Below are 576,716 nucleotides of genomic sequence, written 5' to 3' on the forward strand. Positions count from 1 at the left end.
TAAGTGATAGGATCAAAGGTAGAACTTCAATTTCACTATAAGAACATATTCCATTTTTCAATTTTTTATCTTCATCTCTTATGTCAGCAATTACCAATGCATTATCTACTTGACGACAGCATTATGAATTCATTTCCTTCCAATTAATTTTGAAATGTTCTTTAAGAAGTGTCTTCAAATCCAAACCCCCAGAAAAATCTTGGCATATCTGAGATACCTAATAAACTTTTGGAGTTTACTATGGACTGAATGTTTGTATCCCTCTCAGATTCATATGTTAAAGTCCCAGGAATAATGTGATAGTATTTTGAATTGGAGCTTTGGGGAATGATTACATCATAAAGGCAGTTCTGACCTGAATTGGATTATTACTGTTCTGGGGAAAAAAAAAAAAAAAAAAGATGCAAGAGAGATGATCAGTCTCTCTAGCATATGAGACTACAGGAAGAAGGTGGCTGCCTTCAAACCAGAAAAAGACCCCTCCCTAGAAACTGAATCTCCCGGCACTTTGATCTTGGACTTCCAAAACTTCAAACTACAGGAACTGCAGTCACCTGCCATATAACAAAGTTTTGGTCAATGATGGTTTCATATGTGATAAATAAGATTATAATGGGATTGAAATAATTCAATTAACTAGTGTCACTGCCACGGTCATAAAGTCATAGCACAATGTAAAATCATGAAGTCATAGTGGAGTGCCTTAGTCATGTGACTGTGTGATGCAGTATATGTGAGCCTACCGTGATGCCAGTCATACAAACTCTACAATATGATTATATATAGTATATAATACTTGATATAGATAATAAGTGACTATGTTACCAGTTTGTGTATTTACTATACTGTACTTTTCATTATTAATAATGAAAAGTACAGTATAGTAGTTATAAGTAGAGTGTGCTTCTACTTATAAAATTTTACTGCAAAACATTATACTGTGTAAGACTGGAAGCAGCCTGGTACATCTAGAATTACTGCATTTCTTCTTCTTCTTCTCCCTTTTTTTTTTTAGTTGTTTTTGTGAAAAGAATACTTAACATGCAACCTTAAAACAAGTACTAGGCGCTATGTCATACAGATCTCTAGAACTTATCTTGCATGAGTGAGGCTCAATGGGTATAAAGATTTTCTTTGATTTCTAACCTGGTTAAGATAACTACTACTTCCCCTAAATGGTTTCTGGTTTCATTTTTTTTTACTTGTTTTATTTTCATTTAAAATAAATACTTCATATATACAATACAAATAAAATCATAAAATATATATTTATTTATGTGAACTTTCATACTATACATAGTTGGGGTTTTTTTTAAATTTTTTTTAGTTGTAGATGGACACAATATCTTTATTTAATTTATTTATTTTTACATGGTGCTGAGGATTGAACCCAGGGCCTCACACCTGCAAGGCAAGCGCTCTACCACTGAACTACAGCCCCAGCCCTGTACATAGTTTTATGTATTCTTCTATATGTATAATGTATTTCAGAGTTTTCTAAACAAAGCAATTAAGAACAAAAATAGCTAGCATAGATAGATAAAAAGATGGAGATAGAGAAAGAGAAAAAGGAAACGATGAATGTGGTAATAGAGAGGCTGTTCTTTTTCTTGGTAACTCTCAGATTTAAGGATCACATATAATAACATGTGTACCTTACTCTCAAATCATTGGGAAATTAAAAGGCAGAAAGAGGAAGACAGGGAGGAAAAGAAGGAGGGAGGGATAATCAAATAAGCAAGTTTTTGTTGTTGTTTTTTTCATTTGTGGATCTTCTATTTTTGTTTTTGGTATCAGTGATTGAACCCAGGGGCACTTAACCACTGAGCCACATCCCCAGTCCTTTTTTTTTTTTATTTGGAGACAGGGTCTCACTAAGTTGCTTAGGGCATCACTAAATTGCTGAGGGTGGTTTTGAACTCTTCAATCCTCCTGCCTCAGCCTCCTGAGCCACTGGGATTACAGTCACACACCATTGTGCCCAGCAAATAAGCAAGATACTTAAGAGACATGATGAGGAAATCATCCTCCACAAGTCAATATGCATGAATTTTGTCCCATATTTTAAGAGTTAAAATCTCTTGGGCTAGAGCCTTGTCTAGTATGTGCAAGGCCTTGGGTTTGATCCCAGCACGGATACAAAAACAAAAAATAACCTCAATTAAGGGATCTTTAATGTCTTACTTGACTGGACAAATACAGCCATCCCTTCTCTACATTTATGTTTCATCCACCCAGGTAAATGTCATACCTCTTTTATCTGCCTAATGCTTTACTGGATAGACACTGCAGCCTTTTTCAAATGTATAATGTCATTACCTTCAGCCTTTTCCAAGTGCATCAATGTATGACTCCAAAGTCCAACCCTCCACTGCCCCCGTCCCAACTAAATGTCCTTGGATCTCATCTTCCATACTGGAATATCAGCAGGACACTCCAGGCAATGCTGAAGAGGTGGCTTTAGTGGCTGCTCTCAGAAAGCAAAGCTGGTTTCAAAAATGTAAAGGGAAAATTATTAGTCTTCATTTTTTAACTTCAGGTAACATGACTTTCTTGTATGTGAATTTTATTTTTAAAGTTTGTGTGTGTGAGTGTGTGTGTGTGTGTTTTAATGCAATCCTCAATCAGCATCCTAGAGAGAATGAGTAAGATACACACTAAGAGAGGGCAGGGGAAGGGGGGATAGGAAGGGCAGCAGAATAAAATAGACACTAGTATTGCTGTATGTATATACGTGGCTGTATAACCAATATGATTCTGCAACCTGTATACTTGGAAAAATGAGAAATTATACCCCATTTGATTCAAATGTATGATATGTCAATATCATTGTATTGTCCTGAGCAACTAATAAAAAAAAAAAGATACACACTAAGAGCTGGGTATCTTACAAATTGATACAATCTTTCTGGGAAGTCATCTGTAAGAGGAGTCATAAATATTCATAGCCTTTGACCTACCAATTTGCCTTGAAGGAATCCATCTTAAAGACATGATGGGAGAAAAATTTATGCACCAAAGTTCATTGGCACATTATAAAATCAAATCTAGTAGAAATAACCTGTTGTTCAACCTCACAGGAATAGCTAACTTACTTTAGGTGAGGTACAGCCTTACAGTTAGGAAACTATATACTCTTTAAGGTTATTTGGTGACACTTTAGTTACAAAGGAGTTAAAAGGAACAAGTAAAAACTATTTTTAAGAGCATTGGAACTAAAGGTCTTGAGCTGTTCTACTTCTTATGGTCCAATTTCTAATAATTTGTTTCCTCTCTGCAATATGATTTTTGTCACTTCTCCAATTTAGTTTTAAAGGATTTCCTACCAGAAAACATACCTCCCTGGTTATGGCTAAACATTATCCAGTGGACATGGATTTCCAATTTGGCCTTCTATAACCCTAGTTTCCTGGAACAGAAACCCAAAAAATGTCAACAACCCTTAATAAAAGCCAGAAGAAGACATTACCACCACTACTGTGCTCAAAGAACCATCTTAGAAATTTTCCAATATGAACATGTCGAATATTCAGAGAACATTATTAAATTAACATGATTCGTATCCCCTACAGAATCTCCTTGAAGATAGCAGCAGTCCTATGACCTATCACTCAGAACATGAACAGGGCCTTGTTACAAGGAAGTGAACACTTCCATGTCCATTGAAGCAATGTTCTCCCTCAAAAATCCAGAAAAAAACTCTGTTCTGGCAGGAGCTGGGATGAACATGATATTTTTGGTGGACGAAAGGTGAAAGTTTGAATTTATTTTGTTCGTAACAATCGTAGGTATTACCTGCAACACTAGGTAAAAAAGGCAGGTGTGCACAGAGACGGTGAGAACTTGGAATGTGTGTCCTACTTTATGTGATAGACGACTAAAAGGTGTGATAGCATCAACAAAACACACACACACACACACACACACACACACACACACAAAAGGAAGCAGTTTGTAATTTACCTAGTTTTGTCGTTGCAAGAAACTTCACCTTAGGCCATTCCCAATCTCTAAAAGAACTGAATATCCCCTCCACCCAGAAGCATTTCTATTTAGTTGTTTAAAACAAAATATCACTTCCTGTGGGCTGGAATTATAGCTCAGCAGTAGAGTGCTTGCCTAGCATCTGTAAGGCACTGGGTTCGATTCTCAGCACTACATATAAATAAGTAAACAAAATAAAGGTCTATCCACAACTAAAAAATACTTTTAAAAAGATGGCACTTCCTATAAAATCAATGTTATAAGTTTGGGATTAGTTTCCAGGTCCACCCCACCAAAAAATTATTATTTTTTTCATATTGCATCTGAAATAACATTTGCAGTGAACAGATACTGAAAATAATACTATTGCATAAAAAGTATTTCAAGTAGGTTGTGGGTAATTCATGGAAATGAATCATTATTTAATGTGTTTGGGGGAAAATTATTCTATAAATTCTAAACAGGAACACAGGAAACACATCTCATTCTTCTGGCCAAGTTCAAGCCACCAGGTCAAGAACTTCCTGCTGCCCTGTCTCAGACTCCCTCAGCTTTTGCTGCTGCTTTGAGAGTCTCCTTACTAAGCAGTCACCAGGAACATCCATAATTCAGGCTGTAATCTCAGACATGGATAAATCTTCTCCAGTTGTTTCAAAACATGGGTATACCAGAAGCTTAAATACACGTTTTTTAGTGTTGTGTTACAGCATATAATTAAGATTTATTATGAAGATCCCAGTGCCTTGAAAGATTCAGCATTCTCAGATTCAGCACGTCACAAACATCAAACATGCCACAATCAGAGGGAGCACTATTTATTCAATATGCAAATGCAAAGTAAAACAGGAGTGTTGCGATGGGAAAGCATAATTTTCAAAAAGTTAAACACAGGACTGATACAAATGCAGAGTGGACACCTATCTAAGGTTTTATCAATTCATCAGTGAACAAAGAAATTAATAAAATGATCAAACTGGCTCAAAGGAGAATTTAAGAAATGGAGATTTTATTCAATGTCAAAGAAATGCTGAAATGAATTCACCTGCTCAATAGATACCAAACTGGTTAGTATCCTGCAGTACATTAACTTCTGTGGGTATATTTTTCCCAGACAGAAATCTATAAGTTGCCGTGTATCTTCAATGTCTGGTCTCTAAAAAGTTCATAAAGAGCAGAGACATACATAAGCACATACTCCAATATAGAAAATAAACTAACAATGAGGTAAGCATGACAAACAAGGCTATTGAAAGGACATGTAGACACCCTTTTGCTTTATTTTTTAAGTTTTGGCTGATTTTTCTTAAGAGTAATTTCCTGAAAATGTGTTCAGAAAGGAATATAACCAAATTCATAGGCATTGTTCTCTACAGTGAATTAACATGGCCCTTAGCTCTGTGGATTCTAACATTGATTTTATCTACACTGTGTACCTGTATACTATCTCAACTCATAGGAAACACATAAGCAAACCAGAGGAAGGAAATCCATTTGCGTTAGAACTATAATTCACAAGTAGATCACATACCCACCTCCTCTGATGGGCACATTCTTTTCCTCAAGGAAAGGAGTTAATTGGGTCAATTTATTATCTTAACATTGCTTGGTGAGCAGTGATGAAACTAGGAAAAAATTGGTCCCAATGTAACGGAAATGTGCCTACCTTCCCGTCTGTCCCAAGTGAAAAACAAAGAAATTCCCTCCTTGATCCAAGAACAGGGAAAATTAGTATGGCCACAAAAAGCCTATGTTCTTGATTGGGATTTGGGCATGAGAATAGGAAGGTACACTCTAATACAACTCATTGCCATGAATAACTTGGAGATTTCTCTAGATCCTGATGGAGTCCCCATGATTGAATCCTGATGGTTTTATAAGAAAAGGGAGGGAGACCAGAATATTCCCGCCCCCCCCCCACACACCCTGTCTTTTGCCATTCAGTACCATGTGCTGTCTTAGAATTCCACCAGCAAAAAAACCATCAGAATTTTGAGCTAAATAAACCCTTTCCCTTTATAAAGTTATTCAACCTCTGGTATTTTGTTATAGTAACAAAAGACTAATGCACAAGGCGATTCCAAAACTAAACTTCTGCCTTCTTTTGGCTAAAACTCTGCTCTCAGTCTGGATGGTTGAGTGAGACAAACACATAGCTCTAAAACCTGTTATTACTAACTGAAGTTTCCCCAGAAGCCTTCCTGTACACACCCATGTGTCCACGCCTCTTATCTACCCTCTTTGTCCCCCCACCCCTTCAATTCTCATCACCTCCTCCCTCCTCTGCTCTGAGCCCTTTGCCTCATTTTGGTGGAGGAGGAGGGCGTGGAGAAGAGAGAGGATGGTAGGAGCTTCCCTGAAACGTACTGTTCTTGGAGTTTTCCAAAACCATAGTATCCTATCGGGTAGCTCCCCTTCCATGTGCTCCTTTGGCTTCATTTAACCACTGTTGTCAATTATGAAACCATTCAATATGTAATTACTTTTACAATTCAAAGATTAATGACAACAGGATGACTCCCAAATGCCTGCTTTTGAAAACAGATGGCTAGAGGGGAAATTTTGATCCAGGGTACCTCTTCCTCCAAACAGAAAGTACTTGGGAAATGCCTCCTGGATCTCTGACCTTTTTATAGGTTCCCTCATATCTAATTCCTCTTCTGATTAATGCATTCTTCCTTGGTCTGCAATTTTACCAAAGATTAACCTATTGACATCTTTGTTCTTCCTGCTTCTGGCATGGGTAAGATTCTGGCTCTAAAGTGCTTTTGATATATACAACAGATTGCATCTTTTCTCAGAACCCACAGTCTCCCTGGGTGATACCACCTCCTCAAGACTAACTGGGCACAGGCCCCCTTCTGGAAAGCATTTATGTCTCTTTGGCACCTTCTTTCCACTTCAGCTGCACTGACTTGATAGATCCTGAACGACAAAGCAAGCTCATTTTAGCTTTATGGACTTCACAATCGCTGTTCCCTCTGCCTTGATCACTCTGCTTAAGGGTGTTTGCATGAAGAAACCATCATTGAGTTCAAATCTTTCCTTTCCAAAGAGGCTATCTCTGAATACTCTAAAAGGCACACTTTGTCCCAGGATTTCTGAACTTCCAGACCTTTCCACAGCATTTATCACTATTTGACATTATCTCATTTGTTTAGCATATGGTCTGTCTCTCCACCCACACTGAAATGGGAGTCCCACGAGGAACAAGTCTGGTTTATTTTATCCAGCACTGTATCTCTGAGCTGTACACATTCACTGTGTGGCAATACGTTCTATTCATTATCTGTGACAGAAGAATAAATCATCCAAAATTTAAAAGCATAAGACAACAAATAATTAGTACCTCGCACCTTTTGTAGGTCAGGAATTCAGAAGCAGCTTAGCTGGTGATTCTAGCTGAGGATCTCTCATGAGGCAACAGTTAGGATATCAGCAGCTGCTGCAGTCAACTGAAGGCTTGATTGGAGCCAGAAGATGGCCTTCTAAAAGGGCACACTTATAGGGCTTTAGCAATCCTCTGGCTATTGGCAGGAGGGCTCAGTTCCTCATCACAGGAGCCTTTTCCAAAGGGATATTTGGGTATCCTCAGGACAGCACAGGGCTACCCTCAGAGTGAATAATTTAGAGAGAACAAGCCAATCTCTTCTACAACTTAACCTAGGAAGTCACATTATGACATTTCTACAACAGTCTATTGGTTAATGTATCAGCTCTATTCATTGTGGAGGGGGGATTATAAGTGGGCATAAATATGATCTTCAAGGCTGGCTACCACACACATATAATGGTTGCTCTGTAAACATCTCTTTAACTAATGAACTGTGTCAATTTTATAATTCAACTCTTAGAAAGCCATCTCATATCCAAATGGGAAAAAATCTCTCACCCTCCCAACCCTACCCCCACAAATCTTTTAATGTGTGTCCTGTTTCATTTTTCAAACAGAATGTGAAAAAGAGCAATCCAGGCATGATAAATTGTGGCTATGTTTTGTACTTACTTTATTTACTCATAGAACACTATTTAAAAATTAGCAGCCCTTCAGGAAACCAGAGCATTGTGGTTGTTAAACCAATATCAGGTAACTCTCCTAGTTAAAATATGTAATTCCTTCCATCCATACAGTACTTCCTATTTTGCAAAGCATCTTCCCATATGGTCTCATTTGAGCTCTGAAAAGAAAGCAAGGTAGACTTTATTCCAACCTTATAGATGGGGACACCTGGCCTGATTACAATTTTAAAAAGAAGCAGAACCAGAAGTACAATTTTGGTATTCTGATTCCTAGTATCAGAAAAGACTTCAAGAAGGAACTCTGCATAATAAGTTGGGTTATGCTGCAGAAAAGAAAACCCAAATATCTCCAAGGCTTAAAGCAACATAGATGTGTTTCTGATCATATTAGTTCAAGGCAGACTGGTTGACCTTCCAAGGCTATCTCCCTCCATGCAGCAATTTAGTGCCCTTCTTCTTATTATAGCTGACCCATGGTTTCTGTGGTTGAACACAAGGAACAGAGTATTGCAATGAAAATCAAATGTTTTGACCTATAAATGACAAACATTCATTCCACTGCCTGCTCATGAGCAAGAACTTGTCTCATGACCCTGGCTGATTGCAAGTAGACAGAGAACTGAAGTTTCCTATTGCCCAGGCCATGCCTGAGTCCTAAGACACTTTTTTACATGTAAGATAGTGAAAAAATAAATAGGATTTGTAGAAGTAGGAAAAGGCCCCTCAAAGACACTTGTGAAAACAGTGTAAAGAAATACACACAGAACATTTGATCTTTTTGAAAGCCTCATACTGGGTTGTTTCACATACATTTTTCTTAGTTGATACTGATGACAGTCCTGTAAAGTAGACATAATCACCCTTTTTATGATTTCGGAAACTGAAGGTCAGAAGGCTACTTAATTTGCTCTAGAGCTCACACTAAAAAGCAGAGGGAAGTCTGACTCCCTTGCTCTTCATTTTCTCTATGTCCCAATTTCATATAATGATCTCTTCTACATCCCTTAAGGGATTTATTTTTATAAGGGAAGTTACTGGAGACAAATATACAGGGGCTGGCAATTCTACTGGCAATGTTTTATTTCTCAAACTGGGTGATGAACATACAATTTGTGTAACTCATTGTATTTTTTATAACAAATATTTCAAAATACATTTTTTTAAAAAGGGGGGCAATTGAGTCTGAGAAATAATCACAGATTGTTGTCTTGAAAAGATATGAATTTCTAATGAATATGGGCAGTCAAAACCCAGGAAATACAATATTGCTAATATTTATTGAGCACATGGGATTTCCTAGATAATTTGAAATCATTTATTGACATATATTTACTTATTTCATACAACAACCTTAATATTATCCTAGGATAACCTATTAAATCCTGCGTTTTCAATTCCACAAAGATTTCAATGAAATTGACACAGGGACATTGAAATAGGCTGGAGATCATAATCTAGCTCTTATAAATATTATATTAATATTATCATAATTATATTCTTATTTTATAGGTATATTACATATTGAGAATTATGTTGTACATATATATTATATAAGCTTTTATATGCATTCCATATTTGGGACAAAATGGGTTAATATGAGATGAGATGAGAAAATTGAAGCAAATGCAAATTGTTACGTAATCTAAAATCAGTTTATAAAGGGAAAAAGAAACTGAATTTGAGCAAGCATTCTAGTTTCAGGGTATGGACACATGACCACTACCCTGTAATACCTCCCCTAAGAGGTGGAAGAAGGATGAGCCAAATTTACAGTGATGGTTGAAAATCTTCTGCGTACCTCTTGCAACGTTCCAGTCACATTCCGTAGACGTTTGCGTCCAGTTAAACAGGGAGTTCAAAATAGCTTTCCCATGACTTGACAGAGAACAGGCTAGTGTAGTTGGCAGCAATTTCAAAGAAAAGTTCCATGCTTGGGTTGACTCCCTTAGACTTCATCAAGGGGAAAGGTCATGTGATTAATAGAGTGCTCTACCTATCCGGAATACTACCTGGGCAAAGATGGTGGAGTTGGGGAGGGATCAAATAATTTCCGAAGGCCAAGTGAACTAACCCAGTTGGGAGTTGGAAACCACCCCTCCCCCAAGCAGGACTTTGATAGAAGGCTATAAAAATATAATTTGGGATATGTTGCTTTCAGTGCTGCTAAACAAATCAGTTACTCCGGGACTGATCTTCTCATCACCTTGATTCTTATTGTAATTTACACCACCACCACCACAACCATCGCGCGCGCGCGCGCGCACACACACACACACACACACACCAGTTCCGAAATATGGTGTAAGGAATTTCCAGAAGGGACAACCAAGCAGGAGGAAAGCGAAACCTGAGCGCTGCGGATTGACAGCTGGAGTTGCCCCGCGCCTGCGCAGCAGCTCGCGCCGTGGAGGACTGGCGCCAGGGGGCGCGCTCGCGATACTCTGCCGCTCTGTCTACCCGCGCGCTCCACGACTCTCTTAGCCCTCAGCCGGCGGAGAAGGCGGAAGAAAGCGGCGTCAGAGACTGGGGCTGGGCCTCCCGGCGGCCCGCGGACGCGGCGGCCTTCGGCCCTGCAGATTGGCCTGCGGGCCGTCTCGCCTCCGAGCGCTGCATCTGTCCTCTCTCAGCACCTCGGCAGAGCGGAGTTGGGCGGCGGGGCTGGAGCCCTGCCCGCCCTGTTCGACGGCCCAGAGCGCTCGAGCGGTGAGTCTGTTTCCGATGTCCGCTCCTGACGGTCGGGGCCTCACTTCCCGCAGATCGGGGAGACGCCCCCGGCCCCTTGCTCCTCACGGCTCGGGGACGCATCTCTCAAACCCCCCACACCCCTAGTTCCTCACGGATCGGGGACGCCTAACCCCAGTCCCCTGTCCCCTGGCTCCTCACGGGCAGGGGGCCCTCTCCCCCAGCTCCCCATCCCCTTGGGAGACTCTTCCCCCAATCTCCCGTCCCCTTCTGGGAACCCTCTCCCGGGCCGCCAGTCTCCTGTCCCTCATTCCCCATGGGTCCGGGACGCCTCGGGTCCCCGCGCCTCCCCACCTCCTCGCCCTCGCTCCACTCCCAGGAGGGAGCCCCAAGCCAACTTCCTCTGCCCTGTTTCCCCTCACCTCGCGTTTTTCCCTTCCCAGAAAAGGAAATTGCCTCTTGGATTTTCCCGTCCTTCAGAGCTGTTACCAGCTTAAATTATTAGGTTTTTTTGTTTGATTGTTTGTTTGTTTGTTTTAATTCCCGGCGACTCCCTGTGTCACCATCATGGGAAATCTAGTCTTGGATTCCCTGTTAAACTCTATAAAGGTCCCAGGAAGCAAGTTTAAAAAAAAAAAAAAAAAAGATTCAGATGACACGAATATTTCCTCCCCGCCCCTGCACTCCTTAGTTGTACGATTGTTCCAGGCTCTGGGTTGATAAAGCTGTTCCTAGTATTTGGCTTTAGGGGAACTCCAGAGAGAGTTAGGACTATCTTGAATGTGAACAGAAAGCACCTAAAGTACTAGCAGCTTGAATGTATAGTGTTTGTTTCTCCGAGAGCAGATTACTGACTGTCTTGCTACACAGATCTAAAAAAAAAAAAAAAACCTTATAAAGAAATTCTGGTGGCCTTGTGAACTTGACTGCTGGCATTTTATCCATTCTCCTTTGATACCAGAGAAGATAGGGGGCTTTTCTGACTTTGAGGTTAGAAAAATTAGAATCTCAAATGGGTTAAGGACATTGTGGCCTTGTGACTCAAGGAAAGAATGTGTTTCAGGCATTGGTTGCCCATGTGATGATTACAAGGATCGGACTTTCAACCTCAGTGGACTGTGTTCATGACTATATTTCAGCAGAGTAACATGGATACTTGGTAAATTTCTGGCAACTTGGACTGTGAATGAAATTGTCCAAATCCTTGCCTCTTGGAAAATAGTGTCCAAGAGGAGAAATGCAAGTTGAATTGGGATTAAAAATTTAAGAGCAATTGTTTTTGTATCATATTTTGATCATTGCAGCACATTTCAACTCTATATTTTAGAAATAAATTTTAAGGAGTTGGTAAATATTTCCTGTGTCTAAAGTTAGGAACAAATTGAAGGTAGTTTGTTAGTATTTTCTTTTACGTGGTATTTACTTTATGAGTACATAGCCATGTATGAATTCATTTGACTTGTAATTGACTCATTCAGGACATAACTTGTTGATTTATTTAGGTTCACACATTTCTCCCAATAGCATCTGTTCATCTCAGAGGAACAGGTTTTGGTGGATCACCCCTGTCCCTTTACACCAAAACATTTAATAGTATTCTTTTTAGATTGTATATGCCCAAATACTAATAGGTGAATTTAAACCATGATTTGTGAAAAGGGTAATTTCAATATGTATTCATATTGCAGTTGAAATAAGTTGGCAAAGGTTAACATTCCACAGCATTTAATTAAGCAGTACTTAACCAAACTAGATTCCCAACTGCAAAAAGAGAATGGCAGTCATGAAGCTCTTATCATACAAGTTAAGGAACATTTGAAACTTTGTTTCATCCTCCTCTAATCATTTACATAAAAACCACATAAATAAGTAGAAAAGGAGCTGTAAAATACTTATTTTACAAAGGCATGTTAATTCATGCTTATGTTAGCGTATCTCAAGCCTGTTTTCATAATAGCTCAAGAAGTGGATCCTTGTGGTACAGAATGAGATTTAAAAGAATCTTGATGGAGTGTGATATTTTCTGTATATATGCCATATTCATTTCTACTGCAGACTCAAGTCACTTTTAGTTCTCATAGTTTTAATTAAAAATAGCTATTCATTGTTGTTAAATTAGAAAAGTGGTTTTCATTTAGGTCATTGCAAAATGTAAAAACTAAAGGAAAAAATATTTTAACTTGCCAAAGAGGAAATAAACATAAAAATATCAAAAGGCACTGAAAATACCATTTTTAGCTTAATTTTTACTTTGCAGTGTAGTTACATGAGACTATAAACCGTAGATTAAGCTGGCAACTATCGGCAAAAGCTTATTTGTAAGATATAAAGCTTTTAAATCTGCTGCTTATTAAAGCATGGAACATAATGTGAAAGTAGTTGGGTGTCATCCATAGTTTTTAAGAATGTGCACTTTAATGTCTGCATTTCCACAGTGGCATTCCTTTTAAGGAATTGTGACTGATTAGACAGGTTTGCATTAGCTATAAAAGGAATGCATTAGCTATAAAATATAAAAGGTCTCTTCAAATCTAATGATCTTTGAGTCTTTTAAATTGGATAAGAAGAAGGTAGTATATAGACTTATCAATCAACTGAATTTTACTGGTATACAAATGCTGATTCACAATGAGGGGGCTAGGGAAGAACAGAGTTACTTTAGGTAGAGGGGAGTGAAGGGAGGGGAGGGGTTATGGGGGTAGAAAAGATAGTAGAATGAATTAGCTATTATTACTCTATGTGCATATATAAAACTAAATGACTGGTGGGATTCTACATGATGTATAACCAGTAGAATGAGAAATTATACTCCATTATATATGATGTATCAAGGTGCCTTCTACTGTCAAGTATAATTAATTAAAACAAATTTAAAAATAAACTGAATTTTAAATTGGACATTGAGAAGAAAGAAAGACTAAATTCAGTCTTGTTTACTGTTGTTCTGGCTAGCACTTTGCTATGTGCTCTATGGCTAAACAACAAATATTTAATTTCTAAAAGGTGATTTTACTAAAAAGATAGTTAGATATAAAAGATAAATATATCTGGTATTGTCAAAGATATAGAAAATGGGCTCTCATATATACTTTGTAAGAGTGAAAAATTAGAGAGTCTTCAATATCTTTCAGATAACCAACATTACCTATCAGAAAACCTCAAAAGTTAAATACCGTTTGACCCAATTTCTAGGAAATTTACCTAAGAAAGTAATTAGACACAATAGATATATGAGAAGGGAAATAACAAAGAATATACTCCTAGAGTGGCATAACTGTCATTTGTCCTCAAATCCAAATGGGCACAAAGGCGGCCTTAGACTCCATCTTAGGACTCATACATGATTAGTTCTGCCTTTTGCCAGCATCTTGCAGTCCTACCTTTCTTTCACTCTGTGAGCCTTCCCTAGGAGTACACATTAGAAATAATAAGGCTTTGAGAACTATTTTTAATTTTTCAAAAAATATTTCAAAAGTAAGTAAAACAAAATGCTAAGTTTGTTCGATAGTTCTTTGAAACTATCAACTCAGTGTAATAATGCTGGAGAGCTTGTGTGTGATAGTTATGGTCAATACCTCAGTTCAGTGTAATTAAAGAAAAGGGCAATAAATCTTAAATGCTATTTCATTGACAGATTTGTCAAAACGCAGACAAACATGGTGTAGTGCAAAGTGCACAGTTTCCAGGGTCAGGTAAGCTTGGGGTATGATCCAACTCTGTTACTTGCTAATTTGGTAATGTTGGGCAAATTACTTAACCTCTTAAAGCTTCATAGTTTCTGCCTTGATAAGTGGAGGCAATAAAATACTTCATAAAACTGTATGAAATAATAACACATGCATTTCTAGGCACAGTTCTAAGTGGTTTACACATAACACATTTAATCTTAGCAATAACTTTCAGGTGGTTCCTATTGTTAATTCTATTTTACAAATGAGGAAATTGAAGCATGGAAAAGTTATATAACTTGCCCAAGTTGTACACCAAGTGATTGGAAGAAAAGAGTTCCTCTTCCGCCAGAATTGTGCCTTATCCTTTGTAGGTTCTCATCATATGGTACTTGAAATCTTAGAGGCAAATAAGGTGTTGGTACTGGTAAAAAGATTGAGAACTAGTGTCATAACTCTCTGTGTAGCAAAATGACAGGCACAATTTTTGTATAAAAATGAGATATTTGTGGGGATATTTGTCTACTATGTTGACTAGAGCTTGCATTCTGCTTCTAGAGCTTATCTGGCATATATTACCCTCAAGGGTAACTACCTAAAATAGACCTGGTTACATGAGCTGTGAATTACTTTTAGACATTAGCTTCTTATGTAAGTACCATAGCAGTTTAAAACTTGAAAGCTGCTCATGAAAGTGGTAAGTTTTCCATTGGCAAAGAAACCTCACTTGTTTTTCCAGTCATAATAATGAAGCATAGTCACTTGATCTGACTGAAGGTAAGAGGACATAAAGACATACTTTTTAAAAAAATTCCATTCTTTCTACATAGTAGAAAACCCCTCACTTGAGCATTTGGAAATAGAATTTTAAAATTTCATAGAATTTTGGATTTAGAAGAAGAAATCCAGATCCAAACATTTAAATAAGTTTAAACGTGCCCTAAATTACACATCCAGTAGTGGTGTGTGATCAGTTGATCTTTGTATACTGCTGTTCAATCACTGTCCTGCTAACCACGCTATTCTCTTCAATTTAGGATATTTGAAGGAACTTCAACATGATTAAGGCCTTCAACAGATGCTTAATGAACACCTATTAATATGAATTGGCTTGTGCTAATGAAACTTAAACATCTTAGTCATAGGAAATAGACATGTGCTGATAATATGATATAGGGGTATTACAATTGAAGTGATTTTCTTTTTTTAACCTGATATTTTCATTCAGCTATGTTGTGAACTCCTTAAAGGACCCAGGCTTTGTGTACTACAAGTGCTTTACACAGATGATGATATATATTTTTTGAAGGAGAGAATCCGATAACTTAGAAATAGTAGTCATGAAGCAAAGCTCAAAGCACCTTAGGAATTATTTTGTAAATAACATTAACATAGCTGATGTATATGAACTTGCATAGAGAAGCTATAAGATGTGTGTGTATGCATGTTAAGGCATTTTTTTCCTTGCTATTTTTGCAGGACAATTAATAAGTTACTATGAGTCTGTTAAATTGTGAAAACAGCTGTGGATCCAGCCAGTCTGAAAGTAACTGTTGTGCTGCCATGGCCAACTCCTGTAGCACTGCAATCAAAGATGACAGTGTGAGTGGAAGTGCCAGCACAGGAAATCTCTCCAGCTCCTTTATGGAAGAGATCCAGGGATATGACGTAGAGTTTGACCCACCTCTGGAAAGCAAGTATGAATGCCCTATCTGCCTGATGGCCTTACGGGAAGCAGTGCAAACACCATGTGGCCATAGGTTCTGCAAAGCCTGCATCATCAAATCCATAAGGTATGTGAACATAAGAAAGAATGGTACCCTATATCAGAACCAAATGCAAAGAACAGTATTACATAGAACACAGGCCATCCCAAGAATCTTCTTACACATAAAAAGCTACTTAGGAAAAAAAAAAGCAATGAACAGAAAATTGAGAGATTCGTATCCCACCTCCTACAGTGATGCAAAAAGTTAATTTCTGTTTCTTCCATTCACCTGACTTTCAGATAAATAAGAAAGTAAATAGCTTAAAACTATTCTAATGTATACTAGGGGATGACTGGATGCTTTTAAGATGTACTGTAAATTATGCTTAAGTATGATAATCTAAACCATATAAAGAATGCTGATTCTGTAAGTGATTGGTTATTCTGGTTTTAGCCATGTTAAATTTTTGTTTACCTGATTTCTCTCAGCAACTGTGAAGTAGCCAGTATTTTTTTTTTAAGAGAGAATTTTTTAATATTTATTTTTTAGTTTTCAGTGGACACAGCATCTTTATTTTATTTTTTTATATGGTGCTGAGGATTGAACCCAGCGCCCCATGTATGCCAGGCGAACGCACTACTGCTTGAGCCACATCCCCAGCCCATTACCAGTATTTTTAAAGCAAGTATTAACTGAAGGCTATGCCTTCATAATATGTCCATAATCTAATCCCTTCTTACTGCCTCTCTGACACTACCTTTCTGAATCACCATCAGCTTTAACAGGTCTTCCTGTTAAAGGTCTTCCTTTAACAGGTCTTTTCCCTGTCTCATTATAGCACCCATAATGAACCTGGTAAAATAAGTTAGATGATGTCACCTCTGCTCAGAACATTGCGGCAGATACAAGGGTAAAAGCCAAAGTCCTTAGAAGAACATGTATGATAGGCCCATGATTCGTTTTCTTTCTCCTCTTTACTTTGCTCACTTTCCTTCCATTTATTCCTCCTTTGCCATTCATTGAACATGTCAAGCATGCTCCTTCCTTAGTGAGTTGCTTTAGCTGTTCTCTTTGCTTAGAACTTTCTTGCTATGGTTAACTCTTTAACTCTGTCCATTTGCCTGAAATACCATTCTCTCATAGGTTTGCTGGACACACTGTTTATACCACATCATGCCTCTACCTACTTGTCTCCAACAATCCTGGTCTTCCTTCTTGGCCATACTTCTCATTTTTTTTACCTAAGCACTTTTACCTTCTAAGACACCAGATAATTTAAGCATTTGTTATCTGCTTGCCTAATTGAAGGTAACCTCCTTGAGAGTAAAAGTTGACAGGTAAATGAGAATATCTTTAGGTGACTAAGGATTTTAATGCAGGACAAAAAAGGTGGAAGAGGAGATTTGTGTTCTTCAATAGATAGCCATCTAGTTATATTGGTGAAATCATTCCTAAGTAGATTAGTCCATCTCTGGCTATTAGACTCATAAATTTTTATTTCTCAAGTTCTATACCAGCTTTTCTATAAAATTTGAAATTAAGGTAACTATATCCATTCTCGGTACTTAGCTTAATTTAAGTTACATGGGAGTGTGTCTCTTTTCTCAATTTTGAAGGGCGGTGTGTTGTCCAGTGTTGAATTTATAAAATCTATTTAGAGTAGGTTTTCTCAGTCTTGACACTGTTTGACATTTTGGGCCAGACAATTTTTGCTGTGGAAGAAGGTCCTGTTTGATGTGGGATATTTAGCTGAATGCCTGATCTGTATCCACTGAATACTAGTGTCCCCTCTTATCCAGCTGTGAGATGCACTGTCTCTTATGGGCAAAATAGCCCCTGGTTGAGACCACTGGCTTAGGGTATATAGGATAACAGCTTTAAAAAGGCCCCACCAGGGGCTGGAGCTGGGGCTCAGCGGCGCATTTTCCTGGCATGTGTGAGGCACTGGGTTCAATTCTCAGTACCACATACAAATAAATAAGTAAGTAAGTAAGTAAATGAATAAATAAAAATAAAGATCTTTCAACCATTAAAAAAAAACTCAACCATTATTCTGTTTATTAAGATTTTTAAATTTATACTGTATTTAGATAAAAATGTTACCATATTTTGAATTGTTGATTTTCCTGTAGGTAGAAATGTGCAGTATTTTATCAGGTGCAACCCATGCCCAAGAAGGTAGCTAATCTTTAGCAGATTTTTAATAGCAGAATATTTATGAAATTAGTGAGACAGTGGTCTAAAAGAAGGTAAAACCCACAAAAGGAAATGTGAGGTTTTCTCCTCCCCTATTTCCCTCTAAGCTAGAAGTGGCCACTTGGCCCCAATATTCTTAAAGGAACTGCTCTGAAATTCCTCATGGGGTATAGTCATTGAAGGAATCATAATGCATTTCAGTCTAATTTCATTTTCTTTTGGAATCCTTGCTAATATAGTGGATAAAGGTTTTCAATTTATTTTGTAAGGTTCATCTTAATTTTTTATTAGATAAGTTGCTTTAGGTTTGACGCATGTGTTTCAGTAAATATATTCGTGGCCTCTTATGCTCTCAGAGTATATTCAATGGTACAATAATAACATTGTAAAATCCAAGAGAGGCTCCAAAAATTCAGCTCTTTCACCTTTATTCAAAGTCTCTTGACAACAGAACTTTTTTCCTAGCACAGCAGCTAGCACTGTTGAGCATATAAGAGGAATTCACCAAATGTTTGAGTGATTGATAAGGCTTCTGTGGACTACATGACCCATCACATTTTGTGATTGAGTATTGAGATATTCCAAAAAGTTAAAGGGGAATGACACTTAAGCTGGAAACAAAACAAAAACATTGGGAATCAGGATATAGAGGTTCTTTAACTCTACTGCACTGCACCATGTATGTACAAATAAAGGAAATCTTTTGTTCCCTTCAGCTCAAATGTCATAGTGACTGATTTGGATTAAACCTTAAAGTGAGGCTTCATGAGGATATTGCTAATTGGTTATATTTTTGCTTATGACTTGAGCAGTATACTGAAGACATGTTTTAAGTATTGTGAGCAGCAAATTCCATTTTACAAGTATACTCTATAGGTGCTGACAGAACAGAGGCCAGCCAAACTGTCAAAATTTGCATTCTTAACTTGACTTATTTTATGCCAATAAAATATTTTTATTCAATTAATTATTCTGATTATTTAGCTGGAATTTGTCCCACAGTCTTCCTGTACTTTGGAAGCTAGTTTGGCTTTTGATTACCTATCAATAGCTAGTTTGTCAGTGGTAGAGTGCTTGCTTAGCATGTACAAGGCCCTGGATTTGATCTCTAGTACTGCAAAATAATAATACTTATTTTATAAAATAATAGTTAATAAGCTGTCCATAAGAGAACTTTTCAAATCCAGGCATGGGAGTTTATGCCTGTGATCCCAGCTGCGTGGAAGCCTGAGACAGAAAAATCAGAAGTTCAAGGTCAGCCTGGGCAATTTAGTGAGACCCTCTCTCTAGGTAAAGGAGTCTGAGGATATAGCTCAGTGGTAGAGTGCTTGCCTAACATTCATGAAGCCCTAGGTTCAATCCCCCAGTACAGCCAAAAGTGAATTAAAAGAATTAAAGTTAGTTTTTCTAATGTGAATGTTTAAATCTACTAGTTGTATGTATCTTGTTTCTTTTAGGGATGCAGGTCACAAATGTCCAGTTGACAATGAAATACTGCTGGAAAATCAACTCTTTCCTGACAATTTTGCAAAACGAGAGATTCTTTCTCTTACGGTAAAGTGTCCAAATGAAGGTTGTTTGCACAAAATGGAACTGAGGCATCTCGAGGTATTAAACTTATTTTCTAGCTGTTAGCATGTATGGAAGTCAGTTTCTAGAGTAGGAACTTTGTTGTGTTTATCTGTATTGCCAGTACCTACCATATAATAATTGGTTAAATTCTTGCCAAGTTCTTACTAATCCTTAAGCAGAAGCCAGAAATTTTTTATTCTGTCTACTCTGGCTTTGCCCTGTAATTTAAAAAAAAAAAAAAAACTGCATGTTTTTTGGTTAAATTTTGCACCAAATGAAATGCTTCTATAGTTTCAGATTAACTGAAGCAATCAGATAATAAAAGAATTTACATTTAAATACAAATAAATCAATTATTTTTAAATTAGTTCAATTTAGTTACACATAATATTTTTTTAATATTTATTGTTTATTTATAGGTGGACTCAATATCATTTTATTTTTATGTGGTGCTGAGGAACGAACCTGGTTCCTTCCGCATGGTAGGCGAGCGCTCTACCTCTGAGCCACAACCCTAGCCCTACGCATAATATTAGGATTCATTTTGACAAAATTATACAAGCATGGAATATAATTTGGTCTAATTCAGTACTTCCCCTTTTTCTTCCCTCTTTCTGTTTCTTACCTCTTTAAAATCTTTACTGATTTTTCTCATATAAAATAAATAAATTCTTAGCTTGCAGATTTTTATCAAAAATTATTTTTAATGTTCTGTTTGAAGTTAAATGTTTAAAACAGATTTGCATCCTGCCCCCTTTTACTTAGCACTTTTTGAAGGAGTAGCCCTTTTAAAAGTACTAAATTGCTAATCTAGAAATCCTCTTTTCCCTAATTGAATGAACTTGAGAATTCACATTCCCTTTATAAACATGCAGCCCACAACCATCATTTGAAAAAAACTCATTAAGTCCTTCATATTGTGAATGTTTCTGTGGTTTATGTTAGATTATATAGGTTCAGTAGCCAGCTATATAAAAGAGAATGGTATATTCTTAGAAGAAATTATCTTTAAAAAATTTCTTCAGGAATAGCAAATACTAATCAATTATTTTTTTTCTATATTACAGGATCATCAGGCACATTGTGAGTTTGCTCTTATGAATTGTCCACAATGCCAGCGTGCATTCCAAAAATGCCAATTTAATATTCACATCCTTAAGGATTGTCCGAGGAGACAGGTTTCTTGTGTAAACTGTGCTGTATCCATGGCATTTGAAGACAAAGAGGCATGTACTAATTTGGATTTGTTAATTCCACTACTTCTTTTTTTCTTTTGTTTTGTTTTTAATAGTCAAAACCAGATTATCCATTTATTTGACCAAGAACATTAAAAAAGACCACAAAATTAAACAATCTTTAATTAATTAACTTCTTATAGAAAACTCAGTCACAGAGCAAGTACTTATTGTCTTCCCCCTGTTTTTGAGGATTGAGAACTCCCAATATTCTTTGGAGAATAAGCAATAATTTTGTTGAATGTTGCCAATAGTCAGAGCATCCATTTACACAAACCGGTAGTTCCTATTGCACATATTAACTCCACTACTTCTTAAAACAATTTTTTAAATGTATGTCTGAGGGAGGTAGCAATAGACTAAGTACGATTACAACTCAGTCTATTCTATCAATTTTTAGAAAATTGATTTTTAAGGAAGAAATGAAAGTTAGATAAATCATTATTAATATGTATGGAGTTATATTTACATGTCTTTCTTAGAAAACATTATTTATGTTAGTTACTATTGTAGATCTGCAAGTGACAAGTCACTAGAAAAGGCTTATGCTACTTGACTGTTCATTTTTATGTATTTTGATGACCATTCTGATTGTATACAAACAAGTAGAATGGCTACTATATAAGACTATATAAATTATTTTACAAAAGAAAAAGAAGTTATTCTACAACTATTATGAAGAATAAATTAAATTTCACAAGTGTGTTCCATAGCTGATAACCCAGTGTGCTATTATATTCACTTTCAGTATGTGTGTTATTTCAATTAAAAAGTTCACTTTTAAAAAGAAATTTCACTGTGCCTGACAACATCATGATAACAGGGCAGTTTTTTTTTTTTTCTTTGAGAAACTAGGTTAAATAGTTTTATATTATGTTGTCAATATCAAAATCAACACTGAAATCCTAATTCTTGATCCCTATCCTTCATATTATTGAAATAACCTACTTATAACTTTTATGTTCTTTTATAACTAATACTTAGTTCTTTAAACTTCAGTTCTTATAAATTTGTGTTATAATTTTTCTTACTTCCCTTAGCAGATCAAATATATTATACTTAGTTGAAATATTCCCAAAAAAGTCAGCTAATTTGCTAAAAATGTAGAAGTCTCAGTCATATTTTGAGCAAATTGACATTTCCTTCCAAAACCTGAGTAAATTAGATGAAGTTAACCTGAAAGTTTTAATTATTCTTCAACACATCATCTAAATTAAAATCATTGTATTCTAGAAAACAAGGCTCACCCTTCTGAGGTACTAGAGCCTCATGCCCTGATAATGCATTTGTTCTTTAACGGCACTGACAAGAATTTTAATTAAATGGTCATGCTGCTGCTGAAAACTTGAAAGATTGCCTTTTATAGCATTGGTAGATGATATCCAACTAGTTATAGATAGTCTGCCTTGGGTTAAAAGGAAGTACTACCATATTCTTTGAAAGAGCTGGAATGATGAATGAATCTCATTATACTAGTAAAAGGAGATAAGTATCCTTTATATATGTTTTGCACATTTTTGCTTTATACAAATTAATGTCCTTAATTTGTGCATAGTGAAAAAAATCACTTTTTACAAAAATTTTTTCAAATTTTCTCATGCTTTTCTTGTATTTCTCTGATAACATTCAGATACATGACCAGAACTGTCCTTTGGCAAATGTCATCTGTGAATATTGCAATACCATGCTCATCAGAGAACAGGTATAATAATTCTATTTCATAAACTAGTATTTCCATAATAGCTTAAAGAAGTGTTATTTTTTTAATTGATAATTTAAATCAGTAAGGCAAAATCAATATGCATTGTAGAAGTATTAGAATTGTGCAGAAATTTTTCATTTTTCACATGAATTAATGTAATTGGGCCAGGGGGTATGGCTTAGTGACAGAGTGCTTGCCTAGCATGCAAGTTGATGGATTCAATCCCTAGCACCACCCCCAAATTAATAAACACTTCCAAAAGAGTAAAACATTCAGTACTTCTAAAGTGCCAAAAATTCCTAGGTTGTTAACATAATAGCAAGGGTCCACATTTAAAGAAAGAAATGCATATATACACACTGAAATGAGGATCATAGTTATCCAGGGACTGGCTGAAAGAATGAGTGAGAATAATGAAACAAAAGAAAGCAAATCCTGTTTGGTAGCAGAACATTATTCATAACCCCTGAAGCATATAGGAAGATTTTTAAATTTTCAGAATTTATGGCCCCTCTGTTCAGTTGTTCATGAGGCCACTAATGGAGTATCATCAGATTTAGCAGTTACAATAGAAAAGTATATATTTTGATTATTAATAAAGAAAATTCCATCTGATTGCTATCTTCTGGCATTCAGAGAGTTTACCCACAAAATATTAATATTAGTCACTAAACATATTTGCCCATGAAATCTGCATACCCAGAGATCACTATTGATTAACTTACAAAGTAGAAGCAGGCAAGACCTTGATTAAATTTTTCCATTTGTCTGTTAATTGAGTCCCTTAGTTTCTTTTTAACAAAACTAGTTCAAAGGTGTTAAACTTTTTGCTTTTGAAGTCCCACCTCCCTGGTTTTCCTCTTTGCTCTCTTTTAATATTGAAAGAAACCATGTAGCACATTTAAAACTCAGCAAAAATAAAATTAAAATGTAAGAAAATATTCTATAGTAGGAAGCATCAGAAAACCTAGGATTTGATCCTGGCTGTGTCATTAATTAGCCCTTTTATCTAAACTATAGCAAAAGTAAAATTTCTAAAGAAAATTTGACACTACTTTTAAAAATATTATTCTGTAATGGATCATGTTCTAAAGAATATGTCTTTTGAGTCCCCAAATTTAAGACTTTCTTTAGAGCTTTTAACAGTGTGCTTTTACTTTCTAACATCTGAGTCCTAGGATATGCCCAGGTTAACAAAATGTAAGAAATGTATGAAAGGTGATCATGAGGGAATTAACGGGTCTAGTCAGTGACTTTAATGTGTGCAGTTCCTTGGTCCTTAGTATGGCCTAGACCACATAGAGTCTTGGTTGAGTTTGCAGTTGTAGTTGTCAGAAGGTGGTTTTTTCTTGGAAGTGCCACTAGAGGGTGCCAATTCCCAACAATAGGAATAAAATGCCTTTTATGAAGTGAATTTTAGTGAATTTGTAGGGTGTGTTGTATTATGAGATGTTGATATTTTATTTCTCTCTGACTTTTTGAAGTATTTTTGTTTTAATCTTTGTGGGCTACAGGGTTCTGTAATATTTTAACTCTTCCATTATGACCCAAAGGCAATACATAGTTTTGTTTAGGTGAAACAAATTTCTTTTTAAATGTAATCTCATTCAGCTAGAACATCCTCTGCAGGGAAAAACAGTTTTCAGCCTTTGTTTTGATTTTCAGATGCCTAATCATTATGATCTAGACTGTCCAACGGCCCCAATCCCATGTTCTTTCAGTACTTTCGGTTGCCATGAAAAGGTAAGTTTTCTTTTTCCTTTGAATTCTTAAATATAAATCAGAAATATTCAGTTATATAGTCTAGTGGACAGTCTCAACAGGAATGTACATGTTTATAAAACAGCATGATAAATTATATAATAAAGCTAAGTACTGATGCTGTGAACAGAAGCAAAAGCACACTTACCAATGCTTAAAGCATTTAGACAGACATGAAAAAAACGTGATGTTTGGGCTAAATCTTGACAGAATAAAAAAAAAAATTGTTCAAGAAGACAAGAGAAACAAAAGTGAGTGTAGTGAACAGTACTAGAAATAGGTGAACCAGACAAGAAGAAAGTATTGTTATGGTCTCCCAGATTAGCTTTGAGACTACTGATCAGGAATATTGGATTTCTAACATACATAAATCACAGTTTATGAAAAGCCATTCTTTGGAGAGTGCAGTTATACTTTGGCTTTTCTGTATGTTTGTTTGTTTATTTATTTATTTATAATAAACATACATTTAATAATTGAAAAGATAAAGTAAAATGGTATTTGGTATGATTATATTTTGTGGAAAAGTTCTGTATTCATGTACATGAAGAAAAGGACTTGAAAATACATCAAAATATTAAGTTAGGGAGATATATATAACATTTTCTTTCTAATCTATATTTTCTATGGTATACACAGTTTCTCTTATAATAACAATTTTTGTATCATAAATGTTTTTCATACAACAGGATGTTTTTAATGATCTTAGAATAGTATGGAGACAGCAAAGATTCCAGTTGGCAGTAGATTCGTATTACAAATAAGGAATTGGGGACATTACAGTAGACTGCCATGATTAAATTTTAAAGGAAAGAGGAGAAAATGCTGTGAACTAGAAGAAGACATAAAATCAATAGCGAGGTTCATCTAGTTTTCCTAATGGGAAAGATTTTAATAATTATATTCTGAGGGAAGGGGTTAGAGGAAGAGAACATTTGGAGATAAAGGAGAAAGGGGATGACTTAGTAAAACCTCTGAGGTGTTAAAAAGGGCTGGGTGTCCATTAGAGCACAGGTGGAACATTCATCTTGGATAAGAGGAGAGTCATCTCTTGAGTCAGTAGAGGAGGGTAGGTATGGATACTGACATTTTTGTAGTTGGGATGAAGATTTAGCCAAGTGTGTTCATAGGTAATCTCAGTTTTTTAGTGCACTCAGAGCAGCGTTCATCTCATTAAGAATCTGGTGAAGGCAAAGGATCCTCTACTTCCCTCTACAACTTTGTAGAGGATGCAGGGAAATAGTGACACTATGTAAAAGCCTCTTATTTGTCTTGGCCAGGTCCTTTCCTAGTCTTTAACAGTGTCTGTTCCCACCTAAGGCTTGTGTTTGGTTTTTAGATGCAAAGGAATCACTTGGCTCGCCACCTGCAAGAGAATACCCAGTTACACATGAGAATGTTGGCCCAGGCTGTTCATAGTTTAAATCTTGCTTTCGATGCTGCCTCTCCATCTCAGATGCCTTCTGGGTATCGCCCAGAAATTGAAAATTTCCAGGAAATCATTCAACAGTTAGAGGGTCGCCTTGTAAGACAGGACCATCAAATCCGGGAGCTGACTGCTAAAATGGAAACTCAGAGTATGTATGTAAGCGATCTCAAACGGACTATTAGAACCCTTGAAGACAAAGTTGCTGAAATTGAAGCACAACAGTGCAATGGGATTTATATTTGGAAGATTGGTAACTTTGGGATGCACTTGAAATCGCAAGAGGAGGAGAAACCTGTGGTCATTCATAGTCCTGGATTCTACACAGGCAAACCTGGATATAAATTGTGTATGCGCCTGCATCTTCAATTACCAACTGCTCAGCGGTGTGCAAACTACATCTCACTCTTTGTCCACACAATGCAAGGAGAGTATGATAGCCACCTGCCTTGGCCCTTCCAAGGTACAATACGCCTTACGATTCTGGATCAGTCTGAAGCACCTATAAGGCAAAACCATGAAGAAATAATGGATGCCAAACCAGAGCTGCTTGCCTTCCAGCGGCCCACAATCGCCAGGAACCCGAAAGGTTTTGGCTATGTAACTTTTATGCACCTGGAAGCCCTAAGACAGAGAACCTTCATTAAGGATGATACGTTATTAGTGCGTTGTGAAGTCTCTACTCGCTTTGACATGGGTGGGCTTCGGAAGGAGGGTTTTCAGCCACGAAGTACAGATGCAGGGGTGTAGCATCCCCCTCATTTGTTTAAAACAACAAACTGTATGGAAAAAACAGTGCCTTCCCTTGCCTTGTTCTCAATAATATGCAAACAAAAACGCAGCAGGAAAGATGTAATACCCACCAGTGAATGTTGTTAGAGAGGTTGCTTCTCACTTTTTCCTGTTACAAATATCTGAGGCAGGTTTTTTTTAGGGATCTACACCTTCCATGCTTTTTCAGAAATGTTATATCTAAAGTGCCTGTGGCATGCAGCAGCTGTTTTGTCAATGAGTATACCTCTTTGTTGTACTTTCATGGGCATTTACTCCAGTGTCTTATTGTCACCGAGCCCAGAGTTGAATGTGGAAGCTCAAACCTTTTAATAATAATGAACTTTACTTTAAAACTTCAGCTTATTTTTATATTATTGTATATAACATATTAAATGTGAGAATCACTACTACCTTGTGCTAGTGCCAGTATGAAGAGTTGTTGCACTAGAGTGAAGTTCTCATTTTATTTGACCTCTTATAGATTTCAGAGGATTTGAAGCATAATCCCTGGAAAGCTTAAGTTCTCATGTTAACTAAGGATATTCAGGGACTAGTTTAACCCTGAATATAACCTTACTTTTTTAGTATAAACATTTCATCGGTTGAATAAAACCTGTTGAAGTGTTTAATTCTGCATTGCTTATATATTTCCTATGACCACAAAGTGGCAGCTTCTCCAGAGTTTATGCTGAGAACCATATGGATACCAACTGCTCAGCATTAAGCTGTGTACCTCTTTTAGTCTGTTTAGTGCAGAGTGAATGCAAAGCCCTGCACATGGCTTCTGTGGTTTATATACACAAAATCCCAGCATAAGTAAAAGTGATTCAATTAGTCAACCATTATGACAGTTCAGATTGGTGGTGATAGAAGCTGTATGAGCCAGAAATTTTCAGCCCTTTTCAGTACCCTCTGGTTTAGTTTAATTAAATGGAATGAAATTAACTTCCTACAAAAAAGCAACATTTTTTTAAACGAGATCATAGGAGGTATGTGAATGGTCACTAAACCAAGGTTGGAAGTCATAATGGTAATATCACAAGTTAACTTAAGTCCAACAGCCCCCTGCAGGTTCTGAGGGGGCATCCTATGGTATGTATTGAAGTGACTAATAGGGAGAGGTGATGTTTATACTATTATATATTTGTTATAAAATTATACGTATAAGAAGTGGAATCTAGTTCTCAGGGAACCCTAAAACTAGTATGAGTGCTTATAAAGAATCTAAGAAGATTCATCCACTCTTGTTTTATACAAGATTAAAGTTTCTGGTAAAGAGAGATGGTATTGGTCTCTAAGAGGTCAGATCAGAGGCCCCCCCCCAGCCGGCATTCAAGATCTGCCTTAATTTCAAGAGGAAGCAGAATGCTTGTCTGTGGAGAGGAGTCTGGTTTTCAGTTCACAGAAAAACAGCAAGTGTCACTATGATCTTTCCCTTTGTTTTTATCAACCCTCTCTCCCCACTCCACCCCATCTTTGAGCTTTTGCTCTGTGGAGTTTGTTATAGAGTGAAAATAAAGGTCAAGTAAAGACCTTGTTTGGCATGATGTGAGTACCACAAGCTCATAGCTAGTGACCAGTTTATTGCCTAAGTGGTTTGTATCTCTTTCCAACCAGTTTCTGAGAATATTTGTAGCACCACCTCTAGGTTGAAAAACAAGTGCTACTGGTGTTCCTGTGATTGTTTTTCAGTGAATAAATAATTATCAAGTTCCATTTTAAAAGTAAGCAGCAATCATTTTTTGTATTTGCTTAGAAAAAACCTGAAAGAAGTAAACATTTTTGATGGCTTATTTTCTTTTTGCATTCTTAGATTTTTTTTTTTTTTTTTTTTACATTTTCTAAATGAATGTACTTTTATCAGAGAAGAAAATTAAGTTGCCACAAAGCATCACACCCCCCCGCCCCACCACTTTTAAAAAAGGAAATGATATTTAAAAGCTTCCTGGTCAAATTTCTATTAAAAGCAAGTCTGTGCATTAAATACTAAGAAGAGTCATTTCCTGCTTGGTTATGGGTTTGTTTGTTTGTGTTTTTTTTCCCCCTCAGGAGTCTTAAAAACAGTTTTTTGCTAACTTAAACTTTTCTTAGCTTCAAGTTTCCCATCTATAAAATTAGTTGAACTAGATGCTTCTAAGGTCCTCTCCCCAATCATAAAATTCTGTCTTTAAGAAATTAAGTTCTAAACAACAGAATATTGATAATACTTAAGTAAGGATTATACCAGTAGAAAATTGCTTTAATTTTTTTCTTTGCTGCGATTAATATTGTATTTCAATTTAGTGTCTGTCAATTAAGTCATATCTTAATTAAAATGAACATTGTGGCATTTTATATCAAACCAGTTAACTTATGCTAGTAATTCATTGTAAATGTAGAGTAGAAATAATCATCAATTTGTCATTCAACTAGAAATCTCAAGTCTCAACTCAGAATCAAATCAATGACAGCTTTTACCTAAAAAACTGGGTTCAGGGGCTGGGGTTGTGGCTCAGTGGTACAGCATTTGCCTAGCATGTGTGAGGCACTGGGTTCAATTCGAAGCACCACATATGAATAAATAAAATAAAGGTCCATTGACAACTAAAATAATATTTTAAAAAACTGGGTTCATCTTTATAATTTATGAATCTCCTACCCCACTCAAACACTGGTTTCATCCAGTTGGTCTACAAGCATTTGGGCTGTGCATTTATATTTTTGTGAATTGTCTTTTAACATATTCATTTTTTGGCATTATTCTGAGTCATTGCTAAATTTTTTTTTAAAGTCATTTCCTCTTTGTTCAGAGATGTCCAGCCCAATGTTGGATGAAATTAGCTCCAAGTCAAACATTTTACTATTAGAAAATAAGTCTGGATGCTGACTGATAGTTTAGTAGTTTATTACTATCCTTTGGCTATTGTAGCAATGACAGCTTCTGGCTCTCCTACAATATGCTTCAACTTTTATTTGGGGGATGAATAATAGAAGAAAGTGAAATAGTAGTTTTTACCCGAATGTTGGACAAGTAGATATATATTGGATGATCTCTAGCAATTAATTTTTTGTGACTAGTATAATACTATGTTTTCCATTACTGTTTTTTTACCAGTAAGTTTCAGGTAAACTAAGATCATTCCCATGAATTATGAATGCAGTTAAAATTCTTAGAGCAGAGCAAATGCTTGCCATTCTTTTATCCAAGGAGTTGACCAAAAAACGTTTTTAATTATTTGAGAGATTTTTCTAACTTAAGACTTTGAAGTACTTCTCTTTGACTTGGTTACTAATATAGCTCTTTACCTCAACTAAATTCTCCTAATTATACCATCAGGTATGTTTTGGATTTGAGCGCGCGCGCACACACACACCTAGTTCCCTAAAAGCCTTAAAGAAATGAAAAAAGGAACAACAAATACTCATTTCCTTTGAAATATTCTTTTTAAATTTCTAGGTTTAGATTCCCATGATAAGCTACAGTTAGTTTCACAGTTGCTATCATGTCTGTAGAATGGGTTGGCATTTCCAGATTCCTAATATTCAGAAAGGTGATCATTTGAAACCAAACTGACTAGATGTCAACAGGTTCTAACACTCTTTTACAGCCTTCACTTTGAGTCAAGGACAGACACTTGCAAGGAGATGTCTAGTTTCACAAAATTTCACCTGTTTCTTTATGTTTTAAAGCTTCACTTGCTGAAAATTCAGATTATTATAAAATAAAACTGAAAAATAATTCTTGATGGGAAAGATGTTCTGTGGAATGAGATGTGGTGCTCCTTTTCCCATCAAAATGCTTTCTCAACAGGACACTAGGCCTGCCTCTTAAGACAGAGAAGGAGGTCAGGCATGCTTCTCTGCTCTGGAGATTTGCAGCTCTGCAAGTAGTTCAGTCCTCCCAGGAAAATCACCAAGGCAGCAGTAACCACAGTTCGCTGTCCTGGTACCCAGAAGAAGGTAAAGTATATATATATGGGACATGGACACTGTTCTGGTCAGTGCTGAGTCCCCTGTACTTAGCACAGTGCCTGGCACTTAACACACACTCAAATATGTAATAGCATTCAGTGAAAGCAAGGGTGGAAGATCAGATAACCAGTTTGGTAGCCTGTTTGTCATGAAAGCTGTAGGTGGTAAGGCACAGATGTTACTTTTTCAGTTTTTTCCTCCCAGTGCTCGATTATGAAATTTTTTAAACATGCAGAAATGTTTAAAACTTAGTGAACATCCACCACCTAGACTCTACAATGACATTTTGTTGCATTTGCTTTATCATTTAATAAACATTGCTTTTAATGAGACTTCAAGTTTGGTTTCTCTTAAAAATTCTCCGTCCTAAAATAACTGAACAACTTTAATCAAGTTAAATTCTTTGGGAAAACTTGTGATATGTGTGTTGTAACTGGAATTGTAGTCCTTACTTTAAGCTAATTTTATACTTCTGTATGACTATTATGCTGAATTTTAATTTTATTTATTTGGCCTGAAGGGGTATTTGTGCATACTATTCTAATGTTCTTTTCACACTTGATAAATTATCCAATTAATTTCTCTGGTGAGAACGTACTTTGGGGTCCATTTGCTTATACAAATTTCCAGGATTATGTTCCTGGGGAGCTGTAGGGGCTGTGTAATTTATCATATAAACCCTAATTTAGGAGCTAAGAGACACTTTCCCCTGACTGAGCATGGACAAATCAGTTTTCTTTGTTTTTATTATGGTTTATTTACCTATAAAGTGAGAACTTGAACTTGAAATTTAGGTATTATGTAATGGGTAACATTTATTAATGTTGAAATCAATTTTTAAGGAGACTTCATATGAGTACAGGAAAGCTTCTAACAATTCTGTAACTGTATAACAAACTACAAAATGAATCTGACTTTTGAAAAAATTGGAACATCCAGTGGTCAAAGTGTCTTATCTGAAAGCCTTCCGTTGTTTAGAAATTATCTTCCCATGAAATATGTGAGTTTCCTAATCCATTTGGCCTTGGAAAACATGTGCTTTACAGGAGGGAGTGAATGTAAAGATGGGGATGGTGATAGTAATCACAGAAAAACTGAAATTCAGTGTTCAATTTAAGAATAGCTTGTTTTGAAGGAACAGAGGAAGAGAATTATCCAGATTCAATGCAACACCCACCCCTGTACTGCCCCTAACTTTACCAGGAATGGCACCTGAAACAAGCCCTATTCCTGCCCCCAGCTTTGCCTCAGATGTCTTCCTCCGGTCAGTATGGTTGAATTGGTAAGAGTGACCGGTTCCCTCCAAACCCATGTCATGAAGGTAGATTCACATTTATCTCACAAAGGCACCTAGAGTTTTGACTTTAGATTGTGTCTTAGTATTTGCAAAGATATGATCTAACCAATGTTCCTGGAATATCACCTTATTGAATATGAATTTAGAAGAAAACAAATAACCTACTCCTTCTTCTCTGTTGTTATTCCCATACCAGCCTGTATATTGCACCAATACCTTTTTTAAAATTTTTTTGATATTTTGATTTTTTTAATATCTTTATTTTATTTATTTATTTTTATGTGATGCTGAGGATAGAACCCAGCGCCTCACACATGCTAGGCGAGTGCTCTACCAATCAATCCCAGACCCAATACCTTTTTGAAAAGTACTTTTAATGAAAATGAAATATAGAGCTGGGATTGTGTCTCAGTGGTACTACAACACTTGCCTAGTATGTGTGAGACACCACTTTCTATCCCCAGCACCACATAATAATGAATAAAGTAAATGTATTGTGTCCATCTACAACCAAAAAAGTAATAAAATTTTAAAATGAATTATATATTAAAATAGAAGCAATATTCCAGGTGGTTTTTAATAACTATCAATTTTTGCTTTAGTATTGTTTTGTTTGGGAATTGCAATTCACTCTGTTGGGAAGAAAGAATAATGCCAGGCAGGGGTTTTCAATCAAAATAAAACTAGTATTTTCTTTCTTCAAGAAATGGTAAATGAGGACTCATTCTATATACAGGATGCCAGGACATAATGGATTACTATTACATTTTATGAAACACATTTAGGCCCAATGAGAGAGAAACTTCTATAATCCCTTTAAGTCCAATGGAAAAAAAAAAACAGGTAAATAAAATGTGAAACCAGATAACAGCATGAAATCTTTCTCAAAAAATAAAGCAAAGCCTCTGTTTTCCCCAGTTCCGTAGCTGTGGTATCCCTGCCCTCTCCTTAGCAAATGCCCCAAATGGAATTTTAAATAAAGTTGCCCCCATTGAACTGGAGTTTTGAAATGAAATCAGATTCCCCGCTTCTCCAATTTCCTTCTGGGTTCTTTTTTTTTTTTTTTTAATTTTTTCCTTCTGGGTTCTTGTCACACAGATTTGAATAATAGAAGTCACAGACAATAATGGAAGGCAAGAGTAAAGAGAGTAGGATTCATGTAATTGAGAAGAGAATAGGTAGAACTCCCTCAATGCTGGGGGGACCTGATAACAGGAAAACCACTCTGGTATACTACTGTAAGGGCTTAAATAGTTTTGGGTATGAGCATTGACCAAAACCTGTTAAACAGGCATTGAAAATGTATCAAGCGTTGGCTGTATCCTTTGGTTTTTGAGTTTTAACCTTCCAGTAACTCCCATCCAGGTTCACCTCCACCTTCCTTTTTCCTGCCACTTTGGGACAAAGGAGTTGGCTAAAATGTTCCCATCCATAAGCCTCATGGTCTTTATACTTGAAAAAAGGTGTTGAGGGGGCCCATTAATGTGTGTACTAGTAAGTCTCATGGTGTGGGCCCTACATATGAACAACACCTTAACGGGTATGCTACCCTGACTGCCTGATCATTGATTATTCTTACCATTGAGGAGCTATTAAAAGCATTTAGAAAACTTTTATGGGTTAACCCAAGTCTCCTTTTTTTTTTAAGCTTTTTGCATATATCATTTCATTTTTTTCCACTTTTTAAAATATATGTACAAAATGGTGGGATTTATTATTACAAATGCATACATGCACCTGTTCAGCTCCTTTCCCCATTTATTGATCGGGTTGTTTGGTATTTTGTGAGTTCTTTGTATACCCTGGAGAGGTTAGAGGCCAAACTCATTCTCTTTCTTCCTCCCCATCCCGGCCCCCTACACACACTAACACTGCCAAGGAACCTTTAGGACCCTATGTTTGGGGGCCTTGCTCCTGTTCCATGCATTCTGGCTGGGCTCTAGTCAGTCCTGCCCCTGTGGCCAAGTGTCTTCTCAGGACCTGGTCCTGTGATTCCTGTTGCTCTCTCCTCCCTTCACCTGGAGGTAACCTCATGGTTTAGTGAAAGGAAAACCCCCATCTGTTCTCCAAGACTGAGGACCTTTCTCCCTTCTCTAGATTTTTCTAAGAACTTAAACTTTAGGAAAACAAAATCCAGATTTACAAGCTCCTTTGTTTTTGTTTGTTTGGCCACATACCTCCCCTGAAGCAATGAGGTAGGGAGGGTCTTACCAGTTTTGATGGAGCAGCTGGGAGAAGGAGGATGGGGAATGTGTTATATCTCAAAAATTACAACATTGAACATCTCCTTAATTAGACTGTGTGCTCCCAAGGAAAGATGATACTCTTAGATGGAAACCAGAGATATCTAATTTGACTTCAGTCCTTATGAAAGGATAATTTAAAAAAAAAAAAAAGCAATATCTTGGCTCATATAGATATCAAATGAGTATGCGTTGAAGATTTTATTTAACTTTTAATGAGGGAACCAAGCAGATGTTATAACCAGTTCAAAGGAGAAACCAAAAAACAGACACATTTATGGACCAGAAATAGTGAAAGAAATATGCAAATGAAGGAAAAACTAGCTTCTTCCTCAGTGGAGGAGGGAAGTCAAGAGAGTAGGACATAATTTGCATTTCTTGAAATAACAATTATTTAGCATTATTACTATCAGTTATCTACAGGACTGTTATAAATTTCATTACAATCAGAACCAGATAAACTTAAAAGGTCTGCACTAGTCAATGTCCAATAATGCATATAGTTTTCCCCACAGGCTGTACTAAAGATAATTCAGTTGGGGTCCTTGTTTCAGCTTAGAATTGAACTCCTCGGTTACTGTGAGAAAATACCTTCTTAGAGCTCTATAAAACTCCAGATAAGGAAACAGAGCAAAACTAGTTTAAAAACCATGTGGCAGTAGGTGGCAGCAAAACTCTATGCCTAAAGAATGCAGCCTTCAAAGAAATTTGTGAAATAGAGTTAACCTCAAGTCCCTGGGCTTTCAGGAATCCATAAATCCCCTGATGAATGTATGCAGAAAGTTGTCCTGGATTCATTTTTCTGGGAATCCAGACTTTTTTTTTTTTCTTTAAATCTGAAAAAAAGCTACAAAGAACTTCCCTCCAGTGATGGAAATCCCTCATCCCAATAATTGTATCCACAAATTGGTTGGCAAATCAGCTCAAGTTAGAAACACCTGAGGAGTTATTAGAGCAAAGGATACAAAACCGGCATTCTTGTAAGGTCAATAAAGAGTTGAGTATTAGGCAACCTATTATGGTTCAACCTGTGTGCACAGGTGCGTGGTTGCCCCCCCCCCCCCATTCCCATAGAACTGATAGATGCATGAACATCTGAGATCAGCTGGCTTGTCAAGTTGAAGTTTAGAAGAATGAACTCTAGGATTCCAGACTCTATCCCAAGACCTCAATGTTTAACTACAGTCATCTCTGTCCACCCTGGACAGTGAGAACCAATATGGCATTGGGGTCCTCACTAGCACCCAGTGCCCTAGGGGGCTTTTTCAAAGGGATATGAACAGCCTTAGGATCTCCTAATGTGCTTATTCAGACACATGCAATCAGGCTTCACCCCTCTCACTCTCTGAATTAGACTCTCAGGGCCACTTGAGGAACCTGCATTCGAGGGAGGCTCCCACACTCTTCTGAGCCTAAAGAGTAAGTAGTCACCGCAGATGGGAGAGAAAGCACGAGCTGAGATGTATCACCTATCAAAATGCACTTGTTAAAGTGTTGAAATTGTGACTCTGATTAAAATGTACAATTGGCACACGTCAAAGATTTTGTTCCGCTCATTAATTTGAACCATTATGTGGGTGCTGCCGACTCCAGGAACGCTTGAGAAATCTACCAGGAGAAGCATTTTCAGAAAAAAAAAAAAAAAAGAACATGAGAATAAGATCATGAGGTTACAGATAAAGCTGTTTAATACACTTCAGGCTAATTATACCCTAACCTTTGGAATATCTTTTCTAACCAGATAGATTAACACATAACTTCACAGTTCTAAAGTAATCAATTGCCAAGTCATAAACAGATACATTCTTATAGAAAATCAAATAATCCTTGGGGGGCCTTGTCAAAACATACCCCAGTATGACATTGAAAGTACATGCTGCCCAATGTTTTGTTTTGTTTTTACCTTATGTTTGAGTTTTAAATAATTATTTTTTAGAGTGAAGAAAGATAAACATGGAATGAGTGGACCCCATACCTCTGGGTGAGAACATTCAGGCTGAAACTGATGTGTTCAAAAATTAGACCCAATTAACTCAGAGGGAGAAGGACTGACCGGGATTCAGAACTCATGTATCTTAGATTTATTATAGACACTAGTTACAGTCACGCCCTCTTGATTTTAATAAGTGCTTTTTCATCTTTGTAGTTATTTTTCTTAAAAACTAGTTATTCCCTAAAAACTTATCTTGGAAGTTTATCATAAAAGTTTGCTATGGTTTTAAACTTTGTTCTTCTGTTTTTAATCTAAAAATCCAGGCTCTTTGTCTAAAGATCAAAAATATCCTTTGATTTCTATGAAACAATTGTTTACCTGGGGGATTAAGCTATGATCACCAAAAAACATGAACTTAAGTGAAAAAAAAATCCATGTGTTCCAACTCAACTTCATTATTTTTTTGTAACTTTTTTTTTCGCCTTTGGAGAATAGTTTAGGAATGAATATCTGTTGTGAGTAAATATCTAAAGTTTAGCAACTTCTTCATTTCAGTTCCTTCTACTAATTTCAAGTAAAATTAAAACTTAGTAGCTTTTTTTTATATAATAATCTTTCAGTGGTTATCCCTAAGTGGGATTACCAATATTTCCAATATTTTTCTTCTTTGGGCTTTTTTGTTGTTTTCCTCTTTCTTTAACCAAGAACAAGACTTTTTAATTAAATTAACCTGAAACTTTTTTTTTTTTTTTTGCGTGTCACAGAGATGGAAAGCTGGGCTTATGTCTGTTAAACCCATACCCTAGTGCTGAACTGCAATCCCAGCTCCCTAAATTAATTTTACTAAACTCATTTTATTGACCAAATTTATTATTCTTTATTTATAATAACAGCATCTACCATTTATTGACTTCTCAAATTTTAAAAATGATTGAAGTTTTATTTAAAGTGCTTATATGGAGGTACATCTTACATATCATAAAATTAACCAATTTCAAGATATTTATATATCAATATTCACAACGGCACTATTAACAATAGAAAAAGGTAGAAACAACCCCAATGCCCATCACTAGATGGAGGAATATACAAAATAGGGTATATACATACAATGGAATATTATTCAGCCTTAAAAAGGAAGGGAATTTTGACAAATCTCCAATATGGGTGATCCTTAAAGATATTATGAAATGAGCCACTCACAAAAGGGCAAATGTTGTATGGTCCCATTTATGTGACATACCTAGAATCTCAAATTCATTTAGTCAGGAAGCAGATTGGTGGCTGCCAGGGGTTAGGACAGAGAAAATGAAGAGCCAGTGTTTATGGGCATGGAGTATCAGTTGAGGAAGAGGAAACCGTTGGAGAGGGATGGTGGTGATAACCCGACAACCATGTGACTAAACACCACGAAGCTGCAGTTAAACATGGTTAAAGTGGGAAGGTTTGTACTACATATATTTTACCACAATAAAAAAAAATAAGGAAACAAATTCTGCAGTTTCAGATGCACAATTCAATAATTTTGAGTAATTTTACCAAGGAGTACAATTACAACCATAAATCAGTTTTAAATGTTTTAGAACATTTTTCATCGCTGCAGTAAGATTATAATTAATCCCCATTCCCACCTACAGCCCCAGGCAATCACCCATAAACTTCCCATCTCCCTCAATTGGCTTTTCCTGGATGTTTCATTTAAATCATGCAATCTGTCTTCTCCTGTGTGTAGCTTCTTTCACTTAGCAAGCTGTTTTTGAGGTCCGACTACAATTGTAGCATGTGTCTGTAGTTTGTTCTTTTGTTGTTGCCAAATAGAATTCTACCATATGGATAGTCTTTATGTTTGCTATCCATTCAAAAAGGGATGGCTGGTGAAGGTGTTCCCGGTTTGGGCTTTATGCATCATGAGGCTTGGACATTCACATACAAGGCTTTTTGTGGACATGACTTCATTTCTCTTAGGAATGGAATCGCTGAGTCATGTGGTAGTTTGAGGTTTAAAATTTTGAGAAACTGCCAAACTTTCAAAGTGGTTGCCCATTTCACATTTCAACCAGCAATGTCGGCAGCTTCCCAGTCTCCACATCCTCGCCAAAACTTGTTATCACCTGTCTTATTTATGACAGTCATTCCAGCAGGTGTGAAATGGCATCGTGTGGTTTGAATCTGCACTTCATCGACAGCTGATGATGTTGAGCATGTTTTCATGTGCTTGGTAGCTATTCATATGTTTAATGAAAGGTCTATTCAAATCTGTGGCCCATGTTTTGGTTGGGTTGTCTTTCTTCTTGATTTTTAAGAGTTCTTTGTAAATTCTGGAGGCAAGTCCTTGATCAGATATGCATTTTTGCAAATATTTTCTCCCAATCTGTTGAAAACTCCAAACTCACTAACTTTTCTTTTCCTTTTCAAAAATTGTTCTAGTTATTTTAGTTGTTTTGCATTACCATATTAATTTTAGGATCTGTCAGTTTCTGCAAAAAAAAAAAAAAATGCCTGTTGAAATTCTAATCCAAATTGCATTGAGCCCTTTCATGATCTTAAGAGTGGTTTGTTTTGAACTTCAAAAGTTTTTCTTATTTTAATGAAGTATAGAAATGTTTTTCTTTTATGGGCCATGCTTTGGTATCATATCTAAGAAATCTTGCCTAACTCAATGTCTTGATTTTCTCCTGTTTTCTTGTAAAATTTTTGTTTTAGCTTTCATGTTAAACCTATGATGTACTTGAGCAAATTTTTGTGTACGATGAGGATCTAACCATTTTTTTTTCACTTGTGAGCTTCTAACTGTATCTCCATGAGTTGTTGAACTGTTTTTGAACAATTCTCCAATCAATTGCCTTGTACCTTTGTCCAAATTCAGTTGAGTATAAGGATTAATTCCTGGAATCTCTGTTCTGTTCCACCAAGCTCTGTGTCTGACTTTATGGTAGTAGCATATTGTCTTGCTTACTATGGAGCTACATTAAGTTTTGAAATAGAGAAGTGAAAGTTCACCAACTCTTTGCTCTTCCTTTTCAAAAATTGTTCTAGTTATTTTAGTTGTTTTGCATGTCCATGTTAATTTTAGGATCTATGTGTCAATGTCTGCAAAAAAAAAAAAAAAAAAAAGCCTGTTGAAATTGTAATCAGAATTGCATGAAAGCTATAGCTCAGTTTAGGGAGAACTGCTTCGTCTCCAATATGGAGTCATCCAATCCATGGACATTAAACGTGTCTCCAGTTATTTACATGTCCTCTGATTTTACTTAGCAACATTTTGTAATTTGTACTTGTACTCCTTTTGTTAAATTTATCCTTCATTTTATTCTTTTTATGAATGTAAGTGAAATTTTATTCTTAACTTCATCTTCAGATAATTTTCTAACATTAGTCTTATGTCCTATCGCCTTGTATTTATTTAAAAGTTTCAATAAGGTTGTTGTTTTGTTTTGTTTTGTTTTCAGTCAGTTCCTTAAGATTTTCTACTAGATCATGCCAACTTCAAGTAAAAAGTAAAGACTACATCCTTTCCAATCTGTATGCTTTCTATTTCTTTTTCTTGCCTGACTCCATGACTGTTGGAAACCCCTAGGTCTATATATATTGTATAGAACAGGCAAGAAAAGATATACTTGCCCCATTTCTGATCTTTGGAGGAAAGCATTCTGTCTTCTCCATCCTGTAGGATGTTCACTGTAGGTTTTTGCACATGTCCTTTATCAAGTTGAGGAAGATCTCTTTATTCCAAGGTTGTTAAGTTGTTTAGCTTTTTCACATTAAAAATCATGTTAGGTTTTTGAAGTTTATTTTTAACTTCTGTTTATAATAATAAAGATATCACATGTTTACTGAAGAAAATTAAAATCACAATGGACAAATCAAAAAAGCAGTATGAGACTCATGATTTTAGTACACACAGATGGCCTGAATCTTTGGATCTGAAGCATCCCCAAAGGTTCAAGTATTAATGGCTTGGTCACCAGCCTGTGGTGCTATTGGTAGGTGGCCCAGTGGGAGGAAACTAAGTCACTGGGGTATGCCCATGAAGAAGTTATGGGGACTCTGGTCCCTTCCTCTTCCTCTGTCTTTGTTTCCTGGTGGTTGTGAGGTGAGCAGCCTCTTCTGCTACACATTTCTACTGCCATGATCTACTGGGTTGCCACAGACCCAGAGCGATGGGGTCAAGTGACCATGGACTGAAACCTCTGAAACTGTGAGTCAAAATAAATCCTTCCTCCTTTTAAGTTGATTCTCTCAGGTATTTTGCCACAGTCATGGAAAACTAACTGACAATGTATATATATTTATGTATATATATATCTTCATATATAAATGTGTATAAATACTTTCTAATCCTATCAGGAAGGCATAATCAGCTTGGGAATTTGAACTAAGAATTTTAAAGAAGTTGGGCTGTGATCCATGAAATGGGGAGGTCCCCTAGACTCGCGTTGAGGTAGCCTTTTTAGTATTGTTTACAGAAGAGCAGAGCATTTACACGGAGAGTGTGTGTAGATAAAATCAGACAGCTTTCTTTTTTTAAAATGGTTTCCAGTCCAGCGTTCCAGGAGTTGCTGCTGAATAGCCTGCGTTCAGGTTAAGTAGTCGTCCTGTGCCCACAGGCCCTCTCCAACTAGTTCAAGCAAGTATTCCACAGGCAGTATGGTGCTTAGAAAGCAGAGCAATGATCAAAAGCTCTTTGGCAAGAGATCAGACAACCTGTCTCTACTGTTTTCCAGTTGTATGACCTCAGGCAAGCGTCTCTGAGCTTCAGTTTCCTCATCTAGCAAAGTTGGAGTGATAAAATTGACTTTATAAACTTGGCCAGAAGACTGTGCAAAACAATGTGAAATGCTTTGGATGATGCTTGGTGTATAGTTGATAAATAACAATTATGTGTATGATTTATAGGATCCCTTTGACTCAACCTTTTATCATAATGAAATTTGCAGGATTCTAATTAGCGACACTGTGTTTTTGTGGCTAGTTTTTTACATGGTGTATCTTTTTCCATCCTTTTAATTTCAATCTTTCTGATTCCTAACATTTATTCCTAACATAAATAATATGAGCAGCATATTATTATTTTTATCTTGTCTGACTATTTTGGTCTTCTCATTGGTGTATTTAGTCCATTTATATTTAATGTAATTACTGATATAGTTATATTTAAGTCCACCATCTTATGGTGTGACCCTTATCCTAGGGTGTGACTGTTAGGGGAGTCTCATCCAAAAGCTGAGGATGTTTGCAAAAGCCGTGCACTTCAATGAGACTTGAATTTCTATCTTTGGCATAATGGAGGAGCTGAAATAAATTAATCTCTTTAGCATCTCAGCTGCTGCTTTCCTTTTTGCTACTAGTTCTCACTGTATTTGCTCAGCTTAGGAGTCTACCACCCATGTAAAGGGGACTTGTGTGCAGATTTCTCATTCAGCCATCTCTGTCAATTTACCTTCAAGTTCCAGCTCCTCTAGTAACCCTGAACTCTCCTCTTAGCCCAGTCAAATGGCAGCTTTCTGTTATCACCTCTCTCCCCGTCTTCCCTAACCAGTTACGGGGAAAATGCACTCAGGGGAAAACCAGGAAGAATGTGAAGCTCTTCTTGTATGTTGGTTTTCTCTCTGGGATCAGAACCTCTCCTGTCCTGCCTGCATTGTGAGCTCTCCGATTCCTTCAGGCAGGTTCTTTAAACATTTTGCCTAGCTTTTACCATCATTATTTTGGCACAAGGATTAATATAAGCCATTCCCCTCTGGCCAGAACCAGAGGTCTTCCATTTTTGAGCCCTTCTCAAAACTGTTCAAGTGGACAGCAGAAGTGTCTGTTGGCAGCCTAGAGAGAATGGAATGACCCCATAAATCAGATCACAAACAAAGCTCTATGAGATATTAACTGATATCAGGCTGAAATTTAGGTATTTTCTTAAAAAGTTATGGGTTCCTGAGAAAATGAAAGCATTCAGGAGTCTATTAGGTTGAAGATATTTACATTGCTTAGAATTCCTCTTCAAGGTCATTAGACTTGGGCTGGAAGAGCCAAAGAAACTAAAAGCCAATCTAATGAGTGATTCAGTGAGAAAGGCATCTTCTGAAGATCGACTTAAGAGCTGGGCAATTGCACAATATGGGAACAAGGGCTATAAGAGCAGGTCTAAGTTACGAAGCCACTGACTCAGCAATCATAAATAGGACCCATTGTCTCTCAGAGACTCATGAAAATCAACTACACTTCACCTGTGAACTCAAGAATGCTGGGGAGCAATCATCAACATTATTTAAGATGATATTACAGTTTCTTTGGGGGTGGTGAGAAGATTCACTCTGAATGCCTCCAGCTGTTTACACACCCGAGTGTGCAATCTCAGCTACTGGAGTGATTGTTGTTTTCTCCCGTGAGTATTTTCAACCCTTGTTCTTCAGGCAGAGTCTAATCAGAGGACAAAAGCTAGACCAGCTATTTTAAAAAGATTTAACATCTGGCTCGGTGGTAGGGCGCTCGCTCAGCATGCATGAAGCACTGGGTTCAATCCTAGCACCACATAAAAATAAAATAAAGATATTGTATCCACCTAAAACTAAAAACAAATATTAAAAAAAAAAAAGAATTAGTCTTCAGATTTTGGGCAAAGAAAATGGCCAAGAGGGCACAGAGAGCAATCACCTAGGTGGAAACTACAGGAAGGAAATACAACCCTTAGAACTGGGGAAACAAAGAAGAGTCGTTGACATTGATAAGGTTTGAGAGGGGCTGTGGCCAGCTGGTGGTGGTGTCTGAGGGGAGGGGTGAAGTCTGGTTCTGAGAATGTGGGAAAACCACCGGTGGGAACCTCTGCTGCTACTGCACCCCAATGCCCTGCAGGTGACAAGGACAGGAGGAGTTCTCTGTTCTCACTCTACCAGCCTCCAAGGCTCCCTCTAGAGCTGCAGGCCCTGGCAGGGCCCCAGCTGACAAAGCCAAAGTGGTTTGCAGAGTCCCAGCCACAACCTCGCAATGGGGGCAGGAAGGACAGTAGAATGAATCCAACATTATTACCCTTTGTGCATATATGATTACACGACCTGTGTAACTCTACATCACGTACGACCAGAAGAATGAGAAGTTACACTCCATTTATGTACGGGTGTGTAAAAATGCAGTCTACTGTCATGTATAACTAATTAGAACAAATAGAGAGAGAGAGAGAGAGAGAGAGAGAGAGAGAGAGAATGACCAGCCAATTCCCCAGGAGCACATAAATGTAAGTGTAGAAACTCTTAAAAGAAGCCAAAGTACCCATATTTTTATGTCATCAAGGAACTTGTGCATATTTGGTGTTTGAGATATGTGTGATATTTAAGAGAATAAAGCCTACTAGAGTGACAGCTTTATAACTCCACTTTAAAATGTGTAATTGAGAATTAATTTAGACTTGTGAATTTTTATGGTGACACCTAAGTAGACTATAAAATCATGTAATAGAACTTAAGGTTGTCTTTATTTATAAGCTCATTAGCGTCTGTAATTATTTAAGATTTGGGGTGATTTTTGCTTGCTATCAGAAAAACTGAAGTATTTAAATAAATAAATAGATTTATAAGTTCATTTAGAAGTGTTTGAAGGGCTGAGCTAAGCTTGTAAACTGGACCAAGCATTATTCAAAGCTTTTGCGAAAGTTATTGCTAAACTCTGCTAGATTCATAAGCTGAACTTAAAAGCCTACAAAAGGTCTTTGAGTTTGAATATTCTAAAGACAAAATTATTATATTATTTATTAAATTATTAGTGATTAGTAAACATTAAAATATTACCTTTTAAGTTAAGCCAAATTTAAACTTAATGTTAATTTTAAGGGGAAAATAAAAACCACTGAAATCAGTTACCTAAGAAATCTACTGTCCAGGACACCAGAATCTCCTCCCCCTGCTCCCTGCCCCGTGAGTTTTCTTGAAGTGGCCAGGGAAGAGCAAGAGGTGTAGCTTTGCTCCTCGGTGTTTCTGGAACCTGTCAAAGCATCCCTAACCTTGTAGCAGGCTGAGCAGTTTATGCTCCTGGCTTGACAATTCCCCTTTCTCATTTTCTATCAAGCCAGGACCATTTGGATGCAGAACCTGGGGTTGAGTCCCGCCCAGCTCTATCACTTAGAAGACCCCAGCCTCAGTTTCCTCATCTGCAAAATGAGGGTGATGCCTGCCTCCCAAGGTTGTGAGCATCAGCACAGAGCTCGCTTGTACAACAGGGCAAAGGAATTTGAACCTCACTGTCTGCTGGCTGCCTATGGGCAGGGAGCTGAGCACACTGACCTGGGACACCCTCTTTCTTGACAAGGGGGTTTCTTCAAAGAAATGGGCTTCAACCAGGTGAACAGTAAGGGCCGATTACCTTTTCCTCAAATAGACGTTCCGGGCATCGAAGAAATGTCTTACCACAGGTCTAAAGAGGGCAGGCCAAGAAAGAGGCCACAGACTCCAGAGCAGAACGGCAGCCCTGTGGACTGAGTTAATTCTCTGCAGGAAAGTAGCTTCCACCGGCTGGAAAGGGAGGGGCTCAGATCCTGGGCCCCACCTGTGTTCACAGGTTCTCTTGTCCATTTGGAGCATGCTTGGAGAGCATGGGGGGGAAGATCCCTACCTAGAGAGAGAGGAAGGGAGGAAGGTCGTTTCTGCACATACCTGGGAGAAAGGCATGTAAATACAAAGGTCTTTAAAGTTGATGAGGAAGGCAGAATGTGGGCTGGAGTCACGCAACCCGGGAGGCTCAAGTCTCCCTTCAGTGCTGGCTTTGAAGGGGCAGTAAGGTGGCCAGAGCCAAGGACCACCCACACCCTGTAGGGGCTGGCAGAGGCAAGGAAGAGACCATCTTTGAGAGCTTCCAGAATGTAATGCAGCCCTGACACCATCTTGATTTCACAGACATGTTGGACCTCCAACCTCCAGAGCTGAGAGATCGTAAATGCGTGTGAAGTCACACAGTTTCTTACCATCTGTTACAAGTGACAGGAAGTGAAAGCAGATCGTAAGGCTGGGTCCCTTGTCATCGGCTCTCAGCTCAAGCCAACTTGGAGAGGGACCTCTTCCACCTTCCCTCCGGTCACCTCTGGTCACCTCCCGTCACCGGCTCTTTACCATCCAGCGTTGTTCACTCTTTGAAATGCTCCTGTTGACTTGATTTCCAGCTTCCCCACCACATCCAAGGGAGCAGGCACTACTACCATCCCCAGCACCAAGAAAAGTGCCCCCATGCAGTCGGAGCACCACAAAAGATCTGACAGAGAGATGAGCGGGTGGATGGATGAGCATGGTGGCCCATTAATGGCACAGATGCACTGATGGCATGAAATCCACCAAGGCAAAATACTCAGCGGCTATTTACCAGAGCAACGGCCTGCAGAGGCTCAGCAAAAATGTGGGATTATTAATCAGTTCAGATCACATCTCTTCAAACACTTGTTAAGCTTTCAGAGGGCTCAGACTAATGCTGCTACAGCCCTCCTAGGAGTGTTTATGCAGAGAGTAAATATAAATTTCCTCTGCCCAACAGTATCAGAGGGAAGTGTGAGGAGAGAGTCCACGATTAAATACGGGGAGTGCCCTGTCAAGGTCCAGCGCTCTGGGAAGAGAGGCCACGTTGATGTGGGGGAGTGGCCCGCCTTCAGATATTTTTAGGGTTTCCTAAGCTGCACTGATAGGCTGTTTCTCTAGGAAGTGACTTGCTTATCCAGTCCAGGTGGTGACAAAACCCAGGGTAGATGAGCAGAGCCAAGGCTACTGCCTAACTCTGGAGAGGAAGCCTCAGGAAAAGAGATGAGATGGCAGGACAAGTGGGGTTTTATGGTTTGGATCTAAAATGTTCCCTGAAAGCTCATGTGTTGAAGGCTTGGTCCCCAAGGCAGCAGTGTTCAGAGGTGAGGTTTGGGGGAGGTGACTAGATCCTTAGGGCAAGGACCTCATCAATGGATGAATCCATGCAGGGATTCATAATTTAATGGTGGGTTGGGAGGTGGTGGACACTTTAGGAGTTGGGATGTCATTGGAGGAAGTAGGTCTCTGGGGTCTGCTTTGAAGGGTCTCTCTCTCTCTCTCTCTCTCTCTCTCTCTCTCCTTCCCTCTCTTTCCTTCCCTCTTTTTGAAACAATGGAACCAAGTGGCCATGGAAACCATGACCTCTGAAACCATGAGCCCAAACAAATCTTTCCTCCTTTAAGTTCTTTTTCTCAGGTATTTTTTCACAGCAAAGAAAAGCCGACTAACCCATGGATACAGGGAGCACAGGATGCGCCAAGATCCAATTTGACTGCTGTGCTTTGCAGATTCAACCAAGACACACTTGAGGCACCAGGCAATGGCAACAGGGTAACATGTACAAAATTATGTTTATTGGATCCATTTTGGAAACAGACAACATGTAAAAAGGGTTTTGGTTTGTTTTCACTCAGAGTCGAGAGTTGGGATTGCTTCCTGTCATTAAACCTCAGCCATGGGAAAATCCTGGCATAAATAAAAGGAATCTTCTTTGCACAGAGGAGAGGAAAAGTGGTTAAAAATGCCACAGGTATCATACTTGCAATATATCTGAAGGCTAAAATGCCCATAAACACCCACAAAATTTTTATGTGTATAGTCTGAAATATTTACTACACTATCAGGTGTGTACAAAGGTGAAGTTGTAAACTGGCTACCAGTCAGCAGCAACTAAGTATACACTGGTCTATACTGACACTCCCATCCTCACCCTGAGAGGTTATATATTTAACTGATGACTGCTTGCCTCATCAGAGATATCTGAGATATGGAAAAGGCATTTTAAAAACACGAATCATTAATCTTATAAACCAACAAAAAGCAAACCCAAGCACGATTAATTCCTTTGCCTGGATCAATAAATATCTGTCTCAGGTGTGTAATAAATGAGGACAGAAGCCATCAGTTAAATAAATCATGGTGTTCCATTTGCTAATGCAGATTAGTCAATTTGTGGACTTTAAACCACACATGCTAGGAAGATCTCCTTAACATTCCTCTTCTGTCATTCTCTTGGAAAGATGAGATTGAATCAACTTTTTAAACAAAACTTCCAAGTCGCAAACTATCAAAAGCACAATTCTAGACATACTTCAGATCTTCACCCAGAAGGGAAATACCATGGAGGCTTAGATGAGCTGAGGAGGTCTCTTCTCCAGCTGGCAGCTTCAACAAATCCTCACCCTCTCTTGCCTTGTGGCTCACATCTTAAGATTTCATAAACAAAACCTCCAAAGACCAACAAGATCCGGAAAGGCCACCATGTGCCCCCCACACACACACTGGTGGAAGGAACTTTTTTTTTTTTGTTCCCCTGGAGCTGCTATTAGTGAGGCCAACAGACAAACATGAAGAGGAGGATGGGGACTCAGGTCGATAGGAGCCCCGAGACCTGGAGGGAGCAGTCATACACAGTACCAAAGCCTGCTGCCTCAAATAGCACTGAGGCAGGTCAGAATGAAAACAAATAAACCTCCTTCCAAAAAATCTCTCCCCCACTCCCGTCTTCTCGGCTGACTATCGAGCATGGCAACGATCTGTCTGTTACAGTCCTCTACTCAAGAGGCAAACAGTCTCCGCACCCCAACACGGCTCTGCCTAGAAACCCTGGTGCTCCCTACCGCTCACAGGTCCAGAGTGGCCTGCGCCCTGCCCACCACAGATGGCTATTCTGAGCCACTCCCAGTCTCCCTTCCCAGGGGGTCTGCTTGATTTTCAGTCTGAAGAGTCACACCCCATTGGAAATGGACAGTGCAAGATCCTACGTGCAAACATCTGCAAACAAGGTTTTGAAACAATACACGTTTTTAAAAATTCAAGTCAAATCCAGGCACAGACTAACTGGTTGGTTTCCGCCAGCCCCTCCCATCCACTAGAGGAAAGCCGTCCACTTTGAAATGAGAGAGAGATTAAGGCACCAGTGACTCCTAAGGAGGTTAGTTCCTTGACCTTGGGAGGAAGCCTGAGAGGGAACTGCTGAGGTTTAATGAAAGACAGACACCAGGCAGCCTGAGGCCTCTGGGGCCCCAAACCAAAGGACTCTGTGTGGGCAGCCCATGGGTGTAGGTGAGGATGGACCCTCGGCCACCAGTGGGCGGCGCTTTCCCAGTGATCACAAAACTAAAGTAAGGAGGGTGCGTTCCCAGGGCCACAGGGGACGGGCTGCAGTTGACTTTCACTCCTGCCAAACCTGCTACTGCTTTTCGCCTGCATCAAGGGCCTCAAGGGGAAATGCAAAGGCCAACCCACTGTTGATGGCTTTGCGTGTGGTCCTGACAACCTCTGCCAGGGGCGACGGATGCAGCATTGGGAGCACCGGGCAGTCCAACGTCTCAGGGGAAAAGGCCCAGGCTTGAAGATCCAAGTGGGGGGGGGGCAGGACGCAACTGGGTCTTTGTGGCTGCGAGGAGCTGGTCAGACACTGCCCCCCTTGGGCAGCTAGACCAGAGCTGTACCTTAAAAGAAATAAGGCACCTGCAACCAAAGGAAGAGCCCCTCGGGGGTCCATGCAGGGCTCTCCTCGTCCTGGTGCTGGGAAGCCCCGGGGGAGGCATCTCAGCTGAGGGAAGCGCAGTTGAGCTCCGAGTCCTCCTGGCTGTCCCCTGCCACCTCCTCCATGAGCTCCGAGTCCTCCTGGCTGTCCCCTGCCACCTCCTCCATGAGCTCCGAGTCCTCCTGGCTGTCCCCTGCCACCTCCTCCAGTTCGTCGGGGCTGTCGGTGATGTTGGGCTCACTGGAGCACTGCCGGTGGGGCGGGGGAAAGCTGGGCGGCAGGAGCAGGCACTTGTCCTCACTACCGGCCTCCTCCCCCAGGCCCGAGTGCATCATGGTGGCCATGGCTAGCAGCTGGATGTCCGAGTGGGCGTTGGCCACCGTGTGCCGCCGAACGCTGCCGCACTTCTCCAGGTAGGCCTCTCCCTCCTGCTCCGTCAGTGGGGTCAGGGCCATCTCGTTCAGCGGCCGGCTGACGGTGGTCACTGGGGAGGTGTAGTTCAGGAGGGTCACCTTGGGCCGGACCCTGGAGTACCGCCTGGCTACAAGAGAAAACAGCAGCAGAGGCTGTAACTGAGGGGGACGAGTGCTGGGGGAACCGCTGGGGGACTGTCCCCCCAGCAGTGGGGAGGGTGAGCAGGTGGCTCACCTCTAGACCAGCCCTGCAGGACCCAGGGAAGACCAGACAGTGTCTAGATGTCTCTCCTGCCACTACCTGTTTACACCAGACACTGCCCTTGATCTGCCCTACCCCCACAGTAGCTGGCACCAAAAGACTGTCCTTGATAGTTTAGGGAAGGGGCTCTCTTTCCCAGCTGCTGCCTGAGCCGCTGGATGTGCCCTAAATTCCCCTTCTACCAATCTTTGAAGACCTGGGCTTTGGCTGGGTTAGCTCCAAAGAAGCCTCTGGTTTGGTTCAGGATGTGGCCTCTGCAGGGCCAACCAATCATGCAAGAGGGGCTTCACAGACTGCCATCCAGAGGAGGAGGGGCAGGGGGTGCTCAGCCAGGCAGTAGGACCATCCTCCAAATTGCACCAAGTCAGGACACTAATGTCCCTTGCCTCCCATCGGGTGGATGAACTGAGACCTGTGTTCCAGTCAAGCCAAACCTCCTGGATTCAGACAGCTTTGGCACCACTGGAGAATGAGCTAGGCTTCAGGGATGGCCCCAAGCAGGCGGGCTCAAGGAGGAAGGCAGGACAGGAATACTATAAAACTGCCATTTTTTGAATGCTCACCATATTCTAGAAACTGCACTCAGCCTTGACATGCATCTTTCGAATCCTCCTAGAAATGGGACCTAAGTTATGATATATTATTAGCTCCCACTTTACAGACGAGAACACTGAGCCTCAGCTAGAATACAGTCAAGCAGAGACTCACACAAGCTCTGTCTCCCCCCACCCCTCAGACTCCGTTCTTCCTCGTGCCCATGCAAAGAGCACCGAAGCTCTAACAGAATTACCTCAAGGGAAGGATGAGTCAGTATATGGCATTCAAAGGTGGTGGTGGGGGGGGTATCTGGGAGCTACCAGGAACTTGACAGGGAGGATGGGCACTAGGCACAGACCTTGTGGGTGGAAGAACACTGAACCAAGTGGGGAGAGGGTGGCAGCATTTGATGGGAACAGCCTGAGCACAGCCCTCAGGTCAAACCTTGGCTGGGACACAGAGTCCATGAAACAATGGAGCTACGTCCACATGGGCAGGATGGGCATGTCCTAGAGGCCAGATGGAAACATCTGTGGTGCACCACAGGCCATGGGGGTAGGGGGCCAGGATGCGGTTGCTTGCAGAAGATTGCCCTGGCAGGGATGTGAGCATGGGATGCGGCCAGCGAGACCAGGCGGCAGGAGATCCAGGGAGCAGGCTCGGGCATCATTTTCTATCATAAATATGGATTGCATGAGCGAGAGAAAAAATAGTGTCAGAGTCAAGAGGAGAGGAAACTGACAAGATCAGGACAGGAACTGGCATGTGGAAGTGAAGGGGGGGAGTGAGGGAGACGATGGGATGGAGACACTAGAGAGCCTGATGCTACAGAATCCAACAAAGGAGGGATGTGGGACAGGACGGGGCAAGGAGGAAGAGGAGTCGGGGTGGTGACGGGCACTGAATGGTGGACAGGACAGCGCCAGACGCAGCACAAGCTGATATGGGGAAGGGGCTGAGGATGGAAAGAGGCAGAGGAAGCAGTTCGTGAGCCACGCTGACCTTGACCCTCAAATGCCTCCCTGGGCAGACACATAGGAAGAGACGTTCAGAAATGTGGGTATTTTCAAAGTTAGGACATCAGAAAATGTTCACAGTTATGGTTTTGGGTGACAAAAGCAGAATATAAACAATGCTATTATGTGTATTTTTTTTCTTTTCTAAATGACACATTATACTGGTGTTTTACACACACACACACACACACACACACACACAGCTGGTAAGACTACATGAAAATACCAATTGTAGTTACCTCTGAGTAAACAGGTTATCAATAATTTTTAAAATTTCTTCCTTATCCTCTTTTTGGTATTTTACAAATTTGATTCCATGGGCATGCTTTCCTAAGCCATTTTAGAGATATAAAAGCTGCAGTCACCTGGACCTTGGTAATGTCCAGAGCCCTCGAAGTGACCGAGACCTCTCTGAAAATGGAGAGGGGGTCGAGGACTACATTATTCTTGTGAATGCCTGTGTGCAGGGTGAACAAAATGAGAAGGGCCACCTAAAATGACAATAAAAGCACTGGTGGCTAACATGGAGTGCTGAGCACCGTTTTGAGCACCTTGTGTATACAAGCTATATAAACATCCAATCCAGGGAGGAGGGACCATTATCATTATGACCATTCCATACATGAGGAAACTAGGGTACCAGGAGGTTAGATAACTTGCCCAGTGTCACAAGACACAGGCACTGGATTCTGAAATTTGGGTATCTCGAGCTCCATGTGATGGCACATGCCTGTAATCCCAGCAGTGTGGAAGGCTGAGGCAGGAGGATCATGACTTCAAAGCCAGCCTCTGCAACTTAACGAGGCCCTAAGCAACTCAGGGACACCCTGTATCTAAATAAAGTACACAAAAGGGCAGGGATATGGCTCAGTGGTTAAGTGCCCCCGGGTTCAATTCCAGTACCAATAAATAAATAAATAAATAAATAATTGGTGAAGCTCCCTGCCTTCTTCAGAAGGAAGGACCCCCTAGGATGGTGTGAGAGGCTGGAAATGAACTAAATAGTCAAGTAGCCAAGGTCTCAAAGGCGAAAGTGAACGTGCCACCGACACCCCAATTCCTGGGGCCTCTCCTCCCCACCTTTACTGGGACCATGTCGGTCCAGAAGCCCCTGAGTCTGGGGCCACAGCTGGCATTGTGGGTGGGTGCCAGGCCTCGGTGAGGCAGGAGATGTCCACTGTCACAGGTCTATCCTGGGAGAGAGCCAATTTGAAGGTAGGTATGGAGGGGCCAGAAGCACGGTGGAGGGCTGAGGGTCAGGCAGGTTCTGGTCAGGGACTTCTCTCTTTCCAACCTTCCTCCCCTCCAGAGCACAGCTCTCCCCAGCCTTCACTGGCCACCACTTTCTACAATGCCCTTCCCTGAAGACCCCCAAAGAGCACACCCCTCTCCTAGCAGGCCAGAGTGACACCATGGGATACAGCAGAGAGCAGAGAGCAGCATTAGGACCCCACACGAATGGATGGAGTACCCACTCTCTAAAGGGAAGGCGCACAGTGCTGCTCATCGACTGGCCTTTGGGACACTTACTTGGCCCAGGCTACTTTGGTTTGCTCTCTGCTCCTCCCATGGATCCCAAGGGGCCTGGGCATGTGCCCACCTCTTCCAGAGCTCCTGCTCCTAGATGCGTACCACAGTGAGGTCTGCACATGGCCACCCACAAAGCTCAAAGCGGCTTGCATCGTGGTGTGTGTGTGTATGCAAACACATGTGAGCACACATGTGTAATTACAAGAGAATGAAATTCCAACCCTTAAGACTAAATTCCCAAGTCTACTGGCTCAGAACCATAAGGGAGCTGTTTGGTGGTAACAGTAGGAATTTTTCTGAATCAAATGACAATGTGCAGAATTTAGAGCTTAGAGTATTCCCTTCCACAGCTCCACTGTTCATCCCAATCTCCTCCCTCAGAAACAGGCGGGCGAGGGCTCGTCATCCCCACTGTGCAGACGAGGAAGACCAGGGTGCAGCCCCCGTTGTCTTGGGTTCTCAATGGCAGGCCCAAACTTTCCCTACTACACACCACTACGATTCAAGGCGCTTTGCTGTCACACTCCAAAGACAAGCTCCTTGAGCCAGCCCCCCATCTCAAGTCAAGTCATAGCAAACACCACCCATTCCCACTGCGCTGCACAAGAGGCAGGGTCAGGGTCATTGCCCACCCCTTTGAGGACAGGAGACACAATGCCAAGGAGCGAACCAAGAAGAAAGAGTCTATGTATGAGCACTTGTCCCCTCCAAGCCACACATTTCTATATTGTCCCCACATTCTAACAATAACCATACATTACTTTTATGATCAGAAAAAATCGATACCCATAAAACAGAAGCACTGGAAGAGTTCAAAGCAGCAAGGACCCCATTAAAGAACCATCCTTTAAAAACAATGCCCTTGAACACAACTCATTTCTCTCCCGCTGCTGTTAAAAGCCAGCACTGGGATTGACTGTAGAGAAACCCATGTTGGGGGTGAGCCCTGAAACCAGCCCAGGTGCAGACAGGACGGAGCAGGTACTACATGCAAATGGTTGTGCTCCTGAGGGTCAGGTCCATCTGCTAGAGGGGTGCAGAGGGCAGAGCCAGAGGCAGGTAGGAGCTACATCATTTCTACTGTTGGTAGAGACTCAGATGGTTTATAGAGGTCTGGGAAACATTCTGTTTGGGGAAGGGGTATATGAAAAGCAGCAGTATTGATGTTAGATGTTACAACATGGCTAAAACTTGGGAAAGGCTCATCTGGCCAGAATGGGCTCATCAGGCCATAACCCTGCCCTTTTGTGTACTTTATTTAGAGACAGGGTGTCCTTGAGTTGCTTAGGACCTCGCTAAGTTGCTGAGGCTGGCTTTGAAGTCATGATCCTCCTTTGCCCAGGAATGAGCTGGGCAAAGTCTGGACATGGGGTGAGTTAAGAGGGAGGGGATTTACAGGGCTGACCCATTCAAAGCATCCCCAGAGAAAGAGAGAACTGGCTGACAGAATTCCGCAGGCCCCAACTGACAAAATGAGTCCGGCAGAGGTCTCTAAGGGGTTCCTGGACATCATCGTCCCTCACTTTAGTCACAGGCCAAAGTCCTTGGAGCATTCAAGGGCTGCAAATTGACAAAAGAGGTTGCTCTGGATGCTACTGAGCAGGGCTGAGAGCAGAAGCCAGCATGAGGGTGGCCAACCCTGGAGGAGAGGGTCCCAATGGTGCCCACCCATCCTCCCATAAATGCTTCCTGACCTGCAGCACACATGACGCTGCAGAGCTGCTGAGAGCAGAGAAAGGTCAGTGTGGTGTGTGGGCGGCCACAAGAGGCTGGGGCCCAGCCCACAGCACATGCGAGCCCTGAGGCAGGGTCTGCAGTGTCAGGAGCGATCTTGTGCCGCGTGTCCAATAGGTGCGAGGTGTTGAACCAGAAAGGAAGCGGGTTGCAACGCCATCTCCTTCTCAGATGCAGAAGAGGACCCTGAAGTCGAGCTGCCAAATGACTCCACAAGTCGTCATTAGTGACGAAATCAGGACCCGAGCCCAGAACCCACAGCAGAACTCCTGCTTGTGAGCTTCACAGTAGGAATAGCCAGAACAAGGTTGCATTTGCAAATGTCAGGGCAGAGCTCCAGACAGCACACCGGAAATTCAGAGGAGGGGAAAATCATGAGGAGAGGTCACTTCTGATGGGCTGTGTTCCTTGGGCAACCCACAGACTGGACCTAGACTGGCCACTTCCTCGCTCACTCACAGGAGAGGTGTGTGCTAGGTCCTGGGATACACCAGGCCCTCCATAAACTCAGAGTCTAAGAGGAAGGTAACAAATAGTCAGGCCTGACAACAGCATGACAGGGACTGGCAAGTGGCTTGGGGTTCAGGGGAGAACAGGAGGCAACACAGCCCCCCACCTGGGATGATCTTCAGGGGTCCGTGATGCAGCAGGTAGCAGCACTTGCTGGCCTTCCTGAGACAGGGCAGTTTCTTCCTCTGGCTGCCCCACCAGGACAGGCCTCTGCAGCTCAGAGAAGTAAAGTAACGTACTCCAGCCACATGGCTGAGCCTGGCCCTTGTGGTTTCCAAGGCCCCACTCCTTCCACGTTGCCTCCACCCCTCTCGCCCTGCAGTGACTCATGGGAGAGGCCTACAACTCTTCTTCTGCCTTCTGGAGGAATGTTTTGGTTCCCAAGATTGGGGGTGGGCAGAGCTGAGACCACAGGGGACGCATGGCTAAGTCAAATCTCTAAGTCAAATCTCGGGGCAGACAGTGCTTCCCTGCTAAGCTCCTGCCAGACTCAGAGTCAACCCTCTGGCAAATGAGTCAGCAGCGTCCTGGTAGGGTCAACCCCCGCTGGGCGCCATAGGAGTCTTCAAACCAATTGCTAGGCCTGGCTGATGGACAGCTGCCCACACTTGCTTCTTGCTCTCTCCCTCTTTTTCTCTTTGCACCAGAAAAGGCAGGCTCAGTCACCCAAGGAGGGGCAGCTCACATTAGAGGTCAATTAGACTGCGGGTCAGGTGCCCCCCAGGGCCTAAACACTGGTCTTTTCCGGGCAAGGTGCACCTCAGCCTGGAGAGGGCTGGGTTCCCACCTCTGGCCCCCTCTGCTTCCTCCTCCTGGCCTTTTGCATGGGGTGGGGCCAGGGGCATCTGTGGAGGCAACATAGAAGGAGTGGGGCCTTGGAAACCACAAGGGCCAGGCTCAGCCATGTGGCCTGGAGTAAGTTACTTTACTTCTCTGAGCTTCAGAGGCCTGTCCTGGAGCACTCCCGGCTCCCTGCTGAGCTCTGGCATTCATCCCCAGGGAGCCAACAATGGCAGCTCCTTTCAAATCCCCACAGAGAAGCAAAGCCTGGACTGAGCTGGCTGGGGCCCTGGCTGGGGACTGGCTCTGAGGCCTTTGATCCCCAGGCTCTCCATAATGCGGCCATTGTGACCCCTGCACAGGAGGCCCTTCTCCAGGCCCCGCACCTGAAAGCCCAAGAACCCTTCCTTGTCATGCAGGGAAGTGTCAGTGTCCAGCACTGGCACTCAGGAGAAGGGCCGCCCAGACACCGTGGAGGGAGGCTTGGCAGGGCTTCTGTGAAATCAAGCCAGCAGCCTGAGTGCTTGCTGAGGGCCCCTGGGCAGCTCAGGAACTTGAAAGGTAACACAGGGCCCGGCCTCTGACCAACCTGCTTTTAAAGTAGGATTCCCTCCCCTCCCCTCCCCCCTCTGCTACCACTGCTCTTTCTGCTACCACTGTGGGGTGGGGAGGGCACACACACGCTCTCCCTCTGGGGCCTGGGAGGGCTCCTTGGTTCTCTCCGAAGCCAGCCTCACATATTCAGGGCAGGGGCCTGTGGGAAAAGGGACTTCTCCAGGACTCAAGGATTCAGGGACTGTGGGACAGGGAGACACACCTCTGAAGTGTGTGACACACTGCTCTGGCCTGGGATGCCGGGGGTGCCCCTTGAGTCTGAGGTGACCATAGCAGGCCCCTGGGGGGGGGCGGGGCTGTGCGAGGGAGGAAGGAGTGGGTGCCCAGAGCCTGGTCCCCACACAGTGTGGTGGGCATTTGATGAGTGACTTTTGAAATGAAGGCCGCAGCTGCCCTTGACCACTCCTACCCCCACTCAAGTCCTGGCTGAGCCCTCGGTGGGTGAAGGGATTTCTCAGGCCCACTGTTATTAGTCGTTATTTTGCCATTTTTCTTAGTGCCCTCTTGCCCAGGCTGGGGAAAGGTGACCATCCTCCTCTTGGGGTGGGGCAGAGGGAACCCTCCTACCTGAAGAGGTAGGCTCAGAGAGGAAAAGCACCTCAGCTTTTTGCTATCCAGAGGTTTGGTATAAAAAGTCTGGCTGAGGCTACCTTGGACTAAGGAAGAGAAGGGAAGGACATCTCTCACCTGTCCCTTAGTAAACTCTAGTCCCATATGCCCAAGGGGCTAGGGCGGGGTGGTGGAGGAATGTGTGAGGCAGCTGGGGCTTGAATCCTGACTCCACCAGCCAAGTGGCCTTCATCCTCATGTGCCTCACTTGTCAGATGGGAACGGAAGCACCTACATGGCGGGTCTAGTTCACCTGGCCCAGTGCCCAGGATGTGGTCTATGTCCAGTGGCTTCCCTTGCAGCCCCCCCACTCTGCAATTCTAAAGCCTTTCAGTCCATTAAATGGTCCCCCCTCTGCTCACTCACCACCTTCGAGTTCTCCCAGAGGTCTACCCCTCTGCCTGGTGCTGGCTTCTCTCCCTGTTTCCTCACCTAACTCCTATTCCAGCCATGTCTGGCTCCCATCACAGACATTGCTGAAGCCAGAACTAGACAGGCAGTCAGCATAGATAGGTAAATCGAGTCAGGTTGGATCAAGGAGGCCAATTTTGATGGGTCCTGGAAGTTGGAGACTGTCCCCTGGGGACTGAAATGTTAATGCCTTCAGAGCCCTTCCTCCACCCTGATTAAGAACATGCCCCTGCACCAACCTGTTGCTGAGGTAACCTGTCCCAGGAATTGTCCCTCCTACAGAGGACTATAAGGTTAATAATGTGTCCTTGGCTGCTCCATCCTGCCCTTCCCCCTTCAGCCCACCTGGTTCCCACCCTGGGCCTAGTCACAAACGCAAGAAGGAGAAAGATAAGGGGGGGAAGGCAGGAGAACAAAGGAAGCCTGGGACATATAAAAAGGCAGAACACCTTGCTTCTCGGGATACCAGGATACCAGCTGTGGCCCCCTTCTCCCTCCTGGGAGAAGTTTATGCTACCCCTTTTTAAATAAAGCCTGCTTTATATGCTTGCGCATGTTTCTCTAAGTTCAAACTTCGACATGTGGGGAAGCAGGACTCAGGATAACCAGCAGTATCAATGCCTCTTCCAGGAAGCCTCCTCTGGTTTCCTGGCCCAGGGGAAGCTCCTGCTGAGGTTTCAGAGGCCCCTGTGCCTTGTTTGACTTCCTCCCTACAGGGCAGGATGGGCCCTATTTGTTCACAGATGCACCTGCAGCACCATGCAAGGTGCCTGGGATAGGGTCACAGGGCGCCACTGTCCTTGGTACAGTAAAGGCTCATACCACCAACTGATACATATTTTTTGTTGTTGTTGGGTTTTGGTTTTTTTGTTGTTGTTGTTGTGGGGTTTTTTTGTGTTTTTTTTGGGGGGAGGGTACTGAGGATAGAACTCAGAGATGCTTCATCACTGAGCCACATCCCCAGGCCTTTTATTTTGAGTCAGTGTCTCACTAAGTTACTGAGGCTGGTATTGAACTTGAGATCCTCCCACCTCAACCTCCCGTGTAGTTGCAGGTGTGCACCACGGTGCCCAGCTCCACCTCTGCCTTATAATTTGACAAAATGGATATTATTCTGACTGTAGATTGAGTCCCCACAGAATACACTTCCAAATCTACTCCACCCACCCAGTCCAGTGGGCTGAAAGCAGGACACAGACTCCAAAGTCAAAGGTAGCACCGCAGACGACTTCACACCTTGCCATCCGGGGATGACGGGGTCTGCACTCTCAGGCTTTCCCAGCCGGCCCTTAGCCACCACTCACTCGCTTCCCACAAGGTGCTGCCCTTAGAGACTCTTTGCCCTTTGTCTTGTCACCTCTCTAAAAAGTCCCTGTTCTTCACTGAAGATGCTGTGACAGCCAGGATTCAAAGCTGCCTATTTGAAAGCTACTTGCTCCCTGGGTGTCTTCTATGTATATATAAAATATATATATTAAGAAATTCCTTTTTTTTTTCTTTCTCTCTGTTAATATGATCTAGGAGTCTCTTCCAACTAAGAACGTAGGAGAGTTAAAGAAAAATGACTTTTTTTTCTCTCCCTGTTCTGGCATTTGGCCCAGATAGTGGTCAGGGCCCAGCTAATCTGGTGGTGTCCTGACATCTCCCTGGGACCTCCCCACGCTCCCCCCACCAAACTCCATGAGCTAAGCCAGTAGCGGGAAGGGGGTTCCAGGGAGATCGCAGCAATAGCATGCCCGGCTCAGGGCTGGAGAGGGCAGGCGAGTCTCCCTTTGTGTCATTTCCAGCTCCTGGGTGGAGTGAGAGGAGTGGGGGGGGGGGGGGTGGACCTGGCAGCAGCAGGCTGGGCCGGCACCCTCCTATCTGTGGTGTCTGTGGTTAAGCTGGTGTCTCCAGAGAAACACGACCAGGGCTGGGAAAACTGCCGGTGAAAGGCTCTGCCTTTTTCTGCAGTTGGGAGGCCCAGGAAAGGCAGGAGCCTCTCTGCACTTTGCCTTGGCTTTGAAGCTCAGCTACAACTCCATTTCCACGAAAAGAGGGGCAACAGTTTCCAGATGCAGGTACTGCTTCCTGTTCCACACCTCTCTGTGGGTGCCAAGTGCCTGGGCTTGGGTACAGCCAGTCACCATTCCAGTTGCTGGGACAGAACACTGAACAAGTTCCTGCATTTTAAGGGTTTGCATTTCAGGCAGTCGCTGAGGAATGTCTTTTATTACAATTCCTATCACAGAGCTGTTCCTACCACGACTGTGGTTTCACTGAGAGCTACTTGAGATTCTATTACTCAGCAATTTCTACTGAGACCATCTAGACTGTGGTCTGAGAAGGAACAGACCTGATTCATCTCTAAGTTCTTCAAAGGACCTAGTACAGAGCCTGATGCCGATACAGCTTCAGAGCCATCAATAGCCAGGATTTGTATCCACACCCAGGAACCCCTTTCCTTGCAGTGCAGGCCTGGTAGTGCTTACAGAAACAGAGCAGGGGACAGCAGCTCCAGAGCACCTGGCTATGCATGTGACAATCTGGCTCCACATCTGAGTGCTTTCATCAGTGGGTTTTCCACTCAAGCCTGGGAGGGTGGAATAAGGCAGGGTTTCTGACATCCGATAGAGACATAAATGTCTTTTTTTGTGTCATGAAAAAGATCAAAGTCACTGATCAAAGGTGTGGATCAGACAGGCTCCACCACGGAGGAGGCTGGGCTCAGTCCTTGGGGAGGAATCACCCCAGGGGAGGTCACTGCCACCCAGGCTGGGGACATGAGAGATTAAGATACACAGGTTTGCACTGACCCACACTGAAAGCAAAGTGCTCAGCATGCAGTCAGTGCTCGGTACAAGGTAACTGGCATCTGTACTGCCCGGGCCCCTGGCAATGTGGCAGTTGTGCCCCTTACCCAGTGAGTACGTGGGTCCTGAGAAGCTTCGGTCCCCACTGATGCCCAGGAAAGGAGAAACCACTTGCTTCACCAGCTCCTCCAGCTGCAGATAACCCTCACTTGGACCAGTGGGCTCGTGAACACTCTGGAAAGAACATCAGTCAGTCAGTGAAAACTGGCCAGTGGACGCGTGTCAACGCATCCCTCCTGCCCTGCTGCTGTGCACAGGCAGTGTGGCCAGCAGGCACCTTCTAGAGATTAGAATAAAGGAAACTGAGGCCTGGCGCCCTCATCACTTGTCTCAGATCACAGGGGTCAGAACAGCACCTGGTGAATACATGGCGGCCTCTCCTAGGGGGCCCTTCCAAGGCAGCATGGGTGGGACAGACCCAGCTCCAGCTCCAAGGCCAAAGTCTCACTGGTCCCATGATAACCCCACCCACAATGGCGTGACCAGTTTGCCTACAGCGCACGTGCATTTTATATAAGCGCTTCACTTGTATTAATGCAGAGGCCTCCTGACAACCACAGGGGAGGCGCCCCCGTCAACTCCCTTCTACAGACCCAGAGAGCTGAAGTCAGTTGCCTGGCCAAGCACAGCTGGTGGATAAAGCCCAAGCCAGAGCCCAGGCTATCTGTCTCTGAGCCTATCCTACTATCACTTATTAACAGGCTAAAAAGGGGGAAAAGAATATGGAAAAGTCCAGAACAGCACAAGAAAGGGACTAGAAGCAGGCAGACGTTTTGCAGCAACAGGATGAGCCTGTTCAAAAGCCCGGCAGCTCAGGAGTCCTCACAATCAAACCCCGAATAAACACCAACCCTAATAACTCCAAGGGCCAAACCCACAGAGAAGCCTGTAACCAGCGCTTTCTAGAAGCCCAGCGAACTCCTTGGGAACTCCGCTTCTCCCTGCAAAGGAGGTGGAGGCACGCTCTCCTGTGGAGGGACTGGGAGGAAGTAGAGGCCGCCTAGCAAGGGACAGGGTCCTAAGCAGGAAGAAGCCAGGTTCTGGGGGGCTGTGCTCAGCCTGAAAGTTTATCATGTCAAATTCTCAAAACAGATTTTCAATTACTTTCACTTAAATGTAAGAAGATGGCCAGGCAATGAGGCAGGAAGAGCCAACTCCTATAGGCCAGGGGTCCTTCTAGAAAACCGCGGGTCCTGGCCCTTCTCACCTGCATCCCACAGAGATGGGGTATGTGTGTGTGTGTGTGTGGGGGGGGGGGTTGCGAGTGGTTCAGGGAGGGGCTGCTTAAGAAAATAGAAGGAAGTTGGGGAGGGGCAGAGGATTTGGAGGTTGGGGCTGGGAAGGGGTCTGGAGAGAGGAGATGCAAAAAAAAAATAGGTGGGCCTGACACACACCGGGCCTAGCAGCCAGGGTGCTCTACACCCTCTGCTCCAATCCACCCATACTAGACAGAAGTCCCCGGAGACTCAACAGTGGAAATGAACAGAAAAAGCAAATGAGCTGCTCAGCTCAGGGAGACACAGCCGCCCCAGGTGGAGGGAGGCCTTGAGGCAGCAGAAGGAAAAGGGGAGCCCTGCTCAGGCGCCCCAGGAACCACACCAGGCCTCAAGAGCCGAGCGGTTTCAGCCACAAAACCACCGTGACTGGGCCTCAGAGCCCAGGAAACTTTCCCATTCTCTCTCTCTTGTTTTGTCCTTGACAGTTCTCATCTGGGTTCATCCATGGCCCCTTCCCCCCTAGAATTCCTGAGCACTAACTGGGGAGAGGTGACAGGAAAATGAGAGGCCTACAGGTGGGAGGGAGTGGGCCAGGAGCACGTGACGCGGAGCTGGTGGCTGGTTCTCCCAGGAACACAGCCTCGAGAGCTGGGCTGGCAGGTGCCCTCTGCCAGGGTGCCGCTCTCTGCCCTCCGTTGGTCAGCAGACTGGCTGTGACCCTTTTGTCACTCAGAGCAAAGGGAAGATAAAGGTCCCTTCCTCCAAAAGCTATCACGAATGCCAAGTGGGTGATGGGAGACAATGGAGCCAGGCGCAGGGTCCTCGAAGCACAGGTCACACACCCTGCCCGGCATGGAGGGCCTCCAGGGTCCAGCACATAGCTAAAGTCTCTGGTTCCGCCACTGACCAGGCCAGCCTGAGCACAGACCCCTCGGCTGGCAGAACACCCTGTGTATTGAAGGAGGGGAAGGGTTGGCTCCAATATATTTTGGAAAAGGGAGAGTTGAAGTCTGAGAGAGGGCTCTTTTTCCTAGCAGTCAGGTGGCTTTGGAAAAATCAGCCCCAGGCCTCATGACCCTGGGGAAAGTAGGGGTCTGTGCAGAGAATGACAATTCTAAGTACAGAGACCCAGGGTTCCTGCAACAGGAACGGCCCCAGGGCAGCGCCACCTGAAATGCCACTCAGACCCAGGCTGCTGCTCAGGAGGAGGGAAAGGCCTGCTTTCAGTCACCATCCCTGCCCCGTGGCTCCTGAGTAAGCTACTCCAGGAAGCCCTAAGGGAACTGAAGGGTGGTGCTGAGGGGGTTCAGAGCATGGAGGGGGTGCTGCAGGACGAAGGCAGAAAGCAGGGTCCCGGGAGCTGCTGAGCAGTCAGCTGGCTACAAATTAGTATGTGGTCCTGAGTCCCTGAGCCAGCTTCTCTCATCCTCCCTCTCTGCTTGAAACGGAACAAACAACGGGGTAGTCACAGGAGGGACCATTTCCACGCCCAGCTCTCCAGAAAACTGCCGAGACCCTGGACCTGCTCCAGCCACACTTCTCTCAGCCCTGTGTGATGGTCACAAGCCATCGTAATCTTTGGGGCCGGGGACCCGGGGTCAGTCTCACTCAGGCTCTTGCTAGTTGGTGCTACCACTCAGTGAACAGTGTTTAATTAATACCTACTATGTGCCAAAGACTGGGCTGGGTGCTGGGACACAGGGTGAGATGGAAGCCCAAGGATCTGCCTTGATGGAAGGGGGCTTGTGGGTCCCAGAAGACAGAGTGCTGTGGGCAGAGGGAACAGTGGGCACAAAGGTCCTGCTCACTCCTTATGCAGAGGCCAAGTTCAATCAGGTGGGAGCTGCACACCTGCATTCCAGCCAATTCCACTCTCCCTCTTCCTATTGGCAGCCCTTCCTCCTCTGGGATTACAGGGAAGGGGACAACACCCAGAAGGATGTTCCAGCTTAGAGAAGGGAAAGAGAACAGCAGCTGGGGGAGGCAGGTCGGAGGCCCCTGGCTGGATGCTCCATGCCTGCTATGAGGGCAGCCTAGGGTCCCCTTCAGCCTGATGGAGGATGGAACCTGGGAGAGCAGCACTGCTCTGGGAAAACAGTGTGCCCAACACAGGAATGGGCTTGCTGAGGCCAGGTTTGGACTACTTGATCCCACTCAAGGTCAAAGTCCACTAGGCAAAGAGGACTCACTTAGCCCAAGGCCAGCCCATCAGATTCTTTCCTTTGGAGAGGAACCAGGGTGCACAGTTCTCAATTTTATTACCCCTTACTAGCTGGGGTAATAGAATGTTGGTGAACTTCCTAGGTCTCAGTTTCCTGGTCTGTGATGGGAGTGACACACAATGCCAACCTCACGAGGTGGTTGATTCCTTGGCCTGAGGCTGCAAACACCAGGGACCAACAGTGTTGGCTCACTGTCCTGTTACTGACTTGAGGGTTGGGATCAAAAGACACAGGGCAGCCATCTGGGTGGTTAGTCTCTTACTTCGGCCTGCCACATGGATCAGGCGGGAACCAAAGCACTGGACGCGACCCCATGGATCGAGAAAGACCAAGAGAGTCTGTGCAAGGCCAGGGAGCATCAGAGAGAAACACGCAGACCAGGTACAACTAGAGGCCAGGAAGTGAAGAAACGCTGGTGGCTTTGCAACTTGACCAGTGTCACCTTGTCACAAAACCCATCTGCCTTGTGAGCCTTCCGTTGAGGACCTGGTCTGGCTTGTGCTAGGCAAAAATGGATTCCTTGTTGTCCCCTGCAACCCACAGCTCCCTGACATAACTGGGGAGTGTCCACTTCCTGAATGAAGGACCACGCTTCTTTTCATGCCCCTCTACAATTCCGGCAGTGAGCACAGGACCAGGGACCTAGCAGGGACCCTGTGAATGCACATCAACAAATGAACTCAGGGACGTGGCCAAACGAGCTCAAAAGAATTCTCAACTAAGCTCAGGTGCTTGGTCACTTGGTCCCTTCCTGTTAGTCCCACAGCGGCTGCCTCCTCCCTTGGCCTCCCTCGGGGCCTCACCTGCAGGATGAGCAGCATCTGGATGATGGAGGAGGGCAGCTTGGATGGCGGCCCCAGCAGCAGCAAGTCGCCCAGCTTCACCTTCAGCAGGACCAGGTCTCGGAAGCCCAGGAGGGAGATCTGGCGGATGGTCAGCTCCTGTCCCTGGAGAGGAGGGAGGAGGGAGGGTGAGAGGTGACAGCTTGCTGCATCTGCCCCCAGCCACGTGCAGTGGAGGGCATGTGCCTACGCAGCACCTGGGATGGGACAGGACCAGACATCTGCAAGGCCCAGCGGGGCCACCAGAGGTGAAGACCCAGCTCCTGTCCCCTGGAACTAATGCTTTGTTTAAGTCAGGACAGGATTTATCCCGTTTAAATGCCCCCAAGACAACACAGACACCTGGAGCAGGGCCATGCTGTCAATGCCGTCAATGGTTAGGACGGAGGACCGAGGAAGTGGGGGAGAAACCAAAGATCAAATCCACCTCCCCACGTCCAAGGCTGCTTCCCCAACCTTGTCTGCTAAGCGCTGAGGTGCCCACCAGGTGCCAGGCAAAGGAAACAGCAGTCCTTAGATGCTTCCATAAGATACTAGATTTCTTAACAGAAACCCAAGTAATGGAGGAAGAAAAATAATTGGAAAAGTAGAAGGGATCTGAGAGGGGCAGGCAAGGGATGACAATGATCATCGCACCAGAGCAGGCGTTTGGTAACCTCCGACTACATGCTGGGTGTGAGAATGGACACTTTAGGTGGAAGTAACACCTTTAATGTGTGGTTTGTGTCTCCCCCAAATCACAGGTTGAAATCCTAACCCCAAGGTCAAGGTATTTGGAGGTGGGACTTTTGGGAGGTGACAGGATCGTGAGGGTGGAGCCCCTTAGGCATGGGATTAGTGCCTTTGTGAAAGGCTGCAGAAAAGCCCTGAACCCCTTTCACCAAGCGAGGCACAGCAAGGAGGCACCACAGGCCCGCATAGACTCTGCCTGCACCTTGATGTTGGACTTCCAGCCTCCAGAACTGTGAGAAATGCACTTCTGTGGTTAACAATCTACCTAGTCTGTAGTGTTTTGTTGTAGCAGCCTGAACAGACTAAGAAAACCGCCCACAGAGATAGCTACTATTATAAAATCCATTTCATAGATAAAAAATGATAAAGATTCAAACTGAAATTATTTGATTTTAAGTGTTAGAGTCTGTAAACAAGTCAGGATGGCACCTGGCATTTTGCCAGAGGGAGTGGTTTGTGAAGTAACACCAGCGAGCCATTAAGTGTGGAGATTTCTTATTGGTTGACTGATGTATCTAGTTTATGCTAATTAAAATAAGCTGTGTGGAATGTATAAATACCTCTGTTGTCCTACAATAAACGGCTTCCACTCCTGATCTATCAATCTACACAAGTTGTTCGTCACCCCCCGGTTATTTTGCTGCAGCCGGACTGCGGCATTTAAGAGCTCCTGAAAACTGCCAAGACAAAGAGGAAAAGAGCTAATTTCTCAGATTCTCCCTCTCATACCCATGCTTGTGCACACACACACACACACACACACACACACACACACACTCACACAGCATGTCAAAAATGTCTTGCTCCTGGAATAAGCCAGAGGTATCATTCCAAACAGGATGTAGTAGTCCATGCCCCAAGGCTTAAGGAAATTTTATACTCCCTGTAACCCTTGGGGTTCACAGGAACCCTTGCCATTGCTGCAGCCCCCTCCCCCAATGAACACACATGACCCCCTCCCATGGGCTCAATTCAACCACCTGGGACTGCCTTCCTGATCACCCCCAGTGGCAGCATCCCCCATGTCTTAGGGTTTCCATTTCTCAAACTACGTCCCAGCACTCACAGTTACTTGTACCTTACTTCATTTCCAGGACTCCTTTCCCTGTGCCAAGGTAGGAGAATGAGGGCCAAGTCCCATCCACAGCCCCGAACATAGTAACGCACTCAGGGAGGAAGCAGGCCTCACACAGACACACGTGCACATCACGAGTCCTGACACCTGCCTAGTGCCTCTGACTTGGTGTCCTCGGAGTCGGGGTCTGAATTGCTGTTAATTTTGGTATAAACTTGACTGGCCATGGGTGCCCGGATGAAGCATGGTTTCTGGTGTGTCTGGAGGGTGTTTATAAATGCTGGAGAGATAACGCAGGCTCCTGTCGCCCACCTGAGAGGCTCCATTCAATTAGTTGAGGTGCCAAATAGAACAAAAGGAGGAGGAAGGAGGCACTGGCCCCTCTTGCTTCTGGCCTGAGTGGGAACATGGCATCTGGCCTCACCCCCAGCCCTTGGATATACTGACACCAGCAGCCCCCTGGTCCTCAGGCCTCTGGACTCAGACTGAACTACACCCCTGGCTTTCTGGGTCTCCCGTTTGCAGAAGCAGACCGTGGGGCTCAGCCTCCACCATAGTTTGGATCTGGAAAGCTTCCAAAGGCCACGAGTTGAGGGCTTGGTCATCAGCTTGGGGCATGACTGGGAGGAGGCCAAACCTTTAGGAGGCGGAGACCAATGGAAGGAAGTTAGGTCATTGGGGGGCATGCCGACGAGGGGATATTGGTGCCCCAACACTTCCTGTCTCCTCTTGGCTTCTTGGCCACCATGAGGCGAACAGGCCACCTCTGCCACTGCTCCTGCTGCCACGACATACTGTGCCACCACCGTCCCAAAGAGAGCATGGACCAAAACCTCTGAAACAAACACTCTTTTCCACTTTTAAGAAAGTTGATTATTGCAGGTATTTTGTCACAGAGGTAGAAAGCTCACATGGCTTCCACAGCCACCGCAGCCAATGCCTCATGATACCCACACGTCACCTACTGACAAGGGTGCTTCTGAGAAGTGAGTCAGGCAATTTCATCACCGTGCAAATATCGCAGAGTGTACTTACACAGACTGAGATGGCCTGTCCCCAGGTGATACCATCTCACGGGACCGCCACAGTACATGCAGTTTGTTGTTGACTGAAATGCTTCTCAGGAGTGTGTGTGTGTGTGCCTACACACACACACACACACACACACACACACACTCACACACACACTACTGGTTCTGTTTCTCTGGAGAACGCCTACCAAAGCCTGAATCAGCAGCATCACTGTTGCTGGGAAAGCTGGTGAAAATGCAAAACTCTCAGGCTCCGCTCTAGATATACCAGAGCAGAGACTCTGCAGGAATCTGGGTTTAAAGGAGCCTTCCAGGTCATTCTGATGCTCTTCCTGGCTCTGATCAAGTCATGTGATGCAGGCCCCAGGATGAAATCATTCTGGATTTGGATAAAAATTCTTTAGCAATAATAATACACAGCATTAGGGTTTGAATCTTGAAGGGTCCCTCAAAAGCTCAGGCATTAGGCAATGAAAAAATGTTCAGGGGTGAAAACACTGTACTGTGAGGGCTGGAAGCCCATCAGCGGATTAAGCCCTTGGATGGCTTAATCCTTTGAAAGGGCTACTGGGTGGTTACTGTAGGCAGGTGGGGTGTGGTTGGAGGAAGTAGGTCACTGGGGATTATGGCCTGGATTATATCTGTCCCCTGGCTCCTTCCTCCTTCTCTCCCGTCCCCCCTTCCTATCAGCCATGAGCTGAGCTGCTCTCTTCCTCCACACCCTCCCTCCATGAAGTTCCGCCTGACCCAGGCCCTGGGCAATGGAGTCAACCAATCACAAACCGAGACCTCTGGAATGTGAGCCCAAATAGACTTTTCCTCCTCTAAGTTGTTCTTGCAAGTATTTTGGTCACAGCAACAAAAAGCTGACTAACCCAAGTGGGCTCTGAGAAGGACCACAAGCCACTTCTTCAGCCACCTTCTGTGGAGGCCGGACACTGTAATGCCTGCTGCATGGGAGACTAGGTGATGTCACCCAAGCACTGCTGCTGGGAGGAATCGTGTGGATGAAGCGAAGGGGCACAGAGCCCAGCATACTGTATGTGCTCAATAAATAGTGTTGACTTTTTTTTTGTTGTTCTCTTCAAGAGCATGTTTTTTTTTTTTAATTTTTTTTTAGTTGTTGATGGATCTTATTTATTTATTTATCTATTTATTTATTTATATGTGGTGCTGAGAATCAAACCCAGTGCCTCACACTTGCTAGGCAAGTGCTCTACCACTAAGCCACAACCCCAACCCCAAGAGCACGTTTTAGTGAAGCTTTATCACGTCTTGTTATGAAAGTAACACGTTCAGGCATTATGAACATCCATAATCTGTAAAGCGTCCCAAGATACCATAGCTATATTTTATAGTTTTATATCTGCCATGGTTTAGATGTGAGGCGTTCCACCAAAGTTCATGTATAAGCCAATGCAACAAAGGTCATTAATGCACTAATGCACTAATGAATGCACTAATCAGTGCATTAATCCCCTGGCAGGGATAACCGGGTGGTAACTATAGGCAGGTAGGGTGTGCATGAGGAGGCAGGTCCCTGGGGGTGTGCTTTGGGCTATTTATTCTGTTCCTGTTGAGCAGAGCTCTCTCTCTGCTTCCTGGTTCCCTGTTCTCAGCTGCTCTCCTCCTCCACATTCTTCTGCCATGATGTCCTGTCTCACCTCGAGCCCCAAGGAATGGAGCTGGCTGTCTATGGACCAAGACTTCTGAAACCATGAGCCCCCAAATAAATTTCACCCCCCTCGAAAATTGTTCTTGTTTTTTTTAATCATAGCAAAGAAAAAACTGAATAAAGCAGAAATTGGTAGGGAGAGGTGGGGTCATTACTGTGACAAACCTGACCATGTGGTTCAGAAGCTTGGGGAGCTTTTTGGAAATTGTGGGAGGAAGTTTTTGGAAAGTTTAAAGTGACAAGCTGGAAAATCTGTAGGTTGTGGTAATTGCTGAACGGGCAATTCTGGTGGGCGGCGTTCAGAGACCAGATGACAAGGAGGCTGTGACAGGGCTCACGAGGTCTCAGGGGAGGAGGACTCTACGGGAAAGTGGACCAGAGGCCATTCATTATGTTCTGACTGAGAAGCTGTCTGCATTTTGCCCTGTCCCGGGACTCTCTGTGGGGCTGAGTTGACAAGCAATGGACTCCTTAGTCTAGCAGAAGAAACTGCCAGGCAGCGAGACATTCAGGCGGTGGCATGAATATTAATAGGGGCTTTTTGCCAAGTTTATTATGATAATCCGAAGCGGAAAGCAAAGCAGAAAAATTTGAAAAATGTGTCTTTGGGACAGAAAACTGTGAATAAAACTGGGACTAAGGAAAGTGTGGTGGTTAAAGATATTAGAGTCAGTAAAGAAGTGAACGCTTTCCTCAGAAACCACAGGAAAGATGGTTCGAGGGCATCTCAGGAGTTGGCAAGATCACGCCCATCTCAGGCTCGAGGATGTAGAAGTAAATATTCCCTTAAGAAGAAACCAGTGGGCAAGCTGCTTGCACAAGGGGGCCTAGGAAGTTTTTCAACTTGCTGAGCCCCCAAGCACTCAGAGGCTGTGCAGCCAGGGTCCCTGAGGCTGGGCTACTGTTGAGATGGGGAACTTGGTGGGGACCACATACTACTGGTTCTGCAGGAATGCAGGACGCCGGAGCCAGGGGTGCATGGAGGCTTCCACGGAGATGTCCAAGGAAGGCCTCGGCAGCCAAGCGAAGTAAGGCAGGGTCCCTGCAGGCTCTCCCTGAGAGGATGATGTGTGGAGATGTGAGCAGGAAGCCACAGCAGCCGTGGAGACCCCCGAGATTAAGAAATGCCCGTACTGTGACATCTGCTGAGGAAGGCTGCAGGAACGGGCAGTGACAAGCCAGCGGAGAGGCCACGCGGGCTGCAACCAGCAAGGCCACAGGGGCGGAGCTACCAAAGCCCTTTGGAGAGAGCTTCAGGATGCCGCATGTCCCAGATGCTGGACGTGGAGCTACAGGACCAGTTAGATTTCCGTCTTGCTTTGGCCCCATCCCTTCTTTCCATGTCACCTACTTCTTCATGTGAAAATACTTACTCTGTGCCTTTATATCCTGGATGTATGTATGGAGCTTGTTTTTCATTTTTACAGAGGCTGGTGCTCAAAGTTTGCCCTGAGTCTCAGAAGAGACTTAACTTGGACTTTTCAGAAGTCCTGGAACTGTTAAGACCTGGGGCTCTTGGAAAACAACTAAAGGTATTTTTGCATTGTGAGATAGGCATGAGCTTTGGGGGACTAGGAGCGAAATGTTATGGTTTAGATATTAGGTGTCCCCCAAAAGCTCATGTATGAGACAATGCACGAAGGTTTAGAGGTGAAGTGACGGGTTCTGGGGTTCGGAGAGCCTGAACCTAATCAGTGCATTAATCCCCTGATGCGGATTAACTGGGTGGTAACTGGACAGCAAGGGTGTGGCTGGAGGAGGTGGGTCCCTGGGGGCTGCCTTTGGTGTATGTATTTTGTCCTTGTTGACTAGAACTCTGTTTCCTGGTGCCGTATTCCCTTTTGCCACACTCTTGTTCCACGATGTTTTGCCTCACCTCAGGCCCCTGAGAGGGAGTCGGCCATCTGTGCACCAAGACCTCTGAAACTGTGAGCCCCAAGTCAACTTCTCCTCCTCTAAAATTGTTCTTGTCAGGTTTTTTGGTCACAGAAGTGAAAAAGTCCACGAGAACAACATCTATTTCATATCTTTACAGTTTCTTTCTGATAACATTAAAATAATAACTTCAAATAGAGCAAACACTATGTTGCATATTTTAAATAAGTGGTCTTAATTCAAAGCACTTTTGCTTTATTTTGTTATTCTCATATCCCTGAAAAGTTGGACAGTGGTATTATCTCTGTATGATAGATTGATGGACAGGGGTGCAAAGGAACTAGTACCAGACCCCATCCCTATGATGCCGGGAGGTGATAGGATCTATCCAACTTATTCTCCACCCTCCTGTGAACAATAGAACACAGGGAAAGAGAAGAAGGAAGACCAGTCAGGTCAGGTTCTAGGAACTACTCGTGAACAGCAATCTGGTGGAAAGACTGCAGGGTAAGAGGAGGCAATTCCAAGAGCCCCACCCAGCAACTGCCAGAAAACTTCACAGAATGGTTTTCCAGACGGTCCCTCCAAGGCCAGCCAGGTGCTCAGAGGCCTTTCACCCCTAGTGCTGCACCCCAATAGAGACAATTTCTGTTTCCTTTGCCTTTTCATTTTTTTATTTCATTCTTATTAAGGTCATAGATATTTATGGCAAAGATTAAACAGAAGAACTCTTCTTATAGTCTCTTATTTTTCCAGAAAGTTTCTACATCTGTAAATTACACATATAATCTTTAAACACACATAGGGAGTGTATGCTTTCTACTGTTCTGCAACCTGCTTTTGTTTAATGTAGTATATTTGGGACATCTTTTCATACCAGCACATATTGCTTCTTCTCCTCACCCCCTTTTCAAGGCTGCATGGTATTCTATTGCATGATGGTATTCCATTGCATGAACAGGCTATATTTAACTGACATCTCCTCAACCAAGGTGTTGTGTTTTTTTTTTTGCCAACAAACAATGCTATAATAAACATGTTCATCCATGTCTCTCTGAGCACTTTTATCAGTGTATTCAGATTAGCAATTCAAAACAAAAATTGTGTGATCAAAATATGCCTTTAAAAAGTCTTAATCCCAGTAGCTCTGGAGGCTGAGACCAGATGATCAAGAGTTCAAAGCCAGCCTCAGCAACTGTGAGGCGCTAAGCCACTCAGTGAGAGCCTGTCTCTAAATAAAATACAAAATAGGGCTGGGGATGTGGCTCAGTGGTTGAGTGCCCCTGAGTTCAATCCCTGGTAACCCCTGCCAAAGTCTTACAGATACTTCCATGTTGCCCTCTGAAAAGACGGCATTGATTCACACACCTGCTGACAATGGATGAGAGCCTATTGTGTCACAGCAATGGAGAGGATGATTGTTTTTTTTTTAAAGAATGATGATTACATAGACATTCAAAAATAATACGTTCCAAAAGCAAACCATAAACAAACAAAAAAGACGCACCCATTCCAGACTCATTAGCTTAGTCCATGACATGTGAAAAGTAGATCCAGATACTTGGGCCTACCAGCTAAGACTCTGACACCTTTTGATTGACAGAGAATACTAGCCACACCGATGGCAGAGCGGCTGTTCTGAAGCCCTGACTGTACGTGCTATGCTAACCCAGCTGCTTTCCTATCATCACACTCTCCCTCCTCCTCACCCCTCTGGAGTCGACTTTATTGTTTTATAGAAGAAACAGGAGGCTCAGAGAGGTGAGGCTACCTTCCAGGGGTTGGAAATGGTGCCTGGTGGGCTGAGGACTGAGCACAGGGCGGCCGGGGCGCTCCTCAGGCCCTGAACCACTCTTCTTGGCTGACCCCCCTGCCCCACGTCCTCCCCAGTGAGCTCTGTGGCCATCACCTCTTCCACAACACCCACAGTCATGGAGCGTGGCTGGGCACGAGGAGTTAGAGCATTTGTCTGCAGAAGGCGAAAGATTCCACCTTCAAAGCTTCCCAGCCCGGGGTGGGGGAACCTCCACACGCGGGAAGAACAGCCCAGATTTAAAATGACCAGAGGGACACCTCCTGTGTTAAAAGGCAAACTGAAGCAGGCTCAGGACAGCTACGCAGTGCCACCATTGACATGGCAAGGGCTCCAACATCCCATACCATGGCTCCTGCCTGCCCCAAATAGGGGGCTTTTTTTTTTTTTCTGAGAACCTCGCTGGTGCCCAAAGCCACAAAGGCCTTTTCTGTATATAAGAACTAGCCCCTGAAGAAGGCACAAAATGTGTTTATGGGGCCATGTGGAAGACCCTGTCCTGAAAACAAGTTAGTCACCGCTTTCTTAGAGGACCATCGGGGCCACTGACTTCAGTTCGTCATGAATCAGAGAGAAGTCATGCTAACCCAGAATTCTCTTTCCCCTTCTTGTTTTAGGTTGGGGTGGGAGAGCACCCAATCCAAGCCTCTCTCCTCCTAACCTCTGTCCTCCACCAACAGAGGACAAACAAGACTCACGTCCACGGTAACCAAGGTTCCATCCGTTTTGTCTGGGCTTCGCCAATCTGAAGGCTCACTGTTCCAGAAAGTCATGCATGTGTGACCCTGGGTCAGCTGAGACCAAAGAGTGGGCAGGAAGCACAGCTCCCTCCTTCCTGGGACCCCTACCCGGGTGCCCCTTTGCTCCGATTTTCCCCAGTCCACAAGGTGACTCTGTCAGCGCCCTGCCCAGTCTCAGAACAAGGGCCGCACATGCAAATGTCTGCAGAGGCTGGGGGTGGGGGGGGTGGGGGGGGTGGAGACTGGGGCAAACTAGAGCAGAAGCAGACTTCCAGTCTGGCCAGGAGAGGAGAAGGGAGAACAGGGCCAAGACGACGATCGCCAGACCTTACAGGTTTTCAAGCGAATCAGGGCAGCCAGTGTAGACCTGTAGGACTGGACTCCTGCCTGCTCTGGGCCTCAGGGGCCCCTCGCTGCCCACCTCTGACTGCACCGGGGCCATGTCCTCCCAGATCCCACAGTCCCCATTCTAGAACCACGCCAGCACCCTGGAGTTCCCTGCCCAATGGCCCTTAGAGAGGCCCAGGTCTGCACGCCCTCTCCTGCAGAGTTGCCAGATAAATACAGAATGTCCAGCTAAATTTGAATCTTTTAAAAATATAACTATGCCCCCAGTGCTGTGTTACTTGTTTATATGAAATTCAAATATAATTTGGCATCTTGTGTTTTTATTTGCTAAATCAGGCAACCCTGACCCCCAGGTCTGTCTTCCTAGGACAGGATCCCCGTATGGCAGTTGGGCGACGAATGCAGAAAATGAAGCAGACACAGTGCTGCACTGGCCACATAAATGCAGGCCAGGGCTGGGGACGGGTTGAAAGAGAGGGGCAAGCTGTGGGCTAGGGGCTTCTGGCTGTTCTGTTGTACTAGAAACATCAGGGACGGGACTCAAATGGGTAATGAAATCTGCAAGCACAGCCTCCCAGGTTTTAAATATTAGATGCACTTCCAAGTTCCTTTAAAATACCATCTCTGTGGGCCTTTCCCCTGGTAGGAGGAAACCCTCCATCATTGCTCATGGCTCTGTTCCTACTCTGCATATTATACACTTCAACACAGCCAGATTGTGTGAGGAGCCCCAGTCCCAGGGGCGAGAGTACAGACGAGCTCGGTGCCACCTATGTGAGAGAGCTATGCCAGGCTCCCTGGGGAGGGGGCACTGCTCTGACCTGGCACCATTGGCAGCGGTATTAACCTCTGTAGAAGGAGGAAGAAAGCCCAGGGCAGTGGCGAATATCTATAATCCCAGGGGCTTGGGAGGCTGAGACAGGAGGATCGCGAGTTCAAAGCCAGCCTCAGCAACTTAGCGAGGCCCTGAGCAACTCAGTGAGATAAATAAAAAGGACTGGGGAGATGCTCAGTGGTTAAGCACTCCTGGGTTCAATCCCCAGGACCAAAAACCAAACAAAGAAAGAGGAAGGAAATTGACACAAGTGGTCAAATGAGCTGAGGTCCTAGAATTAGAACACAAAGGAGAGAGTGTTCCTTTTACTCCAGATTCTTCATTTTGCAGGAGGTGGAGGGAGTTGTGCAACAGGAGTTCATGACGGCTCAAGCCATCCTGAACCCAGGTCTACCGATCCTCGCCCACCCTGCGCGCCCATCATCTGGCTCCTAACGAGGACAGGGAACAGTACTCCTTCCCCACCATCCGGGGACAATAGCAAACTTGATTAGAAATTATGCTTCAAAAAGAAAGCAAGGACGGAAGACAGAGAGAAAGAAGGAAGGGAGGGAGAGGGGGTGAGAAAGAAAGAGAAGAAAAAAGAAAAGCCCCCCGCCCCCAGCTTCTCCACTTTGGGAAAGTAAGTGGAAAACAAACCCCTCCAAAGCATGAAAGCACCCTCAACGCCAGGAGGGCAACAGGAGCCTGCGGACTCTAGCCCTGTGGCGCTTTTCTTTGCTCCAAGGGCTGAAGGTGGCCCCACAGGGCTCTCAAAGAGCCCCACGACCCTTGGCCAACTCAAGCAGCCACCTCCGGGTTCTCCCCGCTCACCTGCCCCCCAGCTTCCAAAGGCCACGTCAGAGGCCGGCAGGAGGTCGAGGCGGTGACACTGACCTGAACTGGGTAGAAGATGGCCTGCAGGGTGGGCAGGGTCTCAGTGAAGAAGTGGTCCCAGACATCAGCCAGAGCCTCCACGAGGTTCTCACCTGCACCGGGGCGAGAAGACGGGAAGGGAGAGGGGAAGGGAGAGCTCGGGTTAGTCCCAGCAGAGGCCAGAGACAGTCCCACCTCCGAGGTGAAGTCCTACGTGATGGATAACTTGCAGCCAGGGCTGTTGGGACCCGGAGGCCAGAGCTGTGGGGCTGTAGGGTCTAGGTCCCTGGCCTAGGAGCGGGGACCTCGTGGAAGGTCATGGTCAGGTCAGGCAAGCTTTGCCCTTGGAAGGGATCCAGGCTGGCAGTGCAGACTTGGTTCTCTTCAGAGTGGATTATCATAACAGTGAGTCAGACCCCGGAATCCTGCCCTCCTGTCTTGGCTGGTGATCTCTTCTGCTGTTGTGATGCCACCCACCAGAAAGCCCTTACCACAGGCTGAACCAACGGGACCACCAGATTTTGTATTTCCAGCCTCTGAAACAGTGAGCTAAATAACCTTTTTTCATTATAAAGTACCCAATCCTGGACATTTTGTCGTAGCAATGGAAAATGGATTGATACTGATGGGAAGATTCAACTCAAACTATGTAAACATGACTTTGTATCCCTGGATTCAAAATAGGTGGCTGAAAATTTAAAATCACATAATAATTGCTATCATCATGTGAATAGTTACATTATCAGACAGTGTGTTAAGTTGCTTATTAACAAGCTATCTCATGAATAGACTCTGTTACCCCCGTTTCACAGGTTCAGAGAGGCCAAGTACCCCCTGGTGTAAAGTCACACAGCTTGAAGGCAGAGAGCTATAATTCCAGAAGCCATGCTCTTTACCACCCTAACCTGGGAAATCACATGTACAGCCATATATTGTTTTGTTTTCTTAGTCATGAACACACTGGCCTTATTCTGGGATTGAGCTGTCAGTTGAGAGAGGTGGAAAGAGGATTCTGGAAACTGTCAGCTCCGCCCACGGCTTCACAGTAAATGAGAGGGCAGCATTTTCTCAGAGGTCACCTGGGAAACACGGGACCCATCTCCTGATTCTGTGCCTACTCACCCAGGGACCAGGCAGCCTAGGCTATGGCTGAGTGCCACCTGCAGGCTGGGGCACACGTGTCACCTGATGCCACAGGGGTGGGGACAGAGAGAGGAATTTGCACCTGCGGGAGAGGCAGGCGCTAGCAGAAGCAGCCGGCTTGGCGGTGGCTGCAAATGACCTAGATATCAGAGCTGACTGGGCACTGTCTGCTCGTCCCCGGCAGAGAAACTGGGTCAGCCAAGACAAGACACCGTTTGGCAAAATCCCGCTCGTTTCACGGGGCAAGTCCTGAAAGGCCGATTGAGCCTCCCGCGTCTATTAATTTAATGGACAATAAAAGCCATCGCTGTGGAGAAGGAAGAGAGCGGGGGCGGGGGGCTGAGGAGTCGCTCAGGGGCCCAAAGACTGCAGACCTTTGAGGTCAGGTGACACACAGTGGGGGAGGGGCAACCCAGGCGCCGCCACTCCCTTGAGGACATGGATCCTTACTTTGTAGGAGCTGCTTGTCACTCCCTGTCCCCTCCCTAGAGCTGGCAGGCCACACTGTACTGCTGTACTAACAGTGTGGAGCACAGTGCCAGATACACGAACAAATCTATTCTAGAAACCTTCTCGGGACTGAGTGGCGAGTGCCAGGTGTAAAGGTCTGTGCAGGTGCTTGGCCCCGTGAGTGGAAGGAGGGACCATTAGCCCAAATATGAGGCAGTACGGAGAGGGACTTAATCACAAGTGGAAATAAAATGCTCTTCGGATAAAGAAAATGTCTACGTGTGGCCTACTCTCTGTGTCTTCATCCTCTGGAATATCTGCCTCAGCCTTTGGGCTCCTTGTGGATTTTATCTTAGCTGTTCACTGTCACCGTGCTTCCTTATGCCACAGGGCCTTTGCACCTGGCAGTTTCTCTTGCCTCACCTACTTCTGTTTATCTTTCTGTTTTAACTGAAATTTTACTTCTACAGAAAACTCTTTCCCCATGGTTCCAATCCCTCTACGATGGATTGCCTTCACAGTACTATCTAGTCACAATTCTATATTTGGTGACGACTTGATTAATACCTGTCTCCACTACCTGTTTATAAGCTCCATGGGAGTCTATGAGGTTTCATTCATCACAGTATCCACAGCACCTAGCAAAGAACCCGGTATCTATTAAGTCATCAATAAATGTCTGATTGACTCAATTACCACCCTCTTTCAAATGTAGGTTGGGCTCATTCACCTCGGGGAGGAGGCAGGAAGTCAAAAGAGCCATATAAATGTTAGGTCACCACTACTCCTAAAACTAAGGTGAACCCCAGCAAGAGGCTCCTCCGTTGATGGGCCTTCTCTTGAGCCCTCCACAACAGACACGCTCCTGACTTTGGATGGGCAGGAGCAGACCCTCGGGGCCCAGCTGTGCCTGCTTCAGTGCCTGGCACGTGAGGGGAGCCTTGAGCCCACCGGGGAAGCTGGGCCAGGGAGTAGCGAGCAGCTCCCTAGCTGCTGGCTGCAAACTTCAGAGAACAAGGAAGGTTTAGGAAAGCGTTCAAAAAACACAAAAAACACCAGCAGACGGACACAGGCCAACAGGACAGGAAGGCCCTGGGGAAGAAAGAGTTAAAGGAAACAGGTGACTGAGGGAAAAGACCCAGGAGCCAAGGACCTAGCTCCTGCAAAGGGGAAGGGGATTTGCAGTGGAAGGTTCTAAGTGGTTCCTCTAACGTACCACCAGAGCTGAGATCCCAGAAGATTATAGGAAGGTAGATGAAGCTTCCTGAGGTCAAGGTCACTGAAGCTCTAGAAAAGATCACTGAGAACACCTGTCTCCTGCCACAAAAGTGCAACCAATGGACATGGAGGGCCACCTGTCCTTTCTGCAGCCATCCAGCAGGGGTGAGCAATAAAGTAAGGTTCATGGGGCAACCGGAGAGATCATATTTGTTTTTCCCAAACTTCGCTTGATAGCCAGAGAATTCTTTTATCCAGACAAAATCTTTCTTGGGGTTCTAATGCATAAAAGTAGAGATGTCCTAGTTGGAGATGGGAAAGACCCTTGAAGTTCCCAGGAGCCCGTTGCTTGTGCAGAGAGGCCCTGGCACCCAAAACCCTGGAACTAGAGGAGACCCCCAGGGACGCCCTGGCCCATGCACTCTGGCTATGCCTTGGGGGCGTAGGCCAGGATCCAGGATGATCTCTTCACTCTGCCTCGCTCCATTTCTGGATTTTGGCTCTACATTGAGGATGACCTGGACGAGAGTCGTCAACTTCCTGTCAAGGGCATGTGAACGTCCAAGTTTTCTGAGGACCTCTTTCATACGGCTGGTTCCCTGCATTTCCAAGAGCTTGGAGTAACTCCCTCAGTGACTGACAGATGAGGAATGTGGCCAGGGACCATGCTTCTTGTCCCCCCCTTGACTGGGTAGCTGCCTCCTCTACCTATGCACTCGTGAGACTCCAAGATGCACAACCGCACCGAGTTCCTGGTCAGAGCCACCTCAAGTCTAGCCTCCACTGACTGGTGAACGGATAAAGGAAGCACAGTGTAGCTACGCTAGAGTAGTATTTGGCCTTTAAAAAAATAGAAGAAAAAAGGGACAATATGATGCCTATTGGGTCTGGATCCAGAAACCAGCTTGACTATAAGTCAAGATCAAGGTCATTAGGCTGGAGAAGGGGGGAAAAAAAAGCCCCAGTAGACATCCTACTATGTGCCACATACAGTGCTACTCCAGTTATGGGCCTTGTACTCCCTGCAAGCCCTCAACCCAGGTCATCGCTTTAAATAGGATGAAAACAAACTCGAGAACCTGGCAACTTGTCACGTCACCCGAGAAGTCAGAGCTCAGATCAGGCCCCGGGTCGGGGGAGCCCAGGCACAGGGTCGGCCTTCCCTGCCTCTCATACCAGCTCCTCCCAGTTCTTCTCAATCCTGTCGGTTGGCTTCTAAAATCAGCATAGACCAGGAAATTCCTTTATCTATCAAATCCCACCCCATTTTTTGAGTGTGAGCCTGCTTATCCTAATGTCCTCCAAATAAGGGGGACACTGCTGTCTACCAGGATCCCAAGAAATATTACAAAGGCCAACAGGAAACAGCCAGAGGCAGAGCCAAGGGACCAGCATGGCGGAATCCACAGAATCTTCCAGGAAGTCCATCAGGATGTACCCCGTGAAATCCCTTAACAAAGTCTCCAGAGCAGCCACCCATGTCCCCTCGCTCTTCAAAACACCTTCTGATTGCACTGCATGAGCGGCTGACTCAGACCCAAGTGCCACAGCAGAGCTGAGGGACAGGGTGACTCACTCGCGTGCAGCCTGCTCCTTTTGGACAGAAGCGTCTCAGCTGTCCCAACATCAAAGGCTGAGTCACAGGGGCCCCACTCCACCAGGGCTGCCTTGTACTTGCCTTCGCACAGCTTGATCTTCTCCTCCACAAACGACAGTCCCTTTGCAAGCAGCTGGTTCTGCCAAAAGAGAACAAAGGACACAAGAATTGGCGACTCTGGAGCAACCAGCAAGCAGCCCTCCTCCATTTCCAACAGAGGCCTGGCCTGCCTGAGCGCAAGTCAAGGCCAAGGAGGCTTTTGTCCTCTTGGAAGGCCGAGGCCTGGGAGAACCAGGAGACACCCCAGAACCAAAGCAGTGAGCAAGCGAGCAAGGGAGCCCGAGCCGAACGCAGCCGCCACCCCTCCACCGTGGGAAGAGATACGGCACAGCCTCTGCTGAAGTCACTACTGCTGCCACCCCATGTCCTGAGATCCCCGATGATCTGAATTCACAAAAGGAGCTTTGAGGCAATGGGAAAATATGCAGAAATAGTTTAAAAAAGATAAATTGAGAGTGTGTCACACTAGCACAAAAGAGATCGAATGCAAAATCCTGAGCAGCAGCAAGTGGGGGTCCGTGAGTGCCCCAGTGCCTGGGGAAGCTGTGGACAGATAGCCAAGTCCTCCTGCCATGGCAGCTGGCCATGGGCGAAGGTCCTGCATCGATCCCAGGCTCTTTCAAGTCATTTCATTCCATCCTACGAGGCTGAATGAGTGAACTATTAGCCTCATCTACTGGTGGTCAGCGAGCTGGGCCCACAGGACACGGCGGACCTTCCTGCTTCTGGGAGCTAGGCTCTTCCCACTCTGCTACTCCGAGTTCCAGCACGTCTTCCCACCCAGACCCCCTCCTACCCTCCCAGGGCTGCAGCTGGTCCCACTGTGAGTCACAGAAGCTCAAGGTGCTGGTGCCTCTCCACTCACCTCTCCTTAGATTACCGGAGGCCTGTGCTTGTGGGGAGGTGAACAACGAGGGCATGCATGCTTACGAATAAAACAGTGTGGTCTTTAACACTGGCCTTTACAAAACCCTAAGGCCCTCTCACAACAGTGATGAGAACATAGCACAGTGGAAAGAGCCTGGGTACCAGAAAGTTCAAGTTCCAGCTCAACTACTTTTTTTTCCCCCCACTTACTGTATTACTGTATTCTGTTTTTAATTTGTATTTTGGGGGGAGGGTACCAGGGATTGAACTCAGGCACTTGACACTGAGCCACATCCCCAGCCCTATTTTGTATTTTATTTGGAGATAGGGTCTCACTGAGTGGCTTAGCGCCTTGCTTTTGCTCAGGCTGGCTTTGAATTTGGGATCCTCCTTCCTCAGCCTCCTGAGCTGCTGGGGTTACAGGCATGCACCACTGCACTCAACTATATATTTGTATTTTTAATTGACACATAATAGTGGGACCTACTTTTGGAGAACAGTGACATTCCAATACCTGTGTACAATGTGTAATGATCAGATGAGGGTAACTAGCCTACCTGTCACCTCAGATATTTACCATGACTTTGTGCAAGGAACCTTGCACATCCTCTCTACTAGCTATTTTAAAGTGTACAGTTAGTTGTTTTCAACCATAGTCACCCTACAGAGCTACAGAACGTTAGAAGCTAGCCCTCCAAACTAGCGGTACCCCTATGGCTTGGCTACTTCTAGCTATGTGAGTTGGAGCTTAATTTCCCTGAGTAATAAGTTCCTCATCTATAAAATGGCACAATATCAGCAATGTCATAAAGTCCTTGCAAACCAATGATTATAAATCCACACACAGTATCTCATGTCTTCAGTAATCAGTGGTGGTGGTGGTGATGGTAGTAGTTACTATCTCAGCCCAACCACTTCACAAAAGAAGTGGGAGGTAAAGAGAGTCAGTAATGAATGGGCCTTATCACATGTGCTCAGAGTTTATCAAAGACACCATCCCCTTTTTGTGGCTGGGACACATAAACTGAACTTCATAATCCTATCGAGACTTGCAAGCTATGACCTAAATTTGGATAAGTGATTTGGCCACCACTTGGTTTCAAGATGGCGGCTGGAATCCCAGATCAAAGTTGGAACCACACGGTGTAGGAGGACTTTGCTAAAGCAAACAAAACCAATTCCTTCACCAAGAATTATAGAACAGATAGGATTAGGATGTAGCCCTAATCCGTCCCCAAGTCCCCAGCCAAGCAAATGAATCCTGGCAGCTTCCCGGTCAGAAAGCAAGAAAACTCCCCAGCAACAACATCAGACTGGCAGGACCTTGTGACAGCTGAGCAGGATGTGCCAGGATTGCTCAGGGGTCCAATGATGTCAATCGTTCTGTCCAAACATTTCTGACACAGTCCCAGTTGTGGCCTGGAGTCTCCGCTTAGGGTTGAAGGGGCCTTAGGTGTCATTTAGTCATCCTCCCCTCTCCCCAGTCCTGTGGTCACACACACACAGGTTTTGTTGTTGTTGTTGTTGTTGTTTGGTACCACTGAGTCACATCCCCAGCCATAGAAGTAGGGTCTCCCTCCCTCAGATTCTAACATGTGGACGTGAGGCTCAGCCTCCTCGACTTGGCCTTCATTTCAGTACAGGCTATCAGGAGTAAGGACTTTCAGTCGGCTTCCCGCAACCCCTTTTTCTGCAGACCTGTTCAACAACCCGACCGAGCTGCCCCCTGCCTGTCCACACACCAGCGCACCCACAGGTGCAGCTCTGGCTGCCTGAGGGGCCCCCTCCCACCCTACCCCATCCTGGCCCTTAAGCTGCTGCCCCGCTCTCCTCCTAGGAGCCCAGTCTCACAGTTTCCTGTGGCCAAAGGGTCCTCATCCCAAAGGCCTTGTGCTCTGAAGGACCCCCAGCTGGGGCCTAGCGCTGCCCACTGCCCGCTCCAGGTCCTCACATGTTGATCTTGCAGTCTGTGCTTTCTAAGAAAAGTCTGAGGAGACCCTGCGACGTGCACTGTGGCTGGGCCTCAGCTCCTGATGGTCCTGCCTCCCTCGACCTCCCTGGGCCTGCTCGTCACACCCCTCTCCACCTACCACCCATGTCCCTCTCCTCCTGGGTGGTGACAGGGTCATGTTGGCCTAGCTGCTGGTGCAGGGAGGGTCAGGGTTGGCTGTGTGCCTAGGGCAGAGGCCTCTAAGGGGCTTAAGTCTGCTCACAGGTCCTGAGACAGAGAGAGGGGAGGAAGGAAGCCTGGCCTCGGGCAGGCAGCAATCCTGTATGTTTCTAAGTGCCTGTTCTTCCCAGATCCCACCTCTCAGTACTCCCACCCCTGTCAAGTGCTGATTCCAGAAGGTTCTGAGCAGTGGTGAGGGAGCCCATAGCCACAGAGTGAGACAAGACCCCCTTTTCCCTAGTGAAACTGCAGACCCATCACCTCCCAGCCAGACAGCCCTCAGCCAAAAAGCAGTCACGTTATATAGCGGCCACCTCGGAAACACCTTGGGCCTCGGGAAGGGACCCGCGTTGCTTAGGGCACCCTCCTCCTGCCCCTCAGTGAACTCGGGCATGGACTAAATAGCACTTTAATGAAGAGGCAGAGTGGTCCGGAAGGGAAGAAATGGCTGGCATTTTTTCTAACACATAAAAAAGTGGGCTGTAAACAGAGAGATGAGGCTCAGTTAGAAAAATGCAAACAAAGTTGCCTTGGGAACGGCACCCGGCCACCACCACCCGGCCTGCAGGAGGAGAGAAAACCCAGCCCATCTGGGGAAGCCGAGGCTGGGTGGAGACCAGGAGAGCAGGGGTGAGGTGGGGCTCCTCGGCCTCATGCACCTCCTGTGAAGCAGACACCCCCACAACCAGGGAGCACAGAGGGGTGAGGGTAGTACCAACCACCTCTTCTTGCAGGAGGGACTTTCAACACAGAGCAGGGACTCTACATGCCGAGGCTGCCGGCAACTGCAGTGTCCACTGCCTCAGCCCTGATGGTGACCACAGTAAGAATGGCCGTGGGGTCATTTACTGTTTTCACTACCAGGCTCCGAATGTCACTCTCTCATGCATTACCTCATTTTACCTCTACCATGCACCTATCCCCTTTTAACAAAAGAAACTGAGACTCAGAGAAGCAGACAGCAAATGTGGGGTCAGAATTTCTACCCAGATGGCTCTGAACCCCAAATCCATGTATTTCCCCCATTACAGCATATTCCTCTGGCTTACCTTAGCAAAACAAAACAAAAAATAAATTAATAAAAGCTAAGATGCAAATAGCCATCCTGTGTTGACGACTCATATGTACCAAGCACTTTGTGTCTGTCACCTCCCTTAGTAACCACATTAACCTTATGAAGTGGGTACCAAGATCACAACTAGGTTATTGCTAAGGGAAACGAGGCTCAAATAGGTTAAGAAACAAGCCTAAGTTCACACAGCGGATTGGACTCCAGACCCACCTGGCAGAAGGGTTGGTGCTTTTCGCCATCACGCTGTCCTGCCCTGAAGAGGTTTCTTGTGTCCTTGCCCACAGAAGCAGCAGATGGAATCCACTTCAGTTTAGACCCTGGGGACAGCTGGCCCAGCCATCACAGGCCTCGTAACTAGATTCTACCCCAGGCCTTCCATCCACCGTGGTTCTTTCTGCAGCCCAGTTCTGCTATCAGCTTTCCAACTCCCATGTCTCCAAAAGGACTCTTCCAGGGCCCTCCTCTCCACTACCACATTCCGTGTCCAGCCCAGGTGGATCCCATTCCCAAACAAGACATTCCTTCCCACCCCAGAGGGGCCTCATGGCTGTGCTACTCTGCCTACGGAGAACATATGTGAGCCAACAATTCCACCCAGGCATGTGTTTCCGGTGATATCCGTGTCTTCAAAGGTTCCTGTTATTGGCAAGGACCAAGGGATGGAAAACACAGTTCACCCCCATTTCTACCCGGCACGACTTGGAAAGGCCAGCATGATCTCTAATGTTATCTGCATTTCCTGTGAACCTGGTCGCCCTCCTAAGCAAGCAATAAAAGTCTCACAAACACAGTCACCCCCAGGCCAGAGAGTTCTTAATAAACCAGTCCTGGTGTGGGCGGGTGGGATGAGATGGAGCGAAAACCCAAGACAGAGACTGAGAAGATCAGTCACTCAGCAGTAATACTGGTTCTCCACTGAGTACCGTTTCAGCCACCATGAAAGGGGGAAGTGGGGCTTCTAAAAATTATTATTTTTTTTATCAGGAATCAGGAAAACAGACCATATCTGATTTGTTAGACACTCAAAACAAACAAGCCAAATCCCTGAGCCTCCTCCCCCTGGGTCTTTTCTCAAAGGATGCCTGGGGGGGCATTTTTACATTTTATGTTCTAATCCAAGAAAGAGGCTTTTCTCCTGTGGTCAGATGACCTGGGTTGGATCTTTGCTCTGTAATTGACTATGATCTCAAAGAACCTCCCCCTCCTCCCTGAGCCTTAGTAAGCGGCTATAAGAAGGGGATATATATAATAACAGGATCTCTCCGTCCTGGGTTGTCAGGAGGGATAAAGGATTGTCAAACGGGTTGTCATACTCAAGATGCACCAGGATCCCGGACGCTCACGAAAGCCCACAATGCTGGGTCCCAACCCTGTGTTCCTCATTCAGGTGGTCTGAGGGAGGGCCTGAGATTCTGCTTTTCCACACGTTCACAGGTGATGCTGCAGCTGCTGGTCCGGGAACCACACTTTGAGAACTGTTGTCTCAGCACAACACCTGGCACAGGAGTACTTGAAAACACCGGCTGACATCACTGCTATGATTTTCTCTTCCCTGCAGCTCTGAAGGACTTCAGAGAAAAGGCTTTCCAGAGTGAACAAAGGTTCCCAGGGCAGCCTTTGCTCCTCATGCAGGTTTACTCTTTTTTAGGACTAGATTTGCAATATCTCCCCCCACCTTCTAGGCCTCCCTCTCCCTTGATGCCCTAGTCCTGGATCTTGCCATTCTTTGCCTGGTGTACAATAAATCAGCCAATTTCATATATAATGAGTTTCTGAAATACATCCTGATATGGAAGAACACACTCACATGATACAGGGGAAGTCCCTTCCACAGAGTACGGTAAACTCCCTAATCACCTGTCTCTGGAGCCCATCTCTGGATGACATCTCAGCTTTTCGTACCTATGCACTCCTTTCTCTCACAATTGAACATGCGATAACCTCAACGCAGTGAGGCGGAAGATTTGACATTTCGGTGTGCCTATTGATTTTCACCTTTGTCTCAAACATGTTAAGGCCGTGTCTGTCCATTTCAAGACCCATTTTCCCACTTAGCTTCATTAAGTATGAGAAAATCTCAATAAAAATTGCAAATAATTGCTCAAAATTCAAGTAACTGCTGAGCAGACTAAGCACAGTGAAGCCACCTCTAAGTGACCGCTGGCTGGTGGGCAGCCTCTAAAGGATGGGTGGCCACCAGCAAGCAGGGTAAGCTCCCTCTCAGCCCTGATGAGCTCAATCCCATTTTCTCCCTCCAGTGGCCAATGGGAACTTTCTGGGCCAACCTCAAAGTTTATGGCCTCCACCAGACCTTGATGGTTCCAAGTACTGTCCAAATCCACAATGCAACCTTCATGACCTTCTCACCCAAATAGAACACAAGGCTCACCCATCCCCATCCTCTCGCTGGAGCCCAGCTCTGTGCATCCACAGCCCCATTGTATATGGGCCCCAATTCTACCTTCAAAGCAGAGCAAATGTGGAATTCCCCTCACTCCCTGAGTCCACCAAATGACCTCTTTTTTCCACTGGGGAAATCCTGCTTATTAGAGAAGCCTTCCCAAGTTGATCAAAGAGCCAACATTTTTCTCCCTTGTTCAACTTGTGTTTGGAAATTACTTTGGCCACCAGGCAACTGCTCTCCACCCCATGTGCCCTGAGTCCTATCTGTGTCCCTACAAGGAATGTCCACTTATGCTGGACCTGTTTTTTTTTTTAACTTCGAATAAAAAGTTTAATTTTAGAAACTGAAACCATCATTTGTAAACACACTAAAGCAAAGTCTACTCAAATTGAGAGCTAGCGTAGTTACAGTATTAATAGAAGGACAGTTTCCTAGGGGGCCATGGCAGAGGAGCGAGTAGCTTCACCCACAAAACCTAATGGTCTGAAATGACGTAGAACAGGAACCTTTTTTCAGATGTTAAAGCAAACACTTAAAAGAATCTGACAACTGATAATTTCACTCTGATGTCCTCGGGATTCTAAAATACCCCAGTGATGGTTGAATCTTCCCTTATTATAAAAAAAGAAAAATCTAAATGCCTAAGGCTAGTCTCGCCGCTGTAGCCTGCCAGATGCCCCCATTGGTCACTACAGCCTCCAGGGCCCGGCTGTGGTCCCCAGCACCTGGGTCAGCACACACAGAGCTCCACTGCTCAGGGACACTCGGTCAGAGGCGCCAGACGAGGTCAACTGCCACACTCTGCACCGGCTGAATCCTCAGCATAGACACACACGGGACTCCGATCTCAAGGAGTCAGGACAGACAGTTGGGGACCTCTGAGTGAATGAACGGACTGTGCAACTCTGAATGCAAAGACCTGAAATGGAACATGTCCGTGACCACGTCACTGCAACTGCACACTCCATGACTCACCCAAGTACAATTTTGTTTTCAAACACTTTGGGTAAACAGTTAGCTTCCAGAATATTCTCTCCACTCCTCAACACATTTAAGAGCCTGTCCCCATCAGGATGGCTTAGGCTCCACCTCCTATTTACAGGTTTCATTTCACAGCCACAAAAGCTGTTTTGTTGCAACTAAAGCAATATTTAACTAAAAAACAATACCTGGTTCATGGTTTTTACACAATTGAACAAAAAGCCTACAGGAAAAAACTGTTTACATCTTGTCTCCATTCAAGGAAAACTCATTTCTGACCTCTGACTTTTAAAAAACATTGCAGTCATTAATTAAAACCTAATCACCCCACTTCATAACCAACGAGACAGGCTGCTTCCAGTGGGCTCCCCAACATGCTGTGACCTGGCCCGACAGGAGTAAGGCACGTGTGATGTTACGGTGCAAGCCAGCAGGTGGCCCCAGATGCTGGCCTGGTGTCCCACATGGCCCTGTTGGGCAGGTCACAGCCCTGGTACAACAGCCAGCCAGCACTGCCGAGAGTGAGTTCAATACTGAAAGTAGATCAAGGGAAGATTCACTTTCAAAAAGATAAGTTTTTCAAAATGCTCCATCATGAGCCGGGGCTGGCCAAAGCTGCCATTCTCCGTGGGCGTGCTGAACAGGATGGTAACTTCTGAGGGCCAAAAAATCTGATGGCCAAAGTGGACAGCCCAGGCCAGGATGACCGCTTGAGGTTCCAGTAGGCCAGTGGGTCGCAGCTGTGCTCCAACACCTCCTCCTCCAGGTAGCACTATGTCTTTGAGCAGCCTCTCCCGCCCGTCTCACCCCTCCACCTGGCCACCAACAACCATGGGCTCTCCCCTCCGCCAGAGTGTCTCAATGGGGGCCCTGAGTCACAGCCATCGGAGGCGGCTGTGTCCTCTGAGGTAGAATTCAGTATCTCTAGCTCCCTGATTTAGATCCTGCCTGTACTGCTCGCCTCCTCCTCCGTAAACAGGGAGGCTTTGTAGCGAGGGTTTTGTTGGACCTGTTCTTATATCTTTGCCACCCAATCTGCTCTTCAATTCAGGCTGTGCTGTGCGTTACCCATGAAGATGCATCTTTACCCCTGTGCTGTCTCCAATTTTAACTCCATGGTCACCAGGATGCTTCCTAGGGGTCTCCTCCTTTAGCTCTATGCCAGATGCCATATGTCCTTAATATTCTTTAGTGTTGATGAGCCAGGGGAAATTGGCTTCCTGGGACTCTTGCAGATGTGAGAAGCAAATTGAAAAAAATACTATATGTTTGTGTATGTGTTATATATGCACACATAGGCACACACACACACACACATATATATACCACACACTACATGGCACCTATGACCTACTGGCAAATGGGTGACTAAATTTCCCTTCTTCCTAGAACTAGCTCACTCAGACTCTACACAAATTTCTGTACCAACAAAACTCTACTTTCAACAAAAGGGTTGGAACTTTCTGGGGCAGAAGAGAGGCCTTTAACAAACAACGCAGCCTGCTGATGGCAGACAGTGCTCTGTGTCGCCCAGGCCCACACCTCATGCCTGAAGCACCAAGATACCCAGCTAGGAAATTAAAAAAATAATAATAATAATGCAGAACGTTTCACATCATCAGTTTCAAAAGTTATAAGGGACCAATTATCCTCCGGAGCTGGCGCTAGGATATAGAGTTCCACTTGGAAGCCCTAATTTTCCTTCCGGGCACAATTCAAAACAGACAGAAGGAAAAGAAAAAATCGATACTGGAAATGTCAGAGATTTTTCCAGCCAGTGTCTCGTGGAAATCTTTCCAGGCTTCTGTGGATCAAACAGCCCGACTTCTCTGTGTGCAGACCCAAGATAAGTACCATTTTTTTACCTGCTTCCCGTGCCCTCACCTCGGGTCATTTTCATTATTCTTCACACGCAGATATTCTTTCTATGAATCTTTCTTTAAAACTGTAAAATGAAAATGCGCAGAGCCTCTCTGTGGCTCTGCAGGTGGTGAGCTGAGCTGGAAGGCGGGTCCCAGAGGGGACAGACCTCACTGCTGAATGCATGAGCCTGGAGGGGAACCCATCGGCACTGGGGAGCCCAGCACCCATCCTTCACCTTCCCACGAAGCCATATCCACAGTTGGGGTGACTTCCCTGCCCACCCTGGGCTCTGCTGAGTTGGGGGGACTCCCCTGCCCACCCTGGGCTCTGCTGCTCCTCTGCCCCTACACCTTCCTCTTGTCCTCTTGCTGGGGGAAGTTCTTTCCCGAGCCCTTATTAGCTTTCCTTCCTGACACTCTCAATGGTAGCTGAAGGCCAGCTTGCCCCTGTGAGCCTGGACTGCCCTCCTCACATGGAGATTTCTCCTGAAATGGGAATGGCTTTGAACCAGCTCCTTTTCAAGTAGCACCTGGCCCTGGGCTCTAACCCAACTCTCTTGAACCACTTCCACAGATGGGGCCATAGTCGGGGCCACTTACCCTATTATTCTTTGCATACTGTTTTTCTTAAATCCAGTCACTCACTTTGTATGTGCGTGCATGGGTGTGTGTGTGTGTGTGTGTGTGTGTGTGTGTGTTGTTACCGGGAATGGAACCCAGGAACATTCTATCTCTAAGCTACTTCCCCAGCCCTTTTTATTTTATTTTGAGACAGGGTCTCATTAAGTTGCCCAGGCTGACCTCAAACTTGGAATCCTCCTGCCTCAGCCTCCTACAAAGCTGATTACAGGTGTGCACCACCAAGCCATTTTTTAAATGTCACTGTGTTTTAAACGGAAATTGTAGGCACGTCATTTACCATAAGCACAGTATCATTCAATGATCAACTTAATGCAAACAAATAATGTTACAAAATCCTAACTAGACCATGTCCCTAGCACAGGCACCACATTTGAGGCCTGCTCCTACTCCCTCCTTAAACGCAGGAGGTTGCTGAGTCCCAGAGAAGGGCACAAGACACATGATACGGCCCAAGAATCTCCAGCACAATCATAAGGGCTAAAGGAAAATTTTAAAATGGGAATACTTTTGAAACACAAGCTCTAACATTATCCAGTGCCACTGTGTGTTGTGTCACCTGTAATCATTTGGGGAATCTCTGGTAAACAGCCCCTCCCTGCTCTTCTAAGAATCTATTATGCACTCTACAGAGAGTGGGGAACCAAATATTTAAAAAGCAACCAAAGGTTCTGCACCCACATTTTGAAAAAGTCATGTCTTCAAGAGCCTTCTTTCCTTAAATAAGAAAAATCCCAGATTCAAAATTACAAAAACCATGCTGAGTACGATGGTGCACACCTAATCCTAGAGGCTTGGGAGGCGGAGACAGGAGGATCGTGAGTTCAAAGCCAGCCTCAGCAAAAGCAAAGCACTAAGCAATTCAGTGAGACCCTGTCTCTAAATAAAATATAAAACATAGGGCTTGGAATGTGGCTCAGTGGTTGAGTGCCCCTAAGTTCAATTCCTGGTACCCAAAATAATAATTTTTTTTAAAAAACCCTACTAAACCCAGCCCCCAACCCCCACACCCAGAAAGAGATTCGGTAGATATTCACCAAGCAGCCTCTCTGATTAAGCCCCTGATAGGAAGTCACAAGTGGTTATTAGTTTTTCAATGCCTGGCATGCTTTGTAAGCAGTATTAACCGCCCCCAAAAAACCTCAGGGCTTCCCAGATAAAGTCCCCACCCAAACATCCCTCCCCACCCGACCTAGGGTAGCCCCCAACGCCAAGAGACAAGAGACGCTGACATTTAAAACCTGATTGAAACCACACCAAACCCGTCTCCTTCAAAGGTCAAGGAGGAAGGCAGCCCAGCCCAGAGGGCCCCTCCAAGACAATGAAAAACCACTCTCTGTAACTGGACGAGAAGTCAATCCACAGAGGCAGCAGGCAGTGAGCCCAAGGCTGACCTCCGGGTCAAGGGCAAAAATGATTCACATCTGCAACTAATTCTCTGTCTGGTTCTTCCTCTTCATGCTTCTCTCCCCCTGCACAGGAGTCTGACCCCATCAAACCCCAGGCTTCTGTTGGGTCCTGGTTTGTCTCCACTTAGAGGAGGCAGTTTTTGGCTGATATTTGTCATTCTTTTGAAGTGTACATAAAAGTTTAAGCTTCCTGAATCTTGGAAAGAAAAATAATATAATGGAGACTGCACTGTTTTTTAAAATTTGAAATGTCTTTAAACTGTCTTAAAAAGTATGCTCCACTTGGAACCCACCTGAAACCAAGATCCTTAAGCCACTGCTCTTATTTTTCCACTAAAAAGAAGGCGTTAACCTGGGCATGGTGGCACACTCCCATAATCCCAACAGCTTTGGAGACTGAGGCAGGAGAATCACGAGTTCAAAGCCAGCCTCGGCAATTTAGTGAGGTCCTAAGTAACTCAACAAGACTCTGTCTCTAAATAAAATATTTTAAAAAAGGATTGGGGATGTGGCTCAGTGGTTAAGTGCCCCTGAGTTCAATCCCTGGTACAAAACACACACACACACACACACACATATACACACACACATACACACACACACACACAGGACTCATATAATAAACATGATTACTCTCTCTCCTGCTTTTTGGCAGTAACTGAGCACTTTATAAATAACTTATCTTTAGTCTTTATCACAACCCTATAAGGTTAGGTCCTATTACCCCTTTTTTTACAGAAAAGGAAACTAAAACACAGAGAGGTAAAGCAACCTGCTCAGGGCCACACAGCTAGTGAACAATTATGCTGGGCTCTGAACTCATGTAGTCTGCCTCAAAGGTCCATAATCTTGATCACTAGCTTCAGCTCCTGACATGCTAGGTGCCCAGTGCTTCAAGTGTGTTATTGCATGCAAACCATACAGTAACCTTATAAGGTAAGCTGTATTTTATTCCTGTTTCACAGATGAGGAAACTGGGGCACAGAGAGATAAAGCAGCTTTTCCAGCCCACTCAGCACACAGTGAGAGGTGGGGACTTCAACTTCACTGAAGTGTCACCCACTCAGTCACAGTTGTTCATGTCTCCACCACTGCGCCCCCTCCCCCCATACTTGCCTTGGGTTATTCAGGAAAGCAGCTTGTGTCTGTGGATTAAAAATGATCCTCTAAATGGATCTGGAACCTTGAACTCATTAGCCCCACAAGAATGTGTAGGCAGGAGGGAAGATTGACATCTAATCCAATCCTGCCTTCAACAGAGCAGCCCAGGAGCCTGTGACAGGAAATAGCTGGCTAAAGGGCACATGCTCTTACACCCAACTAGCTGTCACCCACAGGAGTGGGAGGGGATACCCTGAGAGCAGGAATTCTCAGGGTGTGGTTGGGGGCCCTGGGGGGCTCCTCCAGACCTTTCAAGGGACCCACATGGTCACAGCTATTAGCTGCCTTTGCCTCTCCCTGACGGCACAGTGGAGTTTCCCAGAGCCCACGTGACCTGCACTATCCCAACAGACTGAAAGGAAAGCAGACAGGAGAATCCATCCATCTTCCAGGAAGCCAGATGGCACTAAGATTTCCCAACACAGAAGACGGTGTCCATCCTCTCACTATTTTTTAATTCTGGAAAAGCTATTTTTCATAAAAGTGATATTTATGACAATGTAATCGGTTTCAATGAATTAAGACATATTTTAAAGCTTCTTGGGCTTAATTTCTAGTATGATAAAGACTGACAGACATAACCTGAATAAGCAGCAATTTCTAAGAGCATAAAGGGGTTCTGGGACCAAACAGCCCGAGCACAACTGCAGGGGGGTGGCTGGAGTCTCCATTACCTGCAGGGGTCACCTGGTGCCCTCGCAGCAGCAGCCCTGCATGGCGCGGTGTGTATGTGGGTGTGGGTGTTGAAGAACACCCAGGTGAAGAGTACATGGCCCTTCAGCTACATGGTCCCACATGTGTGATAGTGATGGATTCTCAGATGCACCCAGCTTACCTGGAAATAGTCTGTAATGAACGACCCAAGTTCACTCTTCAGCAGGCGCCTGGGGAGAGAGAAACACTGTCAAGCAGGCCTCGGTGATACAGCTCATAGTGACCAGTTCCCAAAGTAGGGCCATGACAATGTGCTCACCAGTGGCATAAGGGCTGAGGCCCAGCCTGAGCAGGGAGGGCACTTTCCTGGGTCCTAGTAATGACCTCCATCCCCAAGGTCATCACAGCTGTGAAATCTTAGAAGGAGATTTGCTCATTAGTTTGCTCTGTAAGGGTGACCGTCAGCAGAGGGCAGCTGCAGGAAATCCCAATTCTAACAGAGCCGGCTGGGGCAGGCCAGGATACCCAACTTTGGTGAAAAAAAGAAAAAAGGAAAAAGCAAGAAGACAGACACAGCATTTTGCAACCTTCCACGTTTATAGAGCCCTTCATAGTGTAAGACGTGCTTTTCACACATTCTTTAACGATGATTTGGTGTGTATGTGGGAGGGTGTAATTATTATTCCTCCTGTACCCATAAAGAAATTGGGCCTCAGAGACGTGCCCCAAATAGGGGCCGAGCCAAAACTGGAGCCCAGACCTTCTGCAACATCTTTTCCCATAACCCCATCTGTCTCTCCTCCAAATCCATCGGAGATACCCAGACTTGACATTCAACTGGGCACCATGGTTCGGGCAGTCTCACCACTGATCACAGAGGGTCTGAGGCCGTTTTCAAAATGGACCACAAAGAACAGAGATTCTATTGACCCAGGCAAGACATTTACTGCGCTGTCCTGTATTTGCCACATAACATCATGGCACCAGGAGTACAAAGGTAAACAAGACAGACAAGACCCCTGTGGAGTCTCTATGTTTCTATTCATGTGTGTGGAGAGGGGTAGAGATAAATAGCATTTCAATAAATATACTCACAAGGTATTTCCAAAGTCTTAAGTGCTAAAAAATGGAAATAAAAAATTGGGAGTTTGGCATCCGATCTCATTTCCCTATGACAAATAAAGGGATCATCCCTACTGTTGCGTCGATACATCAATCCAGAGAAGATGAAGAAGCTAAAAACAAGAATAACTGGTTCCCAAGGTCCAATGTGTTCTTGTGGGAATAAGATCATCACGACTTCAAATGATTTCCTTTGCTCACCCCACCAGCTCTGGGTCTCGAAGAGCAAATGCTCAAACTTCTGACAACCCTGAGTATGAACTAACTCCCCAAAACATGCTGGCACATGTCACTGAAGGCTGAACGGGAGGTTGTTACAGCCAGATGTTGTTATGTGCAGAAAACAAGCAAAAGAATACTGAGAAAAGAGAGAAACACTCATGATCTAAAATTTTAAGAGTGAGCCCCGGAAAGATGCAAACACGTGTTGAACAAGAAAAATATCTTCCTTTTGCCTCAGCAGAAAATATGTCCCATGGTAGATGGAACATTTTGAGATTCAAGTTAATGGCAGGTCCCTAGAGGGCTACCCTCTCGACACACCCCAGGGGTTCTCCCGGATCTGGTCAGGGATGGGGAAATCTTCATCCAAAGTCACTGCGCTAAGAGCAGGTGGGTCCCTGCTGGTCTTCCAGGCTGAGGCTAGGACAGGAAACAGCACCCTAGGAAACAGCCCCACATAGAGGGAGGAAGAAGAGATAAGGAGTCTGCTTCTGACCACAGGAGAGAGAAACACCTCCTAACAAAGCCATGGTGGCTACTGGGAAGTCTCAAAACCACAAAGAAGCCAAGCTCATGAAAAAGTAGAAAAACAAGTCCTGGTAATGGCCCCTTGCCGTGGAGGTTTACAAGGTTGGCTTGGGCGCTCACCATGCTAAGGACACACTGTGGAACTGGGGTCCTGGAACCTGGGCTCAGAAAGCACTGTGCCCCTGGTGCTGTTGGAAAGATGGAAAGAGAAGGCAGTCAAGGAGAAGGAGAGACCTTCAAGATCCAGAATGAGGGCACTTCTTGGAGCAACAGGGTGGCAGGATCTTGGCTGGCATGATGATTGTGACTTGGAGCTGGACATGGCTTCATAAGTGACAGCTGTCCTGGGACATGTACAGTGGTACTCAGGGAGTGTGTGATGCCACCAAGTTGAAGATCCCCAGCAGCCTCCCTGGCTCCCTCCAGGGAGAGCAGAAGAAGCTGCTCCCTATGGGGTGTGTGGGTGCAGCACCCACTCGTGGTTGCCAGGGCTGAAGCAAGCCACAGAGCGCGTCAGGAAGGCTAAGCTGTAGGTCAGATCAGCTGATACAGGAAAGAAGTCAAGAATGGATTTGATACAACTGCCAAGACAGACTTAACCAAAGGGCCCTGGAGCTAGAATCAGCTGTCCCAGGGGCGAAGGGATGTGGACAAGAACACAGTGGAATGGGAAGAGAACTTCTCTACCATCCGGATACTGTGACAATTACTTCTTTACTACTCCAGAGCCAGACACAGAGGTGGGAACCTGCTTTAGACACTTGAAATGTAGTGGACTACAGTAGAATCACATGCTCATCCTATTAACCAACCCTGAGTTCAAGACCCTCTTCAGAGTGATTTATAGAGTTATCTGAGCAGAAAAGACCCATCTGATAACCTATGTCAAGACTTTATTGTCCTAGGTGGCAAATCAATATGCCGTGTTGCCCCATCCCTTACAAAACATTATCTTCTGTCTGAGCAGGTTATGAGGCAGGGTCACCGCATATATGTACAGTTTTCACTGTAACCAAATAGGAATCAAGTAAAGAGCTAATTTAAAAATCATGGTTCATCCATACAATGGCATTCTTTGCAATTGTTAAAAAAAAAACAAGAAGTACTGTAAGCAACAATATGAAAATATGTAAGTTATATTAAGCATAAAGACAATAAGATGTAGAATAGTGCGTACACCAAGGGGCCTTGTGGAAAGAGAGGATAAAAACAGGAATACGTATTTTTAATTACATAATACCTGGAAATTCATTGGTTAATTCTGCTCTGACAACCTGCTGTTTGAGTCTGGATGAGCTGTATAATTTGGTTTCCAGTAGGCCTTTCAAACCAAAATAGTTGACACTTTGATTTTTTTTTTAACACAAAAAACACATGTGTTTTTAAAAATCACATATAAAAGCACTGGATCATGTGTCCTCTCGGTGCCCCCAGGCAAGGAATTGGAGAAGGTTGAAGCTGTCACTGAAATTTAAACAAGGCAACAGTTTAGCAAACGGTATTTCCTGAAGTTAGAGGGAAATGCTGGCCAACAGATATCCCACCCCATCAGACCCCAAGTCCAGGCTGGGGACCTCATATATAGGGACCCATGTTGTCAGCTGTGTTTCCAGATGAGCTCCTTACAAGGGCAGGAAGAAACTCTGGAATTATTAGCTACTGTTACAATACTTATCTTTGAGGAGGAGGTTATGGGAACTGGGCTTCTGGGAAGCGGGTGAGAGATTATCCACTGTGTACCTTGTTAGAGGTTTAACGGTTGGAACCACATGAATAGAGTCCTATTCAAAAACAAGTCCCAAAGATTCTAATATGAACAATAATCACTGCCAAGGTCACCATGGATGGCCTGAAGCCTGAGAAGGAATGGTAGGAGGGAGTCCCCAGCAGGGCACATCAGGAAGTAGGCTGGGGTCAGGGTGACAGAAAGCCCTGGGAACCTGCCCATCCAGGCTGGTCACCTGAGAACCTTTGTCCTAAGGTGACAGAGAACAGAAGGAGGTGAGAAAAGGGGGCCAGGGCCACTTCCACACTCCCCATCTAATCCATTCTGCTTGTACTTGGTGTACAAGGAAACCAAGTTTGGACAACCCTACCCTTGCCTCAGCTGAACTGAGAGGAAGGGGTCCCCACACCTCTGTCTTGATGATGCCATCTCCAGGGGAACTTGACAGATGCTTCCCCATGAAACAGACACACTCTCCCCCTCACCAGAAAAAAAGGAAAGAAAACTGAGAGCAGAAACCCCACTAGTTAATTCTTTGGAAACCTGCTATGGGTTAGACATGGAGTTTGATTCAAGAAGACAAGGACGAGACAGAACTCAATGACTTTCTCCTCCCCAGGGCACAGGAGGTTCATCTTATCAACAATTATCCTCAGAAGTTGAGAGTAAAAAAAGTATCAAGGCATCAGAGACACACAGACCCGAATCACAGAGGGATACTTTTCCTGCACCATAGTCTGGCACACTAAGTTTGCCCACTTAATTTGAAAAGCACAAGAAAGAAGAGAAAAGCAGGAGAAAGACAAATTTAAAAGAACATGGTTTATAGTTCCCCAGATGTGAAAAAAGATGAAAATTCTGATTCCCATTTCTGAGCACCTAGGTTCCCGTGAGGCTCAGAGGCCTAGAATTCAGCTGCCTCCCATCTACTTTTTCCATTCTTTCCTAGGGTTTCTTCCCTGCGAGCAGAAAAGCAATTACTCACCAAAAATAAAAAATAAAATAAAATAATAAGGCATTAGAAACAGATTCCTCCTAGGGTGGAGCCTGATTTTTTTTCCAGTTCAAGTTTACTGAGCACTTGCTAGGCGCCAGGCACCAAGGTCAATAACATGTGTTTCTACATTTAGCCTGAACCACAGTGATACCTCTGCTTTCAGTATGCAAGGACACTGAGCCCAGCATCTTGCTGAGTGCAAGAATCCTGGAGGCAGCTTACCTGGGTCTGAACCCCCATAGCTGCTTCAAAGCTGTCGTGAGCAATAACCTGAGCAAACATTTTGCGCCTTCCCACCATCATTTCCTCAGTCAGAATGTGGGGATAATAAGGGAACTTAACTCCACAGGATTATCCCAAAGGCCAAATGAGTTACATCCCACAAAGTTCCTAGAACGGCACCTGGCACATAGCAAGGCTCAGCAAGCATGGGCCCCGCTTTCTACCCGGGTCTGCTGGACTCCAAAGCCCACATCCCTAAGGACTCCACCCTCCTCTAGCTCCTCAGCATTTTCTTCCCAGTGCAGCCAGACCAGCATTTCCTGAGCTTGGAACTAAGGACACTGGGGAAAATCATAAAGGAGGAAGTCTCTCAGGGCTAGACCGTCCTGAGCAAAGGGTTCAAAGGTGGAACACTGGAGACAGCGCTAGAGAAAAGGTTTGCTGGGGTTGGGGCTGACATGAGAGCAACCCCTTGGCCCAGGCTGCTCCCTGTGGTCGGTGAAACGACATGTTGAACTTCCATACCTAGTTTCATTTGAAAACAGAATTCTGCTAACACCAGCCCTACCACAAGCCACTGAGCTAGAAGGAGAAGGAAGCTGGGGAACTGAGACTCATGGGATGGGACCCAACCAAAAAGGGAAACGGCCTGAAGTTCAGTCAGAAGTGAAAAGGAGCCACACGAGGGAAAAAAGGGGTAATGACTCACTGGCCTGTATTATCTCACCGCTGCTGCCCCCAGCCTGACCAGCCACGTCGCCACCCCAGTTGATGGGATTTCCTGTTATTTATACGGAAACATAATTTCACTCCTTGCCATCTTGACGACTCAGGCTCCATGCCTGTGGGCTCGAAAGTCAAGGAGGCCCGACCGACGTTGGATTCCCGAGGGTGGAAATGTGCAGGGACACAGGCTGAGCTGGGCGGGGACAGAGAGGACTTAGAAACCATCTCAGGCACCGGGCTGCAATCCCCCTTGCACACAAGGGAAGATCCAAGGAAGCAAATCTCTCCACTGGCTGTGCTCCTCCTGACAGGTGAGGTTAAGAGGATGAGGCAGTGTGGATGGTCGTCCAGGATGAGGAGGGACAGCAGTATTGACGGCTATATCAATGTATCTGTCTGTTAACAAGTAGGGGTGTCCCAGGCCCCTCCAAGTACGGCTCCTTTATGGGATCCACTCAGACCACATCAAAAAAAAAAAAATCTAGGAACAGCAGGGGGTCCCTGCGTGCCCAACACGGCAGCCGGGTGGTGGCCAACCAACCTGATGGCTCCACTCTCTGAAGATGCCCCACCTCACTTCAGCAACAGCACGAGGTTCAGGAAGGCAGCATCTCTTAGGCAGTGACACTTGAAAATACGCCTTTACTCCCTTGGCCCATTCCCTTGCGGACCATGGAGCTGGTGACTCAGGTGTGACACTAGCTGCCCCAGCTCTCTGCTGTCTGCACCCCAGTAGGGACAGTGGGAAACGGGGACAAAGCCTCAAGTGGGAGTGTACTGAGCTCCTAGCTCTGTGGCTCATGCTGTGCTGGGCAGTTTGCACATAATATCCTGAATTCTCCAAGAGCCTCCCAGGTTGGAGTTGATTCTCGCTTTGCAAATGAGGAGAATGGTGCTCAGTGTTCAAATGGATGTTAGGCAGTGGTGCCCCAGGCCCACAGGGGCAGGCCAGGAAGGTGAGTGTGGGGAAATGGTGTATAAACGGTGAAAACCCGTCTAGCACCAGCAGCCAGGCCTGGGGTCCACGGTCAGGTCCAAGCCAGTGTTGCCAGATCCGAACTTTCCAGAGAGGCCAGAAACCTGGAGTTTTGGGGGCGGGGTCCAGATTTCTAAACATGTAGGCCATGCCCCACTTGGGCTGGCCCCATAGGTTTCCGGTTGCCACTTCCCTCTTCCGGTTACCCTTCTTCTCTTCCAAGGCAAGTCTATTTCTCAACCACAGCAGGCACAGCCTATCAGAATAAAACCCTGCAGAAGACCACATCTTAACTCCTGCCCACTTGGGGTCCTCTGAAGAAGATGCCTCCACTTCCCTCAAGATCTGTTGGGAACTCATGCCTGGGTGCTCACAAGGCGAGCCCTGTGTTCCTCCTGAAGCCTGCTCACGACCAGAAGGTTCGGGTTCCAATCCCAGCCCAGGCCAGATGACTCCCAGTGAGCCATTCCACTTCCTTGGGGCGCACTTTCTCCTGTGTAAGATGGGGATGTCGAATATCTCCCGTGGGGCTGTGGGGAGTCCTACAGAGTTATACACACCAAGCCCCCAGAAGAGCCGGGCTCGCGGCCCATGCCAAGTGTCTGCCATGACCATGACCTCATGGCTCCACCGTGCCTCACATTAGCTGGCGTCCTCTGCCAGCCCTTCTCATCTTCCCCCAGCTCCTCCCCAGCCATGGCTCCCACCCCAGTAGACAGACCCTAAGAGAGACATGGAAAAACCTGGGGTGGATTTCCCTTTGGGGTTCCGGCAGCCAGCTGACTCAGGAGGAGGATGTTCCACCTCAGCCCTGTCAGAGATCAAGCAAAATTCCTGGAACCTCCTCTTTCCTTGAAAATCTCTGGGGTTTCCTTCACGCCACCTCTCCATCCCCAAGAACAGAAGCGGGGTGGCTGGAGAGGAAAGGAAAATGTGTGTTTCCTGCCTCAGGCCAGCTGTAGATAACTCATCTCTGACTTCCCGGAAACCTCACCTCTGAGCTTTTATTTCTGCAGAGAAAAAGCCCTTCTAGGGAGTCGAGGGCACGGAGATAGTGTAGCAAGACAGTTCTATCCTCAGCTGCCCTTCCCCCTGATTCCTATCTGCTCATCCTTCAGATTTCAACTGAGGGATCATTTCCCGCTAAATCTAAGCATGTGCCCAATCTCTGCACACCTCAGCACTCCAGATTCTGCTGCCACCCCATTTCAAACATCAGACGTGGCTGCCTGCTCAGTCGCCCTCTCTCACTGCCGTAAGCTCCCAGAACAAGAACCACCTGCCTCAATGGCTACCCCAGATCACAGCCCAGGACCTGGCAGCGCATGTCACAGACATTCATTAAGTCACTCAGTAACACAATCAATCACCCTTCCTTCCACACCGTCAACCAATCAAAAAGGGAAGGCACCCCTAACCACCTATGTATGTGCAGAGCTTCTCACTAGAACCGGTTAGCATAAATCTTTCCATGCTTTTCTAACTCTTCCTGGTCACATCAGTCAGCAGCAGAGGTGCCAGTTTAGGAAGAGCGAGGTCCCTGTGTCAAAGTTCAGCCACCCCCAGTTAACTGGAGGCCCCACCTCGAAGCCAGACCTGGCCCCAGCCAACAGTAGCCACATCAGAGGTGAGGCTGCAGAGGGGTGTTAGGAACCACATCAAGCCCCAAAGAGAATCCACACAGGAGTGCCCAGGACCAGCCCAAGTCCAGGCTGATGGAACTCGGGGGAGCCAGAGTTGTGGATTGTGATGACTGGCGATTTCACAGAACGTGTCTACTTGGAAAGGTCACTTGCTTGATTTTAGGGACATAACATCAAGCAAACTCTGCTTCCTAAGGTAGTTTCAGTAGAAAATATTCTAATTTATGGTTTTCATATCGACAGACCATGTACCCTTGATTTTTATTTGGGGAAAACTGGCCACCATGTTGTTGAGGGGTGAGGTTTCTGATGGATTTATTCTCCAAGTGTGGAAACACTTGTCTCTAAATTCAATATTCCATTCCAGAACTTAACTATCCTCAGTCCAGAGCTCTTCCTCATAGCTACCTCGAAGGTTATCTGCTAAAATACAAACTAGAGTTCGTTCTCAATGACACATTTGAAGAGAAAAGGTCCATTTTTGTAATGAATACAGTATAAGACCCAGTTACACAAAACATCTGCCTTCCCAGCTATCCTCTGCCTGGGCTAACCTTTACATAAATTCACACTCCCTGGTCCATCCTAAGTCCGCAGTTAGAAGGGTTGGCTGGGACAGGTGATGGGAGAAGATGATTCAGCTTTGACACTGGACTTGGATAAACCATCAAAAAGTTTATTACCGTCTGGCTTGAGTAGCACCGAGAACTGAGAGAGGCATTTCCTCTTGTCCCTGCAGAAAGGAGAAGCCGCTGGCTCTCCTTGTAAGAACCTTGTCTCACCCAAGCTTCAATTCCAAGAACACCCTTGATGGAGCCATCTGACTCCCCAATTCAAAGTGAGCTCACCTCATCCAAACTGCTGGGGAAGTCTTTATGTGGTGCTATTCATGAGGCAATTAGTCACACTAATTGTGCCCACATGAGTATTGTATGTCACTTTATTGTTCCTAAGTGTTCCCAATAATAAGAATAATAATGACTAGCATTTAGTAACCATTTATTTTGCATTGGGTCCTCTACTAAGGACACTTCAGTGTCTCAATTCTCCCTCCACATGAGGTTGGTGCCATTTTTTTTTATCCTCCTCATTTTTCCAGGGGGGGGGGGGCGAAGACAGGAAAATAAAGCAATTTGTCCAAGGTCACATGGATAAACCACTATTGAGCCCCAGGATCTGAGTCAGAAACTGCTCTCTTCAATGAAAACATTCTACTGAAGAGAGACCTTCTGGCACATAGCAAGGCTGTCACAATGGATTGAAAAATAAGCTCGGGAACAACTTAGCCTTCGCTCCTTCCACAGTTTTAGACTTTCCCACTGTCCTGTGTCTCCATCCTCATGCTTCAGCCTGATTATGGATCTATTCTGCAAAAGGACAAGCCCAAACCAAAGCATCCATTATAATATGGCCGGAGAGCATGTTCGCTTCAGTGTTTTAGATCCTGAAATGCGGGCAGCTGTGTTTATTCCCACAGAAGTTCTTGCAGATGTGGGGGCACATGTGGTTCAGGTTGCTGTTTGCATCCTGAGACATCCAGGTCCCATATATGGGGGGTTCCCAGTTATACTCTGAAGCCCTGTGATATAAAACCTGTCTCTACTTGAGCCACTCTGGAAGAGAAGCCAGAGGATGGAAGGCCCAGATGCAAAGGAAGCCCAAGTCCTGGTTTCTAAAGGCAATGACTTATTCTGGGCTCAATTCCTGTATGTCCAGATAGCATCAACCCAACCATCCGTAGTTCCCACCAGTCTGAAAATCAAAACTCAGAGGTGCATCCAGTGGTACCCCAACACTGGAAAGGAGAAGCATTAGTCAGATTTTTGCCACTGTGATCAAAATACCCAATGAGAACAACTTAGAGGAGGAAAAGTTTATTTCGGGTCATGGTTTCAGAGGTTCAGTCCGTGGTCAGCCAATTCCATTGCTCGGGGGCCCAGGGTGTGGCAGAACATCATGGTGTGAGGGTTTTGGCAGAAGAAAGCTCAATCGAGAAGTCAGGAGGCAGAGAAGAGGTGAGCAGGAGCCACAGGGAAGATGAACCCTTGCAGGTCACAACCCCAGTGACTCACCACCTCTGGCCGTGCCCCTCCTGCCTACAAGGACCACCGTGTTAGTCCATTCAAACTAGGATGGACTGATTAAGTCACAGCTCTTCTAATCCAATCATTTACCTCTGAATATTCCCGCTTTAACACTGGAGGTTTGGGGGGACACGTCATATCTAAACCATAACAGGAGGGCTGGAGGAGGACCACTCCTCAGTGGGGAGTTAAGAATCGGCAGCAACGAGAGACGGGCTCACAGAGGCCTCATAAAAGGAATGATGACAGAAAGAAAAACCAGGAACCATCAGCTTAACCAGCTTCCCACCAACTCTACAAGACACGAGCAAGAGTGGGGCCATGGACTGAATCATGTTCCCCTCAGATTCCTGTGTTGAAGCCCTAATTCCCAGTGGAATGGCATTTAGAGGTCCCCGCCTCCAAATCACCTTGGGAAGTGATGGGGTTCAGAGGGGGGTCCTGAGTGCACGGCCATCATGATGGACTAGTGTCCTTATAGGAAGGAACACCAAAGAACTTCCTCTCTCTCCAGTGAGATGGTAGCCACCCAAGAGACAGTAAGTGGACCCTCTCCCAGGTCCCGAATTGGCCAGCAACTTGATCTTGGACTTCCCAGCCTCCAGAAATCAATAAAAAACTTCTGCTGCTTCATCCACCCAGTCTTCGGAATATGTTGTAGCAGAATGAGACACTCATACAGGTGCCGAAGTCAGGCAGGTGATCACATCCTGACCCCAGCTCTACAGCTGTGTGACCCTGGACAAGTTATTTCATTTCTGTCATCCACAATCTTCTTGTCTGCAAACCACTGATAACAAAGGGCTGGATGAGCTGGTGTCTGGAGCTGTCTGGGACGCAGCACCCCCACCAGCAAAGCCGCCCCTGGCACCTTATGCAATGGGTAGCTTCCTGGCCACACTCAGCCCACAGATGTATTTTGTTTGGCCTGCATCAATGTTTGGAGAAATTTGGACTATTTACGAACACTTGAAAGTCAGGAAATTTCACATAAAAATCTCAATTTCCGGTTCTTCTTGAGAAATAAGATGAAACATCACTGGACCTAGGTTCCCACAGGAGAATCCCCTCTGGACCAAGGGCAGGACCCCGCTCCATGCACCCAAGCCAGCTCCACCCATTTATAAGACATGCTTGGCACCTCAAGAGATCCCAGGGCTGGTGAAATCTGGCATGGCCTGGACTTTTCCTTGCTGCTCATAAATAGAGCTTTTAAGTACAATTTCAGGATCAGTCTCCCAAAGTGAGGAACAATTAGCACATTCCCAAGTCGCTGTTTTATTTGTTTATACTTCTATTGGGAGCTGAAGAACCTTAGGAAAGGCCAGACTCTCAGTCCTTGGAGTAAAATGAGCTCTTGCAACAGGGGTTGGTGACCAGCTCTGTCCCTGTCACTTACCTTCTCAGGCCTCAGTTTCCTCCCCAATAAAATGAGGCCTTGGGCTGGATTCTCTTTCCTCTGTCTCTTTTCACATTTATGTAATTATGACGTGAAATTCAAGCACATGGATAGAAATGTAAAACAACTCTTGTTTACTCATGAGCTGTGAAGGTTTTAATGAGAGGAGAGCCCTTAAAACACCCCACTGACCTCAACACAGGCCTGAACTAAATGGAATCAGGGCCCCTACAGTAGCCTGTCTGTTGTTGTGCCCACTCCGGGGTTGGGTCACTACCCTTGACGTTCTAGGCTTAACATACCCAGAGGGAAATGTACACCAGGGCATTAAAAGATGGGCTGGAAGCCAGGCGCAATGTCACACGCCTGTAATTCCAGCTACCTGAGAGCTAAAGTGGCGGGATCATGAGTTCAAGGCCAGCCTGGGCAACATAGAGAGAGCCCCATCTCAAAAATAAAATGATATAAAATGAAGATCAACTGGTTCAACCTTCTATCTTTAGCAGAGTCTGATAAGCCCCACCTGAGTTTCTGCCCCCACTTCAAGACACAAACCCAACCACACTACCCAACTTCTGATGCTTTCTGCACATGGGCCCTCTTTCAGTTCCTTGCTCACTGCAACCACAGGACCTTTGCACCTGCGGCATCCACCACCTGGAACCCTGTTTTCCTAGTGAACTGCCGCTGACCCTCAGGTCACAGCATAAGCATAACCTCCACCATCCCTGGCCTCCCTGGCAAGATCACATCAACTGTGTTGTAGCAGCTTTGTTACACATTTACATTTTACATGTGTGATTACTTGACACTAATGATTATCTCCCCAACTGAATAAAGTTCAGGAAAGCAGGGTTCACATCTGTCTTTGCTCTATAGTACCTGGCCATCAGTGGGGCACTCAAATGTTTGCTGGTGACTTCCTTATTGAAAGGAGGAATGGCAATAAATTCCGAGCAGTCTGGTTCCAACCACCAAGTCACATGGCCTACTACGGTGCCTAAGGGCTCAGCAGAGCACAGTAAGTGTTTGCAGAATAAATCACAGCTACCATCTACCAGCCTCTAACCCCAGCCCCACGAAACACATTAGATGCGTGAACCTTCTCTGGATCATAAGTCTAGACAGATAAGGGTCTCAGAACTCGACGGCCATGGGAGAAAGATAATAGCTGAGAGAAAAACCAACGAGAGCCAAACAGGAAATAAAACAAAACAAAAAACATAAGCGAAGGCCCCAGCTCAGGTCCACAGGGCCTGGGTGTGTCCACCACATACCTGATGTTTTCATTCAGGACATACAGCTCGTTGCTTTGCAAGCCGCCCCCTTTGAAAACGTTGATCACGGCTGTCTGGACGCTGCAAGAAACAGAGACAACTCCTGGTTAGACAATCTGCTTCCCGGGGCCATTTCCACAAGCAGCTGGGAGCCGAAAGCAGGTGGCAGGGCCAGGGAGCCCATGGCACTAACATGGCTAAGCCTTTTCTCTCTGGAATCCATCACTTCCTTCTCAGGGTCCTTCTCAGGGTCCTTGGGGAGGAAGGATGACTGAAGTCCAAAGGACTCAAGAGTGACCGTCACCTTCTTGCAGGTCATGTGGGTCTTCCTTCCCCACCCCGCTGGTGAGCAGCAAAGGTAAAGGGCAGGCAGTGGGGTCTGTACTCAGGAAACTGTGGACAGCACCACTAGGCCTGGGAGAGTCCAAAGTGGCACCTGCTGCCAACAGGAGCTGTCCCGAGCCGGGATGCTTTCAGCTAGGGGGCCACTGTCTCCCCAGGGCAGCTTGGCGGCCTGAGGTTAATGTGAAATGAAGGTTCCCTGTCTCTCTTTGGGAGAATTCCCTGTGTGCTAGCCTTCTTGCCCGTTACTGTCCCCTCGAGGTGTACAGGAACTAGAGTTAGGTCCTTGAGGGGCCACAGTTAGGGCTTGAGGCCACATTCTCAGGGACCACAGCCTACTCTGACAGCCCAGGAGCTGATTATAATTTCATCTGTGCCAGGAGATCTGGGCCTGTTTTAAAGCACAGGGGGCCACTTGGCACCAAAGCATTTCTGAGCCCCCACTTTACCCCCATCCGTGGAGCTGAACTTCCTGTGTCTACTCATTAAAAAACTCCACACAGACCCAAACTATGTAGACTTTAGTAATGTGCTGAAAGACCAATGCATTTAATTTCTCCAAAGAGTATCTGCATAGGTGTGGATACTAAGCAGCCCACAGAAGCATAAGACAGTATTGGTGAACCCTGCTTGGTGTGCAAGGTCAGCTGGACACCTGCTAAAAGCTCTCAGTGTCCCCTCTCCTGAGCACCTGTGGCTCGTAGGTATGACAACCTTTGTCTCATGCCATCACTCAGCTTTTCACAGACACACGTCCAATCTCCACCAATGGGTAGCAGGTTGACACATATGACTCCATCTAGGTGTGACTGAGGGATGTGGACAGTAACTGTAAATTCCAATCCAACTGTCCTGGCTGGTCAACCGACTCTGACAGGCCAGGGCTCGAGGGAGTCTACTTTATCACCTTAAACAAAGCAAGCTCACAGATGCGTGGGACGCCAGGAAGCTCGCCCTCTTTGTCATTTGCCTCATCCATCACCACCACCTTCCAGAGCAGAGATCCCAGAAGCAGCAGAAACTCACACAGTCCCCAGAGGTACCCTGGTCCTGGCCTGGCCATGACAGCCCTCCGGCCCACCCCTGCGCTCTTTACCTGTTCCAGGCCGAGTTGGAGCTCAGCTGCAGGGCCTGCCGGGCAGCTTGGAACCGGGGCAGGTCGCTGAGCACCGGGGAGCTCATGAAGCGCGGTCTTGGCCTGCGGAAGGAGCCCATCTTGTGGAACTCGAGGGGCAGGATGGGAGTGAGGCCGCGGGTCATAAGTCCTGGTGACGGGTCAGCTTCACCTGTAGGACCAGAGCGTTCCAGCTGCCCGCAGAAGGGCTTCTGCCAGGGCTGCCTCCTGGCCCTCAGTCTTCCTTAACACCACAGACTCGGCCAACACCTGGAAAGAGAGGGCAGCCTTTATCCAGAACTCCTGGGGCAGAGGAGACCACGTCTCACGGGACGCTGGCCGGGACTGTCCAGCCAAACTCTCCCGAAAACAAAGAGGAGACCCAGAAAGAGCCTCTATTTGCCTCTTGTTCCCATTCACAAGTTTTTACAGCCTTTATTTATTTATTTATTTCAGTGATGACCATGTGGTCACCCCAGGGTGGGAAAGTAGTGATCCCAGGGCCCATGAGAGCAGTCCCGAGAAAACCCCTCGCTGTGCCTGACTCTGGTTCCCACGCACGTGGATCAGTCTGAGCACCACCGGGGTTTCAGCAGACCCCACAGTGTCATGCACTAAGTGATGGCTTTGAAGACAAGGCATTCAGGAGAACACAAGGGCTCACATCCCAGCACCGAAAACCTTCCTTGACATGTCCTGTCGGTTTACAGGTATTGTTCAGTATTTCCCAAAGTACCAGGGCCTCCTCCTTCACACCCGTCTCCTCATCAGGATAGAGCTACCGAGTGCTTACTCTTGATTAACCACAGTAAGATGGGAAGCATCCAAAGGTCTCTGAGACCTAGTTCCTGCCTCTACTCATGGTCCATGGAAAAGATATCCACATATATCTACCTGTGCGCTCCTTCTGCAATAAAGATTTATTGAGCCCCCATATGTACCAGGCACTCGCTCGGGCACTGGGAGATACAAGGATGGCCCTGAGACCACGTGCCTGCCCCGTGAGCTTACGACCACCAGGAATTGTTCCACACTTACTCCTGCTTCCTGGTTCTGGATCTTATCTATCCCCACCCACCCCGCCCCCCGGCCCAGAATTGTCTTTCTTTTGCTCTTTGCTTATCTAAATCCAACTTGTTCTGCAGGGCTGGGTCCCAGAATACTGTTTCCCTGTAGCAGCCCAGGAGAGATTTTATGGTTTTGTGGTTAGAGGGAATGACCTGGGGTTCAAGTCTTAACTTGGCCGCTCCCAAGTTGCATGACTTTGGACACACGGAATCTAAAGTCCCCAGGCGTTGACAGTGCCAACCTCACAGGACTCGGGGGAGAGATGAAATGAGATCAGGTGTCATGCCCAGCAGATGCAAGGGCCTCAAGGGCTGGCCATTTTCCCCAGACCTATCTTCTTCTCCTTGGCACTTTCAGATCTATAATTTCCACATCATTGTTTAATGAATCCAGAGTCTGAGTGCATGACTTGAAAGAAGTCTGAGTGAAAGACAAAAGCAGACACTGAGGTTCTATCTGTAGTTGCTTTTCTCTTAAGGTAGTCGGCTTAGCCCCGAAGTGTCAGCGCCCTTCTCATCAGCTAACTCTGAGAATGCTCCAGAAACTAATGACGAAAGCAAGATCCAGCCGACAGTGTCAAGCTTCAGGTTGGCAGGGGGAGACAGTTTTTCAGCCCCAGCTGTAGCCTTTGAAGAAAGAGAACAGACGTGGCCAGGTCCAAATCAAACAAGGCACTGGGGTTGGGAGAGGAGCTAGGCGGCTGGAGCAGGCCCCAGGGTGAGACAACTGGAAGGGCAGAGAGGTACTAGTGGCCGTCTGTACGCAGTGGACACAGTGACAAAGCACCTATCCTAGCAAGGGCCAAAAGAGGCATGGCTGCTCCAGCCTTTTAACTTTTTTCTTGAGGGACAGGAGTCTTGTGTACCATTTTCTCTGATTGTCTTCACCCCTTCACCCCATGCTCAGAATGAGTCAGTGGTTAGTAAAATTGATCAAGAGATGCAGGGGAAGTCATGATAGGCCTGTGAGCTTCTGAGAAGGTCTCAGTAACTCCCCAAGTGCCACAGAATTCATCAAGACCTATGCCCACAGAGACACGAGGTGAGGATGAAAAAAAAATGCAGATTCTCCTTCAGGTTCCTTAAGCGGGTCCCTCTGGGGATTTCATTTGCCAGCAAAGTCCCTTTGTCAAGACAGGACTCGTCTTGATGTCCTTCTTTCAAAGGGCCTGTGGAGTGTGGCTCATCTGTGGAATCATAGGACATTAACTCCCTTTACAAGGATCTTAAACCCGAGGTGTGGCAGGAGCCTCTCACTCCAAGGTCCTAGCACAGGGAAGCAGATGGTGGGCAGAATGGACATCCCCATGTTCACCTTCCACCTTCCCGCCTAACACCCGCTTGCCCAGGGACACTGAGACTCTGAGGGTCTCTGAGAATCCCGACCCCCCTCCACACTCGGCTCACGCTCCCCAGGCTCTACCCAGCTTTCCCAGGACCCAGCAAAGCACGCGGCAGCAGGTCCACAGGGCCACCTTGCAAACAAGGGTGATCTTCAGCCCAAAGGACGATGGCCGCAGCTCCCACGCCTCCGAGGCAAGAGCCCCACACAGCACGAGTGGCCTCTGACGTGTTTCTCAGATCCCAACTGGTTGAAGAGTGATGGCTCCGGCAGAGGTGGGGGGATGGAGGTCGGGGGGGGGGGGGGGGGGGGTTCCTAGCTGAGGACAGAGCCACTCGGCATCACCAGAGCGCCCCCCAGAGGAGGGCGCTGGGAGCGCAGGCAAGGAGGTCTAAGGAACGGACCTGTTGCTGGTCCCTAGCAAGCATGACAAATCGGGAAATGCCAAGAGTCCAGCCTGTCAGGCCCCACTTACACAGGACAGAAGTGGAGCGAAGGAGGAAAGAAACTTGTCCACGATCTCCAAGGTGTAGAGAACTCAGGTTCCCTAATGCCTGATCCAGAAAGTTCCCCAGGCCATTCTGTAAATTCTAAAAGATCAGATGGGTTTATTTACCTCTGACCCCAAGCCTGAACTCACTTCCTAAAAGAAAGATAAGAAGACAGCTTCAGCTGCCTGCCTGACATGATGCCAGGTGCTGTGGCTACAGGTGAACTTACTCGCCCCCCCACAAAATGCCATTTGAAGATGAGAGCAGTTAAGTAAACTCCCTGCAGTGGCACAGCTAATAGGCGGAGATTAATTGACTGGTGCCAGGATCAGCCCAACTCTCCAGACCATTCCCACTTGGCAATGCTGTCAAACTCATCAAACCAGAATCAAAGCTACTAAGTTAGGAACCTCAGCCAAAAAGTTCATATCAAAATTACATATCATGCCCCTGAGATAATAAACTGCTATAAGGAATTCTATGGCCACAATTGGTGGGGACAGGAGGAACAGTGAGGGAAAAGAATGACAGGAGAAAGCTCAGACTGCTTATTACTGGCTGGGTGGCCTTGGGCAAGTTACTTGACCTCTCTGAGGTCTGATTTTCTTCCACATGAAATGAGTATGCTAATAATGACTGCCTCGGGATTGTAGATATACAAATATATCTCTCAGTATCAGGCAAATAGCAAGTGCTCATAAGCTCTGGCTAAATAAATAAAATAACATTTTTGTTGTTTCTAAATCACCAAGACCTGACCATGGTAGGGAAACACTTCCGTGTGCTTCTGGTGCCTGGGGAGCATGCGAGGCCTCCGAGCCCTGTAGTGGTCACAGCACATTCACAGCTGGCCTCTCAGGCCTAAGGTATCTCAGGACTTTATTCTAAGTAGCATGTCCTAAGGCCTACACCTCCAAGAGTTTCTAAATCTCACCCCAACCCCGTAGTGCAGGCAGAGCAGGCAACCTGCCTCAGATGAGGCCCAAGCAGGCGAGGTGACCTGGCCAAGCCTGGAGAGCCAGTTGGTCAAGGACCCAGCCCAGCTGAGAGGCTCCAACCTAACCAAGATTCCTTTTGTCTTTTTTCCTGGTATATTTAAAAAAAATATTTTCATTATAAAACATACTTGGAAAGCATATGCACACATAAACACACATTTAAAGAATGACAATAAATCACCACCAGCTTCAGAAATAGACTGCTCCCTTGGCAACCCCGTGTGCTCCTGTTTGGATAATAGCACACGTGCTTATTGATTATAAAAAATGCAAATATTCACCCAAGTCTATCACATCATGTGAAAGGCCTCTTTAGGGCCATTTAACAGCAGAGAGTACAGCTGGGCCCAGGAGTCCTTTCTGAGAGGACGGTAGTGACCTTCAGCTGGGCTCACCAACGCCATGGCCACCGGCCCCACGAGCTAACAAGCACCTGAAATGTGGTTGGTGCCACTGAGATGGAATTTCCACTTTATTTAATTTTGAACAGCCACACACATGGGCACATACAATATTGTGGCCAGGATGGGCTATTTTTTCTTCCCTTTTTATAATATATCATGACTACCTTCTCACGCCAGTATAGATCAATCGATTTCATTCTTTTGAATGGTAGCCTCACTCTTCCACCTAGGGAATGTCATGTTTTATTAAGTCAGTCCCCTCTGGACGCATGTTTAGGAAGTGTTCAGTTTTGTTATGGCAAAGAACACGCATATCTGAATGTCTTAAGGACCAGGTGACTGTTTTTGCAGAGTATGTACTCAGCAGTGGGTCAAAGGGCCAGTCATTCTTCACTCTGTGGCTCTGATCCCTGCCCCCACCACAGCCCAGATGTAGCACGGCAGGAAAGAGGTTGAGAGGCTAGGCCCCTAGCTCCCAAGACAGGCAGCACTGGCTGTCACTGAGGCATCAGGTTTGCTCTGTCACTCACTCACTGTGATAGGCAGAATAAGTGTCCTAAGAAATCCTTCACTTCTTAACCCCCAGGACCAGTGAATTTTACCTTATATGGCAAAACACGTGACAAAGTTAAAGACCTTGAGCCTTGGATTGTCCAAGTAAGCTCCAGAATGCAATCAAATACACCCTCATGGGGGTGGGGCTACAGAAGGACAGCAGAGAAGAGAGACAAGCATGGGGGGAGGGGAGGCAATGTGAAGGCAGGTGGAAACTAAGACAATGCAGATCCAAGCCCAGGAATGCTAGCAACCACCAGAAGATGAAGAGGGAAGAAACAGATCTTCCCCCTATAGTCTCCAGAGGATGAACAGCCCTAAAACACCTTGGTTCTGGACTTTGGACCTCCAGAACTCTGAGAGAATAAATTTCTGTTGTTTTAAGCCATAACAGTTGTGATAATTTGTTACAGCAGCTACCAAAAACTAATACACTCACTAAGTAGCCTTGGACCACTCTGAACTGCAGTTTCTATATCAAAGAAGTGGAAAAAGGGGGAGTTTATCTTTAGAGTTGCAAAGACCAGAAAGACCGGCTGTGAGGTGTCTGTCTTAATTCCTGAGACTGTACAAGTGCTAGGCCAGGTACTGTGGAGTTTCAGGGTATAGGTACCAAAGCCAGCCTGGTGTCATCACTTCCTGTGAGGTCCCTGAACCAGTGACTTGAGATTGGTATGAGGATTAGATGAGATGATTCAACAAAGGCACACAGTAGGTGTTTGATAAACACTGCCTAATATTTGTTTTTATTGCCACCACCACTGTACTGGTCTGTCGGAGCCAAAATAACAAAATACCATGGCCCAGGTGGCTAACATGACAGAAATACATATTCTCACAGTTTTGGAGGCTGGAAGTGCAAGATCAGGTGACAGCAGGTCTGGTTCCTTCTGGGGCCTCCCTCCTTGACTGACAGACAACTCTCTCTTCTCGTTCTTTCCTCTGTGCATTCACAGCCCTGGTGTCTTTGTGCCCAAATGGCCTCTACTTCCAAGGACACTAGTCAGATTGGATTAGGGCCACCCTCACAACCTCGGTTCACCTTACTCCCCTCTTTAAAGGCCCCTTCCTCAATACAATCACATTCAAAGGTGGTAGGAGTTAAGCTTCAACATATGAATCCGGAGGGGGGCACGGTTCAGCCCAGGGCCACCGTCACCACCATCACAATATATTCTAGGCCTAAGGTTCTCTGTGCCTTCAAGAAATTAGAGTGTAGGTGGGCATTCTCTCCTGAAGGGCCACTGCAGTTTTAATGTCCTTCTAGAGCAGTTGAGGTGGTTGGTTTGGGTGCTGAAGGGTTTCTTGAGGTTATGTGGATAGCAGGGTCCTGGATCCACGGAGCTCCGAGGTTCCTGGGGGTTCCTGACCCAGCTCGAGAGACTCACCTCCCATGGGTTTCTTGGAAAACCTCTGCACTCGGGATCCAGGATGTGTTTGTTGGAGAAAAAGGCTGTTGTCTCAGTTTCTCCTCACAGCTGCCAGGGACCGGGCAGGGCTCGGGGGCACGGCCCAGCCTGCCCAGCCTGGGGTAGAGGAGGACAATGGTGCCCTCAGTGGAAAATGCAAATTAATTCCACTAAGGCTCCAACCTCTGACTCTGAAAAGGGAAGTAGAGTCATGGCACAACAACTTGAAATCAAGAAGTGGGCGGCTTAGAATAACCCTGAGGCTTCCAGGAAAAGGCCATTCTGAGTGTAAATAACAGAGAAAACTGAGCCACGTGGCCTGAAGTGACTGCCCAGAACCCGGGGAGAGGACAGTTCCCAGGGAAATGAGCCATGGACACTCGGCCCTCGGGAGCTCCGCAGCCAGGGCTTGTGCAGGGAGGCTTCCCTGGGTCCTGAGCCCAGAGGTGAGGCCCAGACGTCCTTCTGCACCCTCGGGCCCTAGCTACTGAGCGGCCTCAACTCAGCTGACCCACCCGCTACTTAATGACAGCCAGAAGGATCTTTCTAAGGATGATGACCACCGCACCACTGTGCAGCAGACACGTGACATGAATTCCCTCAGTACTCTAAAAACGGGCCGAGGGCACCGTGACCTGTAACGAAACAGAAGAGAACAAGGTGGCAAAGTGCCTGGCATTTCAGGGAAATCGCACATGGAGTGTGCGCCCAGGTTTACCTTGAGTCAAAGCTATAGCATGTAGCGCTCAAACTCCACCGAGGCCCCTGGGTCTCACCCTCACCACCACCCAGGTTGGCTGTGCTACCAGCCCCAAGACGTTAACTTGCCTAAGCGCTTGTGAGGGAGGGTGCTGGAGCAAAAGCCCAACAGTCCAGGGCCCACAACACTCCCACCACTCTGTCACTCCAGGACTCTCCAGGGCTCCCCCAGCTCTTAGAAAGAATCCCCAAGCCCCAGCCTAGCACCCTGGCCCCCCACCCCTCTGCATGCCAGCTTGTTGGCCTTCCTTTCCTGCACCACTACCTCCTCCTTCCCTGCCCCAGGACATTTACATATGCCATACCCTTTGCATGAAATATTTTCCACTCAGTTCTCAGTGCTCAAACCCACACACTGGTTATCATTCATCTTCTCTTGTTCAGGAAAGCCCTCCTTTCCCTTCAATTTTGATTACTTCCCATCTCCACCTTGTTTGTAGTCTTATCACAAACTATCTCACCCAAGAACTACAGAATTATTTGTCATAGTGTTTGCAAGGCCCACAGGCAGGCACTATGTCTGTCTTGTTCTCAGGTACATCCCCAGGTCCGACTATAGCACTGAGTGTAGCAGGTGGTCACTAAGGAGGGGATGAGCCAGCTACATGAGGCACTCCTGCTGGGTGTCCAGGAACCGTAAGCCAGTGTCAGCTCAGAATATCCACACATAACGTTACACATACAAATACCCAAACACCGTGCTGTTGAAATCTGTCCAACCCTGGTTCAAGTCCAGGGTCTATAACTTCTCGCTGGGGACCTGGGTAAGTTCACTTTTCTCCTCTGTCAGATGAGCCTTATACCCATTACACTTATCTCAGTGTCATTCAGATTAAAAACAAGATCCCTTAGATCATGTTCTGGCACAGAATAGGGACCAGCGATGTTGTAACTAGCATTATTGTTTGTGTTCAACACTGTATTCTTCACAAAACCCTCTCAGGCTCCAAAAAGTGGTGTGTGGGCAGGGTGTGGGGAGATGGGCGCTCTGCTACAGTCTGGGGCAATTGCCATAGGGGGAGGAAAATTTGACAGGCGCTACCAAAATGACAAAGGCCATACCCTCTGACCCACCTCTGCTACTTCCAGGAATATTACCCCAGGCATGTAGAGCGGCTTATGGAACAAGGGTTTCCACTGCAGCCTTCCTTACGCAAGCAGTGGACTGGCAATGACCTAAATGCTCGCTAACGGAGACTGGCCGTGCACCCCACAGGTCCAAAAGCCCCAGGAGCTCTAGAGAAGAGAAAGCTCTGTGTGCATCAGCTGGGGTGTTTTTCAGGGGAGACTTTGAGCAAAGAAACAGGGTAAGCACAGGTGTATCTGATGCTGCCACCTACATAAAACACAAGAAAGACCATTTATAAACTCTACTGCACGCACACAGGGATCTCCAGGAGGACAAACTGGTAACACTGGGAACACTGGTTTCCCCCGGCAGGCAGCTGGGTGGCAGGGCCACTGAGGAGAGAGCCTTTCTCTGCAAGCCCTTCTGTGCCTTCTGAATTGTGAACCTGCATTATTATTCAAATAAATAAATAAAGACAACAGTGCTCCCCCCACCACCACCAAATTAAAAAAAAAAAAAAGAAAGACAAAAATAAATAAAGCCTCTATGATTTACTCAAATTCAGGAGGGTCAGGACTGAAACTTGATTTTTGATCCCAAAACAGGGCTATCAATTATAGTCCATCACTCATTCATTCATATACTTAATACAAATGTACTTATTCAGCACTTACTCCACAACAGGGCTGACTTGTGTAGGGACACAGAAGCCAGGAAATAAAGATTGGTGGAAAAGAAGATGAAAAGCAGAACTAATTTCTTTCCCCCTTTTGGGCAGCATACACCATGAAGGGGCCAGAGAAACTGGGTTTGACCCTCACAGTGAGCGAATGGACGATACCTTTGTCACCAGCTCCTACCTTTGTCACCAGCCCCTCCCCAGCCTAAACGAGGCACTGATACTCAATCCAAGCTGGCTTTTGCCATCTCAGGTTACAAGTCCATTTTTGCCATACCTGATTTTTCCTGAGAAGACTCAAACTCACATTTTTTTAAAAATGTGAAACCTCCTGATCTGTAAGTGTTGATAACTGGTTCAGCCAGCGGGTTGGCACTTTTGGAAACAAACATATAGGTTTGTGACTTTATTCTATCGCATCACAGCTATGACACGTAGGCTTCTTGGACCATTGACCCAGAGCCTAAGCCAGGTGTTGCGTAAGCCTGAACTCACCAGCCGCTGTGGCCAGGGAAAGTCACTTCACTTCCCTGGGTCTGTGGACTAATCAGTTAATTAAGGACTTGGCCTAGCGGATGGCCAGGATGATAATCAGCATTGCCAACTGGGCACACTGGTCACCTCTGAGACTGGGTGGGGCCCTTGGACCCTAACACAGCACTAACCCAGACCCAGCACCCAGACAATGCTTCCACTCCACCTCCCATCACCTAGCTAACTCACCTCTTGACTCAAAGCTCATCCTCACCCCATCGCTGGTTCTTCCACAGAGCCCCAGGCACCCCTCGTATTCACACACACACACACACACACATCCAGTCAACCATACAACCAAGAGACAGGCCAGCAGCACCCAAGGTACGGGCAACAGACACTCATACCAAGCACAGCCCTCCACGCCAATACAGGAAACCAGATCTAGACTCCATGCACATCCCCCAGCCCCACTGGATGGACACCAGGTCAAAGTAGGTTTCAAAGAGCAGTGGGCCACTTGGTCAAATCAACTGCCTCTCATGGCTGTTTCTTTGCCATCATTATAGCTGATCAGAATCATATCCACTGCCACCAGAGGCTGGTGACGATGAGCAGGATTGGGCCAGTCCTCTATTTGCATTTATTATCTCAGTTAATTTCTACTCCAAACCAACGTAGTAAGTTTTATTATTCCCATTTTTCAGATAAAGAAACCGAAGCACCGGGATTCCAAAGGCAGAAAACCACGAAGAGGGACCAAGAGTCACATCCCATGTGATTCCAAAGTCTGAGCTCCCAACGCCCCTGCTTTACACAACACGCAGGTCTGCCACACACTGAGGCCAGAGACTGGGCACTGAGCACTGCTTCTCTTCATGAGCATCACCAACAGCCTCTTACCTCTGGGGCAGCACATTGTCCCTTCCAGGAAGGAGGCTTTGTTTCTGCAGGGCACTTACCCAAGAGGCTGAGGTCACTGGGTTTGTTTACTCACTCTTCAAAGACAAAGGCTTGGCCTGTCTTGTCTGCTACTGTATCCTGATGCTGAGCACAGCGTGGTGCACATAAAAAACACCTGACAAATATTTTCAAATGATGGGAAGAAAAGTGGTCTTTCAAGCCTCAGGAAGAGCAGCCTTCATTTCTAAAGGACCAAAAGAATAATCTTCAGGGCCCACCTAGCTCAGGTCCACCTAGGCACTATTGCATGCAGGGATGTGGACCTCAGTCACACGGGCAAGGAACCCCGGGTCTGTTTTGCAGAACCTACAAACACAGCAGTGCAGAGGAGTGGGCTGCCTCGCAGGGCCCGTTTATTTTTATTAAGGAGCAACCTTCACAAGTCTTAGGAGACAAAAGCCAGCCAAGGGACAAATACTGACTCTTCCAAACAAATAAATGTTAAGGGTCAAGTGTGCACCATGGAAAAGGCTCAACAGGAAGCATGAGACAACTTTCTCAGCACTCCCCTGGAAACCAAACGCAGACAGAAGAGTCTGGGAGTCCAAATTTGGGCAGCAGTAAATATCACAGCAAACAGGATGCAAGCCCGAGGTTTATCTCTGCTCAACAGCATTCACTAAGTGTCCCTGGGACTCAGAACGATTTATTTTCACCTAGAAGTAATTATATGATCACATCACCATTTGGATCTGCAAACCACTGTATAATCAACAAAAACATCCCCTTCTTTGGAACAAGTTAAGCAAAACTGTGGGAAATGCCACACATCTTATTTACTCCCACATAAGCCCCACTTTAAGTATCAAGTTTCTTGGAGTGCAAATTGTTTGGGTGTGGCCCATAAGTGCCATCTCAAGTGATTCTGCTGTGCCTACCAGATGATAAGCCAAAACGTCTAGACACAAGTGCTAGCTAAGACTGACCATTGTGGGAAAATTACATTTTTGATGCATCACGCATACAAAACCCTGGTGGGTAAGAGAGCTAACACCACGGCGGCCAGCCAGTAAGAATTTCAAGCGTGGGAAAACGGGCTCCAGATTAAAATGTTCTATTTTGTTAAAAATCAGCTTTATTCTCTCATTGCAGAAATGCTTTTCCGTGAGAGAAGGAGTGAGGGAAAAGAAAATTCTCACCAGGTGGTGTAGCCAGGTGTAGAGTGTTTGAAGAGGGCTAACCCAACACAGATCACTTCGTGAAGGCCGTGAGTCCTGTGCAAATCCACTCAACCAAATGCATGAAGGTCCAGCGAGTGCCAGGATCCAAGTAAAGAAACCACAGAGGAAGAAAGTACCTGCTTCCAGGGAGCTCAGAGTCTCACAGCAATATCCAGAAGTAATACTGAAAATGCAACTCCACACCCAGGGCTGTAACTGAAGACGGGCCGTTGAGACAGGACGGAGGCAGAAAGGTTAAATCACATTCTAGAATTACAAGGCAAAGCTAATGAAAGGTCAACTCTTCTTGGGTTCTCCGTTTCTTTGCCAGTGACTGTAAAAAACATGGGCACTGGGGCCTGCAAAGGAAATTTCTAGAAGGAAAAGCAAACTTTAATAGGCAAGAGATTGAAGAACTAAGCAGTGGGGCTGGGGTTGTGGCTCAGTGGTAGAGCGCTCGCCTAGCCCATGCGAGGCCCTGGGGTCCATCCTCAGAACCACATAAAAATAAGTAAAATAAAGATATTGTGTCCAACTACAACTAAAAAATAAATATTTAGAAAAAGGTGAGGAGTACACAAGGTCTTCATGAGAGTCCAGGGTAGGATGAAAACATCTCATTTTAACACCTAGGAAGAACCTACAGTACTGGCTGGAGGAGTGGAGATCTGACTCCTAAAAATAACGATAAAAGGGGGAGAAAAAGGGGAGTTATCTTAAATTAATTATCTTAAAAATAAGAATTAAAAAGACAAGAAAGGATGGCAAACTCCTCAATGTCTACAAGGGCCAAGGTCAAGAACGTGACCGAGATTAAAGGGCCCGGAGGGGTCTGTGGCAAACCAAGGAGCATCCTCAGTCTTTGTTTTTTAAAGAAAAAGGTGAGAAACCAAGTTTACATTCTGACTCTCCCAACTTTTAAAAACTAAAATATTTTTCTTTTGTTTCTCTTCAAAATAGGATGCAAGCCAAACAATATATGAATATGTCTCGTGCCAAAGTCTGGCCCACAGGCTACCAGTTTGAGACCCTCATGTTAGAGTGGGTGGAAAAAAATGTAAACAGTTGGTGACCTTGAAGGCTAAAGGAACAGTAAAGACAGATGTTGTGAAGGCTTCTGACTGAGGCCTGGGGGTAAATGAATGAAGTACTCGGAAAAATAAATAAAGTGAATGAATCAATAAAAGGAACCCCCAGAGGCCCAGGGCATTCCACTCACCACAAACATCTGCACAGCACTTTAGAGTTTCTATAGCTCTTCCCCATGTGATCCCCTCAACAGCCCAAGAGATAGGTGTTGCTGTCACCTCTATTTTAGAAGGGAAGAAATTCTAATCAGAGCATTTAAGCAACTTATCTGTGGTACCACAGCTACAGCACCAGAACTCCAGTCTAGGACCTGTACTTTTCCAGAATCTCAAAAGGGAGCACTCTGGGATATCTCTGTCAACTTCTTATTGAACAAAGTAGTGTCCCTAGAGGACACATTCCAAAACCCCAGTGGATGCCTGAAACCACAGGTAGTGGCAAACCCTGAATACGCTATACTTTTTCCTATGCGTACATACATATGATAAAGTTTAACTTATAAAGTAAACAAAGTAAGAGATTAACAATAAAACATAAGTGCAACAATATACTGTAATAAAAGTTTGCACGTTGGGGCCATTAAGTAAAATAAGGGTTAAAATTGAACACAAGAACAGCGATGCTGTGACAGCCCATCCAATAACCTTAATGGCTACTGGGTGACTAATAGGCAGGTAGTATATACAGCAAGGATCCACTGGACGAAGACATGATTTGATCTTGAGCAGGACTGACCAGAACAGCACAAGATTATACCACACTGCTCAGAGGGGTGCATGATATAAAACATGAATTTCTTATTTCTGGAATTTTCCATTTAATACTTTCCAACCATGATTGATTGTGGTTAACTGAAACTGAGGAAAGTAAAACCACAGATAAGGGGGAGATACTGAATAGATTCCTAGGCCCTTCCTCTGGTGATTCTGACACATTAGGCCTGAGGTTTGGTACAGAAATATGTACCAAATTTCTTCCTGAAAATCTGATGTACAACCAGGCTAAATACTTCTGGTCTAGATCAATGTTCTCAACCACTGGTAATTTTGTCCCCCATTCCCCAGGAGATGTTCAGCATGTATGGATACATTTTTGATTGTCACCCCAGTGGGGGGTAAGGGCGGAAAGAGCTATGGGTGTCCAGTGGGTAGTTACCAAGGCTGCTGCTAAACATCCTACAGTGCACAGGACAGTCTCACAACAAAGAATTCTTCAGCCCCAAATGTCAAAAGAGCCAAGGCTGAGAACCTGCATTAAAACTCTTGTGTCTAAGAACTCACACTGGAGGCTGAGAATCGGCCCAATCAACATCACCTGGGAGTGTGTTAGATGTTCAGGCCCCAGCCCAGCCCCAGTGACTGGCATTCTGTGGTGTAGTAGGACCTCCAGATGATTGGTGGGCACTTTGAGAAGCATGGCTCCTGAGCATGCTTCCTTAGCCATGGTGGAAAGGATCCTCAATGGCAGGCTGGTCTCACTGTTTTATAGATAGAAAAACTGAGGTCTAAAGTAATTGAGCAAGCTGCCCACGGGCCTGGAGCTAGCTCATGTCAGAGTTGAATCGGAGTCCAGGTCTCAACTCTCTGACCTGTGTTATCTCCCAGATGTTAACTGGGACCCAACATGGGCTCATTCAACAACTCTGCTCCCCTGGAAAGCTGATGCTGACCTTGGAAGGTGTGTGTGTGTGTGAAGTGGGTGAGGGATGAAGGTTTCTTTTTAATGCCTGAAAGAAATCTATTGTCCTGCTGATGAAGAATTTAAAAAAAAATTATCTCAAACACCACGGAGGATTACCATGTTTACCCACTAATTTTGCCTCCAGATACTTTACAAGGAAAACAGCCTTACCGCTCCCCAGTGGGGGGGCCAGCAGTCAGCAAGATGCAGCCAAAGCTCTCCAAAATGACGGCAGCATCCAGTGCGGTCTCCCCCAAAGACATCTGGAGAATGATGCTGAACCAGTTCCAAAGGAGGCTTTAGAATTAAACAGCAAGCGTAAAACGGTTTACCCCCAGGATTTACGCAGCTGAGGTCATGAGCAGGTTGTGACAGGGTCCGAAGCAGCTTAGCTCAGACTAATACAGACACACATCAGAGCCAGGGGGAGATTTCTGCCCCTGGCCCTTGGGAAGAAGACAAAAACAAATTCTCTGAGCTATTCTTCCAGGATCCACTTACATTGACATAACTCCAGGGCCCTAAACCAACGCCAAAGGAGCTCAAACCAGTCCCTTAATCCTTGTATTTGCAAGGAACCCAACTGCCCTAAACCAAACACAGAACTCAATCAGTGTTGAAAAGAACCAGGAAAGTTGTAGAAAGTTCTGTAAGGAGGGAAGCAAGCAGAGAAGCAAGAAATTGGAGGTGTTTGCTGTGTTTGGCAACAAAGTGAAGACTGAATACTGATGGGTAGGTGAGAGATTGAGTGACAGTGTGACCACTGTCCCTTCCCAGGCCAGTGCTAGTAACTCTCTATATTCAAAATTGAAGAAAGGGAAGGAGGATGAAAACCCAGAGAGAGAGATACATGAGTTTATGTACCACATAATTCCATGCAAAATAAACTGCACAAATAATTATGATAGGTCAGATAGCGGCAGATAGTGGGCACCATTCTTCCCACAGTCCATGGTCAAAAGAGGAAGAGCAATCTGATGTGTCCCATCCCTTTCCACAGCCCTTCTGGATTCCATCTGAGCTCTGCAGAGGCTGCTGGAGCCGGCTGAACATACCCATGAGCCTCTGTTTCTTAACGAAGCCAGTGTATAATGTATAATGATGTCATGTATTTTCCTGCTATAGAAATGTAATATTTTTAAATGGGGGGACAGAGACTGTCCTCTATACATTTGAAGAATAAGTAAGAGTCTCTAAAAATTCTTGACTCTGTTACAGCTGGAAATATCGCAGTTCAAATAAAAGTCAGCTTAAGTTTAATAGACTTTAAAATTCCTAGTTGACAGTAATTAGAGAGCAAGAAGTATTTCTTTAAACTCCGCTAGAGAGAACTTAATCCAATTTAGGTAATCACTAACCTTTGCTTTTTCGTCTCTCTCTTTCTCTCACCCTTCAATGAAATCCAAGGATTGATCTACAAAGGCCATAAACTGGCAAAGCATAAGAAAAGAACATTTAAAGAGAGAGATTGGAATGACTCTTACCTCAAAGGGCCAAGTCCAATTAGCACGGAAACAGGTCCCACAGGCTCTCTAATTTAGGGGGACTATAAGCTGGCACCAAATAATAGGAGGTCTTCTGAGGAAAGAGGAGGTACTCCTGATTTTTCCTCACTGGGAGCCTCATCCAGCACATTGATCAACAGGTCTTGCTCTGCAGTGTGACCACGGTCCCTTCCCAGGCCAGTGCGAATAACTCTCTGTATTCACAGTATCCTCAGGCGTGGTGTCTCCTTTCATGGAACTGCTATAAGAATCATCCAGACCGTTGCTTCAGCCCCCATTGTTCCACCATATCCTATCCCCTCATTTTAGACTTTCCACACTGCTCTGGCTTTGACTTCTGATCTAGAAACTTCCATGTGAATCATTAGGACCTTCTTGAGAACTTAGGACACTGGGTTCTTCATGAAAGGCTTTCAAAGGTATATGTCAAAACGGACTGGAGGCTGGTATGGTGGTACTTGCCATATTCCCAACTACTTAGGAGGCTGAGGCAAGAGGATCTCAAGTCTGAGGCCAGCCTGGGCAACTAGTGAGACCCTGTTTCAAAATTCAAAATTAAAAGGGCTGGGAATATCGATCAGTGGTAAAGGGCCCTAGGTCGTATCCCTAGGATTAGAACAAACAACTGTGTTAAGAAGAATGAGAGGCTTAAGGTAATGACTGTGTGACCCTGGGAAAGTAATAAGGCTCTCTGAGGCTGTTTTCTTATCCTAATGCAGATAAAATAATATCTCCCTTCCCAGATTGTTGAGAGGCTGAAATACCATTACCATAGCTATACCTGGTTCACTGTAATTACTCAATAAATTAACTCTTTTGTTCTAATCATTCAAGTTTAAAGGAAACCTTGGATCCCCAGGCCCTACTGAAAATGTGAATTAACTCAAGGTGGCCTCTGATGGTCTATTACTGTCTTGCATTCTTTAGACCAAGAGCCTCCTTCTTGGCTCCAATGTGGAATCTCCCCTTCTGCTTATCAGGTCTGTTCTGCTCTCTCTGTTCCAAATTCCAAACCCCGTGTCCTGTACAAAATCCACAAAGTATCATGCTCCAGAATTTCATCAAGTGAGATATCAATTCACACACTGGCTTATTGACAGATGATCATATCTATAAGCATTGCCTTTAACAAGTATTTACATTTTGCATATAGACAGGCAACTCTGGGAACAAACCTTTCATGATAGACATTATAGGGCCCTTTCAGAGGAACCTCTATGCTATTTCTCAAAATCTAGCCCTGAAAAAAAGGATTAGGAAAAAAGCTCACAATTTAAGGAAGATTCCCGCATATTTTATCTGTATGAGGGTAGTACAAAAAGAATGAAGCCAGGGAAATAGGTAACCACATACACACCTACAAATCATTAGGATGGAGAAATCTGGAAAAAATAGGTTAACTTAGTGAACATACTTTAAGTCAACAAGCAAGCTAAGTAGTATGACATTTAGGTCTGAACCGTCAGCATGAAATTTTCAGATACTCAGTGTAACTATTCTAAAGACAAGATTGGGGGCTTTTTCAATAATTGTGCCACTTTGTGATATTTCTTGATATTAAAAAAATAAATAAAAGTCCACCAATGCAATCACCTATAAGATGATCTAATCAACAACTGGGGAATCAAGACATCTCCAGTCTCTAAGCCTGGAGTAACAACTCGAATTCCATTTTGAGTTCCATGCCCGTGTGTGGAGTCTTAGACAAATTATTTAAATTCCCTGAGCCTCAGTGAACTCACCTATAGATCAGAGATGTGATAATGCTTACATCAGTTTTTCAGTGTGGATCATAGGTTATCAAAGTGCAAAGTTTGGTATAGTAGGATCTGGAGAGGTGTTCGTAACACCCCCCCCCCCTTTTTTTTTAAGAAGGGGAATATTTTTGTAATGCTCCAACACAGAACATTATTGAAATCACACCCTTTGAAATAAATATACACCATGGCTCTCTGGACCTGAAAGGAATGAGGCCCCACTCTTGAGAAACACCCTAGACTGAGGTAAGAGCTAGTCTAACTGACCTATTTCTGGCGCCTTTCTTCCTTTATACATGAATAGTTCCAGCTGTTGGCAACATCTCTCTCTCTCTCTCTCTCTCTCTCTCTCTCTCTCACACACACACACACACACACACACACACACACACAACCAAACCTGAAAGGACTGTGTCTGAGGATGGAAAAACTGAAGACAACTTTGAGGATGACCAAGCATCCCTTCCTTACCTGCAAGGTTACATTCGATAGAAACCATTCTCAACAGCTCCTTTAATCAATTCTAGGGCTCAATATGGCCACCAGAGAAGACCGATCTGCCAGGTTCCACTGAGAGGAACCTCCCTCAAGTGCACTGGGAATCCCAGCAGGGACTAACTTCAGAATGTGGCCAAGTTTGTTTCTGTGAGCTCCATTTCCCCTCCTGACCCACTTGGTGCTTCATATTGTCAGCAAAGCACCTTCCACCTCGAAAGACATTTACCAGAGCTCAGCACTATGACATTTTGCAGTATTTAGGGCAATGAAATGTGAGGGCTGCAAACCTGTAGTGATCAGAATCGCCCAAGGGAGGTAAAAGGGGGGGGGCAGTCTCCAACTCATCTATCTGTATAATGGGGGTGCGATGGAAGGATGGAGGCAATCATGACCGTGGCCTTCCGTGGACTGCTGTGGTCCTTAACAGGAGTCAGATCTGATTCTACACATATTGCCTGGGCAACAGGTCCAGAGTTCCGCGCGAATAGGAATGCCCGGAGACTAGCCGAGCCCAGAGCTTTGTCCATGCGGGTCTCTGGAGCAGTCTGCTGGACCGCCTCGCGTGAACCTCCCGTCTTGTGGGGCGCATCTCACTGCTGTAATTGAAACCTTGCACACCGCAGGATTGCAGTGCCGTCTATAAATACTCACTGCCTTACTGCTGACAAACAAAACGCGGGCTCCCGGCACCGCGGGGGAAGAAGCGGCGGCATGTGATCTAGGACAGGGGACTGGTAGAGCTGGGGAAACCCCTACTGCCAACCAGGGAGGCACCCTATTTCTGAAGCTGTTTGGGTCAACCCCGGGCGGCAGTCCTAGGAAGGGAAGGTCCGCGCCGGCGGGCTGGGGCTCCGGAGCGCCCCCTGCGCGCAGAAGCATGCCGTGCGCGCACAGTAGGCGCGAGAGGAAAGTCTGGCCAAAGTGGTGGGAGCGCGAAAGACCAAGTCGAAACAGGACACCAGGGAGCAGACCACCGTGCGTAGGTCGGTCGGCCCTGGGTCCTTCCCGCTGTCCTCCCCGGCTCCGTCTCCCTCGGGCTGCTCTCCTGTCCGCCCACTGCGAAGCGTGAGCGCCCAGCGGCGCGGGACAAAGTGACTGCCTTCCCTCTTCTTCCACGCCACCTTCCAGAAAATAGGGGACTGCCTGAAAAGGGCTGTTTCGGGGACTCTCAGTCTCCAGGGCCTGAGCATAGGCAGCTCACTAGATGGGCCCCGCCGGCCGAGGGAACCAAGCAACCAAGAAAACTTTCTCTTTGGACCTTTTGACTCAGTCTGAGTCCCACGACCAGCAGCATCCCCCAGTCCCACTCACAGCGGTCCCTCCACCCGCAGGCGCCGATCGCGGTCTCCCCCGTCCCCGCCCACACCTTGGTGGTCGTAAGTCTGGTTCCCTACTCCCACCTGCAGCGTCCGATCGAGGGATTCTTAACCATGCGGGGTCCTCACACTGTTGCGCCCAAAGGACGCTTTCCCCCTACTCCTTCCACCCCCGTCCCCCGCCTGAGAGTGCGCAGCGATTTTCTTCTCAATCTTGGGCCGTTTCTGAGCCTAGGACTGTGGCCCCTCCCGGGGACTTCCCCACTCACCCCCTTGGGGTACCCGGCGTGAGTCACCCGCAGCCGCGCATACCCACCGCTCGCCTCTGTCCCAAACTCCGCGCGCCCGGGAAAAAGTTTCCGGTGTTAGGAAGAACGTTTTCTCACTGGAGACACGAGCGACCTGGACGGTTCTAGGAGCCGCGCTCTGCCTGCTCCGCCTGCCCTCCCTCGCTCCCTCCCTCCTCTCCCAGTCCTGCCCTCCTCTGCCTCGCATCCAGCCTCGGCTCCTCTCCCGCGCCGAGTCCGCAAACGCTGCGGGCGCGGAGCTCCCAGGCCGGGCTGGTGACACGTTTCCCTCCTCTCTCAGCTTACGGCCGCCTCCTCCCCGCCGTTCCTCCTCCCACTTTTCCTGTCCTGTTCACAAGGCTTTATTCTCTCTCCAACGACCCCCGCCCCACTTCACCCCATTCCACTCCTCTAGCAGCGACTCTCACCCTGCTGGGTAAAGGGCGCGAGGGGGCCCCTGCGCTTAGATGCAATTCAACAATTTCAGGAAATCCAAGTTCTTTGACTTAAAAAGCCCGGGAGGATGCAGCACATCAAGGCAGCTCTGGGCTGCATTTCTTTCACCCAAGAGCAGCTCTGCCTCCCGCCTCTACCCCAGGATGAGAGACTGCCAAGAAGCCAAGAGGTGATTCTGGGGCTCGCTTTTGGAGCAGGGCCCAGCAGAACAGAGGACTACAGACTGGAACTAACACACACACACACACACACACACACACACACACACACACACTTACTTTCTCCTGCTTCCTTCCTTCCTTATTTTTTCTTTCTTTTTCTTTTTTAAAGAAAATGTTCCCAGACCCACTCCAGAAGTTGTTTTAAGTGCATTAGTGAAAATATAATTCAAGCGAAGTCTCTCCCTTAGGTTTGCAAAATTCGTTTCAAGCTCCCAAATCTCCAGCTGACTTTGTAACGAATTCGTCAGAGGCTGAAATCAACAGAAAACCAAACAATCTGAAAATTAAAAACAATGTAAAACTATTTTCAAAATGTTTTTCTCTTTGGCAGGTGTTAAGAATTTGATGCAGCTGTTCGCAGGACTCAATGGCTTGCACAATTTCACCCTATGGTTGAGCAGGAAATACTTTTAAAATGCTGCCCGATCTCATATCACACTTAGGCTTTGAAACCACAGTGACATTTGCTGAGGAAAGGATGTATGTTTCTTTTTTGGCCAAAACTGAGCATAATTTGATTTAGTTTTGGGCACTGTGACCTTACAAAACCAATGCCTTGGGGTTGCTCTGGGGGAGCTGCAGTGGATGAGTGTCTGAGCGGCTCACTTGCCCAGGGATATTAGATAAAGCTAAAGGATTCTCAAAACAAACTCTAGAATGAAGTGCCTTTGAATCTCACTCCAGGAATCTCATACAGTGCAAGGCAGGCAGGTGGTTTAAGGAAGGTCTTAGAGGAGGAGAGCCAAAGCCTGCAGCCCTAAGGGCAAGGTTTAGATACCACTCTTCTTCTTCCCAACCTCAGGATAGTAGCCAGTTAACTTAAGGCTGCCGGTGCCTCAGTTTACGCATACAAAAATGGAGACAAAAGTATTCCCTAGGGGCTGGGGATATAGCTCAGTTGGTAGAGTGCTTGCCTCACATGCACAAGGCCCTGGGTTCAATCCTCAGCACCACCAAAAAAAAGTATTCCTTAGGGTTGTTAGTTATATTTAATGAATTCATAGGACTTCTGCTATGACTCAAAAGATAGTAAGCCAATATGATTTTTATTATTATCCCTGGGGTCTGGGAAGTAAAAAGAGAGCTAGTTCTGCAGGGTTGCAGGGAAATCCATTTGAGAACATCCACTTCACTTTGCTAACTCTATTTTCTCCTTCAAGTCTTTGTTCAATGAGGCCTTCCGCATTCTATCTACTTAGAATTGTAATTCATTCTTTCTTCCAAAACCCCCTTGTATTCTACTTTTTCTTTTTTTCTGTAGTATCTGTCAGCTTGTAACGTGAAATACTTTTTTTTTTGTTCTTAACATATTGTCTCTCTCTCTCTCTCACTACCTCCTACTTCCAGGATATACCCATTTGGCTCTATAAGGCACAGATTCATTTTGTCAACAGATATCCACTGATGTGGCCCAAGTTTCTAGTGTCAGGTATTAGCATAGCATCCACCCACTAAAAATTATATGAGTGAATCCATGAATAAATTCACTTAGCAAATTTATTCCATACTGACCACCTGCAGTGGGTGGGTTTTATGCAATAAGAAAATGTATTAATCACTAAGCTTGCCCAGGATGAAGAAGGCTCCCTCTGGAAGAAGTGTACTTCCTGGTAATGAAAATATTCACAATGTGGGCAGAGCCAACTTAATTGGAGCACCATTCAAGAGTATTCAAAGCCTGGAAGGGAGGTTTGAAAAACTTAAGTCAGCTGGGCACAGTGACACAGTCCTGTAATCCCAGTATTTTGGAGGCTGAGGTGAGAGGATTGCAAGTTTGAGGCCACCCTGGACAAATGAGACCTTGTCTCAAAATAAAATTTTAAAAAGAGCTGGAGATGTAGAGTTTTTACTTGGCATGTGTGAGGCCCTGGGTTCAATTCCTAGCACCTCCCTCAAATAAAAAGAAGTTAAAACCTTCTCTAACACTAAGGGTCACTGATTTAGTAAACATAATATTCTTTTTTTTAATATTTATTTTTTAGTTTTCGGCGGACACAACATCTTTGTTTGTATGTGGTGTTGAGGATCGAACCCAGGCCGCACACATGCCAGGCAAGCGCGCTACTGCTTGAGCCACATCCCCAGCCCAACATGATATTCTTAAAGTGAGAAATAGCCAATAACTTTGGTGTAAATTAGAGCGTCTCTGATGCGAATATAGTATGCTTGTCACCACTCAAATTTTGACCACAACTCTAACTAAATACCAATAGAACATTGACTTTTCTTATTAAGGAACAGAATCTTATTAGGAGAAACCAATATAGATAATTCTTACTAAATATTCAATTATGGAGGAGGAAATTTTAGATCTTAATATTTGACGTATGAAGTTCACAGCTTGCCATGTCCAGTCTCTAAAATGAAAGTTGGCCCAATCAAGGCTGCTGTTGAAAGGGTAAGCTTTAGGCAGCCCTTTTAGAACTAAGGATAAGATACCTGACTTAAGTGTAGCCAGTCCACAGAGTTGTCCTATGACATACACAGACCCCCAAATGTACTGAGTAAATCAGATTCTATTTCAGGAATGTGAACATAAGTATAGAGAGAGTGAAAGAAAGAGAGGGAGAAAGAGGTGGCAGGGGTGGGAGGGAGCACACTCATATGTAGAACAAAGCAAAGTCATGATTTTATCTGAATTCTAAATTCTAGAAGCTGCAGGCTGGCTGCCTGTGGACCAGTAAGATGTGTATTACTTGAGACCTTTGTTGGATATTTTTTGAATGACTTGCCAATATTCAAATATCAGAAAGCTTCATGCAAAAACAACTTTAAAAAAAAAAAAAAAAACAATGAATTTTCAGCTTGCCTTGAACACTCGGAAAGACCTGGCATCCTCTCACTGCAGGCTGCAGGACCAGAGTGGGCTAACTCAGCAATGCTCTTTTCCCTTTTAGGGAGGACACTCAGTTTCCAGCTTGCCACAATTCCGGCCACTCCCTGCTTCTCTTGTTTCGGGCCTGCCCACCATTTCCCTGCCACTCCCGATGCAGCTAGAGAGGGGTGCTGGCCAATGTTAGGAGGGGCCAGAACTATGAGCAATCAGAAATTATGCAACGGAATGGCATGGGCTCAAACCAATTTTTTCTCCTAGCAAGAGAACCCAGTTTTCAAGCAAAACCTCGTTGGAGTCATACAGTTTGAGCACCTCCGAGGTCAAGGAAGCCACAGGGCAGACCAGGAGGCAGCTAGGCATCAGTCAATTGGAAGAAGCAGGGGCTCTGCAGCTGCCTTGGAGTCAGAACCACCTTTCAGGTCTTGCTCTTTCCGAGGCCTGTTGTTCCACTTTTCCTTTGTTCCCTTAACAAGGCCTCTCTCCTCATCCCCATTACTCATTTCCACCCCAAGGAGCTTAACCAGATCAAGTTCAAAAGGAGTGAAGTGACTTGACCAAAGTTGTACACAAGCAAGAAAGAACAGGACAGGGGACCCTGCTACCGATTTCGGTGTCCTTCTCTGACACTGAACTGATTTACTGCTTCCCTCTCTGAATAATAATGCAAATGACTTCAGTTTACAGAATTATGTTGTCATTCAATACCTTAGGGTCTGGTATCACATAGGAGTGAAACTATCTGCCAAATTTATGTGTTAAAGGTCTGATGTCCCATTCAGACCAGCTTCCACGAGGCCTCAATGTCCTTGATGTCTCATTCCATGTCATAAAATTATTCCAACACAAAGGCATTATAGCCACCCATACTTGTTTGTCTTTTTATAGATGGGAAACAGGAGACCTTGAAAATCCAAGAGCCTCTGTTGCAGCCTAAGACAGTGCTCATGAGGAGCACCGGGAGGGCTCCTAGGCACGAGCACTGGAGAACACAGTTGTTCAGGTCCTCAGAGCCCAGTGATAAATGAAGTTAATATGGTGACTCATGATACATGCCAATCTAGATACAGAACTTGCATCAGCTTTCAATACACATCCACAGTACAGCACCAGCCATGAAAACAAGACCATCCGAGAAACAAGTTCAGCGTCTGATCTAACACCGGGGTGTGAAATCAGTGACCTTTGGTACAGCAAGAAGATTTAGCCCACAACTAGAAAAAGCTTTCCTTCCTTCTGCCCTCCTTCTAATATCTAGTAGAAAAACTGAGTGCCTTGAAGCCTGGGTTTTTTTTTTTAAGGGGGTGTCATTTAGGTGACATAAACAAAAAAAAAGAATTATTTTGGTCCCTGATATTCTTTTCTTGATAGCAATGGGGTCTTTCCAGTATGCTGGTTTTTACTATCTTTCTTGCCTTTTGGTATTGAGGAGTATCTTCCCTCCATTCTAAAGGAATTGGTATTTAATTAAATAAGCATGTATTTTTTTTAAGAGAGAGAGAGAATCTTTTAATATTTATTTTTTTAGTTTTTGGTGGACACAACATCTTCATTTTATTTTTATGTGGTGCTGGGGATCAAACCCAGCACCCCGTGCATGCCAGGCGAGCACGTTACCACTTGAGCCACATTCCCAGCCCAATCAGCATGTATTTTGAGAATAATTTGAATCAGCAATCTTAAAGTGAAAAGAAATTTGGTGGTCTTAACATGAACTTTCCTTGGGAAATCCAAAATTTAATTACCCCTTTCCACAGTTGCAAATTTGGTAAGTGGTCAGCAAATATTGGCTGGTCACTTATTTGTGTCAAATACTACAGATGCCAACAGCAAAGGACAAGGTCCTTACCTTCAAGGAACAGAAGTCAAAACAATTGACATGGAAGGAAATACACAAAGGAGATCATCTGAAGCACAGATATGTGCTATGAAGAGGATAAAGTGAAGGCTAGAGTGGAAGAAAAAGAGAAGTGCTCCGCCTGGAGTCATCAGGGGTGGTCTCCCTAGAAGGCGACTTTGGGGTGAGACTTAAATGATGAGACAAGCAGGGGGACAGAGTTGGGAAGAAGCTGGGCAAGTTAGAGTGGGAGAAGGACCATGTGGTTGGAGCAGAGCAAACAGATGGAGAGAGGACCGAGATGAGGTCTAAGGAACAGATCTAGGGCAGATCAGAGAGGACCCTGCAGGTCATGGTGGGTTTTGGGTGATGCTATGGTTTGGATCTTGAGTGTTCCCCAAAGTCCATGTGGTTAAGATTGGCACCCAGTATGGTGCTATTGGGCTTCGTGTGGTGCTAAGAGGTGGGGCTTAAGGGTAGGTCCTTGGGTAACTGGGGACATGCCCTTATAGGGGATTGTGGGACTTCAGTCCCTTCCTCTTTCTCTTTTCATACCCCAACCATGAAGTGAGCACTTTTGCCCTGCCATATGCCGCAGCCATGATCTGATACCGTACCTTACCACAAGCCCAAAAGCAATGGTGTCAACCAAGGAAACCATGAGCCAAAATAAATCTTTTTTCTCTATAAGTCAACTGTTCCAGGCATTTGTTATAGTGCAGAACAGTGACTAACACAGGTAGGAAGTACAGTGATCCTTATGTGTGGTTTCTCTTTCCACGGTTTCAGTGAACCAAGGTCCAAAAATATTAATTGGAAAATTCCAGAAATAAACGAGTCATAAATTTTGGGTTGCACATATTATTTTGAGTAACATAATGAAATGTAGAATTCTCCTGCTCCATTGCACCCAGGACATGAACCATCCCTTTGCGTAGCATATTCATTCTGTATGTACTACCCGCCCGCTAGTCATTTAGCAGCTGGCTCTGTTATGAAATGGACTGTCAATGCTTGTTTTCAAGAAACCCTTGACCCAAAGCACAAGAGTAGGGATCCTGGCTATTTGGATATGCCAAAGCAAGGCCATAAAGTGCTTTCTTGAAGTGAAAAGATGGAAGTTCTCAACCTTAATAGGGAAAGAAAAAAATTGTATGATGGGGTTGCCAAGATCCATAGTAAATATGAATCTTCTCTCGGTGAACTTCTGAAGAAAAGGGCAAAAATTGTTTTCTTATGCTGTTGTACCTCAAACCAAAAAAGTTATGGCCATGGTATATGTTAAATGCTTAGTTAAGATGGAAAAGTGATTGAGTTTGTAGGTAGAAGACAAGAATAGAAAACAAGTCCCAACTGACAAGTCCCAACTGACAACAATGTGTGACCAGAAAGCATTAAGCCCATAAGTGACTTTGGCAAGGGACCCCTAAATTGAGTGACACTAAGCTATTTACTGCAAGTAACGGCTGATCACAGAGATTCTAGAATAGCTTTGGGCTGAAAAATATAATAATTATGTGAGAGGCTGTATCTGCCAATAAAGAAGCTGTGGCCACATTTCTGGCAGAGATGAAGAGTTGACTAAGGAGAAAAGGAACCATCCATAGCTAGTCTTCAATTATGACAAAACCACAGGGTTCAGTACTATCAGGACTTTCCAGGATCTTCTGGTGTCTTGGAATATGTCCCCTGCAGATAATGGGGGACTACTCTAATGCAACCTGATTTCTGCATTAGAAAGATCCCAGTGACTGATGTGTGTGCTAGATGAGCTAGAAAAAAGGCAGCCGTGAGGACCATGGATCCCTTTAAGGGGTGGTTATGGTAGACCAGGGATAACATCGTGATGCATAACTAGCTTTGGAGCAATGATGACTTTGATCCATTATAGAATTGGAAATGCTAGGACTACATGATGGATTGGGTGGGCAAGGAAAGGTAAGTGGGCTTGGGTGATGCTTCAGTTTTTTTTTTTTTTTTTTTGCTGGAGCAACAGTGGATTGTTACAATGTCAGGTCAGCACATACTTAATTCATCTCCGCACTGGACTGAATGGAAACTATTCCAAATAAATAAGAAAGTTATCCAAAAGACGTGTTTTAATCTTTCTCGATCATTACAGAAGGCATTTGGGCATAACTTCCTTCATCATATCCCCTTCTCCAGGAATGATCACATTCCTCTGACTCTTCAGGGTGGAGCAGTGGATCGTCCCATGACTTGTGTCAAGTTTGCCCATCAGAATCCCCTTAAAGAACTGAAGCAAAGGGACTAAAGAGTGTGCAAGATGAGTGGCCTCCTGGCTTTATCCTGACCCAGCAGAAGTGGTTCCACATGCTTCCTGGAACACTCATAGTCTCATCACCTCTCTGCCATGAGGTCATCAGAACTAACCCCTCGTGACCTTCCTCTCTGTTGCTGTCAATCAAAGCAAAAAAAAAAAAACCAGAGTAAACAGATCTCTTGATCTCCCTAGATTGTTATCATGGTGGGCTTCTCTTCTATATTCATTCTGACCTGCCTCTCAGTCCATCCATTCTCAAAAAAACATTCTATTGTGTTCTCTGGAACCTGAAGTCCACCACCAGCAAAAGTCCCTAGACTTCAGCTGCTGCTGCTGCTTCTTCTTCTTCTTAATATTTTTAGTTGTAGATGGACACAACACCTTTATTTTGTTTATTTAGTTTTATATGGTGCTGGGGATCAAACCCAGGGCCTCACACAAGCTAGACAAGCCCTCTACCACTTAGCTACAACCTCAGCTCATACTTCAGCTTCTTAATGGAACATTTCCTTGGCCTTTTGCCCTAACTCAGTTCTCAAACAGTTGGATCTCAGAACACTCAAAAATGAAATGAGCTGGGCACAGTGGCACAGGCTTAGAATCCCAGTGGCTCAGGAGGCTGGGGCAGGAAGGTGGCCAAGTTCAAAGCCAGTCTCAGCAACTTAGCAAGGCCCTAAGCAACTTCGTGAGGCCCTGTCTCAAAATGAAAAATAAAAAGGGCTGGGGATGTGGCTCAGTGGTTAAGTGCCCTTGGGTTCAATCCCCATTCACAAAAGAAAAAAAAAATGATTGAAAGACCCCAAGGAGTTTTTATTTGGATGTGTTATATCTGCATTTAAAATTTAAATTAATTTATTAATTATAAAATAACAATATAAAATCACCACATACTATATGAAAAATAACTATATTTTATAATCAATAGAACATACTGGGAAGAATGGTATTATTGTGTACATTTCTATAAATCTCTTTAACATCTGGCTTAGAAGACAGTTGAATTCTCCTTTCTATTTCTGCATTCAGTCCATTGCATTGTCATGTCTCATGTCACCTAAGGAAGGACTGAATACCTATGGAAAAAGGCGAATATTATTTTAATATTTCTATGAGACAGTTTTGGGGTTGGTGGATCTCTGATTGGGGTTCCAGAGACTCCCTGTGGCCCCTGAACCACACCTTGAGAAGCACAGTTCTAATTGAACTCTGTTCTGCCCTGAGAACCCATCTCCCAAAGTAAGCTCAGATGGTGGGAATTTCTCTACTATACTCCTGTGTCCCTGAAATGGAGGGTAGAGTGTTTGTCTTCCTTGTCATTTTTGCCCCTGCCAGACCACAGTCCCTCCCTAGAGATTCCCAGGAAACCATCAGGGTCTGCTACTCACTACCTCCCCTTGTGGTCATTGGAGATCCTTGCGTGGTCACTCTTGTTTTATAGTCAGTGTCTCAGATATTGCTCCTGCCATAATTCTTTGGTGGTTTCAATATCCATGGAAAAATCTTCCCAATATCCTGGCAGCTGAGATCCTTGACTCAGCACCAATGATCTATTCTCATCTACAGTCACCGCTTACTCTCATGGTGGGGCCTGACATTGTCATTTCCTATTGACACCCTCTCCCACTCTCGAACCACACCTCCCTTCTTTCCAGGTTGCTGCCTCTAGTACTCTGAACCCCATTAACCTTCATTCCCCTGGGGTACCCTACCTTAGCCCACAGCTGCTCACCCCACTCCTGGCCTCACTTCCCGCCTCACCTGGATGAGATTCTACTATAACATGAACACCCTCACATGCGCGCTGGATTCCCTTGCCCCTTAGTTCACTTGGTTGTGTTTGCTTTGCTAAGTCAAAGCCTTGTTCAGACAGATTCTCCTCCTACTCCATCCCTGTATACACCCTGGTACAGACATCACTGAAAACATTCATAAAACACATCACCTAATTTTACTTTAAATTCAACTCACATGGCCGGTTGCAGTGGCCCATGCCTGTAATCCCAGCAGCTCAGGAGGCTGAGGCAGGAGGATCACGAGTTCAAAGCCAGTCTCAGCAACAGTGAGGTGCTGAGCAATTCAGTGAGACCCTGTCTCTAAGTGAAATACAAACTAGGGCTGGGGATGTGGCTCAATGGTTGAGTGCCCCTGAGTTCAGTCCCCAGTACTGCCCCCCACCAAAAAAAAAACCAACTCACACTCTCCTGGGCCCAGTGTCCCTCAGCACCACCTGTATGTATCTAGTCCACATTCCCCTTTCCCACCATCTTTTTTCTACCATTCGAATTTTCTCCCACATCCTCACTTTCACTTGAGACCCTTCCCTCTTTTCCTGAGAATATAAGACCATCTCACCACAAATGGGCTGCCACTGTCATTCTATCCACCCACAGAACTTGGAGCTCCAGTCTGCCTCCCTCCTGCCACTGGGCCAAATCTGATGCCAGCCTTCCATTGTCACCAGATCCTGTCCTGTCCTCTCCTCTTTCCTTCCCATGCGGGGCATGCAGGAGTCTCCCTCTACCCTCTCAGTGTGCGTAGAGCAAATCACCTGAGCTAGCCATGGTCGTTACCCCCAATTTTTCTTTTTCTTTTTCTTTCTTTGCTCTTTCCATGAAAGAATTCTCAGATAATGAGGATCCCACAGCAAAAGCCATACCACCCAGGTGTGCACACACACAGAGATAGGGACCGGGGAGGAGAAAGAAGTTCCTGGGCCCAGCTCCCATGAGGCCTGACTTGGTCTTGTTTCTTTGAAAGGCCCCTTTTATGTGAGGTGGTGGGGTCCAGGTCCAGGTAAGGGTAACCTTCAAAACCCATACATTTTGACCATAGCAGTCAACTCTTTTTTACATGAACCAAACCTTAGAGTTAATAATGGCTTCCTGTAGGGACCAAGCCTCAGCTTTCAATTGAGACCTGCACTCAGGAGCAGTTCCTCTCCAAGACTCATTCTAGTCTTGCCTGCAGAAACAACCTGTCTCTTGGTGATTTTCTGAGACCTAAATGAGGCCGTATGAAAGCTTTGTGTAATATAATATGGCATGTTGCTTGGCACACGGTGGTTTATTTTTTGTTGTTGTTGTTTTTTAGGTAGCAAAAGAAAAATAATTAAGAGAAACATTCAAAACAAGAAATCTTTGTATGTTTATTGCCCATAATGTTGTTTCCCCTGATGAATAACCTCAATTCCTTTATGGTAAAGCCTATTAATACACCCTATTCTTAATTTGGTTAACATACATTTTAGCCTTTCTTTATACTCTCACTTGTGTTGTAATACTGTATACCCTTGACTATAAAAGAGACTTCAGTAAGTAGCCCATAAATATGAAAATAAAATATAATATTGAAAGTAAAGTTTAGCATTAGTACCCTGCCCACTGGGGGAGAATAAGGGGAATAATCACACAAATATAGCATGAACCATGACAGAAGATGCTGATCTGCACTGGATGTATACAAAGGTAGATGGGGTAAACAAGAATAAATAAGAATGCATCTATATTTACTATCTGTGAAAGAAGAGAGAAGAAAGGAGGGATAAAGGAAGAAGAAGAAAATAAGGAGGAGTTCCTAAATCTACCAAGAAAGTGTCACAAACACAGTCCAGCTGAGCCAGGGCAATGGAACAGGTTGCTGACAAACCAGAGAAAATACCTAGAGATGGCACACCGCAAACTCAAGGCTTTACTGAGAAATGCTTATGGGTGAAGTCCAGCCCTCGCTCTGCTCTGCCAACCAGTGCCTCTTTCCCTTAGTGCCCTTAGTCCAGTGGCAGCTGGATGGCTGGGTGACCTGGATCCTTTCCACAGTGCCCTAAATTACATGCCAATCACCTCTGAGACAGGGGTTTCATATGTTAGGCTGCAGACAAGTGACAGAAATGTGACATGATCAGAATTAGCTTGCTTAGTTTGCTTGTCTGACCAGCATCCCAAGGAGCAACTGTCCTGGTGTACATGCAAGAATGTAGCTTTCTACAGATAACAGGAACTTGTCCTAGGTCCCAGTGTCCTTTGAGATAATGCATACCTGGACATTCCAGTCCAGACTTGCTCTCCTTGTTCCCTTAACTTGGCTAGGTTTGAGGAACAAAAAGAGGGCATTCAAGCACATGGTTTTACTGATCTTCTCCCTTCCACCACCTTTTTTCTTTTTTTTAATCCACTAAGGGCTATGGTCAAGGACCCTGATCAAAAATCCCTCAGGTAATATAGATCTCTTATCTCAGAGTCAAAGCCTACCACACAACCCTCTGAGTACTGATTTAGTGTCTTGGGTACCATACTACACCCATAATACCAAGTAAGCTTTGCTAGCTAAATTCTTTAGAGACTGATGTATATGTATACATTAAGATACTAATGTATGCATGTATAATCAGTGATATCGATTTCTAGAAATCTCTGCCTAGAATCACATTTATAAATTATCTCTTTAAGTGAAAGAGAAACAATTCGTAGGAAATGCATCCTTTTCCTTTTTCCATTTTAATCTAAATCTTTCTTTGCAAAGTAGAATCTATGTTATACTTTAAGCACTGCATATGTCTCCGTCCCTTTTTTCTCTCTCCCTCCCCTGCGCTCTCTCTCTCTCTCTCTCTCTCTCTCACACACACACACACACACACACACAAATATGAAATGCATATGCAACAATTACAATTGATATGAATATTAATCTCAGACAGACAATGTGCCAAGACCCCCATTTTACAGAAGCAGAAGTTGAGGTTCAAATACACGGTTCAGTTCTTTTCCAAGGTCACATAGCTTCTCACAGGTAAAAATAACCACAAATTGTACAGCTTTATTTCCTATTGTTAGTACTTTCCCAATTTCAGTCATCTTGACTTCTCAATTTAGGAAGAGGAAGTTACCAAACTGTTGGGGGAAGATAAGTTTCCTCATTCAATCCACCCACTGTAAATCAGGAAAAATCTGCAAGAGCAGAAAGTGAGCAGAGCAAAGATGCCCCATCCCTGGGGAACGACTGTACCCAGCAATGCTGGCGTGACCAACCAGGTCAAGGTGAGCCACGCTGGCCAAGCGCATGGCCACCCTCCACAAAGAACTCTCTGTTCTTTCTCTAGCTTTAATTGGGGGCAGTTCTCATCTGGCTGGGACACAGACCCGTCCATCACTCAACGTCTGCTCTGTTCCTGCTCCTCCACATCCCACTCAGGTTACTGGAGTTTGAATGTTTCGGCCTGGCTTTCACCAGTGACATCCAGCTAGCCCTCCTAGATGGACATTTCTAAGATGGGATAATCCTGCAAGGTGGTGCTTGTGTTACTGGAGAAAGTCTCCCTCATCAAATAATTTTCAGAAATACAGCATGCAAAATTATAATATGCATTAGTATATTAAGACCTTGGAGGTAGTCTGCTGAAAACAAACTTGCAATAGTTAATTTTTTTTTTTCATGGAACACTAGTATGAGCTTAAGAAAACAGCATCCTGTAGACCACAACTGGGGAAATGTGTTCAGTCAAAAAGACTTCCATGTCAGTGAAATTTACTTTGAAAAAGGCTCAGGACTGTATAAGATCAAGGGGAGATCTTAATTGAGTCTACTTGGTAGATTCTGCTTTCTGCTTTTTAATTTCCTGGATGACTAGTCTGCTGATAGTATCCCAAATTTACAGGGGGAAAAAAAATATTCCTGCTTCACTTTGCACTGCAGAAACAGAATGAGTGACCTTGAACAATTATTCCCTGTGTCCTACTCAAGTACTGCATGGTAAGAATCAGCCACCTCCTCCAGGGGAGGAAAAGACGAGGCCTAATCTAGATGTGATCAAAGGACATTTGAGAGTAAATTAGCATGAGCAGCCATTGCTTACTGAATGCACCAGCCCAGGCACCAGCAGTCAGTAACCCATTTAATTCTCACAGTCTACCCATGATGCAGCAGGACTGAGCTGTCCATCAGGGACATCCAGAACCTCACACGATGACTCCACCAAGTTCTGCTCCATGAATGCTCCTGAAAGGATAGAAGGCAGAGAAGCAGGAAACCAATTAGGTTTTGGCTATGTTAACTTGCCCAACATCACACCTCCAGCAAGAAGAGTAGACCTCAAACCCAGGGCCGCCGAGCTCCTAGCACCCTGACTAGCCACCAAGCTTTGTGGTAAACAGCACAAGGATCTGGCCGCACGTCTCAGTGGTTAACTTTGGCCAGAGTGTAGCTTGCATAATGAAAATTGCTGTGTTTATGGGACACTTTTTTTTGAGGGCCTAACAATGACAATTGCTAAAATGTATTGAGCACTAAGTGCCAAGCATGCACTAATAACTTTACAGCACTCCTTCCCCACAACCATCCTAGGAAACAGATAATAGTTATAACTTATATTCCAGATGAGGAAACCAAGGAGCAGAGAGGTCAGGGGAATTGGCCTCTAAGCGGTAGAATCAGGCTTTGAATAGAGGATCAAATCCCTACAGCTCTGCTTTTCACTTTGGGATCAAAGGCAGACATTCTAACAGAAGGGAAGGACAGAGGCAAGTACTCTACCCCTATCTGGAAAATTAAACATGTACATTTTATTAATTTAATTTTTTAAAATTCTTACTATGCATAGTTCTAAGCACTAGTTCTAATCACAAATGTCATCTCATTTTATTCTCCTAAAATAATCAACAACAACACCGGGCCACTACTATTGCTCTTATTATTCCTATTCCACAGATGAGGAAATGGAGGCACTGAGAGTTAAGCAACTTGCCCAAAGTCACATAGCAAGTGGCAAAGCTGAGTCAAACCCAGGCATCCTGCCTCCCTGGTCTGTGGCCTTACTCATCCCCGACAAGAACATATAGATGACTCCTTTAAAAGTAAAATACCCTCCAAAGTCCAGTGGCTAAAAATGGCCTCTAAGAGGAAAGCAGAGCCCTCTGTAGTCCTGGACATTAATCGGGGCCAGCCAGCTGAATGACTTAATCACTGTTCAATTTAGATTTCCTGGCTGAATGGGTTCCTGTTCATCCTACCGGAATTTAATAGCCAATTGTTTCTTGGCATTCTTGCAGGAGTGGGTGGGCTATTTTCCTTTGGCCCAGCTGTTTCTGGAAGACTAAGCACTCAGCCATTGTCAGCAGGTGAAGGAAGGCTGGCAGTTAGGGGACCCAATCCCTTGGTCCCCTGTTCTTGGTGGAAATGGGTCAGCTCCTGCTTATTCTTCTGATCTGGGAGCTGGGCCCCTTCTCTCTGTGCAGGAAACCTGCCTGGGGGTCAGTGCCCTGCTCTTTTGCACCTTTGACCGAGGGAGCAAGAGGAAGGAGAGGAGAAAGACCTGAGTCAGATCATTTATTAGCAGATGGGCCTCTAAGGAAGCAAAGAGGACCTTCATGTGCAGCCTCTGCAGAAATGACGTTGAGCTGTTATCAGTGAACCCTGCACAGCATGGTCTGTCCAGACGCCGGTCTTGGCACACAACAGGTGCTCCATGAGCACATGCTGCAGAACTTGCTGCATGAGTATAAGCTAATGGCTCAGAGCTGGCTTTGCTTTTCTCCTGGCCCATAGACGTCTGCTTCCCTTTCCTGTTTTCTGGGATGAGGATAGGAATGGCCAGTGGAGTTGACCACAGCCTCATCCCAGCTGCGACTTGTCCCAGGTGCCTCTAGGCTGTCGTGCCCAAACACCAAGGGGTCCACACAGTTGCTTAACCTCTCTGGGCCTGCAGCATCTTGTTCTCTTGCTCCCCACCCCAAATTTTGTTTTGTTTTGGTTTTTGGTACCAGGGACTGAGCCCAGGGGTGCTTAACCATGGAGCCACATCCACAGCCTTTTTTATATTTCATTTAGAGACAGGGCTCTCTGAATTGCTTTAGCTTCACTAAGTTGCTGAGGCTGGCTTTGAACTCACAATCCTCCTGCCTCAGCCTCCTGAGCCGCTGGGATTACTGGTGTGTGCCACTGCACCCAGCCCTCTTGCTCCCACTTTAAAACACCCACATTCCCCACCAAGAGCCAGGTCAAAGGACCAGTCCTGCCCCTCCATCCCAGGGAGGCTGCTCAGGTGCTTGGCATGCCCTCCCTCACGGTATTGGCCTCAGCCTGTCTCAACGATCAGTTTTCCTGTCTCCACTCACAGATTATGAAATTGATGATACCACATTATTTATCTTTGAATCCCCAATAACATAACTAGGCAACACCTGGGATATAACAGAGGACCCAGAAAGCCTTCTACAGTAGGAAGGAGGAAAAATGGGAAGGAAAAAGGAAAGATGGATAGAGGAATCTAATTGGTTCCCCCTTAAAATCACAGGCATGGTGTGAGAAATGCTAGAAAAACATGCTTTCCCTAAAATGTCAGTTCCATTTGCACAGCATCTAAAATGTCCTGCCTTGGATATGCATTTCCCTGGGTCAAGGTCTTGTCTCTGGAGTCTCCTCGTTTCTTTTCCGAGGGCAATGTGATGTGCCATTAACAGCCACACAACTATCATTCATTCATTTACAAGATGAATTTTCGAAAGATAAGTGGGGGAAAGTCAGGTCAGCACTTTGGTGCTGAAAGTGGAGGAAAGTGTCCCCAGAAAAGGAAAGGAAGGATCAGTTTCAGTGAGTCAGAGTCATGAGAAGGAGAACAGGCGATTCCCATTCCCACCCTGCCCTGCCCTCCCTGTTGGAAGCAGCCCCTCCTTGGTGGACATCACTGGGAGAAAGTTCTCTTTTCAGGCTGTGGCTGGTGGGCTGCTTCTCCTGCACAGGACAGGAATCTCTAGTGACTGCTCCCTGCTTCCAGCTGAAGCCACTGTGCTTTCTTATTTATTCCTTTTATGTACTTGTTCCTTGTGACTTTAGCCCTGTGCCTTTGGACTTGGTAAAGGAAGATTCTTTACCAGCCTCTGGCATCCGCAAAGTGGAAGAAACCTCCTATCCAACTCTACCAGGGGAGTCCTCGGTCCCGCACCGCCCCACCCCTCTAGGAAGCAAGAAACTCTAGAGGAAGAGAACAAGAGCTAGACACCTCTCAAGCAAAGTCCCATCCTGGACAGCTCCAAGGGCTGGGTGGAACCCAGAGTCGGCCCCTCGGAAACTTCAACAAAGAAAAGCAAGTAACAACGAGATCTGTGCTAGGCCACAGCATGGGAAATCCTGCACGAGTTCAAGGTTGCAGCCAAGGCTGTCTCTTCCTCTCATTTCTTTAGTAGATGTTGGTTTCTCTACACAAATAAACAAATATAAAGAAACACACTGTATCTTTCAATCACATTCCCACAACCAATTTTCCTCCAGTAGAAATAATAAATACCTGGAGAGCAATGACTGTCAAACTTGACTGTACTCCATTACAGTCTTAAACATTACGAGGAGGCCTGAAGGCTTCTGCTTTCCCGAGTTGCATCTATTAATATGTAACATATCAGAAACTAAAATCAAGAAAATGTTTATTTACTCCTTCGTTCACTTACTTATTTATTCTGGAGCTGGGATCTAACCCAGGACCTCTCTCACATGCTAAACACCACCCTACCACTGAGCTACCTCCCTAGCCGATGGAGAAAAAATTTAAATGGTGACTTATTAATTCATTTAAAAATAAAATTGAAAACACATCACATGTCAGCATAAATAATGTTTTTTTAAATGAGAAAGAGTTAGACTTTCCAAAAGCAAAATATATCTAGCAAGAAGAACAGCACTGTTTTTCCATTCCTGCAAATCTCTTGACTGTCTGACTTCAGAAAGGACAACTGGATTCCCAGCAGCTTCTGCATTCAATCTGTTGCAATCAGGTAGCCTCTGGAAAAGTCCACTGTATACTAGTGGGAGAGAATGAGAGTGGAAAAGCAAATAACATTATTATTCTTACTAAAATAGTTCTGAGCACATGGACCCCTTGAAAGGGTCTCAGGCAACCCAGATCAGCTACATTATGTGTGAGGACCAATACAAAGAAGAAATGTAAAGTTCTAGTCTCAAAAGTCACTAGGAATTTTAAGATGGCTATAGCAGAGCATTAAAGAACCCAGAGACACTCTGAGCAGGGGGCCCTGTGTAACTGCACTTTCCACGGGGCACCTAGGAGTCCCAGACCACAGCTAAACTGTTGCTGAAGAGTTCTACCTGCATCCTGAATCAACTGGTGTTCACAAGGTGATACAAGTTGGGGTAGGAGGAGAGAGCCCACACTACTGGACCACCAGGCCTAAGTGTTCCTGAGTGATAACATACACACAAGAAGATAAAAGCATAACTTACACAGGTTTTCCCCAGGTGTCTACCATAAAACCTTCTCCCCTTATTCAACCTGTTACTCCACACAGACCTCACATATACAAACACCTGTGCACACATGCACGCTTCTTAAGCTGATGAGTTGCACTACTGGGTTCCAAGTGGCTGCACACCAGATAGTCAGATATTTGTCACGGTTTCCTGCTCTGGGTTTTTTGTGGTCACAGGCTTTGATCAGCAAAACTGACATCTATACTCCCCATTTTCCTGTTTGGTGCCTTACCCTTGGCAGGCACTCTGAGCACTGGCTGAGTTGAACAGATCTGGCGGTGAGGGAAAATTCCACTAAACACCATTAACAGCTGATGGCAGGCAACACCAATGCACACTTGACCCTCTTTCCTGGGAACTAGGCACTTGGTAGATCAGAAATACCACTGGTAACAGACCTATGTGTTTTCAAAGAATAGCAATGCATGACTCTGCAGCAACATGCCGGCAACATTTCATGACATCTCCGAGACTCAGACGTGTATGTGACCAGTAAAGGATGTAAGTTTTTATAGTATTGAGGAAAACGCCCCTAGAACCCAGATAACCAGTGAATCCATTTCAATGAACCTTATACACATTTATAAATACAATGCAGACTCTGTTACAGTTGTGGTCAAATCACCTCTCTCACCTACACAGAGGAAAGTCAATGTGGCCGCTCTCCTACTGTAAGACAAATCTCCCAAGCAGGATTAATCAATCCTTCCCCTAACATGGCGAGACAGCCTTCTGTCCACATTAGTAGCTAATACTGCTGCAAATGCAAAAGACTCTATGGCGAATTCAAATTCACCATTTTACAGATGAGAAAATGGATTCAGAGACATGAAATAATTTCTTTGTCTACGATCACACAGCTCTTGAATAGCAGCCCTGGGATCAAACCTAACAACTAGATAATGGACCACCCACACCAAGAGAATGGGGGCTGCTGGACAGTGCAGGTCCAGATTACCAGATCACCACCAATTTATTGGGGACAATTAATAAGAAAAGCCCCAAATGGCTCCTGCAAATCCTCCAATCAGGACCAGTGAGCCAATGCCTGTTGAAATAACTTTCTTCCCTTTTCAACATCTTCAACCTCTTCCCTCCACCAGCCCCATTTTCTTACTTCCAATGCATATTCATCACCTTGGGGAGAAGAAAAAGCCAAACCTTCAACACAGAGGCTGCTCCTTGCAGTGGTGATTTTCTTTCTTTCTTACCTGTTACTACAGCACTGGGAGTGATGTATGCATTGGAGGTTTCCCTTTTCTCACCTCCATTCACTCCCTGAAGCCCTTGCCTCCTGGCTGCCATCCCAGCTTCACAGAAACCATCCAATTAAGGGTCAATGATGTGCTTGTCATTAAATCATAGAGCTTTCGCTTGGTTTTCATTCTCCTCCCGGCCCATGGCCCTACTCCCCTAACAGTGAAGTCATTGTAAAATAATACAGAAACTTTTTTTTTTCCACTTAAAAATAGGACGGGCTCTGGAGCCAGACTCCTGGCCCAAGTCTTGCTTCCACCATGACTAGCTGGGTCCCATGAGCAAGTTGTGCCTGAGCTTCCATATCTATAAAATGGGGACCTAACTCTGTCCAGCTCACGGGGTCTTGGTAAAAGTCCTTGCAATGTGTTTACAACCATCTTGGCCTTCAGCTCAGACTCTTCATGTACTGGATGATACCCTTTTTGTTCTCATGATCATAATCATAACAGGAGACATTTCTTGGGTGTTCACCATGCACCAACTCATTTCTAAGCGTTTTATTTGTGTGATCATCTCCATATCCAAAGCTTCCCCCTTAAAGGCACGTGCAGCTTTAGGGGTTTTCTCACTTTTGATTTTAAAAAATGACCTCCACTCTCAGGATGAGAGAACCTCTCTTTTAACCGGCACATTTCTCTCACTGCCCTTGCACATACCGGAAATAACAGGCTTAGTAATATTTATGATACTTTAAAACTAACCACAGACACAATCCGCATGCCATTAATAAGGGACAACAGATGGCCAAAACTAAAAGAACTGCCCCATCCGGTGACCTGCCCCAAGCTTTGGTGGTATCGATGTGCTTGTGCTGAAAGCAAAACTTTGCTCCTAATTTTAAAATGCTAAGAACCAGAGAAGTTTCTACAGGTTTGTTGAGTGCAAATCAGGTCCCAGGCCCTGCGTGGTGTCATGCATCATTCACTGAATCCCCAGCAAACAACCAAGAGGTGAGTGTTGTCACAATCCCTTCAACAGACAAGGAAACTGAGGGCCAGAAGCAATTTGCCCAAGTCACAGTAAGCCTAAATCCCACCACAAGTGCACCTGACCCCCAAGATCTGGGCCTGGTCTCTCAGTTCCTAGGCTGACCATGGCAAAGGACCCTCTTGGTCTTGTAGTCATTTCCACGGTGAATCCTCTGTCTTCTCTGGTCGCTTCCCTTCCCAGTGGGAATCTAGAAGCCCTGGCCATTCCTTGTCACAGTGTCACTGAACCTGACCCTGTTGAGACCCTGTCATCTATTCCAGTCCCCCTTAACATCTCCTGCTGTTCTGCATGTGGTACACGAACACCACCTATTTGTGGAATAAAAACAAATCGCCTTTCTGAAGACTATTTGGAAAGATATTCATTATTTTAATTCTCAGCAAATGACAAAAAAGCTGTGATTTTTATAATTTTCGGGTTTTCTTCCACCCACGTGATGCCGAGGCCCACACTACAGGCATGGTGACGTAAGACATTGGTTTTCAACTAAGGGCAGTTTCGTGCCCTCTTACCAGGAACATTTGGCTGGAAACAATTTTAAAATGTCACAACTTGTCGCGTCAGAGACGGGGGAGAGAAGATGTCCATCAGCTAAACATCCTACCATGCTCCTGACCATCACTCATGATAAAGAATTGTCTGGTCCAAAACATCAATAATGTTAAGGTTGAGAAAGCTCAGGTAAGTTTGTTTATTTTTCTCACTGAAATTAGTATCCTGGTGGCTGAGGCAGACCAGGGATGAATAAGCCCCACTGAGAACCAAGCTCTGTAGCCCAGGGTTAGCATTGCCCTCTTGGCTGAATGGAAGGACCAGGGATCCAGGATCAGATTTCTGGCCCTGAAACCAGCTACTAACATGAGTTACCTCTACAGGCAGGTTGTTTCACCTCCCTGGGCTCAATTTTTCATCCGGAAAAGGGGTAGAGAAAGGGGAGTGGTAAGCCCTTCTGGTTCTAAAACTCTAGTTTTAACAAATTCTAAAACTTGAACTACTTTGTAAACCCATCCTTCTGCATCATATCCAGTCCCAAGTCAAGCTTTCTTTTAAGAATCTCCGGTGATTGCTCTTTTCATTTCCTCACCAACTCCCCGGGGCCTTAGGCCCTCGCTGTCACCACACAAATGACTTCTGTTTTGCCAGGGCCTTGAGAGATTCCAGAGCGTGGTGTGGATTCGCACAGCCCCTAACATGTGGTCGAGGGTGTGTTTTCTCTCCATTGTCCCTGGAGAACTCATGCTGTGGTGTCCTTCCTTGTGGAAGTTTCTCTGAAGTTGGCATCGGGGCCTCTTCTGTGCTTCCACCAGTGCTGGCTCCCAGTTTCCTCTTCCCACCACCCCTTCCCTGCAGCTAGGGGAGTGTGCTAGCCCTGGGAGACTGTCCTAGACACTCATCATTTAACTAGTACAGTTTACAAGTCCTGGATTCCCCTCAGCCAGCAGGCCACAGGTTTTAGGGAGAGAAAAATAATCTATATGTCTGTGTGGGTACAGTGTGGGGTTTAAAAAAAATATTTATTCTTAAGTTTTAGGTGGACACAATATCTTTATTTTACATTTATGCGGTGCTGAGGATTGAACCCAGTGCCTCATGCATGCTGGCAAGCCACAACCCCAGCCCCAAGGGTACAGTGTGTTTAAGCATCACACAGGCCAAGGGGACTTCAAGGACTGTGACAGCGAAAGCTTTTGCATTGCTTCTCAGAGGTGCAGTGGGGTGAATGTGAGGAGGTGTGGGCCTGTCCATCTGTCCACCTGTGTGTTTCACCATGCTAACTCTGACCGGGGGGGGGGGGGATGTAGAAGGTGGGAGCTCACATTCACATTCGATGGCCTCATGACCTACCTCCCCTCACCAGAGTGAGCTAGTTGAGGGCTTATCCTTCCATATTATTTTGACCAAGAACACGTCTGTCTGATGCCTGATGGAGTGTGTGTGCCCTCTCTCTCCCATTTAATCTGAAGTTCTTCAAAGGCTGTGGCTGTGATTCATCTTTGTGTAGTAAGAAAGTGAACGCTATTATTTTTTTTAAAAATGGACACAGTCATTCCTGCATTGTGTGCACTTGGCAGGGGGTACCAAATTGTCCCCTGGGCTGGGGAGGAGAGCCACAGTCTTTTGTTTGGTAAAATGAGGTGATAAACTTTTAGGTAAGAATAGTTTTCAGATTCAGACCAGAATGAGGACATAGAAATAAAAGAAGGTAAAAGTATTGTCTATAACAATGTAACAAGAATTTTCCATGTTTCCCCTTTCAGCTTTATGCCATAGGCATATTGAAGAGCTCTGGAATCACAAAAGAAAAGAGAAATGAAAGAAGTTACTCTCTGGGGTAAGGGTGGTCAGGGGCTCCAGCCATGTGCAAGCCAGCCAGGTCAAAGGCCAAGATACCTAAGACGCTGTGGTGTCACTGGATAGCTGATTATCAAATGCTTACACTGTGCCTCTAATGCCTTGGAAGTTAGGTCATTTAATCCTCACAACAACCCTATTGACAGGTACTATTTATTATCTCCCATTTATAGGTGAAGACACTGAGGCACAGAGAGGCTGAGTGACTTGCTTAAGGTCCCACAGTGGGCAAGAGGCACAGTTGGGACTTGAACCTGGACAGTCAAATTTGAAGGTCTGTGCTTTCAACCACAAGGGAGCATGCTGTGCAATTTCATTAGCCCAGACATACATGAGAACTCAATTTCTCCCCTTTGCCCAGGGAAGGGGTGGGGGCAAGTGGTACAGAGAGCTCAAGAGGCACCAGCATCTGTGAAGACGGGGCTCGGGGTAATGGAGAAAAGCAGACAGCAGAAGTTCAGGATGGAGACGGGCTCTCCCCTTTGCTGAATCCTCTGAGAGGATGGGCAGGTCTCATAACAGTTTTCTGGTTATTAAAGGGAAGAGTGAGCCCAGAAACCTAGAGGCATTGGGGGTACTCCTGTTGCCATCTGGACCACCCCACAGTCCCCTGTAAAGAAGGGGAGCCAAAAAATGAGCTAAAAAGTAAAAATTTAAAAAGTGATGATCCGAAGCTGTGCATCCTCGCCATCAAGTAGGAGAAAAGGAAATTGCATGAACTGGCACCAGTGTCCCCAAACCCCTTACTGGCCCCCCATCCACATAGAAGGGGGAGACCTGCCTTCAACATTCTAGGGTGGGGGTGGGGAGAGCTCATTTTTCCTGCTTCCAAAGAGGGCACCTCGAGGGCTCCAGAGAAAGAATAGAAGGCCCCCTTGCCTTCCTTCCCGTGAACAATCGACCAGAAGGAAGTGGGACGCTCAGCTCCAGGACTTCCCCACAGGAAGCCAGGGTCCAGCTAGGCCTCCTGCTCCCCCTCCCTCACCGGCCCTGGTTCAGTTCCAGGTGAGGTCCAGCCTGTTTGGTAAACAGACACCAGAAAGGGGTAAGTGCGGGCTCAGATAGATTTTTTTTTAAACTTACTCACATTTAAAAAATAACATTTTTTAAACCCTCCAGTTCATGAAAGAGAAGTGATAATAGTATTTTACTTCATATTTACCCTAAATTCAGCATGAGCTGACATGGTCCTCTCCCTATAGCTGAGTGGTCCTGCCTGAGCTACTTGGTTCCTTTCCTGAGCCCCACTGCTCACCAGCAGAGTGGGGACATGGTGACCTATCTCATAGGGTGTTCTGATATTATTAAATATTAATTCTATGTGAAGACACTATAGATATAGATACATAGCTCTATATCTGACATGTAGAAATCTCCTTGAACTGAGCATCCATTACTAGCTTTGAATGACTTATTTACATGAAAATGTATAAGACAAAATCCTATTTCTCTAAGATCTTTCTTTCAATTTTGGCCATGACGCATATATGCAAAATGGTCCATTTACCATGCAGAGCCACACAGCATAGAATCACCAGCCCAAACCGGCAAGGCAGACGGAAGTACCCCAGAGGTTCTGAGCAGAGACATCATGTGGTCAAAAGAGGCGGGGCTCAAGTTAATGGGAAAAGGAGCCAGACAGGCATGCAGAATGGGGGGCGAGAACTCCAGGTTTGGGGTTTCACATTACCTCCAATTTGCAGGCTGCAGTTTACTCTCCAGGACATATCAGTGGAGTCCATGGGGCAGCATCCTGCCCTAGAAGGTGGGAACAACAGATTGGTGAAGTCTGTTTCACAGATGAGAAAACTGAGGCTCAGAGACAGCCATGCAGCCACAGCATCTGCTTGGTTTTATCCAAGACCATGAAGCAAAATGTTGTTGGGTTACAGGGATGAACCTATCCAAACAGGTAGGGAGTTAAACGAAAGGATAATGTGGCCATTGCAGTAGCCATCGCAGTAAGAACCAGCCCAGTGACAAACTTAGCTTTTATGAAGCATTTATTCTTTGTTTCAAGCATCATGAAAAATGTTAAATGTGTAGTGATTCATTAGATTCTTATAAAAAACAAGTAATGAGAGTTTTTTTGTTCTTGTTATTTGTTGTTGTTTTCACATGTGACATCCTGGGGATAGAGCCAAAGGCCCAGAGCACACTAGGCAAGTGCTCTACCACCTAGTTACAGCCTCAACTCATCATCACCATCATCACCAACATCACCATCACCATCACAATCTTCCCATTCTGATCATCTCCCTTTCACAGAGGAAACTCAGAGAAATGAATGGAGTCAGAAATTTTCCCTGAGGTGCAGATTCAGGTCTGTTCACAACAAAGCTCTGTCTTTGAAATAAATAGAAACTGTGAAATAAACAGAACTTCCTGAGTCCTGAAGAAACCAGCTCCTTCTGGAATATTCTAGAAAGGGGGCCATATACAGATCTTATTTCTTCCAGTAACCTGCTCAATGGAAGGTCACTGACAGCAGGGGCTCAGAGCACATCCAACACCAAACACAGCCCTGGATGTGGCTTGAATGGTGCAGAACTCAGTGGGACTGTCCCTTTTAATCAGAAAATCGTGACCTGTTACCATCATCTCAAACTGGGTTGGGTTTTTAGCAACAGCTAGTTTCTCTGGAGCTTGTGGTGAACCAAAACCCCCTTAAATCAAGTTGAAACTTCTTCACTCCATGGGCAAAGTCATGTCTATATGACTGGGAACTCCCGAGGCTGGAGGACATCATCTTAGGAATTGGAAAAAGAAAATACAAAAGCAATACATACATGTGTTCCATTTCAAATCAAAGAAATCAGAAATGAATAAAGAGAGAAATGAATCATCACCGGTTCCTCATCCCACCCTCTTACTCCCCAGGGTAGCCAGATTAGCAGCTCGGAGCCTATCCTTACAAAACATCCACAATATACAAAGGTTCTCTTCAAAAACAACATAATCTATGCCAAGTGTCAGCACACTATGGGCTGCAGATTTAATCTGGTCTACTGCCTGCTTTTGTAAATAAAGTTTTATTGGCACACAGCCACGCCTATTCTTTTGTATATTGTCTGTACTGCTTTTGTACTACGATGGCAGAGATAAGTAGTCATACATCACAACCATGTGATACTCAGAGCGTAAGATATTTACCATTTGGCCCTTTATAGAAAATGGTTGCCCACCCCTGTCCTACACACTGCCCTTCAACTTGAGTTTTCACTTCAGGAATATCATAGGTACCCTTGAGGTCCCTACATACAGATCAAGCTCTTTTAAGAGCTGCCTACATACAGATCATACTCTTTTAAGAGCTGCCTACTCTCCTATATTATAAATGAACTACTACTTATTCCATGACTTCATTATTGATGAACATCTAGACTGTTTTCAGAGTTCATCCCACTATGTACAATGCTGTAATATGCATCTATTTTTTAAATCCTTTGGAAGAAAGTGGAATAATGAAGCCACCTGGGTCCCCGAAGAGAAATACAGCCTGAATCACAAACATGCTGCCCTCACTATAAATTTCTCTAAGAGGCAGTTGTCTAGGTGGCCCTGGCTGTGACCAGACTCCCAAGGAAAGGGGGTTGGTCTCCACCTGGAAGTCCTCACAGATGCACTTGGAAGCTTCCCAGCTCTGCTGTGCTATAGAGCTTTTCCTGAGCCTCTGTTCAACTTCACCACCCACCAGAGTATCCAGAAGGGTTTTCTGCCACTGACAGGACCAAAGGTCTCTTGGGACAGACAGAAGTGAGGCTCCGGGGAGAAGAGATCTTTGCTCCTGGAGAAAGAAAGAAAATACACACATCACTTGTGCATGATTTTTCTTGGGGTCACAGACTGCTGACAACTATAGAGCTTCTCCCTTCATATAAAATGTCTGTCTTTCTGTATAAATTCTGCCTGAGTCAGGATGTACACAGATGTCACAAAGATGCTATCAGGGGTGCACAATCCCAGAAGCCCAGCTCCAGGTACACAGCCACCGTGCTTCCTACAGAGGCTCTCCCTCCCCTCGTCACAAGTTCAAGGCACTGCATATTTCTCTGTGATTCATTAATACTTCCCTTCTTTGCATCATTGACCTTGTGCCTGCTGTGCCAAAGGTCTTCCCCAGGCTGGCAGTCACATGCCCCCTTTTTCCTTGGCCATCCTGTTTGGGAAATTAAACTCACTTCCGAGCCCTTGGGCCAGCGCTCACTGGGCACAGGACACCGCCATCAATCCCACCCGCAGACACATTTCTTCCTGTCACTGCTCTCACCCTGACCTGCTTTCCTAGCCTCCGGTGCAAGGCACACTGGAAAGACCCTTTCTCTCTAGCCCTTTGCCATCTGGAACAGTCTTCCGGAACGTTTCTGAAAGCTGTAAATCTTTGCAAACTGGATTTTCCTTTCTGGCTCCTGCCGGTAAGTTTGATGACTCTGTTGTTGCTAAATTTTAACAATGCAAGCTTGGCAAAAATGCTACAAAATTGACAAATCAAATGGCCAAGGAGGGACTCCGTTGGTGTTTGTGCTGCCCCCTACTGGTTAGAAAACTAGTACTATATAAATCAACTACTGGTCAGTCCATTCTTGGTCAAAATGTTCATAGTTTTAATTTTTGTTGACTTTTGATCTCAGTCCTGGAAAGTCGTGTTCATCCTGTTATTTACAAAGGCAGAATCCACTGTGTTCTAGTTTAATGTCTCATAAATTCCATTAAAGTGTTCTTGCTCTTTGATCCAGTAAGTATTCTTTCCAAAATCTTCTCTCATGTGATGAAGCAAGTAAACAACTACCCTCAGAGATGACCACCTTGTTGCTGCTGGAGATAGCAAAAAAATCAGGAGGTAAAATGTCCAACAACAGGTGGTGTGATGTAGTCACCAGATGAAATATTATGTCCACCTTAAAAATGACGTTAATGAAGAATCTTTCGTGCTGGTGACATCATGGTCAGTGACAAGTTCTGCTTCCTCACATGTTGAAGTATAACATTAGATAATGTTACACGTCAAGGCGAGCATATAAAGCAGGGTTTATTTAAAAGAGGGTAATGCAGACTTCTTCTGGGAGGGAGAAGGGGGCCATTTAGCTGGTATCCTGGTATCTCAAGAAGTGAGAACATTCTACATCTTTTATACATGCTAGATTTTCTTTGTTCTGCTGCTCTCTTCCCCCTTATCCTCTCCTTCCTGCATATATGAGGAGGCCCAGGAGATGCTTCTGGTGGGATGGCCAAAAGGTGAGAAGCAGATGGACAGCAAAGGTCCAGGTGGAGTGACCCGGGCAGGAAGGGAGGCCCAGGGTGCATTAACAAATTTTATAACTCCCTGTAGGGAGGGACAATCCCTGGGACAGGTTACAGCAGAGGCAGGTTTTCTTGATCAGGGTGGAGGAAGGGCTCTGAAAGCATTAACATTTCAATCCCTCTCCAAATTCCCAGACCCCAAGGGCCTCCTTGATCTGATCTGACCTGATTTACCTGTCTCTACGACTGCCTCTTTTAATTCTGGCTTCAATATGAAGAAATGAGTATAATATGTTAAGTAAGTAAGACTCAGCCCCATGAGTGCTGAACCACCCCAACTCCATAGGCATGAAAATAAGTCTGGAAGCAACACAGCAAAGCTCCATTTGATCTTCCTGGAATAATTGAATTAGGCTATTTTATATGTTTGCACATCTTCCAACGTTCCTGTGAGCATATGATACATTTAAAATCAAGAAAAAGCCAGGAGCAGTGGTGCTCAATTATATTACCAATGACTTGGGAAACTGAGGCAAGAGAATCACAAGTTCAAGGCCAGCCTCAGCAACTTTGTGAAATTTTGTCTCAAAATAAAAAATAAAAAGGGTCAGGGGTGTGGCTCAGAGGTATAGTGTCCTGGGTTTAATCCTCACAAAGATTAATTAAAAATAAAAGAAAAACATCACAAAACTTATTTCTGCATAGTGAAAGAACAAGACTTTAGAATCAAAGGATTTAGTTTTACATCCTGATTCTGGGTCCTTGGACAGGTGACTCAAGGTCTCTAGATCTGGTTCCCCAACAGCAAATGGACATACTACTAATAGTACCTATGTCATAGAGTTACTGTGAGGATCATTTATGTCACGTGCATGTACAATTTTTAGGTTCACTTTGGTAAGTGATAAAAGGCACTCTCAAGTTTAATGGGTGGGGGTTAGCTGCTTTCACACCCCCAGGAAGCAAACCTTGAACCGAACCAAATCTTCCGCTGACATCAGCTAATTTTTTTTTTTTTTTTAAGTGAGCAGGGATAATGTAGGTCTCTACAGCCTGTTCTGCTTGCTCAGTGAAGTCCTTACTTAGTGCCTTTTATCCGCTTAGACCAACCTCCACCTTGTATGGAAGAGTCTTCAAGGCAGTTGGAACTTTTCAGAAGCCAAATTGCAGACCCTTAGCTTCAGGGTCCAAGAGATTTTCTAAATATCTAGAAGGCCACACAGGGGTCTACATTTCTCACATACTTTGAGAAGTATCAGTAATAAAACAAATTAGCCAATATCACTCACAGATAGCGATTGAGAGTCCCCCTTCTAACATCTATTATCCCATTAGCATGCTACTAAATTCACCAATGAAAACCCATTTCTCACATTTGGTTTGCCAATTAGCAAAACATTGGATTTTTCTGGAAGGTTAAAATCCCTGAAGCATTTAAACTGGGCTCTACTGGAGTGAGGCTTTCCTGAGACAATGCTAGCTGACCACCCCAGGGCTTAGAATGGGAGCTGCCCATGGGTGCAACTTCAAATAACTTTCACTACTATCTCACAGTCTGTGCTGAGTTGTTTCTAATTCATTATACACATAATGCCTGTCACAGGCAAGCACTCAACAACTATGTGGCAGGTTAATTAAAAATAAAAGAAAAACATCACAAAAATTATTTCTGCATGGTGAAAGAACAAGACTTTAGAATCAACGCACTTAAGATTACAGAGAGCTTCATATTTTAAATTTTGCATTTCCTACACATACTTCTTTATAGATTTTTGAACTAGAATTTCCTTCTTTCCTTCCTCCCTTCCCTCCTTTCTACATCTATTTCTGATGGATGTGGCATTCTGAGCCAAGTCATACAAGCTAGTCACAACCTGGAGGGAATTGTCCTGGGGACTGGTCCCCTTTGAAGTCATCAGTCCTTCAAAGGGAACCAGTGAGTCTCAGTTGTGAGCTGCCAGACATTTTAGGAATCCTTTTTGCAAAACCATTCTGTCTCTCCAAACATAAAACTGTTCTGCCTTCCCCCCAGTACCTCACTTTCTGAATTCTGTTGTAAAGCCACTCTGACCAGTGCCCAGCCCTCAGTCCCTGGTGCGTGATTGGCATTAAAACAAAATACCTGCAGGATTTTAAAGAGAGACTATAGGAGAAAACAAGGTGCTGGAATCAGCCAATATTAGAAGAAGAGTTTATTTTGTGTGTCATGAATTTATTTTATTTTCCATTCCTTCCAGTATGTGGCCATGTTTAATAGGGGGAAAGACAGGGTGGTAAAGGGTCTCCTGTCAGAAAACACAGAGTCAGAGCACTGCACCTCAGGTTCTGAGGACAAGAAAGGATGCCCATTCTGGCCCCGGTAAGTCTCACCACCCCTGAGGAATTCCAGAAAGCAGCTTACTTTGGTGTTTAAGAAGCCTCCATTCAGGGGATTTATCAGAGAAATTAAAGTAGAAAGTATTCAGCTCAGATAACAGGGTTGACATTCTTCGCATTCTGCAAGGAACTGAACAGGGCAGAGGAGCAGCCACATCTTCCTGAGGTAGGCCTGGTGGTCACTGAGGGCTGCCCGAGGCTCGCCTGACATTTCCTGAAGTAATTTCTTTGTGTTGAACTCAGAGCATCTCCAGGCACGGGGTGCTGGACCAACCATCCTCTCTGTTCTCATGGGGCAGATATTTCCCTGCTGACTGTCCCACCGGTTTTCAGCTTTGGGATTCCAGGTTGGTGTTGACAGACTTTTTGTTATTGTGACAAAGACTTGAGAAAATCAACTTAGAGAAGCAAAGATATATTTTGGCTCCTGGTTTCAGTCCATGATCGCTGGCTTTATTGTTCTGAGCCTGGGCTGAGGCAGAATTTCATGGCAGAACGGTCTGACAGAAGAAAGCTACTCAGTTTGTGGAAGCCAGAAGCAGAGAAAGAGAGAAGCCAGGGACAAGATATAGCCCCCAAGGCCATGTCCCCAAGGACATACTCCCTCCAACCAGGTTCTGCCTTCTACAGTTTCCACCACCTCCCAGTGACCCACTCAGCTTCAAATCCCTCAATGAGTTGATTGTTTAGATGTGGGGATTTGGGAAGAGATTGGATCACGAGAGCCAGAAGCTCTCTGGCTCACTGGGACTAGGTGTCCAGAGCTCTCGTGATCCAATCTCTTCCCAAATCCCCACATCTAAACAACGCTGCATTTGGGAACAAGCCTTCAACCCATGGACCTTTGGGTCACTTTCCAGATCTAAACCACAATACAGATCAAACCAGCCTGATAATGGTAATGATAAGAAAATGATAAGAAAAACAGGAGCCATCATTATGGGGACTCTCTAGCCTAGGACTGGGACTAGGCTCAGCACAGTGCATTCACTGCCTGTCCCCAGAGTCTTCTGCATCCTCCCAAGAGATCTGCCTCTACCCAGGCACTCAGGGACATTCCTGAAGATGTGAAGCAGAGATGGACAGGGAGACAGGGAACCACAATGTTACCGCACAGCAGTAACTCAAATCGTTTCCTATTAACTGAATCCTCCCAACATCATTCAATATTTCCTTCTTCTTCCAGGTGTCTTCCCCTCTTTGAGTTCTCTTCTCCACCCTCAACCTCTACAAGAACCCCAAGTTTCCAGAGCACCCCGCTAAGCCCACTGAGCTCTCAGCTCAAGGAAAGACAGGGCAGTCCATGAAGCTGGGCCACTTGGCTTCAAGCTCACCTCACAGGGAGGGCTTCTGGGCCAATTCCAGCCATCACCTGATCTCAGAGACTCTTCAGGACATTCTTGAGAGGCAGAAACCCTGGAATGTTAACCTCCCCATTTTGCATATCACACAACAGGCTCAGAGGTTAACTTGCCCACAGTCACTTGGCCAGGTTCAGACTTGGGAGCTCCAGGGATGCGGGTAGTCTTAATGACCCAGTTTATTGTGACACCTAGTCCCAGTGAGCCCCAGAGAGTCAGGGTTCAGCCTGATGTTCTTCACATTTAAGCTCCCTGGTCTGGGATCTTACGGTCACCCCAACTACGCTCCAGGCAGGCCCACTGTGGCATCCAGAGCTCCTGGCACATGGAAGTGAGTGCTCAAGGTCTCAGCACAGCCACCACCCACTGAACCAGCCACACTCCAGCTGCCTATGAATTAGGGAGCGTTGCAAATGAAACTTACCTGACCTGCATAGGAAGAGGGCTTAGTTCCCCGAGGCCATCGGGCAAATAACTGGACCAAATTAATCTCTCCATGTGTGACAGGTTCCATTTATCACGCTGTGTACTTGGCAGCCCAGGGGGGGCTCAGGCAGGCTGGGCGACCACCGTAGACACCAGGATGAGGACCAAGATACTTGCCTGGCCTGATATCACAGTCCCACCTGCCTCCCACCCCACCAGCTTCCAGGAGAGACTCGGGGACTGAGACGGATTACACTTGCTTATGGGCTAATGTTTCAAGTGAGGGTTGGATGGAGGCCGAACAGAACTAATTAATTTTCTCCCTTCCAAGAAAGATAAGGGGAGGCTGTCTCCACCACAGCTGGCTCTGAGATGGCCCCAGAGACACTGCCAAGTGCTCACCCAAGGTCCTTTCAGCACCCTGCTCCCTAGTGCAAGTTCAACTTTGTTCAGCACAATAAGGAAAAACCGCCTTTTCCTGCCTGTCTGCTCTCTGCATAGGAAATAAGCAGTGTGGTTTATATTTTCAACGTGTCGGCTTTAGGCAGCACAGGGACAGGGGCAGGTCCCCTCCCTGTTCCCATCTCCTTTTAGAGCAGGGACACAGGCTCCAACGCCTGCATGGAAAGGTGACAGTGAGGAACTGAGAAACAAAGGCTCTGAAGCCAGAATGTGGGTGTGGGTCCCAGACCTTCCACTTACTAATGCGGGCTCTGAGTCCTCATCTGTAGAGCAGGGGAAACTTGCCAAGGTGACAGTGGTGAATTAAAAGGCCAAGCACTACGTCACAGAAGAGGATATATGGATGGTCAACAAACATATGGAAAAATGTCCAACGTCATTAGCAATTAGAGAAATGTAAATTGAAACTACACTGAGATTCCATCTTATTCCAGTCAGAATGACAATTAATAAGAATACAAGCAACAATAAATACTAACAAGGACGTGGGGGAAAAGGTACTCACACATTGCTGGTAGGACTGAAAATTGGTGCAACCACTATGGAAAGCAGTATGGAGATTCCTCAGAAAACTTGGAATGGAACCACCATATGACCCTGCTGTCCCACTCCTCAGCATACACCCAAACGACTTAAAATCAGCATCCTACAGTGACACTGCCACATCAATGCTCATAGCAGATTCAATTCACAATAATTAAGCTATGGAACCAATCTAGGTGCCCTTCAACAGACGAATGGATAAAGAAAATGTGGTATATACACATTAGCCTATTACTCAACCATAAAGAAAAATGAAAGGATGGCATTTGTCAGTAAATGCAAGGAACTGGAGACTACCATGCTAAGTGAAATAAGCCAGTCCCCAAAAACAAAGGCTGAGTGTTCTCTCTGAAATGCAATGCTAACACACAATAAGGGGTGGGGGAAGAATAGAAGTTCATTGGATTAGACAAAGGGGAATGAAGGGAAGGGGATAGAGAAGGGAATAGGAAAGACAGTAGAATGAATCAGACATAACTTTCCTGAGCTCATATATAACTATACAACCAGTGAAACTCCACATCATGTACAACCACAAGAATGAGAAGTTATATTCCATGAATATATAATATGTCAAAATACAGTCTACTGTCATGTATAACTAAAAAAGAACAAATTCTAAAAAGTATTTAAAAAAAAAAAAAAGGCAAAGCACTTAAAACCGTTCCTGACACAGAGTCAAATGCATGTGAAACTTGATCTTATTGCTATTATGGGTGGTGGCTGCCTGTGTAGGAGCGTAGGGAGGAGGGGACTGTGCCAACCCACACAGCAGAGCTCCTCCTCAACCTGGCAGCCTGGGCCCACAGCGCACAGACTCAGCATTTCCAAAGTCTGTGAGTTTTTCAAGAGTAGCCCGAAATCCAGACTCTATGTGACATCTTCTAATTTGTAAATGCCAACTGTGAATTAAAATGCAGTGTTGAACATTGGGGGGAACTAAGCAAAACATGTCAGCGGCCGGATCCAGGTGGGACCCCCAGACTGTAGACTTGGCTCAGTCACTCCACCCTGTGGCCACCCCAGAGGAGATCAAGTGACACAGCCTCCACGGGACACAGAGGCAGACAAATTGGTTTTTATCACTTCCAAGTGGGATTTGGTCATCAAAAGGGAAGGCAGGGGAAGAGTGGCAGCTGAGACTCGGATGGGGTGAGAGGGTGGCAGTGCCCAGGCCAAGGGCATTCCAGACACAAGGGCATCTCAGCCCAGAAAAGCTTCCTCTTGGGGCTGGGTGGCAGCACAATCCATGTTGCTAGTACATCTTTGAATCATGAGGCTAGCCCTGCTTTCCAATTGCCCTTTTTTGGGGGGAGATACTGGGGAGTGAACTCAAAGGCACTCGACCACCAAGCCACATCCCCAGCCCTGTTTGTATTTTATTTAGAGACAAGATCTCATTGAGTTGCTTGCAAGCCTCACTTTTGCTGAGGCTGGCTTTGAACTCACAATCCTCTTGCCTCAGCTTCCCGAGCCTGGGGGATTACAGGCATGCGCCACCGTGCCTGGTCTCCAATTACCCTTTTAATATAGTGACTAAGAGCCTGGGCTCCGGAATCAAGTTCCCTGGCTTGAATCCTGGCTCCACCCCTTACTAGCTTATGTGACATTGGTCAAGTAACTTCTCTTCTCTGTGCCTCTCCTGGAACTATAAAAAACAACAGTGCCTGCCTTATAGCTGTTGAAAGAAAGAAAGAAAGGAAAAGTCTAGCACAGCGCCTCACACAGTCAATACTTAATAAATATTATGAATATAAGTAATAATTATTTAAATAAATGTCAGCTTTTATTCCTCAATAAAGCAACAGAAATTGATGGAGTATTTAGTGACAGGCACAAGCTTTAAAACCAGATGCTGTGGGAAATCAGGTTTTGAGGAGAGGTCTTGCGTCTTTTGTAGTATGAAGTCCCCAACACAGAATGCAATGCCAGCCGGAAGTGAGACAGGAGGCCAATAAGTGTTCATTAAGGAAGGGGCTCAGTCCTCAGGGAAGCTGGAACAAGAGCAGGACTGGGGATAGGGCTTCAGTGGGTAAAAAGCTAACAGTGAAAGAGTTAAGCTGCTCAGGTCATTCAAAAAAGAGCAATCCAAGGCCGGGGAGTGTGAGGATCTCAGGAATCACATCCAAGCTGCTCGCCAGAGGAGCTCACTGTGGAAGGGAGGAGTCAGGGAGAACCTCTTAGACTCACAAGGGAACTTGGATGGACTTGTTCCAGGGGCCCAGGGCATGGAGAGCAGGCAGCAGGTAGGTGCCAGGCGTGTTTCAAGATCAGTGAGTAAAGAAGGTAGAGGAGGACGAAATTCAGAACTGCAAATAGGTGAAGGAACTCTTGAGAGCTAGGCTGAAACTTGCTTGAAAAAGACTTTCAATGCTAGACTGTGGTAGAAACCACTAGATCTCTCCCCTTCTTCATATTAAACTATATATTTGCCCAGAAAGGACTGTATTTTTCAGACTCACTAGTGGCTAGGTGTGGCCATCTGACAAATGGGACTTAAAGGAAAGTCCAATGTGTAAAATGCTGGAATGTGGACACCATGTCTGGACCTTTAGCAGCCATCTTAGATTGTGAGGAAAAAATACAACTTTCAACATATGAATTTTTGGGGAAATCAACATTCAGACGTATAACGCACTTCAATAATGTTGAAAACAATTGTTGCTTTTTCATTGATGATCTGTCTAAATTAACATGTTTGGTGACTCGGACTGGAGCAGAGATTACCATGTAACACAGTAAAATACACATAAAGCGGGACTCCTGAGTTAGACTGCCTGCCTTTAAAGTTGACACCATTAACTGTAAGCTCTGGGACCTTGTTAAGCCACTTAAATCCTCGATGTCTCCATTTCTTCTTCATTTATAAGACAATGGAGATAACAATTCCCATGCTAGGATGACTATAAAGATTAAGGTAGGCATGACACTCACTGAGTTTTAGATGTCTGCTGAAGACCTGTTATGGGCCCCATACCGCATTAGGTGATAGGGAATCAGAGGTAGACACACTGCTAAGGGTCAGAAGTACCTCTCCAGGGAGCAAGAAAGACAATAAACAATGAAATGAGCTCATTCTACAATGATGACTGTCATACAACTTGGTAAAGCATGCTGACAGGTAAGAGGCCTCTACATGGACAGTGGAAGGACATTTTCCATTATTTGTGACAGGTACAGATTTAAAACTTAGAAAAATAGCCATATCTCTATGACTAATAATGACGTTTATTCATTCAACAAACATTCCTTGAGCCTCTGCCAGGCACTCTGTTAGGCACCAGGGGACTACAACAGAGAGCAAAGTAGAAAATGCTCCGTTCTGCTACAGCTGGCATTATACATTTTCTTTTTCAGTTAATCTAGTTTTCCTTTTTAAATAAGCTTAAGTTTGAAAAATGCAATCTTCCTCATTAAGCAAACAGTGATGGTTGGTGGGCAGATTTGGCCAAGTGGTGATGGTAACAAAACATGAGCCTGTTGCAGGATGTGCTGGGCCCACACAGCTCCCTGCATGCCCAGGAGGAGGAGGGTCTGCAGGTGCTGTCTCGTTCCCTCCCTCCCGGATCTGCTGGCCTCTGCTGGCTTCTGCTGGTCCCTTCCAGTTTCCATCTCAACTCTGTCTCTTTCTTTGACTATGTCTTGAGGCTTACCCACAGGAAATCAGAGGACGCCTGCACAATTACAAGAAGACCTCCTAATAGAAATCGCAGAGGCAAAGATCCATGAATCCAGGAAATCTTGAAGAAAGAAATATTTAGAAAGAATGTGTTTTTTCACTTTTTCTTATGATATAGTTGGTGAATCATGAGTTGCTCTACAGAGAGCCTAGTGTTTTGAATTTACTGATATCCCACAATTTTCTGTCAAAACACCCATGTGAGTATTCCTGCATCCTACATCAATGCCACATACTTGAGAATAATTTGTATATCAATGTCACCTGGCCTCAGCAGTTCAATGAACAATGGATATGAGTCCCCATGTGCTGCTGCCCTACCTTTCCTCCCACAGGGAAACAGGAGAATAGGAGTTAAGAAACTAAACGGTGACTTTTATTTCCATAAATTCATTTCATATTACCCATCCAACAATCAAGCTCTCTCTCTCTCTCTCTCTCTCTCTCAGTACTGGGGATTGAACCCAAGAATGCTCTACCATTAAGCTATATTATTATTATTATTATTAATTTTGAAACAGGATCTAGAGAAGTTGCCCAGGTTCTCCTCGAACTTTTGATCCTCCTTCCTCAGCTTCCAGAGTAAATGAAATTACTTTGAGAACCATGCCTGGCTCTCAAACAGGTACTATTCTTACAAAGATCTCTGCTTTAGTGCACAGCTGGTGACTTAAGTGGACATTCGGAGTGGAAGGCAAATATGATCAAATGAAATCCTATGAAGCATTTTAAAAACTGACGCCTAAGGGTGACCACAGTGAGTTCGGTGTTTGCAGCCAGGTCTGGGGGGAAGGTGGAGCTGCGCCTTAGCAACCTCAGTTCACTAAGCAGTGCTACCTAGAACTCGCTCTCGGGCTCCCTCACTCAACAAAGTCTCCTCTAGCTCCAGCTGCCTGGCTGCCTTGTGCGGTTCAGCTACACTAAGGTGGGCAAAAAGATGAATCTAGCGTGTGAGAAAGCTCTTAGTCAAACTGTCACACAAATATAAAATTACAAACCGTCGGGAGTGCCATGCAGGAAAGGTAAATCTAAAACAAAACAAGGAAAGGAATCTGACTCAGGCCAGAGTCGGGATGACCTGAGAGCTGAGGAGCGGTTGACAGGCAGAAGGGAGGGGAGGAATTCCAAGCAGAGGGAAGCCAAACCGCCCTGCTGGCCTGCGGGAGCTAAGGGCAGTAAATGATGGCAGAAGGTCCAAATAGGGGTACAGAAGGAACGGAGGCCAGATTGGGCAGGTTTGGGGAGCAACTGAAACCACGGAAGAGCTCTGAGCAGAGAAAACAATATGATCAGACGCTTATCTTGAAAACAAGATGCAAAAGGCAGGCAAATCTCCATCTTCTCCTTCCATAGTCATGAAATTTGCCCCTCTGGGGAAGCCGTCCAAGGCAAGGACTACAATTCCCAGCCTCCTTTGCAACTAGGTCCTGCTCCTGACTAAATCATGGCCAATGGCAGGTAAGCAGAGTTGTCAGGTGGGCGGGGCTTCTAAGGCCTCGTGCAGGAGGGAGCTTCCTTGCGCTTTCCTCCTGGAGCCATCGTGGACGATCAGGGAGAAGGCATGCGTGGAGGGCCACCAAGGAGAAGGGAATCCCAGATCCCGACCTTGTGGGATGCTTTACCAACCCTGGGCCCCGTCATATTTTTAATTTATTTTTATTGTACTCATACCCTGTTGCCTGGATAACCACAGTTTGTTCAATCCACTCACGAGGGGATGGATATTTGGGTTATTTACTGTTTGCGGGTATTGTGAACAAAGCTGCTCTGAACACCTGTGTACAGCTTTGGTGTAGACGTATGTTTTATTTTTATAGGTAAATACCTGAGAGTGAACTGGCTCAGTCATATGATAGAATATAACAATATACACATAAGTCTGTTAAACAACGTAAGAGTTTTCCACTCCCACAGGCAGTGAATGGGAGTGCCAGTTGCACCACATCCTCACCCCTCAATAGTATTGTCAGTCTTTTGAATTTTAGATATTTTAATGGGTTCTCAGTGAGCTACCTACCTTTTTATATTGGAGGGGAGGGGCTTCTTAATTGTGTTTAAGCCTTGCCGTTTTTGGATTTTCTTTCACTCCCAAAGTTGATCATGCTAAATAATGAAAACAAGATCAGAAGGAAGAAGACCATTAGGTGATGGTGGATTGTAGCGGGGAGGGCAGTGGGATGCAGAGAAATGGATAGATTGGCAAGGTATTTAGGAGAGAAGGGATTTGGAGTCTGGCAATGGATTAGCGTTAAGAGAATCACTCAGATCACATAGCAGAGGAGCTGGCCTCCGACCCAGGCCTCTTTAGGGCTGGTGAATACTCCCAACCCCTGCTCTTTGCCCCCCAATGCCAGAGTCACATGTAGAACTGGAAACTGAACCCCCTTTGGCCCTGGTGAACCTGTGGTTTGGATGGTACAGTTGCTTGTGTGTGAGGAAGATGAGCAAAGGCTGAGGAATTTTTTTATATAATACTGTTGCTACTTTTATTACTACTCAAGAAATGATTGTTATCTTCTTCTAATTCTAATTGCAGGTGTGGGGTGTAGAATCAAAGCACTTAAATAAGAATGAGGGGATTGGGGATGTAGCTCAGTGGCAGAGCGCTGGCACGTGCAAGGCACTGAGTTCGGTCCTCTGCCCTGGCGGGGGTGGGGGGGTTGGGGGATGGGGAAGGGGGCGAGGAAATAAGAATGAGCTACCTAAAGCCAAAAATTAAATTAAGGGCTTTAGGTGAATGGTTTCTATCTCATTCAAAGCAATCCTGTGTTTTTCTGCATGTTGCAGATAAGGAAACTAAGATTCAGAGATATTAAGTAATTTGCCCAAGGTCACACAGCTTGTAAGAAGTGGTATTTCTGATATTTTGGAACTTTTCTTCCAAAATGGAGAATTACAAATAGTGATATGTTGGAATTAGGATAAGTAGGAAGAATACAAGATGATCATCCATGAACCCAAACACAGGCTCAACCATGGGAAAATTTCTTTAAAATTCTTGTACATGTTGCATTCTCCTCCACAAATTATCCATACTTGTTTTTATAAAGAAGTACTACTCACTAGGATTAAAACTGGACAGCCTAGGAAGGATTGGTTGGATCCTCGGGCTGTCCACACCCATTTGCAAACCAGCCTGGTAGGAAGGTGAACCCACAGTCACATGAGGCCAAGACACAAGCCCACACCCCACTTCCTAGCTTTGTGACTTCATGTTCATGTAAATTTCTTAGTGCTGCCAAGCCTTAGTTTCCCAACCTGAAAAATAAGAAAAAGAAAAAAAAACTTTATTGGGTTATGAGTAAGAGCAAATGGAGCCAGGCGTGTCACCCGTAATCCCATTGACTCTGGAGACTGAGACCGGAGGATCACGAGTTCAAAGCCAGCCTTGGCAACTTAAGGAGGCCCTAAGCAATTTAAGGAGACCTGTCTCAAAATAAAACAAAAAAGGGCTGGGGGTGTGGCTCAGTGGTTAAGTGCCCCTGGGTTCAACCCTTAGTACCAAGAGTCACACACACACAAAAAGATTGAATGGAGAAAAAGAAAAGGGCAAAGAGAACCACAATATATATTATTTTGAAGACTCTTTCTTCTGAACTCTCTTATCTGTCCCAACAAAAGAACCTCTGAAAAGAATTCAACCATCAAAATCCCCTCTCAAGAATTTTGCAACCAGGGAAGATTCATCCCTATCAGCAGGGACGGCAACAGGTTTAGAAATCATCCAACCACACGTTGTCACAAAACCATCAAATCTCCCATCTGTTCTCATAGGGGTCTGTTTATCTTTGCTAAAAGTCATTCATTTCCTAATAGGTGTTCTTCTTCCCCTTTTTCTTCCCCTGTTAAGAGAGATATGTGTCCTGTGATGGTTAATTTTATGTGTCAACTTGACTGGGTTACAGGTGCAAAGATACCTGGCTACACATGATTTCTGGGTGTGTCACTGTGTTTTCAGATGAGATTAACATTGGAATAGACGTTCTCCCTGATGTGAGTGGACATCATCCAATCCATTGAAGGCCTGAACAGAACAAAAGCTGAAAGAAGGACAACTTTTCCTTTCCACCATTGGCTACCCTGCGGCTCTGATTGCAATATTTGTGTCCCCTCCAAAATTTATGATGAAGATCAGTCACCAGTGCAGTGGTATTAAGAGGTGGAGTCTTGGGCTGAGGTTGTAGCTCAGTGCTAGAGCGCTTGCCTTAGCTCAAGTGAGGCACTGGGTTCCATCCTCAGCACCACATAAAAAATGAATGAATGAAATAGAGGTATGGTATCTATCTGCACCTAAAAATATTTTTTAAAATTTTTTTAGTTGAAGATGGATACAATACCTTTATTTTATTTGCATATTTTTATGTGGTACCAGGGATCAAATTCAGTGCCTCTTGCATGCTAGGCAAGTGCTCTGTTCACTGAGCCACAACTCCGGCCCCCTAAAAATATTTTTTAAAACTAGATGAAGCCTTTAGGAAGTGGTTGGGCCATAAGGGCTCCACTCTCATGGATGGGATTAGAGATTTTATAGCAGGGCCCTTCATTCCCTTCCTCCAGAGGAAGACACAACACCTAAGGCACCATCTTGGAAGCCAGTGCAGGCCCTCACCAGACACTGAATCTGCTGATGCCTTGATCTTGGGCTTTCAAGCCTGTGGGGGAATAAATTTCTGTTATTTATAAATTATCCCGTCTCAGGTATTTTATTATATCAGCAGGAATGAACTAAGTCCAAACTAGTACCAAAAGAGCCAAAACAAAACAAAAATCCAAGAGAGAGAGAGACTCTGGGACTCAGCCTGAATTACCTTTGGCTTTTCTGGGTTACCAACTTCCAGATAGCAGACTTTTAAGCCTCCATGATCACATGAGCCAATTACTCAAAATAAACCTATCTTCTCCATCTCTATACCCATTACCATATTCTATTGCCTCCATTCTTGGAGAGTCCCAACTAACAAGAAGACACAAGAACTAACCACCTCCTTGAGTCACATTTTTCTGTGAACTCCCACTTAGGTACTTGAATAAAAAAATCTCTTTTCTTTGACTAAGCTCTTGTCAGTCCAACTCATGGCTTATTTCATGTGCTAAGCTAAGATTGAATGGAGTTATCATATGTTTTTAAAATTAATTTTAATATGAGAAGCACTTCAATGAAAGACTGAGCTTGGCATTCTCTCCCTTAAAATGATAAAGTTTCTTGGACTATCAACTTGCTCTTATTAGGAGACCTTTGAATGATCTGCCCAGGAGGCAAAGATTCTGTGTCTCATCAGGAGAGTTTTCATGCCTTTTTTTTTTTCTAAGAGAACCAATTCTTTATTTTAAGAAACAGTGACCTAAGACCCTGCCTAACCAAGGGCTCGTGCCTTTTAACATTTTGACAACTTCCCTAAATCAAATTTTAAATAAAGTTTTCTTGGCCTCAAACTGAGTTTGAGATCCAGAAGCCTCCTGAAAAATCTCTAAGGATATGTTCTGTCACCTTGCCAAAAGAAGGGTGTTAAACTAAGGAGGTGTATTTTCTATTTTAAGTTGCATAGGAAGCATTGTCAAATCCGAAAAGATACTTAGCCTTCCCTATATTTGTCTGGGTATATGTTATTAATATAAGTATTTCAGAAATTATAAAAGGTTCCTAGAAATCTGTCAATGCTCTTGCTGTCCTGGCATAATGTTATTGCTCATAATTCCATTTATTATCTTTAAAAGTCCTGTTTCACAGAGACAACCAAATTTCCCTCTTCTTTACCTTGTAATGAATGCTCATCATATCTTTAACCATGGATGGGTTTAATCCTTGAGTCATTCACAGATTGTCCTTTTACCCTGATGCCCTCCTGGACGTTCTTGCAATCACCATAGGCCAAAGGAACTCATCTTCAACAACACGGACTGTCTCAGAAACCCATGGCAGGGAGTATGACAGGCACACAGAAGTACAGGCTTCCTATGACGTTGCCTAAGTAACTTTAAGATCCAACCATCAGACTGAGGTAGGATTTCCAGAAATAATGGACAAGTTGATGGGTTCATAAAACTGCAAACCCAAGACACAGCAAAAATTAATTCCATGGGTCTAAATGAACAGATGAAGAATGATTATAATTTTCTGGCCCCTTTGTTGGGAGCATTGTTGGGTCTTGGATGTTGTATTTTGTGGATGTAAGGAAGCTCCTTCTCCGTTTTTCTTAAGCCGTCTATTACTTACAGCAGTTGAGTAGATTGTATTTCTGTAAACAGAACTAAGACCTACAGCTTTTTCTCCCTACTTGATCCCTCCAGAATTCAGAGACTTAGTTACTGAATATTCTTATTTTCATGGCTATATAGTTATTTGCGTAAGTTCAATCATAATTTGTTCTCCTTCCAGGAGAACATAATTGGAGACATCTGTTGTATTGCCACAGCTTTAACTGCATTGCCATATTTGAGGATGATGTGCAGGGAGTCAAATACGACCTGTTTTAAGGAACAGAGTTTCTGGAGCCAATGCTTACAAAGCCCTCTCTAAAAAACCAGCCTGGCGCTTGCATTACAGGGTTCTCAGCCTTCCAGATGAGTAATGAAGGTCATTTCTGGGAAGTTTAAGAAAATTTAGGATTATTTTGAGGACCTCAAGAAGAGAGGAATTCACCTAAATCTACAGATAATTACAAGGTAAGTGTGAAGGCAAGTTCTGGTCTTTGGCTTCCTATCCTCAAGAGGCTCTTAAAAAAGTCCTGAGATTCCAATAAAAGCAAACTTTAAAAGACTTGTGTGGATAATTACCATTTTGTGGCACTTATGCAAATTTAATAAGGCTAGACTTACTTTGATTATCTTGGATCAAAATGGGAGCAATTGTAGAGAGAAATGTTCACTGGAAAACTCACCTTGCATAACATCAGACTCTAGTCCTGTTCATTGTCTGAGCCATTTTGGACTCTTTGAAAATGGGATCTTGCCATCTTACTCAGTTTGTCAGTAATTAATGTTTCCATTTTTTTTTCCTCCCATCACTGAGAACTAGAACTGCCCTTTCCCCCAAACCCTGGAAGCTGAAGCTGTACAACTTCATATAACTTCAAAGGATTTATCACACAGTTTGGGCCATTCAGAAAGTTCACCAGAACACCTTGTCTCCAGTGCCCTGCTCCAGGAAATAATTGTTCTTGCGACATTACCACTGGCATCCTAATTTTATCGTCTGAGCACACTTAGAGTCCAATGTGTAGAAAGCTTCTGGAGAAGTTGCTCTCTGGACTTTGAACAAATGGGTTTACAGTCTGCTCCAACCATTCATCTTTCTTTTTCTTTGACTTCCATGGATGCCTTTCATTGAAGGCCTGATTGCTTGCACCACGTGGAGAGTGACTGCAGGGACTCCGCTTCTCCCACCTGCACCTCTGCCTCCTGTGCAGCTGCTCTGACCTTTCCCAAGACAGGGAGACATGCTCCATGAGATATGGAGCAATCAAATCACTTGGCTCCTTATCTGTAAAACTTGTAGGCAAGTTTCAGATGAGGCAAATGAAGAGGTCCAAACTATACCACTCTGAAGAGTCTTTCTTCCTGAGCCACCCATAGCTACCTGGAAGCAGAGATTCCCAAAGGAACTCAGTGCTCACAGATCCCCTCTCCAGGAATTTTGCAACCACAGAAGATTAACTCCTGTCACTGAAGTTAAGAATTTGACACTGGGATAAGAAATCACCTAAACAGACATTGTCACAAACTATCAGACCTCCCATCTATATTCCCAAGGGTCCATTTATCTTCCCTAAAAGTCAAGTTGACTTGCAGTAAGTGCCCTTTTCTCCTGTCCTTCCCCTAATATGGTGTTACAGGAGCCCCAAATTCTGTTTCCCTGAGTCACGTTTCTCTGTGAGCTAAGTGAACAGGGAGTGAAATCTCTTTCCCCCTCCACTTGGCTCCGAGGCTCCCAGCACTTTGTACTTCATCTCCCAAGGCCTCAGAAGAATCCCCTCCGACGCAATAACAGGGTTTTATTTTTATTGCCCCTCTTGGGCGAGGTTTGAACAACCACTTATCCTGACATTTCATTAGGCTCTTTAGAATGGTTTAGATTCTTTACATAGTCATGATCTTTGCAGGGGCCATTTAAAGTTGTTCTAAGAGCTTAGCAACTTTAACCAAAACAATATAATGCAGCCTGTGGGTGTGTGGGGGGGTGAGAAAGGGGGAACAGGATAAGGATACCACAAGGGTGCCACATGGGCCCTTCAAATAGCTGACTCAGGGTCCTCAAATAAATAGAACTGTTGGGGAGGAGGTGAGGAAAGAAGGGAGGAAGAGGGGAACTGTTAGATAGAGGGGGCAAGCCACATGCAATGTTTGTTTGCATCCAGATTCCAATAAAGCAAGTGGTAAAGCTTTTTGGAGAAAATGTGGGAAAACTGAATATGGACTCAGTATTAGAAAATTCCGTTAGGGCACATTCATGGATCGTTGTCAATTTGTGTGTGACAGTGACAATATGTCTGTGTGTGTGTTTGTCCTTTTATATTGAAGACAACACTGAAGTATTCATGGGTGAAAAACATTTGCAATTGGCCTTAAATGGACCAGAAAAGAAAATAATGGTGTATTTTGGTGGAGGGGAGATGGAAATTAAATCAGAATCAAATATGTGAGCTGGGGGTTGTAGCTCAGTGGTGGAGTGCTTACCTCTCATGCATGAGTTCAATCCTCAGCATCACATAAAAATAAATAAATAAAATACAGGTATCATGTCCATCTACAACTAAAAATGTTTTTTAAAAGAACAAAAAAGGTTGATAATTATTAAAGCTGGACAATAGTTATGTGGGGGTTCATAATACTATCGAATTTTGCATATTTGAGAAGTTAAGTAAGGAAAAAAATTAAAAGGCAGATATTGTTGCCATAGTTTGGGAAGAAATTTAGAATACACATCAAAAGTAATAAAAATGTTTATCTCTTAATTTAAAAAAAGAGGGAAGTAAACGTTGGCATTTTTGCAAACCTCAACAATTGATTCACAGGAATCTACCCTAAGACCTGGACATGTATGAGGCAAAATAAATGAATATTTATTACTCCAGAGAGGGTTATAATGTCAAAACATGAAAAGCAATAATCAAAACTATCAGAAACTGGTTTTATGGTTTATGGTAGAGGAATACAAGCTGTATTATGCCAACATGCAAAATGATGTTGTTGAAGAATATTTACCAATATTGTTTTTACATATATATATATATATATATATATATATATATATATAGTAAAAAATGTATACAAAAGATTAAAAAATAGTTACAAAGTAATTGGTACACTATAATCAGACTTTTATTAACATGAGAAGAGAATATTATTATTAACATGAGAAGAGAATGTTTTATTGACATGAGAAGAGAATGTTTTATTAAAAGAGAACAAAAAATATATCTCAAAAGTCAATAGCGGTTTTCTGGAATAGAATATGGATGACTTATTTTCTACATTTTAGTTTTCTATGTCGTTTAAAATCTAAAAGTGTGCATTTGTTTCAGATACATTTAGAAAGAATAGATTAAGATTTTTGATATTAAATATTGTGTTTTGCAAATTCAGAATGTATCATCTTCCCCTAATTTTTTTTACTTCTGTGATGATTCCCCTAGATGTACTCATTTTAAGAGTCTATCTTTGAGTTTTACATACATATATGTCTGTACCAGAAACTAAGACTCCTGGCATAGAGTAAGGGTGTGTTTCCAGCATCTCATGGGGTTTTCACCCACCCACCTTCCACTGCCCACTCCCCACTTTGACAGGCATAAAAATTGACAAGGGTGTGCTCTTCTGGAACATCACATAAATGGGATTGCACAGTCTACCCTTTGTATCTCTGATTCATCTGTATCTTGATTCATCTATTTCCATGATTCATTCTTTTCTATTAATTATATAAAAATATTTTGTAAATATATAATAATTCACTTATCCATTACTGGTTGCTGGAGCATTTGAGCTGTTCCAAGTCATCAATTATTAGGAATAATTCTTCTCTAAACTGTTAAGTCTTTTTATGGACATATACATTCATTTCTCTTGGGTCTATAACCAATAGCGAAATAATTGGTTAACTTTACAGTAACTATCATGTGGATTTCCAAAGTACTAATTTTTATACTAAGTATCATACAAGACTTTCAGTTGCTGTGCACTCTCGCCAATACACAGTATTATCAGTATCTGAAACTTCAGCCTCAATAATTTTTAGCAGACATACTCCAAATGCTTAACATATTTGTAGCTGATCATACTGAAGAAACTGGGATTTTTTGAATTGCAAATGTTGGAAATCCAGGTCAATAAAATGTCAGCAAAAACAGGAACTATGGGTTCATAACAGTAGGAAGGCTGTGGAGATAAGTTGGCACTTCGCATCTTTTTCATGTCTTGGAACACACAAAAAATGGTACTGTGTAAGAGCTCACAGGGATGATCTCAATTTAACTGACCGTGGTTGCAACTGGAAGTAGGCTTCCCACCCTAGCCCAGTCTGAAGGAACTGGTCTCAGGATAATGAATTTATTTCCATTGGTGACCTGGTTAGAAAACTCTGAGACAGGTTAATTGGTGCCACAGGAAGAATTGCTACAGGAAGCAGGCCAAAAGATTAGAACTGGGGTTCAGCAGTACCAGAACAACTCACTTTCTACTGGTCTATCTCTCATCTCTTTTTATCTCTTGTTTTTCCCCTTCTGCACAGGCAGCCACCCAGAATCCTTAGCCACTGCCAACTGTATGTCCAAAGAATCGGAAGCATATTAGCATCTGAGAGCTTCTATAACAAATACCAGAAACTTGTAATTCTCAAGGTTAGAAGTCTGAAGTCAAGTTGTCCACAGGAACATGCACTCTGAAGGCTCTAGGACAGACACTAACCCATGTCTTTCTCTTAGCTTCTGGTGTTGCCAGCAGTCCTTGCTGTTCCTTAGCATTAAGGCTCCACTTGGCTTACAGTATCACATCCATCAGTCTCTGTTTCCATCCTCACATGGCATCTTCCTCATGTTTCTCTTTGTCTTCTTTCAACTTCTTATAAAGATACTAGTCATATTGGAATAGGGCCCATTTCAATTGTGTTAGTCAGTCTTGCAATACTATAATGAAATACCTTGGGCAATAAACTTACAAAGAGAAAAGGTTTATTTTGGTTCATGTTCTAGAGGTTCCAGTCCAAGATGAGCCATCTCTATATCTCTGGGCCCCTGCAGAAGGTAGCACATATTTGTGGCAACGTATGGCAGAACAAGATGCTTAGATCAAGAGTCAGGAAACAGAGAAGAGACCAGAAGAGGAAAGACCAGGATCCCACAATCCCCTTTGAGGACATGCCTACAATGACCTAAAGACCTCACACTAGGCTCCACCTATTAAAAAGTCCTACCACCTCTCAATAGCACCACTTTGGAGACCAAGCCTTCACCACATGGACTTTTGGGAGATATTATCCATATTCAAACCATAGCATAAGAATCATATGAACTCATCTTAATTAGAGAATATCTACAAAGACCCTACTTCCAGATGAGATCATATATATAGGTACAAGGGATTAGAATTTCAACACATCTTAGGGGGAACGCAATTTAACCTACAACAGGAGGGTCACTCTTCTACAATTCCTGACACTGGACAAGTTCTGACTTCGGCCACATATCCAATCCTTTAACTTATTACCATGCCCCAAAGATGGTTAGGTTGGGTCACACCATCAATCTTATTGGGAAGCTACAGGTGTGTGTGGCAGTGGGCAATATTTTGACTGGCACATATTCAAAAATCACATGGAGTAGAGAAAGAATTCCCCAAGAAACCAAAAGCAGTATAACCAGAATAAGCAAGGCAGATTAAAATAGCATCTGCCACAGTTCACTCTAACCTGTAAGTTAAAATGTTCAGTTTTCTTGTGTTATATTTATTACGAACTCCTTTCTGGGATTCATCAAGAATTTATGTTGGGTACAATTGTGTGAATATTTAAATGAGATACTTAAAAAACAGACACCCCAAGTTACTGGCAGCTTTACAATCTTTCTAGGATAAAACTGTCGAACCTATACAAGATTTCCTGTCTGTGGAGAGACCTCATCGATATTGCCTTAATCTCTGCATCAAAGTCAGTGTAGGTTCATTTCAAAGAATGTTTTTGGCACAATTATGAACTTAGATGTGTATCAAACCATTACAAGTAGTTATTCTGAGAGGTAGGCTTGGAGGTGGGGGGCTGCTAAAGGTGCATTGTGTCCCCTCAAAATTCCTGTTGAAGCCCCAAGCCCCAGTACCTCAGAAAGTGTCTATATTTGAAGATAGACCTTTAACGAGGTAATTAAGATAAAATGTAGTTGAGTTGGTGGGTCCTTGCCCAATATGATTGGTGTTCTTACAAAAAGAGATTAGGACACAGACAGACCCGGACCAGGTGAAGACACACAGAGAAGATGCCCATCCATGAGCCAAGGAGAGATGCCCCAGAAGAAACCAACCCTGCAGACACCCCAATTTTGAACTTCTGGACCCAGAGTGCTGAGAAAATGAATTTCTGTTGTTTAAGCCATCCTTTGGTGGCTTCAGCAGTTGTTTGTGGCAGACTGAGCAGATGAATACAGGGACTTATAAACAACACAGGATTAAAGCAGAGGTGGTGGTCCCTAGTGATGCATTGCTGCCCCTGTCCAGGCACGGACTGTTCCCTTGGGGACAGTCTCCCTGCATCTAGGGCTGGTCGCATGGACCACCAGCCACCTTCAGAGGTGGGTCCAGATTAGTTGAAGCACATTAGTGATGCTCAGCCTCTGTGGGCATAATTTTTTTCAGGAACAGGTTCATGATCTAATATGGGCCAGTGAGACTTGGAAACACATTTGCTCAAGATTTCTGGGAAAGAAACTTTCCTGTTCTTCTGAGAAGGCCACTGGGAGAGATCTCTTCCTCTTTATAGGATGTGGAAGAGAAGCAGGGAGCCCTGGGTCTATTGCCTACCATCCTTGGTCATGAGTTGAGAAGGTATAACCAAGAAATGGTCTCATAGAAGGCAGAGGGTAGAGAGAAGACAATAATCTTTGAGGACATTGTTGAGTGCATATTAAATTTAGATGTCTTTGCAGTTAAGTGAGCAAATAAATATTCTTTCTTACTTAAATTTGTTACTATAGCTAAAACACCCCTACTATAGTTGTTCAAAAATCAAATCTTTTTAAAAATATCTGTATATTACTTAATAATTTTAGAAAAACAACTAAAAGCATGAAAGCCCAAGGAATTATTTTGAAAAATTCCACAGTAAGAACATTTAAAAAAAAAAAAGGAGGAACCCCTACAGAGCCTATTCTAGAAACCAAATAAAATCATTACAAGCAATTACACTACACAGTTATTCTTTTGGGGGGATGGGTACCAGGGATTCAACTCAGAGGCACTGAGCTATATCCCCATCCCTATTTTGTATTTTATTTAGAGACAGGTCTCAATGGGTTGCTTAGGGCCTTGCTAATTTGCTGAGGCTGGCTTTGAACTCGCGATCTTCCTGTCTCAGCCTCCGGAGCTGCTGGGATTACAGACACACGCCATGGCATCCAGCTTCCACAGTTATTCTTTACAGGGTGTTGAATGACAGGCTCTGTACTAAGCATATTCTATTCAATACTTCATTTAATCCATACAACAATTCCACAAAGAGGACTCTATAAATGTCTCCATTTTGCAGAGGAAGAAACAATGATTCCAAGAGTATAAATAATCTGTTCAATGTTGCACGGCATGAAAAGGACTAAACGAAGATTGAGTCCTGCTCATGAAGGTCCAAAGTCCCCACTCTGAACCAATCTAACACTAATCCTCACACAGCCTTGCAAGGTAAGGCTGATACTAGCTGAGAAAATTCTTACCCACAGAAAGTCAGAACATAGGGGAGGTCCCACAGCTACTGATTATGCAAAAAGGTGAACTGCAGGGCACAGGGTATTAAATTTTAGAGATTAATAGGCAAGATGAAGGATATATGGAAAGAACGGACAGAAGTTGGTGCTCAAAGGGCCCTATGATTCTGAGTTGATCAATTTCCTTTTGTACTTAAAGAACTAAGCCCCAGAGAAACTTTGGATCTCGCCCAAGACAAAACAGCAGAGGTACAACCAGGACATGGGTCTGCTGTCAACTGGAACTTTTTTCAAACACCTAACAGTGTATTTGATGAACCGCATGGGTAGGGTGGCTGCCGAATATGCTCGATTTGGGAACTTCTTCCCTTCTCAATGCAGTAGGCCCAGTGTTCCATGTTTATCTGGTAATAGCTCTTCGTCTTTCCTATAGAACAATCCCTACCCTCCTGCTCACAGCCTTGGAAGGACTGCTAAGTCCCCCTCCCCTGGACATGTGACCTGAGCTATCACCATCAGACTCTCTCTGGGGAGAATTCGAACTTTGGTTGTAGTTTATTTTGACAATAAATTTCTGAAAAAAATTTATATTCAATGTCTGTGGTTCACCCTTTTTAAAACCCTTTTGCAATAAAGGCTTTTTTTTTTTCAGTCACACATTAGAAAACCTAAGCAAAATATGCTTAAAAAAAAAAAAGAATCTAATGTCTTATTGAAGATCTGCAAACTATTGGTCCTGAACCAAATCCTGCCCACTGCCTGCCTTGTAAACAGCTGACTGGCTCACAGCCACGCCCCTTGGTTTCTGTCTAGCCAAAGGCTCAGTCTGCTCCAACGGGAAATGAGAAGCTGTGAAAGAAACAGCAGGGCCTCTGAAGGCAGAAGCACTGAGGATCCAGTGCTTTGCAGGATGAGTCTGGCAGTCCCTGACGTAGACAGATGAAAAGCCAGGTGCAGGTTGATCGCCGGGCTCAGATGACATTCTAAATCCCAGTCCCCATCTCTCAGCTTCCCTGTTTTCCTCCATGTGTGATTCTAGGGCTGTCCTCTATATGGCAAATGACTGAACAACTCCAAACCAACATCGCCCAGCTTCATCCCTCCCAGGGGCAAACAAAAGTTTGGGTCACAGCCCCATTGGCCATAATGAGCCTTTTGCTGTGTACAGTGACATAGGACTCACTGGTTGGTTGAAACCAATCAGACTCCCCCCAGGAGATTAAAGTAGAGGAGACCAGTGCTTTGCTGGCAGAGGTGAACAGCCTGGATTCTGGGGAGTGGAGGAGTCCCTGCTTGCTACATTTGCTGAATCAAGTGTAAACGCAAGTCCCATGGCTGATTTCAAGTAAGTCGCCTAATGTCACTGAACACAAAGTTGGGAGATTTCAAGTAAGTTGCCTAATGTCACTGAACACAAAGCATAGGAGAACACATGTACTCAGTATTTTCACCATTAACCTACAATAGACAAAATAACCCCCCCAAAGCAGATAATATCAAAATGCTGTAAAAAATAGGGAACAATTAACTTTCAATATTTATTACTTTTGGCCTTAGCATGCAAATCGTACATTCATATAATTTAATTTTTAATCATTCAGGTTGGCTACTGAGTTGTATTTATTTAACAGTTGGCTCTCAGGTGCTTCATTTAGCACAGCACTGGGTTAAACCCATCCAAACCATTCTGAGGAATTCTTTTACCAGAATAGAAAATAAATCAATATTAAATGGTAAAGCAAACCAAATCCCCCTACACACTATGGAACACCAATACACCATGGAATATAGGACACATCATGTGGTTTTATAGAAATCAAATATTTATACCAGGGGATGAATCCAATGGTGACATTACACAGGATCTGGGGCCCTATGCTCTTGTAGAGCCTTGGTATTATCCCTCAAGGACCACCAGGAAGCACTAGGTATGTGCTCATTTAAGGTGTGTACCCAGAAGTCGGTAAAGCAACACATTGGCTCATACTGACAATTGTGCCAGACAGCTCCACAGAAGGAAATCATTCCAGTTAGAGGGCCTGATGCCAAAGAAATTAAAGGGCATAACCCCATGGAAATACAGATGGATAGTAAATGTTGTTCCTTTGGAACATAATTCATTGATAGAACAAATGTTCTCTGGAAACATTTGTTATAAGAAAATTAATAAATGCTTTAGTTTTGTGTACAGTGATTGACAGCTCTTGAAGGAATGTTCTATGCAGCATCTGACTTTGACTCCAGTGTTCACTCTGGAATAGACTCTCTGACTCTCACTCTCTCTCTCTCTCTCTTTCTTACAAATGGAAATAGAAATGCTGAATGTTATAGCAGGAAATGGATTGAGCAGCACCTATGATTTTGGTTTTCTGACTCTAAATTCTTTCTACTCTATGAGCTCTAATCCCACAAATGATGTGCTTTTGTCTTGATGGGTCCACATACCCATACTTCAAAAGCTATAGTCACCAAAGAAAAAGTACTAACACAATAAAATATGCTTCTATTTAGGTGTTTATTTTCATGGCTAATGATTCCATAAAGGAATTTTGCATTAACTAGACCTATTGGTGCCCAAAGGGGCAGAGGTAAATTTGGCTTCATATTTTGACTTGCAGAGAAGTAGATTCAACACTTATAGCTATGAATAATATGGTGGTTCAGAGTTCAGGTTCTAGAGACAGGCTGCCTGAATTTGAAGCTTTGCTCTGCCATGGCTAGCTGGGTGATGTTGGATAAATTATTTCACTCTTCTGTGGTTTAGTTTCCTCATTTGTAAAACGGGGATATTGATGGTGCTTAACTGATGAGGATACTTAAAAAGAGTAAATGAAATTCATGAAAAATACCTGGAACAGTGACGGCACATAATAAGCCCTGAGCAGTTGGTAGTGGTTAGTACTTTTGTCATAATCAATACTAGGATCATAACTTTGCACAATATGAGCTTCAGAAGCCCAACTTTAAATGAAAAACGCTGCAGATTTGGTAATACCTGTTAGCGTATTTCACAGTAAGAACACCGTACATTCATACATTTTTATATTATCCAAAGTTTTTCGGAAAATATTCTCTCATTATTCCTCTAATAAGGAGAGGACTAAAATCATTTTCACATTCATAAGAGAGGGAGTCTGAGACCAAGAAATTTGGGGTAACTTAACTGTTAGGCACCGGAGCCAGAGTCTAGCCAGGTCTCCTGACCCCAGGAGTGACCTCAGGAAGCTGCGGTCACTTTGTTGGCCTTTGGCTCCTATATCATCAGCTACTCTTGGTACATGCTTTCCCTGACGGTCCAAGCTTCCTTGCCAGGTATAATGGCCACTGTTTGGTGCTTCCCCAGCATCAGCACCCCTTTTTATCGGAGAAGCCATGCGATTGGGGCAGGCCTGAGTCTACAGCCAGATCCCCTTGGATTCTGAGCTGTCCAATACAATTAACCGAACTCAGACTCCTGGCCATGTGATTGGATAAGCTGTGTCACATGACCCAGTGAGCCAATGAGAGGTTGCGAATCCTAGCACTTTAGCAGGAAATACTGCAGAAGGGTCCTCCCCTTCGGTGGACAATGTGGGATGAGAACTACAGTTCCTTCAGCTACTGCTGTCCTGGGAGGGAGCTGGGAGCTGTCAGGGGATGGGGATGCTTCATAGAGATAAGCAAAGGATGAAGGCGGCAGAGGAAAGAAAGCCCCAGTCCCTGGTGACACCACTTGAGCTGGCAGAGAAGGCCTCATTTAAGGCAGCGCCCCCTTTAGACCTTTCAGTCAGTCACTTGAGTCAAAAACTTCCTTTGATTGTTGAAGCCTTCACATTGGGCCACTTGCAATCAAGAGTTCTGTCTGATATAACGAGCCTCCTAACATGACCTAAACAGATACTTCCAAGACAAGGGATGCTGTAGGCTGAACCAGTTTCACAGTCTTGACAAGGAATATATCCTCTCCATGGGGCTTGCCTCTGCTTCTGTTCCTTTCATTCTTTCATAGAGTACCTATCCAAGAGTCAATAGCCCATTTTATTCCCCATCAGGAGAGGAATATGATAGATATGAAGTGTCTCTATTATCAAAAAACCGTTGCTATGTGACTCAGACCATTAAAACCTTACTAGTAAAAATAAAATAGGAAAAGTCAAGGAAACCCGATCTCATAGGGCCAAGCCCCCATGAACACCTTTCTTTGCTATATTTGAGCTTCTGACATTAGCCATGTAGTTAAAACCTTCTCTTCTATTTTCCTCCCCATCTCTTGAGCTTTTCCTATTATCCACCCCCTCTCGATTGTTCTCCCCTTTTCCAGAAATCCAGAAAACTTCACTGGCTATACTGCAAGCTGCTCAAACTCCCATTTCGCTAATCCTCTTCACCTCTCCCCTGAAATCCTGTCCCAGTGCTGACTTATGCCCACCCCAATCTCCCCCTCTGCTTCTGTCTCTGATACCATCATCCCCACTTTCAGTGAAATGTGAGATGAACAAATAGATGACACTGAACCCCACCCCAGTGCCCACGATGATTCACAACTGGTAACTGCTCCGTGCATCCCTCCTCCCAGGTGTGTTGATGACAAACTCAAATGAAAATGGTGGAGTTTTCTAGATTCCCCAAATCTCAGAATGGGGAAAAAAAAAATTAGCCAATGAATCCAATGGCACATACTGGTATGAAGTATTACAAACAATGTGATTTAAACAGTAGCAAAGAATTTGCTTGAATCACTGACTTTAAAGCAAAGATAGATAAGGAGAACTGTATTAAAATCAGGGACTTCTGTTTACCAGAAAACACTTCTCACAGCTAAACGTCTCATTTCCAGCCTGGAGAAAGAGCTTCTGCAACTCATTAAGACTTGTACCCATACAGACATGACACAAAAGAGGCTATCAATAGCTAATAAGCACATGAGAGAGTGGGCAAACTCATTACTCCGTAGGAAGAGTAAATTTGCACCACCAGAAACCAGAATGGTAAATCTATATGATTTATATAAGTTTATAAATCTATATGATTTATAAATCCTAAAGAGGCTTTGAGCTTTCCTTAAACTGCACATAGACTTAAAGATATCCCATCTCCACCATTTAGTATAAAATAAACAGTTCATATAATGAAGTTCATTTGATCCATACCATTCTATGAAACAGGTTCTATGATCTCAATTTTACAGATGGACTCAGAGAGGGAGAAATGACTTGCCTCAGGTCACACAGCTAAATCAAGGGAAATCTGTGGTTTAAACCTGACCCCACTCGTTTTCCCTACTCTTCTCCATTCTGTAATACATCTCCAACTCGTTGCTTTCATTAAGACAGCCAAACCCTGTGATGGAAGGGAAGAGACAAAGAAGGTGTGAAGGTACCCTGCACCAACTTCCCATGGCCCTGTTTCACCCATCAACCCAGATACAAGTCTGCTTCTGGAAAGTGGTTTGCACCCTCCCCTTCACCAGTTTCCCACCCAGAGCCTTAGTCTAGACCAGAACCCAGCAAACTATAGCCCATGAGCCAAGTTTGGCCCATCACCTGTTTCCATAACGTTTTATTGGAACACAGCTAGACCCATTTGTGTACCCGTCCTCTGTAGCCGCTTTTGCCCTACAATGGCAGGTAGTTGCAACACAAGTCCTATGACCCTCGGTGGCTAAAATATTTACTATCTGGCCCTTTGTAGAAAAGTTGGCCAATTCCTGATCTAGAGTAACAAACTTCCCTTGTAATCAATCCCCCGTAATGACCAGGAGGAGACTCATTTTGTCATGTTGTCCTAAGCAACAAGCCTCCTGGTCTCTCAGGTTCTATTGGCAAAGAGAGGCATTTAGATGCTCTGGATTCTGGAAAATTCTGAAGAGCCCCAAAGCTGCTTTCTCCTGACAGGCTCACCGCCTTCCTCCCAGAAGGACTTGTCTTGAGCAAGGCAACTACTGTCCTGTCTGTGAACTGCATTTACATCTCATTACCGCACGGTGCAGTACTGATTTTGCATATTCTTTACAGTGTCACATTAAATTTGTTGCAAGCCTTATTTGATCCCAGCCTTAAACTCTACTCATGCATATTCTCTCTTCATAACTAGTTGCTTGTTGAATATGGCCAATTGCTCACAATTTACACAAAATCAAAGGGAACACTGACCAGAGTGCTGGGCTATTAGCTCATACTCCAAATTAATTCTGAGTGTGTCGTGGATGAAAGAAAACCCACTACAAAGCCAACAGCCAGAAAAGAGGTTGAGATTTCCTAAACTAAATATCAAAAGAGAACTATTAGTAAGTTTATGGATTGTGTAGTGGTTCTAGACTTCTAAAGCCAAAGCTATTAGCTTAAATTAAATAATTTCTGCCTTGACTAAAGCCTTCACTAAAATAATATGAGTATTTCTTAAATACATCTAAATCTTGTGAACTTGAATTTTATACCAGGAAAGAAGAAAAATTTACTTTCATATTCTAGTAGTTCAACTCCGTGCATAAACTTTGAATAGTGGCTAAGGTTTTTTAAAGTCTCCAATTGGATCAGGCTCTGTTATTACATGCACTATCTCATTTAAGTTTCCTACTAGCTATAAATAAGTACTGTTATTATCCCCATTTTATGATGGAGGAAATTAACACTTAGAGTGATAAAGTTGGTTGTAGAAGTTCCCAACACCGTCTCCATCCCTCTCTCTTCATTCCTTTATACCCCATGGTGTCTTATATCATAAAAAGTTACCAAAACCCATTTTCTACTAGCAGAAATCCCATTTACATGAGGGATTGGGCTACTTATTTATTCACAAAGCAGGCATTACAGACCTATTATATGCCAGGAACTGCTCTCTTTTCTGGACATGATTTTACTTTGTCTTCCGAATAACTTAATAACAGTACTTTTTTTGGACGACTGATCTGAGACTCAGAGAGGTAAAATAACTTACCCGAGCTTGCAGAGTTAGTAAATAACAGTAGGCGCTTAGGATGTCTGCAGGCACTTTGAGGCCCCCTCTTAGGCACCCATGAGTGTTGTCTACCTTGGGCTGCGGAGGTTCTGAGGGTTGGGTGGAGCAAGACTGGGACTCAGAGCTGGGGCAGGGCCAGCTGCTCAGCTGACTCGGGGGGAAAGGGCGTGGAGGGAAACCCTCAGAGCACAGCCAAGTGGGGCTTGGGAGAGAAGGGATCCCGGGAGATGCTCAAGTGTTTGCAGTGGTGAGCAATTCGACCCTGTGCTCCTGCGCGCGCCTGCAGTATACCCCCTCTCTGTCCCTTCCTCCCAACTCCCCAGAATGCTGCAAGTGAGGTCCCTCTTGCCCACAGATGTGTGACATTGTCTGAGGGTGACTTTTAGTGAGTTGCCCTAGATCTGGACAGCCGTGAGGCAGAACCAGAGACTGCTCGTGTGGGTGCAGGAGCCCAGGCTTGGGTGACCCACTAGCCTCTTGTCCAAGTTACATAAGTAATTTACAGGGAACTTACTTCAGCCCCTTCATGCCAACTACTTGATTCCACTGAATTAAGAACTCTTCAATACTTAAAAATTAAGTACTCTTTTAACTTAAAAGATAATTTAAAAAACAAAAAAGGACTCTTTTCTGGTTATTTGAAATGAACCTTCTGTACTTCTTAGTATGAACTGGGAATTTACCTATAAGAGCTCATCTAACCCTCACAATCTCATTTCCAAGCAGGTGCTGTTATGATCACCATTTTATAGAAAGGAAATTGCAGTCCAACCACACAGTTGGACTCAGTCTAGATGTCCATCAGTGGATAGACTGCTAAAGAAAATGTGGTATATACACACTATGAAATATTATTTAGCCATAAAAAAGAATGAAATCATATCATTTGCGGGAAAAGGGGTGGCACTGAATCGTCATATTAAGTAAGATAAGCCAGTCTCAAAAAATAAGTACCATATGTTCTCTCTCATATGTGGAATCTAAAAAAAAATAGAAGAGCGACTGTTAGGCAAGAGGAAAGTGACTGGAGGAGAGGGAGGGGCCAAAGAGGTGGCTATGATCAGATCATACATTATATGCATGAATCTTTTTCCTCCAAAAAAGAAACCACAACACTGCTTATAAAGAGCATAGCTGGGGCTTGAACTCAGGCAACACGGCTTTGGGGGCCACAGTCTGTACCGTGACACCCCCCTGTCCGGTCGATGCTATGGGTGTGGAGTGGACGAAGGAGAACTCGGAACAGCAGTAATCACAGCATCCTCCCCTCCCTTCCCCTACTTCCCCTTCTTCCTCCTCAAGGCAGATCTGACTGACAAGGCCGATGAAGGCTACAGCTTGGCTGCTCCTGGACCCCTGTTCTGAGAGGTCTTTGTATTTTTCTAACAGGAAAAGACACTGGAGATGAACTTGGACTTATTGGGTCCCTGTCTGCCTTATTGGTGCCTCTCTGCCTCCCCTGCCTGATCACATCTGAAGAATAGGCTTGCTTGTCATTGGCTCATCTGCTACTTCCAAAGGAGACAGTATTTTGTTTACACAGCGCAGAAAAGCATGTCTCTGGCCAGAACACAGGGACCAGGATAGAACCTTCCTTGGTGTATTAAACTTACTTTCCCCTCCCCCTTCCCTTCCCCCTCTCCCTTCCTCTCCTCCTCCTCCCCGCTTTTAGACAGGCTCTTTCTGGGTTGCCCAGGCTGGCCTTGAATCCTGGGCTGAAGCAACCCTCTTCCCTCAGCCTCCAAGTAGCTGGGATTACAGGTGCACACCACACACCCAGATTTTATGTGCAACATTTATAAAACTTGAAAAACTCTCCTTGAACTCTTTGAACACTGCATATTGGTGCAGCCTACAACTTCTTTCTCAACACAGTAAACACATAACAGCAGTAAGATTGGAGAATCCCCCAGTAATCCGGCCAATACCAGCTTTACTCTTGCTTGTCTCAACCAAGATACAATCATCATAAATGGAATTCCAAGTAAATTGCTTGATTGGGTTGGAATCTGGGCCCATGGTGTCTTCCCATAAGGCAGAGAAGACTGAGAGCCAGCAATCTGGTGTGGTTGGAGGTGGGAAGAGATTTCTCCTCTTAGAAGAATCATTAACTTTTAGAGCCATTTTTGCAAATGTTAAGCCATTTATTTAGCAATTATGCAGGGAATACACACTGTCAGGGTGATCTGTGAGCACAGCTGCACACCAACATCTGGCATTGCCTCTGGAATCCCGCAGGACACATCTGCCACCAGAAGAGCTCCTTTGGAGATCCCCTCACTGAGCCCTCAGAGGCTGAAATGGAAATGTCACTGTTAGGTCAGCCAGGGGGTCAGCAAGGGCAGGTTGGCCTGCTTCCGTGGAGAGACCATAGACCTGGTACATCCTAAGTGTAAAGAGTCAGGGTCTGTACTTTGGTCCACAGAAATTACTACTCAAGTAATAAATAAGCACTAAAATCTACTGGGCATCTATGATGGACCTGACATTGTCCTGTGTACTCTGGTTCACTTCCTAACAGAGAAGGATGAGCACTAGTGTTATTTCTGTGTTACGAGTGAGAAAACCGAGGCTTAAAGAAGATGCATTAGGTACTCAAGCCCTGTAGCCAGCAAGCCACAGAGCCAGGGCTTGAGCTGACTCAGGGATCCATGCTTGTACCCATCGCCCTGCCTGGCCTCCCAAGGGGGTGGCAATAAAGGGACTGACCAGAGAGATGGTACAACAGCAGACTGGCTCAGACCTCAGCCGCATCTTTCCGAGCCCCTTCTTGGTGTAAAGCATATGTGTTGAGTGTGATGTGGTGAGCACACCAATGATGTGTTTAGCAGATACAGATGGCAATCTCCACCTGCAGAGAGAGCACCCCACCTCTGACCTCCCACTGGTACCCTCTTAGCTCTTCCTCTCTACCCCTTTCCTTCTCCCTTTCCCAACATCACAATAAAAGACATCCGGGTAACTTTGGGCATGAGGAGCAAAGGAACTATGTTAAGCCATCCTCTTCTGTCTTCCCCTCTTTGAGTCTTTTCAAGATCTGTAGATATATGCAGCAACATACTTGCATGTTTCCAGAAAGTGGTATTCAGTCAAAAGTCCCCTCCTTCTCAAGGTCCCGTCTACCTTGTTCCCACCCTCAAGCCCTAGTGGCATTTTATGGTGATTCCTTCCAAACTAGGTGTATACATAGGACATCCCCCAACTCCTGATCATTTTCTTGGTGCTCTTTCCCTGTCAATTCTCAGGGAGAGTATCTTCGTTCTCTTTTTTATAGCTACATGGTATTCCAACTTATGGAAGTACCACAATTTTTAAAATCTCCCCCTTATTAATAAGCATCCAGGTGGTTTCTGATCATTTACTATTCTTGATATTTTGTCTTCTTATGTCTATATCTCAATTGACTGGAAAACAGAGAGAAGGAGGGAGATGAATGGGTACCCATCACTATCCACCACTAAAAGCTCCCCGGAGAGACTGCCATGTCCATTTTCACCCAAAGATCCCATTTCTCCTCAGCCCAGAAAAAAAAACAAAATCCTAAACAAGGTCATCTATACATAGAACTGTGGTTCTTAATGCCCTGGAACTTTCATAAAAATAATAAATCCTCCCTAGATCTTTTATTTTAACTTCAGAGGATTTACTAAGGCAATATAAAATTCCACCCAACATAGCCTACCACCTCAAAAGGGGGTCCAGCAGAGAAGTTTATGCTTCTCTGGCTGGGCCCATTAGGGGCTAAGCAACAGGCCTCTCCACTAAGATATTTACTTCCCAGCCCTGCCCCATCCAAGACAGAGATGCATGCCTGAAGTTGCAAAGATGTCTTCTTGGTGTTAGCTACATCACCAAAACAGGGTATGTGTTTCTTTTCCTGCCTATTTAAGGTATGCACTAAAAAGAGAAATGCCAAGCAGCCACACCTGAGGAGGGGACTAGCCCTAAACAAAATGAGTCAGGAAACTCTTAAAGCCCTTAACCTTGTCCCGACAGCTGGGCCTTCCCTAAACTCAATTGTTGCTTTCAGAGCTCCCTTCTCCTTGTCTTTCTCAGTGTAAGTGATACTGTTGGTTCCCTGCCCATATCCTCTCGGGTGGTACCAGGGCAGGGCACGTCAGCCTGTCTTTCAATGACCAGTACCTGGATCTCATCACCTAGGAGCTTTCTTCAACTACCAATGTCCACTCTGCCCATGTTCAATGCAAACTGGAAGTGCCCAGCGATTAACACCATCACTACTACCACCTTAGTGGCCTTCAACCAATGACTGGCCAAAGCTGGTATAAATAAATAACCTGTCTGCATTGCCACTAGGGAATGGATATGGTAGATCGCTTTCCAGAGTTCCCCAGCAGAACTACGCACATTTGGGTAACTTGCTTGATAATGTGGCATTTAGCAATCTTCCCTACTCAGGCTTCTGAACCACTCCTCTGCTGGGGCCTCCTTCAACAAAGAAATCCCACTATTATGTATAAATTACTGATAAAAATGTGGATAAGTAAAGAGACAGGAAAGGGAAAAAAAAGATACAAATTTAACATGAATTTACTATTTTTAGTCCCTTGGTTTACCTCAAAGGAGTTGTTTGGTCATCACCTTGAAGCATCAGTGACAGAAGAGAATGGGTTCAGAAGAGGACATGAGGAGATCTGATTGGTGCCGGGGTGGACTGTCACAGGTTCTCTCAGTGCCTTGCCCATTCTCCCCTCAGGACTTTCCATAGCGGTACATTTCTTCCTCTAAGGGCATTCCCTGGCCACCAGGGTGCATTATGCCCATGCATGAGGAAGAATAGAAAAGACAGGGGATTTTCACCCCAGAAGCATTTTCCACTCATGCCAAAAGAAGTTGGTGTGTAAATGCTCCAGCTCCCTTTCTTCTTGGGTGAGATGACTCTGAGGTGCGGGTTCCATGTTGGTTCCCGGGGATCCCTAGAAAGATTTAACTGCCGTCATCCATGGGAGGGGCAATTTTCTTGACAACACATATTGATAACACATTTTCTTGACAACACATCGACACATCAGCTGGGACCCTCACCTATCTCACTTGCCTACATTTATAACTCTTCCAAATAATTACTTGCACTTGATTTTTGTCTCAGGGTCTATTCCTGGGGAAGACCTTACCAAAGCACTTCACTCCATCTCCACTTAATTCTCTCTGGGTAGATGCTGATGGGCTCATTCTTATTAAACCATAAATGGCTCATAAGGCCCAGGGGAATGAGTTTAAAAGATGAAAGCCCCTTAGGAGTGGTTCCAATGGAACGGGCTGGACACATGGGAGCCCTTTGTAGACATGCTGCCAAATTAGGATCGAAAGGTAGAGTCTATTTTCGTAACAACTGATTGCACTTACTGTTATACTGTCAGAGAGATGTGTGCACTGACAATGCCCTTGAGGAGACAGGGACTGGGGTACACGTGCAGCACCTAAGAGTGAAGCAGTCCAGCATCGTGTTGGGCTCCAGGTCGATGATGTGTGCTTTGAGAGGACACAGACTTCCAGATTAGGGTGGTAAATGGCTCTGCTCAAATAGAGACTTGGTGTCAAAGTACCACCACACAACTAAAGGGTAATCATGGATGATGGTATTGACACTTGGAGACATCTCACAACTGAATCAACAAAAAGCTGACTGGTTGAGTGTGGTTGAGTCTCTTCGACCTTATTTTAAACTTTAAACTGAGCCCAAACATAGGCACCCAAAATCTTTAATTGTGACTTTCAGAGTATGGTCAGTGAGGGATCTAGGAAGAAGGGAAGCCAAGGAAACCGGGTAGGAGACTTGGACATCATACACCACTGTCATCACCATCTACATTTGTAGAGTGACTTCACTGTATCAGGAATTTTCAAACTAGGCTGCAGGGAACCCTAAGGGCTCTGAATAGGAAGCCTACAATTAAAATCTTGGTGCCAAAGGATGAAGACTTAAACTGACTGTAGCATTCAGTTACCAACTTTCTACATTGACTTTGTCTGGAAAGAAATCCCATCCACTAAATCCACAGTTTGACAACCAACATATACGTGATCATTTTATTCTTAGAACCAACCCTCCCTTGCAGGCGAGGAAGGTGAGTTTCAAAGAGATTAAGTGACTTGCTCAAAGTCACAGACCAGACACCAGCAGAACTATGGTATGGAAGTGCGGTCCAACCCCACATCACGTCCCGGCACACTTTCCTCCACATTACACTACATTTCGGTATTAATGAAGAAACTCAGGGTGTGGCAATTTCTTGGCCATGAAGTTTGTTTTGGTGATAATAGGTCAGAGAACTGTTTTATAGAAAGTTCCTAGAATTTGGGTTGTTTCAAGAAACTCACCCAAACATCTACAGTTCATTTCCTCCCTGAGCTGCTCTCAATACTTTCTGTTCCAGAAGCTCCTTTAATACAGCTTGTTCTACACATCCACACTACCAATATCCTTTTAGACAATACCCCCAAATATCAGTCAGCTATTGCTGCAAAGCTGCTGCAAAATGAAGACTTGTGACATAAAAGCACAGGGACAAGCCAAACTGTGTCAGCGATATTTACAGCCTCTGATAGAGTCACAGCCACTCATTCTATTGGCCAAAGCAAGTCAATTTCCAAGCCCAAAGTCTACCCTGCCCCAAAGAGGAAGGAGATGAGGCAAAGATTTGCCCAGTGATCCTCCAGTCCATCATGTCTAAGAATGACCTTCTTGTGAAGGAAGGTCCAGCTCATCTTTCCAAAGTTCTTTAAATCTAAAATGGGGTTCTGTTAACAAGTGAGTCCTGCAAGTTGCCAGAAAGAGATCACCACAAAGGGACTTCTCCCGAGGGGAATGGAGGAGTGGAGTAGTTTTTTTTTTAAACTGATATTGGTATGTCTTTAAAAATAACTACTCCACTCCTCATGATGTGCCCAAGCCAGACCTTCAGACCCCCACCTGCTTCATAGGGGATTGAACCAGCCGACAGAGAAGGGGCAGGTGTGGGTGATATACAAGCTCCACACTCATTAATCACCCTGCGGCACAGGGAGACTCATCCAAGACGCAGAGCAGTGCAGCCACCAGGAGTACAGACTCAGGAGTTTGACAATGTCCCCTGACGCCAGACACTGTTGGTTTCCCCACCCAACTCCTCTTCTCCCTTCTCCCTTCCAAATAGAATCTCAGTTTTGCTCAGGGAGCTCCCCTCCTCAGGGGACAATGATCCATGACAAACCTCAGAGACCGGTCTCGTTGGCCCAGAGCTAATTCCATTCCCACTCCAGTCAGTGGTTGGTTCCCAAGTTGTATAGTGACCTAGGATGGGCCAATGGGACCCACAGTGTGTCTGTGAGAAATGTCTGCCAGAAAGTGGGGAAGGGGCTTCCACAAACCATTTCCTCACTCCAAGGAGAAAGCTCTAGGGACAAACCATCGCATACCTCCCCGCTGGGCCTAGCCATATTTTTCTGTCATTGCTAGAACTCTATTGCTGTCTGAGGATGAAAGCAACAGGAAGACTGCAGAGTACACAGATGGAAAGATCTGGCATCCTGAGGACTCAGCTTTTGAAGCAGCCTCCCCTGAAGCTTGCCCTACCCGTGACCTCACTTTTACATGAGGTAGTAAGATACCCTTGTTTGAAAGGCTTGACTAAGGCATCTTTAAGATATCTCCCTGGGCCTCTTACTTACTTTGGGTAAGTCACTTAATTTCTTTAACTCCTTTTTTTTTGCACCGTATCTATGTCATTCAGATGTTGGGACCCTGCATAGGAAGCATTTGCAAACTTGAGGGGTCTGGCAGCTGGTGGGGGTGTGATTACTCACAGGTATGTTTTTATTACAGTGGTTTGGGACCTAGGACAATAACTGTCTTTCCCCTATGTTTATCTGTCGCCCCCTGGCTGTTTCTTCTAGAAGTTTGCAACAAAACATGAACAGGAAGGGCCCATGTCTTTCTTTGAGATGCACCAATAAGTAAAGAGTCTCCTATGCTAACCACCAAGGCTTCGAGAGTTGGGAGCCCCCAGGGGAAGACAGATGGAGGGTGCTTGTATTTTTCAAATATTACACACTTATTACATATTCTTTTTTAGTAATATGAGAAAATACAGACAAGTATACAGGAAAAAGAAACGAAAATTCACACCTGATTTCATGATCCAAAGAAACTACTGTGAATTCTAGTGTGTATTATCACAGCATTTCTTGGCTGTGGCTGATTTGAGAAGGAAAAGGAGAGAGAAAATGGGTACCTTCGTGTACTACATCATAAGGAGGGTGAGTTGATAAAGATTTTTTTTTTTTAAGGCAACTTTGTAGGATCTTTGAACGGAATACCTGTTGTTAGGCTTCTTAGCAACTCTGCTTCTAGGAAGTTATGCCCTGCAAGCAATAACAAAAATCATGGTCACATCGGTACAGTTTACACAGTGCTGGGTGCCGTTCTACCACTTCATGTCTATCCTTCATTCATTCCTCAAAGTAACTCTATTAATTTTTTTTGAGATATAATTCACACACTCAGTCTGTTTTAGCTACTATAACAAAACACCACAAACCAAGTGACTTATGTAGAACAGATAGTCAGTTCTTATGGTTTTGGAATCTAGGAAGTCCTAGATCAAAGGTTTGGAAATTTCAGGGACTTGCTGTCTGGTGAAGGCCCACCTTTCTAGTTCTTGGAAGGTGCCATCTTGCTGTGTCCTCACATGGCAGAGGGGACAAGAAAGCTGACTAGAACTTCTTTTCAAGGGTACCAATCCCATTCACCAGGGTTCCGCCATCATGCACTAGTCCCCTCCCAATATCCCACTTTCTAACATTGTCACAGCAGTGATTAGGTTTCAACATGTGAATCTGGGGGGCAGGGGCACAAACATTCAGACCTTAGCACCTATCATAAAATGCAGCTGTTTAAGGCATACAATGCAGTGGTTTTAAGTATATTCTCAGATATGACCACTCATCACCACAGCTATTTTTAAAAATATTTCTATCACCCCCAAGAGAAATACTATACCCATAAGCAATCACTCCTTATTTTCTCCCTGGTATACAAGATTCTGGCAACTACTTCTCTACTTTCTGGCCTTGTACATTTGCCTAGTTTGAACACCTCACATAAATGGGTGTGTGTGTGTGTGTGTGTGTGTGTAGGCACATACATACATGCATGTGTTTATACACACATGGTCTCTTCTGACTGGCTTCTTTCACTTAATGTAATGTTATCAAAGATCATCCCTACTGTAGTATCTATCATTACTGCCTATCTTTTTAATGCTGAATAATATTCTGATGTATGGACATACCACATTCTGTGTTCATCCATTCATTAGGATGATAGACATTTGGATTGTTTTCATCTTTTGGCTCTTTAAATACACTGCTATGAACATTCCTAAACTAACTTTTAGGTGGACATATATTTTCTTCTCTCTTGGGAATACACCTGGGAGTGAAATTGCTGAGTTAAATTTTAACTTTCCATTTAACCTTTTGAGGAAATACCAGACTAATCTTCCAAAGTGGCACACCATTTCACATTCCCATCATCAGAGTACAAAGTTTTCAATTCATATATCCTCATCCACATTTATTATTTGTTTGATTGCTTTATTGTATCTATCCCAGTGGGTGTGAAGCACTGTCTCATTGTGGTTTCGATTTGCATTTCCCTGACGGCTACAGAGAAGTGTTGGTGTCACTTCCATGGCACAGATGAGGAAACTGTGGCACAGAGAGGATGTTAATTTACACATCATGACTTGGTAGGTGTACAGACTTGTGTGTACAACAGTGTATGCAGAAGGAAGTTGCTACAGCACTGTTGGTGAAAATAAATATTAGAACTGGATATTTCCCAGCAGGAGATTATCCTACAGAGGACTACCATCAAAGACCGGGGAAGGTCTATACATGCTGACATGAAATGAACTCCAAAACATTGTTGGTGAAAAAGACACAGAATCACATGTGCAGCATGGAACTGTTTGTGTTTAGATGATAGATAGATAGATCGGAAGGTTACATATCAAATTGCTCACACAGTATGCTCTAGAACGTAAAACTTCAGGAGAGCAACAGCTTTTGTTATTGTGTGTATGGCTTTATCGCCAACCCCTCACATAGGATGTAGCACATAATAGTAGCTGAGTAAATATCTGTTGTTCAATGAAAAATTCCTTTCGAGAGAGGAATGGAAGACAGAAGAATATGCATAAGAACCCATGTTTCCCTCTGAAGACCCATGTCTTCTAAGCATGAAGTTATGCAGTCATTCTATTATTTCTGACGCTGAAAAAAAAAAAATCCAGGAATTCTGGGGCCTTCAGCAAGAAAAAAGTGAGACCCCCTGGGGAGTCAGTATGAAGCTGAAAAGTGGCCTCCATGGCTTCCACGGATGCCGTGAAGACCCTCTGGGGCTCTGGGGTTCCTCATTTCAAGTGGATGCCTGGCTGCCAGCCCAGCTCCGTCTCTGGGGCTTGGTTATCCAGAGGGGCAGGCAGGACCCCTCCTGCTGCTGGGCACGCCCACCTGATCAATAAAGCATGTCCCAGCAAGCGGGAATCCAGGGTCAAGATGCCAGCCATGAATCTTGTTTTCACGCCTGAGAAGATCTTAAAAAATCAATGAGTATTAGAAGGACACAGCCATGCACTTTTGTTTCTATCATTTTTCAATATTTGTTTAATTTTTCATCCTGGATGAGCCCTCGGAGAAGTCCCAAGGATCAAGGGCTTGTGGTGGAACAGACAGGTGTACAGTCATCACACTCTGAGCTCCAAGGGACTAGCTGTTCCCAGATCCCCAAAGGTGAGGAAGGAAGGCTGTCTCGGAAGGCTCCGTGGGTTGGGGCAGGGGCCAGGGTTCGATTGTGTTCGACTGTGTTTTCCACGTCAACTGAGGGTACAGCCATGACCTACATATTACAGCAGTTTCAGATGACAAGACTCAAACAGTGAGAACAACATGTCTTTTTTCTGCTGAAAGAAGCTGACAATTCAACCTAGTATGGGTTCAGTTTTCCATGTTGAAGTCTTTTCCCCAGCACCTCCGAACATGACTACATTTGGCAGGGGGAGGGTTTTAAAGATGATGAGGTTAGAATGAGGCCTTTAGGGTGGACCCTGATCTAATATGACTAGAAATTTTAACAGAGAGAGAGCCCCAAGGGATGAGCACACCCAGAGGAAAGACCATTTGAGGCCACAGCAAGAAGGCAGCCACCTGCAAGCCAAGGAGTCAGGCCACTGTCAGCAGCTGTCCTCTTGATCTTGGACTTCTAGTCTCCAAAACTGTAAGAAAGTCAATTTTTGTAATTGAAGCCACCGGGTCTGTGGGATTTTGTTATAGCATCCCTGGCAAACTAATACTGCACTTCTCTGAAGCCCAGGAACCAACAAAGGTCTTAGGCATTCAGTTTCAAGGGACTAGCTGTTCAGAGACCCCCAAAGATGAGGAAGGAAGGCTGTCTCTGAAGTATCCACAAATTCGTGCCAAGAGTTAAAGCAGTGGGTTTAAACATCCACCAGGTCCAGGCAGCAGATGCCATCCTACCACAGTGTGGTTTAGATCTTAAACGTCCCCCCAAAACCCAGACACTAAAGGCTTGGTGGTCAATGTGTGGCACTATTAGGAGGCAGCAGAACCATTAGGAGGTGGGGTATAATGGAAGAAATTATGTCACTAGGGTGTGCCCATGAAGGGGACATTGGGACTCTGGCCCCTCCCTCTCTCTCTCTCTCTTTTTTGCTTCCCAAGATGCTATGGGGTTTCTTCCACCATGTGATTCCACTGTGACACACTATTGCCTCCCCACAGGCTCACAAGTGACAGGACCAAGTGACCATGGTTAAAAAAAAAAAAACCTTGAAATCATGAGCCAAAATATGTATTTTCTCCTTGAAAAATGATTTTCTCATGCGTTTTGTCACAGTGACAGAAAGCTGACTATCACACCAAAGTATTAATGAGAAGGGAATCCCAGGTGAAGGGATTTTGTCACAGTGACAGAAAGCTGACTATGACACCAAAGTATTAATGAGAAGGGAATCCCAGGCCCCTTCCCAGCATGCTGCTCCGTTGGAGGACAGACGGAGTCTGCACTGAAACGAAGTGACTTTGACCTTAAGGCCGGGCATAGCAATTGTTGAACTGAGGCAGTGTTGGAACTAGAAGCAACTAACATATTTTGATTCCTGGAGGTCAGCCAGAAGGGTCACAGACCTGACTTAATTTTCATCGAAGAGCATGAGAAGAGTGAAGAAGTGTCCCCCCAAAAGATTAAGGACAGGAAAAAGACAAAAAGAAAGCTGAATCCCAGAACACACTCCAGGAGTCCTAATTATTTAACATAAGTCCTCTTTCATGTGTAGCAGTTTGGACCAGTCTCTGGAAAAGTAACAGACCCCATTTAATAAGCAATCATTACCATTTAAAAATTCCCTCACTGTCACCAGTAAGCAATCCCATCCTCTTTGAGCAGGACAAAAGCTGATGACAGAAGACAAGTCGTTTAACAGCTTCTGCATTCTTTGAGCCGACAACTCCAGTACAGATGTTCCACAAATCCAGGGACTGAACACCACCCTCTCTACCCCATGACTCAGAGAAAACCACAACAAACTCCCGGTCAGCAGTGCTGGGCAGGCCTTGGTTCACATAATATGCCAAAGAAAACCGAGTTCAAATCCGGCTGTGTCACTTCACATCTGTGCAATCTTGGGTACATGACTTAAGTTCTCTGTACTTGCATTTCCTCATGTATAAAATAGGGGTAATAAAGAACTCATCTTATAGGGTTATTGTGGAGAGCAGATGAGGAAATAGATGCAAAAGCATTTAGAACCTTGGCACAGGACAAGGGGCTCCATACGCTCAGTGTCGTTGTACTTCACTGCCTCTCAAAGTGAAACCTCGTGACGATGTTGGCTTCTCAGCACGAGGTTGTAAAGAACATTATACGAGGGGCCTGGTGATGGAAAGCATGGATTCTAGAACCAGACTGCCCGGAATTGGATCCAGCAAGAATGTGAGGCACGTGGTTTAAGTGTTTGCAGTTACTGCTATTAATGCACTGAGATAATGCAGTAGTATTTACACAGATGCAATACTCACTCAAATATATCACAGGCATTGGATGGTGGTCAAAGAAGCAGAAGACAGTCATCCCTTGTTAGCCACTGGGGACTGGTTCTAGGACCCCTGCTGACACCAGGCTCTGAGGATGCTCAGGTGCCTTATTTTTAAAATGGCGTAGTATTTGCATATCACCTACCCACACTCTTTCCTTTGCTTTAAATCTTACTTCTGATAATGAATACAATACAAAATCCATGTAAATAGTTGCTATACTTTGTTGCTTAGCAAATAGTGACAAAGAAAAACAAATCCATATATGTCAGTACAGAGGCAACTTATTTTTCAAATACTTTCTCAGATGTGGAGCCCGTGGATACAGCAGGCTGGCTCTATGTCCCTAATCTGGAGGCTGCAAAACTGGACCTCAGTTGCTTTTGCTTGTTTGTTTGTTTACCAGCAGACAGTGGCTCTCAAGCAAATAAGAGTCTTGAACCCAGAAACCCATCCTCTTTGGACCAGACCCTCTGCCATTACCTGCAGTGCCCTCTGAGGCCACCCCCAACCCCCAGCTCTCTTGTGTTACCTGGTCTGGTTCCTTCCTCCAGGGCGGATCCTACCCTGCAAGGCAGAGCAGATAGCATAGCTTTCCAGCCTCCTGAGAAGGTGACATTTCCAGGGGCCCAGCTCTCTCTGGGCCTGGTTCACCCCTCACCGACCCAGGGCCTGAAGACTGATGGAGAAGCAAATGGAAAATTTAAAAAGCTGATACCCCTGCAGGAAGTCATTGTTTCGCCAATTCCAGAACTGAAAAACAGTGTAACGTTGGAGAAAGGAGGGTAAAGTGCCATTCAAGGCCATTGTTACAGCCACTGCTCTGTGTACTGGGGAAACAAAGGGGACCTCTGTGTGCGAGGACAATGCTGTTGTGTCACCAGCTGCTTCTGTGTTGCTCCTAGGGACCTGGAACGAGAAACAAGGCCACAGCGCCTTCCTCCATGTGATGCGCCCCAGACTTCACTGATCACAGCAACCGGGCCAACCAGAGCTGGGAGAGGAGACTGGGACATTCATCCCATGGTGCTCTGTGCTGGGGAACAGAGGCAGTCCCTTAGTAGCAACCAACTGCCTGGGTGCCATTTTTCCGTACAGGATAAAGCCCAAATTGTCACTCTCCTCTCCAGCTTTAGAGATTTAACACAAGTTAGAGCTGAAAAGAATCATAAGGCATCATCTCCCCACAAACATATGTCATTGTGTTCATCAGCTTTTCATCCTATAACAAAACACCTGAGAAAATCAATTTAAAGTAGAAAAGAATTATTTTTTACTATTTCAGTCCATGGTCACAGGGTTTCATTGTTTGTGGGCCCATGATGAGGCACAACATCATGGCAGAAGAGAGTGGCTGAGAAAAGTGGCTCACCTGTTGGCAAATAGGAGAGAGAGACAGAGCAAGCCCAGGGACAATACATACCTTTCAAGGACAGGTCCCCCTGTGCCCTCCTTCCTCCACCCATGCCCTACCTCCTACAGTTTCTACCACCTCCCAACAGTGCCACCACCTGGAAAAGGCCTTCAACAGGTGAGCCTTTGGAGGACATTCCAGACACAAACTAAAGCAATCATATACTCCACCCCCTGGCTTTTTTCCATGGGGCATCTGGCCAGGACCAATCCCCAGCCATGAGGCATTTAGTAGCAGCTGATAAGGCCAGATCAATCACCACATGGTTCCACCCATTAAGCCCCCATAAGGGACTTAATGAATCTAGTTACTCCTGTCTTCCAAACCTTGCTCTGGCAGTATTTCCCATGGATTATAAATGAGCTTGTTCTCTGAGTCTTGGTTTCCTATTTGTAAACTGGGATTATTTCCTGTTTGTAAATTGGTACTGTGTGGATTAAATGAGGTAATTAATACATGCATCACTCTTAGAACAGTGCTTGGTTCATAAACAGTGAACAAACAGCTATGGATAACAAATTAGATACCCATGTTACATCGGCAACTTGCACAGACTCATGAGGAGGTGATACGGAGAGATGGCAGGAAGCCCAGGACCCACATCCAGCCCTGTGCCTACCGCGGTGTTATTCTCTTCCCTTGTGTCTTCAAGGAAAGTTGAGCACCAACAGATACTCTTGAGGAAGAGGCGGGGACAAATGTGTGAAGACGGTTTATTTGGGGCACAACATTTATTAGTGGGGACTGGGGCGATTCGGTGTCCACATCGGTCTTCTGGGGACAATGAGGACTCTGTTCTGGAGAATGGCTGCAACATGAAGAGATGAGAACAGAATGGAACAGGTGGGGGAAGGAGCTGGCCAATTTTTAAAGAAAAAAATGGAAGTCTGGGTTTTTATTTCAAATTTGCCAATTTTGAAATGCTGTACACCAAATGTGACATTGTTGATGCAGACTGAGCCCCAGATCTGGCAAGTTGTGATGCCTGGTGTGGACACAAGTGGCATTTCTGAACCAGGACCTCCCTGTTGATATTCCCAGCTTTGGTCCCACACATGCCTGGGGTCTCCTGGTATATGGTCTGAGTGTCGGTGTCTACCCGCTCCCAAATTCATACGCTGAAATCCTAATCCCCAAAGTGATGGTATTAGGAGGTGAGGCACTTGGGAGTGAAAGGTCATGAGGGCAGAGCCCCCATGAATGGGATTAGTCCCTATAAAAGAGACCCAAGAGAGCTCCCTGAGCTCTTTGATCATGTTAGGACACAGCCAGAAAGTGCCATCTCTCAGCCAAGAATTGGTCCTCATCACACCAAATCTGCTAATCTCTTGATCTTGCACATCTTAGCCTCCATACTGTGAACAATAAATTTCTGTTGGATAAGCCACGCCATCTATAGTATTGGATCATGGCAGCCCAAATGGACTAAGATATCTGGTTAGCTCATTAGGCCAATTCAAACCTGCTTCTCGAGCTGAATAGGGGACCTAAGACCCAAAACACAGTCCACCTTCGTCTTCGTCTATGAGATGGGGGTAAGGAAAAGAGAAATGCAGTGGGGGAGGCTCTCCCTAAGGGACCACAGGCCATTTGGCCTAATCGACCTCCTGCAGTCATTCCTCTGATAATGAAGGCAGCTGGGATTTAGCAACGGGACCAAAGGGAGAATGGAAAATGGGGGATAAGGTTCCCATAACCACCGTCAATTCAAATTAACATGAGTAGTCTAAAGGACAGAGTATACTTGCTATGCAAATGCAAATTCAAGACAAGATTGCTCACAATGAGCCACCCACTAGAATGGCCAACTTCAAGAAGACTGATAATAATAAGCATTCTTAATGATATGGAGAAATTGAAACCCTTCTACACTGCTGGTGCCCATGCAGAATGGTGCAGTCACTTTGAAAACCAATCTGAGAATTCCTCACTAGGTTCAACACAGAGTTACTCTATGACCCAGAAATTCCATTCCAGATACCCCAAGTGAAATGAAGTATATGCCCACATGAAAACTTGTACATGATTGTTCATAACAGCAGTATTCATAATAATTCCAAGGCTCAAAAATCTGTTCACTGATAGATAAAAAAAAATGTGGTAGATCCATGCAAGGAAATGTCATGCAGCACAAATAGCAATAAAATACAGACACATGCTACAACATGGATGGACCTTGAAAACGTGCTAAGTGGAAGAAACAAGTACAATATGGGAATTTTATGCCATGTCCAGAATAGAGACAGAAAGTAGATTAGTGGTTCTCTAGGGCTGCGTGATGGAGAACCTTGTGAGGAGGAGGTGGAGTGATGTCTAAGGGGAATGGTGTTTCTTTCATGAGTGATGAACATGTTCTAAATGCCCACGTTGGTGGTTAGAAAACTCTGTGAATGTACTTAAACCCATTGAATTGTACACTTAAGACGGGTACATTGTATGTGAATCAGTTCTCAATAAAGCTATTTCAAAAAACATTAAAATTAAGTTGTTGACCTTAAATCATTTTCTATGAAAAAATCCTATGGCCATATCCCTCTCTTCACATCTGTTTCAGTGCAGAAAAATGAACAACCTTTCCCAAAGGATGGTTTCCCTTAAAGTTTCCGGGATCACGTTAGGGTAACCAACTGGCCTGCTTTCCCCAGCACTGTCTCAATGTTAGACCTCAAAGTTCTGCATCCCAGAAAATCACTAATTCCTGGGCAAACTGGGATAGTTGGTCTCCTTAGTTCCTCCCTTTCCCACAACAAGAAAGCTCTGCCCTTCATCGCTACTAATGGCTAGAACTGAGTGTCCAAAGAGATAGTTCTGCCAGGCACAGTGGCACAGACCTGTAATCCCAGTGGCTTGGGAGGCTGAGGCAGTTGGATCACAAGTTCAAAGCTACCTTCATCAACTTAGCAAGGCCCTAAGCAACTCAGCAAGAACCTGTCGCTAAATAAATATTTTTAAAATGGGCTGGGATGTGTCTCCTTGATAAAGTGCCCCTGGGTTCAATCCCTGATACAAAAAAAAAAAAAAAAATTGACAATTCTTCCCCATTCGGGGTATAAGTCATCCTTGAGCCCCCTCTAATGGCCAAAAGGTATTTTATTGTAGTTTCCATTTTACAGATGAGGAAACTCAGGTTCAGAGAGGTGAAGTAACTTGCCAGGAGCACATGAAAACCAGGAACCCAGCCTGAGTATTCTTCCAAATCCCATAGTCCTCCTTCCACTCATAATATTTTCTCTTGCCACATCACTGGTTTAACACACAGTTAAACTCAGAGTTACCATATTACCTAGAAATTCCACTCCATATACTCCAAGTGAAATGAAGTTTTCCATACAGGAAAACTTGTACATGATTATACAAGCTTATTCTTGCCCACTGAGGAGGGTACCGACATCCAAACAGAAGAAACCTGCATTTTCATTTATGGGAAGACAAGGAGACATGTACAGCTTGGTGGTTAACAAACTGCCCAAGTTTAAATCTGAGCTCTCCTACTGCTAATCTGTGAGACATTGGGCAAATTACTTAAAATGTCTATGTCTCAATTTTCCTATATTTGAAAGTGGGGGAAATAATAATATGGTGTATGTATCAGTGTACATATGTATATACATATATATACATATATATATACATTTAATATAATATACAAATACAACATAAGCTATAATGAAGCCTGGCTCATAGCAAGTTTACTAAATGAGTGAAAGTAAGCACTGCTTTCTATACTCAAAATTGGAAAAAAATTGAATTGGTCTAGCTAAATCCAGAGAGTGGTACAAAAATCATGGACATAAACTCTGATATTCTGCTGTTTCTTCTTGAGATAATGCTTATGGTTTAGGAACTGCAGACAAAATTTTAAATGCAACATGGCACTGGCAATCTGAGCTGCCCTACCAACTTGGCATGAATGGTATAAGGTTTCAGACCCTGCCAGCCACTGACTGTAGCCCAGGGAAACGCCCCTACCCCATCATACCTGCTCAGGAGAGCAAGAAGAGCTGGGGCTGCACCTGTCACTTAGCTGTGCTCTCTGAAATAGGTTTTTTCAACACTGTTGTACAGATGTGAAAACTGAGGCTCATAGAAATTCAACAATTTGTTGATGATATACTCAATAACGTGTAGAACTGAGATTGAAATTAGGTTGGATTATAAAGCTCCTGTTTCATTGTCTCTGCATTAGTTACTATTGCTGTGTAATAAATTTTCTAAAATCTAGTAGATAAAAAACAAATGTTTATAATCTTATATAGTATTTAAAAACAGAAATCCTGATGTGGTTTAGCTGAGTAGTTTTGGCTCAGAATCTCTCTCATGAGGTTGCAACCAAAGTTGTTGGCCAATGCTATCTGAATAAAGATCTACTAGGGGTGAAGAATCTACTTTTACAGAGGCTGTTAGCAGTCATAAGTTTTTTGCTGGCTGTTGGCTGAAGGCTTCAGTTCCTTGCCACATGGGTCTCTCCATAGGACTACTCACACAACATAGCAGCTTGCTTTCCCCAAAACAAGACAGTAAAGAGAGAGGGAAGATGAGAGAGTGCAGAAATAATGTACCATCATCCCTGGCCACATACCAATCCTGGTACAAATGAAAAGGGTCTACACTAGGTTGTGAATACAAGGAATTATTGAGGGCCATCTTGGAGCCTGGCCACCATGCTCACCTTTCTACAGTAAGATGAGAAGGCAAAATCTTGCAAATAACAAGCCAATATCCCCACAAAAATTAATCTTAAGTCTAATCAACTTTTTGTTTATTTAAGAACACGCCATTCACCCAAGTTACTGTACCTCACCCTATGGATAAAATTTCAGTCTGTTCTGAGCTAGGACTTCTGATCACTGCCAAATCAGAGTCCAGTACTGCCAACTCAAATTACTCACTTCATTCATAATTACCTGTTGAATCCACAGATTAAATAATTTTTATGATCCACTCCCATCTCATTCTTGCCATAGATGTAAGGAGACTCTGGATAAGTAATAGTGGCTCCCTTCCTATCCCCTTTCCTAAACACTTTCTCACCTGCTCTTCAAACCAGATCTCCCATAGACCTATGGAAAAGTTACTAAAAACCCTAAATGATTCGGTCTTCCCATTTGGATAAACCTAATAAAAACACCAGCTCCTACCTGAGAGACAGAAACTATACATGCAAAAGCAAGTTTACGTTCTTCGAGATGACGTGTGTGTTTGTGTGTGTAAATTACATGAATTACAATGAGCACAGTTTCGTTTTAATTCCAAGTGGCCAACAGACTGATCACTTCTGAACAACTATGCCTCCAAGGTGCCCGCCAAGCCTGCATTATCCATATCAGCCAGTCCTCCTGCACGGGTCCCGGGAAAACTAGTTTCCCCTCCGGTAAATGGACAAGCCAGGTCAACTTGCTCCCCTGAAAACCATGCTCCCTCCACTTCCTCCCAGGTCCTGGATCCTCGAGATGGCCATTCTGCTGCAGAACCCTTCTAAGTTCCTCCCAGCCCCGGTGCCACTAGCTAACCGCTCCCGCTCCCGCCACTTTGAAAGACTACAGCCCCCGGCATGCCCCGCGCAGGCGGCGGAGTCACGTGATCGCGCTCCTCCCGCGACTGCAGTCACATGATTTCGGAAAAATGGCCGCCGTGACAGCGGAGCACTTCGCGGCTCTCCAGAGTTTGCTGAAGGTAAAGGGCGGGGCGGGGACGCGTGCCGTCTCCTTTGTCTTCGGAACTGAGTCTACGGACCATAGGGGCGGGCACCGGGAATAAGTTGGCCCTGATTTGGAGCCACAACTCTGCCACTGCTTCTCTGTGTGACCCCGGGCAAACAGTTGCTCCTTTTTGAGCTTTTAAAGCGAAACAAAATCAACAACTGCCTGACTAGAAGGTGAAAAAGAAGAAAATGAGATAACGGACGTGAAGGGGCTGTACAAATGCCCCCCACTGTTAAGTCTCTGGGGCTGGTTTTGGGGATGGGGCGTTGGGAGTGATAATTGCTGGATCCGTTTTACTGGTTCCCCATTTCATCCCACAGCCCTTCTGCACTCCCTCTGCATCTGCCGGCGCCAGCGACTGAGGTGTGCTTTCTGTGTTCCTGAGGCCCGGGTTTTCTGTTCACGCCTCTGACTGAGAAAGGGCCGGAACACTCTCCTGATAATTATTTGTTTGAAAGATTGAGTGGTTGAAAGGGACATACTTCCCCGGGCTCGTAAAGTTCAAATAAAATGAGGGGTTGGAATTAACTTTTGATTTCCTCTATAAAAGGGCGGCTTTATTTTCCTTTGAAACACTTGTCATTAGATAACATTATGAATCTATTTGCCTATTGTCCGTCTTCTCTTAAGAATGTAAGATCCATGAAGGACGGTTTCTTTAACTTTCCTTTTCCCTTTAGTAGGTGAAGAGGATTGAGTTAATTATACTCAACAGTTTATGACAGAGCATCGTCATCAGTCCATACAATGGTCTCCGTTTTGTTTAACTTAATTTTGAATGGCCTCCCCAGTATTCATTTGCACTCTACGATCCTAAAATCACTACTTTATTGTTCATCAGTATATATCAACAATTCTGTAGCAATATGCATTCATTTTCATTGCTCTTATCCTATGTACTCTTTTATTTTTTTTAAATATAAACTTTCTTATTTTGAGATAACTGTAGATTGACATGCAGTTGTAATAAATAATGCAGAAAGATCCCATTTACCCTTTACCCAGTTTCCCCCAATGTTGACATTCTGCAAAACTATAGGAAACTATCACAGCCAGGGTGTTAACATTGATAGTCAAAATACAAAATGTTTCCATCACCACAAGACCCCTCTTGCTGCTCTTTTATAGTCTCGCTTCCATTCATCCTCCACCCCTTCTTTAACATCTGACATTATTTTTTTAAAGAATTTTATATAGGCTAGGTATGGTGGCCCTCCCCTTTTGTTCCCAGCAACTTGGGAGGCTGAGGCAGGAGGATCAGAAGTTTCAAGTCAACCTGGACTACTTAGTGAGACCCTGTCTCAAAATTTTTAAAAAGGGTTGGGGATGTAGCTCAGTGGCAGAGCACTTGCCTAATATACATGATACTCTGGGTTTGAACCCTAGTACTGCGCTAGCGCACGCGCGCGCACACACACACAAAAGAACTTTATATAAATCATACAGTATGTATGGATTGACTTTTTTTCACTCAGCTTAATCCCCTGGAGATTCGTCCACATTGTCTGTATCAATGGTTCTTTACTTTTTATTGCTGAGGAGTATTCCATGGTGTGGATATACAAAAGTTTGCTTGATCTATTGAAAGACATCTAAATTGTTTCCAGGTTTTGCTATTACAAATAAAGCTGCTGTAAATGTTTGTGTACAGGCTTGGAATACAGTTACTGGGTCATTTGGTGGTTGCATGTTTCATTTTTCAAGAAATCTCCAAACTCTTTCTGGAGGCTGAACTACTTTATATTTCTACTAGCAGTGCCCAGGTACTCCAGGATGTCCCACATCCCCACCAACGTTTGATGTTATCACTATATTTTATTCAAGCCATTCTGAAAGATGTGTTTTGGTATCTCAGTGTGGTTTTAATTTGCGTTTCTCTAATGACTAAATGATGTTGAGTCTCTTCATTGATTATTTTCCCTCTGTGTATCTTCAGTGGAACATCTTTTGTCCCTATTCTAATTGGAGTATTTGCCTCTGTAATCTTGAGCTTTGGATTTTTAAAAATATGCTCTGGGCTCCAGATTACTAATTTTGACATTTGTTTCAATTTCTAATATGCACATTGAATATTATAAATTTCCTTTTCAACACTTCATTGACTGTGTCCTACATATGTTGATACGTTGTTTTCTCATTTTCACTCACTTAGTGTAATTTATTTTAAGTTCCCTTGAGATTTGGTCTTTGACCTGTGAATTATTTAGTAGTGTATTGTTTAAATTTCCATATGTTTAACATTTTCCTGTTATCTTTCTGTTTCTGATTTCTGGGTCATAATACAAACTTCAACAAATTTTTAAAACTAAAATGAATAGTGTGCTGTTTTGTGGACCAGAATATGATCTATCTTGATATATGTCCAGGTGTTTGAGATGTGAGTGTATTCTGCAGTTTCTGGGTATGAAGTGTTCTGTAAATGACAATTAGAATGATTTATTATGTTGTTGAGTTCTTCTTCATCTTTTTTTAATATCTGTGTAATTGTTGTATTAATTATTGAAAGAGGGGCTTTGATATCTCAACTATATTTGTGAATTTGTTTCTCATTAACAGTGCTGTCAGCTTTTGCTTCACATATTTTGCAGTTTTTTTAAAAAAAAATTTTGTAGTTATAGATGAACAGCATGCCTTTATTTTGTTTATTTCATTTTTATGTGGTGCTGAGGATCGAACCCAGTGCCTCACGCGTGATAGGCAAGTGCTCCGCCACTGAGCTACAGCCCCAGCCCCATGTTTTGCAGTTCTTTTACTGGGTACAGATACATTTAGGATATCGTCGTCTTGGTGGATAGGACCTTCTATCATTATTTAATGTCCCTCTCTTTCTCTGGTAATTTTCTTTTGGTGACACATGCTTTATCTGATATTAACGTAACCACTCTTGCTTTCTTTTGGTTAATGTTTGCATGGCACCTCTTCTCTCATCCTTTTACTTTCCAGCCAGCTCCTATCATATATTTGAAGGGAGTTTTGTGTATAAACATTTAATTGAGTCATATTTTTAATCCACTCTGCCAATTTCTGTATTTTAATTGGAATGTTTATGCCAATTAAATGTTAGAATTAGTATAATTACTGATATGTTAGAACATAAGTCTGCCGTATTTTTTTTGTTGTTTCCTGTCTATTCTTTCTTGTTTTTTGTTTCTATTTACATTTTTCTGCTTTCCCCTGGGTTGTTTTTTAGAGTTGTTTTGATTTGTCAGTAGTTCTAAAAATGTATTTCTTTTTATAGCCCCTTTAGTAGTTGCTATAGTTACTCTTTTGTGCATGTACAGCTTATTTCAGCCTATTGGTGTCATCATGGTGTTAGGGTGAAGTATAGACACCTGCCTCTCTGTCTGCCCCTTAACCCTTCTTTACTTGTAGCATAATTGTCATGGGTATGTCCTCTGGGTACATTTAGAGGCACATCAGACAGTGTTCTAATTTTTCTTTCAACTTTTAAACATATTTAGAAAATTCAAGAAAATAAAGGATTTTTTTTTTTTTTTTTTTGCTTATCCTTTTCTTTCTTCCTGACATTCCAAGGATTCTTCTTGTTCCAAGAAAATCTGGGGTGAAAGAACCAACTTCTGTAGGCCACATGTGGAAAGAGACTGCAGAAAGATGTCAGGCATATTCTTGGCACTGCCAGCACCAGCATTCGGCACCTGGTGTTCCCCATACCTCCCTGACAGCTTGGCATTTCTCTAGTCTGCTGGGAGGCTCGTGGGGAAAGAGGCCAGGGTTCCCCAAGGGTAGTCATGGTGTCCTGGCTCAACATGGCTGCAGTCAAGTCAAGCTGGATCTTCGCACTCCTTTCATTCCTTCTTTTCTCTTTACAGAACTTGCTCTAACCATCCTTTAAGGTAAATATTGTGACAAATTTTCTTAGTGCTCTTTTACTAAGAATGAATATCTTTATTTCCTCTTCATTCCTGAAGGATATTCTTATTGTCTGTAGGAGTCTAGTTTGACAGCTCTCCTTTCATACTGAAAAATACTATGCTTTTTGTGTTTGTGTATTTCTCTGTGGTTTCTGATGTGAAAGCTGCTGTCATTCTGATTGTTTATTATAGCTAAAGTGTCGTTTCTTCCTCACTACTTTCAAGATTGCTTTGTCTTTTGTTTTTAGAAGTTCACTTAGGGACCTGGTGTAGGTTTTTTTAAATTATTATTTATCCTACGTGGGATTTACTCAGGTTGTTGAAATATGTACTACTGTGTCTCCAGCTATGCTTGGAAAGTTTTCAGCTGTTATTCCTTTGAATACACATTTTTGGTCTTGCCCTTTTTTATCATCCTCTGGCTCCGTCCGCTGATTCTTCTCTCTGTCCCTTCCATTTTGGTGTAGTGAGCCCATCTATTGAGATTTTACATTTTGGTTATTGTATTTTTCATTTCTAAAATTTTGCATTTTATTCTTCTTAATATCACCTATTTTTTGATGAAACTTTCTCTTTTTTAATTTGTTTCAAGCATGTTCAAAGTTACTTATTGAAACATTGTCATCAAGGCTGCTTTAAAACCTTGGTCAGATAATTTTAATGGCTGTCATCTTGGTGTTGGCATCTGTAGTTATGTTTTTTTCCTCAGCTTGAGTTGAGATCTTTCTGGTTCCTGATTTGATACATGATTTTTATTGAAACCTGGATGTGTTCATATTATGTTCCAAAATTCTGGATCTTATTTAAGTCTTATGTTTTAGCCAGCTTTCTCTGGTACCACTCAGGGAGGCTTAGGGGGCACCTCTCATTACTGCCAGTTGGAGGTAGAAGTTCAGATTCCCCACTTGGCTCCTGTTGATACCTGAAAGCAGGGGCTTCTGTTTCCCCTGGGTACTGGGGAAGCCCTGTCTCCACGCAGACTCTCTCTGTACCACAGGCAGTGTGGCTTGTGACCCACTGGTGCAGATGAAGATCCCAGCTCCCTGCTTGGCTGTCTTTGACACTGACCCAGTGCAAGTGTTGGGGTACCTCTCACAGCCTCACACAGACTTCATCAGCATAAGTCAGGATGGGTTCACGGTTCTTTATGTGATATTTGGCTGGAATAGAAAGCAGTGATTGTCTAAAGCTTGTTCATTTCCCTATGCTGTTCCTTTCCTGGTCCTTTGGCTAGAGAGAACAGGGATTTGTTGTAGCTTTTTTTTTTTCTTTTCCTCCCTCCTGTACCCATTGACATTTCCACATTGCCCTCTTCTTCAGCTCAGGGTCTAGGATAGATAAAGCAAAAAGAAAACCCAAGGAACTCACCATCACCTCATTCCTTGGGGCTTGAACTCCTCACAGATGTGCCTTCTCCCCTCTTTCTAGAGACATCTCAGATCTGTTTTCCATGTAGTACCCAGGGGTTTTAGTTGTACTTAGCAGAAAGAATAGGGAAAAGTACATTTATTCTGTCTTCCCAGACAAATTTAAAGGTGTCCTCTATACCTTTAAATCTTACGTGTGAAATATGTCACATAATACCTAAGCCAATGTTATTTGAAAACATGTTATCAGAGGTTTTTTTTTTTCCTCCCCTATCTGTGAATTAATTCATAGGCCTCCTCAAAAGATGTTGTCAGGCAGCTGTGTCAAGAAAGCTTTTCCAGTTCAGCCCTTGGCTCAAAAAAGCTCTTGGATATTACGTGTTCCAGCTTGTCTGTGACCCAGGAGGAGGCAGAGCAAGTAAGTGTGGTCAGAAATGACCTTTGGCCATGGGCCCTCTTCCCTTGCTAATCTTTCTTTTGACTTCCCAGTCATTTCCATGTCCAAAGAAAATTTTTCCCAGAAATTGACATTGTAGCCAACTCTAGATAGATTTTTTTTTTTTTTTTTTAGTATTAGTAAGTTGAAAGCTTTGTCTTTGAGCCCTTCCTTGTGATAAGTAAGTCACATGTGGGAGCTGGGCCCAGAATCAGCTCCTGAACAAGTTCTTTTAGACTTATTGCCTAGACAGTGTAATCAAAAGCCAAACTTGATGTGACTTTCTTTCTCAGCCTATACACTGCTAAGACTGATGAACTGTCAGCTGGAGAGCTTCAGGCAGATTCTTCAGGAATCTTCCACAGAAGATGGAGGTCTGAGTGGTAATTGAGCTGGGCTCAGTGAGGCTCCCTCTGGGTGCCATGTACAGCGCTGCCTTCGCAGCCCTCAGCCCCAGTGGAGTCTGCTCTGCTCGCCTGAGCTCCCCTGATCCTAGATGTCATGCTGCACTATGTAGCAGGGACTCTATATCTTTCCAGAGCAAATGCACTTTTAAAACAGGAGTATCTTCACATGGACTCATGTTATTTTTATTCTTTAAATATGAAGCTTTGCTCATTAAAATCAACTTTAGAAAAGTTAAAAGCAGAGCAAGATTATAGAGGTAAGTGGAGACTTAGTTTGGGTTCCCTGAAAAGTAGATACTGAGGCAAAAACTTGAGTGCCAGAAGTTTTTTGGGAGGTGATTCTAGAAAACACAAAGCAGGAAGTAGGGAAGATCAAACAGGCAAAGTAGAAAAGTCTTAAAGTAAAAAAGTATATTAATGAGTGGTTACTGCCGTAGCAATGGGGCTCAATCTTAGGGTTCTGTGAAAAGTCAAGTAGAGCATGTCTTGGAATTTTCCTTGGAGGGCAAGGAGACTAGGGCATTTGTCCACTACCTCCCCCGCAGCTATAGTGGAGGTTTAACTCCCCTCACTTCTGGGTAAGTGCATTTGCGGACCAGCAACCTCCTAGGATGAGAACCTTAGGAGTACAGGGTCTGGCACTCCTCTTTCACAGGGACTTGAGACTTCTACCACCCTGAATTCAAAGCCCACCCTCCCCAGGAACCAGTATCTCTTTGTCACATGCCAGTAAACACAACTTGAGATACTTGTAAGGAGCGGAGCGTGCAGCCCCATCAGAGGAGCCCAAGCCATGGGCCCCAGGTGTTTATGCAATCCTCTCCATCCAGAGGCATTGGACCAATGCAGGGTTGCGTAGTAACCCAGCTGACTCTCCACTTCTCAGGTTACCAGGGAAACAGCACCAGAAAGTTAACTGAAGGTCAGATCCTTCTGCAGAAGAAAAAGGGACACATTAACCCTTTGCCTTAGGAGTTTCTGGCAGGTGGACAGCTTCCTAGGTCAGGCAGCTGCATCTGTTTTGTGAAGCAACAGGTGAAGTTAGGGGCAGCAGAGATACATGGGACAGCAGCATCTGCTACAGAGGCTGCTTGGCTCCTGTCACTCGTTCAAATGACTGCAGCATGCAGTCACAGGGTGTGGGATAGAGGGCCCTTCTGCTGCCTCTTGTCCTGTGTCCCATGTCCCCTGCAGCTACAGGGCTGTCTCCTCTATCCTGCAGCTCCTCCAGGCTCTGCACCGCCTCACTCGGCTGGTGGCATTCCGTGACCTGTCGTCTGCTGAGGCAATTCTGGCTCTCTTTCCAGAAAATTTCCACCAAAACCTCAAAAACCTGCTGACAAAAATCATCCTAGAACATGTGTAAGTGCTCATTTTTTGAAAATTCTTCTTTTACATTTCTTATTGTTTTTATAACTACTTTAGAAATACTATATTCCTTGTTGGAAAGATAGAAAATACAGAAAAGCAAAAAGAAGAAAATAAGATAACTACAGTCCACCACCCAGAAGTGAGCAGTAATATTGATTTCTTTCTGGAAAACCGTTTAGGACTTGGCTATTGTTTCTCTTTACACATACATAGAGAGGTTGATGTTTTGGTTTTATTTTTTAACAACTACAAAAAAAAAGATCATCCCATTTTATAACTTGCTTATTTTCAGCTAGCAGTATTAACAGTAATGACATTTCAGGTCAATAAGTATTTACCTTTACTATCATTTTTAATGGTTAAATATAAGATATATTCCATTACAAGAAGGAACTGGGTATACATTTTTAAATTCTTTAGTGTTAGACATTTAAGATTTTGTCAGTTTTGCACTTCAGTGAGCAATTTAGAAACTTTGCTCATGTGCTTAATTATTTCCTTACTTTGGTAAAGCCATGAACATATTGGGTTTTGGTCATCAGGAAGATTGTACTCTTTCCACCATAAGACACAACATGTCCCTCTTCCTACACCTTTTCTATGAGATTTTTTCTTACCTTCCCCCCCCCCCAGTTCCACAGATGGCAAATGAAACCTGATTTCAGCTTATATATCTTTGATGCTAGCAATGTTGAATATATTTTTCATGTGTTTATTGGTCATCTTAAGATCTCTTTTGTGAGTTTTCTCTGTATCCTCTCAGCCAGACACATCCTTTGAAACCCCCCAAAAACTTAAAAGAATCGATTATTGTTTAGCAGAAGGCTTGAACAGACCTGTCTAATAGCAATAACAGTTAATGCCTGTTTACCAATATTTTTTTGTTTATTTGAAACTTCCTTACATTACCACATTTGACTCTTACTCTGCTTGACATCTCACCATGATGTTATTTGCTGTAGCATTAGACAGGTCTGTTGGGTGTATTTTTGCATAAGCTGCTGTATTCTGTATGGCAGGTGCTCAATAAAGAGAGCATAAGTTGACCTTTTCTCTGTTTTGTCTTTGAGAACAGTAGCACAATAAGATTATAGAGCAGTAAGCCTTTTATTTTCTTGTCCTAAGCTGTGAAAACAGCACTTAGGTCTTAACATCACCAAGCCTTGTAAGACAAATAAACAAAAAGCTGCTTTGGGGAAGGATGATTTCTGAGATCATTTCCTGTTAGGAGGTCTGAAGATCACAAGAAAGGTGGAGGCTAAGGTTTCTCATGATCAGAAAACTCAGTCTCACCCCTTTTCCATAATTTTTTTTCCTCATCTTTCCCTCTTTAATAGATCTACTTGGAGAACTGAAGCCCAAGCAAATCAGAGTAAGTACTAAGACATCTTCCTCTCCTTCCTCTCACCAGCCCCAGGCCTGAATCTGCCAGGACACCAAGGATGTTAACCAAAAGTCAAGGGCAACTATTCTAGTCTCAAATCAAAGACTGTCTGTATGCTGTGTTTTTTCTTTTTAATCCAGCTCTATATGTTTATATAGATATGTTCATATAACTGTAAATATTGTTGTTAAAAAATACAGAAATACCCAAAGAAGAAAGTGATGTAGTAAAAATTGTGTTTTAAAAAGTAATTCTGCTTCAATTAAGAAAAAACCCAACAGTAATTAAAATTACTTTGAAAGATTAAATAAAAGTATGTATTTAGAAGCATCATTCTGCTTACTCTGAGCCAGTCACAGTGCTAGAGCACTTGACCTGCCTTGATTCACTTAGTCCTCCCAGCAACCCAGGGAGCTGGGATGAAACTATCCCCATTTTCCAGATAAGAAAATGGAGACTCAGAGGTTAGGCAAGTGGTGGAACCCAGGTTCAAACCAAGCCTGATTATCTTTAAAGCAAGGCCTCTTACCACTCGCGGAAGCTACACTTTCCCCAAGACTCCAGCTGTGACTTTTTCTGTACCTTATGTCACTTGTCATTCTGTCCCGACAACTGGAGGGTTGGGTGTTTGGTGCAAGTCTGGAGATGCTGCCCCACCGTGAATCAGTACTAAGGGCAGGCAGCACAGAGTAGTGGGAAGGTCCGTGCTTGCTGTGGTCTTTTGCCCCACTGTCTGTCTCTTTCAGAGATTTGCTGCATAGATCAGATGGGTTATGTGTGTACAGTCTTCAGAGTAAAGGCCTGATAAACGTGGGCGGCGTGACCTCTGAGCTAAGCTGTCTCTTCCACAGTCTCTCTGCCACGCCTGGTGGACCTGGACTGGAGAGTGGATATCAAAACCTCCTCAGACAGCATCAGCCGCATGGCCATCCCCACTTGCCTGCTCCAGATGAAGGTAGGTCCACTCTCATCATCATTAGAAGGAAAGAAGGTACTGTAGCGAGTTAGGCCCTGTGGGCCACCTAAAATATCAGCCACCCAAGTTTTGGGGTCACTACACTAACTAAGCCCCCCCACCAAAAATGTTGGCATCCCCCGTGTGCATGTGTGTTTCACACAGTGTTGTGTCCTGCTGTGTGAACACATCATGGGCATCATAAAACATGCACTGAAAGTTGACATTTTACAACAGTGTGACAAGTGCTAAACAATATATTTTTAAAATTGTTTTCTGATCACTTAAAGGTGTACACGTACTGAGACGTTTAGCTTTAACTGTAGGAGTATGTGTTCAGATTTCAGATTGACCTCTGGATCATTTCAGTGTATCGTCACCAACTTCCTGTCCTGTTTGCAGTGTGGTCATCAGGCTTCTGTTGGCAGTGGAAGTCAATGCTTTCTGTTCTTGTTCACGTGCCCTTGCTTCATTGTGTTCACTTGATAGTTTTTTTCAGGAATCTTCTAAAATCACATTATGATAGAATTCATTTAGTTTAAAAAACTAAGTGATATATTGCTGTATTTACTTCACCAAACACCCAGAAATTCAATACCTTCAAGAAAAAACTTTAGGAGGCCTCTTGCAACTAAGTTTTAAGTATTAATAAAGCTTTATTTGTTTCTTGTTTATGATTAAATAAGTAAAACTATAAGTTGTGATATTTTTCTTATATCCAGTGGACTGTCCTGTGTACCCCATAGAGCCCACATCTAAAAATACCAGTGTGAGCACGTTTTCTCACTTCAGTGCTAAGACAGGGTATTGGGGAGAAGGCTCACCCTTCCCTGCTACCCACCCAAGGCTCTTGTTGCAAATGGGAAGAGACCCAGGTCTTTTGAGTGTCTCCTTCACCTTCCCCAGTTGCTGAATGACTCAAGGGCTGGGGCTCCTTGCAGCCCTTACAAAGAACCTCTCTTCAGAGGCCCAGAAGAACTGAGAAGGACTCGCTTACGGGGAGATAGGAAGAGAGGCAGCTTTGACTTTCTGGGCCATGTTCTCTTTACAGATCCAAGAAGATCCCAGTCTGTGCGGGGACAAACCCTCCATCTCGGCTGTGACTGTGGAGTTGAGCAAAGAAACACTAGACACCATGTTAGATGGGCTGGGCCGCATCCGAGACCAGCTTTCTGCTGTGGCCAGTAAATGAGCTGACCTGCTGCTAGTGCCATTGCCGTGCCCAGCTGCTCATCAGTGTCGAGGCGCCTTGCAGCAGCAGCTCAGTTGACTACAGGCGGACAGGATGGTGGGAGTGGGGGCTCACTGCCTCCTGCAGGCACAGGAGGATTGGGAGGAAGCAACCAGGCACCTTGCTGTTCTCCTCCTCTTTTTTCTCTTTCTGAAGCTGATAAACAGAAGCTGTCACTTTCGAGAGGCTCCTGATGCAGCCTGACTGATGCTGTGTGCTGTGAGGGAGCATTGCCTCATCAGATGCCCCTGCCTGGCTGCCCGGGGAAGCCAGGCCCTGACTGGGGTTCGCTTAATGAGTTATTTCCAGCATTGACTCTGATAAGTTCATTCCAGTCCTGGAATACATGGAGGGCATCAGGCCCTTGATGCCAGCAGCGCTTGCCCCTCTGTCAGAGAAGCAAGGCAAATCCCACTGAGCTTGGCCCTGCAGCCTGGCCCCTCTAGGGTATCCCCTGAGCCCCCTTGGCCCCTCTGGACCACCTCTCCACTTCTGAAACGCATTCTGATTCTTACTATTCCCAGGTGAGGAAGTGGGAATAACTGGAAATAAATAACGTTTTAAGATTCTGGCCTTGATTCTTTTCACCCAGGTTGTTGCCTTCAGCCAGGTGCTGCCTCTCAACTTCCTGAAGATAATCCCAACTTCCTGATTCCCAGCTAAGCCCTTGACCTTTGGTATGACATGAAACCAGACCTATGACCCCGACCAGGCTCCCTGTGCTCTTGAGTGCTACGTAGAAAAAAAAAAGAAGCAAGGGTGACTTCAGTGCACACTTGATACGAGAGCTCCAATTAGTGTGCCCCTGAGACTGGCTGAACAAGACCATCTCTGTAGCGAGGCTCACACGTCATAGGGCCTGTGTGTGAAGTTCCTTCTGCCTTGTTATCCAGGTCATCCCTGTGGCAACAGCATGCTGCCTGCCTGCTGAGCTCTTCGTTCTGGAAGCTCAAGTGTGTGTCTGGGGTGGACGGAGGAGGTGAACCATAGGTTAAGGATATACACTTGAGGCGCAGGCAGCCAGGGTCGGAAGCTGTACCTCCAAAATAATAGTAATCTGTTAGCCCTAATTATTAATAGGAATGAAAATAGAAAGCCAGTCATTTGTCATTTTATCTTCTAAGAGGGTTGGTGAGGAGGAATATTATTGTCCTGCCTTGATTGATGAGGGAACCTGCTCATGGAGGCTTAGTCCCCTGCTGGTAAATGGCCTCATTAGGACTTGAGCCCAGATTTCCCTAGCTTTTTCTCCATACCAGGATGTGGAGGTCTAAAACTAGCTCCATTTGGAAATTTTTGAAACTGAAATAGGAGAAATCATACCTCTGCCCACCTAGTGAGATACTGGAAGGTCAAGACTAACCATTCCAAGCTCTCTGCTGCTCCTGGAAGCTAAGCTGCCTGCTTTTAAACATGGCAGATCTTAACCCTGTGGGGCCCGTCCCCGCTGAGAACTTGATAAGAGCTGTGCATCCTTTTCTGTAGGAAATGAATCTTTAATTTTTTGCACATAGTGACAGGTCATGAACTCCAGATCCCACCCAGCTATGGATCAGGACCCCCTGGTCTTACACTTAGGTTGAGTTCAGCCTTTGGCATGAATTCATCCCTTTCTGTTTACCTTTTACTCCCATGACCTATAAACAGTGATCTCAAATTCCTGTCTCCCAGTCTCAAAAGTACAACAAGAAACTAACGTGGACCAAGGAGCCCAGCATCCGTGTCTGATGAGCCGGACATTGCTTTAGCCAGGCCTACCTGAAGAGAGTCAACTGAGCACAAGACATTTGGAGGGCATTCAGAACAGAACTGGAAAAGTCAATAAATGTTTACAACCCTTCCCATTCCCTTGTTTAAGAGGTTGTTTCCATTCTTAGTGAGGATGGATTGTTTATAAATGCCATATTTCTGGTTGGCCTGACCTTACTTCTGTACCACAAAGGTCTTTCATTCAATGCTTGTCTGGTTTCCCAATCGTACCTTGTGTGATGAAGCATCTCTGCACAAACTGTCTTTCCAAGGGTGTAGGAAGGTTTGAAATGCAAACACCATCCACAAAGAGCCAAGAGACTGGCCCCTGGATATCAACACATTCCATCTACCTGGCCACAGGGTGAGCACCAGGCTTAGTCCTGGTCCATGTGGCCACAGAGATTGTATCATGGATACACATGACTCTGATTGGGCCCATTGGTCTTTCCCTGGGGCCTTCACTGCTGGAATGAGCAGAGACCACTTCCTGTCTCTAGGCGGTGATGGTGAGGCCAGTGATGCTCGGTTCCCACTTTCTGCCACAGAAAACCCATCTGCCATCAGTCATCCACTCCCCTATGAACTATGGAGGGCTCAAGTCCCTGTTCTCAGTTGGGAAGTGTGCTGTCATTTCCAATGCTAGTGTATCAATTCTGATGGGTTTATTTTATTCAGGAATGGAAAGACCTGCAGACACAGGTGGTTGTCATGCAGAAGCTTATACTGACAGCTCTAGAAACGAGGCACATCCCATATAGAAAAGACTACCTCTCCAGGGCTGGACCCAGGTTCTCCTTTCCTCTTTTTTGCTTAAACACTGAGTCACTAATCTCCAAAGAGGGAGCTTCTGATAAGCCACTGGGTTGGGAACAAGTCGTGATAGCAGCAAGCAGAAGACTGCAATCTGGTGAACATTCGTGGGGCGCCATGATCCCTTCATGCCCTACAAATGGCTCCCGTGAGTGAGCATTCAGACAGTGCTCACTCTCACTCCAAGAACAGGCCTAAGTTAGACACAGCAAATTTCAGAGGAAAAGGGGGAAGTGCTTTATGGAGTGCCCTTGGAGCACATAACATCACAGACACTGGGCACTTTAAGTGACTCACATGGCCCCATGGTTGTCAGTGCTGCCCAGTGAGTGGATCAGACTTACCCCTTGGAACTAGAAGAGTAGTCACTCCCCTTTGGAGATATCTTTTCAAGAAACGGATATAGCCAGTTACACATATAACCCCAAGTACTTGATTCTAGATCTGCAACCCTGGGCACTCTACCAATGGGGAGAAATATGGTGAGTGTCCCTGGGTGCTCAGTCTCAGACATATGATGCTCTAACCCAAAAGGCTTCTTAGGGAGGACCCAGCTCTTTTGAGCTCATCAGTTTTAGGTTGAGAATGTACGACATCAACTGACAGACACCCCAGTGTCATAGCCATCAAGCAGCAAGCGTGCAAATGACCAGCCACACCTTCCCAGCCAGTGGAAGCAACCTGCTGGGTTCAGGTCCTGGGCCAGGAGCAGTCTAGCATACCATCTCTATCTGGTGCTAAGCTATCTTTCTCACTACATCAGTTCTAAAAATGTGTGCCAGGGATTTGTTTTAATCAGGAATGGTAACACAAGAAAACATGGAAATGATCATTATGGAAAAAGAAGTTTGTGCTCATAGAGCCTGTGAGGCAGGAGATGGAGCATGTCACTCAGAGCCACACGGTGAAGATCAGCATTGGACAGGAGGAGGAAAGAAGAGGCCAGAGCCTTTATTCGTATTTTCAAAGGAATAAACAGTCAAGGCAGGATAGGCACAATGAGTAAATTTAGGATTGGATAGTTGGACCAAATGTGGTGGGTTCTGGATTATAGGGTCTGTCCCTGGGATGTTTGAAGGCAGAGAGAACATTGGCTTGGGGTGTGAGGGCTTGATAAAGGGTTAGAGTTAGGGTTAGTTGGGTGTGTGGCTCTGTATTGGTGGCATCTACTCTCTAGGAATTTTCTAGCCCTGAGAGGAGCACTATCAAAGATCAAGACTCCAGATGCATCAAAAGTGCAGAGGGCTGGGGTTGTGGCTCAGCGGTAGAGCGCTCACCTAGCATGTATGAGGCCCTGGGTTCCATCCTCAGCACCACATAGAAATAAATAAGTAAAATAAAGGTATTGTGTCCAACTACAACTAAAAACTAAATATTAAAAAAGTTCAGAATATCAAAATATATTGTTGATATGAGTATATACTGTAGTCACAAACCTTGCATGGCTTTTAACACAGCAGAAGTTTCTCTGCCAATGTCAAGTGGTCCAGAAAATTGGGGGCAGAGGGTGAGTACTCCCTCTCTGTTGTCTCTATGGTGCCTTCTCAACCCAGACCTCCAGAGTCACCGGGCAAGACAGGGGCACCTGGCAAACTGCATCTGTGATTGTACAGACCCTGCCCCGAAATTACAAGTTACATGGTCACAACAGCAAAGCAGACAGAGAAGTTCAGTCTTACTCTGTGCCAGGAGGAAGAGAAATGGGGTCTTTGTGAGTGGCTCTCATGATTGCTGTATCCTGTCCCTTGAACCAAAAGATTCCTCTTTTGCTTCAGCCAGCCTGCACTTCCGAAGAATGTGAGTGAGGGCAAGCATGCTGTCTCGGACCTTTTCTCCTGATAAACCTCATCACTAAATATCTTGCTCTTCACCACAGCCACCAAGGGTCAAGCAGAATACCGATCATAAGAATTTGTGCATTTTGCTGAGGATGGCGTCTTAGAGAGGCCCAGGGCTGAATTGAAACTCAGATCTAGGCCAGTGCTTTCTCCATTCCTACCTTGATTTGGAGATAAGAAAATCCATGATTCTTTACAGACACCTGCGTTGGCCCTGAACTTGGTGACTTTCAGCTCTCCCTGTCACCAGTCTGGCCTTACCACTTCCATGCAGAGCATGATCCTCCTCTTTTGCCTCCCTTTTCTGGTGATTTTCAGGTTCAAACAAATTAGCATCAGGACCAGCCATCTGGGGCCTTCCACCATGAGCCAGTTCTCTGAATATCATGGTGGGCATGCTGTCCATTTGACACTAGTCAAGTTCTGTGCTCTGGTTTCCATTTTATTTCCAGGAAGTGAGTCCAGCATGGTGGGAGAAGTTCTCTGTTAGTCAGATGAGATGGTCTCACAAGTGAAAACTTTTCTTTATTATTCTTTTTTTATATTTTAATCTAGAAGCCATTGGCTTACCTGGCATTTTGGAAGTGTTCCACAGATGGAATATTTGTAAGAACTATTTTGAACCTGAGACTGTTGCCTTCTAAATCATGACAGTTCCACATTCTCTTTCTTGCGTGAAGTTGACCCTTTATAGAGCTTCCTTCTTACTTTGGCGCTCACATTTCTGCGGCTTAATTGTCCTTTTTACAACTACTTTGTAAAGAAAAAAATGTTGATAGTATTCCCTGGTTGGTTCCTGAGGACCATAATTTCCAAGGAGACAGAACCATTCTTTCTTCGAGGAAATGTCAAGAGCTCTTAAAAGCATGTTTGAAAGTCTGGTTTCAATTGGTCCTGGACTCTTGGGAAAGGCTGGGATGGGCTTTTACACCTCATCTGTAAGTAGAGATGAGATAACCACTAAGTGATGTATCTTATTGATTTGCAAAAAAACTATGTGGTCCCACTGGCTGAAGAATGGAATTTTCTTGGCTGTTGGTATCAGTGCTGCAGTAGCCACGTGACCTCAGACACATGTCTTGCTTAGTGTCTTGCCATGGCTGAGGCTGGCCTCAGCCTGCCAAGCTGCTGGGATTACAGGTATGTGCCCTCATTCCCAGCTCAGATTTCAGGAACTTTTATAAAGCTCCTATTCAAGGTATTTTGCTTATCTGCTTATTCAACTTCAGTGAGTGAGAATCAGTATATTAGGTATTGATTTGGCTGCTTTAACAAAAGCCCAAGTTCCATGGATTAAAGAATCTAAAGTTTATCTCATGTGAAAGTCTGAACCACTAGAAGACTTGAGGGGACAGGTGATCCTTCTCCAGGAAATGATCCACAGACTTGGGGTCCTTCTCTCTTGCCGCTGCAGCAACCACCAAGCGTTGCCTTCTTTGCTGTGAGCAAGGCCTGCTCATAGCTACTCTCCAAGTGTATATCCCAGCCATGGGAAAGGAGAAGAGGGTGAGCTCCAGAAGTTACCAGTTTATTTCCGCTCATATCCCTTTGGCCACAATCATGTGGCCAATACTTAGCTGCAAGGTAGGCTGGGAAATATGGTCTATGGCTGGGCAGCCCAGGGTCTAGCTAACTCTCAAGGGGGTAGGGGGAGGTTAGAGAGTGGGTGGGGTTTGTTACTAAATAGAGAGAATGGAGAGTGAGAGACAGTTGACAGGCACTGTCATCAACACCTACTCAGTTGACTACGGCTCAGTGCAGCTTAATTTCTTTCCTGGGAGCAGGTTTAATGGGGGAAGAAAAGAGAACAGAAAGACACTATGCATGAAGTGGGGGTGGAGATGTGGGTGCTCCTTGAGGCTGGAGACCATGTCTCATTAACTTGGTCTCCATGGAGCCACCACAGTGCCTGGCATGCAATAGACTGCCCAACAACTGTCCATTTGTGTCTCGTCTTCTTCCACAAACTCATAAGGAGGTTTGAACTGTGTCAGTGAGCCGTGGTCAAATTATATTGAATGGATTAGAAAGGAAGATTAATTGAATTAATGTTCACTTACATTGCTCCTCCTGCCCCAGCAGTCCTAATTCTCCAATGGAACCATTCTTGAATTTTGCCACCATGCTTTCTGCCTTCATTGACCAAGCCTGTGGGTGTGGGGATCGCTGTTCCTAGCACAGTCTTCCAAGCACGCATTTCACTCAGGTATGAAGAGGAAAAGATGGCGCCCTAGATGTGGGTGGGGGAGGCCCACTGCCAGGATGCTAGTGGAGGGGCAGACATTAGCACCCTGGCTCCTGCCACCATTGGAATTCAGTGACCAGAATTTCTGAAGGGCTGGGTGGAGAGAGGTCCTGGGCTCTCTCCAGCTGCTACAGGAAAAAGAAAAGGGAGCTTTTCTGGACCTGAACAGAGATGGAAGCCCAGACAGCCAGGCCTTTGCCCCTCTGTGCCCTGTCTCTGGAATGCCTTTCCTTTGCCCTGGTGTGACTCCTGTGTGTCCTTCTGGATTCAGGAGCAGCACCTAACAGGGGCCTTGGAAGTCAACCCAACTGGCCTGTCCTCTCTGCCTGGACCCACACTGCTTTGTACACTTGCCTCCCCCACGCTATCCGCCAGGGTATCCCCAACACCTGAGCACTCAGGTATCAGGCAGCCCCTATTAGTGCTGAGTTGCCTGCTGGTAGTTGAACTTGGATTCTGTCCCTGGAGTTAGTTCTATAAAAGAGGTCACCTGTCAAGGTGTCATACCCTCTTTGGGGACTCAAATTCTCCTTGTGCCCAGAACATACCTGAAGGAAATTTCTGCCTTCTCCTCACCCGGGTGCAGCTGGAGCTTGCCCATCTTGTCCAGCAGATGGCGCAGTTGTTCTCCTTATCCTCCTACCCACCCTGGCCTAGTAAGGAAAACAAAGCCCAGGAAGGAGTGGGCAGGGTGCAGTGGGGGCAGACCTCTCTGAGAACCCCAGCAAGGGAGAAGCTCTCTGTACAGAAGCCCTCAGACCCTGGCCCCTTGGCCTGCAGAACTTACCCCTCCCAGGGCAGGGATGAGAGGGGCAGAGCCAGGTAGGCCCAGGGAGCCCCTTCAGTATGCTGCAGCTGCCCTGTTTCTGGAGCCAGCGCCACTGTTTCCTCACTGCTCTACCGCAGGCTGGTGAGCTCCATATCAGGGCAGGTCAACCACAGCTCCTTTGAACAAGGAGTACTCCGCCAAACAGTAGCACTTTCTACCCCTCGCACAGGTGGTAGAGCCAGGATTCAAGGTTAGGTTTGTTTAGAGCTGTCTCAGTTGCTTCCTCTCTAAAAAAGAAAGATTACCTTTAATGTTTCCTGACAACACAGCTTGGAAGGGATTAATTACCCAGGAAAGTGTCTGAGAAATGGAAGATGCCCCATGAATGGGGTTAAACTTCATCTGTGTACGTGACGCCTCTACTGGGACAAGCCTGCCACAGGTCAGAAGACTCATCAGTTCTGCTCTGGGAGCAGGTGTGATGTGAAGGGGCTGCGGGGGTGGTGAGGCGCCTGCTCATCCCCTCTGGGTTATTCCAAAGGCCTCCCTGGATTCCCTGCACCAGCCTGGCCATCCTCTCCCTCCTCCATCCTTCTTCGCCGTTGTTGCAGGTGTCTCCCAAATGGAATCTAATTCCCTTGCCTGAGACACTTCAATGGCTTCTTCATGTCCTTGGAATAAAGGCTAAATTCAGAAAAATGTTATTCAGTGTCCTTTATAACCTAATCTCTGCCTACATTTTAATCTCTTACAATTCAAGAAACAGGCTTCAATCAAAATCAACGGTGTGAAATGCAGGGGCTGGAGGGAGTGGAGGACCTGAGAGATGATTCTGGAACAGCTCTGGGTACCAAGAGCAGAAGTGGGAGCAGGATGAGGATGCAGGGACTAAGAGGGCACATGGCCAGTATTGTCCAGTTCTCCATTTGCCTCTTCTTGAGGGTGGAGACTGGGTCTCACCCTCCATTTGGCCCCCAGCACCTGGGACAGTGTCTGCAGTTGTGGTGCTCAGTGAGTACTGGTCAAATGGGTGTCAGTGTGAATGGGTGAATGTCCTGACAGGGTTGACCCAGCAGCCACTGCCAGTGCTCACCAGCGCCTGCCCCTTGCTGACCTCAGAGGCTGGAAGGGACACAGCTAGGGGACAGTGAGACCAAGGAGAAAAGACCTCGACTCAGCCTGGCCCCCGCTCCAGGGGTAGGCCATGGAGGAGCTGAGGGCAGGAATCCCAGAGCCTGCTGTGCCTGCAGCCTCTCTGAATGCTCCATCCTAAACCTCCTGGGAAGGTCATCATGGCTGCAGAGCCCCAGGGAAGCCTTGGTCAGTCAGGGGCCATGAATGTGGCTGCAAGGCCACCTGTTCCACAGGATGGTGTTCTCCCCGCACAGATGGCACCCAGAGCCCCTTTCTCATGTCAAGCAGTCAGCTACAGGAGATGCCGCACTGCCGCAGCCTCCACCTGGTCTCTCTCCCGACCCCGCTTTCTGTATCATCCACCTCTGCTCCCTTCCATATGGTGGCTTCACATGAACTTTCCAAAAAGAATTCCTCCCTCTGGTTTGGCCTGCTTGGCAGTCTTGCAGACAGAGATCCAGAGCATTTGGAGGGTGGAAAGTTCTTCTCTTGGCTTGTTTAGCAGGGACATCATTTTCCCTGCCACCCTGTCACCAGCTGGGTCCTCATCATCTCTCACATGGAATCCTGGACCATTCTCTAAGATGAAGGCTCCCTGCCCTGTGCTTCTTCTCAGTGCTTCTGGAAAGCCAATCTGATCTTGTTTTACCCTTAAACCTGGTTCCACCTTCCCAGGCTTCTCCATCCCCTAAGGAACAGCTCCAGCCAGAAACATGGGAGACGTCCCTGCCGCTCCCTCTCCCCAGTGCTGCCCCCGTCTGCACCCTGTTGAATTCACTGGCAGTCTATCTCTGAATGTGTTCACACATTTCTCTTCATCTCTGCACCAACAGAGTCCTCAGCACCATCAGTCCTCACCCACGGCCCTCTCTGAGCTTGAGGCACCTGTCAGCCTCTGACTCCTGATCACCTTCCCATCACTCTGCGTGCACCAACCTTCCACCAGTATCTAGGCCCTCCAACGTCTTTCCAGCCGCAGGGCCTTTGTACTCACTGCCCTGCCACCTCCACCTGGAATGCTCTCTTGCTTCAAAAGATTGGCTCCTTTTCATCTTCCAGGACTCATCTGGAAAGTTACTTCCTTAGAGAAGTAACTCTCTCTGAAGAGCGTTCCTCCTTATGCTCCCAGTCTCATCATCCTGTTTATTTTTCCCCACCCCAATATAAAGTCCTATTTATTTGATGAACTTCCACGAGACTTACTTATTTAACATGTGCATTACCATGTGAGTGAGGAACTTGTTTTGTTCAACACGATATCCCAGAGCCTGCGCAGGCCTGGCACAGTGTACATGCTCAGCAAGTCATTGTTAAGTGGATGGAATGAACAAATACACGAGCCATCGTGTCACGGCTTTTGTTGGTCAACAGTTCCCCGCTGCCCACCCTCCACACTCTCCCATTAGAGTTCCCCCACGCCCTCGCCTGAGCTCACCTTCCAGCCTGCTCTGGGGAAGCAGGTCTGGGGAACCAGCGAAGAGGGGAAGGCTCACCTGGGCAGGGATGCCATGACGCAGGCAAGAGCACTGGTAGGAGAGGAAGCAAGAGATGTTGGATACACATTCTTTATGATCCCAGGCAGCGCTTCTATTCTGTAATATCTGAGTTTTTTAATATAATAGACATTAAACTCAGGACCAAGAAGCCAAGGGAGAAACTTGAGAACAGAAGCCACAGCTCTGGCCATCTTGGACAGCAGGAAGGGATGTGCAGAGGAAGGGAATCCCTGGGGCCAACTCCCGCCAACCACCAGGATTCTTGAGAGAACAGGTCCTGGCCATGAGCAGGTCTGAGAGCAGGGGCCACGCGCTGCAGGGCATCCCTGTCCCCCGTGCTTGGCCCAGTTTGGGGCATGTGGTGGTGAAAGGTCAGTATGTGTCATGGTGGTCAAAACCCAGCACCACTCATGTTATGGCTGAGGTACAGCAAGACAAGAGTGCCCCTGGCCCACTGAATGTGGCCTCTCTGGGTAGCTGAAGAGGAGTCACCTGCTCTCCTTTCATCCCCACCCCTCCCCAAAAGAGACCTCACGGAGCCTTCAGCTGTCCAGTGAAGATGACCCACGATCCAGCCTCTGTTCTAGTCCCTTGTTGATAAATTCAACTGGCAGATTCAGCTCGTCCTTGCTGGCTCCTCACAAAGTGGTTCTGTGCCAAAGTCACTTGCTCCAAACCTCCTAAGCCCGGCCAGGGCGGCTAAGTCGACCAGGGCCCACGGAAGCCTTTCTGAGTCTCCAGGTGAGCCATCTCCAAAAGCATTTCCTCAAGAACTGGCCATGCAGCTCTGGGGAGGCTGTGGGCCTCTGGGCTCAGTCCTGCCCACAGACACCCATCCAGCCTCTGTGCAGCAGGGGAGCTGAGGGTACCTGGGCGCCTTTCACTGACCACAGTCCTTCTCAACAGCTCACTCAGAAGCCCGTGTGTACTTCTGAGAATCCACTGAGATCAGAGCATCCCCACTTTAACCCTGGGCGCCAGGAGTTGCCAGTGAAGCACCTGGTGGCACGTACAGTGGGTCCTCGCGTCCTCACAACACCCTTCAACATCCTTCATGTCCTCCATTCAGGAAGCAGAACCTAGCCTTGGAGAGTGAACTTTCCCAGCAGCTGGCTCTGGCCCCAAGTCCAGAGTTCTCTCATTCTGGACAAATAAAGGTTCAGGAAGTTACAATGTGAAAAGGGTCATGCTTTGAAGATAAAAATGTGAAAATCCACAAGAGGCTGGTCCCCAGGAATGGCGATCTGACGCTGTGAGTTCTGGGCAGCCTTCCTGCTGAGCCCAGGCCAGCCAGAGGCCAAAGGAACTGGTGTTATGCCTGGGGACCTTGTGACAGTGTTAGAAGCAATTGGGAACAGAGGAAGAAAACAAAGAAGCAAGCTGAGGCCAGGCTAACCTCAGGGCCACCTCAGGGAGGCATCCTGTTCCAGGCAGCAGGACCCAGCTGGGGCTGGAGGAGGGTGGGAAGGAGCAGAAAACAGCTGGCTGGTCTTATGGGCTCTTCTCTGGCTCTGGGGGGAGATGGGAAAAGCCAATGCTGTCACTGAAGGTGCCCTTGTGGGCACAGGTATCTTCCTGGACCTTTTTCCTCTGGACTTTGCTGCAGATGAGTGGTCCCCTCCAGATCAGGACCTGAAGTTACCTGGATAACTCTCCCCAGGGCTGGGGCTGTCACGGCCCAGGCCCACCATGACACAGGACTCTGGGCCCCACAGCACACATGTCCTGGCCTCATTCAACACATTTCCTTTTTCCAAACCTCCCAACACTTCTCACTTTCCAAGCTCTGCACTGATGAGTTCGTACAGGCAGAACACTTGTAGGGAAAGAAGTCCAGCCACGGGCTGCCCCTCAGGGTCAGTGACCCAGTCCCTCCACCAGGTGAATGCCAGGATGAGAGAATGGCTCATCTGGGAATGTTCTTTTCTTTCTGGGAAGTGCAGCCTGGCTGTGATCCACCTCCTCCCCTGGGAACCCCACTCTGTGGCATCATTAAGCCAGGGTCCTTTGCAGCTGTCTCTAGGGAGTCCCGAGGAGTGGTTTTCTGCTCTGCAGTCAGTATGGCTCCAACATGCCACTCCTTTCAACGCCACCAAGTGTACCAGCTCAGGATACAGCGCTTCTCCCCTGGGCTCCTTCAGTTCCACAGGCTTTCCTACGTCTTTAGCCCTCTGAAGTCCATTCTGTGTCCTGTGCCCAAGTGGCCACTTTCAACCCACCAAAGACTGCCTGTCACTCACACTTCACCCCTGCCACAGCCCCCCATGACCCTGCTCTGAGGCCTGTCCCTGGCTCAGATGCCCCTCTCCCTTGCTCACTCTGCTCCAGCCATGCTGAGCTTCCTGCTGGGCCTCTGCTGGGCTAAACCCCTTTCTGCACTCCCCTTCCCCCCTCCCAGGAACACACTTCCTCCAGATCACATGTGGCTGTTCAGGCTTCCGCTTAAAGAAGAGCTTCTCAGAGAGGTTGCTTGACTGCCCAATCCCAGTTGGCACAGCCTTCCTCTGGTGACACATCACACACTGTGAAAGGTCTCTTTTGGTGTTTTCAGTCTCCCCCCACTAGAGGGCAAGTCTCAGGAGCATGGGACCTTTAGGACATTTTCACTGTGGTCCACCCTCCAGAACTTGGATTCCTTTCTTTTTAGAGCTCCATGGGAGCCCTATCTGTGTCACATCCCAGAATCTCTTCCACAAACACCTTCCTTGGGCTACAGGTCCAGCTGCCCCTTACTTCTGGTTTTTGAAAGTTAACTACGATTCACAAATTAGAGCACAGATCCAGTCTCAGAGGACAAGAGTCCTGCATCTGATTGGTTCCTCTTCCCTTTGATGCTGAGACTTTGATCTCCTCTACCTGCCTGCTGCTCCGCCTCCCTCCAGCTGCCTCCACCCACAGGGACAGGCCCGGGGCCCCTGGTCTCAACCCCTCCTCACTTGCCACTCCCCCATCAAAGGAAGGCAAGATCCACTCAGGCACCCCTGAGCTTAGCTGACACAAAGGGAACTAGGACAGGAAGACAAGGAACGCAAAGGAGGGGAAGCAGGGCTCCTGGGGCCCTGGTCACAGAGGAAGTCAGCCTCCAAGGGAGCCCAGCTCTGGCCCGGGGGCTCACAGAACCATGGGCTCCCTCTTGGTCAAGCTCTGCCTGTGTGACCAGCACCCTCCAACCAACCAAGGGAGTCTGGGGGAATGTCCAGCTTCACCTTGGACTTGTTGAGGGGCTTGGGGTGGGGTTCTGAGCTGGCCACACTTCTCTTTATTTCCTGGTCTCTGTATCTTGCCCTTGATCCCCACACCTGGATAATCTTAAAAGGAGGAATGTCGCCAATATTTTCAAGCATTTACTATAAGCCAGACAGTGTACTGAGCCTTTCGCATGCTTAGACTATTTAATTCACATGACGATCCTATGAAATAAGAACCATTATTCCCATTATTAACAGATAAGAAAATGGGTCCAGGGAAGTTAAGTATCTTGTCCAAGGTCACACAGCTGTTAAGGAGAACGGGAATTTGCTTCCAGGCAATCTAATTCCAGAGTTGATAGTCTTAGTCACCCCACCTCACGTCTTCCAAAGAAGATAACTGAGGTACACCTAGCATCTCTCTGTGTCTCTGTTAGCATACTTACACCTGAGGGATACAGAGGTCCCCAAGTGGGATCCCTTCCTTCTGGGAGCCAAGTGCCCATACACAGCCTGACAGAACAGGGACATGGCTGTTCGGGAAGGTTGTTGGGAAATGAGTGAAGAAGAACAAAATGGCAGAAGAGTTGGAGTTGTGAGGGAGAGCTTTCTAACCATTCTAACTGTCATTCAAATAGTGAATGTCGGTTGAGTTTTATCACAAATCAGCCATTGCTGGAAGCATCCAGATACCAACTGAAACCCCTTTCTGTTTCTACTCACAAAGTAGTTTCTTAAATGACCCAAAATGACATGGCTAGAAGAAGGTGGAAGCAGAGTTCTAGCCCAGGAAGCCCTACCCAGAGCCTGCCCTCTGGAAAGTCCTGGACAGTTTCTCTTGTGGGAGATTTTCTGGGAGATGTAGCAGATCACAGCACTAGAATTCCCAAATTTACCAATCCTCAGTTTCATCTCATTAAAAATAAAAACTCCCAGGGCCCTTCCCTGAATATTTTGATGTACTACATCTAGAGTGGAGCTTGCAGCTGATTCAACACTTGAGTAGATCAGGATTCACTAATTTTCTTGGAAATTCTCTGCCTATAATTATGGCAATCCCATTTGCCTAGTGGGGGGTGGGGGCAGTGCTAGATTATATTGCGGTAACCAGAAATCTAAGTGACAAACCCAGAGAGGCTCATTTCCCCCTCCTGTCTCCATCTCCAACTGTGCCATCTGGAACTCATCACTTCCTAAATCACTGCTGCAAGGCAAGAGAGAGAAAGGAGTGAGTGATCAAATGACGTGCTTGTGAGAGGTCACTCATGTTCATTGGCCACAACCAGTCACATGACCAGAATATAACACAAGGGAAGCTGGGAAATAAGAGCGAGTAAATATCTAGTGAACCACAGCAATGCTCTGCCACGTCCATTATTTGGATGGTAAAGATATACTATTTTGTGTATTTGTGCTCATCCCAATTTCTTAGGCGTAAGTTCTTTGAGATCAAGAATAACTTTTAATTTTTTCCCTCTGGGGCTGATCACTCAATCTTTGCTAAATATGTTCCTCTAGATAAATTGGCGATTCACTTGCTCTAAGGAAGTGAATAGTGGCATTGTGACATACAGTCTGATAGGTTTGGGTGCAAATCCTGATTCTAAGACTCACTTGGGAAGTTCTCTGAGCCACAGTCTTTTGTCTATAAATAGGAATGACTGGCTTTGACATAATTTAGAATGTGGATTTTCTGCCATACTTCATGCAATAGAGAGGCTCATTTCTTAGATATCATAAGGTTTTCTGGAATTGTGGATTCTGAAAAAAAAGTGTAAAAATGATAGCTATTATAATCTACTTAACCTGAGGCATTGGGAAGGACGAGTTTCCAGAGGTCTGTGAGCCCCTTGAAATTATATGCAAATATTTTGGATGTGCATGAATACATAGGGACCTTTTCCTACTCACCTTTTCTAGTTTATTTACAAAAGCACACTTGCAATAGTTCTCATTGAAAAATGTTTAAATATTACAGAGTAGAGTAGCTAATGTGCATCAAGTTCTTCCTACAGGCCAGGCACAATTCTGAGTGCTTTATACAGATAATTCATTTTGCTCTCACATGGAATCCGTGGGGTATTAATATCACTGTCATCATTTCCATCTTCCAGATGCAGAAACTGATTCGCAGAGAGATTAGGTTTCCAAAGTTCCCACAGTCAGTAAGAAACTGAGTTGTTCTCAACTCCAGCCTGGGCAACTTGACTCCAGAGTCCAGATCTGCTCCTGTCAGTGGTCCCTAGAGGTCCCAAAGAGGCTCATTCCCTCTCCTGGAATGTCGGTTGCATCAGCCTCACCTGGAACTTGCTACAAATGTAAACTTCTTGGCCCCATCCCAGACCTACTGAAGCAGAATTCTGTTTTTAATGAGCCCTCTAGGTATTCTGAGATACATGACAGCTTGAGAACCCTGAATTCTGCTGTTGTATGGTTTCCATGTCCACTGGTCAGTCCTCTGGTTCCTGTGAATGCCTCTAGTTTACTAAATGAAAAAATTACCACTATCACCTTCTCAAAGCTCTAGTCCAAAGCCCTTCTTCCCATGTGCAATATCAGAGGCATCAAAAGGAAAAAGGCTACTCAAAAGGCTTTGGAAAAATGTCCTCCCTTGTCCTATTGGTGAGGTCACCTGTTATGTCTTCTCAAACTGGACAAGTCCTCCATCAGAGCAGATTACTGGTCCAAAGTGGGCCAAAGCCACCTGCTCCCTACATGCCAAGGAGAAGGCAGATACAGCTGGCTGGGTCCTGGGAATGCTATTTTGTTTCTTGCCAAAAACTGTGCATCTCAAATGCATGCGGGGCAAACAGATTGCTGCCCTGGACTCTCCTGGCCCCCGGCCCCAGCTGTTCCTGCCTCAACACCGAGCCCTTCTCTGTGCTCCCTCCGATATCCAGATGGCAGCAGATGCAGCAGTAAAGGCAGCTCCAGGCAGGCAGCTCCCAGGCCAGCTGTGTATTTGATTAACAAGAGAGCCCGGCAGATGCAGCTGATCAGGGGGACTCAGAAAGACAGCGAGGAGGCAGCCGCAAATGCCAGCCCGTTTTATCCTCAGCCCAGCCCAGGGAATTGTTCACGTTGCATCTGATGTTTGTTAAATGATGCTACTATAATGACAACCACTAAGACTGAATGCTTATTATTGACCAGGCGCCCTGCGTTACAATAACTCTGAGGTAAGATCGTGTTTTTACTTTTCCTGAGTTACGCATAAGGAAACTTATGAGTAACTTGGAGTGACTAAATAATTGATCTAAGGTCACAGAGATGGTAAATAGGGAAAAGACTCAGACCCGAGTCTGTGGGCCTCCCTGCCTGTACCATCCACCACTGCCCTCGACAGTGCCAGCTAGTATGGTGCACTTCAGCTTGGGCCAGCACTGCCGTCAGGGGTTCTTCATGTGGCTATGACCCAGCCTTCTGGAAATGTCTTGCAAAGGCTGCTCAGGTTCACAATCTTTATTGAGTAGATCCGGTCTTTGTTTAGAATTGTGATGTTTTGTTTACCGTGAACTTTTTTGCATTACTTTTGATTTTTAAAACTATCGCATTTGAACATGAGTTATGTTGGTCACTCGGCTTTCCGGAGCTCCCTCAAATTTTGTGCCCAAGCCAAGTATCTCACACACCTCTCCCTAACGGCAGCCCTGTTGAGCCCACCGCGGTAAGCACTGACACACAGCAAATAAATGACAGCAGACATACAGATGGGGACACTGAGAAGAGGAGTGGCAAGTGATTTACCCGAGGTCACATTGTGGGTGGTTGGGGTTGGAGTCAGTCCGGGCTTCTCAGCTCCCAGATCCTCTCTGTTCTTTCCCTGCTCAGGGCTGCTCCCAGCATTTCCTCAGTCACTCTGGTGTGTAGCCAAAGGAGAACTGGGGTTCAAACTGGACTTGCCCTTGGAGCTGACCCCCAGAGAGTGTCGGAGAACACCCTGGGACTCTTCTGCTGCAAACCAGGGTGGCACCATGGCAGATTCTGCAGACCCACCAGGGCATCTGGGCTTTGCTTTGGCCTGCAGAATGGAGCAGAGAAGGAAGGGACATCTTTACCCTCCCTAGGGGGGAGGTGGCATTAGACTGCTGAGGTGGCTCCCTGCCTCTATCCCTCTCTATCCCTCTCTCTCTCTCTCTCTCACACACACACACACACACCAGCAGCCTGTGGGTGATTAAAACATCAGGTCCTTTGTCCCCTTTTTGTTGTGTGTGTTGTCCCCCGAGGAGCCACATGATCTGTTGGCTGGAGCCGGTGGAGGTGCTCTGTCAACAGACAGGATTTGTTTTTTTCTCTTCATTGGGCCTCAGCGGGGTGTTTAGTGTTCCCAAGGAGACAGCTGGTTAGGGAGGAGGGAGGAGAGTATTTGCCTCTGCCCTCCTTCTTGCTGGGCAATGGTATCCTGGTTCTGGCTGAGGGTCAGAAGGCCCCTGGGTCATGACTCCTGGGTTCTTTGAACAGGGGCCACTAGAGCAAGGTTAGGAGTCTGGGAATGCATCAGGACATAAGGGAGAGCAAATAGTGGCTTTTAACCTGCCAACTGTTCAGGTTTGCTTCAAAGGTTCATAGAAGAAAGTGGGGTCCTGCAGCCATCTTATAAAACACATTCTAAGATTGGCAGAGGAGGTTTAAGCCCAAACACAAGTCCTATCTTCCCTATCACTGGTATCTGCTGGCCCCAGGCCTTTCAGGGGTTGATTATGAGCTCCCAGGGCAATGCAGTCTCAGCTACCAGCATTGGGGCTACAGGCACAGGGATGTGGTAAGCTGCGGTCTCCTCCTTGGACACAGGCTTGAGCCAGGGGGCCTTCTGTGGACATCTAGTCAGGCCTCCCACTGCCTCTGATACTTGAAACAAAGTTTTAAGAAACAGCCAGACCTGTCACTCCAAATGCCCAGCCCAGGAGGACTGACCTGAATGTTCAAAGGAGCAGGAATTTAAAAACCAATGGTGGGAGCAGTATTGAAATGAGATATTGATTGACTTGTGAGCTGTTCTCTTGCTGCAAACAAACTTAGTGACTTAAAATGACAACATCTATTATCTCAGTCAGTGTAGACCAGGACTCCAGGCCCAGTGGAGTTGATCCTCTGCCTCAGGGTCTATCACAAGGCTGAGAGCAAGTTATTGACTGAAGCTGCAGTCTCAGCCAAAGGCTTTGCAAGAAAGGACCAGGATGACTCTTGGTCACATTTGGTGTCCAACCAGTGGCTGGCTGGAGGTTGCACAGTCCTGGCCAGATGGCCTTCTCCATCAGGCAGACAAGAAGAACCAGAGAGAGAATACCAGCAGGACAGAAGTCACAGCCTTTTCTAACCTAATCATGGAAGTGACAACCCATCACTTTTGCTATAATGTGTTGATTAAAAACAAGTGTAGGTCCAGCTTCCCCTCAAGGGGAAGGGAACATACAAATGCTTGAATATCATGAGTCAGGGATCACTGGGGGCCGTGTCAGAATCTGCCTCCCATAGTTCACCTGGGTTGAGCAGGCCGCTTAGCCTTCTGCACAGGTAGCCCTGCTAGACATATCGTTCACAACAATGGTCATGATGGCTTGGACCAGGGTGAGATGCCTGCCCCACAGAACTGGTGACAGTTCAGTCCCATCAGACCCCATTTCTTGGCACGTTTTAATGGAAAACTCAGAGAAAGACAAAGATTTGAAAGTATTTCAGTCAGGCTGGGACACATACCTGTCATCCCAGTGACTCTGGAGACTGAGGCAGGAAGATCACAAGTTCGAGGCCAGCTTGGGCAACTTGGCAAGACTCTCAGCAATTTAGCAAAAACTTGGCTCAAATTTAAAAAATAAAAATAAAAAGGAGTGGAGATGTAGTTCAGGGTAAATTGGCCTTAAGTTCATCCCCAGTGCCTCCCACCAATAAAATGTTATTCAGGCACTGGAGACACAAAACAGGCATGGGGCATGTTCCCTGTCTTCATGAGGAATAGCAGAAGTAGAGAGCCTCGTGGGGCAAAGGCAACGGGCAAGAACTAGAAAGACCATGATCCAGGAAAGCCACAAACTAGATGGCCCCAAAGTATGATGGCCACGAACCAGGAAGGCCAGCAGACACCGTGAGAGAGCAGCGTACCAGGAGGAAGAGCGAGGGTTGGCAATGCAGGAGAAGCAGGCAGAGGCAGTAGCAGCTGAGGTGAGTCCAGGTGTGAGAAGTGGTCACCTGCTCAACTGGCTTAGCAGCTAGTTTCACAATTCCACCAAGGAGATGCCATCCTAGAGGTGAAGGAGGACGCTAGCCCAGGTTGGGTCACTTGGCCATCACTGAACCAAGGGGCTGGAGCACCTGACCAACCATCACCTGCTAGGCTAGAAGAGGAGGGTGGGAGAGCTCCAGAGGTCATGGCACCTGGGCAGGTAAAATAACTAACGTCTACTATTGATGGAGTTTAGGGGGAGGAAGAATAGGTTTTGCAGGGTGCTGATGTCTCTCTGAGGGACATCACTGGACAGATTTTGGATAGCTGCTCTTCAGTTTCTACACAACTGTGTGACATTCGTTCTTCCAGGGGTCCTTCCGTATCCACAGGCAATCCTCCCCAAAAGTTCTAGATTCAGAGTAAACAGAGCACTCTCTGGTCCCTGGGCCAATTTTTTTTAAGTATTTATTTTTTAGCTGTAGTCGGACACAATACCTTTATTTCACTTATTTATTTTTATGTGGTGCTGAGGATCGATCCCAGGGTGTTCCATATACCAGGCGATTGCTCTACTGCTGAGTCACAACCCCAGCCCTGGGCCAGTTTTTCAACTTAGGAAACCAGATGTTTACTTCCATTTCTAGTTTGTTTAATTCCATATATAGCTACATGTTGGAAAATTTCTAAATTGGCAACTTTTCATTCCAACTCTTTCCCCTCTGTTCCTCTGTTTCAGATTCAAAGCCTTTAAAAACGAAAGGGGGTGAGTTTCTCCTGACTCTGGTTGAGGGTTCACACCAGAACACCCCTTGAAAGGCTTCTGGGGCCCTCAGGGCTCACCCTTACTTTATTTACAGATCTGGATCTTTGTGTCACCCTGCAGCAGTGGTGTGCTAGAACCGGCTGGCACAGGTGCCTGAGAACCTTTCTACCCAAGCCACATTCACTAATATGCATGCTGTTGCCTTGAGCTTGGCCAGAGTGGGAGTTTTTACACCACAGAAATCAGCAAACAGCACAACTGACTGCTTTTGTGCACCCCCCCCCCCCCCATCCGAGAGCCAGCAGTTCACTCGTTATTACCACACCATGGCCTATAAGGACAAACCTCCTGGGATGGCCTTATTTCAGGAACTTTCCTATTTTGTCTTGTCCTTTCAGGGCCATTTAAAAAATTGCAGCATCACGGGTCATTTAGTCCCTCTCCTTGTCTCTCCTCACTGCTACTTTTAACATTTTCCCTCACCAGAGGGACTAACAACTCAGTGAACTGGCTGGTATAAATCTGATAGCCCAGGACAATAGGCTGACAACATTCTAAATTCTACAGCACATTTCTGCCTTCCTTCCTGAAGTTTGCAAAAATACTTTAATTATAGCCCTCTATCTAGCTCTAGACCATGGTTAAAATTCAACTCCTATAGGTTACGCCTTCTTGTCTGCTGGTTTTCAGGGAATATTTGGCAAGGTGATTGTTCTTTTCCAGAGACGGATTCCCTTAGGTTAGGATAAAGAGCAGCAGCAACAGAAGGATGTAAGTGGGTTGTGATGGTAAAACAGGGAGAGTGATGAGCAAGGACGGGGTTCTGAAAGTTTGAGCTGGGGTGACCGCAACTTTGAAACAGACTCCCTTGGAGTCCGTGTTTTGTGTTGGGTCACTGGCATATCAATCAAAGAACCAGAGTCCTTTGCATGTCTATTGAATTTGAATGTATTTTTTCTAGTAATTTTCTAGAGCTATGGTTACATGCATTAATTCTTACCATTGACGTGTCAAAATTTCCTCCTAAATGATCAGTTGTTCAAGTGTCCTGAGCTGAACTGTGTCCCTCTAAAATTCGTATATTGAAGTCTTAACCTCCAGGACTTTGGAGATAAGTTCTTTAAAGAAAGAATGAAGCTAAAATGAGGTCTTTTGGATGAGTCCTAATTCAGCATGACTTATGGCCTTATAAGAAGAGATTAGGGCACCTGCAGACACAAAGCAAGTCCATGTGAAGACATGAAGGAGAGGGGAGATGTCCATCTACAAGCTGAGGAGGGAGGCCTCGGAGAAACCAGCCCTGCTGACACCTTGATCTTGGGCATCCAGCTTCCAGAAATGTAAGGAATAAATTTCTGTTGTTGAAATCACCCAGTCTGGGGTACTTTGGTGTAGAAATCCAAGCAAACTAATATCCAAAGTAAAGCTTTTTTGTTTTGTCCCTTACTAAGTTAAATGCAAATTCATATAAGAAGCAGGAATTCTGTCAGAAAGAGGCTGAGGCTTTGACATTACCAAAGGGATGACAAAGAGAAAACCATTATTGGTCAAAATTATGGATGTTCACATAGGGTGTTTCAGATTCCCCAACCAAGCTGAATCTAGGAAGAGGTCCTTTAATTAATGATTCAACAGTTGTTGACTGTGGGACAGACTGAACAAAATTAATTTTGCCATGACCTAATGGCTGAACCCTAGAAAACTAATGAGGGGTGATGGGGGATTAAGAAAGACAAACACAGAGAGAAAGCTGGTACCAGGTGGGATACCAATCTCTGATGGAAGAACAGTGACCCAGAGCTAGTACAGCATGTTTATTATATAAGTTTTATCATCAAAAGGTTATCTGTGGGAAAGTTTCTGCAAAGCAGACTTGAAGGTTGTGGCACTTGTGAGACATTGTGAGTTATCTTATTATGCCCAGAATTCTCTATCTCCAGCAGCTGGTATCTGAGCTTAAGGTCAAGACTGGTCTGTGCCTTTGCACAGAACCTGTCAGGGTGTCACCATAGCAACTGGGCAATCTTGACCTGAACATTTGCACAGAAAGTTCTCAGCGCAAGCACAGTCATGAGTCAGTCTGAGACCATGATCCAAGTCACCACTCTGCAGAGAACTTCTTTGACAAATAGATAAAACAGGAATAGATAAAACAGGTCCTCATAAATTTTTGAATGGGATCCAGAGCAAAATTTGATTTATCACTTTTGCATGAATTACTTGCCAGACCTAGAACTTGCAGTTGAGAGTCTTTGGGGCTGGCTTGGATTGGATTGAAGTCTGTGGTTCCAATTCTCCCTGTGGATGACTTTCCACAATCAACAGACACAAGACAATCCAGATCAAAATGAATGCACAAGATCAGACTTTGTACAGTGAAACAAAAACAAAACAAAGAAAGTAGGAAAATAATAAGCAAATTCATGGGCAAAAATATTCACCCAAGTGATGCACCTCCAAAAAGTTTTCTATTTATACACAGACTGAAAGTCTAATTTCCATGAACTAAGGAAAAATTTGGTTACAAATCTTAGGATAACAAAATAAATCCAGAAAAGACATTTTAATGACACATGCCAAGGAAATCCAAAGAGTAAGTAGCATTTAGGCACAAAGGACATGGGTGAGAGTACCTGTTGGTCAGGAGTCCCATGGAATGCTGAGGGTCTTCAAAACAATTTCATTGGGAGCTCCAGGTTTATCAAAGGAAGAGACCAACACTCAGAATATGAATGATATTTTGGGGGCCGGGGATCTAGCTCAGTTGGTAGAATGCTTGCCTCGCATGCACAAGGCTCTGGGTTCAATTCCCAGTACTACAAAAAATATACATGTATGAATGGCTTTCTTAAGTTTATTTAAGAGCCATGCTGGCCAGGCAAATTTCTTGGAGCAAAGCAAATTGCAGATCTTTTATTGGATGGCTGGGAAAGTGTTTTGGAGTGTGCTGGTTTCAGAGGAAGGAGTGGGTTGATGTCAATCTTAGAAGTACCTTGACAGAAGTGAGTCCTCTGGGTAAAGGGTGACGTGTGCTGCATGAGGCTGTTGCTGATTGGCTGACTTTCAGAGTCGCGTTCATTGAAGCAAGTTGTCATTCATCAATTCGTCAAGTTTAAAATTAGCTCTTGGTTTATTTGATACCAAGATGATAGAACTGTCATTGATGGATTAGATGGGTTTAAAACCAGTTCTGCTAGAAACTTGTCACCATGACAATAGAGCAATCAGCTTCCCTAGGAGTATGGGAAGAGTATGCAACTATTTTACCAATTTTTTTTTTATTGCCTGTCTCTCCACTGGAGAGAAGAGACATTCCTTGAGGACAGAAGTCTGGTTTTTTTGTTTTTTTTACTTATTTTGATCCTTGCTGGATTTCTAACATCTAGCACAGAGTAGGTTCTCAATAAAATTTGTTAAATGAATGAATGGTCCTGACCTCTAGACTTTAACCTATAGAAGCCACAGGGAATATGTGATTTTTTTCTTTGCATTATTATTTTTTTTAAGTTCCTTACCCTGAGGACTGGGCTAGATCTAATGATGATAAATGCTTTTGAGTTGAAGGTGATTAATGAATTGGGGGACAAGGCTATGGGTGTGACTCTCCCGATCATGTTCCAACTCCACTGGTGCTATATGTGTAACAAATTCTGGGCATAGGTGGCATCATTTGGATCATTAATTGACCACATTCCTCTGCTGGCCTTGTGGTCCTGAGAGACTGTCTTTTTCTCTCTTCTTCCTGGAAAGTAAATTCCAGGATGTGGTTAGTAGTGGTGCCTCTTTGAGACATTTGACTGTCGCAAGCCTCAGTCTTGCCTTCTTTAAAATGGAACAATAACAGAACTTACCTTATATGGTTATTTTTACCACCACCACAGCTGCTTATTGTCATCAATGCTAGCAAACTAGAGACCCCACTACTAGTCTACTGAGCTCCTGTCTTCACCATGGGCGTGCAGAGCGGCCAAAGACTTTAAAAGCTGAGATAAAAGTTGCTGCTAAGCATGATCAGTCCAAACAACTGCATGTTCATCTGCACCTTCAATGGGAGGAACCAGGTGAATCCCAGAAAGGTAGGTGACAGATGCCCTTGTTGGATGAATTAAAAAACTAACCTCCCTCTTCCCTCACCCAACTTCACTTTGGAGGGTAGAAATGCCAGATGCTTGCTCTTCCAGCCTCACTTGCAGCTGGGGATGGTGACGTGACTGTTTTAGGCCAATTAAACCTAAGTGGAGTTCTGATGAAGGGTCTGGAAAATCTTGCTGCTCTGATGACAGGGACAGCCATTGGCCCATCTCTTCATCTTCTTTGCTTGACTTTGGACCCAATGTTTGGAGCTGGAGCAGACATTTGTGAGGCAAATCATTAGGGAACTGTCAAGAGCCTGACAGAGATGACATCCTTGACCCACTGCACGGAGGCCAGCAGCCACCTATGGAGTTTTGTGGCTCCGAAAAGCAAAACAACAAGAACAAATGACAGCTGGGTGTGGCAGGGCACACCGATAGTCCCAGAGACTCGGGAGGCTGAAGCAGGAGGGTCACAGGTTCAAAGGCAGCCTCAGCAACTTAGCCAGGCCCTGAGCAACTTAGCAAGACCCTGTCTTTAAATAAAATATTTTAAAAAGGGCTGGGGATGTGGTTAAGTGTCCCTGGACTCAATCCCCAGTAACAACAACAACAACAAAAACCAACCAAACAAAACCCCACAAATTTTAAGAAAGGTTTTCAGTATCTTGCAGCCCAAAGCTTTCCTAACTGATACATGCCACCCTCCCCAAGAATGAAGCCAGTGTCAGATGGGGTCTCTCTGCGCATCCTCCAAAGATACACAGCGGATCAGTCTTCAGAGGACAGCTGTGGCCCACAAAGGACCTACAGAGACCTGCCAAGGGGCTGAGAAATTTGGCTCTCATGGCTTTTGCACGATGAACATCTTTGGGAGCCTTGATTCATATCTAGCAGGAAAAGGAAATGAGAATTGTACAAAAATAATGGCCTCCCTGGAGATGTCAGTATCCAAATCCCCCAAATCAGTGAACATGCTACCTGACGTGACGGGGAATGTTGCAGATATGATTAAGGTGAGGATCCTGAGGGAGATCATCCTGCATTATTGGGGCCGGTGTAATCACATGTGTCCGAATAAGAGGGAGGCAGGAGAGAGAGAGGAGCTGTGGCGGAAGCAGAGGTCAGAGTGAGAGGCCATGAGAGAGGGAAAGCGGCCTCTTGGAGGAGATGGAAGAGGCCAGGAAGGGAGTCTCCTCCAGAGCCTGGGTGTCTTGACTTTTTCACTGCTGTGACAAAAAGACCTGACAAGTACAACTGTAGAGGAGGAGAAGTTTATTTGGGGGCTCACAGTTTCAGAGGTCTCAGTTCATAGACTCCATCCAGTGGGGCTCAAGGTGAGGCAGGACTTCATGGTGGAAGAATGTGGTGGAGGGAAGCAGCTCACATGATGATCAGGAAGCAGAGAGAGACTCCAATTGCCAGATACCAAATATATACCCCAAAGGCACAGCCCCAGGGACCCACCTCTTCCAGCCACACCCCACCTGCCTTCAGTTACCACTCAGTTAATCCCCATTAGGGGATTAATTCACCGGGTTAAGAATCACCCAGCCATTTCACCTCTAAACTTTCTTACATTGTCTCACATACCAGCTTTTGGGGGGCACCTCACATCTGAACCATAATACTGGAGAAGGGATGGAGCTCGGCCCACCCTTCGATTCTATCTCATGAAAGTCCATTCTGTACTTCTGACCTCCAGAGCTGTAGGATAATAAGTCGATGCTGTTTCAAGCCTCTACATTTATGCTAATTTGTCATAACAGCAACAGGAAACTCACGTAAGGTCTTCTACTTTCTAACGTCCTTTATCCTCCTCTAGAATCAGGCTTGCAGCTTCTATCTGACTCCAAAGAAATCAAAGCCCACTACGTGATATTAATTAGTTCTAGTCTGGGCAAAATACAATCTTCCAATAATGTACCGTAAAGCCCGTCCCTTGGGCATTTCTGGCCCCGTGCTGGTTTGTGCCAGCCTGTTTGTGCTCAGATCTGTCCACCACCCTCCCCCGCCTGCTCCACACTGCAGACAGCTACACTCTCAGGAATCTCTTCCCAGCTGGCTCCAGCTAACTTGGGCCAGTGGTCAGCACTGAGGGAAGCGGGGGAGAGGGGAAGCCAGAATATTTCCCCACCTCTCGCTCTGCTCTGCTCACAGCTCCAGCGGGGGCTGCGCCTCCTCTTTGGCTCCGTTCCTGTGGGATAGTGCTTCTTTCTGTGGGCCCTGCTCCTCCTGGGCATCAGACACCAAGGTTTTAGGGCCCCCTTTGGTCCTTCTATTTGTTTTTTAAAAAACAAATTGTTGTGATTTACAAGAGGGAAGCAGGTCGGGCATCACTGGCTTGCATTCCCCCACTTTCTCCTCTCCCCTGCAGAGCAACAGAAGCCTCAATCTTGGGGGGCAGTTTGCGTGGCTACCCAGAGAGAGCCACCTCCGCTGCCTCCTTTCCAGCCAGGCAGGGCTCTGTGACGAAGCTCTGGCCAGTGGACTGTGAGCAGAAGCAAGGTGGATCCCACCCTCCTTTCCTCTTTCCTGCTGGCTAAGTGGAAATGGTGGTGGACCCTCTTTGGCTATGTGGAGGAGACCAACCCCCAAGGAAGCAGAGACATAGGATGGAAGGAATCCAGTCCTGATACCTATGTACAGCCCTGGATGCCTTACACGTGACCTGTTATATGACAGAGAAATAGACATTGATCTTGTCTGAGCACATGTTATTTTGGGCTCAGCCAGGCAGTCAGACCTCTATCCTAATCACCGTGGAAGAATCAAGAGATATTGAGACTGGCTTGCAGTTGGGCCCTTGTGCCTGTGCTTTTGTGGCACTGACCATATGGTGCTAAAATTGATGGTTTGTATTGCTTTATGGTCCTTCCCTCCCTTTGGTGGTGACTGGTGAGACTAGAAGCTTTCCTTTCCAGTGATGAGGTCCTATCTCCTAGCACAGGCAGTACATTGTAGGCCTCTTCAGTTTGCAGAATAAATAACTAATCTGAGACCCAATGTATATCTGCTATTTGTCTCTAGCAGAAAACATCCTTGTTTGGGTGCCATGGGACAGTTTCTAGAATAGACCCCTCTGCTGTAGCATCCCAGCCTGGGAGCAGGGACACCTAGTTCCCGTGCCTGGAAGTTGGGGTTAGGTTTGAAGAGAATACCTCTTTCTTCCTTTCATCAATCCTAGCCCCAAATGTTCCCAATATAAAGGTCTAAACAAAGTGGGGCTCAAAAATCAACTTTGGCATCAGCCTGTTATCCCTCCCAGCAGCTCTGGAGGCTGAGGCAGGAGGATTATGATTCAAAGCCAGCCTTGGCAACTTAGTAAGGCCCTGTCTCAAAATAAAATATAAAAAGGGCTGGGAATGTGGCTCAATGATTAAGTGACCCTGGGTTCAAACCCTAGTACCAAAAAAAAAAAAAAAAAAAAATCAGCTTTGAGAGTATGCAGCCCAGATCTGAGGTCAAAATGAGGCCTTCTTTCTCCCTCTCTGTGAGAACAGCAATGCTGACCATTTCTATATAGTCCCAGGTGGAGGAACTGGTGCAGGAGCAGGTCACCTGGCTCAGGCTTCCAGCAGCGGCCAGCCAGCAGCATAGGGCCTGGTCACTGCACCTGCTTCATGTGGTGAAGAATGGCTGACTCCCTAAATGCACCTCTCAGGTGAGGAGTCCTGCTCCTGTGCATTGGAACCAGTGAGGAGGGTAGGAGGGGCCCATTCCCCTTTCAGTGAGCCAATGTGGGGGTGTGGGAATGGGGAGGGGAGGAGTGGGGATCCTCTGGGAAAGGTGGTGGATAGTCAGAGAGACAGACCAGGTCAGCCTCAGAAAGGCTGAAGCCTTGGAGACTTACATGAAGGTGGAAGGTGAACTTGTACCCAGACCATCGTGTTCAGAGTGAACCTACCCCACCACTTATGAGCTGTGTGACCGTGTGTGCATGTTACAGAACTTCTCTGAGTCACAGGTTTCCCGTCTGTAAATTGGACATGATGAGGGTGCCTCTCTTGTGAGGTTACCAGGTGAATTAAAAGAGTCAAGGCCTCCTGACACTTAGCTCAGCACTTGATGCATAGTAAGCACTCAGTCAGTGTTTACCTCCTTCCATCCTGGGATGGCGGAGGAGGTGAGATTCCCATACCCGAGTTACAAGCTGAATCAAGTGTACCCAGGAGACATCAGTGGGCAAAAGCTATGAAGTGCAATCCAAGAAAGTCCTCTGAAACCCTCTGCACATCTCACATCTCGAGCTGTTAGAATGTCCTTTGTCCCTGAGGGGCTTCTCCATGGCAGAGATGCGGGCACATGGCCATCACGGGTTCACCAGCCACCTGCTGACTGCAGGTCCCCTCCCACCTGCAGGTCCCCTCCCACCCTGCTCAGGCAGATCACCCTTGTCAGGAGCAGCAGCCAGCTTCATCACTCTAATTGCAGTGTGGTTTGCGTTCATCAAGGAAACAGCAGGGATTCCAAATTAAATTCCAACATGCAATTTATTCAAGATATAATGCCGACTGAGAGACTCTACAGCACCCGTGCCTTCCCCTGCAGAGACGAGTTCTGTTGCCAGTGCTGCACCCCCAGCTTGTCTCCTGGGACCCAGGCTCTCTGGATGGTACTTCTCCTGGGCAACTGGTCGGCTGCCCTCCCATTTTACAGACAGGGTTATTGAGGCATAGAGGAGGGCCTCAGGCGTGAGAGCGGGGACTTGTCTACCTTTGGGAATTATATACAATGGGGTGTCTTTCTGGCACACCCTGAGATGTCAAACCAGCCAATCCTGAGTGGCAGTAAAGGCCACGGGAATCCACATCATTCTGTCAGCACTCATTTGCTTGGGGAAGTTTCTTTGTCTTTTTTCCCTTTTTTTTTTTTTGGTACCAGAGATTGAACCCAGGGATGCTCTACCACTGAGCCACGTCTCCAGTCCTTTTTATTTTTCATTTTGAAACAGGATCTTCCTAAATGACCCAGGTTGGCCTTGAACTTGTGATCCTCATGTCACGGCTTCCTGAGTTGCTGGGATGATGGTGCGTGTCACTCTGCCCTGGTCGGGGAGGCATCTGAGCAGAACTCAGTCACCAGCCCACTTTCTCAGGCTTCCCACTTGTCAGGGGCTCTCAGACTGCTGCTTGCCACCTGTTTCTCCCAATACTGTTTCATGACACCAGTTAGAAGATGGCAAAGCTATAAAAAAAAACTCACTGATATGCTGTCCCACGGGGTGGTACATGCTCATAATCCCCGCGATTATGGAGGCCGAGGCAGTAGGATTGTAAATTCGAGGCCAGCCTGGGCAATTTAGCAAGACCCTTGGCAACTTATTGAAAGCCTGTCTCAAAAAAAAAAAAAAAAAGAAAAGAAAAGGGCTGGGGATGTAGCTCAGTGGTAGAGCTCCTTGGGTTCACTCCCCAGTACCAAAAAAGAAAGAAAGAAAATCACACAGATGCGATTGAACTAGGAAGACTGCAGAACAGGAAGTGTCCAGTGTCCACCCCTGTAAGTGGCTGTCCTCTGATTCCCTCCCTCTGTCCTTCATCCCTGACAGGAAGTGAGCCCTCTCCAGGTGTTCTTTTGCTGAGACCCCATCAAAGGTCTGTGGTTATTTCCTGCCAGACACTAACCCACCCTAAAGTGAGCTTTGAGCTCAGATGAGTACAGCAAAATGCCAGGACACTGCCTGGGGCGCAGAGCTCCCTAAAGTGGGGACTGTGGGGCAGGGACTCCAAAGTGATAGGTGTCAAACCCATGACCCAGAAAAAAGGGGCAGCCCTTCTCGGTGAAGCTGCGTTTCTCCCAGACCCCTGGATTTGGCTCCCAAGCCTGTACAGAGCTGCCATTTAATTGAAAGAGAGCATTGTGACTTTGAGGGAGCTGATTGATTTTTGAGAGCTTTGAAGTAGCAAATAACCCCTAGGGAAGAACATCCAGTTCTGATCAAGAACCGAGAGGCAGGAAGTGGACGCTTCCACCCAGGCCTGATGCCATTTGAGGGTAGAAGGGGAGACTGCCCTAGACTGGTTTCTCCAGAGGCCTCAGCCAGAAAGGAAGAGGGGGAGATGTCACTCACATTAAATAACAGTGAGTTAAAGGGAGCCTGGCCTTTGAGGAAAGCTGTGAGGATTTACTAACTTCAGGTCCTAGAATAAGCTCCTTCCCTCCCTGGCCCTCAGTTTTCCGACTTGCACAGAGGTAGAATAACAGTATCCCTTTCCTAGGGTTCATCCAAAGCAGGGCTCGATAACTTCCTAGAAAGGGACAGATAGCAAACATTTTAGGTTTTGGTGGGCCACGTGGTTCTGTTTCATGTTATAGCTTTCCACAAAATTAGCCAGAAACACAGAAAATAATGAACACAACTATGTCCTAAGAAACTTTTATTAAAAAAACAAAAGTGATGGAACAGATTGGTTTGTGGGTCACCATTGGCCAACCCCTGATGCAGAGGACTGCATTCAGCATAGGCTTGGCATAAAATAACTGACCAATAAGCATCAGTACTATGACTGTTAGCACCGCTGTTCTGCATGTGGCCATTTGGATTCTCAGCTGATGCTCATTATATGACTCTACTCCCCCTCTTCCTGCCGTCACCTACTTCTTAGTCAACTTCCAAACGGGGAGTGAATGGGCTCCCTCAAACTCTTGGGGACAAGTGCACTCAAGGCTTTGCCCTGAAGTGGTCTGCTTGAAGCAAATTCTCAAATCCCTCAGCTTGTAAAGGCAAAGGCAGCTTAGATCTCTAGTGAAGGAACAATCAAACGACTTTCCATTAAAATTTCTATTGCCTTTCACAAGGGACTTCTCTTTGCAATTTTCTGTGGCTTTCTCACGGCTGCTCGAAGAAGTACAGACTAATACCACCCTCTTGGAGAGGAGACATTGAGCTTGGCAGGACAGATAGACTTGTCTGAAGTCACACTAAGATTCAGGAGTAAAGCTGGGACTTGCTCTCAGGTCTTTGGACTCTAAGTCCTGCCTTGGCTCCCCATGTCCTGCCTGTGTGGAATACCAGATTAGTCAGGATCTTCACTGCAAATAATAAAACCTAATTTTCTGGTATGAACAGAAAAGGAATTCATGCAATGGCCTGGGAAAGTTCTGGAAGGATCAGAGGAGCAGGCTGGAGGCCATGTAGGAAACTGATACCCCCATGATGATGTTATGCAGACACATCCTTCTCTGCCTCTGAACCCAGCAACTGCCACTGTCACCATGGACACTGGTCTTTGAGATGTCTGCCCCTGCTGTGGCATGAAGCCTGATGTTCCCCTGTCACGATGCAGAATAAGGAGACATCCCTTTCTTCCAAACATGGGCCCTGTTAGCTGAGTGTGGTTCATATATGTGGGCCTGAATTCCCGGGAAGCCTGGGAAGGAGCTGCTTTCTTGGGCAGCAAGACTCAGGAACAGAATTGCCCAAACCTAGGAAGGATGTTCAAAAGATGCTGGGTCAACTCTACTTCTGAATGCATACCTCCAAAACAAAAGCAGGAACTTGAACAGGTATTTGTAAGACCCCTGCTCATAGCAACATTATTCACAGTAGCTAAAATTGGGAAGAACCCAATGTCCATCGACCAATGAATGGCTAGACAAAATGTGGTGCATCTATACAATGGACTATGTTTAAGCCTAAAAAGAGGAATGACATTCTGACATGTGCTACAACATAAGTGAGCCCTGAAGACATTCTAAGTGAAAGAACTTGATGCAGAAGGAAAAATGCATGATTCTGCTGCAAAAGGCACCCAGAACAGTCAAATCCAGAGAAACAGCAGATCGGTGATTTTCAGGGACCAGGAGAAGGCGGTAATGAGCAGTTAGTGTTTATGGTGCAGAATTTTAGTTTAGGAAGGTGAACATGTTCTGGAAATGGATGGTGGTGATGGCCTCCCAACCTGAGTGTGCTTGATGCCTCTGAACTGTACACTTACAAATGGTTAGAAGTGTTATGTGTATTTTAGCCAAAATAAAAATGAATGGTGCAAGGTGTGAAAATATTTTAAAGATTGGAAAATGGAGGCACAGAAAGGACAAGACAAATCAGTGGCAAAGCTGGCACCTGGGACTGGCTCCTTCTAGCTGGTAACTGTGAGTGATGGTTAGAAGTTTGGGGGTTGATTCTTCAGCCATGCTGACTCCGGGTTCTGACAAGTAGGACAGGGACCAGGAAAGTCATGAAATGAGTGAGGTGGATTGGCTCTGAGGCAAAAAGAAGAAGTCAAGACTAAGATGAACTAAAGAATGAATGCTCTATTTGACAGGACAGCTGATACTCAGCTCCTGGAACAGTCGCTGTGGAAGGATCCAGCATTGCCAGTTCTTTAAAAGGATCCAGAAATCATATGGGCATGGGGGTGCACATGTGTAACCTCAGCTACTTGGGAGGCTGAGACAGGAGGATTCCTAAGCTCAGGATCAGCCTCAGCAACTTGACAAAACCATGTCTGAAAAATAAAATAAAACCAAGGGCTGGGATGTAGCTCAGTGGCAGAACACTTACCTAGCATGTGTGAGGCTCTGGGTTCAATACAGGGAGCCATAAATGCAGCTATTCATATGAACTCTCCTGAATTTCAATTGTTGGTAACAATTACAAGAGAAAGAGAGACTATAAGCCAACTAAAATATATCTGTGGTTTGAATACCACCCTTGGGCTGGAAGTTTGAGGAGAGAGGCAAGGCCAGAGATAAAATCAAGATATCAATTTTAATAATAGATGTTAAGTGCCTGACAATTTTCAAAATATAGGTCTCCCTAGTAAAGGCTGATAAGAAAAACATGGCTATTAATTAAAAACCCAAATGAGGGTTTCCTAGTATATTCTACTTTTCAAATCTCAACCTTCAGATCTTCCAGGGAGTGAGAATCAGGATCACAGATTAAACTCTGAGGACCTCTAGCTACCCTGCTAGCTTCAAGGAGCATGAACAGTTCTGTCTTAAACCCTCATCAAGCAAGTAACAGGGGTATGGGGGACAGAGAGGGAGAGGACAGAAGAGGGAGGACAGAAGAGAGAGAATGTGCAGGAGAGACAGTGGAATTGAATTACCTTTTCAAGGCTGACTGATTCTTCTCCTGGAAACTCTGAACCTCTTGCTCCAGCCTGTGCAATGTGAACTGAGGTCCGTATGGCCCAATTGGTATTTGCACTTGATTGGTTCTCACCTAGTCAGTTCACTCCCAGGAGAGTCAGTAAGAAGGAGGGAGCAGCCGTGGAGAGAGGCCTGCAGCCTTCTACTGTCCAACATTTTTTCTCTATTTTTTTTAAGATTTTTTTCTTTGTAGAGGGACGCCGTACTTTATTTTATTTATTTATTTTTATGTGGTGCTAAGGATCAAACCCAGGGCTTCGTACACTCTAGGCTAGGGCTCTACCACTGAGCTACAATCAGAGCCCTATTGTTTTTTTTCTTCTAACTCATCTGACGACTTGATGGTCCACCCTCTGGCCAACCTAGTGGCCATTTCTGTCAGGGGAGGAGACAGCCACTTACTCCCACGCTGAAGAAGTTTTGCTTACTCAACCTGTACAATTGTCCCTTTGTGAGTCTCCTTGAGGTTCACAGTGGGCAGTAGAAGGTCTGTTCAGGGTTGTGGCAGTCTGCTTTCTGTCGCTGTGCCAAAATACCTGGGGAAATTAACTTAAGGAGGAAAGACGTATTTTGGTTCAGTTTAAAAAGTTTCATTCCCTGGACACTTGGCTCTATTCTTTCTGGACCTTTGGTGAGGCAGAACATCATGGTGGGGAGCTTGTGGAAGACTAGAGCTGCTCACTTCATGGTGGCCAGGAAAAGAGAGAGGAAGAGCAACCACCAGGGACAAAATATCCCCTTCAAGGACAACATCTCCAGTGACCTGCTTCCTCTAACCAGGCTCCACCTCCTACAATTTCCACAGTCCCCCAATAACACCAAGAGCTGGGAACCAAGCATTTAATATCTGGCCTTTGGGGGAATGTTCGAAATCCAAACTATAACAAGAGTCTAAACTGATCACTAAGAAGTACCTCCAAATCTATGCCTTTCTATTCCCTAGCATAGATTAGGCTTGCACAAATTGATGAAATAATTTACTAGAGCTTATACCCTGTCTTATAATAGAATCTCCCCAGTTTTGAAAACTATGAACTCCGGTTATTGGTTATACTTAGAAAAATTAAAGGTCAAAAATGAAATGCACTTTTCTCATTAAATACATAGAAATTAGAGTTCAAAACTCCCTGACTTCAATTTGTTACATTATAATCCTTATTCCTGGAGGGTGGAGTGTCTGTTCAGGAAACCACTGCATGACCCAAGATCAAGGTTCCCCAGGTGGCTGAGATAACTGTCACCTCCATTCTTGAACCACGCTTCCGCTTCCTGCAATCTGTTCTTCTATGGTTCTCAGGGGCAAGTGTGCTGATAAAAGGAGCCCAAGTAAGGTTTGAGAGGCAGAAGAGCCACAGAAGTCATTGTCCTCAAGGCATGGGGGGACAGTGGTCAGACACATGGCTTACCATGCTCTCAATGAGCTAACTTGTTTGGGGACCATTTTGGAGACTTAATGGAGTGGATTCTTGGCCTTCCTTGCCAAACTCCAGGCAGGTGTCCTTGGGGACTATGTCTCTGTCCTCCAGCTGCAGCTGTACCAGCCCTTCCCACATCAGTATAAGCCCCAATTTCCATATTAAATCCCTTATTCCTCTAATGCTTGTAGTGGCTCCGACTGATCTTAGCAGAGACACCATGCAAGTACAAACATCATTTTCGTGAAAGAACAACTTATTAGACTGAAGCCAAGTCAGCAAGTGGGTCAAGACATTCCCATCAAGTCATCTCCTAGCAACTGATTCTACCTAGAGGGATGAGTTATTTGAGCAGTTTATTTTTCACTTAAAAGGAGGACAACACCAACACTGCCTTGTCTCTATGTAACTTCTTTAACTCTCTTCTGTGTTTGCACAAGGTGTCAGTTCCTTATCTCCAAACTGGGGACGCCACCATCTCCAAACAGCATCTGTGGTCCTATACCTAGCAAATTGCCAGGTGTGTCCATGTGCTTTTAGTTGAGTCACAGGCTAGTATACCAGGAACACAGTTCCAAGATGATGGTCTGGCTCAAGTTCCCTTGCAAAAAAAAATCACACCTCATGTAGGGGCCCCAGATGGACATGTGTTTGGTTATCACTTCAATCTCTGGTTCCTATTCTGCCCATTCTGATGTATTCTTTCTAATTTCAAGGTATTTCTGGCTCATCTCCTGATCATGTTATCTTAGGTCTAAATAAGATTTATATTCACATTTTATGAACACACTTCCCAATGTACCTTCTCAGGTTCCCAAGTACCATTTTGATTCAGGAATCATTTAAAATCACTGGAGTGGTAGCTATGCCTTGGTCTGGTACTTATGTCTTCAGGAGTCTCAGGGTGGCCCCAGCAGAAGTCCTAGAGACATCAATATCAAGGTTCCAAATAGATGTGGTTCCTGATGGGAAAGAATATTCTACATATCCAGAGAAGCACCCTTCTTTTAGTAGAGGGGATGGCAAGAACAAAGGCCCTGGTTGGGGATGTATCTGGTGGTCTAAGAAGAAGTGAGATGGTCAAGATTGCTGGAGAAGACTAAGGGAGAGGGGTGAGGAATAGTTAAGGGCAGATATTTTGTGGGGAGCCAGATGGCATAAGGTCCTATAGATCACCATTTTGACTTTTATCCTGAGTGATTGAATGTTACTCAAAGATTTTGAGGACAGGCTGAAGGGAGGCAATCTAGGGGAGAGGCCAAGGGCTGTGTAGGGTTGAGAAACCTTCCACAGGGCCCACATTTGCACCTGACACAGACATTTTCACTAGATCCTGGACTTTGATTATATGGGATGGTTGGCTGTCTTCTTTCAGAAGGAGTGCATTCTGTGTGCACAAAGAAGAATGCAAACATTTATTTGGTGACCAGCACCAAAATCATCTTCTGGTTCTTCCTGGACACATGCCAATCTAGTTTCTTAGCCTCTGTTTCAGGAAAGTGTGACTATGGGGCTGACCTCCGGTGGACAGTGGAATGTGAATGGTGGTGTGTGCTGCTTCCAGGTCTGGCCCATAAACACTGCCTGTCTTGGCACCTTGGTGTGCCTTTCCTTCCGTTGGCTCACTGGATGACTCACCAGGGTGAACTTGGAAGTCATGTAAAGTCAAATATAGCTTGGTACTGGAACTGTGAAGTGAATCATCTTGCTCTAACTATAAAGCCAGACCAGCTGAGGCATGGATCGTATTTCAACAGACATGCTTCCCCCAATGTCACATCCCGGTCCCTCATGGTCAAGCCTTCAAATCTGATGGGGATTCAGCCCATCAGCTCCTGTGACACCAGCTGACCCAGAATTTCCAAGGGGTGATTCTCCACATATTGATGTATTCTAATTCCTAGGTGTAGTAAAAGGGTTAACTATGGAAAACCTAGTTAACAATATACATAGGTGTGTCTAAGTCTTGGATAGCTTGACCAAGGTGACACATAAGAATGTATCTCTGGTTTGTCACCTTAAAAATACCATGTAGGTTGAGAGATCTCTGGTGGGATAATTGCCCAATTTCAGCACCTTCAGTGGTTTGTAAGAGAGTCTTGGAGCCCACAAGTTATTTCAGATATTTTTAGGAAAGAATTCCACCCATGTGGCTTTATTCATGTTTGCGTGATGAATGATTTCATGTGAACCATCTCTGGAAAGCACATGTGACGTTAATCTAATATGCATGTAACTTGAGGCTGACCTTGCCTCCAAAGAAAGGCTGTTAAGAAATCTCCTGAAATATTCAGTGCAACACTGACCCTGCTTCTTTCAAAACATTTAATGTCTGTCCATGTTGCCTGAAGCTTACAGGTGCATGCTGTTTTCTTGTATTTATTAAAAAGTATGCCAACCAGTTGTGAGGCCTTTTCCTTGGTGAGGCCCTAGAGTAAGAGTAGATATTTTGATCCTTTACTACTGGGTCTTCCATATAGTAACTGCCCATTTTCCTACTGCACATAATTCAGGTGGGGCTATCAATTAAGGGACAGAGTCCAGCTCATTGTAGTGGTTACCTGACCAACGATGGTCAAGCATGAATCAGTTTGAAGGAGTTTCAGTAGATTCTGGAAGATAATATCTCTTCTAAGATCATGAACCTGGATTCTCTGATACCCTCTTTTTCATGAAGCCAACTGCTACACAAAACAAGACTGAGAAACTGGTGAGGGACAAATTGATTCCTAATGGCAGCTGTCAGCATTTGGATTTAGCTGTGCTTAAAACCAAGCATTCCAGACTCTTGGAGTTGGTTGCATTAGATAATTCACCGTGTGAAATTTAATGATTAATCTCATGAGTTTTTTTTTATTACTTATAAGTGGAAATTTTAATTAATGTCCCATGAACTATAGGATGGCAAGAGAGTCAGTATATTTTTCTCACTGGCCTTTCTCTTGAGGGTCTCATTGCCTGTATATCTTTTCTTTATATATACACATTATTCTTCCATTGCAACCACATGAATGGATCTCTTATTTTCTTTACCTCTGAAGGCACTGCCTTCCCTGTGTGTTGCAAGCTAAATGAAGAAGATGAACAATTTCTCCCAGCTCACTCATTCTCATGGACTTTCTCTAAGAGACTTTGTTTGAGTTTATGACCTTGAAAAATTCCCACTGGGAGTAGTTTCTCCACTAGGATCTTAATGTTCAACCCAACCATTTAGGACCACATTAAGAAAGCTTCTATTCATTTCAATCCTGTATTTTCTTATTCATTGGTAAAGCGATAATAGGGTCATTTCCTATTCATTTCAAAGGGCCTTTGTCTGTTCCATTAACAGCACTGTTTCTGTTCTATAGTGCCCTTAGCTTTAGATTCATAAACCCAATGTAGACATGATCCTTTAGACCAAGGATTGACAAACTAAAGCCCATAGGCAAAATTCAGTCAGCTGCCTAGTTTTGTAAGTAGTTCTACTGGAACCCAGCCACATCTATTCATTTATGTATTGTCTATGGGCTCATTTTTAGTTGCTACAGAGACTATATGGCCATAAGCCAAAAATGTTTCTGCTAAGCTCTGTTCTAGATTAGAGCTTTTTGATTGTTTCCTCACCATGAGCCCCAGAAACAAATGGTATTCATAAAGTATCCTGAGGGATCAGGGAAGGAGCATCTTAACAATCCTTTGGGGCATGCTACATGGAAAGGTCCACCCTAGGCCACTTGGGGCAGGGCATAACACAGCACATACTAGGGATACTCCTGACTGATAGCTCCATCTTCTTGAGAGAGCTGAGGAGTGATACATAATCTAAATCTTGGTTCTGAAGGTCTTATCTTTAGATTCCACATGGATTTCAACTTTGGCCAAGGCTGGTAACTGTTCCTGCTCATGGAGGTAGTGATCTACTGGGCAACCTGTCTTCCCATGCAATAGTCCCTGCTGTATAATTCAACACGTGGCTTCAAGACTAGACTTAACAGTACAAAAAGATGTTCCCACTGATGGGGTCAATGTGAGCCATTTGTGGTTTGAAACTCACTACAGCACATTGGTGTTAGAGCTATGCTGTGCCTCTGTATATGTAGTCAACATCTGTAACAGTTATTACAGCCCCTACCCCTCTCTCCTTGAACAATGCTCTAGTCAAGCACCCTTCTTCCAAACTGACTTCTCAGGGCCCAGGATACTAACTGATGTCCACAGCTTCACCTCTGTCTCCTAATCATTCCAGCTGTGAAATCCCAAGCATCCATCACATTTTGAAATCCCATCAATATATGCTTTCTTTCCCCCGTTTTATTATGGCATAAATTAACTGCAGAAGCTAAAACAAAAAGTGACCGTCCACTCTTTAGATTGCTATGGGGCAGAAAAGTGGGTCGAGAACCATTCAACCAATAGAAAGAATGAAACTGCACGTTTATTTTAAAGTATAAAATTTTTTTAAAAATCCAAAAAAAAAAAAAAAACCCCAAACAAACCAAGCCTAATTAAAAAACAAAAAGCAATCAAACATAACCTTTCCAGTTTACATTAACTCTGAACATCACACATTATTTATTAACCACTTAGTTGCATTTTTTTTTAAAAAAAAACATCAATTATAAGGTAGAGGAAAATACAGTCAGGCAATAAGCTAGCAATCACAGTGAAACTATCTTAATGCTAAAATAAAACACTGATCTCATTTGAGAAAAGAAAGCAGAGATAATTTTCTGGTTGGTGTAGATTTTTTTGTATGTAAAAACAAAATCCTGGTTGGAATGAGTTAAAAAATATTGCTAGCCACTTATCTGACATCTTGACTGTGGTAGCGGGGGATCCAAAATCCTGCAGCTTTGGTGTCTTATTTATATATATATATGTGTGTGTGTGTGTGTGTATACATATATATATTTAAAAAATCCATTAAAAATCAAATCTGTAATAAAAATGTCCCTGTGTATGTTTTTAAAAACAGCATTAATAGACTCCCCTTATCTCCTAAAACCATTTGTTTTTCCTAAGATGCCTAGAAGCAGAAAAGCGCGTGAGATTAACTCACCACACAATTAATTAAAATTAGAATACTTTCCTCTAAACATCTTCCAGAGCACCAGAAAGAAGCAGGGGCCCACCAAAGGGAAAAACAAAGCCACTCTGACTCACAGAAGATGGCATGTGTAGCCAGTCACACGCTGTCTGCCATCCAAGTTATTTTTATTGGATTATTCAGGAAATAAGTACTATTTTAAAAATGAAAGACACAAGCAACCAGTTTCCTTTACTTAAAAAAAAAAATAAAACAAAAAACAACAAAACAAAACCCAGTGGCTAGCTTTCCTGTAATATATTTTGGATTTGGTTAAAAAAAGAAAAGTCGACAGAAAGGGTCACTGAAGGCCACTTCATCCCCCCCCTTCCTGCTGGCTCTGTTTGAATTGGCGTCAAATAGGTTACTGACAGTTTCTTCTGCTGTGGAAAGAAGGCTTGAATAGGTGATAGCTGCCCAGAGTGGCTCCACCTGGTTCCAGTTCTGTCCCTCCTTGGTGTGGTTTCTTGCCCAACAATGCCTACGTTTTTAACCCATGTCTCCCTCACAGGGTGGGGCCTGTGGCTGGCCAGGCATAGAGAAGAAGGAAAACTAGCACAAATATAGACTAGAACTGAAGGACACATCTGTCTGCATCCTTCAAGAACTCCATAAATAATAACCTCAAAGGGCGACGACAACGCACAAATGCTTGGCACACTGGTCGGCCTGGGGTGACTTATCATTTTGCATTTTCTTTGGACCTTACTAAAGAAAAAACAAGACAAAAAAGAGACAGCTTTCCTATACACATATAAATAGTCCCTTAACTAGAAGGGAAAAAAAACAAACACACTGTTTCAAATGCATTTCTAAGAGATTTTTAAAAATCCAAATGGAAAATCTTGACTCCAAACTGTCTATTGCCCATGTGTCTCAGAGGAGAAATTCTACGGGGATGTTAGGAGGGACCCGACCCTGACCCTAACTTGGGGCTCTGGTCCTGGACATTGGGTAGGAGGGTGTGAGCTGCATAGGTTGCTGGGAGCTCTCAGGGGAGGTACTGAATATGGCTCTTGTTTCCTCAGATCCAAATGCACAGGTGAAATCTGGGGTATAGAGGGAACTTGGGAGCCTGGGGTTGATGTTGTATGGATGAGCAAGACAGGCAGGGTGTGGTGTACTGGGGAAAAGGGCCAGATCAGATTGTTGGCTAACTCCAGTTGAGTCCTCATCCTCTGGCTATAGCAGGTCAGCTGGAGGCGTGACCTGCAGAAGCCAGGGAGAGGACCGTGGGGCCACACAGACCCAGGTTCTGATAGCATGTTGGTGCAGAGAACTTGGTCAAACTCACGTCAGATACTTTTCTGCTGATTCTGGGTCGAGGCTAATGATCCACACGCTGGAACAAGCTCTCCAAACAAGGATTCTGGGGCACATTTCTAAAGCCAGAATCTACCCAGGGTCCTTCACAAAACCAAAATGACACTACTGAGAGCCAAAGGGTGTCCTCATGTCAAAGTTTTCTTTGGCCACTGCCTCTGCTGAAGTGAGAGCAAAGCTAGGATGATGCCAGGCAGGTTTGACGTGCACTTGGATGCATTTTAGGGTGGCCATCCAGTGATGGCCTCCTGGTAAGACCACCCAACCCAGATCCCCAAGTGGAGCTACGAGGGTGCAGCCCAGCAGAAAACCTGGTCCAGTGTCTTCTGCCCTTCTGGACATGCAACATGGAACAGAAACACTGCTTTCTCATAGATCATTGCATCCTGCTGCCTACAAATCTGCATCTGCTACTCAGAGGGATTCCAACATTAACAGAATGACGTAGAACATGAGGCTATGATTGTGGGCCCCGTAGGAACAGTGACCTCACACAAAAGATGGCAATGCTTCATGTCAACTAAGAAGCCAGAAAAATGCCAGGTCTCCCTCCAAAGAATATCCTGCCATGTAGGGAAGGAGACGAATGGAGAGGCAGCTGACACAGCCAACTTCAACTTGAGACACCCTGAAAGGAGCTTCAGCAGCTTCTCATGGGCACATGTTGCTAGAATGTAACCCGTTGGAGCAGATGAGCCCACGTGGACTTTGGAACCGCTGGATTTATACTTGTTCAGTGCCCTCACTGGGCACAGAGTCCCTGGGCTGAGCGGTACTCTCCGCAGGGCCAGGCTGCCCTGGGCTGTGGCTGGTGGTGTCTTCCACACTTAGGAGGCTGCTGGCTGCCTGGGAACTGGCGCTGTCCGCGCTCCCCGACCGTGAGCGGTAAGGAGGCAGGTCGCCTTGGTTCAGGGACTCGGTGTCAGAGGAGTAGGGTGGTGGAGGAAGGTCATACCACGCAGGTCTGCAATGGAGAAAGCAGGTTGGGGTGGCAGGGATGGTGGGGAGTGGAGAGAATAGATTAGTGCTGAGACAGAGCAGGGGGCAAGGATCCCGTGCCAGCGTCAGTCCATTTCTGAGCTGATGCTTCAAGTGAGGAATGACCTTCCCTGCCACTGCAAGGGCAACTCAAGGACAAGGAAAACCAGTGGTTTGAAACCAGAGAAAGAAAACAGGTCAGTGTGCTTTGGCTGGTTCATATCCTCTGGGCAGGGCCAATACCCCGTCCTCTGTGTGGACCCAGAAGGAGGGTGCCAAGCTTAACCTGGGTTGTCTGGCAGAGCTGCTCTGCTCCTGGCTGAGGGCCCCACGCCAAGGGGCTGAGCTGGCATCTCAGCCGAGCCTTTGATGGGCCTCAGAATTTGGGGTTCTCACTAGAGCCAACTCATGCTGTGGACTTGGGTAAGTGAGAGGACACTCTCTCAACACTTCTATCTCTATCTGTACCTTGCTTGAAATGAAATCACTTAACAGAAAACACATTGTTTTCTTAGCTCCTGTTACTGAAGGCTTGCTCCAGTTGGGCACTGTGCTGTGCACTTCCTGTCCCCGTCTTCCATGCCCACAAAGGAGGTGGGCATTACTTCTGTGCCCATTGTACTGGTGAGGAAACTGAGGCACGGGGATGGGAAACGGCTTGCTTGTAACCATGACAGCAGTGCTGGGATTGGAACCCAGGTACCCAGCCTTCAGGTTCATCAGTGATGATACTGTGGGGTGTCACTGGTGAATGTCGGTCTCTGCCACTGCCTACAGCCACCCAACCCAGGCTCTGGGAAAGGAGCTAGGTGTATGCACATAGGCCCCTCCCCCGGGTTCTGCGGTCCAGCACGCACCTTTGGTCCAGTAGGGCCTCCGAGTAGGAGGGCGGGGAGCCCACTTCCGAGGCGTTCTGCTCAGCCTGGCTGGCCACGTACTGGATGCCGTTGTTGACGTTGTAGGTGACGTTGCAGTGGTGGGGGTGGTCCAGGACCACCAGGCGGGACAGCAGCACAGGGTGCTGCAGCCGGTGCACAGGCAGCGTCATGAGGTTATTCCTCTTTCGCTGGTGATGCAACACCAGAGCCAGCAGGGCCACCACCAGCACGAAGATGACGGAGCTGCCGATGATGGCGTAGGTGATGCTGGGGTAGTACACGAGCTGGTTCTCCGAGGTCACGAACACCTGTCCGCTGCCCGGCTCTGGGAGACAAGAGGAAAGGATTCCAGGTTAGCCCACATTTGCCTTTTGACATCACCCCTAGGACTCACATGCAAATGTTGACAGTGTCACCATTTACAAGTGCAGCGACAGTGAGCAGGTAACAGAAGGAGATACATCCATGCGCTGAGTAGTTATCCAGCTAACACTGTGGCCAGTGCTGATATGCTACAGGGTTGGGGGAGGCTTCAAAAACAGTTCCATAAAAGAAGCCAGACCCAAAAGACCATGCGTGATTCTGTTTATATGAAATGCCCAGGACAGTGAACTTACAGAGGCAGGACGTACAGTGGAGGCCTGGGGCTGGCGAGGCAATGGGGATTATCTGAAAATGGCCAAGAGGGATCTTGCAGGGGTGATGGGAATGTTTAAAACCAGATGATGACGACGGCCATACAGAACAGAGAAATTACTAAAAATCATTGAATCATACACTTCATTTTGGCGAATTTTATGTTATTGTAAATGAGGCCTCAATAAAGTTGCTTATGAAGCCAGCCCCAGGAAATGTAATGAACATCCAGGGGACAGGAGCGAGAGTTCTCATGGCAGGAACTGGGTTTTCACTGGAAACTGGTAACATAACTATATGAGGGACACGAGGTGTATCTGGGCTCCTTGTCTGTAGAGTGTCTGATGCCAGGTCCCAGGTGGATCCTTCTAGACTGAGCACTAGTGTGGCTCAGGCTGACCATGGAATCTGGTGTCACACTTGGTCCCAGTCCTGGCCCCTCAGCTTACTCGCTGTGTGCCCTTGGAAAAGTGCTACCTGCACAGGGCTGCAAAAGGGGGACAGGCACTCTCTGGGCTTCTGGAGTCTGGAATATGTCAACAAGGATCAAGCTCTTCAACAAGGGCTCAGACCTCTCGACACTTAAGATGCTCAGGTAAGAGGCTTCCCAGCAGGTGGGACACACTTGGCCTCCATAGGAAGGTCCAGGCAGGCACAGGACACCACAGCAGCCCTCCCCAGATGTTGGAGACCCCTGCCTGTGCAGAAGTCCACAGCCACTCCCAGCTGCAGCAATTATCCAAAGGCAGCCCCAGTGAGCAAATGTAGTGACCACAGCACTATGCTGTCCCACCTGTGAAGCAGTGAGGAGGTTTCTGTGGGTCCCCAGTGGCCAAAATATAGACCAGAAGTAGCAGTAGTGCTAAGAGCTTTACTCTGATCCGCAACACAAGCTGTGTGTCTATTTTATTCATTACTGCATCCCCAGGGTATAGTACAATGCCTGGTACACAATAGGCACTCAATTAATGCATACAACTCAAGGGAAAAATCTGTTTATTTACACCCTCTAGTAAATTAGGTTCCCTTATTATTTCTATTTTTCAGATGAGCAAATTGGCTCAGAGAGGTGAATTAAGGTCACTTTGGAAGACGAACCAGGGCTGGAACCCAGATATTTCTCCTTCAAAAAACCCACATGCCATGAAACACAGTTTCTTCTCCCCATTTATGATATAAAGATTTCCTGTTTCCCCAAATAATTCTTTTTTCTTTTTTTTTTTTGTACCTGGGGATTGAACTCAGGGGTGCTTGACCACTGAGCCACATCCCCAGCCCTATTTTGTATTTTATTTAGAGACAGGGTCTCACCGAGCTGCTTAGCACCTCGCTTTTGCTGAGGCTGGCTTTGAACTCATGATCCTCCTGCTTTAGCCTCCTAAGCTTCTAGGATTACACGTTTGCACCGCCACACCCAACCCTAAATAATTCTTATCTGAGACAAATGAAGACCCCCCCTCAAACTCCCATTTCTCTGTTAATTTTTCTTTCCAGCCACACCAAAACATGAACCAAAAACTTCCAAGATTCTCCAAGTTCACTTCAATGTGCATTACAGATTTTAATTGTGCAGAAAGACGTCAAGATAACTCTAGTGAAAAACAGGACCACTCTGCCACACAGTTAAGGGAAGGAGGTGATTTGGGATTTTTCTGGAGACAATAGTAACTGTCACTCTTTTCTTAGCTTAATTAAAAACTGGTTGGGGACTTGTGTGTGTGTGTGTGTGTTTCAGAATTCAGGCTTCAAATATTGCTATTTTATTACCTCACAGACAGAGCTACAAAGTCTCAGAGACTTGAGGTGCTATCCTCGAGCCATCAAGGACTGGATGCTTGGGCTCAAGAAAGTTATGTAATTTTCCTAAGCCTCAGTGCCTCATTTTTAAAGAGACAGCAGGCAGTACCACGTGAGAACGGCACACATCTCCCTGGATTATGAGGGGTGCAATATATACATAAGGGCCGAGAACGGGGCCCGACAAGGGTTTGCACTCAGTCATGCTAGTTCTTTTAAAAAGTGATCATTAAAAAATTATGACGATGATAAAATATATATATATCACCCAAACGCTTTCTAAATGTGTGGCTTAGGGGCATGAAGCACATCACAGTGCTATGCGCCATTCTCCACTATCCATCTTCAGAATTTTCCCTCAGCTCTAACTAGCTAGTCCCAGTTCTCAGGGTTCACATTCTCCAGTTATTCTTTTCAACTTTTCTGGACCAGTGGCAGAAAAGGGAAAGCACCCCCTTTGGCAGGTAGCGTGGGGTAGATTTTCACACGGAAAACAAAGGGCCCAGAGAGGTTTAATTGCTGACTTCTGTGTAACCATTTTCAGTATTTAGTATACAAGTGGGGTGTGATGGGGTGGTGGTGCACACCTGTAATTCCTGTGACTCGGGAGGCTGACGCAGGAGGATGGCAAGTTTGAGGTCAACCTCATTAACTTAGTGAGACTGCGTCTTAAAGTACAAAATAAAATGGGGTGTGGATATGGCTCAGTGGTAGAGAACCCCTGAGTTTGATCCTCTGTACTGAAGAGGGAAAAAAAAAGAAGAAATGGGGAGCCCTTTAAAATGAATAAAAAGTAAATGCCTTTGGATCATAACGATCTCACTGTCTCCAGGCGGGCCCGCTTTGGCAGGCGAGAGGCTGTGATCACGTTGGCTGGAGAAATTATGATGTTGTATAACTCAGTGGTGCCTGGTCTCGTTTTTGCTCTATGTGTAGAATGTCATCTCGTATTAATTCATTAACTAGACCCACTTTTCTTAAGAGCTTAATGAGCCTGCTGGCCAAATTACTAATATCAGAGTTGCCTGGGTCCTACGTTCCAAGTGCGTAATCCCCGGATAATGAAGTTTCCATTTTTTCTGGCTGTCCCCCAAGCTAATGCCCTCGTGCCCCCCTGCCACACATCCTGGATCCCCACCCTGTGCCTGCAACTCTACTGCATCGATTCCAGGCAATCTGCTACCACCCCGAAGCCACGGCTCTCTCTAAACGGCTGTCGCCGGCAGCTCCTAGTGGCGCGGGCTGTGTTTGCACGGCCCCTGGGTGCTCTTCACCTCAAGTTGTCACACGTTTGTGCAGTTATCATGCCAGTCTTCTAGCAGATGGCAGTGGAGCATCCTGAGGAGCAATGCGTCTCGCTAATGCACTCAGAGGTGCAGTCTGCTTGGGCAGAGGCGCCAGGGCAGCTGGTACTTGTGACTCGGTGCTCCCTTCCTTCTGCGGCATTCCTTCCTCCAGATGCAAACTCAGTTTCCTACAGGACACTATTTTTTTTTTTTTTTGCCCATCAGATTGGCAAAGGCCCAGTGTGAGCTCACGTTTTGTTGGCCAGGTCTTGGGAAAACAGGTATCTCGGTGCCTGGTATATATGCAAGCGGGTGGGGGGGGTGATTGATAGAAAGTGGGGCAGGCAGGGAGGGACTAAGAGGGTGGAAACTATGGTGGTGAGAGGTGGGACTTTGGGAGGTGAGGACTAGACAGGGTCATCAGGGTGCAGCTCCCGTGCATGAGTCCTGGTGGTTTAATAAGAGGTGGGAGAGAACAGAAGAGACAGACGCCATGCTCCCTGTCTCATGCCACATAGTGTCCTCTACGCCCTCGGGATTCTGCCAGCAAGAAGGCCCTCACCAGATGCAGAAGAATACGTAGCATAGTTCTGGAAGGATGCACAGACATGATGATGCTGGTAGCTTCTAGAGAGGGGAACAGAGGCTGGTAGAATGAGGCAAGAGGCTCCTCCTTGGCTACTTTGCACCTTTGTACTGGATTATCTACCAAGAAAAACAAACACAGCCTCTCTTCCTTCAGCTCAGCCTGGGCTCAGCGTCACTGTGTCCCTCCCATCTCTCCTGTAGCTGCAAGGCTTCCTGGGGCTCATGCCTCCAGGCCTGTGGTCGCGGTGGGTGGGGGGCATGGTCACAGAGGGACGCCTTGCTGAGGAGAAACTCCTGGAGGATGGCCCCCGCCTGCAGCCTGACCTCTTGAGTTGAGAATTCCTGTTTGGGAATATCTGCTGCAAAAATGAGCAGCTACGCCTTCGGGGCCCTTCCTTGCCTCAACATTCTTTCCAGCTCCCCTGGAGTTGGTCTCCTCCTCTCCATCCCAGCCATGGGAACCACTAGTCTGTTTCCAGTATCTGGATCTGGATCTCCTTTCCCAGAAAGCCACAGGTAGAATCGAGCAGATGGAGCCTTCCACATCTGGCTCCTTTCTCAGCTCACTGCCTGAGATCCACCCAGGTTTCCCTGAGTGGCATTCAGTGGCAGAAGCACCAAGTCTGTTTGGCGATTCCCCAGCTGAGGTTGGGGACACGCCTGCTCCCAGTTTTGGGAATGCAGGTCTTCCTTGGGCACAGCAAGGACAGATAGCTGGTTCGCTGGGCAGCAGAGGTGTGACTTGACAAGTACCGTCCCACTGCTCTGCGCAGCTGCAATGGTGTTCTGAACACCCCCCACCCTGCCCCGCAGCATCTGCGTGTGAGATCCCATGGCCCTGCATTCCCATCAGCACTTGGCATCGCCGTCCTCCGCATTTCAGCCACTCCTGCGGGTGCCCAGCGTGTCTCGGTGCCTCGCTGAGGCTTCACTTGGCATTTCCTCAGGACTCACGGGGTTGAGCACCCGCTCACACGCTCTCTGTCACTTCACATGGTCTCTGACAAAGAGTGGCCTACTTTTAAATTGGATTGCTTGATTTATCAGTGGGTTGTAAGAGTGCTTCCCGTGCCCTGGACGCAAGCCTTTCATCACAAACATATTTTGCAAAGAGCCTCCCAGCTTATGTCTGGACTTCTCATCTGCTTTAGTGTCTTTTCAAGAGAAGTTTTTTTTCTTTCTTTTTTCAATTTTATGAAGTCCATTGCATCAATTCTTTCTTAATGGTCTGTGTCGTTTATATACTCTTCAAGGAATCTTCTCTAAATCTCTGTCTTGAAGGAGTTTTACAGCTTTAGCTCCTCCATTTACATCTAGGATCCACTGCAAGTTAATTTCTGTTTATGGTACAAGGAAAAGGTCAAGGTTCTTTTCATCTCTCCATTTAGATATTCATTTTTTTTAAGCACCATTTGTTGAAAAGCCTGTTCTTTCCTATGGAATTACCTTGACATCATTCTTGCAAATCAATGAACCATATAAGTCTGGGGCAATATCTAACTCTTCTGCTGGAGTAAGATAGACACCTATCTTTATTTATTTATTTATTGGTCTGGAGATTGAAGCTAGGGGCATGCAACCCCTGAGCCACATCCCCAGTCCTTTTTAATATTTTATTTAGAGACAGGGTCTTGTTGAGTTGCTTAGGGCCTCACTAAGTTGCTGAGGCTGACTCTGAACTTGCAATCCTCCTGCCTCAGCCTCCGGAGCTGCTGGAATTATAGGCGTGCACCACTGCACTTAGCTAGATACCTATCTTTACACCAATATCTGTGTTGGTAACTGATAGTTGAGCCTCAAAATCAGGTACTGTGAGTCCCACATGCCTTTTTTATCCTTTCAAATTAAACTTTATTTTTTATTATAAAGATCCATGCTAATTATTACAATTAAAGTCATACAGAACTGTTCAAGGCAGACAAGATGCTTCTTCCCCTTCCTGTCCCTACTACAATTCCACTAGATAAAAACAGTTCAGAGTTTTGTGTGGACCATGATTGCCCAAGGCCATGAAGGGCCAGAGAGTAAATATTTCATGCTCTGTGAGTTGATACACTTTCAGTCACATGACTCACACTGTCCTGGAGATAAAGGCAGCCAAGGACAAGATGTCTATGAATGTGTGTGCCACTCCCAGCCAAAGCTTACCAAAACCACAGGGGCAGGCAGGGCTTGGTGCCCTGGCTGTCTTGTGCCGACCCACAGCACAGAGGCTCAGAATCCTTTTCTGTGCATGCACACGACATGTTCCTCTTTGTGCTATACAGATAACCTGTACCGAATACCTCTCCCCACCTGCCCTTTCATTGAAGAGTAGCTGTAGGCATCCTACCACATGGATGTACACACTGTACTCCACCCCCTTTGCAAAATACCTTTGGGCTGCTTCCTTTTTTGCCATCAACCAACAATGCTGCAACACTCAGGCAGACCAGCCCAGCCTGTATGAGCGACGAGGTTCAGGGCCCGCCACCCACAGTCAGTGCCTGCTGTGGTCTGAATGTGTGCCCCAGGTTCATACATTGGAAGCTTTGTCTTCCCAATGCAACAGAGCTGCGGGACCTCTCAGAAGTGACGAGATCACGGGCAAAGGATCAATGCCAAGGTCTCTTTCTCTCTCCTGCAGGATGTCTTCCACCATATTGTGATGCAGCAAGAAGGCCCTCACCAGAGGTGGTCGGTGGATCTTGGCCTTCCCAGTCTCAACAACTGTAAGAAATACATCTCCGTGCTTTATAAACTACCCCATCTGTGGCATTCTGTCACAGCAATACAACAGGGTATAATGTGGCGTCTGACACAGATGCTGAATGCACAATTGGTCTTTAGTCACCAGCACAATGACTTCTCAAGGTGGATTACTAGACCGTCCGGGTTTAACCCTGAACCCTCTCCTTTTCTTTGCCCACATGGAGCCACCCAGTGTGATCAGTTCTGTGGGGCAGTGTCTCCCCGCACTGTGCTACCTGTCTTCATTCTCATGGCTACATCGGGCTGCGAAGGAAAGCCTCCTTGTGGGTCTTAGTCTTCAACCTCTTTGAGCCCAAGCTTTCTGAGCATCCCACCAGTTTGAACAGCACCCACTGCTGCTGCTACGTGATTCCTGTAAAATTCTTCAGGCCAAGGTATCTCGGTCTTTCCAAGACTCACGTTGCCCCCTTGCCCAGGCATTCAGACCAGGGCTCTCCCTCCACCCCTGGTTTCCCAACACGACCCTCAGAAGGTATGGGGAAAAGAGGAGTTAGAATCAGGATACCATTTGCCTTGTGACAAATCCCCCATTCCTGATTCTCACTAGAATGACAAAATGAATAGCAACAACCTCCATCATAGCCACTCATATTACCTTTGAACTAAAATATGAAGGAATGATGATGATGATGATGATGATGATGACGACGATGATGATAGAATTATCCTAGCAGCTCTTATCCTATTCTGGTAATATCCTGTGTGTGTTTTACACATATTAACTCTTATATTTACACGATTCATAGGGAGTTGAGTGGGGTTCCCCCCAAAAGACAGATCTACCCAGAACCTCGGAATGTGGCCTCATTTGGAATAAGGTACAATGAAGGTACAGGTCTTGGGGGGAACCAGAGAGGGACCTGAATCTCATGATGAGTGTCCTTGTGAGGGACATAAAAGGAGAAAAAAGAGATAGACGGGGAGCAGCCAGGTGAGGTCGGAGGCAGAGATGGGGTCCTGCAGCCCCAAGCCCAGGACTGCTGGTGGCCTCCTGAAGCTGCAGTCAGGCACAGAACAGGCTCTCTCAGAACCTCCAGGGAACAGCCACCAGTATCTCACACTTGTAGCCTCCAGAACCATGAGACAGTCTAAAATCGAAACTGTCATACTGTGCTGCGCACCTCATTCTGTTTCCCCTCTCCCTTCCCCATTTCTTCTGTCCATCTGTCACCCCATCTTTCTGCTCTTGCAATGGAGTCCCTCTTCTAAAACACTCCAGCAGATTATTTTAAAAACTAATAATAATAGAAGAGAGACAGGTACAAGAAGGGGGTTGGGGGAGGGAGAAGGGGGAGGTCCTGGGGAACGAGATTGACCAAATTATGCCATGTGAATGTCTGAATGTGTCACAATGAATTCCACTGTTATGCATAATTACAACCTACGAATGAAAACTGGAAAAAAGTAAAGATAAAAAGTCACATTTTTAAACAGAGGAAGGAAACAGTACTGATTAAATAATTTTAACACCTGTGTGTGGGGGAAGAGCTCCAGTAGAGCCTCAATCATTTAACCTATCTGAACTGCCTTCTCTGGGATGGCAAGGGGCATGACGTAGGGGTACTACGGTCAGACAGGAGTGAAAAAAAATTCAGACAAATTAATCATTTTGATCTTGGCCCCTTGTCTCCTGGGCTGCAACGAGATGTACCTCCCTGGTTGCCCCAGTTAAAGTTCACCGTGACTGTCACTGACAGAAGCCTGCAGCTCCCTAGAGGGAAGTGGGAGCTGCTGTGGGGAGTGCTGCCCGCCACCCTTGTGTCCAGGCTTGACAGGAGGCGGGCAGCAGGGGCTGATCCTGAGGCCACTCACGAGGAGCCCAAGGTGGCCCTGGTTGTGTTCTCGGATCCGGGAGCCCTTGCGGCCCCAGGAATAATAATTGGTGCCACTGCCGCTGGGAAACCTCATTACCTGCTGAAATGCTGAGCAAGCGCACGTGCAGTTTCTGTGCGCAGAAAACTTTCTGAATAATTTAGGGGACGGGCTGATAACAGAAGCACTGCAGCCGGGGCTCCCGAGGGGACCTTTATTGACAATGAACAAATTCAAGGCTTTGTGAGACTTCAGATCGGACCATGAGGACCCAGGGCCTCACGGTGTTGAGGGCAGGGATGTTCATTTTGCTTTGGTCCCAGGGCCAGCAGGACCCAATGCCCAGGTATACCTGATGACAGTCAGGACCTACACACGGTTCCCAGGGCCCATACCTCCTATCGGGGCTCCCCAGCCACTGCTGCCTCTGCCCACCCCCCTTGGGCTCTCTGCAGTCTTTCCACACGGCTGCAGGGCGCTCCTTCTGCACCATAAATTCACTTGCTCAAGTCGCTCCTCTGCTCAAAACCCTGCAGCGGCTTCCCACGTGCTGGGCATCAAGCCAAAGTCCGCCCCTGTCCTCTAGGTCCCAGCTTGTCTTGTACCTGGTGCCTCTCTGGCCTCCACTCCTGCCTCCTGCTGCTGAGCACCCTCTAACCTCCTCAAACCGGGGCCTGTCCCGGGCTTCTGCCCCTCTGTGCCCTCCGTCAGCACGGCCATCTGCATCGCTCACACCCTGCTCTGTGGTGGCTGCTCACCCCCCTGGCCCACCCCTCTCCACCCCTTCCCGTGCCCTCCAGCTCCTGTCAACCCACGCTGCATTTGTCCTGCACTGTCTCTCTTTCCTAAGGGGTTGCACCTCCACGTGGGCAGAGCTGGATTCTGCCGCTCATCGCTGCCTCCCGATGCCTTAACAGAAATAGCTTGCTGGGGGACACAGGCAGAGGGTCTCTAACCCTGCACCCCGGTGACATTTCACACTTGTGTCTTTCACATGAGACTAAGCCCCCCCCCATGTGAGGTGCCTCATGCTGGCAATGGTTCTGTTTAGGCTCAAGGTGAGAAACACATGTCTCAGAGAGTGAGGTCCCTGCCTCAGGTCATAAGGCCAGAAGGTGACAGAGCCACAGCTGGAACCCAGGACATGTGGTGTGAGGGCAGTCTGTCCTGGAGCTCAGTTTCAGGGATGGGGAACTGCCGTGGCTGACACATCCACACTGGTACTGGTGGGCAGGAGCTGAGGAAGGATCGCGGAGACATGTTTGTGTACCAAAACACCGTTCACTTTCCAGAATATTCCCTCTCACACACTGGCTGGTAGCAAAGAAACCCTTTCCTGGAATCACCCAGACAGCCACCACAGGGTCGGGAGTGCGGAGGTAGCCCACGCAGCAGCCTCTCCTCCCAAAGTGGCCGAGAGGGTGCCCTGATGTGGTTACTCCAGGCCAACCGAGAGGACCTGCAGCCAGGACCTGGCTCCACCCCTCCCCTCCCCTTCCAGAACTTTCTGCCTCCCAACCACGGAACCCAGCCCCTCATCATGTTGCTCAAGCTCCTCGCGCTGGGCTCCTCCCTCCCCCTCTCCTCTCTCAGTGCTTTTTCTCCAGAGCTCTCTGTGCCGGCCATGCCAGCCTGCAAGACACAGAGCTCCCTGCACAGGCACCTACTTGCCCACCTCGTGCCTGACAGCTGCAGGTGTGGGTCCCCCAGCCTCCTGGTTTATAAGAAGAGACAAGATTGAATAAAGTGGGAAGCTGCTTCCAGCCCAGGCCTGAAGGGTTTAGGATGTAGCTTCTGGAATCTTCTGGGACCCCAGAGATCTGACAGGTCCTGGGCCTCCACTGGAGGAAGGCAGCCTCCACCAGGTGCAAATATTCTGGCCTTTGTCCCTTCCCACCTCCAACCTCCTGCTGGTGTTCACCGCTGGCCAAACCCATTGGTGGCCAGTCTCTGAGGCCCAGGGGAGGGGCACGTGGAGACCAGGAGCAGACAGAGTCACTACAACAGCCAGCACAGGCTCCCTAATCCTCTGTGGGACCCCCGCCCACTCCCCTGCCTCAGCCTGACACCTCCCACCTCAGCTCAACACGGCCATGTTCACAAAGCCTCCACTGTCCCCTCTGGAATGTCGTGCTCCTTTCTGTGCCCTCCCTCATTCCAACTTTCCCCCAATGGCGTCTCGCTTTATACCAGCGTCCACTGGCACTCAGGAGGTGAGGGGCTCCAGGTGCGATGGTGCAACCTGCCAGCCATCTTGTCCAGCGCTGGCCAGTGCTTCAGGGTCATGTTCAGGGCCGTGCAAGGGGAGATGGCTTCCTTCAGAGCTAGCACCTGCACCTTCCTCACCCCAAGATGGAAACAAATGAAGACCACCCAAATGGGAAAAGCAAAGGAGGTGTCTTCAGAGCTTGCCACGGCCATGGAGCCGGCCATGGTCACTTGTGTTATGGCAGACATTAAGGACGGCAGAGGGCAGGGAAGGTGGCCAGGGCCAAGGGCAGCCTGGCACAGGGAAGCTGGACCTGGCCGAAGCTGAAGCAGGGCATCCCAGGCTACGGGTTAGGGAAGCCTATTTGGCTTTCCCCTTTTGGTCCTAAATCGGAAACAAGGATAAACACAGGGAAGCTGTCAGTCACTAATCAAGACCCTGCTTTTGGGGGCCGACTGCTACAGGGACTATCTTGTCTTCCTGGACTGTTACTAGAGATGGAGATCTTACTTCCTGCAAGTCTGTGGCATAGCAGGTTGGGTTCCTGTAGGCTGCGGGTCAGAGTTCTCCTTCCTCACAAGGGCTGGCCATTGTCTGGGTGTTTACTCTCTCCCTGATGGTCCAACCCAGGTCCCCAAGTGGTCCAGACCCCACTTCTGCTTCTGAGTCTCTGTGACACCTGGGGCCAGTCCAACGCTCAGCTAGAAAGCAGGGATAATGAACAGTGGCCCTGAAGAGCTACCGTGAGGATGAGGGCCGAGCTGATGTAGGTAAACACCAGTCCTGGAGTGGGAGGAGAGTAGGAACAGCCATTCATGTTCAACATTCCTGTCTATGTACCTATGAAAGCCAGGCGTCAGTATGAACAAGGACAGGTCTACCTAAAAAGAGGCAGGCGCACAGTGGTCAGGTCTAGGGGTTTGGTTTTGCCAGAAATGACACAGTGTCTTTGGGCAACTGACTCCACCTTTCTAAACCTCATTTGTAAAATCAGGATTAAACACCTGTAGCCAACACAGACTTGATATGAATGTGAAAGGCCACTGTCTTAAGTTGGAGCCAAGTGAGCCAATGACAAGCTTGCCATTTTACAAAGACCCTGACCCCTCACACTGGATTTTAAAAGGTGGCAGAATGGCAGGGCAGCGGAAATGCTTCCAAGGAGGAAGGCAGGAAGGAACCGTAGGAATTCTCTGGAACATGCAGGCTACTGCCTCCAAAGGTAAGGAGGATGGAGTGGGATGGGGTAGGAGAGTCCAGCTAGAGCCATAAGCATTCACCTGACCCAGGGGCCCAGATCCCGGGCTGACCTGAGCTCAGCACTGGATTTCAGAAACAAAAGACAACACAAGTCTAACCCGAGGCCTCACAGCTGGGGAGTGGCCCTGGGGGCTCTGACTCCAGCACTCCCAGGAAGGCCTCCACCAGCCTTCTGCGGCATCCTCACTAGCCTAGAAGCTTCCAGACACTCTGCTGGCCACTGTACACCAAGGGCATCCTGGCATCCACCCTGATTTTCTTGTTCAACACCAACATCCCACGGGGCTGAGGGGGCCTTTGCGGATCTCTATTCCAAGCACATCTCTGGTACAATTTAGATGCGGATTGAAAAAGCTTAATTTAAAGGGCAGACCAGCAAATGACTGAATCAAAAGAGAACCACGAAAACCCCACTGAACCATTACCATGGCAACTCAAGTTGCTAAAATTAACCCAAAGGGGGGTGATGAGAAAACCCGAGCTGCCCAGCATCAGACGGAGCACAGCAGGGGGCCATCCAGGCCCAGAGCCAGAGGGGAATTAGAGAGCAGGCCCCTCTGCCAAGAAGGAAGCTGGACTGAGGACCAGGAGAGCCAGGAGACACATGCACTGAGATCAAATTCAAAACAGAGGAAGGGAAGGGGTGGGGGAGGGGAGGAAGGCCCGAGTCTGAAGACAGATGGGGCAACTGTCTCCCTGAGCATTTTCAGTTCTTATTCTAAGAGAGCCAAGGCTTCCTTCCCTCTCCACTTCCTCGAGGGCCGGCCATGGGGCAGGTGGGGTAACTGTCTCCAGAAACCATGAGCTCCATCCTTCCAACAAGTATCCTTGTTACTGGCAATTGATACCCCTGGCCCCTAAGATCTAAGATGCTTGCTTACCCAGAGAAGAGTTGCTCAGAATTGAGGGGAAGCTGGAGACCCCAAAGCATGCTAAGCGATGCCATACATCCTGGGAGACTGATCTCTGCTCTGAGGAGGAAGGACCCAGTGTCAACCAGGGGTTGGCTGTTTAATGGCTTCTTTGCTACAAAACAGGCCCAGGGCAGTTGCAGGACTGGCTGGAGGGAGAAGCACTTAATTGGCTGTGGAAGATAGAGAAGGGCATTAAAAAAAAAAAAAAGGGAATGCAGATTGCTACCAAAAGTCAGTGATGAGGGTAAGTAGGAGCTAGGGCCTGGGTGGCCTTTCTAGAACTCTGCTCAACTGTATAATCGCTTAAGAAATGCCAACAGAAGAGAGCAGCGGAGAGCAGGAGCTCTTTGCTACCTCTCCTACTGCAGCACAAAAAAGCAAACATCAATGAGAGACAGCATGGGAGGGGTACTGGACTTGGAAATGAGCTCATGCATTGGAATCAATGTTCTCCTCACTCTAACCTCACAGGGGAGACCTCTAAAGCATCTCTCTCCTGTGCATAGAAGCTTCGGCAAACCCAGGCCCCTGCACAGGACCTCCTGAGCTATTTCTGCAAGCAATGTGCTTAAAATGAATATACACACCTCCCGGAATCTGCTGAATAAGGAGGGATATAAAGAATGACTATTTCTATTGCTTACTGTATCTATTTACGTGGCATATTTGGTGGAAGCTGCAAAATTAAATGCTTAGCAGACATTCTTTAAGCTCAATGGTCAGTTGGCTTCTGGTCTGGTAATAAGGCTTGGCACATTACAATACAATGGTTTATTGAGGCTGCTCCGTCAGCAGCCAGAGCGGAATACTGCTAACTCAAGCGGGATACTCCGATCAGTTTGCGAGTGTGGTGTAATTACCCACAAATAGCATTGCAGGGCAAAGCTAACCCTAAACACTGGGGAGAGAAAAATCGACTTCAGCCCTGCCATTGTCAACGCAAATAAAACCTCATTTGCGAAAGCTGAGAAAACAAATATCATCACCAAATATCAATTATAGTCCTACATTAGCACCCCAGCCAAGTTCCGGGAGCTCGAGGCCTCTGCATTAGCCCTGGTTCCTTCCTTTCCTTTATTACTTATGTCCAACTCAGAGGCAGGTTATGCTTATTCTGCTTCCAAAATATGGGACAAGTGACCACTGCATGCTGCATGAATTAACTACCAGACCACTACTCTTAGCTGGTCTCTTGATTTCTGGCCTTGTGTCTCTCCACATTCTCTACATACCATCCAGAAAGTTCTTTTTAGTATGTGAGAAGGCAATGCTTCCGAGGAGGAAGGCAGGAAGGAACAGCAAGAATACTCTGGAACATTCAGGCTACTGCTTCCAAAGGTTGTAAGGAGGATGGAGTCCCCTTTGAGGGCTGCTCATTACTCAAATTCCAAATTCCTAACAATGACCTAGAGAGGCATCTGTAATCTGACCCTGAATTTTGAGCCATTTTCCTTTTAGCATCTTGTGCTCCAGCCCAGGGATGGATGGCTGAAGTTTGGCTCACTGATTGTTTTTATGAAGTTTTATTGGTACATTGACATTCACTCATGTACTGCCTTTGGCTGTTTTCATGCTGCAGTGACATGTGTACTTGTGACAGTGACTCTAAGACCCACAGAGCCTAAAATATTGACTGGCTCACATGGGCTAACTTTGGAAATTTAGCACACAAACGTGACCATCTTGACAAGGAGACTCACTGCTACTGCCAACAAATGGAGACATCGAGAAATGAAGAGAAATCAAGCACCTCCTTCCTTGCTGCCCCCCACTGGCTCTTGCTTTCTGTTGTCTGCAGAAGCAGGCTACCCAAATGTTCCTACAGAACACAGCGAGTTTGGTCTCAATCTTAGCTAGGAAGCACCCGAGTGATTAACAAGTCTGTCTGTCACCAAGACCACCCTGGGCGGGAGGACAATGCTGCCTACGTGTGTCACTGTGTCTTCTGAGAGGTGCTTGGGTGTCTCGTATTCATGCTTCTCGAGATGTAGGCTTGGTGGAGACAAGACAAGGTGCTGGAGGCTCCACTCTGGTACAGGGGCCTCCTGAGCAAGGGGTCATGGAACCTGCTATTCCATAATAGAAGAGTAACTACAGGGTCTGAGGTCATGGAGGATTTGAAGCTACCTGCTCCATCCTTTAAATAAAAATATTAACCAAGTTTCCCCCAGGGCCACTTTAGAATCTACACATCCTTGTTGAAAGCTCTCGAGACCGGGAAGAGCAGCTGGAGAGTTCAGGCAAGTATTTTAAACATTGATGGGGCTGCGTTAGAACAAGCAAGGGAAGAATCAAAGCCTTTAGTTGCTAACAGAGGGCCCACGCTGGCCTCCTGAGGAAGAGGAATAAGAAGATCCACTGGATCAATGGGATACCAACATGAATCCCAGGGAGGGCCAGCAGACAGCAACCTGCTCATGCATAAAACATTCACCCAGCACAGCCAGGGCATCCAGAGGCGCTCATTCACCGTTACAGGGTGGGAGTTGCCAGGGAACAGGCAGAAAACTCTGGGAACCTAAGGGCTGCTTAGTAAAAATTCAGTTTTGAATACGTAATATGCATGTTTCAAAATCTAAATGGTAAAGAATTTGCAGAGAAAGGTAAGTTGCTTCTCATACCTGTCTCCTAGCCACAAGCTTCCCATCCCAGAGGCAACCACTGGTATCCATTTTTCTCTTTCTCCACTTCTTTTCTATGTAGGTTTCCAGAAATAGAACAGGCATATATTAGCATATATCTGGAAAATTTTTAAAACTTTGAGGTGGGTGTGTCAGGGATTTAATTCAGGGGCACTCAATCACTAAGCCACATCCCCAGCCCTATGTTTTGTATTTTATTTAGAGACAGGATCTCATTGAGTTGCTTAGCACCTCACTTTTGCTGAGGCTGGCTTTGAACTTGCGATCCTCCTGCCTCAGCCTCCCAAATTGTTGGGATTACAGGCATGCATCATCACACTGGGCAACATCTGGAACTTTTAACACACATGACAACACCTTGATTTTTTCACTTAATGAAGCACATTGGTACCTATTTTTAAAAAATCAATTTGTCTATTAAATGCCTGCTTAGCAGTAACTATGTAGCACTGACTATATTCCAGGCTCTCTATTTTAATATAACTTTTTATTTTGAGATAAGTATAGACTTGGAAAAAAACTGAGAAAATAGAAGAGTTCCCGTAAACCTTTACCCATTTTCCCCTAATGCCAACCAGAGAAAAAAAATTGCAAAATATAAGAACTAACCTTGAAACAATTATATTAACCAAGTTGTAGAATATATTCAGGGCTTATGTCTTTTCCCACTGAGGTCCTTTATCTGTACCAGCATCTAGTCCAAGATCTCACACTGCTTTTATTTCTTCCAATCTAAATCAGGTTCTAAGTCCTTCCTTGTGTTCCACAGCCTTAATGCTTTGAAGAGGAACAGGAAGTTATCTGGTAGAATGTCCCTCCCTTTGGGCTGATCTGATGCAATTTCACCATTGAGAGGATTATACTATTGAAGAGAATATCAGAGTATAATCAGTGAATACCACTGGGGAAGCTCTGTGCATATTTCCTGATGATGACTGATTGATCACTTGGTTAAGGTGGTATCTTCAAAATTTCCACTCTCCCCTAGTAGTTAATAATACCTTGGAGCAGACCCTTTGAAAGCATGCAAACACCTCTGCTTCAATTTCTCCCACATCTCGCCTGTGTTGTTATGACTGTGTGTTCCCACGGTGATGTTTTCCATTGTCCCCACTGGTTCTTCCTACATTCATTCCCTGAAATTTTTTCTGTAAAGAAGATCTGGCCCTTCTCTTTTTTTCCAGTTATTTACATCAGACAAGCTCATGGATATTTATTTTTATCCTCTGCGCTGTCATCCAACATGATTGCCATGGTTTGAAGGTATCCCAGGTGTTGCCAAAGTGACAGCATTAAGAGAAGAGGCCTTTCAGAGGCGACTGGTCCAGGAGGGCTCCTCCCACGTAGATGGGAATAGGACCCTGAGGAAGGAGGATTCATGCAATATTTATTGAGCTTGCCCTTCTGCCTCCGTCATGTGAGGACACAGGTTTGTCCCTTCCAGAGGATACAGTACTAGGGAACCATACAGTACTAGGGAAGAAGTAGCAGAGAGTGGGTCTCACTAGACAAGTGACTTGACAGCCCCTGACTTTGAACTTCTAGTTTCCAGAACTGTGACGAAATAAATTTCTGTTCTTAATAATATTTCTTAGTCTCAGTATTTTTGTTACAGCAGCATGAAACAGACTAAGACGTTATTATTTGTTCTGTCGCTCCACTGTTAACTGTTTACGATAGCTGCAGAATGAGCATGCCATTTGTGGAGATGCGCCATTGTTTATAACCAGACTCATCTGATGGGCAGGTGGGATCTATTGCTACTATTTTTCTCTTATAATCTTCTACAGTAAAAATCCTCATAGATGGCTCATTTCACACGTGAGCTACTATTACCTTGACCTAGACCTATGAGGCCTCTGGAGCAGACCTCACACCATCTCTCTGATCTCAGCTCCTGAGGGTTCCTCCCCGTCCCCAGTGTGGTGGATATCCTCTGAGGTGGCCTCCGACTCTTGCCTCCTGGGATTCATGCCCCTGTGGAGACCCTTTCCTGGGAGTTGGGGACGGGAGTATTTCTCACTTCTGACAAATGGGATATGGCAGCAATAATAAGGTGTCACTTCCAATTCCAGGTTATGAAAGGCTTCTGTTCTTGGTGATGTTCTCTGTTGTTCCCTCACTCGCTTGCCTTAGGGCCATGGGGGAAGCTGCCCTATGGAGACACCATGGGAGGTGTCCAGCCCACAGCCAGCAGGGGGGAGCCGAGGCCCTCACTCCAGCAGCCCACAAGGAACCCAGTTTTGCAAACAGCTGAGTGACCGAGCATGGTGGCAGGTCATCCCGCCAATGGAGCCTTTGGGTGAGACTGCAGTCTGGCCCATGAGAGGCCCTTGATCTCAGGAGAGACCTTGAGACAGAGGATCCACGGACAAAGCATAAAATCATATTTCAGAACAGCTGGGGGTGATGGTGTTTTTACTGGTTACAGAGATCTACAACTCATCTTCCTTGAAGTCCTTTCTTCCTAGAATTGCTGCTCCTCTGGCCTGGGATGTCCTTCTATGAGCCCCTGCTGATGTCCTGGCTAGCCTCAGGACTCCAGTGACCACTGAGCCTCTTGTCTTTGATTCCCCGGAAGCTGTCCAAACTCAGCTAGAGCTTCCCACCACCCATCACCTGATCCACATCCCGCAGGTCTTTCTCTTTCTTGTGGAGCTATTGAGATAGCTAGTTTCCCATCAAGAAACCCGGAACCTCTGGAGGGCTGGTCTCGTTTACAACCTGTCCCTCTCACTCGTAAGCACTAAGCTCAGCTTTACACATATACATTAGGTAAGCTATAATATCTGTAAAGCCAATCAGTAATAATAAGCCTTAAATTATGGGTTTCAGATCTGCCAGCAGCCTAGTGCTTACACACGCAGTATTAGCTATTATTAGCATCATTAGCACTACTCAATATTTCATGAATGAATGTTTCCCTCTCTAACAAGGATTTAATTTTCTGACTCCCCATGAGCTCCCTCTCCAATTTTAGAATCTCCAAGTTACAGGAAATAAGAAAGAACTCTTGACCAAAAGTTGAGGGTCTCTAGCTGAACTCTGTGGCTTCCATATATCAAGTGTTCCTTCAGGGGCTATTCTCAGCCAGAGCAGCAGGGGGACTGCTGCGCACCCACCCAAGACCTGTACCAAAGACACAGGGAATGGGGACGCCCAGGCAGGAGCGGAGCAAGATTCACGACGATTGACAATCCACTCATGTTTCTGAGAGTCTGCAGGCCACCCCCTCCTTCTCCGCAAAGCTCCCCTTGCAACAGTATCTATGACCAATTGCACTAATTGAACACACAAATGAGGGAGATAAGGGGAAACTCTGCTAATTGTATTTTTCACTGGCTTCAGTGGAGAAAAAAATCTCATCATCAGTCATGATTACCAACTTCCCTGTGGTCTCAACAGGACAAGCCTGAACACAAGTCGTTCTGAAGCATCTTGTTGGCTGGCAGATCAACAAGCTCTTAACTCTCGTTTGATCTTTGAAGGTTCTGGGGGAATAAGAAAAAATGCCGCACACCATTCCGCTCCCTTAGGTTCAGAAGAACCTTCTGCTGCAAGCCGTAAGAGAAAGACACTGTCGTTTTAACCATCACTGGTATAAAAGGTGCTGTGGAAACAGCCCTTCAACATGGACACCACTGGAGTCCCCAACAATGACAGGGTGAGTCCCAGAGGCCTGTGACAGTCCTAATCCTCAAGTCACTGTTCAAGGAGCAGAGACAAACAGGAGTAGAAGGAATGGGAATATTGGGGTTTTGCTCTTTGAAGGGACCAGCAGCAAGCTGCCTTGCGGGAGTGACACCGATGACGGTCCATAGAGGGTTGGGTCTCACTGCAGGCAGGAAAAAAACCTGAGGACCACTGAAGGGACCACGGTTTTGTTGACTTATTCTAAATCCATGGGTTTCGTTAAAATTAAGAAAAAGCAAATCAAAATGAACAGGATATTAATCTTGAGTCCCAGCAGAGCTTGGAAAATATAAATCCCAGTTGTAGAGAATTCAGGTCACCTGGGAATGAAGAGCAAGACCTGGGGAGCCTGAGGAAAGACGGGGCTGTGCGGTGGGGTGGGGGTGCACCGGGACAGCTGCTCCAGCCTGGAGCTGTTCACTCTCAAGGGACGTCTGCAGAGCTCAGTGCTGACATAGTCTCCTAGAGGCTGAATGGCAGCAGCTGGAAGGTTCAAATACTGTACCGACCCCCTTGGGAAAACTTTCCTAAATGTAAGCATCAGAGGGAAACAAATCATTAAAAAACAAAGAAACAAAAAAACTCCAGTGGCAACAACAACAAAAAAAAAACCCAAATGACAAGTGCACATGTTACTGAGTTGGGGGTGGGGAGGCAGGAGCAGGGGAAAGAGGCACGGGCTGCACGGGCTGCACAGGCTTGGCCCACTCTCGTCTTGGGGCAAGCTGCTCATTTTTCTGTGCCTCAGTTTCCTCATCTTTTTATGCTGCCCTGGGAGAAGGCTCGGACAGGACCCAATTGCAACACCATATTTATGATGGAGGGAGATCCAGGGTGTTCTGCCCAGGGCCTCTGATTTTCCTCTGAAATGCACGTTGTAAAATGCTTCTGTCTCACTTCAGCAAGTTTGCTCATAAATACATTCAGCCCCCAAATTGCTTTAATTACAGAATGAGGAAATTGCTTCACTTGGCGGAAGGTTCTTCCCAGTTCTGCTAATGGCAGTCTGGTATGTGTATGTGATGAGATTTTTTTTTTACTAAAAACCACTGAGCTTAATGAGAATTCAAAAACTGTGCAGAACCAGCATTCACTGGGGCCCAGCCCAGCCCCTCGGGTGAGCTGAAGCCTCCCCAGAAACTCAGGCCGACTCTGGGTCTCACCACCAAGGACAGGAATGAGGACTGTCTTCACTGGCCATGTTTCTCACCTGGTGGGTGGCATCCTGTGGACACTTGCAAGGGTTAGAGGCTGCATGGATGTCCCACATAGACCAGGAGTCTGCATCCTGACTTGCCCAGACTGCTACCCTGCACCATCCTGCCAAGTTAAATTCATGAGCCTTAGTTTTTCTCATCTGTAAACTGGGGGACAAGAGCTTCCATCTCCCGGGGCATCTGTGAAGATCAGATGTGGCTGGCTGCAGCCTAAGGGCTCACTAGATCCTGGCTGCCGTCACTGCTGGTACCAATGACACCAACACGGTTCTCAGAGCTCCTCATCAGGGCTGTGTATGACTGGCTAGGCACCCTGGGACATCCATCCGGGGTGATCTTGGTAAGGCAATGGAGTCGAATAAATTCCATCTGTTACCAAAACTGAGTTCTAAGATGATTTCCTTTCCCCCACCCCAGCCTTAAGAACTTGACAGAGAATGCGTGGCAAACAGCACAGGACTTAAGATCAAAAGGATCTGGGTCCAATCTCCATCTGCAAGTGATTCTGAGCAAGTTCCTCAAATCTCAAGCCCTAGTGGTGGGGAGGATGAAAGAGAATAATGCATGTCTATGGTGAGCACACCAAATGGCCCTGCAGTGACAAGCTCAACCACGGGAGAGGCTGCAACCAGGATTCTGCTGCTAGGATACAACCCGGAAGAGGATGCCCTAAGAAAGGCCCAGCCAGGGAGGGGTCTTTGACACAAGGCTGAGCTGAAACACGCAGATATCTGCACTAAAGTTGAGCTGTGCTGATTCACCCAAATAAACTACTCCAAGGTATAGTTGGTCAGGCCACAACCTGGACCACCATGCATGTTATACCGAAGGTCCGGGAAGCTAGAAATTTGCAAAATTAACAGCTCAGAAAAGTGCTACTAGTGACTGCCTTGTTGTATGTTAGAAGGGGTTATTTGTTTGGGGAGACTTTGCTAACAGTTTGAGGAGACTATAACACAGGCAGCCAGCTAAAAGTTTAATTGCATACAATTGCTAGCTGTGAGTTCCTTTCCCAAACGGCCTCATGCATATTCATCACTGTAATTATGGTAGTGAAAAATTCCACGACTAATTATTCCATGCTCCCCATCTTTCACATGCCTAGAATTTTTGCATAATTACTGTTGAAATTAATTGCAAGTTAGTTAATTTTATACTTTGTCCTTTCAAAACTTAATTGAAAATTAACTTAAAAGATACCAAATGGAAAAAGAAAAAAAAAAAAAAAAAACACACACAACAACAACCACCCGTCACCGGCCATTAAGGCAAAGCTGGACTCTCAGATTTTAAAATGCCATCTGATAACTTCTAACCTGAACGCAGGTTGTGCACCCCACACTATAAGCACAGGCCGGTCCCTTAAATGTCTCGGAAGTCACACCTCTACCTTTTTACACAGAGCAGTGGAGACCTGGGATGGAGGGAGAGGCCTGCCCAGGCTCTGGCCCTCTTCTGGTGCAGGCTTATCACGTTGGGATTCAGCAATCGCCTTTCCGGCCTCCAAAGACGACCCGTATGTGGTTTCCATTATCACTGCATCTCACTTCTACCCCCAAATATCTCAACTACACAAATATCTCAGGGCCTAACTGCAGATCGGCCTGCAAGAAGCTTCAGTTTCATGCTGCACAAAACAAGAGAAAACATTTCTTTCCCCCTGTTCTATCATGGCATTCGGTTTCCACAGATCTTGGAGTTGGTCCCACTAATCTGCTTGGGACCAGGAAGAAAACATCTCTTAGGCACCTCTTCAGAAAGGAATGCCAATCCCAGGCTCATGATCTCATCCAATCCCAACTGCCTCCCAAAGGTGCATCTCAAATACCATCACGCTGGGGGTCAGGGCTTCCACATAGGGATTTTGGGAGGACACATGTAGTCCACGGCACAATTAAACAGCCCCCAAATAGAGAGAGCAGGCAGGTGCCAGTGCCATTTTTCTCAAGTCATGTTTTAATTTTCACGTGTCTGGCTTCCTTGGAGCTTTGGCATGGCATATGTCACTGCGTAGGGCGTGTCCCTTGTCCCTGCCTGTTCTTGGTTTGGGCGTGGGCATGAGTTTCACTGAATTTCAGCCCCTAATGCAGTGCCTGCCACACAAGGAAAAGCAAGTTCAGAGCACTTAAGAATGTCCCTCAGTAGATGGCAGAGCTGGCACCGGTGCCAGGCGCTCTCTTTCCACCACCCCACGCTGCCTCTCCTGCATCCTCCTGCTTCCCTTTCTGACAATTCACCTTTTATCTCCTACCTGCCATGGATCTTGGTAACATTCTCTTCTTAACCCTCAGTCCTGAAACCACCTTATTATGGACTGAATGTTTATATTCTCTCCAAATTCACATGTGATACATTGGCAATGGAGACTCTGGAGGTGGAGTTGGCTGAGGTTACGCGGCTGGGGGATTAGTGTTCTTACGAGAAGAGACATCAAGGAGCTCGTCCTCTCTTCACGTGAGGACACAGTAAGAAGGTGGCTGTGTTATGCCAAATTTGTGGGACCCCAATAGACCTCCAGGAGCTGAATCTTATGCAATCACACAAGAGTCTTTATTGCAAGCTCGAGCCTGGACTCACAACCTTTTCTGACACAGCGGTCCCAGGGAGTGAGCCCCGGTCCTTTGTTCAGTGAGGTTTTATAGGTTTTGGGGGGATACTCTATGCATCACAACATCACACAGCAAATCATTCCATACCGCGGGAAAGTCAAACAACAACTCTTAACATTGATTAGCACATTCACTGGCGGGAACAAGTTGGGTAAGGGTGATTGGTTAGTAAAAGCAGGGGTTCCTTTGAACTGATTGGTTTAAGCCACGAGGGGAGTACGTGCTAAACTAAACGGATTCCCAACATGTTATCAACCACCATAAACTACTGGGGGGTCATCTGGCATCCCAGGTGTTTTCCCTGTCTCATGCTGATTGGTGGCTGCTAGGGGGTTGCTATGGATCCTCACCTAGCCTAATTGAATCAGGACACCTGGCTCCACAGATCTCTCCTGTTATTTACAGACAAACAACTCAGCAGGGTGGGTATGTGCTTAGGAGTGCTCTGTGGGTTTTTCCAAGGACAAGGGTCACGCCCCCTTCCTTGGACAGGCTTTGCTCTGAGGTAGAGGCTGGTTTCTCAAAAATGGAGTCATCAATTTCTCAGCTGTCCATCTACAAAAAGGAAGGGTCTCACCAGGAACCTCAGTTGGCGGACCTTGAACTTGGACTTCTAGCTTCCAGAATGGGAGAAATAAATCTCTGCTGTAGAAGCACCTGGCCTGGGGTGTTTGATCAAGGCAGGCTCAGCAGAATAAGATGGTGTAGAGCAAAATGAGAACATTAGCAGTTTAAGGGCTGAAAGGCTGTGGCTTTGCATGCTGACACACAGCAGCTCTGCTTACTAACATTTAACCATAGAGGCTTGCGGCAGCAATCACAGGAGCTGAAGAAGGAAGCAATGTAGGGGAATAGAAGGATCTCCCTTTAGGCTTAGTGCAGTAAAAGCCCCTAAGCTGTATGAGCTAAGAGTCCGAGGCTGTTGTCAAGCCTATACCCGTATAAGGAATGTGGAACACACCCTCCAGTAGAATTGCACCAACTCTCTTGTCTTACGAACAAACTTGCTTACCTACAAAAGTAAAAGCCCTGTTGTGCTCAGGGCTCCGACTTTGGGAATTATCCCTCTGGGCTATGGCATCTCTAGTATTGCTTCCAAATCTGGGTGTCCTGATCCTCATTTTCTGCTATAAGATTGCTCTGCAGTTGCACTGAGTAACCTTGATTACTAACCTCATGCATTATGGACTGACGCAGGGTTAAGCTGTGAGCATAAAGGCAAAGGTAAGTAGAAACCAAGTCAAGAGGGAGGAGAGAAGTCTTAGTAACACTGAGGACACTGGGAGGACCACGGGTAAAAGGCTGAGGGTTAGTGCATGCTAACCTGGAATTTCCACCCGGAATGAGCCAGAGAGTGTACACGCGGTGGGAACCACAGCTCTCTGCAACCCCTAACAACAGACTAAGGAGCCTCATCTAGAGATAGAGAGATGGCTATGGCTTCAATCACACCAGGAAGCAGAAGAATGAATCAGCCTGCTATTGAGTGGCTGGGGAGGAAAAAGGGGTGGGAACCAATTCACACAGCACAAAGCCATTGATTTTTTTTGAGTCCATAAAAGTATCTCCTTTAAAGGTGATGTTAGCAACCTAAGTCTTCAGCAATTTCAGGACAAACAACTCATCCTCCAAGAATTCATGATTTGGGACTTTTTTTTATGACCCACGAGCAAATTACTGAAGGGCTCCTTCATTGTTCAGGCTCCAGAAACACGATGGTAGTTTAGGAAGTTAGGTGATGCACTTGTGTGTCAATTTGTCCCCAAATTGTGTACATACAGGCTTCCATTCCAGGTAAGTGCATGAACTTTGGTTGCAAACCCAAATTAGACAGGTGTTCAGACCCGGCCACAGTGAGAACATGCTGCAGGAAGCCGGGGTGCTGTCAGGTAGCCTTGCAGATGGACAGAAGCCCAGTCATGGGTGTGTGACAAAGCTCTCAGGTGGGCATCCTGAAGGCCTGGCTCTGGGAGCAGAATCGTTCTGCTTCACGGGGACATCGGGTGCAAGCAAGACACGCAACTGAGGTGCAGATTCACCACGGTCTTGGATCTCAGGAAGACGGTCCCCACTGCTGACACAGAATGGTGGGTTTTGTTTTGTTTTGTTTGGGGACAAGTTTATTCCATAACCATAATGATCATAATGATAAGGATAATGACAACAGGGGCTGTGGTGGCCGCTAACACTTAGTACTTGCTCGGTGCCAGATCCTGAGGGCTTCAGAATGAGTAAGCATGATTGACATCCCCACGTTAGTGAAGGGGGGATCCACGACACAGCACAGCCTTGCCCAGCTGCACAGGGGGGCTGCCCGATTCCACCCAGGCAGCGGGGCTCCTGAGTCCATGCTCCTAACTCTGCCACCTTGTCCTTTACCCAGTGCTCAACTTAGTGAACAGGGAGAACTCACAAATAACTGTGAAATAAAAGATGGCTCATGTACTCCTTTTTTATAATCCTGAAAAAGTTACTTCCATTTTTGGATGAAGGAAAACTAAAAAGCCACTCCCCTAGAATGAACCAAGAGTATGAAAGAGGCAGTTTTGAAAAAAAACCCAGAATTTTCTAGAAAGAAATTTTCCTTTGCAGATAGCAGTGCTTGACTGTAAAGAAAAACGCCCCAAAGAGCACTCAATTCCCAATGTTTCATTTTCTTGAATGCATAAGGGCACAGGGACCGACAGGGTTCAGTGCCATTCTTTTTACACAGTCCACAGCCGAGTCTCTGCGCTCAAGTTCCTATAACTGATAAATCCAAGGATTCTGGTTGCTCTTAAGTAGCTAATCAAAGAGAAAGCCAATCCTTCATTTGAAACCTTCCTGAGTGCACACAGAGTGAGCTGGGCCCTGGAGGATGGCAGGGGAATATCGCAAAGGTTAAGGCAGGCCAGGCGCCTTCCGTGTAGTGGGAGGGATTTGGGTAAAACCATGTCGGTGTGGGGGATTACCAATTCCTCCCTAAACAAGCGGGCACAAGCAGTTATATTTGCATGGTCTTAGCAGAACATGACTGTCTGTGGAGCTAAAGGGCCCCGTGTGCATTGCTAGCTAGAAATATTTAACGGATTAGGACTGCACGCACGAGTAGACAGACCTGATTTAGGTTTTTCACATGATATGGACTCCCCAGGGTAAAACCCAACATGTTGGCTTCATTCCAGGTTAAGGCAGGAGATAAAACTGGAATAATTCAGGCTGCTCCATTCATTCCCAACCAAGAAAGAAAGCGCTCCTTATAGCTCATTGTTTCGGGATTAGCGTACGTAATGTTAGCACCCGGCTGAATACCGATGAGATGAGGCCTCACTTCATTAAGCATTTGATATGGTTAAACTGCCACCCCATTCCAAACCCTACACTGGCAACCTGTCCTACAAATGGGATGCAAAAGTACACTCTACTGGTTGTTGATGAGCTTACCCTCTCTCTCTCCTTCAGATCATTTTAAAATCAGAAGGGAAAAAATGTATTTTTTTTCCCCAGCTCTCCTGTGACTTAGGGTAAGAAAAGAACACATTTTCTACCATTTCTACTGTTCTTGACTTGTGCCAAAGATATTAAATAACTCAGTGAAGCCAGATGTATCCTGCTCCTGCCAGAGCTTATAGAAGCAGGTCCAGCTACCAGGCAGCCGGAAAAACAGAGCAGCAATCTGTCGGGATTTAATTAGACCAGTTTTTTGGATGGGGTAGACTTGCAGAGGTGCATGCTTGATTCTGGTCTCACAAGTGGGGGGATCTCATGAGTTGGGGGATCTTCCTTTTCTTTACCCTCTGATCCTAAACACAAGTAGATACAGACCTGGGAATTAACAGGTATGTTGCTGGCTCTCAAGACCTGCCTGCCCCCATGCCAAACCCACCATGTCACTGCCTGGATAGGTGTCGGGGGTGACTGAGGTGGAGAGCCATGAAGAGACTCAGAATATATTTTTTTCCTTAAGAACAGGGGCTCAAGATCTGGTCAAAGCAAATGCACCCAGCTGCTGGTCTGCTGGATCCGGGGATCATGGGTGCAGCTCCTTGGTCTGGCTTTGAGAATTCTCAGCCATTTTCTCCCTGTTTCAAAAATGTTCGATTTCTATTCAGTTATTCTTTCCATGCTCTGAGCCTTAATAATGAAAAGCTACTTGAATGTTCAAAATGGATTAGACGGGGAGAGTTCAGGGGACAATAGAGGATCAGTGGGAACAACATAAGTGGCCAATAACGGGGGATTATTTGGACCCTGCTCTGTAATGAGCAGCAGTGGGGTGTGGCCATAATTGGCATTCCCAGTGTGCTACTGGTCCACAAGAAATCAGGCTCCATGAATAACGCACAACAACCCTTTTTAATATGATTCTTTTAGGAAAATACAAAACTTTCCTGGCTGGCTCAACATCCTACCATTCCTCCCACCACTCCTCCTAATTCCCACTACTACTACCACTAACGGGGGTAATGACGATGGGGACAGCAGCTGTGGCTGACACGGACGGAGTCTTTCCAAAGGCAGTATCTTTATGAAACATTTTATTGATCTATTTTTAAAATTTTTTATTTGTTCTTTTTAGTTATACATGACAGTAGAATATATTCTTTGTTGTTGATTTTGTTTTTTTGTACTAGGGATCGAACTCAGGGGCACTCGATCACTGAGTCACAGCCCCAGCCCTATGTTTTCTATATGACTTAGGGTCTCACTGAGTTGCTTAGTGCCTTACTTTTGCTGTGGTTGGCTTTGAACCCATGAACCTCCTGCCTCAGCTTCTTAAGTCACTGGGATTACAGGTGTGTGCCACTGCGCCTGGCTGTAGAATGTATTTTGACATATCATACCTACATGGAGTATAACTTCTCGATTCTTGTAGTTGTACACGTGGAGTTACAATGGTCATGCATTCTTTCAGGAACATAGGAAAGTTAGGTCCAATTTATTCTACTGTCTTTCCCATTCCCACCACCCCCTCCAATCGAATGAACCTCCACTTCCCTGCCCACCTATTGTGAGTCAGCATCCACATATCAGAGAGAACCTTTGGCCTTTGGGTTTTGGGGATTGGCTTATTTCACTTAGCATGATAGTCTCCAGTTCCACCCATTTCCTGGCAAATGACATGATTCATGAAACATTTTATAGGAATCATCTATCTCATTTCCTTTTAAGTTTAACTCTACAATAGAAATATGGTAATTGCTCCCACTTTATAGATGGTAAGACAGAGGCACAAAGTGACTTAGGAATTTGCCCGAGGCTGTTAGAAGTGAGGCAAGCCCAGGGATGGTGAGTTCACTTCATTGTCCACTCTCTTGATCTCTCTGGTCTCCTGCCGACTCCACCTGATCAGCAAATCTGAGCAAGCTTGTCTGTCTCTGCTATCACTTCCTGTGAATGGATGGTGCTTGCCATCGGGCAAATCCTGGTGGAGATGATTAGCTGTCCAGTGAGTGAACGAACATACGAATCAGAGGGTCAAGGCCGACAAACTTGAGATCTGGGCCTCCTGAACATGGGTCCTGATTTGAGATGAAGCCTCTCCTTTAAGGGTCCCACTGCTTAGCAGCATGGTACGAGACAACCAGACTATGCCAGCTTTCTGGCAAGGACTGTGGACTGTAGTTGGGGACCCCTGGACCCATGCAGAGCAGGACTGATTCCAATCAGCAAGACTCCAAGTGTCTGGGAAAGGACTTCACACCCAGCAGGAGCACCAGGTTTCAAACAGGCACACCTGGGTACGAAGCCACCTGGAAGACACAGTGGGTGTTAGGGTGGCTGACAAATGTTCTCGAATACCAAATACCTCCTTATAGGTACACAATAGGATTAGACTTCTCTGTGCTGTTAAGAGCTAGACTTGGCCAGATGACTTGTTTGGCCAGTGAAATGTGAGTGGTCCAGCTCCCTGAGTAACTAAAATGAAAAGAACTTGCTCTACTAATCCATAAGTGACTTGCAGGGTAAGCAAGAGAAACCTCTGGTGTTTAAAACTGCGGAGACTTGGGCCTATGTGTTACCACAGCATGACCTAGCATACACTGACTGATACAGATGGGTAAGCTACACAGACAAAATATCCATGCTGTGTATCTAAGAAGCTTATAATTTAGCAAAACAACAAACCATGCACTTATGGAACAACAAAGGGAAGAGAATTATTATGTGAGCGACTAGGTGCTAGATACAATACTAAGAAATTTGTATAAATTATTTCATATTAATCTCTCTTTCTTTAAAAAAACACTTTTTTTTAATTATACATGGACACAATATCTTTATTTTATTTATTTATTTTTATGTGGTGCTGAAGACCGAACCCAGTGCCTCATATGTGTGAGGCAAGCGCTCTGCCACTGAGCCACAACCCCAGCCCCAGAATAACCTCAATGTCACTATTCCCAGTTTACAAGTTCCCCTTCTATAGGGGAGGACACTGAGCAGTACAACAACATTCCCAAGGTCTCTCAGCTTGGAAGTAAATCAAGTCTGTCCGATCTCTAGCATCTCAGAACTCTTTCTTATTGTTAAGTTTGCAGATGACATGACTAAATTATGAGAGCTGACACTAATCAGTGGATTAATCCACTTGATGGATTAATAATTGGAAAGGACAACTGTACTGGGTGATAACTGCAGCAGGTGTGGGGGGGGGGGTGCTGGAGGAAGTAGGTCACAGGGGGCCTGCCTTTAGGGTTTATACTTTGTCTCTGGCCTCTCTCTCTCCTTCCTGGCGGCCATGAGCTAAGCATCTGTCCTCCACCACACCCCTCCACCATGATGTTCTGCCTCACCTCAGGCCCAAGCAACGGAGTCAGCTGACAGGGACTGAGCCAGAGACCATGAGCTCAGAGAACCTTTTCTTCCTCTAAGTGGTTCTTGCTGGGTACTTTGGTCACAGTGACACACAGCTGACCCACACACCCATTCCACACAGTGGCTTTCCTGGCCAGTGACAGAGACTCAGAACTGCAGGAGACCAGAGCTGCTGTCGAAGCAGGAAGGGGTGAGTGGGGGGAAGTCGGGGGAGGCTTCCTGAAGGAGGTGGGTTTCATTCCCAATCGACTCTTAGAATGAGTGATGCTTTGAGGAGGGAAGTTGAGGAGGAACCTGAGACACTGCACAGCACACAGAGGCCATGGCCACCAAGGCGGGTGAAGAACGAGGTGTCCGCGTGGACAGAAAGGAGCAAAGGCAGGAGGCCGCCATGCCAGGCTTTAAACATCAGGCTGGAGCACGTTGACCTCAAGCCCCAGAGGGCCTCGCTGCAGTGTCTGAGATTGTTCTCGCAACCACATGTGGGAGGAGCTACAGCAGGAGGAGGGAGAGAGACGCAGGGCGGCCAGAGGTGCTGTCTGGGTGCCCAGAGGAAGGGCCTGACGCGGACAGAGGCTATGGAGATGGAAAGCCAGGTGACAGCCACCTCCATGAACCGAGGTCCCATTAGGTGCCACAGGCCGGGCTAAGTGACTTGTTCCCATCATTTCAGAGCATTCACAGCAACCTCAGGGACACAGTACTGTCCCCACTGTACAAAAGAGGAAGACGAGGCTCCGACAGACTCTGGCGTTCCCAGGAGGACACAGGTGACTTATAGGAACAGCTCAGAGGTGCTGTTTTGAGAGCACATCTTAGGTCTTATTTAATTCCTGAACCCCAGTACTACAACGACCCCCATTTTGCAGAAGAAATAATGGAGCTCAGGAATCCAGGTGACTGCTCAGGTCACACCAGCTGGTGAGGAGTGAAGTCAAGCCTCAACTGTTTTGTTGGGCTCCACGGCCCACTCTCTGACCACTGCCCTAGGAGAGCGTGCGGCTGGCCGCTACCTGCCTGGGAGCACGTGGGAGGGTCTCATCTCAGAAAAGCAGCCACCGCCCCTCAGCCAAAGGGTGCCAGGGAGACGGCTTCAGAAACACATTCTGCATTTGGAACTTATAAAGGACGGTGCCAACATCTAGTCCCTGGGCCTAACCCAGGTCTCCTGGGAGAGTAGGAGAAAAGCAGATCTATGCTTCCTGGCTTCCTTTGAAGACCAGGGCGGCACTATACATCCTTTACCCCACAAAAGGCCCTTGTGATGCTTTGCGTGTGACCCCAACCCATTTAGATGGCACCTCTCCTACCCCCTCTGGTTTGCGGTAGACGCAAATACCCAGGATTGGATTTTTCAATAGATCACTCATCCTGCAAAGAAAAAAGTCAGGTCACCAGCTTCTGAAACGTCACCCCACATCTGTGTTTCCATCATTAAAGTGGATCCAAGAAGGAGAGAGGGACACAGAGGCATCCTGCCTGCCCAGGCCATCTGCTGCAAAGCGGCAGATAGTTGAAAGAGGTTCTTCTCTGGCATGTGGCTCGCTTCTGAAGGGCAAGCGCAGCTGCAGCCCACTTGCTCCCACAGGCACATTCTTGAAATTCCGCTTTCATTTGTGCAAGCCACTTGTGCCCAGGATTTAAAGAGTTGAGTGGTTGGTTGTCTGGAGCTTGATAAAAGAAACGGCATTCTTTGACCTTGTCTCCCAGAAACAATCGTTTCCTGCTATTTTAGTCCAGTCTTTGGTAGGTTACCTCCAGATCTCTAAAAAACATGCTCATAGTCCTACTTCTTGATTTCTCGGTTTTAGGAATTATCTGCTGTTGGCCCATTCTGGAAGATGAGGCTTTAGCTCTCATTTATCACCATCTCTGCCATCGATCACCACACACGTGATCCTTTTCAAGCCTCCTGGTTCGATAGCAATTTTAGATAGTCAATGTCTTCGTTATCTCAAGAAAACGCTATTCACGGATGGATCACACAGGATATTGTGACCGGAACACTATTTTTCCTAGGAAAACTTTGTGTTTTCCCTGAAGTGAACAGAACCCGTACCCCTGGCCGCCATCCCGGCCCATTGGTTCAGTGTTTCATATATTTCTCCCTAATCCAAACACAAAGCCTTCCCCAGCTTGTGAATTTTCTCTGGATGCATTTAAATCCACGGAGTGTTTTTCAGTTTCTTTACACAGAAATCTCTCCTGGGGCATCTGACTCCCTGGGAGTCTCCCGAGGCCTACGGTCTCCCCTGGGACGGCCCTGCACCCTCCTCCTGGACATTCTCCTTAGCCCCGGTCCCCATTTCTCCTATTTGGTGCCTCTCTTTTTCTTGGTTTACTCCCTTGGTCTCAGTGAAGCATATTTATTAGTAGTTCCGGACAGGGCTGTACGGAGGTAATGTCTTAATCATCCCTCAACATCTCCTGAGGGCAGAGAGTGTGAGTGGCAATGACTTGCTGCAGGGCTGTCTTTTTATGCCCAGTGTTGCTAAGATGCCCCATGTTATGTTAGTTTGATTCTTGAATCTTTACATTTTTATGGGACTGTGGCTGTGGCTCAGCGGTAGAGTGCTCGTCTCACATGTGTGAGGCCCTGGGTTTGATCCTCAGCACCACATAAATAAAATAAAGGTATTGTGTCCGCTTACAACTTAAAAAAATATACATTAAAAAAAACCCCTGATTTTATGTGTGTACGTATTTCTTAATGCCCTTTCTAGAAACTTGTAGGCTTTCCTTTCTGTCCAGGGCTCTGAAATGTGATGATGGTGCTCCTGGTGGGCTTTGCTGTCATTCAGGGAGTAGATGAGTCCTGCCTATCTGAAAACCACGGTTCTTTGGGCTCAGGGGAAATTGTCTTCAAGTTCTCCATTTTCTCTTTTCTGCCTAGAATCTCTATTATTTGGATGTAAATCTCCTACCAGGCTCTCTGGTTTTTCTTTTTTTTTTTTTGGAACTGGGGATTGTACTCAGGGGCACTTGACCACCGAGCCACATCCCCAGCCCTATTTTGTATTTTCTTTAGAGACAGGGTCTCACTGAGTTGCTTAGCGCCTTGACATTGCTGAGGCTGGCTTTGAACCCGCGATCCTCCTGCCTCAGCCTCTTACACTGCTGGGATTACAGGTGTGCACCACTGCGCCTGGCAAACTGTATGTTCTGAGTCCACTAAGTCAGCTACTGTGCATCTGCCTATTCTCCAGCTTCCAAGTTTATATTGCTATTTTCCTCCCCCTCTTCTTTGTCCTTATGGATTCACCTTGCAAAAACCATTTTAGTTGATTTTTAGGAGAAACAGAAGTCCTGAAGGTAGGCAGCCATCTCCTGCACCCCCCTGAGTCCTGCCATCTACTTCCCACCATTACGTAGGGCACCTGGATTTTCAGGTGAGTGACACTAACGGGATTCTATGCAGCCTGTGCTGTGGCTTCTGGTCTGCGCTGGGTGTGTGTGTGTGGGGGGATGAACACGGGGCCATGAGCAGGGAAAGGGTTAACTTCGGCTCTGGTTCCTACTCATTATGATCTTGGTCTCGTTGGTGGCCTCAGGATAACCACCACCAACCCAATGTGTGCTCTCAGGGTTCTCAGTAGGATCAAACAGGATAATGACTGAGAGCACTTCAAAACGCATAGATTACTACAGAAACACAAGGCTTTGCTATTACTTAAAAAAAACCTCACTTTCATCTCCTGAAATCCAATCTGAAGTTATCTTCAGGAGAAATGCTTGTCTCTAATAATCATAAAAATCACCCTTGTGGCATTCAAAAGAATGACCTCCCGTCACACAGACGTGTGACATGGGACAGTGTCTCTCACCCCACCAACACTGTCCCATTAGTTGCCCGAGGCAGCCAGGTTCCCATCACCCACACACACACACTCAGATCTCAGATCGGGTTCTGGGAAGGGGGCGGGAGACCCAGCTCTCGTTTGAGGGGTCCGCTCCTCCATACTGGGTCTGTTTCTCAGCTGACCTCTTGTCTTTCTCGAGGGAGGTCAGAAATACAGGAAGAAGGGAGACCAACAGAGTGGAGGACGGGGATTGGTGGAGGAGGGAAAGGCTCGGAAAAGTCCTGGGGAGTGAAATGCCACATTACGCCACGCCAAGGGCAGACATTTCACAACGAATCCTGTTTTTACATGAAATTAGAATACATGAATTAAAATGATAATAATAATGATAGAAGAGAGATCCTAGAGTGGGTGGTTGGAGGAGGAAGGAGGAGAGCTAAAGGGAAGGAGACTGATAAACTGTGTTATGTGCACATGCAAACATGGTATAACGGATCTCACTGTGATGTACAATCACACTGCATCGACAAAAATGATACAATTAAAAAATGAGCTGGGTGTAGCAGCACACGCCTGTAATCCCAGCAGCTCAGGAGGCTGAGGCAGGAGGATCACAAGTTCAGACTCAGCAATGGCAAGGCACTAAGCAACTCAGTGAGACCCTGTCTCTAAATAAAATATAAAATAGGGCTGGGGTTGTGGCTCAGTGGCCGAGTGCCCCTGAGATCAATCTCCAGTACCCGCTCCCCCCCCCCAAAAAATGAATTAAATAAAAAAATAAAAAATAAATATAGGAAAAAGAGTGATTAGACACATCCAGACCAGGGATGTTACAGCCACTGAAAAACAATGGGGTAGAGGTGCCATAGGAGACACCCACCGTATGTTAAGTGATAAAAACAAGAGCGGGACCAACCGTGTGACTTCTTTCCTATAACAAAACAGCAAAACCCTGTGCACATGAAGGTGTTTATTTACAGGTCTACGTGTTTGTATTGCATAGACACATGGACACGTGTACACAGAAGTGAGCCCATTCTCACCAAGCACCGCGGTCGCTTGTGGAAAACAGGACGGGGTTAAAGGACTTGTGCCTTGTACTCTACACAACTCTGTGCAGTCTGTTCGTTCTCCTAAGATGTATATGTGACTTCTGGAAAGGAAAGGCTAGATGTCCATTAAAAGACTAAGAAGGAAAACTGGATCTGGGAAAGCGCCTACCCACTTTTCAAGTAAAGGTCATAAGAAGCCAGGAAAAGACGGATGGCGAAGAGGTGAAGGAGGGCCCGGGTTAGCAGGAGTCGAGGCAGGTCGTACACCTGTGCCAATGTGGGGAGGAATACTTCCACCGACTGGTCACAACAAATAGATCCCTCTGGCCCAAGACAAACACCTGTACTTCCACGCAAGCTCCACTATCAACATAAGAGGAGGACTTCTTCCTAAAAAAGTGCAATTTCCACAGAGGGAGGAGACACACCCATCTTGAGTGTACAGTTCAATGACTTCTGAAAAAATGCCTATCCCCAGCTAACTCATAAGGGGCATTTATTTAAAAGAGAGTCTCCTATCTGAATGCAGATGTGTGGATGTGTGGGAGATGAGCTCACTCGGCGGTGGTCAAAGGCATGAGTGTGTGTTGGGGTGGGCTTCAGACCCCACTCATCTCACTGATTCTGAATCAGGACCGGCCTGGTGCGACTGAGACTTCTCCCTGCACTTCCCAGGGACTTTCTGATTTTGTGTACTCCTAATTTGGGTGTCTCTTGGCTCAGTGGCCTGCATGTTTCTTGGCAATGAACATGATAATCCTAGACCACACATGCAATCAGTCTGGCAAGAATATACAGGGCTGAAAAGATCTTTGGAGGTGGACCAACTTTCTCAAATAAGCCACCCACCACTGTCAATTTCCCCTTTCCAAATGAGGGCTGTTAGCTCCTGTGACTCACTGGAACAGGGGACCATTTTCCAGGTGTTCCAGTACCTGTGTTCAGTCTTTCTGGGCTAGCATAATAATCATAATGGCTTACTATATGCCGAGCATTATATATTAAACACTTTACATGATTTATCTCTACCACATCACCGCGAGATAGGGACTATTATCTCCACTTCACTGATGGGGAACTCAGGCACAGAGACGTGAGTTACTTGTCCAAGGTCACAGAATTAACAAATGACAGTGTGAACACTGGACTCGAGTCTCTCCTGCCGGCGAGGCGGTACTTACTACCGTTCAGGGGAGGCCAGGCACTGTAAGGTTTAAAGGACAGGAAAAGTGTCATCTCCTGACTTCCTGGCTATTGCTTTCTCCGCCAGACTCGGTGGCCTCTACTACATAAAAATGTCAACTCCATTCTTCTTCTAAAGAGGTAAATATACAGTCATCTCTAGGTATTGCTAGGGCCACAAAGGGGGTCTCTCAGTTCTGTCTAGACACAAAACCAACAGAGCATAATGCATAACTGGGTTTTATAGCCGGAGGTTTTTATCTTGTTGTTTCTTCTCTGAGGAGCTGGCTGATAAATCAGGCTTCACAGGTGGAGAGGAGTGTGTGTTTTCAAGAGTGACTTTCAGGAGCAGAGAGAAGGGCAAACAATAATGTGGCAAAGAGAAGCATCCTTCAGAACCAGTGGCCATCTCCCCTCAAGAGGCCAATTAATCCATTTGAAGCAATAATGGGGAGAGTGACGGAGCCTGGCCCAGGCCGTCTCCTCACTTTTCAATGACGGCAACTAGAGCACCTTCCAGTCGCATTCATCAGTCTGCGGTGAACACAAGCCACCCTGTGCCACTGCATTCATCACTCAGCACCTGCTGGCTGGAGGCCCACGGAGATCGAGGCAAGATCAGCCTGAGCCCGTCTGCACAGCCCAAGGTCCCACTCCTCAGATCTCAGCCTCTAATGATTCTCAACCTTGACAGCATGCCTTTTGTCTCTTTCTAAAGGTACGATGTGATCTTTTTATTGCTGTTGCTTTGAGACTTGGGCCATCTTGTTTACCTGGAGAAACCCTACAGAGAACAGATGCGGGATCTGTGTCAAGGCCAGGACAGTGATGTCCCCAACAGCAGGCCAGAGTAGAGCTTTTGTTCTATCCCTCTAATCCTGTGGGGTGCAGCGGACAGAGGCATGATCCTTAAATTCCAGCGTGGAGACTTTCCATTCTGGCAATAAGGGGGGCCATATGCAAATCAACTCAGCACCTACCAAAGTCGTCAGGGGACAACTTGTAATTCTGGAGTAAAATGCATTTTTAAAAGTATCTTAGTGAGACACTGAAGAGGTGAGAAAAAGTCAAAGGTACACACCTGGGAAATGGGCTACTTTTCTCCAAGGGCAATAGAAGTCAGACCAAACAGGTTTTCCATTTTGCTAGAGACAAAAGGGGAACAGAAGTCAAGATGCAGAGCCTTAGAGCAAGCAGGCTAAGGGAGCCTCTTTTGGACCCCAAAGAGCTAACTCTTAGGGTAAGAAGGAACTAGAAGAAAACATAGTTCTCCTCATTACCCAGAAGACTACGGGGAAGGGTGCCTTTGCGATGGGTATGGGGGAGGGTGTGAGGAAGCATTTATCAGCATGGGTGGCCCTCCCATAGACTGCATACCTTGGGCTTTTATTACTTAGAGGTCAAGAGAAACTCATAAACTTGGTTCAAAATGGTACTAAATTGTGCTTAATGCTTAATGTCAAGTTCCTCTTGTATCTGACAAAAAAATAAAAGGTCCTAGGCACCTAGCAGAAGCTAAGCTAAATCTCTCTGGAGGAAGCTATCTTTTATCAGAGTCCGCAACAAATGCCCACAAATAATTTCTCAGATACAGTGAGTAGAATGCTGTAAATAATATCCAACACATGGGGAATCAACTCACCAGGAAGAGACCATAAGAAACAGTAGACATCAGAAATAGACACATAAAAACTTCAGACTACTAAAGTGATCAGGCCAAATCACAAACATGTTGCTAGGTTACTAAAAAAAAAAAAAAAAAGAAATAAAAGCTTGACTATATCCACCTGCAGGGGAGAATAAGTTACTGAAAAAACAATGAAATGTATTTGAAAAAAGAACAGAATAGAACATGTAGCAGTGAGAAGTATTTTATTTAAATTGTAACACTCAATGGACCAGCTTAATAGTAGATTAGACACAGATGAAAAGAGAATAAATGAACTGAAAAAAAAGCTCAGGAGGAATTATTTGGAAGGTATCAGGAGAGATACAAAAAAGACAGAAAATACCGAAGTGAGGTTAATAGACACAGAGTGAGGTGGTGTAAGTTCAAACGATGGTGTGTGTTATGGTTTAGATCCAGAATGTCCCAAAAAGCTCATGTGCTGAGTGCATGGTCCCCAATGTAGCATGTACATACTCAGCCTGTGCCTGGTAGACGTTTGAAGTGCTCAAAAACCAAAAGCCATTATCAGTAAGTGATGGATCCATTTCTTGAATTGTGACCCTAATTTTATACACCCTCTTGTTTTCTTATCTCTCCACATTCTTTGTCTTTGTTTAAAGATGGCAACTTCTTGACCTGACTGTCTTAGCCTGGCTCCTTTGCTTAATGCTTAACGTCAGGTTCCACTTGTATCTGACAAAAAAATAAAAGCTGTCATCATTTAACTGAAACACATGGCTCCTGGTCATCCCCAGTGTCATGCAGAGGATGACAGGTGAAGGGGAAAGCCTTGGGGACTCGCTGTCATGTTCTTCAGTACAGAATGGTGTCAGGCGCTGTCAGGGGTCTGGAAGAGCTTCAGCTGGGAACTGAAGGTGGCTGGCAGTGGTGCAGTCCCCACTCAGGGGGAGTGAATGAGGGACTGTGACAGCTAAAGCCAAATGGAGCATGACTCCGAGGACTGCAAACGCATCGATAAAGCAACCACCAGCGCCAAAACTCACACCCACTGGCTGTCTTCTTGGGGAGCAAGGATTGGGGTCAAAGAGAATGGGGAGGATAGGAAAAAACTTCTTGAAACGATGTCAACATATTGAGCCTGAGGGACCAAATTCAGAAGATATCTCACAGCTATTGGACTTCTACCTACCTTTCTCTGTTTCCTGAGTCTTGATGTTACTGTGTGTGCAGGTGTGTGTGTTTCAGCCCTGAAACCCACAAACCCTTGTACCCCTCAGTGGTCAGCCTTATATGGTTTCAAACCTTCTGTATTCCATCTGCATGTGGATTGCAACCGACAACCTGATACCCAAGACGTGATTCCATCCCAGGGGCCCTTTCCAAGCAGGAGGAATGGGGACTCACCCCTTGCTTAAAGCTGATCAGTTTCTCTTCCTGGTTTGTCTTCTCTGCCACGCTTTGTGACCAGCTATTTCCACTGCTTCAGTCTAGATAAGCCCCTCCCCTCTGCTATCTGCAGGCACAGATCAGTGGCAAGGCCAAAGTCAGAGAGGGAGGGAAGGAGGCCGGATAAGCTGTTTCCTAGCAGCTGAGATCAGTCAGTCTGACATGCTTTGGGTCATCTCTGAGCTAAGAATGTGTGTGTGTGTGTGTGTGTGTGTGTGTGTGTGTAAGAGAGATCTGACAACTGACTCCCATCCCCCCTCTGGCCTTCTTATTAACAACTTCATGACACTTTACATTTTCAGAATGTTATCCAACCATTAATAATTGAGCAACTTTTCAAAACAATGTTGGGCTGCCTTCTCAGGAGAAAAGAAGACTGTAATTAGAAATATGGCAGTCTATTCAAAGAGGCCACATTTAATTAATCCACTTTAATTTGATTTAGGTTGGGTCTCCATAAACCAGTTTGTATCCAACCCCTCAGCTGGATAACGGAGAAGTTTCAGAAGCCTCCCTCAGAGCGTGGGCCCCCACAGGGTGCTGCTCTCAGGACCCCAATCCCATGCATGCTGGGACCCTGGAGCCTGCAGACCTGTGCTTGGGCCAATACCCTCCCTAGCCTGTGGCCCTGTTAAGTCACTTCTCCTGATCCATTTCCTGATCTGCAAACTGTGGAGAATGAGCTACCCACATTTCAAAGATTGGTAAGAGGATTACCATAAGGTGATGCTTATCCAGCACTTATTAGCTCAGGCCTCAGTATGCAGTAACATATGGAAAAATGTTAGCTTCAAAAAACCAAAAAAAGCAATTTAACAATAATTACCCCAGGGGAGCAGGGAGTAAGGAAGATTTATTTTTTACCTTAGTCCTGTAATTCTTAGGAATCTTTTTTTTTTTTTTTAAACCATGAGAATTTATTACTTCTCTAGTTAAAGCAAACTAGTTATTTCCAAGAGCTTGTAAGAGTCGCCAGAAATTAGCACTTTGGATTGGGAGGTACATCTTAAGGAGAGGCTGATTATGTTAAAAAATTAACGTTGAGCTGGATTGTGGTGCACACGTGCAGACCCTGCTACTTAGGAATCTGCTTGGGCCCAGAAGCTTGAGGCCAGCTTAGACAATATGGCAGGCAAACCCTATTTCAAAAAAAAAGAAAGAAAGAAAAAAATTGAACTTCAAATGAGGAGGAGAGGTGCCTTTCCAATTTCTCTCGGAGATGAGGTACCAGAGGCCACACTGAATTTCAAGAGGCTGAGTTTCTGATAAGCTCCTTTTGCAACGCATCCCTCCCCCATCTCTGTAATGGGGCTACACCCTTCCATTTCTTCAGGCCCAAAACACTGGCATCACCCTTGACTCTTCTCTCACACTCTACATCAAATCCACAAGCAATTCCAGCTGACCCTCCTTTCAAAGCACAGCCTTTATTGACCACTTTTCCCCACCCCCTCTTTCCTTCCCGTCTGGGTACCAACTCTTTGAATGGATTACTGCAAGAGCCTCCCCACTGCTTCCTGGCTCCCACCACCGCCCCCTACAGGCCACTCTCAACACAGCAGCCCGGGGGAGTCTGAAAAACCCAGTCAGATCCCATCCCTCCTTCGCTCCATATCCTGCCCTGGCTCCCGTTACCTGCCATAGAAGCCAAAGTTCCTTCGGTTTCGGGAAATTTCCACATCTGGTTTCCGCTTCCACGGTCTGTCCTCAGCTCTCATTTCTCTCCCTCTACTTTAGACTTTCAGGACCCTCTGCTTATTTTGCTTGCTGCAGTGTACCTCGGAGCAGACACTCAACAGACAGGTGTTGACTAAATGGCACCAACAAACAGGTATTCTAAGACGACCAGCACTGCTGTAGTGTCCTCTGCCAGTTTGGTCCACTGGGCCACAAGCAGAAGAAATGGATGAAGAGGCAGAAAAATCCCAGCTGAAGATGAGTTGCAGGCATTTGGATGGAAATGATGCTATGGGAGCAGGAAATGAGGTGAACTGAGGAAGGGGAGCCCCACCACCTTCACCAAGGAATCAGGAGGCAGAACTGGATGTGGCACTTGGGAAAGGAAGGAAACTGACCGTAGTCCCATAAGAACTACAGCATCTGTCCTGATCTAGGCCTTGGGCTGTTCTACACATGCTTTTTATTCGATCTCCGCCAAAGCTTATAAAGGTAACTAGGATTTCATTTTCCGGTTGAGAGGCTGCTCAGATCTGCATAATCAGGACACTGCAGAACTGGAGATTCAAACTCAGATCCGTATGGTCATTGTGCCTGTGGTTCCAAAGAGGCATCCAAGCCACTGCAAACTTCTGAGCTGCCTGTTAAAATTACAGATGTCTGGACTCTGCCCTTTGATACAGAATCCCTAGGATGGAGCTGGAGAATCTGTGCTTAGTGAACACCCTGAGAATCCCAGATCAGCCAAAGCACCCTGCTTCTCTTCTCCATTGTTGTTCAAGTCAGAGAGAGAGGAAAAAAAAATTCAAATGATGTCGGGGCTCATAAAATGATAATCCAAAATATGCTGCTTTGGACTTCAAACTGAGAGTCCCCCATGGAGCTGCAAATGCAGGGAAGGGCTTTCTCTGAAGTTCCCTTGCCTGCCTAATGACTGGGTCTGCCAAAGAGGAGCACAATGGCCTTCAATCTTCTTACTGAAATTTCATTAACCAAGGAAGATTAAACTCCCATCACGGAGGAGAAGGCTGGAAATCAACGCCACACCTAGAGCGCACAGGAACTTTGTCCCACGCCATTGTCTGTTCTCCAGGCTCATTTTCTCACCTCGAAATCATTTACTCCCCCACCTTTACTTCTCTCTCCCCTGGGATGAAGGTATTTAAGTCTCCTCTGAGTTTCGCATCTCGCGCGGCTCCTCTGCACATACGCACGTTAACAAATTGGTATGCTGTTTCTCCCGCTGATCTGCCTACTGGTTTGCTCCAGCAGATTCAATTACGAAGGCTTCAAAGGGAAAGTCTGACTTCCCTCCTGTACAAACAAAGCCAGGCCTTGCCCTGGTGAGAGTTCAATCCAGTTCACAATAAGGAGGGGGGGTCATGGTGGCCGAGGCAGATGGCCACAGTCTGGTGACCTGGCACTCTCTTACCTGTCTTGACCTCATGAAGCTGACCATCAAACAGATGGAAACAGAAAGGGCAGCAGAATCAGCCATGTGTGGAAGGGGTTCTATAGAAGTGTTGAAGAAACGCTGCAGATTAAATGTTGTGGCTATTCAAAGGCAGGAGGAGGAGGAGAGAGAATATTCCACGGAAGGGCAATAGCGCTGGCCAGTGGATGGCGTGCAACTCCGAGATCTGCACGAGGTGAGGAAGTCAAGACCACTGGAGTCAGATACATAGCTGTGACTGCCAAGGAGAGCGGGTGACTCTTCATCTACAGGGCAAGATGGGCTTTCGGAAGGGGATTGAGTGCGGGAATTAACAGTAAAGGCGAGGCTGAGAAAAATCAGCCTGATGATGAGTATCAGAGGGATGGACTGCACTGATGCAGAAGGAGGAAGTGGGAACAGTGGGCAGATGAACCGCGGAGTTCAAGTTCAAGTTCAAGGAGAGGGTCCTCGACAGTAAAGGGAGAGATCCTAGAAGGGAGAATCAGCCCACAAATCACCAGGCAGTGTGACCCTTTGGTTTGAAGGAACCAAAGAAACTCCCACTGGGAGACCTGAACTTCTCCACAAAGTGGGACACATGGGCTTCTCAGAGATGGGGATAGGGACTGAGAATAGGATGCTTTAAAACTGTGCTTGTCGATGGGACGTGAAATCCTTGAAAAATCTCATAAGAAGGATTTGTTTTGCTCAAGTTCAGGTTCAGCTAAGTCTGAAAAACAAGTCTGCACTGATCCAAATTAGGAATTAGAAAGTCTCTTCCAGGGGAGTCACAGAGCAGGGTGAGTTCTACTCCAAGATCCCAGAGTCCTTCATCACCTTCGTGCCCCCTAGCCACAGGATGCATTTTGATAAACACCATGTCAGGTGACCTCTCCATTATGCAAACATCATGGAGTACGCTTACCCGGACCCAATGGCACAGGTGAACCACTGAACATGGCCTCTTGAGGCAATCAAGACAAATGAGATGTGTGAGACAGCTGTCGACGTAACACTGCACATTGCTTTACTGAAAATGTTTTAATAAGTAGAGGGAGTACATTCCATAATAGCTATAAAAGTATAGTAAACCAGCCGCGTGCAGTGGGGCATGCTTGTAACCCCAGAAACTTGGGAGGCTGAGGTAGGAGGATCACAAGTTCAAGGCAATTTAGCAAAGTTCTAAGCAACTCAAAATTAAAGAGGGTTGGAGATATGGCTTTGTGGTTAAGCACCTCTGGGTTCAATCCTCCAATATAAGAAAAAAAGAAAGTACAGTAACCCAGTAACATAGTTATTTATTATTACTGTCAAGTCTTACGCACTACATGTAATGGCACGTGCTATACTGTTATATAACCACACGACAACATCACCAGCATTCATCATGACTGTAGCATAACTAGGCAACAGAAAATTTTCGGCTGCATTATAATCTTATGGGACGTCCCTGTCTACATGGACCTGAAACATCCTGATGTGGTGTGTGGCTACGTGTGTCCTTCTTTATAATCACAGCTCAACCTAAATGTCAAAACTCTTGCAGAAGCATCATCCTCAAGGTCCAAGAACACAGCTGAGACCATCTCCAGGCAGTCTTGAGAGTCAACGTAATTGGATGAATTAGAGTGTCAAGAAATCATACTGGCAGGAAATTTGATCTTTCCACACTATCGCTATTAAGAGGAATTCAACTTTTCCAGGGTGAGTTTATCTCCTGACCACGAGTTTCGGTTGGTACTCCTGGCTAAAGTTGAAGTCACTGGTTTTGGGCATCAGCTCTAAGCCAAGCACACACAACTACTGCTGAAAAGTGAACGAGTGACATTTGTAGCTTGGCTTTCCTTGTGGAGTCTACGTATCGATCCCAACTGACATTTACTTCAACATTCCCTAGCAGAAAAAAATGCCTCCTGATCCTATCTCCTCTGAAAATGCCACCAAATGTGCCCAAGGCAGGGCCAAAAAAAAAAAAAAAAAAGAAGGAGAATAAAATCATCTGTCTATTCCCCTACAACCATGCTGCCTGGTTAATACTGTAACTTTAATTATTGCTTTAGTTCACGACGGCTCAGGTCATTAGTCCAACCCTCACACGGTATTGATTCTCCTCCTGTTACAAAACAAGTATCAGCAAGGCACCAAAAATTGCCTGCTCAAGCTTCTTGCGATGCTGGGAGGTTATATCACGCATATTAAATCTGGACGGCATTTCGGCTCAAGCAATCTTAACTTTATGGTCTTGTTGGTTTTTAAAGCAAATGTTAATGAAATATGCATAACTTATGGCAAACGACAATCCCGGTGGGGGTACATTTTAATTAGTAGAGTTTGTTTAAAGGAAAGCAAATTTAACTTCTCCTCATCTGTCACCAGGCTGCCCAGTAACCTGAAGGCAGGGAGGAAACAGATGCCTTCCCACACCAATCTGAGGATCCGGGAGAGGGGCGGGGTCCCTGACCAAGTCATTCCCAGCCACGGTGGCTCTGGACTGCTCTTCTGTGATGAAACCTAGACTCTGGGTCCATTTTCAAGGCAGAAGATTGGCAGGCAGGACAAGCACTGTGGGTTTGTGGTGATGTCCTTAGCCACGACATTGACCTTCCACAGTTAGGATGCTGTATTAGTTACCTCGGGCTGCTATAACAAAGCATCACAAACAGGTTGCCTAATAACAGACATGTATTCTCTAAGTTCTGGAGGCCAGAAGTCCAAAAGCAAAGTACCAGTAGAACCAGGCTCCCTCTGCAGGCTCTGGAGAAGAGTCCTCGACTCTTTCTAGCTTCTGATGGCTGCTGGCAATCCTTGCATGGGAGCTGTATCACTTCAACCTCTGTTTCTGTCTTCATGTGGTCCTGTGTGTCTATCTTTGTGTCTAAATTTCTTCCTTCTTATAGGGAGACCAGTCCTACTGGATGTAGGGCCCACACAGTATGATCTCATTGTGATGGTTTTTAATGTGTGTGTGTGTGTGGTGCTGGGGATCAGACCCAGGGCCTTGCATGTGTTAGGCAAGTGCTCTATCACTAAGCCATAATCCCAGCCTGAGAAGGTTAATTTTATATGTCAACTTGGCTAGGCTATGATACCCAGTCAAGACTATCAGTCTAGATGTTGCTGTGAAGGTATTTCTTTAAATGTGATTCACAGCTAAATAATCTAACTTTGAGCAAATAGTGTGGGTGGGCCTCATCCAATCAGTTGAAGACCTTAGGAGAAAATACTGAGGTCCCTGGAATAAGAAGGAATTCTGCCTCCAGTCTGCCTCTGACTCACGACTGCAACGTTAACTCTTCCCTGGGTCTCCAGCCTGCTGGCGTATCCTGTTGATTTGGCACTTACATGAGCCAGTTCCTTAAAATCAATCAATTTCTCCCTCCCTGGAGAACTCGGACTAGACACTCAACTTCACTTCCTCCGCCAAAGACCCTATTTCCTAGTAAGGTCACATTCACAGGTCCTGGGTGGACATAAGTTCTTGAAGGACCCTATTCAACCCAGTACAGATGCGGTGGACCACAGCCTCACTTTCCCAAGTGTGGTGCTGGGATCACAGGGCAGCACTTCCTTCTCTCGGGCCCTCCTGGACCAGCTGCATCCGAATCCTCAGGTCCTCCTGGACCAGCTGCATCTGAATCCTCAGGTCCTCCTGGACCAGCTGCATCCGAATCCTCAGGTCCTCCTGGACCAGCTGCATCCGAATCCTCAGGTCCTCCTGGACCAGCTGCATCCGAATCCTCACTTTCACGGAGCCCATGATTCATGTGTGCACCACAGTTTGAGAAGCATTAGGCTAGAAGATCAGGTCTCCAGCCGTTTATGGTGTTGATAATAAAAGGCTGGGCGTCTAGACACAGTCAGTCCGATGGCACTAACATAAGGGCCAAGGAAGAGGAACTCAGAAAGATCCAGCAGGGAGCTCTGTGAGAAGCCATCTCTCTTATTAATCAATTATCACACAGACTTCAAGAGCTGAGACCAGATATGGATTTGTCAAACAAACTGACAAAGGAAGGAAACAGGGCTCTTCAACATAGAGAAGTGCTCTAATAAACTGCCTTCTGTTTACAAGGAAGGCCCCAAGGCACAGGAGAAAGCTTTCATTTTCACCCTCTGGGGCCCAGATTGCCGTCCCCACTTCTCGCCCCATCAGGAGGCACCGCGATGCCGATGTGATTACTCGGTGACAGTGTTGCACTTGAATACCCAAGTCTTGCTCTAGGCTCCCGCTGTAACTCATGTTGACGTGAAGAAACGTTTCATTTTCAGAACCATATGTATGAATTCTTAATGAACTGTGTCAAAGAAATCAAATATTTCCCCCCGCCACCCCCCACTCTTCAGAATCAGATTTTGACCTTCTGCCAGACAACCATAAATCATGTTCAGCAGGAAGAGAAGCAGGAATCAGGGGCTGCTGCACGTGGATTAGCCAGTTAATTTCTCTCTGTCAGACCTTCACCTGAGCTGTCAGAGGACGGAGAGAGGATGGAGGGGAAGACGGAATGGAGGAGGAAGGAGGGAAAGAAGGAAGGAGGGAAGGAAAACAAATTTTGAGGACTGTAAACAGTAGGCACTCAATGGTTACTGCTAAAAGTTATAGGCCAGGGAAAAAGAATCAAAATATAGGCAAAGTTCTTTATTGGCCGAAAACAGGGTGGTCGCCTCAATAACCAGAATCCTTGCTCTTATTGTTCAGTAATGTCTATTTTTATGCAGGATGCCTTAAAACTGGGATAAGGACAAGGAGAGAGATTTGCAAGAGTAGAATGAGAAAAAAAAAATGACTTCCTTTTTTCAAGAGTACTTTCCTAGAATTTCTACGAAACTACACAAAATACGGCAGAGTCTTCCTAAATAAAACCTCAATCAACACTTAAAAGGAAGTGGTGATAATTAAAGACAGATATCATTTGTAACCTAGCAATGCAGGAAGGACTTTTTTTTTAAATGATAATTTCCTATGTTGGCAAGGATATGAAGAAAAGGGGGTCTATCCAAATGCCTGTGGGGGTATAAATAGATACAGTCCATTTGGAAAACAATTTAGTAATATAAGTGCAATGAGCCCTAAAAGTGTTCAAACCCTATGGAAAAAACCCTATGGAAACTGGCCCTAAGGAAGTTATCCAAAGTATAAAAATAGCCTTAAAGGCCATAACAGCTTTGACTATAATAACTCATTGGCAAAACCTAAAGGTTCACCAATAAGCACATGGGTAAGTAAAATAAGGTGCATCCATTTGGAAAAAATTATGCAACCATTAAGAATGCTTACTAAGAGTTTATAAGAACATGGAAAAATACTTAACAAAAATAAAAATAATTTAAGATGCTAAATAATAAATAATATCATAATTATAAGAACAAAGAGCCTTGATTACCCTATGCACAGAAAAAATATGGAAGGAAATACACCAATTGCTAATATCAATTATTTATGGGATCAGAAAATAATGGTGTACTTTCCCCTCTTCTACATTTTCCAAACATCCTGTAATTACACTGTGTACTTTACTAATGAAAAGAGGACTTTTACTGTGTTTTTAAAAAGCAAGTCAGTTGTGTGAGTAAGATTTTAAAAGATGTCCCCTTCCACAAACAATAAAAAAATGAGTCACGGCTAATTCAAGGTGAAGCTCGTTTGTAAATATCAAATTTTCTAATCTAGCATCCAGATCTGGGGCACTGAAGATGCTGGCTGCCTGCCTGAAAACCAACTCTATCTAATTTAAAACACTCTGCTTAAGAAGTTAAAGAAGAGTCAGAGCTGTCAGCTATAAACCACCCGACTCCGGCGTGAGTCAGGCAGCTGTCACAGCCACTGCATTTGCTGAAGTTCATTCACGGGAAGGGGCTCTGCCACATAGGGCTGCAGAGCCGACGTATGCACAGTCACAGATTGGATTGGACACTGCTCCTTGCTAGCGATCATCCCCCATCGGGCATTTTCTTTCCTTGGCAAGTCTGTGCACTTGAAAGCGATCGTCTCCAGCTTTTTGACCCCATTCAAGCAAAAAATTTTGAAGCAGGCCATCTGTCTCTGGAAACGAGGAGCGATTGAAGGCCATATGCAAGGTGCAGGGGTAGGGGAACGACATCATTTGAGTGATGAGCTTATTGATATATCTTCTAAGTGGCTGACTTGTTCAATTTTAAACAGAGCAACTCTTGGGTTACATAAATAGGTTTAGCAGCAGCAACAGCAAGCAGGCTGTTTGTCATGGGCAACTCACCCCGATGCCCATGTGCTTCACATATGGCATCTTTGCAAAGCTCATCCATGAAGCCTGTGCATGGAGCGTGGCAGAGATCCACCAACTCAGTCACGGTGACAGCTCCTGTGTGACCCAGAGGATCACTAAGGGCAGTGGCAGGAGGGGGGAGAGATGTCTTAATTCAGCAGTGTCACCGACTGCCTCTCTCTGGAAGCTTTGTGTCTCTATTTTTGTAATCCAGTCAGGCAGGACATGGATCAAAGCAGTGAAGAGTGAAGGCGCTCAGCAATCCTGACAGAGCAGAAAAGGGGTGCAAGGTCCGGGCACCTCACTCAATGCTCTAAAGCAGCAGACTGCAACCCACTTTATCAATACATTTTTTTTTTGGACAATATTCCCCCAATGGATGCATGTTCATTTATATTACAGACATGATCCCCTATCTGTCCATACGTCAAATATAAAACACTTTTTAGGGTAAAAAATAACTACTTGAACCCCAAAGAATCATCTGCACAAATCCCTTTTTGAAAAACCATTCAAAGTACTCAAGTGAGTTGTCAAGTGTGTGTGGTAGTGATGGGGCGGGAAAGGAGGTCACCAGAGGGAAGTGACGTTTAAAAGAATCCCCACCTCTGGCTGGTAGGTATCTGACATCAGCGTCTTCCCAAATGCATTGATTCATACTGGGTGTCCCACAATACCTCGCCACACAGCCTATGGCGGAAAGGAAGACCAAGCTTGAAGGACGAGGACCCTGGGAGCTAATTCAAACCAGGCTGCAAAACACCACTGCACTGTGCATTAGGAGAAAGGGTCTGTTGAAGGGCCAGAGTGGAGGACGCAGGGAGAATGTTTAATTGCTGGAAGGGAAGAGATTCTTTTCAGGCTCCATTTCCATCCAAGCAATCCATCTACCAATTACAAGCAAGTTCTTACCCAGACATGAAAGCAGGCAACTGCCCCTGTTGGAAACCACCCAGAGCTGCTGCTTATCTCCAATCCTTCGTAATTCCAGACCTTTAACTGATCTGCCCTGGCTCGTGGCCTCATGCATGTGCACTGCTTTCTCTAGATTAAGCCCCTGGAGTTTACCTTGCCATCCAACACCCCTGCAGACACACACACACGGACAAGACAGAGAGCAGGTCTTTGTTTTAAACTACCTGGGGAGGAAGAAGCTGTTTGGCCTATAGGGTCTGAATCTGTCCTGCTGAATATCACAACTGCTGAGCCTCTGTGGACAGGATCCAGTTCTAATGACAGCCCTGTTTCATCCCTCGAATTTGAAATATCCCAGAAAGGAAGGCCTGTCATGAGCAGGGGGTGGGGAAGAGCTGCAGAGTTAGCCAATGCATTCGAGAACTGCAGACTTCCTGCCAAATTGTGAATTTCCATTGCAAAGCAAGCATTCACTGGGCCCACGGTTACCTAAGCTCGGGACCCTGGCTCATTCAGTCATTCTTGGGTGGGAAGCTATAGACTTAGGGGCCAGGGCTTGGCTCCTGTCTGAGGTGCTCACAGATGAGGCTCCACCTCCTTCCCTCTGTCTAGAGGGAGCAGAGCATCATTGCCTGGCCTCCTGTCCGTCAGTTGCACTCAAGGCCCAGGGCGTCCCCAACTCCCAAGTCTTCTCTGCATTAACATTCTGTCTGGGTTCTTGCTTCACACTCAACAAGTCTGTTGCCAGCAGTAAATAAGGAGGCAAGAGACAGGGAGGGGAGCCAAGAAAGAGCTTCTTCTCACCCATGGCGCACAGCGACAAGACCCACTTCATAATGCGCTCTGGAGAGACTCGAGGAAAATCGGACACGCTGCCATTTCTCCCCTGATGAAGAATCCTGCCGGTGGGAGGTGATTGATATTCCAATTCTTCAAAAATGCATCTTCCTAAAAATGTAGATGAAACTTTCCAAAATAGCTCTGATACTCCTCCAACTCTCCTTCTTCCCCAGGAGCACCCTGCCCCCCTTCCTGGGGGGGGGGTGGCGCTTAAAAATACCACACCAAGATTTATATTCGATTCAAATTTGCTTCGCACACCAAGTCTAAATACAGCTTATACGCCAATCCTGCTTCCAAGACCACTTACTTGTAAATGTATGAAACTGTAATGGAATGATTTATAGTTTTCCTTTAGCTCTTTCATTGCTGATTTACAGAGATCTCTCCAGGGGTGATTATTTTTGGATATTTCTAAGTCTGCAGACTGCATCACTCCTGATGGATGTTAATTCATTCTCAGAGAGTCCTATGGTAAGTGACACATTTCATTCATTCATTTAAACATTTAATGAGCCCCCGTAAAACATTAAGCATAGTGGGACAGGCACTGGTTAAGGCACGGGCTTGTGTCCTCAAAGAACTTACACTGTCCTCAGTCATCTTGTAACTCAGAAGATGTGTTGCCCCAGTGACTAAATTTACTGGCAAAATACAACTTCCCTAGTCTGAAGCCCGGTTGTACATGTCCACCAAGGCATCTGTTGTAGTCCTTCAGCAAGAGGGGCTGGCTGTTCCTAGGAGGGAAATGGAGCTGGCCTTTGAGACTGTTGGACTCTAGTCCGTCCATCCATCATCCATCCCTCTGTCCATCACTCCCAGAATGAACCAATCGAGTGCAGGATCCCCAGACAGGATTTCTGTCTGCCTCCCTCATTTATAAATGTATCTATGTATCGCTGGCCTCTCTGCCATTTGTGGAAGTTTATGACTCACCGTCTCGTGGGGGCTCAGATGGCCAACGTCTGGTTTCTGCTTAGAGTAGAACCACTGTGAGCTTCCACGTTCTCACTGAGGAAATGCAGACCACATCATCTGCTCCACAGGATTCCTGAGAGGGCTACACATAGTGACTGACACCTAAAAGGCTCTTGAAAAATGTCACAAAAATGTCTCTCTCCCCTAGCAGAAAGAGAAACCAGAGAGATAGGAAGCCCCCTCTGGGTAGAAGGCAGAGAGGGGCCTTGTATACCTCAAGGATCTGGCTTCATCCTGGGTCCTCACTAGTCACTGTAGGACTTGGGGCAGGTCATGGATGCTTTTTCACCACTATTTCTTCTTTATGGAAATACTTTTTTAAAGTATTTGCTTTAGCTGTTGACGGACCTTTATTTTAATCATTGATTTATATGTGGTGCTGAGACTCGAACCCAGGGCCTTCCACATGCTAGGCAAGCGCTCTGTCACTGAGCCACGACCCCAGCCTCTGGAAATACTTGTCTTTCCACATTTTTTTATTGGTGCATTAGAGTTGTACATAATGATGGGATTATACACGTATACCACATAACAATACAATTTGGCCAGTATCACTCACCGGTGCTCCCCTCTCCCTCCCTCCTCCCAACTTTTGGGAAAACTCCCTTTCCTCTACGGACCTCCCTTTGATTTCCAGGAGATCCATCTCCACCTTTTTTTTCTTTTCCTTTTTATTCTCTAGCTTCCTCATATGAGAGGAAACACATGACCCTTGATCTTCTGAGTTTGACTTATTTACTTAACATAATGGTCTCAAGTTCATCCATTTTCCTGAGAATGACATGATTTCATTTTTCTTTATGGCTGACTGAAACTCCATTATGTATACAGACCATATTTTCTTTATCCATCCATCCACTGATGGACACTAGGCTGGTTCCATAGTTTGGCTATTATGAATTGTGCTGCTACAAACATGGGTGTGCATGTAGTGAGCTAATGATTCTTTAGGATAAATATGAAGGAGTGGTATAACTGGGTCATATGGTGTTTCCATGCCTGGTCTTCCTAGGATCCTCCACACTGATTTCCATAGTGGTTGTAGTAATTAATAATCCCACCAAAGGTATAAAAGTGTTCCTTTTTCTCCACATTCTCTCCAGCATTTTTTTATTGCTTGTATTCTTTATGACTGCTTTTCAGACTGGTATGAGATGAAATCTCAATCTTGGTGTCCTTTTTTTTTTTTTTTTGTATAGGGGACTGAACCCAGGAGTACTTAACACTGAGCCACATCCTCAGCGCTTTTTATATTTCATTTAGAGACAGGGTTTCATTGAATTGCTTAGCAACTCACTAAGTTGCTGAGACTGGCTTTGAACTCGAGATCCTCCTGCCTCAACCTCCCCGGCTGCTGAGACTACAGGTGTGCCCCACCACGCACGACTCAAAGTAGTTTTGATTTGCACCACCCTGATGGCTGATGATGTTGAACACCTTTCCATATGTTTGTTTGCCATGTGTACATCCTGTGGAAATACTTTCTAATATGGAACACCAATATAGCAGGTAAACTATGATTATAAAAGAAATCAGCATTATTTTATTCAAAGACCCCTCTCCTTTGACAAGCAGAGTTCCTGGCTTGAACAATGAGTTAATAAAAATATTTGAAGGGAAAAAACCCGGCTCTGAGAAACTAATTAAAAGAAGATTTTTTTCCTTGCCAAAAAAAAGAACTGCTGGGCTAGGCATTCATGTATCTTATAATTAAATATTTCAAGGAGGATTTGGCCCAACCGGATGGCTAAATGGAAATCCACTTCCCTCCCGCCTTATCTCCACTGGCTGGGAAATCTCTGGCTCTCTGCGAGTGCAATTCTCCTGCAGGTTTCGGGGGGCAAAGGCCTCTAGGCCACCTGCAGGAAGCACTGGGGGTCCGAGAACAAAGCCTGGGTGGCGGGCGATATTTCCCATACAGCGGGCAACCCAATTTTATCATTCTCCCCAGAATGTGCCTTGGCCACTCAGACCCAGGCTTGTTCTTTGTGTTTCAGGAAAGAAGCGGGAAGCGGGGAGAGATGCTTTTATTTTTGTCTGAGTGCTGCTTATCTGCTTCACTCACAGCCACGGATTTATAAATTCTCCCGCGATGGCCCTTATCAACCGTGAGCCACACGCGGCGACGCGGGACCGGGCGCTTTCAAGGGGTCTCAACAAAAGCCCTGCTGCAGCTGGAGATGCCATGCCGGGGAGGCACCCCTGGGTGCTCCGCAGATGGGACTTGAAGGGATCCTGTCCAGTGCACCCCCACCCCCCGCCACTAGGGGGCAGGGGACCCCGCCGTTCTTCCTCATCTTCTTCATTTTTTATTCCAACCTAAGTGAGGCCTCAGCCCTTCCTGCAGTCCCCTCAGTTTTCTTGCAAGAAAACTGCAACAAGGCTGTCATTTTAAAATCGTTCATTCATCCAACAAAGCCTTGAGTGAGCGCCGATCCTGTAGCAGGCACTTTCCTGGCTGACGGAGATACCTCAGTATACAAAATAAAACCCCTGTCCCCACCGAACCGCCACGCTGCAGGGAAGACAGATAAGAAACATAAGGATCAGTGAGTAGGTCGCCAGGGCTGTGAGCTGGTCAAGAGCAACCAACAAAAAGCCCAGAGTAAGGTACAGAGAGTGCGCAGGTGTGAGGTGGGGGGAGAGCTGTGATTCTAAATAGCAGAGGGGCTGAGGGGGGAGGCCGATGGAGAAGGTGACACCTGGTCAAGAACTGAGGATGGAAGAGGGATGTGCAAAGCGGAAGGAACGGCAGGCTGAAAGGTCCTGGGGTAGGAGAGTCCCTGGTGTGTTTCAGGAACAGCAAAGAGGATTGTTCTGTAAAACTCAATGAATATAAGGGGAATGGATTGGGACAGTGACATTCCTAGAACTCTTGTACCTGTGATGAGTCCATCCTGGAAGAAACCCCTACTGCAATGTTTTTAAATACCAGGTCTCTACCAAATAGCATTGAGTGAAACTGCCATAGTGGGTTAGTTTCAAAAAAAAAAAAAAACTAAAAACTAAAGGAAGGAAATAGAACATATTAAAGATAACAGTGTGCTGTATCTAGAATGCAGTCCTCAGAAACTGGTTCTAGGACCCGCTGTGAATACCAAAATCTGAGGATGCTCAAGTCCCTTATAGAAAATGGGGTAGGATTTGCATATAAGCTACACACATCCTTCCGTATTCTTTAAGCCCTCTCTAGATTGTTTATTCATTACCTAACACAATGCAAATGCTATGTAAACAGCTGTAATGGTGTGCTGTTTAGAAACAAAGGCGAGAAAATCACATTAGCACAGATACATTTTTCCCCTAAATATTTTCCATCAGCAGTTGGTTGAATCCTTCAAGGTGTGACCCGAAGACATGGAGGGTGAAATGCACTTGCTTCCTGCCCATGGGGTTTGGCCAACTCTACCTGATGGTCCCCAAGGTCCTGCCATTGGAATTTTAAGGTACTCACCATGCTCCCTTTCCTCAACCTAACGCCCCCTCCAGAGTGGAGATCAGCTCTTGGACATTGGTTGGGAAAAAACTCCCAGGCCTAACTAATACTCGTCTGCTCTTTTGGCCAAGAACCCATGGCTCATCTGGGACTTTAAAAAATGACAACTAAATAAAAAGAATTTTAAAAACATGAACCAGAGTGCAACAGAACTGCTCACCAGCTGCAAAGAGGGAAACTCTCCAATCAACCTCCCCCCATTTTTTTTTTCTCTTCTGATAAGACCAAGCAGGTCTGGCAGCCCCAGAGGTCTCGCTTTACCTAGACAACTCGTTTCTAGTCTTGGTAATACATCCTGCACCAAGCAGGAAATTATCAATGTTCCCATTTAAAGATGTGGAGGAGGGCACAGGGGCGAGGCGGGCGTCCTCTATGAGGGCTTTGGGGGTGCAGGAGACCATGCAAAATCTGGAGACCCTACCTGCCCCTCACAGCATTACCACAAGCATTCCGAACGGGGTCCTCTCTTTCCAGCAGGAGACCCACAGATTGCCCTTAATAGAATTTTTTAAATTGCCTAAAATTGCTGCTTCTATTCCAGGCTGAAAATTACAGCCCTCGTTCTATTTCCCACCCTCCCGCCAGAGTGACTCAGAGCCCCCGAGGAGATCTGTACTAACAGCGACATCATCAACAGAACCTGAGTGCACTCTGTGTGGAGAAAAATATTTGCAGCATTTCAAGCAGATCCAAGGAAGCCGTGACTGTCACACATGTTCTCCCCAATGGATTCAGACTCTCCTTTTTTTATTTTTGTAAACACACACACACACACACACACACACACAAATCAGCAACATGATTTATGCTGCCTTGTGTAAATGCTAGAAATCTCTGAGACCTATCTTGCTGAAGATGATGAATACAAACCTTTTGTCGTTTTCCACCCATTGTATGAGTGGCATGGGGGGGAGGGGAGGAACAACTCATTGTTCCCAAATCATGCCACATGGGGGTGTGAGTACTGAGGCTGCTTCCTTCAGGCTCTGGTGGGTAAACAAACCAAACTCACTCTGTGTACATTTAAAGAGGCAGGTCTTCCGAAAGCTGCTACTGAATGCAGACACCCAAATTCCCATTGGCTCAAGCCAATGATGACAGGCAGGTGGCTTTTTCTGAGGGCTCCTGTCAAGGCACCTGGCCCTCCCCCAGGGACCTGCAGGGCAGAGCAGGCTGCATGAACAAACATGACCTTGAGTTTGCAGTGATAACATGTGTGTTCAACTGGGGATGGTGTCACCTCATAGGGATAAGCAACGGTTCCTGAATCAATCCTAAAGCCCCAAATAAGGCTGCAAACTATCAAGGGTTCTTCTGTATCCTTTTAGGTACCTAGCTACTAATGAGGTTATGCAATCTCCACTCAGTAAATTCTCTTCACTAAAGCACAGGACTTTTGACTCTGGCTGCAAATCCGTATTATAAACCCTACTCCAAACCAGCAGAGGCAGATCTCTGGGGACAGCCCTGTCATTGATATAGGATTGTGCAGCTACGTGTGAGAACTGCTAAAGGACCGAAGAGGCAGAAAATGACTTACCTAGGAAGACATTCTCCCTGCACAAAGCTCTTTCATCAACAGAACCCTGTAAGTGGCCTCCTGGCTATTAAAGTGGGCTCGGCATCTGAAGCCAGGAGGAAGGTGGCCCAGAACCACAGAGGACCTAGACTAGAGCTGACAGATGATTTCTGTAACAAACAGACCCCCATTCCTTTATTTTTCATTTAAAAATTTTTGCTGGGCAGCTATTACGAGCCAGGTACCCCTGGAACACAGGAGTGAGTAAGCCCCCCCACCCCCTTGTCTCCTCTTGAAGGATGGTACCCATGCCCCTGGACTGTGCTGAGTGCTCTCTGCATTCTCTCGTTAATCCTTACCGTCAACCTGTGAGGTAGGTGTAATTTTGCCCATTGTAAGGAGGCCACCACCACCTCAAAGGCTCAGAAATATAAAGCAGTGTACTCAAGGTCACAGAGCTAAGAAGTGACAGAAGCTTGACCTGTTCCAACATCGGAGCCAGACGAGGGGGCAAACAGGCAGGGAAAGTGAACTAGAGGGCAGAGGCTTAAGCCACCGTGAGTGCCACATAACGGGGCTGCCTCCAAATCAAGTTTGTAGTGACAATTCTTGAAAAAGAGGAAGAAAATATGCTCATTTAGAATCCTGGATGACGTTCTGAGGCAGAGCTACAGAGGCTCCGAGTAAGTAATGAATGTCACCAAGAGGATGCGGCAGACTGGCTGCATCGTGGGCTGGAAAGGGCAGGCGAGTGACAGCGCGCTCCGGGGCTGTTAACAATGTCCGAGAATCTTTCCAGATCAGCAGATTTCCTGGACAGCTGAGATCCACACTGGGGAGCCTGTCGGCTGCCCATTGATTGATTCCTGATCAATGTGGAACCAAAGGACAGCAAGTTAACCAGGTTGAACCTGGAGGGGTCAAAGGTCAAAGGTCAGCCCCTCCCCAGCAGGAGTCCAAAACCCAGGTGGCAGGCAGAGGAAGAACAGGGAGGTGGGGAAGAAGAGGAGGAGGCTGCCAGGGTCTGGATGTGGTTTGTTCCCCAAGGGTTCAACTGTTGGGGCCTTGGTGCTCAGTGTCGCCATGTTATGAGCTGGAGGGACCTGTGAGAGGTGAGGCCTAGCGGAAGGTGGGTGGGTCACGGGTCGCTGCCCTTGGAAGGGGTTAACGTGCTCCCCACTCCCTGTCATGGGCCCAGTCTCTCTCTGGCTTCTGGTGTCACTGTGTGCTCTATGCTCTGTTCCCCTTCTGAGCTCTCTCCATTAACATGCCATCTGCCCCAAGCCTTCATCAGAGTCAGGCCCAGGCAGGTGACAAGTCCTTGAAGCTAAATGAGCATCTTCTTTTTAATGGAGCACCCAGCCTCAGGGCCTTTCATTTGAGCAGCAGACTGATGAACACGGAGCCCACAGCGGGAGAGAAGGAAGGCTGGTTCTCTTTATGCTGGACCTGGGTGGGAGGCCAGGGCATAGCTGCTTGGGCTCACCTGCTAATGCTTGTCCCAAATGAGGTCAACCTCTGGGATGGACACTGGCGTCCCCCTAACACAGGCTCCAAGAAGATTAACCTTCAAGGGCTGGATGGTGAGGTGGGCAGATTCCTGGTTAAGTGACCTGGCTGACTGTACCCTCTGCCTGAGGAGCTGCTCTCCCAGGAGGGAAGGTCACATAGAAATGGGGGAAATAATAGGTCCTCTGGGCAGTTACATCAGAAAACAGACTCCAGAATAAACACATTTCTTTTCAGAAACACCTGTTAGAACCTCTGTTGCGATTTCTAAGACCAGGACAGAGTCTCCTGAATTCCTGTGGCTGCAGATGGAGCTCATTTAAGGCCCCAAGGAATGTGCCCTTGAGAAGACAGGTGGATGAAAAGGGTTCTGTGGGTCCAAGATTCCCCTGGCTGTGGTCACCATGCACCTGTCTAGCCTCGCCCTCAGTTTGCGGACACAGATGGTGGCGGCAGAGAGAGACTGGTCCCGTTCTTGCCATTTAACCCACCTGGTGCGACTGATTTTTAGTGAGTGTGACGTTTGCGCAGATCAAAACCTGGACCCTGATGCCTGCCCTCGGAAAGAGTGCCAGAGATGATTCCGATCAACGCTCTTTATGGAAGAGGCACAGGGACCAAGGAAATGGAGTGGCGCAGGCCAAAGTCCAGGGGACAGCTCCGTGGTCGAGCCAGGACTGCAACTCTCCGCCAGCCCTGGCCTCCTGCAGAAGGGGCAGCTCCAGTGGGTGTTTCAAAATGCAGGGGGACCGGTGTCCTCCATGGGAGAAGCAGTGAGTCCCACCTCCCCACGCTGGCCTGCCTCTGGTCGGTCTACCGTGACACTTCCACGTTATCTATCCCGTAAAGGCAACGTTAACAAGCAAAGCAAGCTGGAGAGACCCCCTAAGGCGGGAAGGTAAACGGCTGCCCACCACTGGAGCAAATGAACACACACGGGCTGATTCCCTCCCTCCTCATTTGTTCAAGAAGCAGAGGAAAAACGGCAAAAAGGAACATGTGGGAAACCAGTTTTATTGGGATGGTAAACCACTCAGCCATGCCAAGGGTGTCTTACACTTGAACATGGCATTTACAACGACTTCACAGACAGATCCAAGGCAATCGGAGAGAAGCCTGAGTCTTTCCTTTCTTCCCTTTTTTGTGGTGCTTGGGATTGAACCCAGGCCCTGGCACATGGTAGGCAGGTGCTCTACCACGGAGCTATGTGCCCAACATGTTCATTTTTTCAATTTAGAGACAAAGATCATGCTAGGTTGCCAAGCCTGGCCTCGAAATTTGCAATCCTCCTACCTCAGCCTCCCCAGTAACTGGCATTACCGATGTATGCCACCACACCTGGCAGAATCTTCACGATTCTCTCAAATTGATTTTTCTTTCTTTTCTCTGAAAAAGAGGCAGCAGACCCAGCACCAGGGCTGAGCGAGGCGAGATAACCCACAGCATTTGATGGAAGGTCTTGCCCCATGGCACCCGCATGTCAGCGTCTGCCCAGACAGAAACGGACGTGGAATTTACTCACCTTGATTGACGTAACCTCTGGCCCCTCCTGGACCGTGTCCTTCCCTAGTGCTTCCCAGAGCAGTGCTAGGTGGCATTTGCTCACTCTTGGAGCATAAATTCATCTAATATTTGCTGTGGGCCAGTGACCTGCCAGGAGGCCCTGTTCTCAGAAGCGAAGCAGGAAACTGAAAACACACAGCTCTTTGGCAGTGGGCGAGAAGCTCCCTCTGCCAGGAGCACCCCGGAGCCTTCAAGAACCCAAAGCCGCTTCTTGAAGATCCTGAGGCTCAGAGTGAGCAAATAACACGCCTCCAACCCCTGAGTCAGGCCTGGAGCCTGGGTGAACAGGACCCCAGTGTCTTCATCCGTAAGCCCCGACCCTCCTTGCCCCACTTAACGGAGGGTCGGATATTGCTCTCACTGACAGCCCTTTCCCCGCTTGTTAAGCGTGCGAAGACCTCCCCCAGATGTGCTGAGGTGCGAGGAGGGCTCACGGGGTCAGCAGAGTGGGATTAACCAGCGCAACTCATGGAGCAAAAGGACCCGAAGCAAAATGTGGCAGGAAAAGGTGCACAGGGTGGAGTCCAGGGGAAACCGGGCCCAAGAGGCCTTTCCCAGGGGAGTCCCAAGGATGCACTTTAATGCCCTGCCAATGACAGTGACGACACACAGGGAAGACTGATCACCAGGAATCTCAGGGTTTTACTGGACACGGGTCACATAGGCACGGTCTGCCTGGTACCTGCCAAAAGTCCAGACTCCCAGAGGGAAGCAGGCCTTCAGCACAAACCACGTTATTTGCACAGGTTAAGCCCTCATCGGATAGGGTGCTGGGAGTCTCCCCCAAACCCAGTTCCAGATGCCAGTCAGGGACCCACTTTGCAAGCTGGGCTTTCTAAGAATCAACAATCCCAGGCCTGCTGTGTTCTTTCTCCTACCCCCCACCCCCGCCTGGTGCTCTCAGACGAGCTGATCATACAATGGGCCAAGAACTGGAAACAGACGGAACCAGAGGTCTACATGAAACCCTCTCTGACACAACCACTGGGAATCATATGGGGAAGGAATGTGGAGGGACATGGGTAGGGGCTGGTGATTTGGAGAGGCGAGAGCATTTGTAGCAGCATCAGAAGACTTAAGGTTGCGTTTGACTGAAGGTCATTTCCTATCTGTAAAGAGCTATGTGACCTTGGCTAAGTCACTTAGCCTCTCTGGTTTTCTCATCTATAAAATGAAATGAGGAGGCAGGAGTCAATAACCTCTAAGCTTCTTTCAGTGTCTGGCAGCATTTGGTTTTAGAATGGACAAGGAACTTCCTTTGAACAGGGAGATTCCCTATGCATTTAGAATATGATCCTCACAGCTTTGAGAAGCACATGAATCACAATACGAGACACACTGGTGGATTCCTTAGCCAAAGGAAGGGGGACTGGGGAGGGGGACTGGGGAGGAGCCCTGGGAAATGTAGCCTTCCTTGGTTCTCGATCAGGAGGAAGGCATCTGGTGGGCTGGCTGCGGAAGAGTGGAAGTGGCCTGGGAGGCACTGCAGACACGCTGGGGTCTATTTCTCAGAGTCACCCAGCTACAGATGACAGGGTCAAGTCTAAGAAAGTCCCAGCCAACTTATCCTTTCCTTGTAGTGACATCAAGAGAGCTCATGCTTACTGGTCCCTTCCCTAACACTCCTTGACTATACAGCCCTCATCTGCTAATGCCAGAGCCTTGGGACACCAGCTGTGACTGGCACTGAACAGCATTAGTGACTCTGGCCAGTGAGCATTGGTGAGGTCCAGGGAGGTCGCAGAGCGCGGTGGAAAGAACACGGGCTTTGGGAACAGTCCTGTGTTGACTGCGGCCAGCCCCAGCAGGTACTGGTTAGGTAGCTTTGGGCCAGGAACTTAACATCTGTTGCCTCGGTTTCCTCATCTGTAAAGTGGAGGCCACAGCACCACCTTGTAGGGCTCAGATCATCTGTGAAAAGGGTCAGCAGGGCCTCGCCCAGTATTCAACATAAATGGCGCCCTTACGGTAGTGTGACATGGCAGCCCTGGCCATCTGCACAGAACAAGTGCTCAGTCACGGTAGCCACTGTTACTGATGTCATGGTGTCACTGTGTTATGTGTCCTCGGAGGGGTACAGTCTGTGAGTTCAGAAACTGTTCCCAGATGTGGTCTCAGGTGTTCCCTGAGAAGAGCCATCTGAGTTAGAATTTGAGCTGGAAAATCTCTGCCTGGTTGAGACTGGGGAGGGCACTGCAGATAAAAGGAAAAGTGGAAGAAATGTAGAACTGAGGAGTGTGGACCCATCAGACCTTGGAGGACCTTCAATATCCCATACAAAGCTTGACTTCATGCTTTGGCAATGGGGCACCATCTTGCTTTTGAGCAAAGAGGGTGAGTCAGTGAGGGCTGGACTCCAGAAGGGGCTGAAGGCAGGGAGGCGGGTGGGGGAAGCCTCATTAGGAAGGTAAGAGACCAGAATGGAGCCCAGGCATCCAGCTTCATGGGGATCACGCCTCAGCCTCTCAACAGATAACTCCCTTGGTTCTGTGATGCGTGGTGTCTGAGCCAGACGCAGCCAAAGGAAGCCACAGGGTTCTCACCTGGAGGCAAGAACACCACACGGGCCCCAGGTAATGACACCCACCTGCAGCCTGTGGGGACAGTCAAGAAAGCGGTTTCTGAAAAAGGACGGCTACCTTCAGCTCATCTACACACTCCCCTATGCCAGCACCCACTGGACAGAGGAGTGAGCTGGGGGGAAAAGCAGAGTGGGTTCCCCACTCAGCAGGGGCTGGGGTCACAGGGAAACAGGTGTGGAATCTCCATCAGGGGCCTGTGTTTCCAGAAGCTCCTGCACTGTGCTGAGCCTCGTCAATGGCTTTCTTCCCAATTACTGTCTGAGATGAAGGAGGCAGGACTGGGGGCCGTGGGCCCCTGCCCACCAGCACAGAGGCAGATATGCAGCTTAGACATTCCTTATAAGTCAATAGGAGCCAGCTCACTCTTGTCCCACCAGCCAGGGGACACAGCTATGCAAGGTGGGCCTCTCAGCCACTGTCGGTGCCTCCTGAATCATTTGTCTTTCCAGAGCCTTCCAAATTGGCTCATTTTGCCCGATCCTGACGACATGCTGATGTTCCCCTTTTCCCCTCTTGCTTGTCACCAACTTGATTTTCTCCAGGGCGGTCTCTGCATTTGCCTCCGCCGCCCGCGGCTCTGTAGTTTGAGAGATTTCAGTCTCATATTGGGTCTCTGCCCATCTCCAGGCCTCGTATAGAAAGGCCGCCTTCTCTGACTCCCCCGAAAGAAGTCAGACTGAAGAGAGCTCAGTGAGTGGTGGGCCCTGGGTCCGGTCCTCCTCTTAGACTCTGGGTCTCTGGAGGGCGTGGTCCTGATCCCCTTTCCCTTCACCACCTCAGCAAGCAGCACAGGGCCTGGTCCACAGTGGGCACCATCACGGTTGGCTCACCGGATGGATGGACAAAGCAGACTAAATAAGGACTCACTTCTATATCACCTCCCCTTGAGCAGAGGCCACCGTGATAGCACAAGAGCTTCAAGGTGGAGTGCTACTTCAGTTCCTTGCTGACACTCTCTTCCCACCCAAGCCCGAGACACCTGTTTCCAGGGGCTGGCAATCTGTGGGCAGCAGAAGTTTCCCTCAGAACTCCAAGGCTCTCATCTGGGGTCCTGCTGGGATGGGGCAGTCCTGGCTCAGGTCCTTGGCTGCTACATGTGCCTGAGGGTCAGCCAAAGAGCCAGGGCCCAAGGGAGCAGAAAATCCCAAGGCCAGCTCTCTCCTTCCTCCCCTAGTCCCTCACTGAGAACCCTCCTGAGAATCGCTGTCAGACTGAAGCGCTCCCTCTGGCCACTGGCAAATAAAACTGTCAGAAGAATTCCCCAAAAGCAGGCAGCAAGAGAAAAATAATCAAGGCAGCAAAATCCCCGAAGGGGGAGCGGAAAAGCTGGATCTGGCACTAAATGAGCCACGACGCCCCAGAGTCGCCGCAGCAAATTCAGTCCACCCTCAAGAGAAGTGCGCGGATCAGGTCCCTGAAGTGACAGGGGAGACATGAAGGCAGGAACAACCTCGGGGTGAAGAACAGGACAGTGTCCTCACTGGATGCCCGACCTCGGTTTTTCTTTTTGCTTTTCTGTATTATTCAAAAATTTCTATACCAACTGTGGATCATTTTGATGATAATAAATGATAAAAATTTTGTTGGAAAAAAAATGGAAGGAAATAAATGACCAGGCCCTTGAGACCCAAGCCGGAGGCCACCTTTGCAACTCCACGGGGTGGAAAACCAGGTGCTGTTTTCAGTGATGGGGAGGTCAGAACCACAGGCAGGAAGTGAACTGATCAAAGACACCAGAGCCATGTGACGGGCTACGGTGTCATGTGTTCTAGGAATTCTTAATGACCTGACAAAGTGCACACAACACTGTCTATACTGGGTTGAACTGGGACCTTCCACACCAAGGTTATGTTCAATCCCTCATCTGGGTACCTGCAAATTTGACCTTTTTTGGGGGGGAGGGTACTGGGGATTGAACTCAGGGGCACTCAACCACTGAGCCACATCCCCAGCCCTATGTCCTTATATTTTATTTAGAGACCGGGTCTCACTGAGTCGCTTAGCACCTCACTTTTGCTGAGGCTGGCTTTGAACTCAAGATCCTCCTGTCTCAGCCTCCTGAGCTGCTGGGATTATAGGCATGCACTACCCACTGCACCTGGAGCAAATTTGATCTTTACTGGAAATGAAGTCTTTGCAGATGGAATGGAGTTGATGGTCTTCAGAGGAGATCATCTTTGGCAGAGGGTACATCCTAAATCCAATGACTAGTGTCCTTTTGAGAGTAGGAAGAAAAGGGAGATTTGGGACACAGAGGCCCACAGGAGAGAAGGCCAGATGAAGAGGAAGCAGAGATTGGAGTGATACGTCTATAAGCCAAGGACCTCTGGAAGCCACCAGCAGCCAGGACAGAGGCAGAGAATGAACTCTCCCTCAGGACCTCCCACAGGAGCCAACCCTGCGGGCACCTCCACGTTGGACTCCTAGCCTCCAGAATGCAAGGGGACTCATTTCTGTTGTATGACACCACCAAGCTTGTGGCGGCCCTGGGAAATCAATACACCTGATAAGTAGGATCAGCTCAGGTGAGTCTTCACAGGATGCCTTGAAGCATCACTTCTACAAAGAGAGAGAAAGTGACCAGAAACACGTGCGCCATCTCCCGCTGATGGATCAGCTTCCGGCACAACCAGGCCGCCATGTAGCAGTTCTCATTTTCACCAGATGTTTGATCTTCAGAATAATTTGGGGAGGCGAGAGCACAGGGAGCATTATTCTGATTTTACAGATGAGCAACTTGAGCTGAAACATGATGAGGAGGCAGAGCCGGCGGCCGACTGTGAACAAGAGTCTGTCTCTCTGCGTCTCCCCAGCTCCCGTCCTGTGGCTACTGACTCAGGGTCATGGTGGAACCGTGCCTGCCTCTACAGCCACACGCTGAAGTCCTAACCCGGACACCCAGGACACAACCCGACGGGAGGGAGGTCTTTATAAAGGGGATGAAGTACTAAAATGGGGGACTTTAGGGTGGACCTGTCCAAACTGACTGGTGCCCTTATAAAAAGAGCAGAGACGGTCTGAGGGTCCAGATAGAAGGTGGCCTCAATCTCGGACTCCCAGGCCGCAGACTTCGATAACATGAAAATCTGTGTTTTAGGCCTCCTGGTCTGTGTCTTCCATCATAGCGGCCCAAGCTGAGACTCAGGACGGGACCTGGAGTCTTCCTGCCCACTTCTCCTACTCCTGTGGCCCCCCCTGGGCTCAAAGACAAGCAGGAAAATGCATAATTCCAAATCATAGGTCTCTCCTGCTCCGTGAGGTCATTTCTGGACTAATGACCACAACAGCCAAGACTGTGCCAGCCCCATCCCCTGGAGAAGGCTTGACCAGCCCTATGGGTGGCCCAAGCCATCCTCACCTGAGGTGCCAACCTCTTCTGGTCACTTAGAGCCAGCACCATGAGGAAGGGGGTGGGGACACCAGGCCTGGGCTTTCTTTCGGGCCAGGGGGTTCCTTGTGATTTTTCAGACGGGGGAAGCCATGCTATAGGAGGAAATGGGTGGCCCAGGGCCCTGGCTCGGGGACAGCATTGGGTTCAGATACTGCTCAGATCTCCCGAGTTACCCCACGCCAACTGTCTTCTGCCTCACCAAGAAGACACTCAGTGTCCTCAGTGGTAAACCGTAAATGGAAGCTGTCACCCTCCCCTCACTGTGGGTACTCGTTCACAAGGCCAAGCACTTACGATGGTGCCCCCCCCCGCCCCGCCGCAGGGCTTAGCCAATGTCCCTTACGCTAAGGAAAAGGCCAAGACCATGGGGCTCCCCTTTCAGCTGCACCTAAATCCTGCTGGGATCATCTGGATGCCTTCCTGTGGGTGACTTGAGCCTGGGAGTTCATCTCTGTGTGACCACGCAGTATCTTAAGGTCTTGAGTTTCTTCCCCATCATTTAAAAGTGAAGAGCTTTCATGGAGAAGTTCCGACTTCTGGCTCATTGGGGTCACTGGCCCTATGGGCGCCGCCCTCCTCCACGGCAGGAGCAGGTGGGGGGCTTCTCCTTCACGCAGTCTGCACCCTTGGACGAGCCTGGGTCTCACCTCACAGCGACTGCACAACCCTCCTGCCTGGCTGCTTTCAGACATTTGACTTGAAAGAGGGGGAAGGAGGCCCCAGGACCCGGACAGTGGGCCTAGCGTGCGACACAGACTGAGGAACTCAGGGTCATCGGCTTTGACTGAAGGGCTGGAACCTCCTAAGACTGGAACAGACACGGGGAGTTCATCATGAGCCACGTGAAAGGCACACAGGTGGACAGGTTGTGCCATTAAGAATGCCACCTTAACCTTCCCCGACAGCATCAGTTAAACTAAACGCAATCATGATCACCAACAGCACAGATGGGGATTCTTGTGTCACCTCCTCTTCAGTTCACTTAATAAATACAGTGGGGGTGTCTTTAACAGGTCTAGACTGCAGTCCATCCTCGTTAGACAAAAACCACCAAAAAGAGGTCACAAACCGAGCAGTGAACCCCAAGTTGTTTCCATGTTCAGAGCGTCCCAGACAGAAGTCCACAGGGGCGGCCGAGAACAGGGACCCTCTTCCCCAAAAGCCAAGAATCGGGTGGGGACCAGGAATGAGCAACAGAGCTTTATTTTCCTCTGAAAACGGAACCAATCAGCCACCGCCCACCCTGTCTGAGATTCAGGAAAGGTCCCAATTGTATGGCTTAAAAAAAGAAAAAAAAAATCACTGAAACTGCAATTTCACAGAGTTGATCAATGTTGCAGCTTAAATGAGAATTTATTGCCTTCAGAAATGCAGATGAGGCTGATTCCGCCTGCTCTCCACCCAGCACTTCCACCCAATTCCAGTGGCCCTGACTGCTCCTGCTTGGCCAAGTTAGAGCAGGTAACATCACCTCTTCAGGTGACGACGGACAGCGCACCCTGCAGAGCGCGCCGTCTCCTCCAGCTGGGGGCATCTGGCTCGGTCCTCGTGTTGTCATGGAAACAGCTACCTGAACATGACCTTCACTTACACTGGTGAGCAGACATCCCTCCTCCCACCCCCATCGTCTCCCTTCACGGACTGACTCCTACCTGCTCCCCACACCCCCATAAATTCTCCCGCGCCAGGCACGGTCTACACCATGACCCCCAGGCACAGGCTGAAGTTCGGCGGATGCGCTCCCAGAAACCTGACGGTGGTGGAGATCAAACTCTGGATCCGAGGACAGGCTGACAGCCGTCTCTGTTTTCCTGGAGGGAAGCATCTGCTCCCACATCCTCCCTGGCCTTAAGATCCACATCAAAATTCGATCCCCGCTTTCTCTTTACTTTTATCTCTGCTGTGCGCTCTGGGGAGTTTTTACAAAACAAACGAACGTGAACTTCAAGGTACGGAGAGCCGTAAATCACTGCAAACTCTCCCCGGCCTCCAAAGGCTACAGACGCTCCTTAGCCAAGGACCAAAGGAAGGCCCGGGAGGCGATGCTTCCTATTAAATAAACACTTTCCTGCGTTGGCCCCGCCTCGTGGACCAGAGGCACCTTCACACCGGTCACCACCGTCCGATCCTCAGGCTCTGCACGGCGTCCCTCCCTGTGATCTGACCCCTGTGGTGGACATCCACCTTGTGTGGCATTTTCTCATCACTTTTAACAACAAAGGCATGGACATCCTGAACGGATCCTCTCCTGCACACAGAGACGTTTTCTCCAGCCTGAGGAGGGGCCCTTCCTGCGTCCACTGGCCTGGCCCCGTCTCTGAGGACAGGAAAGCGAACCTCTTCCTAGGCGCTGGGTTGACTGCTCCTCTCTGTCAGCCGCCTCCGTCAGCCTGTGTTAGGAACAAGCAAACCCCAGCCGGAGGTGACAAGTCGAGCTTCCCAAAGCAAAAGCCATCACTCCCCTGCTCCTCACCACTGCTGACTGTTCTTTTTGCAGCTGCCAGAGGAAATATTTACTCTCCCCAGGCAGGGCGCTGAGCCCAATAAGAGATATGTCATCTTCCAGAGCACTCCCAAGGATGTCAGGGGGCCCCACCGACACAGCCTTCAGGCCCGTGGCATGATAACCACCCAGCACCCAACAACCACGGCAGTCACTTCTGCTGGCTTCCTGCCCCCCTTGCTGTCCACACCAGTTCTTCCCAACATCCTTCCTCAAAGGACTCTACCTGCAGCTCTTCCTTTGCCCTTGTCTCCTAGAGACAATTTAAACACTGGCCGCACAGGACTTTCTAAGCTCTGGACAGACAGACACCAGCTGCCTTCTTAACATCTTCCCCAAATTGGCAGGGCTGGGTGGTTTAGTGGAAAGGTTTGATGGACACAGACTTGCACTCATCCACTGTGGGATACAAGTCAGTCTCCTACCCTCTCTGAGCCTCAGACACCTTTTTGTTAAGGGTTGTTGTAAGGAATTAAAGAAAATATGCACAAGCTGATGGGAAGATATCAGGCACTCAAGTCACGGTAATGAACTGCAAGCCTAGAGTCCCTTGTTAAGATTCTGCTCTGTGGAGACGCGGAGAAGTTGAGATGTGGTCCAGATGCACTGGTAGGGGAGAAAAACTGCACACACACCTACCAATGTCAGAAGCACCCATAATGACTGGGCTGGAAATGAGGTCTCCATGGAGAAGGTGGGATGGCAAGCTGGGTCTGGCCCCCAGGGACAGCTGGAAATGTCTTAGAGACATTTATGGTTGGCACTACCCTGGGACAGAGGTGCTCCTGGTATCTATGGGCAGAGGTCAGAGGCGCCACTAAACATTCCACAATGCAAGGAAGGATCAGCCAGTCCAGAAGGCAAGGTCCCCAGGGTGGAGGAACCCTGCACGAGGCCACCCGAGAGGGAAGAGCCTTCTAGGCCAGGCTGGGGGCCCAGGGACAGAGGGAGCAGGAACAAGTGGCACTTTCCTGAAATGACAAGGACTTTCATCTGGCTTAAGCCAAGGCCACATGCCGCGGGTAATAGATGGGGGAGGGAGCGGCCAGGTGTGAACAGGTGAGCAGTTGTGGCTCCTATTAAAGGTAATTACCTGAGGCAGGGGACTGCCTGGACTGGCTCACAATGCTGTGACCACTAGGCTGGACTCAAGGAATGCAGAGGGGGTGTCACTGGAAAATTCCATGCAGACCAAGGGTCCAAATCTTCTCCACTATAAGGCCTTCTCTGCTGTCCATGGAGCCCCGGCTCCCCCAGGGACCACGGGCGCTGACAGGACTGCCTTCTGAACCAGAGGCCTTGTTCAAGCGAGATGTGTCAGGGCTCTCCGGTTACAACATCTGTCAAAAATTGCAATTATTAAGGACTAATTAATCTGATTCCCATTTTTAAATGAATCATAAATTAATGTCACTGCCAAGCCAAGCCTCCGATCAGCACGAGATAACGCGTGTTGCTCTGAAGCAGAAATGAATCCCACCCAAAGCAAAGACACTGGGAATTTCTAATTAAGACTGAAAATAGCCTGCAGGCCACCCCCTAGATACGTTTAGGAAACCCTAGGAATCGGAAGACCCCCAGTCTGGGAATCTCTGATCTAACTGCTTCACTTTACAAATGATAAAGACACTAACAGTATAAACTTAACCCCGATCTCGTCCCCCGATCTCGTCCCGCACGGCGTGCCAGGCACTGTGCTAAACTCCTGACATGCCTTCATTCATTTAATCCTCCCGAATACCCACAGGAGTCAGTACTGTTGTCATCCCCTCTTCAGAAAGGTCAAGTTCACATGTTTAGAAAGGTCAAGTGCCCATGTCCAGAAAGGTCAAGTTCACAAAGTTAAGAAAGATGACGTCAGGAATTTGAACTTGGGTCTCTGATTCCAGAACCCAGGTTCTTGACACAAGACGATGGACAGTCCTTTGGCAGTGGGCAGCCAGCTGGTGTCCCCACCAGCCTTGGACCAGTCCCCTGACCTTGACAAGCCCTCAGGCTGAGGTTGTGCAAATGCAACAGATTAAAAGGAGCGCAGCCCTTGACTTATGTACAGTCCAGTCAATTCCACATTCAAGGGCGGTTTGAGTTTAAAAAGGAAAGGAACACGTCTCTAATTTTTTTTTTTTCTTAAAAAATAATGAGCCCAGCTAAGCTAGAGAAGTCTGTGAATACAGGCAAAACAGTTTCCCATCACAGAAGCAGATAAATATGTAAATGGTTGCCTCTGCCTCCGCTCCCTCTGCCTTCCCCTCTGCAGCACGGAAGAGCAGCATTAGGGTAGCATTTTTCAAGAAGTGGTTTAGGATTATGTGGTGGAATTATTATTTATCCATTCAAAATACGAGGCTTGCTAATTAGGTCATAATGGAGCTCATTTATCATCTGAATTTGGAGCATGCATTGTATTGATCTACAATGTTGTCCATGGGCACAAGGCGCTTATTAATACCAGCTTAGCTCTTCTGACTGCTCTCATAACCTTAAACCCTCCAAGAAACCAATTTAAGTGTTGCTGGCTGGATGTGGAGGAAGAGCCGCGGCCATTAACTGCTTCCACAGGGGCTGCTAGACCTTCGGAATCTTTCCCCTGGATTTTTCCAAACTGTCCGAGATCTGCTAATTCTGGCAGAGAAGTACAGATAAAACGAACTCTTGTGGCTATGTCATTAGAAGTCAGGTGGATACAAGCGGAACTCACAGAGATTTGAGGAGAGGCCTGCATTTTGAAAGGTACTCGCTCACGCAGCCTGATCTAGGATACAGGTGTTCTGGCTGCGGCGGCAGGAAAGACATCTTTTATTCAAACACACACCCAGCACGAGAGTGGTCCCAGCCCAAGTCTCTGCTTTCTGGTCAAGTTCAGGTCACTGGCCACTGACCTGAGGAGTCATGAGGAGATACACTGTTGGCATTATTGAGCTGAGAGACTTAACTTAACTTAAAGAAGTTGTTACGTGGTTGGGTAACTTTGGGAAATGCCAGATACGATTCCTGCCCCTTAGCCATTCCTAACACACCTAGTGCTTCCAAGACTCAGGGGTTCCTGAGCAGAGACCTAGTGTGGCCAGCTGGGACTCCAGGGGCCCTTGCTCATAATCAGGCTGAATTCTGCCATTTGCTGTTTGCAGAGGTTTGGGTAATGGACCCCTCTTTTCGTAGATGGCCTCTCTATGAAGCCAGGATGATAAAATCTTCCCTGTACGGTGGTCATGACATCTACATGGGATGGTTCATGTGACACACCCACTGCATCACAGGCACCCGGTGTGTTGTGCCTCCACTCAAGCCCCTGAGGTGGGTCAGCTTCCCACAGCCGCACACCTTCATGGAGGCAGAGTGGCACAGGATGCGGGGCTGGATGTGCGCGGGCGCAAAGCACGTGAGGATGAACAGGTTACATAAGGCATGGTTCTAGCGAGTTCTGGGAGCTGGACTGTTGGAAGTCCTGACCCAGGAGATGAAAGGTGAGGGCATCATTCTGCTATTGGGTGCTTTTGGGAAATGCCAGATACGATCCCCCCCACGGAGGGGTTCCTAATGCACCCAAATCTCATAGTAGTTGTGAAGCAGGAAACCGGTTGCCCTTTGTCTTACCCAGGGTCCCCATGCTGTGTAAGTCACAGAGCTGCATGGGGGGTGGGAAGGGGAGGGCACGGAAACATTCTCATTTTAAAGGCTCAGGTTACTGCAAAAGCTCAGAAGAGGAACAGAAGGCAGGAGGAAGGAGGGGAAGGTCGGCATCACTGTCACCTCCTGGGCTCACAGACAGGAAGGGCAACCTTTGGTGGTCTCCCCAAACCCTACCCATGGCAAAGGGCACACTGCTAGCCAGCAATCTTCCAGGAATCAGCCAGCAAAGAACCAGGATGTACACGCAGGACTTTCCCAGGTAGTCCTCTGGACTTTGGGCTTTAGCATGAGAGGGCTGGTTATAAGGACAAGCCACGGCAAAACTCTGTGCTGATTAAATCTTTAGGTGATTTACCTAGAAAAGCAGAGAGGCGGCCTCTCTGGCTGAGCCAAAACAGAATCTAAGCAGAAGCTTAGAATCCCAAGTCTCCACTCAAGAGTCGAACTGTAAACAGTTGAACAGTCAAGAAGGGAAACAGGGAGAGAGGGGGAGGAAGAAGAGAAGAGAAGGATGCTGGGAGTGGAGACTGGGGACAGAGAGGGACCACGCAGGAAGGAAAACACAATATCCAAGGCCAGGAGAGCTGGAAGAAGTAATTACATACAGTTCTGCAGCATTTAACACCTGCCTGGTGCTGGGCAAAGCCCAGGGCAACCCATCGCCATCTCGATAACTCGGAGCCAGTCTTCCCGCCCCAGATCAAACGACAGATTTCCAGTAAGAAGCAGGTTCCCAGGAGCAGGATAAGCCTAACTGGAACTGAAGGAGCCCAAGAGGGAATGGATTCCATCTCTCCAGGAGGTCAGCAGGGCTGCTGCAGCCGTGCCTACCCGGCTCCTGCTTACACACAGGACACCACTGCCCTCCCCAGGAGCCCAGCCACTGGAGCTCATTCCCCACAGCCCTGCTGAGATTCTGTGCAACATTCCTTCTCAGAGCTTCATGCCTCTGGATTAAGAAATCATTTCCCTCAGACATGCAAATACCACAGGCCCCCGGAGTGAGACCGTCTGACGGAGCGGCCTGGTGATGGGAAAAACAGGATTAGAGGACCCGCACTTCTACTGGAGCCCAGGGAAGGGCTTGTTCATGTGGTTAGTTCACTTAGCAACAACACACGCTGCCTATTAAGGAGCTGCCTATTAAGGAGACTCTCGGTGACACCTGACACATCCTAAATTACCATAATGAGGATGGTACAATACAGGGCAATCTATTATCCCCCAAGCGCTGGAAATTTCTCAGGATCTCTCTCCTCACAGTTTCCACGAGACGCTGATATGATCATTTTGCATCGCAGGCAGTCACGTACGGATAACATAATTTTCTCCCCAGTGTCTGCTCATCCATCCAAATGCCTGATGTTATCACTTCTCCACCTGAAACAAAATTACCCAGGTCGACCGACGCGCATGCAGGAGCCCGAGTTGTGTGTAAACACGGAAATCTGCGAGAGGGGAAGAGGTGACCAAGCCAATTCAGTTCTTCCAATGAGAAGCTATGTTCACCTGGAGATGGGCTTTTCTCTCCTTCTACATAGAAATCGGGCTCAGCGCACTCAGCCACAGAGCGGACGTGTTGTCACTGCACAGGACGCTGGAAAAGGTGAATGGTGAACTAAAATAAGTTCAACTCCCAGGTCCAAAGCAGACGGAGGTGAGTTTAATGAGCACTTACTACATGCCAGATGCTGGACAAAGAGGTCTAATAATTGTTACTTTGTTTATCCTCTTAAAAAATAAAACACTATCAAAGTCATTTTATTATCCCCAAACGGATGCACCAAGGCAAGGGAGTCGCTTGCTCACAGTCTCAGGGTGGGAAGGCCACAGACTGAGGACAGAATTCAGACTTGCTGTGGCTGAGCTGCTGCCCCTGCTCCCAGCACACGGCCGCTCCCTCCCTTGTCCTTGCAGCTTCTCAAAACAGGTAACCCCAGCAGGGCTCAAACCACTCTACCGGCTCATCAAGCAGGATGTGGGGCCCTCTGCACGGGGCTGGTGGGGGCCTGGATGAGCCGACAGCCCAGGACAGCAGAAGCAAACACACCTGGCCCGAAGCCTAACTAACTCCAGGTGTTCCTAGGGCCTTGGAACTTACTACACGGCTTTGTGACCTCGGCAAACTCCTTAACGGCTCTGTGTCTCGGTTTCCTCAATCATAAGGACATCTCCTTTGGGGTTACTGTGTGGATCAAATGTAAAATATAAGGCACTTAGAACAGGGTAGGGCACACCACCAACACCTAGTAATAGTTTAGCTATGGCACACGATTTTTTTTTTTTAATATTGGGGATTGATTGAACTCAGGGGCACTCAACCACTGAGCCACCTCCCCAGCCCTATTTTGTATTTTCTTTAGAGACAGGGTCTCACTGAATCGCTCACTTTTGTTGAGGCTGGCTTTGAACTCATGGTCCTTCAGCCTCAGCCTCCTAAGCTGCTGCGATGACAGGTGTGCACTGGGCTGCTGCACGTCATTCTTTAGTGCTCCCTCGCTTGCAGGTGAGAAGCAGGTGTTTCACTGTTGTCTGAACACCAGAGTGTGCCTGCACATACCCAGACGGCAGCCACTACACATTGAGGCTCCAGGGCGCACGTGTCTGTGTGTGTGACACAGCCCACGCCCCCAGGGCCACGAGGAACCAAAGGACAAGAACTCAAACCAAGCACAAGAGAAAATGATGCCATCGTGAGACACCGTGGGTGTGCAGAAGATGTGCAAGGCTGTCTCTGGCCCTGCCACATGGTTTTACGGCAGACGTGGTTTCTGCAGGTGCAAGGAATACACACTCTGAAATAACCAGACTGAAATAACTGCAGTACACCACGCATACACCAGCAGCACGGCCACTGGTCACCACCATTATGCACTGGACGTCACTGTGTGCACCAGGACTTTCCACCACTGGCAACGAAGGAGGTCTGTTTCCATCAGCACCACCTCCCACCTGCCCAGGAGGCTCTGTGTTAGGGGGGCTGCAACGTCCTGGGTGGTAGGACTTTTCCGGCTCCTTGATAATCATACGAAGTCTCTATTCTACACAGTCCGTGGGTGACCAAGACGTCCATGTGGGGTGTACACCTGCCCTAGAGCAGGCACTCGCTGTCAGAGGAGGGTTCATGCATACCCACCGCCCACCCCGTCACACAAAAACCGCTCCCTGAGTCACGTCTCCGGGAAGAGAGCGTGGATTTGGCTCAAGAGCCTCTTGATGCAACTTCTCTGTTTCTCTACTCTGAGTCTCCAGTTCTCCTTTATAAATAGGTTCACCAAATTGATGCTTAATAGCTTAATATGGGGTTCACATTAATCTCACCCGGTCTGAGCTTCAAAGGGACAAACTGTTCTGACGGCTAATGAAACGAATTTCAGTTGCAAATTTCTGTGGGATCAGAGCTGGAGGGAAAAAAAGAAAAAAAAGGAAAACCAGCTGATCTAAGAAGACAAACATCTCCCCGTGCTCTTTTAAAGCCTTCTGGGGTTTAGCCTCCGCCTAAGGATGGGAAATGTAAGCCTCGGCCGCTAGAAGGAGGACCACAGACAATAGATGGCGCTAGAACACACTGGAATCAAAAAGACGGCCCAACATGGGGGCCGCCCACCTGGCTTCAGCCACCGCCCCAGGCCCAGGTGGGTTCACACCAGTGTGGTTCACACCAGCCAAACCGGAATAAACAACACAAACGTTACAGTTATAAACAGCACTCACAAAATGATGTCAAATGCTTATTCTGACCTCTCTGGACAAAATGTACCCAGGCATTCTTTTCTGGATTTCAAAATGCAAATCATCCAACAATGTGAGTACACTTAACGCGACTAACCGTGCGCTTAAACGTGGTTAGGAAGGCAGATTTCGCGTGATGTCTGTCTTGCCACAATTATTTCTTTTTTAAAAAGGGGCAAATCATCTCTCATCATAGGAACGATATTTTTGTTCCTAAAAATAAGCACAAAAAAACACATTCAGATTTCATCTCTTGCTTTGGTGTAATGTCTCCTAGCTCCAAAGCAACCATAAAAGCAGTCCCCGTACAAACTGGCTGGTTCTGGGACACTGCCAGGCAGCTCACAGCTCTAATTCATTATGAAAACCTCACCCTCTAGGGTTTTTTTTTTTATTTCTGAGCCCTCTTTGAGAAGGTGGCAGAGCAGGTTACAGAGAGAAAAAGGTCCCATACCCTGAACTTGCTCCGAGATGCACCTGTTCCTGCCTCAGAGTTCACTGTCAGCTATTCATCTGTGACAGGTGAGAGACCAAACTCCACTGCGGGAGGTGGAGCGGGAGTAGGGAGGACAGGGTGGGGCAGCTCAGGCCCTGGAGCCCCTGAGTGCCAAAGTGGGAGAGCCGCTCCCCTGGCCTCCTGTTCTGAAGCTCGCTGAGACCTGCTCAGTCTGTGGGGTTGGGCACAGGTGGAGGTTTCTGGCCCCTAAAGGGCTGGACGGAGACGCTGGCATCTTGAGCATGAGGGAATCCCATGCTCGGGATTCCAGTCATGGAAGGGAAAGAGACCATGTGCTCTGAACTTGGACTTGGAGAGCCTTGAACTTGGACTCGGAGAGCCCTGAACCTGGACTCGGAGAGCCCTGAACCTGGACTTGGAGAGCCCTGAACTTGGACTCGGAGAGCCCTGAACTTGGACTTGGAGAGCCCTGTGGCTGGATTCCATTCCTGAGCCGTGGGCTTCCAGAAGAGCGGAGTGGGCAGGTCTCCGAGCCTCGGCCCTACCCTGCCAAGGAGGAATAACACAGACGACGGAGCTCTGGGTCCAGCTGGTCCCAGGGTCTATCCATAGGAAGGTCTTGACCTCACAGGGTTCCTGGGCTGGAGAAGGACAGGGGAACAACAGCGGGGCACAGGGACCTGAAGGGGAGACCTCAGGACCATCACAGTCATGGCCTGTGGTCCTGGCTGTGGATAAACTGGCGCTCTCTGGGATCTCCACTGTTTCTAAGCCCAGCCTGCCCGGCCCGGGGGACTTCAGACAGGACACTCCGTGGTGTCCCTCCCAGTTTGTGGGTCTGTCCCCTGGGCTAGGGTCTCTCACCTTACACATGCTGTTCCCTCCACCTGGCAAACCCCTCCTCTTCTCAGACTCCTGCTCACCCCCAGGCTTCGGCTAATGTCCCCTCCTTGGGGATGTCCACCTTGCTTCAGTGGTGCCCTGGGCTCTTCCTGACAGGAACCGCCACGCTGGAGTTGGCCTGCTCGGACCCCTGGGTATGGGCACTCTGCAGCGCCCAAGAGGAGCCTGGGCTACGAGTTGCATAAAGCAGCCACTATCCACTCCACAGACATGATGGGTCCCCAGCTGGAGGACACAGACTGAGCCACAAGCAAGACAGAAACTCCCTGCTGCAGCCGGGATCTGAAGGGGGGACGTGAACCAAGGAGGTGACCATGTCAATCCACAGGTGAAAGACGCTTCGGAGAAGAACTGAGCCAGCAAGGGGGAAGGTGCCGTTGACAGAGGGTGGTCAGCGAAGGTCCCGCTGAGCAAAGACCTAGAGGCAGGTGGACTGCGGGGTTAAGAACAGGTGGTAGGACCAGCAAGGTGGCTGGAGCAGAGGGCTGCGCCCTGAGACACCTCCTTTCCTGTCCTCTGCCTGCCTGGCAGGGAAGCCAGCTGCGTGGGCTCTCTGGACTCCAGCAGCCGTCTGTCAAAGCTTCCTGACTCCAGGCCACATCCACCCCCACAAGGGCTCCCGGGAAGGGAGCTGGCCTAGAGGAGGATCTGCAAGATCTAAGTGCAGAACCTGCCGTGTGATCCACAGGAAGTCCGGCCTGATGCTGGGCCACCTCCCCCGAGGGAAGGAGGACAAGGCCACTCCCGGCCAATCCTTCTCCTTGCAAACTCCTTGCAGGTGGCTACAGGGTACTGGAAATGAGAGCCGCAGGATGTGACCAGCAACCCCAGGCCACGCGGTTCTCTGCTCCCTGCTAGAACATGCTAGAACCATCAGAGCACCAGTCTGACCGCCGCAGCCTCTGCCACAGAGGTCTGCACCCGAGGTCCTTGCTGCAGATGATCTGCTTCATGACAGACACAGAAAAGGGGACCTCTCAGTCTGCTCGGAAACAGCAATGCCACACACTCCTCCACGAGCCTTCCACGTGACAACCACAGGGCTCTGTATCTGGGGAGGCCCCCTAAACCTTCCAAGCAGGAGGCAGGGGCGGGTTCCCTGGCCATCATCCCTTCTCTGCTCCCTCAGATCAGATCTAGGATTGAGTCCCATCACTTCCACCTCCCCAAGGCCTCGTGCACCTGTCCACTTCCCTCCATCTGCCAGGAAAGACCTCCGCCATCTTTCCTTTGGTCATGAGGTACCTGCACCAGGACCTCCCTGTGTTAACCGTGGCCTCTGCCTGTCACGGTAGCCGCAGCGGTTTTCCTATGTGCAGATCTGACTGTGGCTCTGCACGCTGGGCTGCCTCCTGCTTGGGGACCGAGTCACTTCTGCAGACCACAAGGGTCTCCAGCCCTTCTTGGGGGAGGCCTCTGGCATCTCTACTGGGGCCCCAGGAGGAGCATCCCGCACGGTGGTTCAGCGACCGTCATTTGTCAAACACCCACACAGAGCTGAGCACCAGAAGCCGCTGCTGACTGTTGAGAGGGGTCAGCGCTCCCAGCCACGAGGGGAAGAAGGAGGCCCCTCCAATGGGCTCCAGCACCTACGGGCAGGTACTCACCCAGATGCTGATTAACTGTTTGCCCAGACACTGAACTACAAACAAACACCAAATTTATTCTTCATCTTTCAATTTCCATCTGAGTGTAATTGCAAGTCATGTAATTGCTCTTCATCTCTCTTAATAAAGAAAAAATTCTGCCATCAATATGTAACAGTTGAGTTATGAGCCTCCCAGCTGCCGAGGCCTCACGAGACGGGGCTGAGCGGCTCCCGACTCCCCAGACACACATCCACCAGGAGGTGGCCTGTTCTTTGCTTTGGGCAAACAGTTGGAAAAATTCCTGACACACCCCTTTGGTAGGTCTTTCAATACCTCAATTGGTAGAACTCTGATGTAAGGAAAACAAAGCAACTATACACTTTGGGCATGTGCAGGAGAACATAAAATATAAGACTAGGTTAATGGAACAGTGATTCAGAGAGCATGCCTGGGAATCTGGGTCAAAACTCTTACAAGCTGTGTGATGTTAGGCAGGTTACGTGAGTTCTCTGAGCTGCTATAAAGTGGACACGATAACAGAGTGAACGGTATGATGCGGATGGGGAGCAAATGAGGTAACTGAGTAAAGAACAGAGCACAGTGGCTCAGATGTGGTATGAACTCTCCCTGTGTTCCCGAATCTACTACTGTAAGATTGCAGCCACTACTTCTGATACAGAGGCACCAACCACCTTCAAAAGCCTAAATAGCACCACAAGAAGACTAACGCAGCAGCCACATTTATTATTGAAGGGTTGCTATGTTCCAGTCCTGTTCTACAAACTTCTTGAATATTAGTCATTTCATCCGATGAGTAACTTTCTAGACAGGTGCCATTTCACTCCTATTCCATAAACTGGGAAATGAAAGCACAGAGAGACAAAGGAACCAGCCCAGGATCGAACAGCACATACTCTACAAATCCAAAAATCCAAGTGTAAAACCCCTTCCGTTTTGGTCAGCCTTTTCTACGCCTGTGACCAAAACCTGACAAGAACAATTTTAGAGGAGGAAAAAATTCTTGGGGGCTCACAGTTTCAGAGGTCTCAGCTGACAGACAGCCAACTCGGTTGCTGGGGTCCAAGGTGAGGTAGATCATCATGGCGGAGGAAAGCAGCTCAGGACACACGGCCACCAGGAAGCAGAGAGAGAGGGAGCTTCTGCTCTCCAGAGACAAAACACATACCCCAGAGGCACACCCCATGACCCATGTCCTCCAGCCACCCCCTACCTGCCTGCAGCCACCACCGAGTCAATCCCTGTTAGGGGATTAATGCACTAACCAGGTGAAGGCTCTCCTAACCCAACTGCTTCACCGCCAAACTTTCTTACGTCGTCTCACCCATGAGCTTTCGAGGGACCCTGATGTCTAAACCCTAACCCCTTCCTCTCTCGTCCTGCTTTATTTCCTGATTCTGACTTATCCGAAACTATGCCCAGCTGATGTTCTGTCACACTCTGCTCAGCCCACCCCCAGCCCCGTATCTGAACTTGCCTTTTTGCTACATTAACTCTTAATGATCATAAATAAATCACACAATAAGCGTATTCCTGGAAACCCACAGAGTTAGCTTCAAAGAGCCATTCTCCAGTCTCCTCAGGTAAGGCCACCAGACCCAGTGTTCAGGAGCGTGGGAGCCATTTATTTCTAACATATGTTGCCTCCAAAAACACAAGACTAACGTGCTCAGGGTAAAATAAAAATGGAAAATGCATGAAATCACAGAATTCTCTAAAGCTCCTCCACCAGGGATGACCAATGGCACCTCGGTGACCGTTCCCCGTTTGGTTGAGGGAGCCGCGCCCCCGGGACCCGCTGCTCCTGGCGTGGGCTGAGCCCTGGGATGCCGTCCAGGTCCCTGAGCCGTTCAGACACCCACTGCCTTCCGTCACGGGTCCTCTGCACATCAGCTCCACAGAGATGGTTCTTCCTCGCAACAGTCACAGACGTGCCAGAGAACACCAGGGACACTGGAGTCACTGGGACTAGAAACCAAAGGGCAAAAGGGACAGCTCAGCTCAGCCAGCAGATGGTCCTCCAAGGGGGAAACCCAAAGAAAGGTGACAGCACCCTGGGCCCAGGCGCCAGGCCTCCCCACAAAGGCACGGCCCACAGCTGGCTTCTTCTGGGGACTGGCCTCCTGTTCCTGACAACACATGGGCCACCCTGACCCTCGCTGCCCTTTGGGGTGAGGCTGGTAGGGGGCCTTTGGGGGAACCCTCTCTTCTTCTTCTTCTTTTTTTTTTTGGTACCAGGGATTGAACTCAGGGACACTCAACCACAAAGCCACATCCCAGCCCTATTTTGTATTTTATTTAGAGACAGAGTCTCACTGAGTTGCTTAGTGCCTCGCTTTGGCTGAGGCTGGCTTTGAACTCGAGATCCTCCTGTCTCAGCCTCCTGAGCTGCTGGAATTACAGGTGTGTGCCACCGTGCCCAGCTGGGAACCCTCTCTTCAATAAGAGGTCTGAGCCTTGGTGTCCCCTTGGGGCCAGTATGGTGGGATAAAGCCGCTCAGGGTGTCAGCTGGACAAGGCTGGACGAGGGAAGTGGTGCCCAGGAGCAGACCCGTGCCCAGCAGCTCCACAGCGATGCCGTCCCCAGGGAGGCCACCAGAGCCAGGGCATGGGCTGGCAGCGGGGTCCGCAGAAGGCAGGAGCAGAGGGAAGAGGGGCAGGGTGGAGGCTGGGGCTCAGGGGACCTGCTGCAGGCGACTCTGCAGGGACCTCTCCATGGGGGGCCAGGAGGAGGCACACGCTGAGTTGGTCCCGTGGGGGCGCCATGTCAGCCTGCTGTCCCTTGCTGGGTCCCCGCCTACGATGTGTCTGTATCTGCCCCAGCCTTCCATGACAAACCAGGCTGGGGGCCATCGGGATCTGGGAAAGGACAGTGCAGCCGGCCAGCCACTCGGTCCACAGGGCTTGGAGGCACCTCGCCCTGGGCAGGAGTGGACACTCCACCCTCCACTGCAGGGCGCCCTGCCCAGCTCCCGCAGGGCTAGTGGAGCCTTGAAGGGCAGCCCCAGCCCAGCCCTGCTTGCTCCACGGGGCAGCACTGGGTTTGGACAGCTGGTGCCCTTTCCTGGGGACCAGCCCAGGATGAGAGCCGGACCCTGTCATCACGTGTCACCTCAGAGTCTCGCCCAGCTCACGGCCTGTCCCGTCAGCCCACGGAGGCCTCTGGAACTGAACCACCCATCCATTCGACAAGCAGCGACCGTCAAATACGCGCGACCAACGAGAGCGTCACTGGTGACACGGTCAACACTCACCGCGTGGCAGACCCGGCACCCAGCACTCTGATGAGTTGGCTACTCCCCTTCACCTAACGACGCTGTCCCCATTTCCATTTTACATGGAGAAGTGAGGGACAGAGGAAGCCCTCTGCCCAAGGTCACAAGATCAACCTTCAGTGGCAGAGCTGGGATCTGAACCCTGGCGATGGCTTCCCGAGCCCACGTCCTGAGGCTCCCCCTGCCCACGCTCCAGGAAGGGGAAACACACGCTCGTGAATAAAACTAGCGTCATTCCTGCTTGCTTGGGGCACACAAGGTCACAGCTGCTGATTCTGATCACTGCTGGGAGGACCCTGGGCCAGGGAGAGCATACTGGAGAGGGTGACCAGGGTGGCTGTGACCATCGTGGGGACAATGTTCTAGGCAGAGGTAACAGCACCTGCGTGTCTAAGAATCGGCAAGGAGACCCGCGTGCTGGACAAGGTGCAGAATGTCAGGAGATGTGGCTGAAGACGGCTCAGGAGTGGGAACACACAGGAGGTTGCATAGTGCTTACTCAAGGGTTCAGATTTCACTACAAGTGCAGAGAAAGAACTCTCAGAATACCACCTCTCACAGCCCAGTCAGGGCTCTCCCAAGCTCTGCGACTTTTGTTAAGTTACTTAACCTCTCTGGGCCTCCATACTCTCATTTGTTTTTTAAAAAAAAAAGGAGTAACAAAGACAATACCTACTCCCTACAGCTGTTTTATTAAACAAGTCCGTTACACATTTTAAAATGCTTAGCCTAGAGCCGAGCACACAGAGCAGGCTTCTTGGTGCTTGGGAGGCAGACTCTGCCCTCTGAAACTCCCAGTTGTGCCAAGCATTCCACGGTTCCTTACTTTAGTGGGGAGATGAGACTGATAAGGGCAGGGCCAAGAAACAGAAGGAACGAGGCGAAATTAATTTGCGATCAATACTGCTTGTAGCCATCACGGTGACAGGCACCAGATAAACACATCGGTGCAGCGGACGCCCAGCTTCCCGGGCCAGCTGCTGCCATGGCGGCTGCGCGTTCTGCAGGCAGACCCCCCCCGCCCCCCCTCCATGGAGGGAAGCATCCATCCCTGAGAGTCTCTGCACCCTCCCCGTCTCTCCCTCTGCTCTCAACTGTGAAGGTCCAGCTGCCGCTGCCCTCGGCTGCTAGGACTCAGGGCGGTGTTGGGCTAAGCTCTGTTTCTCAGTCTGTGTACACAACGGGGCAGCGCTGGCCCAGCCCAGAGGACTGCACAGCCCCGGCCCTCCAGGACCTCAGTGGTGGACGCAGGGTGTCGGGGGCGGCCTGGTGCCTGTCCTGGCTGGCCTCCCGGAAGACAAGACCCCTGCTGGCCAGGGGGAGACCTGTGGCTGGGCCTCCTGCCCCTGCAAACGTCACGGTGAAGACACACGACTGTTCCCGATTCCTTGCCCTTCCCTGCCCCCTGCCCTGGGCCATGCCACCTGGCAGTCTGCCCCATGAGAGGGACGGCACGTTTCCTGTCCACTGATCTTGGGCTTGGCCACGCGACTTGCACTGGGACAACAGGGGCTTAAAATGTGCTATGCCACTGAGCTCGGGCTTCTGTCCCTCTGACACGGCCACCAGAAAGCCATGCCATGGGTAGGTAGCTCACTGCTCTCCAAAGCAAGAAAGAAGGCGGGGCACACCTGGACCTGGGCCTGGTCACCCAAAGCTTGGACCTGGAGCTGGACTGGTGGAGTGCAGCCATGCTTGGCCTCCATGGGCCCAATGGCAGATGGGGTCCCACTCTCAAGCTGCACACAGAGTACCGCCTTCAGAGCACACGGCCTCGGTGAGTCACGGACACTCTCTGTTGAGCACTGGCTGCATACACACCCTGCTGTCTGTCAGGGGTGGGGTGCACAGAGAGGCAGGCAGCCGTCAGCGGGAAGCCACCTGTTCCCATGTCCGTCTCCTGCCCTGTTCTCTAGCATCTCAGTGGCTGGGCTGGGCCTTACTCCTCTTGGTCTCCAGGCACCTAAAATAGTTCTTGCTTAATACGAAGAGCAACACCCACCTAGCAATGGACAACCACCTCACGAGGGACGGCATGGGTCTTGTTCCCATTTCTCAGATGAGAAAACTGAGCCTCAGGCAGGCCCCCTTGTCAGCTCTCAGCCCCCACAGGTAGGGCCCGAGCCCTCTCCCCTCCCTCCCATGCGGGGCCCCCCACTGCTCCGTCCTGGATGGCGTCTGCCCGTTCCTCAGCCCACCTTCACCCCGCCCCTGAGTCCACGGTCCTTCCTCAGGGTCTCAGTGTGCTCCCTGGGTCACCCAAAGCAAACTGGACAGAGCTGCAGTGGACGTGGCTGTCCTCCTGAGACAGCGGGAGTGAAGAGCCTGGCCCTGAACCAGCAGGGCATAGGTTCGAATCCTGGTTCCAGTGTTTGTGGCTGGCCTCCCTCATGCCAGTCCCAACATGTCCCCGAGGCTCACTTTCCTCCCCTGTAAGATGGGATCACATCACAGCAGTGTCCTCCTCAGAGGGCTGTGACCAGCAGGGCACATGTCTGGCTCATTCTCCCTCCGCCGTGGGCCGGCAGAAGGCACTGGGTCTGCAACTCCTCCTGCTCTCTCTTGGCTTGGCCTTGAGCTTGTGGAGACCTTTTGATCTTAGGTACCACAAGAGAAGCAGAGAGGCTTCAAATTCCCGGTGGCAGTCACCTCGATGCCCATCGAGATGCCCTCGTTTACAAAAAGGCACTGTGTGACCTGAACACGTTGCGAACACCTCTCTTTAGGGACACCGCTTCTTAATTCCAGCAAGTTCATCATTTTGGCACAACGATGACTTAATGAGCACACTGCAGCATCTCTCCAGAGCCACCAGAGGCTCACTGGTCCCTGGTGAGCCCTCATGGTCTGCCTTGCACCCATGGGCCCAGGCCCCTGCAGCCAGCCCCCTTTGTGTGGTGGGGTCTGTGCAGCTGGCGCTGGTGCACGGGCTCACACCAGGGCACCTCGGGTCTCTCCCCAGGGCTGCTCCGCAGGCTGTTCTGCAAGCCCCGAGGTTCTCCATTTATGCTCCAGCCCCGGCTCGGCACGCACCACCCGGTCTCTGCCCTCGGCTGCCACCTTGGTCGGCCCCTCTCCCTCGGTGCCCTGGCCTGTTGTCCCTCTTACTTAGGCAAAGTCTATCCATAAACTCCACCCTTCTGATTTTCTCCCGTACACCAACCCCCCTTTCCCTGGGCCACTGCGGTTCAGTTTGGATTGTTCCTCTAATTGCATATTCACTTCAACCCACTGTGTACTCAGCAGTGGTCACCGTGTGCCAGCCATGTGCTGGGCACCAGGGACAGAGCAGTGAACCAGACAGGCAGCGTCCAGTTCAGGTTGCTGCAGCAAGACACCAGGAACTGGGTGGGAGCCAGGAGGTGGAGATGAAGGTGCTGGTGAGGTGACTTGGGGTCTGGTGAGGGCCTGTTTCCTGGTTCACGGATGGCACCTTTCTGCTGTGTCCTCACCTGTTAGAGGACGTCAACAAGCTCCCTTGGGCCTCTTCAATTAGGGCACTAATCCTGTGCACGAGGGCCCCACCCTGGTGACCTGATCCCTCCCTAAGACCCACCTCCTCACACCCTCGCGTTAATCTGTGGGACGCAGCATCCAGACCCTAGGAGGCCACGTGGTCTCGCTGTGGAAGTCACCTGGCATCTGCAGCTGCACTGCTGGGTGCCACTCTGTCCCCTTCACTTATGGGCTGAACCCTGGGTACATTAACTAGCATCTCTGGGCCTTGTTTTCTTCAGCAAAACGCAGATCCTAGTTGCTGGCTCACGAGGTTCTTGTGAGGTTCAAATGTATGACGTACAGAAAGAGCTCAGCAAAGTGCCCGGCACCTGGCAAGGGCTCATGACGCGTGCAATGAGCCCAGCGCCCACCATGATGAACACCACCCGTGCAGTGAAAGGGGCTGTTATTCCAGTGAAGAAGACTGCCACTGGTTCTGCAAGGGACAGACCCGTGGGTGTGACGGGTCACCAAGGAGGGAGGGATCTGACCAGGGGAAGGAAGGATGTTCACTTACATCTCGAGCCGTGGCTTCCTCCGTGTGTTTCCAACTTGTCCTAACTGAATGTAAATCCCCTGAAGGGGTGAGGGAACTGTCACACACTACTGGTGTCATTTGTCTCCGGACTAGCAATACAGCCGAGGGTGTCTATGCAATGTGTTTATTAAAGGCAGGGAAGACAAGGGGGGCCAGGGGATTCAGTGAGGGAAGAATCGCCTTTTCAACAAAGGCTGCCGACGCAGCTAGATATCCACACGCCAAAGAATGGACGCCTGTCTCACACTGCACGTACAAATGAACTCAAAAAGGGACCACGGGCCTATTCAAAACAACTAAAATGACAAAACCCTAAAAGGAAACGGCCCCTTAGATTAGGCAATGGTTTACGAGATAAGACACCAAAGCACATGTAACAAAAGGAAAAGCAGATTCCTCAACTTCATCCAAATCAAACCTTTCTGCTCACTGTCGAGAGAGTGAAAAGACAGCTCGCGGAATGGGAGAAAATATTTGCAAATCATGTATCTGATAAAGGACTTGATGGAAGAATCTGTAAAGAATCCTTAAGGCTCAACAACGGAAAGACAACCCAATTTCAAAATGGGCAAAGGATCTGAATAGACAGTTCTCAAAAGAAAGTATACAAATGGTAACATGAAAAGGTGCTCACCGTGATCCGTGGCTCAGAAAATACAAATCAGAAACACAATGACTAGGTCACACCACTAGGAGGGGCTATGTTCAAAAACCAGCCAATACGGAGGGCTGATGAGACTGTGGAGAAAGGAGGACCTTCACTGAGCTGCTGGTAGGGTGCCTACAACGGTGCAGCCACCTTGAAGAATAGCCCATCAGTTCCTCAAAGAGAGAAGCACAGAGTTTAGCTTGTAATTCTGCTCCTAATACACACCCAGCAGAAATGAACACATACACACCCCACGCAAAAGCTCATACACAAATGCTCACTGATGATAGCCGAAAAGCGAAAACAACTCCAATGTCCATCAACTGACCAACAGACCAGACAGGCTGTGCCTATGCATCCAGTGGGCTGTTTGTTATTCAGCAATAAAAAGAAATAGATGACCGGATGTACACTACAGCTTAGATAAACCTTGTTGAGAGCCACAGCCAGTCGGAATGGCCCCTGGCATTTTGCCAGAAGTAATGGTTGCGAGGTGAGCCATTAAGATGATGCTGGATTGACTCAATTGTATATTAGACCATTACTGTCCGGTATAGGGTGGCTCTTGCTGCCTCGGGTGCCGCTACTTTGGAGTTCCCACTGAGATTCCGAGAGTGAGTGCAGCCTGGTGGAAGGAGTTGCGGTTGGTGGTGTGCGGGAGAGGAGTCGCGTGGGTGGCATTCGGGAGAGTTCCTGGGGAGCGTGCGTGGAGTGCTGTTGGAGTTCAGGCAATAAAGTTTCCTGTTTGAAGATACAAGTGCTTTGTGGCGCCTCGGTGATTTGTGCCCAGCCAGACTGTGGCAGAACCTCAGTCACGCTAGGTAGGTAGAAAAAGCCAATCACAAAAGACCTCACATCACATGATTATGTTCCTGTGGAATGTCTGGGACAGGTGATTCTGTAAAGACCCAAACACAGTGGAGCTGCAGGTGGACAGGGTCAGGCTGCCCCTGAGCCTGGAGCAGAGCCCAAGGTGGCCCCTCCATGCCACGGATCCACAGCCACCAGGTGCCTGCCACATGCTCAGGCCGGGCAGGAACCTGGACTCAGGCGGCTGCTAGTTCCGTCTCAGCTCTGCTGGGCCATCCCGGATGATTTATTTCTGCTCTGGTAGAATAATTTTGCAAATTCATGGTATGGTTCTGATTCAAAATACCTTAATGCAAACCAATAAGTAACCGTGGCTGAAATAAAAACGGCTATGGCAGGACGGAGATGAGTTTAGAATTCAGCAGATTAGTTGAGCTCCTCCCAGTTCTTGCCTCGTGTTTCGGTTCCCATACCAGTTTTAAATATAGTAGGTATTAAATACAACGCGAAGTCATATTTTAACACCTTCCCACTGTGAGAATTTTGCAATTCTAATGGCAAACACGCCATAAATTAAGTCTGAGGTGACTTGTCTTTTACAAATGTCTCTAAGTGTGATCATCGAGAATGGATCAGGGATTCCAGAGACATTCTGGCTCCCTTTCCTTCCAGATTCTAGCTCACAGCTTTTGCTTTAAAAGATCACTCTTTCAACGAGGAGGCAAAAAGTCTTCATTGGTCTTGGAGATTTCCTCCAAATGAATCCATTTACACGTGGCTTTTACTCCGGTGCCAGTCTCCAGACCTGGAGAGAACCGAGCACTGCTGGGGACCTCTCTTGTTCAATGACACCGTTCCAAGTGCCCAACCCTCCGCAGCACCTGCTGCTTGAACCAAGGAAAATGTGAGGTGCACCTGTCACCATCAATGATACAGGATGCACCTGGGGGAGGCAGGACAGCCAGCACTGGAGACAACAGAGGCCCCTTCTGAGCATCGGGGACCCCACCTTCCAGGAAGAGGTTGTTCCACCCTGTTGTGTCTGAATGCTCACACTCCGGAATGTTCCACTAGCATTTCCACTTTTGTAGGCCAGGAAGCAAGATGCCAGACGGAACCAATTCTGGGCCCTGATTCCTCGCAGGTAGGCAGGTAGGTAGTCAGCGAATGACAGCCACATTTACAATCTCTGCCTAAGTAGTTTATGGCCTTCTGTCACTTTTTCTCCCAGCAATCCTAGAGGCAAGCCTGGTTGCCTTTGTGTTGGAAAGGCTCAGAATGGTTAAGTAATTTGCCTAAAGACACAGAGCTATTAACTGGTAGAGCTGCCAGTGGGCTCCACCCAAAGCCCATGATGTAATTCAAAGCATTATACCATGAATATGCTAATAGAGCTGATAGTGGGAGGGGAAGGCCTTGCAGAATCAGCCTGTCCTTAAGTGAATACCCAAAGCTTGTTGTTTTTTTCTTTCTTTTCTTTCTTTCTTTTTTTTTTTTTTTAACTTTCTCGCATCTAACCTTCTTCTCTGTATCCTCCATCCCCCGCCCCCCAACAGGACTGGCATAGAAAGTGCAAAGCTATCCCAGGTCTCAGTGGCATGCTGAGGAAGGACATGTCAGGGGCTCAGGGTTTGGATCACACCTGGAGAGAGGAGGGATGGCAGCATTACCTGGTTGGGGTGACCATGGGGGTATCAGGATGGCTCTGAGTGGTCAAGACATGACACACCAGGGCCTGGGGATCAGTAGCCTGATCCCATGCATGCAACCCCAGGGTGGTCATTTGAGAGAGCCTGGGACCCAGTGAAGGACTGGGGCTGCCCCTGGAGCATGGACCAATCGGTTCTTAGTGAGAGAAACACGTCAAGGTCAGAGGGAGATGCCTTTTGACTGAGTTTCTAAGCAGCTGACACTGCATAACAAAACACCCCCAAATTTAGTAGTTTAGGATTCTGGGAGTGGCAGTTGTGGTTGGGGTCTTCCAGTTGTTGTGGTGAGACAGAGGTTGAAGCTGGCGACAGCAGCAGGCTGAAGCAGGCAGGTGCCCAGTCATCCATGCGCCTCTCTGTGTCCTCTTCCAGTAGATGAGTTTGGGCTTCCTCACAATATGGCTGCCTCAGGGCACCGTGTTTACAAGGCAGCGAATCTCTGAAGAGGGTGTATTGGGGACAGCAAGGAAGAGCCTTGTAAAGAGCCTTATAAAGAGCCTTGTAAATCCAAAGAGTAGAAGTCATTGCTTCTGCCCTATTCTATTGGCCAGTCAGAAAAGCTAGACCAGTTGCCAGGAGAGGGGACATAGGTTCAGGTTGAAGGGAGGTGCATCAAAAAAATCTGTGAATGTACTTCAAGATTGTCACACTGAGGCTGGGAGAAAGACAGAGTCATAGGACTCTGGATGGGGGGAGAGGGCAAATTGGGAGGCACCAGAGTCATCTCCCCCCAAACATGCAGCATATTTCCAGCAGGGAAAACAGGCACCAGCAGATCAGCATTTGAGGGAAAAATCTATAAAAGGTCTTGAGCCACCTGGGAGAAGCTGCCTGACAAATCAGCTAATGAGGACTAAATGGCTGTCCTTGGAGATTTCCTTCAGATGCAAACTGACCCAAATTGGAGGCCAGCTGACCTCTGTGAAAACAGCAACACCAGAGTCAGGTTCCTGCCATCTGAAGAATAACCATGACCTTGCTCACACTCCCAAATCAAGATAAAAGCTCTGACTCTCCAAGGGTCACAACAGCCTTACAATAAACGAGTCCAAAGGGAGAAATAAATATGTGAAATGCTTCTTGCATGTGCCAGCTGGGCCAAGGGAGGGGACGGTCTACCATGGATGTGTCCCTGGCACCAACAAGTGGGCTTCTGCAGGCTGCCCTGCACAGCACTCCAGCTCGACCCAGGTGGCTTGTGAGAGGCAGCACGGGCATTGAGTGTCCCCCCTCAGTCTGGGTGAACTAACGCCACTCTGAACAGCAACAATTCTCTGTGAACACTCCATTGGCATAAACTAACCTTTGAACTATTTGCACAGTTCAAAGGGCACATGGCAGAGGCTGTGGCTAACTCGTTCCAGTATCCATCCCATCTTTCCACAATATAAACCCCAGAGCCTGGGCTGGGCATGGGAGTCTCCACTAAGAGAAAGAATACATCTCTCGGCCTCCCTTGCAGTGAGGTGTGGTCATGAAACTAGGTTCAGGTCACTAAATCAGGAGTAAAAGTGATAGATGTGACTCTGGGTTCACCCTCTTCTAGATGAAGCTCCCTTCTTTCTTCTTCTCTGGGGTCTGGAAAATTGTAACTACTAGAGCAGGCTTGGGAGCCCTGATGAGGTCAGAGAGCCCCATGACCTATGCTGCTCATCTTTGGGGATTCCATCTGAGAGACTGTCTTATCGAAGGTACTTATTTAAGCTACAACCTCCATCTTACTTTAGCTATTATACGACGGGGTCTCTTTGTTATAGCAGCTTAGCTTATATCCTAACTGATTCGGAGTTCGGGGGTCACCTCGAGTCTTCCCAAATGAAGAACCCAAGTTAAAAAGAATCATGGGAGAAGCCCCAGAAACCAGACCCCATAGGTTCTCCAAAGAACATGCACACATGTCTCTTTTCTGGACCTTTCCTCTGTCTGCCCACTCCCTCTTGTTTGTCTGGGGGACATAATACAGGTCTGCCTTGATTCCATGAATGACTGACACCCACTCATGTCACTTTAAGTGAAAGGAAAGGATTCCCCTAGAACACAGAGGCCTCACTGAAAGGCAGAGATGGAAAGACACTAGGCTGGGTCTTGGGAAGCCATCTGGGACAAAAGCAAATACCCTCTCCACCTCTCTTGGGAGCAGGGGGAAGGATCGCTCTGGTCTCTCAGCCGCTGCCTAGGTAGACCAGTGCTCCCCACTCTGGCTTCCACCTGTCCCAGCTGTGACTTCCTCATGGCTGTGTCCTGCCCCCCACATAAGGGTCTGTTTAGCCATTTGAAGTTGGGTTAGCTCTCAGTGTTCTGTTTCAGAGACACTCTGACTTGCTGCTGGCCGGCCGATGAACTGACTGGTCTTGGGTCAGGTGCCCCGCCCCTGGTGATTTGGTCAACAGTGGCGGAGGTGGTTGTGGGGGTCTTGGAGAGTGGAGGGCTGCTGCTTCCAAATGTCCTGAGTGGAGAACAGGGTCTGAAAGTTCCTTAGGAGAAGACAGCAAATACAACATACCTAACGTACCTTGGCACCCAGGACGTGTGGGACGTGAACCTACACTTTCAGAGGAGGTTATATTCTATGTTTTTCAAGTTGGTTATGTCAAAAGGGTGGCTGTGTATTTCTGGTCTTCGTCTACAAATGAAAAATAAAGCAGGTACAGAGGCACACACCTGGAGTCCCCGTGACAGAGGAGGCTGAGGCAGGAGGATCTCAAGTTTGAGGCCAGTCTGGACAACTTAGTGAGATCGTGTCTCAAAATTAAAAATAAAAAGAACTAGGGATGTGTGCATCTGGGTTTGATGTCCAGAACCACCAGTAATAATAATGATAACAAATGAAAGTAACCCCTGGAGAACAGAGCAGCTCCTGGGAATTCTCTTGGATTTTCAGCACCTAGCAATTTGCTCTGCAAAAAACGAGACCTTCAATTCAAGCCGACCCACAGAGGCAAATTTGAGCAGCATGCATATTACAAAGGGCCCAAGATCTCAAGGAGGAGAATTCATTGAAGAAGACCATGGGAAAGTGTCTTTTTGTGGCATCCCACAAAAAAGAACCAAAGATTAATCAGACCGATAACCTGTTTGGTTTCCTGAAACAAGGTGAGAATAAGAAAGGGCTGCTGAGAGCATGTCGGGGATGTGACAAGACTGTCACATGCAACAAAGAGCACATTTACCCTGTTCACAGACCACAAAACCGTCTATTGCCAAACTGGGAGAATTTACTAGATTGCATAACCGAGACAGTTTTCCCAGCCACTCACTGAAGGCAGGAAAACAAAAAAGGTTCTTCAGCCCACGGGGATCAAAATATTCTCAAGCAGAGGGATGCATAGGATCTCTCAACCCCAGGCTTATTCAGCCAGTGGAACAGCTGAGCTCAGTAATATCCACAGATAATCAGAAAGCCTCACTGTACGCAAAGACGACACGCCCCCCCTTGCGACATCTCATTTCCCCTGGCTCCACCTTCTCACGAGAGCACATGGGGAGAGTCCTCCAGAAGTCAGCCTCGAGGTAGCCCAAAGGTTTCGCGTCTCCCTGAGCCCCCAACCACCCCACACACAAATGCATACTTCGCTCCAGTCATACAGGACTTGTTTTTGAACACACGGTTCCCTCTGGCTAGATGCCTGGTCCCATGCTTACATGGGAGCCCATTTTTTATTTATTCTTAATGACTGGGCAGAGATTTCATTTCTCTGAAGCCTTGCCATATCGCCCTAGGAAAAACTGTCACTTCTTTGCCTGCCCCATGCTCCCGGAGCAAGCTGCTCATTCCTCTATTACAGCATTGATCACACTTTGGGTTAATTATCAGTAGGGTGTTATGCATCTCCCTTACAAGAAGATGAGCAACTTTGATCAGATCAGAGCCAATGCTTTGTAATTCTTGCAGTACGGAGGTAGGAGGGGGCAGTAACAGACATGCTGCAAATGGCACGGACAAGAACGAATCTCAGAAAGGGTCAAGACAGCGTAAGTGTTTTGGAGGGGGACAGAGAGATGAGAGCCATAAACAGTTCATCCGTGGGCGGGCAAATGTCCCTGCATGATCAAGCAGCACAGCCCAGCAGTCCCAGGCCCTGAAAATTTGCAGATGAGACTCTTCAGAGAGATGGCAAACCCCACCCTGACCCCACTGTCCTGGGATCTGTCTGCTCTGCCCGTTGACCAGCCTGGACTGTGCATTCCCCAGGGGAGGCAGGGACCAGGAGCAGAAAGAGAAAGGATGATCTGTACAAGCCAGGAACAGGGGAAACCAAAGACAACAGCTCTGCAGATTACTACGGTGGGCAGGAGCCCAGGAAGCAATTATTTCCATGAATGTAGAATCATTCTGATTCGCTTCTAAATGAGGGGGCATTTCAGAAATCTTCAAACTCCTGCTGCAGTGGTTAAAGAAAAGGAAGTTTCTGGATGCAAACACTCAATTACTAAGAAGAAAACCCCACGGGTACATAAAGACAGCAATCAACTTCTCCCAATCGCCTTCTGTTCCTTCCAATGAAGTCGGCATTTTTGGTTTTTTTTTCTTTCCTGGCCCAGCTGGGCTTTCAAATTCTTAAATGTAGAGCAGGAAAAAAAGGGCCTTCCCATTCCTCCTGTTAAATGGACCTCCAGCAGTTTTACTCTAAGTAAAAGTAAGTGAATTCTTTAAGGGTGACAATTCTCTTCTATGTCTCGTCTAAGGAAGATCCTGACATCAGTGGGGGACCACAAGTCTTGGGGTAAATATTTACCACCCAGCAAATTCCAGGTTGTGGCATGTTTGGTTGGATCCCCTAAACACAGACTATGTGTTTACATAAAGCTCCTTTCTATCCACAGATAGGGGAAAAACAAAACAAAACAAAACACACAAAAAAAAAATAGTGCTAGTTGAAAAGCCAGCACTTCCCCCGTCAAATGCTCTCTGTGATTTCTGTAGAAATTATCTGTAGCTGCTCAGTCACTTGGATCTGTTTGGCAACAGAAAGCAAAGGTCTATTCCAAAAGCATAAGCTCTTTTTACTCTCAATTACACAGGCTAGTGGGGGGCTCACAGCAGCAAAGCGAACAGCAAGAGCGGCTGGAAAGTAACTCAGCAGATCTTCCAGTTCCACAGGATGAGTGTCCGCACTGCGATTTGCCCCTGCTAACCATTTCCCACCCATCACCCAATCCTGGCAATTCTACCTTCAAATACTTCCCGAAGCCCTGGCTTGGCGGTTCCCATTCTCATGGCTTTTCTGTATTTTTTTTTCCCATAACTTCCCACTGCCCGTAGGAAAAGCTTCCAAGTCTTCCATGAGGTCTCCTGGGCCACCAATCCACAGTCGGGCCACTGTGGTCCACTCCCAGGCTACTCCCTTCCTGTCCGTGACAGAGTTTCTCTCCATGACCAAAGTCAATGAAGGCTCTTCTGGACTCTCTTCTCAGCTGGGCCCAGATATTTGGGCTTCCACGTTCCTCTCTCCACAGTCCAATTCTAGCAAGCCTCCTGCCAAGCCAGATTAGCAGGGCCCCATCGCTGCATATCACCCTGTAGCTCTCCCCCAGTTCCTCATCCTTACCATCCCCCAGGGGACCACTGATCATTCCAGCCAGACTTCAGCAAGACCCCTGTTAGATTCTCTGAGCCAGAATCCCCGTGACCCCTGACGGTTCCTCCTAGTTATCTGCCACCCCACTCCCGGGAGGTACATTCCCACGCTGCCTGTCGTATCTGGAGTTGAGCCTGGTTCTACACGAGTCTCCTATACCCATGGGTTCCATGCCTGTGGATCCCATCAATCAAGGATTAAAAATACTTGAAAAACATTGCATCCATACTGAACACAGTAGACATTTTTCTTGTCGTTATTCCCTAAGCAACAGAGAATAACAACTGTTGGTGTTGCATCTGCACTGTGTTAGGTAACCTAAGTAATGTAGAGATGATGAGAGGTGTATGAGAGGAGGGGCACAGGTTATATGCAAATACTACACCTTTTTTAAAAAAGGACGCACACACCTGCAGATTTTGGTATCCTTGTGGGGTTCTGCATCAATCCCCTGTGGATACCAAGAGATCCCTGTACTCAGATCTTTTCTCCCCTATTTGTTATGGTTTAGATAGCAGCTGTCCCCCCAAATCCCTGTGTTAATGCAGGAATTTTCAGAGGTGGGTGCAGTGATTGGATTGTGAGCGCTTTAACCTCATCAGTTCATCCTAGTTTGAAGGGACTAACCAGGTGGTAACTGTAGGCAGGTGGGGCATGGCTACAGGAGGTGCGTCCCTGGGGGTGCATCTCCCCTGCGCCCCCCTTCCTCACTCCCTCTGCTTCCTGGCCACTGCAAGCTGAGTAGCATTACTCCCGCAGGCCTCCTGGCCATGATGGGCTTCCTCACGGCAGGCCCAGTGCAACAGAGTCGGCCGACCATGAACGGAACCTCTGAAACCATGAGCCAAACTAAACATTTCCTCCTCTAAATTGTTCTTGTTGGGTATGTTGATGACAGCAACAAGAAAACCAGCTAACACAGGACTGCAGTGGTTTTTCTACAGAAAATCTGCTTTTGCTGCTCAGCTACCATCCAGCTGTGGTTGTTCTGACATCTGCAGGGCAGCCAGGTGGACCTCTGCTCCTCAAACGCACCTCACTGCTTCTTGCCTCTGGGCCTGCTCACTCCCTGCTCACTCCCTCTGCGTGGAGGGTCTTCCTCCCAACCTCGCCCCCTCGCCTGACCAGTCCACTCCTCCCATCCTTCTGGATTCAAGTTCGCCGTTGCTCTCTCAGGAAGGCCTCGGCACCCTACAGGAGGCCCTACCCTCTGCCTCCGGAGCATCCTGAGTTCGCTCTGCAACACATTCTCCACACTGGTGAGCCATGCCTGTCCTTCCTGCAGACACCATGCCAGTCTTGCTCCCTGTGACCACTCTCTAATTCTAAGAGGCACATCTTTTCACATTTTTGAACATCTGGAAACTGGGATGCATCTTGGAGTCACTAGCGTCTCACAACTGAATGGTCAGCATCATTTCTTTCTCAACAAAACATAAAATAACAGTGGATCTTATACTCGGCATCTTTTTCTTTTAACTCCTAAAAAAATCACTTTATCGATCTTTTACCATACATGATTTATTCAAATGACATCCATTTGAAGTGGTAAGATCACAGCTAGAGTGTAGGTTACCCTGTAACAAATCTATTTACACTATTGTCAGTGATACCTTAAGGTTTAACAAAATTTGGTCGTGTCCCTGTATCTCCGGGGAATAGGGCCTAGCTTACAGCAGCAATCAATAGATATCTTTTAAATACACACAGCCATGCAGACATTTCCTGAGGATCCAATATTAGTTTTTGCTACCTAAGAAACACACCCTAAAATTTCAGCAAAGATATATTGTTTTCTCATGGATCTGTGGGGTGGCTGTATCTCTGCCGGCCTCGGTGGGGACACATCCTGGGCTGTGGGGTGGGTTTGGGTTTGGCCCACCTGCCACCACGTTCTCCTGGAACCAGTGGCTCTGTAGAGCAGAGTCTTCTTGGGACACATCACCAAAGTGCAAGAGCCCACCCAATGTGGCGAGCACATTTCCAGACCCTGGAAACATGCCACTGATCAAAGCAAACCCGGGATCCATGGGACAGGGACGTTTCCTCTGGCCTGTCTGTCAGGCGACAGGGCAGAGGGATTGCATGAAGAACTGAGAATAAGAATCCATCCCCGCGTGGTGGAGGAGAGGGGTGGCCCAGGGGAAGGAACAGTTCTAGATTTCAACAGATTCCAGCATTAGCTAAAAGATGGTTTCCTCCATGAGCAACATACCACCTGCTCCTGGCTGTAGTGGGTGAAGGGCAGAGTCCAGAGTTAGCAGTGGTGGCCAGAATAGGTGACCCCTCTGCCCTGCAGCCACAGGGACCCTTCCCATGAATTCTACCAGCCGACTACATATCTATTCACTGTAAGTCCAGGCCCCAGTGAGACACTAGGGTGGTCACTGGCTAATTTAGGCCAGATGGGAGGTTAGGATAGGAGTCCTAACCTTGGACCTTGAGTCCAAGGTCCCTGGGAAGCAGAAGTGGGGGTGAGTACTGAGGGCTACTGCCTCTACTGATTCCTGTTTCAGGGCTGTTGTGACATGAATGACATGACTGTGACCAAATGTCACATTATGCGCACACTGGTCCTAGGAGACGAGAGGCCCACCCTTCTCTAGCATGAACTCATCTTGACATCTATAACCAACAAGGTCCCAAACACAGTACAATCTGGGGTCGAGTGGATTAGAATCTCAGCGTATGAATGCTGGGAGGGAGGAACACCATTCAACAAGGGGACAAGGTGGCTTCTGCCCACTCCTGCAGCACAGGGCCCGGCACATGGCAGGCAGCTGCTTGTTACCTCCCCACTGACCAAAAAAACACCCACCCTAATGCACGCTCTCCAAAACTCTCTCCTCTCTCACACACACACTTTGCAGAAGAAGCAGAACAAAGCTGTCACTGTCCGCTCCTGGGGAGGTGCCAAACCTCACAGCCAGCCTTCCAAATCCTCCCGAAGCCTTATCACCAGGACACAGCAAGAAAGATAAAGAAACCGCAGCCCGACTGCCAAAATGTTCTGCCACCTCCTCAGCACTGGGGGCTTTTCTGAAGAGGTCACCTTCCCAGCATGGCCCCCGCCACCACGCGATAGGAATGTGGAGGGTGCATTATTCTTTTGCTAAGGGAACCCTTGAGGAGGAAGAGGCAAACCTGCCCTCTTCGCGCTCCGCTTCCCCTCCAACACCAGCCGCAAGAGCCTGGCAGATCTCCTGGAGCCCTGAGCCCAGGTTGGTGGCAAGTCAGTGCCATCATGGGACAATGAAGAGCATCCTTCTCACCTCAGGTGACTCGAGATCCCAACCTGCACCTACCACTGGCTTGCTGTGTGGACTTGACCATGGAAAACCCTCAGTGTTCCTCAGTTCTTCATCCAGAAATTGGAGGTCATAAGAGCTCCGACCCTCAGAGGCATTTGGTGACAATGGAATAGAAAAACACAAGTTGAATGTGGAGACAGGCACCTGATATCCGTGTCCCCAGCATGTGTTATAAACCCCTGCCTGGTCTTCTCCTGGAGGGCTGACCCCACTCCTGACCAGAGTCCTCAGAAGCTCCCGGGGACTATGAGAACTGAGGCCCATGAGAAAGGTATTTGGGGTTAGTTATCGAATGCTGCACACAAAAATCACCCCACATCTTCGAGGTTTAACAAACAGAACTTACGTTGTCTGACAGTTTCCAAAATGGGTCTGAAATCCACGAGGGGCCTGTCCCTGGCTCAGGGTCTCTTGCGAGATTATAACTGAGATGCCAATATGGGCTGCAAGGATTTGACCAGGGGCAGATCCACCTCAACCTTACCCAGGGGGCTGCTGGCAGGCCCCAGCTCCACAAGGGCCTCTGAGAGGGCACTCACAACAGGGCAGTTGGCTTCCACCAGCTAGAGCAAGGGAGACAGCAGTGGAAAGGATGTCAGCCTTGGTAAGCTAATCCTGGAACTGACAACTCATTGTCCTTTGTTTCATTTTTCTTTGTTGAAAGTGAATCCCAATTTGCACACCCATGTTCACAGCAGCATTGTTCCCAGCAGTCAAAGGATGGAAGCAATCCAAGTAAGTGTTCATTTGTCAATGAGCGGAGAAACAAAATGCGGTATGTCCACACAGTGGAGTAGTACTCAGCCTTAAAAAGGAAGGGAATGGTGACGTGTGCAATATAGATGAGCCTTGAGGACATTATGCTAAGTAAGCTGAGCTGATCGAAAAGTGACAAACACCATCTGATTCCACTAATATGAGATACTTAGCTAGAATTACCAAATTCATCACGACAGCTGCCAGGGCTGGGGAGAAGGGTCATGGGGAGTTGTTGTTTAATGGGTTCAGGGTTTCAGAGATGCAAAATGTCAGAAAGTTCTGGAGATTAGTTGCATAGCCATGTGAATGCACTTAACACCACTAGACTCTGTTATGGGAATCAATTCTATGTTATGGGTATTGTCACACACACACACACACACACACACACACTTACGCATGCATACACACAATGCAGGTCCAGATCACATTCACAGGGATGGGGTTATACCAGGGCATGGATATCAAGAGATGGGGATCACTGGAAGCTGCTGCCACATTCAGGGACATTTTTAAGGCCACCTGAGTGGCACTCACACCCAACATGTGCATGACAGCCCCTGCTAACTCTCAGGTGTGCACCTCCCAGGGAGAGTTCTGAAGCAACAGAAAAGCCAGAGTGAACCTGCTGCACAGGCACAGATTTCAAAATGTCTTGCAAACAGAGCTCTTTCCAATCAAGGAAGTCCCAGTGAAAAGCCAGTCCCACCGCCATGTTCTTTGGTGTCCAATACGTCCCACGGGAAGGCTAAGACCACAGTGCTGTACCTTCTCAGGCCCATCCCAGTTCCGAGTCCTTAGGGAACACGTCGTTGGCTGTCAAGGCCAAAGATATAGAGGGCAACAGAAGAGGGGCTCCCTGGTGTCTCAGAGTGGAATGTCTCCTTTTTCACCTGAGTTAGAGAAAAGGCATTTCAAGCACCGTATTTCCTGTCTTGAGACCAGTTTTCTCTACCTCCTCAAAATAAATATTATAAAATGTAATTTTCTTTTCCTACATCAACTGAAAGCAAAGATGCATTTTTCAAGGGCTTAGAAGCCCACAGGAAGCAATTAGGACATATTTGGATTAAATGAGCTCCTGTGCAGCGTTCTGAGTGGGGAGTACCTGGTGTAGCGTAAGGTCTGACAATTCCACGTGGCACAAGACTGTATTCTGTCCAAACCAGACGCCTCTGAGACTCTTCAGGAAAACACGGCATGGAGTTTGGCCTCTCAAAAGCCCAGCATGGGTCAGAAGTTCCCACAGTGCCCACGCTCCTTTGTTCAAGTAGCAAGAGTAGCAGGCAGTTTTGCATTCAGAGGTTACCATGTCCGCACAAAGCACAGCCTTAAATACTAGAGGCACACTCGGTGCATGGAGATGTATACTCCGTATGAGGGACGCAGAACTGCAGGCTGGCCCGGGGGCTGCAGACCCAAGACTGGTGTCTTGTGCTCACTGAGGGGCAGACTCCCACTGAAGGAACAGAAGAAGCTTCTACTCGATTGAAACAATGATCACAACATTATTATTTTAATAAGTTATGAATACTTTAACTCACATAACTTAGCAATGACTGTGCTGTGGATTCCACAGTGTGCACATTAACAGGGTGAGGATAAGAGAAGTCTTTTCTATTCTTCAGCATTTACTGAGGTCCTGCACACCAGGACCTCACTATGCTACTAGATAGGTTCTGTAGAGTTCAAGGTCACAGCCAGTGTTCCTGAGTAGCCAATGATGATGCCTTCCACAGGGGCCACCTGGAGTGGAGGTTGGTATACTGGCCGCACCTAAGGACATTACCAAATGCCTAACTAAGGAGAGCACCAACCCAGAGCTTGTCATCTAAGGGGATGTCATTTGGGTACAGAGGCAGAAAGCTGAGACCCTAAGGAAGGAAGGTTGCTCGATGTTAAATATTTGTCAAGGGCTGGGCTTCCTAGGTACAAGTCCTAGGTACCATCAACTTTTTCTATGAACCTCATGTTTGTGAGAAGGTAATAAGGAAAAAGAAGCAGAATTTAGAAAAGGTAATTTCCTATGCAGAGACCAGTCATTCCTCCCAAAGGGAAGAGCAAAAGTCGGCCTCAGTAAAACACCTGGGTCAGGAGGTTGTTGCCACACCATGAGCATCCCTTACCTCCAGGTCCCTCACCTCCAGGTCTCTCACCTCCAGGTCCCTCACCTCCAGGTCTCTCACCTCCAGGTCCCTCACCTCCAGGTCCCTCACCTCCAGGTCTCTCACCTCCAGGTCCCTCACCTCCAGGTCTCTCACCTCCAGGTCCCTCACCTCCAGGTCCCTCACCTCCAGGTCTCTCACCTCCAGGTCCCTCACCTCCAGGTCCCTCACCTCCAGGTCTCTCACCTCCAGGTCCCTCACCTCCAGGTCTCTCACCTCCAGGTCCCTCACCTCCAGGTCCCTCACCTCTAAGTCTGCCTTGGGAGCCCTTCCACCTCACACCTAGGGGTGCCATGAGGAGAAGAGTCTGAGATACATGAACACACAGGATGCTGGGGGGAAATAATATTGATAGAAAAATGTCCTCCGTCCCTCCCATCCATGCTAATAAGTGCTTGACTTGGTGATGTTGGTTCCCATTTGGGATCCATCCCTGGCTCTACTTTGGCATCTGTTTTGATTTTATTTTATAAAAATGTGACTTTGTCTCAAGACTAGCAATACCCAGAAGTTTAGAAATTCCTAGACAAATGGCAAAATTAAAATCCTCTCTAAGGTTCATGCAGAACACTGGCTCTCAGACTTAGTGTGCTTTAGAATCATCTGGAACATTTGTTAAATGAAACAGAGATGGCTGGACCCACCCTCAAAGGTGGATTCAGATGGTGGGGAATGGGGCCCCCAGCACGTGCATTTCCAAAGTCGTCGTCCCGTCCTGCCCCCCCCCCCCCCCCCGCCCAGCCGTGTGGGGTGGCTGGACTGAGGCTGCACTTGGAGAAAACCACTGGGAAGGGAAGACCTGGGAAGGGCTTTTCCAGGCAAGGACAATCAGAGGCTTCCCACTCTACCAACAGTCAGCTCCTGAGCTGTTCCCTGCACAGATCCTGGCCAAGTCTATGCAGATACTCTTTTACCTTGTCATTACAGAATGTTTACTGAACAAGAGTCAGTAAGTAAAGAAAGGTGCCGGTCAGTCTTAGTGGAGGCCGTGGCCTCACCCCGCCGTGTGTCTCCCAGGTTCCCTAACACAGCTCGGTTTCCACCCCCAGCTGTATGCATCCTTCCGTTGCCATGACACAGCTCTGAAATTGACTTCCATGTGCACCAGCAATTTACACCAGAGGAAACAAAGTAGTAAACAAACACAAGGGAGTGGGGACGTTAGCTCAGCTCAGCTCCTCATCACAGAAATGCAAATCAGAGCATTCGGGGAGGCTCTGGTTCCAGGACTAGCAAAATGAAAAAAAAAAAAAAAAAAAAAGCAACAGCAAATGTCTGTGATACAACAGGAAAACTGACAGGTGTGAATGATGCCAACGTCAACTGAAGAAAAAAAAATCCAACAGCTGTGTGGTGAGAGGTGGCCACGACCTGCACAGGGGACCCACCCTGCAGAATCCATCCTACAGAAATAATCCGATGGAAAGAAAGGGATCGCGTGGCCCGACAAGGCAGTGCCTTAGAAACCACAGCACAGTGGCAGGAGGGTGTGTCCTGCAGCTGGGGCCAGCTGCAATTCTGAGGAGGAAAGGTGTGAGGGACACTGAACGATGAAGAATACCAAATGCAGAACGGTGGGCGCGGCGCGGTCAAGACCCCGGTACCCGTGCACCTACCCGCCCCAGGGCTGGGGGGCCACGCGTAGGAGCTACCCACGCTGTGTTTGGAGGCGGGTGTGGGGTCCTTCCTCCCGTGCCACACTGCCTCAGTGACGATGGCCACGCTGCACGGCGGGGGCCACGGCCCAGTGCCCCAGCGACTCCTACCTTGGGAACTCTCGCAGCTCTCCTCGTCACTGTTGTCCTGACAGTTGTTCTGCCCGTCGCAGAGGAAGCTCTTGTCGATGCAGAGGCCGTTCCTGCAGTGGTAGCGGGCGGTGGAGCAGAGCAGGGGGTTGGCTGCTGCGAAGGGAAAAGAGGGCTGGTCACCAGGAGGCCAGCGAGTCCCACCCCCCGCGACCCCAGAACCTCCTCCAGCCAGCCGCGAGCTCGTCCTGCCCGTGGAAGGTCAGGCCAGGACAAGACTCACTCTGCCACCTTGCAAGCGTCCCTTCCCCCGGGTCACCGTACTGCCGCCTGTGACCACACCAATGTGGTCTGAATGACCATTCAGCGGCTCCCCCTGAATGGTCAACCCTAGGGTGGCCTGCAGCCTGCCGAGTCTGGGGCAAAACCTGGATCCCTGGACTTCTCCCTGGGGACTTGAGAGTGCACCAGTCAGTGACAGGAGACTCAGGGAGAAAAGCAAAGCTGAAAGAAGTAACTGAGTCAGGTCAGAGGTCAGAGGTCAGAGATCACGTGATCACGCCCAAGCGCTAGCAGGATCCTTCTGGCTCCCTCACTGTGGACCAGCCCGTTAATTCCTCGTTTATTCTTTATGACTTACGAATGTAAACTCCTGGTCTTGAGTCTTTGCCACCAAAAAAAAAAAATCCACAGACCCAGTGAGTCAGGTCAGTGACCGTTTCCAAAAAGCTCCTCCAAAAGGCTCCCTGTTTTAGGGCCTTTCACAGAAAGAAAAGAAAATGACAGCTCTGAGCCCTGCTTTCAAGCTAAAGGGTGGCAAATGGTCAGTGTGAGGTCAACACATAATTACTTAATAACGCATAAGCAAATGTGCACAGGCAGACAGTGTCTCTGCAGCACAGGACACCTCGTGTCCCCATTCCTCATGAGGCTCACTCCAGGGCTCTGTTTCAATCAGAGAAGGAGTCACGTGGAAATGACCTTATTCACTGTGCAATCCTGGGTACATCCCTTCGCCTCTCCGAGCCTTGGTTGCTTTGTCGGTGGACAGGACTGGCTACATCATGGACGGATGCAGAGCAAATTGAAAATATGGGGTCTGCTGTTCAAAAATCATTAAAACCATTCATGACAGCAAGCACAGAGTATAAGAGTAGGCTTGGCACCCTCCTGGCCTAAACACCGGCCCTGTGTGACTGCACCAGTCACAGGCCCGTGGCTCTCACACTGCTGCAGCATTACTTTCAGAATTATGTGATTTCTATGAGAAAACACAGAGGGCCAAGACTGGCAGGCAGCACCCTCTAGTTATGTGTGTCCTGGACACACAGGGTGTGGCCTCCCACGGGGGGGACAGTGTTAATGATGAAGAGGGTTCAGTCTGGACCTCAGGTAGTGAACTGAACCTGAACTGCATGTGGCGAGACCAGCACAGAGCGGATGCCAGGCCCAGCTCGGGAATTGCTATGGGCTCAGGCTGTCAGCACCAGTGCCCCTTGCAAGGTCCCTTGCAAGTGTGAGGTGGCAGCTGCAATCTCTCTGCTGTGAGCTCCACCGAGGTGCTGTTGGGTCACACACAGATCACAGCTACCAGGATCTGGTGGAGTTCACAGGGCTGGGTCAGTTGAAGGCCTGCAGGCTCTATTTATTTTTTTTAACATTCAACCTAGGAAGTTTAATTTGGAAGGTCAGAGGAAGCAGAGGATGGAGCTCTGGGTTTAGAGGATGCTTAACTTGTGTAAAGCCAAATAAACCAAGTTCAACTTGAAAATGGAAGACTGGATTATGAAATTGCTGTGGGCCAGAGAATGGCTGAAACCAATGTCTGACTTTAGCCAAAACCCAAATGGAGAAACACAGAACCACAGATCATGTTGGGTTTTGGTCCAAGGCAGCACTCCAAAGCCTTCTGCCCATCAGCACCACCATGGTGACCTTCAGCATCTCTGGGACCTTGTAGGTCAAGTTGATGTGGCCAAGGAATCAGGAACAAGCAGCTCATTCAAGAACAGCCCTGGGAAGGCACCCAATCACTCCAAGGTAAGCCATCAAGACTGCGTTAATACCCTAGTGCCAAGCCCAGACTCGTTATCAACTAACTCACTTTCCCTTCAGCCTTAGACCCTTTCAACTGCATGAGCTTCCCCCCAGGGAAAAAGTCATGTGTGTGTGTGTGTGTGTGTGTGTGTGTGTGTCTACATATGTGTACATACATACTACCTATGTGTATGCATTTATACATGTATGTTGGAAAACCAAGTCACAGACTGGTTTGAATGCATGTAACCACCAAGGACTAGTAGCCAGAACATGTGAAGAACTCTCTTAATCAAAAAGTAAAGGACCACTCAATAGAAAGATGGGCAAAGGATTCAGTCAGGCATTTCACAGTAAGAAGAATGGCAAATGGTCCATAAAAACTCGGAAAAAAGTGTGTACTGTCACCAGTAATGAAGTGGCACTTCACACGCGTGACACAGAACATATTTAAGGGCTTACACTAAAGGTTGTTGGCAAAGAGGAAGTCTCATGGATTCTGAGAAGGAGTGCAAACTGGTAGGACCACCTTGCAGAGCGATTTAGTAAATTTTAAGGTGCGTATACCCTACAACCTGGTAATTTCACTTCTAGCTCTTACACACTCTACAGACAGAAGAACAAAGATGTTTGCTGAAGCCATTATTTGTAAAACAAAAAAATGGGAAATGACCCAAATGTTCATCAATAAGAGAACAGAGACAAGGTGCTGCACTATACAAGGGAATAGCTGAAAGCCTGAGGTGGCTCTTTTTCTGTAAAGGGACAGATGGTAAATATTTTAAGTTTTGCTAGCCACTGATGTGTCTCTGTTCTAATGACTCAACTTGGTCACTGGAGTGTAAAGCAGCCACAGAAAATTTGTAAACAAAGGGCCACGTTCCAATAAAACTTTATTGACAAACACAGACAATAGGCCAAATTTGGTCCAGGTCCATAGTGTGTTGTACCACTGTGAAAAATGAAATGAACTGGTCACGGTGGATAAATCTCAGAAACATAAAAGTCAGTGGGGAAAGCAATGAGTATAATATGTATAGTGCTGTATCATTTATATGAAGTTATCTGTGCAAAAAATGTCATTTGTTATTAAAAGACATACAGTGAATCAGTGCAAACTCATATGACCAAAACCACCATCAGGTTCAGGGCAGTGGATGCCTCTGAAGAGAAGGGACTAGGATGGATCCGAGAGGGACCTGCTGCAGACTTCTAATTACATTTGGTAATATTTTTTTTTTTTAATCTGAAGCAAAGAAAGCAACACACAGCATGTTGCTTGGAACCGGGTGTTGGGAACACAGGTGCTCATTTTATTTTACTTTTAAAAGCTTTTCTTAAGAGTCTCATCTTTTCTGTGACACTGGCTTTCCGTCCCCTTGGTCCCCTTTCCTCTTGTCCACCAGCAGCTGCCTCAGCTCTCTTGACAAAAGAGGGGGTGCACATTTGTAAAGAGCCACACCTGAGCTCCTCCCTGGGTCTCTCCTCTGTGACTCCACAGGCCACAGAAAGCCCTAAGACGTGAGCCCTGTTCCCCACCCTGCTGCAGGGCAGAGGAACGGAGTGGGAGAGAAGGCAGAGAAGTACACCTCCACCCCAGCAGCAAGCCAGCAAGGAGGGCTCCCGTCAAACCCTGCACAGCCGGGTCCGCGCCTTCCAACTGCCAGGAGTTCACAGAGAGCGCTCCAACTCCACCTCCCTCAGCACCTATTGATTCTCCATTGACCCAGGTCCCACCAAGCTTCGATTCCCCGTTCCCAAGGACAAAGCCAATGAGAAGGGAGAGGGGAGGCTCCTGACCACCCTGCAGACAAACGGACAGCAAGAAAAAATAAAGCTGACAACCTGGGAGGGGACATAAAACCTTAAAAAGACAGCCCAAGAATTCCAAAAGCCTAGCACAGCTTCAAAAGAGACTGGAAAGTTCTACAAAGGAACCAAAGGCAATCCCCACCCCTCCCCTCCCCCAGCCCCTGCGTCAGAGCCAGGTCTAAACAATGACTGTTCCTAAGGGTGACCCCTGAGCTTCTACCAAAAAAGGCAGACATGGACAAGAGATTCTGGTCAATGACAGGATTCAAAGACACAATGCTCTGAGTCACCTAACCAGAGTGGCAGATGTCCCCCACAGACCCCAGACACTTCAAGTATCCTCCCATGTCTGCCAGGTCCTCTGCAGCTATTGACAGGTTCAGTTAGACTGTGGCACCAGTGCACATGGACCAACACTGGAGGCTCTGGTGACTGGGGCTCAAGGCTCAGAGGTTTCTGCAGCCCATGGGGACTGTCCCAGAACCTGCAAACAGTCACCGCTCAACAAACAGAAAGGAGACCCTGCGTACTATTAGGTGTTATGGCCCAGGATCTCTAGTAATATTTAGCGTGCTCCAAAGGTTTATGTTTTCTTTGTCCTTGCTAAGTATGGCTTACTACGCACTCCTTGAGACAAAAAAAAAAAAAAGTATTATTTTATTCAGTTAACTAGGGAGAGGAACACTGTTATCTTATAGTATTTATTTCACTGGAGGTGGAGAAAATCATCTGTGGAGTCAACTTACTCAATTGTAGGCTCCAAAGCTCCTTGGGTATTATTAGCACAAGAAATACAGGGCTCTAATGGTCTATTTTCCAACCCACAATATGCAGGAAAGAGAACGTGTCTCTCTCTGCCATGACGGAGGGAGGCGTGAGTTAAGGGAACCGCTTAGCGGTTAATTAAACTGGCGCGTCTACTTGGACCACATCTAAAGGAGCGGGCCAAGGGACCACTGTGGTCACCCAAAAGCAGCTGAGAGGCTTCAAGACAGGAAATGAGGCAATCTGTCTCCGGCAGGACTTAAGAAGTCCTCTTTCACCACACAAATAGAAAACTCCTTGTCACCATCCCCCCAAATTCCCACCTGTCTCCCTGTCCTGTGGTTGACCACCACTCAATGGGTAATCCTAGATTCCCTGGGGAGCTCATCTCCCCAGCCCCCACTGCCCTGCAAACCACACAACTGGAGACGATGGTGCTACACTAAGCTTTCGTCTTCTCCAGGATGGAGATGTGGCACCTGGAGGGTGCCGAGGGTCAAGGCACCCAGAATAGGTGCTTGCTACATGCTGATTATCATTATTAATGTGCATTAGGGTAGTGGTTAAGAGTTCAGACCCTGGGTTGAGATCCCAATTTATCACTTACTAATTATGTGACCATGACAAGTTGCTTCACCTTTCCATGTCTCCATACATCTGAAACGGGGGTGATACCACCACCCACCCACAACGAATTCATCTGCATGAAGCATACGGAAAGGCATACACAGGAGGTGCTCAATAAGTGCCCCAGGTGGTTCATGTGTCCTGGGCAGCGTGCACATCTCCCAGACTCACCTGGGCCCTCGCCTGGAACACCCCATAGGTCTGTATTTTAAATGGTACCCACACTCCTAAGCTCATTTCCTTCAACCACCCCCACTAAGGAGCCCAGAGGAAAGGAATGTGTCCCATCCCTGATTCCCACGGCGCTCCCCACTGTCAACTCCACGTTATCATCAGAGGAGATGAGTATTTTTGGATCTCTTACTTGAGTATAAGCTCAAGGATGTCAGGGTCTGTGTCTGACCCATCTCTGTCATCCCTGCAGCATCTTGCGTGGTGTCTGGCACAGAGATTGTGGAAAGAAGATGAGAATCTGAAAGAAGGCAGGAGCTGGGGTTAGTGAGCAATGTAAGGCCAAACCCACTCTGGGCGCACCCCGGCACACAGGAGAGGGTTCAGTTGTCCCTATTTTAAGAATATACCCTGACTGCAGTGGGGAAGGGAGGCTGCCTCAGTCAGCCTGTCTTCCTCAGCCCTTCATTTGACTAGTTACTTGGTGCGTTCATTCAACAGTCACGTATCGACTATTTCCTTAAAATAAATCACTCTACTAAGCTCTGGAGATAAAGCACAACCCAATCTCTGTTCTTAAAAAGCTTCCATTCCAGACGGGGAGTCCAGTCAATAGGACATGGAGATACAGCAGGAGAAGTCCTATTTATTGTACGTAATCTATCACCTGCTAAGGATGAGGCTGCAGTATGCTCGGCTGGGAACAAAGTACCATCTCACGGCGGCCAATCCAGCAGGGAAGACAGAAGACCAACAGTGCTGAGAGCAGAGAACAGACAAGCACAGGGTGCAGAGTGCAGAAGTCATTTCTCACAAGGGGGTCAAGGCAGGCCCCCTCTCCAGGTGCCCGTTGCTTGAGGAAGGCTCGGGTGGTGCGGGGGAACCCACAGGATGATCCAAGCCAGCCCTGGCAAACCAGGGAGGCTTCTCCAGGAAGCAGGTCACCGAAGGAGACTCAATGACACGGCTGTGGAGCACTGGCAGGAAGCGTTTTCCCCATGGAGATTCCCAGACCACCCAGTCCAGCTAAGGGGCAAACAGGAAATGCACAAGGACAGACTTGGGCCAGCACCCACCGTGGGGCTCTGTGAACAGCAAGACAGACAGACCAGGGAGACCCTTCTGCTGGGCTCGGGGCCAGGCAGATTCATCCCCAGGGAAGAGAGCAGTGCAGGACAGGGTGGTTATGTCGCAGGGCATAACTCTGCCAAAGCAGGAACAGAGGATGCTCGGCCTCAATGAATTGGCTACGGTGGTCGCCAGACACCGCTGTCCCGGTTCACAGCTGGAGTCCCCGACCTCCCTCAATGAGGATCCTGAGAGCCACACGGGCAGTGGACCTGGGGCCTCCCTCCAGTTGGGAAGGTCCAAGCACAATGGAGAAGGGAAGGCAGATGCAGCCAAGGGAGGGGAAAGGAGAGGAGAACCTCAGGACCGTGAGGCTCCAAAAGGGAACCTTGGCCCCGCTGGTCCTTACTCCTGAGAGAGGAAGAAACGCAAACCCTGGAAAAACCCAAGGCTGTTAAATCAGACTCTAAAAATGGGACTCTGGAAGTCACCTGTTCAAGCCAAGAAGTCACCCAGCAGAACCACTCCTTTATCTTTCATCTATTTCTTGGGTCATCTTATCAGGGGATTTTTTTTCCAAACGCATCAAAAATAGAGGCTGGTTTGATGAACTCCATGCACCAATCACTGGGCTACCACAATTACCAACTCCTGGGCAGTTCTGTTTGCCCCACCCTTGATCACCCTCCCTGCCCTGGTGGGACTGGCTCCAAGCACACCCAGACATCACGTAATCAGATCTTTATAGACTTCAATACATATTTCTATAAGATATGGATTTTTAAAAAATAGTCACAATACCATTCTCAAACTTAAAAAAAGTTAACAACAACGTTCTCATATCATCAAATATCCAACCGCCATTCAAAAATCACCAATTATCTCAATTTCGTTTCTTAGGTCATCTTATTAGGGGATTTTTTTTTTCCAAACAAATGCAAAAATAGATGTTGGGAATGTCTTAGTTACTTGGAGTTAGGATTCAAACAAGACCCACACACTGCACGGGGTTAATGTATCTCCTGGCCTCTTTGAATCCATGGTCCCCTCTTCCTCTATGTTTCTTCTTAGAATTTATTTATGGATGAAATTGGGCCCTGAGGAATCCCCCACACGGTGCATCTGGCCGTGTGCCTCCCTATGGGGTCATTACCGTGTTCCTCTCTCCCCGAGTTTCCTATGAACTAATGGTGAGATTTAGAGGCTCAGTCAGACTCAGCTGGGACGCTGTTGGCAGAAGCACCTCTCAGTGGTGATGGGGGCTCCAGCTGCCTTCCATCAGAAGCCAAATAACGTCTAGTTGTGTCTCTTTTTGTGCAGCGAGAACTGGCTTTTGGGAGACTCCTATGACAGGTCAGAGACAGGAATCCCACCTCCCTCTGGCTCTCCTACTGAAGGCGGCCTTAGAAGCCAGGCTGGGATGCAGGCAGCAGCGATCTACAGGCTCTGTTAAGTGATTTGGAGCAGCCCAAGTGGGGAAAAGACCGAAATTTGAACTATCAGCAAAATGGCGGCGAATTTACCATCCTTCCCACTGTCCTTAGAGTCTCAGAAACTGGAAAGGGCCAGACAGAACAAGGAGAGGATCTTGAAAGTCATGCCATAAAGATGTTTCTGAACTCCTAGGCTGGTCCCCAAGCTGCACCAGGGTGGATCTGGTCCTAATGAGTGCACCAAAGTCATTGAGAATTAATTCACAGAGAGACAACTGGGGATACTCATGCAGGAAAGATCCAAACAGTGCCGCAAAAAAAAAACAGTCTGAAAACTATTAAAACCACGTTTCTACCCACAGAGAGTAGAAACATGCCGTTTGACCCAACCAGTCATTTGCCTACTAAAACAAAAATATAAGGATCCACAGTGTCGGACATAACAAACAAAATTCCCAGAATATAATCTGAAATCACTTGCCCCACGGAGAACCAGGATAAGAACACTCAGGTGTCAGACTTCCATGGCGAAGAATTTAAAGCAGCTATTTTAGGAATGCTCTAACAAGCAATCCCAAACCCCCTTGAAACAAATGGACACACACGGTCTCAGCAAAGCAACAGGAGACCCAAGAACCCAGAGGAAATTTCAAAAGGGAAAAATACAGCGTCTGAACTTAAAGCCAAATCCAACACTGGATAAGGTGGAAAGAAGGGGACCAGAGAAAGAATCAAAATAATCCAACCTGAACAAGAAGAAAATGACGGACAATGAACAGTCTCAGAGACTCGTGGGACAGTGACAGAAGACCCGACATCGTTGTCATCAGAATCCCATCAGGAAAGAAGAAAGAGGACAGTACTTAGAAAATACTGAAGAGTTGAAAATGTACAAAGTACGGCAAACGACAAAACCTCAGGAAACCCTGAACAGAATACGCCTGTGACACAGACAGTCAACACCATCATCTAAATGCGGAAAAGTAGAGACAAAAAGAGAAAAGAAGAAAAAAATATATACTTCAAGGCATAACCTTTGGGGAAACAATCCAAATGACTATAAATTTCTCTTTGGAAATCAGAGAAGCCAAAAAGAAGAGGCACGTTTGAAGTACTTAGAGAAAAGAAGGATTAACCCCGAATTTCCAACACCATAAAAATACCCTTCGGGAATGAAGGTGAAATAAAGACGTTATCAGAATGAAAAATCGAGGGAATCTGTTGCCAGAAGACGTGCTTTAAAAGAACAGCTAACGGAAGTTCTTCAGACAGAGAGGGAAGGATCCCAGAAGGGGACGTGGAACATCAGGAGGGAGGGAAGGAACCGGAGCGGGAACCGACTGGGTAAATACGATATTCTCTTCTCAAGAAGCCCTGAACATACATACACTGGAAACTTTACAGTGAAAAATTAAAACCCCATCTTGTGGCTCTCTTGAATGAATGGAGATGGGCAATGTGACACCCGTAACCTAATGAGCCCACAGTCAAGTCTCCACATTCCATTGAAGTGGTGCAACATCAGTTCACAGCTGTCTGAAAAGACAGACAGGTGGCTTCAGGGGTTTTCAGCCTGATCCATCACATAAAGCCCCACATCAATTTTCCACCCAAGGGTCTCCGCAGCCACTGATGACCATTAACTGGATCCAGGCTTCATTAGGGGTTACGAAACAGATATACATACCCTCACTCTACCGGTCCTCTATTAGCTAGTATTCTTACATTAAAAACATGTACTTAATCTTAAGTCTGCTCTCTGGTTACTTGAGGGTGCAATTCATACAGGAAAGGAAAGGTAAGTGTTTGACTCTTTCCTTTTATTTTCCAGTCTTCAAAAGAGTGAGTTAGAACCACGAATTTTAAATGACAGGTGTAAGGGAGGGTAACACTGGCTTAATCCCTACTTTCGTGATATGGGTATAATGGGTATAATGGTCTCCCTTGGTCAACTGAAGGGCAATATCCAAACATGGGAATCTTACAGTGCCCTGAATTATGGCAAGGAGCACGGGACGACACAATCACTTTTGAATATTCACATTAGGATGTGCAGCACTTGCTTTGTATTGCCCCTGGATTAATCTCGTGTGTGTGTGTGTGTGTGTGTGTGTGTGTGTGTGTGGCACTTCCAGCTTAGATGATAAGATCCCGTGACAGTAGGAAGCTGAAGCCAAGCTGTCCCCATTTCCTAAAGGACTAAATAAAATATAAAAGAAGTATGTCCTTGGAGATCCCAAGCCAAAGGCAAAATCCTAATAATATGGTTTTGCCTTTAGCCACTCACACTTTTGTTTTAGATCACTATTTTTTATATCAATGACTCCGGGCCAGCCACAAGATAAAACCCTTCTCGGATACTACGTCGTCTAATTCTTACAACCAACAACCACCCTGGGACGCAGGTGCTCAGCACCCGGGTCGAGAGACCAGGAAACCACCTGCGAGCAGATTCTACCCACACCCACCTCCAGCTGCCGTGAGTGACCTGCGTGCTCCCTGCCGAGGCGGGTGTCAGTCACCCTACCACCCACACAGCAGTCCCCCGGCTGTGCCAGGCCTCTGCCAGCTGAGAGCCAGAGATGACATGCAGCGCCAGGAGAAGGCATGTGGGGCAAACGTCCTATGTTCCTACGAGGAGGGGACCCCATGACTGACAGCTCCCTGAAGCTGCCCAAATAGCACAGCAGACAGATGCCCTGGGCTCCAGGGACTTAAAATAGAACCAGAGGCCAGAGAAGATCAGTGCATCCACACGATCTCTGAGTCACCGAGATCTTAAACTTATGTTTTAGAAAGAAATGAATTACACGAGAAAACAGTCACAACGAAGAGCACATCACAACTGAGTACATTACAGGAGTGTGTGTGTGTGTGTGTGTGTACTAAGTGTGTGCACATGCGTGTGTATGTGTGCAGACACACATACTTGTACATGTGTGGAAAGAGGGAAGATAGACTGGCACCAAGTTGCTCACACATTAACAGCATTTCACTTTGACTTACGGGCCGTGGGCAGTTTGGTTTCTTCGTTATAATTTATTTCCTAAGTTCTTTACAATAATCAGAAGAAAAGAATCTTATAAAGTTATGAGAGTGGTGGGCGGGTGGTGGACAGGGAGGAGTAGTGGGCAGTGGACGAGGGCTGCTAGGCCACTGCATGATTCTGCAGGAGGTGAGAGGGGTGGATACGTGTCACTGCACGTCTGTGCAAACCCACAGCGTGGACGACATTGGGAGGGAGCCCTAACATGTCCTATGGACTGAGGTGACAACGTGTGGCTGCAGGGTCATCAAGTGTAACAAATGCACTCTGGTGGGGGTACTGACCCTGGCAGGCTCCCAGGGGGAGGCGGGGCATAGGGGACCCTGTTACCTTCCTCTTAGTTTGGCTAAAACCTCAAACTGCTTAAAAACATGAGCACAGAAAAGAAATGTGTGGATCTGCTCAGTTCCCACAACAGGCACAGAGGGTCAAGTAGTGGAACAGGCACGGGGGAAGGAAAAAGAAACAGTGACCAGGGTGACCAGCAGCAGCAGGGACGAAGCACTTGCCGAGAGAGCTAGGACAACATTCAAGGTGGGACAGAGACACCTGAAGGTCACAGAGGCTGCAGTGTAAGGTCACTGTGGAAACAGGAATGCCTGCATGTACCCAGGCCAAACAGAAATCAAGCCCAGCACCAAGACTGCCCCGAGGCAAGGAGGGACAGAGCAGAGGTGACAGTGTGTCTGTGTGTGTGTGTGTACACATCTGTCTGTCCATATACTGATATCATGGACTATTACACAACAGGTAAAAGGAACCAGGGCAGACACAGTCAACAACGTTATCCTACTCGTAATTTTTTCAACAACATATTCTTATGGTCTGTATAATAAGCATTTTTAAGAGAGTTCAAAGTAGGAAGGAAAGCAAGGAAGAACATGATCACGGGGTACTGAGTCAGAGTCCATCAGGTGAGGGTTTGGGTGAACCTGGAAATGGCTCTGCTACTGGTGAGCGGTCTGGGCTCTCCTCACTCAAGGCTCCTCGTCTGTTCACTGGGGACAAGACACCTGCGTTTGTAGGGCTAGTGTCGGAACTGCTCAGGCACAGTGCACCCCACCCTGTACGGCCCCCGGGAAGTTGCAGCTGAGCATTCACAGATAAACACAAGGAAGAAGTGGCAAAGACAGGCTGTGGGTAGGAGCAGGAGAGCCAGCTGTGGGGTGGGGAGCGCAGAGATGGCGTGGCCAGAAGGGACAACCTGGCTGGCTGGAAAGGTCAGGGATGGCAGGGTCCCAGTCCTCGGCACTTACTGCAGTTCTCCTCGTCACTGCCGTCAGGACAGTCCTCAAACCCGTTGCACCGGAAGCGGCCGATGATGCAGTGGACGCCGCTGGCGCAGGGGAAGAACGTGGGGCCGCACTTGGACTTAGCTTTTGCTGCAGAGAGGAAAAAAGATGGAGAAACAGCGAGACGTCAATCAGGACGGTAAGGTCTCAGGCCACCGCGTCTTCCTCCTGTCCCCTCTGAAAGTGCAATGAGCCCTTGCAGGTTTACCTGGGGGTCCCCGAGGGAGGCTCACCCCCACCCCCACCTGGGATGCCCAGCGAGCCCGGACCCCCACATACAGCATCCCCGAGGAAGGGAGGGGCTGATCCTGCCCCACACAACCTCTGCACCCCCCAGGCACCCAACCCCAGGTGCCAAACAGAGGAAGGACTAGGTGGACGGTGAGCCCGTGGGCGATGGATGGAGCTTGCATCTCAAGATGCTGAAGAATCCATTGAAATTCCTTCCCGGGTGTCAAGTAATCACGGTTGACATTTAGCAAGCGCTCACTGTACCAGGCCCTACGCCAAGCGCTCTGCCCGGATTATCTCCTCTAATCCCCCCAGCGGCCACCCAAAGGGAAGGCATGCAGAAGAGCTCACGCCCGGACACGGCCTCCTTACAGAGGCTGCAGGCCAGGGTGCTCCTGCTTGGCTGGAGCCTGGGAACCTGGATTTGGGGAGGGGTCCCTCCACCGTAACTGAAGAGAGCAGCTCCCTGTGCCTACACTGTTTATGCCAATGGAACAGTTTGCGCTGAACACCTGCTTTCCTTTTGAGAGTCTGGAATCTGGGGACATGTGAGGCCGAAGGGGCTCCTGCAGCCGTCCAGGATAAACACTCTGGGCACTGACTCGCTAATGCGCCTGCCCGGTAGACAACACTTCACACATGTTACGACCCACTGCAAGGGAATCAGAGGCATCCTGTGGAAGGGACCAGGGCCTGCTCCGCTCTGGACTTCACTGCACCCCGGTTACCTCTGTGGATTCTGCTTTGTATCCTTTCCCTGAAATAGATCAGGGTCAAGGTATACGACTATACGCGGGGTTAAGTGAATCCTAGAAAAACTGGTGAATCTCGGATGGCCTTGGGGACCCCCAACACGGATGTCAAGTGCTCATCCCCTTTCATAGATGCATTCTGAGGATAAAGTGACTTGCCCAATGTCACACAGAGCTGGCGTGAGGCCCTGGGCACCCCTGACTCCAAGAAGCCACAATCCCAATCAACTCAATGGCACGGCTTCTCTGCCCAGGGTTTGTAATTTTCCACAAAAGAAGAAATTCATCTTGCCTTCCTGCCATATCAACAGTCTGGACAGAAACGGTTGATACTCAGGCTTGATGGAGTGTCCTGCTAAACCAAACGGCTCTGTGGGGTAATGCACTTTCTTGTTAATGGTGCTCACTGCATTGGTTGGTGATTGGGAGGTGTTAAGATAGGATCTGTGGCCACGTCCAGGTAGCAGGCTCCACTGAGCAGCCCTCTCGCTTCCTGTCTTAGAAGCAGGACCCACAAGTCCTCCCAGAAGGAAGGGCCATTTCTTTGGAACAAACAGGCCCTAAATCACCTCCGTGTTCCTGCCCTTTGTAACATGCCCACTTTGGCAGCAGCTGATTCACAGTCAACAGGGTGTAAAAGCCTGGGACGTGTCCAGGTTTTAAAAACCCACGTGGCCTTGTTTCCACCTGGAACAACCATAATGGTGTTGGGGAACCCTTCTCAAAAAACCCAGGAGAGCCCTGCCTTCCGATTCCAGCTCTGGGTCTAAGTCCTTGAGCAAGTTTCTAAATATTGTTGAACCTGTTTCTTCATCCATGAATTTCAAGTGCCATCTTTTTCCCAGGGCTCTGGTAAGTAGTCCATGAGATGACCTACATTAAGCACTTAGTACAGAGCATGGCATACAGCAGATGCTCAATTAGTGGAAAGATTCTGCCATTTATCATCATCACTAGAATTTTAAAACTGACCCTTCAGCTACTAGAACTTTTTTTTCCCCCAATTACCAGAGTTTAAAAAGCTCATTATGGAAGGGCTCTGTGAACGGATAGGAAATGACTCCCATGATATACTGTTAAGTGGGGGGAAAAAGTGCAAAAGAAGGGCCGGGGCTGTAGCTCAGTGGCAGAGCACTTGCCTGGCACGGGTGAGGCACTGGGCTGGATCCTCAGCACCACATAAAAAAATAAAATAAAGGCACGCTGTCCGTCTTCAACTATTAAAAAATATTTTTTAAAAAAGTGCCAAAGAAGACCTAGAGTATTTTGTCGTTCATATCGGAAGAGAAGGGGGTGAGGAAAAGAAAGAATAAAAATCACAACCATGTGTTGGCTCATCTGTACAAAAGAAATACAGGAAGGATCAACCAGAAATTGAACAACTGCAGATGGGTAGGAAAGGAACAGAATCCAGTAATAAGGATAAGAAAGGTGCATACTTCTGTGAGCGTATCTATGTGTACAGATAGAGTCAGTCCATCTACCTATTTACCCACCTACCTCTCTCAGTTCACATTCCGTCTCTCTGTATACACATCTGTCTCAGTTTATATTTGCATAGATAAACCCAGGGAAGTGTCTATCTTAGAGCCACGATAATAGGATCCAAAAAAAATTAACAGTTAAGATCAATCACATGTTGGAGAACTCAAAACGGAATTTAAGCAGTAACAAGTGAACACAACCTCCTTCTTCCACATGAATAACACCCCACTGAAGTGAGAGGTTTAAAAAGCTAGCCTTAAGCAACTGTGTACAACATTATTCTGACTGGATTCTCTAAGGTTAAAGGGGAAAAAGGACTCCATGTAAATACTGTGCTGCGGTTATATTTATCTTGCACAGGGGCAGGGAATTGCAATCCTGAAACTACCACTTGCATAGGCAAGTGCTGGACAAGGCAGTCCACCTTCTGTCCACAGTAAGAGCTGTCAGAGACGGCCCCTGAGGAACCCTGGGGCTTTGGCCTGGAATTAAAGGAATGGGTTTTTTTTGTTTTTGTTTGTTTGTTTGTTTTAAGAGAGAGAGATGAGATGAGAGAGAGAGAGAGAGAGAGAGAGAGAGAGAGAGAGAGAGAGAGAGAATTTTTTAATATTTATTTCTTAGTTTTCGGCGGACACAACATCTTTGTTGGTATGTGGTGCTGAGGATCGAACCCGGGCCGCACGCATGCCAGGCGAATGCGCTACCGCTTGAGCCACATCCCCAGCCCCAAAAGGAATGTTTTAAAAATCAGGCAGATAGACGTGTCTACTAGATGGAGAGAGAGAAAAACAGCTAATAAAATAAATATTGATTTGTGTGTGCAGAAGAGGGGTGTGTGTGGGGGGGTGTGTGGGTGTGTGTGTTCCTTAGCTCTTTTATTGGCAAGGACTAGAAACAAAGACGTCCCAACAGCAACAAGCACATCCAGCACTCAGACCATGGTTTCTAAGTACCATTCAACCAGCCCAGGAAGCCCAGATCTTAGGAGAAGTGGCTGGTTTCAGAGGGGACCTTCAAGATGAACCTCCAGCATCTTATGTTGCTAGAATATAAAGAAGGGTTCAAAGTGCCCTGGGGGCAAGTCGAAAGGCTGAGGAATTAACCTGAACTCCCAATAGCCCAAGCTGGAACAATCTGAGCAACCAAAAGGTATTGAATTGCAAACCAGAGGATGAGATGAACATCCCTGAGGCCCTCCTGATACCAAAGTTGGTTGAAGGCACCAGTATATGGTTGGGGAGGGATAGAAGAAATTCTCATTAATGAATGTAAAAGGGGTGCAGGAAACAGAAAGTCCCTCTTATGCAAACAGGGCAGTAATAACTTATAGAGGCAAGAGGTACCAATGTGGTTGCTAAAGTCAGAGGAGGAAAGCTTGAGGAGAGACAGGGTATCTGCAAAACCTCAAGGATCTCCCCAGTATGCTAATTAATCACAAAGGGGAAAAAATAGTGACTGAGAAACTTGGCAGGTGCCACCTTACCATGCCATCGTGGTCAAAATGAGAGTCACTGGACATCAGCAATACAGTCGCCCTCGAATGGGGAACAGAGGACACCACATCGCCCTCTGTGCTCTACTTGCCAAAAATACACGATTCAAGGTAACCATGAGAGGACATCCGACAAGCCCGAAGGGAAGGCCTTCCACAGGCTAACTGACCAGTAACCTCCAAGGTCACAAAGGCCAAGAAGAGGCATTTGCAAACACTGGAGAGGCCCCCAGGACTGGGAAGGACGGCGATGGAACTCCACCAGTGCCGATTCTCGTTTCGATCCTTGCTCTAGGGCTCTCTCAGATGTCAATCATATTAGTGGACAATGGACAAGGAGTCTGAGAACTCTCAAGACTACTTCTGCCCCTTTTCTGTAGGTCTAACATTATTTTGAAATAAAAACCTACGATCAGGCTCCCTGTGGAGTACATAAAAATAAAGTATAGAGCACGAAAGAACATTACCTATAATCCTCCACTCTGAGGCACCCCGAATTTGCATTCTTCTAACACAGCTAAAGTCTTTATACATATCATTTTTTTAATGTCCCAGGATTTTTTTTATTACACATTTTATTTTGAGAAACTTTGTGATTTACATAAAGTGCTAAAGAAGATCCCATGTACCCTTTTCCTACTTTTCCCCAATAGTAACTTCTCGTAAAACTATAGGAGGATGTCACGACCAAGACACCGCCATTGCTCCGGCCAAGATACAGAGCATCTCCATCCCCACCAAGAGCCCCCAGTGACCCTCGGACAGCCAGGACCAACACTCTCCCTCTTCTACTTTTCCGTTAACCTCTGGCAATCACAGGTCTGTTCTATATTTCTACATTTTTGTCATTTCAAGAATGTCATGTAAGTGGAATTGTTCGTCATATAACCTTTTGGAAATGGCTTGTTATTTTTTTCATCCAGTGCAAGTCTCTGGAGAAAACCCATCCTGTGATTTTGTAGATTAATTTGCTTTAGAACTACAAAAATACAAATATTTTCCAAAGTTTATTGTGGCCACAAAAATATTTCATCGTATTGATCAACAAGATTGTTCTATCATTTCCTCCATGCTGGGCACTTGGGGTGCTAGGGTCTGGATGTGGTTCATTCTCCTAAGGTTCCTGTGTTGGAAGCTTGGTTCCCAGGATGGTGGTATTAAGAGGTGGTACCTAGTGCAAGGTCATTAGATCACGGAAGCCACTGTTATCAGAACAAGTAAATGCTGGTCTCATGGGGGGAATTAAGTGCTTGTGAGAGTGGATTGTTACAAAAGAGCAAGTCTGACCCCTGATTCACTCTCTGCCTTCCTATTTTGCCATGTGATGGCTCCCTTCCTCCGCACACTCCTGCCATGATGTCATCTTCCATGTGACCCAGCCAAAGGACCCCTCACAAGAGCTGAGCAGATGTCAATGCCAAACTCTTGAACCTCCAAAACTGTGAGCTAAATAAACCTCTTTTCTTTATAAATTACCTACCTCAGATATTTTATTATAGGAACAAAAAAGCAGACAAATATACTTAGTTATAAGCAAATTTTCAGCATTATAAATTATACAGTAAAGAACATCTTTACATATAAAAAATTGGCCTGAATGACAAATAATATTCTTAAGCCACATTACTAGAAAGGGGGATACAGGGTATGAACATTTTCCCCCAAAATACATAATGTGTTAGGGAAGTGTTTCATTAAATATCCTACCACGGGCCAGACTTTCAAACAAAAACCCATTTGCTCACAAAATATTTCAGAATCTGGGCTGGGGCTGTGGCTCAGTGGTAGAGAGCTTGCCTTGCACCCGTGTGACACTGGGTTCGATCCTCAGCACAACATAAAAATAAATAAACAAAATAAAGGTGTTGTGTCCAACTACAAATAAAATTTTTAAAAAATATTTCAGAATCACACGCTCACTGTTATAAGTGATTATAACAATGGTGGGGCCCAAAGCCCACCCCCAGGTTCAGTGATTCACTGGGGGGAATCAGGACTCAGCGTCCTACCTGCAGCTAAGATCTACTGCGGCAAAAGGACACAAACCAAAACTGGCCAAGAGGAAAGGGACAGAGGTGAAGCCCAGAGCAAGCCAGATGCAAGTCCCCAAGTCCCCTTCCAGCTATTGCAGAGCAACAAGGAGTGACAACACTCGTGAAAGGCTGTCACCCAGGGAGCACGTCACTGAGCCGGTGTCCAGGGGCTGCCTGGGGGCTGGTCACATGGACATTCTCAGTTCCCAAATTCTCAGAGCCCAACAGGGAACCTGGACAACCTCGCTGCGGGGCCCAGCTGGTCTGACTCGGGGAGTCGCCCGTCAGCTACCGAAATTCAGGTCCTAACGACGGCCAAAACCACTCCTCCAGTGGGCCCTGGGAGGGACGTGGTGCTCCTTCTCTGCACAGATGCGTCTGGAACCTGCAGGGCCAGGTGACAGGGCAGAGAAGCAGAGGCGTCCCATTTCCCAGGGCTGCGTCTGCGCCTCAGCCAGCCCTGCATCCACCACGTCCTCCTAGCCGGCCCGAGGCCTCTGCCCACTGTTCCTGGGCCAGCCGGCCCTGCTCTGGTCACCTTTCAAGGGATCAGAGAAGAAACGCCACCTCGGGGCTTGACCTCCAAGCTGGCAGGGTATCCTCATAAACTTCAGCCTGTCACCTTTCCATGGAAAATGTCACTGGCTTGCCGTTGCCTTAGAATAAAGCCTGCAGTTTCCACTGCAGTGTCCCCCAGCTCTCTGGCTTCCCACGCTGCCGCCACCCCAGGGCCTTCGGGCTCCTCCACCAGGCAGGTCCCAACTCAGGGCCTCTGCACAGTGCGGTGTCCCTCTGCCGGGACGCCTTCTCAGGGCTCAGCATGGCCCCCTCCATCTTCCTGAGGTCCTGCCCTGCGCCCTCCATCACTCCAACCCTACCCTGCTCTGCTCTTCCACCCCAGGACACACCCTGACCTGACGTGACACCACTGCCTTCCCACGGTGCCACCTGACGTCCCTGCCACCCACTCCCAGGACACACATCTGCTTGAGTACTTTGATCCAGCCTTTTGAAGGAACTGTATGGAACAGGGCCCACGACTGGTGCCTAAAAAATATGTGCCACATGACCTGTGAGAGGAGACAGTGGGACTGGACAGTACCGGCAACCGCTTGCTACACACCTGCATGGGCTGAGTAAGCACTGAGCTGTTCTACAGACCCTACCTCATTCACTCCCCTTAAGACCCACTGTACAGACAGGAAAACTGAGGTCTACAAGTGAAGATTTCCCTTGACTCAGTTGCTTGACTCCCCGGTAGATCTCCCTACTGCCCCGTCCAGCTCCAAGGAACGAGGCTGCCTGAGACAAAGAAGTGGTGCAGATATGAATGATCAAAAGTGAATTCGCTACCACCGCTATTAGCCAGCTCCTCGGCCCCGCCCTGCGCCCTTTTCAGGAGTGACTACTGAGACATCCTGCCTGGTGGGATGCTGAGCTGCTGCTTGTCAGAGGGAGCCGTCCTGGTGATATCCATTTGCAACATCACAGGCCTGCAAGGACTACCGCTGGGCGGGTCACAGGCACCCAGAGAGCGTCTGGCAGGGGCACAGAGAGAAGCCGGGGAGAGCCTGTTGACATGGCTAGGGGCCACTCCCCCACACCACAGCCCACAGGGCCCTGAGGGGTTCCAAGCAAGGCCTGACTGCTCTCCTGCTGCCCCAATCTCCCAATCTCCCATTGCAGCAGCCCCTGGCATAGAGTGGACCCAGGCCTGTCTGTCTTTAAAATCGTCACGGCAAGGGGGACAGAGCACCTGTTCCACTGAGTGCTGGACACCCCCATCCCCGCCACAAGCCGTGCTAAGCTGCGTTCACTAGCAAGACCCCGGGGCTCTGCCCAGTGTTGGCTTTATTTTCCTGATCTGAGTCCTTCCCCTCCCTAAAGTCTGCTTGTCACCATTCTGGATTTAAAGACCCAGACGATAAGCCAGGGGCAGTGGCGCCTGCCTGCAATACCAGCGACCCAGGCTGTGGCACGAGGATCCAAGAGGAGTGCAAGTTCAAGGCCAGCCTCAGGAACTGGGTCAAACTTTTATTTTACCACCAAGGACATACACAAATGCACGATGACTTCCACTCACTATCAGCCTAATTAGAAGTCAGCTTTCACTCCAAAAGCCACAGTCTTGGCCAGAGATATGTAGTGTGGGGACCAGGAGAGAACTGAAGGGCACGAGGAGATGGCCCAGCATCACCAAGTTGTGACACCTTGGATGACATACTACCACCGGGCCCTGCTGTCGAGGGCTCCTTCCCCAGCCTCTCCCCAGGTGGCAGTCACACCAAGGGCTGGACAGAGGCCGCAGTGTGGGACCACCAGGAGCTCAGCTGCTCAGGTGTTGCACTGCTCAGGCTGTGGCTCGGGCTCCAGCCAGAGCTGCTGGCCGCTGGCTCTCCCTCCAGACCCCTGTGGTTGGTGCAATGAGCCACGGCTCCTCACCCACTGCTCCCGCCAACTCCAGCTCCAGGATCCTGCCAGTGTGTGGCTGAGGCGCCCAAAGAACTGGACGCAGGGGCCTTCCACTCTGCTCCAAAGTCACCACCCTGGCTTTCACAGACACAAGGCCGCTACTGTGAGACATACGAAGGGGAAGGTAAACACATCCCAAACCGTCCCCACCCGATCAGCACACCCTGGACAGCCTGGTAAACATGGTCTTGAGCGTGGTCTCCAAACTGCAGCACACGCAGGGGTCACCCAGACCCTCACGAATGCAGCAGGTGCGGGGTGGAGCCTGGGGTTCTGCACTCCTGGCCAGCTCCGGGCAGTGCCGCTGGCTCCGAGCACCAAGGCGCAGGCCAGCAAAGGCCACTGCCTCGCTCACTGCGGTACCTCCAACACCCACTAAGGTGCCCGCATGCAGGCTAGTCAATAATTACTGACGAATGCATGAGCAAAAATCTGAGTATGCAGCTGGACTTAAATGCCACCGTAAAACACGTGGTATTCTGAAATGTGCTCCGGCCACTTTGACATATTATGACATCTCTTCACGTCAATAACTCCTGGTCCACATGGCCACTTTCAATGGTGAAGGGTAACTTTACTGCCTCTCTGTATTCATGAGTCATACTGATGGACAGTTGGGGTGTTTTCGATAAGCAACGTGTGTCCAGCCGCTTACACGGTTTTTTCCCACTGACACAATATCTCCAGGAGGTCTAACTGCTAGGTCAAGGGACATGCATAGTCCACATTTTGGTATACTTTTGATCATGCACCACCTCTCCCTGGGGAACTGGTAGTCTTTGGGCCACAGATGGCTAAGAGAAAAGCCTTCCCACCCAAGGTCATGCTGAATGTCTCCTATTAGCAAGGATATTCCTAGAAAGGCAAAGGCTGCGAACAACCCACAGCTCCTCTGCATTTGGGGGAAGTCGGTCCTTCACTGCTGCCACGCTCTATTATCCTCCATCCATCTCTGTCTCCTTTCATTTTAACATCTGTGTATTTCATTACTCTGCAGAGTAGGGGACATTAGTGTCTGGTCAAGGAAACCATGACTCTTCTTTTTATCTTTCTAAATTTGGCCCGGGTGCAGGGCATCAATCTCTGCTGGAATTGGTTTGCCTGGATTGCACTAATCACAGGCTAATGCAGAGTGACTCTGTGCCTGGGAGCTGGTCCTTCACTTCACTTCCTGGGCTGCACGCACCCTCTTGTCTCGGGGTACTGACAAAGGACAGGGTCTCGCTCCCAGGACTACCCTCCTCGCCAGGGTTTCTCTAGAATTCCACGTCCTCCAAGGCAGTTTTGCAAAGAGCAACTTAGTGACCCACTGCAACCCAATCACGACAGATGCTTCTGAAATTTCAGGTTCCTGGGCCCCTCCCAAGGGGAATCTGCATTTTTATTAAGCACAACCAAGGATTCCCATGAACACTGACATATGAACATCCTTGCTAAAGTCTGCATATGACTTGAGTGTGTCCCCCCAGAATGTGTGTTGAAATTTAATCCCCTTCCTGAGGTAGAAACTGTGATATTTAAAGGTAAAGCCTTTGGGAGGGGATAAGGATTAAATTAATAGAGTGGGGCCCATGATTGAACCCTGGAGGCTTTATAAAGGAGAGGGACAGAAACCAGAAGAGACATGAACTAGTGGGCTCCCCATCTCTTGCCGTGCAATGCCCTAGATCGATCCCCTCAGGGACTCTGCCAGCCAAAAGGTTATCACCACATGCAGCCCCTGGACCTTGCACCTCCAAAATAAACTTCTTTTCTTTGTAAAGTTATCTGCCCTTGAAAATTTTATTATAGCAACACAAAACAGACTAATACACTCCTACTCAGAGATTCTGCTGAAGTCTTACATCCTCAGAGAATGACCTCATTATTCCTTTCTTTCTAGTACTGTTACTATACCAATCAGCAGCCACTACAAGAATCATGGCTATGGGGACAATTCTGACGTCACTCCTTTAAGTCAAGTCTAACAATGACATCCCCGACTGAGGAGTAATCAAAGGAAGAACAGCCACTGGCAAGTACAGGCCTCTTCCTGATCTTCCTCCATTTCAACAAGTTTTTTCTTCTTCCACATTTACACACAAGGCACAAAATGCTTTACATACAAAGCTGTACATTCACACAGAAATGGTCGTGCCCTAGCAAAAAAGCCCTTTTTGCATTTTAAAACTCAAATCAATTTTGTAAGGCTTTATACTTTACCTGTGCATGAAACAAATAGGTTATAGCGGGGGTAGAGGAGCTTTCCCTTTCTGTCCAATAGCAAAATGTTCCTGAGCATCCTTCTGTGGGCCAGGCACGGAGTCAGCTGTGGGGAAGACAGGCTCTCTGACAGCCCAGGACAGATGAGCCTCCGCATGCAATGCAAGGAGTGACCTGAAGAGGGAGCTATGAGACGCCTAATCTCAACCAGGTGAAGGCTGTTGTCAGGAAGGGTTCTCCGTGGAAAGTCTGCCTCTGATGAGATACTTAATCAAGATAGAAACTAATAATATTTACTATCTGAGACCTTACTCATTCTGTTAGTTCATTTCACTTAACACTAATTCACAGACTCAATGTCATACCTGTAGAAATGAGGATACCCAAGAGACACCTAGGCCACGTTTGAAAGTTTAGCATTCATAGAATTGTAGAATGAAGAATGTTCCAAGAAGCAAGAACGGCATGTGCAAAGGCCCAGAGGTAAGAACAACATAGAAATGAAAGAACAGAAAAGAGATCAGTGGAAATGTGTTTTCTCATGTCAGTAAAAGTGTTCAGCACCTTTAATTTAAAAATTGAAAACCCTATTTCTCATAAGAAAAGTGTTATGAGTCAGTTGCAATTCAATTCACTCTAAAATTGGTAGAACGATGACATACAAAAGTTTAAATAAGAAAAAATAAATTATGTAATTTACATAATATAAACCAATGTGCACACCTCTCAAAGCGAATACGCACATGTAGCCGTCACCGGCTAAAATTTTTGCAAAGAGCAATGTAACTGAAATTGCTAACGCATTCATTCTCCCAGCTTATTTTCTAAAAAGTCAAACTGTGGTTCCTTTTAAAAGTCAAAAATGACTTCATGGTTGGGAGCAAGAAAGCAAAGAGAGACTTACAAAAATAACAGACTTTCAAAAAGCAATCTGCCTGGGTTCTGTAAGAAGTCAGGAGAAAGGAGGAGATGTTCTTTCACTGTGATCCCAGAGCAGATGACAAACAGCCCAGAATGTCAAACAGACTCCGAGAACTTAAACCTGTGAAAATTCATTGAGCAAAAAGCCCTCAGATTGGAGTAGAACCAAGTGTTATCTTTTTTTGGGAGGTGGGGGGCCTCCCGGGGATTGAACTCTGGGGCACAACCACTGAGCCACACCCCCAGCCCTATTTTGTATTTTATTCAGAGACAGGGTCTCACTGAGTTGCTTAGCGCCTGAGGCTGGCTTTGAACTCGCTATCCTCCTGCCTCAGCCTCCCGAGCTGCTGGGACTACAGGCGTGCATCACCATGCCTAAGTGTTATTGATTGGACGAGATGATGTTTTATTTCTCCCTAAAATAACACATCAGCCATTTCAGACATCATGCTGGAGGGGTGTCATGGTTTAGATCTGGAATGGCCCCCCAAAAGCTCCTGTGTTGGAAGCGTGGTCCCCAAGGCAGCAGGGTTGAGAGGAGGGGCTTTTGGGCAATGATTGCATCCTGGGGGTCTCTGACCTCATCAGAGAATTAGCCCATCAAGTGGACTACTGGGAGGTGGGACCTACTTGGAGGAAGTTTGTCACTGAGGGTTCATCCCACAAGGTTTGGTCCTCCTCTGTCTCATGTTCTCTCTCCCCTCAGCCTGTTTCTGGCTGCCGTGAGCTGAACAGCTTTCCTCCACTGAGCCCTTCTGCCATGCTGATTCTGCCACGGAGCTGGCTACCCTGGATTGAGACCTCTGAAACTGTGAGCCAAAATAAGTCCTTCTTCCTCTAGGGGGTTGTGGTCAGGTATTTTGGTCACAGCGACGAACAGCAGGAGCGAAAGAGACACAAACACAAACTAACAGGAAAATACAAATGGAAAGAAGGCACGTGGGTGAAACAGCTTTCCCAGATGATTTGGTCATAGAAAATTCTTCCCACCCATCTGCTTTATGCCTAAAACAGAAGTTCTATAACCTGGGGCTGAGGTATCAGAAGGTATCTAAGGTCTGCATTTGTGTCCTCTCCCAGGTCTGCCACATAATAACAGCTGAGACCTTGGACCTGAAAAAGGGGACATCAAGATAACACAGACCTCAAGAGCTCAAGAAATAAAGTGAGATCTTGTGCCTACAGAAGGCAGCCTATCCAGCTGGGGTTCACTCACACCTCCACTCCCGGCAAGCCTCAGGGCCCTACAGGTTGCTCTTCTTCACACAGACCGCTGCCCCTGAGAAGAACCAGGAGGGAACACCGTAATCTCTGGACGGTCCAAGGCCTTGCTTGCTCAGTTATTCACTGAAGCAGCATTGACTCTAAGTCTCTGTATGTCACCCATATGACCTGAGCCAGCCATGCGTCCCCAGCTAAGGAATACCTGGCCAAGAAGCCAAGAAGGATAATAAACAGAAAACTGCAAAAAAAAAAAATGAGATGTGATAAATGCTCTATGAACTGAACAAGCAGTGGCCTTTCAACAGTTAATTACAGCACTTAGGAATGCAGGGATGGGGGTCAGCCTACCCGGGTTCAAATCCGGCTCTACCACTTACTGGTGGTATGATTCCTGGTTAGTTATTTGGCCTCTCTGTGTCTTGATTTCCTCACCAGGACACGGAAATACCCAGGAAACGGCACTGCCTACCTCAGTGAGTTGTGGAGTTAAAAGAGATAATGTAATCACTGCTTAGAACTTTCTCTGGTGGCTAGTACTGTATTAGCGACTGTTATCTATATCCCACATTAGCTATCATTATTTGATATTCCACTAGAAAATATATGATAAAAGACAGTGTTTCATACTTAGTGCTACATATAATATCATACGGTATCCACCATTGTTATTGACATCACTTATTATTATCATTTTTAGTTTCCACCCAGCAGTGAATGCTCAATCAATGAATGGGAAACAGTTTAAGTGCAAAAGGATTCAAAAAATCATGAGACTCCTGCAACCCGGGGAAGCCCGAGAGTACTTCCTAAAGCGTGGCTATTTCAGCTGGGCATGAAATGTCACAGGAGCACGCTGGTGAAGTAGGGGAGAGAAGGGCACTCCATGCAGGAGGAGTGGCAAGAACAAAGGCGCAGAGGTGAGTCAGGTCACGTCTCACGGAAAGGTCAGCGAGAAGCTGGGGCACCTGGAACATGGAGTATGTGGCAGGAGGTGAGTCTGGGAGATAGGCAGATAGGAGTCGGCACTCATCCTGGGAGCCAGCAGACACTTTTATTAAAAAAAAAAAAAAGTGATGTGTCAAGTCTGCTTTTTATGAAGAGAATGTTTATAGACCCATGGGATATTATAAGGCCATGTAAGTCAAAGAAATATCTTCTATACCTTCCACGAAGCCCTTAGGGAACGGAAGAGAGATGCGTCTACAATATTCTTTGGACTTTTAGAGGAAAAGGTACTAAAGACCACATTAGAATGTAAAGTGACTGCCAGTGTCTTTTAAAATGATATTAAGAATGACCAGGGAAAACATCCAGGCAAGTTTGGGATGTGGAAATCACAACCTAGAGGGTTTTTGCAGGTTATTTGTTTTGGCTCTCTAGAATGCACATGCATATGTGTGTGTGGAGGGGTTGTGTGCTCACACATTGGGATGAAAATTCCAGAAACTCCATACACAGAGTCTAAGTCATTCCCAACTGGTACATCTACAGACAGGTCTTGAGGGGATGAAAAAGATCTAAAAGATCATAAATAAATGTGGGTCTGCTAACTCACCCTCCCGAGGCTTTTCACCACTTGGTGGAAAAACTTAGAGACAGAGGATCTGAATCCCTGGGATTAAGAGCAGATGTGGGAGTAGAGATGGGAATAGAACAAAAATCATCGTTCCCACCTTGAAAAGAGAACTTCATACAGAGACAGCTTCTGACTCCATGAAAGGCGATATCCAAGGGACAGCTCCTCAGAAGTGTGGGAGAATGAAAAGGAGAACAGGGGCGGGGGGCTCCGTGGCAGAGCTGCTAGCTTAGCACGTGAGACCCCGGTTCAATTCCCAGAACCACAGAGAAAGAAAAGAAGAAGAAAGGAGGGGGGGGGGAGAGAAGGAGGGGAAAGGAAGGAAGGAGGGAAATGGGGTAAGTGGAGTTTGGTAAGGGGGAGTCAGAGATAGTTTTTACATTTGAATCAATTCAAACGATTTTCCACCTCGCTGGGCAATGAGGGTCATCTTTACCAAAGGGTTTTATTTTTTTCTGAGTTTCTACCCTCTCCTGTTCCCCTGGCCTCTGGCAATCTTTGAGGTTTTTCTTCTGAAAACATTCTAATTTCTGTGCATATTCTTTGCCTTCAGATTTGTGAAGAGGAAGCTGGATTCTGAGGGCTCTCTGGAGTTGCTGGGGTCTGGTTTTCCAGCTCCCCCAGACAGACAGACAGACACACACACACACACACACACACACACACTCCACATCAGTGGCAGAACCCTGGAGCTCAGAGTTGTCTAAAGGCCCATGACGTGAGGATGAAGTCACTTGTGACCCCACAGAAGCAGGGACTCCACTCACAAGACATGGGGTAAGTGTCCCCAGAGCACAGCAAAGAGGCAGGGCCCCTACAGCTGCTCTGGGGCTTGTATATTCTCTGTCATGATGTAACTGGAAAAGATCCCTTAGGAAACAACTTTAGCCCATCACAAATCTTGTCCAGGAAAGGTTTTCACCAAGGCATCCGGAATTTTCTATGATGCTTTCAATACCAGTCACGGGAATCGGATAATCCCACAGCCGTCATCTCGTGGTAGCTGTGGGGCTAACTTTAAAGACAAAGCAGCAATCCTCAGCTTCTAGCTCATCCTAAAAGAGAAGTGGCTCTCATTCCTGGCTGTACAAATCCTGGAAGACTTAAAAAAAAAAAACTGAAATCAATAGATCTGAAGTGGCCAGACTAACACCAGACAAAACAGAAGACAATCTCCTAGAGAAAGTAGGACTCTTGTGAGACAATGGCTAATCCAGCCAGAAGACATCACCAAGTGCACCTAAAGTCATGGCCTGGAAGCAGAAGCCGTCTGAATTACAGGTAGAAACAGATAAACAAACAATAGTCGGAGACTTTGATACTTTCAGAAACGGATAAAATAACTAGGCTGAAGATTAACAAGGAAGAAGATGTGACCAGAGCCATGAATAAACGAGGCCTGGCAGAGTCTCCACAACACTCCACCCAGCAGGAACCAGACACGCTCTCTTCTCAGTTGTACACAAAACACTCTCAGGCCATGAAACAAATCTCCATAAATTTAAAAGGAAAGAAATCATTTCATGTGTGTTTTCCAAGCATAATGGAATGAAACTAGAAACCAGGAACCAAAGGAAATCTGTGACTCACAAATATGTGGATATTAAATAACATACTCTTAAATTAATTCACAGTCAAAGGAGAAAGCACAGCTGGGCGCAGTGGTGCACACCTGTAATCCCAGCAGCTCAGGAGGCTGAGGCAGGAGGATCCCAAGTTCAAAGCCAGCCTCAGCAACTCAGTGAGGCCCTAAGCAACTTAATGAGACACTGTTTCAAAAAAAGAAAAAAAAATACAAAGGACTGGGGATATGGCTTAGTGGTTTAGCACCCCTGGTTTCAATCCTCCATAAATCAATAAATAATTTGAAAAAGAAAAAAGCACAAACAAAATTAGAAGATACTTTGAAATGAATGAAAGAAAATCATAACATACCAAAACTTAATGGGGTACACATAAAGCAGGGATGAGAGGAAAATTTATAGCTGCAAGTGCCCACATGAAAAAAGAAGAAAGATCTCCAACCCACAAAACTACTAAAACTAACAAATAAGTTCAGCCAAGTTAAAGGACACAGGAGGAATATACCTAAAGCAGTTGTTTTTCTCTATACTAGCAATTGATCCAAAAATAATTTTAAGAAAACAATTCCATTACCTTTGACACAAAAATAATAAAATACTTAAGAATACATTTAACAAAAGAAATGCAAGACTTGTCCATTGAAAACGGCAAAGCATCATTGAAAGAAATTAAAGACTTGAGTAAACAGAAAGACATCCCATGTTCATGGATTGGAGCATCTAACTTTTTTTTTTTTTCATCTAACGTATCTAAGACAGCAATACTGTCCAAACTTGTCTACAGACTCAGCGAGATCCTTACCAAGATCTCAGCTGGCTTATTTGCAGAAACCAAGAAGCTGATCCTAAAATATGGGAATGCAAGAGACTTAGAATAGCCCAAAGCATATTTAAAAAGAACCCGGGTGGAATGACTATCACATCGCACTCTCAAACTGTACTGCACAGAGCTAGTAATCAAGACAGTGTGGCTCTGGTGTAAGAATATACATATGGATCAAAGAGAATAACATTAAGTCCTTTACAGTTAATTGATTTTTTACAAGAATGCCACGAAAATTCCCTGGAAGAAAGGCCAGTCTTTTCAACAGATGTCTGGAACAACGGAAAAACTGGAAAGTCCTATGCAAAAAGAAATGAACGGGGACCCCTGCATTGCACACAATGGAATCCTGCTTTGTAACAAAAAGGAATGAACTATTGATGAGGGATACCACGTGGCTGAACCTTGCAAACATCAAGCCAAGGGAAAGAAGCTATATGCAAAGGGCTACAAAGTAGAAATTCACTTCTACCAAGGGTCCAGAAAAGGCCAATCCATAGAGACAGGACTAGGTTGGTGGTCCCCAGGGCCCAGGGGAGGGAGGAATAGGTAGTGACTGCTGATGGGTGTAGGGTTTCTTGTTGGAGAGATGAAAATGTTCTCAAAGTAGAGAGGGGCAATAAATGCACAGCTCTCTGATGGAACCAAATAAAGAAACAAAGTTTTGTGGGAACTTCTGAGATCTGAGAAGTTTGGGGACATCAGAAATTAAAGAGCAGCAAGTTGCTAAATCCACACAACTCCTCCCCAGCTCTTCTGGTTTGCTTCCTGGCAACACATGGCAGTGCTTGGGCAGGGGTGGGTGACAGTCCAGGGGTGGGTGACTGTCCAGTAGCCAAACCAGGGATGCTGCTAAACAGCCAACAATGCACAGGAAGCCCCCACAAAACAGACACCTCTGTCAATATGTCTGGAGACTAAAGAACCTGTACTAAGGAAAGGTCAATATTCTTGGCTATCTTTTTTGCCTTTTCTGGTTAAAAATTATATATATTAATGGTTAATTTAGCAATAGCTAAATTATGAAATCAACCCAGATGTCTGTCAATAAATGAATGGGTTAAGATGCTGTGGTAGGAGCTGGGGATATGGCTCAAGTAGTAGAGCGCTCGCCTGGCATGCGTGAGGCACTGGGTTCGATCCTCAGCATCACATAAAAATAAAATAAAGATATTGTGTCCACCTAAAGCTAAAAAATAAATATTTAAAAAAAAGATGCTGTGGTATACAGATACAATGGAATTCTACGCAACCATAGAAAAGAATGAGGGGCTGAGGTTGTGGCTCAGTAGTGAAGCACCTGCCCCATACATATGAGGCCCTGGGTTCCATCCTCAGCACCACATAAAAATAAAAATAAAAAGGTAAAATAAAGGTACTGTGTCCTTCTACAACTAAAAGTATACTTAAAAATAAAACAAAAAAATGAAATTGTGGCATTTGCCAGTAAATGGATGGAAATAGAGAATAGCACGCTAAGTGACATAAACCAAACTCAGAAACTCAAAGGTGGAACTCGTATGTGGAAGCTAAAGTAAAATAAAGGAGAGGAGGAGGGAAGGAGGGTATAACATAAAGAACCAAATATAAATTAATGGACAAGTGAAAGGAAATCTAGTAGAATGGAGGAGGGAGAATGGGGGAGGGAGGATGGGAGGGGAAGGGGGAGGAAAAGCAGGGATCATGAATTGAAATCTATTTCCATGTGTGCATGAGTGTGTCGGGATGAACCCAACTACTGTATATAACTCTAAAGCTCCCATAGAAAAGAAATGAAGTGTCAGGAGTCAGACAGACTTAGGTCCAAATCCTGGATCTACTCATGCCATAGCCACGTCCTTGAGAAAGTTGCCAAGGATTTTATTTCCTCCTGATTTTATTTCCACATGTTCCAGGAAGGCACCTAGTATATATAGTTATTTGTCATACAGTCGTAATTTGTTTTCATAATTTTAGGAAAAGAAATCGGCTAAAATGAAGAAATCAAAAACGCAAGGGGAATGATGAACAGGACTTTACAAAGTGACTGTGAAGACTGGATGAGAAGATCCAGGGCATCAGCAAGGGCTAAGAACTTTTACTATTATAACTTTTTTTTTTTTTTTTTGGTACTGAGGAGTGAACCCAGGGGTGCTCAACCACTGAGCCATATCCCCAGCCCTTTTTTGCATTTTATTTAGAGACAGGATTTCACACTGAGTTGCTAAGTGCCTTACTAAGTTGCTGAGGCTGGCTTTGAACTCCTACCTCAGCCTCCGGAGCAGCTAGGATTACAGGTGTGTGCCACCATGCCCCCTAATATAACTATGGTATTCTGTTTTTTTCTTTTTTTTTTTTAAGCTACCAATGGGGCTTAGTACCAGGAAATGGGTGACTAGATCACCTTAAAATAGGATTATTCTATCTAGTAACGGTTAGTATGTAAACGAGGGCATTTCATGAGCTAATAAGCAACACAACAGTTGACGTTCATCACTACACCATTACAACTGAGCTAAAGAGGGACTGGCCGAATACCCAGTTGCCATAGTAGTGAAAGCCTCTGTGGGTCTGATTCATTTTCTTTCCAGCAACCCTTTCTATCTGTCAGGCTGGGCTCTATGTACAAATCCCCCGCTCAGTGGGTAGAGTCTCTTAGACTTACTAAACCTAATATTATTCTGCTGCTCAAAAGCCAATTTGCCGTAGTCGAAATTGCCACCGAAAACAAGACAAGATGACAGCCAGTCATTTGCGGTGGGCCTTTGTAATGGAGCTCACTAGTTAGCAGTGCACAGGGGACATATCAAACCACCTCCCCACACCCGCCCTGGGGTGCTAGAACAAGAGTCCCTCATCCTCACCGAAAATGAGGGAGAAGGAAAGACAGACCTTTCCTGAAGGTTCACTATGTGCTGGGGCTTTTGTGGACCCTGCCTCCTGACACTCGGCGAACACTCCAGGGCAAGAAGGTTTCCCACACTGTACAGAAGACTCTGAGGATCTGAGAGACACCTGTTCCAGGAAGGCACCTCGTATATATAGTTATCTGTCATACAGTCATAATTTGTTTTCATAATTTTTGGAAAAGAAATCGGCTAAAATGAAGAAATCAAAAACGCAAGGGGAAAAGGACGTTATAGGGGGAAGTAGGAGAAAAGGTGGCTATAAGCAAAATGCATCCCATTAACTATTATAGGATTACTAGCATCAGTCCCCAATTCCTCTCTCTTTTTTCCAGATTGAATCTAGGGGTGTTCTACCCCTGAGCTACATCCACAGCCCTTTTTTTTTTTTTTTTTTTTTTTTTGAGGCAAGGTCTTGCTAAGACCTTTCCCAGGCTAGTCTTGAACCTGTGATCCTCCTACCTCAGCCTCCCAAGTCACCAGGATTACAGGCATATACCACCACACCTGGACAAAGGCTCAAAATTTAGTGTGAGTTTCCTAGAAGCCAAAGCATCAAAGAAAATGTGACCAGTCATGAGGTGAGAGAAGGTATACAGAACATTAAGTCCTAACTTTTTACGAGACTAGAGATTTCTGGTACTCCCTCGCCATAACCCCAAGATACAAGTATGAAAAATCATAAAATGTGAGTCGGTTAAGAACCTGAACTCAGGTAACACTAAATTCCAATCCCATCATGGGATGGGTCATGCATGTACTCAGAAAGGATGGATGTGAGTTCTTCATTCATATTCCATGTTCATTTCCTCCATAAATAGTGGGGTACAGTGAGTAAGAGAATCAACTCTGGAGCTGGGGTTGTGGCTCAGCGGTAGAGCGCTTGCCTAGCACGTGTGAGGCATTGGGTCTGATGCTCAGCACCACATAAAAATAAATAAATTAAATAAAGGTGTTTTTAAAAAGAGAGAGAGAATCAACTCTGGAGTCAGACTGCTCACGTTCAAATCTCAGCTCTGCCACTATGTAGCCACATGATCTTCAAAAGTTATGTAACTTCTGGCACCTCGGATTTCTCGCCTGCAAATGGAGATGATCAAGGTACCCATGTCACAAAGCTTCTGTGGAGATTAAATGTAAATAAAGCATTCAGAGCCGTGCTTAGACTCCAACACATAAGTGTAAGCTATTAACATTAGACCTGCTTCCACCACTGTCTACGGATATCTGACCATTTGCTAGACATTGGTCCAAGCACAGGTGGACAGAGCCTTGCACAGAGCACACGAGTCTTTTTTTCATGGAGCTCTAGCAGAGGAAGCAAGAGAAAACACAAGCCAAGAAAAATTAATTTGGCAGGTCTAAGAGGTACGTGGTGCTGGAGGGAGATAGGATCGAAACTGCATGGCTAATCTGAGTGATGAGAAAAGAAGCATCTGAGGCCAAAGTAGTTTCAGAAGATCTAAAAGACAAGAATAACTGGGCACGGTGGTACATGCCTATAATCCCAGGGGCTCAGGAGGCTGAGGCAGGAGGATGGCAAGTTCAAAGCTAGCCTCAGCAAAAACAAGGCATTAAGCTACTCAGTGAGACCCTGTCTGTAAATAAAATGCAAAATAGGGCTGGGATGTGGCTCAGTGGTCAAGTGCCCCTGAGTTCAATCCCTGGAACCCCCTCCCCATAAATAAACAAATAAAGACAAGAAGATCCATCCTGGCAAGAGGCAGAGCAGCCCAGGCAGAGAGTATATCTCAAGAACAAACACATCTGAAGCCTGGCAATCGCGTGGCTCAGGAAGAAGGGCAGGAGGGATGGTTAGAGCAGAGTGCCCAGGGAGTGAGCCAGGACAATGGTGACAGAGGAAAGAGGACAAAGACGGCAGAAGGGCAGCCAGGAGGTGGGGTGGAATCCCAGAGCACAAAGGCAGGAAAAGGAGTGTGGCCAACGGTGTTCCATGGAGCTCAAACATCAAGAAAGGGTGATTCAATACCCGCTGGATCTGACAATTAGGAAATTCCTGGAGATCTCCAGATCAAACTCCCAACTTTGGTGGATGCAAGAGTCAGGCTCCAGAGGGCCAAGGAGATACATCCAGGCTACAGCAAGGGAGACAGGGCGAGAACTGGGAGGATTCTCATTTGAGGGACAGTCTGGGATCAGATAAGAGCCTGTAGATAACGGGACGAAGAGGCAGTTGCAGCAGGAATCCCCAAACCTGAGAGTGCATCACTTCCATCCAGGAAAACTGGGCACGAGGGAGCCCTGAGCCCCACCCTCAATCCGAAACTGGCCTAAATCCACAAAATTTTGACAATCTCAGAAGCCACTGAGCAGGGCAGCGTTCCTCATGGTGAGGTGCTTTGAACACCTGCAGCTTCCTGGAGCCCATCAGTAGCCTAATGACTGGGAATCTCCTGGAAAAGTTCTGGAAAACTGCTTACTACGGGCTCGAGGTCATTATGATACAGACAGCTCAGTCCCCTATGGACTCTAGACCTTCAAGGCTAGAAGTCCAGCCCTCAGGCCAGCAGCACTGGCGGCCACCTGGGGGTCAGTGAGACATTCAATCAGCCTTACCTGTATGGACTGAGTTGGCATCTGCATTCTACCGAAGGTGTGTGAAGCTCTGGACCACAATGCAGGAAGGGTCTTATGGCAGGGGGCAAGGTACTGGGCATCTGCCACACATTTTTGGTGCAGAGTGTCCTGGGATGCGCATGTTGTTGATGTTACAGAATACAGCAAAGGAGTCCAGAAAGAAACTCCCATCAGGGTTCTAATGTTTCAGTTCCCCAGGGCTGAGAAGCTAAGTCAGGCATAACTTCAGCCACATAAAATGCAATCTCTTGGGGCTGGGGTTGTGGCTCAGCGGTAGAGCACTTGCCTCGCACGTGTGAGGCACTGGATTCAATCCTCAGCATCACATAAAAATAAACAAAATAAAGGTATTGTGTCCAACTACAACTGAAAAAAATGAACTAAAAAATGCAATTTCTTTTTGCAGAAAGGAAAATGTTGCCTAGGACACTGAACGTGCACTCCCCATGATCAAAAGGAACCCTGAAAACCTCCTCCGTCCAGACCTGCCATGTCATGGACTTGCCTGCAGGGGGCAGCACAGCAGGCAGGTCAAGGCTCCCTCTAGCCACCCAAGTGCCTCAGCCAGTTACCTAGCTACTCTAAGCCTCAATTCTGCACCTAATAAAGGGGATTCTAGTCGGGCCAATTTTGTAGCATGGTGAGGACTGAATGACATTGTCCATGCAGAACCCTGGTCAAAATGCCTGATTCTTAGAGCTTCAATATGTTCATCCTCAAGCAGTCTGAACCCAGACCCCCCCCCAAACTATATGCCCACTTTGGTTCTCACCATTTTGCCTAACTCTAAACCTACCTAAATTCATCGCTACAGGTGTATGCCCACATGCCTGAGAGCCATTCTGTATTTTCACACGGAGGAGGACATTCCATGCAATAATTACAACATCTGTTTTTTAAGTGTTTGGACATGATCAAGTCACTTTACTGATGGGGAAACTAAGACTGAGAAAAGACGGAGTGCTCACCAACATCAAGTTAGTTCTTCACACCCAAATACACGAAGAAAACCACAGGCGAGCACATTCATTGTTCGGGCTTCTCCCCTGTACAAGGCTGTGCTGGCCACCGAAGAGCTGGGCAGGGCTGGCTCTTCTGTGCCGATCGTGCTGTCTGCCACTCCCCTGGTGTAGTGCTAGACACAGCCAGGAGCCCTATAAACCTGGAATTAAGTGCAAAAGCCACCCGAAGCTGCCTGGTGCCTGCTGTTCCTGAGCACAAAAGCCCCTCATTAGCCCCTGCCTCTGTCTTTAAGTCCAAGACAAACATCAGGATGGAGTCAATGATAATAGGTATGTTTGCAAAGGCTGAGGGAGACAGGAGAGCTGGGGCTCTCCCAGAACTCACATCAGTGGGGACCCAGAGGGAAAAAGAGAATCTGGAAGAATCTTTCTTTTCAGAGGAATGATTAATTAATAAACAGGAATTGCATTTTGGAGGACATGGGAAAAGAGGATATGAGACAGACTGTTTTTAAAGTCAAGCTGGGTGACTCTTTAAAAGTCCCCAGACAGAGAGAGAGGTGAGAGAGAGAGAGAGAGAGAAAGAGAGAGAGAGAATGAATGTGTGTGTTGCTGATGGGAGAAATTCTGTTCCTGCCTAGCAATCCCACCCTCTGGCTCCTTGGTAAGAGGAATCAGCTCTGAGGCAGCAGCAGCCAGAGAGAGGTACTCAAGAAAGCAAGCAGCAGTTTGCCCTCACAGATGTGTAAGCAGTCATTGTTCCTTCACTGGGTCCTTCATGACCAATGTGCACGGGGCACGCCCCGCGTGCCAGGAGCTGCAAGCGGTGTGGGATAACCAAGAACAAGATGGCCTGCAGCTTCTGATGCCGCTTGAGGGAAGGTACCTGTAGGCTTCAAGGCAGCTGCCTGTTTACAACTCAAAGGCAGAGAAGGGCAGTGCTGCAGGAGAGACATCTATGCAGCCTCGAGAAGAGAAGGAAAGGTTTCTGGGAGGGGATGTGGTTATAGAGTGAAAAGTTCCTGTTTTTATTCATTGCCCTATAGATTTATTGACCTGCCCATCCACCCACCCATCCATCAACCCACCCACCCACCCATCCATCATTCCAGCCCCCATCAATCCATTCATCGACCCACACACCCATCCATCCATTCATCCAGCCCTCTATCCATTCATTCATTCACCTACTCACCCATTCAACCATCCATCCATTCATCCATCCATCCATCTACCCACCACCCAGCCATTCATTAACCCACCTATCCAATAACCCACCCATCATCCATCCTTTCATCCATCCATTCATCCATCCATCCACCCATCCTTCCTAACAACATGTCAATCCACATTCTTTTTAAGCAGCCACATCCCGGGGGTTTACAGTTCTGTGCTTCCACCAACTGAGAAGTCAAAGAACAGAGTGACGTCAATCCTGTAAATAACCATTATTTCTGAAAAGATGCCAGAGGGCAGGTCTCTGCATAGAAGAGAAGGAAGTTCAGAAAAGTAAAATCCTGTGCTCCAAGTTCCATGCCAGGTCAAGAACAGAAAACAGCCTCCTCCCCTCTCCGGCTCTGCAGCGCCATCCAGCCTACCCAGAATTCCCTCACGGAGGCACTGCATTATTACTATTTTTTTAATTGCCTTGTTTTGCTTTTAGACATGTCCTCCGCAGCCACACACAGGGTGAACACCACGCTGCTCCTCTGTGATCTTCCTCAGGGCCAGCCTGAATATCGCCCTTCAAGGAGACCTGTTGGTGGGCAGAAGGAGTCTGGCAGAATTAACAAATTAAGTGATGACATACACCTGCCTTCGCAGCCCACTGTCTGAAGTAAAAAAAAAAAAAACAGAATATTTTTGAGATCCAGAACATGGCGGGGGGGGGGGGGGGGGCAGGGGCTGGCACAAAACGGAGCACATTAAATAGAGAGCCAGGGAAAGTGTGCTCCACACGTGTATTATTCTCATAGTTAGTCACACTTGCCAAAGCTTGGTGCGCCTCAGGGTGTGATCAGACAGACAGCCCATCACTGTGGATTCTTCTGGAACACACCCTGCATGTCCTACAGGAAGCCCGTCCATCACCTTGTTTGGATGTGGTTAACTGTTCGCATTAGGATTCCCTATAAAGAGAAAAAAGAGGGGTCCACAGCTTCTCTGGGGTGCTGGTACCAGGTTCCCAGGGAGCATCTCCAGCCAGGGTCAAGGCTGGGTCCTCTAACGCAGGGTCAAGGGCGCTAAACAGAGCTTACTGGCATCACTTGGAAACCAGGTGCAACAAGGGCAGCCTGTCCTAGCCACTCTTCCAGAATCTCAGGAGGAGGATTCCAAGCAGATGTTGGCCCGTCCCTCTGACTGTCAGAAGAGTGGCCTGACAGATGCTAACACCAACATCCGCGCACACTGCCCAGCGCTGGGCTCAGAGCCTCACGCTTGCTCCTCATACAGGCAGAGAGGCTGACCCAGTCACACCACCAACAGCGAGTGACACAGGGACCTGAACTCATCACGAGCCCACGCTTCTCATAGCGGAACTCGTTAGCACCCACGACACCCCACTGCCACCTTTGGAGCAGATGTGGGCTCATTATAAGAAATGAGTGTCTGAGTGTTCCCGAGCTGTGGGGGCTGGCAGGGAGCTCTGTTCTGGAAAGGACAATTAGGGTGCTGTCTTTGGCATCACGGATGTCCCGGGGAGATGAAAGAAAGAAAGGTAAGGCTGCTCAGGGGGCAGGTCCCCCAGAGCCAACCCCTTTCTGTTTACCGCAGAACTCTCGGTGAAAATAAAATCGCATGTGAAGCCCAGCGGATATTTTTAAAAATAGTCCTGCAGCCATTTTTGCATTCAGCAAGGAGAAGGGTACGAGCCCGAGGCCCCCACAGCCCAGTGGGCTCCTCTGTCTTCATGGCACTGGCCCCTAACACTCCAAGAGGCACAATTGGAAACACACTGGTCAGTCTTTCCCCCAGAGCAGGGGTGAAGGACAAGCCTGAGTCCCAGGGTTGAAAACCCCCGTCCATCCTCAGGACAGACGAGTTTGAGCTTCGCCCGCTGGCTTCCAGCTTCTGGGCAGCCTTTCCCTTCACATTTGCATTTTTCTTCATTTTCCACCGACTCACCATTGCAGGTTCTTAAAAATGATGACGTTATTATTAACGCTACTGACTAATTCTTCTCAAGAGTGAAGTAAGGGTCAAGCATGGTCCTCACTACCTAGCTAAAATGCATTTAAACTCTAAAAGACAGCTACTCTTTTATTAGTTTTCCATTTAACAGATGAGGAAACCGAGGCAGCGAGGGATGAAATAACATAACCAGGATGCAAAGGAATCAGGAGAAACCCAGGCCGGCCTGGGCCAGGCGTGTGTAGTCACAAGCCCTCCCCACACCTCCTCCCGTGCAAAAAAAAAAATCATAAGAATTTAGAAAAAGAACAACTAGCCATTATCCCACCTCCCGGGGATCCCACCGTTCACGGGGATATAATCTTGTTGGCATTACTTGTTGAGATTTCCAAAGGCCAGGCACCTCTTGCTGGCAATTTCATTTCTGACTCAGATAAAGTCATTTTCTCTCCCGGGCACCACCACGAGAGCACCTGCGAACCATCCCATTTCTTCAGGAGATAATAATGCATGAAGGAACCCTGGAAGCCAGACACGGTGCCAACCCGTGAGTGTCCACCACCACGTCACTTGGCACTCCGGTCCCAATGGTTTGCTTCTGAGGCCAGCACCTTAGCTGGGAGGCCTCTTACCTGCAGGGTCCCGCGGAGGGGATGCTCTGTCGGGCCCTCCTGCTACCCACATCCGGAAAGAACTGACCATGCAGCGTCCTGCTTTACTACTCGGGACAAGTGGGCGCGGGGGGCAGTGGGCACCAGGCCCACCTGGGCAGCGATAAAGGTGCCGATCCCCGGGCCCCACTGCGTTGGCCTTGACTCATCCCCAAGTCTGTGCCAATGGATGATTCCAGGGACCGGCCAAGCACACTTTAAGAAACGCTGGCAGGGGCTGTCACTAGGAGCAGGAGGTGACGAACAGCAGCCCTTCATCCCACTGTTGTTCAGGGGAAAATGAAAAGAAAACTGTTTTTTTTTTTTCTTGTTCTATTTTTGGTGACATCATGTTGAACAGCTTCCTGGGGCGCCATCAAGATAACACAACAATACCCTTTCCTTCATTCAGAAAATGTATTAGTCATGTCATTATGGTGAGTCCAGAGGCTCAGATGACAGCAGGCAAGCTCTCCAGATGGCTTTACCAGGAATACTGTTCAGGAGAACTTAAAGAGCGATATAATGACAGGAACTGAAACTAACATTTACTGAACACTTACGGGGTGGCACGAGTTGCCCTAAGAGCTTGACAGGGAGTCACTTCATCTCCAGAAGCCCGTGACATAGGAACGGCTCTGATCCCATCTGACAGATGTGGCAACTGAGGTTCAAAGAGGTCAAGTAACTTGCCCAGGATCCCACAGCTGGCAAGTGACTCACTAGGCCCCTCAGGATCCACCTGCCACAGGCTTCTCTAAGCACTCCCTGAGGGCCTCTGCCTTCCTCCACTTCCGTCAGCCTAGAGAGGCTCCACTCTCCCTTTGCTCTCGGGCTGTATTTAGGCTTTCCCTTCCCTCCAGTGTTCTCCCACCCTGCAACAGACTTGTGTTTCAAAATCCACGGGTGGACGCCCTAACCCCACTGGGGTCCCCTCCAGGAGACAATGAGGTCGTGAGGGTGGAGCCCCCACCAGAGGCTCAGTGGCTCCATAGGACAGAGGACAGAGAGCTCCGGCCCTGGCTTCTGCCCTGTGAGGATGCGATGAACGTCTCCATCAGCAGCTGGGCAGAGGCCCTCCGCCCACCTGGACACACAGGCCACCTGAACGTGGACGCCAGCCCCCAGAACTATAAGGAATGGTTTCCGCTGCCTGAGCCACATGGTCTCTGGTGCTTTGCTATATTATCCAGAGTGGGCTCAGGTTGGCCAGGGGCCTCCTCACCAGGGAACCCAGAGCCACCCTGGTTTAGAGCTTAATGACAGACACTGGGCAGCAGACACTGACCGGTCCCACATCAAGACTACCTGCTCCCTGTCACTTGGCTGCCCCCGCCCAGAGCCGCCTGTCCCACGGGCAGCAGGACGTGGGACAATGTGGTATGAGCATCAAGGAGCCGGCAGGGCCAGGACTCAAGTCAAGGTCTGAGACACAGCAGAGTAATGGTGACGGGCACACAGGCCCGGGAGCAAATGCACAGCCGCGGCGGGGCCCTGGTCCAGGCTCACTGGCCAAAATGTCCAGAACGGTCCAGGGGAAGGAAGAGATGACAGAAAGCTCCTCACCACAACCTCACACTCCTCCCACAGAGTCTGACCTGTCCTTGGCTCTGACGACGCCTGATGGCAAAGGGGTGGCTCTCTCCCACCTTCCTCCAAGACACACACCCTCAGCTCTGTCCTCCTCGCCTCCCTCACTGAGGGTCAGCCAACATCCTGGGCTTCGGCACTGGATCCCAAAAGAGGAGGAGAAGCAAACAACCCGTCCTCCCGCCAAGAGACAGGAGAGGACAAGACGGTCTTCAGACGTGCAGACCTCAGTCCCATGGGGTCCCTGGGACACTGACTGTCCACCTCCCTACCCTCATCCTCCAGAAATAAAGAGCATCAGTGACAAATAAACTCAGGTACATGCAAAGGATACCTTCCTAAGGGAGTCAGACCCTGTTTGAACTAGGAATTAACCTGAAGCTCTGTCTCACTGAGGAACCCAGGATACCTGCAGGGAACCTGTTTCAGCCCCTTCCCTTCAACCACTGATTCTAGAAAACATGAGAGATTTTATACCCAAGACCCTCCCAACCTTTCCTAAAATGCTTCCTGCAGAGGAGTACACTGTCACCTTTGGACCTGCAAGATCCCCACCTCCAGCCCCTTCCACTCTCAACTTCCAGAAAAGGAATCTTTGAGCCTTACCAGCAAAACCATCTCTCTGGTCACGTGTCTGCATTATAGGAATGCACCACAACCTCCTTTTTAAAAAATTATTATTTTCTCATCTGTCTCTGGATTTTGAAAAAAAGCCATTAAGTGACTGCACACTGGCTGTTGCTGGTGAAAATGCAAGTCTGCATAAAAAGTAAAAATAAAAAGACTGCACGGTCGCAGCCTAACTTGGATCAGCAAGATTTGTCCGGATGTGCCAGGAAACAACTTTTTTTTTTTTTTTTTTGATGTTCTGTGATTTTGCAGCCATTTAAATTTTATTAGCAATTACCATGCCTGTTACCACTGACTACATCTTACAGTTACAGTCAAGCCCTGGCAATGAGAGTGTGCGGAACGAGGGGGGGCCAGGTGGACCCAGGCACGTTTATTCCTGAAGCACAGGAACACGAGACTTCCCCCTGCTAAGAGCAGTTCCAATAAGATGGTCCCCTTGCAGGCAGGAAACAGCAGCCACAGTCCTGCTAACCTTGGGACTCCCTGGGAGTGGTGGATAGGACAGTTGAGAGAGAACAGGGCTGATGTTTGTGCAAAGACTTGACTTAAAAGTGGACTTCATGCCACCAAGTTCACTGGTATTTTAACTGGAACCTTCAAGACAGCAGAGTGAGGCCCCAAACTGTAGCTGCCGCCTTGGAGGGATGGAGGGGCTTGGCGTGATCCTGGGAGACGCCATCCAAAGCTCTCTACAATGGCCCCAGCTGGGATGTGTGACAGGGAGATCTGGCTGGGAAACAAATGAAATCTCCAAGAACTGGGAGACTTGGGGACCCCAGAAATGAAGAAGGCTCTAGGAAGCTTTATATCCACAGACTTAACTCAACTCCTTCCCCACCGAGAGTCGGGGGGCTCTGTCTCAACTCCAAGGGAGCGGGCACCAGGGCCTCTGGTAGAGTCTTACTCTTCTCACCTTCTGGTGGCAGTGAAGGGGGCAGCCAGTGGGAGCTCGAGGGCAGTGCAGTTGGGGTGGGGTCCCCCAACCTAGGGCCGGCCCACAGTCCACCGCACAGAGCCGGCATCACGGGCTCGGTCTCCAGAAGCTAGTTTGGGCCAGTACGCCGTCAACCCGGACATCCACAGTACTGAAATCAGAGTAGGCCACCTTCCCTAGCTTCACCAACCTGGAGAAGAGCAGAACCGTGGGATTATCACCCGCGATGCCTGAAGCAGCCTAAGGGGGCCAGGATCCAAACCCTGGGGTAACCCTGGAGACTGCCCCGCACAGGGCATTATGCACCCCTGTAGAAGGAAGAAGACGGGGACAGGTATTTTACTAGGTGCCACTAGGTTCCAGACACCAGGATCTTTATGTGGATATGTCCTCACTCTGCCCACACCCGCTCCCATGTCACAGAGGAAGAAACCAAGGCTCCGAGAAGTGACTAGCCAGTGGCAGATCTGGGAACAAATCCAGAAACACAACTCCACTGCCAATAAGAGCACAGCCGATGTTTATTGAGGGTTTACTATGTGCCAGCTGCTGCTTGAACGGTTTTCAGGGTTTTAGCTTATTAAGCTCCCCACCCAAAAAACAAAAAATTATGGGGACTTATGAGGTGACTCGCCCAGGGCACATAGCTCCATGGGACGGAGCCAGGATGCAATCCCGTGTGGCTCCAGAGTCAGGTCGCTAGCACCAGGCACCCCGCCTCTTACCCCGCCAGCGCAGCACCCTAAGGAAAACAGACACACATGGTGCATTTCTTTGTTTGGAAATGTTCAGCACCCTGGGTTGAAACCTCATATGCTAGCAATCAGAGAAGATTACTGCACTTCACTGAATCCAAGATGCCAGCGATGGCAAAGCGTGCCACTATTTTATGTATAACAAGAACAAAACAACTCTGCCAATTCCGCCGGGATCACATGCTGGCCCATCAGCCAGTGCGGGGAGAACATGCATCTCAGAACTGAAGATTCGCCAGTGGCCTTCGCATGAGCAAGGTGGCGACGTGGGTGACAGATGCACAAGTGGACCAGGTTCTCTCCAAGTGCCGGGATGGTTCTACTCTCAAATCTGATTTTTGAAGAAAACTCAGGAATCCCAAATTTCAGGTGCAAATTTCCAGTTTTCCAGTTCAGAAACATTGGTGTGTGTTTCTATCTTGCGTAGGTCTAATGACCTGACTCACCCAGAGTGGCTGGGTCCCCCAGCAGAGGTGTCCAGGCAGGGCCAAGGGCAGGAAGCCAGTGCACTGTCTCAATCCACTTCGCCCACCCCAGGGCCAAGAAAGGCTCCACACTTTCCCAGGAAGCCACACGCACTGTATTCAGAACACATTTTCCAGATCAAGGTTCTGTGTAGCCAGCTTTTTAAAAAAGTTATTTACTTCCTCCTGCCAATGGCTCTTCTCAGGCTTTCCTTCAAACCTCTCCTGATCTACAGACACACATGATCCTATTCCATAACCACCATGCTAAAAAGGGAGAAGAGAACGAATAACCATGAAACATCCCCAAGTACACGCAGCAGGAAACCTTGCAGCCCGGGACTCTCCAAGGAGCCTCACACATCAAAGGCCTTGTCCTATCCTGTGGTCGCTGCTGGTCACTGGGTGCTTTACCATCTCCACATCTACCCAGTGTATGAGGCTGAATCCTTCCTAGCACTATGAATGTGACCTTTTAGGAAAACTGTCTCTGAAGTCAAATGGAGTCATACTAGAGTGGGGTGGGCCCTAATCCAATGACCCGTGTCCTTATCAGGAGGAGGAAATGTGGACACAGAAGCACAGACACGGGCAACAGGGAAAGGACCATGTGATCACCATAGGAGGCAACCACAGTTAGCCAAAGAACAGAAGCACTGCCTGTGACCACCAGAAGCCAGGAAGAGGGAAGGAAGGAACTTCTCCAGATCCTCAGAGTCAGTACAGACATGCTGACACGTGGACTTGGGGCATCTAGCCTCCAGAACTGAGAGAGAATGCACTTTCTGTTGTTTTATGGCATCCAGTTTGTGGTATTTTGTTACAGCAGCCTTAAGATACTAATACACCCAGAGGGTCTGGGTGCATTTTGTCTTTCTCTATCTAGTGCAAAATTACTGTCCTCTAAAAAAAAAAAAAAAATACCAGGAAACTTTTATAAAAGTTTGCATAATACTAGGCTCATTTAAGTCAAGTGTAGCCTCAGAATCTGGAATTGTCCCTACACCAGTACTGACGGGGGCCTACCTGGGAATTAATGATGCCAACATCAGAAGTGAAAGTCCTCGTCACGTGGGCCCATCTGGGGTGAAAAGAGGGGATTGGGAAGACAGGACTTCTACAAGTTCTACACCTGGGCATACTGGCTTCAGGTCGGTGTAGTCAGGGTGGCAGGGACTGTCACCACAGGGGCTGAGAAAGACTATAGGTGACAAAGCAGATCTGCTTAGGCGTTTAACAGCACGAGTTCCAACAGAGCTGAGAACAAGCTACATGGGCCACTCCAGTGGGCAGGGGCTCCCTGCCGAAGCAGAAGTTGCCCAAGAGAAAGCAGAGAGCCACCTCCAGACTTCCTTCCCTGAGACCTCAAGAGCCTGGTTCCCCCAGGCCCTGAAATGGTCATTTCCTTCTCTTCTGCCGCAGCTTGGGCATGGGCTGGTCCTGGGTGCTGGAAGCCAAAGGAATTTCCCAAGAGCCCAGGACTGTATGCTCAAGACCCGCTCGAGGGAAAAGAAGATACCGACCCAGCAAATAAGGGGTTCTGTGGGGAGCCCTGGGCGGGGCTGTCACCAGCATACCTGGGGTTCTATGGGGAGCACTGGGCTGTCACCAGCATACCTGGGTTTCAGGGACTGCTACCAGTTAGCATTTACTAAGTGCTCCATTGAAGGCAGCAAAACAGCCACAGGCCACACAGGCATTTGCTCCTTCAGGCCAAAGTGTGGAGTGATCTCCAGGAAAGTGCTGCCCCAGCAAACAACACTGATGGGCGAGATCAGCTCCTTTCTAACAGGCTGCGGCCTGGACACACCACTTAGTCCATGTTTAAAAATCCCCTGAAGTAAGTGTAGTTATTGTGATGCCAGATTTGTGGGACCCCAATAGACCTCCAGGAGCCAAATCCGATGCAATCACACATCTTTATTGCAAGCTTGAGCCTGGACTCACAACCGTTCCTGACTCAGCGGTCCCAGGGAATGAGTCCCGGTCCTTTGTTCAGTGAGATTTTATAGGTTTTGGGGGGATATTCTATGCATCACAACATCACACAGCAAATCATTCCATATCGCGGGAAAATCAAACAACTCTTAACATTGATTGGCACATTCACTTGTGGGAACAAGTTGGGTAGGGGTGATTGGTTAGTACAAGAGGGAGGTTCCTTTGAACTAATTGGTTTAAGCCACCAGGGGCGTACATGCTGAACTACATGGTTTCCCAACACGTTATCAACCACCATAAACTACTGGGGGGGTCATCTGGCATCCCAGGTATTTTCCCTGTCTCATGCTGATTGGTGGTTGCTAGGAGGTTACTATGGGTCCTCACCTAGCCTAACTGAGTCAGGGACACCTGGCTCCTCAGATCTCTCCTGTTATTTGTAGACAAACAACTCAGCAGGGTGGGTTTGTGCCTAGGAGTGCTCTGTGGGTTTTCCAAGGACAAGGGTCACGCCCCCTCCCTCTGGACAGGCCTTGAGGTAGAAGCTGTTTTCAAAAATGGAGTCACATCAGTTTCTCATTATGATCCCATTTTACAGCTGAGGAAATGTATGCCTCAGAGATCATAAAACAAGGCTGGGGAGAATCCAACATGGCCTGGCCCCAAGCCCTTTATTCTCCCCCCCCCCCCACAGGATTTATGGTCTTGAATTTGAGATGAAGACAAAAGATATTAAGAGATGTGGGAGTGGGGGCATGCCTGGAGTGCCCTGAGACATTTAAAAAACAAATTTAAAGAATGACTCAGAAAAGAAGCAAAGCACAGGTGCATACACCCAGGTCTTGGATTGCCTCCTGACCATGGGCGCTGGGAATGGAGGGGTCTTTTCATTCTGAAGTATGTGACCACAGTGATAAGTCTCTATCTGGAATCTTCTAGGGGCTGGTTTCGTTTCCAGAGGCTCAACTCCTTCAGAGGACATTTGGAGTCCAGCACTTCAAAATGGCTCAGGAGGAACCAGGACCTGCAGGAAAGGGACACTTCACTCCCAGGACAACGCACGTGCCTGAGCAGAAACAAGGAGGGCTGTCCCTGAGAGGCTGGGCGGCAGGGAAAGAAGGCCCACATCTCCTGGCTCACAGGACCCCCCGGTGGCTTCAGTGGTCCCTGGGAAGTAAGGGGCTGCCATCATGAAGTACCCTGACCTGAGTGGCCCACAGCACAAAGCTCCTCCCACACTGTGGAGGCCAGAGTCTGGAACCAAGTCCTCAGCTGGGCTCTGGGAAGAATGGTTTCCCTGCCACTCCCTGGCTTTTGGTGGCAGTGGTTGACTCTAGGTGCCCCCTGGCTTGTGGCTACCTCACTCCAACCGCTGTCCCTGTTGTCACGTAGTATTCTTCCCACAGACCGTCACGCTATCTTCTTATAAGGACCCGATTCAGATTAGATTAAGGGCTCACCCTGCTCCAGTACAACCTCATCTTGTCTAGTTACATCTGCAGAGACCCTACTTCCAAATAAGGCCACCTTCTGAGATACTGAGAGTCAGGACCTGGATGTGCTGCAGGGAGACCCAATGTACCCCACTGCAGTAAGTCTGACTTCCGAATTGTTAAAGAAGAACAAGAAGCAGGATGTCTGTGGAAACCATCCTGTCACACAGGTGCAGGACAAGCATCCCTTGCTGTGTGACAGTTTTAAAATGCAATAGTGAGGAGTCCAGGGCTGTACCAAAGTGCCATCCTGGGTGGCTTAAATAGCAGAAATTTCTTCTCATAATCCTGGAAGACCGGAGTCCAAAATTGAGGTATCGAAGAGTTGGATCCTTCTGAGGGTCATAAGGGCAGGATCTTCCTGTACTTCCTGAAGGCCTCAGGTGCCATAACTGAATTCCCTTTAAGCTTGGTAAGGTAACTCAGAATCCAGCCAACAGCACCAGGTTGAAAGAAAAACGTTAAATGTGGCGCCACCTAGAGTCAGACGAGGGAGATGACAAAGGAAAGAGGAGGGGGATTTCTTCCCCTTCAAAGGAGCTGCAAGCACCCCAGAGCTGGGGAAGGCATGTGTAAGCTATAGCTGGGAAGAGTCAAAGCAAATAGAATTCAAATTCGGTTTTTGCAAGTACTTTCTCACATCTCTGGACTTGGTGATTTACGAAAATTTTATCATATGACAAGGTTTTCAAATTTATTCTCCCCTCCGCCTCCCATCAAATACAAACATGGATGTGCACACGCACACACACATGCACACACACACACACACATGCTCTTGCACACACACAGAGACCATAAAGGGTCTGAGATTTTAGAAGTCCCCACACACCCAGCCAGAGACATCAATTAATATAATCTTCCCAAAAAAGCAGATGAATACTTGTGATGAGGATCCCAAACATTCATGATCTCACTCCCCTCTCTGTTTGGAGGCAGAGAGATAGCATCAAAATCCAAAATTAAATGGAAGGAGATCTCAAGTTACTGGATTCCAGGTCACATGCACATTCTAGGAATTTTTATTATAAGGAGTGGCAATAACTAAAGGCAACCCTCTCATCAAGGGCATTTCAGAGACTCACAGGACTAAAGGCCATTGTAAAAATCATTAATATAGAAAAGTACTATTGATATGTCTAAAATTGTTTAAAAGTAGGTTGGTCATTGCTATAGTTTGGACCTTCAATGTCCCTAAAGGCCTGTGTGTGAAAGATCGGATCCCCCAGAGTGGCACGACTAGAAGGGGATGGGACCTTTAAGTTAGGAGGCTTGGGGCTGGGGATGGAGCTCAGTTGTAGAGCACTTGCCTGCCAGACACAGGGCTCCTGGATCCAGCAAAACAAACAAAAAGACACGGGGGCTCCTAAGGGGTCTAAAGTGGTATGTTCTAGAAGGGGAATTGGGACCCCAAGCTTTTCCCTTTCTCGGAAGGGTCTCTGAGGACTGAACCCAGATATTTTTCATTTTGAGACAAAGTCTTACTCAGTTGGCAAGGCTGGCCTTGGACTCCTGAGGAGCTGGACCTGGCTTCTTCCTTCTCTTTTTTATTTTTGCTTTCCAACTACAAGGTAAGCAATTTTGCTACACTATGCACTTCTGCTGTGATGTGCTTCCTTGCCCGAGGCCCCAAGCAACAGACCCAATAGATCACAGACTGAACCTCCAAATCTGTGACCCAAAGTAACCCTTTTATCTTTATAAGTTGATGGTCTCAGGTGTTCCTTATAGTAATGGAAAGCTGACTGGCAGTCACAATCCTGCCATGATGCCATTCAACCCACATGATCCTATTCAGCAGGTAACAGATGTCTGTACACAAGACAAAATGCACCTGTGGGTCTCTGATGGAGGGAAGGGTACACTGACTTATTTTCCAGGCCAACAGGTAAGCCAGGTAAGCTTTGGGTAACAAAGCACTCGGTGTCTGGGTTTTTCTCATCTGGAGACTACAACAGTTCCTTCCCAATAAGGCTTCTGTGACCATCTAATGATTTCATTAAAACACCCAGTTCCTGGGACAGTGTGGCCCAGAGGAGGCTCCAACAAGAACACACCATCTCACCCTAGGGCCAGTGTGTTTTCACGGAACCTCCGTGTTTTCCTAAAATGTACCCCTACTCCTTTCATTACAAGAGAAGACAAGAAAAACAAAAGATTTGAATAAAATGATCACTTAGGGCAATCCACTAACCAAGAGCAGAAATACACCCAAAGTGTGTCCAAATGAGCCTCTTCTCAATACTCTGAGAGGGGTTCTCCAGAAGCACAGGTAGAAAATCTAAAATGCTAACCCAGATGGACATTCATTTTAGTCCATTAATAGACATTTTACAAGGAAATACAGCTAGTAAATAGAGGTATGGGAAAACATTCAACCTCGTTAGTTAAAAAAAAAAATTAAAATATATGAACTGTTTTCAGCTATTAAATTAACCAGAAAAAAATGTTTTTTAAAGAGATTATTTAATGCTGCCAAGACTAAAATAAAGTCCCAGTTTTCATGCCTTGCCAGGGAGAGCAGGCTGGTGCTGAGCTTCAGCAAAACAAGGGGCCCGTCTGTGTGCGAGCCAGAGAGGGGCACCACCCTTCAGCCCAGCGATGTCACTTCTGAGAATCCAGCCCACAGCAGTTTCTCAAACAGGGGAAAAGGCACGGCCAGCCTCATGCTCACAGTGAGCACCATTTCCAACAGTGGACGACAGCATGGGGCTAATTTGAGGGCTGGGGTGTGGGCTCCGTGGGAGAGCTCTTGCCTAGGTGTGAGCATAGGCCCTGGGTTCCATCCCAACACTGTGCGCATGCGCGCGCGCACACACACACACACACACACACACACACACACACACACGCTGTATAATAAATGAGAATATAAGAATAAGAGATAAGCTATATCATATCAAATTAATGAAAATTAGGCATTTTAAAATGATTAAGAGAAACATGAAAAACCCAGAAAAAAAATGTTAACATGCTGAAATGTCACATGGGAGAACGCAAGTGTGAGACTGAATATCCATGGAGATCCCAGCTGGGGAGAGCCTGGCTGGAAGCTTGCAGGGTTCTCAGAGTGGATCCGCCAGGAGAGCCGACTCCAGGTGTGATTTCTTTGTTCTCATCCTTCCTTCCTCTCAGGTTTTAGAATATGTGATTTTATTACCTTTAGGATAAACTTTCTTCCTGTCCTCTGGAAATCTTTGCCCTGGTTGTGGATACAAAATAGCGGCTTGCTGGCTCGCACCCCACCATGAGACTCCTCTCCAACTTCTTCCCCACCATGCAGAAAGGGCAAGCCTTTCTCTCTCTCTCTCTCTCTCTCTCTCTCTCTCTCTCTCTCTCTCTCTCCTTTTAAGTGTGTAATTTTCTCAGTTCCAAACTTGAGGCCATCAGCCCCCAAAGTGAGAACATGGCCCCCTTCGCTCCCCTCCCCAGTCATTCTAAACAACTAGAGAAAGGGCTTCGTGACACCTCAAGAAGGCCCGGGGCCAACTCCCTCCCTGGAGGAAGACGGTGACAATTCTGCACCAGGGCGTCCTTCAGGAGGTGGGGAAGCTGGTCCTCCCGCAGATCCCGGCCCTGCCACGGGGGCTCAGCCTGGAGCTACCCTGTATCTCTGTCATCTGGATTACGGATCAATTCTTTAAATGATTCTAAATATTTTGATCAGTAGAAGCAAAAAAGCAAAAGAGATTTCAACAAGAAGGGGACCATTAAGTCTCAGTACATCTCCGCCATGGAACTTGAACCAACTGCACAAAACAACAACTGAATATGAAATACGGTGATGTGGCCACGGGCCTCCGAGGTTAAGTAGATAAAAGCAGGTGATTCCACCATAGGTCCCCATAATGACAACCATATAACAGTGTGTGCAGACTGACCAATAACAGTTAGCGTTTATGGGCCACTTACTGCAGCAGGCACTACCCTGGGTGCCTTAGCGCAGGTGAAAGTTTCCCAGAAGGGTAAGTATTACAAGTCTGTTGGCCTCTCCTTTGGACAGCAGGAAATGGAGGCTCTAGGAGGGTAAAGAATTTTCTGTATTCCTCCCAATGGCTAAGGTTTGGAACATTCTGGAAACTGTTGCAAGATCACACATGGCCCCCTAAGGAGAGAGAAGGGGCTAGAATTTGGACATCGATTATCTTTCTCCGAAGCTTCCGCTCTCAACACCTAGACTGGAAAGGAATATGTAAGAAAATTAAAATGAAAGCTAAATTTCTGTGAGAAAAGGGACATTTCCCCCTCTCCTTTATTGTCTAAACTTTCTAATGTTCTGTTTTTGCAATTTAAAGCAAAAGAGAGGTGAGGGAGGGAGAGGGGCAACAGAAGAGAGGTTGGTGTGTGTGTTTGTGTGTATGGTTTTTGAAATTATGTTTTGATCAAAAGACTAAATAAATGCCAGTCAAGTCTTCACCAGACTTGGGGGCGAAGGGAGGGATGGAGGGTGGCCACAAGTGAGTCTGTTCCAAACCAAACCAGGCAGCTCCAAGCAGCGACTGCAACTGTCTTTTATATTTGTTTTTTTAAAAAAACATGCTCTGTCCACCTCCTCATCCGGCTTGAGTATGAATACTAACATCATGGGACTGTACCCACAGAAGGCACAGAATATCCTAGAAGTTACCAATATCACACAGCTGCTATGGACAAAGCTGGGAATGAAACTTAAGTCTGATTCCTCATTTTGCATCTCTTCACAAACCCCTTGTGGGACAGATATGCCCAGCTAGCAAGTGCCAATCTGCATTCACTGGAGTTCAAAACACTCCCTACCCCCAAAGTGGCAATTCCACATACTTATATCAGGTTTAACAATCCTTAAAACTAGGCAAAGATAGAGCTCACACACTCAGTCTGACTCGAAACCCAATTACCAAATGTTACATTTCTCGCAGTTTTGAAGCCACGCTAGTTATGGGAAAACATTGAAATAGAGATAATACTTTTCAAAAGCAACGGTGGGGAAAAAAAATATATATATATATTAGGTCCTGCGATTCATTAAGAAAAAAATCACAAGCAATCAACAAAGTGAAATATTCTCCCCCAAAACACTGGCCCGGTTTTTCCTCTCTAAAACTTCTCTGAAGAACAGGAGCAGGCATGGGGGACACCAGGCCCCTTTGCCAGGGGAGGATCCAGTCTCCAGGCACATCCCAAGCACAGCCCTAGGCTCCCAGGGGTGGCCTCCAAACCCAGGGCTCTTCCTTTGAGTCAGACAGGGCCTCAAGTCCCAGGAACAGCGACGCTAAAAGTTCACTTTATTATTCTGTCCTTGGCCACTTCCTCAGCTGGCTTCCAGACAGACGGCAAGTTCAGAACCAGAACACGCAGTTCTCCTGTCAGAGGCCACATGGTCTGGTTCCTGAAGCCCAGGAAAAAAGCCAAGAACCACTGTCCACTTGGCAGTCCCAGGGCGTCCCCCTCCAACAATCCTGTTGGGCACAGAGCATGACCACTGACACCCTGAGCCTCTAAAGCCAGACCCCCGTGCCACCTGCCTCTTTTCTTATAGATTATCCCGACTCAAATCACACACGTTCCAGGAGCACAAGGTAAGGAAGAGGCTGGATTAGGAGGGGGTGCCAGGAGGGTCACAAGGACCACCAGAGCCTGGCGGTGCCCATTGGAAGGTGATGCCCCTGTGAAGGCCCAGGATATATACCCATCGGCAGAGAGAAGGGACGAGGGGGCAAATGACTCCCGAGTCAGTACCCACTCCATGCTGGACACTGCATGATGTCACACCACCTGGACTTGTCAAGAAAACTGTACCACGTCCTGTGGCCAGGGAGGTGGCAGCATGGAAAGCCCTGGCTCTGAGGCCTGAGCTGCAACTTCCAGCTCTGAGACCCAGAAGCTACATGAACCCCAGGATTCTCAGAGGGCTGGCACGTAAAGTGAAGGGGACAGCAGAGTTGGGGCCCCACCTCCTCATTCAGAGCCTCCTCTGCTCTCCCGAGTCGAGGCTGCACCACCACCAAGATCCCTGTTTCTGCACAAACCATGCTGCTCTGAGACACAGGGACACACAGGGCAGGGCAGGACAACCAGCCAGAGCCCTGACCCCACCAGGCTGCAGCAAACAGGGTGCAGGGTGGAAGCCGGATCAGGGGCTCCTCCCCCGCAGGCCTCAGAGTTCACCCACCCCACCCCCACCCACAGCCAAGGGCAGGGCCACTCACGGCACTCCTTCTCGTCACTCTTGTCGAAGCAGTCGGGCAGCCCGTCGCACTGCCAGGCGCCCGGGATGCACCGCCCGTTGCCGCACATGAAGTTGCCTGGAATGTTGCACTCGTTGGTGAAGTTGTTCCCGGGAAGCAGCTGGCTCTCTGTGGGAGAGAGGGGACAGGGGTCAGAGGGCACAGCAGCCATAGCAGCAAGGGCCTGAGCCCCTTCCCAGCTGAAACTGCCCAGGTGAGGCCTCCAGGAGATGTCTTTGCCCCCCGGGCCTCGGTTTCCTTGCCTGTGATCTGCCCCAGCTCACTGCCGAGGACCTTGGAAGGGTTACATGGAAAAATCTGGGGAAAGCATTTGGGTGTCCGGCCACAAAATCAGTGCTTCCTGACTTCTTTCTTTCTAAACATCCAAAAGATTGGTTGGAAACCCGAATGTTCTTTCCTAGCCAGCAGCAGCGGCAACAATTAAAGTCCCAGATAGGAGTGCACTGGACTCCCCGAATCTCCAAGGGCAGGAAGTGCACGATCCTTCCAGGCGCAGAGCCCTTGAACTTGGGCCAAGCTGGCAGGAATACCAAGGCACGGCTTCACTCTAGGAAACAAGATGCTCAGATCTGCACCCCAACCTGCCTGAGGTCTAATGGGGAGGACAGGCCAAGGTGGAACTTGAACTCAGGCCTTCTAACCCCCCAAGAGGCTACGCAGGTCGCTACACCGGCTGCCAAGAGTTACCGGAGATTCAGAACCGAGCCCCAGAGTTCAGGTTCAACGCCACTGAATAGAGTCATAGCGTGCCAAGGCCTCCACCCGACACCACCCTCAGGCAAGAAAACAAACAGAGAGGGTGTTTCCATGGCAGTGGGGCCTGGACCTCATCTGACACTGAACCCTCATCTGACAGGATAACCCTGGGGGCCAGGATCCGATGGGTCGGATCAGTCTGAGCCGGTGTGATCAATGACGGACGGATAAGAAGCCATCTGGAAGTGAGACAGTCTTGGGGAGAAAGGAGGGAAAAAAATGGCCATTCCCTCAGCTCTCCTGAAGCTCCAGGGCTCCCTCCTGAGTCATTCAGTAAGCACTTACTGGACACACTGGCCAGGACGTGTGCTATGTCCCCAAGACAAAGGCGCCAGGCTGGGATCCTCTCGTCAGCTGGACAGGCAGAGAGGCACACAAAGGGTTTTACTCCTGTAAAGGCCTCTACCTTTCTAGGCGCTGGGGTCTTACCTGGAATGCCCCCTGCCCACTGGGTCTCCTGCTAAGTCCCCTCACACCCTTCAGCAGGCACCTCCTGGGCAACCTTCCTCCTGAAGTGTCCCTGGCTTCTCCAACCACGGATAAGCGCTTCCCCGGTCGACTGCTGATGCTGCTTGTGGGGTGAGACTAAGAATATTTTATAACAGGAACAAGCAGACATGACCAACTGGAAAGGACACCACCACGGGCTGGCAGCACCACGTCAGCTCTGGCTCGAGGGCTGGACATTCCCTCAGAGACCATCTGCCACACGGAGCCAATACTGCACATCCCGTCTCCCTACGGAGAGCTCCAGAAGAGAGGCTAGGGCGGGGGCTCCGCTCTGCCCAACGACCCACATCAGAACCCAGAAATCTCATTTGTCCCTTCCTCACCGCTTTGCCCCATCACAGAGCTGCCGTCGCCATAGCGGCCACTCCAGCCCAAGCAGCCACCTTCTCTTCCTGGGATTTCTGCCTACCTCAACCTCGGGTCTCCTGCCTCCTATCTCGCCTCTCTCCAATCCAGTCACCTTCCTGTGTCCAGAAAGATCTTTCTACACAGCAAATGGAACATGTCACTTCGTTACCATAAAAGCCACTGAATGACTCCCCAGTTTCCTTAGTCAAAATTCAAGGGAATCAAAAAAGATTCCAGCAAAGAGATGACATTTATGGTGGCTGCTAATGGGTACACAGACATTAAAAATAAGAGCTCTTTAGGCCTAGAGAAAAACAGCAGCAAAGACACAGTGTGGGAAGGGTCAGCCCAGGGCACAGAAGGGTCTGGAATAAAAAATTCACACAGCTCTGTTGGGAATTGCCAATGTATTTGTGCTACTATTTCTCTTATTCTACCACCCAATCAGACATCACTAATCAATCCCCACACCCTGTCCCATCGAGCCCAGGCTCAACATTAGAGTCCCTCTGAAAACAACTCCAGAAACTCATCATCAACCCCAAGAAGAGCAGGAAAGCAGGTCACTCTCAGGGGGTGTGATGGGGAGGAAACTAGAGGGGCATCCAGCTGCTGGATCCCTGCCCAACACCACAGGCTCAAACCAGAAATGCCATACATCCAGCTGTTTCCTAACTCCTGCTCCAGGCTTCACAGCAAGCAGAGCGCTCTGCGGAGCTCCGGAATGCAGAACCGTCTTTCTGTTTTGTTTGGAATTCACTTAAACTTGCTTTTGTAGCACTCACCCCTCCTCGAAGGCAAGCCCCCTCCCTGGAAAAGTCACGACAACTGTGAAATCTTGTTCTGATAAACAGATTTCCGGAACCAGAAAATTGGCCAGATTAGATTCCACGGTGCTGGCAATACGAGTCAATAAATCTGGCAGCACATGGACTTGACAAATGAATGGGTGGATGCAGAGACTAAATACCACATCCATTATCCACAGGTGGCCCTGCCAGCCACAGGCTCCCAGGCCTGGTGAAGGTAAGAGAGAGCCCACATCTCTGTGCTCTTCTGGGCAGCTCCATGCATGGGGACACACAGCCGGTGCTTTAGAGAAGTGACAGCCTCAAATTTGACATAAGGGGAAATCAAGGAAAAAAGACGTCAACCCCTGCTGATTCTTCAAAAGCTTCCTCAAACCCACCCAATCTGCTCACGGAACTGGCAAAGTAACCGCCCAAAGTAAGCCACTACCGTCTCTTGACCCGTTTCAACCAGTGGTTCCAGATAAGGGACAATTGTGACCCCCCAGGGAACAAATGTCAGTGTCTGAAGATGGTTTGGGGTTGTCAGGACTAGGAATGGGGGCAGTTAGCATTCAGCAGGTAAAGACCAGGAGTGTTGCTAAGCCTCCTGGGGTGCCCAGGGCAGCTCCCCACAGCAGAATCTCCAGCCAGAAATGCCAATCATGCCGAGGCAGAGAAACCCTGGTTTAAGCCGATCTGCCAAATGCCACTTCTCATGCCCTCCAGTTCCTTCTCTTCACACAGAGTGAGGTTTTAAATGCAGCTGGTGATTTCTCTGGCTTTAGGATGAATCCGAAATTCCTGCCAGGTTTACAAAGCCCAGCAAGACGCCACCCCTGCCCACTCCTGGACCTTCCTTTCGAACCCTTCCCTCGATCACACCAACGTCTTCTCTGCTGAGAGGCCTCCTATGTGCTGGCTGCTGACCCCCGAGACACTTCGGTCCCCCTTTTGCCTGGTATTAGGGGCTAAATTTTGTCCCCCAAAATGTATATATTGAAGTCCTAAACCCTAATACCCCAGGGTAACTGTATTTAAAGGCAGGGTCTTTAAACAGGTAATAGAACTAAAATGAGGTCATTAAAGTGGATCCTAACTCAATATGACCAGCATCCTTATAGGAAGCGATTAGGACAGGAACAGGCACAGAGAGAATCCGTGAGGGCACAGGGAGAAGAGGGCCAGCCAAGGAGGGAGGCCTCAGAAGAAACCCACCCTGCTGCCAGCCCCTTGACCTCAGGCTTCCAGCCTCCAGAACCGAGAGTCAATGAACTCCTGTTGTTTAAGCTCCTCTGTATCATGGCAGCCCCTGCAGCCCAATCCAACCTGTTCACCCTCAGACCTCAGCCGAAGTCACAAGTCAAGAGATTCCACAAAATGAAGCTGGCCCCCTGCTTTGCCCTCTGGTCTTGTTCTGAGTTCTCCCAACCTTGTGGGTGCATTTCCACTAACCCCCTCAACCAGACAAACGCCCCCTGTAGGCAGAGAGGCACCACATCACTCAGCCCCTCAGCCCAGGCAGTGCCACTGTACAGGACGCCACTGAATATCTGTAACCACCCTAAGAAAACCAAGCATGGTATCACTACCTCCTTCCCCATCTCCCACACTCTTCCTTGCAAATGTCCACGCCCCCCTTGCACCATTTCCCCAGTATGCGAGTGGGATCTGTACACAGATAGTTAAAACAGGAGACATGGGCATGTCTAGACTTACACCAGTAAATCTCTACCCTGTCCGCTTTAAAAGAGGCTAGCAATCTTTTCAGGCCGACTCAGGACTTTCTAGTGGCTGAAATATTTATCCCATCTCAGTATCTGGGGACGCATTTAGAATCCAAAAAAGACAAGCATTAGCACGGAGCTGGCTAGTGGGGTTTCTCCTCCTCCCTTTTCTTTTTTTTTCATTAAGCTGAAAAATGAAAAAGAGTTGCCCATTTTCACTGCAGCACATCACTTACTTAAAATAACTACCCCATCTATAGCAAGAATGAGGAAAAAAGGAAATCCAAGTCCTCCCCCATTGGGCTACGGCAGCTTCTTCCATAAATTTATACTTGACGAGGGGCCCAGGCTGGGGCACCTACACAAACCCCAACAGCTGCTGCATTCCACCAGAATCATTCCAGAACCCGCAGTGAGTGATGTTAAGTTTTCCAGCTGAGAAATGGGAGCTCTACTCCACCAGCTGGATCCTCTGGATTCTCTCCTCTCCCTCTGCTCATCTTCTCTCCCTCGGGGTACCCCCGTCACGGTGCAATTCAGAACTGACATCTGCAAACCATCCGCAGGCCCCGATTTCAGCTTTCTGCTCCATCCTTTGCATCCCCATGGTCTGCGCTTGTAGCCTCAACCAACAACAAAGCAAGACACGAAAACATACATGTGTACAGACGCACACGCGGCTTAGCATTCAATTTTGCAGATCTCTAACAGATCTTCCCTAAAACCTCCCCAGAGAATTAACAACCTCTTCCAACTGCCTGGTGCCAACAAACACAGTGTTATGAGACCACCGAAAGAAACCGTCTGTTTTCCCTGGGACTTGCATCTTGAAACATATGCGCACATGTGTACACACACGTTCACACACACATCCACACACACATCCACACGTGGGCACAGGTAAAGCCACCAAGGGAGCTGGTCTGGGATGATTTGTCTATAAACAGTGAACGTCCCTAGAAAATCCTGAAGGCCTCTTTGACTCCAGAACGTTTTGAATGGTGGCATCAGTATCAGACAGAACCAGAGACATCTGTCCTGCAAATTTCCTGAAGCCATTCAGTCCTCATTGAACAAACTACTTGGGTGGGGGGCACTCTGGCTGTCACCAAGAAGGGAGCAGTCACACAGAACATCTGAGTCTCGGATGAGGGATGAGGATGTGCCTCTGGCTGCAAGCACCTGAGTCTAGACCTTGCACATCACCCTGCCCTCGAAGCTCATCCTGCTAGTCCCAGCCTCTGTTTCCCAATCTGCTCAAGACAGACACAGAAATTGCTGAGAAAGTATGCAGTGAGCCCTGGGTTCAGCCCAAGACTGCTCACCCCTGGCATTCACAGACGTCACGTTAACACTGCTCGTGACCCTAACGGAAGATCCTGTGCAATTTTGCCACGGGAAAAACTTACAGCTGGAGCAGGTCCCTAGGCGGTGAGGAAGCCTAGTGCAAAGGCACAAGCGTTCCAAAATGATAAAGGCTTTGTTTCCCTCTTATGAAATGAGTTAGCAAAGCAAGCCAATGGCTACTATTAACAAGGCAAGCAAAGAAAAAGTGGAGGAGTCTAGGGAAAGGACAGTTTTTCACCAGAAAGAGCTTTATAAATTATTTTTCTTCTGTATTTATGGCCTCATTAAGGGCCTGAAACTGTTACTTACATTTTTTAGCTATGCTTCATTGCATTTCACGAGGAAAATTATATCGGAATGGCATTAATGTAGCGGGGATCTGCAGAGCCATGGGGATGCAGCCCTTGTGGGGTCCGAGGGCCACAGTTCTGGCACCTGACAGCAACATTGGAAGATGGGATTTGTTCATCTTGACCCAACCTGAAAGGTGAGCCCTGAGCCCCACCCCCAGACTGGTCCCCACCCCTCCCTGGGCTCCCTTTAACAACCCTCAGGAAGTCGATTCTATTGACTTTTCACTAGGAACGATCTAATATCTATGGAAGCACTTCAACATGGGCAGGAGTTGAACATCATCTTTTTTTATTTCTTACAATAGCACCATGAATTAGGCACCCTGTCCATTCGGCAGATGAAGAAACTGAGCCTGAGGAAGTAACTTGACCAAAGCCGCAGGGCTAGATCCGTCCACAAATGGCCAGAGAGTAAATATTTCAGCTATGCAGGCCAAGAGGCCAAATTATGAATGTTCCTTCTCATCAAAGTCTCCTGCGAATGTCTGATTTTTTTTCCCCCAACCACTTAATCCTATAGAAGTCATTCTTAGTGTGTTTTCAGGGAATGTCTAAAAACAGGTGGTGGCTGGCTTTGGCCCACCCGCCAATCAGCTCCTGTGTCATCAGACAACAGATCTGTGGAAAATAAGAAATTACAAAGGGGTGCCGTCCATGAAGGGGACCTTGGCCACCCTGTTATCACTGCACCCTCCGCAACTCTTAAGGCCAGGCAGCCAGCAGACACTCCATAAAAAACTGTTGACTAAATGGGCGAGGAACAGAAACTGTGGCCCCCCAAGTGTCTTTTCCAGTTTTGACATTCTTTTAAGTTCTGTGAATTTATCTGAACTTGACTTGAACCCATCTGTGCTTTGCCGTGCAGAATACAATGCTCAATGAGGCTGGGTCTGCAGAATGCTTCTAAGCTCCCAGAAAGAGAGGTGAAGAGCGGCCCAAGCCTCAGAGCGCTGTTTTCACTCAGCTCATGACGGGCAGCTGGGTGTGGGGGGCATGGGCAAGCCCCATAAGCAGGAGCCTCTGCCTTTTCAGCTTGCAGCGGAGGCAGTGAAGCTGTACTGCAGTAGGGGAGAGGGGATCAAGTTTACCAGGATGGCGATAAGTGAGGCTTAAGACAGTGCCAATCAACGCTGCACTGAACAGCTCTCAGAAACAGGCATGGGGTCAAGAAGAAGGATGGTGCTTCAGTCCCAAGTTCAGCCCCATGTGTCCCAGGACAAGTGCAACCATTTCCACGGTCACTGGGAACCATTCTGCAGCCACCACTCCGCTCCACGCAGATGCCCTTAGGCAGGGCGGGTAAAATATTAACGCCAACCAGGGAACAAGGCCAGAAAAGCAAAATGATCTTCCTTTAGGCCCCAAAGCAAATCTTTATGAGCTCAGAGTAAGAAAAGATTTCTGAAAATAAGACTCAAAACGCACAGACTACATAAATGAAAAGACTGATAAATACAACTGCACTAAAATGTGAAACTGCTCATCCTCAACAGACAGTGTAAACAGAGTTAAAAGAAAAGCCACTTGCTGGGAAAAGACACTGGTCACAGACATGACCCACAGAGTGTCAGTGTCTAGACTCTTCTTACAGAATTACGGAAGAAAACACAAGCAATCCAATAAGAAAATGGACAAAGCACAAGAACAGGTACTTCCACTGATGAGGAAACGCGAATAGCCACTTCATGTGTACTCCACTTCACTTATAATCAAAGAATGATTAATGGAACAAGGAAGCTCTCTTTCATGCCCATCAGCCTTGCAAAACTGTGAATGTGGCATTCTCAAGTGGGGTGAAGACGAGGAGCGACAGGAACTCACACATTTTTCGTGCATGCTGGAGGAACTCTGGAGAGCAATTTGGCAGCTCCTAAGGAAGCTGGAGATACTCACACACCGACCCCCCCCCCCATACTTTTCCCGTCCCCACCCTAGGCTGGGGACAGACATGCACTTGCACAGGACGATAGCAAGAGAACGCTCTCTGTGACAGTGCCATCACAGGAAACTGTAGGACAAACTAAATGTTCAGAGTACATTCACACAATGGAACAGTACCCAGGCCTCCCTAGGAAGGGCAGAGCCTGCCTAGATGCAAAGCTAGCTGGAGTTGGGGTTAGGGGGCTGGGACCCAGTGAACAAACTGGGTGAACAAACCAGAGCAGCATGAATCAACATGGATAATTCTGAGACAACTGTATGCTAAGCCACCAACACAAATTGCAGAATATCACCAACATCAAGCTCAAAAGCATGCTAGTTTAGTGGGTGCATAAAATGGAAAGGTATCTTTTAAAGGTACAAGAAATGTAAACACCAAATTCAGATCAGTGGTCACCTCTAGCAAACGGAATCAGAGAAGGGACCAATGAACTTCAACTGCAAGGCGTCTTTCTTTAAACATTCAGAAACCCGCATGACCAAATACTGGACTACCGTGGTGCTGGGTGGCTGGCACACAAACTGGCTGGGTGTTATTCTTGGCAACTTCTCTCTGCCCTTTAAAAAACGTTTTGTTAATGGAACTCACTACAGAATGAAAGTAACACTAATATCTGAGGGGAAAAAAGAACTCTGAAAGACAAATGGAATCATTTGAGTCCAAGGTGATCTGAGCTCACATTGGAAAGGAAAGAGCAGTTGCAAGGATGTCCATCTGGGAGATTCGGTCTGTGATGGACTCTTTTCATTTTCTGAAAGGCAGCAACAGTTGCAGGAAAAAAATAAAATTGTGGAAGGAAAAAAAATAAACATTTAAGATAGATTTACCCACCCGAATTATTAAGCCATGACATTCCAGAAATAAAAATAGCAAGGCCTGGCCAACAAGTGGAAGGCTCCTGAAACACTGATTCCCAAGAAGTCAGGGTGGGAAGGCCACAGGGAGGCTGTCCTCCTTGCCACAGCGCCACCATATGCCTCCTCGTCCTCACCAAGGGACTAGGATTTGGTAAGCAGGGCCCTTGGGGTATCAGGGGGAACAAGGAAACCAGACCATAAATCCCAACCCTGTACCTTGTCTGTGCCCTTTCTACAGGGAAAGCGTATGTTAAAATGAAAAGAGCATGCGCTCAGGAGTGGGCCAGACTTTGAGTATCTCACTCTCTTACAACCATAGCGCGCTGTGTGACTCCAGACAAGTGAGTTACTCTCTCTGAGCCTCAGTCTTCCATTTGTTAAACTGGGGTAACCCCATTTCCCTGGCAGTGTTGCTGAGGGACAGAAGAATAACAGATAGACACAAAGACCAAAACTAACATGAACAGAAGGATTAAGGGTACATAATAGAGAAGTGGCATACACTTGGAGTATAATAATCAGTAGTAGTATCTGTTACTCCTCCTTCTCACTGGCTGTCCCATAGCTCTGCTGCTGTTCGTGGTACTCAGGAAAGGCTGAGTCCCTTTCCTCTCCCTGCCTCCCTAGGAAGGGCACAGCCTGCCTAGATGCAAAGCTAGCCGGAGTTGGGGTTAGGGAGCTGGGACCCAGAGGTCACTCAGGTCCAGAAATGCAAACCCTGGGGGCAGACACCAGGTGTTAAGGATGCAAGGAGCTCACAGTGCAAACCCTGGCTGTGTCTCCTAGCACCTGATCGCCTCAGCTAACTAATTCCTAAAAAACCATTGCCCTCCTAGGTCATCCTAGATCTCGAACAGCAGTCAAAACACAAACGGGAACCGACTCTTCCAAACAATGTGGTTTGATGCAAGTCATAAGAGAAAACTCATGGGAGCCAGCGCTGGGGCAGGGTGGGGAACTGCTTCACCACCCTGGGCTTCAGTTTCCCTATGTGTAAAACCAGGCACTGGTAGATGACAGCCGAGTTCCTCTTCAATTCTTAGCCTGCTCATTCTTTGTTTCCCTGCACACATACCCACCCAGTCCCCGCGACAGGCAAACACCACCCGCCTGTCCTAGCAACATTCGTCAGCTTTTCAAAATAATGCCTGGGGTTCATATTTGAGGTCCTCCCCTACAGAAGTGAAAACATTCTGCAAGGCAGGTACTGAGTGTCCTTCCTCCTGTTTAAACACAGAGAGACCAGGAGCCAGGGGTAGGCCAGCCTGTCAGCCGGTCAAGCTGGAAGTTTGACCAAAGAAGCCAGGTTTCTGGGCCCTGATGAGCCTCAACTCTGGCCTCTGCATTTCAGAACTCTGATCTGCTCTGCCGTCCACTGGGAGGAGGCTGGTCCTGTGCTTCCCCTACGACGCGAGAAAATATCTCCAAAGGGCCAGCAATCAGACCTGCCTCCCACACCCTGTGGATTCAAGGGCCTCTCGGGTTCACTTCAATTATCCTCCGTCTTCCATCATGTCTCGGCGAATGAACAATTGTTTGGCTTATCACTTCCGATTAGGACAGGAACTCTGCCAGGGAAATAAAAAAAAAAAAAACGCCAGCCTGCTACCGCCAAGCCGGGGGGATGCATATTAACTGGTGCGTCTTTTTAAATTTCCTTAAGTAGCTTAATCCATTAAACCATCCCAACTGCTTCTGCAATCTGCTCACGCAGCCACCCTCCCTCCACACGGAGCCGACGACAGGCCCTCCATCAGACGGAATTAGCTGACTTCTTGAGCAAATGATGTTGGTACATCTAGGGAGGGCCGGAGTCAGGAGTATGTCCTGGTGGAGTCCTCGCTTGGGCACGCATGGTCAAAGGACCGCAGCTTGCGGAGCTCGGGATAAGCCCTTATCCCTCTGCAAGGGGCTCATCAGATTTGCTAAATCGAAGGGCTGACACTTGGAGTGACTGTTTGGGTTTTCCAGCTTGCAAAGGGTAGTTCGTGACTGTCCAGAAAACAAAGCAAATTTACAAACTAAAGTGGGATTGTCGGGCTCTTCTTATTCCAGTCAGCACCGGAGCCCTGGGACTCTGCATTCGAATTCCACTCCTTCCGATCACAGGGAATGAGCTTAACCCTCGGTGCCTCCGTTTACTCATCTAGAAAATAGAAAACCACCAACACAGCCTCGGCACGCTCCAGGGAAATCAAGGTGCTTGGTCCACCTGGGTGTATCAGAGTCACCTAGTCACAGCCTGAAACACTAGAACCCCTGCTGCGTGTCACACATACCAGAAAACCTCTCAAGGAGGATAAAAAATGCTACAAATTCAGTGGTTTTTTTCATCAAGGTTTTTCCACACGTTTTATGACAGCACACAGAGAGAGGCTATGAGATTAACCAGGGCTCGTTTCTTCAAGGTTCCATTATTCACTATTAAAGAGTTACTATTATATAAAAACTAGATGTAACGCAGATACATAATATGTCACCTCGCAAAGCACACCATTATAATGTAGCTACATGATTAATAATTAGAGGAACGGTGATCTGGAATGTAAAAGGATCCACCCCGAACTGAATACAATAGAATCACACCAGGTGAGACTAGAGAGCAGACAGGGGCTGTTCATTAAGAAATGATTTTTCAATAAATTAAATAATGTGCCCTACGGTGTGGCTCCAGGTCTTCCTGTTGCTACATTGCTCTTGGCTGAGCGGGAGCACTCAATATGACCACACTGGCAGGAAGTCAAAGGCTTGGTGAAGGCTGAGGTGTCCATCTGGGTCTCCCACCCATCACTTTCCTGAATCTATCCTTGCCAGATCACCAGTGGTCTCGCAGGCCTCCCAGTTGCTGAAGCCAAAGCTTACCTTTCTTACCTTTACCTTATGTACAATTCTGCTACATTGGGCCAACTGCATGACTCCCTCTTGAAATGCCACCCCCTGGGTCTCCCTGACAATACCCCTCTGCGCCCCTGCCTCCCCGACACACCTAGCTCTCTGCACCTTCCTGCTTGATCACCTTGGAGGCCCCTTCCTCCACCCACCCCTCAATGGTCTCCGATTTCTGCTCCCGTCTGCATGAACACAATACATCCACCTTGGACACATCCCTTCATCCACTATTAGGTTCAACCCTCACAGCCATAACCCCCAAATGGACACCTCCAACCAAGCTCTCTTCCTGTCAACTGCATCCTCCACCCACAGCTTCCCTCTCCCGCCATCCAAGATGCTTCCCTCCCCAGCACAAACTCAGCGCATCTGAAACAGAACTCTCTGGTTCGACACCTGCTCCTCCTGCGTCACAGGGTATTTCCACTGGCAGAACTGCCAACCACCACCCCTTCCACATTGGGCAACAGGTGGTAACTACTTCCCACATCCACCCTGCCTCTCCAGGCTGCCACTCACGCCCCTGGTGCAGATCCTTCTCTCTTACCCGTTTTGCACAAACAGCAAACTCACTGGCCTTCCTGGCACTAACCCTGGCCCATAAAAGGCATCCTTCACACAGCTGTAGAGCGGATCTGTCCAAGACACACACTGTTTCAAATCTTCCTGTGGCTTCCCACCCCATGAAAGATAAGGACTGAGGTCCTTGGATCCATGCTGGAGGGTCTGTGTGGACAAGCAATCCCAGATCCCAGGGGTTTCCTCCCCACAGGACAGTTTACATGTTCCCCTAGACTTTTCAACATAACTTATGCAAACCCCCGTCTCCCCACTTACCCTAATGCTCTATAAACTTCTGCTGGTGTGCCTGTCTCCCCACAACCCCCAAATCAGTTTTTACACCAAAGGAGGGAAGGTACTGAAACGCAGCCCAGGGCCCAGACAAAACATGTGCTGAAAGGAAGGAGAGAGGAAGGGAGGGACAGTGACTGTGTGGGGGAGGGAGCTTCCTCGTGCTGATATTATGAAAAGCCTACAAGCTGGGATCCTTCCTCCATCCTATGGAGAGTCCACATTTGTGCATCCTTTGAGATTAGCAGAACTAAAACATGTTTCTTCATGTTGAGATGACGACTCATCCAAACTTGCTCAATAAGAAAAGTGGGGGAGGGGGGGCAGGAACCAAATCAATTTGTAATGCATATTATTATTCTCTTTCTTAAGAAGTCCACAGACACTGGGGGTTTCTACAAAGCGACCTTCCCTTCTGGATTAGCTTGAGTGCAAACCAACAATTCTTCCTGGGTCAAAGTAACAATTCACATGTGACCCCATTTCACACAGCAACCTCAGCGGGCTCCGGAACTCTGGGGCAGAACTTGTGTCTTTGGATGTGATGACATGCACTGTCAGCACGGTTGACACAGCCACCCAGGAGACAAGTGCAGCCCTCTGGGCTGACCCATTCTCACAGTTCACAAGATGTCAAGGTTGGACACACAGGATGGGGAAGGAGAGCCAGGCCCAGGTGCTCCTGTGGCTGACAACGCCCCTCGGAGGCGGGCTGCGGGTTCCCACTCTGCCGGGGGTGGGCTGAGGAAGCCTTCAGTCCTCCACCCCCAGAGGAGTTGTTTCCCTTCTCCCCACGGTAAACCCAAGTCACCAGCACCCTTCCCTTGGCTTTTATTTGTTTCTTTCTGTATCCAGGGATAGTGACAGCTGCAGCCCAGTTGGGGCTGGGACTCTCATCCACAGCAAGCAAAGAAGCAAGCCCTTGAAGTGATGAGGGTGGCCTGCCAGGAACAAAGGGACCTCAAGCAACTCGGTCAAGAGCTTGGTCACAGGAGTGCAGGGACGGGGCCCCCAGCTATCCCCATCCCTGGCAGCCCTGGTGTCCTCTGAACCCTCAGCCAGGTTGTTTACCAATATGGAAGGAGGCAGCACTCCACAGGCTCTGGATGTGAGGGAAGAATCCTGGCTCCCTGGGAGTCTGGCAGGAGATTGTGGAGAGCAGGACCCAGGCGGGCAATGCCAGCAGGATAAAGAGACACCGTGACGCAGAACCGCCAGCACAGCCCAGAGCCTCTCCCAGCCTCTGCCTGGGTGGATCATGTGCTTTTACACTAACCGTATGACAGAGCACGGTTTGTAAGGGACACCAGGCAAGGGATCCAGCTCCTCGCTGCATGCCTGCGATAATCAGCTCCAACAGGCTCCCGCCCCCGCCTGGCATGGCTCACTTGCCACCTCCCGTCAAGATCCACCCCGTGCTGTACAAGCGATAACGCATTTACAGACAGCCGGGACTCTCCAGCCAGAAGGAAAATTTCACCTAATTAAATAAAAACAAAGCAGAAAACCAAAGCCTTCAACTAGTGCCAAAAAGAAGAAGAGCAACTTGATCTTTTATGGAACTTTAGAGACAGGAATGCCAACGATTTTTTTTTTCCTTAATACATCTTTTAAAACAATCTTCTGAGTCCCTAATTAGAACTCTTTAAAAATCAATAAGAAAACTATACACAAACCAAGAGAAAAATGGATAAAGGAAATGAACAATCATTGCACAAAAAATAAGATGCTAATAAACAAAGAGATTGAAAAACCTCACTTGTCCTTAAACAGAGGCAAATGAAAATACCATTTTTTTAAAACAATATGATCGGCAAAAGTTAAGAAGGTGGGTAATCCAGAAGTTGGCATGGGTGTGAGGAAACTGGGCCCTCCTCCCCTCCTAGTGGGGGTATAAATTGGTACAACCTCCCTGGGGCCATCTGGCAATGAACACATACCCAGTACCATCTATTATGAGTTCACCTCTGGACCCAGCAGCTTCATCCCCAGGAATCTCTCCTTAGGAACCTAGACAGAGGCACGCAAAAGGTCGTGTTGTTTTGTTTTCTTTATAGCATTATTTTTGTAAAAGCTCAAAACTTAAAAAGAACTTAAACATCTCCCACAAGGGAGATGGGAAGATGATGTGCACAGCATATCTATATAAGCACCAAGAAAGAAGCCTTTAAAAAGAACCCAGATGCCAGGAGGTCCTGACATGGGAAAACATCGACAATACAGACAGAGAGGAGAAAGGACGTTGCAGAACAGTATGTGGAGCATAAGCCCAGGCTGTTTGTCTCCATAGATGTGCCTTTTAATGGATATGTACCTGTATTAACATTTGTATCTTAGAGCCTACACTCGGAGAAGAAAGAATCAAGAGAGGCCCTTTTAAGATATGCATGTATTTTCTACTGGTATCTTTTCTTCAATACAAATTCCTTAAAATGTCACTACGGGAAATGTACTTGGGGCGTGTATGAGCGCATCCAAGATGAGTGGGGGGAGGAGCTAAACAGCGCTGCTCATAAATCAACACACACACACACACACACACACACACACAGAGCTCCTTTAACCTTAAGAAACCAAGCCAAATGGAAAAGGTCACCCTATTCATCAAATCACAAAGAGAGAGAGAGAGAGATGAACATTCCTTAAAACTTGGTAAATGGAAGCCGTTTGGGAGAAGAGTATTTGACATGGTAATGGAACCAACAGTCCCCAGTACTGGCTCAGACTAAAAAGGGAGAAGTGAGACTGCAGGAACCCCAGGATGGCTGCCTCTTAATGGGTTATTGTGGGCAATGACCCAGGCACTATGTCCCCTTTCAGAACACAGCACAGTCTACAAGGGCACTTGTGAACCGCCCTGGCCACAAAGGGCTCCCCTCCCTCCCGCCCAGCCCCACTCCCACAAGAGGCCCACAGCACCTTGGTGGCTGCAGTGGGGTGGGAGTGCCAGGGACCCTAATGAAGGGATACACATGTGATTCGTCCCCTGTGGGAAACGCAGCACGTCTCTCCAAGTCTGTGAGCCTGAAATCATAGCCTGCTCTGGACTCCTGTTTCCATGCTACCGGGTCTTCCAGGTGGCACCAGGCCACGATTCCTGCTGGAAGACACAAGAGCTCATTCAAGGGCGCCTGGAGCAGGAACGCCAGCCTGGAGCCCGGGGCTGATGGGGCGGCGTCTGGTCGCCAAGGTTTGAGGGTTGTCCTCGAAACCCAAGTGCGTGGAAGGTCATCCTGGAAGAGGGATTGGAAACAAGATGTTTTTAACATTGAGAAAGGGAGTCAGACACTCTCTCCAGTTCGACAAGAGGACAAAGGAATCAGTGATGCTGGGAATGGGGGCAGGGCTCCCCGGGGCTCTCTCTGGGGGGGGGGAGGGGAGATGAGCTACTTGTGGATCTGAGCAGGGGTCCCCAGGTGTGTTTACTTCGTGAAGTGCACAGAGCGCCCCACTTAACATCTGTGCACTTTCAGTACATGTGTTAGGTTCCTATACAAAGTTTACTTAATGAAATAATCAAAGAACACATGTCCCAGGGACACTGCTGGCTTACAAGCACTGACTCCCTCGTCCTTCCATCCACAGCCTGAGCCACGAGCAAACCCCCTGGTCAGCGTCACATATGTCCAGTAGCTCACGGTGCAACAGTCTGGCGGGGGACAGGCAGTGTGAGGAGGTGAGAATGGCATGTTCAGGGTTTATTTTTAATTGGTTGGCTCATCTTCTCCTAAGACTCAAAACAGCCCTACCCCTTTTCTCGAATGCCCCAAATGGCACCAGCCACGCCCTGATAAACCCCAAGCACGCAGACTGCTCCACCCTGGCGCGGGGCTCTGTGGTCACAGCTCCTGAAGCTGGCTGAAGAATCAGACCCGGGGCTGCTTTTGGAAGGGTCGGTGTGGCTACTCTGTTTCTGGGTCTGAACCACAGGTGGGGATTCCCTTCTAGAAGCCAGCTGCATCTCGGGTTACCATGGAGCTGGCTCCCAGAATGCTCCCGGGGTTATTCTGGGCTACCAGGGATCTTGGGGGGAGGTCTTCACTGAACTTTTCCATGGGGCTAGTTTGGAGGTTCCCTCTTCTTTTGTTCAATAAAACGTTTTTTGGGTTTTGTTGGTTTTTTTTTGGGGGGGGGGGTTGTTGTTGTTAGGCAAAAAGAAAATGTCAAGTTCACAGCAAACTGGAGAGAGCAAAGCGATCCGTATTATACCCGGGGAACCCACAGATTGGGCAATTCAGCTCTGACTTCTGTCTGAAGCCCAGTGAAATGTCAGATTCTGGCTCTCCCTCTCCCCCCTGCCTTAAAGTTCCCACTGCCCAGATGTTGATGGCGAAAAGGCTCAACTCCAGGACAGGAAGGCTGATCTTCAGCTCCCCCGCGCGGTTTCCACCACCTCCAGATGAGATAGTACATGGGAAAGGAGGGGACAGGCAGCAAGGGCTACCCAACCAAGGGGAGCTCATGACCTAAGAGCACGTGACCTAAGGGCATCCCCATGGGCACCACTCACCTTCCCAGCCACTTCTGCTCCTCAGCACGACCGAGGCCAGCACTTCCCGAGAAAGACCAGGTTGGTGAACACCACATCCATTGGTATTCAGCATGGTAATCCACCCCCATCCCCAAGGGACACTTTACAAGACCCCCAATGGACACCTGAGACCAAGGATAGCGCCAAGCCCCCTACACAAGCACCACAAACAATACCACAGCAGATCTGACAATCTTGACCGCCACTCAGTGATGTACACAGTGCAAATGCTGACGCTCAGAGGAAGATACTCAAGAAAAGTACTCTGGACTCCCAACTGAGGGCACCTGGGGAGAGCAAGTGCAGAGAGGGGCTTTTTCTGAAGTTCCCCAACTGTCTTAAAGGCCAGAGTCTCAAGAAGATCTGATTGTCGTGAGCCCCTCCCCTGTCGCCTCCCTCACAGAAGAGAGACTAGTGCTGACATCGCACCCAGAGCCCAGAGGAACTCTGACCCAGGCTGTCATCTGCTTCTTGGGACAGTTCATCTCCCCTCTGGCCACCCCTCTGTCTCCCCTATGAAGTCGGTACCTAAGCTTCCGCATCTCCCTGGCTACGGGGTGCTCACTTATCCCTCCTGCGCTGGCCCCCAGGACGCAGAGAACAAACCGACTGCCTCTTCTACTGCTTCTACAGCCAGCTCTTCCAGCCAACTCAGTGATCAAACCTCCAGGAAGGAAGAGAAAGTTCTTTCTCTGCTACAGTGCGCTGGACAAACGCATGATTCATGTCCCCCAGGCAGGATGGAGCAGGACAGCGTGAGATTACATCACGCTACTCACCATTCAAAACCTATGAACTGTTCATTTCTGGAATTTTCCATTTGCTACTTTCAGGACCTCAGTTGACTGTGGGGTAAATGAAACCACAGAAAGTGAAACTGTGGATGGGTGGGGGGAGGGGGGGTGCTGCCCACAGGTACATTCCTGTCAAACACCTGCCTGTCTCCTTTCCTTGGGGCAGCTTCTGTTTTCCCAAAAGACAAACAGCTTCTGTTCAGACTTCCGCCCAGAGCAACTCAATCTCCAGACACCTCTCCCACCCCAGTAAAAATCCCACGGAAAGGTCGCCCAAAGCTCACGGGGGAGGTGACGAGGTGTGGAGGGAGCACCTCAGACAGCTCTCCCTGCTCAAGAACCACAGACCCAGAGCTCAGCAGCTAGTGGGGATCCAAAGATCACAGAGGAAAGCCTTAAGGGGTAGGAGCCAGCCAAAGGCCTTTTTAAAAGAAATCTTTGTTCAGGGGGAGAGGGTGCTGGCACCCCCCAGCCTGGGCCCCACGCTCCTGTAGGACTTCCCAGCCTCATATGCAACCAGAATGGCAGGAGGATGTGAGACAGGAGGCAGGATGTCAGGCATTGCAACAGCCAATCAGTCACCCCAACTCCTGCTACAGACTCCCCTGGGGGCTACCAAGTCCAAGGAGAAAAGGGGATAAGATATCGTAAAACATCACACCCTGAAACAGACCCCAGTCCCTCCAAGCCCCCTCTGCGAACACACTTCCGAGAGGCTGGGAGGCCCTGCTAACAGTACACGATTCCAGAAAAAAACGCATCCTTACCCAAGTCCCCCTGTGAATCAGGCACTGTCCCCAGGGGTGCTTGAAGGACAACCGTAAGAAAGCACGGAAACGTGGAGAAGACACAACGTTCCCCAGAATGACCCTACAAACAAATGAGAGCAGAACTGCTCCCGCGAAGCACACCAGGTGCATTCATCTTTGGGCAAGCCAACTGACACAGAAGAGGATTTTTAGATATCAAAACTAATTAGTAACTTCAGAACCGCAACGGAGAGATTAGCATTGAAACACTCAGTGAATTTCCAGCCTCGGCCGCCAAGAACCAGGGTTTGTTTTCTTTCCACTATTTTCATCCAGTTTTCTAAGTTTCAAAATTCCCAGGGGTTCCCATCTTGAAAGAGAGAGAAATTACTTGGAATTCCTAACCTCTAGCAACTTTGGAGTATAGAAGGAAGGCGAGCTAAGTGGACTAATTAAAATCAATAGTGAGGGAACATATTTAAGGACAAAAAAAGGGGGGGGCATTATTACTTTTCAAATTAAAAACATCTATGGCCCCACCTGCAACACTACAGCTACACAACCAGACTATGGCATCATAATGCTAAGGATGCCGGTGACAGGCCAGCACTCAAAGTGGTGCCTACTTCTATGGAGGGCCCACGGTGTGCCAGGGCCTGCTGGTGCTTGGGGTGTGTTATTTAATCCACGCTGCATCCCTACTGAGTAGCTGTCATGCCCATTTACAGACGAAGACGTGAAGTTCAAGATGTCAAAACAATCAAGGAGAACTAGAAAGCAAATCAAGATCTAACTAGCTCCCCAAAGCACTCTTTTCTCTCAACCACGACTGTGACCTCAAAACAAGGAAGAGCACATCGCTACAGTTGCTTACGGTCCTCTCAACACCCCCTAGAGTCATAATTCCAGTGTCATGGAGACAGTAGAGCTTCTGATGCACATATCCTAACTTAATTACACATCTGGAGCGCTGGGTGAGGAGACCTTTCAAATGCAAAGCTGGACCACACTGGCCACCACACTTGCTGCTAAAATGCCTGAGCCGGCCCTCTCCTCGACAATGACATTGGGTCCGTGGAACAACGAGTTACATTTAATGTGTGCCCCCTGTCTATCATGTGCACTCACTCAACTAGCTGATTCATGCATTCATACAGGAAAAACACCTCGTCACTCAAGGTCACAGGGAATAGCAGGTAGGAGAACGAGGAAAAGCCACGGTGATCAGCAGAGAGGAATGAGCACTAAGTCACTGTAACAGAAGAGCTGGAGGGTGTAAATGCCAGGGAATGGGCTAGGAAGTAAGACATAAGGAGCTGCTAAGAGGAAGGAACCTACTGCAGGCAAAAGCATGGTTCAGTGCTTCCTGGAATGATTGTCAACCAGGTCGGTTTTGCAGGCTGGGTGAAATGTAGACCCAGATTCCAAATGAAGCATTGAGATAAATGGAAGCACCACAGCAAACGATCGTAAAGAGGGCTGAGAGGCTGGGGGAAGGCTCTCAGAGTCAGGCTGTGGAATCTGAGCTCGCAGAGTAAGAAATCAACACCATCGGTTCTGAGCAGGGGGAGATGAAAGCTCAGGTAGGTTAGCCCAGCCGCCCTATGCACACAGAGAGACACGGAAAGGGAGACGCGGGGAAAGCAGGACTTGAAGCTACTAGAAATTTCTAAGCATCTATTTTGGAATCAAAGAGTTAGGCCTTCCTTTAATAATTCCAACATATATTCCTCCTCTAACAAGAAATATTATGGAAGCCTGGTTGAACTTAAACAAATATATTTAGTCTCTCTGACTATTTGCTGAAGGCAGAGACGACTCAAGTCGTCAATCTTTGGCTTTGGAAAACAGCAGATGGTATTTCTGGCAAGAGATCCGCTGTCCTAGTTATATGTTTTGCTCAGACTAATACTGTACTTTGTTTGCATTTCTTCAGCACCATCGGAGCAAAGGGCAGGCAATCCCAAAACATAACAAGCAATATGGGGAGCTGCTACTCCGGGCTTCGAAAATTTTAGCATTTAGATAATCCAGATGTAAATACAAAAAGAGGAGATTATATTCTTCAGTCTCCTACGTGGACAATTTTCTAAAAAATTTTTAATCTCTGTATTAGGACATGTCAATATTAAAAACTATCCTTCCCGTGCAAATGGACAATCTGTGAGGTCTGAGCACTCTATTAAAAATTCTAACCGGTTCCCTTCAAATCTTTAAAACCAGAAAACAAGAGGGGGAGGAAAAAAAAAAAAGAGTGGAATCAGATGGTAATATGTGACTATGTATGGGAAGCTGGAAAATTCTTGATCGTGGTTCCAGATTTCTGGGGAAAAAGTTATTCTTAACCTATAATGTCTCAGCTTCCTATATATAGGACACCTCTAAAAAACTAAAATTGAGCAACTAATTAACTTTGCAACAAATTAACTTTGTCATCCAGTTTAAATTTTTCGAGGTGTCCTATATTTAGGATGCTGGGACATAATGGGTTAAGACAAATTAAACAAGCTTTTTCAAAAACCTGACCTACCTCTCTGATATGCTCCTTTCTGGAGAATAATAAAAGTAGTAGTAATAGTAATAAATAATAAAGCAACTGCAGGAGGTGAAGCGACCACAGCCTTTTCTGCACAGAGTGGGCATCTGTAACCCTCTGTAAGCAAATCACTAACTGAGCAAGTAGCATTTGCATGAGAGGGCACCAAAGCCACCTGTGAGACCCCAGGGATAACCCTGAAGGTGGGAGGCCCATTCATTTCTTCTTCCAGATTCCACTTGACACCTTTCCATATAAACCTCCGGAAGGGAAGAATCCCTGTCCATTCTGCTGAAACCAAGTTGTCAATTATGCAAGTGATAAGTCACCCAAGGACTCTTCTCCTGTACGTTTTTCCCTTGGCCTTCTTCACAGTCTGGTGAACAGCAGCCAACCAGTACGGCCCTTCCACAGAGAGGGGGTCCTCCGAGGCCCTGCCTGTGAGGACTGCTCCCAGCCCAGTGGCCCTCGCCCCACCCACCGCCCCGTTTGGAGGCATTTGATCGCACGAAACAAATGGGCCCGTCTCAGCAGAAAAGGGGCTTCCTAGGAAACACAGCCAAGATAAGGAAATGAACTCATCCAGAAAGTTCCAGGAAGAAAAAAAAAAGGTAGAGGAGCCACAGATAGCAACTGGGGAAAGGATGGACATTGGGACAGTCTCCAGTCCAATCCATGAGCACCAAGAAGCCAGGACCCAGGGCCCTGATCTCAGAGGGGTGGAGAAAGCAGGAGAAACACAAAGGAGGGAGGATCTGGCACTGTCCCCATCTGGAGGAAAGGGCAGGAAAGAGAAGGGTCAATTAAAAGAAATAAGAGCAGAGCACATGTTATTTTCATAACCGAAGTTGTAAGAGCCTGCTCTAATCTCCACAGTGGTAATAACTGCCGTAAAAACATGTTTGAAAAAATAAGGTCTCAGTGGAAATTCAAGTCCAAGCTGGAAAACCTTCAAGGAAAACAAGGCAGCGCTTCTTCCTCGCGCAGCACAGTTTCCTGCAGAAACATCATGAATAAGAACGGATTCATTTCTTAAAAAGGCAAAACAAAGGCCTCGATTCTCTTAAATATGCTTATTAATATTTAGCCAGCTAAACATGGGCCTTTCCCAGTTGCTGTCTGCCAGCCCATAAATATTCAGCAGGCGTAAACACAGGCGCGCACGTGCACACACACACAGAAAATATTCATCCTTTCTCCCACAAGTCTGGGACACCCATGGCATTGTCCCCAAATCTCAAAACCCACACTTGCAGTGACAGCATTTAAAATTATGGTCTTTGGCCACAACAAATGCCTTGGAGAAAGGCTCTCTCCCCTACAAATTCTAAATTCTTTTTTTACTTTCCAACTCTTGAGGATGGTCCAAGGGCCAAAGGAGAAAGCCACCCTGTTCCATGAACCCTGGAGTCAGGGTGGTTGAGGTTTTTCTTTGGCCATGACCCCCCACTCCAAGTGACAACCCAACCTGTGTCTGATGCGCATTCCCAGGCCTCTGGGTTCACAGTCAAATGGATTCTCTAAAGAATGTAGGCATCTGGGCTGGGGTTGTGGCTCAGAGGTAGAGCGCTTGCCTAGCATGCGTGAGGCACTGGGTTCGAGCCTCGGCACCACATAAAATAAAAAAATTATTGTGTCCTCCTGTAACTTAAAAATAAATATTTAAAAAAATAAATAAATAAGAATATAGGAATCTACCCTGTCTGTTCACCCATTTTGCCTGGTTTTCTAGCCAAGCATTCTTCACAACTGATCAACAATGAGCCCTACTGGATGTCCACATGCCAGGTGCCTCTACAAACCTCTAGTATCTATACAAGCTTTAACCAAAGGATTCATTAGCTCCATTTCACAAAAGCAACTGCTCAGCAAGGTTAAACAGTCTGTCCTAGGTCACATGGAGTAAACTGAGGATCTGGGATTTACACCGGGGCACAGTCGGCCTAAACTGCATTTGCTCTTCGCTGGATTCTTTCATCTGCCACAAAAACAAAACCCTGGGAAAACCCATGTCTAGCTCCTGCAGACCTAGAAGGCTGTGCTGCAGCCTATAAGATTCTCTTGCAGGTTTCCCAGAAAAGAAAATTTATGAGGATTTTATAAAACTCACTGGTCTGCAGATGCTGCAAAGTGACTTCCAGTTTTAAAAAACTAACAAGAGTCTCCCCAGAGTCAATTATTAGGGCTGATGCAGATCATAAAACAGACCATAAAACCATTTCTGTTATATTAGTCCTGTGTTTTCTTTTTTTCAGAGTGCTGTCTGAGGGGAGACTGCAGCAGAAACTTCTTCCCAAGCCAGGGGCCATCCACTCCCAGGAAGGCCTGGGGACAGGTGTCCTCGGCCTCTCCCCTACCTTGCCCGATCAGCTCTCAGGTTTCCACCAAGGAAACATGATTAACTGGACTCCCCTACCACCGGGTGATCGCAGATGGATCCTGGAGCTGCTTCTAATTTACTTAAGTGATTGAAATCTCCCCTCTCCCCAGTTACTCAATCCTGCAATACAGCCAACAGACATAATTGCAAAGCAGGTAAGCCAGTCTCACCAATCTGCCGAATTGGTGCCAGCAAACGTTGCAAATTACAGGGTATAAATTTAGCAGGGTGGGTCTTGACACACATTCCTGCAAATTACATGTTCCCGCGCTCGTAGAAAGTGCATTAATTACTTCAGGTGCATGTACAACTTCCCCCTTGCTAGGGGCTTTCTGGAGAGCATCAAGTGACTCAGGTCTACAAAGATTAAAGCATAAATAGATAATGACTGCCGAGTAGGTGGGTCTTTTCCAGAGCTCTTGCAATTGGAATTTTTTAACTTTCTCCCTGTAGACTGAGAGTCGCTGAGGTCCCATGTGAGGGGATGAGGAGCCTGAACAACTTAAGTGGGAAAAGGAACAGAGCAAAAGATAGAAGACCCGTATGGCTGAAAACCTCGACCAGGGCAGTGGCCACAATGGGAGGGAGCTACTTCGTCCCTCCTGAACTACAAGTTCTGCTTTCCTTGCAAGAAGGGAAATGGCTGCCAGATGGAGCAGGGCAAATGCAGCCAGAAGTGAAGTCTGGATCCACAAGCTTGAGCCCCTTAGGAGATTTCACCCCAAGTAATGATAACTGAGTGCTGTCCATGTGCCAGGTGCTGAGCAAAGTACCCACAACCAGCATCTTCATAGGATTCCTCACGACACCAGCCAAGAAAAGGAAGAACCAGTGCTAGGTTTGCAAAAGAGGCTCAGACAAACAAAGGCTCAGAGCTAAATAACTCACCCAAGATCATATAACCAGAGAGATGAGGAGCTAGGTCTGTCTGATTGGAGAACCCACCCTCTTAATCATGAGGGGCTACAGCATCCCACAAGGGGCAGCCAGCAGAGGTGCCTCACAAGGGTCTGGAGAGGAGAAAACACCACCACACAGGCACTCAACACCTCCTACCTCCTTCATCCTTGGCACAGCTGAGGGTTGTCACCAAGGTTGTCCCATTAACTTGGGGGACAATGCATCCCAGGTCTCTGGGTTCACAGTCAAATGGATTCTCTAAAGAATGTAGGCTTCTGGGCTGGGTTCGTGGCTCAGAGGTAGAGCGCTTGCCATCTCATGCCTTCAATGGCCTCCATGAGAAAACCAAGGCTGAGAAATGTCACAATCTGCTGGCCAGAGAGTAGCAGAGCAAAAGGTAACCCCATCTATATATGCCTCCTAAATTCATGGCTTTTGCCCCAAATCTGTGAGTTAACTGTAATTCTCACAACTGTGGATCCTGTACAACTTAAGGGGGGAAAGGATTAAATAAACCAAATCGCTAAAGCAAGACCGGAATATCCAATAGTGCCATCTCCAGGGTCCCTGGGCTTGCACTTCCAGTGGGACGGGGAGAGAGCCGGCCATTTTCTGGTCTCGTCTAGAGAGCGAGAAATGGCTATAATATAATGAATAGCTATAATATAATGGGATGAGAATCAGGGCTCCTACCCTTGCTAGCCAAAGGGAAGCCACATGATCTAAGCTGAGTGGATAGGATGCTCCATCCCAGGAGTGTGACTCTGTGGAACAGGGACAAAGACATTGAGAACATTCCATTCCTCCCAAGAAGCAGGACGCGGCAAGACTCTTTTCCCTTTAAGACCGACTCAACATTCTTTCTTGCTCTCTGACACTGTCAGTTTAGAAAGCCCCCAGGCATCCTGACTGTAGGAGCTTAGACTTCAGCAGGATATCAAGGCTGAGAGGACAGAAAATATGGACAAAAAGCAACACGTCACGTCACAACACCACATCTGTGGGCATTCCAGACCTCAAGAGAAAAGGGGCATTCGAAGAGGACCCGGGGGCGGGGGCTCCCAGAAGCAGCACGTGCTCACTCTGCTAGGAGAAGCTACCTGGACCAGCCAGGTGGCCTGAGGTTATGTGTGGCCTTCATATCTGATTGGTAGAGCATTTCCTCTCCACAATCATAACTCGGTGGATTAATTATACTTGGAATTCTGAAGCACTCAAGGTCATGCCCTCAATCCTGGCTTCAGGAAATTGCTCATTCTCTGCCTTAATTGGAAATGTATATGGTTTTACCCAACAAAAATGTGACAGTAACCTAATAGCACATCCAGGATCACTATGTACCCGAAAGCCAATGAATAAAGTTGGCACCGTTGCAGAGGAAATGGCTGTTCTTAAATAATCAATGTGTAAGGTGCCTGTGAACTTCTGTGACATAAATACCACTCCATAATTTAGGTGGACCCGCTCTGATTCTTTTCTACTGGAGACTGGGAAGCACTCGGGTAGGAGTGTTGCTGGGGTCCTGGCCACAGCTGGGCATCCAAGATAAGATTCATTTGAAAGACACTCATCTGATTTCTTACCTCCCAGCACCTCGCCTGTGCTCAGTACCTTAGAGCCAGGTGACATTCCAGTGGACCCTTTCCAGTTGGAGATCTGGAGGTGTTAATGGAGACCCAATGGCACCCAAGGAGGCTGCTAAGACGAGCCAGAAAAAGCACCTGGAGGAGATGACATTGACTGAGGGTACCAGTGGAGACCTCTGAACCATCTCCTGTGCTCCTCACCCGGCAGGGCAGCAACAGGAACAGCACAGCACACCAGCGCCACACTAGTTGTTGAAGTCACAATAAGGACGCACGGGAAGGAGTGAGAACCTACACAATGCAGTGAGCTCTCCGGCTCCCGCCCTGCCAGAGCCAATGCCAGGCAGCCATCACTGCTCCAAGCCATTCAACTCCAAGGGCACAAATGCACGTGGAGCTTCTGAGAACCACAAGCCTAAACCAGGAATAGCTACGAACATGCCATCCACAGCGACGCCTATAACAACCCAAACCTGGAAACAACATAAATGCCCCAAATTAGGGAGTGGTTAGATAAATTATGAAACACCTACTGGACTGAATTCAATACAGCCATTAAAACTGGCTTCGAAGAGATGGTGAAGCAACCCCTCTGGGAGACGCGCTGTGTGGTCTGGGAAAATGAATTAGTATCAGAATAGAGCTCCGGATTGGGAGTCAACTTAAAAACCAACTGTTTTCACAATACAGACTGCAGAAAATAAAGCCAATAAAAAAGTTCACCAACCAAGAGGCTGGGGCAGGGCTGGGGATATAGCCCAGTTGGTAGAGTGCTTGCTTAGTACACCTAAGACCCTGGGTTCAATCCCCTGCACAACAACAACAACAAAAAGAGGTCGGGGTAAAGAAGACCAAGGAAAAACTAAAATGGGCAGAGATCAATGAATAGGAAAACGTTCACCATGTGGAAAATGGAAAAAAGGAATTAAAAACTATGTACAAAAAAAAATACTATATACACATAAATACCCAGGACATGACTGAAAGGCCAACATGCCAAAATTTTTCCGAGTGGTAGGATTACTGGTGATTTTAATTTTCTTCTTTCTGTTTAAATATATTTCCTAAACAAATAACAATCAGAATACCAAGGCATCACAGACATCCACAATTAGATCATTGGTCAAAACTGGCAATGCTTTTTGGGGAAAACACTGCCTCCTAATTATTAAATTAGAAGATACTACTGGATAAAGAAACTGCCCAGGGATGCACACATGGAACCTGTTTTTAGAAGAATTCCTCCACAGAATCTTGAGGTGTCACTGGTGATTTGAAAATATAATAGGTATTTTTATAAATCAAGAAAACAGACTTATTCCTCACCACTCAGACTTGGAACATGACCACCTTCGGCTTAGAGTCATTTTTCGCTCCAAGCTCTCTTTCCAACTGTCACCTGCCTTTCCAGGTTGTTTTCTGCAGGAGGAAGAGCCACTGAACAGCTAGCGCACACAGCCCTCCGGGCCTGGGTAAACCAGTCGTACCACTTCAAAGGCTAACATTCCCTTGAGAGAATGGGATCATTCACATCCCACCTTACCAGGTCCTTCCGCTTCCTGGGGCTCTGATTCAGTCCCCGCTCTGCAGGCTCCGTCCCCCATCCACTCTGCCAAGGCCACAACCTTCAAGGATCATTAAAGCTGCTTCCTCCACAAAGCTCCCCGGATCCAGCCCCCTGAGGGACTCTCTCCCTCCCCCATGACTGTATTCCCTTGAGTCTTAGGACATGCATCTGGTTCAAGGCTAGGCACAGGTAACCAACCCCAAGTCTGTACTCCACATGGCCAGGGGCCCTTGGCCATATCCTGCCATTAATGGCTCTTGGACAATGCCAAGCACATGGCTTTGCACACAGTAGGTGCCCAATCCATGTTTCATGATTGAATAAAAGCTGGGCGCTCCCTAAATGCAGAGGCCCGGTCGGCTTCATTTTTATCCCAGATCAGAGCTTCCCATAGTGTCGGGTACCAAGTTGGTCCCATTAACCGCCTGCTGAATGAATGACGGCAGTGGAGGCCCACATGAACAAATGCATCTGCCCGAACTACTCTCTCAGGGCTCATACCGATGATCAAATTTCTAAGCGGAGGTGACCAGGCCAAAGGATAATTCATCTCCCTAAAGATGCTAAGTGTCAGCTGAATTGCCGTATTTAATAGGGCCTGACGTGGATAGGCCATTCTGAACAAAAGCAATAACTGCTCCAGTAATGAGTCCACTTTAAATGGCTATTACTACGACGACACTGAGCCCGAAGATTCCTGGAGCCATTGGACCAAGGCCCCAATTAGAAGACTGCAGCCTTTACAAACCACAGGCCCCTCGACTCACATCTCTGACCTCCCTGGATTCACAGAGGGTATTTTCCAAAGGAATCCAGGATGATCCTCTTCAGAGTTCATTCTAGGATTGTGGGTTTTTTTTTTTTTTTTTTTTTTGGTTTTGGGTTTTCTGAATGTGCCTGCTTGGCAGGCCTGGCATCATTTCCACGCAGCTGAGCACACAAGCCTGATAAAGAGGGGATCTCCCGTGGCTGAAAGAAGACAGGCAGGAAGGCCTCGGAGAATCAATCGCGTATCAAACGTGCGTATTCTAGTTCTTAGGTACATCCCGTGCGCCCTGGGTGTTTGCAAGCATCAAGATGGAGGAAGAGGGAAAAGGCTGTTATCTGCCATGATAGATTGTAACCTCCAACAGACAAAACAAACCAATGAAAAAGCAGACGCGTATTGAAACTAGGTAGCAAAGGAATAACTGGGCTCTGAGGTCTTCCACAAGGAGATGGAATACACCTCAAGGTTACCTCCAGGTTAGAGGAAGACGAGGAGCAAAGACAGCTGCTCGGGCAGTTCCACGTGAATGTACTGCGTGACCTCCCTCCTCCAGCGAACACTAATCCTGCTCCTTGGGTGGGGGTCACCTGGCTGAGTCTACTCCCTTGGAGAGAAGACCTTCAAATCTGAAAAGGCAGCATGGGTCTACACCCTTCCCCATGGTGTCCTCTCTGCTATGACATCTCAGAGGATGAACAACGAGAGGACAGTGGTCAACACTTGCGGTCTAGAGTCAGACAGACCCGAACTAAGTCCTGACCCCCACCAGTCCAGGGTATGAGTCTTGAGCAAGGGACATAACCTGTTTGAGCCTCAGTTTCACGATCTATAAAAGAGGAATAAGAAAAGTTTCCACCTAATCATAAAAATAGCAACCGTTTTTGGAGGACATATGAGGGGCCGTTCTGCATACCAAGAGCTGTGCGTGTATCACCCTATTTGCCATTGTGGGTCACCCTAGGAAGCAAAGACACCAAGATCCTCATTGGATAGATGGAGGAACGGGGCGCTGGTATTCCTGAAGGCACATGGGGCAAGGACATGCGTCAGACTTGCCCAAGTTCAACAGCATGTGGGTGGCTGTGCTGAGACGCTGGGAGTGTTGGAATGAGACCATGAACTTTGCAAGGGGGCAGGCACTTTTCACCAGAAACGGTTAACCACTATTGTTTTGGTCACTGTTGTTTATATTTGCTGCTTGTCCCTGGCCCTTTCAATCAGGTGGGGAAGGTCATCAAGTCTTGACCCGAGGAAGAGACCTGCACCTGACTCTGAAACATGGTGGACTCTCACTGCTGTCATGAAAACCAGCCAATGGCAGATTTCCTTCCTCGTTACCAAGGGGAACCTGGGGCCCTGCTGAAGGACAGACCGGTTGAAGAACACTTCTGCTCCTATAACCCTCCGCTTCGATCCCCAACTAACCAGAGGTCTTCTGTCCCTGAGATGGGCCCCTTTTTACCAGCACTAAATTCATAAAGGGAGAGAGAACTTAAAATCCTGAAGTCCACATGGGTCTTTTTTTAGCACAGGAAATGATCCTGTTGGGAGAAGCAAATATTATGTACCAAATTAGCTAAGGAGGTACAGTGTTCTTTCAAACGCTGAGCAAAACTTGGTGGGGCGGTGGGGGGCAGGCCAGTCCTGGCAAAACTTAGTGGAGGGGCAGGGAGAACCCAGCCGTGGCCATGAAATGGCCTCTCAGACACTAGCAGGGAGCAGTAGGTCAGAAGCCACTCAGACCTCCCCAGAAACGAATCCTCTCCCTGCTAAAAATGCACCACACCTCAGGACAACCCAGGACTTTTTTGGTACCTCTCTCCCCAATCCTGATGCCCTTCAGGTCCTTTACTCCAATAAAAGTTCTCTTTTCTCTGCATCTCTGGCCAGGGCTGCATAGTCAGGGCACAATTAATGGATCCCATTTGGCTGATTCAAGGGCAGCAGGGAAACACCAGGTACTCTTTCCCTTTCATTTCCTGTATATGTTTCCTAACTTTCTATTATCCTGTGCCTCAAATTTTACTTTGAGCGGAAAAGCTATATACCAGGTTGTCCAAACAACAGACAGCTAGAAATTTTATATGTTTTTACTCTAAAATGCTAAGAAAACAGCATCTTGGCCTGAGAAATAAACTTACGGGGGGCCTCCTTTCTAGCTGGGCCATGAGGTGGGCCAAGCACCGAGTTCTGCATGCACAGCCGGGGTGCCGCCCCGACCACCCCGACCCCAACAGAAGACGCTTACAAGAAGGCAGTCACTGCCAGCACCTTTTCTTAACCCCAGAATTTGCTCCGTCTTTTAAAAACATACCCAACCTCTTGGTAGTACAGTGGTACAGACGTCAGAAGACCCCATTTCTCTAATCAATCACTAATAAATAGGGTGATCTTGTACTTACCTCTTAAGCTCTGGGAAACAATTTTTCCACAGAAAAACCTACCAAAGTATGGATTATCGATTCAGCATGATGGGTACATGTCCAGCAACTTTTTAAAAATATGGCCTGGAATCGCTCTAAATATGTGGCTAGGAATAGATTAGAATAAATCAGAATGTATTAGACACAGGAAGAGTAGGTTTTGATTCAACTTTATATATATGTTCTCATTTGCAATGTAAATGTGAATTTTTAACAGCTCTATTGAGATAAAATTCACATACAATTCACCCATTTAAAGTACACAACTCAGTGGCTTTCAGCATATTCATAGAGTTGTGCAACCATCACCACAATCCATTTTAGAACATGTCATCACCCCCAGAGAGGAACCCCACGCCTATCAGTAGTCACTCTCCATTTCCTCCACATCACACCCGGCCACGGGCAACCCCAGTCCCCTGTCTCTCTCCATGGATTTGCCAGGGCTGGATGTTTCCCTGAATGGCATCACCTTGTATAACTGACTTCTTTCACTGAGCATGATGTTTTCAAGGTTCGCCCACATTGCAAGTAGGTGCCAATACCGTGTCCCTTTGTATGGCGGAACAACACCACTGTACGGGTGCACCACAGAGCATGTATTCACCCTTTCATCCACGGGTGGACGTTTTCGGTGCTGCTCTGACCCATTTTTGTACAAACTTATATGAATGGGCTTCTTTCTATGAGTCACTATCAACAAAGTTGAAAGCCCGTGAGCTACAGGGTTAAGGACAAATAGTTACACCATTCCCTGATATTTTAAAGCCAATTCATGCCTTTCATGTTGGAAAAGGGAATAAAGACCATCAAACCAAGGTTGCATTCCTTTTTGTGCAGCTACCTGCGAATCTCTGTGGCCAAAACTGCTTCACTGTCATTGTGAAGCACAGGTCGTGTCTGGAATATGCATCTTCATCATCCAACAGACTGAGACAAGGGGTGCTTCGATGCTAATGAGAAAAGTTGTTGAACTCTTAGGACGACCTGGTCACATGGGTAAATGTCCTTCTTTAAGCCAACTCCCACTCCAAAGAATTCTTGCATCACAAGTTTGCAGACAAAGGCGCTCACAGAACCATATAGCCAGAGGCCTCCGCTGCCCCCCCCACACACACACACACGCAAACTATTCAATTTATGAACTGCTCCATACGGAATGTGACTCCTACAATTGCTGCTACTAAAGAGCTGATGTCAAATGAGAGGCACCGGTCAAAAGCAGTTCTCTCCAGCTGCAAACCTTCATTAATGATTTAGTTATTAACAGCCATCTAACCAAAGCGGCATGAGAGGGTCAGGTCTGCAGGGGTCTGTGACATGGTGAACATCTCCAGGACACCCCCTTTGCCACCTCAACAGCAGAGACCTCCGTGATCTGGAAGAATCTGCCAACGTCAAGGGAAGGAAACGACAAATTTGCAAAATCTAAGGAATAAATATAATTCCTACATACCTCAAATTTATGGCCCTCACAAAGCCTACTAAATATGATAAACCATTATAGGTTTTTCCTGTCTTCCCTGCCTTGGCCACAATTAATTTCGCCGTGTTCGACTGTAATTCGGAATGTAATATACGGAGGTGGGAGATTTACAGCCCTCATGGCTTTGCTGTGAATAAGCTTCTGCAGTTTGGGGCCCCGGAGGTAAAAGAAGCAATAACGACAGGCCTCATTTTGGGGGAACCATTTGTGTGCCTTTTCTGTTTTGCATCATTAAGCAAGACAAAAGTGCCAGAAGGAAACCATGACAGCACCAGGCTCAAGTCGCTCAAAATCCGAATGCCAAGCGGGTTCTGTAATTGAGATGCATGGCGGCTCCCGCCCGCATCCTCCAAGAGCACACTCTGCAACTAAAAGCTGTGAATTACCAAAGAACAACAGAAATTGCTCTGTTTTATTTGTACAATAACCTCCAAGGTCTCTGAAAAAAACAGCAAAATTCAGTTAGAAAGTTCCACGAAGGCTTTCCGAACACTCCACGCAGAAGGGTAATGAAAACTACCATTTACAGAAGGTCCGCTACGTGGGGGTCTGCGTTTGTCCTTTATCATGACACTGAGTGGGTAGAACGGAACTCCCCAAAAGGCATGTTCCAGGCCTAACCTCCAATATCTCTGGACGTGATCTTGCTTGGAAAGAGGGTCTTTGGAGAGCTAGTCTAGTTCAGAAGAGGTCACACTGGATCTGGGTGAGTCCTAATGCAATGGCTGGTATCCTAATAAGAAGGAACTGGACACTGACATAGGGAAGAAGCCACGGGAACATGGAGATTTCGAGTCGGTCACTGCTCAGCAAGGAATGAATGCCAAGGGGTGCCAGCAGCCACCAGAAGCCAGGAGAGGGGCCTGGAACAGATTCTCTCCCTCAGAGCCTCCAGAAGAAACAACCCCAGGCACCTTGATTTTGACCTGTGTCCTCTAGAACTCTGAGAGAATAAACTTCCTGTTATTTTAGGCGGCCAGCTGGTAAGAATTTGTTATGGCAAACTAATAAAACTATGAATAGACCCCTTGACAACACACAGGTGTCCTTATCCTCATCTCTCCCTCCCACCCGCTTTATAGATGGGAAAACTAAGGCTCAAGAAGATTAACTAAGTGATTCGATGTCATATAGAGATCAAGTGCAAGAACTAGAATCCAGGCCCAGGCTGTCTAATTCCAAAGCCCGTGCCCTCACCACCAGCTAGCCAGCACTGAATTCTGCCACTGTGTCTGTGGAAGAGGTTTCCCCTGAGAAGGTTTTTAAGGAGATGACCCCTATGAAATGCAGAGACTCTGGCAGTAAAACCCTGGAACCTGCCATGACTGGTATTTGACCCCCCTCCAAGACAAGTGGCATGAACACTGGCTAAGCAGACGGCCACACTATAGAGCATGCAACCCTCTGAAATCAGACCAAAATCCAGAATAGATTTTAAATAGCTCATTCACTCAACTTGACCAGCATCTGCTGAGTGCTGAGAAAGTGTGAGGCTGACTTGGTGTGAGACAAGAGATCATCCCTGGCTTTGAGGGGCTCCAGGATTCATCTTGTCACCAAGTCAATGGGCCCAACACTACTCAAGCCTGACCTTTCGCTCAGATTCAATGAGCTTATCACCAATAGGGGAGCCCTGTGTTACCTATGGCAGAGAAACTTTCATCTCACATCTACCTGCACCACCTCCCACCTCCCAGGTTAGGCCAGGCCACATAAGTAGTTCCAATCAGTAGAATGTAGGAAAAGATGACATCATCAACAGGGTGAAGAACAGAAGAACAGCACATGGCAGCTACTCCGATCTCTTCCCCTGTTGTGATCACATTCCAGGCAGCAGATCCTTCAACAGCAGGGTCAAAGCAATTACGAGAAGTAGAATCCCCTCCTCACTCCTGCCATTCAACCTGCAGGGCCTTCATGAAAGTGAAAATTAAACTTCTATGTGTCAAACCAACAAACTATGAGGGAAATTTGTTATTGCAGCCAAGACCTATGCTATCCTGACTAATACATGATCTAACACACATCTTTACACGTGCCTATCACTATAACAGTGGAATTCCAAGATAGTTCTAGGTAATTCTTTGACCCTGAACATCAAAAATATTCTGGTGAAGAATTTACAATATATTATACAAATTCTGTTCAAATGATTTATTTGCCTCTATACCAAAGGGACACTTTAAAAAATGAAATGAATTATCATTCTGATAGCCCATTTAAGGCAATACATAGAAAGTGTTTCCAGAATTGAGCCTCTTCCTAGAGCTAAACAAGTGCCCTCCGGCAACACCCAGAATGTCTCTATGAGGGAGAGAGACTGTCTCATCTCTGTGATCTCTTGCCTGTGAGGACCTGGATCGTCCTAGAGCTGACAAATGTTTAATATATGAATGTAAAGTCAAAACACTCAAGGGTCAATAATTCAAGCCACAAATGCAAGGAAATCCCACAGAGAGAGGTAGGGTGTGGGAAGAATCAAGTAAAACAGTGACGTTCAAAAGACGTGGCCTAGCTTAGAGAGTACAGGGGAGGGCAGGCTGGCCCCCATCCAAGTCACCCCACCCCATTCCCACCCAACCAAAGCAGCCCAGATTACCTGGCTCAAACATTCAGCTTTGATGTAAAGATTTCCTTAAAGGAAAAAAAAAAAAAACTTGGTTCTGATAATGGCTTGGATGGGTGGGTCTCTGCTCTCCCTTGCTGTGTGCCCCTGGACAAATCAGTTCACTTCTCAGAGATCTGGATTCCTGTCTATAAATCAGGGCAATAAGAGCACTTCACAGGCCTGGCCTGAGGATTAACTTCAACAATTATGCAAAAGCCCCTGATGCACCCTAAACAATCCACAGCTGTCTTTTCTCTTCCTTGCAAACAAAAATACTGGCCAAGAAAGTCTGCTGTACATGAGCTAAAGATGTTTACTTGACAGTTAGTAATGTGAGGTCTCTTTGTAAAATGGTTGATGAGAACCCAAAATCTCTAGGTAAACCAGCATGTCAAGCTGTTTTCCCCAAGATGGAGTGATCCAACAGCAAGCATTTAACGAGCACTAAGAAGACGGCAGATTTCTCCTCAAGCAGAAAAAAAATGAGCAAACTGTTCCTCTTCTTTCCTTAGCCAACAATACAAATAGAGACAATAACCAAAAAACCTGGAGGACCATCTCACAATGCCTAAACGCCAAGCATCTCGAGACGGCCACAATGATTGGCACGAAGGAACACTCCCTCCACTTCATCGTCAAGGTTAAGGGCACCTTCCAAGGTCATTAGGAATATGTCCCTCACTGTGGGAAGTTTGCAAATACTTCATATACATCATCGCCTGTGCTTTCTAGAATAATCCTCAGGCAGGGCAGTGATGGCCAGGCCTTTCAGTGTGGGCTTCCTCTGGTCCTTTCAAAGAACTCCTCTCTTCCCAGTCATGGGGTCTGGTGAGTGTGCCACGTCCCTTTTCCCCCTGTGCTGGCTTCCTAGGGCTGTCATAGCAAATGACTACAGACAGGCCAACTGAAAATAGCAGTCGCTTATCCTCTCACTCTTCTGGAAGACAGAAGTCTAAGACCAAGGTGTTGGCAGGGCTGGTTCCTCCTGGGGGCTCTGAAGGAGAGAGACCATCCCATGTCTCTCTCCTCCTCTCTAGAAGATGTCCTTGGTTGTCGGGAACTGCCACATAGGAGATGAGCCTGTACCCTTAGCTTTGAGCGATGGAGGTGTGGAACTGGCTTCTGCTGTGTGCGAAAGCAGGTGGATCCCACCTCCACTTGGCAGGGGAATGAAGCTCTGGGAGTGGGTGTCACCCAATGAGACTGGGCTACACCTCCCTGAAACCCAATCCCTTGACTCATTTGGGTTGAACTTTCCCAAATGTCTTCCCCTCAATAAATAGGATGGTTTCAGGCATGTTCGCTCTCTCTTTCCAATGGACCCATAAGGTCGAGAGCCATCCCTGATTCCTGCAAGCAAAAGGTATTTCTGGGTGTTGCGTGCTTCTTTTGCTGTTTTCTTAGTTATTGAGGTAGCCAGCTCTTGTGAACCCAGCTCAGGTGCCAGCCTGGCTAGCTGATGACACTTGGTGGCTGACGGTCATACGCTATCACTCTGGTCCCTGCCTCCATCTCCACTCTGCCTTCTCCTCTGAGCTTCCCTTCTTCTTAAAGGCCATTTGTCATTGACTTTGGGGCCCACCTGGACGATCCAGGATGATCTCCTATCAAGATCCTCAACTTAATTGCACTTTTTCCACATGAGGTCATATTCACAGGCTCTGGATGGACACACCTTTAGGGAGAGCCATCATTCAACCCAGCACAGGCTCCACAGAGGGTCAAGCATTGCATGAGATGCTCTGAGAGGCCAATGTACCTCCAGTGGGTGACCCTCAACCAGCCTCAAGCCCAAGCAGGTCAATGCACTTTGTTCTGTGGATACAGGGAGAAAGCAGGAACTAGCTCCATCCAAAAGAAATACAGTGCAAGCCCCTATTTCCTTAAATGCTTCTAATCGTCACATTATAAGAAAAGTAAAAAGAAAGAGGTAAAATTAATTTTTGTGACATATTTAACCCAATCTACCCAATACAGAACAGCTATGGTTCTTGTCTTCGAAGTACTTACAAAAGAGGTAAAGAAATAAGGTCCAAAGAGGTGAAATATGCAAGCAAGTTCCCAGGACTAATTCAAAGGCAGCAACCAGAAATGGCACCAGGTTGTACCAGAGTAATGGCCTTGAGAGAGGAACAGAATAGTCAGGGGTGCCACGTGAAGGAGTCAAGCTGTCTTCAGGCTGCATCGTGGACAGGAAGTGGGGAAGGAGGATGACAGATCCCAGGGCAGGTGGCAACTACCCACACATGTCCTCAGATGAATGTGTCACAGGTGCCCCTCTGGACATATCCAGCATGGCTTGGAAAGTAGCAGGTACCTTTGTGAAAATTAACAAAAAGTGCCTGTTACAGGTTGAAACGTGACTCCAACAACCAAATGCTGGAGTCCTAAGCCTCAGTACCTCAGTGTGTCACTATCGATGAGATAAGATCCTTATATAGTTCATCAGATGAAAATGAGGTCATCAGGGATCAAAAGGGGGAACAGGACACAGACAGGTCAGACACAGGGGAGAACATCAGAAGATGAAGGCAAGACCAAAGGATGCTTCCACGACCCAGGGAAGGCCAGAGGCTGCCTGGAGTCACCCAGAAGCTACCGAGAGGCAGGGAGCAGATTCTCCCTCACGGTCCCCAGCAGGTACCAATCTTGATCCCACGCCCCCAGAACTGAAGGACAACAAACTTCCGTTGTTGAAGCCACCAGGGATCTTGGAACACATCCCCATTCCCCTCAGATAAGGAAAGAGATTCCCCCAGGTGACATCTACAGCAGCTCCAAGAAACTGCCCACAGGAGCTGTCTGCAGCCTGGGCCTCAGTGTGGACATGGCTCGGCCCTGCATGTGGCTAAGCACTGCAGCCCAGGACAGCCACAAGACACAACAGGCAGCTCGCGCTCCGAGCCCCATGAGGCTTATTTAGTGGGAGAACCATGAGTAGAAAAATGCAGCTTTCTAACCTGAAAGGAAGACCCCCACACACACCCGCCACACATGCTGCTGTGTCACAGCCTGGGCTGAGCAGGCCTGTAATAGCCAGGACAGTGCCAGCTCCGCGGGAGCGGCCAAGCACCCTGGGACGTCCAACCTGCGAGGGGGTTGTTGGAAGTAACAGTGGTTTTGGTGGACTGCAAGCAAAGAGAGGACCCCTGGAGTTAACATCCATCCCCAAAGAGAGGGGTGGGGGTCCCAGCAACGGGACCATCTAAATGAACATCAGAAACACGTACCCTTAAAACATGAGGATCTGAAAACAAACCTTCTCAACCATCAGGATCTGTGATCCCCATGAGTTATTTTATGGGATTCTACTTTCAAAAAAAAAAAAATTCCATTTAATTCTCAAAACACTAAGGTAGTAACTGCCTCCATCTTATAGATGAAGACATTGAGACCAGAAAGGTTACATGACATAGCCAAGGTCACACTGCTGAAAAACAGAGAGCACACAGTTCTGGTCCCCAGACACTCAGTCTGTGAGCTCTTGTTCTCACCCTAACCCACCCCCTTCCTCAGACTCCACCTTCCTCACTGCTCTCTGTATCTCCCCAAAATGTGACCTAATGATCATAAGCACGGAGAACTGAAAGTGCCCAGTCATAGTAGACCACAATCTCAGATATAAAAGTTTTTTATGTTTTTTTTTTTCTGCTTGTACAGTAGGGCCCCATGATCCTTGATTTCACTTTCGAAAGTTTCAGTTAGCAGTATGAAAATATTAAATGAAAATTTCCATAAATAAAAAAAAAAAAGTGTAAGTCTTAAATCTCACACTGTCCTGAGTAACACAATGAAATCTTGCACCAGGTTACTCCCTCCTGCCCGGGTTGTAAATCATCCTTGTGTCCAGCGTATCCATGCAGTATACACTATCTACCCATTAGTCACTTAACAGCCATTTCATTTATACAAAGGTTTTGATGTTATCTGCAGTTTCCAGCATTCATAGAGGATTTTGGACCATATCCTTCTTGGATAAGGGGAGACTACTTACCATACATCAGATCTGCCCTAGACAAAATGAAAACCAAAATCCATACGATTAACACTCTAACTGCCCTTGAGGAGAGCAGCGTACCAAGGGTTTATAACAACAGTTTCCATACTGGGATCCCCAGGCTACTGGAGGTGCCAAAATTCCCAAGACTAGTTCAAAAGCAGCAGCCCACATTATCCATTTGCCTAAATGTTAAACGACCGACACATCAAATCTTTCTTCTTGGCTGAAGCCAGAACACATTGGTGTGGTAACAATAACTACTTACTTCCAGTGGAAACTTGTAGTTATAAATGTCTTTCATTAATGTTAATAAAACTAACATTAAAAATGAGCAGTTAATAACTGTGATTAGGTAACAGGCTATTTCAAAACACTTGCCTTCGTGGGAAAAATATGACAAGAAGAAGTCCTGAGCCTGGCTGGACGGGGGGTAAGTACACAAGGCCTCATCAGCCCCTGCCGTCCACATTTAGAAATCTGCACACTTTCATGAGGCTCAGTAACTGAGCTCGAGTTTATCATTAATAAAAAAACATTTCTCATAGTGTCATTCTCCCAGACTGTTCAACGAAGTTCACATTCACTCATTAACCTTCACAGTAGGTGAGCTAAATGGACTACAATTTCCATTTTAGATGTACAAAGAGAAACAGAAATCCCATTTCTGAAAGGAATGACCCAAATCAACTAACTAGCTAACCAGCCAACCAGCAGACCAGTCCCCTAACAAGGGTCCGCCCGTCCTGACACAGTCAAGGTGTAAAGGCACCAGGAAAGGCTGGGGAATCCTGAAACCTGATCATCAATTCCTTTCTATGGGTCATTTACTTCTCCATAAAAAGCCTCAATTTCCCCAGCAATGAAATGGGGTGATATGTGCCACCTGGTAATGAACACGTAGCTATAAATGACTTTGAATTGCCTGGATAATCAGCATTATGCAAATTGACGATATCATTAGAGTGCTACTAAACACAGTTATAAATCTTATAAAAATACTTCAATGGAAATTAAGGCTCAATTAAGAGGCTCCATTTCTTAAAACTTTCCATCACCCTGTTATTTTCAAGACAAGAGCGCTTCAAGCCAGCTTTGATGTTCCCAGTGGAGGGATAACAGGGCCTTTCTCTAAAATTCTGGATGAAGTTTGGCATTGATAAACAGGCGGCCAAAGAGAAGGAAGGATGTACCTCGGAGAATAGCCGCAAGTCGGACTGAAGCCAAGAGCCATAAGCATCCTCCTTGGACAGAGCCACCAGCTCGACGACCTTGGCCCAGAAGGACATCAGCGTCACCCTTCTCAGCACAGAGCCACAAGGTCCAGGGTATGTGAACTCTACCCAGCCCAAAGCTACCTTAGAAGGGCACGGCCTCATACCACAGCATCATGCCACATACACACCCGCATCCCAGGAAGTTGCTAAAACATGCAACTTCAGTTCCCAAGGTCAAAGAGGTCGCAGGTTGGTGGTACCCAAGACAATCAACAGCAAACTATGGAACTGCTGAAGCTGGGCATCTCTTTGCCTCTCAGAATGTCCCCCTGCCTGGTCTGTCCTGTGATAAAACTCTAAACAGTGCTATCCTATCCAGGAGCCCGGGCCGCTCAGCCGGAAGTCACAGAGCAGAATCTAGATCATTCCACCTCGGGAGCCATCACCAAGAGCAGCTTCCAGGTCGGTCTGTACAGACTGGGCGTCCTCCTTCCCGTCTTTCCTCGGATGGCTAAGAAGGCAACACCCCAGCTGACTGACACTCCAGATCTGGAGTGGAACTTTCTTCCATGTGTGGAAAGAAAAACAGTTCAACTGTGAGAAAAAAAAAAATGCCAGAAAATGACTGAGAATCTGAAAGCCTTATTTAAAAGCCCTCTTCCAATCTGAGATTCCAATACTCATGAATAAAGGAGAAAGATGTAAAAAACACTCAACAAATAAAATGAGCCCAAGTTTAGGGAAGCAATACACCCCGAACTCTGCCCCTTGAAGTATAAGCAGCATGTAAGCTAGAATTCCCTTTTCCTCCCCCAACCTAAAGCACCCAGCCCTTAGAGACATGTGGGTGTTTAACACTGAAACGTTTCAGGCCTGGATGCTCCTGGACTCAGCTGGTGATCAATTCACTTTGTAACTGGCTTTTCCAGCTCCATCATCGTTTCTAGGAAAAGCGAGACTTCTGGAGTAGGTGAGACCTCCAGCCTCGGGAACAGGAAATGCTGGCCGAGGCTGCTCTGCCCTGGACCCCTGGGCCACCCAGGCAGGTGCTGGCTCTGCGGCTCAGAAGGGCAGGCACTCAAACTTCTGGGGGAACGAGGCTGGAGACAGGCAGGAGTTCAGCTCACAGAGGGCTACAGTTTCCACGCTGTCTTTGATGCAAAGGGGGACACGCTACAATGTCAATTCCCTTCCTCCACCAACATGTGAGCGTGAGCTCTGGGTTATTTTTATCTAGCTGGTTTAGCCTGCATCCTTCTGTAGAATCAGAGCCATTGGGAAATCAGTAAAGACCCCCCAGGGCACCTACCTCCAGGGCCTACTCCACAGAGCCTCCCACACAAGGAGCCCTATTAACCCGCCTCCACAAGCCGGGATGCCAGCCACAGTGACCATCGACATGTGGGTCTGATCTGAAACCACCCTCCGTTTTCTCTAACCGGGGACTGGATGTTGTGTCCCTCCAAAACTCAAGTGTGGAATCTAATCCCCAGTGCAATCCTGCCTTTGGCAGCTGATTAGGTCAGGAGGCTCTAATGGGACTTGAGTCTTATAAATTTATAAGAGGCTTGAAGGAGCCCTTTCTCCCTTCAAACATGTGAAGACACGGCAAGAAGAGACCATCTATGAAGCAGGGAGCCCTCATCAGACATCAGATCTGCTGGCACCTTGATCTTGGAACCTCCCAGCCTTCAGACCTGTGAGTAATAAACTTCTGTTGTTGATAAATTACCCAGTCTGAAGTATTTTGTTATAGCAACCAAACAGACTAACACAGGAACATAATTGAATCTCTCCCTGCCTGGATGCTAACAGGGTACCTCTTACTTCCCTACTGAAGTCACTTGGGAGGGTAATACATATTTTCTGTAACACACCCCTGTTCCCTCTAAACTAATTTCTCTAAAACAAGTTTGCAGAAGTAAATTTCTGTTTGATCCTTTCCCTTTCATATTTAAGCCATGAATGTACACACCCCTCCCCCCTGCATTATGTAAATTACTAATTACTAAGAGCATAGTCCCCAGTCAAGTTTTACTTGAGTACATCCCCCCATCAAGTTTACAACAAAGTGTGGTCATGAGACTAAGTTTTGGCTAATGGAATTGGGTAGAAGTTCTGCCTCAGTGTTCCAAGAAGGATTCTTCCTATTGCCTTCCTCCAGCGGGAATTCAGATGCCATGGCTGGTACTCAAGCAGTCATCTTACGTGATGAGGTAGCAGAGAAACACATAAGAAAGCAAGCCTGAATCCCCAATGGCTAACTGCCGCAGTCTGGCTGGGCACAAATCACGAGCCACTGAAGCAGGAACAAACTTTATTTTTAAAACGCAGGAAAACACTTCACACAGCTCCCGGGGAATCCTCCCGAACTCGCCACGAGGCTTGTCCAGGAACCCCCAGCCGGAACTATATCTCCCGGAAATCCCTCCTCCTGCACTTCCCCAACCAATGGGAACTCTCGGGGAATCCCCGGAAATCCCCACGAGAACTCCAAAATAGTGCGAGAACTCAAAAGTTGCGGCAGAGGCGGACAGGCAGAGGCGCCTGTCAATCAATACTGTTGGCAAAATGCCAGGGGCCATACAGACTCAGCCGTGGCTCTCAGCAGCTAACTACTTCTAGCAGTTTCTGAAAATCACTCAACAGCCATAACATGTACCTGAGTAATGCAGTTTTTGTTTGTTGTTTGGTATAGGGGATTGAATTCAGGGGTGCTTGACCACTGAGCCACATCCCCAGCCCTATTTATATTTTAATTATTTAGAGTCAGGGTCTCATTAAGCTGCTTAGGGCCTCACTGAGTTGCTGAGGCTGACTTTGAACTTGCGATCCTCCTGTCTCATGAGGTACTAAATTTCAGCTTGAGTTTCAACAGACCAATAACAATCCCCCAAAAGTTTATAAATATGTTCTCAGTATGCAAGTTTCCAAGACTCCAAGAAGAATTAAAAGCCAAAGCAGCACATACACATACACACACACACACACACACACACAACTTACCACACAACACAATTCAGCTAAAACAGACTCTTTGAGAAAGAGTAAATCTCATTTATTCCAACTTCATCTCAGATTCTTGAAAGTATTCTTCTCCAGCCCAACCAAAAGGAATTACTGGAGAGAACAGACTGTTGTTCACCTTGCCAGTCCCAAGGGCTAACCCAATGCCTGGATCTCAGTGAGCTGGATGTGAATGAAATCACATTCATCCACTGGCCCAGAAGACAGGGAAGTGAGGATGCAGGATATACCAACATCCCCCTCCCGACTGTCCACATTCCTGGGGAAACCCTCCTCCCTCATCTCCTTCCCAGGCACAATCCTCTGAGCACCCTCCACCCGCAGCCAGCGCCCATCACCAGCTGTGGGAGAACTGTCCTGCCCCACCAGCCAAAGTCCCTGCCTCCTCCTTCCCCCCAGGACACTGACCCTCTGCACCTAGGGAAGAGCTGGGCACACAGAACTTATCCCCACGACTGTGCCCACCCAGATGGCAGAGGGACTAGGATCTAACCGCGTACACCTCCAAGTTCAAACTCGGCCCTGTGGCCACGCATAACAAGTTTAAAACACCACCTGGCAAGTGTGTGGCCCACGTCACCCCAGCCAGGCAGCCCCCGACTGAGACCATCCCTTTTCTGCTTCAGGACACAGTCCCAGCACCCTATTCTCCCAGGAAAAAGAGACCCCTCCACCAGCACCAGCCAGTTACCGCTGCCTGGTTCCAGAAAGGGTCCCCTTCATGGATGGCCCTGGGCACCGTCCAGGCTCCTGTGCTCTGAGAAACACCCAGTACCCTCAGGGCCACCAAAATGCTCCTTCTTGGCTTCACACCTTCCAGTTTTTTGGAAACTGCCCTGGGGCTCTCTCTTCCTGGCCAGTTCTCTGGCTCGGCCCCTCCTGCGTCCTTCCGTCAGGAATGGGGACACCATCCTACCCTACAAAGCTCAGAGCCCAAGTGCACATCGCTAGCACTAGGCTTGCTGCTGTTTGTTTTAACTTTCTTTAACTCATCCCTTTTAAATTCCAGTTGAAATTCTCTCCACTCAGCAGGCCAATCAATCCATAACGACTTTTGGGAAAGGGAACGGTGGTGATTTTTTTTTTTTTTTTTTTTTGGCTGCAAACTGTGGGTAGTGAAATTGACTTACGGAAATGTGGGGAAAACAGAAAGAATGGAGAAAATACAGCTGCCGGCATTTCCAGCCTTCCTCCAGATGCCTCTTCGGCAGGCTCTTGTCCTGCCAGGAGGCGCCTACCCTGCCCGTCAGCACCTCCAACACATCCCTGCCCCTCCGGTGACCCGCTGCTTCCCACCAGGACAGTGTGCCCACGTGGAACCGCACGCCTGTCCTCAGTTACAGTCGTGGTGCATCCAGAAAGCCTAGTTACCCACATGAGCACGATCCCTCATAAAGCTCGGAACTTCAAGGCCAGGTGCACTGAAGCGAGGCTGTGAGCCTCCCCTGCGCCCAAGCAGTTCCTAGGTCCTCTCAGCCTGGAGACGTGAAGCCCTTGTATCAAGTTCAGCCAAGGAATGAAGCCAAAGGGCCTCGGTGAAATGAAGTCCACGGCCAGCCAGGGCCGGGCTCCAAGGCCAGGGACTCGCTCAGCTGGACGGCACCCACTTCCCAACTCTCAGTGGGCTTCTCTCCCTCCTCCCTCCTGCGAAGCTGAGAGGTCCCAGCACACACAGAGACGCAAAGCCTAATTAAGACAGCGTTGCAGGATGACCCTCATGGCCCCTGCATGGTCTCTGCCTCCTGGCATGGTGCCCACAGGTGATCCTCTTCCCCCACATGTGGAGGGGACCTCCTTCTAATCGACAGGATAAGATAAATGTGACCAGATGGCCATACTGTGGTTCCCGCCACACTGGGGTCTTTCTTAAAGCTGACTTGATGAAAAAAGAGGCCCCACTGGGGACTCACAATGACAAGGAACTAGAGCAGCCTCCAGCTGACAGCCAGCAAGACAAGGAGGCCTTTAACCCAGAGGCTGCAAGGAAACCAACTCTGCCAACCACCTTCCTCAGGACATCTTGATCTTGGCCTCCAGAGAGGTCACTAAGCAGCGCTCAGACTCCTGACCCAGAGACTATGATGATCAAATGTGAGCTGCCTGAACACACGAAGTTTGTGATGATATGGTCACACACCACAGCAAATGAATGCAGATCAAATCAGTGAGCAAGAATGGGCCATTCAATAGATGATGAGAACAACGGAGTAGCCACCTGGGAAAAAAGATATCACCAGGTCCCTCACTCACACATAAAACCAAAATAATTCCAAATGGGTGAAAGACTTAAGTAGGGAAAGTAAATCAACGTTGCTTCTTCATATGTAATTCTTAATTTTTTTGTGTATATATTTTTAGTCACAGGTGGACACAATATCTTTATGTAATTTTGGAGTAAGGAAGGCCTTCCTTAACTGTGGTATGAAGTTCAGAAGCCATGAAAAAAAGGACTAATAAATCTGACTACAGAGGGAAAATAGCCTCTGCAACTCGTATCACAAAGGATTGATTTCCTTAATATGTAAGTAGCTCCTACAAATCAATAAGAATATGACTAATTACTCAGCAGAAAAAATAAGGAAAGGCTATAAGCAGCTTGTAGAAAAAAAAACTACAGTGGTTCCTGCTCTTCTTAAAAGACGCTCACTTGTTATAAGAGAAATACAATAGACACCTAGTAGGATCAAAATGTGTGATAACACAGTGGGTTGGAAAGCAGTGGGAAAACTGGCACATTAGGTACTGCTGGTGGGGGGTAAATTCATACAGCTTCCCTAGAGAACAATCAGGCAGCAATTATCCAAATTACAAATGCACTTAACTCCTCAAATCAACGATTCCATGTATTTAGAATGACATATGTATAAAGCCATCAAACAAAATAATGTTTGTCACAGCAAAGATGTGAACCACCTGTCTACTAACAGGAGACTGGTGCAACGATTTGTGGTATATCCTATCACAGAATACCATGGACCCCAAAACCCAGGATGAGGACGTTCTTTCTGTTCTGACAGAGAGATCCCTGAAATCCACTGAGTAAACAAACAAGCAACCCAAACAGAGCAAGGCTGAGGTGCCCGCAGGAAGGAGATTGGGGGGGCTGGATCAGAGCGAAAGGAGGACTTTTCATCCGGTGTTTGTGTGCATTTTAAATACTGAACCATCTGGTGTATTTCTTTTTCAAAATAATAAAAATTCCAATTAATAAACACCTCTACTTACAGAACAACATGCGTGCTAGGCTACGAATTCTGCAAAGTTAAACTCAGATTCACACACACACTCATACATGAACAGCTACCACGGGAACCGTGTACACATCAGGGGGCAGTGTCCTCGGAGCTGGAGAACTGGTAACTGCTAACTTGCCAAAGAGGTGAGCAGGAATGAGGGAGGGAACCTCTTCCCTGTTTTCTTTCAGATTTCATAATATTGTATCTACCACAAATTTCTGTTTTTTAAATTTTTTGTATATATATTTTTATATATATACAATACCTTTATTTTATTTTTATGTGGTACTGAGGATGGAAGCCAGTACCTCATGCATGCCAGGCAAGTGCTCCACCACTGAGCCCCAGCCCCAGCGCCTCTACCACCAATTTCAAAACCTCCCATTAAAACAAAAAATGGCCAAGCCCCCGTGGCTCTGGGCCCTCCACTCTCCCTTGGAATCCCACAGCCCACTGATGGTTCCCAGCCTTTCCCCTGCCCAGCCTTGTCCCGATGCATCTCCAAACATTTCCCCGCGGCTCTCTCCTCCGGGCTCTGGTCTTCTCCTTTCTTAGTCTCCTCTGGAAGCACCTTCCCTTACTACCTGGGCTGTGCCGAGCTCAGCAAAGCTCCAGGTCCCCCACACGTGCTCTCCCTGGTGCCCAAGACCCACCTGTCACCCAGACGCTGGAGCTGGCCGGATCTCCACCCCTGCCAGATCTCTCCTCCCAGCTCCTAACACACAATCCCCCTGCCTCAGGCCATCTTCCCACCCTCAGCTCCTTGTCTTCCTCCCTAGGCCACTGGCTCCACCAGCGTCCCTGACACCCGGTGTGTGGAGCCAGCACCCAGAACCTGGGGTTCTCCTGGATTGCTTCCCTGGCCCGTTCTGGTACCTGATTTCCAGGCCCTGTCTGCTCTACACATGTGGGACGTCCCCACTCACTAATGTCCAGTGTCACTCCATGGCCCCTGCTGCCAGATTCACCTTTCGAGTGTCTGTATTGGCTCCCTAGGGCTGCCCTAACACAGTGCCATAGTCTGGGTCACTTGAACAACAGAACTTTATTGTCTCTCAGTTTGGTGACTGGAAGTCCAAGATCAAGGTGTGGGCAGGGTTGATTTCTCCTGAAGACTGTCTGCTTGGCTTGCAGACAGACGGCCACCTTCTTGCTGTGTCCTCACATGACCTTTGCTCTGTAGGGAACACCCTGGTATCTCTCTACGTGCCCAATTTCCCTCTTCTTAGGAGGACACCAGTTACACAGGATTAGAGCCCTCCCACATGACCTCATTTTACCTGAATAACCTCTACCACCCACACTGGGGATAAAGCCTGGGGTGCTCTACCACTGAGCCACATCCCCAGCCCTTTTTATATTTTATTTTGAGACAGGGTCTTGCTAAGTTGCTGAGGCTGGCCTGGAACTTGCAATCTTCCTGGATTACAGGTGTACGTCACCGCACCCATCCTAAATAGCCTTTAAGAGGCTCTGTCTCCAAACAGAACCACATTCTGCTGGACTGGGGTGAGGGCTTCCACAAATGAATTCTGGGGGGACATAATTCAGCCCATAACAATTCCAAGAGGTGATGTCACTGCCCCCCAGCGTCCCAATGCTCTGGCACCTGCTAACTTCTGTTCCTCCCAGCTGTGGGGTGAGGGTAGCGGCAGGAGCAGAAAGATTAGAAAGAAATGGCTTCCTTTGGTTGTCACCTTCTGCAGCTACAGACTTGGGGCAGGCGGGCTGACTTCTCTAGCATGGGGCTTGGTCCTTGATCACCCCCATTCCTCATGGATGGGGAGAAATGGCATCAAACCTCCACCCCACACTTAGACCAGCTGGGCTGAAAGCAAAACAGCCCATGTCCCCTCAGCGAGAGCAAATGCTCCCCAGGTCACTCAGGGAAACTTCTGAGCGAATCCAGGAACGGGTGCAAATCTGCACTGCAACTGGGCCACCTCCCTCCCTGGGAGGCGACACTGCTCATGAAGGTGTCCTAGATAACTGGCATCAGAAATTTTCCACCTCGCCCGCTCAGTGGTACAGGTGAGAGCACACACTTGGTGGTGGCGACAGGATCTGTCTCCACTCGTGAGCTGAGAGAACTGAGCCTTGATTTGCACATCTGTAAAATGGGGTTAGTGCCCTTCTACGTTGTCCTACCGAGATCTTTCCAAGGGCTGCCATAACAATTTCCACCAGAAATCCACAATTTTGCAGTTCTGGAGGCTGGGAATGCAAAGTCCAGGGATTGGCAGGACTGTTGTCCCTCTGAAAGTTCTGGGAGAGAATGATCCCTGGCCTCTCCAGCGTGGGGCTGCTGGTCATCCTTGGCATCCCGTGGCCTGTGTGTACAGCACTCCAGGCTCTTCCTCTGTCTTCAGGTGGTGTCTTCCCTGGGCATGGGTCTGTATGGCTGCTCTCACTAAAAAGACACCCACGGTGGGCATCAGGGCCACCCTCATGCAGAATGATCATCTTAACCAGTGACCCACACCCAGGTCAGGTGGCATTCACAAGTGCCAGGGACAAGGGCTTGCGTGAGTCTTTTGGGGAGACACCATTCCAAGTGCCACCCCTACCTGAGAGGACTCGGGAGACGATGGCAGGAAGGCACCCAGGCTGTGGGCCCTTCCCCCACACGGCTGCTTCGCTCCCAGAAGAGCAGGCTCAGCCAACCAGCCGGCATCCTCATGGCCGAGGTGTCGTTAAGACTTTTAAAACAAACCAACCAGGACTTGCTTGGTACCAAGTCAGTGGTGTCGATATTTTATCAGGGCGTCTCACTGAGAGACCTCCACCCGTGCACGTGGGCCCCAGTGCCCCGTCCCTGGAGGAGCTCGTTCTGCCAAGAAAGAACCCACGGGCTGCTCTGAAAGCAGAAAAGGGTTGACTCTGGGTGAGCAGCCCTGGTCCCACCACATGGCTGCCCGTCAGAGCAGAAACTTCCAGAAACCAAGCCCAGGAAACGGCACAGGCTACCCTAAGACCAGGAGTCCTTGCTGAGGCTGATCCCAAGCAGCCTCCACACCGGGGCTCCCAGGGGAGTCAGGCGAGCCACTCGGCCAAGGAAAGTGATTAATAAATCATGGCCAAAGCCTTTCCCCTCCTCCCGCCGCGTGGAAACCAAACCCCATCCCGGCGATCAGAGCCGCTGCCCACAACCTGAGGATGCCTTTGACTGAGCTCATTAAGTCAAACACGAGCTTCTGCAGAGCGGATTTTCTCCATGGATAATGCCTGAAAATTAGGAAGTTCAGTGGCCTGGAGATCCGGGGACCCATTAACCAGCTAGTCAGTCAGCGCTTCCATCAGAAGAGGAAAAAAGGGCTGAAAATCTGAAAACCGGCCTTGGGCAGCTGTTCAAAGGTTCCATTATGAGTGTTCAGGGAAGCCCTCTGGGGTTCTCGCCACCGATCCGTGGTGGTGGCAGGAAGAGCCTGGGTGGACAAGGCCGGGGCCAGGGCTAGGAGCCTGGCCACACCTGCATCTGCTGCCCTCTTTCTGAGCCTCAGTTTCCCCAGGGGCAGAAACTCCCAGGTCTATGCCCTCCTCGAGGAAGCCACACAGACTCCACGGTGCAGCTGGGTTGGGGACACTCGGGGGACACTCCAGATGCACTCTGGGAAAGACGGCTCATCAAATGCAGATCTGTACATGACGGAGGCCACTCTGCCACTGACCAGGAACCGAACCAACCACGATCGTCACAAGGCAACCAACTGCACGAGTTTCAAAGGGAAACACCGCAGCACCTAGACACGTCACTACTGTCACACCCCAACTCTGCGACTTGGTTGTGAAGAGATGCAGGCATGGAACACCCAGAGCTCTGGTTTCCCCCTCTGTGAAATGGAGAAATGTTGTCCCTGTGCCCAAAGATATTCTAGGAACATTCAGTGCCACTTCTCACCTAAGGCACACCTGGCAGGTGCTAAAAAAAAAAGTAGGTCCACTCCTTTGACCTGTCTCCCCTTCTCCTTTCTCAGGCATTCTTCACTCCGAGACGTCACAGAGGTCTCCCCAGTTCCTCAACACACACCGAAGCCTCCCTGCTCTAGAAACCCGTTCCCTGAAGCCTAACTACCCACACACCTGGACACCACCTGCCCACATCCTCCCACCTGCCCAGCGCCTCCTCCCTCGCATCAGCCTCCGGGCGGAACAGTCTCTACCAGCGATGTCCCCATGTGTCCTACAAGAACACCCTGTCGGTGACGACGCCTTCACTGGTCAGCGACAGGGTAGAAAATGAGGGGCCGGTTAAGAGGGAGCGCTTCCCCGGACTGGCTGCGTTCCACGCAGAGAATGGCCTTGTTTTCTGGGGATGACCTGCCGCTCCACTGTCCTATTAAAACGTGATTTCTTTCATAAGATGGTGGTGAGAGCATAGAGAATAATGCTTTCCTCATGGCCTCATGGATCAAGTAAAAACAAGTGACCCAACGTCAGGAGCTCAACTTCTTGATTTCTCTTATTCTCAGTTTCCATTAGGTTTCTGGTCCACAGTAACCAAGCCTGGGAGCCCAGGGCCCCGGGAATGGGTTTCGCCTCGCTGCCTCCACTTCCTCCCCAGCCCCATTTCTCAACCCTCATTTGCATGCCCAGCTTCTATTCCTGGCCATTCAAGTGAAACTGCTCTCCAAGGTCTCCAGATCCAGGCCCCACGTGCCTCCAGAGTCTGTGTGGTCCTCAGGCCAGGCCCTGGGGTCTACTCTGCCTCCCTAGGGAGGCTCTGCCCTGCTCATCACCACCCAGCACCAGAGCAGGGGCTGCTGGGAGTGGGAAAAGCCGAGGCTGACAGCCCAGCTCTTGCCCAAGTCCCAGCAAGCTGCTCAGTCTCTCTGAGACTCCGTCTCCTGTGGGGTCAAGTTATGATCTCGAGAGTCCCTGCCTTTTATGGATCTGGAAGGGGTTGGACAAAACCAGGCCTGGGATACAGTAAGTGCCTAATAATGGGAAACACCATTAGCAGGAAGAGTACTCACAGCCAAGTTATGTCCTCTTTCTATCTGCCTCCCTCTGTTTTGTAAGACTCCAGCAGAACTAACATACGGCTGTCAAACGCACACGTGCCCGGCCCTGGGACCATCCCGAGCCACCCTGGAATCCTTCACGCAGCACCTACCATACAGCACCCAGCTCTGACACCTGTGCCCTCATTTCCCCTCTCTTGACAAACTCTGAATTACTTAAGGTCCGGAGGAAACTCTGGACGTACAACCACACCTACCACATCACCTTACACAAGAGTAACAGCAATTGTTCTTTAAAACAAAACAGTGAGACAACCCCAGATAGAAGAGTGCAGTGTGAGGACCTCTCGGAGCCAGTGTTGAATTTCTTCCTAGGACCAGGGTAAGCGATGTGTATGCAGGTACACACACACACCACAAATACGTTCATCCCCCCAATCTCAGGCAATGCAAGGGGACAGTAGTTAAAAAGGGGTTCCAATGGAATTTCAGGCCCTCGTCCTTGATGCTGGCTTCCGGCCCCCCACAGTTCTGACCGCCTGTTCAGTGTATGACTCCACTCCCTTCTCCCTGGCTCTGAGATATTTTTTGATTAAGCCCTTTGTCGATTGAGTCTTTGCCACATTATTTCCATATCTTCACGCAGAGCACCGTTTCTGAGAGGCACCGGTTCTTAATTCATTTTACGAAACCAGCCTCTCGCCCTGTTCGGTTCCCCGCCCACATTGAGTTCTTAATCCACCTACCGTCCTTCCTGTGGTGTCCTAGGATGCAAATAACTCGAGTCTGAAGACATTTCCGTTTCTTTCCATTCTGCTCCCACCCTCCACCTCTCCAGTGCACGAAACTGCATGACAGGAGAGGGAACCCTCAGTGTCTTCCCCTAAATATCCTTGGAGAAAGGGCACTTCCTGTGCAAATCTCCAAGGCTCCACAGTAGGAAGGCATTTGAGAGGAGGCACTGCAGAGAGCCCAGGATGCTTCCAGAGCCTCCCAGAGCAGCTAGGAGCCCCCACACAGCCACATATGAAAAATTATCATGGGACACTTAGTCCTCATGGTGGCCACACAGGTTGGACCTGTGGGTCATATGACCCTGTTCATCCAAAGTATAAGAAGAATACATTTTTTAAAGGCCATATGAAAACAAAGAGTCACAAAAAAAAATCTAATTTCAAGTTCATGGCTGGTGATTAGAAATTTCAAGACAAAGGTAAATCAACAGTCTTCATCTCTGCTTTAAGACCACAGTAGCAGTTCCTCATTAAAAATATTCTCAGCCACTGAGCCACATTCCCAGCCCTTTTTAGTATTTTCCTTAGAGTTAGGGTCTCGGTAAGTTGCTTAAGACTTTATTTAATCGCTAAAGCCAGCTTTGAACTCCTGATCCTCCTGCCTCAGCCTCCTGAATTCTCAGTGCTCTTACAAGCTGTACAAACTGAAGCCAACTGAAGAGTCACTGAGTAGAAACTCACACAGTCATTCGACAAACATTTTCAGAGTACCCACCCCATTGCAGCATTGGGGATTCTGAAATTAATGCCACACCTAACCCTCAAGCCCAGGCTCAGAGCTCGGATTACAAAGCACACAGTGAGTGTTCACAAAGTGTCAGCACTGAGCGAAGCACCCTCCATGTGTAATCTCATCCCCTTGCACCCAAAATGCAATGAGCCTGGGATTAGACTTAACTTTCTTTTGCAGGTACAGTACACCCCTGAGGCACTGGCTTCTGCAACAGGCCCAGGGTCACTCAGCCTGGCCTCCAGGTCCTGAGTCTGCCCTGAAACATCACTCCTCCACACCTCTGCTGGAAGCCAAGCGGGACCCCCATTGCTTTGCTGGCTTTCTCACAGTGGGACACACTTCTTTCAGAGGCCTCCAAGTGCAACCCCAAAATCCACGTAAAAGGAAACCGTACCCCCCAGCCCTAAGCTCCAGAGTTCAGGCTGGGAAATTCTTGCATAGCCCACACTGCAGCCACCACCTCTAACCTGCCTGTGCTCTGTGGTCTCGGTTTCCACCCGCATATCCACTTCCGGGGCCAGCCTGGCCTCAGCCTACCACATACCCCAGTTAGAAATCAGGGGGAGGCAAAAACTCAAACCACAGCAAGTCACCAGTGTGTACCTCGGGGAAACTAAATCAGAACTCCAATGCCCGAGGTTGGAAGAGATGTGGGGAGACAGGTGTTCTCCTAAACCACCAGTGGAGGATGGGAGTGCCAGGGGGTGGGACCGCCTCCTAGAGACAGCGACAGCACCTGCTCAGGTTGAAAACGCGCAGAGCCTTTGATCAGCAGATCCACTTTGAGAGTGATGATTATCCCAGAGAAAGTCCTGCTGCCGCGAACAGGGTTTTCACTGTCGTGTGGCTATAATAACCTAACCGTCTTGCGGAGAGGAGAATAAACGAACGAGGATATCCACACAGTGGAATACTCCACCGTTAAAATAAACCACCTCTCTGTGTGGCAACGGGATGGACCTCAGGCCTGTAAGACCAAGTGAGAAGTCCGTGCCAAAAATGCAGGCAGCACGCTAGTTTTTTAAAGCATCACAGTTAAAATGGAATGCACTGGATGTAGGCGCACAGGTCAGTGGTAAAAGATTAAAAACATGGACAGAAAGGATACATACCAGCTTGAGGACAGTGGTGACCTCTAGAGTGGGACAGAAAGGAACGGGATCATGGCAAGTCTTTGATGGCCTCAGCGATCCAATTTTCTTTTCAAAAGCAAATCTGAGTTTAAGCGGCACACGTTAAAAACCTGGTAGATCTGTGTTTGGCACATTCGAGTTTGTCATGGTATTCTCAGTTCTTTCGTGATCCTTGAAAAATTCCAGAATTTAAAGTAATTGAAAAGTATACTTTTGAAAGCACTTAGGTTACTTTTAGGATCGTTTAGGGTTTAATGGCCATTCAAATGTAGGGAACGCCCATAAATAATTTCAAAACTGGGTGTTACACTCAACATGAAGGAATATAAGGTAGCCGCAGCTGTTTAAAAGCTGAGACTAATTCTGTACCGGGAGGGGAATATGTTAGGGCTGTTTTTAGAAAAGGAGACTCGCTGGCTGGGCTTTGAAGGGTGAATCGGGAGCTTTCCTGAGAAACTGTCTACAGACACAGCCAGACAGCAAACACGCCCCCTAAGGCTGCATTTAGCTGTGGGGAAGGACCAGGCTGGGAGAGAGCATTCCTTCCCAGCCCAGCCGGCCAGGCTGTTTGCTAAATACCCAAAAAGAGACAAGGGGCCTCTTGATCTGGACACCGGACCAGGGTGCAGGAGGCCTCATGCTGCCAGGAGGGGCAGGTTGCCATGACGCCCTCTTGTAGCGTCCACCAGGGCCTGCGGGCACTGGCAAATGGATGGGAGGAGTCAGGGAAGTTGCTGTTCGGTTTCCAGCCTTTGCCCACCTCAATTCCCAACCCACCGGAAGAGGGAGAGGGTAGAGCGGCTTCTTCTCCACCAACCCTTGAAAACTGCTGCCGTAAAATTCAGAGGAAAAGTGGTGGATTAAAGAGTTTGGAAACGTAAGAGCCAATGCTAGGCGATGGGCTTTGGAACAAAAAGCCATAATGACACCAACAACCAGCCTGGCACCCAGGAGTCCTGACAGAACCCACAGGAGAAGGAGGGGACTCAACCGCAGACTGAGCCCGAATCTCTACCTCGTGGTGTCTGGGGGACACCTACGGCCAAATTTGGCTGAATTTAGAAAAATAAAGAAATGGCAGGCTGTGTCCAAGCCCCATGGCGCGATTTATACTGCCTACACCCTACCAATTTGAACCATTCTGTTTCCTAAGAATCCTCTTTCCATGTAAGGTTTATTCTTCTAGGGCAATTCTGTCTGCTAGAACTTTCTGCAGTGATGGACACGCTCTCCATCTGTGCTATCCAATATGGTAGCCACTCCTGAGCACCTGAAATGGACCCCGTGTGGCTGAGAAACTGAAGTTTTCATTTTAATTTCATCTTAACTAAATTTAATTAACCACAGGTGGCTAGGGGCACCGTGTGACAGAGCATAGGTCTGCAGCCCCCTTCTCATGGCGTGTTCAGCATCTCACGACACTGATGAGGCAGCTCACCCCAGGAGTGAACGTTTTGTCAGCTCCCATGTTGTGCCACTCTAAACAATGAGGCCACAAAGACACCCACAGCTGAACCACTGTGTACATCCTAAACTACTTCCTTAGGAAGTGAAGTTGACAGGTAGAGTTGACAGGTAAATATGTCACTAGGTTCTTCCTACATTTTAATACAACCTGCTCTCGGCAACTGACATGGACAGCATTCTACCTTCTACCAGCTGTTTCCACATCCTGGTGACCATCCTCATGACCAGCCAGGCCAGGTAACACCACCCCCAAGGTACAGGCAAGGACATGATCCATGAGAATGCTTGTCCCTGGCTTGACTGGGTTGGCTTAGTTTCAGTGAATGACACACCACATACACAAAGGTGGTTCCACAAGACCATGAGAGAGCGGAGAGATTTCCAGAGCCCAGTGACATGGACAGAGTACAACACATCACTCACCTGTCTGTGGTGGTGCTGGTATAAACAAACCCACAGGCCTGCCCGTCACATACTGTATGGCAGACACACGATCAAGTACATCATCCCTGATGATGCCGACCAACGACTATGGGACACCACAGTCCCGTGGCTTAATGACCGGGGTACACGTTGAGGAACACGCTGTTCTGTGACCATCAGAGTGTACTTACACAAACCAAGATGGCTCTCAGGCCACGAGGTGATATGATTAATAGGGGGACCACTGCTGACTGAAATCTCACTGGGCAGTACATATCTGTACTATACCTTCTAACCTGTGTTTAAATGTTCTCCTCCTCCTTACGTACTAAATATTAAACACCTTTCTGTAAAACAGTATGCAGTGTTACACCCTCGGCAGCCTCCCACGTGTCAAGTTACCGAATTCCTGACTACATCAGGAAACCCATCCAGTAACCCTCCCTTTCTGAGCCTGCCTGAGCTCTCTGTTCTGTTTGCATGCAACCCACCGACAGAGCCTTTCTCAGAACTCACCCCGTCATGAAGCAGCGCATGGCTCTATTTGTTCTCCCAGATTAATTTAATACAGAAAAGTACTTATGCTATATTCATAAGTGATAAAAACAGACGTAAAATTATAGGCCATGTATGATCAAAACTACAAAAATCCAATACAACAGTAAACCAATGTGTGAACAACCTCTGCGTTATGCTACAAGTTAACGTGATTCTTTTATCCAAATTTTTATTGTACCTCTCATTACTACTAACAAATGACTAGCAGTTAGTGAACAATGGTAAAAGCTAAGTGGCTCACATACAGTATCACATTTAAAATAGCTCTAAGGGATAAGGACCATCATTATCCCTACTGACCCATGAAGATGTAGAGGATTGGAAATGTTTGAGAAAGCTGCCCAAGGTCAAGGTGGGAGCTGGAATCTGAAGCCTGCCTGATCCATGCTAAAGCCTATGTTATCTGCCACCATGTCAGTCTCCTCCAACTTTACTGTGTTCCCCTGTCACTTGGGGATCTTGTTAAAATGCAGATTCTGATTCAGGAGATGCTGATGCTGTTGGTGGGTAGCCCACACAGCTCTCCAACCAAATCCACACTCTATAATCTTAAAAACAAAACACTCTACTTAGCTAGGAAATTGATTTCTAATAATCTAAATAATGTCAATGCTTAATAATAGAGAAGACCAAAAACAGACTTTCCTTCTCCAAGCCCTTCTTTCCCAACCATATATGAAGGCCCCGAGGGCTCCTGCCGGTTCCCACTAGCAGATCCACCCCTGGGCAGCCACTGGTTTCAGGCTGACCACACTCAACTCCACGCTTCATCAACCCCCTCATCTCATCAGCAGGGAGGATTTTATCCCCAAGGCTTCCCTGAGCCAATTCTTTGCAGATCCAGAGAACAGGTGCATGGGGGAAAGACCCCTGGGGGCTCCCAGAGGAACCAGCCAGTTCCACTTCACACTCTCAACTGTAGACACATCAGTACCCTTTAGATCCCAGCATTTCTCTGTTCCCACAAGCCTTAAAAATAAAAAAAGCATTAAAACTATATTCTCTAAATACTTTAACCTTTAATTAGCATTAGCTAATTGTACACTTAAAGAACCTTCGACACTTCTATCATATTCACGATTCTTCCTGTCTGGTATGTGGGATGATCAGATGTTTGTTGCTTAATGAACCGTTTGCCATTTGCAATAACCCTGTTTATCTATATTAATGCTTAATGCTACGAAATTACTTATCTGATACCATGAAAGTAGCCTTTGTATAATAAGATTTTATTTTCCTAACTTTGCGTTCTCTTTACGTCTCTTGGTTTTTACTATGCCTCCCCAAAGAAACAGATAAATGTGGGTGGTTTGTTTTTTTTAAAATAAGGGTTAATGACATTTCGTTTTGCATTTAGTGTTATAATTGATGTATTTATATCACCCTCCATTTCCCTGAAAGATTGTATTTATTGATGTGCTTCCTTCCCGAAATCCATTTGTGCGGGTACACCAGCAAATTTTTATTTCCTTTTAAACTTGAGCAGAAGAATAAGTTCATTACTCTTCAATGTTTTAACGCTGACATTTTATAAAACAGAACTATTTTCATTTTTCCTCCTAGTAAGTTCTTCCATTCACTCGGTCAACTATGTAAACTCCCTTCAAGTGGAATCAAGGTGCTCAGCCGTTTTCATTACGCTGTCAGAAACCTTCTTTATACGCCACATGTTAGCCTCATAATGTACCATCTAATTTATCACCCCATTTACAATTGCTATAATCCATTTCCCTCTCAAGGGCCTCTTTTTCTTTGTCTTTTTAAGCCAAGCATATCTCTTATAAAGATCTTTACAGGTCTTTGAAGATCAATGAGATTGTTCCAAAACCTAGAAGTGCCGCAACACTTTGTCACCCGAGGGCAAAGTTAGCTTAGGTCAGGTAAATTTCATTCACCCAGGCTGTCTGACTCTGTCCTCAAGTCCTATTCTTCTTCAAAGTCACTCTCCCATGAGTAGCTAACCTCCATTGCTTCCTCCAGGAAACCCTATTGTGTGGCTGACTCGATGCCAAACACTAAATCAGATGACGAGGCAGACATCAAAAGACACAACAGACTCCACCTGCGTCAGGAACTTCCATCACAGGAGAAAGGAGAAGACAGCCTTTTTCTGTCCAGGATTGTTGCCGAGTCACACTTCCTAGGTCCTTTCAAAAGATACTGATATGGCCCACCATTTCTGGGAGGTGATCTGTTTCCTGAATATATATTCCAACTTTTGATCATCTCTTTGCGCTGGTATGTTCAGTGTTCAAAAAAATGAACAACCTCTTTATCTCTTTATATATTCAACATCCGTTAGCTTTTCTTGCACAGTCATTATCATTGACTTGGGTCACATAAATGCATTTGGAAAACTCCAGATCTTTATCCTACCACATCACTGCTGCCTTCCACGGGCGCCACCAATGGCTGCAGTCTCTCAGTCACATCTGCAGGATTAGTTCCCTCTTTCACTGACACAGAATGTTCCACAGGCAAAATTCATTGTTTACAGGGTTATCCCTTTGACAGCACTTAGCATCAATTCGTAGCAGTTCTAGTTCATTCCCTGCCAGCTGGGCTCACAAGTTAGTATCATACTTTTTTTTTTTTTTTTTTTGGATGGGGGATTGAACTCAGGGGCATTTGACCTCGAAGCCACATCCCCAGTCCTATTTTGTATTTTACTTAGAGACAGGATCTCACTGAGTTGCTTAGCACCTCGCTTTTTGCTAAAAGGCTGGCTTTGAACTCGTGCCTCAGCCTCCTGAGCTGCTGGGATTACAGGCATGAGCTACCCACTGCACCTGTCCACTATACTTTTTAATCAAACTTATGATGATGCGTTTATACATGTGTTTTTGGAATCCCCTATGCAGTTTTGTTCTGGTTTCTCTTCCTTAGCAGCAACTATTTTTATGGCTTCAGTCCTGATGAAATGAAAACCCTGTGTTGTTAATCACTCTTCCATCTTCCCCAAACTCCCTCATCTTATAGTTAAAAAAAAAAAAGTTAAATTTAGAACTTTCCAAACCATCATGAGGCTTCTCTAACTATGGAATTTCAAGTGTGGCCAGGGCTCATTTTTCAGCCATTTCCAATTAGTTTAACGACTCCCAGAGAACACTGCTGTGTTTCAAGGCTAAGTCTGAAGGGAAATGCTCCAGCGATGCCATCAAAGACCATGCGCTTCGGACGCCCCCAACGCCAACCTCCCTGGGCCTTGTAATAAGGAGCTGGGATTTTTAACTCAATAAAATTAAACACCCTTTGTGCTTTCGTTTCTCTGTGCCAACACACACACACTAGTGTCCCACTGCCACCTGGAGCACTGGCACCTAGGGTTTGTGAGTCTTCTAAATCAAGTTATTCATAAATTCCACATCCCTCCGGCTTCCGGATGCCAAAGGCCTGTTCCAGAGTAAGCTAAATGGCTGCTCTCCGTCTTTGTGGCCGGTCTCCAGGAAGGAGACAGCCCCGTCTGCACACTGTGCTGCCTGTCAAAAATCACACTTGGACTTGGGTGCCAGCAAATGCGCCCACATTATCACCAGTCTCCTGATATCACAATGACTCATGAAAAGGAGAGTCTAGTTCCCAGTTCTCTGGAGAAATTCTGGGGTTCACTCCAGTGTGCCCATGGTGAATGACACTTGCTAGATGAGGAGTAATACTTCCCCACCAGGTACCACTGCCCACAAGAGCTCTCTGCTTTGAGGTATCAAGACAGGACGTGAAGCCCAGCATCATCTTCAAGCTCTGCCTGAAATGCTTGCCTGCCCCAACACCTTTCATCAGATGGCAAAAACTTACCCCATGCAAGCTTCAGCTCAGGGTCAGAAGGGAATTTTTTTTTAAGATTTTTAAATTTCTCTTTTTATATGAGGCATTATCATCCGCACTCTTAATTTTGCTTTAAAAATCTATTTCTAGACTTTGGAAACAGTGGGTCCTTCTCTATGGCACCCAGTACTCTAAGAAACATACTGACTACCAATAAATGGCTTTCGATTGCTCATTCCAACGAAATATTTCCGTGAAAGGGGAAGAAAATTCTCTCCATCATTAATATATTCAAAGTCAATTCTTGTGGTGCTAAATAATTGGTTTATTGATGTTACTGTTTCTTTTAATAAATCAAGCCTCTGCAAAGGCCAATTTAAATGCCCATAAGGATAAGTTCTCCACATAGGGGGAATGGCAGAAAACCATTCTCAATCTACCAAAGATAGGCCACCAGAATAAAGTCAATTTTGGATCCCCCTCACTCCAATGGCTCTCTAACAGATCACTGCATCTCACTCAATACATCAATATGACAGCAGTATCCAATGGTGGAATTCTCTAGAACAATCCAGACAATACGCTTCCTCTTCTAACAACAAGAAACAACAAAGCAACAGAGCCAGCGGTTAAAAGCACAGATTTCAGGTTGTGCAGATGCAAGCACCAACTATGCAGCCACTGGTACTTGCTGAGGACTTGGGGAAAAAGCCTTCACCTTTTAGTTTCCTCATCTGTAAGATGGCAGAGCACTTGACCAGTTGAGTAAACTACATATCCCAGAAAGATGTTATTAAAGCTGCTTTCAAAAGAATGGAGATACAGAAAAGCTAAAAGAAAGACAGCTAAGAAGACTCGCCTTTGATATTAACATCACCCACATCCAGATGTGCCTAATGGCCAACAGCATCTTTTGCCAGCACAGGGCAGAAGCTGCGTTACTGGTCACTGGTGGACCTGGTCACAGCCATTTCTGTGTTATCACTTCTGTCAAGTTGGGAACATTGTTTGGCTGCCCTGGCTGGACACACTGCTGTTTAGAATGTCTATTTAAGGATGATGCTTAAATACGGCATGGAAATGAAAAATCATTGTGTAGGAAAATGGTCAACTTGATAATAGTGAAATAAATATCTATGACTGGATGAGTACAACTCCACCTGTTCTCAAAAAGCAGGAGCCAAGCACTGTAAGAGACCTAAAAGAGAAAGATACAAAGAGCTACGCTGTACCGCTGCTATTCCTGCCTCAGAAACACGCACGAGATAGAGACAGAAGGTGCACCATGCATGAGCCGAGCAGAACAGGCAAAGGTGAGAAACTGCTAAGTGCTCTGGAGTAACAGAGATATCTGAAAAACAGGGGCAGGTGACCCAGCCCTGTGGCTCAAGGAACAACTGATGAAATACAACAGTTCAGTTAAAAAAAAACTACCACTGTGGACAGGTATGAGCTGATTGAATTATGACCCTCAATGTGCGTGTGTATTTACACATCCATCCATCTGAAGGCTGAAGTGAGATAGTGAGACAGATAGATAGATAGATAGATAGATGGAGGGATGGATAAAAGAGGAGAGAAGTGTAAAAGGAAGAGAAAGTAAGATTTGTAATATTTTATCATCCTTTCTTCTGTTTTGTTTCAATTCTGTATAATGAGCGGGTACTCAGTGTACTATTTTGGTGGTGTTTTTAATTTGAGAAGATTACAGCAAAATAATACCTGTACAGTGCTTGGCACTCTGCCCAACAGAGCAAACCTTCACTGAGAAGCCAGAAATGTGACACATACATTGAACACAGGATCCCAGCCCCCAAGAAGTGCACAATCTAGTGGGATCTGCACTAAGAGAGGTAAGAGCTTGTGTATTTGTGTGTGTGTGTGTGTGTGTGTGTGTAAACCAGGGTAATACAGTCATCCTTCTGTATCTACCTGCAGGTTCCACACCTGTGGATTCAACCAACCACAGATCAAAATTATTGGGGAAAAAATTTCATCTGTACTGTACATATGCAGACTTTTCTTGTCATTTTTCCCGAAAAAACATAGTGTTTATACACAGCATTTACATTGTGTTAGACATCATAGAGTCACGTAGAGATGATTTAAAGTATACGGGATAACGCACCTAGATTCTATGCAAATACCGTATCACTTTACACAAGGGAACGTGAGCATCCGTGGATTTTGGTATCCAAGGCAGATCCTGGAACCAATTCTCAAAGTAATGATGGGTGATGACTGTATACATACATACATAACATGTCTGACCATAAGTTAAAGAAGGCTGTCGTCCACATGCCACAGAAGAAATTACTCAAATCTCAGAAGTCTCAAGTCAGAAGACTTTCAGAATACCAACACACATACCTGGACATTTTATCTGGAAAGTTAAAGCAGCAAGCTAGGACCTGTATTATCAGCTCCGGAACCTGTTCAAAAATGATGTATGGACTGAAAATCTGCAAACACCGGGGATCCATATGTACCGGGAATTGTGACATCTGTGTAGCTCTGTTCCCATCAAGGTCCTCAAGATTCTCACATTTAGAAATTCCTTCAAGGTACAGGGGTGGAGGGGGTGGGGAGCACCTCTACAATCCCCAGATAACCATAAAAGCCAGTAAACAATCTCACACCCATCAGTGGATCACTGGGTTCTTCCAGGGCAAAGATCAGGCTCTGCACAGGTTTGCACTTCTAGAGCACAACACAGGGCCTGGGTGGGGCAGAGCTGGTATCACACCAGAAGCAAGAGGGTTTAAGAAGAATTTTCAGCCAGGCCTGGTGGCACATGCCTGTAATCCCAGCGGCTCCGGAGGCTGAGGCAGGAGTTCAAAGCCAGCTTGCAACAACAAGGCACTAAGCAACTCAGTGAGCCCCTGCTGGGGATGTGGCTCAGAGGTCCAGTACCCCTGAGATCAATCAACCAGTAACTGTCCCCCCCAAAAAAAGAATTTTCTAGTTACTCAAAAACAAAAAGGATAATGATAACCACATGTTTGGGAAGCCAGAGCTCCTCTTCAGAGAAGGCTTTTGGAAAGAGGCAAAGGCACCTGAACTGAGACCATGTTCCCCTCTTCCCATGAAGCCCAACGTCCCCCTCTGGGTCCTGCCTTGGGTTGACCTGCAAATTCATGCCCAAAGATGAAGGCGGCAGAGAAGAGAAAAGGAAGAGGAAAAAACTCAAGGAAGCCTGGGAGAGAACAAAGGCAGTGACTGCTGGAGGGCCCTGCGTCTTCGAGGAACCCAAGAGTTACAAAACAACACTTCAAAAAGACTTTAGAGACTGGAAGAGGAAAACGTTGAAAACCCAGCTTGCCGCTGGTGGGGACCACTTTCCCCGCCACCTGCAGAACCCCGGCCTCCTACAGCCTTCTGACGACCTGGAAGAGGAATCCGCAGGGAAAGAACAATCACTGCTCTGTGGAGCCGAGGAAGGGGAACTTCCCGGGGAAAGATTTCAACACTCCAACTCCCAAGGCAAACTCTCAGGTAGCCTGTTCTCCTCTGGCCCCAGGCCCCAAGAACTTCCCAAGTTTAACATTCCGGGAGCCAGGTGGCTTCCGATGGCAGTGGCCACCTGCCTGTTACCTCTTTCCCAGCACATGTCTCTCTCAAGGGAACCAAACTGCAGGCAAAAATTCTAGAAGTTTTCACTACAGTACAAGGGAGAGCGGGGGGTGGGTGCTGAGGGCATTTCTAGTTAAGAATGTGTTTTCACCCTGAACTTTGTGGCTGCAGAAACAAAGCAAAGGCCTGATGGCCCTTTGGGAGTAGAGCACTATGTTGACCCACTGCACCCAGAAGGCAGTTTTAAGGACAGGCAGCAATGAATAGCAAGGAGGCTTGCCCCCACCATATGAGGGATTCTCAACCAGGGGTGAGATGGCAATGTCTGGGGACAATCTTGGTGGTCAAAACTGCAGGGAAGTTGGACTGCTATTGGCATCTAGAACCAGTGATGCTGGAGGAAATCCTACAATACCTAGGCTGGCCCCACAGCAGGAACTCTGTAGTCCTAAATGTCAGCAGTTCCAAGGCTGAAAAACCCCACACTATATGAACCCACCCCCCCACCCCGGGTCCTGCCACCATCGAAACAAATCCAACAATCCTACCTCAAAAGAAAATTTGCTGTCCCTCGGACTGAGCAGCTACCTTACCCCGGGAGTCCACTTCTGGTAAGCAATATTCAACATCAAGCATCAAGCACCATCTTCAAAGTATCTGGCTGATCTCCTAAACACACTCATTTAAGGATACTCCCCATTACCCAAGTGAGTAGATTCTTTTGAATCCAATGGAAGAAAGGAACGTGCACACACACACGCAGGAGCCACCATCTCTTAAAAAATAATCTCCCTGGGTGTCAGGTAAAGGCACTGACCAAAAATAAAACTAAATAAATAAATAAATCGAACTACAGTTAGAATGGCTCAGACAGCTCCAACATAGTTCACAGAGAGAAAGAGAGAGAGAGAAACTTGATGAAAACCAAAAAATACATTTGTCCCTGGAGCCTTCCCATAGCTAAAAACAGTTCTGTTGCTCTAAGATGCTTCCATGGCATATAGTTATCTTTGATATTTATGTATAAAATGTAATAAACATATAACAAACGGAGAAATACCAATAGAGAGTTTGATGAATAAAAATGACCCCCTATGTAAGCACCACTGGGGTCCAGCAAGGGGACCTGGCGTGCAGTGTCTTTCCTCCGGGCTTTCCAACCATGGACACAGAAGAGAGCCCTCAGTTATTCTGACCAAGTTCCAACATGACTCAAGGACTGAGATTTATTTTATGTTCTTGCCATGCATACCAACATGTCCTCTGGAGAAAGCTTAGGCCTCAGTTGAATGTGTTCAGAGCAGCGACCTCAAAATGACCAGATTTGGGAGGACGGTGAGGACCATGTTAATTCATAAAGGCCTCTAGAAGACCAGGCCAGCAGCACCACACTGGAATCCTGGGAATGGTGGGGAAAGACCAGGTGGGGCCCAGAGAAGCCAGAGGAGTTAAAATCTAACTCAGCACTCACCTTCCCGTGGTGCTCTGGGAGTTATTGATTGCTCCAGAACCATCAAACATAGATAGTCCTGCTGCGTGACCTCAGTGCAAAAACTCAGCAAGACAGTGTGTTTATGGTGGCAAGCAGAGCTTCTCACACACGGGAGATGCACCAAAAATACTGGGTTCCCTTTTCTCCCTTGCCCACACAAACAGGCAAAGTTATAAAGGTCAGGACTTTCCAGTGAAATCATTTCATTATAAATATTCCTGATGCCTCAAAGTCTCTTAAGATGTTTTGGGAAGGTGACAATACAAGCCCCCTGTCCACTTATCCTGTTCCAGACCCAGAATTTTACCACCCCACCCTCTCCTACTCACATCCCTGTCCCTCCCCCAACCTATGGCACAGCAAATGGCCCAGTGGGCTATCAGGAAAAAACACCTCACACCCCATTAGGAAGGCCCCGTCACACCTCTTTGAAGATGAAAAGCAGCAAGGTGTGTTTATTTGTACTCTGGGTGCACAGTCTCATCTACCCGGGTTGGGCTGTGCTGGGCCTTGTAACTACTTAGCTAGTTAAAAACTAAATCAAAATGACCCCTCATGCCATTAAGCGGCTCTTTCCAGGAGAAAAGGTCAATACCCACACTCCCAGGAGCACACACGGGGGGGAAAGGGAGCCTTTTCACTGACAGAAGGGAAATGTCAGGGAGACTTGGCAAAGGTCACCCAGGAGGAGGCCGCCCATCCATCTGGCATGGCCACCATTAGAAATGGCTCGAGGCACACACTTAAACCCACCAAGTCCACACACATGCAGGAAAACTAGACATCAGACACTGTGACTGGGGCTGAGCTCTCTAGCAGGATACATTAAAATATAATAACCAAAATCAATGTTTCATTTCCCTAACACAAACAATTAAAACAAAGGAATAAACAAACACACACATACACACACACACAGACTATGCAAGTGTCTGAGAAGGTTCCTGAACAACAAAGGGTCCTAAATTGCTCCTGGAATGCATGTGGCCTTCCAGCCTCACAAAGACCCAGGGCTCAGACTAGGGCTCAACTTTGACCTCAACTTTCTTTTTACAGACTCTCAAAAGGAGGCAAAAATCCAAAGTCTGGCTTTTACAATCTCTCTTGTTTTATCAAATTCTCAGAAGAGCACTGAAGTATATGAGATAGGTTAGGGTATCTGGTCTGGCTATGAACCCCAACATTGGGAAAAATGACCAGCCCTGCTTCTGGCAACATGTGGGTCAAAATGGAACTCATGTTTAAAAGATGATGCTTAAAGTAAAATGAAAAATGCACACTCCAACCCACCTAGACGTTTCCTGTAAAATAGCAACCACACAGGTAATGCAGAGCCCACAGATAATGGACAACCTCCACCAAGGGACAGTTGGGCTGTTCCTTCCCTCCCCCTAGTACCCTCCCACTACAACTCTTTTATTTATTTTAGCTCTGTGCTATATGTACACACATACTACATAATCACTGCTGCCCAGGGAGGGACACAATTAACTTCCCAATGTTTTCTAGAGACATAGATTCAACTCAAGCAACCCAGTACCAACTGGAGAGGCAACAAATAACAGTGTCCACTGACACACAAGCTATACACACAGGAGAGTCCAGACTGTCCTTTGGTATTATCAAGAGATACGCCACAGCTGTGAGAATCAAGTATATGAATCCAGGCCTGTCTTCATATCTGAGATGCCCTGGAAATGGGTCTGATCTAATGGCCTCCAAATAATTCACACCTGCTGGCAGATGCCCAACACCCCTCAGAACTCTTTCCTCAGAGTGGCCAACAGCTCAGGAAAAACAGGGCACATTGACCCAAATCTGGTTTTAACCCACAGCAGCCACAGGAGGTCCAGCCCCTCACTGGAAGTGGAATAAACCCGCAGATGTCTAAATGGAGTCTCAGAGGAGTGGGGATGATGTCATAGGTGTGGGGCGGGGGTTCCAGGGCTGCCCAGCAGATTCTGATGATGGTCAGAGCCCAGGACTGCTAGGAAAGGCGCAGACTTCCCTTCAAAGCACTTACATCTCCAAGGGACAGCTCAGAATAGAGTGTCTTCCCCAACCAGCACATCACCACACACATCTCAACAGGCAAGTTGCTAGAAGCATTTGGTAAAAATCACATAAATTAGAGATGAGGATGGTACAAATGCTGGACGAGCAGATTTCTGCTTAAGAAAACTCCTGGGCCCTGTCACCCACTTTCCGGGCATCAGCTGCCCAGAAATAAACATCAGGGGGCCAAAAGCGGGCGGGGCACCGAGGAGGGGCCGCTGACAGCTGAGGCAGGCGGGCAGGGGCTGAGGAGGAAGGGCTCCAAGCTGGAATTCGGAGCGTGCCCACATCAGCAGAAAAGTTCCTGGGAACAGCACGCTATCTGGGAGGAAAGGAGGCTCGCGGCTCTCCCGGCCCTCAGGATACACAGGCCAGAGCCCCGGGGGCAGAGGACTTAAATAAAGGTCGGGTTCCCAGGGTGAGTGGAGAGAACTAATAATTCCCAGGTCCGGCCCTGCTTCATCTCACTCGGCCCAAACCAAACACGGTCCCAGGGAGGAGAGGGAGGAAGCGGCGATGGCCCGCGCGCGGTGCAAGTGGGTAGACTGAGGCACCGGTCCACGCCGGCGACTTCGGGAGAGGCCCTGGGGAGGGCAGTGCGGCACCGAGTGCCCGGGCGACGGGGAAGACGCGATCAGGGCAGAGTTCTCCCTTCCCCTCCCCTCCTCCGCTCCCCAACACACACGACACACTCACAGACACACTCGAGCTACGCCCAATCGGGGCGGCCGCCGGGCTCCCAGCGCGGGGCTGCACACAAAGCCCCGCCCGCGTACACCGACACACGCCACCCGGCGCGCTCGCCCACACAATAGCACCGAGCGCACCCCGCGCGGCCCCTCGGCGGGGTCCCGGCCAGCTCGGCGCCGGGGTCCGCCCTCCGCGCACACCCACGCCCGCAGCCACGGCCCGCGCGCGGGGAGGCGACGCGATCGCGGCCGGCCACCGGCCCGCGCCCCGCGGCAACTTCGCCGCGCGCCCCCCACTCACCCGCGGCGCTGCTCAGCAGCAGGCACAGCGGCCCCAGCAGCCACATGGCGTGGCCGCCGCTCCCGCTGCCCGGCGCCGTCGCTGCCCCCGCGGCCTCGGCGCTGACCCCGCCCCTCGCGCCGGCCCCGCCCTCTGCCGGCCCGCCCCCCGCCCCTCCGGTCAGGCTCCCAGAAGTTTTGCAAGCGCCGGGCTGCGCGTCGCAGCCCGCGTCCCGCCAGGTGTCCCCTCTCCAAGGGGTCGCGGAAGGGGCCCCCTAGGGTCCGACCTTTGGCTGCTCGCTGCCTCCGCCGTCTCATTGCGGGTACCTCCCAACTGGCCTGGCTCTGCGCTCTGCTCGGGTTTCTCCCCCTTTCCTCCTCTTTTTTCCCTACATCTTCCGAGGATGCGGCGCTCGCCATCTCCCCAGACCCTCAACTTGAGTTCTTTACTCAACTACAAAAGAAGTGCACTCCAGGGAGGAAAAAAAAAAAGTTGGAACAAAGAGCCAGTGCTTCTGAGAAAATATGTAGTTTATTTTTAGTAGCGGGTGTGGAATACAACCAGTGCTTTTCAAACTTTAAGATGCATCAGACACACACTCGGGAATTAGTGGAAACGCTGACTCTGATTCAGTAAGTCTGGTGTAGGGTCTGAGATTTTGCATTTCTAATAAGCTCCCAAGTGATTCAGAGGCATATGGTGCTGGAGCCACAGGTGGAGTGAGAAGCTAAGACCCTGTGTACACAATGTGGCCACGTGGGTTATTTCACCAGCCTGGTGTCCATCTTGACCAGGGGAATGTTTGGGTCCGAATTTGCAGAAAAGGAAGGTAAATATAAAGGCAAACAACACAGATGCAAAAAGATCAGCTGCTCCAAGCAATTGGAGCTTTCAAATTGCACTGGTGAAAAGTCCCAAAGGATTTAGATGACAAGAATAAACAGGACAACACTTTGGTGCTCCAGTCTCCTCCCACCCTAAAAAAGAAAGAAAGAAAAAGAAAAGAAGGAAAAGAACAAAGGGGGAAAAAAAACTAGTGCAAATATTGTAATTGCCAAAAACTAAAAAAGCAACCCAAATGTCCATTAATCCCAAAGAAAATGGACTCATAAATTGCAGTATATCATTTAATGCAGCAATGTGATTGAATTGCAAAAGATGCTAAGAAGAATTCAGCCACAAAGAGTTGCATCTTATATTTTATGTATAAGACATATGTGGGGGCCAAAAGAAACACAAAATTTGGAGGGCCAAAATCAGAACAATAGTTACCAGTGAGGTAGGGGGAGGGGCGAGTACAAAGGGACAGTGGGACTCTTCCATGTCTACATATTTGTGAAAACTTATATAACTGCATCCCTAAATTCCACCCCTAAAAAGGGTGAAATTTACTGTGTATAAATTGTCCCTGTCTGGAGGAGTCAAGAAGGTGTGGGTGCTGAGGCTTACTGATCACTTATGTGGGGCTTATAAAAGATTCCTGCATCCATTGCACTAGAGCAGCTTCAAGGATGCTGAGGCTCGATGACTTTATTTCTAATTGCCTGTTGTAGTGTGGAAATGTGAAGGCTAATGTAGATCAGGTCAAAATTTGAAAATATCAATGATGGCTCAAGGTTACAAGAAAATGTGATGTGATGTGGGAAAATTCAGCAAGTTTTATTTCACAAAGTACTTTGTCAAGTATGAAAGACATAAATAAATTTTCCAAAAGTTTAACATTTGGAAGTTTTATCCTGGGACTGGTGAACACTAAGGAGACCATTCTGTGGGTTTCCAGGAATTTTATGCAAAATTTTGAGCATATGTGGGCATTTGCATTTTGCCAGAAAGGATATTGAGAGGAGGCCCCCCTCAACTTTGATAACAGTACCCAAGGAGGCAAGTAATTTCTCCTATTGCTGCTCATTTGCCTGCTAACATTAGGAATATGGAAAGTCAGTGGAGTTGATCCAGAGCTGTTCTTGCTTCCTTAGGTTCCTCTGAGCACAAGAACTCTGGGAACAATTTAGTGTGCCTGTCTCCACAGGCCCCCCACCATGTCTCCTTTGTCTTCCTCCCTCTCTGCCTTTCTCTCTCTCCTCTCTCACCCATGCACACACCCACACACACACATACACACACACACTACACCACACTTCTTTTAAATATACTAGTTTCTTTGAAATAATTTATACAAATATAAAGCCCTCTTTAAGTTCAATTGCTGTTTTTATACTAAATCATTCCCAACCTCCTCACCATATATATACCTGGCAGGAGGTATAACTATTAGTATTTGGGGGGATCGGTAAGGGGGTACCAGGGGCACTCGACCACTGAGCCACATCCCCAGCCCTATTTTGTATTTTATTTAGAGACAGGGTCTCACTGAGTTGCTTAGTGCCTCGCTTTTCCTGAGGCTGGCTTTGAACTCGTGATCCTCCATTGTGTAGTATGTAAATCAGGGCAAACATATCTATCTCCTCAAACAACGATCATTTCTTTATGGTGAAAACATTCAAAATTCTTTCTTCGGGCTCTTTAAAAACACATATACAGTAAACTATCATTTGAAACCATCTTTTGTACAGGGTGAGTATCCCTAACCTGAAAGTTAAAATCTGAAATGTGTGTGTGGTGCTGGGGATTGAACCCAGGGCCTTGTACATGTAAGGCAAGCACTCTACCAAGTAAGCTATACCCCGAGCCCCACACCAAAACTCTTTGAGTGCTGACATGATACCACCAGTGGAAAATTCCACAAATTATTTTAAAATATTGTATAAAACCACCTGTGGGCTCTGTGTATAAAGTATATATGAAGCAAGTGAATTTTGTGTTTAAACTTGGATCATATCCGCCAAGGTATCTCATTATGTACGTGCAAATATTCCAAAATCTAAAAAATTCTGAATCTCAGACACCTGTGGTACCAAGCATTTCAAATGCGCCATATCAACCTGTGCCTTATCACTCTCCTCTCTCCTCTTCCCTGGGTCTTTACAAGTCCATCAGAAGCACAAGACACTCAGTATCCAGGGAGTGTCATAGGTTCCAGTGCTAATTGTGTTCAGGTTCTTTGAGCTAATAGTCACCTTTTTTTAAGGTTGGTTTAATTAAAAAAAAAAAAAAAGCAGAATACTTCATGTCTCTTATTTACCAAAAGGCAGACACAGGGACCTTGACTGTGAGCTTCTTATGGCTCCCTGTCACCAAAGGAGGGAAGGAAGAATTTTCTGTCTCTCTGTGGTCTTCGATATAATGCTCTGTGGCTCCCTACATTTTCTCATTTATTCCTCAGAACAGCCCCAGTCACACTAGCCTTTCTGTAAAATGAGGATAACAAGAACACCTGGCCCTTAGGGGTGCTGTCAGAATAAAAAGAGATAGGGTATGTAACCTCTTTGGCACAGTGCCTTATGCACAGGAATTGCTCAAGAGAAATTAGCTGTTATTGTGGTATGACTCACCCTGCCAGAACCCCACTGTGATAGGCAGCCTCCAAGATGGCTCTCAAAGACCTTCCTGTGCTGAATGCAACTGTCCTATATGACCAATGGATACTGTGGAAAGAACAGTGGGTAACTTCTATGGCTGGGTCACAAAGGACATGGTGATTTCTTCCTTGCTGTCTTTGATCACTTGCTCTGAAAGAAACCAGCCACCATACTATGGGGATGCTCAAGCAGCCCCGCGCACAGGTGTGCGTAAGAAGGAACTGATGTTCATGGCAGCTCCCCAGCCATCAGAGCGAACCATCTGGCCAGTAGATCTCCAGGCCAGCCCAGCCTTCAGAAGACAACCCTCAGCCAACGTGTACCTGCCTTTCACGTGAGCTTTGATGGAACCCCCCTGTCCACCCCCAAATTCCTGATCCACAGGAACTAACAGATAATAAATGTTCAGTGTTGCTTTAGGTCACTAATTTTTGGGATAATTCTCCATGCAGCAGAAGCTAATTAGTAAATCTCCCTTCAAGGTCATCCATAGGGTCGACTTAAAGATTCATAGAACCTTTTAAATTAGTAAACAAATGGGAAACACTGAGACTTTTCCCCAGTGCATAGTAAGCCCTCCATAGATGCTAGTTTTGTTACTGTCATTTCCTCTCTTCCTAAGCACCTAAAACCCAGACCTTTCAAACTTTCAAACAAAAGCATTTTAAATTTGAAGAAGAAAATAGTAGAAACATATTGGCACTAACAAAAGAGCAAAAGGCGTGGGGACACTAAAAGGATCCAGGAAAAAAAAATGACAAAAAGGTTATTAAAGACGAGTACCAGTACTTCATTTGCTTCATGAAGAGCAGGCAGAGAGACAGCAAAATGAGGACTCCCTCCCTCCTCTTCCTATCCCCCACATCTCACCAGGAAACCACAGAGTCAAGTGATGAAGAGAATGTGAGCTCTGAGGTGGCTAGTACACCTGAGCTCCTGAGTTCCGCCACTTACTAGCTGCCTGAGGCCGAGAAAGTCACTTTATCTCAGCATCTCACTGTCCTGTGAGAGGGCCATAATGACTGTACCCACATCCTAGATGTTTTAGTCAGCTTTTTCACTGCTTGACTAAAAGACCCCACCAGCACAACTGTATAGGAGGAAATTTTTCTTTAAGGACTCATGGTTTCAGAGGTCTCAATCCATAGACAGCAGGCTCCATTCCTCAGGCCTCAAGGCAAGGCTGAACATTATGGCGAAAGAGTGGCAGAGGGAAGTAGCTCACAAGGCAATCAGGAAGCAGAGAGAGAGACTCTATTCTCGGGTACGAAATATATTCCGCACAGCCAGGACCCCGATGAACCACTTTCTCCAGCCACACTCCACCTGTCTCCAGTTACCACTCAGTTAATCCCACCAGGGATTAATTCACTGATTAGATTAAGGCTATAGCTCACGATCATTTCTCTTCCAAACCTGCTTGCATTGTCTCACACATGAGCTTTTGGGGGACACCACATCTAAAGAGAACTCTAGGTGAAGCAAAAAGACTCTTTCTCATTTTTTTTAATGTATTTGATGAACACTTATTCAGAAGGACTCTGTGCCAAACACTGTTGTAGGCTCTGGATTGGCTTGAACAAAACCAATTCCCTGTCCTCATGAGGCTCAGAGTCTAATTAGGAAGGTGGACAAATATTAAATTAACCAATAATGATGTTGTATAATGTCATAATGGCATATGACTTGATGGGGACCATGTGAACCATTTAGCAGAGTTCCCATATTTGTATAACAGACTCAGGACCTAGCTGTGAGACCGATAACAGGAAGCATGGAAGTCAACGCAGCAGAAGAAGCCAACAGCCTCCAAGATGGCCCCCTATGGCCCCCGTCTCCAATTACCTCCCCATTGAGCAATGCTCTCCTCTTGGGTGTTACTCAACTCAGGGACTCAGTTCTAGCAAATAGAATATGGCAAAGGTGACGCCATATCACTTCCAAGATTAACTTACCAGAAGACGTGGGCTTCTACCCTTGCACGCATGAACAGTCATACACACACACACACATACACACACACACACACATACACACACACATACACACACACACACACACACACACACACACACCCCTGGCAGCTCCCACATTGTGCATTGCCCTATGGAAACAGTCACATAGCAAAGAACTGTAAAGGCCTCAATCCCACAGCCCACAAAGAACTCAACCTGCCCACAACCATTTATGTGAGCTTGGGAACAGCTCCTCCCCAGCCAAGCCTGCCGCTGAGACCACGGTCCTGGAGGCGGTGTGACTAAACCTCAAGAGAGACCTTAGGCAAATGCTTCAGCTTAGCTGTGTCCATTCTCCTGACCCCAGAAAAAAAATGTAAGATTGTATATGTCCATTTTTTAAAGCCACTAAGTCTTTAATAATTTGTTACATAGCAACAGGTATACATAGGTATACAACAGGTAATCCAAAGGCTTACAGCAAACAGTGAATCTGGGACACCTAACCTCTCTGAATCCTTTACCGGTCAGCCTGAGGAAGGCAGCGTGGGAAACGGTGATGAATCAAGCACCTGTTTCTGTCATTGTGCTTTTATGAACACGTTTAATCTCCGCAACAATCTCTGAGGTAGATGCTACTGTCTCTTGAACATTGATGGGGAAACTGATGCTCAGAGTATTTAAGAACACAGTGAATAACTGAGATTTGAAGCCAAACCCTTCTAATTCCAAAAGAGTCCCACAGTACCATATCATATATATCACCCACTACAGCCCATCAATCCCCATTTCACAGAACACAGAAGGTACATGCAGCTTGAAAGATAATACATTCACTAGGCTACAACACTAATGGTGCTCAGGATGACAAACAGAACTTGGTTTACTGTGTAATACAATTCAACTCTCTGGAAAGTTTTCTGGATGCACTTAGTTGCTACAATCTCCACCCCCACAAAAATGCTGAGCATGAGCGTTCTCCTAGCTAGAAATTAAAGTCATCCCAGATGACTGCCAAATGTATTTATATATTTTTTAAATTGTCAGACTAATATTGCTGGGAACAACAGAGTTCTTGTAATTCATGTTTAATGTAGTCACAAGCTTTGTGGAAGAGAGATTTGCTGACAGTTATTAATGAAAATTTTGCACCACCTGAAATGATGACAGTTTTACCCCTTATCTTTTAAAATGTGCAGTTTGTTATTTATTTTAATGCCTCCGTTTTATAGCTCCTTGAATGAAATTGTCTATTCCTTTAAAAGGGTGATTTCTCATGTGACTAGTCTTAAAAACCAAGGAGCAATCGTATGAAGAATCTAACCTGCAGTTTATCAGGAAAGCCATTTGACCAGTTCTTTTGTTTTGTTTTATATTACCATAACTACATTTCTTTTTCTTTGCCAATTAGAAAGAAAAAACGCGGGACTGGGGATGTGGCTCAAGAGGTAGTGCGCTCGCCTGGTATGCGTGCAGCCCGGGGTTCGATCCTCAGCACCACAAACAAAGATGTTATGTCCGCCGAAAAACTAAAAAGTAAATATTAAAAAAAAAATTCTCTCTCTCTCTCTTTAAAAAGAAAGAAAGAAAGAAAAAACCCTCCTCTTGGTCTATCAAATTGATGGGAAAATTGTCATTAAATCGCACAGATCTGCTGTATCTGATACTGTAGCCAGGAGCTACCTCTGGCTTGAAATGTAACTATTCTGAATGGGGACACACCCTAAGTATAACATACAAACTGGTTTCACAGAATTAATACAGAAGAAGAAGGAGAAGGGGAAGATCTCAATAGCATTTACATAGATCACTTGTTACAATATACTGTCAGGATGCAAGACTAAATATTAAGTTACTATCCCTGGTTTCTTTTTGCTTTTTTAACGTAGCTGATAGAAAAAAAAAACCTGACATTTCAGCATGTGGCTCACCTTTGGCACTCACAGCACTTTTCCATGAAAGGCACTGAAACAGATAAGATTCTATTTTGTGAGTGAGCCCTTCCTTGTGTCATAGTTGAAGTAAATCCTTTGAAAGTCACTGAATTTGGAAGTACTTAATTTTCCTCCCTATTACTCCATCTGTCTATTTCTTCTCAAAGCCTTCTTGACCTGGTACTCTAGACATCAAAGTCCACTGATAGGAAAGTGATTTCAATGTCCTAATTTCTATATTACAAATGCACCAAGGGATGGGGAGAATAAAATGAATGGGGAACAAAAAAGCCATCTTTTCTAGACAACGCAGCATTTGAATTCAGAAAAGAGCACAACACTGAATCAAATCATTGGGGGAAATTTATACCCTAATTAACAAACCAGAAATCACAGGAGATATTCAGCTGGTGACAGAGACCAGACAGTGGATCCCACATACCTGGCCCCATCCCTTCCCCAAGTAGCTGTTCCTAAACCGACAGGTAAGCAGGAGGCCCTGATGGGAGCACTCTCAGAGCCCAGGTGGAAGATAAATAGATTACATTTTTAATCTGACATTATTGGAACATTTCCCCCGCACTGTGAAAACTCCGCTTTAATAATTTAAGTTGTTTTTCCCGGTGTGCCTCAGCCTACTTCTTTTAAACACCTCTTCATTTCGAGTTGAGTTCTTTGGGCTTGATTGATCTTAACGTTTAAAAGCTTAATTTCAGGTGCTGTTTCATTGTCTAATCCGGGACTGCTGCTGTGTGGGTTTGTAGTTGAGTTGGGGAAGGGGATGGGGGAGCTTACTGCCACACCCAGTGTGCAAGGGAGTGCAGGCAAGGGACAAGGAAAGAAAGTCGTGCTGCAACTTCCAGGGCCTTCCACATGCATGGAATGGAAACACAGGAACATTATAAGCACGCTTTGCTTCTATTTGGCCTTCATAGCCATTCCTTCAAAATAGCTAGCAGTGTGCCCTGTACCTTGTCGCAATCCAGAAATCTGGCTGTAAGTCTGGACTCATTGCTCTCTCTCCTCGACCTCCCACATCATCATTCACCACAATTTGTAGGCTCCACCTGCATAATGTCTCTCCTTCCCTCCTGTGTCTCCCTGAGTTCCAGCACCCAAGCACCTGTGTCCCTATCCCCAGTTGCTTCAAACACCTCAGAACAGATCTCCTCAGGTCTGGTCTTGCTCCCACTCAATCTGCCTAAAGCCTCCATTGCTCCCTATTGCCCATAGGAACAGTTCAGACTCCTTAACTGGTTATATTGTTCACGAGCGTCGTGGCAGTGGGAACCGAGAAGGGCATAAAGAGCGAAACCAGAGGGGCAGGCAGGACATGTGGGCATGTTAAAGAGTTGAGTCACTATCCAATGAACAATGGAGTCACAAATGGTCAGGTTCAAGCGGGGACATGGCATGAACAGATCAGCATAGAGGTTAAAAGCAAGGGTTCTGGAATCAAATTGATGTCTGACTGTGTGTCCTTGGACAAGTTACTCAATCTTTCTGAACCAGTTTCTTAATACTAAAAAAAAAAAAAAAAAAGGGTATTAAGACCCCTATGAGCCAGGCACAGTATGAGATCAAGATTCCCATTCCCACATACACTGGTAACATCTTGCTCTTATCTATTATAAAACTGGGAGTCTATCTATGCATGTTTTCACAAAGCTTCACGAAATGTTGAAGTGAAAGAATAAAAAGTTTTAGCTGGAAAAATTATAAGTGGCCAGAAATCTGCCCTGATCCTACCAGAAATAGCATTCCAGGAAATGGAGCTACACACACAGAAGCGGACATGCTCCAGGATACACACAATAAAGCCCCTTTGGCAAAACTGTTGCCCTCTGGGCCAAGCCAGAGGGGTGATTAAATTCAAAAGCGCCCTGGAAGGAGAATGTTTGCCCATATTAGTCCATCTGAAGAGGCGTGCCAGCCCACCCACAACTATCAGATCCCTGCTGTATAACCATGAGTCTGATTACAGCAAAAATCCAAAGTGATTACAATGAAGACTTCCAAGGTGGAAGAGATCAGGCTGTGGAAACACTAGAAGCTGCCCACGTAGACCAGTTGGCTCAGATCTCCCAGCACAGGGCCTGTGGGGCTGACGGTGGTACAGGCCAGCTGGCCTTCACTGGGGAAGGAAAAGTTCCATGGTCACTGGATGAGCAGAACTTTCCTCCCACTTTTTATTCTGCCCCTGCTCATGTGTTGGGGCAAAAAGGATCTAATGTTAATCTTGATGACCAGTTGTGACATGCAGACAGCACAGAACAACACATCAAAACAATAAAACACTTTCAGACCAGTCACCCCATCTGCCCAGCTCAGAGATCTCTGTGATTTGGTGTCTGCAGGGGGCCAGGTTCCCGTTGGCTGATGCCTTGCCCTTTGGCCAGAAATCAGATCATTTCTGATTGCAGCTACTAGAAAACAGCAAATAGCTTGCATTCATTCAATTATTCATTCACTGGACAATTCTTTATCGGGCACCTGTCACACTGATAACAGATCAACAGTGTGGTTTTCATGCAGAAAAAGGGTCTTCTTGATCTATAGACTGATGCTATGGCTTGAATATAGTTTATCCTCCTAAAGTCACATTAGCAGTGTTTAATCCCTACTGGGAGGTACTAAGAAGGTAAAAATTTGATCCAAGTATGGTGTGAAAAGGTGGAGCCGTGGACTGGGGCTGTAGCTTAGGCAGCGAGCTCACCTAGCATGTGTGAGGCACTGAGTTCGATCCTTAGCACCACGTAAAAATAAATAAAGGCATCTGTCCATCTACAACTACAAAAGGTGAGGCCTTCGGGAGGTGACTGGGTTAGATAAGGTCCTCAGGGTAGAGCCCCAGGGATTGAATACTGGTACCTGAATGAGGATAGAAAAACCAGGGGAGACACACATTGAATTCCCCTTCTCTCACCAAGGGACATCCTGCCTCACCTTAGGGCTCTGCTAGAAAGAAAGCATCACTGGATGCAGCCCATTGGCTGTGGATCTTCACGAGCCTCTTTTCTTATACAATGTACCCAGCCTCAGGTATTTGGTAATGCAAAATAGACTAATACAACTGGTACCTACGAGCCTAATCCAGACAGAGATGTGCAGAGAGATCAATTGGACCCCCAGGTGGGAGGATTTGAGCAAAAGGTTTGGGGGGGGTATCTCAGTAACCTTTCATCCCTGCATCATTCATTCAGAAAACAAATATTTATTAACTACTCCCGCCAGATGATTGAGATGAGCTGGGTTTAAAGGAGCTGGCTGCAGCAATAACTAAGAAAAACGGCGAAGAAACTGCGCAAAACACGAACGTGAGCTCCTAAGATTGAGGGCAGGATGGCTCTGCGACCTTAAGGGTCAGCACCACGCTGGACAATGCTGGAAAAAGGGGAAGAGAGCAAGAGCACCTGGAACCCCTCTATTTATTCGGGGGAAAGACATTCGATAGAATATTCCACCCAAATAAGGCAAGGGATAGGGTTTTGAAAGGTGGAGTCTTGCTTTGTGATGTCTTGTGTTCAGCAGATTGATTGACATCTTGGCAAGTCACACCCATCTCAGGTGCTGTGTGGGATTACAGGCAGAATGAGAGGAAAGGCACACTTGTGTCGCACAGCCCAATCAGCAAGAGCAGTCCCCTCATATGGCTCCATGCACGTAGCTCACACACACAGCCCATGGATGGCTCGCGACAAACCACCTCTTCTATGCAGGGCCCTAAGCTGGATGCAAGGAGAGGTAGGAAGACAGATTAGACTCAGACCCTGCCATCTTCCAATCTAGAGATGGAACAAAGGCCAACTCTGTATGTAACAACTGTGCAAGATCTGAGATGTGGCAGGAAAGACATAGAGGTACAGAAACCATGACTTTCCAGTTTGGGGTCAGCCTGATTTCATGGGATTTGCTGAAAGAATAACTCAATGAGGCAATATTTCTCTGTTTGTATGTTGTTTTTTTTTTTTTTTTTGAGAGAGAGAGAGAGAGAATTTTTTAATATTTATTTATTTATTTTAGTTTTCGGCAGACACAACATCTTTGTTTTTATGTGGTGCTGAGGATGGAACCCGGGCTGCACGCATGCCAGGCAAGCGAGCTACCGACCGCCTGAGCCACATCCCCAGCCCTGTATGTTTTTACATTTAAATAAAATGTTTTGCCTTTTGTTTCCAAAATTAATCTTCCAGGAATAAAGAAGTTTTTCCATTAAAATAATAAGGGCACATATTAACTGAGAGTCCTCTCCATTTGGGTCCCCCCAAACAGAGCTTGGGCCAAGGACTGGATGCAGAAAGTTTATTGGGAGGTGATCCCAGGAGGCAGAAATGAGGGACAATAACAGGAGGAGTCAGTGATGCATTTGTTGGACTGGTTGATGCCACCAGCAATGGAGACTCACCTCTGCTGTGGACACACCAGGATCTACGTAGACCACAGCTCAAATTATCCCTCAGAATTATGTATCAGGGAAGAGCCTTATCCATAGGCCCCCCAACGCCCACCCCTTCGATTAAACATCCAATCTCTGCACTTTCCTGGTTGCCCACTTTGGAAAAGACTCTAAGGCAGAAAAGCTGAGAAGACATGGTGGGTGCAAGAGGTAGGACCTGGTCACAACGAGGGAAATCATTCCCTGCAGCCACCAAGTCCCACCCAAGCCAAGCATGAGGCTCCCAAAAGGCAGGTGTCACGTGTTGCATAGGTAGGTCCTAGTAACGCCCTCATTTTCTTTTTTCTTTTTAATTTATTTTAGTTGTAGATGGACACAATATCTTTGTTTTATTTACTTATTTTTGTATGTGGTGCTGAGAATCGGACCCAGTGCCTCACACATGTGAGGCGAGCACTCAGTCACTGAGCTACAGCCCCAGCCTCAACGCCCTCATTTTCAGCAGAAAAAAAAAATGAGAAAAGGGGAGGTAAAGGGCTTCCCTAAAGAGACAGGAGATGGCCGAAGATTCAGCTGGTGTTGTCGAAATCCTGTCTAGGCTTTAAGCCATGTTACAATCTGCCTCTACCAGGACGTTAGAAAAGAAACAGACAGACATGATGGGATTGAGGAAGAGACAGTATCAGGGAAGCTGGTACACACCCCCTTCCTATTTATGGAAATGCAGAGATGGCTAATCTGGCCTTAGACTGAGGGAGAAAAAAAAAAAGAACTTTGGAAAAATATCTGGTAATGACTTGAGACAGAATCACAAACAATTCCCTCCTCCAAACACTCAAATTTAAGAGCACATGTGTTATCCATTATTTCAATAAAAACCCAATAGATACTGAGGCCACTTATGCCCGTGCCACAGTTCCAGAAGGACTGAGGGACAAATTCTTAGCATAATTCTTATACTGTAATTCTTCCTGGCTTGGATTTTTGAGAAATTGAGACATAAATAAATAATTAAATAAAGCAGAGCTGATCAATTCACCATTCAATTGGTTTATCTATAATTAAAGTGAGTAAGAATCAAAATTTGGGGATGGATTCATTAACAGGACTAGAGAGGCTAGTAATGTTCTGTGGGTGACGTCCCAATCACCTACTCAGCCAGGCAAACCAACCATCAGAGCCTCAAATGCCTATTAAGTTCCAAACCAATGGTCTCCAAGAAGGCAAACGGAAACTTTTACAGGGAGAATTAAGTCCACTAAAATGACCTGGTTCCTCTTATTAGATCTCTTTTGGCCCTATATGATCAGTGCTGTGCCCTGAGTGCATCATCAATTTGATTCCACTGGAAGGTTCTGTAAGTGAATTTGGAGCTTGGACTCATGCCTGGGACCTAGTTCGTTGCTCTCATTCTCTCCCCCTGAGCCCTTCTGCTCAACTTTTTTTCGAGTTTGGTGTCTGTCCTACTTTAAATGAGGTGACAGTGGGACATCTGTTACATTTCCTGTGGAGATTGTACCTCTGCTTGGTAATTCACATTTAGGAAGCTGCTTCTAGTGGAAGAAAAAAAAATAGAACCATTAGAAAAATGCTTCAAAGATCTGCAACACCAAAGCAAAAGAGCTGCACAGGGTTGTAGTGGTAGGAAAAAATAGTATCATTCCCATCATGCAACCCTGTTGAAGCCATTACATCCTAAGGCCAGTCCCAAGTGGAAGGAACATTTAATAAAGCACAGTCCAAACAGACAAAAAGCAATTTACAAGGAGTTCTTAATTAATTAGTCCTTGAAATTAAGAAGAACTTGATGCATACCCTCTCCCTCATACCTAGCATATCCTGAAGTCACTTTCTCTTTCTTTTCTTACATTGCCCCATTGAGTACTCTCCTCTTGCATATTGCTGGACACACTCATTATGATTATTTGTTCAACAAATATCCACTCTTTCCCCGTCCCTCTGTGGAAAGAGGAGACTTCCCGGACCACTGATGGCTGTGCAATGGACACCCCTTGGCCAATGGAATATTGCTACCTTCTAGGGGTGCTGGGTTCATTGTCTCCATTCAGCAGAGTCGTACAGGACACAGAGCAAGCAGTGGGTTTATTGCAAAGGCGTGAGAGATAGGGAGATAGAATTCTCCGAAGAGAAGGGACCCCAGAGTTGGGAATCCAGTGAGGGAGTTTTGGCCTGTTCTTTTTATGGTCTCTGGAATTTCCTCCTTTCTTTATCTCCTCCCCTGTCCACATGCTCCTCACTGATATTGATTGGTGCCCACTCTGTCCACGTGTCTGTTTTAGTTTTTCTATTGGATCCCTCACCGAGGAGCAGAGTACAGAGTGTCTCTCTGACTGAGTCCCCTGTTTAGGTCTATGAGCACTTTTGTTAAGAAGGAAGTTGACCTCATCAGAAGACCCTGTCCACGCTCCTTTGTTCCGGCCCTGCCCCTGACCTCCTCACTCGCCATCTTGCCCTGGCTGCTTACACCCCTCTAGATCTCCCTCTGGCCGCAGATGTCACAGGTATATAGGTCTTAAATTTGCTGGTGACTTTTGGCTTGACTTCCTGAGCTCCAGTGATCTACCGTGAGAATACGTGCTGAGTATCTTCTGCCCCATCAACAGGAACCCCACATTGAATACACATGGAACCCATCTGAACCTATTCATTGCCCAGAGCCAAGTCAGGCCAGTCCACAGCATGCCCAGAACCGCTCAGCCCAACCGGCCCCCATCAGCCATATTGTAGTCAACAGCAGACCCACATGCAGAAGAATAAACTCTGTTATTAGCACGTGGGTGTTGGGTGGTCCATCCTAGCCAACGCGTGTCCTTGTCCTTCTCCTCTCTCATTCCTCCTCATTCTAATTCACAAAAGCTTCCAAAATGGCAGCTGCAGAGGAGAGAGAAGGGAGAGAAAAAAGGTAAAGCAAAAATCAGGATCTTCTTTAACACACAGAAAAAGGAGGGAAGGCTGGAACTACTCACGTGTGGAATCATCTTTGAGTGATCACATCTGTGATTATTGCTATCATCTATTCATTCTGCGACAGGCACAATGTAAAATACTCCATGAACTTGAACACATTTAATCCAACCAGTGCCCCAAGAAGTCAGAAAAAAAATAGCACCATTAGACAGGAAAGAAAACTGAAGCTTAGGAAGATGGCCCATTTTGTTAGAAGGTGCCAGAATTGAGATTAAAATACTCAGGTTTAGGCAAATCCCAGTCGTTATTGAGCAACACGGGCAGCGAACCAATCTTAAAATGAAATGCCATTCTTCAATGTAACAAATTGGCAAAGATTAGAAACACTCTAATGCTGAATATTGGCAAGAATACCAGAGATGCGTCCCATAAAATACAGGTGAGGATGTTAATCGGTACTCACATTCTGGAAAGCAATCTGGCAATATTTATCAAGGGCTTGAACATTTGCATACCCCGTGAACCAGTAACCCTACTGCTCTGATTATATTCTAAGGACCTAATCAGAGATGCAGCCAAAGATTCATGTACAAAGTTGTTCTTCGAGACATTGCTTATCACAGTGAAAAACTGGAATCAACCGAAATGTAAAATAGTTGCAGAATGGTTCAGTAATTGGTATTGCTACAAGCTGGAACAATATGCAACCATTAAAAAACATATTTAAATGAAATGAGGAAATTTTTGCAATAACTCTAAATGGAAAGAAAGCAGGATATAAAACTGGATACACAACGTGACTCCAGTCTGGAGAAAAGACTATAAAATAATGCAATATGATAACAGTAGTTATGCATTATTTCTGCCTGATGATTATTGTTTTCTGTGAGTTTTTCTCTTTTTTTGGTATTTTTAAATACAGTTTTTCTATTTCTCAAATTTTAGTGAGTACTATTATTTTAACTAGAAATACATAACTTAAATGTTTTTTTTTCTTTCCAAGACAGCAGTGTTTGTCCCTGTACAATATAAGCACTATGAAGGCAGAAGTCTTCTCTGCTTTGTTCCTTGGGGAATCCCAGAATAGTGGCTGGCTCTCGATTTTTGCTCAGTAAGTATTTGTTGAATGAATGAAAGTTATACCCAGTGGCAGTGCAAATTTATTACACAGGTGTGTGTTAATCAGTCTCCATCACTATAATGAAATACCTGAAATAGTTAACTTAAAAGAGAAAAAGTTTATTTTGGCTCACAGTTTTGGAAGTCCGGGCCATGATAGATTGGCCATGACTTTGAGCCTGTGGCAAGACAGTGCATTGTGTGTGTGTGTCGGGGGGGGGGGGGGAGCACATGGCCAAGTAAAACCACTCATCCTATCAGCCAGGAAACAAAAAGAAGAAGAAGACAAAGAAAGATAAAGGGATCAGGGTCCCACTGTTCCCTTCAGGGGCATACCACCAATGACTTAAGGGCCTCCCACTAGGCTCCATCTCCTCTTCCAACAGCATGGCCCTGGGGACCAAGCCTTTACCACACAGCTCTTTGGGGGAACATTCAAGATCTAAACGACGGCAGTGTGTTTAGGTGTGTTTAGGTGATCTGTGGTTCCGACACAGCTACCCTCAACACAGCCTCCATTTCAACAGGCTCGGACCTAGGTCCCAGGACTTGAGGCAGGGTGCAGTGAATGGCTTGTCTTGCTCCATGATGTCTGAGGCTTTAGTCAGAAAAGCATGTGCTTTGGTCGACTCTTGCCACTAAAAAAAAAATACCATAGATTGAGTCACTTAAACAATAGCACTTTATTTTCTCACTATTCTGGAGTCTGGAAGTCCATGACCAAGGACTCAACCAACTTGGTCCCTAGTGAGGGCTCCCTTCCTGGCTTGCGTATGGCCTCTCTGGCTGTGTCCTCATACAGTGAAGAAAGAGAGCAAGTGAGTTCTCTGCTGGCTCTTCTTATAAAAAAGCTCTTCTATCACCAGAGACCCCCCTCATGGGCTTCTCTAACCTCAACCCACACTCAAAGGTCTCATCTCCAAATACCACCACTTTGGGGGTTAGGGCTTCAGCATGGTTTTAGTGGAGACACGAACAACTGGTCCTCAATAGCATGAATAGCTGGATGTGACTTGAAATTTAGGGGTGGGGAACATCTGGAGGTTTTCTTCTTCACATGCCTGGTACCTGGGGTTGGGACTGAGGCTGAGGCTGGACTCCGTGGGACTGTCATGAAATACTGACATGCCCCCTCCATCTGCCTGGGTCTTCCACAGTAGATTTTGCGTGACTGAGAAATGAATCTTTACTCTGATAAGTCACTAATAGTTCAGATATTCATTGCTGCAGTGCAGACCACCTTTCTCTGGACCAACCCAATGATTTTCCAATATATAACTATTCCATGTGTTGAGATAGAGCCCGATTTATCTGGACTTCTGGTCTCTTGGCCTAGAGGCCAATCTGGGGAATGCTTTCCTTTTCCATTATGTTTATTTGTTTTCTTTTTAGCTACTTTCTATTCCTACTTTATATCCCCCACCCTCCTCTTCCATCAGCTATGCAAGGCTGAGATTCTGCTTCCTAAGACATGTAAGATACACATGACAGGGACCAGAGTGCCCACCCTGCTGTTCCACTTGCAAGTAATATGGCTTCAGATAAATTACAGAATCAGTTTTCTCCTCTGCAAAATGGGGTGATGTTGATCATCATCGTCTCCGTGTTGTTGTAAGAATTAAATGAGATGAGGTGTCTTATTATGTGGCACAGGACACAGCACAGTCACACAAGTTGTTAGTTGTTGTACTAGTTCTGTTACTATGCAGCCCTCATCTCCTGATGGCTAGGATGGTGTCAACCATGCCCAATTGTTTTTTGGGGGGTGGTGGTACTTGGAATTGAACTCAGGGGCACTCAACCACTGAGCCGCATCCCCAGCCCTATTTTATATTTTATTTAGAGACAGGGTCTCACTGAGTTGCTTAGCGCCTCACTTTTGCTGAGGCTGGCTTTGAACTCACGATCCTCCTGCCTCAGCCTCTTGAGCCCCTGGGATTACAAGCCTGCGCCACCACACCCAGCAACTATGCACTATGTAAAATTTCTTTTAACAAAGGAGTCAGCACATCCGGGGAAGATATAGAACATTTCGGGTACAGTTCCTATTGAGGGATAAAGGGCACAAAGAGGGTCTTGAGCTCTTAAAGCTATAGATGAGAAGTGAGGTGAAAGATCTCCCTTCTAATAAATCTCTACTTATTTCTCTACCACCTGCTTCCATGCCGGGACAATTCAGTTCTTCTTCACTTGGAAGCAAAAACAGATGCTAAAACAAAGGCGGGAATATAAAGTAGAAATAGAAAGTAGTTAAAAAACAAAAACAAAAACAAATAAACTTGTGGGGGGGGGGGCAGGGGGGCGGGGCAGGAACTTACTGCAGACTTTGGCTGTTAGCTAAACTTTCTGGTGGTTGCACAAGTCCTGGGCCTTGCCCAAAGCGGGTTCTTCTTCTCCATCCCCAGGGGAGAGGCTGGGAGGGAACCTGCTGTCCCAGGGGACTGGAGCAAGGCTGGGTATGTGCTTATTAGCACTATGCACTGTGGGCCCAATCACTCCAGAGGTACAGGGTGGGCCAGGTGGGGCAAGGGAGGAGGAGGAAAAGGAAAGAAGCCCAATTTTTGTTTTCATTGCCATCTCTCAAATTCAGAGGAGACAATGTCTGAAAAAATTCTCTCTGGCTTGCACTTTTGAGGCCTTTTAATTTTTGATTGTTAAGCAGGAACAATGAAATGGAGCCATTTCCTGTTTCTCAGCCCCAACCCCCGACTGGTGTGGAATTTGGGTTTAAACTGCCAGAGAGGAACATTTAAATTCTATAAATTAGCTTCACTAAAGACGCTTAAGCGTTGATGAAAACATCCCCATTTTACACTCAGCTTTATAAAATCTTAAAGAAAAAAAATTATCCCAAAGTGCCATGGGAAGCCAAGCTGGCAGAGAGCAATCTGTTCAGGGCGAATATGCCCAGAGCTTTACAAATGAGGAATATGGGATCAGGATGAACAGATCATTTATCAGTGACAAAACGAAAATCCTTAGCCTCTGTACTCAGAGTCCAGGGAGACTCTCTCAGGCTAAATCCTGCTCTCAGAAGCAATATTCGTATTAACTCATTTATACCCACATTAATGCCAGTGGCAGGGAATCCCACTGGGCTCCAGCTCAGGTGTCCAAGAGAGCTATTTTGATGTAAATCAGAGTTTGGTTTCAGGGAAGACCTGTGTTTAAATCCCAGTTTCACTATTAACCAGCTAGTGACCTTGAACAACAGACTTAACCACTGGGATCCTCCGTTTTCTCCTCTGAAAACCAGGAACAGTAACGTGTAGGCATATAGTAAGGGAAACTCTTGATATTTGCACTTCTGGGCAAACAGAATAAAGGTAACAAAACTTATATATATTTCCAAATAAATGTGTTTAGACACACATGCACCACCACTACACAAAAAGGGTGTGCCAAAGAAAGAGAGAAACTCCTGGTGGATAATTTTGACTCTTGATTTCATAGAAAATTTCCCTCAATGCTTTAAAAATCTGAGGCCTCCCTATCTCATGGCCCCTGAACTCTAAAGAAACATGCAGCTCTCGGCACCCTCTGGACCCAGAGGCAGTGAGGCTCAGAGGAACAAGCACTGGGCTTCTCTGGCTGCTAGACCTCAGGTCCCATTTCATTCTGTAACTTCAGACCACAGAGACTAGGCCCCTTCTGAGAGGGGATTGGAACTGAGATGGAAATTCTTTTTGTGGTTGTTCCCTGGTGCTGATGGAGCCCAGGACCTTGCATATGCTAAGTACCTGCTCTCAACATCCAGCCCCAAATGGAAGTTCTTATTATGACTTATTAAAATACCATAAGTTTTTTTCAGCTTGATTTGCATCTTTTCTGTCCATCAAAATTAAGTGGTCACTCAATGGATAAATACTGAAGCTATATTCCAAGCAGTACTTGGAGATTAGAATTTCCAAGGACGCATACCTGAAATAATAACAATCCCTGCCAACCTCCGTTATCACTGTTTGCACAGTTTTACCTTTGATGTCACATTTATTTTCACGCCTTTTCCCTTTAGTCTCCCTGGACAATGGCTCAGTGGAGAGGAATTCTGGGTACCTGTGCTTGCCCAGTGATATGCTAGACTAACACTTTCCAGTAGAACTTTCCGGGATGTGAGTCTCCTGTATCTGTGCTGTATCTTCTTATCTGTATGATGGCTACTAGTCCCATATGGCAATACAGCCTGAGTATCCCTTATCCAAATTGCTTGGGACCAGAAGTGTTTGAGATTTAAGAACTTTCCAGATCTTGGAACATTTGCCCATATATGATGAGATATTGTGGGGATGGAACCTAAGTCTAAACACAAAATTCATTCATGTTTCCTGCACACTCCTACAGACAGCCTGAAGATGATTTTATGCATTATTTTCAGTGTGCTTGTGTTTGATTGTGACGGATCACATGAGGTTAGGTGTGGAATTTTCCACTTGTGATGTCATTCAATGTTCAAATAGTTCTGGATTTTGGAGCATTTTGGATTTTCGAATTAGGGATGTCCAGCCTGTAGCTCTTGAAATGAGACTAGCACAACTAAGGAACTAAATTTATACTGTGTTTCATTTTTAATAATTTACATTTAAGAATACCTGCCATATGTGGCTGATTGCTTCTATGTCAGGCAGTGAAATGTGAACAACTACCCACTCAGGCCAGAGCTATGCAAAGAAATATTCTGTGAACCACAGAATATTTAAATTTAAATTTATGTAATTTAAATTTTTCTAGTAATCCCATTAAAGAGTGGTGATTAATATCAATTATTTTTTTAGGTAGCATATATTTTATTAGTTTGTACTAATACATTTTCATATTACAAAGGCAATTGAGTGGAAAATTATGTGTTTTATTGTTGACTATTCAAAATATTTTCATTTCAACACATGATCACTACAAATCAAATGCTGAGATATTTTACATTTCTTTTTTTTTTATACTGAGGTCCTCAAAATTTGATGCATATTTTATAATTACAATGCATCTCAATTGGACTAGCCATATTTCAAGTGTTCAACAGCCCCAGGTGAATGTTGGCTACCATGTGAACAACACAACACAGACAGGAGCCATCCTAGGTCTAATTTTTCCATCTGTAACTTATGCCTCCCTACAACAACCAGAGTCGAAAAATACTTTAGCTGAACAATGTTAACGCAAAGTGTTAAACGTAAACAGGAAACTCACTGTATTCATTTATATATCGAAGTCTACATGGTTATGCAAAATATTTGGTGTTTCCTTGTTTCTTGTTCTTTTGCTTTGAATTAAATTAATTAACTAATTTTACCAACATGTCAATATTTACTGCTAATTATGCAAGAACATCTACATCTTGAAGAAACACAATGCAATGGTGTATCACAGAATTCTTGAGCTCAATGCCTAGTAATTTCCATATCAATAATTTCCATTAGTGTAATGGGACACAATAGAAGCCGCTCCTGAAATAAAAATGTGTAATGAAAAAAAGCAATCATAGAGAATCATTTGGCAGCTAAGTAGGTAACCAATAAGCCAATAACCTGATCAATGAATGTTAGCTACATTAAATGCAAAAGATGATCCCAAAGTGTCCATTAGCAGAAATTCTAACAAATAAATTACATAAAAGCAATCAATACAGCCAGCTGAGAAAGTAAGCAGAAGAGTGGATTCGGAAACAATTTCCACGATTTGCACTGCTTGCGTTTGATTGCCTTTTTGGGTTTTACATCGCAACTATACTTCCTCCTCCATCTTCAGGCCCCTCTTTAATGCTATTTCTAAATTAGTTTTTTTTGTTCATTCTTAATTGTGTTGCTCGTGAAAAATGGATCAAGGCAGTCATTCGGGTTTTCTGTCTCTCCAGGAAACACCTTGCAAAAACATGCTCAATGTTTGCTAATGGCTTTGGAGGCAAAGAGAGTGACTTCAGAGTCCTTGTTTTGGAAGGCAGAAAGAGGGGAGCCCTAGGGTGGTGGTCGTGGGAAAACAGATTAGGAGAATGCCTTTTAAGCCAGGGAGGGAAAGGTGTCCTGTAATGATTGTCCAAGAGGTCACCTTGGCTCCTGACTGGAAAGGGAAAGCAGAGTACCATTGTGTGTGTCCTTGTGTGTAACCAGGTAGCTGGACAGAATAATTCCTTTTCCTCTCTAGGAGTTCATGTCGTTTGAAATTGTACACCCCATAGCATTTACACATCATGAGGTCAGCTGACTGGGAGGGGGCAGGGTAATGATCTCATAATTATGTATTATTTAACTGGTATTAAGCTTTCATGTGCTTCTCTGGCTGCAGAAGATTTTGCTTAGGGAAGGGATCCAGAGTGGGCTGTATGTGACTATATGCACTGAAGGGCTGGCTCTGCCCCCAGATAGGTCCAGCATCTGGGAGCCTTTAGAGGCCTCCTCTCTTCAGTCCTCCCAGTGAGGCTGGGAAGGGTACAGAGGGCTACCATTTACTAAAGACCCACTATGTACTAGCCCCCATGCTAGGCATGGGGAGATAATACCTAATTTTATTGACATTTGTTTCTAATAAGTGCTATTAGTGATTTAAAAAGAGCATTTTGAACATGCAGAGGAGACAATTCTCTGCCCACCCTAGTAGCAATATCATGGGATATCAGGATTCCAAGAGGAAATGTTATCAGGAAACGCCAATATTATTTATTCATAACAAAGGCAATTAATCTAGGAATGGGTGTCTCTAATGCCAGTGCGATAGTAGTTGTGTTACTAAGTCTCAGGATTAACTCACTTAAAATGAGACCAGTAAGAGGCAAAAACATCATCTCTTCAAAGCAAGGAATAATATTAAGTCTCAAGAGCCAGAAGTCAAGTTCTTCTTTCAATTTATGGAAAAAGGAAAAGATCCTTTAGTTTTGCATGTAAAAAAAGTAAGCAACATGTCCATTGTTTTTAAGGAAAAGTATAAAGTAAATATGCATAGAAAGTTGATATTATAAAGTAATACTTTTAAAAGCAAAATCATGCATACAAATATAAAATGAATACATGTCAAATTTTTATTTAACTCTTTAATTAATGAGGAAACTAGTAAGATGTTACAACAGGTTCAAGGGAAAATTCAAAAAGCAGATATATAGGCATGTGGGCAATCAAAAATACTGACATAAATCTGCTTTAATAGATGCAAAACCCCTCTGAAGGAGGATAGGGGAGACAATTTTCGAATTCACTGACATGTCATTGAATTCTGAGATTCCTACCCCCCAGCGTGTAGGCCCTGAGGAAAGCAGCACTACGAGCACAATGGATCTCATTGTCATGATCAGGAAACATTAGATGACACAGGTGACGGGATCTGAAGGTGTAATTAAATCTTCAAGACAAATTAATCAAAAGGGAGATTATCCTGAATGGGTCTGACCTAATCAAGGAAGCCATTTGAAGCAGGAAGACTTCGGCAAGGCCTTTGAAAAGCAAGCTGTGGCGAGGGCAACCTGGTGGGGAAAGGCAGGCAGACTCTCTCCACAGCTTCAGGGAAGCTGGGGACCTGGCCCTCAATTCTAGAGCTGCAAGATGAAGTTGGCTAACGGTGATCTTGGAAGAGGAGTCCCAGATGAGATTCCACCCAGGCCAACACCCTGGTTTCTCCTGCTGAGACTCTAGGCAGAAGACCCAGGAAAACTGTGTGGGGACCCCAGACCCAGAGAAAATATAAGATAATAAGTGCATGGTATATTAAGTTGCTAAATTTGTGTTTATTAAACAGCAGTAGAGAATGAATACATCTGTTCATTGAGGATAACTTTTGTATTGCTAGGCACCAGTTAGCTAGGACATACAAAGTTGTAAATAGTTCAAGGGCACAAAGAAGCAGAGACTCCACAGAATCAAATGACCTGGAAGGGTGCCCAAGATAACACCTCGATTTCCATTGAATTAAAATAATTTATTTGGTCCATTTCAAAGTCCTTCCATACAGTGAGAAATGTTTTATTTGGTAAAGCGCCTGTTTGACAAACAATATTGCTTTATTCATTTTTATTTATTTAAAGAGAACCCCCTTTTTTTTTTCACTGCATGGATTTAGACTATACTTTGTTTTGTTTTGTTTAGCTTTGTGGTGCTAGGGATCCAACCCAGGGGCTCTGATCTGATACACCCAGTCCTTTCATCTGTTTTTCTGGACTTGTAAGGAGGTGAGGGGTGGCTAGCTTCCAGAAATTACAGAGTGGAAACCCAGGACAGCTGCAGAAAGGTTGCACAGGTCTGAGCTTCACCACGCACCAGTCCCTGCTGAGGTTGAAATGGAGCTGGGAAAAACACAACCTGGACCCCCAGCTTGGTGTCCTACATGTGACTTAAGTGAAGGCAGATTTGATCTATCTATTTATTCACTCAACAAACAAATCCAGTGGCTACCCAGTTCTAGACAGAGATACACAGGTGAACAAAAAAAAAAAAAAAAAACCAATGTCCCCAACCTCACAGGGTTTAGAATCTAATGGAAGGAAAATAACCCAGATTCTGAGCACTATACTGTACTGCTAGAGTCATTCTTTAGTAATATAAGGACAGGTAACACAAACAAGCACTTGCTATGTTTAGCATTTAGTGATTGTTCTAAGTTCTTTACCCAGGATAACTTACAATGCCATAGTAACTCAGTGAGGTAGGTACCATTGTTATCCCCCCAATTGCAGGTGAGAAAACTGAGTCAAAGAAATGTTCAGGGACTTCCCCAAAGTCCCAGCTAGTGAATGTCAGAGCTGAGAGCCACAGCCAGACAGTCTGAGTCCTAGTTCTTAACCTAGTTCAAGTAGTATCATCTTTGCAAAAAGGAATCCTTTGAGCATGGGCGCAAGCCACATCTGGAGGCAGTTCTGAGGTATGCTTTGCAATTTACTCCTATTACCCCCAAACATCAGTATCATCAATAATGAGACTATGGGAAACAATTTTTTTTTTTTTTTTTTACATTTTCCTATGTCCACTGTGGGTGGTTATGCTGATGGTACACAAAGTAAAACTAAGAGAGATTTTGCCAGTCTTGCAAATCTGACACCTATTTAAAAAGGATTCTTTGTCCATCTCTGAGCCTCATTTCTGCTCTGATTTTGATGAAGTCTATTTTCTCCTCTGGGTGCTGTGTCTTAGAAATGCATACTGCTCTTCTTCCATTAGAATCCCACCCCCGGGCACAAGCTCTGTGGTGGCAATACCCTGCAGCTGCCCATAAACAATAAGTCACACAAAGGATAACTGAGGGTTTCAAGTTTCCTGTTTACAACCTCCATCCAATGGGGACCTCTCTGCGAGAAATGTAAGACTGGCAACAGATTAACAAGGGTTTGGTTATTTTACAAGAGAGAACAATGGTTCCTCTGACCACCACTTTTGATTCATTCCATCTCTGGTTTCCATGGAGCATCATAAGAGGATCTATGTGTGTGTCCAGAGTGGAGGGAGAGAAGCAGCCCCAGGCACACCAGGGAGGAAGCAGCCCCGGATGAGCCTCCCTCCCAAAGAGAGTACTGTGTCAACACTTGGGATCCAGTTCCTGTGTGGGTGGTTTGCTCTCTTGGGGAACACCATGATAACACAGTCTCCACTGGGGCAGTCTCATTCTTCCCTTGTCGGGAGGGTGATCTTTGCCTGTGAGTTGTGTTCTGTTTTCAAGATTATGCTTATCTCAATCTTTGATTGTGGCTCATTGAAAAATCTGACCTGCCAGCTGCCAGGAAATCAGACCTGCCAGCTGAACTGCCTCTCTGTCGGTAACCAGTGAAGAATTTTCTGGAACTGCTCTGGAAGTTAGGGGGACAAGGGTTGAGCATCCCTTATCTAAAATGCTCAGGAGCAGAAATAATGTGGATTTCAGATTTTGGAGTGTTTGCATGAGACTCAAGTCTCAACACGAAAGTCATCTAGGTTTCATATTCACCTTATGCACACAGCTTGACGGTAATTTTACACAACATTTTTGATAAATCCGAACTCAAAACCAAGTTTGTGCACATCAACTCTCAGAATTGTGTCATCATGTTGAACCCCAAAAGGTTTGGGTTTTGGATCATTTTGGATTTCAGATTTTCAGAGTAGGAATATACTATGCAAGACATCTGTTGTTTTGGGGTGTCTAGAATCAAATCCCTCTTTCTTCGCCTCTTGCACCGTGGGTCCCCTTCCTCAGCCATTTGATTCCCCTGTTATTACACACCTGGCTCAGAGGTGGAGCCTGTGAGTTAGTCCTAAGCCAATCAGGGCCTTGTGTTTCCTTGGCTTCCTGTGATTGGTTCATTGGTAGTTGTGCCACCGTTAGAGCCAATCAGAAGAGCAGTGAGGCTTTTGCTGGGAATTCTGGGAAGGAGACTCGCTCAGTCCTGGCTGGACTCAAGAGGTGGGAGTTTGGAGCAGCTGTGGCCATCTTGCTGCCTGCAGAGAGCGCCCGTCAGAGGACGCAGTCAAGCCAGGAAGAGGATGGCGGGGACCCTGGATCTTGGGCACAAGACACTCTGAATCAGTGTCTGCAGCAAGCCCTGCTTCCAGACCCGCAGTCTGTGATTCACTAAATTTCCTTGAAGCCCTACTTGGGCTGGGATTTCCTCTTTCTTGCAAGGCAAGAGCTATTTGCCCCTCGGGAAAGTTGAGGGGAAGCCTAAGAACAGGAGCGGAAGGGCAGTTCATAGCCCTTCAGTCAGGAAAGTGATTCTCATCTGAGGCTATTTGTCCCTTCACATTTATCATGAAAAGACAGAAACTGCAACATGTGCTTTTAGAGCCTATAGCTTTTCCATTTCCTATCTAAACTGACATTTTTATGGCGGGGGAATCTGTCCAATTTATTATTTAAGTGATGGCTGGTTATGTCTTAAAGTGAACACAGACACGAGTTGATTCCTCAGTAGAAGCCATGTATATCTGTTTTTGGTCACCCTGCCTTTTAAATGCATATGATGTCACTCTTTTCACCTGAGGGATGCTGTAGGAGGACCCTTGGCCACTAAGCCCCTCTCTCAGCCGATGTCCCCAGAGGGCCTACAGCAGTGCTTTATTTTTTAAAGAGAGTATTCCTGCAAATCCATAATTCAAATTCAAGCCAGAGTGGACCTCATTGTTCTCCCTCTCATGTTCAAACCCAGTTCTCAGGTTTTACATTAGGCCTTCTGGTTCCGTGTCCTCTGACAATGGCTTGTGTGTAGTGGATCAGGGTTTTTTATTGTTCTTTAGTGTAGGCTGATTTTTTTTTTTTTTTTGTACCAGGGATTGAACTCGGGTGCACTTAACCACTGAGCCACATCTCTAGCTTTTTTTGTATTTTACTTAGAGAAGGGGTCTCAGTGAGTTGATTAGGGCTTTGCTAAGTTGCTGAGGTTGGCTTTGAACTTTCAGTCCTCCTGCCTCAGCCTCCAGAGCCACTGAGTTTAGGTTGATTTTGATTTATGGTTTTTAACATATATCAGGGAAGGGAAGAAAGGTATTTTGCCACTTTTGCCCAGAATATTGGCCAAGTGGTGGCTATCAGAGCCCTTTCAGTCTCAGTTAAGAATGAGAAATCTTCTTTCTGGTGAAAATATATGTGTTTTGTGAAAGTGTTAGAATATTTGAAATATGAAAATGATAGACTATTTCATGTCACTTTGTGACTAGATCTCTCTGTAATTCAATTCCTTCCCATTTCCTTCTCTCCAACATCTGAGATGGAATATTGTGTCATAGACACAAGGTCACTCAGATGTCAATTCAGAAGGATTCTGCCTACCTGAGACTTTCTCAATACTATCTTGGAGAGAACAGGGACCTTAAAATCAGACAGTTTGAGGTTCTTGTCCTGGCTTTACCATTCTTTTCCTGTGAGTTAAGGTGAGACACTTAACTTCTCTGGGCCTCAGTTTCCTCTTCTTTGAAAGAGGTAAGTCCTGGCTTGCAGAATTATTGGGACAACTGCACACAATAAAATAGGTAAAAGGTGTTTTAAGAATGTCAGTACTTCTCAAAATAAGCCAATCCCAAAAGACCAAAGGCCAAATGTTTTCTTCGATATGTGGATGTTGATTCATAATGGCAGGGGGGCAAGGGAAGAATAGAGGAACTTTTTTTTTTTTACCATTTTATTTATTTTTTTATTGGTTGTTCAAAACATTACAAAGCTCTTGACATATCATATTTCATACATTAGATTCAAGTGGGTTATGAACTCCCATTTTTACCCCACATATAGATTGCAGAATCACATCGGTTACACATCCACATTTTTACATAATGCCCTATTAGTAACTGTTGTATTCTGCTACCTTTCCTATCCTCTACTATCCCCCCTCCCCTCCCCTCCCATCTTCTCTCTCTACCCCATCTACTGTAATTCATTTCTCTCCTTGTTTTTTTCCCATTCCCCTCACAACCTCTTATATGTAATTTTGTGTAACAATGAGGGTCTCCTTCCATTTCCATGCAATTTCCCTTTTCTCTCCCTTTCCCTCCCACCTCATGCCTCTGTTTAATGTTAATCTTTTCTTCCTGCTCTTCCTCCCTGCTCTGTTCTTAGTTGCTCTCATTATATCAAAGAAGACATTTGGCATTTGTTTTTTAGGGATTGGCTAGCTTCACTTAGCATAATCTGCTCTAATGCCATCCATTTCCCTGCAAATTCTATGATTTTGTCATTTTTTAGTGCAGAGTAATACTCCATTGTGTATAAATGCCACATTTTTTTTATCCATTCATCTACTGAAGGGCATCTGGGTTGGTTCTACAGTCTAGATATTGTGAATTGTGCTGCTGTGAACATCGATGTGGCAGTATCCCTGTAGTACACTCTTTTAAGGTCTTCAGGGAATAGTCCAAGAAGGGCAATAGCTGGGTCAAATGGTGGTTCCATTCCCAGCTTTCCCAGGAATCTCCATACTGCTTTCCAAATTGGCTGCACCAATTTGCAGTCCCACCAGCAATGTACGAGGAAGTTTGGATTGGGCAGAGGAGAATAAGGAGAGGAGAGAGGGCTTGGGGTTAGGAAAGATGGTGGAATGAGAGTGTCATCATTACCCTAGGTACATGTATGATTGCTTGAATGATGGGACTCTACATCATGTACAACCAGAGAAATGAAAAGTTGTGCTCCATTTGTGTACAGTGAATCGAAGTGCATTCTTCTGTCGTGTATAACTAATTAGAACAACAATAAAAAAGAATGTTAGTGCTTCCATCCTTTTCTCTTTCTGTCCTCAGTATGGGAATAAGCCCACAGGACACATGCAGGTGAAATAAATGCAGGTTCTGGTCTCCTGGCCAGGAGAACGGCTTCTGGATGAGTTTGGGCTGTGGTGCAATCTCTCTCTCTGCAGAGAGAGATCAGAATATTTTTAACTTTGCCAACAGGCCACGTGCAGGAGACACAAGCAGGCTGCTTTGAGTTATTAAAGCTGTTTAGAGAGAGAAGCAGCTCAGGGAGGCCTGCCTTCTGGGTCTGTCTCATTGACAAGGGGGTGGGCTTTTGACCTCTGTCTGTCATGTGATCTTTGTGGTTTCTGTCTGCCCTGACTTCAGTGGTCCATGTTATTCAGACTTGAAAGGAAATGACAAGGTCCAGTGAGCTAAGGGTACCTGGGGAGTTCATGTGTCTGTGACATGTCAGAAAGTAACTCAATTAACCAGTGGTACAGAGAGAAGAGAATCTGTGAATGTCTGTTTGAGAGCAGAGACAACTCGCCACTTCTATACCTGGGATACACACCAGCCCCTTGAAAATTAAAGGTTCACATGGGCTCCATGATTATGGGGCTCAACTGGCCAGGAAGGGTCTGGAGAGGGAATAACAACAAGCAATTCCTGGCATTTAAAATTTTATGCATCCAAAATAAGATAGATGAGATCTTAGGTATTTTAAATCCTGAACCTAACAGTTCAGAACCTGTAAAAATGCAATGTCAGCAGTAATAAACTCATATGTATAGTGCTTTTTAATATCCAAAACATTTTCATATAATATATTAAGGCTGATCCTTTCTATTTCCTGGGAGTACATAAGTTAGCTTTCTTGTTTGTCTTGATCAAAGGTCAGTTGGTGGCATGGAATTCAAACCCACTACAGGTACCAGTTGTATGTGTAATAGTCAGACTATCACTCTACCTTTCTAAGTGATAGAGCTCAGCACCTCAGTGATGTTTTTCTCCCCAGTGTTGCCTGAAGCTAAGACTTGGCTATCAGTTCTTGCTGCCAAGTTTGCACTACACTTGTAATTGTGTGAGCTCTGTAGCACTCTCGAGAAAAGGCAATCCACCTACCCCATCTTGCAGCCTGCCCTTAAATTCACAAGGATACATTCCTACATGGAGTCTCTGGATATTGTAATAAGATTGTCACATGTCGTTAATGCAGTTTAGTTCTGCATCCTAACTGACTGGAAAAACTGATTCAATTGCAAACTTTTTTTTTTTTGGCAACTGTATGAGCATCTTCCCAAAATATATTAGAGTTGCCACTGACAGATGGTGTGAGATGGGCCCAGGGATGCTGTTGACAGATATCTTGCAATGGATCTTATTACATTGACATATCTGAAGAATTCTCATGGGAAATGTCTTCACAGGCCTGAAGGCTGACAGAACAAGATGGAGGCCCTTCAATACAATTGCCAATAAGGAAAGACGGAAAATGGGAACAACTTTCCAGAGATAATTTAGCAATATGTATAGAGCCTTGGGAATTACCTTTTGACCTAGGATTTGTCTTCTCAAGTTTTAGCTGCAAGAGTTGCTTAACCACGTGTGGAAAGATTTTGTATGGAGATCTTCTTTGCAACATAATATATATAATGGAAGAAACTGGAAATCTCCAAAAGTCCCATAATATCAGACAGAAATACACAAGTTAATAGTTGTCCCTCCCTATCTATGGGTTCCATATCCATGAATTCAACCAATTCATATCAGAGACATAGTTGACCTATGATGGTTGCATCTGTGTTGAATATATATAGACTGCTTTTTCTTATCATTATTCCTTGAACAACACAATAAAATAATATTCGAGAAAGGTATTGGGTATTGTAAGTCATCTAGAGACAATTTAAAGTGTAGGAAGGGTGTGTGTAGGTTACAGGTAAATACTATGATATTTTACTTGTGACAATCCTTCTTAGATATCCATATATAACTGTATATTTATATTCATACTCACTATGATTTAAAAAGCAGGATAAAGAATAATTTATTTAGGATGATCTGTTTTGTAAAAGGAAAAAAAGACTGTTGACAGTGACCATCACTGGGTGGTGTTATCACAAGTGATTTGTCATCTGTTTTGTATTTTAAGTGAACAAGAAAGCTTCTTCAGGTAATAAAAAATATGTGCTACCGAAAATTTATGTAAACTCTAATCCATAGAAAACTTTGAATAGGAGAAAGCATTTGCTATAATCAATACAACTGTTCAATGCTAACTTTTATATACTAGCCTTTGTCTATGTACATGGAATTTTTTTTTTCCAGCGCTGAGAATTGAATCCAGGGTCTCACATATGCACAACCACTGAATTCTAGCCTCAACCTGGAAATATTTTTATGTATTCAGAAATCATCTACAGTTTTGTGTTCCATTTTTTACAATCCAAGTAAAAATAATACATGCAAAACCTCTGATGAATCTGAAAAAATCTCAGTGTGCATACGCTTATTTGGTCCAAAATAGATATCATATGAATTATTAATTTGTGTCCATCAGTTCTGAGTTACTGTAACAAATACCTGATTTCACCAGTTTATAAAGATAGAGAGTTTATTTTGGGTCCTAGGTTTGGAGGTCTCAACCCTTGGTCAGTTGGTCCCATTGTTTGGGGCCTGTGGGGAGACAGAAATCAAGGAGGGAATACAGAGGGCAGAAAATCACTCCCCTCTTGGTGATTGGGAAGTAGAAGAGAGGGAGAAAGGGGAACTGGGGCCCTGCAATTCCCTTCAAGAGCACAATCCCAGTGACCCCACTTCTTAAAATTTCCACCGCCTTCCAACAGTACCACACTGACAACCAAGCCTTCAACCTATGGGCCTTTGGGGGACATTCCAAATCCAAACTGTAGCGTAACTGAATTGTTTGACATTTGACAATCAACATATATGGGTAACTTTCCTAATCCCAAAATCTGCTTCTCCAAAACAGTTTCAACTATCACCCCGTTCTATGGCAGAAATATTACCATAGGCTTGCAATCAGGCATCTATAACTTACTACCTGAATTTAACACATTTAACAGATATTTTTTTAAATACCCAAAATATCGTACAAGACATAAGATTTAAACTGAACTCACTGGAAAAAGGGAATAAATGGGCTTTAAAGAACAGTGAGTGAAAAAACATGGAACATTAGCCACAGCAGCAAAAATGATTTCGAGACAGATGCAAAAATGAAATTGAGAGAGACGGTACGACATGAGAGACTGTGCCTGAGACATCGATTTGATGTCCATGATGACAATGACCTCCAGGGGAACTGAGTAGAGTATGAAAATTCAGTACTTAAAAATCAAAATCAGGATCGAAGCAGAAAACAAATTTACTGCCTTCCAAAAACAACGCGGAACCTGTGGTTGTGTTATAACAAGGCCTGCCTCATGCAATTCAAGTCAAAATATGACTTTCATCAGAGAATTATTTTTGTTCTTCCATGAAATAGAGCAGGAAATATGTTATGAAATTATTTGCCAAGGTCAAGAAAACATATAATCTTGATGACAGGGGGAGGGAAAATAAAAGAGAACTAACTGAACCCGTGTCTAGACCAGTGATTCTCAACTGGGGGCAACTCTGTCCCTTGGAGGACATCTGGCAACATAGGGAGACATTTTGGGTGGTCATGGTTAAGGAGGTGGGCGAGTGCTGCTGGCTTCCAAACAGTGGGGGCTGAGATGGTGTGGGTCCACAGCGCACAGAAGAGCTTCCTACAACAAAGAAACGTCATGGATGCTGAGGAGCCGGGTGCAGACAGTGACAACTGATCTGGGAAGAAATGACCAAATTCTGCTGATCTGCTCTCCAGTGGTGGTGGGGAAGGTAGCAGGTGGCTGAGGGAGGTGCTCACTTCTCCCAATTCTCCTGCACAGGCCATAGGAAGGATGGCTTCCAACTGCTGATGGCCAAAGCATTTATATAAAACTGTAAGTATGGGAAAATCTTGATTTAGCTGGAATTTATGCAGGCAAGGCACCAAGTCTCGCAGATGTTTTTCTCCCCCCTCTATACAAGGAGAAAGGAGCAAAATACAAAAGGAAAAGGCTCATTTCAGGGACATCGAAAACATGTCCGAGGGTGGCGTTCAAAGTCTCCTCAATCTCCTGTTTAGTTTTGGTTTGTTTTTTCTGGACAATGGGAATTGGGGTCCAGAATGCTTAACCCGTGATACAGCCTGACCCTCAACTGTCAGACGAACATTAAATTACTTTTGGAATAAACTGTGCTTCTTAAAGACAGGAAACCCAACTCATACTTTTCAGTAAGATTTCCAACGTCAAGAGTTGATGTGAAAAAGGTTTTCTCTGAAATAACCTGGAATCTCCCATTCCCTGGACATTTTGACTAATTGGAGTTTTCCTGTAGCTTACATTCTTTAACATAGCCTTGACATTGGCAAGTTTTACAGGAAGGGCTACTGGACGGTATTTCAAATTCAACTCCAAATGTTCCCTTTCTGCATTTTACCTTGGTAATGTTGGAATGCATTAAAATAAGCAGGCAACATTCCTTTGTGATCAACAAATCAAGGTGAGGGCTTTAAAAAAATCTAAATAAAACAAAAACATTCAATAGATAAAGAAGAGTTGAGAGCATCAGAAGAGAAAAGTCTGGTTCCGATTTGCTTATTCCAGTTGGGAGCTTTATGCTGCACAGCTGTGTCCATTTTGAGGCGTTTGCAGAGTCTGATTTAAGCACTTGCATGATTTTTTTACTAGGTTCAAACCACATTGAGGTCCAAGGTTTTGCCTGGATCTCCCTAATCTCATTCTGTCCGGGCTGACTTCAGCCAACACCAGCTCTTCTCTAGACTTACTTGCTAACTGACAGCCCGCAGACAGTATGGTGTCCAAGGATGTGGGGCTGAGGGGAGGCAAAAGCCATGCTGACTCCAAAACTCCAATCACCTTTAATTAGTCAAGAAAGATCAACTGCTCCAGAATGTTCTTCTACTGAGACAGGCAGAGCCAGAAGGCCGCAGTGGGCTCCTGGGTCTGTCTGAAGATCTTGTGTTTCTCATTTACTTTCTTTGGCTTTTGTTTTTCCCACCTTTATAAATAAGGTGCTAAAAATTGCTATCCTAGTTCCTACTGGATATAGCAATGTTTTACTTAGAATATGCAGAAATGTTCCTAGTATGTCTGGAGCTGGGAGATCTCTCTGTCCCTGATTCTCTCCCTCAAGGTCGAGAATCTCCAGTATGATACAATTCTAAGAAAGTTGGATGTCAGTGAACTAGAATCTCCCTAACAGGACATCCGGTCAAGGCGTTTTTTCCCCCCTGTGTAATAACATGGAAGAGTGAAAATAGCATCAAATTTGGTTCTCCACGGACCTGGGAGAACTGAACCTGGGTTTCAGCCACGTGACCTTAACAAAATCAATGTGCTTTTCTGAGATGCAGCTTCTTCAACGATAAAATGGTTTTATCAGGAGTACCAGTATGTGGTGGGGATTAAAGTAAACCATCCAGGAAAGGGAAACAGTTGGAACTCAATGTATGTGGGTCCCATCACCTACCCTTCCCAGATGCAACACAACACTCACACACACAGACCACAGTCATTTGTGGGCCCTGTGGATGCTTTGCTGAGTGCTTCTTAGGGGAAAGAGTTGAAGCATTGAAACTGAACCAATGGTGAAGACTGAAAGTGAACAAAGGCAATTCTTAGAGCAGCTTCTGAAATAAACTTATGACAGGTCTGACTCTTTGGTTTTCCACACAGTGTTCTGAATAATGAGAACTACGGGTTCTTCATGGAGACCCTAACATTCCACAAGATCCTCAGTCGTGACTGAAAAGGGACACTGTGTTCTCATGTGTTGGTTAGGACTCTTGTTGCTGGTTATATAAACTACCTCAAGCTGGTGTGTGTGTGTGTGTGTGTGTGTGTGTGTGTGTGTGTGTGGTGTAAGGGGATATATCAATGTGTCTTATGGAGCCAAAACTCGTGTCTACTTCTTTCTGTGTATCTATTTCATTTTTTACTTTCCCAAACACCAGCTTTTTCTTCACTTCTTAAATGACAGAAAACAACTGTCCCACAATTCTAGAGGTGGCGTTACAGGCCCAATCACTTGAAGAGCCTGGTGCAGGCAGCTGTTGCTCCCTTTCCAAACTCTTCAGAAGAGATGAGAACCCTTTAGGTACACCACCCACCTCACCTCTAATCAGCTTTGGCCAGGGGGACAGGATCCCGTTGTACAAAGATGGCTGCCGGAGGCTGTCTCTTGGGGTCCTGCAGATGCAGATAAAAGAAGAGATTTTGAAGGATGGGGGAAAGGAGGCGGCATTAGACATAGACACACCAGAGGGATCATTCCACTTTACACAGTAGGAAAGAAAGTGAGTTAATACATATGGGAGTCGTTTTCAATAGCCAGGGGAACAATCTAAAAGAATTTTCACATATCCCACAGTTAAGCCAAAATTTTAATTAACCCAAACTTATTTTCCCCTGCATCCTCATTGTAGCCTATACAAAGGGGGTTGCCCACCCAGCCACCTGTTCCCCTTCCTAGTTGTCAGGACTCCACATTTATTTGGGTATCTTGCTCCTTCCTGTCATAGCAGGGGATCCCAAGCCTGTGTTTAGAAATCATTGAGTCTGATGGCTGCATTGTGACCCCATTTGCCTTTCTAGTGATTGGTTTAGACAGGTATGTGACAATCCTGGCCAATAAAATATGATGGGGAATTTGTTGAGAATCCTTGGGCAAAATGTTTTTCTCCCAGATGAAAAGAAACCCACAGGATCACTTTCCTTCCTTCTAGACACTTGTGCATGGGTATGATGCCAGTCTTATGACCACGAGGAGCAGAAAGATCACAGACCTTAAGTCCCCGACAGCATCATTTGAGCGACTTAGGAGGCTAACCCACCTCAGACTGCTTTACCTCCAGGATTCTTGCTATTTGATTGAAAGAAATGTTCTTATTGTTCAAGGCGGTTGAGCTGATTATTAACTTTTAGCTACTTGCATCCCCAGACATCATAACTGACACACCTCCTAATTAATACAAGTTATGAAGGCACAAGTAAGACATGCTTTAATGAGAGTCGACTTAATAGCAGGAGAATAATCCTGCAAATGCTTAAGAGAAGATGTCCCATTGGCACCATTGATATCGGTAACCAAGAGATCACAAATCACTTCTAAAGCCCCCGGAGGCTTATCAATATATAGCATTTTGCAAGCACAACCACATTATTTTTTTTAAATATTCATAAGAAGCACCTCTAAGGAATGATCTGTTTAGAGCAGCTTTTTTATGCTTCAAAGTCCTCACCCCTCTCGACAGGGAGTTGGACAAGTTTAAAGTGGTTTCATTGTGTGTTCTGCTTGCTTGAGTTTGATAAGATGTGTTCTCGTGACAGGTCTGTCCCTGCAGTGGGTGCCTGGGATGCTTTGATGTGGGCTGCGTTCGGACAGCCTAATACTTGGGGGAAAATGTGCTGAAATTGAACAAGATTGCTTTCTGCCCAGCTGTTCTCCAAAGGCCTAGACATTTTTAGCACTGAGCAAAGAAGCTTGTATTTGTTTTGACAGTCTTGGCAGGGAGAACAATGGTTGATTATCCCAGTACTTTACTAACAAATAAGACTGCCTCCAGCAGAGATAAAATATAGGTCTTGACTTGATTGCATTTCATGTCCAAGGGAATTATCTTCTATTCATTCTGATGCCCTTTTCATTATGCAGTGTAGCTTTTTCGTTCTTTATCCTTGCTCCTTAAAGTAACCCGTGACTTCCACCCTGAGAAGGCAGATTCCCGAAATCCCCACGGGCATGGGGGTTTGATTATCCTGTAAAGCATGTATTTTTCACTTCTCCAATTGGATTCACCAGAAGCTATTTTTTGGTTGTTGTTGTTGTTTGCTTTTAGATCTCCGGACTGTATGGTTAGTTTCTTCTCTAATTTTCTGTCTGCTTGCTTTTGGTATTATTTATGTTGCTCCTACTATTTCAGCATATATAAGTCTTGGATTGTGCAGCATATCTATGTTTAAAAGGCTATCCTAGGTATTTTTCTTCCCCCATATAGAGGAATGTTGGACACAAAGGAACTTTTTATATTTTTAATATAAATACTTCTATTTCTCTATTCTCCACCTTCCAGAAGATTTTAAAAAGTAAATACTCTTGTAAGAATATCATATATACAGATTCACATACACAGCTCAGTGCATTTCCAGAAACTGAACACGTTTGTGTAATTATTGTCCTTCATGCCCCCTCCCTGTCACTTCCTGCCTTTTCCCAAAGATAAGCTCTGTTCTGGCTTCGAAGCCATTGGATGCCCTGTTCCTCTTTGCAGGGTATTGTGTCTGTCTGATTCAATAGGGTTGTCGTGTGTGGTGGTGGCTTCTTCACTGTTACTGTGGCATACTATTCGTCTCATAACATCGCCACGATTTAGCAGTCACCATTTGGTTCATGCACATCTGGATGATTACACATAGCACTGGTACCACGTTTCTGTCTGTGTCTTTTGTTGAATATATGTCTGCGTTTTCCCCCCAGTTATATGGACCTAGAAGCAGAATTGCTGGGGGGTTAACTCTGCTTATCACTGTCAGCAGATGGTCCCAATTTACACTTCCACCAAAGGCTTATGAAAGTCCTCTATTAATCCACATCCTTGCCAGCACTTGGTATTATTCTCTTTTGATTACACCAGTTCTGTTAAGTGTGTGGCAGTGTCTCATGGTGGTTTTATTTTGCATATTCCTGATGATTAATGAAATTGCATATATCTTTTGCTTATTGGCATTTAGATATACTCTTCTGTGAAGTACCTTGAATATATATATATATATATATATATATATATATATATATACACACACACACACACACATATATGTGCACATGCCATTTGACAAACACACATATATGAATATATTATTAATTAGTAAAATTTCTTTATATTTTACAGGAATGAGTTTTTTGTTGGTTATATGTATTGAAAATACTGTCTCCCCCTCTGTGATTGCCTTTTTACATCATCAAAGGGTCTTGACAAATAGAAGATTTGAAAGAGTTTTAAACTTACAAATATAATACAGAGAATTTCTGTACACCCTTCACTCAGCTTCCTCTAATAGCAACATATTACATAACCACAATACAATTATTGAAACCAAAAAATTAATATTGTCACAATATTGTTAACTAATCCACAGACCTTAATCGTATTTTGTTATTTTCCACTAATATCTTTTTTTCAGTTCAGGATCCAATCTAAGATTCCCACATTGTTTTAAATTGTCTTGTATCCTTAGTCTCTTCTAACTGGGGACAGTTCTTCAATCTTTGTCTTTTATAACTTTGACACTTTTGAATAGTGATTTTGTAGAATGTTCCTTATTTTGGGTTTATCTGATGTTTTCTCAAGATTATCAACACTCTTCCAATCATTAGTAACTAGAAACATACGGTTCTGGCTTAGAGTCTTTTTTTTTTTTTTTTAAAGTCAGGTGTTTGTTGTAAAATTTACAACTTCAATACACTACCATTCACCCTTTTTAGTGTGCAGTTCTGAATTTTTGACAAACATTTACAGTTATGCAACTACTACCAAGATCAACATATAGGACAGTTCCATCCTGCCCTAAAATTCCTTCATGCCCCTTTGAGATCAACCTCTTCCCTGGCCTTACCCCTTGGCAACTACTTATTATTAATTCGTCTAGGTTTTTTGTTTTTTGTCCAGAGTTGTCATAAAGAATCATAGAATATATCGGGCTGGGGATGTGGCTCAAGTGGTAGCGCGCTCGCCTGACATGCATGCGGCCCGGGTTCGATCCTCAGCACCACATACAAAAACCAAAGATGTTATTCCACTGAAAAAAACTAAAAAATAAATATTAAAATTCTCTCTCTCTCTCTCTCTTTAAAAAAAAAAGAGAATCATAGAATATAGATCCCTTTGAGTCTGACTTCACTTAACATATGTGCATTTGAGATACATTCCTATTGTTCTATCAGTAGTTTTTTTTAAATTGCTAAGATATCTACTACTGTATGGACGTACCACAATTTGTTTATTCATTCACCAGTTGATGGGCTTTTGAATTATTTCCAGCTTAGGGAAAATATGAATCAAGCTGCCACAGAAGTGTGTCCACAGTTTTTTGTGTAGACAGAAGCATTCATGGATGTCAGGTATACACCTAGGTATGGAATTGCTAGGTCATGTGATAACTGCATGTTTAACTATATATACAATTTCCAAAACATTTTTTCAAATGACCATGCCATTTGACATTCTCACCAGCAATGTTTGAGAATTCTAGTTGTTCCACGTCCTTGTCAGGACTTGATGCTGCTGGGTTTTTTTCCATGAATAGACTGAGGTTGTTTTTGGTTTTTGTTTTTGACAAGAAAACCACTGATGTGACATTTTGCTCTTCTCAGTTCATCATATCTGAATATACATAATATTGAAATTATTACTTCAATATTTTGATTAAGTGGTGTGTACTAGAATTCTCTATAGCAAAGTTACTATTTTTACCTTTGCAACTATTAAGTGCCCTGTAGGGAGATTCTCTGAGACTATACAAATATCCTAGTTCTCATTACAGTTTCACACACTAATTTTACCATCTCTTGTTGACTGCTGCCTGCAGTGACTATTACTCCATTGTTGTCTAGTGGGTATTTTCCATAACTGTATTCCCAAGTGTGTTAATTGGAATTCTGCTCTGATGAAGTACTATCCTTTCATTCTCACTTATTTATTCAATTATATCAATATAGACCCTTGGGTATTTATTTTATTCTATGGTTTATAACCTACTTCTTTCATATTTATTTTGTTGCTCAACTTGCCCCAGATTTAACCATTGGCTGCTCTGTCAGGTTGGTCCCTATTAACGTCAGCTATCATTTTCTGGATACTTTCTTACTTTCTGATCTCCCAAGATTTTCCAGGTTCATCTTGTATTTTCCCTTTCCAGGACCTGGTGTCAATCATTTTCCCAGGGATCCCCAGTTTTTATCATAGGATGATAGGTAATAGAAACCAATATCTTGGACTAAGGGTGCTCATTGTTACTGGGTATCATTGTTTCTAAGCTTCTCCAGCAGGAAAACTAGGGGTCTGGCGTTGTGGCTCAGAGGTAGAGCGCTCACCTAGCATGCATGAGGCACTGGGTTCAGTCCTCAGCAACAAAAAATTTTTTTTTAAAAATTGGGAAAACTAGGAAGTATGTGAAGTGTGTGAGAAGATGTGCAGCACACACACACACATTTATTTCTACTCCTATGCCTTCTGGATGAATTTATATTAAAAACCATGAAAAATAAATAAAATAAAAGTCATGAAAAAAATAAATTAAAAAAAGTCATGAATTCTTACTTTATTCTCTAATCCAATTTACTGCATGGCTCCTTTGATTCTTCAGTTACCATCATCTTTTATCTTCTTTCTTTGATATTGAAAAAGCTGGCTTCATTATCTACAATAGATTTATTTATTTGCATGAACTAGTATACACATAAAAATAATTTCAGAATTGCTCACCCATGCCCTTTATGAAAAACAACTTAACTTCACTAGCGTATAATAGTTCCATAGTTCTTTTACCTGTAGTTTTACAATATGTAACTAGGATCTGATTTTCTAAAGTGATTTAGTTAGTTTTTTCTTCTCCCAACATGTCAGTTGGTTATGTTACTCAAGAAATTGCTAATCTTGTTAGTTGTTAGTTATATTTATCTATCCCCCTGGAACTGGTTTTTGTAAACTTTTATTGCAATATCATATACAAAGAGAAAACGTATCAGATGGCTTACCAATGCAGATCCATGGGGAACACCTAGTGCACAACATGGTGTATTTCCACAGACTCTACAGTCCCAGGAACCAGCACCTCCGAAGCCCTGTCCTACACACTTCAACCACTACCCACTCCTTATGGTCACCATCGTAATAATTTTCAGGGGTGATGGATGTGGGATGCTTTCTTGACTCTGCCTGGAGAAACTGTTAACCCAGAGTTTCTGTGAGTGTGCCACAGATGGCTTACCAGTGCAGATCCATGGGGAGCACTCAATGAATCGGAATCGCTGGGTGTGGACTGAGTCTGTATTTCTAACCTGCTCTCCAGGTGATCCCTCAACCCCCCGGGGTTTAACCGCACAGCTCTCGCGGCTCCTTTGAATTATGGCAAAGCTCCACCATCTCAAGTACCAAAAGACAGTCTCACGCCACTTTCTCAGAGAAATGCAGGGAGAACCAGTGTTCATAGCTCACCGGGCGGCCATCTGGGCTGCTCATTTAAGTCACGGTTTATCTAGAAAGGAGACAGTTGACAGTTAAGATTCTCCACCCACACAGAAGGGACTGGCAGGACAATGGGACACAATATAATTTTTTTTTTCATTTCACAAATTGTCCTGGGGTTTTCATGACTTATCTACAAGGGTCCCTTTCTCTTGTGACTATCGGAGAGATCTTTCTCCCATCTCTGAATTCCTTGTGCAGCCCAAGAAGCAGAGCCAAACCCAGGGGTGGGAATGTCACGGGCTCTAGTGCCTCTGGATTTACTGAACTCCTGCCACTAAGCCAGCCAGCTGCGGCTCCTGCACCCTGTGTATCCTGCCTGTTCCTCACATGCCCGCTCACTCTTTTACCCAACGCTACCAGTAGAGCACAGTGACACAGACTCACACAGGTTAACAGATGCCAAGAGGTACCTGGGGACGTGTGAATTCGGGGCTGTCACCTTGTTCCTCATTTAGGCAGCTGGCCAGCACCTGGGAGATTTTTCTGGATTTACCAAACACACATCTGAAGCTGAGAGAAGGGAGAGGCTGGTGGGAACAGGGAACGGAGCTGAGCCCTGTGGAGAGAAGGCTTTGGGAGCAGCAGGCCTAGTCTTAGAACCCATGCCTGCTACTTCCTGTGTTACTGTGGGCAAGTCACTTAACTTCCCTGAGCCTTTCTTCTGTTATCTTTAAAAGAGGAGACTTTGATCTATTCTTTGCAGGTTTGTGTAGTGTATTAAAGGAAACAATGTTAAAAGTAGCTGTTAAAATTATGTTATATAATAAGCTTTCATTTGTGTCATGGCCATTTTCCTAACATGAAAAACCTGCTTGGCAAGTTACCTAATTGCTCAGTGTCTCGGTTTCCTCCTCTGTAAAGCAGGGACAATAATAGTATCTCACAGGGCGGTTATGAAGATTCAGTGAGTTAATCTCTGCCAGACGCTATAGAGCAGCATTAAGCACATAGACAGAAACAGGGCTGGTCTATGACATGCCAACTTAGGTTCACACTCATTTAGAGCCACCGGAGAGTTAAGAGGAGGCTGGAAATGTGGGATCCAAGATTGGTCTGGTTTCCCAGGAGACAAAACAAGTAACTGCTCTCTAAGTAGGTGCTGCTCTAACACAGACTGGGTGGCTTATAAATGATGGTACTTTATTTCTTACCTGCTATAAGGCTGCCTGTCCACGACTGGGGTGCCAGCATGGTTGGTTCTGGTGAGGACCCTCTTCCAGGCTGCCGACTGCCTACCCGCTTCTCCTTGTGTCTTCACAAGAGAGCTCAGGAGCATGGGTAGGGGGTCCTCTTATAAGGACCCTAATCCTCCAGGGCTGGGGGTGTAGATCACCAGTAGATCACCTGCTTAGCATGCCAGCACCAAAAAGTGGAGAGAGAGAGAGAGAGAGAGAGAGAGAGAGAGAGAGAGAGAGAGAAGGGACAGTATTTCATTCATGAGGACTCCACCCTTAGGACCTTAGCACAACCCGTACCCCTCCCCACCCCCAGGCTCCACCTCCCAATGTCACTCATCTGGGATTGAATTAAACTTAGGATTTTGGGACACAAACCTCCAGTTCAGAACATGACCTTCTGGTTGCAGACCCGCTCTCCCCTCCTCTCTGGAACGAGGGAGCCTTTTCTTACAGGGGGTCCCTGCTTTCTCCTTCTTTTCCTACATGAATTCAAGCACGCAGACAAATCATATTAATTATCTACTGCTATCTAATAAATTACCCTCAGAACTTAGTGGTTTAAAGCAAACATTTATTACCTACATTTTCTTGGGGGCCAGGAGCCTGGGAAGAGCTGGGCCCCGTGGCTGTGCTCGGGCTGTCTCAGGAGACAGTGGCCAAGGTTTGGCTGGGGCTGCGGTCATCTGGAGACTTGACGGGCCAATGGAGCCGTTCCCAGGACAGTTGCTCATCCGTCTGTAGGCAGGAAGCCTCTGCTCCTGACCCTGTGGGTCTCTCTGTAGGTTGCTGGAATCATCATACAGCATGGTGGCTGGCTTCCCCCAGAGTAAGATGGAAGAGCCACAGAAACGACAGTATATTTGTTTTTTTACCACCCAACCTCAAAATTAAAACATCATCATTTCTGCAACAGCCTGTTCTCTGGAAGCCAGCCATTAAGGCCAACCCTCATTCCAGGAGAGGAGAAGTAGGCATATTTTAAAATCAGGATGCCACCATGATAGATCCTCCATAGGTTAGGGAAGGAGGTCACTTCCCAAATGAGCCTTCTCTGTGTCTCTTTGATTACCCAGCTGATCCCTCCTGGAAAGAGATTAGAAATTTCAAATTCTCAGCAGAGTTGAAAATAGGACCAGAAATAAAACAGAAAATAGTGAGGGTTCACAGCTTCCCCAGGCGAGGCCCCTGGCTGGGCCTTAGGAGGAGGGGAGAGAGACAGAAAGAGGAAGTCACACTGAAACAGGAAGAGGCCTCACTCCCCGTGGTGCCTTCCAGGCCCTTTCCTCTCCCAGAACTTATTCGCAATAAGTGGGTGAAGAATCCTGTAACTACAGCAAATGGTGGCACAGGAGGAGGGTGCCCACCCAGCCTTGCGGAAAGGGGGCCTCCCTGGGAGTAAACCGTGCTGGGGTGTGGACAGGGGCCTAGCGTAGTGTTCACACCCCCAGGAGCAACACCACAGCCCAAAGGAGGGTCCAGGGCATTCCTGAGCTGGGAACACTTCCACGTGCTGGAGCAGAGAAGGGGGCAGTTTCCTCTCCAAGGCTTGAGAGCAGGGGCTACAGGCCCCAGGAGCCAGGATCTAGAAGTTCTTTCTGGACAGGCACAAGTTGTTTCTGGACCACCTTCTGCAGAGTACACGGACCCCACTCCTGTCCCCCGGTGAGGGGCAGGTGCTCTATTCTGAGAGCAGGGGTGGGAGTAAGAGCCCGGCCTTCTCAGACCAGGAGGCAGGCCTCACCGCCTCCCCCACCCCAGCCCTGCACCGCCAGCAGCCCTCAGAGCTTGTGGAAAGCAAACCCAGCTCCTCCCAGGTTCTCTGGCACCCTTTCAGGCATGGAGCTGGGGTGGGCTCCCAAGCCCCATTACTAGAGCTCAGAGACTCTTCCATGATTCCCAAAACACATTTTTCCCGGCAACACAAGAAAACGTGCTGCTTCCTAGGATCTCCCCACTGGAATTATCCATGGAACATGCAGAACGTTAACAGAAAAGCAGTTTTCTCTTGGAAACACATGGAAAACAGTTTGTTTGCTTGGAAGAAAATCATAACTTGTTGTCTCCCCCCCGCCCCAGAGGAAAATTAAGACGCTCACATATTTAGTCTTTTCAATCCCTTGTTTGTCTGGAGCTTTTGAATCAAAATGCAAGCCTGAGGAGAAAAGTGCTTGTGGATGAAGAGGCAATTTTAGTTGAAAGTGAGTCCCACGGGCAAAACTCTAGGGATTCTGAACTCAAATCGCCCACTCAGGGTCTGTAAGACAAGGATGGGGAGCCAGGCACGGTGGGGCCCACCTGTCATCCCAGCAGCTCGGGAGGCTGATACAGGAGGATCATGAGTTCAAAACCAGCCTCAGCAAAAGTGAGGCCCTAAGCAACTCAGTGAGACCCTGTCTTTAAATAAAATATAAAAAAGGGCTGGAGATATGGCTCAGTGGTAAAGCACCCCTGAGTTCAATCCCCAGTACCAAAAAAAAAAAAAAAAACAAGAAAGAAAGAATGGTGTTTTGGGCCACAAAGCCAAATGACACATCTTTCACAGAAGGGAGGATGGCATTGGTGGGTGTGTGTGTGTGTGTGTGTGTGTGTGTGTGTGTGTTAAAGACGAGGTAGTCAGTCAATAGATAATGGCAAAGTGTGAAAAATCCTATCGTAATCTCCAAAGCAGGCTTGAGGTAATCCTTCCTTTGGAGACCTGCTCTTCCCAGTCAGGACAAAAACAAAAGAAAATGGCCCACATTTCATTTTGTTCACTGGTCCAGAAAATGGGCCACGGAAGATAAGTCGGAACGGTTGTTGGAGGTGAATGCCAGCAGCTAGGAGGTGGTCACTGGGGGTTTCTTCCTCCTAAGAACATCCTCAGCCTGGAGCCTGCCCCTGGGTGGGGGGAACCCCCTCCCCCACAGCTGCCTTCCTCCTCCCACTTCAAAAAGCTTTCGGAGGCTTCTTTCTTGGCAACATGAAGATCTACGTGCGTGCGGGGCTTCTGGAATCCGTTCTGAATGGTGATTTATGCTAAGTGGTTCACAGCCCCTCCCCCCACCCAGGATTCTTCCAGAGAGCATTTAGCTGATTTGGAAAAAGTGTATCAAATCCCCCAGAGAACTGTGTGCTTCTTAACTGTGGATGAGTGTCATTCTGATCATTCTCTACATGCTCAAAGCTTTACAAACTGAATCCCGAGAATGCACCAAAAAGAAAAAGAAAGGGAAAAAAAACCCCAAACCAAACCAAACTAAAAACTGCTTGCTAACCTCTGAAGGGAAAACTGGTTACCCTTGAGGACAAGCTCGGTGTGGGTGAAGGAGATGGAGATCGATTCTCTGGGTGGGTCGTTTGAATAGCCTCGTGGGTATTTCCAGAAGTAGGACTTAAATGAGCCAAATTCATCACACCCTCCTCCTTTTAAAACACCTTACTAAGCACCTAATATGTTCCAAGAGCTTGGCTCGGTGCTTGTGAAAATTTACAAAAATGTAGCCAGTGAATCTTGAGCAAAGGAAGAACATGAGGCGAGCTGCACCTTTCCTCTTGATTTCTGCCGGTGACACTTTCTAAATGGCGACCCAGGAAATAGATCCCAACCGACAGCCGGAGTCTCGTGGGTGGAGTGACAGACTTCAGAGGCAGGTTGCCGCATGAGGGTTCTCTTCAGTCTTTGACCAGATAAAAGCTTGCATGGTGCACAGGACTCTGCACTGGCTGGCAGAGAACAGCTACCAAGGGACTGTAAGCTGGAGGGATTCTTGAGGTTCCACAGAGATGGAAGACATTGGATCTGTGGCAGCCGCAGTTTAGCCATCTCACTGAAGACTCTCAGCATTCAGCTGAGACTCACGAAGGCCAATCCTCACTCTTGGCCTGCCATTCGGGCCACCCTTGACCCACTGTAACAACTTGATCCTCAGCAGGATCAAGTTGAGCCTTGATACCTGGATCGCTAAAGCAATGCTCAACACTCAAAATTGAGACAACATACTCCAGGTTCAACATTATAGCATTCCAATGTCCAGCATTCAATAAAAAAATTACTAGACACATAAAGTGGCAGAAAATATGACCTGTAACCAGAATAATAAATTCTAGTAAAAAGAGAATTTTTCCCAGAAATGACACATGTGGGCAACAGAAAATATGTTAAAGCATCCATAACAAAAATTCAAGGCTTAAAAGAAAAAGATGGCCATCGATACCTTAAAGGAGAAAGACTTCAAAAAGAGGCAACTGGAAATTACAGAACCGAAATATACGATCTAAGAAGTGAAAAATTCATTCTATGCCTTTAACTTTGGATTGGACCCTGCAGAAGAAAAGATCAGTGAACTTGAAAACAGGTCAATAGCAATGATCTCAACTGAAGCAGAGAGAACAAAGAGGGACTAAGAAAACGAACAAAGGCTCAATAACCTTGGCAAAGCCTCAGGCAGTATAATAAATGTGTCTGTGGATTCCAAATAGGAATGAGGGGGAAAATGAGACTGGGAGGAAAATGGAAGAAATAACGGCCATTTTCCCCCCAAGAGGTCCACGTGTTAGAGGTGGGTTCCATAGATGTGCTACTGGAGGTGGTGGGAACGTTACGAGGTGGGCTTAGTGGGAGGTGTTCAGGTCATTGGAGGTGTCCTTGAAGGGATTTGTGGGACCCAGACTCTTACTCTCTCTTTCTTGCTTCCTCACCATGAGGTGAGTGGCTTTGCTCAGCCATGTACTCCCTCAATGATGAGCCACTTTGAGACAAGCCCCAAAGCAACAGACCAGTCAAGCATGGTCTGAAGCCTTCAAAACTATGAGTGAAAAATAAACCTTTTCTCTTTATAAGTTGATTGTTTCAGGTATTTGTTATAGTCATGAAAACTTGACTAACTTAACCATCAACTATAAGTAAAGGCCGTGAGACTTGAATAGCCACTTCTCAACAAAGACATAGAAGTAGTCAGTAAGCATGTGAAGAAGGTCTCAACATCATTAGTCATTAGGAAGAAGTAAACTAAAAAAAGGAGATTAAAACCACAATGATATACCACTACAGAGCTACTAGTGTGACTAAAATTAAAAAGTGTGATAATACTAAGTGTTGGTGAAGTGGAGGAATAAGTGGAACTCTCACACATTACTGGTAAGTGTGTTAAATGATACAAGCATTGTTACTAAAGAGGGAAAAACCAAGTCTTTCTATATTCTTATAATACTTCAAAGCTGACACCAAATGTGTGGCTTTTTTTACACTAACAAAAATTCTCCAACTCTCTAGACACCAAGTGGTTGTCCTGCAACTCAATTAAACCCTGAAGCTGTTTATACTCCACAGGTTAAAGGCTCAGTCCAACAGACTGCAGCCACTTCAGATGCCAATTACAAATTTCCACTTGTCACCTATATTTCTGGTCAACTAGTTTCAAAAAGTGAGGCTCCTATAGCCCAACCCCTTCCTTAGAATCAATAATCTACTAGAGTAGCTCACCAAACTCAGGGAAGTACTCACACTGACAGCCAGATGAAGAGACACATAGGCTGGGTCTGAGGGAAACCCAAGGGTAGGTGTTTCAGTCCTGTGGAGTTGGGATGAGCCACTCCTGGCACAGGGATGTGCTCACCAACCTGCAAGCCCTTTGAACTCTGGGTTTGGGGACATTCATCTAGGCTTCATCACAGAGGCATGAACAATCATTAACTCAACCTCCACTTGCTCTCCCTTCTCCAGAGGTGGGGAGTGAGGCTGAAGATTCTAGGCTTCCAGTTGTGGCTCGCTCCTTCCAGTGACCAGCCCCCATCCTGAAACCAGCCAGGACCCCACCGAGAGTCACCTCATTAATGAGAGATGCTCCTGTCCTTTAGGAGACGGCAAGGGATTTATTAGGTTTGTGTTAGGAACCAGTGTAAAAGAACAAATATTAAAATGAAAGATGTTCCTAGCATCCTATCACTCAGGAAATTGCGAGGGTTTTAGGAGCTCTGTGTCGGGGATCTGAAGATAAGAGCAGGCATATTTTTATTATTAGTTTTTTACGAAATTAAATATGCATCTACTCTGACCCAGCATTTCCACTCTTAGGTGTTTACCCAAGAGGAACAAAAACACATATCCACACAGAGACTTCCACGTGATGTTTGTAGGAGCTTTATTTCCAATGGCCCTAAAGTGGAGACAATTCAAATGTCCATCAGTAGGAAAACGAATGGAAAATATGTCAGCCCTATTCAGACAAATGGAGGACCACTCGGCAATAACAAAGAACCACAGACCTAAAAGAACCTCCAGCATATTACGCTAAAAGAAAGAGGATGGTACCCAAAGAGCCCATTATCTATTCAGGTGCAGCAGTGCACACCTGTAATTCCAGTGACCTGGGAGGCTGAAGCAGGAGGATCATGAGTTCAAAGTCAGCCTCAGCAACTGACTGAGGCCCTAAGCAACTTAGCAAGATCCTGTCTCAAAATAAAAAAATAAAAAGGGCTGGGGATGTGGCTCAGTGGTTAAGCGCCCCTGGGTTAAATCCCCAGAACCAAACCAAACCAAAACAGCCCATTTTCTATAAATTCATTTGTACATAATATCACAACAGCAGTTACTGAAGGCTGAGGGTAAAGATTGACAGGGAAGAAAAACTTTGGGGTGATGGAAATACTTTGTATCTCGTTTCAGGTGTGGGTTACTCAGGTACATGTACCTGTTCAACTCTATCAATCTGTGCAAATGAGATCTGGGCATTTCCTCAAAAACAAATAAACAAAACAGAAGACAACAAACAACACCCACATAGTATGATGATTCAGTCCTTGGTGTCAGATAGACCTGGGTTCAAGTTCAGCCTGCCATGGAGTGGTACCCTGACGTTGGTCAAAGTGTTCTCCTTTAAATTCAGTCTCCTCAGCGTAAAAAGGGGAGCGAGAATTAAGTAGAATAACTTATGAAATCAGAGTGTAACACGTGCCCAATAAACTGTGGTATAATTTTATTATATAATAACCAAAATGATACGTGACCTTGTATAAAAATCATATAATTATAAAGAAAGAAAATAACCACATAATCCCATCCAGAGATAATCACTGTGAACCTTTAGGTATATTTCCTTGTATTTACATATGTACCGTTTTTTTCTATTCGTGTAGAGTTCATAATGAATATGCAATGTTGCTTTCTTGCGTACTCTTATATCATTAGAAAGACTTATAAGCAAAAACATTAAAAAACAAGGTTGGTAACTCCAGGGAATCTGTCTGTCTCTACCCTTGCCCCTTACAGACTGCCCACGGTGAGCTTATATACTGTTATTTTTTTTTTTCCTGTGCAGAGTGAGTTTTTAAAAAGCAAATCTGATGGGACTTTGCAAACCTCCAACAGAGTGCACTGCCCTTACCATAGATTCAGCTTGGCATGTGACAGGCCCTGTTGGACTGGGGGTGGGTGATCTGGACCATCCTGGCCGAATGGCTCTCCCTGCAGATGCAGGTCTGAGGCTCCACTTGAAGGCTCTTCTCTGTGTGTCACTCATCCTTCCTTCTAGGACCTCTGGGTTGGCTGCCGTGTGCTCTCCTCGTGGCTGTGGCTCATGGAGGCGCATGGAACCCCCAACACCTGACACCTAAGCTCCTTAAATGCTCTTTGGATGGTCACACTAACCCTTCTACCAGGCCTTTTGGGCAAGCCAGAGCCAACAGGGAGAGAAGCTGTCCTTACTCTGGCCATCGCAAGGTTGAGGCTGCAGAGAGAGGTGAGGAACCGGGATGTGTGGGTCATCTACTCTAACCCTCTGCCCCAGGCCGACTGACGGCTCCCCCGAGGGATCACACAATCCCCCTCCCGCCTTCCCACCCTCTCTCTGCACACTGCCCACATGTCCCTCAGCCTGGACTCTCTCTTGGCCCTTCTGGAGTCAGGGTGAGGCCAGGTGTCCCTGCTCTGTGCTGCCATATGCTCTGCACCTCCCTGTCACAGCTCCTGCTGATGCTTTGTCCTCAGGTTCCCCTGTCCTTACCTCTTGAAGGTGGAGGTGAGCTTGTCCTTGATGTGGGAGGTGAGGAGGGAGAAATTTGGTTCCTGTGAACAATCTTTAGTTTCTGGAAATGGAGTCCTGGGTATGTCACGCTTTGTGCTGAAAACCTTGGGAAGCGCAGGTGGGTAAAGCTCGCCCTTTCTTTGAGTCATAGACAGAAACTGGGTGTCTATGGTCTTGGCCTGCTCACATACCTTTGGCACCAGTCCCCTTCTTAATAAGGCAGATGCTCTCTGGGGAATCATTCCCCACACAATGCATATAGGCTTCTGACCCTTGGGTTCTGCATCTCCTGCCTTGTGTCCCCTGTCACCTGCGGGGACCAACGTTGACCTCATCAGATCTTCTCCCTCAGCACTTTGAACCAGGTGGAGCAGGTTGATGGGAAAATCATCCTTACAGAGGCTGTTTTGTTTGCGTAACTCCATTTTATTAATGTCTGCTACCCATATTCCCAGAGATCCTGGGGTTCTTATTTAGTTTTTTCCCACAAATCTGCATACTGTCATATGTACTTTCAGTAAGTCCCTGCACTTTGTTTTTATTAAATGTACCGGAGTCGATTTTTTTAATTAGTTACACATGACAGTACAATGATCTTGACATATCATACATTTGAATCAGATGGGATATAATTTCTCATTTTTCTGAGTGTACAGGTTGCAGAATTACATTGGTCATGCAGTCACGTATATACCCACAGCAATAATAATGTCTATTTTATTCTGCTGTCCTTCCGGAGTCGATTTCTATTACTTACTAAGATAAACCGACCCGCCACGGCTGATACCCCAACCAGGCGCTCAGCAACTTCAGACTCTGCCTCATGCTTTTCTCCTTCTGTTCTACCAGGAAATAGGTAGAAAGTTTGCCAGTTCTTATTTTGGATGAATTTGGCCTATGAGCTGTTGTAAAGTTCATTTTAAAAGAAAAATCCCTGGACAGTTCAAAAATGTCAGTCTCTGAGCATCTCTCTGTTCTTTGCAAAGGAGGGAGAGAAACTTCCTGTGGCTATTGAGTACCAGGTCCTGCAGGTTAAAAAGTTGCCCTTGTAATTACACTACAGAGTGTTATGGTTGGATGTGAGGTGTCCCCCAATGTCCCCAAAAGAAAGCCCAGAGAAGAAATGATTGAGTTACCAGAGCCTTAACCCAATCAGTGGATTAATCGCCTGATGGGATTAATTGCGTGGTAACTGAAGGCGGGGGTGAGGCTGGAGGGGGCGGGGCATTGGGGGCGTGGCTTTGGGGTATATATTTGTGTCTGGCAAGTGGAGTCTCTCTCTGCTTCCTGATCATCATGTGGGCTGTTTCCCTCTACCACACACTCTGCCACGATGTTCAGCCTCAACTCAAGCCCCGAGGAATGGAGCCTGCTATCTGTGGACCTCTGAAACCCCATAAGTTCCCAAATAAACTTTTCCTCCCCTAAAATTATTCTGGTCAGAATCTTTTAGCCACAGCGGTGAAAAAGCGGACTAAAACACAGAGCTGGTCTTTGGAGAATTCTTAGAGCTTGAGGAACAGACTTGGTGGAAATTACCAGGGTTGGTGGGCTACAAAGGGGTATGGAAGCTGCCATTTTTTATGTCCAAATAAATCCTCTACTATTTATCTGCCTGTTATCTATCATCATCATCTATCTTCTATCTACCCATCTGTCATCTATCTTTTACCTATGACTGTCATCTTTTCTCTATCATTATTTCAACCTTCTATGATCATCTACGTGTGTGTCGGTCATCTGTTATCTATCATCTCTCTTCATCTTCTATGTACCTATCACCTATATATCTTCTACCTATGTGTCTATCATCTGTCTCCTGTCTGTCTGTCTGTCTGTCTGTCATCTGTCATCATCCAATGGCTAGACCTGAATGCACTTTCACAAGCCCTAGGCATCTTGGCATTGCATGTCAGCTAGCCAGCTGCAGCCAGCTACACTAACATGGTGGTTGGTTTGCTCACCAAACAGAGAGCCTGGGGCACAGCTCACTGTGGGCTGCTCCTCACTTTGGGATTAATCTCCCCCTGTCTGAGTAACGCTGGAAAACAAAAGCATTCATCCTGCCGGTTCCTGCATGCCAGAAACTTACTATATCCACAGAAAAACAGATTATGAAATCCTGTCCTAATTTGGGACACATGACACCTCTAGTTTATTCTGAATTGTCCCTCTATGCTAATTCTTCTTTTCTTTTCTAATTTGTCATATGAGAAAAATTAAATTAGCCTGAACATGTAGGAGCAGACTCTCCCGATTTGAGCTTCTCTCTTCCTTCCCTGAGGCGTTTAATCAGTTCTGTTTTTTGGACTAGATTTGTTTGGCAAGTCAAAGAGAAGATAACAAGATTCGGGGCTGGGGGAGGCAGTTTTTTAAAGATAGAATTACAAAAGGAGCTGCCATCTGAGGTCTCAAATTAGGATGGAAAGCACATTCTCCACAGCTATATCTTACCATAATTGAAAGTTTAAAACAGAGTGGATTTGATTTGAATCAAGAGGCTGCAATTAAATTTATTTTTCTAAGAAGTGCTCTCTTAGTCTATAATGCAGCCTTAATGGCTACTTTTCCCAACTAACTTGGAGAAAAGCGTATATTTCATTGTGAATATATTTTATTTGAAGGAGTGTATTTCATTTTAATATAAGGATTTTTGAGAGGCAACAAGGTACCATGGGAAATGCATTGGATTTTGGAGGACCCGGATCCTGGCTCCTCTTGCTGCATAGAACCCTTACTGGTCTGATCCTCTGTTTCTTCTTCCCTAAGTTAAAAACCTCTGTCCACCCTGCCTAACCTACAGGGCCACCATGCTTAACAAAAGGCAAGGAGTTTCATAAATGTGATAGACTCACAGGAATGTCAGTGGGGAGAGAGTCCACCACTCCCAACAGCCACCACACCAACTCCCACCTCGACAGGTTCAGGAAACCAAGCTGATCTGGAACCAAAGCCCCCGAGCCAACCAAGATGGACTTCCTGACTCCGGCTCCTGATGCACTTCACAGTGTATACAGTGGAGGCTATGCTGGCTCAGATTTCTGGAGGGCTTTCGGCATTCTCCAGAAATATTAATTGACTGTGCACCCTTGGCCCAGATTCACCTGTCTAGGAACCCATCTGCCAAGGGGTCTGCCCAAGATCCTAAGAAATAAACACCATTGTTACTGATTCCTCCCGACGCCCAAGTTCTTGGTTCATTATAGATATTAATTCATTTAATCCTCACGATGACCCTCTGAGGCTTTTATCCCCACTTCATATGTGATGAAACTGAGGCCCAGAGAGGCTAAGTAAGCTGCCCAGATGACCCAGCTGTCACCTGAAGTTGTGCCGTGAGGTTCCAGACCCTGTGTGTTCACCTCCCACACAGGTGCAGTACCAAGTTGTGCAGAGACTGATGCTCATACAATTTTAAAGAGCCTCCTTAAATAACAGAAAATTACAAATACAACTCAGGCACAAAAAAATGAATATTGATTTATAGTGAGAAAAGAAACTACAAAAGCTACAAATTTTAAGCAGCTGACAAATACCACAAGCATCACAAAATTCAGAGAAAGAACAATGTTTTTATTAACTTACTGTCTGATGTGTTTTTATAATACTTTTCCCCCATTTTGGAGGGTGTGCTGCCTACGCTTTGATCACTTCTTATTCATATGACACTTATTTTGAAACATTTTTTTAATAAAGAAAACAGGAAGATAGTGCAGTCTTCCCAATAGCATCGGTAAATCGAAATTTGTTTTTTATTATTGATAGCCGTGATGCATAAAACATGCCGCTTTGTACAGACACAGACTTGTTGTTTGAGGTACTGCTACAGGTTTGGCCCTGCAAAGACAGAAATCCTGATACATTCTATTCTCTACAGTTCCATCAAAAAGGAAAAAACCCACACGGTCCATTTATAGTTTTGTATGCTGCATTATTAAGTATGTTTCTGGCAAAGTTTGATGAGAATCAAAACCTGGCCATACCTTTGACAATTGGAAGAACGTTCCGCGGATTAGCTCCGGGTGCTTTACCTTTCAAACTACTCTCCTCTCCTCCACCCCCACACAATTCAGTACTTGCTGTCCTTGGATGTGTTTTCACTGAAGCATGACTTATGGTCCTCTACCTTTGTAGGAGTATTTCTGGAAGCCTCTTTTATGCTGTGCACCTAGCCTTTACTCACCACATCCCACAAAAGCAAGTTAGATTATATTCCCCTGGAAAGGAGGCTGGACCGGAAATATGGGCTTCTTTAGCTCTCTGCATTTACAAAACTGTAAAAGACTGGTGCTCTCACAACTTGCTTTTAAGGATAAGGAAATGGGTGAGCTCAAATGGCTATCAGTCATGTTATAGAAGAGACTCCTTTGCAGGTCTTAGGAAAAATGAAGCTAACATCTAGACGTGGATTAGGAAAGGTATTATTCGCCCTATGATAAAGAAGAACATACAAGGGAAATATGGGTAGTATGATTCTGTTTGTATATTTACAGTCTGCCATATTGAATGACCCGGCACCATGATACAACACCTGTAATCCCAGTGACCTGGGACACAGACAGATGATCACAAGTTCAAGTATAGATTGGGGAAAATATAATTTAGAAAAGGGCTAGGGATATAGCTCAGTGGTAGAGTGCTTGTGAGGCCCTGGATTCAATCCCAGTAACACACACACACACACACACACACACTCACACACACACACACACACACACACATACACACACGGTATATTTTTAAGTGCATGGACCTATTTTGGAAGCATATTCAAGGAACTGTGAGGAGTTTGTACTGAGACTTTGGAGATAAGAAGGGAAAGTTTTAATTTTCACTTTCTACCTTTTGGTCCCTTGAATTGTTTGATGTTGAATATATATTATTAGTATATGTACTCATTTGCAGGTGACAGGACTCCAACTCAAAACAGATTAAGAAAAGAAGTCATTATAACCTTTTTGACCCAGAGCATCAGGTAGGGCTACATCCAGGTGCTCAGACGTTACCAGCATTTTGCCTTTACAATCTCTTGGCTCATCTTCCTTCCTCTCTCGTTTTATCCACAGACAGGCTCTCCCTTTACAATGGCAAATGGCTCCCAGCCACTCCAGACTTGAACTTTGATCAGTTCAAGGACCCCAGCCCTATCCAGTGGCACATACCTGTATTCCCAGTTTCTTGGATGATGAATGCAGGAGAATCACAAGTTTGAGGTCAGTTTGGGCAACTTAGACTCTGTCAAAAGAAATTATAAAAAGGGCTGGGAGTGTAGTTCAGTGGTAGAGCACTTGCCTAGCCTGCGCAAGGCCCTTGGTTCAATCCTAGCACATAAGAGAGGGTGGGGGGAGTGGGGCAGAGAGGGAGAGGGAGAGAGAATAGAGAGCATTTTTCCTAAAGCTTCCAGGGAGAGTCACAGGTAGACTGGCTCTGGCTACAAGTCCATCCCCGAACCATCACTGAGGCCATAAGAGATGGCCTGGGTGAGTGACTGGCGAGACCTCGTGGTCACCCTGGGCCTGATGGTGAGGCTGGCTCCACACAAGCCACGTGGGCTGAGGGTTGCCGGAGAGGGAGGGGGGATTCCAGCAAGGAAGACGAGGAGCTGTCTCCTAAGATGAGGAATAGGTCACCGTGGAGTAAGAACGGCCACCTGGCACCTACTTTCCATTCTCAGTTGTAATGGGAGAGAAATTTTGAAAGAAACAGTAAAGAGGGGAAAATCTCAGAGCAAGTCAAAAACTCACTCTTGCTAGCAAAGCAGAATAAAAACTATGGATGGTAACAATTGAGCCCAGAGTAGAGAACATTCCTTTCTGCTCTCTTTCAAAAGAACCTCAGGTTGCATTTGTTTGCTGGAAAAAATAAGTCGATTGAAAAATTCATAGTAAATGATGGGTTGAATCTTAAAATTGATACTATCTCCATGTAACGGGGAGTAAGCAGTCACTGCAGTGATACGGCAGATGAACATTGACATGGAAAACATTTTTCACAATTGCTTTGTGGGAAAAAATACAGGTTGCAAAACCATGTTTGTAATATGATCTCACTTTTATTTTTTAAATGTGTGTTTGTGAGATCATATAGTAAAAGATTCAAAATGATGGTGCCAGGATTTTATCAGCAGCTTTTCTGGATGGATACATTATGAAAGGCTTTTATTTTGTTCTCTTTCCTTATTTGTATTTTCTGAGCTTTATCTGATGATGATTTATTGCCTCTTTAAATGTAGTTTTAATTTAACTAAGGATCTTACCTCATTTAGAAAGTAAAATATTCCCATAAAACTGACAGGAAATCCAGTGTCCTTTGCTCCTCTTCACCCAGCCCTTGCTCCCAGAGGCAACAGTGCTCAATGATTATCAAAGTTCCTTCCAACATTTACTTCTGTTTTTCTAAATAGTATGTTTAAGTTAATATTCTTGATTTTTCACATTTTTATGACATGTAGGGACTTTCTCATAAGGAAGGTGAAGATATACTTGTTAGAGCATCTTCTAACCTAGTCTCCTCTCCCATCCTCCCAAAGTGGGATAAATCACTTTTTTTTTTTTTTAATTACACTCGTAGTTGTCATTTTCTTGAGTGGAAGAACCATGTTCTCTGCCAAGTCAACTAGCCTACTTATATTTCCTTTCCTTATATGTATTCCTTAATATGTATTCTTTCAGTGGACTTTAATTTGATCCTGGAAATTCTATGGCTAAGTGAAAAGCCACTAAGTAAAATAAATAAATAAATAAAACTTTCACAAATTTTAATGGGGAAATATTTATGCATTTCAGCTCAACCCAAGATGCCCAAACCAATTTCTTAGGTAGAAGGAAACGTAAATATAAAATACTGAAAAGAAAATAAATAAGAACATGTTTAAATACATAAAGCACAACATGTTGAAGGTAGATACATAGTTTATGTGGATAAGATGATATCACATTCTGGCATCCCCCATGCCAGAAACAGCAGACATGAGCCAGCTGCTCTACTGCTGAGCCACAACCCCAGCCCAGAAGGTGTGTTCTTTTTTTAAAAAAATTTGTATTCTAATTTGTTATATATAACAGTGGAATGCATTACAATTCTTATTACACACACAGAGCACAATTTTCCACATCTCTGGTTGTATACAAAGTATATTCACACTATTTGTGATTTCATACATGTACTTTGGATAATGATGTCCATTTTCTTCTACCATCATTTCTAATCCCATGCCTCCTCTCCTTCCTTCCCACCCCTCTTCCCTATCTAGAATTCATCTATTTCTCCCACGCTCCCCTACTCTCTACCCCACTATGAATCTCCTTATATCAGAGAAAACATTTGACATTTGGTTTTTTGGGATTGGCTAACTTCACTTAGCAGTATCTTCTCTAACTTCATCCACTTTCCTACAAATGCATGATTTTATTCTGTTTTATTGTTGAGTAATATTCCATTGTGTTTATATACTACTTTTTTTATCCATTTATTTACTGAAGGGCATCTGGGTTGGTTCCACAGTTTAGCTATTGTGAATTGTGCTGCTGTATACATTGATGTGGCTGTGTCCCTGTAGTATGCTGTTTTTAAGTCCTTTGGGTATAGACCAAGGAGAGGGACAGCTGGGTCAAATGGTGGTTCCATTCCCAGTTTTCCAAGGAATCTCCAAACTGCTTTCCAGATTGGCTGCACCAATTTGCAGTCCCACCAGCAATGTATGAGTGTGCCCTTTTCCCCCACAACCTCGCCAACACTTATTGTTGTTTGTATTCTTAATAGCTGCCATTCTGACTGGAGTGAGATGAAATCTTGCAGTTTTGATTTGCATTTCTCTATTTGCTGGTGATATGATTCTGTACCTAGAAAACCCAAAAAGTTCCACCAGAAAACTTTTAGAACTAGTAAATGAATACAGCAAACTAACAGAATATAAAATCAACACCCATAAATCAAAGGTATTTCTGCATATCAGTGACTAATCCTCGAAAGGGAAAGGAGGAAAACAACCCCTTTTGGAATAGCCTAAAAAAAAAAAAAAAAACTTGGGAATAAACTTAACGAAAGAGGTGAAAGATCTATACAATGAAAACTACAGAACTCTAAAGAAAGAAATCAAAGAAGACCTTAGAAGATGGAAAGATCTACCTTGTTCTTGGATAGACAGAATTAATATTATCAAAAGGACCATACTACCAAAAGCACTATACAGATTTAATGCAATTCCAATCAAAATCCCAATGGCATTCCTCATAGAAATAGAAAAAGCAGTCATGAAATTCATCTGGAAAAATAAGAGACCCAGAATAGCTAAAGCAATCCTTAGCAAGAAGAGTAAAGCAGGTGGTATTACTATACCATACTATATACTACAAACAGCATACTACAGGGACACAGCCACATCAATGTTTATAGCAGACCTTAAACTATACTATAGAGCAATTGTAACAAAAACAGCATGGTACTGGCACCAAAACAGACTGGTAGACCAAATGGTACAGAATAGAGGACACAGAGACTAACCCACAAAATTACAATTATCTTATATTACACAAAGGTGCCAAAAACATATATTGGAGAAAAGATATCCTCTTTAACAAATGGTGCTGTGAAAACTGGAAATCCATATGTAACAAAGTGAAATTAAACCCCTATCTCTCATCATGCACAAAACTCAACTCAAAGTGGATCAAGGATCTAGGAATAAAACCAGAGACCCTGCGTCTAATAGAAGAAAAAGTAGGCCCTAATCTCCATCATGTCGGATTAGGCCCCAACTTCCTTAATAAGACTCCTATACAGCACAAGAATTAAAATCAAGAATCAATAAATGGGATAGATTCAAACTAAAAAGTTTCTTCTCAGTAAAACAACCAATCTGTGAAGTGAATAGGCAGCCTACAGCTTGGGAACAAATCTTTTCCCCTCACACATCAGATAGAGCGCTAATCTCTAGAATACATAAAGATCTCAAAAAGCTACCCCCCCCAAAAAAAAAAAACCCCAATCAATAAGTGGGCCAAGGACCTGAACAGGCACTTATTGGAAGGTGATATACAATCAATCAACAAATATATGAAAGAAATGTTCATCATCTCTAGCAATTAGAGGAAGATGTATTCTTATAGCACCTTTGTTCTTTATTTTCAAGGGGCACATCCTTCAGTAACTTCTTTAGAAAGAACTTCTTCAATGTTGTTGGGCTTCTTGTCTTTCACTCAGGCTGCACTTAGGAATATAGTTAGGAGTATGGAAATCCACCTTTAGAACCAAACTAAGGCCAAATATGAGAGTACTTCAAAACACATGGAAATAGCACCCCACCACCATCACCAATAAACTGAGATGTTACAGAGGTCTTCCTTTGTCGTGTGTTTCTCACATACCAGAGCACCCTGAGCTCATCCGAACACCGCAATCAACTCAAATTTATCCAGTATCCTGGTCTCTGACAAGAAATGTTCAATCAATTGGTAAGTATGTCATTGCCTAAAATTATGATGTCAGATTATCATGTCTTAAAGCACATGTTGTATGTACTTCTGGGTGAAAATGTGTTATCCCTGAAATAAAAATAAAATTAAAAACAGGTGATAGTTGTCTGAAAAGTAGTATAATGTTTAAAGAGATGTCATGGCCGCTGTAATAATGCCTGATCATTCCGTGATGTTTCCTGTTCCCAGAACTTTTTATCATTTGAATCTCACAACTACCTCGTGGAATAGCAGTTGTTAACACCTTTATTTTCATTTTGCACACAGGACACTGACACTGAAAACAAGTTAAATGAAGTGTTCAAATATGCCTGATATGGCGGGCTTGGGGCTCAAGTCTGGTATTTGGAAATCTAAAATCTCTCTATATTTCCATGGTGCACTATATTATTTACTATAATAATGGGAGGAACTTAGAAATTTCAAAACATTGCTTTTGAGTGGTGAGCAGTTTATTAAGGAGACATAGTTGGAATAGAAGATATTAGCAAGAAGAAGAGAGGGTTATTTTTGCTGCCCGTGAGTGTGGTCAAGGTAACCGAGACTGTGAAATCCAGAAGGAACAATGTAAGAATCCCACAAGCCTTTCCGACAACTCTGCCCATACCATGTACTGAATAACTCTTGTTCTCATATCCTTAGCTTGTCTGTGACGGCCAGCCAGGACGGCTTTCTCTATATCCACTGCTGTAATTCATGTTGATGCTGGTACCAGACGTTTGATTCTTCCGTTTGTAATATATATTTTAATTTACATATAGCAAGTTTTCTCTTATTGTTCTAGGAGATTGATATGAAGGCTTTCCAAAATTAATTTTTCTTTAAAATATCATATCATACTTGCAAAAAAAAAGAGATATTATGGAGAGAAGTTTTGAATAGTCCTTTTATGAAGTAATTATATATTTTTTGTACTTATATTTTTCAAAAACGTTTGGTGTTCTTCAAATTTCTGATGAATCTTTTGTACAACTACAGAATGCCTCCCCACACAGCCCAGCATGTCAAATAATCTACCATTTTCATTTTAAATCCTAGAGATGCCTCTCCTGTCTCTTTTCTTTTGTGCTGGATTACTTGCTGATCCTCTTCCTTTTCCTTATTTACTCCTTTATTTCCAGGGAGCATATCCTTCAATAACTTCTTTAGAAAGGTATATGGGAGATAAATGTTTGAAGACTCTGCCTTTCTGAAAACAGCTTTATCTTATATTCATTTTTAACCGATAGCTTGGCAGGCTATAGAATTCAATATGAGAAATAATTTTCCTTCTGAATTTTAAAAACATTGTCTTGTTTTCTTCTGATTTTGGTGCCTTTTGGATCTCTTTTCCTCCCTGACAGCTCTCATGATCTTCCTTCTCTCTGGCAATCTGAAGTTTGGGGATGACAGGCTTTGATAGGAGAATTTCTTCATCCTACTAGGTTTTCTGAAAGCTTAATATCCCTCCGTGCAGGACATGCTCTATGATTTCTCGGGTGTTTCTGTCCCTCCGTCTTCTCTCTTCTCTATTTGGACTTTGGGTCTCCAAGCAGGTCATCTCACTCTCATCTTCCCTCCCTATTGGAATATGTCCTTCATGACACACTCTTATCTCCAGCACCTTTTTATTCCTCTTCTCCTGTGTTTAATTTCCTTGGGTTCTTTCTTGTCCTTTTCTTTATAACTTCATTCACTTTATATTTGTAACCCTCTTTTATTAATGTCCTCTCTTATTTCAGCTACTGATGATCATTTGGGGAAAAGTGCTCTTTTGCTTCCTGCTCTGGGTTCCTGTCTCAGCCTCCTACCCTCCCTCCCTCCCTTCACTTTCTTCCTCTCACTTTTTCCTCACTGTTATTTTTAGTCTTCCACGTCACCCTCTGTCCCTTAGTATCTGATGGGCACCTGGGCGAGGTCTGAATTGCTCCAGGGCATGAGGGTGTGGCTCATCCAGCTGCTGACTGTCTCTGGGCAGGTCTGGATGTTTCTCTGGGGACTCCCACTTGTTCACATTTTGAAGCCAGGATTCTGGGCTGATTGGAACCCTCCAGGCCCCTGTCTGGGGTGGGTGGGTTAAGTTTGTCTGCCAGCTGTACGGAGGGGATCCCGCCAGGGGCCATATGTTGAAGGGCTCAGTTTTTCAGATGCAAATCTTGTGTTTAAAAGGCAACTTCCCTCCCTCGGTTGTGCCCCAGGTCTAATGTTTGACCTCAGCAGAGAGTGACACTCCCATCTCTGCCTGAGTGGAGGAAGACCAGTGGAGGAAGACTCTGAGGGTCAAGGAGGAGCTCTGGGCTTTCGGGGGCTCCTTTTTATAGATCAACTATGTTTAGAAGGATATTGTAAATTGTTTAAATTAAAAAGAACCATTATTTTAATGGATAAGGGCAATTTGGGCCACTTAAATCAAATCTCACCTCATCTAAGAGCACGCTCCTCCTAACACTGCAAGATCACCCACAGAGAAAAAGCTCAGTAAGCAGAAAGCCATGAGTGACTTCTTAAACTCTGGGCTCTGTGAGATGATCCCTTGGCGACCCCATGTCCCCCCACCACTGAAGTCCCCTCATGTGTTATGTGGCTACATTTCCCACTCTGGAACCATCCTGCACCAAAGGCCACACAGGCCCTTCTGTGGACAAGTATGATTAATAAGCCTATTTTTTGCACATATTTATTCAGCATCTACTGTGTACATACAGAACACCATCTCATACCTTTGTTACCATGTAATTGGGTCATTTGTGCCCCACACAATTCTAGAGTCATCCTTGACTTTGTAGTTCATATCAATAGTCGCTCCTTAGATTTGTGCAGTGCACACTCTGAGCAGCAATACATAATGACTCCCAGCTTAAATCCTCCTACCAATTCTACAGGGGAGTGCCGATCATTCAAAAGATGATAAAACCATGGTTCAGAGAAGCTTCATGTCTACCAAGTGTTAGAGCTGATACCCAAATGCCTGATTCTGAAGCTGATGGTCTTGCCAGAATACTACTTTTGCATGGCGGGGAGGTCATGATGGGGTGGGAGGTGGGCTGGGTCTCACCAGCTGATCTCAGCAGGTGCCCGTTTCATCTGGAAGCTGCCTCTGGTCTGGTCTTCAGGGTGCCTTGTAGGAAAGTCCTCCAGAAGGTCATTGCATTTTTCAGCTCTGGCTGTGTGATTCTCCAGCTCAGCATTACAACTTATCTCACTGGCACTGGGGACAGAGAGCTGAGCGTGGACCAGGGAAGGTGTCTAGTTGGGGACTTGAGGGCCACCTGGCTGTGAGGCACCATTTCTCGCCCTAGTCCTCCGAGTCGGCCCCAGTGAAGCAGCTGCCCTGCTACGGATCCTCCCCTGAGGGACTTACGTGTCTAGGCTCAGGTGTGCACGTCTACATGTGACTGTTTCCATGCATGTGAGAGCATGACCACGTGTGTGTGCCGTTCACAACACGTGTGCACACCCAGACCTCCAAAACCAGAGTCGGAATAACAGTGATGGGGATGAAACACCACGAAGCCTGAATTCTACATGAATGGGACACACGTATGTGCACACGCACGTGCACCCGCACGTGGATGTTGATGTGGCCTGTCCTCCTCGAACAGAAGGCTTCTTGGGCCTCTTTCCCCTCAATCTGGAATTTGGAGAAAGAGGGCTTCCTGTCCTGAAATGTCTTCTCTCTCTCTCCCGCATGTGCTTCTGCCATGACGCCCTCTGCCATGATGTGATGCAGCCAGGGGGTCTGTGCAGAGTCTGCACCATGTTGTTCAGTCCTTCAGCCACCAAAACCGTGAGCTAAATAAGCCTCTTTTCTTCCTAAGTACTCAGCCTCGGGTATTTAGAGTAACACCCTGTATAGGACGAATACAGGACGGGGTGACCAGAGAGAGCCTCACAGAGGACCAAAAGGAAGCGAGGTAGCAAGCCAGACAGTTATCAAGGGGAAGAGAATTCCAGGTAGGAGAACTAGGCAATGCAAAGGTCCCGCAGTATTTGAGAGGGAATAGCATCCATATCCAGAGACTCCCGAGGAAACCAGCACAGCTAGAGCAGAGGCCATGTGAGGGAGAGCAGTGGACACCAGGTTTCCTTTAGTGATGGAGCAAAAACCCATGTCTTAACAGCGCCGTACCCACACTGAGGTCTGACCTCTGACAAAGCATTCTCCCCAGACTCCCATTTCTCTATGCTGGGTATTCCTGGCATCTTTCACTAAAGCCTGTAGGGGTGGGAGGCTGGGTTTTGTCCCTGGCAAAGGAGGGAATAAGCCTCTAGACACCCACAAATGTCTGCCTGAGCAAAGGAACCTGTGAGATTCGTGGGTACAGGGGCCCAGAGGGGACAGGAGCACCCGGCTCCATCCCTGCAGGGGAACACGCTGCTCTTCAGCAACTGGGCAGCCAACCTGGAAGCAGCCCGAAGGCGGGCACAAGGACACCCTCGGGCTGCCTTTCTCCTTTGTTTGGAGCCAAAAGAGAAGCTGATTCTTACTACATATATTTAGCTAAGGTGCTCTGGCCTGGGGGATGTTTTAAGAGGCATTTATCCAACAGCTGGTCACCCTTCACTCCTTGATAGACTGGCCCCTAGAAGACCCCCTGCTGAGCAGCTCCTTGTTCCAGCAGGACCCAGGTCAGGGCTGGGGAAATGGCCCCTATCTGGGTTCCAGACAGAAGCCGAGGCTGGGGTTTGGGAGGTCTTGTGGAAAACAGGGCCAACCCAAACGCAATCAGGCGCAGAGAACAAAACAAATTGAATTTTTGGAGGAAATTGCTTTTTGCCTCTGATGTCTAACTCCCTTTTATTTAATTTGGGGGGTTCTATATGAGCTAGTTACAAACAATCAACTCAGTATTTTCCACCCATTAATCAATAAATATTAAATATTAGAGAATCCAATTTTTGGATGACTGGTGGAGCTGATTGACACGGTCCCAGGCTGTCGGCCACGCTTGGCCTCCTCCTAGGGGATCCTCCTCTGAAACCCTCTCGTGGCACCTCACAACCCCACTCACTGGACACAGGGGATTGATCTCCTCTCCTAGGGACAGTCAATCTACACATTGACTGTCAATCTATGAGGTGGCCTTGGGCAAAAATTGGGTCCATATGGACAAGGCCATTTGGTTGGTATTTGGGCCATTTGAGTTCCCTCATGGGAAAAATTTGACCTTGGAAAGTAAGGACTTGAGTAGCTGGTCAGGGGCTAAAGGCAGAGAGACACAGAGATGGGGTAGCTGAAGTTTGGAGAGGGCGGAGGTCACACACGTGGGCTGGATCTTGGAGGATAAATCTCTTCTCTCCGCCCTTCTCTTTCTTTCTTCCTCTCTAGTCCTTCTTTTCCATCTCTTTCTCTTCTCATATCCAAGCTCTGATTCTCTGAGTGTGTGACTTCATAGATTTCAGTGGCAAGACGGAGGGAGGACAGGAGGGCCATCTGATCCCAGGCCACTTAGTCTGGAGGTCACTTCACCCTACCCACTTATCTACTCATCCATCCATCCATCCATCCATCATCCATCCATCTATCATCCATCCATCTATCATCCATCCATCCATCTGTCCATCATCCATCCATCCAACCATCCATCCACCCATTCTCCCTGAGGCTTGAACAAGGCCATGTGTTCCTGGGAGACACAGTCACACAGGGAAGTATAATGGTCCATGTGGTGGGGACATAGAGGAGAATGTCAGAGAAGGATTCAGGAAGGAGGTGACACTTGAGCTGAGGCTCACAGGATGAGGAGCTCCCAGACAGACCAAAGTAAACAGCAGGAACAAGGACAACTGCCCATTCCTGCCCTCCCTGGGAGGAGAGCCAGTTGAGGTATTTCAATTTGCAGCAGATTGAGTGTGGGCTTCGTGGTGCACTTGAATAGATCTGTGGGAACTTGGACCTGAAGTGCTTTGCATGTTTTGCTAAGAGGCTAGATCTCCATTCCAAGGACAAGAAGGGGCCTGATCTGTGTAACCTGCATCTCCGTCCTCTAGGAGGACGGGACCATGCAAGTAAAGCAAAGGGACATGGAGAATCTCATTTCAGGGGCCCGAGGACACAGGCATTGAATAGTGTACTTACTATGGGCCGACCACTAAAAGGCCTGCTATGGTCTGACTATGCCACCACCTGCCCCCTCCCGCCCCAAGTTCATACGTTGGAAGGATTGCCAGGATTGGAGCCTGTAGGGGGTGATCATGACACAGAGGCCCCATGCAGGGGATTTGTGACCTTACAAAAAAGGTTAAAGGGGACCACGTGAGTATGCAGCAAGAGCAAAATCTATGAAGCAGGAAGCAGCCTTCAGCAGACCCAGACTGCTAGGCCTTGAGGATGGACTTCCCAAGCCTCCCAGACTGTGAGAAATCGATTTCCATTATTCACAAATTGCCCAATCTAAAGTATGTTGTTATAACAGCCTGAATGGACTAAGACAGGGCCTATGTTCACCAGGCCCTTCATTGTCTTAACAAACGCCTACTGGGCAGGGAGATACTGAAGAGAGCGAGGCGGGCAGGTGTCTGGAGGACAGATGCACCCGTAGTTCTTCTATGGGGGCAGCCACTACTGTGCTCTAGTCAGTTGTTGCCCTGGAGAACCATGGTCTCTGGTTTGCACCACCTCCTGATTTTTTAAGAGAAGACAGAAATCCAGTTTTTAGGCAAAATTTTCTGAACTAAAAATGAGAGCAACTAATTCAAATGTTTTTGAAATAAACACGTAGGCAAAACACAATTCAAGCATGAACGGGACTTAGCTAGTCACTTAACCTTCCTACCTTCCCACTCATCACTAGATATCCACCTGCCCATACATCCACATATGTATATGTACATACATACATCTGTCCATCCATCCACACAACAACCAACCCATCCATTCATTCACATGCATAACCATATATCTACCCACTTATCCATCCATCATCCATCCATCCATGCCTCTCTCCCTTCATCCATGCATCTATCCATCCATCCATCCATCCATCCATCCATCCATCCATCCATCCATCCATGCCTCTCTCCCTTCCTCCCTCCCTCTTCCACAGTGAGAGTACATTCCCTCTCAAACCTTCCCAGGACAGAAATATTCGTCATGCTCCATCTTTTCCAATTTCCCTTGAAAGTCCTATTTCCCTTCAAGTTCAAGCAAATTATAAATGTGTAAAGTGGTGCAAATATGAACGAGTTTGGACCTGACTCTTTCTACAGGGAAATTTTTGCTTTCTCTTGCTGTCCTTGCTGTGCTGCCTAAAGTAGGAGAGTATTTTTTTCTCCCTTTGGATTTGAGCCTTCACAAGTGTTCCAGAACAAAATTAAACCAAATAGAGAATTAGATTCCCCTCCCTTTTCTTGGAAATATCTTGCCACTGGGCCATGCTCCCTGGGAATTAAATAACTCTTCAAAAGGAGACTAGAAATAGATTTCTCTGTAGGGTTTCTAGATGTCAGTAAATGGATTTATGGAAAATGGGTTAGGTTTGGTGAATTTAAAATTGCAAACAGGTGAATATGCTCTATCTGTGCAAATAACCCTTTTTAACTTTCTCCTTCTCCATATCCAATTGGGATTCTTCCTCTTACTATCCTACTTCAATTGTTCTTTTTTACCTTACCCTAATATCTTCCCCAGCTTGAAATGGGTTGGGAGGTGGGAGGGGCAGATAACTATGCTAAATTCTTGACATGTCATAACATTTATATTTCTGATCTCAGTGGCAGATATTCTGGCACGATCCAAAAATGAGGGTATTATTAGATGCATAAACTCTCTGAGGCTCAGTTCTCTCATCTGTCAAATGGTAGAAAGTGTCATATTCCCTTCTCCAACCAAATTGGAAATATCTCCAAAAAGTCTGCCAAGGTGTCTTCTAATCCAGGGGGTCTAGCCTCTGCAAAGGAATGAAAAGTTTGGTAAACTGTAAATGCACTCTGGGAGCTCTTCCCAGTGCCCTGCTGGTTTTAAGTATTATTCAAATATATTTGTGAGATTAGAAGTCCCAGAGGGTGTGAAACATGGAGTGGGGAGTCGAGGAAATTGGATGTGGGGAGGTGGTTTGCAGGGAAACTGGGAAGCAAGGGCCAGTCTTGAGTGTCTGAGCAGCCCTGGGAGCTTGTGGCACCTAAGGACATTCTGAATGCTGTCCTGGGAGCACAGGAAGAAAGAAAAGGATGCTCTCTCCCTCACCTCCACACCATTTGGCCTCCTGCTCTCTCAACCTCCCTGCTGTGAGATCTCCTGGTGGGACACCATCACAGAGGGACTGAGCACTTGGCATCTGGACCCTCAGTCTTCCTTTCTATTATGGGGACTGGATTGCTGTGAGGGACTGAACAGGATAAAGGAAGCTAAGGTCTGAGTCTGGGTGAAGTCTGCCTCTCCTCCAAGGGGCTGAAGCAGCCCCAGCTCCATCAGTCTGAGGTTGGGACTCCCTTGATACCAGGATTTGTGAGGCAGAGAGAGGTCTGGCAGCTGGGACCAGGTGTGTGAGCCAGCCCTCAGTCACCTGCAGACCTGTGAGGGAAGCCTTAGTGTTTATTTAGTACCAGGCACTTTGTAGATGTTAATTCACGTAACACTGTCAACAATTCCCTGGAGTAAGGCTGCAGTTGCCATGTTAGAATCGAGGAAACAGAGGCACTGCAGGGGCTGGGGCATGAAATAACATCCCCAGGGTGTAGCCAGTGGGTGGTCACAGACCTGTGGCCTGCAAGGCCTGGCATGTGGACCATCTTGGTTCTCACAGGAAGAGCATGCGTTAACTGCTGCTGCGGCCAACAGAGCCCCTGTCAGCATGGAGGATGGAGCTCAGCGTGGCCGCCCTTTCCTCCCGCTCCTGAACCTCTGCTTCTGCTGCAGCCGCCCCACTGGCCACCCAGCTCCCGAGGTTTGGCCCTTGACTGTGCCATGCACCACCTCCCTGTGTTGCCTCCTTATTTTTCAGCTTCTGGAGAGATGGGGGTTTCTGGAAGGCTCAGAGCTTCCTAGTGATTAAGGGTCTGGTGGTTCAGGGAGGCTTCAATCCTGACTGAGCAGCTGTGTGGACTTGCCCACTTCTCAATCCTTCTAGGCCTCAGTTTCATCTTCACAATGGGACTGCTGCACACGTATTCATCATTCTATCCTGTTCCTAGCTCAGCAGGCTGGGATGGAGTCTGGGCGACCCTTGTGTCGGGCTCGAGCAGGGATCCTGGGGCACGGGAAGGCCTTTTCTGAACTTGCTGACCCTTCAACCTTGAAGAGTGGTCCTCAGAAATCTCCTGACCCCCTGACCTTCTACCTCCCCTCACCCGGCTTTCTTTTCCTCCTTATTAGTCATCCCTATCTCTTGCTATGTGTGTATGTATTGTATATGTTCATACAGGTGTGCAGCGTACATGTGCCTTATTTATAAAATGGTCCCTTATTTATAAAATGGTGTCGTATTTGCATGTAAGCTACACACATCCTCTTAAATCAACTCTAGATGACTTATAATATCTAATACAACGTAAATTCTATGAAATTAGTTGCTATGGTATATCATTTAGGGATTAATGCCAAGAAAAAAGTCAGTACACAAATTTTTCCCGAATATTCTTCTTCTTTTTTTTTTTTTTTAACTAGAGATTAATCCCAGGGGTGCTTAACCACTGAGCCACATCCCCCATCCTTTAACAAAGTTTTTTCTTTATCGATAAGGTCTCACTAAATTACTGAGGGCCTTGCTAAGTTGCTATGGCTGGCTTTGAACTTGCAATCTTCCTTCCTCAGCTTCCTGAGCCACAGAGATTACAGGTGTGCATCATCATGCATGACCCCAATATTTGTGACCTGCAGTTGGCTGAACCCCTGTCTGCAGAACCCACAGAGGGTCAACTGTAAGTATATGTGTAAGGCACAAGTGTCTACACACATATGTGAGCATCTGCTTCTCTTGCTTTCACCCTGCTGTCTTATCCATCACTCTATCCTGTTCCTAAAACACCCCGCTGCTCCAATCGGGCACTTAATAAATGCTGGTTGAATGAATGAGTGAAATGATGGCAATTCCCATTTCTTGCCCATCCCTCTGACTACTCACCAATGCTTTCACTCCCAGGCTATGCTGGATGAAGAAAAGCATTCTAGATGCAGGTTCATAAGCATGTCCAGGATCGGGACCCTAAATAGAATGGGGGTCACGATCTCATCTAAATAAAGGGCCCTCTCCCCACCCCGTGCCCTCTGGCTCGCCCTCACCTGGGTTTGCTTCCCTTCCAATGAGCTCATCCTCCTCATTTCCTCTCCCAGAGGCAGGTGAGTCGGGCAACAGCTGTGCTGCTGGCCAGCGCCACAGGCAGGGGAAATCCGCGCAATTTCCTGAGCAACACACGTGGAGAGCAAGGTTCATAATGTCGAGGAAGAGGGGGGCTGCTGGCAGTCCTTGGCCTCATTTCCTGGAGATCCCAGGAGTTGGCAGAGAAGGGGTGCAGGGGGAGGGCTGTACTGACCCCTAAGGATCCTGCGTGAGAACTGATGACCGGCTCCACGATAGAGGCTCATGGAAACGTCTCTACCTTCTGTGAAGCTTGCCTTGGTTCCTGTGGTTCCCAGGGCTTCCCCCCAGACCATGTCTACAGAGGAAACACCCCACCCAAACCTATTTCAGCTCTTGAAGCTCAGGGATTTTTCTAACTAACGCTTAAGCTGACAGGCTCCGGCAGGAGTTGTAGCCATGAATCCAAAAAAAAAAAAAAATTTAATTGCATCTATACTGGACATGGAGACTCTTTTCCTCCTCATTCTCTAAACAACACAGTATGCCACTATTTAATAGCATTTACATTGTATTAGGATCATAAGTAGAGATGATTTTAAGTATATAGGAAGATGTGCACAGATTATATGCAAATACTGCATTATTTTATATAAAATAATTGCATACTTACAGATTTTAGTATCCAAGGCAGGGGCCTGGAACCCATTCCTGTGAATGCCAAGAGATGACCTTACTTTTTAATCCATAACTATGAAAAGAGTTTGATGCAAGTTTTTGGAAGTCATGGTTAGCCTCTTTAAGTAAAACAAAAGCCTGTGTCTCTCTTATTTCTCACCTGCCCCTCTCTGATGTAGTGGGGTGTGTGGAGGTGCCACAGGAGTGGCATCAGGAGCAGTGGGTAGCCACCCAAATCCTTGATGGTCACTGCTGAAGAACAGCTAGTATGAGCAACTCCTTGTTCTGAGCTAGCTGAAGGGTGACAGGTCCAAGCCTGGCCCCAGATGGTGGCCGCTAAACCCTGTGACTGATGTACTATGTCACCTGGCCCCTTTTGGCTGGATCAGTCCTAGGTGTGTTCCTGGCCTGGTCAGCCCCAACGAGGTTCTCACTCCTGAGCACCTGTCATGGCCTCCATCTTGGCCCTCATTGGAGACCAGCCACAGAGCCAAGAACCTGGTCCTGTCAACTTTACATTCCAAATCTGTCTTTTCCTTTTTTTAATGATTTTTTGATGGAAAATTTAAAACATATACTGTTTGAAACATACAATTTCAAGATATATTATCATTCTGTGCCTAACCAGAAAGGAGCAATACAGTCAAAAGACACTTAGCCAAAGAGGTGAATGGCGGGGGGGGTACCAAGAAAGGTGTCATTAGGGTTAATAAAACCAGAGTGGGAAAGCATGGCACCCAGGAATTAGTGATAGTAGGAAGCTATTACCACCTTTGGGGCTCAAGGGACAGGGACCATTGAGAAGTGAGTACTTGGAAAGGAGCTAAGGTACAGGAGCTATCATCAGAGGCAGGAGTTGGTGAACTGTGGCCCATGGGCCTGCCTCCTGTTTTCATGAATAAAGTTTTATTGGAACACACTCATTATTTACACATTAAGTACAGCTGCTTTGTGCTTCATCCACAGAGTTGAGTAGTGGTGGCAGAGACTGTATTGTCCACAAAGTCTTAAATATTTACTGTCTGATCTTTACAGAAAAGGTTTGTTGACCATTAACCATCCAAGAATCCATACATTGAAGTCCAAACTCCCTAGTACCTCAGAATGTGATTGCATTTGGAAATAGGATCATCAAGGTGAGCCCTAATCTGATATGCCTGGAATCCTTACAATAAGAGGAAGTTAGGACACTCACATACAAAGTGGGAAGACCATGTGAAGACACAGGGAGAAGATGATGGCCATCTACAAGCCAAGGAGAGAGGCCTCCCGAGAAACCAACCTTGTCCATACCTTGACCTCAAGCTACCAGCCCCCAGAACTGTGAAAAAAACCCCACACTTCTGATGTTTAAGGCACCCAGTCTATGGTACATGGTAGCCTTAGCAAACTAATCCAACAGCTGTAGCAGAACATAGGCTCTGTGAGAATACAGGAAGGCAGAGAGGGAATGAGAGGAATAAACACCCTGATCTTTCTCCTACTTCGGATCTAAGCTTAGTGATTGCCATTGGCTAAACCCAAATGGAAACCTGCCAATCAAATTATCCGAGTGATTCAGTCAATAAAGGTTGGCCTCCCAGGGCGCAGAGCAAGGCAGAGGAGAGCAGAGGATGGACCAAGGGGCAAAAGGTAGAATAACCAAACAGCACATACAAAAAAAAAATAGAGAAAGTCATGCACCATGTACCCATTCCCCTGTTATTTTTTCATATCTATCCTTCTCTCCCTTCCCTGATTTTTTTCCCTCAAATTTTTGGTTTTGATTTTGGGATTCTGTGTTGAGAGCCACAGCCGAAGGGGCCCCAGCAAACTTCCAGCTGCCAGCAATCCAGCTGCCGGCTGATGATTGGCTCACAGCGGCCCCAGCAACATCTAGCTGATTGGCTCCTCGGCCCCAGCAACATCTAGCTGATTGGCTCCTCTGCGGTGATGCTCATTGGACTGTTTCCCTGCCCTTTCAGACCACGGAGCTGCTCATTGGGGGACTTTTTGGCTCTGCCCACGTGACCCAGCCAATCGGCCTCAAGAGCAGGAGGATTGTGGGAGGTGGAGAGAAGCTTGTGGGGGGAGAGACAGGCGTGTGGAGAGCCGGTGGTGGCAGTTGAGGCTCTGAGGGGTTTTTCCTGAGATGCTGTTTGTTTGGCGTGTTTGGTTCTAAAAATAAAGTTAGTTTCTTTTGACAAGTGGCTCCTGATTGTGCCCAGCCAGACTGCGGCATCTGGTGGCCCGTACGGGGAACGAACCCGCGACCTTGGCGTTATCAGCATAAAAAACGTTGGTTTTTTATTTTGTGCAAGGCCTATGCATGCTGGGCAAGCCCTCTACCACTGAGCTCCACCCACAACACTCTTCTGAGGGTTTTTAAAAACAAATCTCAGAAAACATATCATTTCACCCCCAAATAGTTCCTATGCATCGATAATAGATAAGAACTTTAACAATAATGCCCTTATCATATCCAAGAAAAAGGAACAAAAATTATTTAATAACATCTCATCCTGGGCTATGGTCAAATTTCCCTGTTGCCTAAAAAGATGACTAATGGTTGCTTTGTTCTAATCAGGAAATACATGAAGGTCAGATGACATATTTTATTTCTTGAAAAAACTGCTTTTGTGCCCTTTTATGGAATTCCACACTTTCTGGATTGGGCTGATCAACACATCATTGCGGTGTTGTTGAACTTGTTTCTCTATTCCCTAAATTTCCTGCACACTGTTGGGCAGAGTTGAAAGCTTGATTAGGCTCAAGGGTGGTGCCTTGTATTGCATCATTTCACAGAAACAGGCTACCTGCTTCTCCCACTTTCTGTAATACTGAGAATGATCAGTGGGTTCAGAAATGTTAGTCTGGTCTTGCCATTAACCAAATTCTCTATTAACTTCTTTCTAATGATGTGAGTGCTTGTCCATGACATTGCCAAGTCCTTTATTTCATTAGGGTTTGCAAAACCCTGATTTTCTCACCTATCATTCCTTCTGCATTTATTAAATAGAATTATCCTACAAAGAACTTTCCCTTATCAACCATTTGTGGAAAAGGCAAAATAGCTACATAGCCTTTTTCTTTGTATTCTTTCAGAGTACTGAGCCAGTAGACAAATTAACAGATACTTTTTTTTTCTTAGTGTTGTTAAGAACTCATAATTTAAAAAAATATATATACTTAATGTATTTAAATTCACTGCTGTCAGTATTTCTTTGGATGCTAAGTTGTCCCATCTCTGGCTAGTGAGAGCCCCTTCAAATTGGCCTCTGTGTCCTTTTGCCTTGACACCATTAGTATTTCATTATTTCTTGCTTCCTAGTACAATATGAGGGCCTGCATTTATCACGTGTAATTCTTTTTTTTTTTTTAATTTTTTATTGTGGGTTGTTCAAAACATTACAAATTTCTTGACATATCATATTCCACACTTTGATTCAAGTGGGTTATGAACTCCCACCTTCACCCCATACACAGATTGCAGAATCACGTCAGTTACACATCCATTGATTTACAAATTGCCATACTAGTGTCTGTTGTGCTCCGCTGCCTTTCCCATCCTCCCCCCTCCCCACCTCTCCCCTCCCCTCCCCTCCTCTCTCTCTACCCCCTCCACTGTATAACCCTGAGGGTCTCCTTCCATTACCATGCAATTTCCCTTCTCTCTCCCTTTCCCTCCCACCTCTCATCCCTGTTAAATGTTAATCTTCTTCTCCTGCTCTTCGTCCCTACTCTGTTCTTAGTTACTCTCCTTATATCAAAGAAGACATTTGGCATTTGTTTTTTAGGGATTGGCTAGCTTCACTTAGCATAATCTGCTCTAATGCCATCCATTTCCCTGTAAATTCTATGATTTTGTCATTTTTTAATGCAGAGTAATACTCCATTGTGTATAAATGCCACATTTTTTTTATCCATTCATCCATTGAAGGGCATCTAGGTTGGTTCCACAGTCTTGCTATTGTGAACTGTGCTGCTATGAACATCGATGTAGCAGTGTCCCTGTAGCATGCTCTTTTTAGGTCTTTAGGGAATAGACCAAGAAGGGGAATAGCTGGGTCAAATGGTGGCTCCATTCCCAGCTTTCCAAGAAATCTCCATACTGCTTTCCAAATTGGCTGCACCAATCTGCAGTCCCGCCAGCAATGTACAAGTGTACCCTTTTCCCCACATCCTCGCCAGCACTTGTTGTTGTTTGACTTCCTAATGGCTGCCAATCTTACTGGAGTGAGATGGTATCTTAGGGTGGTTTTGATTTGCATTTCTCTGACAGCTAGAGATGTTGAGCATTTTTTCATGTACTTGTTGATTGACTGTATGTCCTCCTCTGAGAAGTGTCTGTTCAGGTCCTTGGCCCATTTGTTGATTGGGTTGTTTGTTCTCTTATTGTCTAATTTTTTGAGTTCTTTGTATACTCTGGATATTAGGGCTCTATCTGAAGTGTGAGGAGTAAAGATTTGTTCCCAGGGTGTAGGCTCCCTATTTACCTCTCTTATTGTTTCTTTTGCTGAAAAAAAACTTTTTAGTTTGAGTAAGTCCCATTTGTTGATTCTAGTTATTAACTCTTGTGCTATGGGTGTCCTATTGAGGAATTTGGAGCCCGACCCCACCGACTGTAGATCGTAGCCAACTTTTTCTTCTATCAGACGGCGCGTCTCTGATTTGATATCAAGCTCCTTGATCCATTTTGAATTCACTTTTGTGCATGGCGAGAGAAAGGGGTTCAGTTTCATTTTGTTGCATATGGATTTCCAGTTTTCCCAGCACCATTTGTTGAAGATGCTATCCTTCCTCCATTGCATGCTTTTAGCCCCTTTATCAAATATAAGATAGTTGTAGTTTTGTGGATTGGTTTCTGTGTCCTCTATTCTGTACCATTGGTCCACCCGCCTGTTTTGGTACCAGTACCATGCTGTTTTTGTTACTATTGCTCTGTAGTATAGTTTGAAGTCTGGTATCGCTATACCGCCTGATTCACACTTCCTGCTTAGCATTGTTTTTGCTATTCTGGGTCTTTTATTTTTCCATATGAATTTCATGATTGCTTTCTCTATTTCTACAAGAAATGCTGTTGGGATTTTGATTGGCATTGCATTAAACCTATAGAGAACTTTTGGTAATATCGCCATTTTGATGATGTTAGTTCTGCCTATCCATGAACAGGGTATATTTTTCCATCTTCTAAGATCTTCTTCTATTTCTCTCTTTAGGGTTCTGTAGTTTTCATTGTATAAGTCTTTCACCTCTTTTGTTAGGTTGATTCCCAATTATTTTATTTTTTTTGAAGATATTTTGAATGGAGTGGTTGTCCTCATTTCCATTTCAGAGGATTTGTCACTGATATACAGGAATGCCTTTGATTTATGCGTGTTGATTTTATATCCTGCCACTTTGCTGAATTCATTTATTAGCTCTAATAGTTTCTTTGTAGAGCCTTTTGGGTCTGCTAGGTATAGAATCATATCATCTGCAAATAGTGATAATTTAAGTTCTTCTTTTCCTATTTTTATGCCTTTAATTTCTTCCATCTGTCTAATTGCTCTGGCCAATGTTTCGAGAACTATGTTGAACAGAAGTGGAGAGAGAGGGCATCCCTGTCTTGTTCCAGATTTTAGAGGGAATGCCTTCAGTTTTTCTCCATTCAGAATGATGCTAGCCTGAGGCTTAGCATAGATTGCTTTTACAATATTGAGGTATGTTCCTGTTATCCCTAGTTTTTCTAGAGTTTTGAACATAAAGGGATGCTGTGCTTTGTCGAATGCTTTTTCCGCATCTATCGATATGATCATATGGTTCTTATTTTTAAGTCTATTGATGTGGTGAATAACATTTATTGATTTCCGTATATTGAACCAGCCTTGCATCCCAGGGATGAATCCTACTTGATCATGGTGTACAATTTTTTTGATATGTTTTTGTATCCGATTTGCCAGAATTTTATTGAGGATTTTTGCATCTAGGTTCATTAGAGATATTGGTCTGTAGTTTTCTTTCTTTGAAGTGTCTTTGTCTGGTTTAGGTATCAGGGTGATGTTGGCCTCATAGAATGAATTTGGAAGTTCTCCCTCCTTTTCTATTTCCTGAAGTAGCTTGAAAAGTATTGGTATTAGTTCTTCTTTAAAGGTTTTGTAAAATTCTGCTGTAAACCCATCCGGACCTGGGCTTTTCTTAGTTGGTAGTCTTTTTATGGTTTCTTCTATTTCCTCAATTGATATTGGTCTGTTTAGGTTTTCTATATCCTCCTGACTGAATCTGGGCAGATCATATGACTTAAGAAATTTATCTATGCCTTCACTATCTTCTAATTTATTGGAGTATAAGGATTCAAAATAGTTTTTGATTATCTTCTGTATTTCTGAAGTGTCTGTTGTGATATTGCCTTTTTCATCCCGTATGCTAGTAATTTGAGTTCTCTCTCTTCTTCTCTTCGCTAGCATCGCTAAGGGTCTGTCGATTTTGTTTATTTTTTCAAAGAACCAACTTTTAGTTTTGTTAATTTTTTCAATTGTTTCTTTTGTTTCAATTTCATTAATTTCAGCTCTGATTTTAATTATTTCTTGCCTTCTACTTCTTTTGCTGTTGTTTTGCTCTTCTTTTTCAAGGATTTTGAGATGAAGTATGAGATCATTTATTTGTTGGTTTTTTCTTTTTTTAAGGAATGAACTCCAAGCAATGAATTTTCCTCTTAGAACTGCTTTCAATGTGTCCCATAGATTCCGATATGTTGTGTCTGTGTTTTCATTTATCTCTAAGAATTTTTTAATTTCCTTCTTGATGTCTTCTATAACCCATTGATCATTCAGTAACCTATTGTTCATTCTCCAAGTGATGTATGCTTTTTCCTTCCTTCTTTTATCGTTGATTTTCAGTTTCATTCCATTATGATCAGATAAGATGCATGGTATTATCTCTACTCCTTTATATTGTCTAAGAGTTGCCCTGTGACATAATATATGATCTATTTTTGAGAAGGATCCATGTGCTGCTGAGAAAAAAGTGTAATTGCTCGATGTTGGGTGGTATACTCTATATATGTCAATTAGGTCTAAGTTATTAATAGTGTTATTGAGTTCTATAGTTTCCTTATTCAACTTTTGTTTGGAAGATCTGTCCAGTGGCGAGAGAGGTGTGTTGAAGTCTCCCATGATTATGGTATGGTGGTCTATTAGACTCTTGAACTTGAGAAGAGTTTGTTTGACGAACATAGCTGCACCATTGTTTGGGGCATAAATATTTATGATTGTTATGTCTTGTTGGTGTATGGTTCCCTTAAGCAGTATGTAGTGTCCCTCTTTATCTCTTTTGATTAACTTTGGCTTGAAATCTATTTTATTTGATATGAGTATGGACACTCCTGCTTGTTTCCGAAGTCCATATGAGTGATATGATTTTTCCCAACCTTTCACCTTCAGCCTATGTATGTCTTTTCCTATTAAATGTGTCTCCTGTAGGCAGCATATTGTTGGGTCTTGTTTTGTGATCCATTCTACTAGCCTGTGTCTCTTAATTGGTGAGTTTAAGCCATTAACATTTAGGGTTATTATTGAGATATGGGTTGTTCTTCCAGCCATATTTGTTTATTTTTGTTACTAAACATGGTTTGTTTTCCTCTTTGATTATTCCCCCCCCTTTACTGTCCTACCTCCCACTGTTGGTTTTCATTGTTATTTTCCATTTCCTCTTCCTGTAATGCTTTAGCGAGGATGTTTTGAAGAGATGGTTTTCTAGCTGCGAATTCTTTAAACTTTTGTTTATCGTGGAAGGTTTTAATTTCATCCTCCATCCTGAAGCTTAATTTCGCTGGATACACAATTCTTGGTTGGAACCCATTTTCTTTCAGTGTTTGAAATATGTTATTCCAGGATCTTCTAGCTTTCAGAGTCTGTGTTGAAAGATTAGCTGTTATCCTGATTGGCTTACCCCTAAATGTAATCTGCTTCCTTTCTCTTGTAGCTTTTAAAATTCTCTCCTTATTCTGTATGTTGGGCATCTTCATTATAATGTGTCTAGGTGTGGATCTCTTATGATTTTGCACATTCGGCGTCCTGTAGGCTTCTAGGATTTGGGATTCTGTCTCATTCTTCAAGTCTGGGAAGTTTTCTTGTATTATTTCATTGAATAGACTGCTCATTCCTTTGGTTTGGAGCTCTGTACCTTCCTGTATCCCAATGACTCTTAAGTTTGGTCTCTTAATGTTATCCCATATTTCTTGGATGTTCTGCTCATGGTTTCTTAACAGTCTTGCTGAGCTGTCTATGTTCTTTTCCAGTTGAAATACTTTGTCTTCATTGTCTGATGTTCTATCTTCTAAGTGTTCTACTCTGCTGGTAGTATTCTCCATTGAGTTTTTAAGTTGGTTTATTGCTTCCTGCATTTCTAGGATTTCTGATTGTTTGTTTTTTATAACCTCTATCTCCCTGTATAGTTGATCCTTTGCTTCCTGGATTTGTTTGCGTAATTCATTGTCGAAGTGATCTTTCATTGTCTGATTTTGCTGTTTAATGTCTTCCTTGATGCTCCAGATCATCTGAAGCATGTATATCCTGAATTCTTTATCTGACATTCCATCTGCTGCAGCTGTTACCTCTTCTAAAGTTGCGTTGACCTGCATTGCTTGTGGTCCTTTCTTTCCTTGTCTTTTCATACTGCTTGTGTATCTTTCCTGCAGGCACGGGCGGCGGCTCTGCTCTCTCCTTATTCCAATTGGGGTGTCGTGGCTACCACGCCAGCAGGTCACTGGGCCTGTTCTGGGAGCTGGCGGCGGCTCTGTTCTGCCCCTACTCCAATTGGGGTGACGAGTGTACCACGCCGGCAGGCCACCGGGCCTGATCCGCCGGTCGGTTGCAGGTTTGCCTACCCTGCAGGCGCGGGCGGCGGCTCTACTCTGCCCCTACTCCAAATGGGGTGACGTGTCTGTCGTACCAGCAGGCCACTGGGCCTGTCCCGCTGGTCGGTCGCAGATCTGCCCACCTTTCGGGCACGGGTGGAGGCTCTGCTCTGCCCCTACTCCAATTGGGGTGTCGTGACTACCCCGCCTGCAGGACGCTGGGCCTGTTCCTGGCACGGGCAGCGACTCTGCTCTGCCACTACTCCAATTAGGGTGGTGTTTGTACCACGCTGGCAGGCTCCTGGGCCTGATCCGCCGGTCTGTTGTAGGTCTGCCTACCTTGGAGGCGCGGGCGGCGGATCTGCCCTGCCCCTCCTACCACGCCTGCGGACCCTTGGGCCTGATCTGCAGGTTGATCACTGGTCTGCTCACCCTGCGGGCACGGGTGGCGGTTCCGCTCCGCCCCCACTCCAATTGGGGTCACGTGACCACCACACCGGCAGGGCCTGATCCGGGCGTGGGAGAAGGATCTGCTCTGCCCCTACTCCAGTTGGGGTGACGTGTGTACCACACTGGCAGGCCACTGGGCCTGACCCGCCAGGCTGTCACAGGTCTGTTTACCTTGCAAGCGCGAACGGCAGCTCTGCCCTGCCCCTCCTACCACGCCCATGTACCACTGGGTCGCGGGTCTGCCCGCCTTGCGGGTGCGGGTGGCGGCTCCGCTCTGCCCCCTCTCCAATTGGGGTCACGCGGTCACCACGCTGGCGAGCCGCTGGGCCTGCTCCGGGCGCTGGCGGCGGCCCGGCTCCTCCCCTCTGGCTCGACGACAAATTGAGGAGACTCGGGTGACTGTGCCTCACCCCCCCTACCAGGAGACCAACTACTTATGTCACCGCTGGTATTGATGAAGTTCTCTCCTCCGCCGCTTTCTGCTGACATCAGATCTCTGCCATGTTGGTATCCTATGCGAATGGCAGCATTTCGTTCCCCTTGCCAGGCAACCAAAGCAACGGGTGAGTCCTGACCGGCCCTCAGCAGGACCCGGACCGAGAAGCAGTTTCCGCGGGCTCCTAGCACCGGGCCAGGGAAGTTCTGGGAGCCGGAACTCGGCCGCTCCGTGCTCGGTGTAAGCTCCTATAAGTGTAAGCTCCAAGAAGCAGTCCCCGTGGGCTCAGTTCCGGGAGCCGGAATTCGGCTGCTTAGTGCTTGGTGTATGCTCTGATAGGAGCAGGGTCCAAGAAGCAGCCTCCGCAGGCTCCGCAGCCCTGGGCCAGGGCGGTTCCGGGACGGTTCCGGGAGCCGGAACTCGGCCGCCCCGCGCTCGGTGTTCGCTCCGATAAGATCAGGTTCTAAGAAGTACCCAGGCGCTGAACCCTAGCAATCTGTTTGCAAGCCGCAGGCGAATTGCAGCCTGAAATTACTTGTTCTATGGCTGAATGAGCTGCGGTCAGTCGAAAACAGGGATGGTGACGTCAGTTTACCAACATGGTGGCTGCTGGCCTCCTCTGTGGTCTGACCGGTGTGGAGACCCGAGATGGACCGCTTCCTTCCCCCGTCTCGAACCCAGAATTCAGCCCTGAGTACGGTGCTTGCGCGGCTGGCAGAAACTGCAGCGCTGTAACCCTGCGTCTCTATCCCAGCGCGCGCTGCAGACTCTAGCCGCTGGGCGATTTGCTGAATAAGCAGTGTTACCCTCCGTGCGACAAACCTCTCGCGTTTGAGTCCCCGTAGCCGATCCTCGTGCGATGGAAATCCTTCCTCCAGGTTCCGGAGCACCCCACTATTGCTGGAAATTCCTAACAAGATATCCTTTAGCCGTCCTGACTTGTCATACTCCCACACAGTGAAGCAGCACACGGGGGCAATGCACTCCCCTCGCCGCCATCTTCCTTCCTATCACGTGTAATTCTTTCTCCAGAGCCACACTCAGCCCTGTGTCTTGATCCAGGTTCATTAGAAATAGAGACTGAGACAAAAACTATGTGCTCACACTTAACTGGCAAGAGTGCCATCCCAGGGAAGTAAAGAGACACTTAGATAAATAAATAAAGGCAGAGGGGGAACTAACTAACCACAGGGAGCTGTTCCTCCCAGGCTAGACTGCTTCACGATTAACACAGCCAATTGTTTGGATGCTCAGAGCCTCTTGAGAGGAGGTATGAAATGACTGCACCTTAGACTGCCTGACATCTGCTGTCTCACATGCCCTTACCTTCTCTGCCTTGCTTGGCATCTCTGGTTACAATTATGGGGAGATCAGTGTCTCCACGTGGCCAGTCCAACCAGTGTGTGGTCACAGTGGCCTCTCTTTAACATTCACCACTATGCATGGGGACCCCTCAGTGTGCACTATGAAAGTTGTGTGTGGGCACAACTTTCCAATCAGGGTAACAGTGTGAGTTATTGTTAGGGAGGCATTGACCCAGAAAGTGTCAGATGGCCAACGCCCATTGGTACAGGTTGGCCATTGTCAATCTGGGGTGGTGCATTTACAAGATCTACTACACCCCGCTTTATGCGTCCCAGACTCTCAGACATGCCTCCATCCTCTTACAATATTCAGATCTCATAGGGACCAAACTGTCCACACTTCTTTCTATAAAGGGAGGTGCAAATCCAGTTCTTTCAAGGATGTGCCACTTGCAATTTTTTGGATGACCTGAAAGATTTAGCAAGTGAAACTACAGTGTCCATGGCCATAGCTGGGCCCAGTGGTCAAAATTTATATTCATCATCTCACATCTCCACTGCCTATTTTAGGTTCTACAACTTCTAGTTTATTAAAATCCTTACCATATACCTTGGTAAAATTATCCCTGCCTAGATACCAAGACCTTGAATCCAACAGAATCTATGGTGATGGAACAGGAAGCTAAAAATTTGCACATCTGTACTGGGAGTGACTGTGAAAAGATCAATTCTCCTTTCACTACGTGGTTTCTGGACCCATACATTTTAGCATCACAAACTGGGACTGGTTCAGTGAATGTGCCACACCTAGTATGGTGACCTGGCAAGGTGTCCCTAAGCTGGCTCTTCAGCTGTGACTTCACTAAGTCACTGAGTGGTGAGACATTGTTTCCTGGGATTTTTGAACACATATTTCATTGGTAGTAAAATGTACTCTTTGGTCTGTGACAAGGTAGTATAGGATATCATGTCAATAGATTGGGTCGTCTGTTATTCCTTAGATGGTGGTGCTGGTAGAGGCACTCAAGGAAAAGCAACAAAACTGCATTTTGAATAGATGTTGATTCTGATGAGGAAGAATTGCTTTCTAGCCCAAAGTGGAAGGGCCTGATATAATCTATTGGCCACCAAAGGTGAGCTGGTGATCCTGAAATGGTCTGTATTGAGGACTCAGAATCAGTCCCTGCTGCTGCCATGTTGGTCACTCAGCTCAAAACTAGAGCAGCTTTGACAAAAAGAAATCCAGATTTGGACCCCTTCTGACCATGGCTACTTTGTTCATGGACCCATGTGCAAGGACTACATAGGCCAAAGAGAGGGGCTAGCTAATATCAACTGGATGGTTTGTGTCCACTCCCATAAGATAATTCACAGAGCTCATTCAGCAGGCTTCCTTTCTCCTGATCTTATCCAGTGTCTTTCCAACTGTCTTAGTCCATTCTCTGCTGCTATAACAAAATACCCAAAAACTAAATAATTTAAAAACAATAGAAGTTATTTGGCTCATGGTTCTGGAGGCAGAGAAGTCCAAGACCATGGTGCTGGCATCTGGTGAGGGGCATTGTGTTGCATTGTCCCATGACAGAAGGACAAAGGGCAAGAGTATGTATGCACTCATGAATGGGTGGGGTAGAAGAAGGTCCCAACTTTTCTCTTTATAACTAACCCACTTTCTTGAGAATGGCTTTAATCTACTCATAAGGATGGTGCTCCATGACCTAATCACCTCTTGAAAGTCTCCTCTCAACTCTGTTGCATTGGGGATTGTTTCTGACACATGAATCTTGGTGTACACTTTCAAACCACAGCAACCACTATCTACCAACATTTAAGGGTCAACAAACTGGGTGATTCATCGTAGTGGAATCCTACACTCTATTATCACAGACTAAAACCCACCTTTTACTACCAAGCAGGTATGACACATAGGACTCAAAACCATAACATACAGTATTCCCCATGTACCTCATCACCTGGTAACTGGTTAAAAAAATGGGATGTCCTGATTAAGTCTTACTGAAAAGGCCTGCTGGGAATGGCTTGCAGGGCGAGTACACTGGAAGAGGCATGTGCATTGTAATCTTTCTCTTTTGGACCCTTACTAATAAGCCAAGCTATTCACTGCTGCCAAGGAGTTGGTATTGCTGAAACCACCAGTTATCCATGGCGAGTTCTGCTCCCTCACGTGTTGGAGTGTAACATTAGAGAAGCATGCGGGGTTTACTTAAAAAGGAGTAACATAGACTTCTCCGGGCAGGAAGAAGGGTGCCATAGCTGGTTTCCTGTTTCCCAAGAAGTGAGGGTGCTCTGCCTTTTTTATGTCTTAGGCTTCCTTTGTACTCCGGCTCCCTTCCCCTTGTCTCTCTCCTTCCAGCTTATATGACTAGGAAACTAGGAAATGCTCGGTGGGATGGCTGAAAGGTGAGAAGCAGATGGAGGAGAAGGGCCAGGTGGAGCAGCCCAGAGCACACCAATTAACAATTTTTATAACTCCCTGTAGGGAGGGACAATTCCTGGGCCAGGTTACCTGAGCAACAGGTTGGAGCAGGGGCAGGTCATCTTGATAAGGGTGGAGGAAGGGGGCTGAAGGCATTTCAGTCTCTCAGGGGGCAGTCTCCAACTTCCTGGTCTCACTCAAATTGGCCTCCTTGACCCAACCTGACTCGATTTACCTGTCTATACTGATTGCCCGTCTAATTCTGGCTTCATTGCCACACATTAAGCCAAGGTGCCACTGGAAGCTCTGCCCACAGGGAGAATTTTCTTCCACCACTATTTCTGGGGCCACTTCTTTTTTTTTCCCCCTTGTTTTTCTTGGTGCATTGTAGTTGTGAATAATGCTGGGATTTGTCGCATATTCTTATGTGCACTCAATATAACAATCTAATCTGACCAATATCACTCCCCAGCACTTTCCCTCTCTTTCCCATACCTGGGGACCTTTCCTCTACTGATTTACCTTTGATTTCCATGATATCAGTCCCTATTTTCCTATTTCCTCTCTAACTTCTTCATATGAGACAAAATATATGTCCCTTAGCCTTCTGAATTTCAGTTATTTCACTTGATATAGTAGTCTCTAGGTCTATCCATTTCCCTGCAAACAACACAGTTTTGTTTTTCTTTATGGATAAATAGAACTTCATTGTGTATATATACCACATTTTCTTTATCCATTCATTTGTTGATGGGCACCTAGGCTGGGTCCATAATTTGGCTGTTGTGAATCATGCTGCTATAAACATGGAGTGCATGTATCACTGTGGTGGGGTGACTTTAATTCTTTAGGATAAATACTGAGGAGTGGTATACCTGGTTCATACGGTTGTTCCATGCCTAGTCTTTTAAGGAAGGAAACTCCATACTGATTTCCAAAAGGGTTGTACTAATTTGCAATGCCACCAACAGTTTTAAAATGTCCCTTTTTCTCCACATCCTTTCAGCATTTATTATTTGTATTTTTGCTGACTGACATTCTGACTGGTATGAGATGAAATCTCAGCATAATTTTGATTTGCATTTCCCTAACTGCTAATGATGTAGAACATTTTTCCACATTTATTGGCCATTTGTATTTCTTTCTTTGAGAAGTGTCTGTTTAATTCATTTGCCCATTTATTAATTGGGTGTTTTTTTTGGTGTGAAGTTTTTTGAGTTTTTTATATATTCTAGATATTAATCCTCTTTCAGGAGAGTAGGTAGCAAACATTTTCTCCCATCCTGTAGGTCCTCTGTTCATATTCCTAATTATCTCCTTGTTGTGCAGAAGCTTTTTAATTTGATGCCATCCCATTTATTAACTCTTGGCGTTATTTCCTGAGCTTTAGGGATCCTTTTGAGAAAGACATTGGCTGTGCCTGTGTACTGACGTGTTGGCCCTAGGTTTTCTTCTAGGAGTTGCGTAGTTTTGGGTCTAATTTCTAGGTATTTGATCAATTTTGAGGTGTGTTGGTAGGGTGAGATAAGAGTCTAGTTTCATTCTTCTACATGTGGAGAACCAATTTTCTCTGGGGGCTACTTCTAAGGAGGAGTTGTTATGGTTTGGATATGAGATATCTCCCAATAAGCCCATGTGATAGTGCAGAAATGGACAGAAGTAAAATGATTAAATAGATCAATAGATCTATCCATTTGTGGATTAATAATTTCAATGAATTACTGTGTGGTAATAAGCAACTGGGGCATGGCTGGTGGAAGTGAGTCAATGGGGCATGCCTTTGGGGAATTAGAATTTGTCCCAGGCTCCTCTCTTTGCTTCCTGGACACCATGATCTGAGCATCTTTCTTCTGCTGTCCCCTTCTGCCATAATGTCCTGCCTAACTTTGAGCCCAAGAGCAATGGAGTCAATCAATGACCATGGACTGAACCTCTGAAATGGTTAGCCAAAATAAACTCTTCTTCTTCTGGGTTGTTCTTGTTATGTATTTTGACCACAGTGACAAAAAGTTGACTATCATAGGGACTTCAATGTAACACAGTCCATTTGTGGGTGGAGTCAACATTCTATTGGTGTCTCTAGAGTCAGATTCAGTTCCTATTGGGTGAACTCAGAGGGATGCCAGTTTCAAGGAGTGCTCAGAGCAAAGAAGGACTCTCCCGCATGTCCAGAAAGTAGCACAAACTCCTCTGCTATTTAGGATGTATCCCAGCAGATCTCATGTTACTACAAGTATCCCTGATAGATTATAATGCTGTGGAGTTTTTAACAAACTGCAATAAAAGAGATATAGCAGAGACCCCTAGGGTTATATAACAAGGTCATGCCTTGATTCTGGCATGTTCTTGAGCCTTATCAGAGACTAAATGCCTAGCCATGGGATGCCAAGTGACTACAGTGTACCAGATTTTTTTAAATTGTGATCTGAGTATTACAGATCCTGTGAGTCATAAGGTTGGGTGGATAGAGCAGTAATCCACTGTGCAATAAAAATGACACATTCAGAATTTGGACTGACCAACTATAAAAGGCACAAGTGAGTGACATGAACAGGTGACCCAGACTCCCCACGGTACCTACCTCTTTTTCACTAATGCATCTCTCAACAGAGGAACAATGGAGATGCCTACTGCCAAGTAAAGAACTGCTTTTGACCTCCCTGTTATTAGGGAAAAAACTCACTATGTTGACAGCCACATATCAAATGTCAGACATACCACAACTGGCACAGCAGCTGTTCTGCAATTGGCGCTACCACCTGGTTGGGGTCACAGTGATATACCATCATCCTCCATGATGTGTCTGGTTCTTGCAAAGGCTAGAAAAGTAAATGGAATGGGGAAGTGATGGAAGCACAATCCCTGCATCTTTTAAGTCTTTGAAAGAAGTGCTACTCTGTAATTCCTCTTAGAATAAAGTATTATTCCTGATTTATTATCATGGCCAGGACTAAGGGTAGTTTCCACAGAGCCCTTCCAAAATTACTTTTCCCCTATAACCCATAGTACCAATACTAGGGATCTGTTATCTGTTAAGTATATTAATCTCAATTTTACATTCTAATCATAGTGATAATTGAAAAACAGAAATAAACAAAGGGTGTGTTTTAGTTGACTTTTTCGTTGCTATGACAAAAAGACCTGTCAAGAACAACATAGGAGCTCACAGTTTCAGAGATCTCAGTCCATAGACAGCCAACACCACTGCTCTGGGCCTGAGGAGAACATCATGGTGGAAGGGTGCAGAGGAGGAAAGCAGCTCAGGACCTGGCCACCAGGAAGTAGAGAGAAACTAAGCTAGGCTAATCAGGGACAAAATATATACCCCAAGGCCTGCCCCCAATGACCCATCTCCTCCAACCTCACCCTACCTGCCTATAGCTACTACCAAGTTAATCCATGTCAGTAGGTAGATGCACTGATTGGATTAAGGCTTTTATAACTCAAATCATTTCACCTCTGAACTTTCTTGTATGATCTCACACATGAGCTTCTGAGGGGACACCTCCTATCTAAACCATAACAGAGTGGATCACTGGACTTTTTCCCCAGTGTATAATTACCCCCGCAAAAGACAACAGGTCACTTTGGGGAAAGATAAAATATGAAATCATATGGTATTTCACATTAAAATGCAAGATTACAGAGTCTTAACTCACTTGAGTTTTTACTTGTGTCTCTTGATTTTTGTTCTGAAAATCTTGGTCCATAATTACATTAACAAAAGTACTTATTTGTAGATCCTATCATATACATAGGTTGGCTTCAAAATGACAGTAGCAATAGTGCTACTCTCTGGAATAGACTGAATCATTGCTCTCATGTTTGGTAGCAATCTCTGTGGAGGATTCTATATCCCTGCCCTTTTGAACTTCAGCTGTGTGAAGTTTGGCTAATAAAATAGGAGTGGATTAAGAATGATGTTGGTCATTTCCAAGAAGAAGGTTTAAGCGCCTGAGTATCTTTTCTCTCTGCCTCAGTGACTGGCTTTAAATATCCCAGACGCTCTTCCCCAGCCTGGGTCACAGAGGGAAGACAGCACGGAGCCAAGCTGGAGCCCACAGGCAATAAACAAGAGGCACGGGAGTTGTTGAAGCCACCGCGATTTGGGTTTATTTGTTACTACAACATAACATCATCTAGTCCTTTCTGATTTATATACCAGTGAATGCAGTTTAAGATTTCTTCATGGTTCTTTTCATCCTTAGGATATATATGCCATTAAGTATTTGCCATCAAAATACTATTATATGGAGTTGTTTGCAATAACTCTTATTTGTGTGGCCAAATCACCACTTGATACCCAATTATTATCATTTCTTTCTGTTTTGACAACTTTTATAAATTCCTTTTCATTTTCATTTAATTTTCAGTTTTAAAACATCTACATAGTCCAAAGTTAAATACAAAACCAATTATGTGCAGTGAAGTCTGGGGTCCAACCCTCTTCCTTTCCTCTCCTTATATGTAACTATTTTTATTGCTTCCATTATTATTTTTTGGTAACATAAGCAAAGTTATTTGTATCTTCATCTATCCTTATTTCTTGAACAACCAGCACACTTGAGACACTGTACCTTGCCTTTTTTGCTTAATATACTGTGAATCAAATTATGTAAGTAGATAGGATCTTTCCTATCCATTTGTAGAGCTGTGTAATAGTGGGTTGTTTGGTTTTTCAATCAATCCCCTATTGATGGATATTTGGATTGCTTCTATATTTTTACAATTATAATCACTTGCAATGAATGTCCTTGTACATATGTCATTTGGTCTTTTTGTCAGTTATTTTTAAGAAGACTCATAGATGTGGGATTGCTATGCCAGAGGTTAGATGAACTGATAATAGTTTTTTTGTGTGTGTGGCAGATGGGGGGGCTAGGTGATCCAAGTTCCCCTCCATGAAGATTGTGTCCTTTTACATCTCCACCAGCAACTTCTGGGAGAATGCCTTCCCACAGCCTCGTCCCTAGAGTATGTTATCAGACTTTGGATATTTGTCAATCTGATAGGTGAGAAATGATATCTCAATATAGTTTCAACTTGCAATTTTCATTTTTCATATTCTGACAATGTGGGTCTTCTCACCACATATTTAATGACAATTCATACCCCTGACAGCCATTTGTATATTTTGCCCCTTTTTCCATTGAGTTGTTAGGGAATTTCTTATTAATGTTTAGAAAATTTTTATCCAGTAGGAATATGAACCTTTAGGTATATAATATAAAATGTACTCCAGAGAATACAAAATGGTATGACCCCCGTGCAAGGAAATGTAGGAACATCTAGCAAAATTACTAATGTATCTTCTCTTTGACCCAGAAACCCTCAGAGACTGGGCTTGATGTTGCTGAGCTGCTGAACCAGCAGCTGCCTATCTTGGGGCTTCTTGTTATGTGAGAAAAATGAGCTCTTAAGCTTAGGGTAGTCAGTGCTTTAGCTTGTTAGTTTTTGTTACTTGAAGAGGCCTTCCAAAATGAATATATAAATACACAATACACACACACACACACACACACACACACACATATATATATATATATATATGTGTGTGTGTGTGTGTGTGTGTGTATGTATTTCTACATATCAAACAATTGTACTATTTCTTTCACTAGGCAGGTCAAGAACTTCTCTTCATTCTGTCTAATCTGCACCTGTCATTTTTCTCTTCCTCATTCATCTCTTACACCATCTTCCATTTCTCCCTCCACCATAACATTTTCCTTACCCACTGATTCAATTACTGAAAGGTAAATTCTGCAGTCTAAAGTGGGTTTCCCAGGATACAGCAAAATAGTTCCTGGGTGACAGTTTGAATGTATCTCTTAAAAGTTCATATATTGGGAACATGGGAGGAAAATGCCCTCATGATCCATTCATGGATGGATGAATTCATGGGTTATTGTGGAAGTGGCTTTGTTATAAAAGCAAGCTTTCTCTGGCACACTTGCTGCCTGACCCATTATATCCTCTGCCATTTTTATGATGCAGCAAGATGGCCCTCACCAGATGCCAGTGTCATGCTCCTAGACTTCCTAGCTTTCAGAACCATGAGCCAAATGAACCTCTTTCCTTTATAAATTACCTAGTCCATGATATTCAGTCATAGCAACAGAAAACAGACTAAGATACTGGAGAAACAGAAAGGAAGATAAATGATTTCATTTCTTCCCCCTCTTTTCTCTTTGGAACAAGCTCACTGATACTAGAAGATAGACACCTTGTACTGGAAGCATCCTGGTTGCTATAACTGAATGCTCCAGAGAGGCCTAAGGAAACCACAGGAAAAAACCATACAGAGGCGGGGGCCCTATCTAGCCTCCTCCTTCTGTGCCAGCCAAGGCCCCCTTGGCTGTGTGTCTTCTTTAGCTACCACCCCCTTGGCCATATAAATGGTGCATCTTCTCTCACTGACCGAGGGGGAGCTCACATATTTCAAGAGAGTCTTATGCTTTGGCTCAGCTTATAGCTGTGTTTATCATTTTGTATGGAGGCTTCCAGATTCAGCAAAGTCTGTAGACTGTATGTACTCTACAGAAACAAAAGTGCTAGTACCTAAGAATTTATATTCTAGAATATTTACTGCAATATCATTTGTAGTGCCAAAAGAAAGAAAGAAAGAGAGAGTGTGGATGCTTACCAATATAGCCAATAAAAGATGGCATATGCAGACAGGGGGCATCGTGCTGTTCCTTAAAAATCAGTCAGAGCTGGATCTATTGACCTCAAGTGAAGGCAAAATACAGTGCACTCCACAGCAGCTGGAGTGGAATGAACACTGTGTTCTTCTTTCTCTCCTCCTCTCTCTCTATTTTTTTAAGTGATTAAAGACAACTTCCTTTGTGTTACAGATTTGCTTAGGTTTCTGAATATTTTGTGTCTGTTGGGCCTCAGTTCATATAACTTCAGAATAACAACAGTGCTTCCTATATTATAGGGTTGGAAGAATTAAATGAGTGACAAGAGGTGATATGGTGAAAACAAGGCCCTTCTTTTTTTAATCTTTATTTTTTAGTTGTAGTTGAACACGATACCTTTATTTTATTTATTTATTTTTATGTGGTGCTGAGGATCAAACCTAGGGCCTCGCATGTGCTAGGCAAGTGCTCTACCACTGAGCCACAACCCCAGCCCCAAAAAGGCCCTTCTTGTAATATGTGCTAAATAAATATTTGCTGTTATAATTTTAGGTGAGCATGGATGGACTTGTAGAAGGTTGTTCTCAGACTGTTAATACTGTTCAGAGTACAGCAGAAGAGAAAAACAAAAGAGGGAGATAAACTAATTTTTTTTTTTGCAAAATGAAAATATTATTTAGGTAAAAATTAAAGTGGAAATTAACATTCTAAATTTTAGCTATAGTATTATAATGAATATGGATAAAATATATAAGAGTATAAAAAAATTAAAATATTGATTTAATTAGATGACTGGAACTTGGGCAATTTTTATCTCAGATTCTGTGGCTATTCCAATAGCTTTTTCTAGCAACTATTTTAAAATAGGGCCCAGTATAGCTCCTGGCACATAGATGCTCAATAAATGTCAGCTATTGCTATGATAATTTTATTTTAAGAACCGCTTTCCTAGCAGCTTCCTATTCTTGGGCTCCCTCCAAACACCAAGGCTCCTCACAGCGGCCTTATTGACTCCTCTCTAACCACTGCACAGTGGCCTAATGTACCTGTTTGCAGAGTTGTTTTGGTCCCTCGACACTAGCCGTAAGGAGCCATGGTGAGAAGGAGAGAGGTGGGTCCCAGGTGACAGGGAGGCAGGGGTCAGGGCTATGAGACAATGCAGTGTTGGACGCAGCCATGAACTGAGGTATCCAGGCACCTCCAGAACTTGGACAGGGAAAGCAGGGTCCACCTGGAACCTCCAGAAGCAACCCTAATACTATCTTGAGCCCCATACCACTCATTTCAGACTTTTGACCTCCAGAACTGAACGAGGATAAATGCGGGTTGTTTCAAGCCGCAAATTCTAATAATCTGCTACATCACCAATAGGAAATTAATACAGGAACCTTGGCTAAAACATCTCTTAATACCTTGGCTTCCTGCGTAATCCCATTTTGCATGACTAGAGCTGAAAGAACATTGTTCTTTCTCTTTGAATTTTAGTGTGAACAAATCCTATCTCCCAGGCAGATGGATGCCTTGTCCAGGCCAAGGCCAGGATTTCTGCTTAGAAAGGCAGCGGTTTATCTGCATGTTACATATACATGAATGACAAAAGCAAGGAGACTGGAAGGGGATCTACTAAAATACTAACAACGGTGGAAATGCCAGCTTATTTCCTGCCTTGAATGTTCATAGATTTCCCCAGATATTTCTGCAAATAGACATTTCATTGATAAGAAAAAAACCCATGATTTTATGTGACTAGGTATGAGAATGGCTATGCATTTACACCTTTCTCTGGCTCTCAGGACATTTGCTTAAGAGCTGGAGGGGTCAGGGAAGACTTCTGAGGGAGCAGGAATCCAAGCCAGGCCTGGAAGGACAGGCATTTGAGAGGCAGAAGGTGTGCCTGGCAGGGGTCTGGTGTGAGGCAAGAAGAGTGTATTTTCCCAGGTTAATAAATAAATCCATTTGACTTAAAGGGAAGCTCTTCAGAGAATACAAGAGTAGTACAAATTAAAAAAATAATGTATTCAGCCTTTACTTCATGTATACTAAGCCTGTTGCTGTATTATCTCACTTAATCCTCCCACCAGTCTCATGAGAAAGATTCTAGAATTATCCTGAATAGATGAGATAATGGAAAAACACAGATGTGTAACTTGCCAACAAGTAGGAGAGTCCACAGCCACTCCAGAGCTCTTCTTCTCCTTCTCCTTCTTTATTCTTCTTCCTCCTTCTCCTTCCTTCTCTTTCTCCTTCTTCTTTTTTGGTATTTGGGATTGAAACCAGGGGTGCTTTACCACCGAGCCACATTTGCCGTACACTTTTGATTTTTAAATTTTGAGACGATCTCATTAAGTTGCTTAGAGTATCGTTAATTTGCTGAGGTTGGCCTCAAACTTGTGATCCTCCTGTCTCAGCCTCCCAAGTTGCTGGGATGATGGGCATGCACTACTGCACCTGGCTTCATCTGGCTTTCTCTCAAGGTCTCACAGGCTAAAATTGAGATATAGACCACACTAGGCACTTATCTAGAGTCTCTGAGGAAAAATTAACTCACTCATTCTTTGTGGGCCTAGGGCTGAGATTCCCATTTCCTTGCTGACTGTTGTTCAATCCTCCTCATGCTTCTAATTTCTAAATTCCTCTGCTATCAGCTGAAGAAAACTCTCTACCTTTAAAGGGCTCCTCTGATGTCGCCCACCTGGCTGCTCTCCCATTTGCTGTATAACATAAGTGGGGCAGGGACAGCTTCACCTGTGAACAGGTCTCATCACACTGGAGGGGAGCAGATGACACATGGAGGAGTCTGACCAGCTCATTCTTAAAATCTTATCCACGGCCACTGCTCTCGTCTTGGCAAAGAAGAATTGCTGGAGTTTTTATAAAGGGATGTGCCTTACTGAGTAGTGAGATTTGGAGAGATTGCTGGGCATTAGTGTAAGGTAGGGACTGAGATGAGCAAAGAGTGGACACGAGGAGCCGGAGAGCAGGGCAGGAGGCCGGAGAGGGTGGGCTCGCAGGAGCTGAGAGGAAGCCAGACGGGAAAGAAATCAAGACGGGAGACTTACTGGGGCCCCATGATTCATTCTGCAGGACTCTTGACCTTTTGGACCCTTTTCCCTCCAGTATTTCATCGGATCCTCATTACACACCTGTAAGGTAGACGTCATTTTCTCTCCATTTGACAAATGCGGACATTGGCAAGTCCCTGAACATCTGTTTCTCAAAGGCCACACTCTGGAGCCATGGCCCAGGCCACTGGACGCACCCCAAACTTCCTGGACCTCAGGAAAAAGGACACTACTACACAGGATAGATTTATGGCCTTGTTGTTACCAGCCACCACCCTTATTTCGGCCGTCCACCCTTGCCAGGTCCATGGGCAGTGAACCTGCTGGGGATCTGATTGACAGGTGCACTGCAGAGGAGGGGGGAAATTCCTCTCCCATCCCCAGACCTGCATCCTGAGGGAGGTGTGGAGAGAGGGGAAGGGAGGAAGGGGGCAGGGAGTTTCCTGTAAGGTGGGGAGGAGAGCAGAGAGGTTTTTTTTTTTTTGTTATTGTTGTTGTTTTTTAATTATCACACTGAAAAGGAAATGGAAAGAGTGATAGAGGATGAGGAGGGAGGAGGTGGGAGGGGTGTGGAGCAGCCCACCGACACCTGTGGACTCATGAGATCTGGTCTGTAGAAGAAAAC

The 576,716-nt window shown here is 46.2% G+C and overlaps 4 protein-coding genes and 1 long non-coding RNA gene across 15 annotated transcripts; 2 read left to right on the top strand and 3 right to left on the bottom strand.

Moving 5' to 3' along the window:
• Positions 1–10,496: 10,496 nt before the first annotated feature.
• Positions 10,497–31,009, top strand: Traf6 (TNF receptor associated factor 6). Its single transcript, XM_027936477.2, has 7 exons — positions 10,497–10,704; positions 15,831–16,144; positions 19,714–19,864; positions 20,896–21,054; positions 22,694–22,765; positions 24,431–24,508; positions 25,866–31,009. The coding sequence occupies exons 2-7, from the start codon at positions 15,849–15,851 to the stop codon at positions 26,700–26,702; spliced, it is 1,593 nt and encodes a 530-aa protein (XP_027792278.2). The 5' UTR covers positions 10,497–10,704; positions 15,831–15,848; the 3' UTR covers positions 26,703–31,009.
• A 15,458-nt stretch (positions 31,010–46,467) lies between these two features.
• On the bottom strand, positions 46,468–126,925 carry Prr5l (proline rich 5 like). Its single transcript, XM_027936603.2, has 9 exons — positions 126,753–126,925; positions 107,204–107,491; positions 105,766–105,846; positions 93,025–93,073; positions 79,646–79,703; positions 75,178–75,269; positions 64,139–64,282; positions 59,944–60,070; positions 46,468–49,168 (listed from the first exon to the last, which is right to left on the bottom strand). The coding sequence occupies exons 2-9, from the start codon at positions 107,365–107,367 to the stop codon at positions 48,690–48,692; spliced, it is 1,194 nt and encodes a 397-aa protein (XP_027792404.2). The 5' UTR covers positions 107,368–107,491; positions 126,753–126,925; the 3' UTR covers positions 46,468–48,689.
• A 77,330-nt stretch (positions 126,926–204,255) lies between these two features.
• Commd9 (COMM domain containing 9) lies at positions 204,256–215,947 on the top strand. Of its 3 annotated transcripts, XM_027936549.2 has the most exons (6): positions 204,256–204,329; positions 209,890–210,015; positions 211,663–211,802; positions 213,149–213,183; positions 214,047–214,150; positions 215,202–215,947. In XM_027936549.2, the coding sequence occupies exons 1-6, from the start codon at positions 204,279–204,281 to the stop codon at positions 215,340–215,342; spliced, it is 597 nt and encodes a 198-aa protein (XP_027792350.1). In that variant the 5' UTR covers positions 204,256–204,278; the 3' UTR covers positions 215,343–215,947. The 3 variants fall into 3 exon arrangements, with proteins under 3 accessions (XP_027792350.1, XP_027792351.2, XP_071472399.1); XM_027936550.2 differs by lacking the exon at positions 213,149–213,183; XM_071616298.1 differs by lacking the exon at positions 209,890–210,015 and having other exon boundaries at positions 204,279–204,329.
• A 38,577-nt stretch (positions 215,948–254,524) lies between these two features.
• On the bottom strand, positions 254,525–482,216 carry Ldlrad3 (low density lipoprotein receptor class A domain containing 3). 4 transcript variants are annotated; one of them, XM_027936464.2, is made up of 7 exons: positions 482,147–482,216; positions 413,989–414,135; positions 372,934–373,059; positions 366,324–366,431; positions 360,740–360,874; positions 258,356–258,701; positions 254,525–257,484 (listed from the first exon to the last, which is right to left on the bottom strand). In XM_027936464.2, exons 1-7 carry the CDS (start codon positions 482,190–482,192, stop codon positions 257,244–257,246), a joined length of 1,149 nt encoding a protein of 382 aa, XP_027792265.1. In that variant the 5' UTR covers positions 482,193–482,216; the 3' UTR covers positions 254,525–257,243. The 4 variants fall into 4 exon arrangements, with proteins under 4 accessions (XP_027792265.1, XP_034492107.1, XP_034492108.1 ...); XM_034636216.2 differs by lacking the exon at positions 482,147–482,216 and adding an exon at positions 465,176–465,384; XM_034636217.2 differs by lacking the exon at positions 482,147–482,216 and adding an exon at positions 426,382–426,401.
• Positions 482,217–510,226: 28,010 nt separating this feature from the next.
• Positions 510,227–525,717, bottom strand: LOC114093788 (uncharacterized). Of its 6 annotated transcripts, none has more exons than XR_011708536.1 (8): positions 525,160–525,717; positions 524,957–525,060; positions 524,555–524,747; positions 523,814–523,959; positions 522,474–523,410; positions 521,385–521,537; positions 517,271–517,344; positions 510,227–514,815 (listed from the first exon to the last, which is right to left on the bottom strand). It is a non-coding gene; the product is annotated as an uncharacterized lncRNA (long non-coding RNA). The 6 variants fall into 6 exon arrangements; XR_011708539.1 differs by lacking the exon at positions 510,227–514,815 and having other exon boundaries at positions 517,100–517,344; positions 522,474–522,573; positions 523,144–523,410; XR_003582926.2 differs by lacking the exon at positions 510,227–514,815 and having other exon boundaries at positions 517,100–517,344; positions 525,164–525,717.
• Positions 525,718–576,716: the final 50,999 nt, after the last annotated feature.

Source organism: Marmota flaviventris, chromosome 9 (assembly GCF_047511675.1).
Source record: "Marmota flaviventris isolate mMarFla1 chromosome 9, mMarFla1.hap1, whole genome shotgun sequence".
NCBI lineage: Eukaryota > Metazoa > Chordata > Mammalia > Rodentia > Sciuridae > Marmota > Marmota flaviventris.

Excerpts from the sequence above, each read along its gene's own strand:
- Traf6 (XM_027936477.2), top strand. The coding sequence starts at position 15,849 with ATGAGTCTGTTAAATTGTGAAAACAGCTGTGGATCCAGCCAGTCTGAA. Across the intron at positions 21,055-22,693 it reads TGGCATTTGAAGACAAAGAG|ATACATGACCAGAACTGTCC; the intron begins GCATGTACTAAT and ends GATAACATTCAG. Across the intron at positions 24,509-25,865 it reads CTTTCGGTTGCCATGAAAAG|ATGCAAAGGAATCACTTGGC; the intron begins GTAAGTTTTCTT and ends TTTGGTTTTTAG.
- Prr5l (XM_027936603.2), bottom strand. The coding sequence starts at position 107,367 with ATGACCCGCGGCCTCACTCCCATCCTGCCCCTCGAGTTCCACAAGATG. Across the intron at positions 75,270-79,645 it reads GAAGATCAAGCTGTGCGAAG|GTGAGAACCTCGTGGAGGCT; the intron begins GCAAGTACAAGG and ends GCCCCGGTGCAG. Across the intron at positions 60,071-64,138 it reads AGATGCTGCTCATCCTGCAG|AGTGTTCACGAGCCCACTGG; the intron begins GTGAGGCCCCGA and ends TGTTCTTTCCAG.
- Ldlrad3 (XM_027936464.2), bottom strand. The coding sequence starts at position 482,192 with ATGTGGCTGCTGGGGCCGCTGTGCCTGCTGCTGAGCAGCGCCGCGG. Across the intron at positions 414,136-482,146 it reads GCTGCTGAGCAGCGCCGCGG|AGAGCCAGCTGCTTCCCGGG; the intron begins GTGAGTGGGGGG and ends TCTCTCCCACAG. Across the intron at positions 366,432-372,933 it reads CAGTGACGAGGAGAACTGCA|ATTCTCATCTTCTTTCCACA; the intron begins GTAAGTGCCGAG and ends GCCTTCTTTCAG.
- Commd9 (XM_027936549.2), top strand. The coding sequence starts at position 204,279 with ATGGCCGCCGTGACAGCGGAGCACTTCGCGGCTCTCCAGAGTTTGCTG. Across the intron at positions 210,016-211,662 it reads CCCAGGAGGAGGCAGAGCAA|CTCCTCCAGGCTCTGCACCG; the intron begins GTAAGTGTGGTC and ends TCTATCCTGCAG. Across the intron at positions 214,151-215,201 it reads CTTGCCTGCTCCAGATGAAG|ATCCAAGAAGATCCCAGTCT; the intron begins GTAGGTCCACTC and ends TTCTCTTTACAG.